The 535,000-nt window shown below is 42.3% G+C and overlaps 10 protein-coding genes and 4 long non-coding RNA genes across 22 annotated transcripts in view; 6 read left to right on the plus strand and 8 right to left on the minus strand.

Moving 5' to 3' along the window:
* cfl2 (cofilin 2 (muscle)) overlaps positions 1–7,228 on the plus strand; it is a 9,596-nt gene extending 2,368 nt beyond the window's left edge. The window contains exons 2-4 of the mRNA XM_082515801.1: positions 134–441; positions 1,453–1,529; positions 6,262–7,228. Of these exons, the coding sequence (XP_082371927.1) occupies positions 134–441; positions 1,453–1,529; positions 6,262–6,374 (498 nt within the window). The 3' untranslated portion in view covers positions 6,375–7,228. The remainder of the gene's footprint in view (positions 1–133; positions 442–1,452; positions 1,530–6,261) is intronic.
* Positions 7,229–16,473: 9,245 nt separating this feature from the next.
* LOC309695282 lies at positions 16,474–18,730 on the minus strand. Its single transcript, XR_014273113.1, has 2 exons — positions 17,838–18,730; positions 16,474–17,178 (listed from the first exon to the last, which is right to left on the minus strand). It is a non-coding gene; the product is annotated as an uncharacterized lncRNA (long non-coding RNA).
* Positions 18,731–22,380: 3,650 nt separating this feature from the next.
* arid4a (AT-rich interactive domain 4A) lies at positions 22,381–61,277 on the minus strand. Of its 3 annotated transcripts, none has more exons than XM_082515718.1 (25): positions 61,119–61,277; positions 60,115–60,213; positions 58,936–59,046; positions 55,293–55,358; positions 49,554–49,644; positions 48,857–48,936; positions 48,667–48,764; positions 48,439–48,571; positions 45,184–45,263; positions 44,325–44,395; positions 42,678–42,856; positions 42,508–42,580; positions 40,603–40,697; positions 40,300–40,397; positions 38,051–38,288; positions 37,695–37,921; positions 35,063–35,224; positions 34,123–34,204; positions 33,610–33,808; positions 31,701–31,763; positions 30,118–31,626; positions 28,144–28,248; positions 26,153–26,305; positions 25,750–25,896; positions 22,381–24,522 (listed from the first exon to the last, which is right to left on the minus strand). In XM_082515718.1, exons 2-25 carry the CDS (start codon positions 60,118–60,120, stop codon positions 24,419–24,421), a joined length of 4,170 nt encoding a protein of 1,389 aa, XP_082371844.1. In that variant the 5' UTR covers positions 60,121–60,213; positions 61,119–61,277; the 3' UTR covers positions 22,381–24,418. The 3 variants fall into 3 exon arrangements, with proteins under 3 accessions (XP_082371844.1, XP_082371843.1, XP_082371845.1); XM_082515717.1 differs by having other exon boundaries at positions 60,115–60,167; positions 61,119–61,276; XM_082515719.1 differs by lacking the exon at positions 61,119–61,277 and adding an exon at positions 60,418–60,649 and having other exon boundaries at positions 60,115–60,167.
* Positions 61,278–63,414: 2,137 nt separating this feature from the next.
* psma3 (proteasome 20S subunit alpha 3) lies at positions 63,415–74,773 on the minus strand. The gene is made up of 11 exons (XM_082515790.1): positions 74,654–74,773; positions 73,695–73,777; positions 73,368–73,491; positions 72,223–72,324; positions 69,995–70,068; positions 65,781–65,853; positions 65,629–65,694; positions 64,676–64,722; positions 64,378–64,445; positions 63,973–64,037; positions 63,415–63,585 (listed from the first exon to the last, which is right to left on the minus strand). The coding sequence occupies exons 1-11, from the start codon at positions 74,672–74,674 to the stop codon at positions 63,541–63,543; spliced, it is 768 nt and encodes a 255-aa protein (XP_082371916.1). The 5' UTR covers positions 74,675–74,773; the 3' UTR covers positions 63,415–63,540.
* A 1,838-nt stretch (positions 74,774–76,611) lies between these two features.
* snx6 (sorting nexin 6) lies at positions 76,612–84,050 on the minus strand. The gene is made up of 14 exons (XM_082515365.1): positions 83,991–84,050; positions 83,796–83,846; positions 81,718–81,822; positions 81,507–81,617; positions 80,172–80,293; positions 79,957–80,080; positions 79,670–79,765; positions 79,476–79,581; positions 79,220–79,295; positions 79,028–79,067; positions 78,850–78,936; positions 78,608–78,767; positions 78,430–78,515; positions 76,612–78,218 (listed from the first exon to the last, which is right to left on the minus strand). Exons 1-14 carry the CDS (start codon positions 83,994–83,996, stop codon positions 78,165–78,167), a joined length of 1,224 nt encoding a protein of 407 aa, XP_082371491.1. The 5' UTR covers positions 83,997–84,050; the 3' UTR covers positions 76,612–78,164.
* A 4,569-nt stretch (positions 84,051–88,619) lies between these two features.
* On the plus strand, positions 88,620–177,008 carry adck1 (aarF domain containing kinase 1). 4 transcript variants are annotated; one of them, XM_082515764.1, is made up of 13 exons: positions 88,620–89,056; positions 89,384–89,447; positions 90,000–90,137; positions 98,721–98,804; positions 131,210–131,413; positions 142,974–143,132; positions 144,075–144,233; positions 144,953–145,069; positions 147,760–147,909; positions 148,977–149,174; positions 170,208–170,401; positions 171,582–171,665; positions 172,425–177,008. In XM_082515764.1, the coding sequence occupies exons 3-13, from the start codon at positions 90,006–90,008 to the stop codon at positions 172,549–172,551; spliced, it is 1,608 nt and encodes a 535-aa protein (XP_082371890.1). In that variant the 5' UTR covers positions 88,620–89,056; positions 89,384–89,447; positions 90,000–90,005; the 3' UTR covers positions 172,552–177,008. The 4 variants fall into 4 exon arrangements, with proteins under 4 accessions (XP_082371890.1, XP_082371889.1, XP_082371891.1 ...); XM_082515763.1 differs by lacking the exon at positions 89,384–89,447; XM_082515765.1 differs by lacking the exon at positions 89,384–89,447 and having other exon boundaries at positions 171,582–172,535.
* On the minus strand, positions 102,351–260,762 carry LOC309695275. The gene is made up of 2 exons (XR_014273106.1): positions 259,865–260,762; positions 102,351–102,575 (listed from the first exon to the last, which is right to left on the minus strand). It is a non-coding gene; the product is annotated as an uncharacterized lncRNA (long non-coding RNA).
* On the plus strand, positions 222,207–429,035 carry nrxn3a (neurexin 3a). The gene is given in 26 exon segments (XM_082515716.1): positions 222,207–222,461; positions 232,813–233,925; positions 254,942–254,965; positions 256,063–256,089; positions 303,616–303,917; positions 306,864–307,025; positions 329,744–330,037; positions 336,261–336,408; positions 336,641–337,024; positions 348,428–348,631; positions 350,365–350,391; positions 353,686–353,805; positions 354,088–354,208; positions 354,294–354,554; positions 354,811–355,001; positions 356,935–357,108; positions 362,973–363,092; positions 400,910–401,091; positions 401,883–402,054; positions 409,323–409,412; positions 410,133–410,440; positions 415,117–415,195; positions 426,446–426,553; positions 426,556–426,698; positions 426,700–426,866; positions 426,868–429,035. Coding segments are annotated over 25 exon segments (4,998 nt in total). The 5' UTR covers positions 222,207–222,461; positions 232,813–233,240; the 3' UTR covers positions 427,373–429,035.
* On the minus strand, positions 361,126–365,248 carry LOC309695278. The gene is made up of 3 exons (XR_014273109.1): positions 364,832–365,248; positions 362,116–362,247; positions 361,126–361,261 (listed from the first exon to the last, which is right to left on the minus strand). It is a non-coding gene; the product is annotated as an uncharacterized lncRNA (long non-coding RNA).
* Positions 429,036–434,541: 5,506 nt separating the features above from the next.
* dio2 (iodothyronine deiodinase 2) lies at positions 434,542–444,676 on the minus strand. The gene is made up of 2 exons (XM_082515789.1): positions 441,807–444,676; positions 434,542–437,165 (listed from the first exon to the last, which is right to left on the minus strand). Exons 1-2 carry the CDS (start codon positions 442,026–442,028, stop codon positions 436,605–436,607), a joined length of 783 nt encoding a protein of 260 aa, XP_082371915.1. The 5' UTR covers positions 442,029–444,676; the 3' UTR covers positions 434,542–436,604.
* A 21,163-nt stretch (positions 444,677–465,839) lies between these two features.
* Positions 465,840–490,035, plus strand: setd3 (SET domain containing 3, actin histidine methyltransferase). Of its 2 annotated transcripts, XM_082515750.1 has the most exons (13): positions 465,840–465,945; positions 468,983–469,106; positions 469,702–469,794; positions 469,915–470,063; positions 471,610–471,682; positions 472,648–472,904; positions 480,525–480,583; positions 482,055–482,169; positions 485,422–485,496; positions 486,754–486,920; positions 488,985–489,070; positions 489,190–489,350; positions 489,462–490,035. In XM_082515750.1, exons 2-13 carry the CDS (start codon positions 469,004–469,006, stop codon positions 489,924–489,926), a joined length of 1,803 nt encoding a protein of 600 aa, XP_082371876.1. In that variant the 5' UTR covers positions 465,840–465,945; positions 468,983–469,003; the 3' UTR covers positions 489,927–490,035. The 2 variants fall into 2 exon arrangements, with proteins under 2 accessions (XP_082371876.1, XP_082371877.1); XM_082515751.1 differs by lacking the exons at positions 486,754–486,920; positions 488,985–489,070; positions 489,190–489,350; positions 489,462–490,035 and adding an exon at positions 485,675–485,694 and having other exon boundaries at positions 485,422–485,564.
* Positions 490,036–508,261: 18,226 nt separating this feature from the next.
* On the plus strand, positions 508,262–510,745 carry LOC309695251 (uncharacterized protein). Of its 3 annotated transcripts, XM_082515792.1 has the most exons (3): positions 508,262–509,359; positions 509,692–509,916; positions 510,658–510,742. In XM_082515792.1, exon 1 carries the CDS (start codon positions 508,328–508,330, stop codon positions 509,027–509,029), a length of 702 nt encoding a protein of 233 aa, XP_082371918.1. In that variant the 5' UTR covers positions 508,262–508,327; the 3' UTR covers positions 509,030–509,359; positions 509,692–509,916; positions 510,658–510,742. The 3 variants fall into 3 exon arrangements, with proteins under 3 accessions (XP_082371918.1, XP_082371917.1, XP_082371919.1); XM_082515791.1 differs by lacking the exon at positions 509,692–509,916 and having other exon boundaries at positions 510,658–510,745; XM_082515793.1 differs by lacking the exon at positions 509,692–509,916 and having other exon boundaries at positions 508,262–509,342; positions 510,658–510,745.
* A 226-nt stretch (positions 510,746–510,971) lies between these two features.
* On the minus strand, positions 510,972–519,921 carry LOC309695279. The gene is made up of 3 exons (XR_014273110.1): positions 519,863–519,921; positions 518,767–518,909; positions 510,972–511,025 (listed from the first exon to the last, which is right to left on the minus strand). It is a non-coding gene; the product is annotated as an uncharacterized lncRNA (long non-coding RNA).
* The window catches only part of bcl11ba (BCL11 transcription factor B a), a 36,648-nt gene continuing 21,563 nt past the window's right edge, over positions 519,916–535,000 (plus strand). Inside the window, exons 1-2 of the mRNA XM_082515736.1 lie at positions 519,916–520,703; positions 528,037–528,528. Coding sequence (XP_082371862.1) covers positions 520,649–520,703; positions 528,037–528,528 — 547 coding nt within the window. The 5' untranslated portion in view covers positions 519,916–520,648. The remainder of the gene's footprint in view (positions 520,704–528,036; positions 528,529–535,000) is intronic.

A 535,000-nucleotide genomic window follows, 5' to 3' on the forward strand; every position in this document is an offset into this window, starting at 1 on the left:
TAAAATGTTATCAAATTTGACCGGTATTATTGGAGACTATATTACAAACAGTTGTAGACTGAGGCTCCTCATTCTTTTTTGACATTTTGCAACAAATGAAGAGCTTCACTGAGTTACTGCCTCTTCTTTGCAGGCATCAGGTGTGACAGTGAACGATGAAGTCATCAGAGTGTTCAATGACATGAAGGTCAGGAAGTCTTCAACCCAGGATGAGGTGAAGAAGAGGAAGAAGGCGGTGTTGTTCTGTCTGAGTGACGACAAGAAGACAATCATCGTGGAAGAGGGAAAGCAGATCCTGGTGGGGGACATCGGCGACACAGTGGAAGACCCCTACGCCAGCTTTGTCAAACTCCTCCCACCCAATGATTGTAGATACGCTCTGTATGATGCCACCTACGAGACCAAGGAGTCCAAGAAGGAGGACCTGGTTTTCCTCTTCTGGTACTGTATTATTTGGGAGTAGTCAGGATTATGAGATCAGTCTGAATCTGGGCTGAAGTAGATGGGATGGGTGCAAGACTTTGAATACATAATCTTTCTCTGTGACAGTATATACATATGCTATAAATAATTTTCTTTACAAAGTTGATTTGCTGTAGTTTCCTCGCTGACAGTTTAACCAAAAGGCGTTTCCAGTGGAAACTGGCCGACACATCCTCAGCATAACCATGTGTAATATCCACAAAACTTAAAAAGAGGTCATACACACACAATACGGTAACATTATGTTGAAGCACAGTACGTATCACTCCGCGAGGCTCCTGCCTACGATAGCCGTAACGCTCCAACAATCCATCAAGCGGTGCGGCTTCGTAGCTCAGCAAAGTCGCACTGAAACATCTGACAGATTTTCGAGCGCCGTGCACATAAAATCGTTTCCAGGTCAGTAAACACAACCAGAGTTCATACATAAGGCACACGGGATTATAAGGGGCTCTGTCGACTTTCAGAAAAATCAAAGGATTGATTTTAAGTGTGCCGTATTTTCCAAACAACACGGTAATAACGACGGCCCGCTAGCATGCTCTACCAGAAATAGTGCTTTGTTGTGTATCTGACGGACGAAAGCTAAACCAGTTCCACACCAGTGAAGCTGCAGCATTTTTACAAACCAGTTCAGATTCATCTGTTTCATTCAACGATCCACTTTCGCTCTTCTCATTCTCCGTCGCCGCCATGCTTTTTCGGCCATGTGCATATGTAAACATAGGCACTGCGCGTGCACGTTTTAACCATATTCTATCGCGATATTTCATTTTCTTATCGTTGCCCAACATTATACCGGTGTTGCAGAGAACGGTATGATATAGCCCAGCCCTAGTCCTAAGCCTGAGCTTTTGGCTCGCAGGTCTTGCTTTTTCCATAAGCTGATCTCATTATTTGAACCTTTGTCACCGTTTAATGTGAACATCCACCATGACATCATGTGACTCTGTTTTTCTTCCTCCTCAGGGCTCCAGAGAGCGCTCCACTGAAGAGCAAGATGATTTATGCCAGCTCTAAAGATGCCATTAAAAAGAAGTTTACAGGTAAGTGTTCAGATCTGCATATACACCACTCTGTTATTTTTTTGGGCCATCATCGAGCCTCTTTATTGATGATGTTGCTTATTTTTAGGTAGAAGCACGAGTCGGAAGTTCACGCGTCTGACACACCTGTGGTTATGACATTCACTGCTTAAAAATTTCATGGTCCAAAGTTTGAACATATATTCCTGTGAAATAGCTTTTAAAGGGGTGGGGGGCTTGGGCTGAGACCCAGCCTATTCATTTGTCCTCTGTAATGCAATTTTACTGTATTTATACAGCGTCAAATCACAACAACAGTCGCCTCAAGGTGCTTTATACTGTAAGGTAGAGCCTACAATTAGGGCTGAGCGATATGGCCTAAAATTCATATCGCGATATAATTTGAAGCATGTGCGGTAACGATATATATCGCGATATATTCTTTTCTTCTGTATAACGTATTTTCCACACTATAAGGACTTAAAATCCTTTAATTTTCTCAAAAATCGAGAGTGTGCCTTATGTATGAATTCTGGTTGTGCTTACTGACCTCGAACCGATTTTGGCAGAAATCTGTTAAAAAATGTTTTAGTACAGCTTTGGTAATCTGCACTGCTCGATGGATTGTCAGAGCATTACGGCTGCCGTAGTGAGGAGCTTCCCGGAGTAATCTGGGTCCAAAACTCCGTCCGTTTCAGGTCCCAAAGTCAAACGAACACTGAGAGTTAAAAACGGTCTAAATTCTTTCATCTTTAATAAAATGATCAGTGTTGCTGCTTTACCAGGTGTATTAAGTTTAACATCCAGGCATCCATGAAAACAGAATTTATTAAATTTAACGGAGTTAGAAGAAAACTAAACAGCAGTGGCGTTTGCAGGTTACTGAAGTTGGACTACCTGGTACATAATGTTGTGCTACGTGATTGCTAGCGACACAGCTATGTTAGCATAACATTAGCACAGTGAAGCTGGAGGACGAACGCCAACTTTTTTTCCACTGGATAAAAGTTAACGTGAAGGTTTCTGGTGGTCAGGGACAAATGCAATCGTATAGCAGGATGCTGTACACGGGCCAAACTTCAGTCAGGAGAACAACTGAGATTATTCATCCACAATACGAGCTTAGTTATTAATATACTGCAGCAACATGGGAATAAAGAGAGAATTCAACATTAATGAATCAATGTTACGGAAGTGGAGGAAGCGCAGTTTTTGGCTTTCCCCATATTTCAAAAGTGCTTCATCTCTTTGCTATGACTCTCGGCATAATTTGCAGATGATAATGGTTTTAGCCGCTGCGACGCTTTCGACCAAAACAGGCGCAGTTTGAGGACATCATCAACATGCGCTATCGCCATAGAGCGGTATAGTCAAAATCTCTATCGTTGGCCAAATTTATATCGTTTCTATCGCCCACCCCTACCTACAATAATACATACAGAGAAAACCCCAACAATCATATGACCCCCTATGAGCAGCACTTTGGCGACAGTGGGAAGGAAAAACTCCCTTTTAACAGGAAGAAACCTCCAGCAGAACCAGGCTCCTGTGTGAATATCATCTTGGTTTTTACACAAAGTGCAGGGAAAAAAACACAATTTTTTTTGAAAGCCTAACATAAGTAATAGAATAAAAAGTTAAAAATACACTAAAACCCACTCAGAGTATGGAAAACAATGATGAGGACAGCTACTGTTTTTTTTGTTAGGATTATTTGTGATTGGCTGAGTGGGTCCAGGTTATATTTGTTGGGTTCAGGTGTTGTGTTAAGAAACCTGTATGAAAGAGCAGACGTGGCGATTTTAGTCAAGTCAGAACAAGTGACTGATTTAAAAAGAATAGGGCTAGATTTACAGTAAAAGTAATGCACAGAACAGACAAACTCGTAGTAACCAAATAAACATGATAAATGCATGAAAAAACTCACACAGTAAAAAAAAAGACCTTCAGGGTTAGGGTGGTTCACTCCTGCCAGCTCAACATGTATTAAAGCACCGCCCACCCGCCAACGCAATGCTACTGTCAGTGTTGGGTAGCGTTACTTTTCAAACTAACTTGTTCCATGATTATTGGCAATAAAAAGGAAATTTATTACCGTGTTACCTTCTGAGAAAACAGGAGGACAGGACACATTACAGTAGTTTTTGCCATAGAGGGAGATGGGATTATTGTAGGGTTATTTTTCTGACCCCTTCCCAGAAGAGTTATAACCTGTTACAGCTGCAAAGGGTGCACATTAAACCCGAGGGTTTAAGAATGAGATATCATTCCAGGTGATGTAATTGAGAATAGGGCTGTGCGATATGACCAAAACCTCATATCCCGATATAAGACATCTATCGTCCGATAACGATATAAATCACAAAGATTTAACATTTTCTGTAAATTCTGTGAATCTCGGGCAGCTCGACTTGCGTGAAGTGTTTCCAGCTGGGCGTCGTGTACCTGGAGTCTTGTGTTTTAACCGATGCATTAAAGGATGCATTTTTAGACATAAGTTGTAACGGCCGCCATTGTCTTTGTATTTATTACACGGCGTGCTGCGGGGAAAAGCCTGTTCTAACGTTTGAGTCTAAGGGTTATTTTTTAGCACCTGGCGGCTCTTTGCTTCTCGTCCGTAAACACTCTGCATACTCTTTCGAGTGATTCAGTTTATTTTGGAAAGTCTCAACAGGATCTTGAGCTTTATTGTGAAAGGTTTATGTGGAAAATAAACAAGTGGAGATGCGATGGTTTTACCGTCGTTGTTGCTAACGACAACGCATAAAAACAGGCGCTTGTCCGTCTGTAGTGTGGTTATATTACATATAAGAGAAAGAGAGAACTTAACATAGCCACTACAGTGACGATCAAAACCATGAAAAAATATTGCAGTAAACCGTTTGTTTTGCGACACCACGAAACAAACGATAGCATAAAATGAAACAACAGATGTTTTTATATCGTCATCCGATATATCGTTATATCGAACAACCCTACTTGAGAAGGGAAGCACTTTCAGCTATAAGTGTATATTTGGGAACTGCCAAATTGATTTTTCTGTTTTTAGAGCTGCTGCTCATTCATCTCAGTTCAGTTTAATTTTTATAGAATCAAATGACAACAGCAGTCATCTCAAGGAGCTTTATTTTGGGAGGTAAAGAGCCTTCAATAGAGAGAATGACCTCTGCCACTGTGAGACGATCCATAGGTTAGTGAGGTTAACGTGGACCTAACTGAGAAACCAGGGAGCACTGCACGTACCCAGTCAACAACTTGTCAATCACAAGTCTCCTTTCTGACTAATTGGACCCTAATTTACAAAATTACACATTGCTCGCAGTATGATTAGCAAGTGAAACCAGGAACACAGGAGGAAAATGTTTGCTGAGGTTACACAGTGAGCGGTTGTTTCCTCATAGACTGCAGCCACACGAGTACCCATTAGCTTTGTTCTGTGGAAACCCCACAATGTGTCTGGAAAGTTCTTTTGGTTGTTATGCAGCGTTGGTCAAGTTACTTGAAAAAAGTAATCAGTAACTAATTACTGATTACTTCCCCAAAAAAGTAATCCCGTTACTTAACTGATTACTTATTTTCAAAAGTAATTAATTACTTAGTTACTTTTTAAAAACACGATTTACAACCTGAAGAGGTGATAAAGCGATAGATCTTTCAGCCCAATTCTACTTTTTCTGCATAATCCATCATACAAAATGTAATCAGATGGAAAAGTCTCTTTTTAAAACTTGTTTTATTAGTTTTAATCTTTTAACTTTATGCATCAAGCAAACATTTTATTATATGCAACATTCTCTGACTGGAAGAAATTAGTTTAACATTTAAACCTATTTTCTGCACATTCCAGCTCATAAAATAAAATATTTTTTGTGTTTACACTCAGTCTTTCAAATAGATGCAAGTAAAACACAGCAGAAAATAAATAAAGTCAAAGACTCAGCGGTCCTGTTGCTCTATTTTCACCTGTAAAGCAGGAGTGGGGCAGGCGGAGGGTTACCCTGGTGCAGGTGTGCCGCGGTCAGTGGAAGAATCCGCGAGTTTCTCTGTGAGTTTCCCATTACGTCGTAGCTACTCGGTGCTTGTTGGAAGTTTAGGGGTTTTTTCGCTGTAAAAAGAAGTTTTCTTCCCACGCACAGCGGACACTAATGTTTTTGTCACTTTTTATGGAATCAAGCTCAAAGTAAGGTCAGTACTTCCACGCTTTAAACGCTGCACGCTCATACTCTCTCTGCACTCGATATATGATCCATTGTTGATCTGCACACAGCTGTTGGCACGAACGTCGCACTCGCTTACGTCACTGTCATGAGACATTCTCGCAAAAAACTCACGGTTTTAGTAACGCAGTAACGCAGCGTTCCTACGGGAAAGTAACGGTAATCTAATTACCGATTTTGCAATAGTAATCCCTTACTTTACTCGTTACCTGAAAAAAGTAATCAGATTACGCGTTACTGCCCATCTCTGTTGTTATGTACACACATCTCCTATTGCTTTCTTCTCCGTGTCACAAAGGAAACAATTCCAACAATTTTAACGTCGTTTGACGACATCAGTGTGGGAGCTGCTTCGTGTTAAGATGCATTTCATGAAATAGAAAATTACATGGAAGGGATAAGGAAGTGGCCTGATACTGTTTCTCCTGGATGAGTCATCTTCAAAGAAAAAGTCATTTAATATTATATTAAATGGAATTTCTTCATGAACATTGTGAAGTGTTTGTACATTGTGCTGAGTGGGTGTGTCTCCACAGGTATCAAACACGAGTGGCAGGCAAACGGGCTGGATGACATCCAGGACTTTCGCACACTGGCTGAGAAGCTGGGCGGGAACACGGTGGTGTCTCTGGAGGGCAAGCAGCTGTGATGTCTCGGCGACAAACTGAGCAGAGTCAAGCCAACCGCCGTGCCATCCAGACTGAAGCACCTGACCCCACCTGAACACCACTGCTTCACCCAGCAGCTTGCTCTGTCTGTATCAATGTCCTGAAGGAGTTAGCATCTTTAGGCCTCTTTGTTTTCTTTTGGTTTTTGTTCTTTTTACTTTCCCTCCCCCGACATTAAGAAGATCTCATTAACATAATGATATGCAAACACCTCCCAGTTTGTTGCCACATGACTTCTGTTCACCTTTCAGAAACAAACAAGAGATGACACTACCAAACCACAGGAAAGGCTGTCTCTCTCACACAGCCACTTTTGCCAAAAAGTGAAAGACGCAGCCACGTGTGTTGAAAGCGAGGGTTGCGCCTCCAACAGCACACAGGTCACACTCACCATGCTTTTTTGACTTTATTTATTATTATAAAGTGTTTTTTCTCTCTCTCCAGTATGTTTCAGCCAGACAGACACTGTTAGACTATGCATTCAGAAAAGATTACCCAGCACTTTCTGTTGAAACACTACAGGTTAAGACAGCAAAGATCTGCATTAAATTCTCTGTATTTATGTCTCCAAGATAATTTGTTTACCTCAGCTTTCATTCCTGTTGGACTCACTACTTTCTAGTTTTGGTCATCGCCTTACTTTCAGTTTGAATGTAACTGTCACACCAGAGTTAGAGTGCACTTTTATTTTGTAAAGAAACACTAAAGGATGCAGATTTGACCCCAGCAGTGAGAGACTACCCCACAACAACACGACATTTGGAGCCTTAAAGTGGAACGTTGTTTCTGAGATCAAAGGAAGCCACTTTGCAATAAAAGCCTGTGGCAGAACTGATGCCTCCGTGCCTCGTCTCTGTTAATCATGGGGTGAAACTAGGGGAGAAATGTAGAAACTAGTGAAATCGACATCGCTGACATGGAACACAAACGTGTTCTAATGCCCTCATTAGACAAGCAAAATGTCTAAAGAACGTTTTTTGGATGCACTACTACTTACCCATTAAGTAGTAGTGTATTCAACAGTAGAACATGGAGCCCAATTTTAAATCAGACTGGTCTTAGAACATCTTAACTAGCATATCGACAGAATTCCTTCAAACTTTATAGCCTTCATTAGAACTGTGACTTTACCACAACCTTGTTAGACCCTCATTAGAACTTATGGGTTATGGATAAGTAGCACATTGGGATATATTGGCAAAAACTCCAGACCTATCAGATCTGATAGGTCTGGAGTTTTTGCCAATATATCCCAATGTGCTATCAGATCTGATAGAACCTATTATTCTGATGAATTTAGCAGAACCCCGTTTGAGACTGGATGGCTTCAAACATTGTGTGACCTCCGTAAAGGTCTCCTTAAAATTTAGACTGTAGGGAACAGAACTAAAACTCTGGAGTTTCAAGTTGAACATTGGAAACTGTTTTTCTAGTGATCTCTCTAGAACAGCGTGTGAGTGTTCCAACGGAGTGATTACTGTCAGTGGACGTCAGAGCCCTCGTGCTTTTAATAAAACTGGAATCCCACCTCGACCATGTGCAGCATGCTGTCTATAACTAAAGTAACAAATGACCACATGTTGAAACATAGAATTTTATTGTAAATAAGCAGGTTGGCACTAAGCTTGCATATTCTATAAAACAGGTCTGTTGGGACACTAAAAAATAAAAACAAAATAATTAGTTTGAAGCCTAAATGCAAAGGTACCAAAGACAACAGAGGCTCATTCTGGAAAGTCTAAAGTACAGAGGCACATGTGAACTTCAGGCCCTCATGTGACTTCAGATTCGTTGCTGAAAATTCTTCTACATGGGCTGAGGAACACATTTGAAAACCGCTGGACCAATGTTCAAACTAGAAAATTTCAAATGTTTTTTCTTTGCATGTGTCCTCGCTTTAAAAAAGAGAGATTACATTTATCCTGTCTTCAAAAGTCCCTGAACAATGTCTTTACATCATCATGTGATGTGAGTGGAGCCCTCTGGTCAATAACTCTATACAGGCCATCATAAAGTGGACGCAAGGAGAGGTTGATGAAAACAAACTGAGACGAGTCCAACGACTCCAGATCAGCCTTAATTGAATCGAAAAGAGGGACAAAGTTGAGCTTGAACAGCTGATAAGAGGGAGAAACCCTTATATAAATAAGTAAACCCAGTAGGAGACCACGAAATGGAAAGGGAACAGTTGTAACCGGAACTGTCAACAAGGAACCCAAGGGCATGGCCTCTGACTTGGCAAAGTTAATCTTATAGCCTGAAAATGCACCGAAAGATGAAATTACGGGGGAGGGAGGTTTCAGGTCGGGATAAGAGCACCAACACATCATCTGCATATAAAGAGATTTTATGTATCTTCTCTTTAACACAAATACCAGAAATTAAAACATCCTGTCTTATGGTCTGGTTCAGCGGTTCTATTAAAGAGTAGAGGACTAAGAGGATCGCCCTGCCTATTTCCACGGTGGAGAGCAAAGTTGCTGGAGCGCATCCCGTTAGTTATAACTGCTGTGACCGGGGAGTTATAGAGAACTTTCACCCAATTTACAACAATTTCACCCAATCCAAATTCCTCTAAGGCAAAAAATAGATACGACCATTCAACGTGATCAAATGCTTTTTCTGCATCAAGAGAGAGTACAAGGAATGGCTCATCAGAAAGATGAATAACATTAAGAAGTCTCCTCATGTTATCAGAGGAGTTACGCCTTTAACAAAAACTGTTTGGTCCTCATTAATTATATAGGGGAGTACCTTCTCGAGTCGTAGGGCTAATATCTTAGAGAGTAACTTCAAGTCTGAATTCAGCAAGGTAATGGGCGTATATGAAGTACATTTATCAGGGGGTTTACCTTTTTTAAGAATAACAGAAATATTGGCCTCCTTGAGGGACTGGGGCAGGATGCCATTTAAAAAGTGGATCCAGAAGGACTGTCTGAAACTGTAAAACTCACAGCTAAATCCATCCTGGAGCTTTACCTGATGGCATGGCGTTCAAGGCAAACAGGGCTTCTTCTCTTGTAATGGCAAGAGAATCCGCCCTTCTTTTTACAAGGTTGGCAAGCAGGGGCGATTCTAGAATCAGAGCTTTGAGGGTGCGGAGCACCCAGAGAGCTGCCCATCCAGGCAAGATAAACTTTACTTGTCACGATGAGACTTCTTCCCCGTCTCTGTCAGTCCCTGCATCCTTAAATGTCTCCAGTTGTCCTGAGTTCCCTCTGACTGTCTCCTTGGTGCATTTAAACCCTTGTTCCTCCCTGTCCTCGTCGTCTGTTGTCTTCATCTCCATTATCAGTCCTCATAATTTTACCATCTCTGTGCAAGTCTGCAAATTTCTTTATTAAATCATAAGATTCTTAAATCTTATGATTTATTTATATAATCAAGTCTCTCTGTGCCTGGGTCCTCGTTGTACATTTTAACACAATTCAATCCCACATCTGTGAAAGAAAAGCAAAACACTTTTTTGAAAAGTCTGTAACAAAACCATCAAATCTGATAAAGGTTATTTAAATGCTGCAAAAGAAGAATGGATTGGAATAAAAAAAATACATATCCTAACCTGAATTACTGCAGGAGAATAATGAATGATGCTCACAGTGAATAAAAAGTAAAAAAAATTTCTTTTTGCATTTTTTGGACAGAGATTCACTTTTAATGTGTGTGTATAATATAATACAGATACATAAAAAATACACTCCAAAAATAGAAGAGTCCTTGAAATGTACAAATTACTATTAAAAAATTAGAAAAATGGAGACACCTTGGCCTCTGGTACAATGTATACAATGTATGAAAAGATCTTTACTGCAGATACTACTACGGCTCTGCAGATTCTTTTCTTTTATCCTATGTCGCCTCACCTTGAGGTTGGCAAATCTGTCTATCACATTTTGGTGGTCAAGTCTCTCAAGCATCTCTTTCTCAACTGACATCACAGCCAGGTGCTGGAGTCGGCTTTGACCCATGGTCCTTCTCAGCCAGGTATGGAGCTGACTCGACACTAAAAGACCTCTCACAGCTACAGCTGCTAACTGGGTTTGTTAGGGCAACCTGAATAACAGTTTTCAGTGTGGGGAAGATCTGATTATCCAGAAGATTGTACAATGTTAACATATCTGGGATGGCACCAGCCTCACTCTTGAGCTTCAAAAAGTTTTTGGCAACCGTGACTTCCTCTGACTGAAGCTCAATATGGTAACGCAGTGCCAGGGCTGACAACCCAGTTTGTTTTGCAGATTCTGTACAGCAGCTTTAATATAGGGAGACACAACTTCCAGATTGTGAGTAAAATTAGTTGGGTTTTTTTCTTTGCCAATTTAACAGTTTCTCTTTTGCCTGTTAGTACTCCCTGCCTGTTTTCTTACTTGGTTCTTCCTGACCTTGTACTTTCTACTCATGTTCCCCTCTTTCCTCTCTCCCTCTTTGGACTGACAGTCATACACAAATAGATTGTATTCAATTAGATTAAAAAAAAAAACAAAACTATTAAGATCACTAATAAAAAAGTCCTCTCTCAGTGTACTTTCAACCAAAAGGCAAATAACCAAACCACATGTACATCTAATAAAAGATATAAATATTGAAACACTGATCCAACATTATCCCTTATTGATTGCTCATTTGATCTTACACTTTTATCTGAATGTGGCTCATTCTTTTTGAAAAAACCTCATATCCAACACACACACACACACACACACACACACACACACACACACACACACACAAACAACAGGAGTTATAAGGTTAATGGGCATCCAGTCAGTTGGCTAGTTAGTACCTTGGGTTTAATATCGGCACATGCACATATGACAAAATAACCAGTTTCTCTCATTAGATTTCAAACAGGACAGTGGTAACAGTAGCAGGCTACGGACAATGTTGTTTTAGATTTTAAACAGCCTGTATACATTTCAATGGGAGCAACAGGACGGTCAAATATCGCTGATTTTACTACAGAGCAGGACAGATTATAGGGCAGCAAACATAGTCGGGAAACACGTTTTCAACACAGCAGGTTACCTGGATGTAATGTTTTTCAGCTAAAAAGAAACATGGTCTGACTCCTACCTAACTAAAGAGTAACTTAGGATTAAATGCAGCTAATAGGTCCTGTTTTAAGCCAGGCACTCATACCTCCGCTCAGCTGCGTCTCAGCCACTATTGCTCTGGCAGCAACGGCGCTAGAGTCAGAGTAGGGGAGAGGCGAGAACAAACCATTTTGGGAGGGGGGGAGGGGTTATCTATACTTTTGTTGTTAAAATGTTCCATCTCAATTAATTCAATTCAATTCAATTCAATTTTATTTATATAGCGCCAAATCACAACAAAAGTCGCCTCAAGGCGCTTCATAGATACAGAGAAAAACCCAACAATCATATGACCCCCTATGAGCAAGCACTTTGGCGACAGTGGGAAGGAAAAACTCCCTTTTAAGTACTGTATGCTTTTTATATTTTTAGTAGTGTGTCCCACAAACAGCAAATATTGTTTAAAAAAGTAAGAGATCTTTGGGGGTGCTTTGATTCATTGTGGGGGTGCTGAAGCACCCCCAAAAATGGGCTAAAATCGCCCCTGTTGGCAAGATATCTACCCGGTTTGTCGCCAAATTTGTACATCCTCTGCTTGGCAAATTTAGGAGTATGCTCAGAATTCTGGATCATAAGAGTATTTAGAGCTGTGCGAGTGGCAGCGAGGTCCTCAAGTAAATATGGCGTAGGAGATGCAATATGAAATTTCTCCAGCTCGGTCAGCTTGGTTTTGAGGGCTAAATATTGCTCATTCCTTTGTCGCTTCCTAAAGGCCACAAAACAGATGATCAGACCCCGGGAAAAGGCTTTACACGGTTCCAGAGGATAGAAGGGTTGTCTAAGGAGGGGGAGCTGATTGAGATCCTGAACTACGAATTAGAATGTGAAATAAACTTCTTGTCTCTAAGCAGGGACGAGCAAAATCTCCAGCATCCAGACAGAACCCTAACATCTGGCAGGGAATAAGATAAATACAGGGGAGCGTGGTCCGATAAGATAATGTTACCAATCTCACATGAGAGAGACTGGGGAATTTTGGAAGCGGGGATGAACCAATAGTCAGTTCTGGTGTAACCTTTTTATTAGGGCAGGGAGAAAAATGTAAATCCTAAGTCGGTAGGGTGTCGCTGCCTCCAAACATCACAGAAACTATAGTCAGAGCATAACAAAGGGAGCATTCTGGCCTGGCTCGAGGGAGGGGAACTACTAGACGGCCACTTATCCAGCACAGGATCAATGTGACAGTTAAAGTCCCCGCCCATGTCTGCAGATGCAAGACCGGCAAACGTGGCAAAAGAAGAGGCAAGAAAGCTAGGGGAGTAGCCAGGTGGACAGTACAGATTCATAAATGTCACTTCTTTTCCCAGAAGTGTACCCTTAACTATTATATAGCGACCATGGTCATTTTTGACACAGTTGAGACACTGGAATGCAAGCTTTTTGCTAACGAGGATCGCTACGCCCCTAATAAAAGAAGAATAGGAAGTTGCAAACACCTGTCCAACCCAGCCCCTCTTAAGTTTGATGTTGTCCTTATCCTGTAAATGAGTCTCATGGAGAAACACCAAAGAAACCTCCACCCTTTTCCAAAAAGGAAAGCACAGCTAGTCTTTTGGTGGGTTTCTGCAGACCTTGAACGTTCCACGAACATAACTTAATAGTACCAGAAACTGAAGTACTAATCATGTACCCCACACACAGATGTAAAATGAATGTTCAAGTAACTTCAGCTCCCCAGATATAAATGGCAAAATCAAACAGGAAGAGAGGATGCAACAAAAAGAGAGAGAGAGGGAAAGGTAATGGTGCCTACAATAGCCGAGCATGAGAAAAAAGAGCATGTAAAACCTGGGCTGCAAACACAAAATAGAACAACAAGAAAGAAAGAATAATACGGTTGAGGGTCTTTTCCCAGTTAAACGGGGACCAAGCAAACAACTAACCCTGTAGCCCACAACAGAGAGCAAACTAGTCATAACAACACCACGAATATGAAGAAAAAAACTTAGGCTCATCATGCTGGAGCTAGACATTCCAAGTGAAGAGCACCTGTTCATAAACCGAGCGCCGAAGCCACATGGCTGATTCGGCATGCAGGGAACAGTCAGAACGAAACCAGGACCCAGATGTAGAATGGGAGGCAGAGCCTTCAGTTTTCAGGCCCCTCTTCTGTGGAACCAGCTTCCAGTTTGGATTCAGGAGACAGACACTATCTCTACTTTCAAGATTAGGCTTCAAACTTTCCTTTTTGCTAAAGCATATAGTTAGGGCTGGACCAGGTGACCCTGAATCCTCCCTTAGTTATGCTGCAATAGACGTAGGCTGCCGGGGGATTCCCATGATGCATTGAGTTTTTCCTTTCCAGTCACCTTTCTCACTCACTATGTGTTAACAGACCTCTCTGCATTGAATCATATCTGTTATTAACCTCTGTCTCTCTTCCACAGCATGTCTTTTATCCTGTCTTCCTTCTCTCACCCCAACCGGTCGCAGCAGATGGCCCCGCCCCTCCCTGAGCCTGGTTCTGCTGGAGGTTTCTTCCTGTTAAAAGGGAGTTTTTCCTTCCCACTGTCGCCAAAGTGCTGCTCATAGGGGGTCATATGATTGTTGGGTTTTTCTCTGTATCTATGAAGCGCCTTGAGGCGACTTTTGTTGTGATTTGGCGCTATATAAATAAAATTGAATTGAATTGAATCTCCGAGAAAGTTATCCCAGAGAGAAGTAAAGCAAGTGTGTAAGTTCATCTCTGAATGTTTGTAAAGCATTCCAGCGTTAAGCTTAACAACCGATATATGGAGCGACTGCCTTTCTCTCCCTCCCTCTCCTGCTGGTACTTCAAACGTGAAACTGATCAATGATCGGCTGATCGGCTTTTGTGTCGCGAGTAGGGATGGGTATCATTTAGGTTTTATCCGATACCAGTACCAAACCGGTACTTTTGAAATGGTGCCGGTGCTTAAACTGTGCTCGAACCGGTGCTTAAAGAATGGAGAACACAAAATTGGTCCAAAAACCTCTCATGTTCAGCTGTTTTTTTGGAAAAAGATAACAATGTTAGCCTTTTCTGTCGCTATAGGGGATTTATGGCATCACTCTTGGCTGGAAGCAGTGCTTAGTCAATGGAAAAAAGACAAACTTTGTCCAAAAACCTCTCAAGTTTAACTTTTTCCCACTTTTTCTTTGGTCATTTTAGCCTTTTTGGCCATGGTGAAGGGAGTATCTGCCATCAAACAAGAAGACAGCCGCATGTAGCTATGACGGTGTTTGCTAGTTCACCTTACATGCATTAATGTAATAACGTGGTTAGCCTACTCAACGTAAATTGCACACGAACAATATTATGATATTCACGCAGAGAAGAACGGCTGCTGCTGCATCATCATCCTCATCATTTCTGCTACACTGGCAGGGCCAGGACTCTCCTCTTCGGGTTTTTGGGGGATGTTGCTAACTCCGGGTCCGATAACTGGCAACCCACCTGCAGTAGATGTGCACGGTGTGAAGTCTATCAGTCGGTGTGAAGTCAGCAGGCTATCAAATACGGCGCATTTCTCGGCTTTTAACAAAACGCTATACATCGCTAGGTGTTTCATCAGATTCGAGGTGTTACCTCCTTTGCACAGTATCACCTTAAAGCACTTGTTGCAGGGTGCTGAGTCTGCATCGTTTGCTGTGAAGTACAGACAGACTTTGACCGCTTCGCCTTGGGCATTTTTAATCTGTAGCTCTGCTCTAAAAGAACGTACGTACCTGGACCCGCCTACTACGCTTGCAAAGGTAAAATGATTGGCTAGAATCCAAAGTGTGTGACATCTCAGGAAAAAGCACCGAAATAAAGCAAAATGTGCGCTACTTTTCGGTCTGGTTCCTACCGTTTATGTCAGAACCGGTGCCATGATGGCACCGGATACCGGTACCCACCCCTAGTCGCGAGTCCGTCTCTCTTGTTTGTTTATTGCTCACTTTACGCCAGAAAGAGGAAACCGGCGGCTGAACAACAGCAGCACGTTTAAGCTTGATAAGCTGTTGTTAGAATTTATTTAATATTACTTTCTACACCAGGATCTTTTTCTACATAGCTGACGGCTGGTAACTGTGGGGCGGATCTACCAAAGTTTAGCCAAGGGGGCCGATAGTACGGTGGCCCTGAGTGGCCAAACGGACTGCAACTTCAGAAAGTACTTGCAAAAAGAAAAACGCCTGCAAAAAGAAAAACGCTGCAAAAAGAAAAACGCTGCAAAAAGCAAAAGCACACAAGACACAACGGAAATGTTTCTGGGGAGACAATAACCCGACGGACTAGTTGCACGAACCAAAACATGTATGTATGGTTGTATCCCAATTCAGGGTCTGCAGCCTTAAAGTAGGCAGCCTTAACCGTCCTCAAGGGCGTACTCAAAGACCACTAAGGCCAGAAGTGCGAGGCTTTTAGGCTTGTGAAATGGGACGGTCTAGCCTCCGTCGCGCTGCCCAGGTTGCCTAGCAACCATGATACTAACAGCTGGAAACGTTTCATACAGCTTTGTTTGACAGAAATGAAGGAGAACATATTTTGTACATTTGTTTCTACATGAGCTCTTTGTGATTTGTAGCTGAGGCTGAGACCACAGGACAGTAAAACATGATTGTTGGGCTTCATTTCTGTGCTGAACAGTCATTTAAGATTAGTTAGTAAATAAGAATTAGCTGATGTTGTTCATGAGACTAAAGTCATCTCACTTTGGTAATGTAAATATAATATGGCCAATATGATAGTTATTATATTAATAATTATTAGTTATTACAGCAGTGAGGTTGAACTCCGTGTCAAATACTGAGCAGTACAGATTCAAGTTGCATTTATTTATATTTTCTATCACCTTAAATCTTCACTCAAAGACAAGTATCTGTGACAGTGTGTATACAGATGTATTATATATAAGAGACAAATATTGTTTGTTTAATACGTTGGCATTACTAAATTTGGCTCAATGCTTACATATATTTATAAAAAGCAAATGTAGGAGCTGTGATAACTGTTTCTGATAGAATGAAGAGTCGACTGATATATGAAATATTCCTTTATTGGGTGAGAAAATCAGACCATGTCATAACTGCTTTAAGTCACACAGAATAGATATCAGAGCCTTAAACAGGCTGACGTCTGCTAAATGGGTCAAACTGGGCAGAAAGTCTACAAACACATAACATCCTTATAGAATATGATGTAACACTATAGATCAACTTACCTCAGAATATATAAAGCATATAAACAGTTACAGCAATATGATGCAACAAACACAGCAGCTACTGATCCAAAATACTCAAAGCTTCATAGAACTGAAACCAACATTTATTTTTAGCTCCATTCTGCTGCTGATACAGACTTTAGGTTTCTGAACATTAAACTTGTTGCTGCCTTTCATAGTGTGTAACTTGAAGGCCCTGAGTACTCTGAGTACTTTCTCCCACACTGGAAACACTGGGATGATCACATTATTTGAACATTACCTAATAAGACTGATTCAGCACAGACAGTTATGTTAAACTTTCCTAGCAGTCCTTCACAAACAGGGAACAGTCTGTCTATTCTCTCCATCTGTCAGCTGCTGCTGGCTCTTCCTCCTCCTCTTCCTCACACACTGCTGAGTTTGTCCTGGTGGATCATCAGGGGTGCAAAGCCTCACAGATGATGTGCAGCAGTGGCTCCCTCAGTCTGTCCTCACTCTGGACACTTGCAGTCGTCACACATGGAAATCAAATGTGTGATAAGCTGCAGGATTCAAACACAAGTGTAACTTATAAACACATGTTCATACTTTTATTCCACAATCAGAGAGAAAGAAACAGAGAGAGAGTGCAGGACAGACAGACAGGTGACAGTCTCAGGTGTACACACTGCTACACAACAGCACCAGAGAAGCAGGATTTAGTGTTTGTGTTATTACGAGTGTAAACAAGAAGAGTTCCAGATGGTGCAGTGGACACATGTGTGACTGCTGTGATTAAAGCATCTTTCTTTCAGCTTAACGAGTGAACCGTCAGCTCGTTCAAACACACGTTAAAGTGCGTTTGGCTCGACACCACCGAACAGAGGCAGCAATATAACATAGCTAACATTAACAGGGCAGTGAATCCTGCTTGTGCCGTGATGTTCAGGACTGCAAACCGAGCAGCATCACTGACTTTCAGCTTGTGTTTGTGGATATATGACTGACTTTAATCATCCACAAAATCATCACAATCTCTGTAAGATTAAGGTCGACTATCTAACGGCGTATATTTAAAGGCTTTAAAACAAAGTTAACGCTGAAAGTACAAACATCACTAATGTCACATAACTTTGCCGAAATGTGGCCAACAGTAATGTTTTAATGTTCCTCATTAGTAAACATTCGCACATAAATAAGTGACATCATATTCAGTACTTACTTTTGAAAGTTTTCTTTTTGCAGCATTTTTCTTTTTGCAGCATTTTTCTTTCTGCAAGTGTTTTCTGAAGTTGCAGTCCGTTCCTCTCAGGGCCATCGTACAATAGGGCATTAACAGGGAAAAGGGGGCACAAAGACATAAATTTCTTTCTTATTCTCATTTAAAGTGCTTTTCAGAAATAATGATCCGAATCTTACACCCAAAGTTTTAATCTGATGTAAAATGTATAGAAGTCCATTACTGTATATAGTAACTATCAGTGTTGGGGAGTAACGGAATACATGTACCGCTGTTACGTATTTAAAATACAAAATATGAGTAACTGTATTCCGTTACAGTTACCGTTTAAAAAGGTGGTATTCAGAATACAGTTACTTTGTTGAAATAAATGGATTACACTGCGGTACTTTCCTGTTTCATTTTGTCGCGGGTCAGGACTGTTTGGGTTTTGTTTGACAGCTACGTTCTGTTGTTCCAGGCAGCAGCGTTACGGTTGCCATGGTTACAGAGCGACACTCTCTCTCTCTGTGACTGTGTGTTTCCTGGGTGAGAGAACGCCTTTCTGTTGTTGTTGTTGTTGTTGTTGTGCTAAGCTAACAGGCAGAATGCTACAGGCATAGCTCTAAAGAATGTAGCATCATGGGCAGTGTAGTCCGTGCTGCAGGGAGAATGGACTGCCATACACGTTATGGGTCTGTGAGGAAGAGGAGGGAGAAAAAGGGGAGTGGAAAGGTACGAGCAGTCATCGAGCAGAAACGGGAGCTGGAAGCATGTAAATATAATAATAACCACTGCAGCCAAGAAGAGAGCCTGACGAGCCCAGTTGTAAGTAAGCTATTAAGACTCGACTGTACACCGTGTTCCTGTTCTCCTCCGAAAACAATAAGTTCCGTTGGAGCAGCCTTTCAACGCCTCTCTCTGTTGTGTGGGTCAACTTTGCAGACAAAGTAAAGCTTTTTTTCGGCTACGAGCCTGACACGAACCCGCCGTATTAGTCAGATGTCCCTTTACTACGGTTCGGAGCCGCGGACCTTCAGTAATAGTAATAAATCACACAGCAATAGTACATTCACGTTGTTGTAAAAATCATAATATGTTAAGTAATCCAAAGTATTCAGAATACGTTACTGTCATTGAGTAATGTAATGGAATACGTTACAGAATACATTTTGGGGCATGTATTCTGTATTCTGTAATGGAATACATTTTAAAAGTAACCTTCCCAACACTGGTAACTATTAAGTCTAATATACCCTAGTAATCAAAGGAGCTTGCAAAGAAAAGCGTCTGGACTTCTTTAAGTTACTTGAAGACGTTTCACCTCTCATCCGAGAAGCTTCTTCAGTTCCAGTCAACTAATCAGATCATGCATCCATTAGATGTACAACGTACAGTTTATTGCACCAGCAGCATCTGCTCTTATATAACTATCATTAGCTTACAGCTTTAAGTGTGTAAGGTATGTGCTAACTAAAAATAAAGACAAGATGATAGTTTATTACATTTTAATGACATTTAATGACATTGTTTCGGTGGAGTTTTTTTTTGTTTTTTTTGCCTGTCCCATTTGGTTCTTTAGCCGTCAGAATTGTTGTCTGAAGACCAACAAGGATACCCAATGAATTTACTTTGCCAAATGGATCATCGTGGCATTGCCGTATTGGTCCATTTGATCGACCTTTGTTTTTATTGTTTATTATATTTTATTTTCAGATGGACATGAGTGAGGGATAGGAAAGGGAGAGAGAAAGAGGAAGGAAAAGAAAAACAGAAGGGGAGAGGGACGGTGAGAAAGGGGGGGAGGAAAAAAAATCTCCTGGATCACCTGTTGAGAGAAGAAGAATAGAAAACAGGCAAAAAACAACAACAAAGCAACATACTAAACACAACACCATCGCATTAATCTAGCTAAGTGTAAACAGCAGTAAATACTAAATATTCAATGTTGTTGTGCAGCACGCAGGACAGACAGCGCACAATGTGCTTTGAAGTAGCAGCCAAGAAAGGTGTAATTTAAGTCTACGAGCAGTGAACACCCGTGTGCACACCTGTGTGGGTCAGTGTGCTTGTATTCAAATGGTTTCCACATGTAATGGTCTGCAAGAGGATGTAGTGAGCCATAGCCCCGTCTCCCAGGGCATGAAGCAGGCATGGAGGAGATCCAGGCCCCAGACATCCATAGGCCTCAGAGTGCGAGAGCCCAAAGAGGAGCACCGGAGGGGCATCTGTGCCACCCTCATGGGAAGAGCTGAGGATCCCCAGACGAGGCGTCACCCAGTAGCCACCGAGCAGAAGCTAGAGGGGGCTGCAGCTGTGCCAGAGTGAACCGAGCCGCAGGCCCAGAGGCCGGAGGCCCGAGGGCCCCCCGCACCCCGGAGGAGGCCCACCCTCATGCACACATATACAAACACTCAGCACTCACCCAACGTAAGGATTGACATAAATGGACATGTACACACAATCACACTCCCCAAACATACTCTATACCCCGGGTCCAGGTACCCTCGCCCCCAGAGGGGGAAACAGAACCCAGACCCAAGAGATGTTACCCTTCCCCCCAGGGTGGAGGCAAGCAGACCGTCCCAGGCTCCGCAGCAGCAGGGAGGCCAATCGGACAGCTCGGTGGAGTTTAATAAACTCCTTGCTATCTAAAATATAACAGGACACCGGAGTAAATTCTGGAGCATCTCACACTTCTGATAATCAGCTGTCTGCTTGATGTTTATTCAGCTGTGTAAAAACTATAACTTTAATCTCAGACAAACTGATTTACTCAGGAACAAATAAAATACTAAAAAAAGCCAAAAAAATAACATTTTTAAGTTATCTAAGTGACTCATATATCAAGTTTAACCTGAGTAGCAAAAGACGGCGGTGGGTTTGAAAACGATTAGCCCAGAGTCCGGTGTTCTCACGGCTCTAGTGACCTAGCCCCCGGCTAGCTATCGAGCTAGTGGGTAACAGACGTCTCCGAAAACGTCGGAGCGCTTTTGAAAATATGTGGTGTCCTGATAAACTGAGCAGATATTTGAGGTTTGCACAGCTACATTCTCGCCTGAAAATATGTTAAACGTTTATTTTGTGACCCAGAAAGAATAATAAGAGTAATATTAAAACTAACTAGCTGCCGCCATTGTTGGAAACTGAGCTGGGCCGCGCTATGATTTCTGGGACACAGCTGCTTCTTCTTCTTTGGGGTTTAACGGCAGCTGGCATCCTTGTACATGCAGTGCTGCCATCTTCTGTTTCAGTCCGTTATTACACTCTTAAATCCTGCTACTTCTTCCTGCGTCTTTTGTGATCGTACAAAGTTTCAAACGACGCGTCGACTATTAAATTAGTCGTCGACGATTTTGATAGTCGACGTAATCGTGACTAGTCGACTAATCGTGGCAGCCCTAATACATACATAAGGCTTTTAAACAGTTCATGTAAGAGCAGAACTGTTTTATTGACAAAGTTAAAGACAAAAAGTCAAAAGGATTAATCATCCATGTAACTGTGTCACTGTATGTCAGCAGAAACATTAACTCAGTTTGGTGTTTCAGTAAGCTGCTGATCTCAGACCTGCACAGATTCTGCTTTTAACACTGAGTGTACTCAGCTGCATGAAGAGCACATGAGATTTTCTCTGACAGCATTAAATAAAACCAGATGGAAGGTCAAACGTCTTCACTTGTATGTTGACCTAAAAGTTTAATCTGGAATTCTTTCACCTGTGAAAAGCACAGGACCTACTGGAGGATGTCAGACCCTCAGGCCACACTCATGAGGTCGTTTTCTGATTGTTTGGTAGGAGAGATGGGAGGACCGTTCCTGTTTTGGGGCTCGTCTCATCATTAGTGCAACAGTTGTTAATTTAACACCAAAGCAGCTGAAACAGATTAACACCTCTCCTACTTAACTGACCAGGTCAATATACCATAAGTTTAACTAACCTGATGAACACTTTTTACTTTAATTTATTATTATATGAAAATTGATGGCAAAAAATAAATAAAGCTAAATACCGTTCAACAAATCATGCCCAGCATCTTACATGTCATCATTACAAGGCTTTGCATGGACGACTGAATGATTTGGAATGAATACTTTGGGTGATATCAGATTCAGAATCACATTTATTGGCCAAGTATATCTCACCTCATGTTGTGCATTTTCATCATTTTCCATATCAGCCTACCTCTCTGACCGGTCTCCCCAATGTTTGTGTAAAGTATGTTTGGTTTGAGGGTTCCTTTGTGAGTGTGCATGCGCCAACCAGCATGCTGCCTACTGTAACCCATAATTTCCTTCGGGATTAATAAAGTGGCTACATTCACCTTTAGTGTTAAACAAGCAGAAGTCCAGTCTTCTCCCAGGTTCCCTCGAGAACGCTCTTCACAGCCACCTCACACAGGACACAGTGTAGACATGTGTTACACGTTTTAAACAGCGATTTTGGAATCAACTTGTTTTTATGCTCCCATTTCTTCTGCTCAAGAGATTATTTTAGTATGGAGATAATTTCGGTTGGGGACTGAAATGACTGGGCCAGAGCAGAAACCTTTAAAAACTTTATTAGAAACAGAGAGCACTCATTGTGCACACAGTTCCAGCATGGCTTCTGTTCTTGGGAGGAAATGTGTTTTCGCCCCTCCCCCCCATCATTTACAGTCACTGCTCTCTTTAAAAGCCACTGGAAAACAGTTAAAAAACAAAAGAAAAAAAAGCTTCATAATATAACAGTACAAACAGTCTTCTCTTAAAAATATTAGAAATTATTCTTTACAGGCATGTAAAATGTAGTTCTGAAATACAGGGTGCGACTTTATTTTTCTTTACTCAGAGCTTTTTATGTACACGTGCACACGCTCACACACACACACACACACACACACACACACACACACGAAAGAGTCAAGGACTTGAAATCAGCCTGTCTGAGCTGAATGCAGACAGCAACTCAGAGAAGGAAGAGACCAGAGATGAAGTGCAACAGAACCCTCCAGAACAATGCCACCATCGAGCTTAGAGACCCAACACATGGAAGAACAAAAATTATAACCTAAAATTAATAATTTAATGAAGTAGTGAGGAGTAATCAGGGCTCAACCCCCCCCCCAAAAAACCAAAATCATGTTCACCAGCATCATGTTTAGAATTTGCCCGGATACTTCACCATCAGATCATAAACATATTTTAAGACAACTGAAGTCAAAATTCTGAATCCATAAAATTGTCTGTAGGAAAACTTTGTGACAATAGTTTCAAAGGTAAGTACTTACATTTAAATCCCATTTAAACTTGTGTGCAAAAACATGACCAATAAGTCTTGATGCCAGCAGAATGATGGAGTCACCCTTTGGTGCAAACGTGTGACTAAGTAACTTGAGTGAATGTTTAAATTGGACAATTTTATTAAAGAATTCTGAGATCAGCTGGTTGAAGCTCAGATTTCAGAAGTCAACGTCACAACTACCCATAACGCCCACGTTCACTGCGCAAAGAAAGAAAATGTTCACTGAAATTAACTCCAACTTTTTACTGGTTGATGGAAAACGATTCAGCTGAATTTCAGACTTTTTTTTTTAAAGACTCTAAAGATGGATCACATTTAATGTTATTATTCAAATCAAAGCTACAATACTGAATCACAAATATGGCAGCAAAACAAAAGACCCAAATGTTAAAACAAAAAAACTGGTCTTTTAACATAAAAGGGAATTTATAACTTACAAGAATCTCAGCTGTGAGAAATCAAACCCAAAACTTCACATCATAATTTCACTTTAAATAAAAAGAACTGAACAATGTTTGTGAGTGGCATTTTCACTCACTGTGAACAAGTTTAAACAAAAATTAAATCTTTAGTGAAAATGTTTGAGATCTGCTGGCAAATATTTGGACTCCCTTCATCTATTTTCTTGGCAGTAATGATCTTCCATACAAATTCCAAACTGACCTGCTAAACTTCAAACTCAAAAATAACTGAAGGAGCTGAAGAGTTGAAGTATTTTACACACAAAAAAGCTTCTTCAACAAATATCTTTTTTTTCTTCTGCTGTAAAAATCAAACATTTTTCTGTGCTTAACCAAAATAAAAGCTCTAATTCCATTTAAAAGAGACCAAAAACACTCAGGGCAGAAAGTGAGGACAGTTTGTTTTCTAGAGAACATATGCAGTAGAGATGTGTGCATCAACAGCTTCACGAATCTGTTCCACCTTAAATAATTCCTACAAGCCCGTGACCTCTGACCCCTGCAACCAGACCAAACAGGGGAGGGGGGGAAAAGCACAAGAGCAAAGTGGAGGGAGGGAAATAAAATAAAAACAAACCAAAGAAGGAGCTCTGTGGTGGCTAACAGAAAGTTCCTCATGTTTCCTTAGACGGGAATCGAGTCCGTAGGTGTGGGGATGGCGCCCGTGGGCCATAACTGATGGAGCGATGAGATTCCAACAGTACGAGTCGACACTCACAGGAACAAAGTGGATGGAGTTTTGTAAAGTTTTTGTCTTATCGTGCCCTCAGAGCAGACACTGGGTGGAATCTGTGGTGAGAGGGAACAAGCTGGATGAGTAGGCCTGGGTGGGCGTGTCATCACCTGCACTCCACAACCACAGTGTTCTGAGTGGGCGAGGCCGATGACGGACTCATACCAGTGTCTGAGGAACCTGATGAGGTGGATGCCATTGTGTTGGACACTGAGACAGAAGGACAGAGACGGACAGAAAGACACCTTTTAGTAATATAACCCTGATAAGCACATCACAGCAAATGGATTCATCGATGAGAAGCAAAATTATTCAAGGATGGAAACTGAAATGCTTTTCTAAGAAACAACAGATTTGGGCTAAAAACAAAGTTCATCTTTGAACAGCTGTACGGGAAAATACTGGAGTGTCCAACACTAACCCTCAGCCTCCTAGTAAATCCAACACGTTACTGATTTCAAAATACGATGTCGCCTTGTTCTCAAGTTTATTGCATTCACCAGAGTTTCTGAAAACTTGACTTTAACTCAATTGAAAAGCTTCACCACAGGGATACGAACTCATCCGAGATCTTTAGTAGATGCACGTTTAGTATAAATGTGACAAAGGTGACTTTGTTTTTGAGTTACAGCATTTACAAGATCTGTACAACACGTGGCTGAGGTCAAACTCAGACTCGAACCATCCACCATTTTCAGCAGCTGAACCTACGGTTTCAATTTCAAACTACTACATCGCTTGGTTCTCAAGATATCTACTTCACAAACGTGTGTCTGGCCTCCAGTGGGATGACAATACCCCACGAACACGGAGTAAAAATCTATCCAATCTCTTCCACTTATCCGTTTCAGGGTCGCTGGAGCCCATCCCAGCTAGCATAGGGCGGGAGGCAGGGTACATCCAGGTTGCCAGTCTGTCGCAAGCACGGGGAGAACATGCAAACTCAGCATGGGCAGGAAAACAAGATTACATTAGCCATATCGCTCCACTGAGTCACATTCAGTGATGACTCTAAGCGCACCCTGCTGTGCCCACCACTGAATTTCTGACTTCCGTAAAGGAGTCACTGGAAATGGAATGGTTCTCCTGGACTGGTCTAACAGACCTTTTCCACTTGGGTCGGCTCTATTTGGTGGAAGTACCTGGTACCAGGTTCTCTTTCTGGACCTACTCAGCTGGGATTCCAAGTGATCTGAGGTGATTCAAAAATGATGTCATGCCACCGATTGGCTAGTCGGTGGCATCACTCGATAAGTCACGAGAGCATCTCCTTCACAAAAACCAAAACTGCCATTTTTAAAGATCTGGCAATGAGAGAAATGGCTACAGATAAGAAGCAACACTGAGACCAAGTCAAGCAAAGTCGGTACTGGTGTAAAAGAGCTCTACGAAGAAAGCAAGCAGATGATGTCAGCGTTTGCCTGCAGGCCCTCCTACCTTCTCTTTCCTTCTTTTTTAGTCTTTTCCTGCGTCTGTCAATAGACGCAACCTCAGACTTCAGGGTCATGTAGTACTTTCTGATCTCTTGCAGCTTTTCCTGGAGGAACGAGATCCTTTCTGTGCTTGACATGCTGTCCAGCTCATCTGAGGAAAAGTGAAAGTGGACACAGATCAGATCAAATCTCAATTTTAAAAAGAAAAAGAGGTCCAACAATTTACAATTGTTTAAAATCTCTCAGAGCATCCTTCAGCATCAACATGAGGTTAAAGTTCAGGTGGAAGCACTTTGTTGTGTTTATGTTGTGCCGTGAAACACAAGTTTGCCCACAGTGGCCTATAGCTGTGTCATTTGACATGTTTGAATTGTCAGTTCAGTGTCAAACACTGTGTGTGTTCGTACCAAGTTGGAAGGTCCACTTGTAGGTGCGTTGAGGGGTGGAGAAGCTCTGTTTGTCTTGTTTGTGAGAAGACGGAGATGAAAAGCTGGGACGAGACTTCTGAGACTTTGACAGAGACGAGAGCCGAGACTGGTCCTCGCTGTCACTACTGTGACCTGGAAACAGTTTACAACACTTTGTAATGCAGTGGTTCTAATAATCTGCTGTGCATCTTCTCATAGGAGTCGTCTCTGCATTCACAGTGCTCTGTTAATCGGCTGGGTCACATTAACTCAGCAATGAAATGGCTCCAAAATAACGGCGTGCTCAGAGGGCAGGTATACCGCCGACTCACCTTTATTGCAGCGTTCGTGTTGCATGTAATTACGTCGCACTCAGACATGTTGCTATGACAGCGACCACGCACATCAGGAGGTACTAAATTGTAATGGAAAACCAGTCGATCTGAGCGGGCACTCATGGATCGAGGCCCACGTTTGAGTGGTTCACCGTGGATCTGATTGATTATGTATGGAGCTCCGAAAATTAGACTAGTGGAAGAGAAAGTCTGTTTTTTGTAACTTAAGGTAAAAGATCAAATTTCATACACTATATTAAATATACAGCAAGTAAAATCTTTTTTATTTTCATGATGATTTAGAAGCTCATGAAAATCAGAAATCACAAAGTATTAAAACATTTCTTTGGTTAATCAAAAAGGATTAACCGTACGTAGTACTTGGTTGGAGCTTACTAATGAAGGACCACATAAATATGACGTGGAAACGTTCTGTGGTTTTAGTCAGCTGATGGCACTGCTGAGGTGTTCCTGCAGCACGGGTAGCACCAACACTACAACGGCCAACAGGCTCACTGCAGATCAACTTTTACAATAATAAATATGTGCATCTTACATTTTTGTGTCCAGCTCAAGTCAATTTAAGAAAAATAAAACTGGAAATTAGCAGTTTCACACCGAGTGTGAAGCACAGCTGGAGCCTAAAATGAGCCAAAATTCATTTCTACCTTTTCATAATGTTCCTCCTCTGTAATATTTCATTTATGCTATTTGTTATGCCCTTCATTAGTTTAATGTCTATTTTAACTTCATGACCTGTAAATGATTAGTGTTACATACTTGTTCACAAAATCTGACCTCTGACCTTAATATGAACATCAGTTCGATTTGATTTCAGTTCAGTCACAGATCTGAACTTGTCTGAGACTGTTGGTAGATGCACTGATGTATCATTTTGAAGGTGACATTTTTCTGAAGTTCTTGCGTTCACAGAGGCAGCGTGGGTGTCCACTGTGCCCCATCAGCCTTTCTTATCAAGCTTCACTTCATTGACAGACTGATTATCAACCAAAAGTCCAGAAAAGCTCATTAAAGTTATAAATTGATCAGCATGCAAGTGAGTGAAATAAGTATTTGATTACCAACAAAAACATGTCTGCAGACTGCCTGTGGTACTCCATGACCTTAATGTGCTTCTTTAGTTGTATTGGGATACTGATGCTGGAACTGAAACCATCCATGACCCATCTTCAGTGCTGTGGCTGAGGGAAAGAGGTTCTTGTATACGATCCACAGTTGTCCTGTTCCCTTAGCCAAAGCACACGTCCATGCCCAGTTTGCCCAGTGAAGAAGTGGATTCTGTGGACAGTCTTATACATATTACTAGCTCAGTATCAAATTGACTGATTGTGATCTGTGTGCCCATGTTCTGCAATTTGACTAGGTTGTAGTGGATTCAAATACTTATTTCACTCAACGACATGCTACTCAGGTTATAAATTATGTGACATGTTTTCTATTCTCTCTCTGCATTGAAATAAAACACACTGTTCACTTCTTTGGAAGTGAGCAAACTTACAAATTAAGCAGAGGATGAAACGATCATAATGCAACTTGAAGAGTTCAGAATAACAGCAAGATTGGACCCAAACGTCATCTGGTTCAACCTGCAGAACAAGTCTTCATCTGATATTTACAGTACAAGCTGCCACTGACCTGCTCCGTTCTTCTCCACCCTCCCAGGCGTTTGTGGTCGTTTCTGGTTCCGTTTCTGTTTCTTGGCTGACGGGCTGGAGTTACAGTCAGTCAGCCTCTTCTGACCTGAAGGGTCAAAGGTCATATCTTACTTGTGATACAATCCAACTCAGGGCTCGCAAAATCGCTAGCCCGACGTCCCGGGGCTAGTGATTTTTTCAGTCGGGCTACCAAAATCTATCTCTTCCCTGCCCGTCGGGCTATTGTAGGAAAAATATATGTCAATGCTTTTGCATTCTTTCAGAAATGTAGCTGGGTAATTATGTCATTGGCATCGGTGAGCCACTGTCAATATGTGACATATTGAAATCGCGTTTGAATTTGCGCTTGTTTTTTTTGCTTTCACTTTGCAATCGTGCAAACTGTGTATAGAGAGCGACAGCACTGATCTGTGAGTGATGATAATTTGCGCACCAATTCCTCTGACATGGTCTTATTAATCGTTAGCTTACTACGCAAACATGACAAGTGAAATCTCCCGCAGCTTAAACATGTGAGAGGTTGATCGCGCAGAGAATCGCTGAGCTTATGTGAGTGAGTGTGTAAAAGCAGCAGTATATATATTTTAGTTCTGCTGAGCCAAATAAGACAGGTCAGGGTGAAGAAGTGACAGCCAAAGAAAAGCTTACCACAAAACGGAGAAGTTATGACAAATCAGACTATAAGGCAAAAAGAAAGTGCAGCTTTATGGTTTCATGGACAAAATAATTTCTGTGGCTGCAATATGACGAGCTAAATAACCAGGGCTGCACATAAGTGGTCCGCAGGTGCACATTCGCTGTCAAAATAAAAAACAATATAAGAAGTTGCAACGCGTGTTTGCGTACATAAGATTTTCTGGAGGAGGACAGACATTTGTTTAGAACTCTTAAAGATGTCGAAGAAGCTCCTTTAAGCAATTACTGTGATGTTCCTCCACCTCCAAAGAAATGTCAGAAGGAGTCCGAACCACAAAAGAAGCAGGTATTCTTGGAAAAGTGGTTGCAGGAGGTGAGCTGGCTTCAAACAAATGATGAACGCACAGAGATGTGGTGCAGAATGTGCCGTGAAAATCCCACTCTAGTGGACAAAAACAGCTTTTTATATGGACGCAAACGCGCGCTGCAACTTCTTATCTGGTGCGCGTCTTTTATTTTGACAGCGAATGCGCACATGCGGACCACTTATGTGCACCCGTGTAAATAACATAATGTTCTGCCTGGTGTGTTGTTGGTTTTCTCTCGATTTCTGAGTCGACAAGCGCCTTTGTTACTGGGACCAGTCATTTTAAGAAAGGCCCCCATTAGAACCCATGAGAAATGCAAGAAATGCATTATTGCTCAGTCTGCAATATCTTTCCCAGAACAAACACCAATTGCAAATAACATACTAAAAATAAACCTGAAAAATCTGTTTAGAACAGCTACTATGTTGCAAAGAGTGAACTACCACTGGCACAATGTAGCAGTCTTTGCAAACTTCAAAAAGCAAATGGCCTCGATCTTGGTTCCACTTGTCTCTTACCCGTGACTTCAGTGGAAATGTCAGATTCAGGATCTGACACAGACTGATTCATGTCCTACACAGTTCTTACAAGTTCATAGAAATTTCTGTTCAATTAGAACCAAGTATTTGAGTTGATGATTGTAATTTTTATACAATGTTCTAATTTGTTTTTCAACAATTTTTTGATTAATGTTTTGTTTCCTTTACAATATTATACTTTAATGTATAATATTGTAAAGGAAACAAAACAGGAAACAAAACATCAATCAAAAAATTGCTCTCTTTCTTTCTTTTTTTATTTTATTTTATTTATTTGGGCTACTTATATTTATTTTGGGCTACCAAAAACTGAAGAGTCCCTGCCCGAAGGGCTACCAGGGACTTTGAAATTTTGCGAGCCCTGCAACTGATAAGGTCACATTTCTGTCTGTTGTACCATTGTGCTCTTACCTCTGTCTTTATTTTCCTGCAACGAGAGAGAGGTGGAGGACGAGGAAGCACTGCCGTCGAAACCAGGGCTCGAGTCTCTCTCCTGCTCGCCCTTCACCACACCCCCCTCCTCAGTGTCACACTTGCGTAGTTGGTGCGCCTCGATGGGAGTGACTTCTGGCAGAAAGGGCCTGGCCTGAGGCTGAGGGAAATGAGGCGTATGAGGGGAGGGGAGGGAGGAATGGATGAGGTGGGGGAGTGGAGGGGGGGCTTGTTGCGACTCATTGACTATAGGGAAGTGATGCTCCAAGGAGGGGATGGGCTTCTCCTTCTCATCTGTATCATCCAGGTCCACCTCATGGCAGACCAGTGATTCTGGATCCATCTGTGGTTCCAGCTCCTCCGTATACGCCGGCTCCTGGGTTTCCAGAACAAGCGAAGCTGTCCCAGAAGGCATGACCGGTACCTTTGTGGCTGCACCTGTAAGATGCTCCTTTGACACCTCTTTCTGTGGCTCTTCTGCTGGGTGGGGCTGTTCCTCTGCCATCACCACTGCCTCACTGCTCTTCTCTGAGTGGAGTGGTAAGGGGGAAGCTCCTGCAACCATTTTGGTGGTCTCCTCCTGCCTTCTGTCAGGACGGGGTTTCTTTTCTGCTGTCTTTTGGTCTCCTGCCTTACGCTTGAGTGCCACGCTGCTTCTTTCCTCTGTCTCCTCCTCTGCCTCCTCCTCCATCTCCTCTGCTTCCTCCTCTTCAGTGGCAGAGTCAGTGTCCGAGTCAGCAGGAGACGCCTCAGGCAGGAGGTGTGGGGTGGGGAGACAGTGGAGCACTACCATGGGCTCGTCTTGCCTCTTAAAGACGCTATGAGGAGAAGGTGATAACGCTGGTGCCTGAGAGCGGCTGGCAGTGGATGCAGGGCTGGGGTTGGAGAGGGGGACTCTAGGGGGTGTTTCAGAGCCTGCCTCCCTGATGTTGCTCCTACGACCTTTCACTCTTGGCGAGGATGCAGGAGTAGTACAGTTGTCCTCATCGGTGGAGGAAGGCAGAGAGGAGGGCACCTGCTGCTCCCTTTCAGGAGGAAGAGGAGGTGGGGTCTTACTCAGACACATCTCTGGAAGTAATTCTTGCCTTAGAGACGTTTTGTTTTCGTCTTGGACAGACGCCGTCTTTGTGACTGGTGACATTTGGTTGTCTTTGTCCAGATCAGCTGGCAGCACTGCAGCTTCCTTTGCAGGATTCTCCCCCTGCTCTGCCTCCTTCCTCTCTGATTGGTGTAATTCTTCATGAGTGTTCTCCTCAGGCATACTGGGACACAAGGCTAAGGCAGCATCCGGCAGCTGAACTGCTGCTGCACAAGTTGCTGTATTGCTGTGAGGAGATGCCATGACATTAGCTAACCCACTTGCTTGCTGCTCCTCTTCTGCTTCCTCTGCCTTGGAAGGTGAGACTTCAGCTCTGCCTTGCCATGGCGATATTTTTTTGTCAGAAGGGTCTTCTGATTCACTTTCATCTGAGGAGTTCCCAGAATCCTCTGCAGGATGGACATTGGTTGGTTAGTTAGTAATTACTGAATGGCTCAATTACTACAAACAGAGCTGTTCTCACCGTTGGATGCTCTGTCCGAGTCGTACATGCCGGAAGTCCTTCTGGTTCTTCTCCGGGGAGTGTCTGCAGAGAGAACGACACATTACTCACAGAGACACACCTCACTGTGATGGTCAGTTCAAACTGGACAAATACAGCTTTTCCTGACAGGCATCTTGTGACGTGAACATACACTATTGCCAAATGTATTCACTCATCCACTGTACCACTATAGGCCTGTCTGTAAAGGCTCTCAGTCATTTTCTTTCAAAGCTCCTTAGACCACTATAACCCTACAAACCTGATGAGGCCTTCAGATTACTCAGAGACACTCCATGAATAGGTTTCTCCATATCACCAGGTGCAGTGGTGTATCTGATGCCACTGCATGATGAACTGGGCCTTCAGTTCCAGTCAAAGGAATTCTTGATACTTCGGCATACCAAGTCATTTTAGATCGGTTCATGCTCCCAGTTTTGTAAGAGCAGTTTGGGGATGGACAAAGCATGCTCATGAGGACATGCACGAGCAGGTTTGGTGTGGAAGAGCGTCACTGGCTGCAGAGTCCTGACCTCAACCTGCCAGAAGACCACTGGGATGAATTAAAGCGGAGACAGCGTGGCGAGCCTTCTTGTCCAACATCATTGCTCTACCTCAAATGTACACGACTGGTCAAAAGTTTTAGAACATGTCGTTGAAGTCAGATGAATATCTTCAAATGCTACAAAGGTAAGTGGTGAACTGCCACAGTTTAAGAAAAAAGGAAGTTTAAGTAACCCAAAACGGAAAAATAGTGTAATTTTCATAATTATACAAAAAGAACACAACATGGGTTAACAGTTTAAAGCTGTTCTGCAGCAAAGGAGGCTGATCAGCCTTGAAAGCTGGTGCTACTAATTCCTACAGGTGTTCCAACCTTTCTGGATTACTTACAGCCCCGTCTGTCTGCATAAAGCAGTGTTGGACACACTGTGGTACCCTCGTCAGCATCAGCTGAACAGTACTGTGCTGCAGAAAGCAGTGTGTTGGTACAAACAGGGTGAGAAAAAGGCAATTAACAATGGAAGAGAGACGGACCATCATAACTCTTATAAATGTAGGTCTGTCCTACAGAGAGACTGCAAAGAAAGTCAAGGTGTCAGTGAGTCCAGTTTCCTTCTGCACTATGAAACAAACTGTGACAGGAAGAGTCTGACAGACCCAGAGACACGACTGAATCAGGTCATGTGATGGCGGCTCACAGGACAACAGCTTCAAGCAGCTTAACAGTGCTCGTAGTAAGAAAGTCTGTTTCAGCTGTGAAGAGAAGACTTCAAGCTGCAGGTTTGACAGGATGAGTTGCAGCGAGAAAGCCAGGCAAGACAAAGAGGCTTGTCTGTACCATGAAACACCGACACTGGACTGCTGAAGACTGGAAGAAGGTATTATGGACCGATGGATCAAATGTGAAATCTTCAGTTCATCACACAGGATCTTTGTCGTCGAGTAGGTGAAAGGATGGTTCCACAGTGTGTGTCATCACCTGTCAAACATGGAGGAGGAAGTGTGATGGTCTGGGGCTGTTTGCTGGATCCAGGGTCGGCGACTTGTAGAGTGGGAGGCACCATGAACCAAAACAGCTACCACAGCATTCATGCAGCACCATGCAATGAGACTTTTCTTTTTCTAAGACTTTTGCCTGGTAATGTCCTTCTGGGAGGATGGTCAAAAACTCCCATAAACACATTCCTAAATACTGTAGAAAGCATTCCCAGAAGACTTGAAGCTGTTATAGCCGAGCATGGGCCAACATCACATTAGACCCTATGGGCCAAGAATTGGATGTCACTCAAGTTCATATGCTGGTGAAACCAGATGAGGGAACATTTTTGGCAATAAAGTGCACTACTGAGTGGATTTCTTTGGTATCGGCATGCTCTGTACAGCTTACTGTCTCCGTTGGCCATACTGGAAGTGTCAGTCCTGCTGCTTCTGCAATTGGATAGCCCTTCGCTACTTGAAGTTTTGCTACGCCCAGTGGAGCTGTTGGGTGTGGTCCTGATCTGAGGACGACCACGTTTCCCTACAGTTGGCCTGACAGCCGCCATCAGTGCTGGCTTCTCTTCGTCCTTATCGAGCTCGTCTTTGGTCTGTTGAGTGGAAAGAAAACAGTGAGATGACAATAAAAAGGATGTTTGACCTTAGGATGTCCGTTCATCTCAGAGTGAAGCTCAGCAGGTTTTGGTCAGACAGCCAAGGTAATTCGACATCACAGGACACCTGTCCACCAAACAACCTCTCAGCTTTAACACTAAGCAGTCACACAGAAACATTCCCAGTTACTCAACTTTTATTCATCACATGAACCAATGGTTACTTTTCACCTGTATTTAATGAAGAAAGCTTTTGATCACATTGAAACTCCATAATTATCCATCCTTCAATTTGTGACGTGGCATCTCACCTTCACCTTCTTCTTCTGCTTCCTCTTTGTTGCTTTTTCTGTAGGCCATATAATTCGGTCAGCCTTCACCCACTCATCATACCTGTGCATCAGATACACAAACACCACCAGGTCACACCATCACCTAACATCCCTAAGCACCTGTGACACCAACTTTAGTTTTTATTTTTTTCAGAGTTTAACTGTGGAGCATCTCTGCAAACATAAAATATTTTAAAAGTCTAAACAACAAAAAAATAAGAAGCAATTTCATGGCCACCACAAGATCATTCAGCAACTCCATGTAAACCACCCAAAAAAAACTATGTCAGCACGTGGCATTTGGTTGCTTGGGAAAAGGAGGAGAACGGAGCGACTGCAGCTGTGAGAGCAGCATCAGTGTGATGGGAGAGACTAGTGACATGGACACTGTGGTCAGTGTGCTTTCCTACTCTTCTTTCTATCACGTGTTAAAACAATGAGGTGACTGCTGAATGTCACAGGTACTGGCCAAAGAGGCAGAAAAGGCTCAACTGCAATGTCAACACTGTCTCCACGGAGACAACAGGAGGAGCGATACACCACCTGTTCCAGGTAAATATTTGTTAAAGTTGTACAAAAAACATCTGAAGCATTTCCTGGAATCTTAGGTAAATACTTTTATACGATTTTGTTTTTTGCAGCATTTTTACACAACTTTTGGAAATTTGCATTTCAAGTTATGAAAATGATTCATTAAACATGTTTGTGGTTTTCACTGTGAACATAAAGCTTTTCCTACTCTGATTTTTGTTTGTGAGGGTGTGCTTAAAAAACAAAGAAACAAAACCATACGTGGCAAAGTAAAGAGCTTTTAAAGGTGAAACAAAGTCAAAAACCACTGTCCTGCACTGGTAGTATTCATATGCAGTACATATGTAGTATTCACTGTACACAGGCAGCGTGTGTCTGACAGACTGACCTGACATTCCAGCCGTAATAGTGAACCAGGTAGAACTGTTCACCATTGTCAATGTCAGTCTTCTTGATGTGGGCCTCATAAATCTTCTGAGTCTTTCCTCTTCCGTACTTCACCCTGACCTTCGTTCCAGTTACAGTGTCTCCGTCTTCTTCAGTCTCACTCCTGACACACACACACACACACACACACTCTATCAGCAGCCAACATCAGTACATGCCTGTATTGTATGATTAAGACTACTTTTAGCCCTTTTCCACCAGCACCTACTTGGCTTAGCTTGACTCAGTTTTTAGGGTTTTCCATTAGGTGGTGTTGCCTGATACTGGGTATTGTTTTAGTGTCTGTTAGGTCGGGGTTCCAAGTGAGGTGAGTCAATCCAAAAATGCTTTCCAACAGACTACATGTCACTGATTGGCCAGTCAATAGCATCACTTGATGAGTCGACGGCATCAGAAAAATCAAAACATTTTTGAAACCCAGAAACGAGGGAAAAAATAAATAACGCTGTGATCCCAGAGTCTGACAAAAACATACAAATGATGTCCGGGGCCGTGGTGCTGTAATGAGCCCACGCACACTGAGCTGACAGAGTCAGGTCGGCAGTGCAAAAGAGGCTTTTGTTACTGTGTAACATTATAATAAAAGAAAACTTAGTGTATGAGCTTGTACAGTGGTTGCAAAAGTATTCGCCCCCCTTGAACTTCTCCATATTTTGTCACATTACAGCCACAAACATGAATCAATGTTATTGGACGTCCACGTGAAAGACCAACACAAAGTGGTGCACACGTGAGAAGTGGAAGGAAAATCATACATGATTCCAAACATTTTTTACAAATAAATAACTGCAAAGTGGTGTGTGTGTAATTATTCAGCCCCCTGAGTCAATACTTTGTAGAACCAGCTGCAGTTCCAGCTGCCAGTCTTTCAGGGTCTGTCTCTACCAGCTGTGCACATCTACAGACTGAATCTTTGCTCATTCTTCTTTGAAACAGCTCCAGCTCAGTCAGATTAGATGGACAGCGTTTGTGAACAGCAGTTTTCAGATCTTGCCACAGATTCTCAACTGGATTTAGATCTGGACTTTGACTGGGCCATTCTAACACATGGATATGTTTTGTTTTAAACCGTCCCATTGTTGCCCTGGCTTTATGTTTAGGGTCGTTGTCCTGCTGGAAGCTGAACCTCCGCCCCAGTCTCAAGTCTTTTGCAGACTCCAAGAGGTTTTCTTCCAAGACTGCCCTGTATTTGGCTCCATCCATCTTCCCATCAACTCTGACCAGCTTCCCTGTCCCTGCTGAAGAGAAGCCCCCCCAGAGCATGATGCTGCCACCACCATATCTGACAGTGGGGATGGTGTGTTCAGAGTGATGTGCAGTGTTAGTTTTCCTCCACACATAGCGTTTTGCATTTTGGTCTCATCTGACCAGAGCAGCTTCTTCCACATGTTTGCTGTGTCCCCCACATGGCTTGTGGCAAACTGCAAACTGGACTTCTTATGGTTTTCTGTTAACAATGGCTTTCTTCTTGCCACTCTTCCATAAAGGCCAACTTTGAGCAGTGCACGACTAATAGTTGTCCTGTGGACAGATTCCCCACCTGAGCTGTAGATCTCTGCAGCTCGTCCAGAGTCACCATGGGCCTCTTGGCTGCATTTCTGATCAGCGCTCTCCTTGTTCGGCCTGTGAGTTTAGGTGGACGGCCTTGTCTTGGTAGGTTTACAGTTGTGCCATACTCCTTCCATTTCTGAATGATGGCTTGAACAGTGCTCCGTGGGATGTTCAAGGCTTGGGAAACCTTTGTGTAGCCTAAGCCTGCTTTAAATTTCTCAGTAACTTTATCCCTGACCTGTCTGGTGTCTAAATCCAGTCGAGAATCTGTGGCAAGATCTGAAAACTGCTGTTCACAAACGCTGTCCATCTAATCTGACTGAGCTGGAGCTGTTTCAAAGAAGAATGGGCAAAGATTTCAGTCTGTAGATGTGCAAAGCTGGTAGAGACAGACCCTGAAAGACTGGCAGCTGGAACTGCAGCAAAAGGTGGTTCTACAAAGTATTGACTCAGAGCTGAATAATTACACACACCCCACTTTGCAGTTATTTATTTGTAAAAAATGTTTGGAATCATGTCAGATTTTCCTTCCACTTCTCACGTGTGCACCACTTTGTGTTGGTCTTTCACGTGGAATTCCAATAACATTGATTCATGTTTGTGGCTGTAATGTGACAAAATGTGGGAAAGTTCAAGGGGCCGAATACTTTTGCAACCACTGTATGCACATATCTTGAATACAGGAATAGAAACAATATAAGAATACTGTGATACCATAACGTACAACAGAAGTTTAGCTTCTGCTAATATAAAGACCGTCTGAACATGATCGCATATTTAAATCCTTTCACATTGATTTTTTTAAACCGAATAAAGAAAATAATATAACTTACTTCGGATTAAGCTTCTTGCTCATTTTGCATGTTTTTAACTTCACATTTCTGCATCAGTACAAACGATATTTTTCTTTACTTCAAGTGTAACTTTGTAATTATGTTTTTACACCGACTTCATTTTCACCTTCTCTTATTTACTCACACCCATGTTTTGGTTCCTATTATTCATTATTGTTTTGTGTTTACCTGTCTGCTCTCCTCCTCTCCCCCTCCTCCTCTTCTTCATCGTCCTCATCCTCCTCGTCATCGTCAGAGCCTCTCTCAGAGTCATCATTTCTTCTGTTGCTGCGTCTCCTCACCTCCCTCTGCTGCTCCTCGTGGTTCTCTCCTTCTCCTGGTCCTCCTCTCTTATCCAACTTGGAGGAGGTCTCTCTCTCTGCTTTCACCCGACTCCCCACGCACCTCCTCCTCCCCTGAGAAGAGACGGGGGCAGAAAACATTTCATGTGCTGAAATACTGCTTCGTTGGCTCAGTGTGAGCTTATGCAGCACACACTGGTTTGGGGTGTCAGCATTTCTGTTGGTGTCGAAGAAATCTCTCACTCTTGGGGATGACTGTCTCTCCTTCACGTCTTCCTTCTCACTTTCGCTCTCTGACTCCACCTCCTCCTGTTTGTCAACAACTGTCTCCACCGTCACCGTTGGTGTGGAGGACTCTGTTAATGCTGCTCCCGCTGCCTTTTGACTGGCTGGTGTGGCAGGAGGGCGGGGGTTGTTGTGATGGATGGTTCTGAAAGTAATGGCTGCAGAGCGGCAGTACTCCTCAAACCCATAAAGGTACCTGACGACACAAATAAAGGGTCAGTGGTCTGTGTGGCACGAGTTATTAAACAGCCTTCCTCTGTGATAAGACTTTGCTACGACCACCCACACAATAGAGCGTTAGCTGTCATACTTTTACTAGTGACAGAGCGAAAACCTCGTATCTGTGTGCTTATTGCTGTAAGAAAAACCACATTACCGATACAACGCCGTGTCGTACAGCAGCGAGGAGCTCAGTGTTTATCGCACAGCACAACTTCTGACCGACTTGCATTTGTGCTGATAAGAGAAGAAGACGCCGTCTTTCAGAATGCATGAACCTAGTTGGTTCATTCTCTGTCCAGTTGCCTGTAAAATTATCTTAAATCCAGCAGCAACACAGTAATGTGTCTCACACTGCATAAGGGGTCATCGACCCATTACTGGTTTTCACTAAAAGAAGCACTTTTCCACTTTTGGTCTTGTCCGCCCAAAGAACATCCACTCCAGCAAACCTTCTGGCTTTGTGTTTTGGTCCAGACCAGCAAACTGCTTTTATGGAGGTGATTAATCAAGTGCGTTTAATTAGCAGCACCTGGTTCATACTTACTCTTTTAACCTCTATGGAAGAGGTAACTTGGTTTTTCACAGGACTGCATCTCAACATGTCTGAAGGTTCTCAGACTGATGAGTTGGATGACTAAGGAAAGAGAAGCGTCTGGACTTCTTTAAGGCTACGTCCACACTAATGCGTTTTCAAACAAGACGGCGTTTTGGCTCAAGGAAAACGCAGCGTTTTGAAAACGCTCTCGGAAACGAAGAAGGTGCTTATGTGTCGCAGTGTGGACAGCGAAAACAGACTTTTGAAAACGATGACGTGTGTTAGTCATATGATGCGCACCTTAGCTCGTGATTAGGTAGAGGATCAATAGGAGGTCCACGACCCTTCTAGGGACACTCTCATAGGGCTTAAAATCTGGGACTCTGAGAACGAGCTCCTTAGAGCAGCACTCGGGCTAATATCACTTCGATAAATCAGCCCATGGATTCCTAATCTTTTCAAGTTGTTTTGAAATGGCCTTATACCCCCTCCCTGATTCATGAGCAGCATCAATCAATCCTCTAGACCAGGGGCGTCGAACTCCAGGCCTTGAGGGCCGGTGTCCTGCAGGTTTTAGATATCACCGTGAGTCAGCACACCTGAATCAAATGATTAGTTCATTACCAGGCCTCTGGAGAACTTCAAGACATGTTGAGGAGGTCATTTAGCCATTTAAATCAGCTGTGATGGATCAAGGACACATCTAGAACCTGCAGGATACCGGCCCTCGAGGCCTGGAGTTCGACACCTGTGCTCTAGACACTCTGATGCTTTTACCTCCTTGGCATTATATTAAAACATACCTGAAGGCTGCAGAGCAGCAAACTGCTGGTTTTACACATGGGTCACACTTACAGGGGATCAATTAACACGTTAGCAGCACTGCTACTTACCCTCTTAATTCTTAACACACTGTATATGTTGAACACCTTCTGCATATGATGATGTCATTTGTCACATGCTATTCATGTGGCCATATTCACCTAACTTTATGATCTGCTAAGGACCAGCTAATTGTTTCCATCATGTTCTGATATGATACTGTCAGCAAAGAGGTTATCACCTCAATAAATCAGCCCATGGATTCCTAATCTGATCCATCTTTACATGGTCAGATACAGAGTCAGCACAGCAGTACAATTTACAGAGAGGAAATATTAGAAAAACATCAAGAGGTTAAACACACAACACTGCCTGAAAGGCACACAGCTGCTGCAGGCATGTAAAAACCTTGATGTGAGAAAAAGGATTTTAAAGTCTTAAATAATCAGGCCCCATCTCTCACAGCACCGCATCACCTCGAGCCCTGGGTCAAACCTGAAGTTACCTTGTTAAGCGCCCAGTTCAGTGTAATGCTGATCAGTGCATCACATGCAGACCTCGACCCAGATCCAAACAGAATCAGAACCAAAAAGAGAAAATTGCTTTCTGAGCAACTTATTGTTCTTACTTTTTGTAGGCAGTCTTGACATTGTAGGACGCAGCAGAGTTGAGGACAGGGATGCCCAGATCTATGTAAACCTGCTTCCACACTGTACCAGACTCAATCTGAAACACACGAGGCAGAGTCACGTCACAGCTAGGCACGCACTCCTTCATGTTCATCAGCTGCACACACAGTGGAACCAATCAGGCACTAAGTCAGACAGCCAAGAGGACCATCAGGAGCTCAGTCCACTACTGGAACAGCACTCACATGACCCCACATTCACATCAGTCGTACGATCTGGTAGTACGTGTGTCACCTTCTCACCTTGTGGCAGCCTCCCAGGTGATAGACCAACCTGTAGAGCTTGAAGAGGTTAAGGTCTTTGTAACCCAACACTGGAGGCTTGTTGATGGGAGTCCCTGAAAGAACCAGAGACTGTTAGAGCCAAACATCACAGTTTTAGTATTTACAAGACTTCTTCCTCCTAGCGTTTTTCCCGCTCGGTTGCAGGGTCCGCTTTTCTGCAAAGTCGTCTCCACTTGGGTCGGTCAAGGGCGTTGGTCAGATCGGCTTCGATCTTCTTCACGTCGTCCTTGATTCGGTCCATCCATCTCCGCTTTGGTCTGCCTCTAGGTCGACGTCCTTGGGGGCTGAGCCGCAGTGCTGTTCTCACCACTGAGTTCTCATCGCTCCGTACCACATGTCCGTACCACCGCAGCCTCGCTTCTTGCATCTTATCTGTGATTGGCGCGATTCCCATCCTCTTTCTAACGCCGGTGTTCATGACGTGGTCCCATCGTGTTAGGCCTAGGCACCATCGCAGCATCTGCATTTCCATCGTGTGAAGGGCTTGTTCGTGCTTTGCGGTGGCTGGCCAGCACTCGGATCCATAGAGGGCGACGGGGCGCACTACACTCTTGTAGATCTTTGACTTGAGGCGATTGGGCATTCTTCGGTCACACAGGACGCCGGTGACTTGGCGCCATTTCATCCACGCTGCGTTGATCCTGGCTCGTACATCTAGTAGGATATCGCCGTCATTGCTGATCATCGATCTGAGGTATTTGAAATGAGGTACTTTCGCCAGATCTTCTCCATCGACGCTGATCGTGCCGTCGGTCTGGGGGCCAGCCTCTAAGTATTCGGTCTTGTTGGTGTTGAGCCTCAGGCCGAAGTCAGTTAGGCGAGTCTTCCACTGCTGCGTTTGGTATTGCAGTTCTATTCGCGATTCATCGGCCAGGAAGACATCGTCGGCGTAGAGAAGTGTCCAGGGATGGGGTGACTTGTTAGTATTTACAAGACTAAAGAGTCTTAAACCAAAACTGACAAAATGTTTAACAATTGAGCCAAAAAAACCCAAAAAATTATTTGAATTATTAGTTTGTTTTTTTAAAAGGAACCTTAAGATCACACCTGAGTAAGTGCAAAAGAAAGCACAAGGTTTGTTTTCAGATAAACAACGTTATTTAACAAAAATGAAGCCAAAATGGTGAAACAGTGCGTTTTAGTCAGTGAACAGGAGTCAGTAGGTCAGTGCCCTCACTGCTGGGTCAACCAAAGGCATTTCAGGGAGGTTTCAGGATGACGTGACAATAATCAGGCCTAGACAGAATAAATGCACCAACTAGTTTTTAAAGCATCATCTTGAGACAGGATGTTTCCAACTTTTAAGACATTTCTGCTTTAAGTGACAGCTTTTTAAGTAATGGTTTAATTACTGCCACCTTAAAGGCCTGTGGGATATGGCCCAATAGCAGGAAGACACTGCTCATATTTAACATTAATGGTTGGATTTCTTTGGGCAGTCGTGTAGGAACTGGCTCTAACAGACATGCTGGAAGTTTGGAAGAAGCAACCACTGAAGGCAAGTATATGGACTGGCTCTTACATAGTGCTGAGCACTCAAAGCACTTTATGTTCATACAAGTGCTGTCTGTGTACATGTCACACTCCAGTGAATGTATCAGGACGTATCGAGGTTCAGCATCTCGTCCAAGGATATGCAGGCATGCAGACTGAGCAGTCAGGGATTGAACCACCAACTTTCCAATTAGCAGATTGCGAAGTTGTCTCCCGTTCAGACAGTTCATCTCTTGAGTTTGGTCCATGTTTTTATGCTTGACAGATTCATAGGTCAGTGTTAAGCAGCTCAACAAAATAAATGGGTACATGAATAGGCCAGCCAATAATAAAACAGTACTTTCAATATTGCTTCTTTCACTGTCTCACCTCTGTCCTCCATGAACTTGTAGAGCTGCTGCAGGAAGTGGTCTCTCTCTTCTGGATCTGGCTCCTCCTCTGGCTGGATGGACAGATGTAGACAGACATGCAGACTCAATAACAGCACATTAAGGTTTTGAATGAAACTACCCTCATCTGTGTGACAGCATCAAACTCACCTCTTCTTTTATACGTTTCCTTTTCTTCTCCTCTTCATCATCATGCTCCTCTTCACTTTCCTTCTCCTCTTCATTATCCTCATCTTCACTGGAGGACGAGTCCAGGATCTGGCTCATATCCATTTTCCACAAATCTGGAATCTCCTTGCTGCTCAGGAACATCTGGGCTCCTTCTACACCTGCAGAGAGGGAACAGGGGAACAGGGGAAGACAAAGAAGAGGATGAGGAAAGGACAAGAGGAAGAGTACAAACAGCAAAAAAAAACAACAAGAAGATGACAAAAGGAAATTAATGTGGAAGAAATGTGGTTAAAGAGGTAGACGGGTGGGAAAAAGGGAGACAGAAAGAAGAGAGGAGGTGGAAATATATTACAAACTGTCAGAATGAATAATATTAATTATTATTAATTACAAAATTAAAAATGCTTGCAGCTGTCATTGCCACCTGTCAGCCTCCCAGTCCAAACACCTATGGTATCAATTTAAAAAATACTGTTGTCTCTTTCTCAAGAAGAGAATTCACAAACTTGTCAGAAACTTGACCTCTGACCTTGAGGTCAAGGTCACCAAGGCTCAACCTTAGCTGTGTCCAAATTCATGGGCTGCATCCTCCTGAGGCCGCATTTGTAGACCGATTACGTCACGCGACGCGCCGAAGGCTGTCCAAATTCGTAGACTCCTCCGAATGCAGCCGACAAATGCGTCCTCCTTTTCCCCGAATTTGAAGGATGGGTCGGGTCTGTCCTTCGTGGCCCACCATATCCCAGAATGCATAGCGCGGCCCAGCCAAACTCCAGTTTCCGGCAATGGCGGTAGCTACTAAGTTTTAAAATTACTCTTACTAATCTTTCTGGGTCACAAAATAAACTTTTAACATATTTTCAGGTGAGAAAGTAGCTGTGTAAACATCAAATATCTGCTCGGTTTATCAAGATATCGCATATTTGCAAAAGTGCTCCGATGTTTTCGGAGACGTCTGCTACCCACCAGCTCGATAGCTAGCCGGGAGCTCGAGGGTTACTGGAGCCGCCGAGAACGGCACAACTCCCGGCACATCATTTTCAGATCACCGCGGAGTTTCCCTACTCAGGTTAAACGTAATATATATGTTTAGACAACCTACAAATGTTATTGTTGGGCTTTTTTCAGTGTTTTATTTGTACGTGAGTAAATCAGTTTGGCTGAGATTAAAGTTATTAGATTAGATAAAATAAAACTTTATTAATCCCCCGGGTGGTTTTCACACAGCTGAATAAACATCAAGCAGAAAACTGATTAAACAGAAGTGTGAGACGGTCGAGAGTTTACACCAGTGTCCTGTTATATTTTAGATAGCAAGGAGCAGACGGCCGAGTTTATTAAACTCCACCGAGACAGTGGAAGGTGAGACCGTCCCATTTCACAGCCGTTTACTTCCGGCCTACCCGACCTCCTGGGGACCCGGCCCACGTAGACTGCGAAGGCCGGGTCCTCGGGAGGATGCAGCCCATGAATTTGGACACAACTCTTGTCTGTTATCTATTTGAAGCTCCTATGTCACCTCGTTTGGACAACAGTACCCCACTGGCCTTTTACAGCTGAGGGGTGAAAAGCAGACTGAGATAAGGATGCAGATGAATCTGGTAGCTTCAAGCTGTAACTACTCACCTCTTCTGTGGGAGAACTCAGAGATGCTGATGGCACTAACGAGGTGGACGTGTCTCCTGGCCACAGTGTAACTTAAAGAATCAAAAAGAAGGGACAAGAAGAGACGAGTTGAGACAAAGTTCATGGTGAAAGAGTTTGAGTTCATGATTTCAAACACATTTTTAAAGATGTATTTGTGTGTATAAAATTATATGTGAATGGAGCTCAGGGCAGATTCATATTGGTTGCTAAGTATATAAAATAGGTCTAGACATGCCTACTGATGTTACATCAGCAGAAATGTGAATGAAATTTTGTTATTCGGACCGAGTAGGCAATCTGAATAACAACATTTCCCCTTCCTTGACTTTCCCTGCTCATTCGGACTGAGAAGGCAGGGCACCACTGAGGTGCTCTGGTTGGCACGCTTTCTTCACGAGGCCATCTGTGTGCTGTTTGCATGTTCTTCCTGTGTCTGCGTGGGTTCTCTCCACATACTCCAACTTTCTCTGACAGTCCAGACACATGCAGTTAGTGGGGTTAGGGTAACTGGTGAGTATAAGTCGCCCATAGATGTGAGTGTGAGTGCAAATGGTTTAGTTGTCTGGTTGTTGGCCCTGCAAGAGACTGGCAACCTACCCTGCCTCTTGCACTATGACAGCTGGGATAGGCTCCAGCCCCACACGACCCTAAAAATCGGATAAGTGGAAGAGGATGGATGGATGGATAGAAGGAAGAAGTCGTGGAAATGGAGTAACCAGACACAGCTTATATGGGATGCAGAACCAGATTTGTGTTCGGGAAGAATTACATGACCTCACAGACTTCATGTGAACCTTGACTTGTGACCATGACTCAATAAATATCAAAGTGGACTCACAACTTGCCGTTGCAGAATGACCTGACCAGACACTGATCCTTCTTCACCACCAGCTCATCATTACAGCTGGGAGACACCACCTGCAGGACAGACACACCTGATTGATGGCTTTGCATACAGATTCTACAGAAAGTTCATTTGTGTCGGTCCAAGTCCACACAGGAAGCAGCGAGGGATTCTGGGTCGTCTGTAACAAGAGTTTATTGTTGCTCATCAAACTGATTGTCCTATATTCTGTGTGTGTGATTACAGCCAGTAGAAAACTGCTGAGAGATTTGAAAATCTACATGGCAGCAACATGACTCTCACACACGCACACAAAAGTGACAGCCTCTGACAGACACACACATCCTTTCATGCAATCCGATTTGTTCCTCCCTTCACCTCCTCAGACCCGAACTCTTCCACAGCAGCATTTTTAATTTCTCTTTGATATTTGGTCACATTGGGGCCTGATGAATGTAAAAACAAAGAATTACCAGATTTTTTTTTTCCACCTGATTTTTGTTTATAGAAAAATAAGAGCCACATATGAGGATATTTGTTTTAAACAGTAGCAGTATAATGACCTCGCAAGTGGACATCAGGCCCTTGTAGAGCAAAATTTAGTATTTTGGTCTAAATAACCCAAAATGTGATGTCCACATATGCGGACGCAGGTCCTAGGAGGTTAAAGTGCAAATGAAACACTAAATGCATAAAAGGTAATAACCAAACAACAAAGGACCACTGACTGTGTAAGTGACACTAGATCCTTGATTTTAACATTAAACTCATTGCTGCAGCATAAAAGCGATCCCCTTAAACCGACTTCATTTCGGTCTCCTTATATTCCCCTGAGTCTCTGTTACTAGTCGGCTAACATAAACTAGTGTAAATCTACAGGGTGGGCCATTTATATGGATACAGCGTAATAACATGGGAATGGTTGGTGATATTAAAGTCCTGTTTGTGGCACATTAGTATATGTGAGGGACAAACTCCTCAAGATGGGTGGTGACCATGGTGGCCATTTAGAAGTCGGCCATCTTGGATACAACTTTTGTTTTTTCAATAGGAAGAGGGTCATGTGACACATCAAACTTATAGGTAATGTCACAAGAAAAACAATGGTGTGCTTGGTTTCAACGTAACTTTATTCTTTCATGAGTTATTTACAAGTTTCTCTTTGCTCACAGCCATTGACATGTCGAAGAGGTTAACACGTGAGGAGCGGATCGAAACTGCTTGCTAAGTTTCGTGAAACTGGTTCAGTGTTGGATTTGGACGCAAGAAAAGTGTCACTAATGAAGAAACATCAGTGGCTGTCCTAGCTTCATTCAGCAAGAGCCCACAGCGTAGCACTCGCCGCATGTCACTGGAGAGTGGCATTAGTCGAACATCCCTTCGGCGGATATTAGCTACTCACAAATGGCACCCTTACAAACTCCAGCTACTGCAGCATCTCAACGAGGATGACCCAGAATTTGCAGAATGGGCAAAACAAAACTTGGAACAGGACCCTCAGTTCACGCAGAAGATTTTGTTCAGTGATGAGGCAAACTTTTATGTGAACGGTGAAGTTAACAAACAAAACCACCACTATTGGTCTGACACTAACCCACATTGGATGGATCCCTCCAAGACTGTTGGAACAACAAAAGTGATGGTTTGGTGTGGTATATGGGGACAACGATAGTGGGTCCATTCTTCATCAATGGAAACCTCAAGGCCACTGCATATTTGAAACTGCTACATTATGATGTGTTTCCTTCTTTGTGCACTGAAGCTGGCACGTTCCCTGAGTTTTTCCAGCAAGATGGTGCACCACCACATTATGGGTGCAGGTCCGAGCATTCTTAGATGAACAGTTTCCTGGAAAGTGGATTGGTCATCGTGGGCCAGTTGAATGGGCCCCAAGGTCTCCCGATCTGACCCCCTTAGACTTTTATCTTTGGGGTCATCTGAAGGCAATTGTCTATGGTGTGAAGATATGAGATGTGCAGCACCTGAAACTACGGATACTGGATGCCTGTGCTGGCATAAATCCTGCGGTGTTGCTATCAGTGTGTGAAGAGTGGGAGAAGAGGGTTGCATTGACAGTCCAACACAATGGGCAGCACATTGAACACATTTTATAAGTGGTCAGAAACTTGTAAATAACTCATGAAAGAATAAAGTTACGTTGAAACCAAGCACACCATTGTTTTTCTTGTGACGTTACCAATAAGTTTGATGTGTCACATGACCCTCTTCCTGTTGGAAAAACAAAAGTTGTATCCAAGATGGCCGACTCCTAAATGGCCACCATGGTCACCGCCCATCTTGAGGAGTTTGCCCCCTCACATATACTAATGTGCCACAAACAGGACTTTATTACGGTGTATCCATATAAATGGCCCACCCTGTATAGACGGCAACCAACCAATCCAGTGATGTCACGTTTCGTACTGACAGAAGATTGTGCTAAACATGTTTTAAAACTTTAAGCACTTCTTTCTTAAATCCAGCCACAGAGAAAGTGTTACATCTGTCAGTTTTAAGCGCAGAGCTCCGTGGTTTAAGTTAGCCTTCACACAGTAAGTGTTTCACATCCACTTTAAAACAGGTTTGCCAGTATTTTCCAAGAACTGATATTTGTTTTATGTGAAAGACATGCAAAAGATTTAACAACAATCTATATTTCACATGTGGTGATGCTAATGTGTTGCAGTTTATTACACTTTAGACATAATAAACTTAAGAAATTATTTAGCCGATTGTGATTTGCTTTTTTCTTGTTTCTTGATTCTTTGTTCTGTTTATTATTAAGAGCACACTGATTTGTGGCTTTATATACGACTGTAATACATTTAACAATATTCCTAATATTTTGTCAGGGTTGGAAAAAAAGCATGACATTTCCAATAAAAATGAAGATGTGCTGAGAGGGCAAAAAAGCTCACTTTGTGGCCAAAGAGGAAGAAATAAGATTAAACGAGAACAATGAACATTTTAAATAACGGACAAAGTAATAAAACCTTCAGTGTAACTTACTGTGTGGACAGTCTAAATCTTCACAGTCCATCATGTAATCTACTCTATTCTTGTGCTGTTCGATAATCCTGTCTTTAAACACTTAATCACATCTCAGCTGACCTTCTGACAGCAACTAAACAGTCCTTTTCCCCACTTCAACAAGGTAACGTGGATGTTTCACCTGCAGTGGTTAGTCATCACATACATGAGGTAGTTATAGCACCACCCCCACTTTATACAGTAACTGTGTCAGTTTACCAGAGCCAAGAACCAGGTGCTCGACTCTTCTTCGTTTTCAATGCTGCAGACTTGTCCCAGCAGCTCGTCATTTAGCCGCCTCCTGTCCTCATCGTCATCTTCACTAGATGAAGACTCATTGTCTTCATCGGCCCTGAGACACAAACGCAAAAATCAGAACTTGCTCTGCAGCTGGTTTCATAAAAACCATTTAACATGTCCAGAGGGAGAAGGCACATCAACACTCACACAGCCTGAGAAGAACGCCGTCCACCGCGGTTTGACTTCTTGCCGATGACTGGAGTGCCAAAATGTTCTGGGTTCGTCAACGGCAGCTGATCCAGAGTCTGCGAGACAGTGTTGAGAGCATCAAATACATTCAGGTGTTTTTAGGGTTATCAAGACCTTGGCAAAGTGATCCCATCCTGGGAGGACTCACCTCACTCTCTGCAAAATGCCTCTCTCCCTTCAGACAGAGAGACGTTCGACGGAGAGTCTTCTCATCGCCGTCGTCAAACACTGAAAGAAACGCACACACACAGTTTGTAAACCTACTCGACACCACCACTTTCAATGTTCACACTAAGCTGATCCAGCCTCATTTCAACTTGGAATCCAGCGCTCGTTAACATCCACCCAGTCTGACAGAGGACAGGCAACAGGCATGTTTGACATGTAAAGTCAAATGTCTACAGTTTGCATTCGATTCACAAGCAGCTGGGAGACTACAGATACCTGAGTGTTCAGCTCAACAGTACAACTGGTAAAGCTGCTGACAGAGCTTACTCTGTAGCTTTGTTGCTGTAATACTGCAGATACTAAGAATTATTATATGATGAATAAAGACAGATGTTCTCCAGTGCTCAGACTGGCAGTGAACTCACTCTGTTTATAAAAACCCTGTAACACTAGAAAACTTAAGTCACCATGGCAGCAGCACTTTGAAGTAACATAGCTGCTTATAAAGATTATAATCCCTGTGGATAAGATTAGAACTAGTTCTGAAATATAATCCAGACCTTAGATCACTGTGTGTCTGCACTGCTTTGATAACGTAACAGATTCATGTTGTGGCAACCTATGAACCCTTTGTTAAATGTTGATGTGTGAGAAACATGAGGAAGCACCAGACTCACCCACAGTGTAGAGGCTGGCATCGGTCAGCTTACTGATGACAGCTTCACTGCATATACCTTCACTGGTCTTCACCTCCACTGTGGAGCCCACCTGAAGCACAGAAAAACCAAATTCAGCCCTTAGACTACAACAACAACAACAACAGCTCCTTTATCAGCAGTTTGACTGTGTTTATTTCAAGTCATCAGGGCTCACAAGGACACTTTCTACACATGGCGGGATATTTTCATTTATTACGATGGTTGTTTCAGACAAACTGCGACAGGGCAGGCTATACATTTCTCCACAGGAAAAGAGGCACTCAGCTAGATTCCCCCAAAAATTTAATCAATGGCAACTGAAGACAAGATGATTTTCTTTAAAAACAAACAAACGTATTATTCATAAAGCATTCCAGAGCCACAGTCAGTTTAATGAAATCAGCATCCTCCACCTTCTGGACCAGTATACTGTCAGGATGCTTGAACACGACTGAACTAACACTTCAGGTCTACTGCTTCTTATAAACCAAGAAAATGCACAAGAACTCTGATTTGTGATCAGAACTATAAAAACCTGTCACAGGCATGAATATCATAGTAATTTGGGGCTTTTCATGATTTCTTAAACTGGTTTCCAGGTTGGAATGACGGTACCATATACATCTTTATTTCAATTTAAATAGATCCAAATCACAACAGCAGTTGCCTCAAGACACTTTATTCTATAAGGTGGAGACTGCACAATAATACAGAGAAAACTCCAACAATCAAACGACTCCCTTTGAGTCAGCGATTGGCAACAGTGGGAAGGAAAACCTCTTAACAGGAAGAACCTTTTGTCAGAACTAGGTTCAGGTGAAGTGCAGCCATGTTGGAGGTGATAGGAGAGCCAGGACAAAAGACTGTGGAACAGTATCGTGCACATCACCTTATTAAGATTTTTGGGACAAGTCAGGTTTGTCTGAATGTGGAAGCAGGAATTTAGAGATTATCTACATCTTTGTGTCCTTAACACATGAAAAAGACTCCCTATTCATGTGAACAAACTGAGTCTGAAATATTTGTTATTTTAGAAAAAAACAAGAACTGGGTGCTCGAGTTTTATTTCAGTGAGCTGGATCTCCACCAGATGCTTTTGGTAGCCATGAAACCTCTGGGATAGTCTGGCTAATACTTGACCGCTGGCAGAAAGAGTTCGTTTCAGTTGGATATTTCCTGTAATGGACTCTGTGAGGAAACCAACTGGGTTTATTGTGTAGTTCAGAAATAGGGCTGATGTTGGGGCATGGAGAGGCCATTCCAGAAGCTCTGATGTGTATCTGAGACGGCTGCAGCTGCACATGTCGTGGCAGACTGGTTCTCAGTCAGTGGTGATGAAAAAGTCTCTCTGCTGTTCCAGCAGATTATAGTTCATGGCAGGCTTGAGATTTGCTTGTTCTTAAAAATCCTACCAATTTCCTATCGTCGTGGGTTTTCTTCGGGACCTTGTGAAAGTGGTGAAAAACGTGTACGTATGTGCAGCTGTTTGAGCGGATCATCTTGGAATCTGCAGTTGTTGAGAAATGGCTCCAAGACATCTTTCCAACTGGTGTTAATCACAATTCTCCTTAGAGCTGCACTGTGCTCCTTGGACATTTACCAGTTGGTAAATGGACTCATGCTTTTCTATTCTGAAAAGAGTACACAACCTGCCTCATTCACACCACTTTTTTCTGTGCGCCTTCTACGCAACATTTGCAAACATTCATACTCCGAAGTATGGGTATCTCGCCCAAGGATATACGGCATGCAGACTGCAGCAGACGGGTCGAACCACCAGCCTATCGATTGGTAGGCGACCTGCTCTACTACCCGAACTACTGCCACTCCTAGTAGTCATATTATTCATTTAACCCAAAAAGTTGATTCTGTTTCAACTTTGACGTTTTCACTGGGATATACGTCTCGTCACTCATCCGAGTGATGACTTCAGTCAGACTGAAATTTTAGCAAAAGGGGGAAGTTTTGGGAGTGACGGTGGCAAGAGAGCGCAAGCAAGCGAGAGAAAGAGTTTTGATGCGAGAGATTTGTGATGTTTATGGTGCTTGAACTGTATAGTTAGTGTGTAGTGTGGTTGTTTTGTGTGTCAGAAACAATGAGGACTCTGCCAAAGGCAGACTGCAGTGTAAACACAGCCTCCAGGTGGAAAACAGGAGCGACACACCTTCACGCCTGCAGGTATCAGGCTGTGATGTGCTCCTCTGTCTTATAGTGGACAGACATTTTTTGGAGCAGCACAAATCATTTGTGTGGTCTCCTATTTGATGCAGAACACCTGATTGTTCTGTAAATTGTATTAAATGGTTATTTTTAAAAAAAATGTGCACAGTTTTTTAAAACTAAATGCAAATAGAAAATGTAAAAGTTATGAAAGTGATTGGTTAACCATGTCTGTGGTTTTTACAGTGAAAGAAAATTACAACTTTTCACTCTTAGGTTTTTTTTCTGGTTTTAGATCAAGTGTGTTAATAATGTCAGAATGAAACAACTAAATTCAGACACGTGAGGCTGAAGAGTGATACCAAACAAGGCGAGGTAAACAGTTTTAACAGTCAAATAAAGAAGTAAAATCCAAAGTAGCCAAAAACAGCAGTTATACCCTGACGCCCAGAGGGTTAAGCGTTCAAGTGAATAAGTATCAGAATAAGTTAACAGTTCATCTGCATAATTTAATACTATTTCTGGAGGCTTACTACTGATTCTTTCGCTGTGTAATAAAAGGCTGGTGGATGGAGCAGGTTTGTTGATTAGGTGCTTTGATGAAGGACTGCCACTTTTGCCCAGATTTTAATAGTGATCACAGGAACAGTGCTGCTCTTTTGGACACTAGAGACATGTTTCCTTTCACTCAGCACCTCAGTAACTGCACCTTTGCTCTTTACAGTGTGTGAAAACAACTCCGGCTCCATGTTAAACTTACGAGCGTAACCATCCCTGCTGCTGTGTGCTGTCAGTCTTCTTGTTGAAAAGCTGTTGTGAAACCTTTTACTCGCTGCTCCTAAATGCATTTCTATAGCAGATCTGTTTTTAGTTGCAAATGTGAGTGAAACCACTTCCATCGTTTAATATATCTGTGCGCTACAGGGCCGTGTGTTAAACCAAGCATCAAAGCAAAGAAGTTGCGTCGAGGACTTTTTATAATAGAATTACTCGATGAATCGTTGCAGCCCTAAATTAAACCATTACTTTACCAGGTTACCAATGTAGCTCTACACGGTTCCGTGCTAGGACCCTTTCTGTTTACATTATAGATGCTTCATGTAGACTGTATCATTTAAAGGCACAGGATGCACTTCATTGCTATGCATGACACCCAGCTTCAACTATCCATGGACCATCTATATCTATGATAGCCAGATCTCAGACTGGCACTTTGCTTTCAGACTGCAGGCTTGTTTGTGGTTCCTAGAGTATTTAAAAGTGGAACGGTAGGCAGAGCCTTCGGGGCCCGCTTTGGTGGAACCACTTTGGATTTGACAGCCTTTTTACTTTTGAGATTAGGCTTAAAACTTTTTTTAATAAAGCATTTTTTGATTAAGGTGTCCTTGAATCCTCCCGTACACTGTAATCCACAGTTTTCATGAGAGCTATTGGGACACACCAACCTAGTGGGCAAAAACAGTACTGCAGTCCTTCTCGCTCCCGCCATCCTCTGACTGTGTTCGCGTTAGCCAAACTACCAGAAGGTTGCACTGCTATCTGATCCACTAAGCAATGTTTATTTACAGCTACAGGGCACAGAGTATGGCATTGACCTTTGAACCCTGCCTTACAGGCCAAACTGTGCCAATCCCTGCTTCCTCACAGCAACTGCGGCTCTCAGTTACCACTCATTTAACCTGACATTAAAAAGATTTGGTCGACTTTATTGTTATGACCCATGAGCTTTTATGCTGAGGCAACAGTGCTAACCACTGCACCACCATTCAATCATGGGCTGAGATTTTCCACACACACACTAGTGTATTCTGTATTCTGACTTAGTCTTTGTTAAATATTGACACAGTATAAAATATCATGTTGTTAGTCATCTGAGGTTTCATTAGCATAATTTTAAGACCCATCAGGTCTAGATCAGGGGATTCAAACTTAAATGGCATGTGGGTCATCTCACCGGAGCATCACCTTAGTGCTCAAGTAGTACAAAAACAAACCAACAAGAAAACACCCACAAATATTTCTTAAAATGCAGTTTTAGGAAAAAGTCACTTCAAGAGCCAAAGTGCATTCGATTTCTCCACATCAATATACAGGCCGCAAGTGGCCCCCGGGCCGCGAGTTTGAGACCCCTGGTCTGATTGTTTTTCATTATGTCCTGATATCGAGGAATCTTTTTTTCCCCCTGGCTCACTGTTGATATCTGATACATCTGATCCAGCTTTCTGGGTCAGTATTAGGCTAATATTGAATTAGATCATACTGCTGCCACCACACATTTTAGCCCATGGCCGTCTGCACGACAGTAATCAGGTAGCTTTACATTTAATCTGTGTGGTAGGGCTGCTCGATTATGGCAAAAATGATAATCACGATTATTTTCACTGAAATTGAGATCACGATTATTTGACGATATTTATTTAACCCTTTAAGACCTACTATAGAACCAAGTCCACCAGAGCTTTTTTTTTTTTTTTTACATGCTGTAGTGCCATTTGTGGGAGCATTTCAAGTTGCTATACATCAATACAACTGTTATAGCCCATATTTTAATAATATGTATGCATTAAGTCCATAGTAATTACATAAATTGCAAAAAAGTGCAATAAACTACAAAAAAATTGAAAATCGCTTTTGTTTTGTTTACATATATTTCTACTTGGAGAAATTTAAGAGGTTTATCCCTCAAAACTTTAAATACAATAAAGTTGCAAAAAATAGTTTACAACAACAGGAAATTTATTTTGAGTGTCTTCATAGTTTTATTTTGGAGATACAGTTTTTATATACTGCAGGAAAAACAAAAAACAATCCTATGATGCAAATTTGCAAAGAAAACAGCAGGTGCATCATTTCACTGTGGGAAGTGATAGGAACAGCTGATGGATCGGCAAAGCGTGTTTCTGGAATATTATGTTTTTGTTCCTGCAAGCGCTTTTTATGCAATTTTTGCAAAGCTTTATGTGGAAGGAAACCGTGACCGAGGACAAGCTGATGGCATCAGATGTAAGTACAACTCCTCCGGTTTCATATGCAAAACAAATTATTGCGCTAGCTTACACGGTTCAGGTTCTACAGGGATTTAAAAATAGTTACACAACACGGAGCGTGCTGCTCTGACCGGCTTTAAAGGGTTAACAATGACTTTAAAAAATAATATAACATAGTGTGCAACACCACTGAAGTTGTTTTTTTTTTTTACCTCTTTTCAACCAACAGCAGTCACTCTCCTCTCCAAATAACTCCTGCTTAGCTTTCCGAGCTTCCCTCGGGTCCTCTTAATCAGCGGTCTCCAACCTTTTTTGCGCCACGGACGGTTTATGCCCGACAATATTTTCACGGACCGGCCTTTAAGGTGTCGCGGATAAATGAGGGAGGGGCTAATAATCGGCTCAGTCATTTTTAATGATCGTTGAAAGTCCAGATCGTAATCGTGATTAAAATTCGATTAATTGAGCAGCCCTACTGTGTGGTTTAATTGTGAACATTAAGTTAAAGAGGACTTAAGCAAATCTGAAAAGTCAAAATTACCAGTAGCAATAAAGATCATGATCATCTTACCCTCAGAGATCCTTTGACCTGGTCGTCTTGCACTACCTGGGAAGTACTTTCACCTTTTAGAGTCACCTGAAGACACAGAAAGACAAAGAATACTGATGATTTCTGAACAGAGATGAAGAAACAATGATGTCACAAGACTTTCCCCCTAAATGTTAAAAATAAATAAACCAGGATAAGATGAGCTGAAGCACCCTGTTCTTTATGTCCCTAACAAGAAATCTGAAACTGGAGCACGTGCACAGATGTTTGAATAACAGGAAGATTTAACAAATACACCAAAAACAAACAAACTGTCTATAGGCGTCACCACTCAGGCAATATCGTCAAGTCAGCATTGACATAGGAAGAGAACTGAAAACTTTGCTGAGTGTTTTTTAGCAAAGTTTTTTTCCACAGAGTCAAGTTTTCAAACTGGTGCAACTTCACATCTATACATCTTTTAGCTTCTGTACTGGAACGTCATTAAAGGGCAATAAAACTGACACGGTCACACACTCGTGTCCTCAACCGGGCTGTGGTGGTGGCGGTGCATGCACCAGGCTACAAAAGTCAAGAGGTGCACAACTAGCCAGCGGCTGCGACATGGTTTTTGGTGTGCAGTGAGTAAAAGTAAAGACTCCTTTATTGTTGCCGTCCTTGCATTTCAGCAGACCACAATGAATGCATTGTTACATGTTTTCACTCTACACAATAAACTAGCAAATATAATAATATCGCAAATGTAAGAAAATACAGAAAATAGTAAAGTAACAAATATAAAAATACAGTTCTGCTAAAAGGATAAAAGGATATTACATTTGTTGGTAGCCATGGACTGTGAGTGATACTGAATACTGAGCCACGATATGCTAGTGTTTTGCACTGTGATGTAATGTCACATACAGGAGCATTGTAAGGACATCATACTGGATGTCACACAGGGATTTTGCAGGTAGGGCCTGGTGAATGAAGCTCACCAGGTCCATTCACCTACGTTAGCCCTCAGTGTTCTGACGGCCTGGATGCACCTGATGCCAGAGGTCACGGCTTTGAACAGGTGCTGTCCAGGGTGAGACAGTCGGCAGCAACAGCGACTTTCTCAGCTCAAGGACGGGAACGGAGAACGGGTTCTTATAGGTGTACGTGGAACAAGTTCTTGTAGAGAACTCTGCTTCTAACTTTGCTACGATCAGCAGTTAGTACTTAGTTCATGTTAATAACTGACAAAGGTTTTTTGGGCAACATAACATTCTTGCCATTTCCCTAATATAGAGCATCACTTAATGATTTCTATTATTACATCAATGTGTTAACTGTTTAAGCTGGACATGTCCTCTGATGATAGGACACCCACAGCTGGCTGTCTTCTGCAAACTCAGATCTCTTAGGTGACAGTCACAGACGCATTATGGGATGTTTAACCTCCAGATGAAAGACTTGGCCTGCATGCAAAAAAGTGGGTCGATATAAGCCTAACGAGTAAAACATCTGCCACATTTGAATGAAATAGTTAAGCAGCGAGTTAATAAGACAACTTCCTAAATGAATGGCTGCAGCCTCGTTGTAAAGTAAATAAAAGCCCTGGTGTGCAGCCCCAACAGGCTGATGTTCAAGTAATACACTGCTAGAAATCCTGGTGTAATGTTAGAATAAACTCCAGGAGCTGCTGTCAATGATCATCCTGGCTCCAAAATAAAAACTAGCAGTTGCCATGTTACCTTTTAGGTTTAACAAATAAGCACATGTGAGTGAGTTGTGTGTGACATTCACAAACAGGGACGGGAATCGAGAACTGTTTTGTCAGTAATCACCCCTACACCGATCACAAAAACGAGGGGAAACGCCTCCAACAGTCAAACATTTGACCTCACAGCAGGCAGTTACTTTGCACAAATGAAAGGTTTATTTTTCAGACAACTTCTTACTTTCACTTCCTGCATTTTTAAACAAGTATCTGTACTTTCTACAGATATTTGTAGAACAGGCTCGTTACTTTAGGTTTAATGAATTTGCAGAGAGTTATTATTCACGTCACTGCATGCCATCAAGCTGATTTGAGCCTAAACAGTAACGCATGAAAGGCGGTCCCGTTCCCATACTAATCTCCAGGGGATGTCACATGAAACCTGATGATGTGTAACACAGTCAGGAAATCAAGTTGGCCGGTGTTTTTCTTTTTGGTTGGCAGAACCTGAGCAACTGCAGATGTCAGTGAGCACTTCAGCATCTCGCTATCGCTAAAGGTGCAGCTGCTGTACTTCACAGATATAGGTGTGTACATCCACAAAGAGCAGTAAACCCCAGATCAGCTGATCACAGCCTGCAGAACATCTACAGGAGATCTCAATAGAAATGACTGCGATTCCCACACTGAGCCACTACAGGCGAGTTTAGGGTTCCCCCACCTGCTGAATCCCACTTTAACAACTGACTGTGCTCATTTTCTTACACAGGAGCAAAGTCACCCTCTGCAATGTAGGACACAAAAATAAAAAAAAATATATCTATTTTTCTTCTTTTTCTTCTGATTGAAGCAGAGTAAAACCAGATTAAAAAATGAGACTAACAGTTTGTATTCATCTTCTAATATTTTATCACTGCATTAAGGCACATAGCTCAGTTAGCTTTGCACAAAACGTCCTCCAGAGACCTACTCTTTACTTTCTTACCTTTCAGAGCCTGTACTTTTAATCAGTACTTCCACTTTTACTAGAATATTTTTTAACACTAGTATCTGTACTTCTACTCGAGTACAGAATGTCTGTACTTTTGCCACCTCGTCTATAAGCAATCAAAGCAATAACAGAATCTGAATTTCTTCTTATCAATCCCCATCCCTACCTACAAGACTTGTGGGTTTGTTGTGGCACAGTGTGCGAGAGACATACCAGCACACTGTTGCAGTATTTGCTATAGGGGAAAAGCAAAGTTACTTTAGTCAGCAGTAACTGTGCTGTATAAAAGACGTGGGCACAGCCACTGTGATGTCACCACAACTAAAGCGGATATAAATAAATTCTGCATTTGCTCCACTTTTATAAACTGCTGGTTATATCCACCGTCTACATTCAGTTTATGGCTTTAATGTGTTACATCTAAACAAACTTTACATCAGCAGGTGTCCAGGTATACTGAGACTCACACAGCTGGTGGCAACAGTCAGCCTGGTGACTGCTGTCAACCAGATGATGTTTAATACTGGAAGCTGTCGTACACTTCTTAAGCTCTGATTAATTACTTAAACGACACAATGACAGGGAAAAGGCCTTACAACAGAAACAAAACATTAAAAAGTTGTTTTGGTCGTTGGCCAAATCGGGGCATCCCCAATACTGAAAGGCTGCGATCTAATATCTTCACAGAGGTATGGGACACGTTGTTTACCATGAAGTAAGTAGTGGAACACATTCACAACACAGGACTAGATTCATATCCAGGTTTTGAAGGAACTGTGGTAAGTAGGCCACTGTTAAGCAGAATTGAAAGCTTAATTAATTAAAAACTATTCCTTTGAAAAATCAGTCCATCCCATTTGTGTCTGACATGTACTCAGGGTCAGAAATCACAGTGACCCAATGATATTAAGCGGGAAACACTGACAGACCAGACTGTGGTCCTCTGGAAATCCTGATGCTCATGAGGATGAAACTTCTGCTAATCTTACCTTGACTTTCACCATGCGCTTAACAGTCTTGATCTTGGCCTCACAGAAGGCTCCTCTGTACTTGGCACTGACATCAGTCCCCACTGTCAGGTAGGCAGGCTCGTCTGCTACCTGAAATGCCAATACAAACATACACATAAGCAGCAGCTCTCAAGACTGTTTTGAGTTGCATTTGTGAAGTTTGTGTGATGGTTTCACTTTGTCAGTCTGTCATTTGTCAAAAGCCTGGAGAGCACATCCACGAGTCCTTGGTCTAATTCCAGTTTTAGGGAAATGGATCCTTTAAAAACTGATTACTGACGTACCTGTTTACATGATCATCCTGTTTACTGACTATTTGTGTGAAGTGGTTTCTCATCTCGACCCTTACCAGCTTACCTTTTTCTAAACATCAGCTGCTGCCTACATGTTCATTTTGTCTCAGTTGTGTTGACACTTTTCATCTAACTCTTGATGTAATCAGTTTGGTTCAGAAATGTTTCTTCCAAGAACCCCAAACATCAGATAACTTTCCTACCAGATACATAATGTGAGTGAAAGTAATTAGCTTTTTATTAATGGCAATAACAGCTAATCAAGCTAATCAATCTAAAAACCAGAATAAGACATGTACTAATTAGGTGTTTCAGTCTGTCTAAACATGCAGCCGGTCACCAAACAGCTAATTATATAGTGCTACTTGTCATAGCTCCTGACCCTTTATCATGCAGTTTTACAGGAATAATAATGTTGTTGCATCTGATTTAAATCAATCATATGTTTAGGTTAAAAAAAACCCAAACAAATCCCCCACCAAAAAAAACTCAAAGGGATGAGTGGTCTTTGGAATATTAAAAAAGGGTCTTTAAATTATTTGCAAATCACTGTCTTCTGTTTTTATTTACATCTGACACACAGTCCTAACTTTAATTACAACACTGTCTCTAACAAATCAGTGGAAATGTGTTTACATTGTACAGCAATTGTCTGAAACCTGCTTAGGACTATAAACATTTGGCTCATCACTATAACAGCACAGATGTGCATGTAAAAACGATAAACCGACACATGAGTCGGAACTGGAAAAGCACAGTTTAAGTCATCTGTGTCTGGTTCCATCTGGGTCTCTGAGTAGGGTTCAGACATGGTGCTTAGACCGAGAACACCATCTTCAGTTTGTGTCGCAGGTCAAACACTCACCTTCATTTCTTCTCGGCTATTTGAGGGAGTCCAGCTCGAAAGATTTGGGATCGCTGAAAGATAATGAGCCGACAGATGAGGTTAAAGCTTGCGGTGGCACTGAGGACAAACAGGGCATAAAGAGTCAAACAGACCAGTCCAGTTTGAAAATCATGCTAAGCTAACCGACTAGCCACTCACTTGTGTTAGCTCAGGCATTCTTTTCTAGCTCGGTCAACCCACTCCCTCCCTCCCCTCAAATCTGCCTACTCGTATCAGTTCAAATATGTGGCCCAAACAGCTCGCAAAAATGTAGCTAGTAACCTTTACTTCCAGTGAACACCGGGTCCCCGGTTTGAAGAAGCGTCGGTGGTAGCTCGGTGATGGGCACGGTGCGTGAGCGGGGCCGGAGAGGGGCGCCTCTTCCCGCTCCGCTCCCAGCCCCTGTGAGTCACGTCGCCATCACAGCTTGCCATGTCAGCTAGCTGGGCTAACTGTATCACATCCACACCAAATCCGCTTGCTAGCGACCAGCTGCTACCACACAACCGAATGCCAAGGCGAACGAAGTCCAAACAGCGGGCGAACGGGACAAGCTGCTCTTCGCTTCGTAGCTACGTCTAGCTAGTTGGCTAACTAGCGACTCAACTAGCTAGTTACGGAGATTTAAACGGTCCGCTAGCAAATGAGCAGCATAGCTAGAGTCAACTCTAGGTCCCACTTGGTTACGAGGTCAAAGTAAGTTTTACTAAACAGTGTGAATCAGTGACACTAGACGTAACGAGAACTGCTGTAGATTTATTTATTTAATAAACGGTTGCTCCACAAAGGCGCCGGAGCTTCACATTTCTTCAGTGCAAAAACAACCCGACTGCCATTCAATTCAGACAGCTCCGACGAATAGCGAGCAAACGGACATCTCCCGGTCTCTCCGCTGACGTCCAGCTGCCCTCGGCCTACCGACAGTTTAAACTGTTCAAAGTTTTAGCTTTGTTCTAGGCAAAATATGAAGGTTTTATACTTACATTCACGGACACAGCAGCTTCCCCTCTCGCTCGGGCTGCAAAGCAATATACGAACAACAAGCTGTTGAGCCTCAAGCTCCGTTTCCTGAGAACACGATTGGCTGCGGTGACAGCAGTGGTCGCAACACAGAAATTTGATTGGTGGATCGATTTCTCATTTTCAATAGGACAGTCTTCACGCGGTATCGCTATGGGCTGATACAAACGCGGCGCCACTAGGGAAATGACGGCACCTGCTGGCCAGTGGTGTAATCAGAAGCGAGTTCAATAGAAAAAAATACGCACGGCGATCACAATTGGCCGTCCACGCTTTGCTCCTGGCTGTAGCGCGTCTCTATTGGCGGAGCGGTCTTCCTCGTCTGTAGCGATATAACAGGAAGCCTTCCCGTGCTGGATTTCTGAGCACCATATTCAATTCATAGTTCATACTACTTGTTTGTCGACTGGGCTGACCAGAAAAATAACACGCACGATTGTGTCAGATATAAAGTTTATACGGATTTTTACATAACCACAAGCAGCGGGCGCTGGTTTGTGACCGCTTTGTATTGCCGGTGACAGCGAATCGAAACAACCGGGAAAAGGCGCTTTATGACGTACTTACGTGCCCTGTTGTTATATGCAGTGTTTTCACATGTACGCGGAAATCAAAGAGGCCGTCTCCTGCCCCTTCCTAATTCGCTGGTAACTCATGACTTGAGAACATACAGTGCACACTTTATTAAATGTGATTTGGTTCGCTGTATGAACCACGCTCTACAGCTTTACCGGATAGATGAGCTGCAAAGACAAAACGGTAGGCGTTTGTTTGGCGTACCGACGCCACAGGAAGACAGCACGATCATGTCGTGGTGGTCACAGAGAAAGTGACGCTGTCATAGGTCCAACTACACCAAATCATAGGCCACCAAACAACAAACACGCATAAATACGAAACAGTTTGATATTATTTATTGTTAAAAACATCCCAAACACATTAAAACATCTCATTTGACCTGCTAATCGTATTTTGCATTAATTTTTCATTAGTTTAGAAAGTGAAATCTTTTTGTTCAAAATGACCTCACTTTGTGATGGAGGTCTGGTATAAACAGAGCGGTTTTAGATACGTGCGACACGGGCGGTTGCCCGGGGCGGCATCACGGGCCTCGGCAAAAAAAAATGCATGTACTCCTGCTGCCCCGACGTCAGCCAGCGCATACTGGGAATGGCACAGGCACCGATCGGTTTTCTATCGCCCATTTGCTGGGAGTAAGGGCGCCCTCCGTTTGCGGCACAGAGAGGAGAGGGCGGGGCGGCGGGGATTCTCTGGCTGGAGCAGCAGCTAATAACCAACTCGCAAAATAAAACAAAATAAAAACAAAACAACAAACACGAAAACACCAGACATCATGATACAGACTTTATAACCTAACTTTATAATTTGCACCGATGTTTTTTCAAAATTCTGTACACGAAAAGTGAGCGCGAGAGCCCTCGGTGCACCTGCTCGCTGCTGAAGTCAAAGTAAACTTTATTGTCATCTCCGCTACAGACAGTCCAGTATGTAGAGAGACGAGACGACGAGGCTGCAGTTACAGCAGTGCAAGTAAACAAACAATATATATAAGAAGAGTAAGAAAATAAATATACAGTTTAGGACCAGGAGTAAAGGATCAATAACAATTTAAAATTTACAGTTTGATGATTTAAAGTCTCACACAAGCCGTCGAAAGGGGAGGGGCCGGCTGCTTCCAAATAGAGCACATTTCATTTATAATGTTGTAAATCCAAGCCCATTATGTATTCATGATTTGAATCCTGGGTTGTGTGAAATCCCAGAAATGCACCTTAGACAAAGAGAATCTGTGAACTAAGGTCTGTTAGGTTAAGTTGTGGTGATCCTCGAGTTGGGGGATTTCTAGAGGGAGTGTTCACCCAGGGCGCCAAACAGGCTAGGACCGCCACTGTGTATAAACCTACTATAAAACCACTAGTTAGTAGTATTCATGTGGTTGGAGCTCTGCATGCAAACAAGTTTGTTTTCCATTGTTGTTGTGTTTATTTAACCAATCAGCTGACTGAAACACTGAAAACTGTTTGTTCCGCAGCAAAAAAGTATATTTGAAAGGTGGAATTAAAGTTTCAGTGCTTTTGAGATTGTTTGGATAAAATACTTTGACAAAGATCAGTTTTTAGTTTAAACAGTTTCTCATCCCTAATGTTTTTTTGCACATTGTACAAACCTCTGGGTTCTCTCCAAGTCACAACAGATTTATAATCACTGTTTATCAACACTCTCCCAAAAAAAGTAGTGTGAACTTTCATTCAACTTTTATTTTTAAAGCTGAAATTCAAACCAAATACAAGACAACAGATGTGAAAGTTTATGAACTATAAAACCAACAAAAGAAACAGATGCGCCCGTCAGCAGAGGATGAGTTTACATGTTGTCTTCATCCGAGTCGTCCTCTTCTTCCAGAGAATCCTGAAACACAAAAAGCAGTCACCTGAATGCACTGCCCACCACATGAAGTAGAACGACTATGGAAATACGTTCTCTACTCAAGGCAGACACCAATATCAAAGTCGTAAAAATGAAGGCTGGTTCCAAGAGTCGACCCTTACACATTCACACGTTATTAGGTACAAGCTCACGGTGTGTCTCTACCTCCGTCCAAAAAACTGTTTTGGTCTGTACTGTTAGATGTTCACAATGGTTAAAATCCACAGTCTGACATCTAATATCTGCTGTGAGATCCAGCCGTCCGAGACGTTTGTGGCCAGACGCCAACGGGTGACATCAGAGCAGCGTCACAGTGGTCACATCTGTTTGTGTTGGATCGTCTATCTGCTACAAAGGATTTTCACCCACCTTGGCATATTTTTCTGCTTCCTCTCTGACATCTTTGGGTACCAACTCGTGTCGTCCATTTGTGACTGTAAGAGAACACATGTCACCATGGCAACCACAGCACTAATGAAGAATTACTTGGAGTCTTTTTCCAGCTTGTCTTAAAGCTCAACATTATTCTGCATGTTATGCTTCTTTATTTGTCTCATTAGCTTAATGAGGCCGCGTGCAGCTCATGGATTGGTCAGACAGCCAAGAGGCAGTGACATCACAGGAACTCAGTCCAGTGAGCGAAACCTTCTGGATTGTCATCATCCCTACATGATGAAGGCGTCAGCTGACATCACTGTTAAATCTAGAAGCTTCACACTAAAAGTAGAGACAGACAAACGAGTGGACAAGAAGCAGAGCACTGATGGTTCTTACCTTCTCCAACCCAGCTGAGCTCCAGCTCAAAAGCCTTATCCTTAACCTCATCGTGAACAATGTAGATTCTGCAAACATCAAAATACAACACACTTTAGGAAGACAGGTACACCACGTGTGCAATGTACTTTAGACTTGCACTTTACACAGTTCACTTGCAATTTTTCTGCACTACAGGACATGGGAGTTTCAGTTCCCCTTTTCTGCACACGCACACACACACGCACACACACACCTCTCTTACAGGTGACACAGTTCAGCAGTTCAGAAAAAATGAGTTTGGAAGTTGCTCACTCACATTTTGGCGACCTCTTTAACCAGTTCTCTGCATGTCATGTCCTTCATCTGAGACACACACAGAGGGAACAAGCAAAGATAGTATCAGACACACTGATCTGGATTAGGAAACTAATTCATTAACTATTAATCTGATTTTTTCTTTTACAACACAAATGTCCCAGAAATATCAGAAACCCCTAACCCTAACCCTACTGAAAATGTTTTTTTAACTAAACGTGTAAAAATGCCTTTAAACATTCCTAAAATGTCAGTGACGTATGTGCAGAGAATGTTTTACATTTTAAAAGAAAAAATAAGCAATCAAAATATGCAGATCTCAGAATTGTAAAGAAAAGGTTGAAAATAGACATTTCTTTAATAATTATGTTGGAAAATGTGTCAAAAAAAAAGATGCCAGAAAACCTTTTTTCTTTCTTTCTTTTTTTTAAATATACTGGTGGTGCCAGTGCTGCGCTTCAGCTCCCAGTAGATGCAGCTATGGAAGAAATGTGAAAATCCCAGGTGATTTCAGAAAAGCTGACCTCTGACCTTGCAGTGACAGTCACCGGGATTCAAACCTGTTTGAGATTTTGTTTGGCGTTCTCACCCTGACCTTGAGCTCGAGGTCACTCGACACATACCTCAACAGCCTTTTACGGCTGCGGTTAAAAAGGTCAATATCAAAATCACATCTTGAAACTACTCGAAACTGTTTTTACGTGAACCTCAAACATTATTAAATTGAACCTTTTGACTTTGTTTTAACCTGAGTCACAGTTGAGGTCAGGATCAGCTGCTTTACAGACACTGACGCCACCAGCTCACATGTGTTAAGGTGACACGTCTTCATTATCTTATTAAAGATTTGTTAGTGCGAAAGCTAAAGTCGTGGTTATTTGACAGATGAAGAACTGGATCTAGAATAAGAGTGCAAACAGAAAACTCATGTGAATGTTGCAGGTTCAGACTCACCTGCAGTTTTTCAATCTCAGTCTTGGCAGCTTGTTTTGCCTTTCCGATGGCACATCCCCAGTAACCCTGCGCACAAACACACACACAGTGTTGTTACTGCTGCTTTAACCAACCTGGGTTCCCACCATATACAGATGTGAGAGCAAACTCACGTATGAGATGCCGGACGGGTCGACCATGTAGAGCTGGGAACCGTCGTCTTTGTCGTATGAGCCAAGGATGAAACTGAAAGAGCAACAACCAGAACACACTCATGAAGGCATCGATTTATTACTGTGCTCCTAGAGTGAAGGAGGGACCGTGATTAATAATAATACTAATAAATAAGAAAAACTACAACATTTCATTTATTATGTTGCTGAACCTACAACTTCCTGTCCACTTCATTCAAACTCAAATTCAAGAGGTGACCTGAGATTTTTTTATTTTTTTAATGTCAGAAAGTCTTTTCTTTTGGTTGGCTGATGTTTACAACAACGACAAAAATACCTCCCACATAAAACATGAATCCTTTATACATTTTGGGGTAACCCTGTGATTACCCTAACTGCATTAGAGTTTTTAAAATGGATATTTTGTTGCTTTAACCATTACAATGTGAACATCCACATATTCAAGAGAAGGCATCTCAATCGAACATACATCCAAACGTAGGTAAGATACCAGAACAACTGGGACCAGGGCTCTCAAAGTCGTGGCCCCGGGGCCACTTGCAGCCTGTATATTGACGTGAAGGAATCGAACACAGTTTGTCCCTTGAAGTGACAAACTGTGTTCGATTTGTTTGTTGTTGTGTGCAATGTTAAAATGTTAATGACAGAGTCGCACACTAACGTGTACACTTATGTCTGCACTTTGATTCTGTTACAGACAAACACAATGACAGCAGAGGTGCTGCCACGTGTCTGTCCAGAAGGAGACGACCAATCATTTAAGTTTGAGACCCCCGACTTAGATGAATAAACACCAAAGGAAAAAATAAGAAAATCCATTTCTGGAGCAAGTTGTGTTTAAATGACCTCCAACTGTTTGATAAAGGCTTGTGTGTCAACTATATGCTGCTCCGCCTATATGCTGCTCCGCCTATATGCTGCTCCGCCTATATGCTGCTCCGCCTATATGCTGCTCCGCCTATATGCTTCCTCACCCTGATGGCCTGGAGAAATTCTCTCGACTCTCAAAGATGCACTTAAGAATGAGAGAATCCTTCACATGAGGAAAACATACATTTCCACAAGGAGAGGCTCTCTCTGTCACAATCCTCGTCTTTTATTGACATGCACATCCACACAGGTAACCAACTAACTGTACGCAGCACAACACTAACATGACAACACTGATTGTTTACTCTGAACACAACACTGAGCTGTGGTCCTGAACACATCATGACTTTGATCTTTGACAATGAAAGGAACACAGAGCTGAACAATTACAACTTTGAATCTGTCAGGCCTAAATAAGTTTTTCCATTTAGCACATGAAAGTTGTGTATTTGTGGGCGTGTCCCTGAGTTTAAGGTAAATACAGCAAAGGGAGGCTGTGTCCCAATTCAGGGTCTGCACGCTTGAAGTACGCATTTTGAGTGCGATTACGTCACCGCCACACGACGACGGCTGTCCCAATTCAAAGTGTACTTCAAATGCGCCGTCGATTTCCCCAAATATCAAGCGTGGTCCGGTGCACGCTTCGTGGTCCCATATATCCCACAATTCATAGCGCGGCGGTGGGTGTGGATAATTTTGCCGCAAAATACGGCAGAAGCAGAGTGGCCGAAGAGTGAACTGTCAAAAGTAAGTACTGAATATGATGTCACTTATTTATGTGCGAATGTTTACTAATGAGGAACATTAAAACATTACTGTTGGCCACATGTCGGCAAAGTTATGTGACATTAGTGATGTTTGTACTTTCAGCGTTTACTTGGTTTTAAAGCCTTTAAATATACGCCGTTAGATAGTCGACCTTAATCTTACAGAGAATGTGATGATTTTGTGGATGATTAAAGTCAGTCATATATCCACAAACACAACAAGCTGAAAGTCAGTGATGCTGCTCGGTTTGCAGTCCTGAATATCACGACACAAGCAGGATTCACTGCCCTGTTAATGTTAGCTATGTTATATTGCTGCCTCTGTTCGGTGGTGTCGAGCCAAACGCACTTTAACGTGTGTTTGAACGAGCTGACGGTTCACTCGTTAAGCTGAAAGAAAGATGCTTTAATCACAGCAGTCACACATGTGTCCACTGCACCATCTGGAACTCTTCTTGTTTACACTCGTAATAACACAAACACTAAATCCTGCTTCTCTGGTGCTGTTGTGTAGCAGTGTGTACACCTGAGACTGTCACCTGTCTGTCTGTCCTGCACTCTCTCTCTGTTTCTTTCTCTCTGATTGTGGAATAAAAGTATGAACATGTGTTTATAAGTTACACTTGTGTTTGAATCCTGCAGCTTATCACACATTTGATTTCCATGTGTGACGACTGCAAGTGTCCAGAGTGAGGACAGACTGAGGGAGCCACTGCTGCACATCATCTGTGAGGCTTTGCAGCCCTGATGATCCACCAGGACAAACTCAGCAGTGTGTGAGGAAGAGGAGGAGGAAGAGCCAGCAGCAGCTGACAGATGGAGAGAATAGACAGACTGTTCCCTGTTTGTGAAGGACTGCTAGGAAAGTTTAACATAACTGTCTGTGCTGAATCAGTCTTATTAGGTAATGTTCAAATAATGTGATCATCCCAGTGTTTCCAGTGTGGGAGAAAGTACTCAGGGCCTTCAAGCTACACACTATGAAAGGCAGCAACAAGTTTAATGTTCAGAAACCTAAAGTCTGTATCAGCAGCAGGATGGAGCTAAAATAAATGTTGGTTTCAGTTCTATGAAGCTTTGAGTATTTTGGATCAGTAGCTGCTGTGTTTGTTGCATCATATTGCTGTAACTGTTTATATGCTTTATATATTCTGAGCTAAGTTGATCTATAGTGTTACATCATATTCTATAAGGATGTTATGTGTTTGTAGACTTTCTGCCCAGTTTGACCCATTTAGCAGAAGTCAGCCTGTTTAAGGCTCTGATATCTATTCTGTGTGACTTACAGCAGTTATGACATGGTCTGATTTTCTCACCCAATAAAGGAATATTTCATATATCAGTCGACTCTTCATTCTATCAGAAACAGTTATCACAGCTCGTACATTTGCTTTTTACACATATATGTAAGCATTGAGCCAAATTTAGTAATGCCAACGTATTAAACAAACAATATTTGCCTCTTATATATAACACATCTGTATACACACTGTCACAGATACTTGTCTTTGAGTGAAGATTTAAGGTGATAGAAAATATAAATAAATGCAACTTGAGTCTTTGACACAGAGTTCAAGCTCACTGCTGTGATATATAAATAATGATAATCTGACAATACATATAATATTGGCCATATTATATTCCATTACCACAGTGAGATGACTTTAGTCTCATGAACAACATCAGATAATTGTTGTTTACTAGCTCATCTTGAATGACTGTTCAGCACAGAAATGAAGCCCAACAATCATGTTTTACAGTCTCGTGGTCTCAGCCTCAGACACTCAACTAATCACAGTGATGTCATGACCAACAAAACATTTTTCTCCTTCATTTCTGTCACACAAAGCTGTATGAAACGTTTCCAGCTGTTAGTATCATGGTTGCTAGGCAACCTGAACAGCGCGACGAAGGCTAGTCCCATTTCACAAGCCTCTCACTTCTGCACTTCTCGTACTTACGGTATAGTACGCACCGTACGTAGTGCGCCGCGTACTTCAAGCGTGCAGACCCTGAATTGGGACACAGCCAGAGTCTGATAGTCAACAGGAAGTGATATCACAGAAGTTCTCCCCCCCCTCCCCCACCGGGTACGTACCTCAGTCAGTCATCGCTGTGATGTGTGTAGTACATTTGGATCATTTTCAAAATAATACATATGATAATTATTATTATAATATTTGTACAATACTTTATGTCACCTGAGCTGTAAATGAAGTTTGACTGATGACGGCTCTAACATTAGAAGGATCCAATATGAAAAGGAGCATCAGCGGTCTTTTCTAGTAAGAGGGTTTAATCAGGAGCCGTAGGATGACAGCAAAGCTCAGGAGCGAGTCGCGACATAAATGGTACCAAGCTCAACTTTAATGCTATCTGATGTGATTGTGTGAATGAGGAGACTGAAGCGTCTTTTAGACAAAATGACTCCGGCTCAACACGAAGGAGGAGTCAGACAGAAGCTCAGGGTTTATTTGAAAACGCTGAAGGAATAGAAAACATGACGGCAGCTCTGCTTCATGTTTTCATAATGTTAACATAATTACTGAAACTCACCTGCAGCCAAACGGCCTCACAGCGCTGTACAACGTATAGGCATGGACATACATGGCCACTCTGTCTGAGAGGTGCTGCAAGGAGAGGAAATACTATTAGATTAAAACCATTCAGATCCCCCTTCTGTGGCCCCAGACACAAACAAGCACATGGTATTTGCTAAAATGATTTTATATGATCGATCAACTAATTGACCAGCTGTTTTAGACGAGAGGCATTATAAGAAATCCTGCTACTATACTAAGAACAAATGATACCATGTATGCAAAGGCAAAGTCCCTAATAGCAGCTTAAAAAGGAGGAAGTTAGACTTGTAGCACATTTGAACGGGCTCCTTCGTCTCACACACGTTCACTGGGTGAAAATACCTCGTTGATGCCAAAAGGTCATTTCAACCAAGCTACATTCAACTACAGCAGATGAGTTAAAGCAGCACAAGCCCACACCAGATGCCACTCCTGTCAGCTACGGACAGGAAGCTGGGGCTCCAATCAAATCAAAGTGGCTCACCTTATTAGCCAATAGGAGGGAAGTGTTGCCTGGTGAAGTGTGAACATATGTTTCACTTTAATTTATGCTTCTCTCATGTGCGCGCTTATTACTTGCTGTGATTCGATGCCTCAACACTGATTTCCTAGCTCAGCTGATCAGTAGCTATTAGGGGACAAAACTGTTTTTGCCCAACTGCAAAGTCCATGTCCTTGACAACAATCTGGAGGCAGAGCATTTATAAGTTTGATTCTGTGTTTCCTCAGGTGGTTGCTATAATACAGAACAAGAACATTAGAATACAGAAGAACTGACAAAGACTTTTTAAGCTTCCAGGGACGGCCGTTTAACCCTTTAAGACCTACCATAGAACCAAGTCCGCCAGAGCTTATATTATATTTTTACATGCTGTGGAGCCATTTTTGGGAGCATTTCAAGTTGCTATACATCAATACAACCATTACAGCCCAGATTTTAATAATATGTATTCATTAAGTGCATAGTAATTACATAAATTGCAAAAAAGTGCAATAAACTACAAAAAAATTGAAAATCGTTTTTGATTTTTTAACATATATTTGTAGTTAGAGAAATTTAAGAGGCTTATCCCTCAAAACTGTAAATACAAAAAAGTTGCACAAAATAGTTTCCCACCACAGGAAATTTATTTTGAGTGTCTTCATAGTTTTATTTTTGAAATACACCAATTTTTATATACTGCAGGAAAAACGAAAATAAATATTATACTGCAAATTTGCAAAAAAGCAGCATATGCATCAAAATAAACTATTTCCAGCAGTGCAATATGAGTCCTAAGCATCCCTGAAACGACACAGAAAGTCATAAAGTCAAAGATAACTTTTAAAAAGAGCAGTATAGGCCCTGAGGCCCTGATCGCAAAAAAGACTACATTTCCGCGAAAATGACGTCACTTCCGGTTTCGGCCAGGTAATGGCGGAAATGCAAAAGTTCGCGCTGACGTCTATTCCAACGTAGGAAGTGTTATGAACAGCTGATCGGACCGGCAAAGCGTGTTTCTGGAATATTATGTTTTTGTTCCTGCAAGCGCTTTTTATGCAGTTTTTGCAAAGCTTTATGTGGAAGGAAACCGTGACCGAGGACAAGCTGATGGCATCAGATGTAAGTACAACCCCTCCGGTTTCATATGCAAAAAAAATTTTTGCGCTAGCTTACGTGGTTGCAGTGCTACCGAGATTTAAAAATAGTTACGCATAACAGAGCGTGCCCGCTCCGATCGGCTCTAAAGGGTTAACACATCGATCCATGGAAAATACACTGTTCCTCCAAGCATCCATGCTAGTAACATAGCTGCATGTCACATGATACAGCAGAGGAGCAGTTTTTAACTTTTTTCTTGTACAACCTGGAGTTTCAGACATTTGGCTGCAGAGCCACATGTGACTCTTTGCCCATCTTCAGTGGCTCCCTGTGGCTTTACCAAAATAACTAGACAAATATGAATACGGCTTATTGTGTAACATTTGAAATGTTTATCCATCGCTGTTGTGACCTTTTACATTTTCTTACTTTCAAACTGAATAAGCTACGATTCCAAAGATCCTGTTTTATTAGTAACATATAATTACTGTTTATTTTACAGCTGGAATTTCATGAATAACACTTTATTTTACTATTATTATAATGACAATACAAAATTAAAATACCCGATCATAGAGAAAAAAATGGTAACAAAAGACAACAGGAAGCTGATGCGTTACCTTCAGGGGAATGTCGTGTCCATAGTTTGATCTGAAGTTAGAAGCTTCTTCTCTGGCAACTTCAGCGAGTGAGCGAGCATCAGCTAATAGGCCAGCTACTGCCTGTTGAGAGAGAAGCTTTACTTACACATATTCATGTCACAATAAGTCTGTGAACACACAAAATAAAATGTTTCACAAACAGAACGTGGTGACCATTTCAGAAAGTGATATCCTGCAATTTCCAGGTACAAACATCTCTAAGTGAGACGGTGAGCTGCGGATGGAGCGGGCCAGAAGAAACAGCGTTTCGGTCTCATCGAAAGCTTCAGTATGTTCAGCATCTTCAACATCCAAGAGATCATTTGGATCGCAGACTGGAGCAGCTAGGGATCGAACCACCTTCAGATTAGTAGATGACCTGCTCCACCATTTATCCATCTATCACAACTGGTCCAAGGAAGTTGGACCAGTTGTGATAGAGCGAGCTATTGTAGCTCAAACTGCAGAAACAGTTCATGCTGGTTCTGATACATGCTGAGCACATCCCCTGCTCAAAGTGCCGGCCATGGGCATGTGAGCATCAGAACCGGACCACGGTTCTTTTACACCACGTGGCTGGCTGGGATAGTCTGCATGGTTTCCCTGGGAACACCTGGCACCAGCATACACTACGGGAAAAAGGGAAGCTGGCAGAGGCAGTGTGACGCTTTGGGCGAACTTTGGGTCCTACCCTCTACAGCACCTTTTCCACTACTAACTACTCAAATCAACTCACCATGGCTTGCCACGATTCAGATCAACGGGTTTTCCATTACAATCAATTACCACCTAATGTGCATGGTCGTTGTCATAGCAACGCATGTCCCGTGATATAATTAACGCTACAACAAAGGTTGATATCGAGGCAAGAATATAGCTGCTGCTCGCTCACACAGCAAAAACCATCAAGCTGGTGCTGCAGACACCAAGTTAGCCAAGACAGCTGACAGCTTATCACTTTGTGTCAAAGGTTGTCTTTTTAGTCTGGTCTATGAGGCAATGTCGCTTTTGACACTATCCAAAAAAAAGATGAGCATGAAGACAGTTTTCTTTGCGCACCGATGCACACATTTATGTAGCACACTGAATAGACCTGAAATGTTTTTGACGGCTTGTGTGGTTACCATGCCAATGTGTCTGTCGATGTTAAAGATGCGTTTGTTGGAGCCCTCCTCGTACAGTTTAGACAGGACTAGCTTCTCCACCCCGAACACCACCCCATCCTTACAGCGGATTCCAATGGCTGTGCTGAACATCACAACATGGAGACATACTTGAAAATTTGATCATGACATGTCTGGAAACTATTCAGAATTATTAGCACCATTAGCACTCTGGGTTAGGAAGTCAGTTGGTTATCAACACTGTAGAAAAACAATTTTTTCTTCATATTTACCCACCACATCACATTCAGCGGGGTCTGGTTTTAGTTTAAAAACATAGAGACTGACCTGCTGTTCTCTACAGCCTTCATGGCATACTCCACCTGAAACACTCGACCATCTGGAGAGAAGGTTGAGGCCGACAGGTCATACTGCAAGACAAAACAGAAATAGCAGCTTCCAATATTAAACTAACTACTGATATTAGTAGCTGGAAAGGACAGGTATATAATCAAACTCACACTTTCATGTGGCCTTAAAGTTTTAATTAATTAAAAAAGAGGGATGACTGACTTGTAGTCTAAAATCATTTGCCCAACTGCCAAAACATGTGCAAAATATATTCAGGGACTGTATACCTGAACCCTCTGAGGAATACACCCAGACTTAGCTTGGTGTGTTGGTAGAATTCAGGAAACTAAAGTATATTTCATTCTTTGTGTGAACTGGACTACTTATATTCACTTTCACCTCAGGTGCACCAAACACCTCATTGGTACCCTGTTATCTGACAGTAGCAAGGTAAATGTTTATGTTTTTAAAAAGATAAAGTTTTTTGGTTTTTTTAGAAAGCCTTTGTTAAATAAAATGAACCCCAGTGATAAAAAGTTACTCTTCTCATAGAGAGAATTTAGCTGGCACGCAATTCTGAGTCATTCTGAATCCAGTTTGATGGAGGCTAACATCTAAACACATAAATATCGTGAATTCCTGTAATTACAGTGATAAAACGGATAATTAACGCCACAGTAGAAAGCTTTTTTAATTCTTATAAATTGATAAATTGACAAAAAAATCCTGAATCGGGACTAAATTAAACTACTTTCAATTTCAGTTTAGCTTCTGTTAGCAGGCCTCATTGTGACTCAGCAGGCTAACACTCTAGCTAGCTGCAGACTGAACTGAATGAACATAATTTGAACTATAAAAGCAGAATATTTTCCGGAAAACAGGACTAAAGACAGACTGATAAACGTACGAGTGTACGTAAGTTAAAGCTTCTTCTCAAAAAGTACTGAAACACTCACCCCAGTCCCGATAGAGCTCATTTTAATACCGACTGTAAATTCTATGCATAGGTCCCATAAAGCGCTCTCAAACCACTCTTCCGGTGCCTCCTCACGCGTTTCACACAAACTTCCGGTGACAGCCTTTTACAATAAAAGCTTAAGTTACATTAAATATAGTTTTTAAAGCACCACGGTTAGGTGTATTTAAAAAATAAATGTCTGACAGATGATAGCTAGATATGGCATGGCGCTGTAGTGATTCATAGACTCAAGATGAAATAGTGAAAATAAATAAGTAAGCATTTCTGGAGGATTTTAAATACATTTAAGTAAATTGTACGTGGTTTTAAATATTTTTTTTTAGCAAAAGATTATCTTATATTACAACAAACTCAGATGAAGATTTTTATTTACCATCTAATCTTTGTAAACCATAAGATAAGATAAGATGCTGTGAAGGGGATTTTCTTATTCAAAGAAACAACTCTACAATCATCCATCCATTCATTCTAGTCTTCTCTGGTCTTTTTTTAATCCTTTTTAAGAATTGTTTGGGAATTTGCCCATTCCTAAAGTTCTTTCTATCGCTCTGATAAGTTTCTTTTGGTTTTTGTCAACCAAATCTCTTTGACTTTGGACCTCATATTAAGAGTTTCAGTGAAAAATTATCAAATGCAAGTTCAGCAGTTGGACTAAATTCCAAGTCTGTATTTTTCGGCTTGTATTGGGCTGAAGCAATAACAGCTGAGTTCATGTAACACTGATTTCTATGACAAGCTGGTGCAGTCTACATGTGGTTTGTGGACTTGGAGAAGGCATTCGACCGTGTCCCTCGGAGTGTCCTGTGGGAGGTGCTTCGGGAGTATGGGGCGGTAACCCTATCCTGGGCAGGGTGAACTATTCCCTTTTTGTTCTACTGATAGGGCTCTTTTGAATTACTTTTTGTCTGGTCCCTCACCAGGCAAGATAGACCCTGGTGGATTTTGATTGTTTGAGCCGGGGTTTTTAGGTGCCTGCTCTCAAAAGCAGTAAATTGTTTTATTTGACTGGATCATTATTTTCATTAAGTTGAAGCTCCAAGAATTTAATTTGTTTTTATAAAATTTCAGTTTGATTTTTGTAACAGGCTTTAAATCTTATGCTGGCACTAGCTTGGCCAATATTCAGACTAGACATTTATTTTCGTTTCAACATATCTGAAAAATTCAGCATCTGCCATGATTAGTGCCTCTGTTCTGCCTTTCAGTCCAGGTTTCTCCAGTAGGATTTCTTGATATCGACCACTTCATCTATCTGACGACATGTACAGGAGGATGCACTGGTGCGCCTGTACATGTCGTGCAGGGACCTGTCCTTCCGTATTGCTTCCTCTTCTTGCTCCCCTCTTTCCTGGGTTTCTGCTGCCTGAGATGTTCACCTACAGTAATAGGTCAATACAGTAATCTGATGTATTCATTGGTCTGCTTCATGGATTCTGCCCACTTCCGTCCACTTAGCGTAAGGGTGCTGGATTTGGGTTGAAACCCTCCAAGCATGGTAAGGAGCCTTCTTGTCTTGATGTGAGTGACTTCTATCGCCTCCTTTGGCCAGCTTATTCTCCCAGCAGGGTACCTGACGATCGGCAGGGTGCAGATGATTGCTCAGATCTTGTTCTTCCCATTAAGACGTGTCTGACTTCCAGAAATCCTACCAGTGACTGGACAAAGCTGGACTGAAAGACAGGCCAGAGACACTGATCATGGCAGCACAGGATCCATACCGGCTGGGGTCTGCCACACCAGGTAAGACGACAGGTGCAGGGTGTGCAAAGGTACCTCTCAGACAATCCAGCAGGAGGGTGCAAGACGGGCATACATGGAACGCCATAAACGTGAGCATAGAAGTCCCGAGGTCAAAATGGGACACGCCCTATTTATTTCGTTTATATTATGATGGATACAAATATGTCTAACCAATAAAAACAAATTGTTCAGAGATTATTTGTAAGAAAACTGTAAAGTTTTATTGAGTCTCAGTACGATCAGGGTGGATTACAGACCTGCTGAAGTTTAAACAACTAAAATGTTGTGAATTTCATAATCATCTTTTATTATTTTTGTTTCCTTCTTGAATCAGCAGAAGCAGCTTTGGTCACACAAGATTGAAAAACATTCGTATACAGTTCATTAAAAAATAGGGATAAGAACAGAAACTGTTTTCATTTGGTGACTTAACTTTTTCTTTTCAATGACCCATGAGGAGCCACCGATCAGCGTTAAGGCAAACAGAAGCTCCGCTTTCGATTAGAGTGACAAACGTCTGATAAGTGAACAAAGAATCTACAATGAGTGATGAAGATCGTTAGCGTTCATTAGTCAACTAATACAAACATGTACAAGTTTGTGTTTGTTTTTTCTATAGTGAATTTACACTTTAACAGGAACAGAGAACTGGACTCAAAACGCCGTCACACAGCAGTAGCAGCGCCACAGGAAGTCGATACACATTAAGATCCCCCCTGGACACACAAGCGCCACCAAAATAAACAGAACCGAAGAGGCAGAAAATGCAAAACAACAGGTGAGGCCATGTGTGGCACAAAAATAAAACAGCACACACACACTTGTCTTTTACTGACTACTTTTGTCTGTTTTTGAGTCTTTAAACTTTCAAACAAAGTCAAAACATGAATCTTGTTTCCAGGTTCGTTAAAACACTGATAGAAGTTCAATGAACAGCTACTAACCAGACACTGTGGTCGACTGAGGGTTTTTTAGAGCACAAAAAATTAAACCCCCACACTAATAGGAGTGCAATGCATCACAATAGAAGCCAACAGTAATACAGTTCGATACAATCAGCAACTGTCTGATTTTTCCTTCTCTGGTTAAAGCAGTAAGCTTGTTGAGCTAAAGTTATGCTGCTGTGCACTAAATAAGGTCACCAGCAGAGACAAACTTGGACCCGTGAGTACAGATGCAGCAGACCGGGTCAGTATCCCCTCCTAGGAGTCACATTCACTTGTTTCTCTTTTGACCTAAAATCTTTATTTACGTTTTGAAAAGGTGACAATTTTAGACTGAATCTGGTTTATTTAACTTCACAAATTTACAAAAAGTACAGAATGTCCAATCATATCCAGTTATAGCAGAATCAGACTGAAACCACAGAAACAGCTAATTTACTAGGACCTCTGAGGGAGCAGTCTTACTCTGCTGGTTATGGTGGCTCAGTAGGGCCAGTACAGGCGCTGCAAATCAGGCAAAAGAACAGTAGGACCAATACTTATGCTGCTTGAGAAAGAGGAAGATGATGAACAGGACTCAGGGCATTAAACAAAAACAAAAAAAAGACTGTCTTGTTAGTGATGATGACAACAGACTTCCTGTCTTTTTTATTTCAGACTCTTTCTATTTGTCTCCAGGTCCAGTTATCTTGGCGTCGGTTTTCTGTCCTTGCAGGTTTCACCCATGTGACGGGATTGTCCAGCTGGAAATGGGCGGGACAGAAGCCAGGGGGCATCCAGCTGGATGTATGCAGTATCAAACAGTTAAGTGTTTCCTTTCAGGATGCCCAGACAGCCCTGCAGCAGCTGGAGGTTCCCCTGCAGGTGAGACACGGTAATAGGTAAATGGACTGGTTCTTATGAAGTGCTTAATACTACAAGGATGCAGACTGGAGAGGCCAGCCAACCTTTCAATTAAGAAGGCAGCCTGCTCCTCTCCTACACTACAGCCACCTCACATAATGAGATCAGACACTCCTGAACAGCTGAAATGCTCTTTTAACGGCTGGTTTCTCTGTATACTCAGTACCTTGGCGTGTTTGAGCTCAAGCTCGGCCAGCTCCACCAGGTTCTTCCTGAAGGCTGCCACTCGCCTTGTCTTAAAGTCTATGAGCTCTGTTTGGAGAAGAATGCACTGTGAAAGCAGACCGCACACACATCCAACACTCCTTCACCTGTACGCTGACATAGGAAGAACAAAAAATGACCTTGCTTGGCAGACTCTGAGATTTTCTCAAACTTGTGGCAGCAAAGCTGCTGACTGGTCTCAGCCTGCAGAACATCTCTGTTTTTGGCCCGAGCCTTATCTAGAGCCTTGTTAGCGTTCTCATAGTCGACCAAAGCCCGACTCCTCCGGTACAAGAGATCCTGCGAGGGAGACATCATCACATAAACTGCAATATTTAACAAAGCCAGTTTTTTAACTGGTGACTTCAACTGTCAATCAGACCTTTGCAGCCTGTGACTCCCTCAAATAATATTTCAGCAGGTCGGCCAGCTTCAGGTCTTCATCTGCTGCAATGCGAGCTTCAATTTTCTGTTTAAAAAACCCCCCAAACATGGTCCCAACATTAGAGTTACTGGGGTAATAAGATAACAAGGCAAACTCCAAATTTGATCAGACATACCCGAGTTTTCTCGAACAACTCTGACACTTTGAGGAAGAACCTTAAGGAAGAAAAAGGGAACAAAAGAACAAGACAGATGTGATGCAGGTATGTTTACAACCTGGCTCTGCTCAGGACCAAATACAAGTGTTAGCAAAAATCATCACATGAAGGCAGCTCCAGGTCAAGTTCAAAGACAACATTTGTTCATACTTGCAGAGGTCTGTGGAGTCCTGTGTTCCTAATGTGTAGAGAGATGAGGCAATTCTGTTGATGTCATCAGCAGCATCTAAACAGAAAACAAATACGTGGACATCAGCGTCACACAGTTTTCCTTTATATAAAACTCCAAGTCTCTGTTCAATGAATTACTCGAGACTCTAACACAAGCCCTGAACCTGACCTTTCAGCTCATGCCACAGACACAAACATCACTTACAAAAGAAAAACGGATTTAAAAGATTCTTACTTTTGTGTGACCGGATCATTCTGTCAGACTTGGCTGAAGCATCCTTGACTCTGTTGTGATATTCCAACAGAAACGTCTTCTCGTGCTCAAAGAAATCATCCACATCCTACAGGCGCAAAAACAGCAACTATCAATAAAGAGAAAACATGGAAACCACATTTGATTGAGGTGGAAACTAGTTCCTGGGTCTTCACCTTGACTCCAGCCACCAAGACACCATCTGCCGACTTCACCACATTTTTAAAGAAATCTTCCAGTTTCTCCTTCTTGTTCTTCCCTCGTACACTCAGCTTTTGGCAACAAGACATGAAAAAGAAAAGAAAGATGAACAACACAGAGTTAGCAGGTATAGAACACCTCCGTTTTCTGTCGACCTGCTTGTTATTCCTAGGAGCACCACGAGGTCCTGTGCTGACTGACGACTGGCTCTTCGAGCTGCTCAGAAATCCTAAAAATGAAATGAATCCGGTGTGATACTTACATCCTGGTTATACTCCAGGAAGACATGGAAATTGAGGTCTTTCCTGAGCACAGGATGAGCCGCCACACGACATAAGAAGACCTCATGCATGGCTACGGTTTTCTTAAAGATGGCAAGGTACTCTCTGTGCAACAACACAAAAAGGGGCGATGTGGTGATTAATCCAGCACGTCAAACAACTATGGGGACAACAACTGCTGTCTGTGCTCACTCACGCCTCGAGCTCCTGCTTCATCTTTGTGAACTCCTCTTTAGTCATGGATCCCTCGCCCTCGCCCAGCTTCTGCAGCTTCTCTCTGGATGCATCAAAGTCTGGTCTTGGAGGTGCTGGGGGGATCTGCAACAACAACACGCATACGGCTCTACACTGAAGCCAGCTCACACTCTTTCTGGCCTCTGATGCAGGTTTGATAACTCGGTTGCACGTGCCTGTCTGCTGTTTTGCTAGTGGTGATGTAAGCTGGTCCATCAGTTTCCAGATACTGAAATATGTCGTTCAGATACTTGTACAGGCAGATGTTAAATCTGTCACTGTCAGATAACTAAATTTAACAGAATTTGGCAGGTTAAGACTAGGAACCCTCTTACTAACGTCCTGGGCCTTTTCTCTTTTGCTCTGCCTACAAATAGAAACCTTTCTTGGGTAAGAACTATTGTGCGTCTTGCCTGTGTCTGTTTACTTGTTCTTTTCAAACTTGAGCCTCATTTATTTATATTCTGATAGAAATATTGGAAGCAAGCAGAGCGATTCGAACACGTGGAAACAGAAATTAAAATATAATAAATAAGAAAAAAAACAGCCTGTGCAATTCAACAAGCTTGGTATGACGGCCTTTATTCAACACAGCCTGGAATGTCTTAGGCAAACGTTCCTTCCTTTAAGTAGCCGTCAGGAATAGCTCTCTGGGCAACTTGAAGGCATTCCTGTTCTTTTCTGGATGTTTCTGTTTCGCTGTATGTCCAGATGCTGCCACACTGCTTCAATTATTTCAGCAATACTCAGTAATCCTCCTTTTCTGACAATATTGTATTTTATTCTGTTGTATATATATTTATTCTATTGTGTGCCGTATCTTATTCATATTCTTATTATCTAATCCTACTACAGTATGTTTTTTCTTAACTTTGCACTGTAACAAAACTAATTTCCCACATGTGGGACTAATAAAGGTTATCTTAGCTTGTCTTATCTTAATTTGAAAGTCCAGGCTCTGGAAGTGCCAGCCTATAAGTGAGTGTGTTTCAGTGTGTGTGTCTCTGTTTCTGTGTAATTGTGGTGCCTTTTTATACTTGAATGCTCGATAGAGGTTAAGGTCAAGTGGCTTGACCATAAAAACCCCAAAACACAAGAACCTCCCCCAAAAGAGTGTGAGTGTGTGTGTGTGTGTGTGTGTAATGGCTCAAGACTAAAGCTGTCTTTCTACATCTCATTAATGAGACACAGGATAAAACGTGGGCTTATTTAAAGTGACGACTTAGCTTAACGTTATTCTACGTCTTAGAATGGTGACTATGGGTGAAGTGAAGTCCTCTGTGCATGCTGCTCTTACGATGTATCCTGCGTATTCTTCATTTTCCACAAAGGAGTCATGCAGCCAGATGAACTCTTCATGCTGTCGGACCACCGAGAACTCGTTCTGCTTAAAGTTGGGAAGCGTGCTCTGTGCAAAAAGGAAGCACATCAGCAGTGTGCAGGTTCAGGTCTGTTACGTGTTATCGAAGTTCAGGTCTGTCAGCGTATCTGACAGCAGTCAGTCTCACCTTGGTGTGAACGGTAAATTTGACCTTGTCTCGCTCACTCAGGGCATCAGAGATGTCAACCTGCAGCATGGCGTCTGTTTGAAGGTCCACGTTGACTGCACGTGGCTGCAGGAGGACAGAGACCGTGTGTCCAACAACGCAGTGAGCAGTACAGACACACAACGAAAGCCAGCTGTCAGTTACAGTGTACTCTTCACCTACATCGTACTGTGTCACAGTACAGAACTTTGTTTGTTCAGAAGTTAGTTCTACTGATTACTTTGCATGCATATGCCATGGTCTCAGCACACAGCTGGAGCAGAGAGGATCTACCTACCAGATGTTTGAAAAGTAGTCTCACCCAAAAGGGGCAAGAGCTAAAACCAATGAACCGAGGCGCAGCATCGAGGCCCAGTTTAAAGTAAAGAAACGGAATCACTAAAGAAAAACAACAACAACTATGCAGCGTGAAAAAGAGGCCTCATATGGAGAAGGAACAAAAAATACAGCTGTGTCGCCATCCCAGTTCAACAAACGTCCTGGGACACTGCATTAAAGAACATGTAACTGCACATCCATCCGATCGTGTGCTATTGGACTGACACCTCAATTTCACTTGGCAACAATAAATGAATGACATAATTAGACAGTGACAAGTATCACACACTCGAGCTACAAAAACTACAGCACACACCTTTCTGACAGGTGTGACAGCTGCCACGGTTTTAACAAGGACCACAAGTACACAGTATAGAAGTCCAGCTATAACACCAGTGTCTTAATAATATATCTCTGTTCTATTTCTTATCCACAAACCAGAATGTAGGTCTGAGACACTTGGATCTCCTGACTGTGTGAACCTTACTGCCCTCACAGAACAGCTACATCATAAATATACTGAAGGGGCTCAGATGAGAGTAAATTCACAACTTTTCTTGCTTTTTGTTTGTTCTTGTACAACAGAAATCGTCTGTTGACTGAGGCCAGGTTCAAGACTCATTTTACTTTGTCCCATCTTTCAGAGGGGATCCTGAATTTCCTCTTTCTAAAGTCCATAAAGCACAACATACTGAAAAGCCTGCATGCACACCATGTTCTTAGGAATAAATCTATAAATCAAGCTGTGACTGATACATGAATCAGACACTTCTGTAAAAGACTTCTATAATATCATTTAGTGTATGTAACTGTATACATGTGCTTCAGAGTAAAACAACCTGTAAAAATTATTTTCCAGCTTTACTAAACGATATTACCATAAAACCACAGCTCTTTACTCAACAAGCAGCAACAATAAACCTCTGGATGTGTATTTTGGACATCTGGGTACTTTCAGCTCTGTACACACGTCAGGATGAAAGAAAAGATGGAACACAAAGCACCTCAATTATTTACAAGATAATATTTAGATTCGGGGGACAGCAGTGGTAGTTCAACCTGAACCACAAGCAAAGTGCTCGGTTACCAAGTCAGGTCAAGAGCACTGAGTAAACTATATTTAAGGTTGACTTTGGGGTTTTGTTTGTCCATCTGTCTGGATTTTAGATTGCTGGTCCCTGTGATGATGAAAGCCGTGTCGTGTTTCCTAGAATTACAGAAACATGGACACCTTTATCCAACATTGTGGAATTTTGGACTGAATTGCCCTCGTCGAGCTTCGTTGACAATAACAGGGATTATCCAATTAGAATCGGAGCAGCGTTTCAGTCATGTGACAGCTGATGGTAAAACAGCAGCGCTAGCAGCACGTACCATCAACATGAACTTCACTAAGTCAGTGGTTCGTTAGCTGCCATTTAAACTTTCACTGTAACCGTTAGCCTCGTTAGCTCTCGGTTAAGCCCAAAGACTGCAGCCGGGTCATCATCTGTACTCGCGGCTTGGAGAACCAGTCTGACCACAGCTGACAGGCTAACTGCCCATTAGCAATAAGCTAAAGTTAGCCTGGACAGCTAACTTCCCTAGAAAAATGAGCGAGCTAATGCTACCCAGCTGATTTAGCTGAATCAAACACAGAAGAGCGTCAAACTCCAACACACAGGCACACAGGTGAAAAGACACAAGGTGAACAAACAGACAGGCAGACGGACAGCACTCACTCCCCGGTCCTCCTCGGAGAGGAAGTCGGGTCCGTCGTCCAACCCTTCCTGCTGCGAAGACAAAGAGCACAGGGTTGTTTGTTTAGTTGCACACCGACCGTAACACAAACGCAAACACAACACAACAGCCGGTGGAACCTCTCGAGCTCACCGAGCAGACAACACAAGAAAAACAGAAGAGACAGAGAAACCTACCATCATGGCTGCAAATGGGTGGAGACAGGAAGTGGAGTGACGTCAGAACAGTCAGGCGTCGTCGGGCGGATTTCATGAATTTAATTCAAAACAAAATACCTGTAAAGAAAACCTACTTTTAAACAAACTAAACGAATATTAGAAAACTTAAATTAAAATAAAAGCTATAAAAATGAAATAAAAAAGGTAGAGCCAGCTTCTTCAGAACACGTTCCCTCACATGTGGAAAGTTCCTTTTTTGGAAGAACTTTGCCTCCAGTTTTGTTCATAATGGTTCTGGACATACTTTCTATGCATAACCAAGTGACGACGGAATTTGGTGGCTTCATAATCATCTCTGCTTTTGCAGATGATGTTGTTGGTGTCATCAGGTGGTAGCCTCCAGCTCACACCAGTGAGTGGCCAAGTGTGAAGTAGTGGGAATGAGAATTAGCACCTCCAGGTCTGAAGGCCATGCCCCTTAGCCCGGAGCATGGAGTGCACACAGATAAGTTGCTGGAGGAGTTTAAGTATCTGGGATCATGTTCATGAGTAAAGGGAGTAGGAGATTGACAGGCAGACTGGGGCCATGGTTGCAGTGATGCAGATGCTGCGACCTTCTGTAGTGGTGAAGAGAGAGCTAAATGTAAAAGCAAAGCTGTCAGTTTACGAGTCGATCAAAGTCCCCACCCTCACGTAGGATCGTGAGCTTGGGTAGTTGAGATCATTGATACAAGCAGCAGAAATTAGCTTTCACTGAAGGGCGGCTAGTCTGTCCCTTAGTTAGGCAGAGGCCAGGAGTTAAGCTATTTGAGAGGAGCTCATAGTAAAGCTGCTACACCTCAAATCAAATTCCCATTGAAATTGTATTTGTCACATACACAATCAAGCCATACCATAGCCCTGGGACAGACTGGCAACCTGTCCAGGGTGTACCCTGCCTCTCACCCTGAGAGGGCTGGGATAGGCTCCCCCCCCCCGACTCTGACAAGGATAGATAAATAACCTAAACATCAAAAGGAGCACACCATTGAAACACATAAAAGTAAGAAAAATGAGATAAAATGAAGATTTTCGCCTTCATTTCTGCCAGACAATGCTGAAACGTTTCTAGCGGCTAGTGTCTGTCTCTGTGTCTTCCCTGTGTTTCTCGTGTCTGCGTGTTTCATGCTGCCTCTCCGTCTCTCCACACAGTAATGTCCCTGTGCTAGTTTCTCCCCTGTTCTCAGTGTTAAGCTTATGTGTCTTCATCTACGTCTTCGTCGTGCTTCCTGTCTTATTTTGATAGTCCTTGTCCTGCACTCACTGTATTCAGTTTTGCTTCCTCTTTGTCTTGTTATGTCAGAGGATGAGGCTGGGGAACAGCTGTCTTCTCAGCTGTTCCCCAGCCTCATCGTTATCCTGCCTGTATTTAAGTCCTCAGTGTCCCTCTGTTTGGTGTCGTGTTCTCCGTGTTAGTTGTCAGGTCAGGTCTAGTCTGTGTATGATTGTAGTTCTAGATCGCCTTTTATTTCTTTAGTGTTCATGTATTTTACTTTTAGCTTGTTTCTCCAGCAATAAAGCTGCTGCTGTACGTTTTCCGTCTCTGAGTCCTATATTTGGGTCCTAGCCTGACACACAGCTGACAATTAGCAAAGCAGTGTGAAAGAATTCCAGATCAGACGTTTTTAGTTCAACATACAAGTGAAGATGTTTGACCTTCCATCTGGTTTTATCTCATGTGCTCTTCATGCAGCTGAGTACACTCAGTGTTAAAAGCAGAATCTGTGCAGGTCTGAGATCAGTAATTTACTGAAACACCAAACTGAATTCATGTTTCTGCTGATATACAGTGACACAGTTATATGGATGATTAATCCCTTTGGCTTTTTGTCTTTGACTTTATCAGGAAAACAGCTGCAGCTTTCGCTGACAGCACATCATGTGGTACTTAAGTGTTTGTACTTTTGGTCCGCTTGCCTCCACCCCAGAGAGAAGGGTTACATCTCCTGGGTCTAGGTGCGGTTTGCCCCTCTGAGGGCGGGGGTACCTGGACCTGGGATATAGAGTATGTTTGGGGAGTGAGACTGTCTGTGCAGTGTCTATTTGTGTCTGTCTACACGTTGGGTGAGTGTCGAGTATTTGGTGGTGCATATGGGGTGGGAATGCACGTTTGTGTCCGCGTGCGCCTGTTCGTCTGTGTCGATTGGCGGGGCCTGGGGTCTGTGGCCCGGCTGGGCTCCTTCCGGGGGGTGGGGTGCCCTCAGACCTCCGGCCTCTGGGCCTGAAGCTCGGTCCTCTCTGGCACAGCTGGCTGCCGGCAGAGCCCGCGGGCACGCCACTGCAACCCCCTCTGACCTCTGCTCCGTAGCTGCTGGGTGACCTCTCCTTTGGGGCTCTACTCAGCTCTTCCCAGGAGGGTGGCACGGTTCCCCCCCCCCTTTGGTGGTCCTCCTCGGGTCCTCGTACTCTGGGGCCTCTGGATGTCGGGGGCTTGGATCTCCTCCATACCTGCTTCATGCCCTGGAGGACGGGGCTGTGGCCCCCCCACACTCCCTAGCAGATCGTTACATGGAGAAACCTTTGGAATGCAAGCATGCTGATCCACACAGGTATGCACACAGGTGTACACACGGGTGTTCACAGACGCGGACTACACCTTTCTTGGCTGCTGCCTCAAAGCACATTGTGCGCTGTCTATCTTGCGTGCTGCACAATATCGTTTATTATTTAGTATCTACTGATATCTACTGCTAGCTAGTTTATTGTGATGGTGCTGTTTTTTTATTATGTTGCTCTTTGTTGTTTGCTTTCTCTTCTGTTTTTTTCTCCATATAGGTGACCCAGGTGTTTTTTTTTTTTTTTTTTTTTTTCTTTCTTCCCCCCCTTCTCACCGTCTCTTCTCCCCTTTGGTTTTCTTTCTCTCCCTCTCTTTCTTTCATTCTTTCTCCCTGTCCTATCCCCCAGTCATGTCTGTCCCGTTTGTAGCAAAATAAAATAAATACATAATTATAATCAAGGTCAATCAAATGGACCAATATGGCAAGGCCATGATGATCCACTTGGTAAAATAAATCTGCTTGGCATCTTTCTTGGCCTTAAGACAACAATTCTGATGGCTAAAGATCCAAACCGGGGGGGGGGAGTGTTTGTACTTTTTTCATCAGTTAGTTATTACAAAGAGTGAACATATAAGATGATCTGTCTTTGTCACTGGGTGGTGCTGAGGTCTGAATCCTTGGGCAGCTCCTGTAATCACAAACAGGATCATCACAAATGTAAAGTTTACCCCTTAGGTCTGAAACATCCTTCCCTGTTTCACACACTGCAGGATCTGAAGTTCTGCTCCTACATGTTTTCAGCACTGCTGACATATGAACTGTTTATTCGTCGATAGTTTTAGTGAACCTTAATGTCTCACTGGAGCATATATTCAACTGAATCATTCGCTTGTCTTTATTTATTTTTTTGATGTTCATATGTGTCATACTTGGTTTAAACTTTCATTTTGATTTAAAACTAACAGTAAAAAGGCATTTTCACTGGGATAAGCATCTGAACCAGCATGTTAAAGATGTTTGTGTATACTGAACATAAGGATAATTTAAATCCCGAGAATCTGCTGACTTTTCAGTTTTATTTATATTGCGCCAAATCACAACCACAGTTGCCTCAAGGAGCTTCATACTGTCAGGTAACGACAATACAACAGGACTTCTGGGGCTAATGGTTGGGTAAGATCGGAGCAGTACCATCATAACGCTACGTCTCAGCACAGATGTGTGATTACCTTAAGGATGAAGCTATGTTGTATTTATTGTGTTTGAACATATTTCACAGTAAATAGCCACAGTTCATTTTAACCTGAACGGCAGGTTGTTTTTCCTCAGCTTGTTAGCCAGCTCAAGACAAACTGTAAACATAATTAATAACCGAGTAACCTATTTGATTGTATTGTTAGCTTTGGTTGTTAGCTACTTACCAATTTTTGTGTGTATGTGTGCATTTTTTTTTTTTTTTTTTTTTGTTTTGCAACTTGGAGTTAGCATTTCATTTTGAACAAATTAAATAGAATGTAGCTGCAGTAATTTTCACCTGGCAAACAGCAGCTAAAACGTAACAATTCTATTTAGTTTAGCTAATGTGTTTTTTATTAGAACAAGCTTTACTTGCTGTTTGCTTCTCAAATTAAGTAAAACTGCAATGTCATTTATAATAGCTAGCTTTTTTGGTTACAAAGAACCTGATGTTTTCTCACAATATTGGAAATAATTATAAGTGGTGTTTTAATTTACTTTATCTTAACACAAACTCGATGAAAGGTCTAAACTGCCCCCAATTCTTCCATGTTAAATATTAACTTTCTAGCTATGTGTCATTGCATCCTTTAGATCATATTTTGACATATTAATATTATTGGATAATTTGCACAAGTTGAAAACAAATTCATTTGTTGTGTGGTTACACATGTACACATGTAATTTCTCCCACCCTACATTTAAAAGAATGAAGTGTGTTCATCTTCATCTAGTTATGAGCAGTCAATCTTTTGGGGCTATTTATGAAATCTCCTTTAGGGCCACCAAAATTCTAGGGCCGGCCCTGTGGGCCACACAGGAGGCGGGGTTTATGAGCCATACTGGAGCCAGACGCCAGGGGGCAGTAGAGACTTTCGGGGAGCTGTTACGTCGTCCATGTTTTCTACAGGCTCCATATCAGGCCGTACTACATTAACCAGAATCCTTTGGCTCTGCGTCGAAATTTTGCGAAGAGGTCAAATCAAACGGATAAATGGCAGTCAGTCAGCGCGCGTTGTAGGTAAAGCTGCTCGTAGTTCTTTCATTGAGACGTTTAGTTTCGCCGGTCAGCACTGAGTGCTGCTGGGTGGTGCAGCCATACATCGCCTGTTACAAAACCCAGCCGGTTGTTGCATAACACAACAACACAAGTGATGATAAGCTCACAGTCGCCGTATCCTGTTCTTTATTAGCGTCTTTTAGAAACGAGACACCAGCGAAATCCGGTCTGAGGCAAAGACACTACTTGGAGCTGTCTCGGCAGGAACTGCTTTGTGATTCATTGAGCTGACCTGCCGCTAGCTGCTCAGGGTGAGTGTCATAACACGCCGAGCCGGCTTAGGTGCACCAACACAAAGATGCTTGAGAAAAGCAGGAGACTAGTGCTTTCACTGTGTAATATTTTAATCAAGTGGCAAACTAGGTAGCTGATATTATTGCGACAACATTGCATGTATATTGTTGTTTTATTTTTAGACAAATCAGATAAACTCCAGTGATCTCCAGGCCAGGTGATTTTCTATTTAAAAACAGTCCCAGTTTCTGACCGTAAATAAAGGACAGTCTGCCCTCTACGCGCAGGTGATGCTTTCAGGATCACTTACAAGATGTTTTTTTCCCTCTTTTTTGGTGCTTAAGCCGTATCAGCTGAAGTTGAACTGGGGCTAGACTATACTCCTGTTCAGTGCCAGTTTATATCACAGTAAGTCGGTATAACCTTATTTAAACAAGTGAATCATTAACATTCATTTCTTTTAAATTGCAACCTGATAAAAGGGGAGTGCTTAAAAGATCCAAAGTTACACAGTAACAGCAATAACTCGACACCCCTACTGGTGAAATGCTTCCCCCTTTAATGAGTAAGTAAGTTTTAATTCTGCAGATAGGAATTACAAAACATAAAAAAGGACCTATTTTCCACATTTCTAGCTCCACGTTTTTATTCTTGGGCATTTATAGAGCTCTGGGCAGTTCAAAATAGTCCATATTTGTCTTATTCTTAGTCTTGTTGGGGTCCTTGGTAATGCACAAACTGTCTGAAGCCTGAACCCTCACCAAACTAAGATGCAACCTTCTGCCGTGATCAGATCTCAAATGTAGATTCATATTAAGAGGCACTTTTCTTTTTGTGTCAATTCAAAGTGCCTGATGTGAATCAGCCACAGTGAATCAACACAGCATTATTCCGAGTTATCAATGAATGAAACACTTCTTTAGCACTTTGTTGATCTCCTCCCTCGTCTTCCTCTTGCAGTGACTCATGGCTAATCGGCTCCTCAAAGTCTCCTCTCTAGCCACAGCAGTACTTGCCTCATCTGGATTTTACCTTTATAGCAGTCACCTGGACCTCAGTGACTTAAGTGTGATCCGCTTTGGACGAGCTGTGGCGACTGTGAGTTACTGCACAACACTACTTGGAAATTTCATATTCTAAAATGCCTTTAATGATAATAGCATTAAGTCCTTACAAGTCCTTCTACTAGGCAGCTATACTGGTAACACTTCTGTGAACTTGCTTATGTTGAAGCATCTTTGTATCTTTACTTCATTTGTATTTATTCAGCACCCAAGTTGCTAAACAGTGAAAGTACATTTTGAAAATAAAAATTCGAAATTTAAAACTACCTTAAGTAGAATTTAAAACAGTTTCAAATTTCAAAACCAGTACACATACAATCTGACACTAAAACAGGTAGTCTAAGGAGCTTGGAAAGAAAGTTTAAGTTTCTTGAAGATGTTTCAGCTCTCATCCCAGGAACGTCTTCAGTTCTAAGACCGAATGATGGAGAATCCCAGGTGGGAGCTGTCCTTTAAGAGGGTCGTTGGCCCACTATTGATCATGTGCCTGACCACATGAGCCCAGGCGTAGGTCCGCAGAGGTTTTGGTGAAACCATTGTGAGACCATGCCTCACACTGTTATGTGACCCATTCAGATCACCTGATGAAACGTCTTGAGGAAACTCCAGTTGTTTTTTCTTTCCAAGCTCCTTAGACTACCATGACCTGGATAAACAAGAACCTACACAGACAAAGGTAAAAGTTTCATCAGGACGTTAGTGGCTTAGAAAAGCAGAAAGATTAAAAATAAGCTTTACCAAGAAATTTAAACGATTTTACAGAGTGACTGAAGAAATCACTCTACAGTCTAAACTGTAAAAGCCCAATCACCTTTAGGGACCATGCAAGTCTTTAACAAAGTCATGCTGTAAAATGTGTTCATGAGTCAGCAACTTGCAGCTGTAGGCAGGAGCCTGACTGTGTAGGGCTTAAACACAAGCAAACTACAGGGAGTGCAGAATTATTAGGCAAGTTGTATTTTTGAGGAATAATTTTATTATTGAACAACAACCATGTTCTCAACGAACCCAAAAAACTCATTAATATCAAAGCTGAATGTTTTTGGAAGTAGTTTTTAGTTTGTTTTTAGTTTGAGCTATTTTAGGGGGATATCTGTGTGTGCAGGTGACTATTACTGTGCATAATTATTAGGCAACTTAACAAAAAACAAATATATACCCATTTCAATTATTTCTTTTTACCAGTGACACCAATAACTCGGGCAGGGATAGCTCAGTAGGTAAAGTGGTCGCCCCATGATCGGAAGGTCGGCGGTTCGAATCCACTTAACGGCTACCCTGAGGTACCCCTGAGCAAGGTACCGTCCCTACACACTGCTCCCCGGGCGCCTGCTTAGTGGGCTGCCCACTGCTTCACTGAGTGAATGGGTCAAATGCAGAGAAAAACAAGTAATTTCCCCATGGGGATCAATAAAGTATCCATTATTATTATTATTATTATTATTATAACATCTCCACATTCACAAATATACATTTCTGACATTCAAAAACAAAACAAAAACAAATCAGCGACCACAAATTGCTACTGTATGAAGTAAATAAAATTTACTGAACCAATATGTACTTATAAAAAAGGCACCTAATTCAAGAGATGAAACATAGTTTGTACATAAATGAGAATCAATTAAATCTTTAGGCACCTGTCACAAAAATACATGATTGGTTCCCATTTCATGAGCTGAATCTACAAAAAAGCCAAATATGAAGGTGTTCACTAACAAGCTGATACCCAAGAGCTTTTAGCCAAAAACTTGCCCTACCTCTGCATGGAGTGCAGTGTGTCTTTTAAAAGTCTGAGGAAACTACAGGGAGTGCAGAATTATTAGGCAAGTTGTATTTTTGAGGAATGATTTTATTATTGAACAACAACCATGTTCTCAATGAACCCAAAAAACTCATTAATATCAAAGCTGAATGTTTTTGGAAGTAGTTTTTAGTTTGTTTTTAGTTTTAGCTATTTTAGGGAGATATCTGTGTGTGCAGGTGACTATTACTGTGCATAATTATTAGGCAACTTAACAAAAAACAAATATATACCCATTTCAATTATTTATTTTTACCAGTGAAACCAATATAACATCTCCACATTCACAAATATACATTTCTGACATTCAAAAACAAAACAAAAACAAATCAGCGACCAATATAGCCACCTTTCTTTGCAAGGACACTCAAAAGCCTGCCATCCATGGATTCTGTCAGTGTTTTGATCTGTTCACCATCAACATTGCGTGCAGCAGCAACCACAGCCTCCCAGACACTGTTCAGAGAGGTGTACTGTTTTCCCTCCTTGTAAATCTCACATTTGATGATGGACCACAGGTTCTCAATGGGGTTCAGATCAGGTGAACAAGGTGGCCATGTCATTAGTTTCTCTTCTTTTATACCCTTTCTTGCCAGCCACGCTGTGGAGTACTTGGACACGTGTGATGGAGCATTGTCCTGCATGAAAATCATGTTTTCTTGAAGGATGCAGACTTCTTCCTGTACCACTGCTTGAAGAAGGTGTCTTCCAGAAACTGGCAGTAGGACTGGGAGTTGAGCTTGACTCCATCCTCAACCCGAAAAGGCCCCACAAGCTCATCTTTGATGATACCAGCCCAAACCAGTACTCCACCTCCACCTTGCTGGCGTCTGAGTCGGACTGGAGCTCTCTGCCCTTTACCAATCCAGCCACGGGCCCATCCATCTGGCCCATCAAGACTCACTCTCATTTCATCAGTCCATAAAACCTTAGAAAAACCAGTCTTGAGATATTTCTTGGCCCAGTCTTGACGTTTCAGCTTGTGTGTCTTGTTCAGTGGTGGTCGTCTTTCAGCCTTTCTTACCTTGGCCATGTCTCTGAGTATTGCACACCTTGTGCTTTTGGGCACTCCAGTGATGTTGCAGCTCTGAAATATGGCCAAACTGGTGGCAAGTGGCATCTTGGCAGCTGCACGCTTGACTTTTCTCAGTTCATGGGCAGTTATTTTGCTCCTTGGTTTTTCCACACGCTTCTTGCGACCCTGTTGACTATTTTGAATGAAACACTTGATTGTTCGATGATCACGCTTCAGAAGCTTTGCAATTTTGAGACTGCTGCATCCCTCTGCAAGATATCTCACTATTTTTGACTTTTCTGAGCCTGTCAAGTCCTTCTTTTGACCCATTTTGCCAAAGGAAAGGACGTTGCCTAATAATTATGCACACCTGATATAGGGTGTTGATGTCATTAGACCACACCCCTTCTCATTACAGAGATGCACATCACCTAATATGCTTAATTGGTAGTAGGCTTTCGAGCCTATACAGCTTGGAGTAAGACAACATGCATGAAGAGGATGATGTGGACAAAATACTCATTTGCCTAATAATTCTGCACTCCCTGTAATCTTAAAAATGGTTGTAAAACTAACAGGTAACAATGAAGAGTTACAATAACCGATGTGGTTAAAAGCTTGGCGGGAGCATTTTGGATTAACTGTTGTCTGTGTATCTGGAGGTGAAAACCCCAGATGACAGAAAGGAGTTTATAATTGTTCCAGTCTCTAAACCAACTGGAAAAGTATCTTTTAAAAACTGAGTAGCGATCCAGTCTGACAGGTAGGCGGAAGAATTGGACGGTACCACTGTGTTTCAGGCTTCCAGAGAGATCTGTGGCTGAATTCAGTGTAGCACTGTTTTATTAAAATAATCAAGAAATTCAAGAAAATCAATTCACACTTTTCTATTGAGGATTTAACAGGTGGGATAGGCAGTGATGGTTTTTAACTCTTTATCCCATAAAGACAACATTTGATGACCTCCCTGTGCCTTTAGTGTATGTCAATAAAAATGTTCTGTGTTGAGCATTAGAATTTTTTCTGGGTTTTTCTAGTGGTTACTGCATAAGCAGAGATCACGCTCACTAATATCTGATTCCAACCCAGTGATTTTGTTCTTTGAGCAGGCCTGAAATATGACAGGAACTCCTCAGTTCACAAAAGAGCTTCAAAGGTTGCTCCTAGTAGGCCTTCAAAGGGTTAAAAAGAATTTTAGCTGGGAAGTTGTGGAAGATGGTTGTTCCAAGCTTCCTTGAATTTCAAACTAGCATTTGAAGCTAAGGTTTTAACAACAACGATGGAAGCTTTTAGCTTGTTCTTTCTGTATTACCTCATAGCCTTTCTGTGTTACCTCTTTACTTTTCTTAGTTTCTCATTCAAGCCATCAAGTCAGATTTATTCAACACTGTTGGTAAGTGATTTGAGAATTCCTGCATAAATCCCCAAATCATTTTAGGGCAGGTCTACAGTGCATCCAGGAAATATTCACAGTTTGCCTGAAATTCTTGAAAATTTGTTAAGAAAACTAAAGTACAACATGCATATAAGTATTCACAGCCTTTGCTCAGTACTTCATTGAAGCATCTTTGGCAGCAGTTACAGCCTCCCATGTTTTTGAGTACGATGTTACAGGCTTTCACATCTGTTTTTGGCCAGTTTCTCCTCATCTTTGCAGAGCCTCTCAGGCTCCATCGGGTTGGATGGGGAGTGTTGGTCCAGAGATGTTTAATCGAGTTCAAGTCTGGGCTCCGGCTGCACCACCCAAGGACATTCACAGATTGGTCCCCAAGCCACTTCTTTGTTGTCTTGGCTGCGTGCTTGCGGTCATTGTCCTGTTGAAAGATGAACTCTGCTCCAGCCTGTATTCCTAAGGTGATCTGAAGGCTGCATGAAGTTTAGAGGTCTCTAGTGACTGCAGCAAATTAACATAATCAACCATAAAACAATAACTATAAGAATAGATCACAGAAGTCATGTTGAATCAACACAAATTCAATCTTATGTGAATACTTTGGATTTACTGGGGAAAATTAAGTGAGGATGAAAAGAAGAAATCACATGAGCTCACCACGTGTCACTGATGAACTCATTAAAATCAAGTAAATTCAAAGAACAGTGTGGGCTTTGATGGAAAATGTCGTGCTGCTGAAAACAAGCTGTTATAATGTGTAGCTGTTAATAATTAATGTTAACAAAAGAATTAATGTTACTAATGATTCGGTGTCCAGCCTAACAGACCCAAGTCAGTGTTTCTGGCCCGTGTACATTTGCACTGGGATTCTGATATTTTAAATATTCATACAGTTTTATTAAAACCTGCTTAATTCATACGGTTTTGGGTGATTTCACTTTGAATCTGAAAAATAATGTTAGGAAAACCTTGATAAAGATAATAAAATAAAGATCATCTAGCACAGCGGTCTCCAACCTTTCTTGCGCCACGGACCGGTTTATGCCCGACAATATTTTCACGGACCGGCCTTTAAGGTGTCGCGGATAAATACAACAAAATAAAACTAGTACCGGTACCGAAAAAAAGATTTATTCATAACCAGTGTTGATCAAGTTACTTGAAAAAAGTAATCAGTAACTAATTACTGATTACTTCCCCCAAAAAGTAATCCTGTTACTTTACTGATTACTTATTTTCAAAAGTAATTAATTACTTAGTTACTTAGTTACTTTTTAAAAATACGATTTACAACCTGAGTAGGTAATAAAGCGATATATCTTTCAGCCCAATTCTACTTTTTCTGCATAATCCATCATACAAAATGTAATCAGATGGAAAAGTCTCTTTTTAAAACTTGTTTTATTAGTTTTAATCTTTTAACTTTATGCATCAAGCAAAGATTTAATTATCTGCAACATTCTCTGACTGGAAGAAATTAGTTTAACATTTAAACCTATTTTCTGCACATTCCAGCACATAAAATAAAATATTTTTTGTGTTTACACTCAGTCTTTCAAATAGATGCAAGTAAAACACAGCAGAAAATAAATAAAGTCAAAGACTCAGCGGTCCTGTTGCTCTATTTTCACCTGTAAAGCAGGAGTGGGGCAGGCGGAGGTTTACCCTGGTGCAGGTGTGCCGCGGTCAGTGGAAGAATCCGTGAGTTTCTCTGTGAGTTTCCCATCACGTCGTAGCTACTCGGTGCTTGTTGGAAGTTTAGGGTTTTTTTGCTGTAAAAAGAAGTTTTCTTCCCACGCACAGCGGACACGAATGTTTTTGTCACTTTTTATGGAATCAAACTCAAAGTAAGGTCAGTACTTCCACGCTTTAAACGCTGCACGCTCATACTCTCTCTGCACTCGATATATGATTCACTGTTGATCTGCACACAGCTGTTGTCATGAACGGCGCACTCGCTTACGTCACTGTCGTGAGACATTCTCGCAAAAAATCACGGTTTTAGTAATGCAGTAACGCAGCGTTCCTACGGGAAAGTAACTGTAATCTAATTACCGTTTTTGCAATAGTAATCCCTTACTTTACGCGTTACTTGAAAAAAGTAATCAGATTACAGTAACGTGTTACTGCCCATCTCTGTTCATAACACACGTGAAAAGACCCAGGAAAACCGATTTAACGATAAAAACGATAACAAAATAACGCTGAAAACCCATAAAAACCCTGAAAACCATACATTTCATACCTGAGTCTCAACTCTCGCGGCCCGGTACCAAACGACTCATGGACCGGTACCGGCCCGGGGGTTGGGGACCGCTGATGTAATACACCCTCCTTCAGATTCAAGTGGGACAGCAGACATGCGCCTTCAGCGACCTGCCTGATTGAAACATTGTATCAGACTAAGTTAACAGTCAACAGCTACAAAGTTACTTTCTTCACATTGGATTTTGTCAATCAGGTGCTTGGATGAAGGACTCCCACCAGCTTTTTCCTCTTTGTGCTGTCTGCAGACTGACTCCATATTAAACTATGATAGCGCCATCGTCACTGCTGTTGTGTCATCAGTGTTTTTGTTTAAAAATCATACTTTTTATTCACACGGATGCTCCAACATCCTCCTGTGTTACTTCCAGCTGACCTTTCTTTACCTGGATGATCCTGATGAAATCTTTGGCCTCAGCAGAGCTGTTACAGATATGTGGCCTCTCCTTATTGTCATGAATGCGATGTTATGCCATGAGCTCCCGAGCTCGTCTCATCTTGTTACTCCAGGAGCCACGTCCTGATAGAACATCACTGGCTGCTTCCAGGAGAAAATCTCCTTTTTTTCAGCCTGGCTGCTTTCATCATTGCTTCTTTGTCCTTATAGTTAAAAACCTTCATTGTGAGTGCTGTGTTGTTGTTCACTGTGTACACCTCTCAGTGATATGACATATCACATCAGCCACATGTGCTGACGGTGAACCTGCTCTCATCCGTGAACACCACAGAACGTCAGTAGTTGTGAAAGACTTGGAGCCACACAGCGTTCCCTAACTGTTTCTTTCTTCCTTTAACGTTATGGCACACACAACGCTTGCAGCTCGGCACCTTTGGTTTCTCCGTGGCCAGCTTTCTGGTTGGCTCCACACTTCACTGCCTGTCCCCGGTGTCACTAAAGAGGGAACAGAGCTCATCAGTGTGATTCCTTCCAGCTTGTCCTCAGCCTCCGTGGCGCTGCCCCTCGAGCACACCCCTGCCACAACGGTATTTTATGGAAAATTCCAATCAGGCTTCACGGTGCCAGGCAGTGATCACAGGACCCACTAGAGGAATTTGGGCCCTCAGGCCACGCTCACAAAGTCTTTCTGTTTGTTTGGTCAGAAACTGGAGGTAATTTTGTACGGCTCTGGCAGTGCTCATCCTGTTCCTCTTCACACAACTCGCTGTCTGTCTGCTGGAATCTCTTAATGGTCTTGAGACAGTTTTGGGAGATACAATAAATGGCAATGGAATGGTTTAATGTGCTGTCCTTGAGCAGCTGGGCTACTTGTGTAACCTCTATAGCAGGTGTGTTGACCTCAAGGCCTCAGGGGCCGGTCCTGCAGGTTTTAGATCTCACCCTGGGTCAACACACCTGAATCACATGATTAGGTCATCACCAGGCCTCTGGAGAACTACAAGACATGTTGAGGAGGTCATTTAGCCATTTAAATCAGCAGTGTGGGATCAAGGACACATCTAAAATATGTAAAAATTGTGTATGTTTCTGTTCTGTGTCTTGTGTACTGTTTGTTTGTATATGTGTCTTTCTTGCTGCTGTTACACCCAAATGTCCCCTTGTGGGACAATTAAAGGATTATTCTATTGTAAAACCTGCAGGACACCGGACCCGGAGTTCCCCCACCCCTGCTAGGATCAGGTGTCGTCTATCCTTTATTGTTCCTCATTGGGGAAACTCAGGTGTTCTAGCAGCAAAGTGACAGGCAGATGGAGCGTGCAGATTCACACAAAACTAAAGAGTAAATAAAAAAACAAGAAGTAAGAGGCTAGATCATCAGGAGCTTCATCAAAGGTGTCCACTTGATTTTATTGACTGTTTAACACATAAAAGTTCTACACCACAAAAAAAAATCGAATAGAATGAAGCCAGGAAAATACATGTTTATATTGACTATTATCTTAAGTTGTGAACATGTCTTATTTAGTTTTTGGATGTTAAACTGTTAAACTATGTAAAATCATATATACAGAAGCAAGAATGTTCTGATTCCCATTCACAGAGTTATTCACAGCATTCTCCTCCTACCACAATACAATGTAGGGTTAGCACATATGATGACTTAGACCTCAGAAGGTTAGTAACTATTCTTCCACTTTGCAGTTGAAAATCTCTTCATGTCATTTGTTTGTTCGTCTGCAGACAGCAGTCATCAGCTACGACTATCTCACAGCTTTCAGACACGTGGAAAATGGCACAGACGAATACTGGCACCTCAAGTCAAAGGTAGAGAACCACTTTGTTTCTTTAGAATTGGGGTGGGTGAAATGTTGTTGTTGTTGTTGGTGATGAGCTGAAGGTGAACCAGACTGCCCACTGTTCTCATCACACTTCTTTCTCCTGTTTGTGAAACTTGTTCCTCGACAAACTAAAGAAGGCATATTTAACTATTCAGGGACATCATCATCATCACTGTTTTGGAAATGTGGTTTTCATACCTATTTAAGACTATTTTCTAATTTTGTCTGTCCAGAGATGCAGAGAAAATACTATGTAATGTTTTTAATCCTCTGAGCTTGAACCCATGGCAAGATTAGGGTTGGGCTTTAATGTAACCCTGCAGGCTTTTTAGAATAATAAAATGACTTTCTGGGGGTTAAAACGAAAGAAGGTTTTGATGTGTGTCTGTTTGAATTGTCATTTATTGTCCTTTGATTTCAAAGACTTGTAAGAATCATGTTCAAAACCAGGAAACAAATATTCTGACAGGAACAGGATTTGGTTTTAAAGTTTCAGAAACAGAAAATCAAAGCAATTCGCAAGAATCTTAACCAAACCTTTTCACTTATTCATTATTGGTATCCGGTCGTTCAGGGATGACGTGACGAATCCTACTTCCGGGTCTAAAGTAGTCTGCGTTTAATATGGCTTTTGTGTTGTTAACATGTTTAATGTTTTGTATTTTCTTCTATTTGATCTCAAAAAGCTCCTAAAACAGTCAGTGATCCCTGTTGACCTCCCTCGGCTTTTATTACCGCTAATCATTTATTTAAGCTCAGTTTTTAAAACCTTACGATGTAACTACAGCCCAGCCCATGCAGCAGTATATGAATGACTAACCTCGTATTGTGGATGGATTATCTCAGTTGTTCTCCTGGCTGAAGTTTGGTCCTTTTACAGCATCCTGCCATGCGATTACATTTGTTCCTGACCACCGAGAACACTCACGTTAACTTTTATCGAGTGGAAAAAAAGTTAGCTTGTTTATATTATGCTAACATAGCTGTGTCGCTAGCGGTCACGTAGCACATCATTATATACCAGCTAGCCCAACTTCAGTAACCCTACAAACGTCACTGCTGTTTAGTTTTCTGTCTTCATTTATGCTGGAAGTGATAACAGAGCTGTACGTTTTAATTTGTTTCCAAAACCCCGCAGTCAGGACATGCTATATTGTATTTAGATAGAAGCTAGCGAGCTAACTCCCTGCTAACTTCTAACTCCGTTAAATGTCATAAATTCCGTTTTCATGGATGCCTGGATGTTAAACTCAATTGTTACACCTGGTAGAGCAGAACGCTGATCATTTTATTAAAGATGAAAGACTTTAGACAGTTTTTCAACTCTCAGTAATGCCACAGTGATCGTTTGATATATGGACCTGCAGCGGAGTTTAGGCCCAGACACGGCTAGTGACGTCAGACTGAACAACCGGATTAATGAATTCAGTCCATTTTGGAACAAGTGAAGCTCTGTGAATACTTGTGCATACACTGTAAATCACAGTTAAATGTTCAGTCAGTGCTTAAAGTTTAAACAGTGGAGTAGGGCACACTCTGCTGGACAAACTATGTGACGAGCCCATTTCTAAAATACCTCAAAGATTACTTTCTGTAATCTATTACCCATTACTAGACATGATCCAGACAAATGGGTTAAATGACAACGTTACAAATGAATCCAGATCAGTGGGGCACAGTGACCAGTGTTTGTTTTGTTCACTGCATACAGACCTTGTTTCATGTTTATAAGGTGACTTTAATCATGACACTGTTTTTTTTAAAGTTGACATGTTCAAATTCCTTTGAATTGTTAGTCTGCTGCGTTCACATTTGTGCTACAATGAGCAGGGTTTGTGTAGCTTCGGAGGAAAACGGTGCCACACATGGACAATACTTTTATTGTACAAAAGGGCGAGAGTGCAGTGGTAATTTGCAGACTGCACCCAGGACAGAAACATCTGCATTATACTGCTAACAGAACTTTAGCTCTTTGCTAGCACCTGCACAGACAGCAAGCTAACGATAAGCTAGCAAAGAACCCAGAGTGAGGTTAAAGCTGAGTGAATGAGGACCTCAGAACAGATAATAAACAGGGGGAGGAGTCAGACTGAAGCCTTGATTTCTAACTGTTCACTGTGGATAGTGTCTTTGTGCTTCTAGCATTTTTGTTCAGATGTAATCACTAAGAGACAGATCACGTGTGTGCATATTACATTACTTTTAAGAAAAGTGCTTTGTGTAATATGTTTGCATTCGCTAACAGTATTTCCCACACTGAGCCCAACAAAGAGGGGAAGTACCTCCATCATGCACAAACATTTGACCACACAACATGCAGTTAATCTGCACGTATATATTTACTTCGATATGCTGTTTAGCAATGGTGGCAACTTTCAAAGCGGAGCCAGTGAGAACTGATAAGAGGACCTAAAAGGAAATGAATCCATGAGTGATATCGATAATGGAATTGGAGTCGCGAAATTTTTTACTTTTTTTTTAAAGACTAGGCTTAAAAAAGTTTTGGCCAGTTGATGTGGCCATAGTCTCAGACGGCACTGAGCATTTTGTCACTCGCTTCTTTTCTCTCTCCTTGTTTTCATCCACAATGATCGCACTTAAACTTTAGTAACTGCTAAACTCTACCCTTTTTCGCCCTCTTTCCTTCCTGTCACTGGCTGAGCCTTATTAGGCGTCTGGTCTGATCCATCTGATCAGTTTGTTGGTGGGATTTTCTCTGTTTTTGAGTGAATTCCTCTGTCAGAAGCAGTGAAAAATCTCAAAAGTCCCTTTGGGATTTTTGATGGGCTTAAGGTCCATCAAATTGGTGCAGTTTCAATTTAGATTATTTGCTTGAAAAAAACAGTTCAGACCTGTGTGGATTGGGTAGGTGTGAGCCACAGTTTAAACCTCTGTACTTTATAGTGTCGACAGAACCATTACCACTGAAAGACAGAGACTGTTACAGTTACATTTGTTGCAACACAAACATTTCTTCAAATACACTGCTCAAAAAATGAATGTAACATTTTTAAATATATTTAGTATAGCATGACGTGAGTTAAGTAGCAGAGGGGTTGTTTGTTTGGTTCTTTGGTGTTAATTAAATTAACAACACTTAGAGGGGTAACAAGCATTTGTTTTGGATCAGTGTCACCACTGAGGTGATACATGGACCCCACAGAGGTAGTCCAGCTCCTCCAGGTTTGCACTTGAAAATGTGTCATTTCCTGAAGGTTTGCTGTGTCTCTCAGAGGAAGCCTAATTGCACGACTACGGAAACAGCTCCTTTCACTTCTGAGCGTCTTCCTTACCAGCGCGAGGTCGATCTCCCACAGAATCGACAGACTGAAGCTACTAACTGTGGAGCTATGCTACACTCTCTCTGGACTTGGCTGCTCAGCTAGCTGACCACATCATAACAAAGAGGTGCATGAACAGTAGGATCACACTCATGCTTCCTGGACTGGGAAATGCATGTGCAGACCCTTCTACATGCCCAGAGTGATCATCACTGCAGTGACCATACCACCTGATAATAATAATAATAATAATAATGGATACTTTATTGATCCCCATGGGGAAATTACTTGTTTTTCTCTGCATTTGACCCATTCACTCAGTGAAGCAGTGGGCAGCCCACTAAGCAGGCGCCCGGGGAGCAGTGTGTAGGGACGGTACCTTGCTCAGGGGTACCTCAGGGTAGCCGTTAAGTGGATTCGAACCGCCGACCTTCCGATCATGGGGCGACCACTTTACCTACTGAGCTATCCCTGCCCTGTTAATGTTAATGTTAACACGGTGCTCTTCCAGCTGTACAATATAATACACAAACAGCTGCAGGCCCATCCTGAGGGAGCTTTTTGGGGACTTCAACAAGGCTTGTCTTCAGTCTGTACTCCCTAACTTTGTACAGTACATACAGTGCTTCATCAGAAGGACGAATAAATGAGATCACTGTATTTAAGCAAGTCTTCAGGACTCTACCCCTCTCTAATCTGGAACTGTCAGATCACTTATCAATACTTCTGATACCAGCATACATGTGCAGGTATCAGGAAAAGATCCAAACCTCCCATTAAAGACATTAAAACCTGTCCTGAGGGAGTTCTCTTCTGACTGTAAGATTTCTTAGACAGCAGTGAGTGGAGCGTTTTCATCATGACCTTCAGGAGTACACAGAGACAGAGCTGCACTGACAATGTAACAGTGGGCAAAAGTACTCGGGTCAATACAAACCAAAAACCTTGAATGACCTCCGATGACGAAATGGAACTCAGCCTGCAAGTCAGGGGACAAAGCTCAATACAGTGTAGCAAGGGCAGAGCAGTGGAGAGCCATCAAGGGTGCAAAAGAGGCTCACAAAACGAAACTGGAAGGGTTGTGGATGCTCTGTAGTGGGAGGGACTACAGACTATCACCAACTACAGAGGGTCCACACCCGTCACCACCCCGCTGACACCACGCTGGCAGAAGAATTACGCCCCGTTTCCATTAGTACCTACTCGGGTCGGCGTGCCATAGTTCTCAGCGTTTTCCATTAGGATATAGTAGCTGGTACTTTTTTCGTATCTGCTCGTTCCAAGTGATCCGAGGCGAATCTGAAAATGTGACATCAACAGACTTCATCCTAGTGATTGGATAGTTGGTGGCATCACTCGGTGAGTCATGAGAACGTCTCCTTCACGAAAATCAAAAGTGCCAGTTTTGAAACCCGGTAATGAGGGAACTGGCTATAAAACACAACGCCGTGGTGACACAGAGTCACAGACCGGGCAGCAGCCATATTGTGGCTCGATGTCCACCTTTGTTGTGGCATTCGTGTTGCATCATACTGTTTCTGTAATTCAATTGTAATGGAAAACGAGGTGAGTTGTGCCACGTCGAGCCGATCCGAGTAGATAGTAATACTAAAAGTGCTTTAACTTCTCTTGCTGAAGAGCCCGGACACAGCTGAGCTGCCTCCTGATTCCACCAGCGCTGCTCTTGTCTTCCAGGAACACCCGGTGAGATAGGTGGTGAAAGCTGTGAACATCAGGAAAACTCCTGGCCCACATAGAGTACTTGATAAAGTACTTTGTGCCTGACCAGGAGTTTCAACCTCACTGTCACAATGAGGTTGCCTGAAGACAGCAACCATCACTCTTGTGGCAAAGTTATCTGCCCCAAAGTGTTTCAACAACTACAATCCTGTTGCCTTAATGTCAGCAGTCATGAGATGCTTCGAGAGGCATATCCTGCAGCGCATAAAGGCCTGACTCCCACAGAACCTGGACACTCATCAGCGTCCAGGTCGCCTGCAGGGCACGCAGATGTCCAGAGGACCGCACTGCCACAGCATTCTGTCACCTCGAGCAACCTGAAAACTATCAGGATGCTGTTCATAGATTACAGACGACAGTGTTCAGTACCATCATTCCTGGAGTACGGGTTGAGATGCTCATTAAGACTGGTTTATCCCTCTCCCTATCCCTATCTGTGTGCCTGGATCAGGGATTATTTGTCCTAGTGGCCTCAGGCAGTTGAAATGGGCACTGCCTGCTCCTCCTCCCTGACCCTCAGCACGAGCTCCCCCCAATCACTGAATAAACTAATCACACTACAGTCACTCCTGCCTGTACGGGAACTGTGTACAGGGAGGAGGATAAAACACTGACAGGATGGTTACCTGAACACAACCTTTGGCTCAGCACCATCAAAACTAAGAGGAGATGAGTCCACTGTCAGAGGCCATAAGAAGATCATTTGTAACCTTCACTAAAGCTGTTTCTGTGCTGTGCTGAGCTCTGAAACCTGACTGAAACTCTTCAAATAAACCTCTGCAGATGATCTGTTAGCTGTTTGACAACTACTCTTTCAAGGATGATATGAAAGGAAGGAGACTAGTGATGCTTTTTGAGTAAAGGTTTAACTACAGCCAGCTTGAAGGCCTGTGGTACATAGCCGATCATTAGAGATAGGTTGATCATATTTAAGATCGAAGCATTAATTAATGGCAGGACTTCTTTGAGCAGTTTTGTAGGAATGGGGTCTAAAAGACACGTTGATGGTTTGGAGGAAGTAATTATTGAAGTTAACTCAGAAAGATCAATTAGAGAAAAAGAGTCTAACTTAACATCAATGGTACTAAGAGTAGCTGTAGATAATATTACATCTGTTGTGAAATACTGTTAATAAATTAATAAATACTGTTGTGAGTTGCTGCAACCAACTTTTGGCTGAATGGACTAACCTGGCACATCATTTTTTCACATTGCTTTTCAGGGTGCCTTTGAATTGAGTAGTTATCTGTAGGTTGGTAATTAAATCAAATAAACTTCACCCAGTTCATATCAGTGTATATATCAACCATTATTCTTTATTTTTGAGCAGTGTGTTTACACTTTCTGCTTAGAAATGACATGTAAGTTAAATAAAATACAAATTTAATGGTGAGAAAAACATGGAACAACAGTTCTGTTTCCAAAGTTTAATACCAGGGGTTAATAGATCTCTCTTACTGTCCATTTCATGTTATTCAGCCTACTTGGTGTCTCTGCCTTTCTCTTCATGTTGAAAAGTGGCAACTACAGACTGTAAAGGGGATCAAAAGCTTTTATCCTTGCTCTAATGAAGCAGGACCACCTGTGAAGCTCAATGTTACTGGAATCCTCCAATAAGAGATCCATGTCCAAAAAAAATGCAATGTTTTTCTTGTTAAAATATAAAGAAACCAATCAACAGTGCTTTAAGAAAAATGCAAAAAGTCCAAAAGGTGCACTGTAGTTGCATTTGAGTGGTTGTGATTTACAAACTGTGGAGCTGTGTAACCCTCTGACCTTCAGCTGGACATTTGTTTCTTGTGACATGTTTGAGCACACAGTCGATGAGCTTTGATTTCTTCCTCAGTCCTGCTGACACTGTCACACCCTGTGTTCGGTTGTGAGCAGAGAAACCGAGTTATATTCAGTCTCTCATGGAGAGCTTGACTTAAAAAGCTACTTAAGCAGCCAGTCGTCCAAGCTTATCAAAGGCTTCCCTGAGTGAACTGAGTGGCCATTTATTGTCAATTAGAGTCTATCACAGAACAAGGAGGGGAGGTCTCTCAAGTCTGCCAGACGAGAGGTGAAACATGCCCTGCAGTGAGAGAACAGATGAACTGCTTTTGTCCTCTGCAACCAGCTTTTTATTCAGCTGTTAATTTCTCACCCTAAGGAAATGTCACTTGTCGCTTGCACTTGGGTTTTGCTGACCTATAGATGCACCTGTTTGGATGCAATTTGACTCATTTAACTTACATTGTTATAGCAGGACTGCTCTAAAAATCAGTGCAGGTCTGTGTCTGTCCCCAGGCCCACTGTAGCTTTACATATAACACATAAAGTGATGAGCACCTCTTTTTGCTGAATTTTGAGTGTTTTAAACAACTTTGTTACATCTGTGGTGTTCCCGGTCAGAAGAGACCTCCATAGGAAATGAATGGGAATCCACCCCACAACGCCCCCTTTGGCCTCTGACCCCCTGAATGGCCCACTGAACGACCCATTGACTCACCCACTAAACTGAATTTGGTGGTAAAAATGTTTTTTATGTTGATTTAAGAGCTGTTAAAACCAACTGGTTACTTGTGACTGGAACAGTACGTTCAGGGGGGTGGGAGTGCACATAACCAGAGGGCCAAAAGGGTAAATGAATTATGCTATTAACCATCAGGAGAGTCAGTATTGAGAGGAGAGCTATAATTTACTGCACCCTTTTTCGTCACTGTGCTAATCATATTACGACATAGATTTTCTTTTCTTTTGTTGATTAGAATAAGCTTTACCTATGAAATTGCATATTTTTGCATTTCACTGTTTCTTCCTGTTAAAAGGGAGTTTTTCCTTCCCACTGTCACCAAAGTGCTTGCTCATAGGGGCATTTTTCTCTGTATGTATTATTGTAGGATCTACCTTACAATATAAAGCACCTTGAGGCGACTGTTGTTGTGATTTGGCGCTGTATAAATAAAGCTAAATTGAACGACTGCAGCATTGTTATGGAAATAATGCATTTTAATATTATTTTCTGACATTGACTTCTAATGTTATATTTTGCCAACTCATCTGCTGAACACAGTGCAGGTTAGAATGAAGGTTTTATCTCATGTCCTGATGTTACAGTGCACCTACAGAAAAGCACCGTGTGCTTGAGCAGCAGGCTTGTTTTGCGGTGACAGAAAACAGACTTTACGCTTGGAGAGAGACCACACCCCACCACATACCTCCACCACCTGACGTAGGGCTGGGGACTCCAGCCCAAAACGGTCCCGAGCTCTCTGTTCAAGCCGTCAATCTGCAGTATAATTATAATTATTCACATGTTATTCACATGTTATTCACATTCCCTCAGGCAGGAGGCTCCGGTCCATTCGCACCAGAACCTCTCGCCATAAGAACAGTTTCTTCCCCTCTGCTGTTGGACACATGAACAATAACCATATGACTGTCCCCACCACTAACACATGACCCTACGCTGTGTCACTGCATCATTCCATGTTTGGCACTGATCACCACCTGCACTCATGTATATATCTTTCAACGTAGCACTCTTAATTCTTATTCTCATGTATATATCTCATGTATAGCTCATGCACATATCTTTCTACGTAGCACTTTTAATTCCTATCCCTACTTTTATTTTTTCATGTCTATTTAAGTGCTATTTATGACACTATGTTTGCACTGAAGCACCGCAGCAATTTCCTAATGTTGTAAACCTGCTCAACATTTGGCAATAAAACCCTTTCTGATTCTGATTCTGATTCTGATGTGCCATGATTTGTGTTGAGTTGTACATTGTCTAGAAAAAAGCTGTACTCTTTTGCCTTGTTATGGTTCAGGAGGTAGAGGAGGTCCTCTGCTAACTGGAAAGTTAGTGGTTTGATCGCTGGCTGCTCAAGTTTCCATGGCAAATTATTCTTGGGCAAGATACTGAACCTGCAGTCGCTTCTCAGTTAGTGTAGAAAAACACTATATGAGCATCAGTCCTTTACTTTTCTCATTCGCCTTTCCCAGTGCTCTCTTCTGTTCTTGATTTAAAGACAAAAGACTGAGAGAAATGAAGATGCACATCAATAAAGAGAAAAGCAGAAACACTAGAGTTTGCTGGTTGATGGAGATAGGTCCTTATCTCTGGACTGATTATGCAATCCTAAGTGCTACTCTGTCCCTTTGTCTGTTTTCCTTCTCTCCCTGTCTCAGGGAGTTCAGGCATCTTAGCATCTCATTACAAGCCATGCAAACAGATGAAAATGATTGGAAATTAAATGAAGGTTCTTTAACCCACATGAATAATTCATGGCCATTGGTACAGGCCTGTGGGCAAGGTTGGGAGGGATTGGCTGTTTCAAATATAGAGATTTAAAGCGGATTAAAATGCAGTATTTAAACATGTAAAAATGTAAATCTCACGAAGAGATTGCCTTCATCTCTTACATCGAAATGTCCAAATAACTAGTATGGTGTTAGAGATGGAGTTTAGACCGAATCAACTCCATCCATGAACATACAAAAAGATCCTTGAAGTTAGCGGCAGTCCTTCAAATGCTTATTTTGCAGGTCACTGGACAAATGTGTGTAAAATGATTTTTATGCAAGTTCCACAACGTCTTATTTAGCTAAAGATGATGGTTTCTGCTGGTTTATTTATTTTAATTTAAAAAAAAAACTCTTGAAAACATTTCAATCCACTGGTTATGTGGTTGTTTTTTTTTTTTTAAAAGGCAAAAAATAGATCGACTTTTGTTTTTCTTTTAGATTACCATCACTGGGGGTTGAATGGCAGAAATGGGGAGCTTTATTTCTCAGTGTGGTAACTAAGCTACACCAGCTAGAACGCACCAAATTACTGTTGAAGTTATTCACGTCCAAACATGAAAGATTGCTGTTTTGAAGATGTTGGATCTGCCAGAATCAACCCAAAGGCTCTAAATTGATTCCAAAGGATCTTCCCCAACAGGTAATGCAGAAGCTAGATCAAGCCTGTATAAGGACATTTGCCGGGCTCTCAAATATTTTCCTGAGTAGCCATGTGGAACAAGTACAATTTGTCAGCCACACTTATTATTGGCAGCTCTCTTCTATGATTTGTGCACTCGGTAATTTGGCTGGTTTAAAATTAAGTGGCCAGGAAAAAAAATTGTGCTTTTCTGTTTCAAAAACATTTTAAATGGGAATTTCCAAATCTTGAGACCTGATGCAGGATATTTTATTTACACAATTTAGCTAGGGCAAAGCAGAAGCTTAATCAAATAGTAACAGTCACTTTATGCTATCATCTGAATTTATGATAGCATAGTTCTATATCCTGAACTAATACCACTTTTAATGAAAGAGAGTGAGAACAGTAGGATTTCCATTGTTCTGCTCCACTAAATGCCCCGAAGTGCTCATTATATGTAACTTACTGGCAGTGGTCCGACACCCAAATGTATAGTCAGGGCGCATTAGGAACACCTGGCAGAGGCTCCGGCCCAGTTCATCTTCAACTCGCACTTCTGCCAGAACACCAACATTCCAAGTGAGTCTAACTGGACAATGTTCTGCACCTCTGTTGCTGAGGCTGCTGCAAGGAACTATGGTCACAAGGTGGTTGGTGCCTGTGGTGGTGGTAATCCCACTAGAGGGCGGACATGGGAGGTGCACGGAGCCATCAAGCTGAAGGAGGAATCCTATTGGACATGGTTAGCCTGTGGGAGGCAGCTGATCTAGTGATGGAAGGAGTACTTTGACGATCTCCTTAACCCTACTCACCTTCTGTAGAGGAAGCTATGGAGGTGTGAGTCGACGACTCACCCATCACTGGGAGTCGATAAACAATTCCTTGGATGCCAGGCCCCTGGGATGAATGAGGTTTCTCCTGAGTTCCTAAAGGCTCTGAATGTTGTAGGGATGTCTTGGTTGACACGCCTCTACAACATGGCGTGGAGTCTCTGGATTGGCAGACTGGGCTTGTGGCTCCCATCTTTGAGAAGGGGGCCAGAAGATCTGTTTCATCTATAGGGGGATCACACTCCTCAGCCTTCCTGGGAAGCTCTACAATGGGGTACTGGAAAGGAACGTTCATCCGTTCGTTGAATTTCGGATACAGTAGGAACAGTGCAGTTTTCGTACTGTCATGGAACGCTGGACCAGGTCTTTATCCTCTCAAGGATAATTGAAAGTGTGTTGGCGTTTAGCCTAACCTTAATTCGACCATGGATAGGTGAAAGACAATGGCTAGATGTCTGTAAAATGACTTGTAATGATAAACATTATTGTAGATGGGATACACTTGCGTTCTGTCCGTGAAGTACTACTAGCTACGCTAGGCTCCAGCCACCCCATGACCATGAACATGGATAAGCAGCTAAGGAAATGGAACAATGGATGCTTATTGTTTATTAGGTTAGAATTGTACAGCTTCAGGGTTTCTGCTGTTTTGCCAGATTGAATTTGTTGTTGTGAAATTTCTTCTAGTAAATGAACCAGTGATCATATTTATAGTAATACTGGTATGTCCAATTTCAGTTTAAAGGCTGAACATCAACATGGCTTCAGTAGTTTGGCTAAATGTTGTGATAGTATATACGGAGACAGACTGAGGGTGTGATTGTGAGGCAAACTAAGACCGGCCTCATCAGGAAACGGGAGTGGACTTTGTGAGGTTATTTTAGGAGATGGAGTGAAATGAGAATTAGAGGGAGGAGGGGAAATGAGGACCTGGTGACAGCGAGGACTAACGGATAATGATGACTAATGATTTCATTGTTTCCATTGCTGCATTAAAGGACGGCAGGAGCACAGAGGTGATTTGGTGAAACAGCCATTTGAAGGTGGATTTTCATGGACACCCCCTGCCCCCCCAGAACAAAATGCTGATTAACTCAACACATCTCCATAGTATTATGGAAATTCTTTCATCACCATCCCATTGTCAAAGAGCTGTCTTTTTTAGCCTTATTACAGTGAATACTTGTAAGGTTGTAATTTTTAGGCACTGTGGGAGACTGCATCATCAGCTACTTTGTCAATGACTTCTTCCATATTTCTACTTCGCATATTCATCATTTAGCTGACTCGTGACTAACTTATGTTTGGAGTTCGTGAATGGTTTACAGGGTTCATTTCTTATACATAGCACACAATAGGAAATAGGTTTATGATGGTTACTGACTAATGGTGAATACACCAGGATATTAGATGCACTATGGCATGGCTGTAACTCAGGAGGTAGAACAGGTAATGTGTGATCTGATCCTTGGCTTCTCCAGTCTGGATCCCCGAGGCACGATCTGATATCCTCGTGTTGGTGTTGTTCCCAGATCATCATACTAAATGTTGTTCCAGGATCAACATTGCAAGTGACCAATCAGAATGTTGTGACGTCATACTTTTGCGACTTCGGAAAAAAACGGCGTAAAACAAAAAACTGTGCTTAAGCTGCGTGAAACCGCCTCTGTCCGCCGATCAACGGACCCTGACCCTAACCCTAACCGTAACCGTAACCCTTTAATAAACGGTAAGCAGAACTGATATTGTCCTTGCAACATTGGAATTTCATAAATACACGACTGGCTTGGCGCGCAAAAGAATAACGTCACAACAATGTGATTGGTCACTTGCAATGTTGAACCTGGAACAACATTTTCATGATGGTCTGGGAACAACACCAACACGAGGATATCAGATCATCCATCCCTGAGTATCCTTGGGCAAGATACTGAACCCCAACTTGCTCTTCGATGTGTTCTTCAGAGTATAATTGTGTGTGAATGTTAGATAGAAAACACCTGGCTGTGAATGAGCGAATAAAACGCTTTGAGTGCTCAAACAGAGTAGAAAAGCGCTATATAAAAATCAGTCCATTTACCATTTGCCACTCATACATAGGATCAATCCAACGTCACAGTGACTATGCATCTGTGGTGCTTGCTAGTTAATGAGCAGCTAGTATCTGATGTGACTATTTGAAAATTTGTGTTCTAACATGCTGAACAACCACAGCTCATTGAGAACAGAAGACTTCTTCTACACAGAGATTATCTTTGCTTGCCACCTGGTCTATCTGCCAGATTAGTGCCCTTGTGAGTTTGTCACCATCGTAAAAATAAAGATCACTGTTTTGACACACCCGAGGACCCAACATATATCACAAAGGCACTGACAGATTAACAAGTATGCCGTTTTGTTGGTTTTGTACCAATCAGCTCCCAGAAAGAACTCCAATCGGATGGCTCTAACTCCAACATATTGATTTTGAACTGGAGGGTCACTATAATCATAACTTTAATAGGTAGAGGCCTAGTTCATGTAACCTTGTAAACTCAGAGACAGTGGCGCTAGCATCTGTTCAGAGGACTGAGTGGAGTGGCAGGTAATATGTGTCCTTTTTTATTCATCATAAAGTGGGACCCAACATCTTTTTATTAGATTTTTCAAGCAATTATTTAAAGAATTTGTTAGGATTTCAGAAGAGTTGTAAATGTGAACATTGGTATATCTTGCATGATAACGAGTTACAGTGTTACAATGCACTTCTTGTTGGGGCTGTAGTACAGCTCATAGACCTAATGTGTGAAACCTTCCTAAAATATAAGATGGTTCTTATGCATTACGTTTCCCAGAGATTGCTCCGGTTATAGATGTGGCCTACAATATCTAGGAAATGTAATGCAAATGTCTGTCTAATTGTTTTTTCTTTGATCACAATCTGACGATTTGGTAAATACTAATGAGGATTATCAAAATTGAAATAAAAAAAAATATTACAATACAACTTTATTTATGTAGCACATTTAAAACCGAAGGTACACCAAAGTGCTTCACGACAAGGTTAAAACATAAGATGTAAGATAAAAGGCTGTAACAGAGTACGAAACCCCCCAAAAAGTACAGACAAAATAAGAAATAAAACATTAGAGCACAGTTTGCTTTTGTGACCTCTAGATTAGACTACTGTAATTCCCTTTACTTTGGTCTCCACTCCACCCTTCTTCATAGATTGCAGGTTATCCAGAATGCTGCGGCACGCCTTCTGACTGGAACCGCAAGGTTGGCCTCGATCACCCCAGTCCTTGCTGACCTGCATTGGCTCCCTGTCAAATACCGAATGGAGTTTAAAATTCTGTTGCTTACCTTTAAAATCATAAACAATACACACTGTGTTACCTCACTGAACTCCTTAGTCCATATACCCCTAGGAGAGCCCTAAGGTCATCAGGACAATTACTCTTAGTGCAGCGTACCCTTATGTTATTTATCTTCTACGAATGTTCCACACTATAAATACCCCCACCTTATATTTATGAATAAAAAAATTGCACTATAGTAGTAATAGTACAATAGTTGTAGTAGTTAAAAAAATAGTTATTTGCACATATGCATGCCTATAAACTAGACTGGCATTTAACATGGAGCAAACATGAACTGACTTTGATGTTAGACCTGGGTGCACGTCACCATCTTACCAGCAGATGTCAGCAGTGATCTCAGCCTTCTGAATGTCAGCGCTGCTGCTTCATGGGAAAGAAAAGAGAGTGCTCTGTTCACATAAATCCGGCCTCTCCTTAAGCTCTGGCCCTTCTGAGGGACACACTGTAAATACTGGGGGTGTGTCCTGATAACTGCTGACCTTGACAAGCACATGATGGCAGCTTATCAGCCAAACAAGTCTGAAGCGGGAGAATCCTTGAGGGATATGGACAGGAGGGAGTGTTTAACATTTGCTTCCCAGCTGCCTGCTTTAGTTAGATCACAGCTGACAGGCTGATCTTCAGCAGCAGCAGCAGCAGCAGTAATACTGCATTTCCTTGTCACTGCTGCTTTCCTTGTGTCACCCAGGCCAGAGGGCTCTAACAGCAGCTGGTACGGCGCTTCAGAGCACAAAGCTGTCAACTTTATTGGAATTGTAATGTATTTACGTAATTTAGTACAGTAAGGCTTACTGCATTGTTGAAAAGTGTAATGTGATTATGCATTACTGTAATCACATTGCATTACTTCTGCAAATGTGGCTCACAAATATTGTATGTACAACATTGGGAATGGCCTCCTCAGAGCCTGGACCTCAGCGTTACTGATGATTTATTTAAACATCACAATGAAAAATGGCTTTGTGACATTTCTCTGCAGCAGTTGTTGAGTTTTCCAAATGACTGTAGGAGATAAAAATCTGATGGGCTGGGTGAGCCCCATCCTGTTGTTTGGGTAGAGAATCAAAAGGTTTTCAGATCATTGGTTTAAATAGCTGATAAATACAGCATCTTGGTGTTTAATTTAAAAGGTTACTAAGACACCACATTTACATTACATAGGTTGGCCTACTTTTTTGATAAAAAGCCTGATCTGCATTGGAAGAAGCCGATTTTCAGATTGTTAGACTGTTGACTGAAAATGTAATAGATTTCACTGAGCATTAAATGGTCAGTTACTCAGTGAAAAGGGCGTTTCCTGCTTCCAGTGTGAGAATTGGTTTGCTGTGTTTCATTTCTTTGATGACTCAATATACCATTGCATTGTGTGATGGGGGGGATGGAGCACTTGGTGGTCTGAGATTTGATGACTCTGCTTCCTCCTCATGAGACTTTTGCGCAAACTGTAAATTAAGACACAGTCGTGTTTCCTACTAGAATGAATTAGTCTCTGATTTTCTGTTGTGTATATCTGGATATCTGGTCTCTTAACAAAAGCTGCTGTGCAGTGAGAGATAAAAATCCAGTGAAGTGAATAAAGTGCAAAAAGCAACAATGACTGAGGTGGAGGGAGTATGCAGACCAATGCAGGGAGAGAAGGCTAATAATTTAGGTAATTTGGAGGATGATTACATCACAAAGGCTGTATTTGAAGGCTTCTCTAAATACAGGCCAAAGTGTGTCTTTCTTTCTCCAGGGTTTGAAGGATGCTTTGTGGCCTCCCCTATCCTAAGAGTCATTGTGCCCTGGTGATGGATACCCCCCCCCCCCCAAAAAAAGGTGGATAGACTAACTGAAGCGGACAAAGAGTAAAATTTAGGCCTGATTTAGATTTCTGTGAGGAAACTTTATAAAGCTTTAACCTACATAAATGGCCAGCGTTGTTGTTGTATTTGTACTTGTGTGTGGTGCATTATGTGTTAAATACTGTGTCCTGCTGTCTTATATGCAGTGCCAGTCAATAGAAACACAGAAACTGCTGTGGCTTTTCCTCACCTAGGTCCCCAGTAATTATTGTGGTCCGTTTATGTTTAGCAGTTAGCAGTTCAGGTGTGTCGTACTTCAGGACACAGTGTTCATTACGCCGTAGGGTTTCAGAGGGGTTTGCAGCTACGATGTAGTTACTAGGGCTGGGCCATATCATACCTTTTATAGTAACACCGGTGTAATGTTGGGCAATGATAAGAAAATGAAGTATTGCGATAGAATATGGGTAACACGCGCAGTGCCTTTGTTTTCATACGCACATGGTGGACAAAGCATGGCGGCGACGGAGAATGAGAAGGGTGAAAGTGGAACGTTGAATGAAACAGATGAACCTGAACTGGTTTGTAAAAATGCTGCAGCTTCAGTGGTGTGGAACTGGTTTAGCTTTCGTCCATCAGATACACAACAAAGCACTATTTTTGGTAGAGCATGCTAGTGGGCCGTTGTTATTACCGTGTTTTCGGCACTATAAGTCGCACTTAAAATCCTTTGATTTTCTGAAGACTCGGCAGTGCCCCTTATAATCTGGTGCGTCTTATGTATGAATTCTAGTTGTGCTTACTGACCTCGAAACGATTTGATGTCGTACACGGCGCTCGAAAATCTGTCAAAAAATGTTTTAGTACGACTTTGCTAAGCTACGAAGACGCACCGCTCGATGGATTGTCGGAGCATTACGGCTATCGTAGGCAGGAGCCTCGCGGAGTGATACATACTGCGCCTCAACATTATATTACCGTATTGTGTGTGTATGGCCTCTTTTTAAGTTATGCTGAGGATATGTCGGATATATGTTTTATATAACTTTAATGCACAAAAAACAGCTGCTTGTTTAAGTGAAAATACATTGATGGGGTTTTTTGCACTAATAAAGTTGTGGAGTTGTGTTTTGTCTCGTGTATATCGTCAGTTATATGGTTATTGCAAATTTTCAAATAGGGCTGTTCGATATAACGATATGTATCGGCTGACAATATAAAAACATCTATCGTTTCATTTTACGCTATCGTTTGTTTCGTGGTGTCGCAAAATAAACTGTTTACGGCAATATTTGTTCATCATTTTGATGGTCACTGTGGTGGCTATATTACTTAAAGTTCTCTCTTTCTCTTATATTTAATATCACCCCACTACGGACAGACAAGCGCCTGTTTTTATGGGTTGTCGTTAGCAACAACGACGGTAAAACCATCGCATGTCCGTTTGTTTATTTTCCACATAAACCTTTCACAATAAAGCTCAAGATCCTGTTGAGACTTTTCAAAATAAACGGAATCACGTGAAAAAGTATTATTGAGTTGTCAGGTGCTAAAAAATAAACCTTAGACTCAAACGTTATAACAGGCTTTTCCTCGCAGCACGCCGTGTAATAAAAAAACGGCGGCCATTACAACTTATGTCTAAAAATGTATCGTTTAAATCGGTTAAAACACTCGACTCCAGGTACACGACACGCAGCTGGAAACACTTCAGCTACCCGAGATTCACAGAACTGACAGAAAATATAAAATTTTTGTGATTTATATCGTTATCGGACGATAGATGTTTTATATCGGGATATGAGATTTTGGTCATATCGCACAGCCCTATTTTCAAATATGATAAATAGTTTTGGCCGTATTGCCCTGCCCTAGTAGTTACCATGCAGATTTCGAGCAGAAGTGTAAATCCCCAGTACTGTGTTTCCATGTTACTCGGTTATCTAGGAGTATAAATGTTATCAAATGAGCTGTGGCTCTCACTGAAATCCCTCCCCCATCATTTCTTCTTCTTTTGGCCCTTCTTCATTTTCTCCCATATTCTTGTGGCTCTTCTCATATTGCAGTGAAAGAAAGCAGCACCACTGCAGAAATATAGTGAGTGCTTTTTGCCTACACTTGGCTGGGAGAGATAACAAATAGCTTGTATTTTCCACCTTGTTGTACTGTTGTGTACTGTGTTCAGATAAGTGGCATTTTAATAAATGGAGCAGCGCCCAGGTCCACACTCAGTCTATTTAGGAACTGTATATTTTGCCTTATTGTATTAACTGTTGCAGGATTTCTTGTGAATGGCTTTGCTAACGCCTTGGGCTTTGTAACTATAATACTTGTAGACAAGGCCTATTGACCGTCCGGGCTTAAATGTAAGCACAAACACACATATCACCCCCTCCCCCGTGACAGGCAGCGAGATGAACCTCAGTGAACTGAGTAACGAGCTAATCACGAGTGTCCCAGTAATAAATAGGCCTTGTTCATAGTCCACTAATCCCAGTCATTTAGCCCTGGTGTGACAGCAGAAATCAATTACTGCAGCTGCTCTATGCTGCTGTCCAGCTGCAAATAACACACTGTCACCTCACTGTTCACAGTAGGACATTATGCATTTGTAATGTCAGTTATCTAAAGTAGTCAGATAATCTTCACCACCCTCGTTCAAACTTTAAATGCTCATTATATAAATCATATGTTGTGTCTGGAGAAAGAATAAAGACTGTAGTCTAGCTTCAGAACCTCGTCCCTAACGTGCACCACGGCGGTGTTAGTGTTATGGTTTGAGGCTGTTAGACCTTGGCCAGGATGCCTCACCAGCAGGACGGGAAAGAATTAATTTTTTGTATCACATTTGGTCAAGCAGCATGACAGCAGCCATAATTACCAAAGTACAACATAATGTTTTACAATATCTAAATCAATTTCCAGATCTTCATCTAGAGCTGGGCGATAGAACGATAACGATATGTATCGCGATATAACTTTTACTCGATAGAGAGATTAAGCTATCGCGATAGACCTCGCCGCTCTTGTCCTCTTTTAAAAAAAAAAAAAAAAAAAAAAAAGGTCAGCCAATCCAAATTAAGTAGCGCAGAGCCGAACCAATCACAGCCGCAGCGTCACGTCGCGTGACTTGTTACGTACAGCACAAGTGCCAAGCCGCACGTGTGTTTGTTTGGGAAGCAGCCAGCGCGTAATGGAGGAAATGAGTGTGCCGACTAGAAAAATCAACCGAGCGTGACCGAAGAGAAAACAGATGATGGTTCCAACGCCGGAGGGATTGTCGAACGGAAGAGCCATAGAAGTTCCGTAGTGTGAAGGTATTTCAGCTATTTCAAGTCTGACAAAAAACAGAGTAGCGTGCACTGTAAATGTGCCGAAAGCAAGTCTGGAAATACAATGAACTGGTGCATGCGTCACACTGTGCGCCACGTTATTGTTTCGGTGAAATGAATTTCTACAATACTGTTAATTCTACTCTCTGCAGTGTTTAAATGCTTACATATACACACAGTTACTGTCCCTCCACACATACGACTCGGTTCTGCTTCTATGCCCCAGCTTTGTTTACTTTTTCCCACCGAGGCTTCTAGACTTCTGATTGGCCAACATTTCTGCACGGTTAGGAATCTAGCACCACCTGCTGCTTTGGCATGTTCATAGCAGCGTTTTCCTTCATTTCTGCCTTTATGTGTGGACGGGATTATTTTTTAAAACGAAAACGGAAAATCTCAGTTTTCAAAAATACCCGTGTACGTGTGGACGTAGCCTCAGTCTCTGACTGGAAGCGCTAATTCGTCATTCGGCTTTTGTCAGACTAAAGTAACTGTTAAAACTGTTTGAAAAGCTCAGCTATACAACAAGGAGAGATTGAGAATTTCCTTTTAGTTCTCAGTTTATTTGATGTTGACAAAAGTTAGTCAGTTTTGTCTGTTCTTCTCTAAAACAAACTAAGATTTATTTTTAGAATTAATATTTTGTTTCTAAGTGGAATTGACAATTTAGTCTGTTTCATTTGTTCTATTTTGAAACTTAAACGCTTTAGCGGCTGCCTTTTGTGTAGTTTGCAATATTTGCCTTTATTTATCTGAAAAAGTCTCATGTTCCTTAAGTACATCTACCCTGTTGAACTTATTATGAGAAATAAATATTTAAATAAAAACAAGCTGCTGATTATTTCACATTTTACTTGTGAGCAACGGCACATTTAAATCTTACAAAAATAGTTATTTGGCTTATATCGTGATAGATATCGTTATCGCCTGAAATGAAAAAAACATATCGTGATATGAAAAAATCTCATATCGCCCAGCTCTATCTTCATCCAACTGAAATTTACTGAAAGGACTTTAATTAAGTAGTTTTTGTGAAGAAAAACTCCTAAATACCAAGTTGATTCTGTCATGAAGGTTGTAATGAGCAAAACTTCAAAGCCAATGTGCAGAAATGATGAACAGATAGTGGAAATGTTTAGATGCAGTAACTGAAAGAAAGGCTTTGATTGTATTATTTCAATTTATACAAATATATTGTGTATAATAGCTCACACAACAGTCAATGCAAGACACTTTATGTTGTAAAGACCCAACTTTTCAATTTCAATTCAATTTGATTTATACAGCGCCAAATCACAACAACAGTCGCCTCAAGGTGCTTTATATTGGAAGGCAGAATCTACAATAATACATACAGAGAAAAACCCAACAATCATATGACCCCCTATGAGCAAGCACTTTGGCGACAGTGGGAAGGAAAAACTCCCTTTTAACAGGAAGAAACCTCCAGCAGAACCAGGCTCAGGGAGGGGCGGGGCCTGCTGTGATTGGTTGGGGTGAGAGAAGGAAGACAGGATAAAGACATGCTGTGGAAGAGAGACAGAGGTTAATAACATGATTCGATGCAGAGAGGTCTGTTAACACATAGTGAGTGAGAAAGGTGACTGGAAAGGAAAAACTCAATGCATCATGGGAATCCCCCGGCAGCCTACGTCTATTGCAGCTTAACTAAGGGAGGATTCAGGGTCACCTGGTCCAGCCCTAACTATATGCTTTAGCAAAGACCCCCAACAATCAGACGACCCCATATAAGAAAACAATTTCTCAGGAAGGTGTAGGCATGTGCCATGAGAGAGTGAAAACAGGAGAAAGCTGAACGCTCTTCTTCTCTTTCTACGTTTGAATGCCGTAGGAACCACAAATAAGCCAGCAGTCCAAGAGTGAATTTTTCTATCTGGGTATACAGCACCATGAGACAGGACATGGTTTGGACCTTGTATATGTGGAGAAGAATTTTAAGTTAGTCTGGATTTAGCAGGAAGCCACTGAAGAGAAGCTAGTATGGGAGAAATATGGTCTCTGGCCTCTTTCAGTACTTGTGCTGCAGCATTTTGGAACACTTGGGGTTTTTCAGCAAGCTTCTGAGAACCTGATGATAATAATGAAATACAGTAGTCAAGCCTGGAAGTAATAAATGCATAAACTAGTTTTTATCATCACTGCCAGACATGATGTTTCTATGTATGTTGTGCAAATAATTTTGTCGAAATGCAGGAAAGCAGTCCTACACATTTGTTTAATATGTGCACTCAAGGATGTACCATGGTCAAAAAGACACCAAGGTTCCTCACAGTGTTTCTGGAGGCCAAGGTAACCACAATGTCTGTGTGAAGAAAAGAACTGGAATCACAGAGGAGCTTAAAGGTGCTAACTCTTTCAGCGTTAGCACCAGTGATATGGATGGGTCAGTGTTCCATGTTGCAATCTTGCAGTCCACTATCATTCCCTTTAGTGACGCTGACACAGATTGTCCTGTGCTTTCATCTTCTCTCTGTAGGCTGGCTGATCATTGTTTGTGATTGAGCCCACAACGGTCGTGTCATTTGGCAATAAAGTGATGACATTGGAGCTGTGCTTAGAAACACAGTTATGAGTAAAGAGCACAGTCCTGTAGCGTTCCTGTGTTTGTCATAAACAAGGAGGATGTGCATTTACCAGCTCTCACCACCTGGGTCCTTTTCATGAAGTTGGAAATCCATCTGCAGATAGACATCTTTCACTTTCTCACATATGTGTTCCCTTTTTCTAAGTCGAGGAGGCGAGGGCGTCGTCTGTGGCAAACTGAAGAGGATCCAGGATCTCAGGGAGGAGTAGAGGTGACACTCTGAGACTTTCAATCTGGAAGGATGTCTGGTCTTGGATACCACTTTCTAATATTCCATTTGAAAGTGTTTCTGGAAACTAGGCTTTCCTGTTCAGGTTTCTGCCTGTATGCAGAAAATAGCAGTATGGAACTGTGGTGTGTCGTCTGAAGTGCAGGGTAGGGGTGGAGTTTGTAACAGTGTTTGGATGGGATGTAACAATGATCCAGTGTCTGATCGCCTGTTGTAGAAAAAGAAATATGCTGATAGAATTTTGGGAGAACTGTCTCCATACCGGCTCTATTAAAGTCTCCCTAAACAATGAATGCTGCCTCTGGTTTAGAATTCTCTGAATCACTAATAACGTTGCACATTGCATTCAGAGCCAATATATCACCTCGTGTAAACAGCTCAGGAGGCACACTGGGCTCCAGCCATGTCTCTGTGAATGCAAAATCACAGCAGTTCTTGATGAGCTTTTGATGCTTAATCTGTGCGCGCAGCTTGTCCAGTTTGTTGTTAAGGACCTGAACATTAGCGAGCCCGATGTTAAGGGGAGAAGGCTGGTTTCTCTGCTGGATCCAGATCTCCATCATAGTGGCATCTGTAATATTGACAGCTGTTATGTATGATGTCCATATTGAATCTGTGAAAGCACTGTATGCATACAAAAAAATATTATTTTAAAAGTAGATTCTAAGTCTTTTGGTTCTTGTTGGTGCATCCACCAATATTCATTCCATAGACTGAATATTATAAAATTAAAGAACACTTAATGTTTTCATAGCAGTTTGGCTGAGGTGATGGAGTGACTGGCCAAGAACTTGTGACTTTGTCTTTATCACTTGCACATATTCAGAGAGCACAAAGGGTGGGTAGGAGTTATTCCTTGAAAATAATTTACCATCTGTGCTTAACGGCATCTGAAGACTGTCCATCAACCTGCACAGCGAGGACCCAGCTCAGAGGCCTGTGCTTTAATTACATGTGCAAACAGACACAGAGTTAAAGAGAAAGAAAATAATACGTTTCTAATCAAAGGGTACTCCTCTGTAAAAACATATTTAAGGGTTTAACCTGCTACTAACACAGAATTCGTTTAACATTAGCAACAGGCAACCAGATATAGACAGAACCTCATACAGTATTGTGAAGGCAGTTTACTTTTGTTTTTATTTTTCCAAAAACTGTTGTATGATCATTATAAAATAACACATCTATATATAAAAATTACTAAATAATTAATTTTAGACCCTCCGCAAATCGCTACCTTATCATGGTGGAGGGGTTTGTGTGTTCCAGGGACCCCAGGGGCTATGTTCTCCAGAGGCTCTGTCCCTTGGTAGGGTCTCCCATGGTAAATTGGTCCTGGGTGATGGACCAGACAAAGAGCAATCCAGAAGACCCCTACAAGTAGAACACCAAGGGAACAGTTCATCCTGCCCGGGATAGGGTTACCGGGGCTTTGTCCTCAAGCCAGGCCCAGGGAGGATGCCCTAGGGCGAGCATCTGGTAGCCGGGTCTTAGTCCATGGGGCCCGGCACGCACAGCCCGAAAAAAGGACATGGGCACATCCTCCTACAGGCCCACCACCCACAGGAGGCTCTGTAGGGGTTGGGTGCATTGTGTGCCAGGCGGCGGCCAGAAGTGGAGGCCATGGCGGACTAATCCCCGGCTACCAAGATGGCTACCAAGCCACAGGTCGATGATCGATTTTGTAATCGTATCACCAGACCTGCGGCCATATCTTCTGGACACTCGGGTAAAAAGTGTCCAACCTGATTTCTCCAACCTTTCCACCTGGAACACTCTATTGACCTGGATTGAGTACGTACACAATTCCCTTACCTCCTCTGCCACCGGCCTCTCACCCTTAAAGGCATCCTTGGGTTATCAGCTGCCATTGTTTACATCAGTTGAAGGTGAGTGCACTGTTCTATCCATCCAGCACCACCGTCACAGTGTTTTCGACTCTAGAAAGCAGCGTGGTCAGTCAAGCTGCCACCAAGGAGCAGAATAAGCACCTTGCCAACAGACGCATCAAGTGACCCCATTAATGACGAGGTTGGAAGGGTTGGCGTTCCACTAAGCACATGAAGAACTCAATCAGGAAAATGTTGTCCAAATTTATCAGCCCTTTTGAAGACATGCCATTATCAACCCTGTGTCTGAACGTCTCAAGTTTCTGCACAATATGCAAATCCATAACGTTTTCTGTCTCTCATTTGAAACCCTGTCTCGAGTCCTCTGTGCCCTGCGTCTGAACCTTCCCCCACCTGCCCAGCTCATCAATGGCTTACCAACATATTTGGTAAGGCGGCTCATGGAAGTTAGACGTGGGAGAAGGCTTCAGCGTTTCGTGAACTGGGAGGGGTACATGCTGGAGGAACCTTCCTGGGTTCCTCAATCAGCCATATTGGATAAAACCATGCTTAGAGACAACCATCATGATAAACCTGGCGGGTCGCCGGAAGGCTCTTGTTTGGGTGCTACTCTAACGGTCCTCAAGTCCTTCTGTGCGTCTCTCTCTCTCTCTCTGTGAAGTGTGTGGTGTGTTTGTGTGTGTGCTTACCTCCTCTCCATCACACCTGAAGTAATCAAGATCACCTGTTTGCCGTCTGCTGATCAGTCTGCCACTACTTATGCTGGGAGCAAACTTTCGGTCTTCACCAGAGCATTGAACCGACCACACTGTGAAACCGTCTCTGATCAGTAAGTCTGTTTCCAGTTTGCACAACGACTACGTACGTGTCCCCTCCTCTGTGCAGAAGCCCCGGTGTTTTTCCCCAGTGAGAGCGATTTATGTGTGAGAGAGCTGTGGAGACGATTCTGTTCCTGTTCGGTTTCCTTTCCAAGGAACTTGAAAAGAGAGACTGTGGATTTATCCCTGCCTGAAGATGTTGTAAATAGTTTTCCTTTCACGAGCACTGTAAATAAATCAGAATCAGAATCAATCAGAATCAGAATACTTTATTGATCCCTGGGGGAAATTATTTTTTAAACTCACCATATCTGATCTCCTGAGTCCTGTGTTTGAGTCTGGCCTGTCTCGTTGGTTATTTGCATTTTGTTTAGAGCACTCAGTTTAATCTTCCTCCTAGTGAAAGCTTTTCTATCCTCAGAAATCTTCAGGGTCAATGCTGTTATCCTCAAACAGTGACAATTCTACTGGATCTGATGGCTTCCTCTGTAGTGGCAATACAACTGGGACACCTGTATGTGGAAGGGTTTGGTGCCACGTGGCCTTACTGGGCAGTAAGGGTCTCCACAAAATCCCTATGTACTTGTTACCAGTGAAAGTTCCTTGATTCAGGGCATTACCTTGATGACAGATTCAGTCAGGAAAGTAGTCTCTGTAGATTTCTGTCTTATGGTCTGGGCTGAGAGATGGGGCCCACAGATGTGCTCTAACCACATAAACTGTCTGGAAATGCTGGCAGTTCATCTGTTGCTAAAACATTTCCTCCCTTGGCTGAAAGGTAATCATGTATTAGTCAGGTAAGAAAATTCTACAGTTGTTGCATACATCAGCAGACAAGCAGGAGGTCCCCTAGGTTACACACACTAGCATACAGTGACCATTGACAATTGGCAGAGACCTCCTTTGTTTGGTACAGCGGTAAATACAGTGGGTAAAATACGTATTTTTTCTAACTATGTATATATATAACATTAAAAAAAAGTGCTATTGATAAATCTCACCAGATGTCAGTAACAACCCGTCCAATCCATACATGCAAAGAAATCAAACCGTAGATGTCCAACATTGCTCATCAGAACCTTTAGTAGTGTCAGCAGTGGTTTTCCCAACATTAAGGTTGTGAAGGTCTTATTCTATCCATCATAAGATGTTTCTTGTGCGACACCTTGGCAATGACACACCTTTTTATAGGTCGCCATTTGGGGCTGAACTAGCTGATATGAATTTGCATGAAGTTGCAGGATTGTTTTCTAATTACTAAAGGATTTCAGCTGGTGTCGTGACTTCCCCTTTTTACACCTCCACTTCGTCATGTGTTCAATACGTTTTCCCTGCGTCATTTCTCATTATTACACTTAATTTGTGGAAATCTATGATTTGATGTCTTTGCACGTGTAGGTTAGATGGATTGTTAGCAACATCTGGTGAGAACTGCATTTCAGTCCTCTGTTGTAGTGATTATATCATTTCTGCAGTTTCTGGTTGAAATGGATGAGGCCTTCTCACCGATCAAGGTGCATCTGGCAGATATTTCTGGGTAATATTTTCTGGACATCTGGAAAAGGAAAGGAAGACTGTCGGCTGCCTTTTATTGTCTGCCTTTCGCCCCTGAAGAGCAAAACCGGCTCCATACCTTATGTTGAGTCTTTGCGCTGCAGATTGACATGGACAGAGCTCAGGGTATTTAGACAGAATGACCACTTACCTTTATCCATTATGGCACCTGGCCTGCTGGTGCCATAATGGTGTTTGTGGTTCTGATAAGGCCACGCTGGAGGTCTCGTTATAATGAGACAACTACTTGTGCTAATTGGACAACCAGGGTTGTAGCCATAGCATAAGTGTTTATTTTAGTTAATTATAATAAATTTGCAGAGCAGACATGCTTAGGATAAATTAAGCAGTTTTTATATTTCTCAATCCAAATACCTCTGTCTCCTCTTGGAGATTTTTTTTTTTGGTGTATACAGTGGATTATTATACTATGAATATTTCCTGAACCACTAGTTCAGTGCCACTCCAGTGGACAGGTATAGGTAAATATACATGTTTAACAGACTTTGAACTCGTCACAGATACAAAGATGCCGCTGCTGTTAGTTCAACATCTTCCCGTGCCTCCTTTTTATCACCTTCCTTTACTCCCGTTTCACTTCTGCTTATCCCTCCATTCTTCCCTCATTGTCTAATCCTTTTATCCATGAACACACCGCCCTCTGAAGCTCACACAAACACACATGGTTTTCCAGCCTTTATTTTCTGTCCTCACCAACTGTGTGAAGAGGATGAACATAGAGATACGCAAATGCATTCTACACTCAGCTCCTGTGGCTCTGGTCTGTACCACAGATGAACTAATGCATCTAATTTGCTAACTGGTCCATTTGGTGGGACTGCACATTTGTGTAGATCGTGGGCGGTGGTGAGCATCAGCCTATCCCAGAGCAGCATTTCCCTCAGGCTGTCAGAGGCGCATTACCATGGTGATGTCATCCTCAAGCTGTGAGTTTGCCAGCATCCCACAAGGCTCCCGATTACTGGAAGGGAGGCGAGTGAGAGGAGAGAAGATCGATCTGATAATTAGGCAATAAGTGACAAACTGACGCCACGGTTTCGTTCTGAGGAACCTCAAAATTAGCTTCCAAACATATTTTGCGAGAACCGTCTAGGCAGTTTGAAGACTGTTGACCAGACGGAGATAAAAGAGCAGTATGTCATCTCTGTTTTGTTGTAGCAATGATATGAAGATTATGAATAATGCACGTTGGATATTTTTGTTCTCTTTCTTCAGTCCATCCATTTTCTTAACAGCTAAATCAGCTTCGGGTCCTGGAGGTCAGCAACCTATTCAAGCTGTGAAAAAGAATTTACCCCGTCCTGATTCCACCTTAAATGTTTTAGACCATCAAACAAATTCTACTATTAGACAAAGACAACCTGGGTAAATACAAAATACAGCTTTAAAATGATGATTTCATTTATTAAGCTATTTACACCTGAGTAGATGTGGACGTTGTCTTTTTTTAAACAGTTATCTGTATTTTCTTCAGTAGTACTTAAACACCAAACTACACACAGGTGACAACGTTTTTCAGTGCTCTTTGTCTCGGAGCTCTTCTTGATAATATCTTCTATTGATAACTGTAGCCTGCGATTCATTAAATCAGCTAAGTGCCTCGTGTCCTGTGGATGGCGCTATTGTAACCCTAGAGCAGAAATGTTTTGTCACAGGATAAAGGCGATCACTGTTGATCTGCTGTGACCTTTCTCTGTCAGAGGGCAACAGATGCCCCTGAGGATAACAGAGGAACTGGATTCAGTCACTGTACGAGTCAAAGGCCAAGGATTTGTTCAGACACAGATTTATTTACACAGCTTTTTCTTCAGGTTAAGTTAAAGGTTGTTTTCTTTTGTTACAATATCTTCATCTACACAGAAATGATCTTTATAACCAAGCAAACCTGGATGTTCTGTACCACAAATACAAATTAATTTGAAAACATAATAAAAGTAAACTTTGAGTGGTCGTGTTACACTGAGTCACACCTTTCTCTGAACTGTTAACTAACCTGATTTCTGTTGTTGCTTGTTTTTCCCTGGCTCAAAATGGGCCTTCGGTTTAAGCATAATCGCTCGTTGTATGGCCGAGGCCGTCTGTGTTACTTAAGATTATTCCTGATTATTTGATGAACAAAAATAATTGATTATTCCATCGTTTAGCCGTGTAATTGGACAAAAGTCTTCTGCCTTATTAATAGAGCATTAATAAATATTCAAATGAGAGGTATTTTAAAATGAACTGCTCTTTGGTTTACAATTTAGAAATGCAATGTTTTAAAAACTGTGTACAATCTCTGTCAAGCAAAAAAAACCTAGCGTGGCTTTTACACGATATATTAAAATTAAATTGAAATAAATGATCTCAAGTACGATAATTTCAAATAAAACAATCTAAACTAAAGCATAAAGTAAAATTACCTATACTGTCTTCTTGGAAGGCTTTCTTACATTAATAGGTGGCAAAAATCATCTGCTTGCTGGATGACATAGATTTGTGTGTGTGTGTGTGTTTAATGAGTGTGTGTTGGTAGCCTTTTAAAGAGGTGGTGACTGTAATGAAGAAAAGTGGGCATGTCAACATTAGAATTTCTGTGCTTTGATGCAAAAACAGATGTTATAATGGTGTAGATCAGGGGTGTCGAACTCCAGGCCTCGAGGGCCGGTCCTGCAGGGTTTAGATCTCACCCTGGGTCAACACACCTGAATCAGATGATTAGTTCATCACCAGGCCTCTGGAGAACGTCAGGACATGTTGAGGTCATTTATCCATTTAAATCAGCTGTGTTGGATCAAGGACACATCTAAAACCTGCAGGACACCGGCCCTCGAGGCCTGGAGTTCGACAGCTGTGGTGTAGATGTTAATAATTAATGTTAATAATAATTCAGTGGCCCAGGTCAGTAGCCCGTGTACATTTTTATTGGCCTGTAGGGGAAAAAAAGCTTGTATTTTTATATTTTTAAGATTTTAATACAACTTTATTCAGATAATATTTTCTCTTAAAATCTGAAAAATATTGTACAAAAGTAAAATAACAAAAGCCAGACATAAATATGGTCTAGTACACCCATGCCCCCCTTTAGACTCACCCCTGTTTGTTGCAGGTCACTGCCTCAGCCTTCAGCAGGCGGCCCAACTTCACCATCGGCCCAAACTTTCATTACTGATGGAGCAGCTACAACGTTCGCTTCTCTTCATGTCAGTTTGTTGATCAGGTGTTTTTTCCACTGGGTCCTGTGGTTGGGGGTTTGTTGTGTTGATGTGAGTACGGCTGGCAGCGGGACTGTGTAAATAGTGAGCCTCAGTAAAGCGTGCTGCAAAGCACGAAAATGTCTCCGTGTCTGCCGTGGCGTTTCACAGGTGCGTCAGCATCTAAGGAAACAATTCGCATCGAGGATTTCTGATAATATAATCCAGTTATTCCAATAACTCCAGGAGTCGTTGCAGCCTTATTAAAACAAAAGAAATCATTTCTCACTGAAGCCATAGGACAAAGGTCAAAATTTAGAAATTGCATTTTTTTAAACTTCTGATGTTCAATATCAGTTTTTCATTTAAAATAATTTTTAAAATAATTTAATGGCACGAGGCTTTCTGTTTTACATTTTTCGTTTTTCAACCTCTCTACATGTGAAAGCAGCATTTCCCCCAAAACGTCTTCTTTTTATTACTTATCTCCAAATATTAGAACTAAAAGCTTTTTACTGCGTATAGTCTTGGATATGAATTTACATTCAGAGACTCATATTGTGTAAGTGCTGCTGTTGTGCTATCTTGATAGAATTTGTGCTGATTTCAGTATGAAAGCCATGCAGAATAAGTAATGTATATGAATAAAATGTATAAATGCAAACTTAGTATTTTTGAAACACCGCATTAACAGTGTGGCTCTGGTGATGGCGCTTGTTACAAAAAGGCGTCCTGGTGCATGGCTAAGCAGAAAGACTCATCTGGTAATCTCTGGTGACTTGTTCCTGTCATTGCTTTGTCATCATCGTCCAGATGACACTCATGTCAAACGGTCCTATGGGAGCATGCTGCGTGGCTGTATGTGTGTGCGCCCTGGAGTGTTTTCATGTGTGTCTGCTGGAGGTTAGAGAGGTTAAGGGGAGCTAATTTCATGCCTCTTTATTTGCACTGGCCTCAGGAGACGAGCTCTATAAGCATTATCACTTCCAGCTGGTTCAAATGGGACAGACGGGACAGGACTGCCAGCACAGACATGCAGACACGTAGAGACCAGAGCACAGAAGATGCTTTCTAGAGGCTTAGGGTGTCATTTGTTTTTATTGATGTTTTTCATTTAGATTTTATAGACATGTGTATTGTATTCTGTTTGTTCGTAACTGTTTTGTTATATTTTAGCTGCAGTTTGAAGATACATTGTATTAATATGATTCCTGTTATTTTTGCAGGACCTTTGTGTTGACATTGGTTCATTTTTCTTTCAGAAGTAAAACCAAAACAGGAATCTCTGACTCTGAAGCTCTGTAAACAGGAATTAAATGCACTATGTGGCCAGAAATGTTTGTGCATCTGCCTTCACAAGTATACGAACATGAGTGACATCCTGTTATTTATTCCTAAGGTTTTAACTGGCAGCTGTAATAGCTTCAAGCCTTCTGGTTTGGTTGTAAGTTAATGGGAATTTCTGACCATCCTTCCAGAAGCGCATTCGTGCTGCAGCATTGCGTGTTCCTTTCACTGGAACTGAGGGGCAGAGCCCATCTCCTGAGAAACACCACATCTGGCAACCTCCAAACTCTGACTGGTCCATCGCCAGACAGAGAACCATCAATCATCACTTGAGGGAACATGTTTACACTAGAGTCTAGTTGTGGCGTGCTTTACACTGCATTGCCTTGTACAGCTTGGATGCAGCTACTCAGCCATGAAAGCTCAGCTCATGAAGCTGTCTGTGCACCGTTGTAGAGCTAATCTCAAGACCTCATGAAGTTTGCAGCTCTGTAGTGAATGACTCTGCACACTATGCATCCGCTGACCTGCTCTGTGATTTCACGTGGACAGTTGGTATGACATCACGGTACCACACAGTGGTGCCAGTCACAGCTGCTCCTTGTACCATGCAGTTTGAAGTTTCCTAGACGTCTAAATGAGTTACATGACATTAAAAGACACTCAACACTGCTGAAATCCATCCAGTAACAAATCAGACTGTGTGACACAAGGAGCAAAAACAGACGCTGTGACAAGGGTTGAGAGGAAGATGCCCTATATGCACACTAGAGGGCAACGAGGGAGCTCGGGAAAAGGAGGCACAGGTGAAAAGAAACTGGGTAACGAACAATGAAGAAAAAAAACGAGTGATAAATAGCAGAAGTCAAAACCTGGGGGGCAGACAGAGACTTAATGTTCACACCTGACTGAAGTCCTACGGTGGGACCTTAGACAGCTGTGAGTAAACAAATACCCACAAAGCTCAGTGAACTAAAGTAGTAATGTAGTCCATCCCAGGCGCAGCCCTCTGACCCGTATCCTAAATTTGATTTGTTGCATTTTCAGCAAAGAGATCATCAGTAGATTTATTTCTATTGCAGTAGATTCTCTCTGTGGTTGTTTGTGCTTTTTGTAAGTAGAAATTTGTAAAGGATTGATAGAAATAAGTCATACTCTATGCTGAACACCATTGTCATATAAATTAATGGTTGACCAGCTGAATGTTTTAATATATTTTTGCAAATAGCAGTATTTTATGTAAACACTTCATGTCATGATTCAAATTACCAGTAAAACCAAAATGTACTCGATAGCTTTTTGCTCCTGTTTCAACATAACAATGACAACATGAACAAAAGGAATAGTTTGTCTGCTCTGCTGTGCCACAGTTGTCAACTTGCCATGATCTCCAGTGTGTCAGTGCTCCCAAAGACACGCTCCAAGCTTTTACCTCGGCTCTTTAGCAAGTTTACTGGTACAGTAACATTTTAAAGCACTGGGACGAAGTGCCATGCCACACATCGAACAGTGTTTAGCCTTTCATTGTCCCTGAAAGTCTTCATTTCTGCAACAACCTTGATACATTTTAATCAACTGTCATGATTGTTTTCCGTCACCTCCTGCAGGTGCACAGGCGATCGGCAGAGCGTCTTCGAGACTTGTGCTGTGCCAACCGGGGCACTTTTATCAAAGTGGGCCAGCACCTTGGTGCTCTGGACTACCTGCTGCCCGAGGAGTACACATCTACGCTAAAGGTGCTCCACAGCCGAGCTCCTGAGAGCAGCATGGAGGAGATCCAGCAGGTTATCAGAGAAGACCTTGGCAAGGAAGTAAGAGCAGATAAACTTGATCTACTGTAAGACCAAATGTTGTAGGCATGAACCTTTGTGATTTTTCACATGAGCCTGTCTTAATTGTGTGCGTATGTGTGAGTTTTAACATTACGTTGTGTGCTTCACCTCTCATGATAAGGCATCCTAACAACAGTGATTTCACCCTAATTTCCAATCTAGACATAAATGTAAAAACAGACGTATTAACAGTGGAACATTTGAAAACATCTGAACAACAGCCATCCTCACTTATGTCAAATTTTATTTCATTCAAGTGAGCAGAAAGATGGGTGACAACGGTCCCCGCAGTGACTATACATGACACAGGAGTGAAAGATGATGGCTGATCTACATTTATGGGTGTCTCTCACTCTTAGAGAGAAACTTGGGTACTTTTTTGAAAAAGATTAAAAGTCTGAGACGGAATTTTATATGAAAGACGGATGCAGCCTCAGTGACCTCGCCACTGTCTCTATAAAGTGTTTTGTTCTTGCCGTCTTGGTGTTTTGAAGCCACACAGTATCTACCCGAGGCATTTCAGAGAGGAGCTGTGGCAGTTGTTTGGCTTGAAGCAACATTTCCACATTTCAACTTTCCCCCCCTCAAAACAGTATTTCCACTTTTTCTCCACATGGACACACATTTTCCTTTTTCTTAATGGGCCCATATCACATATCTCTGTCGTGTGGATGTGACGAGTAAGGGCTGAATCTGCAAAATAGGCTGACAGCTCGTCAGTTTCTTGATGTTTTATCTGTTTTTTTTCTTTTTTTTAAAACAAAATGAACATCATGTTTTCTTTAACAAGTCTTTAAACAAGTGAAAGTGTTTAGTGAGGTTTTACGTGACGAGAGCTGAGGGTTGTTTTCTCAGAGACCTGTGGACAACTGCATGTCTTCCACTGGTGATTGGAGAGAATGACACAACATATGTGAAAATTCCAACATTAGGAAACAGAGTCATAGTGCAGAATCAGGGAGTCCAGCTGTCAGATAAGAGGACTCTGTCAGCATCGTAGCAGATTTATTCCAGTAAAGAATGACTTTTACCAAACACCTTTATGTTTGCCTTTCATTCGGTCTGTAGTTTAATCATTTTTATTTGGAGTTTCTTTCACTGTAATAGTCGGAGCATCTCTGTGCACGTGTTCTCGTAGCAAGCTGAGAAGTGGGGACGAATGAATCAGTTTAAAACTGCTAAATGACAACCGAGAGGCTGTTAATGCTGCTGTTAGTGTGGAGCACAACATTCAAACTGCTGGTGATGGCAGCCTTTTAGAACTGCAGGAGGAAAGCAATTATTCTGTTATTTTTAGACACAGTGTGTCGCTCTTCCCCTTCTCCTGTGTGTGCATGTGCTACAAGAACGGGTTTGGTAGGTGAACGCGGTGTTCCTACGACTGTTTAGGCAACCACGTTAGGGTTGGATTATGCTGACACAGCATTAATGAATCATTGTTGAGACCTTCATGATAAAATTCACAGTGCAATAATGGTAGATACCAAAATAATGCATATCAGTGATTTACAACCATGGGTAATGCTAGCCATTATTTGAGAACTAGTGTAATATTCATAGTCCTTCTCAGTAACCCGCAGAAACAAGGAGAATCGACCTTTTCTCTAATTGCTCTCAGATACATCAGTCTTCTCTTGTTCATGTTTTTAATTAGGTCCACATTCAGTTTGATGTCTTCCAGAGTAGGGCATCATTAACGCTGAAAAGATAGTAATATAATTTGTGTGTCTACAAAGAAGGTAGCAGAATGAATCAGCCCCCCTCGCTTCTGGAGTGGCAGGAGAAGAAGTGACGCTGATGAGCAGCTCTGGAGGCAGCAGCGAAGCTTCGCCATCATTTCCGATCGACTACACATTTATCTTTTTAAATATGTGTGCATTCTAACGTCAGATGGATTTTCTCATGTATAAGTGGTTTGTCACGAGCAGTATGTGGTCTGCTGCTGTTTTCAGCGCCATATGTGGTGAGATGTGCATCGGCGCTGTGCATGCATGTGAGGAACGTTGCCTTGTTTCTGGTTCTCATTTCCCTCTAGAGTAAACCTGCTAAACATGCACAATATGTTCTTTTACTCTGCATGTACTACTACAACTACAACAAACACAACAACTACATCTTGAACAACAACAACCGGAGCTTCCATGGCAGCTGATAATAACTGTAACGACTAAGATTTGCAAAATACCCAAGAACACCATATTCTACAGCAGAGGTCGTGTTATCATCTGGGTTCTTCCAGTAGGTGGCAGACTGCTGCCTACTGGGAATCTGCACTTTCTGTTTTCCCCATGGATAAAGACAAAGAAGTAGGGCTCCAGCTGCCAGCTTTAGCCACCTTTCGGCTTGCCTCGCGATCCATGTTGGCTTAGAACAGCTGATTATAATAGCACGTTTGGATTTAAAGCCACATACTAGCAGCTGCTGTAGTTATATTTACCGTCATCTATTTGTAGTTATTAATTTATACCATATACGATTAACTTAGTGACTAATGTTACTTACAGTAGTATTAAAAACTGAGATTACAGAAAAGTACGTTGGTCTTGATCATTTTTATTTTTTTTAATAAACTGTATATTTGGTATTTGTATGAATAAGCTTTAGTAAGCTGATACTTTATTAATGTGGTATTAAAATGGATATAAAACACACGTATAAATAAAAGTTGAGATTTTTCAAAATAAACTGACTCACGTGAAATAGTATACAGAGTGTTTACAGACGAGAAGCTAAAAAGAGCCGTCGGGTGCTAAAAAATGAACCTTAGAACAGGCCGTGTGGTAAATACTCACAAAGAAAGCTGCAGACTAATGAGAGTCTGTTGATCACAACCGACCAACCAACCCGATGATGTCACGCTCTATACTGGGACAGGATGTTTTAAAACTAACTTTAAGAATCCAGCTTCACACACACTGTTACATCTATGTCGGTTTTTAAGAGCAGGTGAGCCTTTATATGTTTTGCAGCTTTAGTTCCTGCTTATTACACAGAAACTACCACAAATGTAATTATTACCTGAACCACATGCTATGAACTTACACCACTGAGGGAGTAGCTAACTGTAGCTAATGTTACTGGAGGCTAAGGTTGCAAAAAAACAAGGTTGTGTTGAAATAAGATGACATTATTATAATAAATATGGATAAACAACCAGATGTCGTTAATATGACTGTCAGATAACACTGATATAATTAAGCACCCTATGTTCAACAGTTCATTCAGACTGTAGCTATGTGAGTGAATGTTATCATGGTTTATTTCTAATGATAGACATGAAATATTCCAAAAGAAAATTGAAAAAGATGAATTAATTAATTTACTTCATGCAAAGTTATAATGATGTGAAACTGTTGCTCAAACAACTTCAATCATTCTTGGTTTAATTTCAAAAATCTAATTTTCCAGTATGGAAGAACCCTGGGCTGGAGAAGTAGGAGAACATGGATGGGATCTTACTTTTGTGTACTGGACATTTTAAATATCTGTTCCATAACTACTTTCTGTCCAAGCTGAAATATTTTTCCCGCACTGTGTTGTCATCCATATATAAGGTGTGGTGTGAAAGGGGGTCCTCTGCAATCCCATCAAAGTCTGAGGTATTCGTATAAATTATTCCTTTAAAATTTGGAAAAAACGATGTTAAATAGACCTTTATATTCTGTGATCCATGATAAAACAATAATTATTGTTTTCTTATTCTTCCTGTCTTTGAAACATGTGGATTTGGATCAGTGTTTCCAGCTCAGTCCAGACTTTCTGATGCTTGTAATCATTTGTTAGTGTTAGCTCCTGTGTAATAAGCAGGAATTTATCACAGGTATTTTGGGTAACAATCACACTTTAATAACCTATTAAAGCAAACTTAATGTGCTATTGAATAGAAACAGACAGGTTTGTATTTTGCATTTGTTTCCTGATATTAAGCAAAATCTACCAGAGAGATGTAAACATTTACTCAACCAGAGCATTAAACATAATATTGACATCATTGCTTCTAAGCAAGGCAGACTTCTGGGAACCTAAGGTAGGATTAATTCAAACATTATAATATAGTAATACTACCCAAATGTGCTAAAACAGCAGCCAGTATTACAGTGTTATTATGAGGTTATTACAGTTTATCTCTGTATAAAAATGGTAAAATCCAAACTCGCAGACATTACTTCTTGTAGCTGGCAGGTTATCATGTTGTTACTAAGGTATTATGTTACTGTCATTAATAAGTTTTGCCTCATGGACATGCCATTTTGACATTTCCACATTATTCCTCTGTTTTTGGGCCCCTATTTTCCAATTACATACAGTTTAGTACTATTACACTCTTTAACTGCTGTTGCTGCTTGAGAATACTTGTATATTAACTGGTTATTACTTTGATAACTAAGTGGTAATAACTTGTGTTGGCCTTGTTACCTGACTATTATCGCTTTATTACCGAGCTGTAATAGAAAGTGCTGCTATTAAAAAGACATTAAAGCACTACAGTCACTGAGCTCAAACAGGCAAATCTGAATTTAACGGACTTACTCTAAGTCCTGCTTAGAGCTTGATAGAAGCCAGCTGTCTTCCTCACAGATCTTTAGGGCCAGGTGGCTTCTTTACAACTTCTCAGGACTACCATGACCTGGATGACTGAGGACCCACACAGACATCTTGTCACAGTGTAATGAAATGCGTCAACGATACAGAGGCCCATTCTTTCAGTTTCACATGTTTGTGTCCGTCTGCTGCTCAAAGTAAAGCGTTAGCTGCAGTTGTGACCTTGTAGTGATCACAGATGCACTCCAACATCTTAATAACTGAAACAAGGCTTCGTCATTTTTCACCCAGCGAGGAAATAAAAGCCTCACATTTACCAGCCATCGCTACGGCGTACGTTATGCAGTAGTGTCCATAAAGACAAACTCAGTGGTCCAAGCTGTCAAACTGTACGTGTAGCTGCTGCTTTACACAATGGTGGGATAAAAAGTGAAAGGACAGTGTGTATACGTCGTATTGTTCGTATGTTACATCTGCATTGCATTAAGACGGGGAGGAGGATATTGGAGTTTTCAGAGCTGAGCCTTTCACTTCTTTTCCTCTGCTAAGTAATCTGTTTTTATTTCTTCTCTTCTGCACTGTAATGATTCATGTCACCTCCTCCAGCTGGGCCCGTGGCGCGCCGCCATGGAGAAAAATGACCACCTTACTGCAGATACAGACACCAGTGTGTTGCCATTTAACTGGGAGACCTCAGGGGCCATTTTATTTGTGCCACAACTCATTTCAGGGAACGTATGTCACTGTGGGTCTGCCCTGTGGGAGCAGGCCCCACATGCACACATTACCATGTTTATTAACAACACAGCTGAGATTAAGTAGTGAGTGTGTAGGAGAGTACATGAATCAGAGGCTGCAAACAGGGCGCTGATTACAGAAGCTGTACAGTGATAAAGAGTTGGACTGTTGCTGTCAAGCCTTTTTTTCAACATCGTTTTTACAATAATGTAAATTTTAAGAATCGCAGATGTTTAAATTTCACTGGGATTCCTCCGATTTTTCACAGCTCCCTAAAGTGACAGGTTCATCTAGAAATTACACGTTTACTTAACCCATGAAGGCTCTCTTTGCATGTCAGATCCCACTGGATGCTCCTTCTCACAGTGGGCAGACATTGGTAAGCAAAGACAATTTCATTCCATTTAGCATATTTGCATAATGAATAACTCTGTTGTTCCCACACAGTCTCATGCTGCATGCATAATTCATTGTCCTATGGCATCTTCCACATGCCTCCCGGTCAGCCTGCGCCCGATGGGCCGACATCGTGTTCAAATTAGTCTCTTTTCATGTTTCACTAGGAAAAAAAAGCAGGGCAATTGTCCCAGTGATGACGTGAAAATATCAGTGCGAGCCTGCCGAACACGATGCTGTGGTAGATGAGGGTGGTAACACTTATACAGTCCCAGCCTGCACTCTTCACCCATTCATACATTTCTAATATTCACACACCTGCAGGACTCACCGACCTTGTATCAGTTCTTAGTTGGGCCACGCTGAACAGGCAGTTACTGATTACTGACAATCGGCAGGCATTGATCAGTCAGAATGCCAATCACACTTTGAGTCTGATCATAGACAGAGTGGAGATTTGTGTGGAAACGGGTTAAATTTGCTTTTGTTCCCACTGCAGAGACGCGTCTCTGAATGATAAACGTTAATGTACTGCATTTATCGATTGCTCTTCCAGCCTTAAAGCCCCTGTCCCCCTCTGTCCCTAAAGACAAATACATGTAGACACCAGTAGGACCTTCTGTTCAGGGTGAGTCCCTTTGTGTGCTAAAACATGAGAACTTCACTGATTTTAAAGTAAATTAAATGTCTGTATTAAAAAAAAATTTCCTCACAGGTTTTATTTTTTGCATCCCTGGAAAATATTTCCGACTGTATTTGTGTGATCTGTGTGAGTTTGTGTTTTTGTTTTGCTGTGTATGTACAGTGGGGCAAAAAAGTATTTAGTCAGCCACCGATTGTGCAAGTTCCCCCACCTAAAATGATGACAGAGGTCAGTAATTTGCACCAGAGGTACACTTCAACTGTGAGAGACAGAATGTGAAAAAAAAATCCATGAATCCACATGGTAGGATTTGTAAAGAATTTATTGGTAAATCAGGGCGGAAAATAAGTATTTGGTCAATAACAAAATACAACTCAATACTTTGTAACATAACCTTTGTTGGCAATAACAGAGGTCAAACGTTTACTATAGGTCTTTACCAGGTTTGCACACACAGTAGCTGGTATTTTGGCCCATTCCTCCATGCAGATCTTCTCGAGAGCAGTGATGTTTTGGGGCTGTCGCCGAGCAACACGGACTTTCAACTCCCGCCACAGATTTTCTATGGGGTTGAGGTCTGGAGACTGGCTAGGCCACTCCAGGACTTTCAAATGCTTCTTACGGAGCCACTCCTTTGTTGCCCGGGCGGTGTGTTTTGGATCATTGTCATGTTGGAAGACCCAGCCTCGTTTCATCTTCAAAGTTCTCACTGATGGAAGGAGGTTTTGGCTCAAAATCTCACGATACATGGCCCCATTCATTCTGTCCTTAACACGGATCAGTCGTCCTGTCCCCTTGGCAGAAAAACAGCCCCATAGCATGATGTTTCCACCCCCATGCTTCACAGTAGGTATGGTGTTCTTGGGATGCAACTCAGTATTCTTCTTCCTCCAAACACCACGAGTTGAGTTTATACCAAAAAGTTCTACTTTGGTTTCATCTGACCACATGACATTCTCCCAATCCTCTGCTGTATCATCCATGTGCTCTCTGGCAAACTTCAGACGGGCCTGGACATGCACTGGCTTCAGCAGCGGAACACGTCTGGCACTGCGGGATTTGATTCCCTGCCGTTGTAGTGTGTTACTGATGGTGACCTTTGTTACTTTGGCCCCAGCTCTCTGCAGGTCATTCACCAGGTCCCCCCGTGTGGTTCTGGGATCTTTGCTCACCGTTCTCATGATCATTTTGACCCCACGGGATGAGATCTTGCGTGGAGCCCCAGATCGAGGGAGATTATCAGTGGTCTTGTATGTCTTCCATTTTCTGATGATTGCTCCCACAGTTGATTTTTTCACACCAAGCTGCTTGCCTATTGTAGATTCACTCTTCCCAGTCTGGTGCAGGTCTACAATACTTTTCCTGGTGTCCTTCGAAAGCTCTTTGGTCTTGGCCATGGCGGAGTTTGGAGTCTGACTGTTTGAGGCTGTGGACAGGTGTCTTTTATACAGATGATGAGTTCAAACAGGTGCCATTCATACAGGTAACGAGTGGGGGACAGAAAAGCTTCTTACAGAAGACGTTACAGGTCTGTGAGAGCCAGAGATTTTCCTTGTTTGAGGTGACCAAATACTTATTTTCCACCCTGATTTACAAATAAATTCTTTACAAATCCTACCATGTGGATTCATGGATTTTTCTTTTCACATTCTGTCTCTCACAGTTGAAGTGTACCTCTGGTGCAAATTACTGACCTCTGTCATCATTTTAAGTGGGGGAACTTGCACAATCGGTGGCTGACTAAATACTTTTTTGCCCCACTGTATTTAAAATGTCTCTTAATCTAATTGTTTCATATGTTGGAGTATGATGACCTCTCTTGGCTGCTGTAGATTTTATTCAGCTGGAAAGTGACTAACAGTCGGTTAACAAATATGTTCTCATATGTAATGATCTTCCTATAACGATTGTAACGTCTGTGTGTACCCAGTGAAACTTTGCACAAACATCGTCACACATACAGCAAATATTAACATCTGATATGAAAAAAACAGATATCATGAATCATACATTAAACATACAAGTCTCAGTTCTGGTTTTTAAATTTCCCTTTCACCTGTGAATGCAGTGTCATGTTCATCGCATGTGACCAGCACTAAACTTAACAGTCAGCAGGATATGAATCTGTGTGAATCACAACTCAATACAGAAGAATTTGAAAAAGCGCCACTGGTTTTTGCAACTTTATTTTACATAATTTTAAAAATTATTTGCAAAACAAAGTGATGATGCAGTTTTATTCCCCAGTGTTCAGTTTCAGCTCAAGGCCTAATTGATTCCAAGTTTTAATGAAAACCTCAGTATTGCTCCTGCTAAATGCTACAAACACCTTGTAAAACAGTGTGACAGACTAACCCTGTGCTACAGTATATTTGACTTTTGAAATTTGCTCTCCCAAAGCTGACAATCAGATGATTAAGATAGGTTTTTAACATCACACATCACATTTTTTCTTCAGAAAAATCCTTTTCAGCACCTCCCAAATTACAGGTTAATGAAGCGAACCCTGAATCACTCATGACTGAACCTCATATATCTCATCCAAGTCAGATTTTAATTCAGTTTGACTTAATATAGCACCAAATCACAGCAACAGTCGTCTGTCAGATCCAGGCTCAGGGAGGGGCAGCCGTGACCAGTTGGGGGTGAGGGGAGGGAAACAAAAGACACAATGCTGAAGAAACCAGAGATGAATAATAGTTTAAATGCAGAGTGGTATAAAAACACAGAGAGTAAAAAGAGGGGATTGAAGAAGAAACACTCATGCATCATGGGAAGCCCCTAGGCCAGTGGTCTGCAACCTTTAACACCAAAGAGCCACTTGGACCCGGTTTCCCCGCAAAAGAAAACACTGGGAGCCACAAATACTTTTTGACATCTAAAATGAAGATAACACTGTATATATGGTTTTTTACTTTTATGCTTTGTGGCAGTCACAAAGCGCTGTACACAAATATTAAAATAAACAATACAATCAATAGACATTATACACAATGTAAAAGATCAAATGTAAAGAATGTAAAGAATATAAAATACGTAGATCAACAAAAGGCTTGTTTGAACAGAAAAGTTTTTAACTGCTTTTTAAAAGAATCCACAGAGCAACTAAGGTGTGCTGCTTATGAAATCCATGAAGTGCTACAGAGAAAGTTACGTTTTATTTATGTAATTAACACATTTTGAACTCTTAAAGAAATATAACAAAAGGAAAGACACCCAGCTGAACTAAAATGATCCAGCAAACAAAAACTGTTGTGAGCCGCCCCCTTATATCGCCTTTGGGCTTTTGGAGCCTTGACCTGACTTTTAAAAAGTAATTGGAAAAAAAACTCTATGCTGCTAAAAAATGAAAAATAGATATTTGCAAAATTCTGCCTAAATATGTATTTTACCTGGTTAATGTGTGTGGCGGGGCGTGGTCTGCAGCGCCGCTGCAGGGGAGGCGGACGCACCTGAGCGGCACCCGCAATCACGCCTCGCCTTAACGTCTGTGCTCTCTCTGCTGTTGTGTTGTCGGGCTGTGAGCTGAAAAGCTACAGCCGGCTGTGTGCGTATAGCAACCGTGTGTGAAAAGTGGTCAATAAAGAGATGCTGAAAAGCGTGTTCATGGAAACATCGTCGGGTCTGCCGTGATATGTTTACAATAAGACTTATGGTCCCGAACCTCTGCGCACAGCGTCTGCAAATCGGGGCTGTACGAAGTCACATTCATCTTTACGCAGGACTGTAAGCTGTCGTCTGTGAGGCGTGAGCGCTGTTTGTTTTAACATAGTTCACGGTGGAGCTGCTGACATAATGTGGATCCGAAGATCCATAACTGGCCTAACTGGGGTCGAAAGTCTCGATAAATGCACGGCGTTTCGGCGAGTATACCGGCTTCCGCGAGTGTGACGCTTATTTTGAGCAATGAAAAAAAATAACCACCCGGATCCGCGGGTTGCTGACCCCTGCCCTAGGCCTAATGCAGTGTAAGGCTGTGCCTCCCACTCTGCTTTCAAACGCCCGAGGAACCACAAGAAGACCAGCAGCCGAAGAAGACAGACCTGAGGTCTTTAAGATAAGATGGGCCTGATTATGTAAGACCCCAGGGAAAAGGATTTGAAATTTAATACTGGTTTTATCTGGGGGGACAATAATGAGCCAGTGTGAGGGGAAACGTCCTGCTAGTCCCTTTCAGTAGGACACTGCAGCAACTGAAGGTGTTTCAGGGAGTTTTTAGGATAACCTGACAATAATAAACTACAATTGTCAAACTAAGTAATAAATGCATTGACTAATTTGTCACTGTGACACAGGATGATTCTAATAATAATAATCTGGTTGGATACATTGTTTCTAATATACAATAACCACAGTTTGATCTGAATTTGGAAGCAGGATGTTAGCGCTCATCCAGGTCTTTATGTCTTTAAGGCATTCATGTGATGTAAAAAGGTGTGTGTCACCTGGTGTCATGGGTAGATAAAGCTGGGTATCATCTGCATAGCAATGAAAATGTATGTTATGGATTCTAATAATACTGCCTGTATAAACATGTGCAGAACTCTTTGATAGTTTGGACTTTTATTACCAACTGCTTTTTGTATTCTTCAACTGTTCATTGTCTTACTGACTAATTTAGTAAACTTTTAATAATCATAACCCCCATTTGCATTTTTATCTGACAAAACTGTTCAAAAATATATAATTTTCATAGCATGGACATATTTAATAGAAACATTTAAACATAAAAGGCAACCCAAGGACTTGAAGATAGTGTGTTACTGTAAGAGCAGCTGTGATTTTGATGTGTTTTACCTGCTGTAGACCGTCATCACAAAGTATTTATTTTAAAAACAGAAGTATTTTACTTCCCCACTCAGCTGTCTTATGTTCTTACTTTACAGTCAGTTATGGAGTTAACTGTGCCAATTTCAGACTCAATTATGGTTTCCGTTGCTTTTTGATTTTGCGAGGGAAACTTCTCAGCAGATTTTATTGTGATGGGGCCACTTATTGATTCTCGGAGTGTGTGAAACAAACAGGGTGGCAGTGTGTTAAAAATCAGATGCAAAGGTGGGAAAACACAATCTGAGGCAATCCAGTGCATAACAAGAGGATGTGCAAGATGCTAGCAGGCAGGGTGTGCGTGTGTGTGCGTGTACTTTGATGTTGTTCCCATCTCCTAATTCTTCACCTCTTTCCCTTCATAATCCCTCATCCCCCCTCTGTCTCCTCCAGTTGTCAGAATTATTTCTCTCCTTTGAAGAGAAGCCTCAGGGTGCAGCTTCCTTAGCACAGGTCCACAAGGCAGTGCTACATGATGGAAAGACGGTGGCAGTCAAGATCCAACACCCCAAAGTCCAGAAACAAAGCGCCAACGACATCCTAGTAATGGAAGTGAGTCTCTGTCTGTTCAACTGCTTTTGAATGAGTTAGGACATGTGGGGCTGGTCCATTGGCCTAATGCAAATCAATCAGTTTAAACTTATGATCAGTTTATTGACAACAACTTTGTCAGCTAGTAGGTTTATCATTAACGCTGTCATTGAATTCAAGTGTTCCAGTCGCTTCCGTGCCAGACGAACATTTTTGAAACAATAGGCAGTTCACAGGAGCTTAGCCAGCAGGTACCAGGGTAGGATGCCACCTGTGCAACAAGTCCAGCTGTCACCTTTCTGCACAATGAACTATTCCACAGCAAACTGTAAGTGGTATAATAACAAAGTGGAAGCTACTATGTACCATGTATATCTGTTGAATTTTGAGCTGAATTCAAGTATTCGTTATAGCCTGAAAAGATGACTTTTCACATTTACTGTTCAACCACATTTTGAAAGAAAGGAATATTTTGTAAAAGCCTCGTCAGCTGATTCCACCCAGAGAAACACCCCTCGTCCGGTATCGAGATCGTTGTATTGTGACGTGGTTGTTCTAACCTCATGCACGTTAGCAGATTTGACGACACTCCTTTAGAGCAACAGGAAGACATTTTGCATCTGTTTTTACATGCTGAGCAGTTCTAACCTTGACTAATGAACTCAGAAGAGCCTCTTTCACAAGTGATGAAGCTCATCTCGTCTGCTGTTCCAAACAGCACTTTAGCCAGGAGCGCAGCTAAGTGCCGGCATTAAGTGATGATGTAGAGAGTTGCTGAACAGCAATTTTCTGTCCTCACACTTGATTTGCTTAGTAATGATCTTTGCAGGGAGAGTCTAATCAGCCACTCTTATAATATGTATTAATATGTTGAGAGGGTACCGTTGTATATATGTTTGCTGTTTTATTATGCTTACAGTGAGACTGATTCTTCTTTTTTGGATATATGTATTTAATTTGAAGGTGTTGTTGAAGGCGGTTCATTGGCTCTTCCCGGACTTTGCCTTAATGTGGTTGGTGGAGGAGGCCAAGAAAAACATGCCTCTGGAGCTGGACTTCCTTAACGAGGGACGCAATGCTGAGAAGGTGGCCGACATGTTGGCCCACTTTCACTTTCTTAAGGTACTGATATGGGCATGCATGAAAATGAGACTTCCCTTTAGAGTAACAGTGTAACAGTTTTGTGTACACATGTATTCTAAACAGCTGGTTTTAATTTAAGGCCTTTGATTTATAAAATATGATTCTTACAGTTAACAGAGGTCAGAGTTTTTATGGTCTATGAGAGCTTCCCGTTTGCTGCGTTGTCAGTTATCATTAAATTTTTCTGGTGCTGTTTTTGAGACTTGCTTTTCTTTGTTCGGTTTTTATGTTCTTACAGTTAGAAATGTTACTTTTTTTTTATTCTTTCTTGTCACGGTGTATTGTGCATTTTTATTGCTTCAATTTAACTTGACAGAGACATAAAATTTGGCAGAATAAAAGATGATTTTGTTCAAATTTGGTCCAATAACAAATGTAATTGTTAATTGTTTTCACAGGCTCATCTGTCATTCTGCCGACTTTTATGTTTCTTACTCACATTTTTCTCCTGTAAACTGTAATGAGTGGAATTTAACTAATTTTCAACTGAATGTTACTAAATAACCTAAAGTACACTAGATTTACTCCTTTGAAGCAGTTGTTTCATTTCATTTAAAATAGTACCAGGATAAGAACTGAGCCTTCTAATGAACCTCTGCTAAACAGCTTCACAGGAGACTGAACAGTGAGTAAATGTGAAAAAGATATAGAGGATAAACCTGCACATCCCATCGTCTGTTGCACATCTCTCTGTCCAGATTCCCATGATCCACTGGAATCTCTCCACCAAGAGAATCCTGACCATGGAGTTTGCAGACGGGGGCCAAGTCAATGACAGGGATTACATGCAGACACATGGCATCAATGTCAATGAGGTACTGCCTGCACTCTGATGGTTAATGGTTAATAGCTTACTGACTAATATTCAAGGTCGTGCAGGTGTGAGCTGTGTGCGACGGTTGTCCCCCCTCCCACCCGTCTGTATCTACACAGGACGTGTCCTGACGTCCTGTGTGTCATCTTTTCACCCCTCAGCTGTAAAAGGCTGATGGGTACTGTCATCACCACCTGGGTGGGAGGGCACTGTGGACACCCATTAATGTGAATCCAAACTCTCATGAAGGAAGTCACTTAGCATTTTCAAACTGATACCATAAGTGTGTCTACTAAAAGTCTCTGAGATGTTTGAATCCCAGTGACTTTAACCTCACGGTCAATGTCAGAGGCCAAATTTTCTGAAAATCTTGTGAACACAATAAATCGAGAAAGGTACCACCTAGGATCTTTAAATTAATACTATTGGTGCATCTACTAGGAAGCTAAGGGGTAGCACTGGCGGCTACCAGTATTTTTATTTATGCACAACTGTTTTAGTAGCAAAACGCATTAAACACAGGAAAGAGTGTTCATAGCAAAACTAAAAATAGTATTTCTGGCCAACTTTTGTCCATGAAAATTTCATGCTAACACTGACTACAAATCTGTAAAAAAGAAAAGAAAAGAAACAAACGCCTGCAGGACAAGGAAACAGTCCTGTAGGCTATGTAGGTGTTAGTGCCTCATCGGGTGTCCTTCCCCCAGCCAGGAGGGCTCCCTGTCAGTGGTCGGCTTAGTGTTGAGTCAGCATAGCCTGCTAGCTCAGGAAAGGATTCCAGCGAGGACGGGTCAGACAGTCCAACATCGCTGCGCTCTCTCAGTCACAATAAGGTCCCTCGGTCACAGTGAACTTTTGTGTGGTTCGGAAGAAGAAAAGAAAAAAAAAAAGAAGTAACTTGACTCAAAGAGCTCCGCAATGTCGACCTCTGGCAGGCGCCATCTTGGATATCAGTACTCCAGGAACCACCTCTGTGTGTGGAGTGAAGCTGTGAAACAGTGTAAGTGAAGAACTGAGGCAACGCCGCAGCATGACGCCGTTTAAAAATATGGTTTTTGCAAATCCTTGTAATTGTCTTGATTCTGTTCACCTGTTCGTTCGGTCTCCCTCCTCTTGTCTCCACTTTACTCCAGAACATTATGTTTATTGTTTCTGACTATTGTATTTTCTAAAACCTAAAGAGAATTATGGATTTGATCAACTGGTCTCTGAATGCTATTGACACCCTTTTCTCAACGAGAAGTCTGGGCTCGGGAGAGCCCGAGTGTCCTGGAGGTACTTTCCCTGCCGGATACACGATGGACGGGTGGCAGAAATGGAGGATCGTGTGCCTGGCGGGACTGTCGATCGAGGACGCTGAAGATATCTACCTATTCGAAACCATGATAACAGGGTTCTTGCTGATCGGAGCTGGCTTGGCCCTGGCTTATTGGAGAATTAAGAAAGCGGAACCGGCTGTTCAAACGCCCACAAGACTGTCCACTGGGATGAGGTGCGACTTCACAGAAAGGGCTCACTGAGTGCAGCACGGTTAAGACCTTGGAGAAGCTTACGGCTGCCATGAATACTCAGAATAACCTCTGAGCGTACATTGGATTACATCAGGGAAAAGTCCACTTCGAACAACACCTCTGAGTGGTAGTCAGATTACATCTTGGAGCAGCTGACTGCGGTCGTGAGGTCTCAGAATCTGCTCTTTGAGCACAAGAATGACAAGACCACAGAGCACAAGTTTGATAACATCATGGAGAAACTTGCCGTTCTCCAGCGGGAGATTGAGAGACCAGTGTTGGAGTGTTAAAGAACAGCTTTGAAATTCTCATGACCATCATAATGCGGCTATCCCATCGGCGCCAGCTGTGGGCTCAAAGCCGGAGCCGAACAAAAACTCCCTGTAACGACTGTGTTGAGTTTGTTCTTCCCATTCCATGCAAGGCCAACTGGGTTGGCTGGAAGACTGTTTACTTAGCCTGGCAGGGCGAAGGACACTGTCTCAGCTGAACTATGGACACACACACACATACATATACTGATACTGATAAGCACTCACTCACGCATCACCCTCCCTACCCTGGATCCAATGCCACCTCCAACGCTTGCCTCCCCTCTGATGTGGACATCGGGTCAGCTGGAGGCGCAGTCGAAAGATTGCAGCGGCCCCAGATCAGATGTACACACTGGAACTCTTTCCCATGTTGCTGTCTGTGTTTATTGTGCTGTGGTGTGTTGATATCTGTGCATTCCTGTATTATCCTTCTGTGTTACACATTTCAATGTTTTTTTTCCTCGCTACCTAGCCTGACCTGTCTCCCCAATGTGATGTTTGTATTGTATGTACGGTCGGCAAGGTCTGTCATCTCGGTTGTGGGCAAAAGACCTGCAACTGACAAATAAAGGCCATCTCTCATCTCTCATCTCACCTGATTAGTAGGTTAGTGCTTTTCCTGCCGTCAGCTTTGAAGGCTTTTTTTCCCTCTTTGTCTTTGTAGTAATTAAACTGCATTTTTCTTGGACTCACTGCCATCAGACTCATTTATTTCTTCTGCATTTGGGTCAAAAAGACAGAAAAACTTCTACATTTTCTTTCTTGAACAGCACAAACCAAGAACTGCTGAACTCTTATTTTAAGCTTCTTCTCTCTTCTTCTTTTTCTGATTTAACTTTACACATTCCCCTTCATGTTTTCAACAGATCTCAGAAAACCTGGGCAAGATGTACAGTGAAATGATCTTTGTCCACGGCTTTGTTCACTGTGACCCCCACCCAGGCAATGTGCTGGTCCGAAAGTGTCCGCAGACCAAAAAGAACGAGATTGTTCTGCTTGATCACGGCCTGTATCAGGTGGGAAATCTCGATCTTGCCTGTGCAGAAAGAAAATGCCATTTGTTCCAATATTGCTGTCCATTTTTCATGCTGTTGGCTGAGGCCTTGAGTCAAAGGGTAGACAGCTAAGATGCACATGAAAAATAAACATACACACTTTAACAGGCACACTTTTATTAGAGCTACACAGGATAAAAGCTTTTTGATAAACAACTCATTTGATGTTGTTCTCAGCAGAGTGCTGTGTTTGAATGCACCACCGCCTTAATAATACAGGCACATGTGTGCACTCATGTCCTAGACACACAAACAAACACACACACTCCTTGATTATTAACACACTCGTTCTTTCAAACACCCACAGTCTGATACAGACATGGACCATTCTTCCATAAGTTTATTTTCTGCCTATTTCTTTGTGCATAAAGAGGATTTTAGTAATAAATATGCAACTCCATCATTTTTGACACACAGTACCAGTACACAGAGACTTCCCTTGGATCATAATAGCACCAATTTATTCCTAATGATTTGAGATTTCATCTGTGATTTTGGAGAAGAATATTAATCAAGCTAAGATAGACACACATACACATACTCATATTCAGTATTATTACCAGTAGGATACTATGCAGGGCTTTTGTGCTCCAAGTGCTGGAGTTGGTAAATGGTTCTTAGCAGGGGGATTAAATATGCCTAAAGTAAGAAATGCATTAAGAGATGAAGCAGATTTCTCTCTTTTTGTAACCCTAAGCCCTAAAAGCCTGAAGAGACACTGTGGTAACTGCTTGGACACCTTGGTTTGTGAATGTGATAACTTCAAACTTCAAATCTCAGTGACCTCGACGTCAGAAGTCAAGTTTTCTGAAAAAAATGTGAATGCATTAACCCAAGAAGGAAGTCGCCTAGGATGTTCAAGTTGATACCACAGGTGCATCTACTGAAAATCTCAGATGGGTTCAAGTCTCAGTGACCTCAGTGATCTACTACAGTGTAAAACAGTGAATATAGTGCTGGTATTACTGCCCAGCCTCTTACCTGTGAACCAGTCACTCTTAATCACATATTCTCTGCTGCCTCCATAGGTTCTGCAACCAGACTTCAGGTTGAACTACTGTCAGCTGTGGCAGGCTTTGATTAAGGGCGACATGTCAGGGGTGGAGCGTTACAGCCGCAGACTGGGCGCTGGGGATCTGTACCCCCTCTTTGCCTGTGTACTGACTGCTCGGTCCTGGAAGGCGGTGAATGCCGGTATTAGTTCTGTACCTGTCACCCGTTCCGAGGTATGAACTTGTACACACTCAAGCTTACTGTTACTTCATCATCTTATCCTCTCAATTTGACCTGAAACCATGACAGACTGGTATTACTGTTTTATTACTACTGCTGTGAATAAGAGTAAATTGTAGTGTAATGGATCATTTTAGGTTTTGGCTTTGACACCGTTGCTGGGTTGATTGTACATTGGTCCACTGGTAATGCCTCAGCGCTCCAGTAGGGGGATTCATGCAAATAAGAAAAGAATGCAATGATTTGCAAATGAATTCAACCCATATTTTATTTGCAGAAACACAGAAACACAGAAAATACATCAAATGTTGAAACTGAGAAAATGTACCACTTAAAAACAAAAAGCAAACAATATGATGAAGACAGCGAGACAAAACACAATGAGGGTACAAATAACTGCAGAAGTTAACACAACTGCTGGGAACACACAGGTCCAAGCAACTGGGAAACGAGACTGGGAAACTAAAACTGAATATTAAACACACAAGACAAGGGCTACCAAAGTCAGAGAGGAAATAACATAACGGAATACCTAACACAGAGACGAAGGGAAGTGGAGAACTATGGCTGTAAAATTACAAGAGTGTACAGAACCGACAATATCTATAACTGGGGAATAAATACAAATGGAGTACACTACGGTCTACAGGGATAGAAGAGAGAAAACTGTACATAACTGAACATAAACAATGAGTCCAAAATATACAAAATGCTTCGTCAGAGATCCAGGACCCTGACAGAAGCAACAAAACCGTCCTCTCAAAAATATGTTGTCTTAATAGGAGCATATGTGGCCTGTAAACCTGTATGTACTATTCAGCAGGCATGGTGCCTTTCCAGATGTGTACTAATGTACCTCCATGCCACCAGAGATGCAGGCTTCTGAACTGAAAGCTGATAATAAGGTCCATCTCCAGTTTATGGTGGAGGACACATTCATTTTGTTGGTACATGGACTGTTATTTTTTTCAATACCTGCTTGGTCAACATTCAGTGAAATTCAGAACAACAACTATCAGGAATTTCTTGCAGTCCAATTATTGCTACAAAAAATAAAACGACAACAAAAAGCGAAACAAGATACTGTACTGTGATCCAGTGATCCAGAGGTAGAGCAACAGGTTGTTCTTGTGCCGCCATGATTAGTGCCTCTGTGCTGTCTTTCAGTCCAGCTTTGTCCAGCCACTGGTAGGATTTCTGGATATCAGCCACCTCCTCTATCTGCCGGTGGTACATACCGTGCAGGGGCCTGTCCTTCCATGATGGTTCCTCGTCTCCCTCCACTTTGTTGGGTTTCTGCTGCCTGAGGTATTCACTGAGCACGTTGGGGCCATCTTCGTGATGTATTCGTGGATGTTCGTTGTCTCATCCTGGACTGTGGTGCTGACACTCACCAGTCCCCGGCCCCCTTCCTTCCGCTTAGCGTACAGCCTCAGGGTGCTGGACTTGGGGTGAAACCCTCCATGCATGGTAAGGAGCTTTCTTGTCTTGATGTCAGTGGCTTCTATCTCCTCCTTTGGCCAGCCTATTACCCCAGCAGGGTACATGATCACGGGCAGGGCATAGGTGTTGATAGCCCGGATCTTGTAAATGGTAAATGGCCTGCATTTGTATAGCGCTTTTCTAGTCCATAGGACCCCAAAGCGCTTTACACTACATTCAGTCATTCACCCATCCACACACACATTCACACACTGGCGATAGCAAGCTACATTGTAGCCACAGCTGCCCTGGGGCACACTGACAGAGGATCTTGTTCTTACCGTTCAGCTGACTCCTCAGGACTTGCCTGACCCTCTGCAGGTACTTGGTGGTTGAAGCTTTTCTAGCGGCCTCTTCATGGTTCCCATTCGCCTGCGGGATCCCCAGGTACTTGTAACTGTCCTCTATGTCTGCAATGTTGCCTTCTGGTAGTTTGATCCCCTCAGTTCTGACTACCTTCCCTCTCTTTGTTATCATCCGACTACACTTCTCCAGCCCGAACGACATTCCAATGTCATTGCTGTATAGCCTGGTGGTGTGGATCAGTGAATCGATGTGTCGTTCACTCTTGGCATACAGCTTGATGTCATCCATGTACAGGAGGTGGCTGACAACTGCTCCATTCCGTAGTCGGTATCCGTAGCCAGTCTTGTTAATGATCTCACTGAGGGGGTTCAGGCCTATGCAGAACAACACTTGATGGTGTCTTGTGCTATGGGCTTGAGGTTGGCCTCCAGTGTTGTCCGCCACATCCCCATTGAGTTCCTGATGAAGGCTCTCAGGGTCCTGTTGATCTTATATAGTTCTAGGCATTCCAGTATCCAGCTGTGGGGCATTGAGTCATAGGCCTTCTTGTAATCAATCCAGGCAGTGCACAGGTTGGTCAGTCTGGTCCTGCAGTCTCGGCTGACTGTTCTGTCTACCAGTAGCTGGTGTTTTGCGCATCTGGTATTCTTGCCAATTCCTTTCTGTGTCCCGCTCATGTATTGACCCATGTGCCTGTTCATCTTAGGCGATATGATGCCTGACAGGAGCTTCCATGTAGTACTGAGGCAGGTTATTGGTCGGTAGTTGGAGGGGACCGGTCCCTTCTTGGGGTCGTTGAGGATCAGGACTGTCCGGCCTTCGGTTAGCCATTCCGGGTGTCTCTCGTCAACTAGCAGCTGGTTCATTTGTGCTGCCAGGCACTCGTGGAGTGCAGTCAGCTTCTTCAGCCAGTAGGCATGAACCATATCAGGGCCTGGTGCTGTCCAACTTTTCATACTAGAGACCCTTTCTTGGATATCTGCCACGGTGATGGTTACTGGACCCTGTTCGGGGAGGTCGCTGTGGTCTGCCCTCAGATCCTCTAGCCACTGAGCATTGCCGTTATGGGTTGTGTCCTTCTCCCATATGCTCTTCCAGTATTGTTCTGCCTCCAGCCTTGGTGGTGCTGTTCTCATATTGTTCCCCTGCCACTGAGAGTACACCTTGGCTGGTTCCATGGAGAACAGCTGGTTTATTCTCTTGCCTTCTATCTCTCTTTAAGCGGCTGGCCAAGGCTGTGAGTCGTTGCTTGGCAGTTTCCAAGGCCTCAGGTATGGACAGCTTCCTGTACTTCTTAGGCACCTTCCTCATCGCGCCTTTCTGCAACTCCAATAGTTGGCTAACCTCCCTCCGTGCTACCTTGATCTTAGCCTCTAGCCTCCTTCTCCATGGGAGGGTACTGCCCCTTGTCGCTGTTCAACTTGTAGCCAAGCATCTCACTGATCACTGCTGCCGTATTGTAGATCAGCTTGTTAGTGTCGGTAATCGTGGTTGTAGGTATCGTCCGTAGTGCTGCATTAACATCATCTAGCAGACCTTCTGAGGGTACTTCACGTAATCTTGGTAACCGGCTACGGGGGGTCCAGGTTTCAAGCTTGGCCATGATCCTATTTTTCAGGTCAGTTCCTCTCACACTCAACGATCCTTCTCCTATCGCACTTGGAGCTTGATACCCAATCTCGGGTGGGGGTGATGATATCTCCCCCCTGACCTGGCGTCCTGACTCCTCCTTGCCGTAGCATTTGTGTTGTACCTCGTCAATCTCTAGCTGTGAGAGCAGTCCCTTCTTTCGAATGTTGGAACACTGAGCTACTAGTTGTTTATTCATGTAGCCCCTTCCGCCAGGGTTACTTGCGTAGTAGCACTCCAACAACGCCCTGTTTTGGTCTCTTGCCCACTGATGCCTTCTTGTTCCAGTAGCCCACTTCTCGTCAGGGTGCCCTGGTTCCTCAACACCTGGCACGGACCTTGTTGATCCGGGCGACGTCCGAGCCGGCATGCCTTCATATTTATCTGTCTCGCTCATGTCTGCGGTAGGCTTGCTTAACATAGGGGGTCTAGCCTTAGGACCCTTACTGGATACAGACTCCCCAGGCCCCTACCCTATCCAGCTGCTAGATATATATATATGTATGTATGTATGTATGTATGTATGTATGTGTGTGTATATGTATGTATATATATATATATATATATATATATATATATATATATATATATATAACTTAATGTTGGTGTGTAATTTACGTTGAGTAGTCTAACCACGTTATTAAATTATGCGGCTGTCTTCTTGTTTGATGGCAGATACTCCCTTCACCCTGGCCAAAAAGGCTAAAATGACCAAAGAAAAAGTGGGAAACAGTTAAACATGAGAGGTTTTTAGACAGAATTGGTGTTTTTTCCATTGTTTAAGCACTGCTTCCAGCCAAGAGTGATACCATAAATCCCCTATAGCTGCAGAAAAGGCTAACATTGTTGTCTTTTTACAAAAAACAGCTAAACAAGAGAGGTTTCTGGACAAAGTGTGTGTTCTTCATTTTTTAGCCACCGGTCCGAGCACCGTTTAAGCACCATCTCATTGACATAATGCTTTCCCTGACCCTTACCCTAAATCTAACCATAACCTCATTGTAACCCTGACACTAAAACCACATTTTGAGTCTCAAAAATGCCTTCAAACTTGTGGGGACTGTTTGTCCCCACAAGTATAGTAAACTACCAATTTTTGATCCCTATGAAGATGTTAATACCCGTCCCCACACACACACGCACACACACGCGCACGCACACACACACACACACACGCACACACACACACACACACACACACTTGCACACGCACACACACGCGCACACGCACACACACACACGCGCACACACACACACGCACACACACACGCACGCACACACACACACGCACACACACGCACGCACACACACGCACGCACACACACGCGCGCACACGCACACACACGCACACACACGCGCGCACACGCACACACACACACACACGCACACACACACACACACACACGCACACGCACACACGCACACACGCACACACACACGCACACACACACGCGCACACACACACACGCACACACACACACCTCCTCTCTTCTGTCCTTTGCTGCTCTGTCTTCAGTCTTTGTTCTTGCCTCTTATTCATGGATCTTTATAATAACTGATGATGCATTCCATTAGTGTTAATGCAATCACGCACACGCAGAAAATATTGAGTGCTTTTAGAGTTCTGGGGTTTTTTGCTTTTCTTTCATATACAGGAATATGTTCTTCTAATTGAATGCTTCTTTCTGAAACACTGAAAACAAAGTCATTAGTCACAAATATATCCAGTCGGTGACACCACAAGTATTTTATCATACATTATATGGAAAAAAGTATTGGGCCGCACACCTTAATCTTTGACTTCAGGTGTTTTCATGCCCATAAATGTATTCTACTGCAAGTACTGCGAGTTGTAAACATTCAGTTTGCCACTTAACAGCTCCTGTCAATGTCTTTCTCTCTTCTCATATGTTGATTGACACAAATACTGGTCTCCCTGGTGCACGTCATTGTTCTTGTCAGGCTGTCAAACAGAATGCCACCAAAAAAAGCCACAGACTTAGAAAAGGAAGTAAAAGAAATGAAAAAGTCATTGTTCTCCATTTAAATCTGAATCTAAATTGGATCTAAACTGTAGATATCACCAAACAACAGAAACCACTACTAGACAAAAATGGGGCAGATCACAGAGCTACAGAAACCTAAAAGATGGCCCTTTGTAGTGGCAAGTGGCAGATCTGGACCAGTACTCCTGCATTAATGACGTTATTATAAGCAGCCTGGAGAACAGACCCAGGTCGTGTGCTAGCAATGTAGCTGCAGAGGAGGGCAGGGATCTTAGTGAAGCTAATATAGATTCACTGGAACAACAAAATATTATAACTTTGATATTTTCATAGAAAGCAAATAGCCAGTGAAGACACTGAACCCTCTGCCTCGAAGAAATAAAGGTGACGAAACCCCTTTTAACAATGAATGTTCTTAAAACTAAACTGGAATAAAACTAAAATGAACCAGTCTGTATATCAGTAAACACCTGGCCAAGAAAAATCCAGAAATAGCAAGACAAGCACATATATTGAGAAGGTAAACAAAGTTCACACTGCAAAAACACTCAATAAGGATCACCACGGTCAAGAGTTAGATCAGCAAAGGAATAACTGAATTTGACAAATTTAATCAATGACAGTAAATTCAGAAACATTTATTGAAATAAAGACTAAAACTCCTCACCAGCTGCACAAATTGTAAGTTCATGACTAGGGATGGGTATTGATAAGAGTTTAACGATTCGATTCTTTATCGATTCTCTTATCGATTCTTTTTTTTTTTTAAAAGGAGAACACTAAGGTCGATTAGCTTAGAACTGTGTTTTATATCTTCTCTTTGAACAAGATAGAAATTTAGGAGTAACATGGCCTTACAAACCCAACAGTGAGATCTAAAGAGAGCCACAGCCTACGGCTCTTCAATGGGGTGTCACAGGGTCCCCAGGAAAAAAAATGTATATGTAAAATAATAAAATAAATATTCTCCTGTAGCAATAACAAAGTGTAACATAAATTATTCTGTAGCAATTACACAAGAATATCCAGTAATGTCCCTGCCTACAATTAAACACATTCACTTACCAAAGTGAAATCGGGGGCATCTGCTGTGGCAAATGGGTGCAAGCCTTTGACCACAAACTGAGTCACTGCTCGGTGACATTCGTCTATCCTGGCCTGAAAGGAGACGCTGCCGGTAGACTGCAGCGAGAACTGCCAGCATCTGAGCCAGACTCTGTCTCATCATGGTTATCTAAATGCAACGCACAGTAATAGCAGGTTTTGTAATAAGGTAAATCGCGCTAACATAATATGCAATGCTAATTGATTAGTTACCTGCAGTATTAACGGGAGAGGACGTGGAAACGCTACCGCTGCTGCTGGGTTGAGCTTCGCTAGTCCGGAGCGGATCAAAAACACGACATTCGTTGAAAGCAATCGCGTGTTTTTTGAGCAAATGCTTTTGCATGTTCATAGTGTTTCCTCCCTTTGATGAAATCTCTACTTTGCAAGTATTGCACGTTGCCCTGTTGTCATCCTTTCTCATAAAGTGTAACCAAACTTTTGAGCGTTTGTGCCGCTCAGGCGCCGTGTTTCCTACTGGGTAAAAGACGCTACTCAACGTGATGACGTCATTCGGGGCGACTGGAATCGATAAGGGAATCGTTTTTAAAAGTGGCAAACGATTCCAAGGAATTGAAACAGTTTTCGATACCCATCCCTATTCATGACTGCTGGCCAAAATAGTCTTAATAGAAGGTACCTTTACCCATCAGGACACAGCTAACAGGCCTCCTGCTGAGGTTGTCTTGTCTTTCCTGTCCCTCCTCATTACTCATTGTGGGTTCCCACATTTGGCCCACACACCTGTCAGCAATCAACTCACCTGTGACTCATGACTTAGTCAGGCATCCACTACTTAAGGTGGTGGCTAATAGAGGTGGGAATCACCATACACCCCACGATACGACATTATGACAATACTTCACTCACGATACGATATTATTGCAATTTTTTTTAATTATTTGCGATATTCTGAGTATTATATTTTGCGATTTATCACATTTTTTCTACTGCAGATTCTGTCCATAAAGGTAAACTTTATCAATATTAATTTTATCTAATATCAAAGTCTCACACTCAGTCTTTCTCTCATTTCAGTTTTATTGCTGACAAAGTGAACGGTTTGTATTACAGTCTAGTCCAACTAAACTAAATGCAACCATCTGGTACAATTATAGCAATTTGTAAAAACTATGCGGCCCCTTCATTAACTGAAGAATGTGAAAGTAAATTAAAACAAAATATAATTTTACATTAAATAAAAAGTTTTAAATTTAAATAAAATAAAACATTTTGTCTTAAATTAAAATAAGTAAACTGTCCTGTTTGTTGCTGCCCTAAAAAAAAGTTAAACAGACGTCGGTCTTGAGCTTGTGAGTCGGGAGCTGTAACATTTTCTGTTTTTGCTCCAGAGCGTGGTTTGCCACCAAGTTTCTATTGAAAAACACAGTTATGCGCCGCACTCTCCCCAAGACCCTGGATACTGCAGGCGGTTTAAGGCTTGTTGTGATGCCAGATTGAGCTTATGGGCGAAACACTTCACATGCAGGTATCCCGCTAGCTGAGTGGCAATTGTCATATTAGAAGTATTGTCGGTGACAACTAGGGATGGGTATTGATAAGATTTTCACGATTCCGATTCCATTTTCGATTCTGTTTAACGATTTGATTCTCGTATCGATTCTTTTTAAAAAAGGAGAACACTAAGGTCGATTAGCTTAGAACTTTGTTTTATATCTTCTCTTTGAACAAGATAGAAACTTAGGAGTAACATGGCCTTACAAACCCAACAGTGAGATCTTAAGAGATCCACAGCCTACGGCTCTTCAATGGGGTGTCACAGGGTCCCCAGGAAAAAAAATTTATATGTAAAATAATAAAATAAATATTCTTCTCTAGCAATAACAAAGTATAACATAAATTGTTCTGTAGCAATTACACAGGTCCATGCGTCGCAAGTTAATGCACCCCTTTCTGCTGTGCTCAAACTTTCCTCAACTTTACGCTTCACGTCTATGTAGAGATTGGGTACGGCTGTGTCCGCGAGAAAACGTCGTGATGGTGTCACATACCTGGGTTCCAGCGTCTTGAGCATATAAGAAAAGCCCTCGTTTTCCACAATGTTGTAAGGATGCAGGTCTTTGCAGATGAAGTACGTGATAGATTATGTCATTTTCTTAGCTCGCTCTGAATTGGCAGATAGCTTTGTTAAGCTAAGAGTGTCCAGTGTTGGTCGATTTTTCAGTTGAGCTGATTTAGAGCTAGCTTTGCCGTCCGTGGTTAATGCTATTTTTGGATGGTGTAATGTAAGATGGGCCCTCATGTTCGTAGTATTCCCAGACTACTTTATTTTCATATGAAACACCTTGCAAATCCAGTATGTCATATCCATCTCATTTGTCCCATCCTTGTTAAAAATGTTCAAAATACGACCAGACGTTCGATTTAAACGCAGATGGCAGTTTCCTGATTTCTTGCTCTGCCTCCATCTTTGTTTGATCAATTTTCCCATGTGCTGACCTAACCTCTGCTGACCTCACTAGAGAAAAAGCTCAACCGCACCGGCTGGTGGACTGGAAGTTTTTGTAATAAAATATCGATGTCTGCTGTCCCTGTATCGATACATTATTAGCAAACAAAATATCGCGATACTACGCAGTGTCGCTTCCCCCCCCCCCCCCCCCCCCCCCCCAGTTTTTAGTTCATGTCTTGTGTAATTTGGTGTACCCCGGCCTTTCCTCCCTGTTTCCCCTTACTTAAGATTAGCTTCTTGACAGCTGAGGCATCAGTGTGTACATTACATGGATCAACTGAAGGGTCAAATGCATCTCTCAGGTCCTGTGTCAGGTACATTTTTGGACTTTCTTTCAGACATAGTTCATATACTTCTAAATATCTGTAGTCCAAGTATGTACAGGGAGTGCAGAATTATTAGGCAAATGAGTATTTTGTCCACATCATCCTCTTCATGCATGTTGTCTTACTCCAAGCTGTATAGGCTCGAAAGCCTACTACCAATTAAGCATATTAGGTGATGTGCATCTCTGTAATGAGAAGGGGTGTGGTCTAATGACATCAACACCCTATATCAGGTGTGCATAATTATTAGGCAACGTCCTTTCCTTTGGCAAAATGGGTCAAAAGAAGGACTTGACAGGCTCAGAAAAGTCAAAAATAGTGAGATATCTTGCAGAGGGATGCAGCAGTCTCAAAATTGCAAAGCTTCTGAAGCGTGATCATCGAACAATCAAGCGTTTCATTCAAAATAGTCAACAGGGTCGCAAGAAGCGTGTGGAAAAACCAAGGCGCAAAATAACTGCCCATGAACTGAGAAAAGTCAAGCGTGCAGCTGCCAAGATGCCACTTGCCACCAGTTTGGCCATATTTCAGAGCTGCAACATCACTGGAGTGCCCAAAAGCACAAGGTGTGCAATACTCAGAGACATGGCCAAGGTAAGAAAGGCTGAAAGACGACCACCACTGAACAAGACACACAAGCTGAAACGTCAAGACTGGGCCAAGAAATATCTCAAGACTGATTTTTCTAAGGTTTTATGGACTGATGAAATGAGAGTGAGTCTTGATGGGCCAGATGGATGGGCCCGTGGCTGGATTGGTAAAGGGCAGAGAGCTCCAGTCCGACTCAGACGCCAGCAAGGTGGAGGTGGAGTACTGGTTTGGGCTGGTATCATCAAAAATGAGCTTGTGGGGCCTTTTCGGGTTAAGGATGGAGTCAAGCTCAACTCCCAGTCCTACTGCCAGTTTCTGGAAGACACCTTCTTCAAGCAGTGGTACAGGAAGAAGTCTGCATCCTTCAAGAAAAACATGATTTTCATGCAGGACAATGCTCCATCACACGCGTCCAAGTACTCCACAGCGTGGCTGGCAAGAAAGGGTATAAAAGAAGAAAAACTAATGACATGGCCTCCTTGTTCACCTGATCTGAACCCCATTGAGAACCTGTGGTCCATCATCAAATGTGAGATTTACAAGGAGGGAAAACAGTACACCTCTCTGAACAGTGTCTGGGAGGCTGTGGTTGCTGCTGCACGCAATGTTGATGGTGAACAGATCAAAACACTGACAGAATCCATGGATGGCAGGCTTTTGAGTGTCCTTGCAAAGAAAGGTGGCTATATTGGTCGCTGATTTGTTTTTGTTTTGTTTTTGAATGTCAGAAATGTATATTTGTGAATGTGGAGATGTTATATTGGTTTCACTGGTAAAAATAAATAATTGAAATGGGTATATATTTGTTTTTTGTTAAGTTGCCTAATAATTATGCACAGTAATAGTCACCTGCACACACGGATATCCCCCTAAAATAGCTAAAACTAAAAACAAACTAAAAACTACTTCCAAAAACATTCAGCTTTGATATTAATGAGGTTTTTGGGTTCATTGAGAACATGGTTGTTGTTCAATAATAAAATTATTCCTCAAAAATACAACTTGCCTAATAATTCTGCACTCCCTGTAGTTTCCTCAGACTTTTAAAAGACACACTGCACTCCATGCAGAGGTAGGGCAAGTTTTTGGCTAAAAGCTCTTGGGTATCAGCTTGTTAGTGAACACCTTCATATTTGGCTTTTTTGTAGATTCAGCTCATGAAATGGGAACCAATCATGTATTTTTGTGACAGGTGCCTAAAGATATAATTGATTCTCATTTATGTACAAACTATGTTTCATCTCTTGAATTAGGTGCCTTTTTTATAAGTACATATTGGTTCAGTAAATTTTATTTACTTCATACAGTAGCAATTTGCTTGTGTACTCTGTACGAATGACACTTGGTTTTGCTAAATCGTGTCTGACATTCTTCCCTTATGTCTGTCTGTGGTACAAAATCAGCTGGTTAACTCTAATATACTGGAGAGAAAGAAAAATCGCCAGAACAGATTCCACCTCCCCCAAGATGAATTCCCTTTTCCTTTTGCTTGGCTTATTATTGCGCCACTCTCAATACAATATGTCCTTATTGAAGCTTTCAGATGCAAATGAGAGCCCTGTCACCTTCTCTGTGTCCCGCCTGACAGCTGTGAGGCCTGCTACCCAACCTCCTATAATTACTACTAATTGTTATTCCCCAAGCAGGCATCAGCATAGCACTTCAGAACACCCAGCACCCTGTTATTTGGACTGGGGTGCTGTGATGTGGTATTATGTTGTAGGTTTATGTCTCTACCCTGTTAACGATTGGTTTTGATTTTTTAAAAAGTAAATAAAGAAAAAAAACATGAGATGTGAAGTAACTTATTTAGTGAACAAAGGAGAGTTTAGAGCGATTCACAGAAAATGATTTAGCAAAGAATTAGATTAAATTAGACTACAGTAAGTCTACTCAGTATGGTACTTGCAGCTGTTCTGCATTTGCTAGTTATGTTTCAAGGGACCTACTTTACTAATTTCTTGCACTATTAGAATAGCTTTGTATGATTGATAACTAAAAAGAATCCCTGTTTATCTTAAACAACAGTCCCTCAGTTTATCCTCTGTCTGAAACAAGTCATTTTAGCTTCCTGTCCTCTTCTTGTATGCCAGCTTTATTTTGATTGGGTGCCCCTCGTAAATGAAAGGTTTTGAACTATACGTGAGTGGAGCTTTATGCTAGATACAATCACATTTAGGATATCTGGTTTCATTGATATTATCAAGAAAAAAAGAGTAGAGAAAACTATCAGCTCACAGGGATCATTACATACTGACCTCAGGCGGCCTTAGGTGAGATTTTGGGCATGTTTAATACAGTCCCAATCAAAGGTTTAGGACCACACCTCCAAAAATCCCATAAACCCCCCAAAAACAGAAATCAAAGTTCCAAACATGAACTCCGTAATGAGCAGCTCCACCGTTATTGTTGATCACTTCAAAAATTCATTGCGGCATGCTTGATGCAAGCGCTTCCATGAGGTGAGTGGGAACAAGTGGTGAAGACGGCCGCATGAAGGGCATCTATTGTCTGGAACTGTTGTCCATGTTTGTAAACTTCCCTTGCCATCCATCCCCAAAGGTTCTCAGTTGGATTTAGATCACAAGAACACGCAGGATGGGCCAAAAGAGTGATGTTCTTTTCCTGGAAGAAGTCCTTTGTCCTGCAGCGTTGTGTGCTGTAGCGTTGTCCTGTTGATAAACCCAGTCGTAACCAAACAGACGAGGGCTCTCAGTCATGAGGACGCTCTCTGCAACATCTGGACACAGCCAGTGGCCGTTTAACGTCCCTGCACTTCCTGAAGCTCCATTGTTCCACTGAAGGAAAAAGCACACCAGACCATTATGGCGTCCCCTCCACTGCGGAGCGTAGAAAACGTGTCAGGCGGGATCTGCTTGTCATGCTGGTAATGTTGGAAACCATCAGGACTATCCTCATCAGAGAATAAAACTTTCTTCCACCTTTCAGTGTCCCATGTTTGGTGCTCTCTTGCAAAGTCCAAATGGTCAGTTCTGTGGCGTTCAAGGAGACGAGGCCTTTGAAGACGTTTTTAGTTTTAGTTTAAATCATATTAGTGTTGTATGACAGCTTTCATACATTCCTTCTAGACAATGGGCCTCATATGTGGGAATATATCAGAAATGTTAATTTTCTTCTCACTGTAGCATTTCCTCATGGCGTTTATTTGCTTGCTGGTCTTTTTTGCATTTAATGGAATTGAGGAACTTTATGACAGTGCTGTATGAGATCGCTTTACTTTGGTATTTCTTCATTTATGTCTAAATTTAGATTTGACAAGTAAAGCACTGCTTGCCTTGCTTGTCCTGGCAGAACATCACTGGTTTCTGTTTTCTGCCGTCTCCCTGTGGTCTTCTTTTCTGTTCTTTCCCCACGTCCCACAAACCAGTCGCAGCAATGGCTGTCCCTCCCGGAGCCTGGCTCTGCCGCATGTTTCTTCCTGTTGAAAGGGAGATTTTTTTCCCCGCTATCACCAAGTGATTGCTCACAGGAGGCTGTCTGTTGCTGTGAATTAGCACTACGTTAATAAACTGAATTGAATAAAATTGTGTGTGTGCGTGTGTGTAGGTGGGAGATAATGTAGATGAATCAGATGCTGTTTGCTGCATTGCAGTTGTTTTCTCACATCATTTCCTGTGGGCATTAGACGGAGACAGAGAGCAGTTTATCTGTGTCAGAATGGTGTCTGTCTGTCTCTGTGCATGTCAAATCTATGTTTATCTGGACTGACAGCCCTGAAAATCTTGCTAACACGCACGCACACGCACGCACGCACGCGCACACACACACACACTTTGATCAGATTAGCGTGCACATATAATTAGTCTGGAGAAGAATATACACAGGGCTTTGGGCACCAATGTTTGTTATTCACACAGTGAAAAAACCATTGGATTTTTATGAATGGCTTTATTAAATAAAATAATAAAAAACATTAATATACAATATTAATTAAATACTCTCTGTTTAAAACATTTGCCTTTCAAGATATTAAAAATTAGACATTACAGCACATAAAAGTAAATAATATTTGTGTAGCAAATGAAAATAAGGTTTATAAGATTCAGTTTAAACACCTGCTCATATCTGTCTGTTTATATATGTCCATAGTCAGAACCTCACATACATCAGAAGTTTAACTGCTGAGCTTCTAACTTGCCAGAAATCCAAATGCACAGTTCTTCACTGTTAATGGTATTTTCCTTCAAAGTGCATTGAAAAGTAATTAGATTTAACTTCCAGTGCAGTTTAAAAAGGTAAAAGCTTTACAGTCAGCACTGTAGAGTTGTCAGATGTGTTTCTCTCATTATAATCTGGATAACAATATTTTTAGTATTAGTATTAGTAAAAGTTCATTGGTGCTCAAAGATTTCTCTGGATGTTTACTTAGATAGCGCTGACTTTGTAGATCGTACAGGTGTCGTACTCTCCCTAGCTGCTTTTGGTAACAGATGGTTCTACTGTGGTTTCTTCTCTTAAGTATTAAAATGTAGTTTGTTTTTTCCTTCAGCACCCTGTGGACACAGCGATCCTTGTCTTGGCATTCCTGCTGGTAGTATGAAATGAAGCATCGGTTACAATCAGAAACTAGTTTGGTGTATGGAAAGCTTACATGAAACAAAGAGAGTTTGAAAACTGTCCATCACGGCCACAGTGTATCACAGGCATACGTCAGCCATTAAAATCAAGGAACCACTACTGATGGATCTAATTCGATAAATCAAATTCTTCTCACAATAATATTTTTTCAAAGGAAAAAAAGCCATTTTATTTTTTTAAATTAAAAACTCTGTCTGCTCTCCAGTTCTGGTGTAAGTGATGCAATAGCAACAGCTTATCTAACATCTCTAGAAGCATACCGTTGTTATTTTTGATGGTGACTAATGAAATATAATAACTGTCCAACCAACAAAGGTTTGGCTACAAGCCTACAGCTGTAAGGCAAGTCTTATGATTGTAACCCTGTTAAAATAAAAGGGAGAAGCTTTGTGTCATCGTGGTTACAATAATGAACACATAAGGCTGTGGAGCAATACAGTTTAATGAAAGTGTATCCTGTAGTTTGGATGAACAGCAGTCCTCCATGCTGATGTTTGATTTTGTCAGTTCACTCATCTCAGCCTGCGTGATGTCACTGTGTTACCTTGGCGCACACTTTTATTCCTGGAAGGTGATTTATTTTATTTTATTGTATTTTTTTTACCTTCTAGAATCTACCAGCTCTCGGGCAGCTGAAGCCTTTGTAGTAAATCCTGCTCCCCTGTGATTTGAAGATGTTTGGATACGGGAGCACCACTGAGATGCGTTTGATGGTCCTTAATAATGTAGTTGTTTATGTATCTGACATTGCAGATTTATTCTTTAGAATGATAAAGTAGCTATTAGGAGACTGACTCTGAAAACAGTCCCGAGGATGCAGTTAAAACTGCACTTTGTATTAGTCTGACCCTCCTGCTACATTCTTTCTCTTTTTACAACATCGCTTCACCAAATCCACTCATTACCACTCCTAAAAACAAAGTGAGGGTCACTTTGTTTTTCATTTATTGAAAAGGACTCCTTCAGCTCTGTTGCTAAGTCAAGTGAAGTGCTTCTTATCTTCTGTTAAAACTATAACTATGAATCATTTGTACTGGAGCTGTAAAAAAAAAAGTGTATGAACACAAACCTTTAAATCTCGCAGAAAACAAAATGTTTTTTATTCCATCATCGTGTACCAAATTTTTCTTTGTGATTGAAAACATCCCTCGTTTGTAATTTTAGAGCACTGATTGTAATGTTAATGCATCCAAGTTGAAAATATACCCAGCGCTAACCTTGACCAATAATTTGTGCATCTATTTAGACTTTCAGATGACGTGAATAGGTATTTCTATATTACGCATCCAATTAGTCTGCATTTATGCAGTTGTTCAGTTTACTTGTGTTTTGTCCAGCACTTGTACAGACTCACCTCTGCTCACCTCTTGACATACTTACCATCTAAAGATTGCAAAATGAATAAGGCTTTGGAATCACTTTGTTCCATGACTAATGGTGTAATTTAGCTGCATTGATGTGCAGTAGGAAAAGTCCTTTGAAGTAGAGTAGAGCAAGACACTGATGCAGCAACTCAAGCAGCCATCTTCAACATCAAAGAGAACAAATAGTTGCCATGGAGGTAAACATCATCCCTCCGTCCCCTTATTCCTTTGTCATTACTTCTTTCTGTGTACCGTCATTTACTGTTTGTACTGAAGCAATACCTGAAAGCCTATTTGTGTGAATCTACTCTTCCTTTTCTGCTGGACACTTTATCAGGTATACATTCAAAGTACTGGGATTCACCTCCTTTTACCTTTAGCACTACCTTAATCGCTCATGGCAACAAGGTGTGAAAACATTCCTCCGAGATTTTGATCTACTTTGAAATGATGCAGTTGTTGTATTTGAATACAGTGAATTTACCAGTTTCAGATTATTTGAGCTTTGTTACATTGCGACCTGATAGCAGCAGCCATCAAAAGATGAGTACACTTTGGTACTAAAGGGATGGACATGGTCATACAATGGTGTTTAAACAATGCTCTCATGGTGCTACTGGGCCCAAAGTGTGCCAATACAATATCCTCCGCACCATTGCACCACTACAACCAGACTGAACCGTTGATACAAGACAGGATGAATGTTTGCATGTTTTTATCCAAATTCTGATCTTATCATTAGAATATTGCAGCAGAAATCCAAAATCTGTCACCACCATAGTAAAGAACAAACAGCGATAATTCCCCCAACGTTTCAAGCACAGTGCATACACAGGCAGGTTGACAAACATGGAGGAGCTGGAGGGGAGAGTGAAAAGCAGGTCCAATATTATCTCTCAAAATCAGCCAACCAGTGAAGCTGTTGAAGGACAGGAGAAATATATTCTACAGAAGCGGTTCTGGTAGTTACACGAGCAACTGCATTTTGGACCAGCTGACGACTATGGAGAAGTAACCAAGAAAAGACAGAATTACAATAATCAACGCGGAGTGTAACCAGGGCACATACAAAAATAACAATCCGGTCGTTAAGTCTGACGTCACTAGTCGTGTCTGGACCTAAACTCCGCTGCAGGTCCATATATCAAACGATCACTGTGGCATTACTGAGAGTTGAAAAACTGTCTAAAGTCTTTCATCTTTAATAAAATGATCAGCGTTCTGCTCTACCAGGTGTAACAACTGAGTTTAACATCCAGGCATTCATGAAAACGGAATTTATGACATTTAACGGAGTTAGAAGTTAGCAGGAAGTTAGCTTGCTAGCTTCTATCTAAATACAATATAGCATGTCCTGACTGCGAGGTTTTGGAAACAAATTAAAACGTACAGCTCTGTTATCACTTCCAACATAAATGAAGACAGAAAACTAAACAGCAGTGACGTTTGTAGGGTTACTGAAGTTGGGCTAGCTGGTATATAATGATGTGCTACGTGACCGCTAGCGACACAGCTATGTTAGCATAATATAAACAAGCTAACTTTTTTTCCACTCGATAAAAGTTAACGTGAGTGTTCTCGGTGGTCAGGAACAAATGTAATCGCATGGCAGGATGCTGTAAAAGGACCAAACTTCAGCCAGGAGAACAACTGAGATAATCCATCCACAATACGAGGTTAGTCATTCATATACTGCTGCATGGGCTGGGCTGTAGTTACATCCTAAGGTTTTAAAAACTGAGCTTAAATAAATGATTAGCGGTAATAAAAGCCGAGGGAGGTCAACAGTGATCACTGACTGTTTTAGGAGCTTTTTGAGATTAAATAGAAGAAAATACATAACACTAAACATGTTAACAACACAAAAGCCATATTAAACGCAGACTACTTTAGGCCCGCAAGTAGGATTCGTCACGTCATCACTTAACGACCGGATTGTTTGACGTCCTGGTCACTTGCTTGTCCAACAACACTTAAAACTATTGAAAACATTTATAAAAGAAGTTTAAAACTACTTGACAAAAAACAGACTTCCCACCACCACTGTCATGTGTTAAAAAAACATAAATTATTGAACTTCAATAATTTAGTGGCACCCCCATACTCTGCAACCCGCCAAAGGGGGCCCAGGCCCATCCGGACCGGGGCCTAGTTCAGCAGCACCTTTTTGGTTCCCAGATGTTCTGTACTCATAAAAAACATTCATAGCTTTTGTCCCATCACTTTTGCATGTCATATTATAATAAGTGAGTCAAATTTTAGTTATGTATTTACAGCATAACAACAGAATTTAACAGTTTAATCTTTTAAATAAACATATTTGTGAAATTGTTTTAAACTTGTGACTGTTTTGCAGTTTTTTGTGTGTAGAAATGTGCCTGGCGGGACTGTCGATCGAGGACGCTGAAGATATCTACCTATTTGGAACCATGATAACAGGGTTCTTGCTGATCGGAGCTGGCTTGGCCCTGGCTTATCGGAGAATTAAGAGAGCAGAACCGGCTGTTCAAACCCCCCCAAGGCTGCCCGCTGGGATTGAAGCGATGGGTTGAGGCGCGACTTCTCACAACGAACGCAGCATGGTTAACACCTTGGAGACGCTTACAGCTGCCCTGAAGACTCAAAATAACACCATTGAGCGTATGATGGGATACATCAGAGAGAGGCCTGCTCAAAATGAGAACCTTGAGCAAAAGTTGGATCACATCGCAGAACGGCTCACTGCAGTTGTGGGGTCTCAGAATCACAAGAATGACAACACCACGGACCAGAAGTTTGATACCATCTTGGGGAGGCTCGCGGCTCTACAACGGGAGATTGAGAGACCAGTGTCGGAGTGTTAAAGATCAGGTTTGAAATTCTCCTAAGCTGCTCGCATAAAAGAAAAATCAACGGCATCAACATGCGAACACCACGGCGCCAGCTGTGGGCTCAAGGCTGGAGCCGCACAAAAACTCCCTGATAACGACTGTGTTGAGTCTGTTCCTTCCCATCCCATGCAAGGCCACCTGGTTTGGCTGGAAGACTGTTTACTTAGCCTGATAGGGTGAAGGACACTGTCTCAGCTGAACTATGGACACGCACACACATACACTTACACTGATAAGCACTCACACATCCCCCCTCCCCTTCCAATGCCTTCGATGCTTGTTGCCTCCTGGGAACACGAGGCGGGTCTGGGCCCACGCTGGTGAGTCGGCACAGTGGCAGGATGGCTGCTGTGTTGCCTGGGATTACTCCTTTCCCCTACCCAACCCTGTTGCTGGTCACGTGCTCTATAATGTTGTGCTGTGGACGTTTATGTGCTTTTTTGTGCAGAGGAGTTTTTTTGTTTCCTGTTCTCATGCTGTCCTCTATAGCCCAGCATGAGCAGAGGTCTCTTTTTTTCCTCTTGTACTTTTCCCATTGTAGTGTATATTTCAGTGTTTTTTTCTGTAATGCAACCGTTCTCTGACTTGTATCCCCATGTGATGTCTGTGTTGTGTGTGTAAGGTCGGGAGGCGGGTTCATTTCACTGCAGTTTACTGCATGTGGCGATTAAAAGTTGATGATGATGATGATGATGATGATGGCCTTTATTTGTCAGTTGCAGGTCTTTTGCCCACAACCGAGATGACAGACCTTGCCGACCGTACATACAATACAAACATCACATTGGGGAGACAGGTCAGGCTAGGTAGCGAGGAAAAAAAAACATTGAAATGTGTAACACAGAAGGATAATACAGGAATGCACAGATATCAACACACCACAGCACAATAAACACAGACAGCAACATGGGAAAGTGTTCCAGTGTGTACATCTGATCTGGGACCGCTGCAATCTTTCGACTGCGCCTCCAACTGACCCGATGTCCACATCAGAGGGGAGGTAAGCGTTGGAGGTGGCGTTGGATCCAGGGTAGGGAGGGTGATGCGTCAGTGAGTGCTTATCAGTATCAGTATATGTATGTGTGTGTCCATAGTTCAGCTGAGACAGTGTCCTTCGCCCTGCCAGGCTAAGTAAACAGTCTTCCAGCCAACCCAGGTGGCCTTGCAGGGAATGGGAAGGAACAGACTCAACACAGTCGTTATCAGGGAGTTGTTGTTCGGCTCCAGCCTTGAGCCCACAGCTGGCGCCGAAGGGATAGCCGCATTATGATGGTGGTTTGGCTTTTGCAACAACTCATGAGAATTTCAAAGCTGTTCTTTAACACTCCGACACTGGTCTCTCAATCTCCCATTAATAGCTGCGAGTTTCTCCATGATGTTATTTACCTTCAATTCCGTGGTCTATTCAGGCTTTTGCTCACAGAGCAGATTCTGAGACCTCACGACCGCAGCCAACTGATCCGCGATGTAATCCAGCTTCCGCCCAGAGGTGTTATTCTGAGCCTTCACTGCAGCCGTTAGCGCCTCCAAGCTCTTAACCATGCTGCACTCAGTGAGCCCTTTCTGAGAAGTTGCGCCTCGTCCCATCGTTCTAATCCCAGCGGGCAGCCTTGGGGGGGGTGGTTTGAACAGCCGGTTCGGCTTTCTTAATTCTCCAATAAGCCAGGGCCAAGCCAGCTCCGATCAGCAAGAACCCTGTTATCATGCTTCCAAATAGGTAGATATCTTCAGCGTCCTCGATCGACAGTCCCGCCAGGCACACGATCCTCCATGTCTGCCACCCGTCCATCGTGTATCCGGCAGGGAAAGTACCTCCAGGGCACTCGGGCTCTCCCGAGCCCAGACTTCTCTTTAGGTTTTAGAAACAGACTGTGAGAGAGTGTTCCAGGGAAAGTAATACAAAAAAACACACGAGACAAGACAAGGACATAAGCAGGGAAGATAAGGGAGAGGAGAAAAAGTGCGTCCGCCTCCTCCGAGAGCCAAAGTAGTGACTTGAAGCAACTGATCAGCCTACACTGTCAGTGTCATCTGTCGTATGTAGCCACGAGCCATTATTAATAGTCAGTAACAGTACTTTGACCCGGGGGCCTGCTTCGTCTGATTATATGAAAATATTACAGTTTGATAAGATCAGCCAATTCCTTCTCCTTGTTCTGTCCACTTCAAGTGTTTTATCTTTTTCACACTCACTGGGTATAAGCAGCCATTGATGGACTTACACATATACATGCAACCTGAGTTTTACTTTTCCTGTTGCGTGTCTTACTTGGCAGGATATTGAGATAAGGACCAATGCAGGCCTGTACCTGCCCCAGATCAGCGACTTGTTGAACAGAGTTCCCCGGCAGATGCTGTTGCTGCTGAAGACCAATGACCTGCTGCGAGGCATTGAGACCACGCTACAGACCAGGGCCTCATCCTCATCCTTCATCAACATGTCCCGCTGCTGCATACGAGCCATAGCCAGGTAAGAAATGTACTTTCAGAAAGAGGTGACATAAGACATGACATAAGAATCTGTTAACATATCAAAGTCTTGGCTGGTCTGTGAGTTTTGACATGTTTCACTGGTAACATAGAATTTACATGAGTGACGGCTCTTTAGAGGTTACCTTGTTTTCAAACTGCAAACTTTTTGCTTTATGGTAGGTGGAAAAAGAATCAAATATAATAACCAGGGTGTTTTGTTTGCTGTATGTTGCAAACATGTGGAGGTTACTTTGAGTGACAGTTTGACCAAGACTTAGATTTCATACATGTAATGGAGGTGAATGAAATATTCTTTGTGCTCTTTGGAGCACTGAAAAAACCTTTTGATAAAATGTGGTATCACCTGTTCTAATTGCATCAGTTTTTAAAAATTGAAATAGGACACCCAAGAACCAAATGGACTCTCCAATGTGGACAGCACATCTCACTGGGTTTGTGCAGCTTAAATGAACAGAGGATAGTGAGGGAATGTGGCTAAAGAAAACTACATCTATGAAACTACCCAAAGGTCCAGTTGGGCTGCAGGTTGGTTCCATTTAGATGAACAATGTCAAGAATCCAAATATTCAATACCAATTTATCCATGACTAATGGTATGAGAACCTGGGCTTGAAGTGAAGGGCTCCATGGGCTGCTGATGAAAGTAAATTCTCATTTGTGTGTTCATTAACATCTTACCATTGTCATCCAAAAAACAACAAAACTTTACAAATAAATTTGGTTTCTTTTGATTGCACCATATTCTGTTTGTGTGTTTGGCAACAACATTTTAAAATGTCTGTGAAGATTCTCAGTCATCCAGGTCATCGTAGTCAAAGGAGCTTGGAAAGAAAAGCGTCTGGACTTCTTTAAATTAACGTCTTCAAGTAACTTAAAGAAGTCCAGACGCTTTTCTTTGCAAGCTCCTTTGACAACATTTTAAAATGTATTTTCCTAACGCTTTGAACATGTACAGAGCACATTGATTCATTCTTCTGTGCATCACAGTGCAAACGTCCTCACTATTCCCACAGTGGTAAACAGATGATGGCTCGTGCAATTGTCTGTGATTTTGTGTGAAACTCATGAGAAATGGCTTTTGAGAGAAATCTTGATTTTATGACCCAGACTGTGCCAAAGGCATAACCACTTCCTCTTTCTTCTGCTTTGTCTGACAGGCACAAGAGGACTAAAACTCAGAGCAGGAGAAGGCGTGTGCAGATCACGCTGGCCGAGTCTCTCAGCCTGTGGAAACTCTACATGTATGAACTGTTTCTGTGGCTGAAAGGATCCATGACCATTCTGATGCCATTACTACACTGAGACATATTTGGATGTCAACCTTGTTTTAAATTCATCTTTTACCTCAAGTGTCCACTCATTAGTGTTCAGATAATGATTGTAACATCGTTATCTGTAATTTACTCAGTATGCTGTACATTGCATTTTCAGCAGGTCACTATTGTTGGGAATTTTATGACGTGAAAAAACATTCTCCTGTAGGTTCTGTAGTGCAGAGATGGATCCTACAACATGAGCTCCGAGACATCTGGAAACCTGAACTTTTAATTTTAGCTTAAAAATGAAATATCGCAGTTTATATTCGGTAGGGAATAACACATACAAAATACAAACGGATTAGTCATTAGTTAGTATTAATTAGTTGTTAAAGGTGCATTATCTAAAATTGATGGTCAATAGAGCAGGAAAAATAGTAACTCTTACCAACACCTGCTAAAACTCACCTGCAGATATCTACTGAGCAGCTAGCCTAAATGTTTGGCCAACAGCAAATTTGTGCTGTTATCTTTTTACATGGTGGCACATACCAAACATGACATCATCATGAGGGTGGGTGTGGCTTAGCAGGTAGAGCGGGTTTGTTTTTCAATGGGAAGGCTGATGGTTTGATCGCCTCTGAGAAGCACGTGAGACAGTATTTGTGACAGAGAACGTCACATAAATGTTGCTGTATTAACTTCTATTCCTCTTGTCTTCATTGCATACCTCCACCTCTGCAGGCTTTCTTCCACCTGCTCCCCCACTCTCACTACAGATAAAAGTTTTATCCACACACGTCATAGCCAGGAGGACTCCTGCCTGAGCTCATCTCTTTACCTGCCCATCACCATTGCAACCAACAGCTGATCCCTGGTGTAGTTCCACCCCCACCTTGATCCCATCTGTCACTCCTATGCACACCTCACCGCTGCCTTGCTGTTCTCATATATGTCCTGTGCAGCCCTCACCTGCTGCTCTGCCACTCCTAATTTCCTCATATAATATCCCAGTTCCTCTCTTGGAATGCTGTCAGGCTGTCAAACAGAATGAACCCGACAGACGGAAAAAGAAAACGAAGGAAACGAATCATGACCCCTGGATCATGTATAAAACGTTTACCGTTAGGGTCATATGATCCTCTCAATGATAAGAAAATGGTTTATATTTGAATGTCAATTTAATGTAAGTCTGATACAGATCAGTTACAGATTTCCTACATACAGTATACAGTAGTCTGCATCTATCCCTCAGTCACTCGTTCAATGAAAATCACCTCACACTGTCCTAAACTCATTATTTACAAATGTTCTTGGCAAGAATGTCAAAAGTGGACAACTAAATGATGTAAGTGACCATTCCCCATGTTTTATCACAAACTGGTACAATCCCATTAAAAAATAATTAGTCAAAAACATATTTTCTCTCTGAATCATAACTGCAGTAAAATCTTTGTAGATGATTTAAATGAAGCTTGCTGTCTATAATGACTCTTCTTAACAGATACTGTCCAAACAATAAAACACAACTCTTACCTCACACCTCAGTGTCTGTCCTCATACATGTCCTGCACCACCCTCACATATGTCTCTGCCACTCCTGACTTCCTAACGTAGTACCACAGTTACTTTCAGGCACCCTAGCATATGTTTTCTCTAGATTTCCTTCTGACCTTCTGTATACTTCTCTGTTAACAAAAGTCCACTACAGTCTCTCCTGGACCTTTTTATACCTCCACAGGTGTGTCATCGGACCATTTGCCTCCCACTCTGCTTCGTAGCTGCCCTCACGTTCTCCTTTCGAATCATCACTTCCTGATTCTCTCTCATGTTCTTCATTCATTAGTCCCTCAGCGTATTCCTTTTACTCCTCAACAGTGTGTTACAAAGATGAAACACACGTCTTAGTACTCTGCTGTCTATCCTTAGTCTTAACCCACGTCACATCATTACAGCTTCCTCTCTCTGCCTAGCCAATCAGTACATGTCCTTTTCTCTGTCCGGGATCACATATAACTCATACAACTATAAGCCTTTTCGTTTCCAGTTTATTTTGCTGTAAAACCTCGCTCTTTGCTGGACACCTGACATCCCGCCACTCCTGTCTGCTTTCTCCATTTCCCTGATTATTCCACTTCTCTTTGAGATACCTTTCTATACTTTCTCATTCCACCACAAGAGAGGTCTCCTTGTCTTCTTTCCTCTGTCCACGAGATACACTAAATACCTTCTTGACTGTTTCACTCACCACTTGGGCTTTACTTTCCCAGTCATCTGGTAACTCGTCCCTAAAACCCAGAACCTGTCTCAGCTCCTCCTGGATAATATTCTTCTTTCTTCAGTTACTGCCATTTAGTACTTACCTCTGCCTTCCCACACACCACCAGTATACCCTAACCCAGGGGTCGGCAACCTGCGGCTCTTTAGTCCTTACAGTGGGGCTCCGCGTGGTTTGGGAAAATAAATTAGAAGTATTTAGCTGAAGTGTATTTTATTTATGTTAGTTCTTTTTTAACTTGTAGTTCTAAATTGTTAGATTATTGTGATGTTGAAATACAAAAATACAATTATATTCTATTATTTCTTCATTGCTCAAAATAAGCGTCACACTCGCGGGAGCCGGCGTACTCGCCGAAACACCATTAATTTATCGAGACTTTCAACCCCAGGTTGGCCAGTTATGGATCTTCGGATCCACATTATGTCAGCAGCTCCACCGTGAACTACGTTAAAAACAAACAGCGCTCACGCCTCACAGACGACAGCTTACAGTCCTGCGTAAAGATGAAAGTGACTTCGTACAGCCCCGATTTGCAGACGCTGTGCGCAGAGGTTCAGGAGCAGAAGTCCCGTTGTAAACATATCACGGCAGACCTTGCCGTACGCACACAGCCGGCTGTAGCTTTGCAGCTCACAGCCCGACACACACCAACACAACAGCATAGATCGCACAGACGTTAAGGCGGCGAGGCGTGATTGCGGGTGCCGCTCAGGTGCGTCCGCCTCCCCTGCAGCGGCGCTGCAGACCACGCCCCGCCACACACATTAACCAGGTAAAATACATATTTAGAATTTTGTAAATATTTATTTTTCTTTCTTTTTTTTAGCAGCATAGAGCTTTTTTCCCAGTTATTTTTTAAAAGTCAGGTCAAGGCTCCAAAAGCACAAAGGCGATATAAGGGTGGCTCACAGCAGTTTTTGTTTGCTGGATCATTTTAGTTCAGCTGGGTGTCTTTGCTTTTGTTATATTTCTTTAAGAGTTAAAAATGTGTTAATTACTTAAATAAAATGTAATTTTCTCTGTAGCACTTCATGGATTTCATAAGCAACACACCTTAGTTGTTCACACAAAGCATAAAAGTAAAAAACAATATATACAGTGTTATCTTCATTTTAGATGTCAACAAGTATTTGCGGCTCCCAGTGTTTTCTTCTGCGTGGAAACCGGGTCCAAGTGGCTCTTTGGTGTTAAAGGTTGCAGACCCCTGGGCTAACCCATGTCTACCCAACATCTGCTCATAAACTCTGTCTACTAACATCTGCTCCAGTTACCAGTTACATCTGCCCTCCTTACCAGTCCCATAGTACATGTAAAGTCCCTACCTCCACACTCCTGCCTTCTTTCTCCCTGCCTCCAAGGTTTTCACCCTCTCCTCCTATGTTTGGGGCAACAGCACACAGTTTCCTTGGACAGCATGCTTGCCAACACACCGGAGGTTGTAGTTGTTAACCCAAGCTCTGACTGACCCGATACAGAAATCTCATTCTTGTTGATGTTTGATTTGGCAGAATCCCACTGCTGACACAACCCTCCCCTTTTATTTGGGCTTAGGACTGGAACCATATTTTACATACTGCACCTTTAAAACACACGGTGATTACTCTGGATGGCAGAGCTTCCAAATGAATGTAAGAATATTTAGCTCTCATTACCGGTCATGTTATGAAATTCAGTAGTCCTGATATTGAGACAGGAAGTATCATAAGCTGCCTTTTAACCCTGACTTGGCCAAGAGACTCATAACATTATTTCATAATTATCGTCAAATGTTTCGGTCTAAAATTTCAAAAAGGTCTGCTGGAGCGAAACAAACATGTAAAGGAAATGACGTCATAATAATAAAACAGTGAAGCAGCCAAGTGCCACATCTTTAAGCCTTTTTCAAAGTGCCACAGATACAAATGCTGTTTCAATGCTATGAGCCAACAAAGTGATGAAGGGTGCTGAGAACTAGAAGAACAACCTGTACGAAGCTCAGTCCTGACAGTATTTCTAACTCATTCCTGCTCCTCTACAAAATACCTCAAAGATGTTTCCATCAGATCACAGAGGTTTCTGCTGATGGTGAATGCATCTGATGGATAAATAGCTTATGATAGAATTATAGTATGTGACTGACCGTGTTTACCATTTCAGAGTACTGTTGATCTTAGGTCAAATACTAGGCACTCATCCCTTAAGCGCAGCAGTTTGTGTTACTGACTGTGAAGCTGTCTGAGCTGACAGATAACAGGTACAGCGATGACAGAGACTGAACTTTTCACACCATCTCTGAGCCTGAGTCCAGCTTCAGAGAAAGCTCGTTCCTGCCCCTTGTATCCACAGTCTCATTCCAAAGCTGGGTGAGGGTAGGGATGCAGACTGACTGGTAAATCAACAGCTTCAGTTCTGGAGAGCATCGCAAATTCACATAAAAATTATGATATTAGTATTTATTCATAATTTTTAAGAAACCAGACACTGGATGGTTTACAACAGACAGGAACTCCATTTCTGTTTCTGTGACATTCATGTCTTTTATTGTTTTATGCAGAAGTTTCGCTTCATCTTATTCAGTGGATGACTTTTGATTTATGAGGAGAAAATATTATTTTAGTGTTTGGCATAAAAAAAAACTGATGTTCATTAAAGTTTTTCTATTTTTATTGTCATCTTTACTTCTGGATCCAAGTCAAATAGAAAAGGCTTTGGGTGTAGTGGAAGTTCAATGACGTCTTCACAGTTCACCACCGTGTTAGAGCACACAGGCCACAGTGTTTGTACTTTGCACTTCTTAGAATTAGCATGTGCAAATAATGAGGAAATCCTACACATGTCTTTGAAACAGCTGGTACGACGGAGATTATCTGAGACTTTACTGATTCTTCTATGAAATGATCCAGCACTGACCCTTGTGCCATGGCTTGAAGTAATTATCATTTTAGGTAATGACTGCTTATTGTTATGTTATTATTCTTATCTATTGAGCATGGAGTGTTTATTTTATTTGTATTTTTTTATTTTTTTTTGTCCTGTTAAAAATTAAACGATTTTGTGTGTTTTGAAAACCAACCACTGCGTGTTTTGACTTTATTATTGAAATACAATAACCATGGTTAATAAAACGCAAAAGCCTTTACAAATTATTTCACTACAACAAAGAATGAAATGATCATAATGAATATCACGTTTGTTTGGAACGTTATAATTAGCAGGTGGACTGTTTTAAATCAAGACTGTTAACCTGGAAACTGGTCTTATTTTTTCTTTGGTTATATTTAGACTCAAAATATGTCTGATTGTAAAATTAAGGTTGCATCCAAAAAGTACACACTAATCAGAGGATGTTAAACTGTCACATCGAATGATGTTGATAAAGTTTTATTAACAAGATTTCCACTCAAAATTTTGTAGGCTGTAGCTCAGGAGCTAGCACGGTCAATTCCATAATTAGATCTACTGATTGGATGGTGGTAAATGGAACCTGGGGATTCAATTCCTGGGTGCCTCAGTCTGCATGCTAAAGTATCTTTGGGAAAGATACTGAACCCCAAGTTGTTGATGAGGCATGTTTTATAAAGTGCTTTGAGTGCTAAAGTAGAAACGGGCCATTTACCATTTACTCACTGATCAGTAACAAACTGTATAAAAAAATAACTTGAGTGTTACAAGCTAACTAAATGTAAAATGTAGTTGACTCCAGTTATCATATAAATATATATGATGGTACGTTTTTAAAAAAAGTTTATTTAACCATTCATTTTACGTTTTATTATTGGTGATTATTATTTATTTTGATAATTATCTCCGGCTGTTACTCTTAAATTGAGTCATATCATGTGCAGTTGCCACCAATCAAATGAAAATATAAAACACTATACCTGTATCTCACTAATCAGTGTTTTTGAAGGCCCGACACTGTGATTCCTGTTTCATTCCTTCTGTGCCACAGAATGTTGTTGTTACTGATAAATGGGTAACAGTCACACTTCATTATCTTGGACACCTACGCTGTAGTGTGTTTCCATTCATTTATGCAACAGTGTCTGAAATGGTTGATCTGATATCCTCGTGTTGGTGTTGTTCCCAGATCATCATACTAAATGTTGTTCCAGGATCAACATTGCAAGTGACCAATCAGAATGTTGTGACGTCATACTTTTGCGACTTCGGGAAAAACCGGCGTAAAACAAAAAACTGTACTTAAACTGCGTGAAACCGCCTCTGTCCGCCGATCAACAGACCCTGACCCTAACCCTAACCGTAACCCTTTAATAAACAGTAAGCAGAATTGATATTGTCCTTGCCTCATTGGAATTTCATAAATGCACGAATGGAATAACGTCACAACAATGTGATTGGTCACTTGCAATGTTGAACCTGGAACAACATTTTCATGATGGTCTGAGAACAACACCGACACGAGGATATCAGATCATCCGTCTGAAATAATCAGCTGGCACAAACAAACCAAACAATAAATAAACACCAAACTTTGGACAGGCAGAACACTTCACCTTCTACAGCTTTTTGAATGCTGTCCATATGTATTTAGGATTGGCGTGTGCTTAATGATGATGTCATGTTCAATGGGCTTCAGCTGAGTTCTGAGCAGACAGACTGCTCCTGCATTTATCTTTGTGCTTCCAGTGACACGGTCAGTGAATGGCAGCCATGCATAATCAATCCATCATTCGGTAAATTAAGTACTCTACTTCTTCCTAAGGGGAATTGGTATTGCAGCAGTGTAACAGACACTGAAGAACCCGTATGTTTGATGGATCTACTCTGTTTCTTTTTCTACCACACATTCATCTTTTTCATCAGGGGACTTTGACACAGGTAGAAATTCTTCATTACAGAACTCTAAAGGTTCAGTTTTGGAATATCACAAGACTAATTAGTGACAAATATGAGTTACTAAAGGTTGTATCTATGAAAATCTTCATCTAACCCCGCTGTTAGGTGATATGTTTGTGTTCCTCAAGCTTGAGTCCTCTACCAGGAGGTCCTGCACTGTAAGAAAATACATACATATTCAATAATCATCCAAACATCCAGAAATCCTGGACTGAAAGACAGCACAAAGGCACTAATCATGGCAGCACAGGAACAAGCTCTGAGCACAAGATCCATAGAGGCTGGGGTCTATCACACCAGGCAAGACCCCAGGTGCAGGCTGTGTAAAGATGCCCCAGAGACAATCCAGCACATAACTGCAGGGTGCAAGATGCTAGCAGGCAGGGCATACATGGAACGCCATAACCAAGTGGCCGGCATAGTGTACAGGAACATCTGTGCCGAATATGGCCTGGAAGTCCTGCGGTCAAAATGGGAGATGCCCCCAAGGGTGGTGGAGAATGACCAAGCTAAGATCCTGTGGGACTTCCAGATACAGACGGACAAAATGGTGGTGGCTAACCAACCGGACATAGTGGTGGTAGACAAACAGAAGAAGACGGCCGTAGTGATAGCGGTTCCAAATGACAGCAACATCAGGAACACCTTTTATAATTATGTATATATGTATATAATTACCCTAACCCTAATGGAAAAACAAGGTTCAAAATAAAATTGAAATATCGCAGACAGGTACAATTACACACATCTGCTGTAAACATGTCAATATTCCAGTGAGAAGAATTATAATTCGTTGTCCTTATGTCAATCAGGCAATTTGGTATTTAGGAACTGGTCCTCAAACTTCAGTGTTTCAGGTTGAGCTATCTGGGAAAACAAAAGTGAACATTTAACAAAAGCAAAGTTTAGTTGTGTGTAAAATATATATATTGTAAGGTTGTAGGCAAAGGAACAGGTCAAACCAGGACGACAGGGCCAGCCCACTGCAGTAAGCCCACTCATGACTTTCACAGTGTCAGCCTTTCAAGCTCCACCAAGTTCTGAGTGTCCTACAACATTAAGCTGTAATCAGTGTCATTATATAAACTGTATATAGTTAGCATATCACATCACTATACATGACAAAGGACATGTGGCTCCTAGCAGAGTATTAAAACCAACTAAAATAAAACCAATAGGTTTGATCATGTCACTGCTGGCATGTCTTCACAAAATAAATGAAACAAAAACACTTTGAGTATTTCTCTAATTTAGAAATTTACAGAGATATTTTGTTTTTGTGCAACCTGGACTTTATTTTTGTTTATCTGGTGATTGTGCATAATGATTCTGTATCTGACCTGTACAGACTACAAAGTGCGTCATCAGAGTCCCTCTAAGGTGATTCAAACTTTGTTTCCTCAGAGGCTGCATGAAATTCAAGGACACTGATACTGTGATGCATGTGTCTCATTTCTCTCTCTTCTGATCTGATGAGCACAATTAACAAGAGATTATGTTGAAATGGATATCCATGTGTGATTAAGCTAATAATAAAACAGCATAAATTTAATGAGACATGAAGAAAAGTATCTTCATGTAGTTACTGATAAATCATGTTAAAGTACAAGAGAAATGTAAGGAAATTATTTTAAAGTTTAAACTTTATTTTAGGCCGTGCTGCAGTGAGGTCACAGAGGGTATGTGGCTGGACATCAGGTGATTCTCTGCTCATTTTTCTTGTGCTGCATCACTGCGGCCACAGCACCAATCCGTCTGTCGATCTCCCGCTCCCTTCTCCCATCACTCGTGAACAAGACCCCGAGATACTTGAACTCCTCCACTTGGGGCAGGAACTCATCCCCGACCCGGAGTGGGCACTCCACCCTTTTCCGGCTGAGAACCATGGCCTCAGATTTGGAGGTGCTGATCCTCATTCCCGCTGCTTCACACTCGGCTGCGAACCGTTCCAGTGCGAGCGGGAGGCCCTCACCCGATGAAGCCAACAGAACCACATCATCTGCAAAAATCAGAGATGAGATTCTGAGGCCACCAAAGTGAAAGCCCTCCGCCACTTGGCTGCGCCTAGAAATCCTGTCCATAAAAATTATGAACAGAACCGGAGACAAAGGGCAGCCCTGGCGGAGCCCATCACCCACCGGGAACGAGTCCGACTTATTGCCGGCAATGCGAACCAAGCTCTTGCAACGGTTGTATAGGGATTGAATGGCCCGTAGCAATGGGCCAGACACCCCATACTCCTGCAGCATCTCCCACAGGACACCCCGAGGGACACGGTCGAATGCCTTCTCCAAGTCCACAAAACACATGTAGACTGGTTGGGCAAACTCCCATGCACCCTCAAGTATCCTGGAGAGGATAAAGAGCTGGTCCAGTGTTCCGCGACCAGGACGAAAACCGCATTGTTCCTCCTGTATCCGAGGTTCGACTAGCGGACGAACTCTCCTTTCCAGCACCCTGGCACAGACTTTCCCAGGGAGGCTGAGGAGTGTGATCCCCCTGTAGTTGGAACACACCCTCCGGTCTTCCTTCTTAAAGATGGGGACCACCACCCCGGTCTGCCAGTCCAGGGGTACTGCCCCTGATCTCGTAAATGGTAAATGGCCTGTATTTATATAGCGCTTTACTAGTCCCTAAGGACCCCAAAGCGCTTTACATATCCAGTCATCCACCCATTCACACACACATTCACACACGCAACATTGCAGAGGCGTGTCAACCAGGATAGCCCTACAACGTCCAGAGCCTTCAGGAACTCGGAGCGGACCTCATCAACACCAGGGGCTCTGCCACCAAGGAGTTATTTAACTGCCTCAGTGACCTCGCCCCCGGAAATTGGCGGGTCATTCCCCTCATCCCCAGACTCTGCTTCCTCCTCGGAAGACATGTCAGAGGGATTAAGGAGGTCCTCGAAGTATTCCTTCCACCGCCTGACAATTTTCTCAGTCGACGTCAGCAGCGCTCCGCCAGCGCTATACACAGTGCAGGTAGAGCACCGCTTTCCCCTCCTGAGACGCCTGACGGTTTGCCAGAATCTCTTCGAGGCAGTCCGAAAGTCTTTTTCCATGGCCTCTCCGAACTCCTCCCACACCCGAGTTTTTGCTTCAGCCACTGCCCGAGCCGCATTCCGCTTGGCCTGTCGGTACCTGTCAGCTGCCTCCGAAGTCCCACAGGCTAACCAAGCCCGATAGAACTCCTTCAGCCTGGTGGCTCCCTTCATCTCTGGTGTCCACCATTTGGTTTGGGGGTTACCACCATGGCAGGCACCACCCACCTTGCGGCTGCAGCTCAATGCAGCAGCTTCGGCAATGGAGGTGCTGAACATGGTCCATTCGGACTCAATGTCCCCAGTCTCCCTCGGAATGCTGTTGAAGCTCTGCCGGAGGTGTGCGTTGAAGATCTCACGGACTGGGGCCTCTGCTAGACGTTCCCAGCACACCCTCACTACGCATTTAGGTGCACCAGGTCTGTTCAGCGTCCTCCCCCGCCACCTGATCCAACTCACCACCAGGTGATGATCAGTTGACAGCTCAGCCCCTCTCTTTACCTGAGTGTCCAGAACATATAGTCGCAGGTCTGGTGATCAGGGAGGCTGTTCCTCCCAATCATGCCTCTCCAGGTCTCGCTGTCGTTACCCACGTGAGCATTGAAGTCTCCCAGTAGGACAACAGAGTCTCCAGGCGGAGCACCTTCCAACACCCCACCCAGCGACTCTAAGAAGGCTGGGTACTCTGAACTGCCACTCGGCGCATAAGCACAGATGACAGTCAGGACCCATTCCCCGACCCGAAGGCGCAGGGAACAAACCCTCTCGTCTACTGGGAAGAACCCCAACGTACAGGCAGCAAGCCGAGGGGATATTAGAATACCCACCCCAGCCCGCCGCCTCTCACCAGGGGCAACTCCAGACTGAGACAGAGTCTCCTTCCCCACCAGAGAGGTGACATTCCATGTCCCAATTGCCAGTCTTGGTAGCCGGGGATCAGTCCGCCAGGGCCTCCGCTTCTGGCCGCCGCCCGGCACACAATGCACCCGACCCCTATGGTGCCTCCTGCGGGTGGTGGACCTGCGGGAGGTTGGGCCCATGTCCCCTTTTCGGGTTGTGCCCACCAGACACTCACTCTCAGGCACCCTCCCCGCGCCTGGCTCCAGGACAGGCCCCGGTAACCCATCCTGGGCAGGGTGAACTGTTCCTTTGATGGCCTTCTCATAGGGGCTTTCTGAATCGCTCTTTGTCTGGTCCGTCACCCAGGACCAATTTGCCATGGGAGACCCTACCAAGTGGCCGAAGCCCCTGGAGAACATAGCCCCTGGGGTCCCTGGGACACACAAACCCCTCCACCATGATAAGGTAGCAATTTGCGGAGACGCTGCGTAATAGCCAGTTCACAAAAAGCCAGTTCACACCTTCTTGTATTGGAAGTGCCTGGTCGAGAGCCAACAACCTTGTAAACCTTCCCTTTCACTCCTGTTGCTATCCTGCCATAAATCACCCTGACACAGCCCACACTCTGTGACACAGAGTTTATGTCACACTACTTGGGCTGGTTTTACCTGCGTTCAGTTGCTGTGGTGTTGCCAGCCACCTCCAGCTCTTCCTTTCATATTATCTCTGACTTAATCAAATGTCATATCTGTTGTCACCTTAGATCATACACATAACTAAAGGTGGAATGATTAGTTATTTGACAAGATTTGTTTTTACTGTTTTGACCACCTTTACTGTTTTTGATCCCTCCACTGCAAACATGTCATGGTCTCATTTATATACAACAGACAACTGGATATAATTGTATAAGCTGAACCATCAGCTGACGTGTCCTTGCATTCAGCTGATCTCCCAAGACTGCATGACTGAACTAATGTTATATTGTTACAAGTTACAAGCTTTAAGCTACAAATAGTATCTCTCAGAGAGATGGGAGAAAATGTGAAGAGCCCAAAACAACCTAAGATGCTTGAACATGTTGAAAATAAAAAGTCAGAGCTACTTGATACACAGTTTTCCAAAAAAATCCAGTTGGCATAATGGTGCTATATTATATGTACTATATTTAACCCTTAACCCTAATATTGGTGGTGTTTGTGATACCTGCAGAACACCACTAAGGTATATCCACACAATTTCCTCACACTTTGAATTAACATGTGCTGTAAATGGATGACCTCTCATACTCCTTCAGAGCTCTTCCACCACGGGAGGGCTCGTCTCTGCTCTCTCTCCATGAAAGAAAGAGAGAGCTGCTCTTATTAGCATTGGCATCCCTGGGTGGCTCTGTGTGATAGAGATGGATGGTCCTCCTGTGGCAAGTATACGCACGCACGCACGCACGCACGCACGCACGCACGCACGCACGCACGCACGCACACACACACACACTATACAATATATCTAGTGCAGTCATGCTGGTCTTTATCTCTTACAGACAAACACACAAACACACTGGTCTGAGAAAACACTATAATGCTAAACCGTTGGGAGATGAGCACCTCTGCATCTTTTGTGTGATTTTGGGTGAATCTAGATTGACACATTTGGAGAAAATTTGTCCCCTGACATGTAGAGGAAATGCCAAAAAATCAACACACATTTGAATTCACCTCACAGGGCATTGCAAATGAGCACAGCCACTGGATGTTCAGTGTCTTGTCCAGAAACTGTTTCCCTTTTGACACTTTTACAGTTATGCAGTTTGGCTGGGTCAACTGCCCAGACAGACAAATTATCAGCAGACTGAGTAGTGAGTGTGTCTCTGAGACTGGCTGGTGCAGGGATTATACCCTGGGAAATGACAGGCTGATGTTCAGAGTGTGGCCTGAATTTCAGAGGAAAAGAATTTATATATATAAGTTAAAAGCCACTTGTTCCATCTTGTCTTTGTTTGGAGTCTTTAAAGAATAAAACAAACTGGTGTGATGTGCTGCATTTGCTGGTCCCTGGGGTTCCTTATCAGATTCTGGGAGGGCTGTGATGTTTGATGTCTGGCATGGTGGTGCAGAGGAAGCTTTATGCGTCAGATCTCCTGGTCGAGTGGGGACTTCCTGTGTTGAGTTTGCATGTTTTAACTGTACCTTTGTGGGTGTCTTCCAACTTCCTCCCACAGTCCAACGGATGCAAATTAAGCCAATGTGTGAATCAACGGGTATATCCCAAAAGGTGGATTCTGTTAATCTGGACGTTTTCAGTGCAAGAAATGTTTCATCACTCATCCAGGTGACTTCTTCAGTCTCACCTGACTGCAGGTTTCCAACCTTATAAACAGCACATTTGCACAATGACCAAAACTAGCACCACTGAAGGAACAATGGTTTCAGTCATTAACATTACTATAACATTATAATATATATAATATAATATATAATAATATATTATATATAATATGTATAAGACTGAGCTCATTTTAAATACTTAATATTGTGTTTAATGTCCAGCATCAGATTCTGTAATCATGCTGTAGTGGCTGTCCTGGGAGAATCACTGAAAGGTCTAGTATGTTAAAATAGTAATAGCAAAAAAATCATCTCAATTAAAAGGCTTGAGCAGTGTGTGACATGGTTAACTGCTAATATCTACATAGGAGATTAAAAATATTAATGAAAAATGAAGATGAAGTGTTGGCAAAATAGCTTAAACATATTAGATTCGCTCATTCTCATAGATGCTAATCTGAAAGTGCTGCTGAGCCTGCACCTAGTCAACCCGCCTGTTTTATTACAACAGACACAGTCTGAGCTGTAGTCCCCTCCATCACTGTCATGGATTTCCTTACTAATGTACTAAAGGACTTATTAACAACTTTTTTACACTCCATCTTCTCTACATGACACATGTTGGCCAAGATGAAACTTACCCGTTACAGTTCTGAATCACTTAAGGTCAGTTACTTGCTATTGCTAGCTCTGTTTCCATACAAGGTGAAGGTTGTAACTGATCTCAGGGCAGTGAAAGCAGCGCAGCTTGCCTCCTATGTTGCTCGCCCATCAGATTGTGGCCAGAATAGTGGTTTACCCACAATGCCCGTGCACAAACCACCAGCCTCTCAGCTTTCCCAGCTGCAGTCATTGTTAACAGGAGACAGACCCGCCCTCAGACACAGAGAGAGCTACACAATGACTATATAAAAGATGAGGCTACCCTTCCTCCCATTGTACAAACTTAGAGCCAAAACTTCCTGTTTGTTAAATTATTAGGTACATTAGTATGGCGTTATTTTTGTGCCACTATTCTGAGCACACGTAAAACAAATTTGAGCGCACGTGAAAAAAGTTTGCAGGTACAAGTGTTGTATTTTGAGGAGAAGTTTATTTTGAGCAAAGAAAAGCTGAATTTGAGTGAACAAAATTCATTCCTGTGTGCAAAAACTGTATTTCAGTGTTTGCTGTTATCCACACTCACACACAATAACAGCCCCTCTCACTCAGTTTTTGCATTTGCGCAGCTCCGAAAACGTTAGAGCACTTATGCAAATATGTGATGTCTTGATGAATCGAGCAGGTATTTGAAGTTTACACAGAAACATTCTCACATGAAAATATCTTAAAAGTTTATTTTGTGACCCAGAAAGAGTAATATTTCAAACCCTGCCACTCTGTGTTCCTCCACCACTGCCTCGTTTGAGTTTTGGACGAAATGGATTCTGGGATATTGCATTTCATCATTTTGAGCTGATTGGAGACCAGAACAGCCAATCAGAAAGAGTTGAGCGTGCACGGGCAGAAATGTTGAGAGCGCGAACAACACTTTGCGAGCGAGCGCAAGTGCAAAAACTGAGCGAGAGGGGCTGCTGTTGTGTGTGTGTGTGGATAATAGCAAACACTGAAATACATTTTTTGCACGCAGGAATGAATTTTGTTCACTCAAATTCAGCTTTTATTCGCTCAAAATACATTTCTCCTCAAAATACAACACTTGCACCTGCAAACTTTTTTTACGTGCGCTCAAATTTTTTTTTACGTGCGCTCAGAATAGTGGCACAAAAATAACGCCATACATTAGCCTCTAGCATATGCACTGTGTTAAACATAATGATGCTCTATTCAGTCCTGCAGAAAATTATACACATTTTGCATAAATATGTAGGAATGACTCTAAATAAACTCAAACAGCACACACTATTAGAAAAACACTGACACAATTCTAGATGAGTTTTTAGTTCAACATGCAAGAAAAAACGTTTGACCTTTATCAAGTTCTATTTACTGCTGTCAGAGAAATGTCATGTTTTCTTCATGCAGCGGACGACATTCAGTTACAGAAGCAGGTCTGAGATCAGAAGCCAACACTAAACTGAGCTACTGTTTATTTTCCTTTATGAATGGAACTGAACTGAATTGAACCAAACCTTTGTTCAGACCTCTTCAGTTAGTTGGACCTCATTAGATAGAGGGGTAAAGACTCCACAAGGCCCAGTATAGGTTTCAGATTTCAGTGGCTCACACTCTGGTTTCAAACACACTCTACAATAAACCTTCACTAACTAGTGGATTATGTGGTGGCCATTTCAATCCTTTCTATACAGTCTGTGGTCAAAGTAAGCTCACGTTCAACTGAACTACAGCTAAATGAATCAGTGGGTCATTGCTGGTATGGATTCCAAAATAAAAAATAAAAAATAAAGTGTGCGTATGTATGTACATATTGTCATGGTCCTGCGACCATGACTCAGTGACTTTATGTTTATGTACTTATTGTTATTACTTTCATTATTATTCATGGTTGTTTTGGGATGGTTTGTGTTTGGGATTTTAGACACTGGGTTCTGGGTTTGTGCTCCCTCTGTTGGTCCCTGGTGTTAGTGTTCCCCTGTCTCGTCAGGTTAATCAGGTCCAGCTGTTTCCCCCATCTGTGTGTGATTTCCCAGTGTCTCTTTGTGTATTTATAGCGTGTGATTTCCTCTGCTCCTCGTCGCGTCGTCTGTGTTCCTACCTGGTGTAATCCTCTGCGTGTTCTCCCTGCTGTTCTCCCTTCATGTTCAGGTTTGCCACTCCTCTGTGTAGTTTATCCCAGTTTAGTTTCGTCCTTAGTTCTGTTTGCCATCTCCACTTTGTGTTTGTTATTAACAATAAATCACCCTCACATCTGAATAAGTGCTGCGTTTTGGGTCCTCCTTCCACTCTCCACACGGCCGCTGCCCCGGACCGTGACAGTACGACGCGACCACAACATGGACCCAGCAGCGCTTAACCCGTCCAGGGAGCTACGGGAAAATCTAATCGATGCCACACAGGAGCTGATCGACCTGTGGCTGGAAAGCCCGGGTGGCACGTCCCAGCGCGCTATAGAGAGGCGGCTACAGCGTCTGGTGACCGGTCTCCCATGGCTTCTGGGCTCGCTTTGTTCGTGGGAGCGGGAGTTCCTCCTTTTGGACCTCGGACTTCACCCCCCGTCTGCTTTTACTTTCGAGCAGCCCGAGGCGGTGAGCGAGCGACATGTTCTGGCTTCCCCAGTTTCCGGGACTTTGTTTTCTGGGGCGATTCAGAGCGGGATGGGAGACTGTATGGATCGCTTACCCACCTTCGTGGTGACTGATCCTTCCCAAGTGGGCGTGTACAGACCCTCTGCAAGACTAACAGACTGTGTCTCTGCCACCCCTTCTGAGCCAGGACTTTATCGCCATTCTCCGGCTCAGTTCAGTGCTCGGCCACAAGCTCCCCAGTCAGTAGCTCAGCCGTTAGCCTCCCTGGGGGCGCAATTGCCTGTTCTGCCGCCGCTCCAGTTAGCCACTCAGCCGCCACCATCACCGCTAGCATCGCTACAACCCACGGTTCCGGTAATAGCTGAATCACAGTTTTCACACTGTTTTTCCACCGCTGTTTCTAGGCAGGGAGATGAACTGTTACATTACGGACCTGTTCCTCAACAGCTGGCAACATTAGTGACTGTTACTCACTCCGGGGCTTCCCCAGAGGCGGGGTTACTACCCTCAGCTTACTCTGGACCCCTGGTGGCCAAGATGCCAGCTGTGAACTGCACCGGGCTGTCACTGCCTGAGCAGGGTCAGTGCTCTGCGCAGCTGCAGCCCTCCTTATGTGTGCCAGAGGCCCACGTGCCTACTGGTTTTGTTTCACATGTGCCAGAGGCCCACGTGCCTACTGGTTTTGTTTCATGTGTGCCGGAAGCCCGCGTGCCTACTGGTCTTGTTTCGTGTGTGCCGGGGGCTGCGGTGCCCACTGGTTCTGCGGCTGTTTTCACTGGGGGGCCCGAGGAGCCTGTCCAGCCTCCTGTTTCGCCTGCTGGGGGGCCCGAGGAGCCCGTCCAGCCTCCTGTTTCGCCTGCTGGGGGGCCCGAGGATCCCGTCCGGCCTCCTGCTTCTTCGGCTGGGGGGCCCGAGGAGCTCGTCCAGCCTCATGCCACACCTGCTGCCATGTCGGCTGGGGGGCCCGAGGATCCCGTCCGGCCACCTGCGGCTGCTTCTCCACCTGCGGCTGCTTCTCCACCTGTGGCTGCAGCGCCGCCTCCTGCAGTACCATCACCTGCAGCGCTACCACCTGCTTCTGCCACGCCTCAGCCTGAAGCTTCAGCCTCGCCTGGTTCTGGTCCAGCTTCATCCTCACCTGGCCCAGCTTCAGCTTCAGCGTCTGCTTCGCCTAGCCCAGCTTCAGCTACAGCTTCATCCACGCCTGGCCCGGCTTCATCCACGCCTGGCCCGGCTTCATCCACGCCTGGCCCGGCTTCATCCTCGCCTGATTCTGGTCCGGCTTCATCCTCGCCTGATTCTGGTCCGGCTTCATCCTCACCTGGCCCAGCTTCAGCTACAGCGTCAGCTTCGCCTGGCCCAGCTTCAGCTGCAGCTTCTTCATCGCCTGGCCCGGTTTCATCTTCGCCTGGCCCGGTTTCATCTTCGCCTGGCCCGGTTTCATCTTCGCCTGGCCCGGCTTCATCTTCGTCTGGCCCGGCTTCATCTTCATCTTCGTCTGGTCCATCATCAGCATCTTCATCTTCGTCTGGTCCATCATCAGCATCTTCAGCATCGTCTGGTCCATCATCAGCATCTTCAGCATCGTCTGGTCCAGCCTCCGTGTCTGCATCCTCGTCTGGTCCAGCCTCCGTGTCTGCATCCTCGCCTGGTCCAGCCTCCGTGTCTGCATCCTCGCCTGGTCCAGCCTCCGTGTCTGCATCATCATCTCCGCCTGCTGCGGTCCCGGCTTCCGTGCCCTCGGCCTCGCCTGGCCCAGCCTCGTTTGGGTCTGGAGCTAAACGGCCGTTTTCTGGACCGCTGGCTAGGCTACTGGCCGAGCGCCGTCGCCTGACTGGCCGCCGTTGCCTTCCGCACGGCCGGCCCCCGGACCGCCATCGCCTGAGTGGCCGCCGTTGCCTTCCGCACGGCCGGCCCCCGGACCGCCATCGCCTGTGTGGCCGCCGCTGCCTTCCGCACGGCCGGCCTCCTGAACTCTTTACGCGCCGCCGTTGCCTTCCGCACGGCCGGCCTCCTGAACTCTTTACGCGCCGCCGCTGCCTTCTTCGTGGACGGCCTCCTGAACTGTGCTTTGGACTCTGCTCCCCTGTGGGTTTTGTGTTCATCTTTGTTTTGGGACTCTGGGGCCTCCGTCCGTGGTCGTGGTCCGGTCCCTCCGTCCTGGGCCCCCTGCCGCCCGCCCGGATCTGGTGGTGTGTTTCTGTGGCTGTCGGGGGCCAGCCCTTGAGGGGGGGGGGGGGTACTGTCATGGTCCTGCGACCATGACTCAGTGACTTTATGTTTATGTACTTATTGTTATTACTTTCATTATTATTCATGGTTGTTTTGGGATGGTTTGTGTTTGGGATTTTAGACACTGGGTTCTGGGTTTGTGCTCCCTCTGTTGGTCCCTGGTGTTAGTGTTCCCCTGTCTCGTCAGGTTAATCAGGTCCAGCTGTTTCCCCCATCTGTGTGTGATTTCCCAGTGTCTCTTTGTGTATTTATAGCGTGTGATTTCCTCTGCTCCTCGTCGCGTCGTCTGTGTTCCTACCTGGTGTAATCCTCTGCGTGTTCTCCCTGCTGTTCTCCCTTCATGTTCAGGTTTGCCACTCCTCTGTGTAGTTTATCCCAGTTTAGTTTCGTCCTTAGTTCTGTTTGCCATCTCCACTTTGTGTTTGTTATTAACAATAAATCACCCTCACATCTGAATAAGTGCTGCGTTTTGGGTCCTCCTTCCACTCTCCACACGGCCGCTGCCCCGGACCGTGACACATATATGTACTTGTGTGTGTAGATATATATGTATGTATATGTATGTGTGTCTGTTACTTGTAGTTATTACTGCCTGTTACCTGTGGTAATGCAATTTATAATTTATATATTCTGTATTCAGTTATGAAGGCTCTAATTGTTGGTTGCGAGCTGCCGCTTAGATGCTTGTATCTGCCCGGGGCTGTTGATGGGTCTGTATGCAATGATGGGCATAGCTGCGGGAAGTTTATTGTTTTTTTTGTTTGTTGATGAGTGAGTATAGGGGTGGGATTTAATAAGTTTTCTTCGTCCCACTCCTTTTTCAGGCAAGTTTTGTTTTTTGTTTTGTGTATTTTATGTTCAATATAGGTATTTGTTGTGCCTGAAAATGAATAAATAAATGAAATGAAATGAATGAAATTATACTGTGAGTGATGTTGTGCATAAGTGAGATCATCATCTTCATCAACAAACAATGACCCAATGCACTGATAATGAATTTGGTTTCAACAAATCACATTAAGTATGAAAGAAAAAAGAATAAAACTTCTTATATCTTGACAGATCACCATCACGTGTCTGGTAGAGATTTTTTCTGGCTTCTTTAAGTCAGACTCTGTTAGGCTCTCAAGGCCACCGTAAACCCAACCCCAACTTTGTGGCTCTGGCCTGCTCTGCATCATAGGCCAAAGCAATATCATTATTCCTCTTCAGGATAATAAATAAGGTGTCACTATCCATTGGCCCACACTGTTCACAGCACAGCAGCACAGACCACACTCTGTCTCAATAGCCGCTGATGTAAAACAGGGTTACAGGGTAAGTGTTTTTTTCTTCCCTCCCATCTGTCTCCTTCTGGCTTTCTTCTGTTGAGTCACCTGACAGAAAGTTCACTCACTGAAGCCTCTTGGTAATGTCTTCTTAGTTACATTGAGGCTGATATTTTCTTCTTATTAAAAATCCAATATGCCTTTCACTGTGGTCCTCCCTCAGCATGACATATGCGATGGAGTTTGTTTGATTTGAAATTTATGGTAGAATTAATCAATGTGACGTTTCCTGTCTATTGGAGGAACCTGGCTGAATTGAGTCCAGCACTGTACTTTACCTCACTTTCACTCATCCATTTAGAAAAGCTTTCATCAGTGTGCACTCGACAAAAGTAGTGGCCCACCTAGACATTTACCTGTAAGAACTACTCTCCACTGGAGACCAGTGCCATTGAGCTGTTGGTACACAGTTTCTATAATTATGTCGATGCTAGAGGAGGTTTGGAGCTCTGCAGTTATTGAGTCAGCGGAGTGTTGGAGTCTTACACACAATGCCCGGCCCACTCAGCAGCCCTGCTCTGTAACTTTACATCGGCTGCCACTTTGTGGCTGAGTTGCTGTGATTCCTAAACACTTCCACTTTGCAACAAGACCAGTTGATCAATATCAGGAAAGCAGAACATTTCTCAAACTGAATTGTTGCAAGGGTGCATCCTATGCAGCACTGCAGCTGGGGTGAGAGGGGATTTTTTAATACATATAAAATTCCCCACTTGCCCTGAGGGCGGTATTTATGCTTCAAGTTTGGGCTCTCTTTCAGAGTTCTGGGAGCTTCAGGATCCTGTGCAGTATCTTTCCTGTTCCTACGACTGCGCTCTTCTGGACAGAGATTTCTGATATTTGGCCAGGGCCTGCTGGAGCCACTTGCCCAGCTTGGGGATCACTCCCAGTGTTCCCCACAGAGGAGCTCTTCTCTGAGCCCTTGGTATGTCTCCAGCTTCTTATGTTCCTTTTTCCTGATGTAGGTAGGGTAGGGACGTAGATCAACCGGTAAATTGAGACCTTCGCTTTTACACTCAGCTCCCTCTTCACCACGACGGACCGGTGCAGCGTCCGCATCACTGCAGGTGCAGCACCAGTCCGTCTGTTGATCTCCCGCTCCCTTCTCCCATCACTCGTGAACAAGACCCCGAGATACTTGAACTCCTCCACTTGGGGCAGGAACTCATCCCCGACCCGGAGTGGGCACTCCATCCTTTTCCGGCTGAGAACCATGGCCTCAGATTTGGAGGTGCTGATCCTCATTCCCGCTGCTTCACACTCGGCTGCGAACCGTTCCAGTGCGAGCTGGAGGCCCTCACCCGATGAAGCCAACAGAACCACATCATCCGCAAAAAGCAGAGACGAGATTCTGAGGCCACCAAAGTGAAAGCCCCCCGCCACTTGGCTGCACCTAGAAATCCTGTCCATAAAAATTATGAACAGAATCGGTGACAAAGGGCAGCCCTGGCGGAGCCCATCACCCACCGGGAACGAGTCCGCCTTATTGCCGGCAATGCGAACCAAGCTCCTGCAACGGTTGTATAGGGATCGAATGGCCCGTAGCAGTGGGCCAGACACCCCATACTCCTGCAGCACCTCCCACAGGACATCCCGAGGGACACGGTTGAATGCCTTCTCCAAGTCCACAAAACACATGTAGACTGGTTGGGCAAACTCCCATGCATCCTCAAGTATCCTTGAGAGGATGAAGAGCTGGTCCAGTGTTCCATGACCAGGACGAAAACCGCATTGTTCCTCCTGTATCTGAGGTTCGACTAGTGGACGAACTCTCCTTTCCAGCACCCTGGCATAGACTTTCCCAGGGGTACTGCCCCTGATCTCCACGCAACATTGTAGAGACGTGTCAACCAGGATAGCCCCACAACGTCCAGAGCCTTCAGGAACTCGGAGCGGACCTCATCAACACCAGGGGCTCTGCCACCAAGGAGTTGTTTAACTGCCTCAGTGACCTCGCCCCCGGAAATTGGCGGGTCATTCCCCTCATCCCCAGACTCTGCTTCCTCCTCGGAAGACGTGTCAGTGGGATTAAGGAGGTCCTCGAAGTATTCCTTCCACCGCCTGACAATTTTCTCAGTCGATGTCAGCAGCGCTCCACCAGCGCTATACACAGTGCAGGTAGAGCACCACTTTCCCCTCCTGAAACGCCTGACGGTTTGCCAGAATCTCTTTGAGGCAGTCCGAAAGTCTTTTTCCATGGCCTCTCCGAACTCCTCCCACACCCGAGTTTTTGCTTCAGCCACTGCCCGAGCCACATTCCGCTTGGCCTATCGATACCTGTCGGCTGCCTCCGGAGTCCCACAGGCTAACCAAGCCTGATAGGACTCCTTCTTCAGCCTGGTGGCTCCCTTCACCTCTGGTGTCCACCATTTGGTTCGTGGATTACCACCATGGCAGGCACCAACCACCTTGCGGCCGCAGCTCAATGCAGCAGCTTCGGCAATGGAGACGCTGAACATGGTCCATTCGGACTCAATGTCCCCAGTCTCCCTCGGAATGCTGTTGAAGCTCTGCCGGAGGTGTGCGTTGAAGATCTCGCGGACTGGGGCCTCTGCTAGATGTTCCCAGCACACCCTCACTACGTGTTTAGGTGCACCAGGTCTGTTCAGCGTCCTTCCCCGCCACCTGATCCAACTCACCACCAGGTGGTGATCAGTTGACAGCTCAGCCCCTCTCTTTACTCGAGTGTCCAGAACATATGGTCACAGGTCTGGTGATACGATTACAAAATCGATCATCGACCTGCGGCCTAGAGCGTCCTGGTGCCACGTGCACTTATGGACACTCTTATGTTCGAACAAGGTGTTCGTTATGGCCAAACTGTGATTTTCACAGAAGTCCAATAACAAAACACCGCTCGGGTTCAGATCAGGGAGGCCGTTCCTCCCAATCACGCCCCTCCAGGTCACGCTGTTGTTACCCACGTGAGCATTGAAGTCTCCCAGCAGGACAACAGAATCTCCAGGTGGAGCACCTTCCAGCACCCCCCCCCCCCCCCCCCCAGTGACTCTAAGAAGGCTGGCTACTCTGAACTGCCACTCGGCGCATAAGCGCAGATGACAGTCAGGACCCGTTCCCCGACCCGAAGGCGCAGGGAACAAACCCTCTCATCCACCGGGAAAAACCCCAATGTACTGGCAGCAAGCCGAGGGGATATTAGAATACCCAGCCCAGCCTGCCGCCTCTCACCAGGGGCAACTCCAGACTGAGACAGAGTCCAGCCCCTTTCCAGGAGACTGGTTCCAGAGCCCAAGCCATGCGTAGAGGTGAGCCCGACTATATCTAGCCAGTACCTCTCAACCTCACGCACTAACTCAGGCTCCTTCCCCACCAGAGAGGTGACATTCCATGTCCCTATTGCCAGTCTTAGCAGCTGGGGATCAGTCCGCCAGGGCCTCCGCTCCTGGCCACCACCCGGCACACAATGCACGCACGATCTGATATCGTCGTGTTGGTGTTATTCCCAGATCAACATAGTAAATGTTGTTCCAGGATCAACATTGCAAGTGACCAATCAGAATGTTGTGACGTCATACTTTTGCGACTTCGGGAAAAAACGCTGTAAAACTAAAAACTATACTTAAGCTGCGAGAAACCGCCTCTGTCCGCCGATCAACGGACCCTGACCCTGACCCTGACCCTTTAATAAACGCTAAGCAGAATTAATATTGTCCTTGCAACATTGGAATTTCATAAATGCACAAATGGCTTGGCGCGTCAAAGAATAACATCACAACAATGTGATTGGTCACTTGCAATGTTGATTCTGGAACAACATTTTCATGATGGTCTGGGAACAACACCAACACGACGATATCAGATCATCCCACAATGCACCCGACCCCTGTGGCGCCTCCTGCGGGTGGTGGGCCTGCGGGAGGATGGGCCCATGTCTCCTTTTCGGGCTGTGCCCGGCCGGGCCCTATGGACTAAGGCCCGGCCACCAGACGCTCGCCCTCGGGCACCCTCTCCGGGCCTGGTTCCAGGGCGGGGCCCCGGTAACCCTATTCCGGGCAGGGTAAATTGTTCCCTTGATGTTCTCTTCATAAGGGTCTTCTGAATCGCTCTTTGTCTGGTCCCTCACCCAGGACCAATTTGCCATGGGAGACCCTACCAGGCGGCAAAAGCCCCCAGACAACAAAGCCCCTGGGATCCCTGGGACACACAAACCCCTCCACAGCGATAAGGTAGCGATTCACGGAGAGGGCTTCTATCTCCACATTTGGCCAATTTATAATCCCAGCAGGGTATCTGATTATTGGCAGGGCATAGGTATTGATTGCCCCAAATCTTGTTCTTCCAAATCTTGTATCCTCCGCAGGACTTGCCTGACTCTATCCAGGTATTTGGTGGTTGCAGTTTTTCTAGCGGCCTCTTCATGATTCCCATTTGCCTGTGGGCTCACAAGGTACTTGTAGCTGTGCTTGATGTCTGCAATATTGCCTTCTGGTAGTATATTCCCCTCAGTTCTGACTACTTTCCCTCTCTTTGTTACCATCCAACTACACTTCTCCAGTCCGAATGACGTTCCAATGTTGCTGTAGATCCTAGTGGTGTGGATCGGTTAATCGATGATTCACTCTTGGCATACAGGTTGATGTCATCCATGTGGAGGAGGTTGCTGACGATTGCTCCATTCTGTCGTTGGTATCTGTAGCCAGTCTTGCCAATGATCTCACTGAGGGAGTTCAGGCCCATGCAGGACAGCAGTGGGGACAGAGCATCTCCTTGGTAGATGCTGCACTTGATGGTGACTTCTGCAATTGGCTTGAAGTTGGCCTTTAGTGTTGTTTGTGTCATGTCCATTGAATTCCTGATTAAGGGTCTTGGGGTCCCGTTAATCTTGTACAGTTCTAGACATTTCTACACAGCAGCCCTGACATCTAGCATGTATAACACGTCTCTTAGCTTTTCAGTTGCACAATTTTTGCCATTTCTTCCACACTACATTCTGCTCTACAAGCTGCGTGAGTGCACAGCAAAGGTAGGGGAGGGAACAGCTATGTTAAGAGATTTGATTGGGCAATACAGTGTCAGTAATGAAAGTAATTGAATGGACTGCTTTCAGAGATTATAGGGCTGGTGCACAGCCAGTACTTCAATTGACCCATCGACCCAAAAGTCTGTCAGCCCCCCAGTCAAATTCCTGATATGCCACATTAACAGTCTGGCTCTGGCTAAAAATATGGATTGGAATTGAGTTTCCAGTAGGTCAATTCCTTGGAATTGTTAGTTTGCCTTTCAAAGTCACTTGTACTTGTGCTACAATCAGCTGATTTTAGATCATGTTTCAGGAAAATAGTGGCTGGTGTTTATCTTTGCTTTGTGCTGTCGCCTTTGTGTTCATACATTTTTTTTCTTCTTTTGTCTGTCCCGTTTGGTCCTTTATCCATCAAAATTGTTGTCTGAAGGCCAACAAAGATGCCCAACGGATTTATTTTACCAAGTGGATCATCACGGCTGTGCCATATCTGTCCATTTGATCGACCTTTGTTGTTATTATTTTATTTTATTTTATTTTATTTTATTTTATTTGTGAGGAAGATCATATATGTGCCCCTCGTGCGCATCCATCAGCCAGCATGCAGCCTGTTACAGCTGCTCCTGCTTTTTCGCTTTAGTTTAACTGTTTTCTTACTTATTTCTTTGTCCTTTTCTTTGTAATTAGAGTGCCCGTCTGTTTTAATAGCTTACCTTTCATTCATGTGGATTGAGAGAGTTTTGTTCTGCTTGTGGCCGCGGAACTGTTACTTTTATTGTGTAAAAGCCCCTACACACCGCACAGGTTGTTTACTTCAGAGATCAGCTGATTGCCCTGATGTCGGCTAGCTTATTGGTCAGATCTGGAGGAAAACACGCAGGATGCAGAGGTGGAGAACAGAAAAGGAAAAGGAAGGAGACAGTGAGACAGCAGAGCCTCAAAGAGAGAAGGAGGTACAAACCATGTCTGCTGCCTATTATAACGGGGAACGTTCGGTTGCTAGCAAACAAGATGGGTGAACTAACAGCACTAGCATGGAGTCAGAGGGAATACCGGGAGTGTAGCTTGATTGGTTCATCAAATTACGCATGCACCAGGATATTCCAGAAGACAACGCATCCGTGGAAGGCTTCCGCACTGTTCGGGCTGATAGGGACAGCGCCGCTAGCAGTAAGCAGAAAGGAGGGGGGCTTGTTGTTCTTGTTAACAACTGGTGGTGTAACCCTGCCTACATAACAATCAAAGAAAGGATTTGCTGCCCGGACATTGAACTGTATGCTGTTGGACTCAGGCTGTATTATTTACTCAGGGAGTTCACCCATGTGATCCTGGTGGCTGTTTATGTTCCTCCCTCTGCTAACCCCACAGCTGCATGTGACACTATCAGCACCCAAGTGCCTTCACTGTGATCTTGGGTGACTTTAACCATGTCACCTTGGACAATACACTACCAACATTCACACAGTATGTGGTCTATCCCACCAGGGGGGAGAGAATCCTAGACCTACTGTATGCTAATGTCCTGCGCTATGTGCCGATTGTGAGGAGGGAACCTGTGATGACGACAAGCATTAGGAGGTGGTCAGATGAGGCCTTAGCAGAACTACAGGGCTGGTTTGAGTTGACTGACTGGGAGACACACTGAGGACATCAACTGGCTTACTGAGTCAATTACTGACTACATAAATGCACTGATTCCATTGTTTCAGCTAGACTGTTCATTGTTACCCAAATAACAAGCCGTGGGTGACTAAGGACATCAAAGCTCTCCTCAATGACAAGAAGAGGGCTTTCAGAGGGGGCAATAAAGAGGAGGTGAGAACGGTACAGGTGTTACTAAAGGACAAGATCAGAGAGGCTAAGGACAATTACAGGAGGAATCTGGAGTGGAAACTACAGCAGATCAGCATGAGAGAGGTGTGGAGTGGAACGAAGACCCCTGTTTCAATCCAGGGGGTCAACGTGGACATTGTGGAGGACTACAAATACCTTGGAGTACACATAGACAATAAACTGGACTGGGTTAAAAACACCACTAAACTCTACGGGAAGGGCCAGAGTCGTCTCTATTTTCTGAGGCGCCTGAGGTCCTTCAACATCTGTCGGACAATGCTCAGGATTTTCTATGAGTCTGTTGTGGTCAGTGCTATCCTCTATGCTGTTGCATACTGGGGCAGAAGGTTAGGGTTGCAGATGCCAACAGACTCAATAAACTGATCTGTAAGGCCAGTAATGTTGTGGGGATGGAGCTGGACTCCTTAAGGTGGTGTCTGAGATAAGGACAATCCTGGATAATACTTCCCACCCACTCGATGACATGCTGGCCAGTCACAGGAGCACACTCAGTGAGAGACTGAGATTACCCAAACGCACCACAGAGGAAGTAATTCCTGCCCGTGACCATCCCCCTGTACAACTCCTCCATCTAACACACTGTAAACACTGTAATAGTTACACCCATTTGCACACACTCTACAGTAAAAAAGCAAATCACAAAGTTCACAGGTTAGAGTCAAATGTTAATCATATAAATTCCATATATATTGGTGTGTGGGATTGTAGCCTATAGGTTTATTACATTGAATGGTAATTAGGAGACAATGCGGTTCATTTTACAGAGGTAATTAAGTAACTACAGTATTCTCTGTAATATGAGTAATAATTAATTAATTTTTTGGAGAAATGAAGCCAGCACTGATCACAACAAAGAGGGGAAACACCTCCAACATGCACAAACCTTTGATCACACGGCATGCAATTAGTTTGAACAAATGTAATGTCTTAGCAGTGGTGGTGACTCTCAAAGCAGAGCCAACGAGAACACAGTGAGAATCGATAAGTGATACTGATAATGGAATCAATATAACTAAATTCTTATCAATTCTCATCCCTAGCTATAACTATTAATGAATTGTCAAAAGCTCAAAGCTTCGACTGTGTCTCATTTTCTGCACTAAATTCTGCTGCCAATTTGTGATTTTAGCCTATAAATCATAAATTACTCATAACATAACATAATGCACTGTCACTCTATTCTGAAGTAGGTTTGGCTATATTTTGCAGTGTTTTTTCCATTTTCTTGCAGCCACTTACATGCTACCTTAAGGTGACTAAATGATACATTTCTAAAGACCCAGCAATATCAACAGTTTCACCCAATACTGCCTGGCAAAGCACCTGCAGCTGTGCCCAAAGTCATTCATACTGTGTGTGCTTGAGCTTTTGAAAAAGCAATGAGTATATGATGTAAAGAGCCATGTGATCTGTCCTTCCTCTAGCATCTGCAGAGCATTTCAGTAAACTGGCTGAGTATTAGAGTTTGTCTGATTCAGCACGTTAACTATTTAGAGGATGAAAGGGAGAAATACTGAGAAGAAATTTATCGTTTTTAAAGGGAGTGTAGATTTTAGTAATTAAAAAAAGGAAACGCCTGAAAGGGGAGAAAAAACTCACCATTAATAAGATATTTTGCCAAATGAAGATAGTGAATTAATTAAAAATATGTAAATAAACTTCTAAATTTATAAAGAAGCAGAAACTACAAAAGATCCTACAAGGAGAGGCCTTTGGGGATTATAGGACATTTAAAAAGGGACAACAATGAATTTTTCACTTTTCAGAAGAGAAGGTGATGACTTTTATCAAATGCTAGCAAAAATGAGAAAATCTGGGGGCAAAAAACAGGCCATTTATAATTTGAACCAGGTGAAGGAGAACTGGCGAGGGAAATTGTGAAGCTGTATCTACCGAAAGATAACTAGTACCTAGCTCGCAGGTAGGCTAAATTCTTGTGGTCTATCCACACAGTAAATGGATCTTCGGCAACTCCTACCAATGTCTCTATTTCTCAAAAGCTAGCTTTATAGCTAGCAATAGCAAGCACACATTTCTCAGAGGCATCAAACTCAACAATGAACTGTTAATGCAGGTCTGGTTGTATCAAGAAAGGTGCTGACATAAATCTCCTTTTCAGGCCCTGAAACACTACCTTCAGTAGAAACTGGTAAAGCCAAGCGCTGGAGCAACTTCAGGGTTGTAGCGGTTAGTCAGCTGCAGCTTTTACCTTTTACATATCAGTCTTCACCTGCCGACTCTCAAACACATATCCCAGCCAGGTTACAGATTTTACATGTAACTCAAAGTTTTCCATTTGGTAGTTTTGCCAGTTTGTCGATCTGTATTTGGACGTATACTCAAACAGTGACTTGGTGTTCTTTTTGTGGTAGAGTATCCCTTCCTGTTCCTGTTCGAACACACAGTGGTGTTTTTGTGTAGCTTATCTGCGTAGCAATTTAATTAAATTAAAACTTTAATTAAAACCTTATAGATATAACTTCTTATTTCATAGTGTAATCTTCATGTGCTTCATCCAAGCACTCTCTTGGATACTCTTGGAGGGGACACTCTCTAGCTGTCCTGAGCAGCTGGGGAAACAGGATGGCTGGGTGACGGCGAGGAGGAAGTCTTAAACAGAAGCCCCAGGTACACCACCAACCTGTTCATATATCTAACCATTTTTCCCCACTCGGCGACACACCCGCCGGGGGTCCAACTCTGGTAATTGGTGATTCTGTTCTCAGACATGTGAAGCTAGAGACACCAGCAACCATAGTCAGTTGTCTTCCAGGGTCCAGAGCAGGCGACATTGAAGGAAATTTAAAACTGCTGTCTAAGGGTAAACGTAAATTCAGTAAAATTATAATTCATGTCGGCAGTAATGACACCCGGTTAGGCCAGTCGGAGGTCACCATAATCAATATTGAAGGAGTGACATGTTTAGCCGCATGTTCTCCTTAAATTGCTGTCTGTCTGAGTGGTCTCCAAAAAACAGTGTGGGCTTTATAGATAATTGGGAACCTTTTGGAGGAAACCTGGTCTTGTTAGGAGAGATGGCATCCATCCCACTTTGGATGGAGCAGCTCTCATTTCTAGGAATATGGACAAATTTATTAAACCCCCCAAAATATGACTATCCAGAGTTGGGACCAGGAAGCAGAGTTGCAGTCTTACACGCCTCTCTGCAGCTTCTCTCCTCCTGCTACCCCCCCAAAACTCATCTCCACAGAGACTGTGTCAGCTCCCAAACAGACAATAAACTATCAGAATCCTTGATGCGCAGGCCGACGGTGTTTCTTCTTCACTCACTATGTGTTAACAGACCTCTCTGCATTGAATCATACCTGTTATTAACCTCTGTCTCTCTTCCACAGCATGTCTTTATCCTGTCTTCCTTCTCTCACCCCAACCGGTCGCAGCAGATGGCCCCGCCCCTCCCTGAGCCTGGTTCTGCTGGAGGTTTCTTCCTGTTAAAAGGGAGTTTTTCCTTCCCACTGTCTCCAAAGTGCTTGCTCATAGGGGGTCATATGATTGTTGGGTTTTCTCTGTATCTATTAATGTAGGGTCGACCTTACAATATAACGCAGACCCTACCTTGTATCAAGGCAACTGTTGTTGTGATTTGTTGTGATTTGGTGCCGTATAAATAAAAGTTAACTGAACTGAATTGATTGCTCATTCTCTCAGGTCATTCTCAACTACTTTTGACCTTGGGACTTGGGGTCTACCACACCAGGCAAGACCCCAGGTGCAGACTGTGTAAAGATGCCCCTGAGATATTCCAGCACATAACAGCACGCTTCAAGATGCTAACAGGAATGCTATAACTAAGTGGCTGGCATAGTATACAACAACATATGTGCCAAGTATGGCCTTGAAGTCCCGCGGTCAAAATGGGATTCCACTAAGATCCTGTGGAACTTCCAGATAAACATTGACAAACTTCTGATGACTAACCAGTGGTGGGCAAGCAGAGGAAGAAGACTTAGTCACATATGTATCTATATCAACTGACAGGAACATCAGGAAGAAGGAACATTAGAAGCTTGAGAAATTCCAAGGTTTGATAAAGGAACTAGAGAAGATGCAGAGTATGAAAGCAACAGTGGCCCCTGTGGTACTCGGTGCACTCAGTGCAATGATTTCCAAACTGGGTGAATGGCTCCAGCAGATCCCAGGGATGACATCTGAGATCTTTGTCCAGAAGAGCACAGTCCTAGGAACACCAAAAATACTGTGCAGGATAAATACAGCCTATTTTTATGTCGCTGTTGTAAAGCTTGTGACTATAGGTCTTTGCGACAATGTTGCATTACAATGCCCTGGTTACTGCTAATGTACTGTTTTAATCAGGGTGCAGACCTCTTCACTGAGACACTGATTATTGGTAATAACTTACAGATTACCAATAGATCAGTGTTATAGAGTGCCACTGGTCAAATATTTGTGGTGCAACAACAAAAGTTTATCTACTACTTATTTAAGCTACAGATGTCAATAAAAGCAATCAGTTAAATGGTCTTATGTTTTATGACGGATCTGCTTACTGGGAAACAGAGCCTTTGTAAGGATGCTTCTGCTTATTCTGAGACAGTGTGAGCATATCAAAGGCGAGTATGGGCTTACCAGAGTGAATGAATATTGCTGTTTAACACTATTATGGACCACTTCAGTCACTTGACATTGCTGGTCATTGGCATGTCAACTTTCTTTTGTCAGTATGTGCGAAACCCCCTGACAGACGTATGCAGCAAAGAACCACATATCTACACACACATACACACCTCCTCCTTGCTCCTTGTGGGCAGGCATGATTTATATACTCTGAGGTGAAGGAGATAACAAAGTAGTGTGAAGAATAGAGCTCTGTTCACAACCACTCCCTGTTCCCCATCCTTAGTATATATACTGTTAGAGGGCAGTAAAACGCTCCGTTCTCTTTCTCTTTATTTCACTTTATCTTTATCACCATCGCTATCCCTCAGTACTAGACCCTCTGCAGTTAAATGTCTTTCTTTCTGTCTGTCTGTTTTTCTTGCACTAATTATTTTTTTGCAGAGAAGATGAATAAGTCCCCCAGAGGGATCACCTTAAAACTCACCAGAAGCCCTATATATCACTCATTTGACCTCACTGCAGGGATTTTTCTATTCAGTATTTATGTAAAATGCAGAGAAACAACTTGTTCTCACTCTATCACAGAGCTCAGACAAACACATTAATGTACTGTACTGGGTGAAACAACGTATGCTACTCTTATTTTGTTCCCATTGTAAATTCAAATCTATATACAGCCAGTGCTGTTAAAACCAAAATGTGTTGTATGTTGAAGTATGTATGTTCTTCAGGGATCATGAATATGCTCACCAAGTTAGGGGTGGCTGTAGCTCAGGAGGTAGAGCAGGTCACCTACTGATCAGAAGGTTGGTGGTTCAATCCCTGACTCCTCCAGTCTGCATGCCAGACACTAACCCAACTTGCTCTCCGATGTGTGAATGTACTTAGAAAGCAGTGCTTGTGTGACTGGGTGAATGTAGATAGAGTGCTATGAGTACTCTGGGAGAGTAGAGAAGCGCTATATAAGAATCAGTCCATTCACCAAATGGGCATGAGACTGATGGCACAAGAAAAGATCATGGAGTATCTAAATCAGAGAACCTTTAGGCCAGGTTACATACTTGTCTCTCCAAACAAGCAAACTACAATTGTAGATTGACATGGAGAGAAACACTCAAGGAGCTTACTTGGTCAGTAATTACAAAGAGAAACTATAAGAACTAAAAGGCTCAAGACACTAAGGAAAGAACCAAACATGATATGTTACAGTAAACAAAAATCTCGTCATGAAATTTGTATCATTCATCATCCCACTTAAGTGTTTAAAATGTCAATTTTATTTTGAGTGAGCTTTTGGGTGTAGACTTTGGCCATAGCGCATTTGCTTTTTTGTAGTTCAGCTGCTCTAAACAATTTCCAACAGTTTCTTCTACGATTGACTCCATCAAGAGAGAAGAGAGACTGTGGCTTTGAAGGGGGCGGGGGTGTGGTCTCTGGCTCTGCTGCAGTGAAGTGCAGTACCATTTCTGCAGAGAGTGTGGCGCAGGTGCTGTTTCAGGTCATCTGCCGAGTCGGCATCCTGAAAGAGATACCGACTGATCAGGGCACGTTGTTCATGTGTCGCACACTAAAAGAACTGTACAAATTATTCTGCATTAAATCTATTCGGACCAGCGTCTACCACCCTCGGCCGGATAAGACTTTAATGTCCATGATTTGTAAATTCATGAGGACGAACACAATTGGGATCGCTGGTTAGACCTTCTGTTGTTTGCAGTGAAGGAGATGCCCCAGGCCTCCATGGAATTTTTTCCCTTTTCAACTGCTGTTATCAGGAAGCCACGGGGGTGTTGGTGTCACAGGGCGGAATGGACAAGTTTAACTTGGTGTTTTTATTTCCTTGCATGTAGTGCTGTGTTTTATTTTTTGATCTTTTAGATGGACTGGTTGGTAAATGGACTGGTTCTTATATAGCGCCTTTCTACTCTTCTGAGCACTCAAAGCGCTTTACACAACTTGTGCATTCACCCATTCACACAAGCGCATTGTTCTAAGTGCTTTCTAAGTAACATTCACACACATTCATACTCCGATGGATGCATTGGAGAGCAATTTTCGGGTTAGTATCTTGCCCAAGGATATTTGGCATGCAGACTAGGGGAAGCCAGGAATCGAACCACCAACCTTCCAATCAGTAGATGACCTGCTCTACTGCCTGAGCTACAGCCACCCTTCTTTTATTAGCGTGTAGTGTTTTATTTTTGTGCGGTTATTGCATGCTTTTTATTTTGATATGTGATTTGTTCTGGGGGGATGCCCATTCCACCGCCCCTCCTGATCATTAACCTGACACACCTGGGACCAATCAGGGTTCGCCACAGCTATTCAATAAGAGGGAGAGAGAGCGTGAGAAACAGGGGGAGAGACATGGCGTGGTGACAGGGGTTGGCGACGGCCTGGCATAGCGACACAGAGGCGAGAGGGCCTCCTCTCTCCCTATAGGGCCTCTGTGCCCTCCGTGCCCTCAGCCCTATAGGGAGAGAGGAGGCCCTCTCTCCTTTTAGTTTGCACCAGAACGAAGAGGCAGACAGGACGGCGACAATGCTGCCAGTCTCTGCGCCGTTTGGACTTTATCTTCGTGGCTAAGGCCATTGGATTTTGGCTGTATTGTTTTAATGTTTTTAACTTCATGTTCTGCCTGGACAGAGTATTTTAGGGTTTTCTATGTAACTAAATTAACAACGTGAGTTATATTTTCTACTTCCTTTGCTCCTCCACTGCTCTCCCCGTTCTCCCGTTTCCCTTCTGTTTCAACCTACCACCTAGTGTCCACTTATATTTGCCCTAATTATGGAAAACTGGGAGGAAGGTCCAAGCCCGGCAAAAAATGAAAGTCAGTACTAGGGATGGGTATCGTTTAGGTTTTATCCGATACCGGTGCCAAATCGGTACTTTTGAAACGGTGCCGGTGCTCAAACGGTGCTCAAACCGGTGCTTAAAGAATGGAGAACACAAAATTGGTCCAAAAACCTCTCATGTTCAGCTGGTTTTTGTAAAAAGATAACAATGTTAGCCTTTTCTGCAGCTATGGGGCATATATGGTATCACTCTTGGCTGGAAGCAGTGCTTAAACAATGGAAAAAACACAAACTTTGTCCAAAAACCTCTCATGTTCAGCTGTTTCCCTCTTTTTCTTTGGTCATTTTAGCCTTTTTGGCCAGGGTGAAGGGAGTATCTGCCATCAAACAAGAAGACAGCCGCATGTAGCTATGATGATGTTTGCTAGTTCACCTTACATGCATTAATGTAATAACGTGGTTAGCCTACTCAACGTAAATTACACATGAACAACATTAAGCTACTCACGCAGAGAAGAACGGCTGCTGCTGCATCATCATCCTCATCATTTCTGCTACACTGGCAGGGCTAGGGGCCAGGACTCTCCTCTTTGGGTTTTTGGGTATGTTGCTAACTCCGGGTCTGATAACAGGCACCACACCCGCTGTAGATGTGCTCGGTGTGAGGTCTCGCAGCAAGCTATCAAATACGGCGCATTTCTGGGCTTTTAAAAAAAACGCTATGTGTCGCCAGGTGTTTCATCGGATTTGAGGTGTTACCTCCTTTGACAGTATCACAGTATCAGCTTAAAGCACTTGTTGCTGCTGAGTTTGCATCTTTTGCTGTGAAGTACAGCCAGACTTTTGACCGCTTCGCCTTGGGCATTTTTAATCTGTAGCTCTGCTCTAAAAGAACTACGTACCTGGCCCCGCCTACTATCCTCAGAAACGTAAAACGATTGGCTAGAAGTGTATCACAGCTCAGGAAAAAAAAGCACCGAAATAAAGCACCGAAATGTGCGCTGCTTTTCGGTCTGGTTACTACCGTTTATGTCAGAACCGGTGCCATCATGGCACCGGATACCGGTTCCCATCCCTAGTCAGTACGGCATGGACCTGAGAGCAAAGCTGAAAATGCTTCTCTGGAGAGCCTGGTTTAGGAAAGAGAGTTGTGTTTGGAGGTGCCATATTCATGCCTACCCCATGCCCCGGGTCCACGAGCTCCTTGACCGGTTAGGCACCACTCAATTTTCACGACGCTGAATTTAACCAAGGACTACTGACAGATTCAGACTCCAAGAAAAAAACAGCCTTCTCTGCTCTGTACGGTTTAACCAATTCGTCACACTTCCGTTTGGCTTGTTCGGAGCTGCATATGCATGTGCATGTGCAGCGCGTGACTGACGGGGTTGGCTGTGCAGTGTCACAGCCAACCCGAAGAAGTGTGCGGTTGGATGGAGGGAGGTACAGAATCTGGGGTACCACTTGGGGGGTGGACAGGTGCGCCCACAGGTGGAGAAGACAGGAGCTGTTGCATCCTGCCCGTGTCCCAGAATAAAAAGGAGGTGAGGCTGGCTGGTTACTATCTCAAAGGGCAGTGCCAAGGTAGGGCAGCTGCTGTCATTTAGTAATCATGAGCTCCCCTTTTTCAGTGACACTGGAACCTGAGGGGAGAGAGGAGTATGGAGTGGGGAAGCAGGTGGAAGCTGACTGACCCGACATCAAAAAAAAAAAAAAAAAAAGAACGCTATCATATAAATAAAAACACTGGAAACTGTCACCTGAACACTGCGTGGGTCCCGACCACTTCACAATATGCATTACTTATTTTATACTGTGAATTATTCTAATCCAAGAATATAAATAGAGTTCAGTCCCTAAAGAGTTTGTAAAAGTAGACTTTATTTATTTTTATCTTTATATATCTTTATGAATTTTTCTGTCTTTAGTACTTTTGATTCAGACTTTTTTGATCCAAAGTTTGGACTGACTCTCAGTAAAAATGTTCACTTTGAGTCTAAATTAAAATTCAAAATTACTGTCTTTAAGCAGTTTTGAATGTATAATTTCCAACTGTTACTCTGCCCTGACACACTGATGAAAAACACAGAGCATGTACAAAGGTTATAAAACCTTTAATGCAACAGTTATTGCTTAGCTTGTTGTTCAGTGAGCTGCTGGTGCTGTTCACTCACATGTTTAAAGTAGATGTTTTACCCTTTCATGCATGAATTATAACAACCTTAATCAGGATTTTTTCTTAAGTATTTTTATTCATCTTTAGGCATGAAAAAAGACTTTTGAACTTAACATGTACTCTTCAAAGAGTTTTTACATGTCCACTTGAATTTGACAAACGAATAAATAATATACACTATGTGTTGTGTTTATGTGCAAGTAACCATCAACACTGACACAAATACAAGACAGCAGCCTTTGAATAGCTGTCCACTATGTGTGAAAGGGTTAAGAAACGGAAATTTGTGTGAACCCCCCACTGCTCTTGTGTGCCTTTATAGCCTTTGGAGAGAGTGGAAGGAGTCCGAAAAGATCTTCCTGCTACATACAAGCTTGAACTAAGGGGTTGCATAACGGGTCACTACAAGTAAGAAGGTTTTTGAATTCTAAATCACAAATTTTAAGTCAACAGAATGTGATCTACAGAATGATCACCCTCACAGGAAAGAATTAACAATGAATCAAATGACATTTGGAGATATTGTACCATTTGTAACACATTATTGAAATAGTAATTATATTTTAATAAAAATTGCATCATTTATTAAACTTTTTGTACATGTAATTCAGAATTTATTGCTTCATTGTTTGTGATTAAACATCGAAGGACCTTTCTTTGTAACGTGGGTGGTGAAAAGGGGCTAATAGCTGCTTCACTTCAATACAAATGCTCTCTACAGGTGTACAGCCAATAAATACAAGGGACTCCTCAGATGCAAGCAGTTTGAGTACTAAGAGGATCATTGGATTCTCTTTACTGTGCAGTGTCAGAAGAATCGTGTAAAGCAATCACGAAATCAAACGGACAGATTAAGTGGAATTAAATCCTGTTACTTTAAAATACAGGTCAAGTTTGGGTACATCTGCTTATTCATGGATATTTCTGTATTTAATGTAAATATATTATAAAACACTATGAAACTAACACACAAACTGTAAAGCAATGTAATAATTGTTACATTGTTACAGTCACTGCTCAGCATTTACTTTAAGTAATACATCATAAAGCAGAAATAGAAACATTTATTTTTGAAAATAAGAGCTAAACTGTAAAATGTATTGTAAACATGTCGATAAATTATAAAAACAAATGTTCAATTCAATTCAATTTTATTTATATAGCGCCAAATCACAACAAAAGTCGCCTCAAGGCGCTTCATAGATACAGAGAAAAACCCAACAATCATATGACTAAAATAACTTACATTTGGAACCCCTGGCCTCTGAGACAGGTTTTAGAAAACATCGTTTCTCTACTCAGAACGGCACTTTTTTCAGTAAGTTTTATGTTAAGAAACTGAGGACCAGTGTTGGTCAAGTTACTTGAAAAAAGTAATCAGTAACTAATTACTGATTACTTCCCCAAAAAAGTAATCCCATTACTTAACTGATTACTTATTTTCAAAAGTAATTAATTACTTAGTTACTTAGTTACTTTTTAAAAACACGATTTACAACCTGAACAGGTGATAAATAGATCTTTCAGCCCAATTCTACTTTTTCTGCATAATCATCATACAAAATGTAATCAAATGAAAAAGTCTCTTTTTAAAACTTGTTTTATTAGTTTTAATCTTTTAACTTTATGCATCAAGCAAACATTTAATTATCTGCAACATTCTCTGACTGGAAGAAATTAGTTTAACATTTAAACCTATTTTCTGCAGATTACAGCACATAATTTTTTTTTTTTGTGTTTACACTCAGTCTTTCAAATAGATGCAAGTAAAACACAGCAGAAAATAAATAAAGTCAAAGACTCAGCGGTCCTGTTGGATCTATTTTCACCTGTAAAGCAGGAGTGGGGTAGGCGGAGGTTTACCCTGGTGCAGGTGTGCCGCGGTCAGTGGAAGAATCCACGAGTTTCTCTGTGAGTTTCCCATTACGTCGTAGCTACTCGGTGCTTGTTTGGAAGTTTAGGGGTTTTTCGCTGTAAAAAGAAGTTTTCTTCTCACGCACAGCGGACACTAATGTTTTTGTCACTTTTTATGGAATCAAACTCAAAGTAAGGTCAGTACTTCCACGCTTTAAACGCTGCACGCTCATACTCTCTCCCACACTCCAATATGTGATCCATTGTTGATCTGCACACAGCTGTTGTCACGAACGTCGCACTCGCTTACGTCACTGTCATGAGACATTCTCACAAAAAAATCACGGTTTTAGTAACGCAGTGACGCAGCGTTCCTACGGGAAAGTAACGGTAATCTAATTACCGTTTTTGCAATAGTAATCCCTTACTTTACTCCCTTACTTTACAGTAACGCGTTACTGCCCATCTCTGCTGAGGACATACAGTCCACTTTCCCTCTCTGTGTCTCTTGAGCAGTCAATGGTTCCCTGCTGTTTGGCTGCATAGAAACAGAAAGATCCACCTGTTAATCCCATCAGCATGTCCGTGGGGAAAACAGGTTGTTATATGCAATAAAAGAATTTGGAGGCTCCAAGGAAGAGATGCTACACCTTTCGGAGACCTTTTTATCTTCACGTCATCGACCTGACTTGCCTTCTTTTTTGTTCCTGCAGACATGTAGATGTCAGGATTCCCTATTGTGTGTGAAACATAGCTCTGTGTGTGGTATGATGTGCATGTATTAACCTGTTAGGATGTACTTGGGAAAACAGACACTATTTTATTGAATAAAGTAGCCCTGTAACGACTGTGTTTAGTCTGTTCCTTCCCATTCCATGCAAGGCCACCAGGGTTGGCTGGAAGACTGTTTACTTAGCCTAGCAGGGCGAAGGACACTGTCTCAGCTGAACTCTGGACACGCACACACATACATATACACTGATATGCACACACTCATCCCCCCTCCCTTTCCAAACGCCTTCGACGCTTATTCCTTTCCGATGCTGACGGTGGATCAAGGAGACCAGCGCACAGGCTGCAGTACTGTCTAATTCGGCTGTCTCTCACCCTTTACCCCCCCTGTTACTTGTCATGTGTTTCTTTGGTGTATTAAGAGTTTTTCATGTGCAGAGGTGTTTTTTTCTGTTCTCAAACTGATCTCCCTGTTGGAGCTCAGTCTGGGGGAGTTATTTTTTTCTCCTTATCTTTCCTCATGTGGTGCATTTTCCATTGTTATACCTCTCTGACCTGTCTTCCCCATGTGATGTTTGTGTAATGTATGTGTGGTCAGAGGGTAAGATGGCGCCGCCATTGCGTGCAAAAGGTCGGCAGCCTTATGAAATTTCCTCTTGTGGGACTAATAAAGGTATATCAAATCAAATCGCACGAGGAAGAATCATTTTCTGGTGGATTATGAAGACAACATAAAACCACTTACTGCTTAAGCGACAGACAGTGAAATATCCTCGGTTTCTTAACATGAAACTCATTGTTAGAGCCAGGGGTTCTAGTCAGCTAACATTAACTACTGTAAGACCGCAACCAACAAACCAACCCGATGAGGTCATGTCCTGTACTGGCACAATGTCAATAAACATGCTATAAAAACTTTAACTTTAAGCACTAAATGTCATAGCAGCAGGGGTGTGGAGTTATGAGATGCAGGTACTGGCTTTTATGCGATGAGTGAGCTTTAATTACACGTAGTGAAAATACAGACAGGAGCAGAGGTGGTGATGACAGGAACTAAGAAATAACCTAAACTGGGAAAATCTAACAAATGAATCTGAAACCTAAACTCACAGGATGACATGCAGTGAGAAACACTGGATGACTCACAGAGGAAAACAGGAAGCTACGCGGAAATACAGAAGCACCAGTGATGAGCACAAGAGACTACACACTATCAATACACACAGGAGGGAGGACGCAATCTGAATACACTGACATCAGACACGGACCTACAAAGTGTTTAAGGTGAGATAAAGGCCATCGAGTGCCACAACAATCTTATTAGCAGGCGTGTCAGCTGGCAAGATAACAGGAGAAACGAATCACTGTAAGGCTCCAGTGCAACATTACTTTTTTTACATTATTAGTCAGTTACTTTTCAAAAAATATGAATAGACATTTGTAGATGATTGGTAACTGCTATTTTAGAAAAATTAATATGTTCTAACTTGTTCATAAGCCTTTAGTAAACCTTGAAGTTGGCCATAAAACTCTGTTAGTAAATGGTTAACAAATAACTTGAAAGTCAGTCATAAACCGAATGATTATTATTAATAATAATAATAATAATAATAATAATAATAATAATAATAATAATAATAATGGATTGCATTTATATAGCGCTTTTCAAGGCACCCAAAGCGCTTTACAATTCCACTATTCATTCACTCTCACATTCACACACTGGTGGAGGCAGCTATGGTATGTATGTAACTGTCATGTAATATGATAACATCTAGTGATCTATTAATCGCTTTCCTTATGTGCTTATTTACATTTTACCTGCTTCCCTTAAGCCATATTATTAGAAGGCATAACATATCTGTAACCCTAGTCATGACTCTTGACAGCTTGGTGAGGTTTATGATGATTTTTTTTTTTACAAAAGAGCATATTTGTCTTGCACGGTTGTAGCATCTCCGACTAGACAGCTTCCCAGCCGACATCACACAGTCACTGAAAAAGGGGGGAGATGTGATTACTCAACGAGGTGCAGCAGCCCACCAGCCTCCCTAGCACTGCCCCTCGAGCCTGGCGCACCACCCCTCCCTGAGCGTGAGGCATATTGACTGCCTTGAATTTAAAGGGCTGTAAAGTCAAATACAACCTGGTGATCGGGCATTGGCATCCTTCATGTGGTGGAGTCACTGCAGTGGGGCGTGGTCTGAGCAGAGGGTGATGAGTGTTCGAGGAGGTAATTCTGAAGGGAAATGAGCTCACGAATACCACCTGGCAGTGTTCTGCCCACTGGACTAGATCTGGGGCACCCTTTCAGGTAAAATCAGTCAAGGGGCTGGTTAGGTCCTGGCCTGGCTTTTTATAGCAGATAACCTTAAAAATATTCTGCCGTAGATCAAAAACTGAAGAAAACCATGTTGAAGTGAAGCAGAGCAAAGTTACAGAGGTTTGATTACAGACACAACTACGAGTTTTGTAATTTGGCAGAATTTAAAAAGTTTACATTTCTTCGGTATTGAACAGCAGACATTAGGCTTCCTTGTTGGAGGTCATTCTCTATTCTATTGTTTATGCACATATGTTTTCAAAGTACTTATACCACATTTAAAAGTAAGATTGTGTTGGCTTTTTATTATTAGAGTTACAGTCATACATATTTTCAGAAGCTTGTATTTAATCTGTATAAGAAACAGTCATATTAAGCAGCTTGCAAATTACACATTTATTGAGAAAATTACATATTTTTATTGTAAGATCATGAGAGAGGAAACTATATGGTTCTCCAAAAGAGAAAAATAAAGAAAAACTCCATATTATGGAGTTGACAAGGTGCTGACGGTGGTGACACACTAGTAGAAAACAAGATATTATTTCTTTCAAAATGACCATTAAACCTTAACAACCTTTGTAATATCACAAGACGCATCATAACAATTCTGTTTTTGCACACGTCAAGTTCTACATCTTAATAGTTCACCAGCAAGTAGCTGCCTACTGCTCCTTGATTCCTAAAGTTCTCTGTGGTTGTGTGTTTAGACGCTGCTGGACTTTCTCTCCTTTTGTTTCTGTGCTTGTTTCCAAAACCTTTCAGATCACTGATGTTCTTTGTTTTTCCCTCTTTCACTCTATTTCTCCATCTTTCCCTTTATGAGAAACTCTTTCTTCAACTCAGGCTGGATGTTAATTGTTTCTCTCCTTCTTTTTTGATACTCCCTGTTCCTTCTCTTTCGTTCCTCTACTGACAGGTTCCTCTTTGCTATTCTAGCCTGAAATGTACCATTTTGTAATTACTATAATTTTTCTGAACCTTATGCTTTTTCACAGATTAAGGATGAATATTCACAACACAATTATGCTTTCAGGCAGCGGTCTCCAACCTTTTTTGCGCCACGGACCGGTTTATGCCCGACAATATTTTCACGGACCGGCCTTTAAGGTGTCGCGGATAAATACAACAAAATAAAACCAGTACTGGTACCGAAAAAAAGAAGATTTATTCATAACACACGTGAAAAGACCCAGGAAAACAGAGTCAACGATAAAAACGATAACAAAATAACGCTGAAAACCGATAAAAACCCTGAAAACCAAACATTTCACACCTGAGCCTCAACTCTCGCGGCCCGGTACCAAATGACCGCTGCGGTTGGGGACCGCTGCATTAAGCAATAGAAATGCTATCCGGCCATTAAGTCTGATGTCATTAGCCGTTTCCAGGTCCAAACTCCGCTGCAGATCCCAAAGTCAAAGGAACTCTGCAGCATCACTGAGAGTTACAAACTGTCTAAATTCTTTCATCTTTAATAAAATGATCAGTGTGGCTGCTCTACCAGGGGTAACATCCAGGCATCCATGAAAACAGAATATATGAAATTTAACAGAGTTAGAAGTTAGATTGCTTGTTTCCACCTGAACACCAGCTCTGCTATCACTTCCAACATAAATGGAGACAGAAAACTAAACAGCAGTGACGTTTGTCAGGTTACTGAAGCTAGCTGGTATATAATGATGTGCTACGTGATCGCTAGCGACACAGCTGTGTTAGCATAATATAAACACAGTGAAGCTGGAGGATGAACGCTTTTTTCCACTTGATAAAAGTTAACGTGAAGGTTCGCAATGGTTAGGCTGACAGTGATCACTGACTGTTTTTAGGGGCTTGTTCTGACTGTTTTTAGGGGCTTGTTCAGATTAAATAGAACAAGATAAAAAGCATTAAAACATTTTAACAGCACAACAGCCTTAATAAACACAGAGTAGTTTGGGCCCAGAAGCAGGATTCATACATCATCAATTAAAGAACAGCTCTCGGGCACAGCTAGCTCAGCAGATGCCACATGATCGGAAGGTTGGGTGTTCAAATCCAACGAACAGAGGCGATCCTGGATTGGTAGCTGCCCACTGCATCACTGAGCAAATGGGTTAAATGCAGAGGACTAAGCATGTTCCTACAGGATTAATAATATATACATAAACAATGAGATTCAATATAAGGCAAATTTGATTATATTTGACACATCTGTGAAGCAGAAATATCAGTAAAATACACAGGAAGTAATATGACTGAAATATTAGTAAAAAATAACTTAATATAAATGGTGAATAGCACACTTTTGTGGCATTTGTCAACACCATTAGAAAAAGGGTCAACACCGTCAGACAAAAATCCTGATGGTGTTGACACAATACCCGACTTTCTCTCATAACACATGTTTTTCTGACAGAAGCCATCTTGTTTTTCACCACTTACTTATGGCCTCTACAATCTACCTAAATTAAGCTCTTTTTACAAGAAAAAATAATTAAATCCTGGATTACATCAACTGTGGTGTTGACGCACTATGGTTGTGACACAGAGCTTTATCAGAAAGGTGTGCAATAAATGAAATAAAAATAAAAACATTATCACAGCAGTGACCTCATGGCATGTGTATCAAACAGGAAGTGGTAAAGGGGTCCTCAGAGTGTAAGCTGCCCACAATAATTCCTGATTTTTTTGTACTTTTAAAAATATCTGACGGTGTTGACAAAAACTCTGGACACGATTTTAATCACTTAAAAAATATTTAAAAATAAATTTTCAATTGCATATTTTGATATTATATAAAGTATTAACTTAAATACTTAATGAACAGAGCCATGATGTTTAATTTAACATTACTTTTAATTTTTTTTCTGTATTTTAATATTATCACACCTGCTTCTGGACAATGGATTTTTAAGGTACTGGTAATGTATTGTACCACTTAAAATAAATATATATGTATAAAAAATGCTAAATCATACTTTTGTTGTATAAACATTGCCTTGGTTTGTCTTTTAGGCAGTTGGGTAACACTTGTATGCATATTTTTAACCACAAAATTGGGTTCTATCTGCCGGACATGTTTTGTCCCTTATCTCGAGAATCACTGAATAAACAGATTTTTTTGATGTTAAACTGATAACCAAAAACTGACAATGTTTTTTAAACCCTACCATGGTTTTTTGTGTCCGTAATCAAACCATGGCAAATTGGTCCTGGGTCCTGGGTGAGGGACCAGACAAAGAGCAAATCAAACAGACAAAAAGCGATTCAGAAAGCCCCTATGAGAAGACCATCAAAGAAACAGTTCACCCTTCCCGGGATAGGGTTACTGGGGCCTGCCCTGGAGCCAGGGGAGGGTGCCTGAGAGTGAGTGTCTGGCACAACCCGAAAAAGGGACATCTTCCTGCAGGTCCACCAACCGCAGGAGGCACCGTAGGGGTCGGGTGTATTGTCATCACCAGTGTGTGAATGTGTGTGTGAATGGGTGGATGACTGGATATGTAAAGCGCTTTGGGGTCCTTAGGGACTAGTAAAGCGCTATATAAATACAGGCCATTTACCATTTACCATTGTGTGCCGGGCGGTGGCCAGGAGCGGAGGTCCTGGTGGACTGATCCCCAGCTACCAAGACTGGCAATTGGGACATGAAATGTCACCTCTCTGGTGGGGAAGGAGCCTGAGTTAGTGCGTGAGGTTGAGAGGTACCGGCTAGATATAGTTGGGCTCATCTTGATGCACGACTTGGGCTCTGGAACCAGTCTCCTGGAGAGGGACTGGAATCCGTCTCAGTCTGGAGTTGCTCCTGGTGAGAGGTGGTGGGCTGGGGTGGGTATCCTGGTATCCCCTCGGCTTTCTGCCTGTATGTTGGGGTTTCTCCCAGTGGATGAGAGGGTTTCTTCCCTTCGCCTCCGGCTCGGGGAACGGGTCCTGACCGTCGTTTGTGCGTATGCGCTGTGTGGTGGTTCAGAGTACCCAGCCTTCTTGGAGTCCCTAGGTGGGGTACTGGAGGGTGCTCCGCCTGGGGACCCTGTTGTCCTACTGGGAGACTTCAATGCTCACGTGGGTAACGACAGCGAGACCTGGAGGGGCGTGATTGGGAGGAACGGCCTCCCGGATCTGAACCCCAGCGGTGTTTCGTTATTGGACTTCTATGTAAACCACAGTTTGTACATAACGAACACCGTGTTCAAACATGAGAGAGTCCACAAGTCCATGGGGCACCAGGACGCTCTAGGCCGCAGGTTGATGACTGATTTTGTAATCGTATCACCAGACCTTTGGCCATATATTCTGGTGAAGGGAGCCACCAAGCTGAAGAAGGAGTCCTATCGGCCTTGGTTAGCCTGTGGGACTCCGGGGGCAGCTGATAGGTACCGACAGGCCAAGCGGAACGTGGCTAGGGCAGTGGCTTAAGCAAAAACTCGGGTGTGGGAGGAGTTCGGAGGGGCCATCAAAAAAGACTTTCGGACTGCCTCGAAGAGATTCTGGCAAACCGTCAGGGGTCTCAGGAGGGGAAAGCGGTGCTCTACCTGCACTGTGTATAGTGCGGGTGGAATGCTGCTGACTTCAACTGAGAAAATTGTCAGCATGTGTCCACTGGCACCAGGGTGCTGGAGAGGACAGTCCGTCCGTTAGTCGGACCTCAGATACAGGAGGAACAATGCGGTTTTCGTGCTGGTCGTGGAACACTGGATCAGCTCTTTATCCTCTCAAGGATACTTGAGGGCGCATGTTTGTCCAACCAGTCTACATGTGTTTTGTGGACTTGGAGAAGGCATTTGACCGTGTCCCTTGGGGGGTCCTGTGGGGAGTTCTCTGGGAGTATGCGGTGTCTGGCCCATTGCTATGGGGCATTCGATCCCTATACAACCGTTGCAAGAGATTGGCCCACCTAGCTGGCAATAAGTCGGATTCGTTCCTGGTGGGTGATGGGCTCAGTCAGGGCTACCCTAAAAAACTGAGCCATGAACTCAGGGCGTGGGATAAGGATCGAACTGTGACTCCTCCTTCACTTTGTGGTAGTCGACACAGAACCACATAGACCCATGCTTCTTTACCACACGAACTATGAGGCTACACCAAGCGCTGTGCGACTCTTCTACTAGACCCATTTTCAGCATTTCAGCCAATTCTCTCTGAGCAGTTTGTATCTTATGCTCAGCTAACCTGTAGGGCCATGAACCCAGCATCACACCACCCAGTGTGCTCTATGAGATTGGTATGGCTGGGCAGGGGGGGAGAACACATCTGAAAACTGCTGTTGCAATGCAGCAGCATCTGCTCTTTAGGCCTGTGTGATGGTCATCACAATGGAGGGAGGTGGGAATTGCCGATTGCACCTCCAGCACCAACTCATGTCTTTCATTAAACATGCTCACCAGAAAAACGGTTTCAGCCTCTTCCCATGCTTTAAGGAGGTTGAGGTTATATACCTGTGTGGGTCCTCCCCTGTCCGACTCTACCACTTCATAGTCTACGTCCCCCACTCGCAGTGTGACCACGAAGGGACACTCGAACAAGTGAGTAACACAAGCACACTATCTCCCAGTGAAAACTGCCTAACCCCTCTGTTGTACAGGCACTGCTGACGTTCCTGGGCCTGGAACAAATTTTCTCGTGACAATCTCCCCAAAGTGTGCAGCTTTGCCCTCAGGCCCAGAACATATTGACTCTCATTTTTAGCTGGGCTTGAACATGGCCTGGAGCACCTCCCACACTGTAAACAACAGAGGGTCTAACTAGTGATCACAATTGCGTTCAGCTGGTGCCCACCAAAGCCTGGCGTATACCTCCATTGCACCTTAGTGGAATGCTGTACATCCCTTCTGGATTGGGGGAGGGTGACCTGAGACACCTGAGACACTCCTGTCCACTAAGGTGCAATGGAGGTATACGCCAGGCTTTGGTGGGCACCAGCTGAACGCAACGTTACAGTATAATGTACCTTGATGGGATGTTTGTTGTGATTGGGCACTATGGAAATAAGAATAAATTAAATAAGAATTAAACTGAAATGTTTAAGAAGTCAGCAGTAAATGATAAGTATCTGACTTGTTTGTTGATATATTTACCAATTAAGGGTACAAAATGATCAAGATCATTTTACATTTTTGAGCAAATTATATTAAATGTATAATTAATCTAAAATGTCAAAGAACATTTTTAAACTGTGCTCATCAGCCACTTGGGTTTTGTGTCAAGTGTGTGAGACGTTCCAGGAAAGCCCCTGAAATGCAAATAAATGGCAGCTAAAAACTTCATGTGTGTCCCTGAAGTTTGTAGCTGTCATTTACTTGTCTGGACTAACAAGTGCAGCAGGAAAAAGGTGCTTGTTCCTGACCTGTTATAGAATATTTATAAATGTGGAGTAAATCACTTACAAAGCGTTCTTGATTCCATAATGTAAAGAGTAAATCATTCATTCCATACAAACATGTAACTCTAGCATTCATTGATGTTCTTCCCCCGTTACAGGTCACTAAACTGAAATTGTGTTACATTCTTTACTCTTGTTTTTATGTGGAATGAACTCAAATAAACCTTTTGGTTAATCACTTGGGACAGCTAGGAAAGAATTTGTATGACATTTAGCTGTTTTTATGAACAGTAATAACACTATGGAATCACATTGTGGTCGTAAATATTTTGCACTTCAGACTGCAGGATTTTCTTCCTTTCAGCTGATTGGTTAATGTCATGTCAATCACAAATTTAACAATCCAATCAGAGAACAGATGGGTTTGGCTGCCGGAGGACACTTTGCTGAGCATCAGGTCCTGGAAGGTTTTGGAGATGGAGGAGCGACAGCACTTCTGCGGCGCAGTGTGACTCACAGCACTGGTCCTGGGTCAGCCCTGACTTTGTGTTAAAGTAATACTAAAGTAATAATGGTATTTCTGATCACTGGTATACCACAACTAAGGCGACCTGACTATATTTCCTAATGAAGCAATAAAGTTTGGCACGAAGGTGACAGACTCACTGAGAAACGGCCTCAATAGAAAGGTGGCTTACATTCTTAAGGCAAGGAAACCGGCTGAAGTGGTGCTCATGATCTTATTAAAATTGATGGAACTTTGAAAGCAAAAAAATACTGTCAGATTTTGATCAACCATATAAAACCATCTGAAAACATCTTTCCACATGGCACCGACTTTTCACTATGACAAGAATCCCAAAGAAACTGCCAATGTGTTAAAACCATAACAGGAAAAATCCACAATGGAAAAGTATCGGTCGTGGATTGGCCTGTCCAGAGCCTCAACATAACTGAAGCTCTGTGGGTTCATTGTGACAGACAATAGAACAAAAGCCTGTCAACACAGTGAAACACTATCCCAGCTTACAAAGGGCAAGTCTGGTATACCCAGAAGAGTTCTCCAGTCTGTCACAGTTTACAACCAGTCACATTAAATTCATTTAGGTTAATTTAGTTAATGTTTCAAAATATATTGTGAAATATTATGAAATTATATTTGATTAATTTTGAAAGTGCAGAGCCAAACAAATGATTTAATATGATTTTGAAAAGTTTGATTGCGTGTTTTTTATCCCTCAGTTTTCATAGAATTAGCATTGTTTGTTTTTGTATTGAAAAATAAAAGGAACAAGATTGTCGGCAAATGACAAGAAATTTCAATACTTAAATGTGTTTGAGCAGATTTAGCTTTAAAGGTGTTTACAGATAGTTTGCAAATGTAAAACTTGCTTCAAGGACTTTGAAGAAAACATGTTTAATGTAAGGAAAGAAAATAGTGGAGATAAAATCACTTGTTTTGTTGACGTCTTCATCGAGGTTGTAATCAGATAGTGACATCATTCTACTTCTTCTTTGCAACCACAAGAGGTCACTTGCTCAAAAAACTGTAGTCCTGCTGTTTTCAGAGCTTGAAAAAACTGCTTTCAGGAAAGCTGTGGACGGCCCATTCAGCTCCATTTCACTGTGTTGCAGAAAGAAAAGGGAAGACCTTCAGTAGAGTTAAAAAGAACATCTGGGAACCTTTGTAGGACACAGTGTGATGAACTGAAATGTGGAACATCTAATACAAGAGCTTTGATGTCATTTAGTGTGAATGAAAAACAATAAGGTAAGCAGCATATGTTTCCCTGAGTAACTTTATCCAGGTGGAAAGCAGGTGCTTGACTGTGTGTGTGTGTGTGTGTGTGTGTGTGTGTGTGTGTGTGTGTGTGTGTGTGGAGGCGGTTACACAGGGAGATTGTCCATGTCATGCCTACCTCTGTTTATTCAAATCTATTCATCTAACAATAAGGCTTTTGCGGGCAGGTCTTCCCACAGTTGAAATGATTAGAACTTGCTGTTCAACTCATTTTTGGATGGTTTGCTTTTTATTTCTGATAATGTCAAAGTCATTTTATCCTTGTAGTAAGATGAAGAAAGTAAATTATAAACAGTGGGTCTGTTTGCTGCACTGACAGTGTTGGATGTCCTTCATGAGTCTTAACAGGAACACACATTTTGTTAAACGTGTGTTTTCTCTCACCAAATATATGTACTACCCAATAATCTGAAGCATGTTATTATACAGGTGATGAATTAATTTCCCTCAGTGAGCACTGCAAAAGATAATAAAGGTGAAACATTTTATGAGGTGTCTGCGGGCATTTCAGCACCTTGGATAGCAGCACTGTTAGCCTGCTGCTGACAGGCTCCTCCTCTAATAAAGCTTCTCTTTAGTGAAGATCTTCTTATCTCAGCTACAGAGAAAGGCCACAATAAAGGGAGTTATTAAAAAAAAGGTAATTTAAAGAAAACTTTTTTTGTCACATATTCTTCAATTATGGTTAAAACAAAAACAATGTAATGCATAATCAGTCAGGTTATCAGTAATATCGATTACACTGTAAACACAGCACAAATCAATGGCTGAGTGCAGCTACACCTTACATCATGCTCTTCTCCACATGTGAAGCCCGAAAGATCTGGTATGCTGCTGACCCACGGTGATAAAGTGAAGCACCACACCTCCTGACAAAGCCTATTACCAGCCTAAAGCGCAAAAGACCATATTTAGAGGTGTGTGAGTGCGAAAGAGCGGGCCGTTATTAACCAGTATGCCTTTAAATGGCGTGTACTGGTGCTGAGGAGAGGGCGGACCTGGGTGGCGCGCGCGTGTGCGCCTTTCGCCTGCAGCCGCTGCAAGTGGCACCGAGCTAACAGCGGCTTTTGTGCCCATGATGCACCGTGGTCGTCGCACCTGTAAGGAAGGATAAAGCTGTCACTGTACCGTCTCTACATCAGCACCACCGGCGCCGGAAACACTGCTGCTTAAAAAAAAAGAACACAAGTCTGGACTAGAAGAGGAAAAAAGATCTCTGTGGAGTTGGATTTTAGCAGTTGGATACTCTTGGCTGTCTGTTTAACTAAGGTCAGTAACGTCGTCTGTGTAGTCTAGTCTGTCCATATCATTTATCCACGTATGACTTGAACTGAGACAGGAGCATGTTCCAGGGAAAATATGGGGAAGAGGCGGATCGAGTTTCCACTCCTGACGGACAGGTACCACGGGACTAGCCACTTTTACGGGAGTTTCCCCTTCACTCACAATTTTTACGCACCGAAACGGCGAATGTGCCGAGTCTCCTTGAAGGAAAAGTCGCGTCTGAGGGGCTGAAAATGAGAATTTCTGCCATGTTGTCTTCTAAATTGGTCTGATGGAACAGACGCACAGTGACTGGCGGGTGTAGAATTACACCCCCCTCCGCTCTCTCGGTGTTTACAACAGAAATGCTCAATTTTCGTTTCATTATATTTCACACATACACAAATAAACATGCTGGTGTTGAATATGAAAAACGGGGCTTTGAGGGAAACCTGCAGAACTCGTTTTTAAAATGATGAATAATAGATGAGGTGAACGCCAGGTGTCCAGTGTCCGCGCATTGTTCTTGTCTGCAGCTTTTATGCTGGAATGTCAAACACACTGCGACGCCCTTTAGGCCCCACAAACCCAGCCTACAATCTTTACATTTAGCTTCATGTCATTTCGTGTCATTTGAGCAGTTTGATTCATGACCTTCCGGAGATGGACAGCGCGCGGCGGCAGGCTGCACGCTTCCTCGCCATGAAATAACCACCACATTCCTCAATCATCCCCCATTTTTCTGATTTTTTTTAAGCTAAGCGCAACTCAACGGAATTCTTTAAAAGCCTTCACATTACTCTATCAAGATCAATAATAGCCGGTTCAGTTTTAGCATTTGCTTGGAAAACGAACGTGCTCCGCTGAAATGGAGCATAGCGATTATATGTGAGGAAAATTTCATTTCCGTAAAAGGAGTTTTTGGATTTTGGTTTTTCCCCTGTGGATCAAATGGCGTCCGCAGTAACAGCAGGGAGGTTTGCTGACTGCTCCTCTCAGCAAACTGCCTTTCATGGCGCACAATAAGCTTACAACTTTTTTTCATCTGCATCACTCCACATTTGCTGAAGGGGCCTGTTTTAACTGGGCCCGATTATAAGATCAACTCGAATTCATTTAACAACAACAACAAAATAAATAAATAAATAAAATGTCATTTTAATTGGACAGTGTTTTCCCCCTTTTACACCATTTTTTTTACACTGCGGCAAATGCAGGATGTCTCATTTACATCAAATCTGACTGTTTTCCACAGGACAAAAACAAAAGGCCCCGCGCTTGTATAAGAATCCACCGTCTGCCGCAAAATAACAATCAAGGCCTCGATCTGACGCCGTCTAACATCAGCTCTACTTCGAACCCATGAACAAGAGTGAAAATGAGTTCAGGCGGATGGCAATTAGATATTTTTTTCTTCGCCGCTGCAGTGCATATTTCGATGTGTCGGATTTGTAGAGTTAATAGGATTAGATTTTTTTTGTGCTTTTATGCACGGGGAATTCCTAATCTGGATTTTTTAACGCTTCTGTGGATGGGCGTAACCCAAACCTAGAGAATGCGTCTGTTTCCCCTGCAAAGGGCCCAATGATGTCTCATCACCTACACTTTAAATGGCTAATATTCTCCGAGGCTGACAGTTCTAGAAAGAAAAAAATCTTTCGTTTGATTATTTTTAAATATTTCTCGGCAGGTTGTGTTAAATCTGATTGTAAATGTGTGTTCATTATTAACATGTGATCCAGTGTTGGGTTGATATATACTGAAAAACGCCTCAGAATACGACGCGTGTTTGATGCAGAAATATAAAACACCCCTAAATTTTCCTTCATCCTAATTTAAGGTTAGGGTGGTGGTGGTAGTGTGGAGGGTGGGGGTGATTCGGGTAATTTGGCTGTCCCTTTTCCCCCGTGGTTGGCAGCCGATTAACTACGCTGACAAATCAAGTGTAAAAAGCCAAGGGCTCTCAAGGTACCACTAATCCCACTGGGCGGGGAGAGTCAAATAATACGCAGCATTCTGGAGAATGCTCTTTTCTTTAGTTTGGTCGTTTTCTGCATTTTTTCGTTGTGAGTGTGTCATAGTTGGGCCATAAAAAATCTCAATTTTGTGAACAACTGATCATTTAAAATTGTATGTGTCAGCCTGAAAATACAAGTTATTTCTGATGAAGGTTTTAGGCTTAATGATGGGCAATTCAATAACCGAGTTTTTGGATAACATGAGAAATATAAGGTGATTAAAATACCTTCAATCAAATGAAAAAAGTCCTCAGCTATTAGGCTGTCTGGTGTTACGTAAACGGGTGGTGGCGGTGTGTGTGTGGCTGAGAGGTGTATATCCGTGCTTTGGCTGTCGCGTACACGTGCAGTCGTTTATTCTTTTTATTCGAACGTGCACACTCGTGATTAGACTTATGGAGTGTATGCTGTACGCGTGCGCTCGCGTGTTGCGTGTACTGCCGTTGGTAAAGTATAGGCGTCTGTGGTGTCGTTGAGCACACGTGCACGAGGCTGTGGGAGTTTGTGGGGTGCTGGGTGCTCTCTGACTGGGTGATGTAATGCCGTGAAGGGTGCTGCAGCAGAAATCACGGAGCCCAGGGAAGGCGTGTCCTGCCTGCTGAGAAGCTGGATAACAACACGGTGCCCACGCGCAACCGCTGCCAAATACACCCCCCTCCCGCTCTCTCCCTTCCTTTGCTCCACAAACACACACACACGCCGTCCCTCAGCTTAGCTTTCTTTTATGTTGCTGTTATTTAATTTAATGAACTTGTAGTTTATTTAAAAACGAACAATCTGCAGTAATAAAATATGGAAGCTTTTAACAGGTCAGCAAAGAAAATGAGACTGAACGTTGACTCATTTCATGCTGAAGGTTTTAGGGTCAGAATTTAATAATGAATATATTTGGTTTCCACGACGTTTCTCTGTTGATACGTTGAATTGTTTGATAATTGTATGAATAAAAATATAAAACAAAAAACAAATAAACAAACAAACAAACAAAAAAAACCAAAACCCAACAATGTTTTCAGTCAAACAAATTACAATTTCCACCTTAAAAAGATGAAATGATTTATTTTAGTCGACTTCTAATAGAGATTCTGCACATTTTGCCAGTACCTTGGTACATATGATGGATTGTTAGGTTGTCGTCATATGAGATTTTCATGGCATGATTTTCATGTCTGTTAGAATTATCAAAAAACATTATTACTGTCTAAAAAAGCTGAACAATGATCATTTGACCATCTCTTAATCTCATCTGTAATTTCATGTTTCATTTCATGCCAAAGGAATAAACACACGAGTACAGAGAAGCAAAGAGACGTTCTATTGAGGAACAAATACACGCTATCTCAGCGGCTTGTCCAGAGGTTTCAGGACATCACAGCACATCGTCACATCCAGTCTGTGTAGAAGAACTGAGCCCAAATGCATCTGCCTAAAATGGTGGATCAGTGCTGCTCTGTGTACCAGGAAAGGTCTGTTACAGACTTGAAGTATGTGTTTGCAGTGTGATGAAGAATAGTGTTAGGGTGTTTTGTGAAATGCATGAGTGGGAATGGATGAGGTGGAACATCCCTCCCTCCTCCATCTCTGTTTCCACTCATCTTTCCTTCTGCTGTCTCTCCTCCTCCTCCTCGCCACTGTCAGCATGCATGTGCTGCTCAAATGATTTTGTACCACTGCAGCAATAAAGCCAGCAAAGAAAATGGCACTTCTTTGAATCCGCTGTGAGAGGCAAAATGGCCAGTGTCTCTGTACGTATCTGGAGGCTTTACTCTCAGTGAGATAAGCGCGTCCCAAAAATCTGTAGCCTGAGATATTATCGTTAAGCTATGGAGGACATTTTGTCTCTGCATCTGGACAGCATTACCGCATGCGTGTGTGTTTTTGTGCAACGGGTTACGCTTGTGATCAGGGCACCTGCTGTAAAATTACTGGCAAGTAGCATCAATTTAAACACAAGAGGCCAGCCGATTGGTCGCTTTCATCTGCATTTGCACACACACACACACACACACACACACACACACACACACACACACACACACACACACACACACACACACACACGCTTCACTCCAGTCCGTGTGGCTCTTAATAGGATTCAGTGTGCTGCTGCCTTTTGTCAGTGAGTGTATGTGGACTTGTCCCTGTGGGGTTCGTCAAAGGAGCCTTTTACCGAGAACAATGATCCATGCCGTTTAGCCTTTTAACCCCCAACACTTCTCACACAGCAACAAAAGACACACACGTGTGCACACGCGTCGTGCAGAGTGTACACATCCTGAAACCAAAACTGCAGACTTGCATCCTCAATTTCTTACTGCCTAATACTGCGATGCCCATGTGGGGCTGATAATGCAAATTACGACTACAACCACAGAACATTTAAAAATCAAGATTTTACTCATTTGAACATTCATAGAAGATTTCAAAGGATTTGAACTATACCTGCAGCCTGTGCTGCTAGCTGGAAGTTCCTGTTTTCAGTAAATCAGCTAAACATTATGTTCTCACCATCCTGCAGGTCTTTTAAAAAATGTAATTAATTTTTTGGGATGCGTATTAAAGTGATGCAAAATGTTTTGTAGATGATGGCTGCTACTCGAGTAATATAAAATGCACATTCTTAACATCCTTAATATCCGAGTAAATGAAATGATAAAGTTTGCTTCTAAATGCAACATTTAATAATCATCTTTGGCATTAATGAAGAAGAGAAGTGTTTCCAAGAGTGGAGCAGCTGATAATTGAGGGGTTCAGCATAGCACAGTGAGATAGTGCAGGTGTACTAATTGAAAGGCTGGTATTTTAAATCCTGGCTGCCCTAGTCGGCATGCTGAAGTACCCTTGGGCAATTTACTGAACCCTGAACTGATCCCGACGGATTCGTTGGAGTATGAATGCACGCTGTGTGCATTCACTTAGATGTGTGAATGAAACATGTTCTATAAAGTGGTCTGAGTGAAAGGTGCTCTAAAAGAACCAGCCCACTGTAGACATTGTGTGTGCTGATAGAGTCATATGACACAATCATCACACAACACGTAAAAGTCTTACGAGGATCGTTTTGGAGGTTCAGTGATATGATGATGCAAACATCCGTGGCTGTCTCTGCTCTGGTTTCGTTTTGAATTCTGTTATTTCTGCTAAACAGACACTGCAGAGACTCTCTCCGTCAAAAATGGCTTAATTTATGTCAGTAATGCCAGTTTGGCCTTTTTTGGCTGCTTTACTTTACTGGGTTACATCAAGTTGTATTACCATGGTAACCCAAGCAAACAACCAAGTAATGATCAACAACATAAAACAAAATGTTATGTGTGTCCGTGTAAAACAATATATTAAAATATTTCTTGATTTCACTTCTCAGTTTATACTTGAAAAGTGTCCAGCGATATTAACACGACTGCACTGCATGTTTATACTGGTGTGTTCACAGAGGTGAGCATTCCTGTGCAAATGGTTTGCATAACTCGTACCACTGGGCACATACTGAGGCTGTATGAGTAGTTGACACAGTTTAGCCCAGAAAACAATTTGCAGTGACATCTGGTTAAGACTTCATAATTAATCATGATCCACAGTATAACGAGCCCACATTTCAAAAGAGCTGAAAAATGAGTGGTGAAGATTTTTCACCCAAACAGTTGTCACATGACATCTCGCCAGAGCTCCCACCCCGAGACACAGCAAAGGATTCGGGTGGTGTTTCAATAAACTCACCGAGAGTGTAAATATTCAAAGGGTTCATTTTTAAAAAGATGATTTATTCTTATTGTAGACCGTGTACAGAAGAAGCTTTGTGAAATACTCTGGTCGGCCGATCTTCATACATTTAATAATAATTATCACATACAACAACAAAATACATCAGTACTGTGTGTACAAATAAAAAACCCACATCATTGCTGTAAGTGTCACTATTACATTTATGTTAGAAGACTGTTTTAGATCAAAGTCATGAAGGTAACATTTTTGTATAATTTTTGTCAGTTTGTGACACCAAATTAAAAGTCTTTAAACGTAAAGTTGTCATGTGAAAATGTATCAAAGTCCATCATCATGATCAACTATGAAGTTTAACTGATCCTAATGCTGTGCATGAAAAAAAAGAGCTTAATTTTAGTTATGTCTTATTTATAATGGGGTTTTACACACACACACACACACACACACACACACACACACACACACACACACACACACACACACACACACACACACACACTGAGAGAGAAAATGCAGCAGTAATAATTCTACGTAGTAATATTGTACACAAATATATATTAGAAACATTGTATGCACGACAGAATATGTATTGGAAACATTGCCAGTTCCAACACTAATATTAATTTCTAATATTAATGACTTTTCGGTGCAGGCCTGTAACAATGCCTGCTAAATATTACCCTGATTATTATATAACAGGGAGCAGTGCGCATGAACAGAACAGAAAAAGTCGAACTTCATGTTGATTATTCAAAGATATTGTTTTCAGTTATCACTCAGGAGTGGAGGACGTACTTGTTGCAGTGGAGATATGGATTATTATTATGTTTACATGCCTCCTCCACGCTCAGGTTGGCCTGCGTTCTTTGATTTTATAATTTCGCTGTAATTTATCCGCCCTTACCCGTGTTCACAATTTCATGGCTCCATGTCGGAATATGTCGGGAAACTTTGAATTCTAGAAAGATTTATTTTACTGCGATGGTGAGAAAAACTGGTTGCTGTAGATCACAGTGGGACATGACCTGCTGGTGAATTAAATGTACAGCTGTATACATTTCCTCGTCTGATTCATTATGTGCACAAAAACTACTCAGATTACTTTAGTAAGGCACCAATTTTTTTTAAAAATTTTTTTTACACATTTTAGTATTTAGTAAATTTTAGGGAAATTTCACTGATCCAAACAGTTAAAGGAACCCTGTTTATTCAGAGTGTAGCATTAAGTCAACTAAACTTCTGTGATCTTGCTCCGATCAGTTACAGCGCATCCAGAAAGTATTCCAAAATGGATTCAATTCATTTTCACCTTAAATTCTACACACAATGACCCATAATTACAAAGTGAAAAATGTTTGAATGAAATTCTTGCAAATGTATTAAAAATTAAAAGGAATAAAAATGTACATAAATATTCAGTCTCTGTCCTGACACTCAGAATTGGAAGTGGAGGATGAAAGTAAGAAGCAGGGTCTTGAAATTGACAAAGGACTCCCAGACCACGAGAAACAAAATTCTCTATCCTACTATTGCTGTTTCCCTACTAGGGTGAAACCTCCTCAAAAAACCCAGGTGAATAGTAGAAGTTTAGGCCCAGCAGGAACTGTGAGACTAGTCAGGGTCAAGAGAAAGATGAATGCAGGAATTTACAGAGACATCCTTAATGTTAACCACTCTGTTAATGTCCTTAAGATGCAAGACCAGAGCCCAGACTTGAACCTGATTGAACATCTCTGGAGAGATATGAAAATGGCTGTGCACCGATGCTCACCATGCAACCTGGTGGAGCAATCGAGCTTCTGCAAAGATGAGTGGGACAAACTTCCCAAAGACAGGCGTGCCAAGCTTCTAGCATCACACTCATGAAGGCTGGAATTGCTGTCAGAGGTGGTTCAACATAATATTTAGCAAAAGCTGTGAATACTTATGTACGTGTTACATTTTTGTTCTTTATTTTTAATACATTTACAGGAATTTAAGCTGTTTTTTCATCTTCTCATTAAGGGCTATAATGCAAAGAATTATGAGGTGAAAACAAATTGAATCCACTTTGGAATAAGGCTGTGACGGGACAAAATGTGAATACTTTCCAGATGCACTGCAGGTAACAGGTGTTGCTAATCACTTTGAGGTGCCTTGGTGTTAATGAGACAACAGAGGAGCAACAAAGAGACAGCCACAAAACAAGAATGGTTTTACAGGCGGGGGCCTCTTACAACAGGATTAAGATCGGTAGAGCCGTACAAAATGACCTCTGTCAGGCCACAGGTGCGAAGGTCTCGGACCAAACAATCAGAAACAGACTTCATGAGGTTGACCCACCGTCCTCTAGAGGGGCTTGTGATCACTGCCCCACACTGTGGAATACGACTGGGATGTGCCATATATATCAGAATCAGCAGGTCTACCACAGGTTCACCTTAAGCACATGTGACAGACACGGAGAAAGAAGGTTGTGCTGCCTGTAACTTTTTTTAGCATGACCGGTTTGGTGGCCATATGATGGTCTGAGCGATATAACCATAGAGGGACGCTCAGACCTCTTCAGGTTACACAGAGGCACCTGATCGGTATCGGGATGATAGACAGATCGTCAGACTTGACACATTGTCGGGGTTCTTCTTTATGCAGTGGCTGGTCTCATGTGGACTTCCTAGAGGATCAAGGACTCCATTGCCTGACCTGAAGCCAAAAAACATCTCTGGTTCATTATGTTTCGGTCCATCTGGCCCTGCCAGGTTGCATCTCAGACTGTCCAGGAGCTCAGTAAAGCCCTGGTCCAGATCTGGGAGGAGTTCCCCAGGACACCATCCTGCTCAATGTTGTCAGGCATGCATAAAAGCACATGAGGACCATACAAATTACTGGGTACTATTTTGAGTTGCTGCAATGACATTTCAGACTAGCCTCCTGTGTTTCTTTTCCACTTTTCATTTCCATCCCTGCCCTGATGTGGCATCTTTTAGTTGCTACCCAGTCCATATCAGTACAGATAGCCAGTTTTTCCCCAAGTGTTCCTTTATTATTTTTTATTTTTAGCAGTGTGGTGTAGAAAATATAACTCCACCAATTTTGAACACTTCCTCTGCAGCACTGGCTGAAATGAAGCCCCGAACCATAACAGAGCCTCCACCGGGGCTTACACATTGCTGTACACACTCACTTTTGTGCTGCTTTTCTGACAGTTTCACCTACAAATTTCAATACTTGTGTTCATCATACTGTAAGTCCAGTTGCCACAGATGTTTGTAGACGAGTGCTTGTGTAATTTGGCATAGATCACTTTTTTTCTTCCTTAAGATCGGCTCCATGACAGCTACGTGAGACCTTTCTAACGGCGCTCCAGTGAACACAAGCCGGATGAACTGAGGGTCCAGGAGCAAGTCTTAGCCTCTGTGTCTTTAAATGTTTCGCTGTTTCTTAAAGACATGGTTTTCAGATATTATCTGCTGTGTGTAGTTTTTTAGGCCTGACACTTCTTCTTTTGTCCTCCAGGTGTCCAGTTTCCTTCAATTCTTAAAGGTCAGATGTGTTCTGAGATATGTCAAGTTATTGGTGCAAAAAGACCATTCGATGCTTATCTTTGTGTTGTGTTTGTTATTTGTTTTTTATAGATTAGACTAAAGACGATGTAGTTTAAAATGAGTTCTTTTCTATGCTGTCCTCTCTTGAGTTTGGTGCTTTTTGATGCGTGAGTGCTTCATAGGTTAGTGTTGGGAAGCTTAACTAAAAACAAAAGCAAACAGCTCTGAAAATGGACCGGATTGAAAATGAGTGAAAAGCAGCTATGATGAAAAACTATTGAACCTCAGGCTCACTGTAAGCTCGTTGTTCTTTGTCCTTGGACGTGAATAAATCAAGAAATAAGTAAAGCAACGAGAGGTGTCTCAAGATGTTTGGATAGTACTGTGGAAGGACTTGACAGTTCATACAGAAAGCATAAATATAATTTTTTGGAATATAAAAGACCGAGTGTACAATTTGTCTGTATTAAAAAATATATAAACTGAGATTTTATTAAATAAAATAGTATTTAGCTAGTGGATCCGTGCCTGCTTGTGTTTTTTCTGTGCTTCTTTTTATTCAGCTGAAAGCTGAAGCTGAAAGCTGTCTCTCCAGGCTGGTCATCAGATAAAGGCAGTGCGCCTGGCTGACTGATAGTCACGCACTGCCATGAGAATAATGAGACTAATTTCCCTAGCAGATGACCGATAACTCCCAACAACCTTTGTGGAGGAGGGAAAAATGCAGTGATTTCACAGGCACTGTTATTCAGGATTGTTTTCTGCAGCGTGCAGGTTAGAAAGAAAAGGTTGAATGTATTTAGTGGACCATTCACAGCTGAGTGTGTAACCTGGTTTTTCCCTCTGATTATCTCTGCACATCTCTGAATATGAAATAAAGATGATGAAATTCTAATAAACAAAACTGCATTTTTTACAACAAGTGTTTTCCTAGCTGCTATGTGCACAGATGCATTTTAGTGCTCCACTTTGTGTCTGTGTCTGCCACTGAAACTGCATCCATGTGAACAGCCTGGAACAGAGCTGCAGTGGTCTAGCATGTGTGCTGCATAGTGGACTCATTGTAACCATGTGCCTTCTGTTTTGTGACAGGGATGTAACTGCAAAAGGCCAGCGGCTCCCCTGCCAGCTCCACATCCCAGCAGACAAAATGAAGGAGGAAATTCCACTCACATGACCTCGCACCACAAGTCTCCATCTTCGTCCGGTCTGAAGAGCAGGGCGACGTCTTAAAGGTCTCCTCCTTCTGTCAGCTTGCTCGGTAACATTTAAAAGGACAACAATCACTGCCCTGCAACACCTGGACAATTTACCTTACGACTGTTAACTACAACGACTGTTCTCCTGCTATTGCCCTTTCCCTCTTTTAAAGACATATTTTTTTATAATAAATGTTTATCCAAATATATCTATATTGAAGATTGAACTGTGGAACCCTGAAACTGAGTCCAGTCCCTGAGATTTGAATCTAACCGAATTCTCGTCAGACATTTTTTTGGATTAAGAAATTATTTACAGCTATGGATCTTGTAGGTTTTTCTATCAGGCTGCATGTGTTCCTCAGCACATGCCTGGGACTGGAGTTTTTAGGTACACCAGGTCAGTGGGCACGCTACCTCCGCTGGGATGCCAGCACCCGCGGTGACCTCAGCTTCCAGTTTAAGACAGAGGCCTCAGACGCACTGTTGCTGTACTTTGACGATGGAGGTTACTGTGACTTTCTACAGCTCTCAGTGGCGGAGGGACTACTGCGGCTGCGCTTCAGCATCGACTGTGCTGAGACCACTGTTGTGTCAGACAGACGGGTAGATGACAGCAGCTGGCACTTTGCCACCCTGAGCAGGTACAACCTGCGCACAGTGCTGGTGCTGGACGGCCAAGCCAAAGCAGGCGAGGTAAAGCCTCAGCGTCAGTTCATGAAAATAGTCAGCGACCTGTTCCTAGGTGGAGTGCCTCAGGATATCCGCAGCGGTGCACTTACACTGCCTACAGTGCGAAACATGCAGCCCTTCAGTGGCACAATCGCAGACCTCAAATACGGCATCTCACAGCCCCTGTTCCTAGGAAGCCTTAACGTGCCGCTGGAGTCGGAAGGATGGTGCACCGTGAACCCGTGTGAGAATGGTGGGATGTGCACAGTGGTGGACGGAGAACCGGTTTGTGACTGCTCCAAAACAGAATACAAGGGCCGCTTCTGCAGCGAAGGTAAAACACCTAGAAATCCTGCTGCTATTGATCCTGAAGGATTTAGACAGGACTAAAACTGCTAAAAAGTTTAAACTTGGCGTGTCAGCCTCTCAGTATCCTGGCGGTTGGTAGCGACGTCTTCCAGGGTATAGTTATGTTCCCCTTTTCTACTGTAATGAGACTTTATTTGAAAGATCTTCTGACATCTTCTGTTTCTGAAACAGCGTTTGTGTTAGCATGTGGCTAATAAGCAGTGTAACCCCGCCTATATTCTTATTCCTACGTGGTTTCGCTCTAAGAGGCAAAGCTGAACTAGCTCAAATAAGAATGGGCTTTAGCTGGGACAGTATATAGCCGACTTTAGTGAAAATAACTTCATAATAAGAATGTTAAAACATTGTCCTTTCGCACATAACTTGGCTTTTTTCCCTCTGCTGTCACAGCAGGAATCTGGGCGAGCGTGTGGATGTGTTTTTGTATGATTACACCATAAAATCAGAATCTAATCCAGCCACAGCTAGTGAAGTCCAGGTTAATGACATCGGCCCTGCAGGCAGTGATAAGGATGCCTTTCCAGAGAACGGGCCCCCCCGAGTCCCTTTTCTTTACCCAATCACACGATGGCAGGTGCTTTATATCACATCCTTTTGTGCTGACAATTTTGCTGGAGCTGTGTTTCAATTGCTTTACAGATGTGTGTAGCCAGGGTGAAATTGATTTCTATTTAAAGAAACCTCCTTTACTTATTTCCTCCCTACAGGCCAAATAAAAGACACGTTGATTGACTTTACATAGAAACTTCTTGTCATTTGATAAATCCTGAGCTCCGAAAATTCGCTTCTTTCTCTGTGAACAGTACCACTGGTACATGAAATAGATCCCAGCACCTCTCCTTTTATGTGCGCTGAAAACTCTTTCCATGAATTTAATTATTCACAATCAATACACATTTGTCCAAACCACCATCCTTCAGCTACTAAGTAGACACAATAATCTGACTCCTTATAAGATAATCAATACCACTTAGATGAAAAAGTCCCTGGACTCTTTTTTTGTTTAATTAATTTAGATCAGATGTCATTTAAATACATTTATTCTTCTCTTTTCCTCCGTGTTTCGTAGACTTTGGCGTGCTTCTCTTAACCTTTCACAAATATAGAATTTCCATCCCATTTGGGCTGATGCCACATCCCCAGCACACAGACAAAGGCCAGGGAATCTGGAGTTTAAAGATTAGACTCTTTTAATCTGTCTTCGAGGTAGGAGGAGGTATGAGGGCTTTCCTTTTTCTCTCTGTCTTGGTGGTAGCTCAGCTGCTTTGCCTTTGTACAGCTGATTGAAGGAAGGCATTTAACTCACATGGAGGGAAGAAGTGTTTGTGCATTGATTCGTGTCTTTTGGTTGCTTTTGAGAACTGGAGAAGACTGCCTAACGTTTAACATCATGTGCAGAGTGGAGGACTGTCTGCTTGAGAGGGGAAGCCACACTTTCTGTATACTGACCTGTCTGCTCCCAGAGCCAGTCCAATATATAAGAACATTTTGTTATCCTGCTATCAGACCTGTTATTTGCCTTCATCCTTTACTATTTAGAAGATTTATAACAATTCTAAATGGGACATTTGGGCAGGGATCTTTCAGAATTTAGTTTAGTTTCCATTTAGTTTCTTGTTTTTTGTCTTAAAGCCTGATTCTTTGGGATGCGTTTGCTGACGTTTCCTACAATATGGTTTTTACATGAATAGAATGAAACCTATAAAGACATGTCTGTAGTCTCAGCTCAGGGAAGCATTTGTCCAAGTTTGTTCTGTCTTTAGACTGATGGATTAAAAAAATGATGGTAACTTAAGACAATGAATATGATAAAGGTGACGTCAGAAGATTATATTGCTGTAAGAGAGAGAGCCCACTTTTGAATCTGTTACCATCTAACCATCTGTCAAAACTGGCACAGTTTCAGGAAACAGAAGCAGATCAACACAGGTACAAGTTTCTCTAGTTTTTTTTTACTCAGAATATTTTTATTGAACAATTGTGGATAAAGTTAACAAAACAAGAGAGAAAAAGACGAAGGGAAACATAAAAACAGGCTACACTGAATACAAAACAGAACTTCTCACGTTGGAACATAAAAAACATACAATTAACAAAGCGTTTCTCTAGTTTTTAAAACACATGAAGGTGGTGTAATAGGTGGTGTAATAGATGAAGTAGTAGGTGGTGTAATATGTCGTGTTATAGGTGGTGTAATAGGTGAAGTAGTAGGTGGTGTAATATGTGGTGTTATAGGTGGTGTAATAGGTGAAGTAGTAGGTGGTGTAATATGTGGTGTTATAGGTGGTGTAATAGGTGGTGTAATAGGTGAAGTAGTAGGTGGTGTAATATGTCGTGTTATAGGTGGTGTAATAGGTGAAGTAGTAGGTGGTGTAATAGGTGGTGTAATAGGTGGTGTAATAGTGGGCAGGCAGGTGGGTTTACTTCTAGATGGGCCCAACATAACTGTTACTCTCTTTGTTAAGCCTGTTATTGTTGCATTATTATACGCAGACCACTTGTGTATATGAACTGGTTCCTATATTGTGCTTTCCTACTCTGAGCACTCAAAGCTGTCCTCCGCACTCACTCACATTGGTGGCTTGCATCTCCTTTATAAATAAACTGAGGACTTTGCTATTTGGGAGAGTAGAGCTGCTACTCCTCCACATATTCTCTGTATGTATTGAATGTAATATTAACATGCTCAGCACTTTTATGGATTTGTATTCTCAGAAGTATGATGAATGGACTATAGAATAAATCCTTGGGACTAGTAGTCACCCATTATCAGTCATGTGGTGTGTGTACTGGTTAAAGTGGACTGTTTATGTATATCTTTGAGTGCGCAGAGTAGAAAAGCGCTTTATAAATACAGGTCCATTTACTGTTTACCTCAGCCTTATGTAATATATTCTGATGCAGTGTTTCCGAAATAATGACACCGATGTCTGAACAGCTAATGTGAAGCCAAAAGCTCAGGCTGCTCTGACACATAATGTGCAATGCAAGCAAACAGAAATAATAATAATTAAAAAATGTACGTTAAAAGATTATCATTAATTTAAAGATAAACGACACACACACACACACACACACACACACACACACACACACACACACACACACACACCTAACAACCTTTTATCTATTGACCCTTGTAGTTTGATAGGCTGCTTTCTCCCGACCTTGATTTGGAGCCTCCATGCTGGGACCCATTCCCATTGTTGATTTATGTCTGGCTCTCCCTCCTTTGCCGATCCGCCTGGCTGCCTTCTGCAGAGCAGTGATAGGTGAGGGATGCAGGGGCCTCTTCCAAACCAGAGAGAATTTAGATTAATTTTTGTTAAGGCATAAATGACATGCTTAATGAGGCTGGCTGGTATGGATTGGTCGATTGGCTGCTTTCTGAATACATTATGGAGAGAAACTGATATCTTACTGAAAGTAAACAAATACAGCTTTTAGCATATATTCTAAATTTATTCTTCTAAAACACATGTAAATTATTTAGAGATAATGACCAATGTGATTAAAAAATGCAACTAAAAAGAATCTTACAATATAAATATCAGAAACCAATCTTTGTCAAGTTTCTTGTTTTTTTTTGGCCTTTTCCAGACAGATCAGTGAAGCAACAACAGGAAAGCAGGGCAGATATGTGGCAAAGGGTCACAGGTCAGACTTGAACTCGGCCGGCCGCTTTCAGCCATATGGCATGTAGGCGCCGGCTCAATGCACTGAGCTAACCCGCTCCCCCCGCTCCTCTTCACTTTCATTTGTGCTTTAGCCTTTCATTCTCACTCTACTCTGTCTTTGTGAATTATGCATCATCCCAAGCAGAAGGAGACTCAAAGCAGGAGAGATGTACTGTAGTAGTTAGCAGCCAGTTTACTCACAAACAATAAAGTGAATATCTATGAACAAGTGCCATGTGCAAAACATACAAGCCATCAGGTATGCAAGGAATACCACTTTGCACTTCGGAAGGTAATATAATTGTGACAAACATGTCTGTGGTCACATTTGCTAGTTTTAGCAGCTGACAGAGCAGGTGATCTGCTGTCTCCACTTCTGCCAGTGAGGTTTAAGAGCTGGATATGCCTACTTATCAACTTTACTAGCTCTTTCCACTTTTTCCAGCATATTGGGAACAGTAAGCTAATAGGATACATTAGATAGATACATGGTCGTTGTTTAAGTCTTCAATAAAAATTCTTAAAATTCAATATTAGTTTTTCGGCATGTCTGTTTAGGTTTGGCAGAAGATAAGCTGATTCTTTGCTGTGACAAAAAAACCGACATCTGATCGATGGTACTTTATTTAGAAGCATGTGCACTTGGTTTTAAACTCATTAAAACAAAGATGCACCTTTGTGTGTTAAAAGTATCTGAGGAATGTGCGATGCAGTAAAACAGCGCTAATTGTTTAACCACTTTAAGTCAACCAGGTTACTGAGAAACCAGTAACTCAGAGGTCGTGCCACATTTTAGCCACATACCAAACAAGCGTTGTTTGAGAAACTAAAAGAAGCAGGTAACAGTGATTTCATTATACTGAGCTACCAGCTGTACTGAACCTGGACATGAGCAGGTAGCTTCTGCTGCACGGCTCAGCTGTGTGTTCATATGAACATGAACCATGGCGGCTGGTGGAAACTTAGTTCTTTAGGTCCCTGAATGGTGAATGTGTGTGTAGATAAGTGGTCAGTGTATTGGTTTACCTTTTGTGTTTCTAATTTGCAGAAAAAAAAATCAGTTAGCCAACAATGATGATAGAAAGTAGGTTTTGAATGCCTCATTAATCACTGCGCTCTCACACTTTTTCCTGTACATCATGAATCATCCCTTTAAGTAATCCACTTTCAGCTCTAATCCTCTCCTATCCTCACGTCACCTTTCGGGTACTGAATTAAAAGCAGCACAACCTTACTGGTAGCTGTGTATCCACTGATGAATAAACAGATTTGTCAAAGTCCTCGTGAATCACCTCAAAGTGTTTAGTAAGTAATTTGTAAAAAGCAATTTCTGAGGTGAGCTGGAGAAAACAGAGAGTGTTCAAAGGTTCCTGATTCGGTAGTTGTATTGAATTAAATGCTACGAGGCTCCCAGTGGACATCTGTGAGTGTTTGACTGGTTTGTTGACTGGAACCTTCATCAAAAATGTATGTGTTCACATCTTTCTCTGTGTCTCTCCTTTGCTGCAGACACACACACACACACATGCGCGCGCACACACATACACACACACACACGCACACACACACACACAGGTGCACACACACACACACACACACACAGTTGTTGAATTTTACTTGAAATAGTCTTTCGGCACTTGGAAAGTTGGATCACCTGATGCTACTGTAGCACATTTTCTAACCCCCTATCTTGTACCACTGATAGTGGTCTACAGTCCAGAACAATCTACTTTGTGAGAGAATTTGTATGTTTGTCCGATGTTGACTAACAAATTGTGCTCCTGAAGCCAGTTATTTCATCAAGTTTGGGCTGCTGACACCTTTTTTGGTACGCTAACTGCTAGCGCTAACAGCTCCCACAGTTTGTGCTCGCTGCAACATGTTTTGCATTTAGATGGTAACGTAATGTTAAAGTGCTTCGTGGTATGCAGTGGTATTGAAATGAAGTTTGCCTCCGATCGGTCCTGGCAAAGCGACCGTGGCTCAGGGGGTTGGGAATCGCATCTGTAACCGGAAGGTCGCCGGTTCGATCCCTGGGCTCTCTGTCCTGGTCGTTGTGTCCTTGGGCAAGACACTTTACCCTACTTGCCTACTGGTGTTGGCCAGAGGGGCCGATGGCGCGATATGGCAGCCTCGCTTCTGTCAGTCTGCCCCAGGGCAGCTGTGGCTACAACTGTAGCTACCTGCACCAGTGTATGAATGTGAGAGTGAATGAATAGTGGTATTGTAAAGCGCTTTGGGTGCCTTGAAAAGCGCTATATAAATCCAATCCATTATTATTATAAAGCGCTTTCTTCTGATTCTTTGTAGCTCTGATGTGTAATCGGTATACCAGGAAATCGTATATACACTATACACTACCATTTTAGAACACCCCAATTATCCAGTTTTTTATTGAAAACATTTTATTTTTTATTTTTTATTTTAATATCTCATTCACTTACAATGAAAGCATAGTACAAATAACCTATAGACCTTCTAAACTTTTGACTCATCAAAGTAGCCCCTTTGGCAGATATAACAGCTGAACACACCTGTGGCTTCTGTCTACAACAGAAATCAGATATTCTCCCATATCTGTAGCAGAAGTTCCCATAAATGTGGACCTTGTAGGTTGCTTTGGTTTCACTCTTCTGTCCAGTTCATCCCAAACCAGCTCGATGGGGTTTACGTCTGGAGACTGTGCTGGACACTCCATGTTTTCAAGCTCACCATCTTTATTCCTGAGGTAGTTCTGGCACAGCTTCAACTTATGTTTGGGGTCATTATCTTGCTTCATCATGAGGCAAGATAATGGTCGGGTTCATGCCCCGACCTAGTTGGCACCATACCAGAGGGTGCTGCATGAATGCTGTGGTAGCTGTTTTGGTTCATGGTGCCTCCCACTCTACAAGTCGCCGACCCTGGATCCAGCAAACAGCCCCAGACCATCACACTTCCTCCTCCATGTTTGACAGGTGATGACACACACTGTGGAACCATCCTTTCACCTACTCGACGACAAAGATCCTGTGTGATGAACTGAAGATTTCACATTTGATCCATCGGTCCATAATACCTTCTTCCAGTCTTCAGCAGTCCAGTGTTGGTGTTGCATGGCACAGACAAGCCTCTTTGTCTTGCCTGGCTTTCTCGCTGCAACTCATCCTGTCAAACCTGCAGCTTGAAGTCTTCTCTTCACAGCTGAAACAGACTTTCTTACTACGAGCACTGTTAAGCTGCTTGAAGCTGTTGTCCTGTGAGCCGCCATCACATGACCTGATTCAGTCGTGTCTCTGGGTCTGTCAGACTCTTCCTGTCACAGTTTGTTTCATAGTGCAGAAGGAAACTGGACTCACTGACACCTTGACTTTCTTTGCAGTCTCTCTGTAGGACAGACCTACATTTATAAGAGTTATGATGGTCCGTCTCTCTTCCATTGTTAATTGCCTTTTTCTCACCATGTTTGTACCAACACACTGCTTTCTGCAGCACAGTACTGTTCAGCTGATGCTGACGAGGGTACCACAGTGTGTCCAACACTGCTTTATGCAGACAGACGGGGCTGTAAGTAATCCAGAAAGGTTGGAACACCTGTAGGAATTAGTAGCACCAGCTTCCAAGGCTTGAAAGCTGGTGATACCTGGTGATCCTTCTCCCAGGTGAGGGAGCCAATGAAGCATGTGGATGGCAGGATGTTTTCTGGTTCGGCCGTTTCATCCTCTGAGGCAAAGTCAAAATATCCAAAAAGCAGTGACCATGGAGCCTGATGAGAATTCAATCATTTAGATCATAGGTGTCAAACTCTGGCCCGCGGGCCAAATTTGGCCCGCAGCCTAATTACATTTGGCCCGCGAAGCCATACCAAATTACTATTAGAGCTGGCCTACTGGTATTATACAGCTAATATATATATTGTTTAGTATTAAGCTTTGCTTGTTCCATATTCAGTTTTTCAGCAAAACTTGTTTGAGTCCATAAGAAAAGATTCATTCTTATATCTGGAGGAAGATTTTTTTTTTTTCAATAAATATTAATGTTAGCCCACGACTTTGTTCCAGTTTTGAATTTTGGCCCACTGTGTATTTGAGTTTGACACCCCTGATTTAGATATTTCTGAACAGACTAAACGACAAATGGGTGTTTGGGTGTTGCCACAAACAATGTTGCTACTCCTCTAATGCTAACTTTACAGCTTGCGGCTCCCATTTTCTGACATTACAATGGCACTCATCAACAGTTAGATGACAGGAAAAAAAGAGCAAGGCTATAGTTTACTTTCTAGAGTGGACCGTTGGGAGAGGGGTGTACCAACACCAGAGGTAGAGGCGTCAACTTCAGTAATAAAATTTGCAAATCCTAGGAAGCGCTGAAACTGCTTCTGAGTCGTGAGGGTGTGCCAGTTCACGGCTGCTTTGACTTACTCCAGATTGGTCTTCATTTGCCCACCCTCAAATACAAAACCAAGTAAGGTGACCCATGGGACTCACATTTCTCTGCTTTAACATATAACGAGTTCTCCAGTAGACTCTGTAGCACATGCCACAAATGGACATGGTGTTTCTTCAGACTTCTGGAAAAGTTTAGGATATTGTAGAGATATACAAACATTAAGAGATAAGGGAAATCACAGCATTAGTGGCTAAAACACTGCAGGGTGCTTGTGAGTCCAAAGGGCATAGAAACTTAAAATACTTACAATTTGTAAGGTTTGTGAAAACAGTGGCCCTTTGAAGTTATTAGAAAGCTGAACTTTCAGAGGGAGTTGATTTTTTTTTTATTGTAATTTGGTCCGAAATGTGGTAATTGATGCATGGCCTGAGACTGTTGTCTTTCTAAGCGACAAAGAAGAATCCTGCAACCACAGGAGAAGAGGATGGTATGTACTCAAGGTGATAGAAGTTACATAATCTGCTGTAGGCAACAGAGTACAAGAAGGAGATCTATGGAAGAATCCTAGGTGGTGGGAGAGAGTGTTTTATCTTTACTGAAGACTGTTGGAGAACATGATATGCTTGTGATACCAAGGATAGGTGGGCTGCTCTGGATTCTGACTAGCAGGTGGAACAGCAGACTGGAGACAATGTGATGAACAAAACAGGCTGCAAAATCTAAAAGATTGCATGCTCATGGTGATTGCTGGAAATAACATGGAGGAGTCTGGTGGTTACTGTAGCGATAATGTGACCATCTATTGAAGATGCTGTAATGGGAGTGTATGGGTGTGTGTTCTTCTGTGGGTACCCTCCATGTCTGAGTGGATGTGTGCTGTATGTTGATATATGTCTGTCTTGTATGGGTTTGTCTGTGTTTGAATTGGGAACAGGACCATGCGTTTCTGCAGAATTTCCCGAGGAAGCTGGTCATTGAAACTGAAGTCTGTCCTGTCAGTTTCTGGTCATGTCTCTTAACCAGTTCTGTTCATCTAAGTTTAGCTGTGTACACATTACAATGCTACTTTCAAAAGAACGTTATTTGGATTTCAGTATATTACAAGACTTTTACAGTTGAGCTTTAGTCATTAAACATGAGGCAAAGGATCAAATGTGACAATCAGAACTTTCAAAAGTAAGTTAAAGAACTATTAATACTACTAATGTAATATAGTAGATAAGAGGAGAAATACACACAAGGTTATTTTGGTCTCCTAACCACATGGAGACAGTCCACCAAATCATCAAGCAACTAAAGCAGTTATTCAGTACAGATGCAATCAGACTGCTGCTCCACACACCTGGACAAGAAGCAAACTGTTAAGAGAGCTGGTTTTCAAATTTGTGCAAACCCTCTCTTTATTGTGCAGGTTCAACACAGGTCATCAGTTCCAAGACTACGGTGCACCTGGAAAATATCCACAGCACTTCACTTGCTCCACATTTTGTCATGTTACAACTTTATTCCAAAATGGACTTTGGGGTGGCTGTGGCTCAGGTGGTCGAGCAGATCAGCTACTGATCGGAAGGTTGGTGGTTCGATCCTTGGCTTCCCCAGTCTGCATGCCGAATATCCTTGGGCAAGATACTAACCCTGAGTTGCCCTCCGATGCGTTCATCGTGTGAATGTAGTTCAGTTTGCACTTGTGCTTGTGTGAATGAGGCATGTTGTATAGAGTGCTTTGAGTACTCCAGGAGAGTAGCAAAGCACTATATAAGAATCAGTCCATTTACCATTAAATTAAAAAAAGTTAAACAAACAGTTTTTAAACATAATAAACCAAAAATTATAACATGTACATAATTATTCACAGCCTTTGCTTAGTACTTTGTTGAAGCACCTTTAGAGATTTACAATTGCAGCCTGAAGTCTTTATGAGTATGATGCTACAAGCCAGGCACACCTATTGTCTCAAAATATTCTTTGCTGAACCTCTCAGGCTCCACCAGGTATGATGTGGAGCATCTGTGTCATTTTTCAGATCATTGAACCTTTGACTCTGAATAGTCTCTCAGATCCCGCTCCTGAAAGTCTTCCCCACAGCATGATACTGCCACCCTCATGCTTTACTTCTGAAGGCTGTTAACTGTTACCATTCATATTAAAGAATATGTTTTATTTAAAATGTCCCACAGTATTTTAAGTGTGGTACAAAGTATCCATGAAACGCATCTTGGTTTTCTTTTTCTTTCTTCTTTGTTCAGCAGTTATTGCTTTCTACCCAACTTCATTATCAGTCTATTTTCTCACCTGGTTCTCACTGCATATGCACATTTGATAACAGCATAACACACTGCTTAGTTATGTGAAATAACCAGTAATAACCAATAATCAGTGAACATACTCAAACAGGGGCTACAGGGGCTGTCAAAGTACGGAGGCATCCGTGATGATGACCTGGTCTGACCACTACCACTACAAGTCCATCGCTGCTTGTTTCTTTTCCTCCTCTCCTTCACTATCGTCCTCTGTCACTCAAAAGGTAAAATGAACAGGGAAACAGATTTACAGTCCAATAAGGTTTATAGCAATATTCTAATATTGAATAAGGGCTGTTGGACAATAGCTAATGTCCATCTAACTTAGAGCTGGGCGATATGAGATTTTTTCATATCACGATATGTTTTTTTCATTTCAGGCGATAACGATATCTATCACGATATCAGCCAAATAACTATATTTGTAAGATTTAAATGTGCCGTTGCTCACAAGTAAAATGTGAAATAATCAGCAGCTTGTTTTTATTTAAATATTTATTTCCCATAATAAGTTCAACAGGGTAGATGTACTTAAGGAACATGAGACTTTTTCAGCTAAATAAAGGCAAATATTGCAAACTACACAAAAGGCAGCCGCTAAAGCGTTTAAGTTTCAAAATAGAACAAACGAAACAGACTAAACTGTCAATTCCACTTAGAAACAAAATATTAATTCTAAAAATAAATCTTAGTTTGTTTTACAGAAGAACAGACAAAACTGACTAACTTTTGTCAATATCAAATAAACTGAGAACTAAAAGGAAATTCTCAATCTCTCCTTGTTGTATAGCTGAGCTTTTCAAACAGTTTTAACAGTTACTTTAGTCTGACAAAAGCCGAATGACGAATTAGCGCTTCCAGTCAGAGACTGAGGCTACGTCCACACGTACACGGGTATTTTTGAAAACGGAGATTTTCCGTTTTCGTTTTAAAAAATAATCCCGTCCACACATAAAGGCAGAAATGAAGGAAAACGCTGCTATGAACATGCCAAAGCAGCAGGTGGCGCTAGATTCCTAACCGTGCCGAAATGTTGGCCAATCAGAAGTCTAGAAGCCTCGGTGGGAAAAAGTAAACAAAGCTGGGGCATAGAAGCAGAACCGAGTCGTATGTGTGGAGGGACAGTAACTGTGTGTACATGTAAGCATTTAAACACTGCAGAGAGTAGAATTAACAGTAACAGTATTGTAGAAATTCATTTCACCGAAACAATAACGTGGCGCACAGTGTGACGCATGCACCAGTTTATTGTATTTCCAGACTTGCTTTCGGCACATTTACAGTGCACGCTACTCTGTTTTTTGTCAGACTTGAAATAGCTGAAATACCTTCACACTACGGAACTTCTATGGCTCTTCCGTTCGACAATCTCTCCGGCATTGGAACCATCATCTGTTTTCTCTCCGGTCACGGTCGGTTGATTTTTCTAGTCGGCACACTCATTTCCTCCATTACCCGCTGGCTGCTTCCCAAACAAACACACGTGCGGCTTGGCATTTGTGCTGTATGTAACAAGTCACGCGACGTGACGCTGCGGCTGTGATTGGTTCGGCTCTGCGCTACTTAATTTGGATTGGCTGACCTTTTTTTTTTTTTTTTTTTAAGAGGACAAGAGCGGCGAGGTCTATCGCGATAGCTTAATTTCTCTATCGAGTAAAAGTTATATCGCGATACATATCGTTATCGTTCTATCGCCCAGCTCTAATCTAACTGTACTGTAAACAATCACCTAAGCCCAGTTTGACCACATTAAGAAACTGTAACAAACGAAGACAATAAAGTACATCAGTTCCTTGGCCAGCAGACTGAAGGTTAAAGTTACAGTTAAAGTTGGCTAATGTTACCTAACGTTTTAACACTGTTTAGAGAGCAAGTCTACATAAACAGACACTTCTAAGTCATATGAATGACTCTGCGTTTTTGCACTTTTGCTTGCTAGTGTTTCAGGTAATGTTTGTTTTCAATCTGCATCACTGATTTCTGTCATGAAATGAACCTTTGACTTTCTTTCTACTGCAGCAACACTACTACATTTACTAATGATAAGCCTGCACACAATGCCTCTTAGTGAGTGATTTTATTTATATAGTGCCAAATCACAACAACAGTCACCTCAAGGCACTTTATATCAAGACATTAAAACTTTGTTTTATTCTAACTTTTACTGTCTTCAGTAGACAAGCTGTCAAAATGTAACATTAGAAAACAATGTCAGAAAATGATACTGAAATTCATTGCTATTGCCATTGTTAGCTGGAGCACTTCATAAAGGGGTTTAAAACCTACCAATGGTCACGTCATTCCCTCTGTGAATGATTCTGCCAGTTCTCCGAAGGCTGTGCTCTGCTTCACTGAATTACAGAAAGCTTGAAACTCTTTGTGGAGAATTTCAAGTAGTGACAGACATGCATCAAAACTGGATCGTTTTTTTATCTATCGACTCCAGAACGTCCACCATAACGTTGGAAATGAAAACTAACCAGTCAAATGTTGGTAATCACTGGTGTGCCATCATATTCAATACTGCCGAGACTTTCATTGAAATATGTCGTTATTACAGCTTGTTGTGCACACACACACACACACACACACACACACACACACACACACACACACACACACACACACACACTTCCTCCCCCTGATTACCACTGGATCAGCTTGTTTGACATTTGAGCACAGTTGACAGTCTTCACTTTAAACTGAATTAATATGTAATGTATATCAGATTGACTTCCATCTGCCTGCGTTCGTGTTAACTCCCTAACATGCCCAATTTGTCCATGCTAAGAGGATTTAATGGATCGCAAGTCAGTCACACCATTGCTTCATTTCTGTGAGTGGCCCAAACGAATACAGGAAGATATTCTTCACTGATCTAAGAGCAGAATTGGTTTTTAACCAAGAACATTGTATCTTTTGCTGCTAACTAAACCTATGAGCTGCTCCAGAATAAACTCACTAGTCTGTTTTTGCAAAATATCTTTGCATTCGTGACAGCTAGAATTTGTCATAACTCACTTGCATGACTTTTTTCTTTCTCTTTTTTTGTTTTTACCATTTTACCTTTTTAATATATTTTATATATTGTATTTGATAAATAAGAATTGACTCATCTGTCAGTAATAATGGATAAGAGCTAAAGTTTGGGTCAAATATTTAATTAAATGTAACCTAATTGAGTGTATTTAATTAGGTTAACATAACAACACTGCTTTACTTGTCTATAGTCTTTTACTTTTTCAAAATGCAGATAATAAAAAAATCAATCAAACTAGTTTATATATCTGTGATTAGGGCTGGGCCATATTATACCGTTCACGGTAATACCGGTATAATGTTAGGCAACGATAGGAAAATGAAATATCGCGATAGAATGGGAGTAAAACGCGCATGCGCAGTGCCTTTGTTTTCATACGCACATGGCCGATTGTTGAGTGAAACAGATGAACCAGAATTGGTTTGTAAAAATGGTGCAACTTCCGTGATGTGGAACTGGTTTGGTGTTTGTCCGTCAGATACACAACAAAGCACATTTTTTTGCAGAACATGCAAGCGGCCGTTGTCATTGTCATATTTGTCGGACTAAGATGCTCTTAAATCTGGGAGTAATCTGGGTCCTAAACTCCGTATGCTTCAGGTCAAACAACACTGCAGCATCACTTAGAGTTAAAAACTGTCTAAATTCTTTCATCTTTAATAAAACGATCAGCATTGCTGCTTTACCAGGTGTAACTATAAAGTTTAACTTCCAGGCATCCATGAAAACAAAAGTTATTACATTTAACGGAGTTAGAAGTTAGCAGGAAGCTAGCGGAAGTTAGCTCGCTAGTTTCGCTAGTTACCTAAGCATGATATAGCATGTTCTGACTGAGAGATTTCTGAAAAAAATCAAACGTACAGCTCTGCTATCACTTCCAACATAAATGAAGACAGGAAACTAAACAGCAGTGACGTTTGTAGGGTTACTGAAGTTGGGCTAGCTGGTATATAATGATGTGCTACGTGATCGCTAGCGACACAGCTATGTTAGCATAACATAAACAGTGAAGCTGGAGGACGAACACTAACACTTTTCCACTTATAAAAGTTAACGTGAAGGTTCTTCATGGTTAGAGACAAATGCAATCGCATGGCAGGATGCTGTAAACGGACCAAACTTCAGTCAGGAGAACAACTGAGATAATCCATCCACAATACGAGGTTAGTCATTAATATACTGCAACAACATGGGAATAGAGCAGCTGCCAGAGAATTCAACATTAATGAATCAATGGTACAGAAATGGAGGAAGCAAGAAGAATGAGTTTAATAAAGTTTGATTTATCTGACTGCTTTGTTTCGCTTAATGTGCCTTATAATCCCGTGCACCTTATGGTCCGAAAAATGCGTACTGCACACTGCAGTTTAATGTTGCAAAGCACCTCTTTTTAACTTCAGTGGATATTATATATGGTTATGCTCAGGATATGTCAGCCCATTTCTACTGGAAATGCCTTTTGGTTAAACGTTCAGCAAGGAATTTGTATTTGCACTGTTACATTTTTATAAAGCTTTAATGTACATAAAAACCAGCTTCTTGTTTAAGTGAAAATAAATGGAAGGTTGTCTTTTTGCGCTAGTAATGTTGTGGAGTTGTATTTTGTCTCGCATCAATTATATCGTCGGTTATATCGTTATCGCAAATTTTCAAATATATATCGTGATAAATATTTTTGGCCATATCGCCCTGCTCTATCTGTGATTGGTTCAGAAAATGTTTTTGATTAAATTGGGCCTGTTAGAAAACCTGATTAAAAAACTTAAAGTGAATTAACACTAATTCAAATATCATCCCATTTTGCTTTTGAGACTACCATATTTCTCAAGACAATGGTGTGGCAGATCACATTTCAATATTTCCCTAGTTACCTGTAAATCACCGGTGTCAACAAAAGTTAGATAGCTGTTCTGTTCAGTCTTATAATGCCAGTTTACAACAACAGCTGTCTCAAAGCAAGCCTTACTATATTAGAAAAGCCCAATGATCAGATGATCTCTTATGAGCAAGCACTTGGGAGAATTGATAAGTTAATAGAAGAATTTCAGTTTAACAGGAAGAGACCAAACATAGCTGCAGTAGAGACAAAAGGGAATGACTTGCAATAGTAACAAAGAGCAACAGCTACCTAAATTGTACTTTATGTACAGAAGTCCGTTATCTTGCAGCAGTATTAATTCATGACTGCATACAAATCTGGATACTGTGGCTCTTCTGAAAGAGAAAGCAACCAGTCAGAGACATTTGACTCCCTGGTACAACCCACAAATATGAGCCTTCAAGTAAAGAACTCATAAGTTGGAGAGGAAATGACACCTTGCTAATTTAGAAGATCTTCATTTGGCCTGGATAAATAATTGCTCTATAAGAAAAAAAAAGGGTCTTTGTAAAGCTAGGACATCTTACCATATGTAAGAAAGAGGAAAATGGGAACCTGCCAGGTTGTCAGCCTTGTACCCAGGCTAACAGAGAGTTTGAGCTCTGTTGAGCTATTGCTTTAGCTTTGACTAGTGATGACTTCACTCATTTCTTTAAAAGTCGCCTGTAGTGGTCGCTGATGTTTGCTAGTACTGTTACCCTCCTATCCTTATTTACTTATTTTCATTCATTTTCTCCTTTAAATCATCAATAAGTCTAATTCCTACAATTCATTAATGTTTCAATTTTAAATATGATCAGTTTATCTTTATTAAAACAGACCTGTTTTACGATTGCGGCAATTAATTATTTACTTAAAAAAGCTTTTACTGTCATAGCAAATTATTGTATAGACCAATTTCTATGCTTCATTTTATTAACAAAATATTGTAAGAATAGTTCAAAAATAGCTGGACAAGTGTATGCAAAGAACTTGTTTATTTGCGGAGTTTCAGTCAGGATTCAGACTATAGTGCAGAAACAGCACGAGTGAATGTTACCAATTATCTTTACATTGCCTCAGAAAGTGGACTTATTCGATTCAGTTTAATTCAATTCAGTGTTATTTTATATAGTGCCTTGAGGCAACTTATCGTGCTACACCTCAGTGCATCATTTGATATTCTTGACAATAATATTTTATTATATAGATTAGAGCACACAATTGGTATCAAAGGAACTGTGCTGTAATGGTGTGACTCGACTCTATCTGACAGACTTCCATTTGTTGTTAATGTAAATGAGGAATCTTCTTAGTTATGGGGTTCCGTTACTTACACTACACCAATGCCAAGTAGCTGGTGGACCTAATATCAGACCACAGCAACCTTTCTGAACAGGCAGACATCCAAGACTGGCTTTCCAGTATGAGGAGTTGGACACCACCAAGCCCTGACATGATTCACGCCTACTGGCTGAAGAAGCTGACTGCACTCCATCGTACATATGAACCAGCTAATAACCAGCCAGTCAATGAGAGATACCCAGAATGGCTAACCGAAGGCTGGGCAGTCCTGACACCCAAGGACCCCCAGAAGGGACCGGTCCCCTCCAACTACCGACCAATAACCCGCCTCAGCACCACGTGGAAGCTCCTGTCAGGCATCATAGCGGCTAAGATGAACATGGCTCAATAGATGAGAAAGGAATTTGCAAGAATACCAGAGGCAGAAAACACCAGCTACTGGTAGATGGAGCAGTCACCCGAGACTGCAAGACTAGGCTGACCAACCTGTGCACCACCTGGATTGACTACAAGAAGGCCTATGACTCAATGCCCCACACCTGGATCCTGGAAGGCCTAGACCTATGCAACATCAACAGGACTTCATCAGGAACTCAGTGGGGGTGTCTCTCTTCTCTTCTTGTCCTTAGCGGGTGACCAGCGGTGGTGGTCTGCCGCGCAACCAGTACGCTGCTGTAGGTGCCGCAGGTTCTCTTGCTTGACCAACGATTATCTTCCACGCTTTTCGATCTAGGGCGATGGTTCTTGCCTGCTCAAGGTCAAGTCGAAGGGCCTTCAAATCATCCGGGATTTGTTTCATCCATGTCTTCTTTGGTGCATTTCGATGCACCCTCCAATCGGTGGGGCGGGTCAACCAGAGTAGGCCATGGGGGTAGCGGCTCGGGTCCATTCGACAAATGTGGCCAAACCAACGAAATCGGCGGCGCTGGATTAGGTGGCCGATCGTCGGTTGTCCACGTCTCTGCGGCGTAAAGTAGAATGGGCATGATCAGGGTTCGGTAAAGGCGGATCTTTGTCGCCAATGAGATGTTGTTCTTCTTCCAGATGCACCAGAGCAGGGAAGCGAATGCTGCCGCCGCCTGCCCAATTCTGGAGCGTCTCTCCACTGATGATGCCACTTTCTTCTCCTCGACGAGGGACCCCAGATATTGAAATTGTTGGACTTGTTTGATCTGCACACCGTCGAGATGGATGATCGTTGGTAAGCCGTCGGTGGTCAGGACTTTGGTCTTCTCGGCATTAACCTTGAGGCCGTACAGTTTGGAGTGCACTCCAGTGGGGGTGTGGCGTACAACACTAGAGGCCAACCTCAAGCCCATAGCACAAGTCACCATCAAGTGAGGGATCTACCAAGGAGACGCTCTGTCCCCACTGCTGTTCTGCATAGGCCTGAATCCCCTCAGTGAGATCATTGACAAGACTGGCTACGGATACCAACTACAGAATGGATCAGTTGTCAGCAGTGTTGGGACTAACTAAACTAAACTAAATTATGATAGGACCCTAAAAAAATTACTATGTACAATAATGGATTTCTATACATTTTACATCAGATGAAAACATTTGTTGCAAGATTCAGATAATTATTTGTTAAAAGTGAGACATTTTAAATGAGAATAAGAATGAAAAGTATTTCTTTGTGCCCCCCTTTCCCTTTTAATGCCCCACCTGCCCCCCTGGCAAAACTTTCCTAGACCCGCCCCTGCACAGTTACCAGCTGTCAGCTACATTAAAAAAAAGGATCCTGGTGTTATTAGTCTCTCAGAAACAGTTCATAACTTCAACCCATTCATGTCACCTAAAAGGTAAACCTGTTTCTCCATCACCTGTTCAGCTCTGATGATTCAGTAAGGACATCTCCTGGTTTCATCTTCACGTTTCCCTCTCACCACATATCCAAACCGACATCATGACCAGCAGCTTTACAGCTGTGGCTCCAGCAAACATCAGCTGATACTAGAAATTAATATTAAACACATTCTAACAACAGCTGATCAAGCTTAAACGTGCTGCTGTTGTTTAGCGCGACATCCGCTGGTTTCCTCTTTCTGGCGCAAAGTGGACGATAAATAAACAAGAGAGAAAAGCCGATCAGCTGATCACTGATCAGTTTCATGATTGAAGTAGAAACAGGAGAGGGAGGGGGAGAGAATGAAAGAAGAAGAGGCAGCTGTGCAGCAAAGACAATAATTCCAGCTTTGTGTCTTTTTCATTGTAGCTGAAGTCCGGGACAAACTGTTCCTTTTCACCTCAATACGAAACGTGTAATATTTTCTTTTCGATTCTGTTTTTTACTGGACGGTTGGAAACTCTACTAACTAACCTTATAAATAAAATAAGACAAAACAAGTTCAACATCATTAACATCATAGCACCCGCCCAGCTGTATATAAACTCCGTCATGCTAGCTAGTACGCAGTACGAGTTATTGTAACTGACTGTAAAAACTCAGCATAACGAGAATAAACTCCACCTAAACTTGGTTTATATCTGACCCAGAGAGACTGCAGGTCATAACTTCTTACCTGAAGTTCAGTTCACCGCCTCGGGTCTCTGCTCCTCCTGCATTTCATCCACCTGCCAGCGTGTTGCACCTGCTGCCCTCCACCACTTGCTAATGTTACTGAATCTGTGGAAGCCCCGCCATAGCCACCACCAAACAACTGAGTTATTTTTACACATCTCCCAGCATCTGGCCAATCCACCACCTTTCATTGTTTATACTGTTACGGGAAAAAAACGAAAAAAAGAAAAATTGCCGATGGCCAGTCCAGCTATGCCTATTTGGGATTAATGACATACTGAAAAATGAAGCAGTACATGTGATGCTTTTGAGATGCTATAGCATGGAGGATCACAATCTGCTGGTACTTTTCTGCGTTTATCATTTTGACAAGATCCTCAGCACCACTGGTTGAAATGTAGTCCCAGTCTATGTGTGAAGTTTGCATTTTCAAAGTTTCAACTGAACACATGGAAAGATATTTCATGCTGTTGTGACAGGCTCCCAGGAACAACAATAGCAGAGAAATACAATCTAAAATTTGTTCTTTGCTAACTTGTTCTTTATAGATTCCACAATTATTCATTTCTTGAATTAAGTGATTTACAGGTTAACTGGATTAAGAAGCAAGCAAACAAACAATGTTCCACCTAAAATTGGTTTCCAGTGGCTTTAAATCACTGATTTTGTTGGGTTTCTCTCCAAGCCTGTGTTCAAGGTAAATAAATATTAGTTGCAATGATAATTTGTACTGCTTTTAACAGCATACAGTATGAGTTCTGTGTAGCAAACTAAGTTATACAGAGATCTATTTTTTTGTTGCCATCATTGTCTTAGTGGATTATTTTGCTAATGTAAGTAAATTTGTACGTAAAAAATAGATTGAAACTCATATAGAAGCTCAGTTTTCTTGCATCTGTGACAAAAGCTCAAATAGCTCCATATTTCCACATTTGTATCTGTGGATATGCAAACATGCAGTTGTGATCACAAGTTCACATCCAATCATCATCATCTAACCCACGCAGGGTCAAAGGTGCATATACAGGCTCAAATAAATAAAGTGTGTAAAATCTCACTGCAGTCAGCTGAATTCTGCATTATTATTTTATACTCGGATAAAGCGGATGAGGATGGATGGATGGATGGATGTTTTATAACATGACAAGGCCAAGGCCTGTTAAACGTTTTGTTAGTGATCATGATTGACTTCTTTCTGTCAGCATAATTTGTTTGGCAGCACTCTTCTGATTGGCCTGAAGATCCAAGAGCTAAGAAAGAGAACTGTGGTCAGTTATCCAACCAGAGTTTTGTCACAAGCTTGTTGATACAAACGTATCCTGTTAAGGTTCAACTTGCTAAGGGACATTTCACCAAATATTCATGGGGATTAATGTAGACATGTAGATCCTGTATTTATACTGAGGTTGGGGATTGCACCTAATACTTAAATAAAGATCTGTTCTGTACAGTTACTCCACCCTGAAAGATGCCCATAATGAGTCTCAGACCACAACCGTAGATCTTTGACATTAGGGCCTTTCTGGCTTTAACATTTGACATTTTTATTTTTTCTTTGCATGTCTTCGTGCTGTAGTAACAGTATACTATTACAGAATAAATGAGGTAATGTGACTTCAATGCAGGATAAGGGGAAATGCACACATGCGTGAGAACAAATGCCTTTTTGTGCTGAACATTTCTCTTTGTATTTCCTGTCGTGATTGTGGTTCAAAGTGCTGCTGCTTTAAGTGCTACTTGCTGAAACATTCTGCATTGTAAAGAACATGCAAAAGGCTGAGTGTACTGCCAGCCCTCTGTATGAACTATGTGTGTAATTATTTGCATGATAGTCAGCATGCAAGAAACAAGTGTGTTTCTAATACTACCTTTGCTTGTTTTCTTTGTCTCCTTTTTTTTGCTCTAGAAATCAACAGCAACAACATGCCAGGTGAGTGTTTTTAGTGAATAATGTCAGATGGAAGCAGATATTCAGACAAGTGCAAACAGACTTGGTGACGACAATGTGAAGCTACTGTTCCAGCTTAATGAAATGTTCCTGTCTGTGCTTTAACATAATTCACATTGCATTCCCTGAAATGGGATATTTCTTTTACAAAGGAGGGACAAATGACTAAGACTATTACTATGACACTATGTGTTAATTATTCAACCATGTGCAGATATTAGGTTTATCTTTCAGTTACAAATGTCCATAATATTTCTGTTTATTCCTTCAGAAATCTGATTTTCAACACAGATTATAGGATCCTGCCTCTTGGGCTGTCTCATCATACCAGTAGTTACAGATTACTTACCTCTAACAAGTTCTATAGAGATATTTAAGTATCTGATTGAAAACAAAGAATTTATTAAACTAGAGCATTGCATTAATTCTCATTATTTTACTGTCTTTGCACAAAAGTGATGAAATTCAGTTCTTGTGGACTAAAACTTCACAGGACATTCATGGTGTGTCAAATGCTTGGACAGCTCACGAGCTGGCCTTCAGGAAATCATATTTAAAATATTATATATTCTGTCACAATTCATTTTAAAGCAGCTATAATACTAAAAAAAGACTAAACCAAAAAATAGAACTGGACAATAACCAGAAACAGAAAAACAGACATGTCACTCCCATCAACTGGATGTTTAAATAAGCAGCTGTGTGTTAGCGTGACAGGGACATAAACTAATAAACTGAAGACATTTCAATAATGTGTTTATAATTTGTGTTTGCTGCCTCAAACAGCCAAAGAGCAAAGAGCAGAAATCGCATTTTTATGTCTGTACAGCAGGTCAGTTGAGTTCTGCTACACAAACGTAAAAAGCACACATGAGCTTTTTATGTGTTATACTCGTTACGAGGAAGCCTCCTGCTCAGGCACAGGAAGCTTTGTGGCACCTGTGTGATCTGATGTTATGCTTTCACTATGAGTAAAAGCATGAATCATCACAATACCAGAGGGTATTGAAACTAAGTGTTCTCTTTGCTGAAATATTCTCTCTCTTTCCTCTCTTTTATACCTTTCCTATTTTCTTAAGGCCTTGCACATATGATGGCAGAGCAAGGTATGCCTCTCTTTATGTCTTTGCTACAAGTCTATCTTTGGTTGTGACTCTGTTGTGCTGTGCTGTGGTTGTTTTTGATGGTGTTGTTCAATACACGATGTTATTTTATTTCCCCTCTCTCCTTCTTTTTACTGTCCTAAGAAAACTGTAACAAACAAAGCTTGTTTTTTTCCTGAAATGTGTTGTCCTGGAGAGACTACAGTGGGCAGCATCAGACGTAGTCTGTAGAGTGTTTCTGGAAATCGGGCAGAGCCAAGCGTTACAGGGTGGAAGTTGAAGGAGGAAGTTCAGAGATGAAGTGAGACAGAAACAGCCAAGGAGGTGTATGATTTATACTGTGGACAGAGGAAAGAAGACAAGGACAATTGTCTTTTGGTGGAATGAGGATGCACAGGACAGAAAAGGCATTTCCCAAAGGAAGGAGTGGGAAAGGCAAAGAAAAAGGCTTTTATTGGTTTGTATGTAAAACGTGACACTAAGGAGAAAGATGGATTGGCAGTGATTGAGCTAGAAACAATGTGAAACAGGTCAGGGTGATTAGTGATAGAGATGGACACGGGTGTTCACTGCGCACACTAAAAAAAAAGGAATAGAGATGGAAATGTAGTAACAAGTTACAGGTGTGGTACGAAGATGGGAGGAGTACTCTGAGAAGCAGATAAATGAAGAAAGATGAGAGAGAGATTAGGATGGATGGAGGAAAGTTAGTGATTCAGAAAGTGCAGAGAATTAATAAGGAGGAAGTGAGCAGCTTTAAAAAGGGATTGAGAGTGAAAGGCACTTGGTCCACATCACACACTGGTGCAGGTGTGTAGATGTCTAGGAGAGAGGAGCTGTGCCGGTACTGATGGCTACAGAGGGAGTGGAACCATACCATGAAGCTATGAGAAAGAGTTTTTAAAGTGACCCGATGATCAGTGAGCAGCAGAACGAGAATTACAAATGTGATGCTTGCTCTGAGAATGTTGATGGAGAAGTATAGAGAAGGTCAGAAGGGCTGCACTATTTCTATCTGGAGAAAACGTGTCGTAATGTCAAGAGAGACACACTGAGATGTCTAGTGAGAGTAGGAAGACCGGAGAGGTGAAAGTATGCAGTGGAAAGAAGAGGAATGAATGTCAGTAGAAACGGGACAAAATGCATGAGTATGAATGAAAGGGTAAATTAGTGAAACAGCTCTGCATGGTCATGTAATATATATTGTAAGTTTATTTTCATGCATGCATCTCTACTTTTAGATATTATACAAATTTCCTCATTTTCCTGATGAGTGTTCTATCCGCCCCTTTTCCCAGAAGTCCTCTATTTGAGTAGTTACTGCTCGTGGCTTTCATGTGTTTGAGATGTACAGTTACATCAAAGATGGTGCTGTGCATTATTGAATTCTATGACATGATATGGTTGGTGTCTGCTATAATTTGGACTAAATTTCCCTCTTCTTCTTCTCCCCTCTCTGGGCACTCTTGGCTGTGGATTCTGTGCTGTCTCCGCCTCCCCTGCTCTTCTAGCTAAAAGCAAAGGTACAGCTTTTTCAAAATCTTTCCTTTTCCACCTCTATGAAAAGCGACGGTTGCTCTGTGAGTGTTTAAGAGCAGTGCAGTGTTATGTGTTTGATGTTTTAAAGGTGTGTATTTGTCTGTATTCACTTCTCTTGTGTAATGGCTTTTCACAGAGAGTGCTTGGAGTAAGCAAGTAATTAAGCCAACTTTAATTGAAGAAGGAAAAAAACACACTGTGTTGCTTTCTGCTTGTTTATAAAAGCGTGCATGTGTTTTATAATTTGATCTGAGTTGTATACAGTACACCTGTGCAGAAGCTGCACATGTTAAAAGAACAAGCGTCACTGTGGGGCAGTTTACAGAACAACCAGGAGAAAATAAAGGATCTTCTCCTGGCTGATGGAACCAGTGACAGAGCAGGTTGTCCTTAAACAATGCTCAAAATGTAACCAGTGTGTTGTGGTCTGAGAACAATGTAGGTGCATTTAGTTTATTTATGTTACTGATAATTCATCTTATCAAGCAAAATCATGCAAACAGACCACTGATACAGAACAGCAGATCATTTAAGCTTTCCAGTAATTTAGTTTTTAGATAGATGCTGTTGATGTTCAATACCCGATTCTGCATCTCTTAATATAAACGTGCTCCAGAGAAGGGAAACTGCTGTTGGTGACCTTTTGGGCAGATTTCTGCAGCGCCGTCTTGTCAGCCTCAGAGCAGTTGCCATAACAGACAATTATAGAAGAAGTCAGAACACTCTCCACCAGAACACGGTACCCCAAGATCAGCTACTTCAGCCTCCTCATGAAAAACAGTCATTGATCAGCTTCCTTCATAATACTGGCTGAATTCGTGGCCCATGTGAGGTTGCTCTTCCACCTCTTTCCTGTACGTAGAGATCAGAGATCAGACCAACAACAGCCATCTACAAACTTCAGAATATGATTGCCTGGATACTTTGCTGAGTAATCACGTGAGAAGTGTACACAGTAGAGGCCACCATACACACCGTTGTGGAGAGCTGGCTTTAAGTTTGATGGTGGAGGATGGCCTGCATGTCAAGACGTCCAGCACCCAGTTACACACAGTAACAGCTTATTGGTTAGTGTCTGTGGAATGATGGTATTAAATACAGAGTCAGAGTTCAGAAAGAGCAGGCTGACACATGCATGAGAGCAGAGTGGATGACAGACTGGTTCTTCCTGTATGCATGCTGCTGTGGACCCACACTGATGTCAACTGACTCCTGAATGGGGCCAAAAGCAGCCATTCCAGCCACTTCATGATAAGTGGGGTGAAAGCCACCAGGCAATAGTTACTCATGGATTTCTCAGCTGGGTCTTTGGGCACTGGGAAAACAATGGACCAAAGCCAGAGAGAGAGAGATGTTAAAATTGTCAACACCATGGTGAGTTCCTGAGCACACAGTCTTAAAACCCAGTGATGCTCTTTATTTCCTTCCACATGCTTCAAGGGCCACTGGTGAAAAAATGACCATGTATATTTTGGGCATAGGTTGCCTTTCCCAGTTTAATATCTGCTGGATGCAGATATTAAACTGGGAAATTGGATATTCCCTCCCTGCTCTTCTCAGTGCCACTGGATCTTCAGATGCAAACGCTGAGCCCTGTATCCTTCAGAGATCTCACCTCCACATTTAGCCAGGGTTTCTGATTAGGAGAGATGATTATAACCTTTGTGTTACACATTGCACTTGCTGATGTATCCACAATCTGAGCAAGCAAAAGACTTTAAAGTCCACCCCGCCATCCAGTGGTGTGTCTAGAAAATTTTTGTTGGGGGGGCCAGGTAGGGGCACAGATTTGGAGAAGGGTGGCAGATGTAATTGGCAGATAATGTTTTAAAAAAAAATTCTACCAACCGTTAACCATAATTCAATAATCCTATAAACCTAATAACCGAATGCGCTTTTAACTCTTATTAGAATGAGATTTTAACCACTACGGTGCAAAGTTTTTAGATACTGCGTTGATAAAGTACAAGAGATACAATCAGTCAGTGTTTATTCAGCATTCAAGGACAGCAATATTTGCATAGTATTTTTACTGACATGTAGTGCACATATGTTTTGGGCAAAAACATTTTTGAATAATAAAATACAAACATTTGTAACAAACAATTGACAAATTAGCCAATGCAAAACTTTATCTGCCTGTTAAAAAAAGAAGATAATCTTCTCACAAACTGGTGTTTGATTTTGAAACAGGAAAAAAGTGGAGAAACAACTGAAAAGACTAACATTTGAATAAAACCTGAAAGCAAGTAAATACTTTCTATGCTGCCTTATGGTCAACTTTGGTAATATTGATCAAGAACAACACTGGCTGATGATGAAATACAGTCAGCTGGCATGGTGACACTGCCAGTATTAACCTGCAGGGCTGGACTGGGACAGAAAATCGGGCATTTTGACTAGAGACCGACCCACCAGGTATTAAAGCCATAAAGACTTTGAATGAAAACAAACCCTGTGGTGACAGTGATGTACAGTCTTGTTGGTATATGTATGATTTCTATACATTTTACGTCAGATAAAAACTTTGGTTGTAAGATTTAGATAATTATTTTTTAAAAGCGAGATATTTTAAATGAGAATAAGAAAGAAAAGTATTTCTTTGTGCCCCCCTCTCCCTGTTAATGCCCTACCTGGCCCCCTGGCAACACTTTGCTAGACCCGCCCCTGCACAGTTACCAGTTGTCAGCTACATAGAAAAGGATCCTGGTGTTATTTATCTCTCAGAAACAGTTCATAACTTCCCTTCAACTCATTCATGTCACCTAAAAGGTAAACCTGTTTCTCCATCACCTGTTCAGCTCTGATGATTCAGTAAGGACATCTCCTGGTTTCATCTTCATGTTTCCCTCTCACCACATATCCAAACCGACATCATGACCAGCAGCTTTACAGCTGTGGCTCCAGCAAACATCAGCTGATACTAGAAATTAATATTAAATTAATTCTAACAACAGCTGATCAAGCTTAAACGTGCTGCTGTTGTTTAACGCGACATCCGCTGGTTTCCTCTTTCTGGCCCAAAGTGGGCGACAAACAAACAAGAGAGAAAAGCCGATCAGCTGATCATTGATCAGTTTCATGATTGAAGTAGCAACAGGAGAGGCAGGGGGAGAGAATGAGAGAAGAAGAGGCAGCTGTGCAGCTAAAGACAGAATAAATCCAGCTTTGTGTCTTTTTTTCATTATAGCGAAAGTCCGGGACAAACTGCGTCTCTTCTCAGCTCAATACGAAACGTGTAATATTTTCTCTGAATGAGGGACCATTCCATTTTTTTAAGGAGCCGTTGGCAACTCTACTAACCTTATGAATAAAATAAAGTTCACTATCAGTAACATCATAGCACCCACCCAGCTGTATATAAACTCTGTCAAGCTGGCTAGAACACAGTACGAGTTATTGCAACTGAGGGTAAAAAGTCAGCACAACGAAAATAAACTCCACCTAAACTTAGTTTATATCTGACCCAGATAGACTGCAGGTCATAACTTCTTACCTGAAGTTCAGTTCACCTGACACTCGGACTGGCGGCTGCCTCGCGTCTCTCCTCCTGCCTCCCCTTCCCTCATCCACCTGCTGGCCTCTGTGGAAGCTCCGCCATAGCCACCACCAAACAACTGAGTTATTTTTACACATCGACCTGCATCTGGCCAATCCACCACCTCTCATTGTTCATGCCATTACAAAAAAAAAAAAGAAAAAAAAATAAGTCACTGGGCATATGCCCGACGGCCAGTCCAGCTATGTTAACCTGCAACCAAATCTGCAGCTCCATACAGCAATGTTACGACTTAGATTATATCTTATAACTCATAACTCTTATGTTAGCTGCCCTCAGTAGCATACTGTCTGAAATATTTGATGGCTGCAATAATTCTTTAAGTGTTATTTTTTCCTTGGTATTCTAATTTCACCGAAGTTTACTAAACTCAACAAACTTAATATGTCCTCATTTTCTTTCACCGAAAAATTGTTTCCTGCAGTGCCGTCTTTGTGCTTGGCTCTCCTACCTTTGCTAACGTGATGCACATAGCGCAGAAGCCGGTGCTGCATTCACTTACACTCGGATATCTGAGCTTCACCGTGAAAACATAATCGGACATTTGATATTTGATTGAATTTTATTGTTTTGCCTTTGGGGTGGCCAGTCTGGTTGGGGGGGTGGCCTGTGCCCCCCCAGGCCACCCCGCTGGACACGCCACTGCCGCCATCATGAATTGCTGCCTCTCTGAAAACCTGCCAATTGGTCTACTCAGAATAGTCCTGGAAGCATCCTTCTAAGCTCATCACGTGAGCTAGGATAATTTTCAAGCCCTCCAAGTAATGGCCCATGGTGCTGAAGGAAGGGAAGTTGAATTGGCTGATTTTAGGGACGGTCATCTCATCCATCATTGAGCAACCAGTCAAGAGTTTGGGTAAGCCTGAAAGAATCCAGAAGCTAAATCAAGAACTTGGAAAGTGGCTTACCAAGGTCAACAAATCTGGCCTGTCTGGTAGATTTAAAACTCGGATCCACCAGCATTCCATCCTGTCCAGAGTCCAGCAATCACTGCTGGACTTTGCAGTCCCAATAAAACCTGTTGAGTCTTTGGAAAGAAATACTTCCCAGGGCGATCGTGGCTCAAGAGTTGGGAGGTCGCCTTGTAATCGGAAGGTTGCCGGTTTGAGCCCCGGCTTGGACACTCTCGGTCGTTGTGTCCTTGGGCAAGACACTTCACCCGTTGCCTACTGGTGGTGGTCAGAGGGCCCGGTGGCGCCAGTGTCCAGCAGCCTCGCCTCTGTCAGTGCGACCAAGGGTGGCTGTGGCTACAATGTAGCTGCCATCACCAGTGTGTGAATGTGTGTGTGAATGGGTGGATGGCTGGATATGTAAAGCGCTTTGGGGTCCTTAGGGACTAGTAAAGCGCTATACAAATACAGGCCATTTACCATAAGGGCTAGCAGTTTTTTTCTTTTAACATTGGACTGTTAAAATACATTTTCTACTTTCAGCTTCATCACATCTTTAATATGTGTGATTGTAAATGTGCTACTGAAATTCTAGATAGTATAGAGTGTACTGGATTTATAAAGCAGAAAGCCTCCCGTCTGTTATAATTTTATAAAGTATTAATTGAACTTAAAAAGACTTGTTCCACTGCATGTACAGTTGGTGCCACTCTATGTTTGATGATCACATAATACTTCAGCATGCCAATTCATTTGGAAATTTAAGAGCTGCAGTAGGTGTTGGTACAAAGTCTTCAGTGCAAAAAGATTGTCGGGTGTTTGTCCTGAGAAGCTGTGATTGGCTGGATCTCGCTGTGTACACCTGTGATGGCTTCCCCCATTCACAGAAAAAGCTTGTGTAAGCTCCTGGAGATTCCTCTTCCCTCACCACCTGTGCGGTTTTTCTTGTTACTGTGTCTAATCCTTGAGCAAGATGTAGACATTATTAGGTATCACACACATACACAGGCTCCCTGTTGTCTCGTGTTAGGCAGACAAGAGGCTCCGTTCTGGCTCCATTTGCATGGCAGCTCACTGGTGGCAGAATAGCAGAGCAAGAAAGGAATAATAAAATTTGGTGCGTCTGCAGTTGTGGAGTCACATTTCTTGATGTTTTGGGCTGACATAAAGCGATTCTGTCCTCATCTTGTTCAGATATCTGGTCAGACTCTTTTTGTCTTTTTATTATTTCCATGGTCAGTCACCCTCTCTGCTCTACTTATCTGTCTTTGCTTTCTTACTCTGCATCTTTTTACTCCTCTTTTATTGTCTTTCCTTCACTGCCTGCCCCTCTTTCTTTGGCTCATCAGTTTTTGTTAGCTTCGTTCTCTGTTTGTATTTTTTCTTTTATTGCATTTTTGTATACCTTCTGCTCATTTACATAAGCCTATGCGTTGTGATGAAGCAGTTAAGAGAGTGTGTGCAAAAATGCACACTGGCAATAAAGCTGTCGCAATCGTAGCTGAAACTGGTTTGTAATGTGAACAGTTCTGAGTTGTAAAGTCTTTCCTGAGATAAAACCGTATTCAGTTTTGTTGCCTGTGAGGATGCACTTTTCTGTTTTCACTGGTGTTTATGACGATGAGTGAACAATATCACTACCATGCATGTTATCTTGCTGTTGCTTCAGACATCACTTGATTCATACAAACAGTAAAAAATCTCTCTGATAGATAGTACATGAGCCTATAGCTTGTTTGTAAAGATACTGCAATAAAGTATCAACCTAATATACAATTAAACCGAAAAGTTAAAGCAGTTTCGATAGAGTGCAGTTTGTGAAAACAATACTGAGACATATCCATAATATTGTCTTTCTCTAATAAGTAGTTCAGCTGCTCTGCTGTTACTCTTTTTCCAAAACCTTTGACACAGAATTCTAGACTGGTCTGTAACTATTCGACAGAGGTGCGTCTACTGTGGTTTCTTTGGCCCAACAGCAGCTTGTTTGAGCTGGAAACTGAGCAATAATCCTTTCCATGATACAGTGGCCAACACAGTCAAACACAGTCAAACACAGTCAAACACACTAATTAAAAACAAAAGTAGGAAGGACATCGAGGGGGCTTGAATTTGGGGGACATTATTGAGACAGTGATGGAGAAATACTAATGTCAGTGACCTAATTTACAAATTGTTCAAAAACTCATTGTACTCAGACCTGGTGCATGTGGAATATTGGAAGAGACAATATTGTTGCATCAGGTGAGGAGGCCACCCATAAATGTTCTAACTTGTGACAATATCTCATAAAATGACAAATATTTATCCAAGGACAAACATGTTACCATTGGACAATATTTTGTTTCAGAGTTGCTCCTGTACCTGAATAGATTGAAAGTCAAAGGATGAAAGAAAAGTGTCATGAAATGTGGGGATTATTATATGTGCAGGGCCAGAAACATGTTGCTGAAAGTTAAAATACTCTGTGATAATGATGAGATCAGCAGCTGTCCTACAAGAGTCCATCAATCAAGAGTTCGTCAATATGAAGGTTAAAATCTCCCAGTGTTACATCCATCTAATGATAAATGACAAAGGTCATTAAATTCAGTTAAAAAAGAGTCCAGCAATGCCAGCAGGTAATAGATTAAAATAAAAGGTTTTCGGAGAACCGACCTTAATCGTCTGTAACTCAAATGAAGAAAACCGGTTTGAGTTCATCAGGCAGCAAGTCCTCTGCTATGACTCAAAAGACACGACGTTCCATTGACGGAGCAGCCAGAGAAGTGAATATAATCTATATGTTGCTGCCACGTCCGAGTCAGCAACATCAACTCTACAGAGTCCTTAATAAAGAGATTATTTAGAATAAATAATGTAAACCTTAAACAGGGCAAACTGGATTGGTGACCATTGATTGGGACATTCAGCAGCTCACTGGAATTCAACACCTGTACACATCTGCGAACCTGCATTGACTCCTAAAACAGATAAAACGATCACTGATGAGAGGACATCGCTGCCACCAGTGAAACAGACCCAGATGACCATTCTGCCATCGAGCCGTGGACCCAGAGCCACAGACAGCAGGGCAGTGTGCCTGCCAAGTGACAGGAGAGGAACTGGCCACAGGCGCTGGGAGTCTCCCCACAGCCAAGAAGCTAGCCTCCAATGCTGCCTGTTTCACCTCGATAATAACTCTGTGTGTTGTGTACAGTATCAAACACTCCACTGAGGAACACAGAACGGAGGAAAGGCTTTGCTGTAGTTGCTCCAGCTGTCACATTAGCTGTCCAATGAATCCGTAATGTACGTCGATCATGAATTCAAACAGCATACAAAAGAAAAACATAACGCTGCAAATGGCGATGGCCGGCAATAAAAAACTACACCAGCAGCGGCAACCAAACATGGGTGCCACCTTGAAGAAAGCCCATCAATACAGATATTCAAGTACACACATTGATCCAGTGCTGAGTAAAATTGGCCTCTAAAATAAATCTGAAAATCCTGTGAAGCTGTTAGATCAGGTCATGGACACAGCGATGTGGGAGTGGGGGATGCTTGGACATTTGGGTTTTCTGTGCTTGACTGAGTTCTGGTAAGTGTGCCAGACTCTGAGGCTAGCCAATAATATCAATGCATCAATGACAGCAGGTAGATGATGAGTAGGCCTATGAGTGTATCCAGGAATCAGGGTGAAATATGCTGTTAGTTCACCCTGGAAAGCAGTTATTTTATTGGCTTAGTTAAAGTCGTAACAACAAAGCAGCAATATTACAGCTTGCACTTCTAAAACATTTATATCAGTTACTTGGTGTTGGATCAGTGTTAGTCCCAGTTTTATTTATTTTATCCATGTCAGTACTCATTTCCAAATTCAGCACTGTGAGATGTATTTTTGTACTGATGTTCTGTAACACTGGTAGCACTGCAGACCTGCTTTTAACAACTCGCAGAATCATCTGCTGAAACCAAAAAAATGATCCCTCGCATATTTTGATTATAGATTATAGATTTATTACTGCAGATAACACGATAACCCTCATCTCTGTGAATTTAAGAAAAAGCGTCTTTGTTTGTTTTTAAATGAATTTGAAAAGAATACACAAAAGCATTTTGGGAGACTAATCACTGCAGCGATGTACAGAGACATCTTTGATCTAAACCTGCTTCAGAGCGCTCTGGACCTTCGACAGGTTTGTCTTTAAAGAGGACAATGACCCGAAGCACGCGGTGAAGATAACAAATGATTAACTTCAGGATCATGTGAACATCCTTGAGTGGTCAGAGCCCAGACCTGAACCCAATGGAACTCCTCTGAAGAGATCTGAAAATGGCTGTGCACTGACGTTTTCCATCCAAGCTGATGGAGCTTCTGAGGTTCTGCAAAGAAGAAACTTTGTCTAGTGTCATACTCAAAAAGACTGTAACTGCTGCCAAAGGGGCTTCAACAAAGTATTGAGCAAAAGCTGTGAATACACATGTACATGTTACAATTCATTTTATTTTTTTCCACTCTTACTTTGGTGTTTCGTTTGTACCTGGGTTGATGCAGATACAGGCAGAACATTCAAACTTCATACAGAAAGTTTCCATCAGGCTGGTGAGTTCAAACCCAGGCCGTCTTTGGAGGAAGGTGGAGAACGATGTTTACATGTTCCATGTTCTCCCCTTGCCTTCGTGGGTTCTTTCCAGGTTATTCCGAAAGGTTTAAAATGACCAAAATGTGTGAATGGTTGACTGTTATCTTTGTGACAGACTGGCAGCAGATGTGACAGGCTCTAGGACCCAGAGATCTTATGTGCCATTCTACTTATTTGCTATTTGTTATATGTTTGTTGTTTTTAATGTAATTTTTAAATGATGTAACAAATAATTTCCCAAATCAAATCACTTTTATTGTCACATCACATGTGCAGGTACATTGGTACAGCACATGCGAGTGAAATTTTTGTGTGCGAGCTTCACAAGCAACAGAGTTGTGCAAAAATACAATAACGTAAAACAAGCAAAATACAAGAATGGCTACATCTGAAACTAATAAATATATGTACAATATATAATAGTATATGCATTACTGCATGTGTATACTAAATATTTTTCTACGTGTGTGTGTGTGTGTGTGTGTGTGTGTGTGTGTGTGTACACATATTTTACAAATTAAATAGAGTAAACAATAAATAAAATATATAAAATATACAGAGTGAGACATGTGCAAAACAGTGGCGTTACTGTACAGTATGGAGTGCATAATGTTGAAGTTCCAGTAGTGAAGCTGAGGTGTCTATGACGTGTTCAGCAGTCTGATGGCCTGATGGAAGAAGCTGTCTCTCAGTCTGCTGGTACGGGACCGGATGCTGCAGAACCTCCTTCCTGATGGAAGCAGTCTGAACAGTTTATGGCTGGGGTGACTGGAGTCCTTGATGATCCTCCCCGCTTTCCTCAGGCACCGCTTCCTGTAGATGTCTTGGAGGGAGGGAAGCTCACCTCCAATTATCCGTTCAGAGCACCGCACTACTCGCTGGAGAGCTTTGCAGTTGTAGGCGGTGCTGTTGCCATACCAGGTGGTGATGCATCCAGTGAGGATGCTCTCAATGGCACAGCGATAGAAGGTCCTGAGGATGCGGGGGCTCATGCCGAATCTTTTCAGTCTCCTGAGAAAGAAGAGGCGCTGCTGCGCCTTCTTCACTGTTTTGTTTGTGTGTACTGACCACGTAAGATCCTCAGCCAGATGTACTCCAAGGAACCGGAAGCTGCTCACTCTCTCCACAGCAGCGCCGTTGATGGTGATGGGGGTGTGTACTTCTCTGCACCTCCGGAAGTCCACTATCAACTCCTTTGTCTTTGCGACGTTGAGGGTGAGATGGTTGTCTTGACACCAGTGGGTCAGGGCGCTGACCTCCTCCCTGTAAGCCGTCTCATCACCGTTGGTGATAAGACCCACCACTGTAGTGTCGTCTGCAAACTTCACAATGATGTTGGAGCTGTTAGTGGCTGTGCAGTCGTAGGTGTAGAGTGAGTACAGGAGAGGGCTCAGTACACACCCCTGTGGAGCACCAGTGTTCAGTGTGATGGGGGATGAGGTGATGCTGCCCAGTCTGACCACTTGGCGTCTGTCAGACAGGAAGTTAAGGATCCAGCTGCAGAGGGAGCTGCTCAGTCCTAGATCCTGCAGTTTCCTGTCCAGCTTCGAGGGAACGATGGTATTGAATGCTGAGCTGTAATCTACAAACAGCATCCTCACATACGTGTCTCTCTTCTCCAGGTGTGACAGGGCAGTGTGTAGTGTCAGGGCTATGGCATCATCAGTGGACCTGTTGTGGCAGTATGCAAACTGTAGAGGGTTCAGTGAGTCGGGTAGTGCAGAGCAGATGAAGTCCCTGACCAGCTTCTCGAAGCATTTGCTTACGATGGGGGTCAGGGCTACAGGTCGCCAGTCGTTCAATGAGGAGATGGTGGAGGATTTGGGTACAGGGACGATGGTGGCCATTTTGAAGCAGGCTGGGACTACAGACAGAGAGAGGGAAAGGTTGAAGATGTGCGTGAACACTCCAGCCAGCTGAGCCGCGCATGACTTGAGGACGCGGCCGGGAATCCCGTCCGGACCAGTAGCTTTGCGTGCGTTCACCTTCCTGAAGCACTTCCGCACATCCTCCTCAGACACAGTGTGCGCACTGACGTCATCCGCGGTGCGCACACTGTCCGGTCTCATGGTGTTCGCTGTGTCGAATCTAGCGTAGAATACGTTTAGATCCTCACACAGAGAGGCCGTGGTCTGCGGTGTGCTGAGATGAAAAAGCGCATCTCATCTTATTACCCTGTGATCTTATATGTTACCACATTTTGAAAAGTCACACGCACCATACAATGAATAATACGTTTTCTAGGAACTACACGACTTGCCATGTGATTCATACTGGCGAGCTACTCACAGCCAAGCTGTTCATGCAGGGCCATACTGTGCCATGTACCTTACTGGCACAGGTCACGTGTCAACAAACAGCAGTGGCAACAAAAATAGAGGCAAAACACACACTGAGAGAGAGAGAACACAAACACTGACAAAGCTTAATTCTCTTGGGTTCTCTGGTACCAGCCCACACATTTACCTGCAAAACGAAGGCAAAATGCAGAAGCAGCGTATGAAAGTGCACCCCATCATTCAACAGTTTAACTTTAGTGCTCTCTTGTTGTGCAGTTTTGGTCATATAATTGTTACAGTGTTGCTTCAGTGTTCCATTGAGGTTTGTGGACATTTGTTTATGAGCAGTTCTTTCATTTCCTGTCAGAACGGCTGATATCTTCACTGTTATCACTGTGAAATTGCAACACTTGTTGTTCTTGTTTTGTTGTAAATTTGCTGATGTGCTTGGGATTATTGTCCTGTTGCATTTCCCTGTTTGGAGCACACTTTAGCGTTTAGACAGATAGCCTTACATATTAATCTAAAATACTTTGGCATGCAGAAGAGATCATGGATTCAATGACTGCAGCACGCCTGGGCCTGTGGCTGCAAAACAAAGCCAAACATTATCCTTCCACCACTGACAGTCGGTATGAGGTATTTATGCTGACATGCTGTCGTTGTGTGGCGCTGTGCATCGTTGCCAAACATCTCCACTTTGTTTGTTAAGTCATTTCAGATGCGATGAACTATGCATAACTTTGTATTAAGATGTGCTAAGTGTTGGGGTGTGTATTAAGATATTTATTGAGACCCTAACGGCCTGACCTTTTGGTGAATGTGATGGGACATGCGTTCCTGGGAATAATGGTAATTGTCTTAAATGTTTTCCACTTTGAATAATTATTCTCACTGTAGACTTCAGATTGTTTACAAATGACCTCGTAAACATTCACAGACTGAAGGGCAGCTTGCTGATGTCATCCTTTCTTGGCACTGATTAGCTGATCATCAGTTAATCAGGTGCATTTTGGCTTATTTTGGCTAAATAAACAATGACACAGTGCAATATGTCAAGGCTGACTAAAACCTTATTTTTACCGTGTCAAATGTGTGTGTGTGTGTGTGTGTGTGTGTGTGTGTGTGTGTGTGTGTGTGTGTGTGTGTGTGTGAGAGAGAGAGAGAGAAATATTTGAAACATTGGTTCACGAAGGCTTCATTTAATAAACATATTACCCTTCGTGGTTTTGTGCCTGCCGCCCTCTGGAAGGTGCTACTGAGCAATAAGCACCTAGAACAGCTTTTAACTAAACACCATTAAATCTGTCTCATAACTTTGTGCCCTGCTGGGACACTGCCTTGTAATCCCTGTGTGCTTATATAGTAACCAATACTCGTTCTCTCTTACTTTATCCAACTAAAAAATATATAAATGTAAGAATATAAAAATACAAAGGGTCTTTAGCCTTTAATAAAGCAGCTTGTAATGACTGTTGTGAATGGGAACTATACAGGTAAAGTTGAACTGAAGTTTTTTTTTCATTGGTGAAGAAAAGGTAAGATTATTTTTCAAATCAAAATCACTTTCAGTTGATGAAGGTGTTCTCTGAAAGCTCTTCAAGGCTCTGCACTGACTGCAAACTGCAAACACTTGAAGCTGGTGTCAACCATACAACATCAAGGTCTCTTTTGTTTTTGCATATGATGAATTTGAAATAATGCAAACAAATGCAGATGTTTTTTTTAAATTGAATATTTCAACCTAATTGTTTCAGTGTATTTGAGACAAGACGCTGCCATATGAGTTCTAAAGCAGTCTATAACTTACAGCTTGCTATTGTTCTGATAACACTATTAAGAGTAGAGTATGAAAATCAGGAATTGTCTAACAGTTTTTTATTTAGCTGCAGAATGCATCTGCAAACAGTGAAGCAGAACACTGACACTGTCCCACAGACCACACAGTGGATTGCAACCCATTAAGATTTCAGTCCCAGTAGTCCATTTGCCGTAAAGCAAACATTTTTCTGCTGCAGAGCACAACCTAGACAACATTTCAAAGAGGAGGTTATGGGGGTGGGTGAATGAAACATGCTTCAGGGGAAGAAAAACATAGTGTCGATCTGGGAAACGATTAAATCCAGATTCCTACCAACAACATTTCTCACCCCCCAGAGGGGACTGACACGAGCAGCAGCTCAGGAAGAGAAATTGAGTGAGAGAAAGATGGAGGAGGAAAGAGAGAGATTATGAACGAGAATGTGCTAGTTATCGTAATTAAATGCAAGTGGATTTTATGCTCCTCCTATTGATTTCTGCCAGGGGCTTTGTGTGTATTTCAAAGGGAAAGTCTGCTCTGTAATGCTGGTTCAGAAGCATTTTCCTTTTTTTTGCTTTTTGCTCATGGCTGATGAGACTATTGCACTCAACAAACTAGCGAGACATTAATTAAAAAGTGCAACCAAGCTAAGCTCTAAGAAACAATGTGCAGATGTCAGACTCAATTTGGCTTATACTTTAGGTACAGAGTTTGATAGAACAAAAAAACATGTGATATGCATGGAAAGATAGAATAGTGCACATCTGGAAAGATATCTGTTTGCATGGATGCTTTTTATTGTGTGTGTGCACCCACCGCAGTTTGCCAGTAGAGATACCACCCCAGTTTCAGGAGTCAGGCCGCAGGTTGCAGATAAAAGCTGATATATTCTTCCCGGCTTCCCTTTCCTTCCATGTGTCATCCCTCCAGTTTTGATTTTGGAAGGTTAATGTTAACATATTTGTCAAGCTCACTGTGCCCCAGGCAGCACTGCTTAAGTACTTCTTTTGCAGTTTAAGTGACCTGCTTTCTGGCATCGCCTTTTTCCCATTACTGGGAATAGCATTTCATTTAGATGGCATCAATCATCTTTCTCACCCCCCCGGTCCCCCTTTCTTTGCCTTTTTTTTTTCATCTGTTTTAAAAAAATATATTTACTGCACTCTCTTTTTGCTTTCATAACCTGGCAATTATGGTTTATGCCTCTTATTTTAATATATAGGGGGGGAAATAACACTTGAATTCACTAGGCGCTATTAACATGAAGTTCTAGCCAGACGTTGGTAAAAACCCGTTCAATCCACACATGTGAAGAAATTAAACCCTAGATGTTAATAAACTAAGTTTTGTGTAATAATAATGTAGTAATAAATTACAGGGAAAACTTATTGAACACACTTACTGAAATTTATTTAATGCTTCATATAAAAGCCTTTGATGATTATGACGCCTCCTCCACAGAAACAGTTTCAGCTGGATTCAGGTCAGGTGATTGGTTGGGCCATTCTAGGAGTTTATTTTCTTGTTTCCTTGGCCGTGTGTTTAGGACGATTTACTTGTGACCTGTAGGGTGTCCTGGTGCCACGTGCACCTTTATGTTTGAAGTTGGTGTTTGTTAGGGACGGACTGTGGTTGACACTGAAGTCCAATCACACTGGGACACCACTGGGTTCAGATTGTGCAGGCTTTTCCTCTGAGTCACACATTTCTAGGTTTAATGAGCATTGACTGGGTCCTGCCCACCGAGCTTGGGTAGGGTGAAGTGGTTCCTCGTCTTTCCTTACTTCATAGGGTCACCTGACTCATTCTTCCTTATCCAGGATCAATTTTCCTTGAGGGACCAAACCAGCATACCTCCTTAGATCACTGGGAGACACAAATCCCTCCTTTGCAATAAGTTGGTGATATATATATATGTATATATATATATATATATATATATATATATATATATATATATATATATATATATATATATATAGACCCAGTGTAGACCCTCTAAACTAAGTTTGGGGGATGTGATCTTTCAAGAAATGCAGACCAAACTGTTGTTGTTTGTTTACTTACACAGCATGTCTTGTAGAATTAACTGGAGTCACCAGCAACAGCATAGTGCAGTCATATCTCAAGTCTAATAACAGAAGACAGGAAATGATCAGTAAAGAAACAACTTCCCCAAACCAAAGCACAAATAAAACAATAAGTAAAACAGGCTGGTCTAAAGAATGATTAAAGTTCAGCCTGATTAATATAAATGTCACTGACAGTTGTTAATATATTGGAAAACCAAAATACTTACCACTGAGTTGATGTCTTTCTGTCCAACAGCAGGAGTGCTGGTCCCGAGCCTCCCGAGCAGAGGGAGAAAAAACAGAACATTTTTCAGAAACTGATTTGATCCTTAATGGCTGTGCAATCATTGTAACATAGAGTTTGCTTATGTTGTTAAATAAAGGCTAGATTTGACATTAATAGATGCCACAGATGTTCAAAAGCTGCCACAAAGCATGAAAAAAATGGACGTCTCCGAAAACGTCGGAGCATTTTTGCAAATATGTGATGTCTTGATAAATCGAGCAGATATTTGAACTTTACACAGCTACATTCTCGCCTGAAAATATCTTAAAAGTTTATTTTGTGACCCAGAAAAAGTAATACGTTTTTTAGCCGCGCTCCTCCGCCATTGCCGCGCTTACAAGTACACACAGGCTCCGACAACCGGTGACAAATGCGATCCTCCTTTTCCCCAGACTACCCTTTCTGGGTCACAAAATAACCTTTTAAGATATTTTCAGGCGAGAATAGCTGTGTAATGCTCAAATATCTACTTAATTTATCAAAATATCACATATTTGCAAAAGTGCTTCCACGTTTTCGGAGAGCTCTGTTATCCACCAGCGCGATAGCTGACCGGGAGGTCAAGGCTTGATAGAGTCCAGGAGCACAGCTAACTCCTGGCTTATTGTATTCAACCCCCCTGCACTCTTTTGCTACTCAGGTCAAACACGATATATATAATTAGTTAGTTAGTTAGTTATGGCTATGGATTGAAAATACCCCCCACACCCCACCACACCCCTAACGGCTGCACCTCCCGAAGAATTTTGTCTGGGCTCTTATCTCACTTTTTTATTTCAAACAATCAACAGAACATTTCACAGACATAGTTTTATGTAAGGTTTAAATCTAACTATGAAACAAATGACACTCCAAAAGACCCCGGGCTTCTGACAAAATGACCCGGGCTTAAGCCCAGTAAGCCCCCCCCCCCCCCCCCCCCCCCCCCCGCTCTGCCGATGGTTGACTCCAAATCTCCCGAACACTATGTCGATCTGAGAAAGCAAGACCGAGACAGCGAGACCAAGACGAGACCGAGGGATCCGAGACCAAGACCAAGTATAAGTGGTCTCGAGACATCCAACTCTACTAAGTCCCCTACTGTACACTGTGTACACACATGACTGTGTTAGTACCCACCCAGACAACGTAGTCAGATAAGTCAAACTTTACTCTTTTAAGTAAAGTTTGACTTTACTTTGAGGTGGTTTGGGCATCAGATTAGAATAAGCTAATTATATGAGATGATGCTCATAATATGTTAACTGTTGTTGTATTTATATAGAGCTTCTAATACTTCTAATACTTTTTCAGTACAAGCCACATTCATATAGATTCTGTGCACTTTTATGCATTTATTTATGCATTGAGGTAATTTGGGGTTCAGTGATTTGCCAAGCAACCCTGTGACATGCAGACAACAGCAACTAAGCCAGCAAGCAGCAGTGTTCTGATTTTACAGCCCATTTTACATCTTTAGGTGCACCACTCGAAGAATCACTCTAATCTGCTCACGTGACATTAACAGCAAAAATCTTAAAAGTCATCACTCTTGTGGTCAGCCTCAGTAAGAGCTCTGGTCATGAGGTCATGAGTTTTTAAAATATACCAAGAAAAATAATATGAAAGTTTCAGATTTTAACAAGGCTCAGTAGTGAAAGTTGAACACTGAACTGGTGCAGCTCAGGAAGTAGTGCTGCTCAGCTACCACTGGAAGTCTGTCAGTCGGTACCTACTCTACTTTACACGTTGAACTATTCTTGGGCAAGAAATGGAACACCAAATTTATGTGTCCACACACTAAGTGCATATATGTGAGGTATACAGCTGTGTTTTAAACATAATGTAATGTTCTCTGTTTTCTGAAAAATTACCACTGAGTCACACTGGCCATTTGTTCTATTCTATTCTATTTTGGATCTTTTTATTTAATCCTACAATGGCCCAATGTTTAAATGCAACTTAAGAAAACACCAGTAAATAGAAAAAGACTGCAGAAAGAAACAAAACATAATGTAAGGTGAATAAAACACAAGGGGAGTAAAAATTTCTTAAAACAGCTGTAAAAGTGACAGAAACCAAAACAGTCAAAGTATTTCGAGGTGCAAAGTCACATGTGTTTTGATTGCATGATTCATGTAACGCTGCCGATGTTTGCTTTTAGCCATTTACCGTTAGCTTGTCACTTCCACACTGTTCTGTCACATTATTGAAAATACTCTGTTTTTTGTGAGGTTTTTGTGAACGTTTGCTGTGTTTTTTTCTGTTTCCTGTTCAACTTCTGTCATTGTTGGTTTTTGTTTGTTTGTCTAATACCCATTGTCTTTATTCAGCTTCCATTGTGTTTTGTGTGTTTTTGGAGCATTTTTCTATTTGCTGGTGTTTTCCTAAGTTGCAGTGCATTTGAACTCTCTGGGCCGCTGTGTGATCCAGACTACTACATGACATCCTATTTGGGAAAACCAAGCAGATGTAGTTTTACTATCTCAATTTCTTTACACTGACATTTCCACTGTTTTGTTGAGTGTCTGTGAAGGTTCTCAGTCATCCAGGTCATCGTAGTCAAAGGAGCTTGCAAATAAAAGCGTCTGGACTTCTTTAAGTTGCTTGAAGACGTTTCACCTCTCATCCGAGAAGCTTCTTCAGTTCTAAGGTCAAATGGTGGGGAGTCCCAGATGCCCATAGTGGACCTCATCACAGCCACAGAATCCGCCATACGGATTAATAAATGATCACAGACAGAAGCAGAGCAAATCAGGATGAAAGTCTCAGCCACCCTCTCCAGTGCCAAAGTCCCTCCGTCCAACCTCACAATACAAGAAAAGAAGGCCGTCGCTTCCCTGAGCAAAGACCACAACATCACTGTTTTACCAGCTGATAAGGGAAGATGCACCGTGGTCCTAAACACTACAGATAACCATACAAAGATCACTACTCTCCTCAGTGACAACAATACCTACGAAGCCTTAAAGCGAGACCCCACAAGCAGCTACAAAAAGAAAGTTATAGCTTGCCTTCAAGACTTTGAAAAGGACAAAATCACTGACCGCCTTACATATCACCGCCTTTACCCAGGGGATGCCATACCCTGCATCTATGGACTTCCTAAAATCCACAAGGAAGCTGTCCCACTCAGACCCATAGTCAGCAGCATAAACTCAGCTACTTATAACATTGCAAAACACCTTGCTACCATCCTTGCTCCTCTCGTGGGGAGCACCCCACACCACATCAAGAACTCCACCGACTTCACTGACAAGGTCCAGAAACTTGCCCTGGATCCAGATGAAACCATGGTGTCCTTTGATGTAGTCTCTCTCTTCACTTGCATACCCACCACGGAGGCCGTGGAGACTGTCAGAAAACGACTACAAGAAGACAGCTCCTTGGAGGACAGGACCAACTTCACACCCGATCAGATCTGCACACTGTTAGACCTCTGCCTCACCACTACATACTTCAAATACAACAAAGGCTTCTACAGACAAAAACATGGCTGTGCCATGGGCTCCCCCGTGTCACCTATTGTAGCCAACCTTTACATGGAGGAAGTGGAAAGGAAGGCTCTTGGCTCTTTCAAAGGAAGAGTACCCAGCCACTGGTACAGATATGTGGACGACACCTGGGTCAAAATCAAGACACAAGAAGTGGAATCCTTCACTGCGCACATTAACTCTGTGGATAAAAACATCAAGTTCACCAGGGAAGACACAAAGGACAACTGTTTGCCTTTCCTGGACTGCGCTGTGCACATTGAAGAGAACGGCAAACTCAACATCGAAGTTTACCGGAAGCCCACACACACGGACCAGTACCTCCTCTTTGACTCCCATCACCCTTTGGAACACAAACTTGGAGTAATTAGGACCCTACACCACCGGGCAGAACATGTTCCCTCTAAGCCTGAAGGGAAAAAGAAGGAACACACACATGTAAAGGAAGCACTCAAAACGTGCGGCTATCCTAAATGGGCGTTCTTAAAGTCAGCAAAGAGGCACAGAAAAGAAGACCAGACACCAGCGAGGGAGGATAAGAAGGACAGACGCAACAACATTGTCATCCCCTATGTAGCCGGTGTATCAGAGAAACTCAGGAGAGTTTTCTCCAAGCAAGACATCCCAGTGTATTTCAGACCCAGCAACATACTCAGACAGAAACTGGTTCACCTGAAAGACAAAACGCCAAAACACAGACTTAACAATGTGGTGTATGCTGTACAGTGCAGCGAGGAATGCTCAGACCTCTACATTGGAGAGACCAAACAGCCACTTCACAAGCGCATGGCACAACACAGAAGAGCCACCTCCACAGGACAAGACTCAGCAGTCCATCTGCATCTTAAGGATAAAGGACACTCTTTCGAGGATGCCAATGTTCACATTTTGGACAGAGAGGACAGATGGTTTGAAAGAGGAGTGAAAGAAGCATCTATGTCCACTGTGAGCGACCATCTTTGAACAGAGGCGGGGGTTTACGACACCAACTCTCTGCCATCTATAATCCAGTTTTGAGATCCCTTCCCAGACGCCTTAACGCCCACTCACATCCTGGGCCATCTGACCTCAGGAATTCGCATGATAAGGTGGGGCCAGGTTTCACAATGAACACACCCAAAACTCTGGCTGATTGGGACCCACACCCAGTTTCACACCTTGGCTCAGGCGGTTAGAGGATCATCAGGGGGTCCTTTTGTCCCTCTGTGGGGGGAAACTCCCACTAGGTTTATATCTGGGACTCTCCACCATTTGACCTTAGAACTGAAGAAGCTTCTCGGATGAGAGGTGAAATGTCTTCAAGCAACTTAAAGAAGTCCAGACGCTTTTCTTTGCAAGCTCCTTTGACTGTTTTATTGAGTGTACTACACTTGAAGTGTGTGTTTGTGTGTGTTTACTCTGACACACGTCATATTATGTATGCTGACGGTATGCCCTCAGGCTGCATGTAGCTGTCCAACCTGATTCTTTGATTCCAGTCAAATCTAAAAAAATGTTGGTCTGATAGTACAGTTTACCAAGAAATAAACATCCAGTAGTTTCTGAATGTGGACATTATTATTTATTTATCTTAAATGTAATTGTTTAAACTGAATGTTTATTTTTTTAAGTGTATTTATTGTGTGTTCTACAGAAATGTTAACCGTTGGGAGATTTGGACTTTGGTTTAACCATCAGATATAGGTCATGGATCTCAGAGACAAAAGCTGAGCATATTTTTGTCAGGACCGCATTAAAAAGACTTTAAATTTGGTGGTATTGTTTGTTTACACATAGATTTGCCATCCATTTTTGTTTAACCAATTCAGAATGAAAATATTGCTGTTAACTTTAAAGTTGTTGAGTCATTCAGTGCAATGTCACCCAAGCTAATCCAAGGGTTGGCAGCTGACAGTCATGGTAGATTTTGGACCTAATGCCAAGACTGCCCTGACAACCGAAGACGCAAGTATCCAGTATCTGTTTTACCTGCAATATTATTTCTCTTACTTCCCCCCCAACAAAAGCCATGAAAAAGGTCTGGCCTGGTCTTCATGTTCCATTTAATACAAGATACTTTACAGGTTTTAGTGAAGTTGTGTTGCCTTTTTTAAGACAGAGAGATAAATAGGCAGATGGAGACCGAGAAAGAGGAAACTTTACATATTACATATGAGTACATAAATCTAGGCAGGTTGATACACTGAATATTCGTTTTTTCATCATTGCCCCATCATTGATGCATTCAAGGTTCAAGGTTCAGATGTGAAGCTGTCTTTGTGCTACAGAGGAGGAAGAAATATTAAAGATAAACCGAGTTTAATCTTCTGGCTGTTAGTTTAAATACAACTTTTCAACACGCAAACACTTTCTGTAAAGTTTGGCAGTCAGTCTTTCTGCTACAGGTCCAATGACAGTCATTTACAGGAAAGTAAAAAGTGTGTAACAATTTTACTCTGGAGATAAAAAGTGTAAGAAAGAGAGGACAGAAGAGGAACATGAGAGCTTCTTTTCTAAAGTAAAGGCTACTCAAAGTGGCATTACGTAATCTAGAAATTTAACGCTTACGTGTAAATCCTTACTCATTTTATATTTTTTATATGATGTTGGATTTGATGTGATAATTCATAATAATCCCGTAATACATTAATAATAATCCCATCATAATAATGTTATAAGTTTATACTGGACTGGGTGGGTTTAAACGGGAGTAAACTGGGTAGCTTACAATGATTCATTTAACAGTGATAAACTACCGTATATTCCACACTATAAGGCGCACTTAAAATTCTGAAGTTTTCTCAGAAATCGACAGTGCGCCTTATGTATGAATTCCGGTTGTGCTTACTGACCTGGAACCGATTTTACGTGCTACACGGCGCGCAGAAATCTGTCAAAAATGTTGTAGTACGACTTTGGTAAGCTATGAAGTCGCACCGCTTGATGGATTGTTGGAGCATTACGGCTACCGTAGTCAGGAGCCTCATGCTGTCCACACAGACAATATTAACTTGTAAATGATTCACTAACAATGTTGTCAACACAAAGTTCTTTATTTAGAGCACATTTCTAAGGAAAGATAAGTTACTGAAAAAGTGCTTGTGCTTAAAGTGCGTTGGCACTCTTTGGCAGTATTGTAGACAATGTTAAACTTAATCATCACATCGGCTCCTCTGACGACCTGCTTGCCGCTGAAAGGCAGTGTTAGAGGGGACACTTGGGCAGTTATCGCAGCATATAATGTGTTTCCTGGATACACTGTGCTTTTTCAGCATTCAGAGGTTGATGGCTCCGTGTCAGAGCTGGCTATGAATTTCAGACAGATCAGGCCTTAACTTAACAAAAAATGTATCAATAGTTCTTTTCATCTTTTCTTATTACCCACAGCTACATCCCCTCTGTCAGGCCTAGGCTGCTCATGAGGGCTGGGCATCATCACTGATTTCTATATTCAATTCTGATTCACAAGGTCCTGATTCGATTCAGTTTTGCCTGAGACAGTCAGAAATATTATAATTCTGATCATTTATCAGTACTGATACATGTGGGACTTTGACAGAGGTGTGAGCATCACAGTAGAGGCCTTTGTGTCAAAGTAACTGAGGATAAAACAGAAAAACATGAAGGAGATTTTCCTGGCCTGGATTTTTATAGCAGAGAAACTTAAAAATATTCTGCAATATTGCATAATTTGAAAAAGTTTAAATTTCTTCAGTATTGAACAGCAGAAATAAGTCTTTCTTGTCTGAGGTCATTTAAGTAAAGTAAAAAAAAAGACAGCGGTCGACAGTGCTGTAAACAACGGTAGACTGATGGGTAATGGTCAGAGGGCCCGGTGGCGCCAGTGTCCGGCAGCCTCGCCTCTGTCAGTGCGCCCCAGGGCGGCTGTGGCTACAATGTAGCTTGCCATCGCCAGTGTGTGAATGTGTGTGTGGATGGGTGAATGACTGAATGTAGTGTAAAGCGCTTTGGGGTCCTATGGACTAGAAAAGCGCTATACAAATGCAGGCCATTTAATAAGTGAATGAGTAATGCAGAAAACAGAGATTTGAGATGGGAAGCTGAGAGACAGCTGTGCATGAAGTGTGATTTTATTGTGGTGGAAGCAAAACAGCAAAAGTAAGAGTGAATTAATGACGACATTTAACAAATGTGAATCGTAGTTTGGATCTTCTTTTGCTGCTGGTTCAGGCAATTTTGGTTGGAGAGAGATAAAACCTGCAGCTCAGAATCTAGCATAAAAAAGACACAAACGCAAAGCGCGGACCCGCCGTCGCATCAGAATCAGTGAGCTGTCGGCTTTCAGCCCCAACGGTGTGTCCGTGTACGGGCCGTCGGGTGAGAAAGCAGAGACAGAGAAATTTGAGACCAAATTGGTCTCTCTCTAGAGCCCTGTACTAATAAGTATACACTAATATATAATATTTATTAGTGTTGTCAAACAATTCAAATGTTTAATCAGATTCACCACAGGGTTACTGTAGATTAATTTTGATTAATCACGATTAAATATTCATTTTTATTCTATATTAATCGCATTATATTGCATGAGTAAACAGACTTGAGAAAACAGTTAAAATATGTGTATTGAACATCTTGCACATTCATGTTAACAAAAAACTCTGTAAACATTTATCCACTCTGTCTGTCACTCTGGGGAGGCACTTCAAGTCCTTGAAACGAGGAACCAAAGCTGTGTAAAGTGCATGTTTTCAACAATATTAACAGGTCTGCAGTTTGTTGCAATCCCTTTGGCAACTGTGTCAGTCAATATGTCCAAGCTAGACTTACTGCGTCCCCGATGCTCCGTGAGTGGTTTGTCCAAGCTGTGTGAGACGTTAGCCAAAGTGCTAGCAGCCTAACGTGTGCTTCACGTCAATGTGATATTTTTAGCTGGTTGTGCTTCAGTGAAAAGGAAATTCCTTGTTGCACAATGTGCATAATACTTTTATTTGTTTGTTTATTTGTTATTTTTTAATACTCAAATTTCCCATCGAGAGAGCCAAAGTGCGTTTATCATTTTCCATATTGAGTTGATTGATTCAGCCATTAGCACACGTGCGAAGGTAACTCTACTTGGACAAACTGCCCGAAATGTGTTGACAGAAACATTTCGGGGATTTTGAATCATTCTGCACTCCAGATGCGTTAATTGCATTAAAGATTTTAATCACGTGACCGTGATGGCGGATTCATTTGCGTTAACGTGTTAATTTTGACAGCACTAATGAAAACAGACCTTATGGTCCAAAAAATACAGTGTATTGCAGTAGTCCTATTAGGCTGTAGTATTTAGTGTTTTTTCTTAGTTTAGGTAATAGATAACAGTACAGACGATAAAAGAGAGAGGGTTCCCCCACCCGTCAATTCCTACTTTAACTAATTGTCAGCCTTGTGATAGAGGAGGATGCTGGGGAAACTGGAGACCAACTTTGGCAACTTTCTGTAAAAGGTTAATGATATGCTGGTGTATCTCTGAAGATACAATAAAGTAAAAGTGTATCAATTTGGCCAAAAAGCCAAGCAACAATATTACAAACCTGAATGTGGCCATTCTGCTCTGTGCAAGAACTATATGGTCTCACAGCGGATGTCCAAATTATGATGTTAAAACAAGTCATCTGAGAACCAGTTTTAGGTTGTGTAAAAAGATAAGAAAACACTGTCTGTGTGTGTTTCTTTCACACACTGTTTCTTTCTCTTCTTTCAATGTAATTGCTTTCTAATGTTTCCATGTGTCCCATTAAAGTCCAATTAGTATATTTTGTTCAACTTCATATTTATTGTAGACGCTACACAACTTACCAAGATGCAACGAAACTCGTCTCCTCATTACCATCGTCCCACTGTGCATGACGGTGTCAGCCATTGTCACTACCACACAACCCCACTTTATTGTCCTGTCATTATTCAGTCCTCAGTGAGCCTCTGTGGACTCTATCAGTGGCTTCATCTTGTGTTAAAGGCTGCAGTGAGGGAGCAGTGACAGGATCCAGTGTTCTATAGATATTATCTTCATGTCACGATGCTTGCAAGCATAACTTGACATTTGTGTGTTTGCGTGTGGCAAAAGTGTCAGGGGTTTGCTTCCTGTGTTGACTTTGTTGTTCCAAGTGTGTACATACACAAAAATATTATGAAACAGAGTGTTAACTGATTGGAGCAAGCTTTGACTAAGTTTGTACGTGTTGAGCTATTCCCACATGTACAGCAGTGTTAGTGTCATGTTTAAAAAAGTCCATTGATTCTAGTCTGAGTTCATTATTGTTGTATCTCACTGTAGTTAACCACAAAACAACAGCTGTCTGCTGTCAATACTGCTGCCTGTTATTTCCACTTCAGTAGCACACCATCCAACAGTGATTGAAGAGGTTGAGATCATTTACAGTTATGACTCTATACACTGAACTACTATTGATTCTCAAACCTATTAAAATCCTTATTCTATTTTTGAAAACACTATCATATGTATGACAGCATAGTAACACACATGATAGTAGAGTAATAATTTGATGCATACAAGGTCTTGAATAATCAGGCCCCATCTTATCTTAATGACCTTATAGTACCATATCACCCCACTGAATCATACCTGTTATTAACCTCTGTCTCTCTTCCACAGCATGTCTTTATCCTGTCTTCCTTCTCTCACCCCAACCAATCACAGCAGATGGCCCCGCCCCTCCCTGAGCCCGGTTCTGCTGGAGGTTTCTTCCTGTTAAAAGGGAGTTTTTCCTTCCCACTGTCACCAAAGTGCTGCTCATAAGGGCTCATCTGATTGTTGGGTTTTTCTCTGTATGTAATATTGTAGGATCTACCTTACAATATAAAGCACCTATAAATGATAATAACAATAATAATAATATAAATAGGTAATAATCACATAGTAAATTAATATAACCAATGGTATAGATGAGTAATAATAGCAAGGAATTTATTTTGCACGGTTACAAGAAAAGTGACTGAATATAAATATTTTGAGAGCATTTTACAAATAAGTAAATGCAGTTAATAGAAAAAGCAGTGCTTGTATGCTCAGGTATAGTTGAATATATAATAAAGTACATAAGAACCAATCCATTTACCACATTATTACTCTGTTGCCTCACACTTCCTGGTTCCAACTCATTCTGTAGAAAATGATGTCTCATTGGTTTTTCCGTCATATTACCCAAAAGTTTATTTTGGTTGTTGGTCTTTCCTGCAGGCGTCGTCATTATGTGAAGAAGCAACAACAACAAAACAAACAAATACTGTTGGAAAGAATCATTGATGGTGATTTGTTGTGGTAATGGTGTACGTTTACTGAGTGTACAGGTTTTGATGAACACTTTACCGGACAACATTTAATCATGATAAAGTGTGTTTTCATGGATTCGCGTGCGATGTGTGCAGAGTAGATTACTGCAGTGGACCCTGCTATCTTTATCAACCAGATGCTCGCTGTGACACACTATTCACATGACAATTCAAAGAGAGAGAGCGCTGTTATCTCTTTCTGTCCAGATCCTACACTCTCACCTCCCCCACCCCGCTCCCTCCACTCCTGGTGCCCCTTCACATTTATTCCTTTCTGTCCCCACCCCCCACCCTCGTTAATGCATGATTGCTTTCCTATTCATCTTTAGGCTTGAAACCCTTTGCCTGTTAAAACTGCTCCTTTTATTTAATTTTAAACAAGTTAAAAAAAAGGCCACTGAGACAAGTGTAAAGTATTTATAACAAAGGTAACCGTTAGTCCAGCAAGTTTTAAAAATGGCAAAACTAATACTAGATTTCTTTCTTTGAAATATTATCTATTTTATCCTGTTAAAGCTAAACAAACCCCACTCTGAACTGTAAGCTTGCAGATAGCAGGACAATGATGGAAACGAGAGTAAAACAAAGTCAAAAAATGATCAAACAATGATGTGAAAGGACCACATGGAGCACAGGTAATGAAACTGTCAGATGAGTGACATTAAGCTCAGCAGTCAAAGAACTGAGGAAGCAGAAGAACAGATCGGCGAGGTGGAAAACGGTGTGCAAACAACTTGGTTCACATTTAAAAAATGCTTAATGGTCCAAATGCAGCACACGCTGACCAAAGAGGAAGGTCAAAGAGAGATTTTCTTCTTTTTTCTATTAGAATATACAACATGCTGTAAAACGAGGAGGGAGACTTAGTGAACACGCTGAGAGAGAGTATGTTTAATTCTGATTGGCTCACAGAGCAAATATCATACTGACCAAAGTTACGCACCAACACAGACAGGATGATAAGAGAAATGTCAAAAGCCGAGTTTTCTTTTGGGGAGCCTGTCTTCTGGAAAGATTTGTGGTTTGGATCAGGTGAGACATGAAGTGACTGACAGACAGGATCAGACAGACAGTAGGACCACTGAGGAGGAGGAGGCCTGTTCCAAGGCCAGCAGTCTGGGACTTTACCTGGTCTTAGAAAACAACAGATACGTCATGTCTTCTTTTTTATTTGTCCTTGTGATGAACAGAAAATAGAAAATTGTTTTACAAAATAGATATTGTATAATCCTATACATACAGCACAAACAAACAGTTAAAAATAGATCATGTGATCTTTTGTGTGCTCACTGGCCTGCTTATTCTACTCTGGGGATTTGGACATGATGTTTTCTTGGATATCTTGATAATGTTCATCCATTTCTTTGTTTATCCAGTTCAAGGTTGTGATCTGAGACTTTTCAGCTGTCACAGGGTGAGAGAGAGGGCACACTCAGGTTCCCAGTCTATCACAGGGACACATAGGAGCAGACAACAGTTCACACTTACATTCACACATTTGGCCAATTTAGAATCACCCATTAAACTATATTGCACGGACTATGGTAGTAAGAGAGAATATCTGGACTAAACCCATGCAGGCACAGGGAGAACATACTGCACAGTGCTGTGGTGGTTAGCACTGCTGCCTCACAGCAAGCAAGTTATGGGTTTGAACCAACTGGTTGTGTGTGGCCTTTCAGGCTTTATTTTCTTGCATTTTTAAAGATCCTGTGTTTCTGTGCTCATTACCCACAAGCTGAAAATTGCTTCCAAGCTACTTATGTGTGCTTTCTTTTTCATGGTTCTTTGGCCAATGAATCCCATAATCACTTCCCTTTGCAGTAAGAGCAGGTGTTGGCATACCCTGCAATAATGTCCTTTTGGACACAAAGTGAAATGCACTTACAGAAACTCAGCTGTTTGCCCAGCTTTTCTGCATTCAGATGATTTACCTCCTGCTGGCTATTAAAAAGAATGAAGGCTTAAGGCAGAAATGCCGCATCACTGTGGATGCTGCCCCAGTCCATCTGTCAGTCTCATGCAGAAGCTCCCCTCACTTCTGTACGGGACACCGAGATAGTTAAACTCCTCCACTTGGGGCAATAACTACTCCAAGACTTGGAGTGAGCACTTCATCATTGTCTCAGACTCATACTGCTTCACACGTGGGTGTGATCTGGGCCAGACCAAGCTGAAGGTGAAGCCAACAGAACCAAATTATCTACAAAAAGGTAACCACCTGGCTATGCCTACAAGTTCTGCTCATAGAATTGGTGACGAAGGGCAGTCCTGGCAGAGTCCAGCACCCACCAGAAACAAGTCTAACTTAGCTAACATAGCCTAACTTCTACCCAGGGGCCAAATGACCCATAACATCGGTTAACCTTCCACAGGGTACCCTGAGGGTTGAATGCCTTTTTCAAGTCCACAAAATACATGTACACTGGTTTGGCTACCTCCTATGCACCCTCAAATATCCTGGTGAGGATAAAGGGCTGGTTTGGTGTTCTGCGGAGAGTCACATTGTTCCTCCAGTATCTGAGGGTTTTCTCTGTGTTCTCTGTATTGTTGTAGGGTCTTTACCTTACAATATAAAGCACCTTGAGGAAACTGTGATTTGACCCTATATAAATCAAATTGAATTAATTATCATTTAATTATAAATGTATGATAGTAACACACTGACATTTTTTTCAAACCAGTATTTAACAAAACTGCTTGGTTTTGTTCTGCATTTCAGTTTTGTGTTGAAATTTCCTTTTCGGTGGCGTGAAGCTCCGACGTGAGGCGAGCTGTTGTGTTGTAGGGGGAGGAGGAGGGGCAGATAGCGATGTGATTATTAGCCTTCCTTGGGGGCTTTTGTCTGGGCCCCATGAGAGAAAGAGGTTAATGCCACTTAGCCTCAGGAAGGCTTGCAGAGGCCCATTGTGGGTGTTTGTGTGAGTGCACATGAGTGTGTGTGTGTGTGTGTGTGTGTGTGTGTGTGTGTGTGTGTGTGTGTGTGTATGGCTCTGAGAGTGATAATGCGATATGCTTCTCTGTGGCGAGCCAAAATCACTTACTGTTTTTGTCAAGTCGCACACACACACACACACACACACACACACACACACACACACACACACACACAGGCCTGCATGTGTGTTTTAAATAACAGCGTAAAATAGAGAAGGTTTGTGTTTATCAAACATCCTTGAAAGAGTAGTTGTCAAACAGCTAACAGATCATCTGCAGAGGCTTATTTGAAGAGTTTCAGTCAGGTTTCAGAGCTCATCACAGCACAGAAACAGCTTTAGTGAAGGTTACAAATGATCTTCTTATGGCCTCTGACAGTGGACTTCAGTGCAGCGCAATATCTCATTATCTATATCATTCTTCTTCTTCTTCTTCTTCTTCTTCTTATTATTATTTAATCATATGTAATGATGAGAGGGCCTAAGTCAACAGTGAGGTGCACTATATAGTATAGAAACAGCTATTTTATTTGTACATTTAAAGTTACCAAAATGTGTTTTTCTCAGTGTGGTCTTTTTGTTCTGGGTGTTGCCGTGTATGGAAGAGATTAGACATAAGCCTTTAGACAACTCGGGTTTGGGTTAATAGATACAGATAGTATAGCATATCTATTAAATCTGTTACTGAAACTCCATAATTCCCAGAAGTTCCACATGCCTGAGGATCTTTTTATTGAATTCAACACCGCAGTCCAGTCTGCAGTCTGCTCATCCAACTCTGCATGGTGTGAACCACCAAAGAAGAGCAGACTCGAAAGGACAGCGAGCTCTACAGAAAAACAAACATTGGTGCCCACTTGCCCATGATTCAGGATTTGTAAAAACTGAGCGTCAGGAATCGAGCAGGCAACATCGCTGCGGACCCATCACAGACGTCACGGCGATGAACACTTCAGATCTTCACATGCAGACATTCACAGAGTGTCTGTAGTGCTGTATCAGAGCATATATACATGAACTTATATTACTAAAAGGTGAACCAGCGTTTATTTATTATAAATCAATAAATTTGTCACACAATCTAAAACATTCAGTTAAAAATTGCAAGTATTGACATATTGCTGTAGTGAGATGATAAAATATTTCTAATTATTTATTCTTTTAATTCAGAATAATCGTGACATTAGTTTACAAATTACTTTATTTAAAAGTCTGATTCATCCATCACGACCCAGACAGGCTGCCTGTTGCTGTTCACAGAGGCTGCAGTCCTCAGCTGAAGCTCGCAGGCATCTCATAATCCTGACTGGACTGTCTTTTCATTAGGTCAGAGTGAGCATGGAGTATTAGACCTGCCACATCTCATTGTTGCAGATTGCCTGGAGACAGTGTGTGGAATTGCCACCTTACAAGTGTCCTTCAGGAATGAGTTTAGGTTTTTGATTAATCTGGCCCTTGTGTCATCCGTCCCTCTCAAAATGCAATTATGTCTTTTAGTTAAAGGACAAACTGTCCATCAGCCGAGCATGATAACAAATATGAGAAAAATGATGAGTGGCAGTGGAAGAGGAGCGAGTGTATTGGGAAGATATGTTCGTTGTATTTAGGAGACAGAAAGGAATTCAGAAACAAGACTAAAGAAGAAGCGACCCAAAAAAGAAAACGAGGAGGCCGAATAAACTGTTTCAGTTTCAGTGTTCAGGGTTTTCAAATCTAAACCAGTGTTGCTACTGTAATGTTCACATCACCCAGCATCGAGAGAATTCCAGAACATGTGTGTTTTTAGAATATATACATCGGCTTCCTTCTGCCTTGCACCTCTGATCATTTGTCAATTTGAAATCTGACACAATTGGAAATAAAAGCTAGTGCTCAATGCTGTTTTAAGCACCTTGGACAGATCGGCTGACACAGGGTGACATCTCGAATCACCAGTTAACCTGACCCCACTAACTGCACTGGGGTCAGGAAAAGAAAGGGCTTTTCAGTAAATATGAAACATGTTCAACAATGACTTTTGTTCTTTCTGGTGTGGACGAAAATGGTTTGTTTGTGTTCCAGAACAATGACCAAAAACAACTAAATCAAATCTGATTCTGCATTGAACTAGCTCTTGTTCTCGTCCTTTATTCCTTACTCCCTGTAATAATCCCCCAACAAAACCACCCTCACCAGTGCCCCCTTTCCCCCCAACACTCCTGTTACCTTGGTGACCATCAGCTGAAAAATGGCAACCGTGGCCCTTCATTAGGTATCAACACAGGCTCCGACAGCCCAGATAATAGCCAATAAGAAGCTGTGCGTGATTGTGTGTTTGGGCGGGGGTGGGGGTGGGTAGGGATGCGGCATTATGCTGGGCAGTAAATGAAAAGCCTGCAGGGACGAAGTCAACCTTGTTGTCATGCTTCAGTAAATTGTGTGTGTGTGTCTGCGTGTGTGTGTTTGTAAGCGTGGCTGGAGTCATCCTTCACTTCACTTATGTGGGAAGATATGCACATGCAGTTTTACACACGCGTATGCCTCATCTACACACCGACACTGTGAGGAAGGACTCACAGAGACAAAGGCCCATGAAGACTAGTCACAAGTCAAAGCTTTGTTTGTCAAACATGCTCAACCTCGCTGTCAGCAGTTGTTAACATCACCAGTTACTACAATAATATATTAAAAAAAATACAGAAAGAAAGGTTAAAATTTGGCAAAATAAATATAAAAAGAGCAAAATCAAAATGTAGACTAATGATAAAAGAAATAAAATGAGAGAAGTTGAAAATATGAAAATCTGTTTTAGTGTCGTTTTAGTTATAACTAATATATAGCAATGCTATTATAAATTTACTGTGGAATTAATAGATCACTGCACTTTAATAAATAGTTACTTTAAACCATAATAAAGTCATCATTAATAATATTTAATCCCACATATTAATATTTTAGCCTACAGAAAGTAGATGGCGAATAAAGTCGAATGGCATAACCTGCCACTTCAGTGTTGTTTCTGCTGATCTCTGGAGTTCTGTAATCTTACACTGGTTCACTTTTTTAAACTTGGTACTGTTAAACTAAGGCACCAGCGCCTGCCCTTGGAACCTTCAACCATCATGCATGCACATTTTAGTTTATTTTATTTTATTTTACTCAATTGAATTCTCTTAAAATCTTAAAGAGCCCACTATAATCACTCTTTAGATCTTGAAATACATCATGGAAACTAAACAGTCATTAGCATTCCTTCTTTTTCTAATCACTTTATAATAACATTGAAATCTGCAGGAATGAAATACACAGCAGTGAGAGTACATTTCATTACAGTAGATGTCTTTTGTTATGTGCTGTAACTACATTTAAAGACATAATTCCTCCACTGTTGCTCTCTTCATTACCACGTACCAACACAGTGCAGAGCAGCTACCTAAACTCTTGTGAGTTGATCATCTCAGTAATAGTGTTACATCCTCACTGAAACAATCTTGGATACTGTGGCTCCTCCTCCTCTGAAGAAAGCCTCAAACTGAAGTACTTGAATCCTTGGTATAACTTTTAAACACTCACCTTAAAGCAGATCATCTGTAGGCTTGAAAGAAAATTGCATCTCACTAATTTATTTAGGAAAAAGAGTTTGCTTTATAAAAAACCTAAAAGGCTGTACAGACATGACTCAGTGTTCTGCTTAGATAAATAGGCTTTTTTTTTTAAATTTTGTGCAAGGTTGATGAGCTATGTGCAAGTCATTTTCCACATTTTAATATTTTTAATAATAATGTTATGACATTTGTTCCCTTTACATTAACCTGAAACTAAATACAAATAAAACAAATGTTAACTTTTGGAAATAAATTTAAACTTGCATTTTTTTTTACTGCTTAAACATTTTTATTTTTAATATTAATTATTGGCAGTGTTGGCAAATATAACTTAGACTTAGTCATTATTCAAACAAAGTGTAGCCGACTGAAATACGTCTCTATGCTGAGAGTACTGAAATCTGTCAGCACCTGCAACAGTCATAGGGACTGTGCAAAATGCATGCAGAGGAACATGTTTCTGTTTATGTGGGTTATACTGAGCGTGTATTATTATTACAAAATAAATAGTGTGTAGAAAAACAAATACATTTCCCAGGGAGCCTCTTGCACATTTTTTTGACATAAAAGACTCATCAGTGGCGCTGGTTCAGTGTCAGGAGTGTGGGTACAGGGAGATGGGAGTGAGACGGTAAGCTGGAGGTTTGGTCTGTTTGGATTGGCACCAGGTCGGCAGATACATACACTACCTGTCAAAGGTTTGGACTCAGCTTCTCATTTAATGGTTTTTCTTTATTTTTACTACTTTCAACACTGTAGATACTTATGACATCAAATATATGAAGCAAGATATATGGAACTATGTAGCAAAGAAAAAAATGATAAATAACTCTAAATACGTTTTATATTTTAGATTCCCTCCTTGCTTTGTGGACACTGCTGCAAACCCTTGGCCTTCTCTCAGTGTGCTTCATGATATGGTCACCTGACATGGTTCCCAGAGTATTTAAAAGTAGAATGGGAGGCAGAGCCTTCAGTTTTCAGGCCCCTCTTCTGTGGAACCAGCTTCCAGTTTGGATTCAGGAGACAGACACTATCTCTACTTTCAAGATTAGGCTTCAAACTTTCCTTTTTGCTAAAGCATATAGTTAGGGCTGGACCAGGTGACCCTGAATCCTCCCTTAGTTATGCTGCAATAGTCTGCTACCTTATGGCACTGAGTATTTCTTCTTCACTATATGGTGTTTATATATAATCAGTTATTATCAATCCCTTTTATCCTGTGTTCCTTCCATCAGCCTCCAACCAGTCGCAGCAGATGGCCCCGCCCCTCCCTAAGCCTGGTTCTGCTGGAGGCTTCTTCCTTTTCAAAATGAATTTTCTTTCCCACTGTCACCAAGTGCTTGCTCGTAGGGACTCATTTGATTTGGTTTGAATTTAGTTTTCCTTCCCCCCCCAAAAATTGTTATAACTGTTATAATATTTGTCATTAAGGTTTGTTTGTTTTTATTATCACGTTTCCTTCTAGATAGAAAAACAAAATTAACAAAGCTTTGAGTCTGGTGGAAGCTCCCTTTTTCCCATTACATATCATTCCGTCCCCAAAAAGCATCCCTTTAAAGGTTGGAGTTTGTACTGTGGACTTCTTAGAATAAGTATGCCATAGTAATTTTGGATATAAGCAAAAACAATTTTTTCTTTTATTTTTTTATTATTATTATTTTTATTTTAAAACAGCTTTTGGAGAAAGGTGATTTCTGAGACTTGGCTGATTTATATGTGAAAGGACCCAAAGGTGAATTGCTCCTTGGGACTAAAAAACAAGAAAAAAGTCCAAAACTTAAAGGAGCAGACTGACGCAGGAGGAACAGTCAGAGGGCAGGCTGAAGAGGGAAAGCAGAAGAAGAGAAGAAGACAAACCTTGACCCTGCAGAGGCTTCGCTGGAGGCTGGCGACCATGACAGAACATCTTGGGATGAACTTCATACATGGCATTTTGATGCCATGTATGAATTAAGTTTGCCCTTAATCTCACAGTATATAGAGAAACCATCCAACCAGTGTAAAGCCAACACAGATGTGCTTCTGGGTACGATGGCAATTTTGTAACAAGGGCACTTATCCGGTCTTTAAGTCTGACCGAGAGAAGCAGACAGTGATCACTGCCTGTTTTTAGGGGCTTGTTGAGATTAAATAGAACAAGATACAAAGCATTAAAACATGCTAAAAACACATCAGCCTTATTAAATGCAGAGTAGTTTGGGCCCGGAAGCAGGTTTCATCACGTCATCACTTAAAGACCGGATAGTAAATAAACTGATTCTTATATAGAGCATTCAAAGTGCTTTATACAATATATGTCATTGACATATTCACACCCACTCACACTTTTGTTTTCTACCTAACATTCACACATAACTTGGAGTTTCTTGCCTAAAAATATTAGGCATGCAGGCTGGAGGAGCCAGGGAACCAGGAAACGTCCGATTCCCTTCAGCCCATCTGAGCCAGCACCACCCCTCTGCGTTTATGAAGGAGTCCCAGGGGAGTGCCAGGAGCTTTGATGTACTACAATATGGTTATTATTAGGGCTGAATGAGTGGGAAATATGCTCCACAATTAGTGGTCTATTTCCAGTAGGCTGCTTGCCCTTCCGGGTCATTCTGCATATTATTTTATAGAATATTATCACCATTTCCTGTTGTCGCATAATGCAAGCCATATGTTTGCCACTCAGCTTCTTATTATAATATTAATCTCTTCGATTTTTGCCATACAGTCGCTCTAATTTTCTCTCTTTTTTAAGTGAACATCAGTTACAAAGTGATGTTTAATCTTTAGCCACATGTGTTTTCTGTGTGTGTAAATATTGAAGACCCTATTGTCTGAGCAGCTCAGCCTCCACTCTCTGGACACCACCAAAATGGCAGTACTGACTTCTTTTTGTTGTTGAGCTAATGCCTGACAGGCTCCATCCCCCCTTCCTGTCGCTTCGGTGTTTCAGTCCCACAATGCTGTTTGGTTCAGACATCCCAACGCACCACTGGTCAAGCTAACAAACAAATGGAAACCCACCAGCATGCTGAAATTACTGATGGTTATCTCCAAACCCTTCCCCCTTCATCGTCACAAACTCCCCTTCAGCCTATTCTGTTTTGCCTCCTTCAGCCATCCTGCACCAATCAGCCTCCCCTCAGATAAGCTTTTTCAGCTCAGAGGGATGAGGATTTTCTCACCTATTTTTTTTATTTATTTATTCCCACCCCTATTGCTATTATTCTGTCATTCACATCCACTGTTGGTGATCCTGCTCCAGTTAGTGAAGAAGTCAGCAGTAAAAGTCATATAGCAGTTATTGTATAATATGTTGTGATATAATTAATGCCTATCTGGTGTGTTTTTAGCTTGTTTGTCAAAGAAAATGCACAAACAACTAAAAATCTAAAATTAGACTTATAACACTTTCCTTTCTGTCTAACCAAGTGTCTTCTATGCTCTTTGGCCTTACTGTTATTCTGCCATTCCACTTGGGTTACCAAATATGTGAAATTTTCTTTGTGTGAAAGTTGACAGCACAGATACACACAACATAAAACATACAGAGAGGATTTAGCCACCTACTGGCTTTGGACTCCATGTCAGACTGCATTATAAAGTCTCAACATCTGGGTCACCACAAGTCAGAGATCACAGTGCTGACTTTTCCAATTAGTAGGCAACCCTTTGGAGATGCATTTGCTATGAAATGCGATACTATCCATACAATCCAAACACTTTTTTTAAACTATGCTTTAAACACATCTCCAATTGCAAAAAAAGCTGCAACACTGGGTAAAAACTAAATAAAAACAGAATGCAATGATTGGCAAATCTCTAAACTGTCATGTATGGTGCTGTGTGGCAGGCAGGACGAGGACCCAAATGCAGGACTCATAAACAATAGAGGAAGCAGCCTTAATGTGCTAGAGCCAAACTCAAATACAGGATATAAGAACACAACACCTAAAAACTAGGAACCAAGAAACTATGAACTAATAAACTAGAAAACTAGAAGCTAGGAGTTGTGATGGACATGAGGTACAGTGAAAAATCAAACAGCAAATGGGACAACACAACAACAGACAGAGGGAAACACAGCTGGGACTAATCAGACACAATGAGTCAGGGAGCAAAACCAAAGCAAACAAGGAGAGAAAGGCTGACTAAATATAGAAGATAAACACTGAGGGAGGGAGAACCAAGATCACTATGAACCAAATCACAATAGTTATTCAAAAACAAGCAAACGCATTCAAAAACTGAGGTCTAGCAGGACAAGCACAGAGATGAGTCCACTGTCAGAGGCCATAAGAAGATCATTTGTAACCTTCACTAAAGCTGTTTCTGTGCTGTGCTGAGCTCTGAAACCTGACTGAAACTCTTCAAATAAGCCTCTGCAGATATTTATCCTTAGCCAGCAGCTTTAAATTTGCCTCAGTGTTACCTGCTCTTGCCGTTAGACGACAATTGACTATGGTTGCTGGTGTCTCTAGCTTCACATGTCTCAGAACAGAATTGCCAGTTACCAGAGTTTGATCCACAGTGGGTGTGTCACCGCGTGGGGCGAGACAGTTAGGCACTTGGTGGTGAACTGGAGGCATCTTTTTAGGCCTGCGCTTACTCCTCACTGTCAAGTATCATTACTGCTAAAGGAGGCAGAGGAATAACTAAACACCTGACACAAAGAGCAGGAAAATGCAGGGTGGACAGGTGAAGAGGCCATGCTGCTAGTTTTGATCACATTAGTCCGGAGAGAATGTCTGCCTCTTTATAAAACCAACTGGATGAATTTGTCTCTCTCTGGTCCCCATTGATCAATTCCATTACTTAGTGAGAGGAGTCAGCTATAGTCTTGTTTCCCTATTTGCCTTACAGGTGGGTGGGGATGGTCTCTGGGACTACTGGTATATGGCGGCCCCCTGGGGGCTGGAGAGCTGTGGTTGCTGTTTTGGAGTGTCTGTATATCTGCCTTGGTTGGTCACCGTGGAGGATGTGGGGTCTGGGGTTTTTGTGGTGGCAGGTGGCCTCATCCTGGTGGAGGCAGGTGCTGGGCCTGGTCTCTGACTGAGTCCCTCCTTGTGCGACCCCCCTGACCACCTTGGCATGTCGGGTGGGTCGACCCATGTTAGGATGTCTGTGCCTCCAGGGCTTGTTGGGTGGGGTGGGGCATTCAGGTGAGCGAGCAACCATTTTTTGGTGCAGCTTGTCTGACACACAAAACAGTTTATATCATCCCTTTACTGTATGTGTCTGTTATAGCTGAGTGGTGTTGTGATGCAGTGTGCAGATCAGGCCCCTCTTCTGTGGAACCAGCTTCCAGTTTGGATTCAGGAGACAGACACTATCTCTACTTTCAAGATTAGGCTTCAAACTTTCCTTTTTGCTAAAGCATATAGTTAGGGCTGGACCAGGTGACCCTGAATCCTCCCTTAGTTATGCTGCAATAGACGTAGGCTGCCGGGGATTCCCATGATGCATTGGGTTTTTCCTTTCCAGTCGCCTTTCTCACTCACTATGTGTTAACAGACCTCTCTGCATTGAATCATATCTGTTATTAATCTCTGTCTCTCTTCCACAGCATGTCTTTATCCTGTCTTCCTTCTCTCACCCCAACCAATCACAGCAGATGGCCCCGCCCCTCCCTGAGCCTGGTTCTGCTGGAGGTTTCTTCCTGTTAAAAGGGAGTTTTTCCTTCCCACTGTCGCCAAAGTGCTTGCTCATAGGGGGTCATATGATTGTTGGGGTTTTCTCTGCATGATTTATTGTAGGGTCTACCTAAATTGAATTGAATTGCAGATGAGTCTTTGGACTCATTTGCACACTCCAGTATCCTCTATGTGGTGGGGGTGGTGGGTGCTGCTGCAGACTTGGTGGCATTCCAGGGCATTGCCATTGTAGGCCCTAGACTTCCTATCCTGGTTCAGGTTCAAGGTTCAAGGTTCTTTATTTGTCACATGCATAGTTATACAAGTATAACACACAGTGAAATGTAGCCTGACACGCTCCTCGACATGTGCAAAAATTTGGGGGGGGGGGGGGGGGGGGGTGTAGAGGAAGAACATTATATATATATATATATACATACATATAGTATATACACTGGGTGAATGTGCAGTAGTAGCAGCAAGCAGGTGAATTCTGTACATTGATATGAATAGATATCTGACTATTTTACAGGATAGACAATATAAACATATTTAAAATTAAAGGAATTTGAAATGTACATTGTGCCTTGGTTTAGTGTCTGGAAGAGTCCTGTCTCAGTCAATTATAGATGATGTGAGAGGGCGGGTGTGTGTGTTTAGGGCACGGATGGCTTGGGGATAGAAGCTCCTCTTGAGTCTCTCTGTCCTTGCCCGGAAGATGCGGAACCTTCTACCAGATTGCAGAAGTTGGAACAGTTTGTTGCCAGGATGGGACGGGTCCTTCAGTATCTGCGCTGCTCTAGTCCGGCATCTCCTGGTGTAGGTGTCCTGAAGCGGGGGGAGAGCAATCCTGCAGCAGCGTTCTGCTGTACGGATCACTCTCTGGAGAGCTTTTTAGTCCTTCACACAGCTGTTCCCAAACCACGATGTCATGTTCTGTGTGAGGATGCTCTCCACAGTGCCTGTATAGAAAATCCTGAGGATCTTTGGAGAGACCCTGAACTTCCTCAGTTGTCGTAGGTGATACAGGCGCTGCCTAGCCTTTTTGGTCTGGACCTGAATGTGGGCAGCCCATGTCAGGTCTGAGGAGATGTGGACACCAAGATACTTGAAGGACTGCACCCTCTCCACTGGAGCTCCATTGATGATGATGGGCTTGTAGTCTCTGTGCTGACCCCTTCTGAAGTCCACCACCAGCTCCTTGGTCTTGCTGACGTTCAGCTGGAGGTGGTTGTCCTGGCACCACGATGCCAGATTCTTCACTTCATCCATGTAGGCCGCCTCATCGTTGTTGGAGATGGCACCCAACACCACTGTGTCGTCAGCAAACTTCACAATGGTGTTGGAGCCATGGGTGGCCACACAGTCTGAAGTGTAGAGGGAGTAGAGCAGTGGCGAGAGGACACATCCCTGAGGTGCTCCTGTGTTGATGGTGATGCTGTTGGAGAAGCACCTGCCCACCCTCACCACCTGAGTTCTGCCAGTGAGGAAGTCCAACACCCATGCACATAGACAGCTGTTAAGTCCCAGATCCCTGAGCTTTGTGAACAGTCTGCAGGGCACTATTGTGTTAAACGCTGAACTGTAATCAACAAACAGCATTCGCACATAGTTACCCTGTTTCTTGTCCACGTGGCTGAGAGTGGTGTGTAGGACGTGGGCGATGGCATCCTCTGTGGATCTGTTGGATCTGTAGGCGAACTGCAGCGGATCTGTGGTGTCTGGGATGGAGGAGGAGATGATGTTCTTCAGCAGCCTCTCAAACACCTTCATTACTACCGAGGTCAGTGCAACTGGCCGGTAATCGTTCAGGGATGAGGGTTTGCTGTTCTTGGGCACAGGGATGATGGTGGATCTTTTGAAGCATGTGGGGACCACAGACTTCGCCAGGGACTCGTTGAAGATGTAAGTGAACACACCTGCTAGCTGGTCAGCACAGCAGCGCAGCAGACGGCCGGTGATGCCGTCTGGCCCCGCCGCTTTTCTTGTGTTCACTCTCCTCAGTGCCGCTCGGACGTCATGCTCCGCGATGCTGGTCACCGGTCTCTCGCTGATGACGTCACTGTCCTCGGTAGTCAGGCGGTAGATAGCATTAGCCGCCTGGCTAACCTCGAAACGGGCGTAGAACCGATTCAGCTCGTTGGTGAATGCAGAGTCGGCGTTGATCGGCGCAGTGTCCCTGGCTTTGTAGTCCGTAATGGTGCGTAGTCCTGTGGCCTGGTGTAGGGAATGGGGGTGCCTACTGAGCCAGTTGTTTGCTAGCTCGCTCCTTCCGGAAGTAGACCTGTACGTCCTGGTCTTACACGTTATATTGTGTAAGGCCATTCGTGTGCCGGGTGGTTCTTGGGCCCCTGGGACCCTGTTCTTGACTTGTACCAGTTTTTAGATGTGTCCTTGATCCAACACAGCTGATTCAAATGGCTAAATTACCTAACAACATGTTTTATAGTTCTCCAGAGGCCTGGGAATGAACTAATCATGTGATTCAGGTGTGTAGACCCAGGGTGAGATCTAAAACCTGCAGGACACCGGCCCTCGAGGCCTGGAGTTGGAGACCCCTGATTTACAGCTTTGTGGTAACTGACTTCTTTAACTGATCTTAATGGAGAACTTTATTGTCATGTATGTGCTCAGTGTTTGAAGGGAGAGTCCATGAACAGTCTGAATGCCTTTTTAGTTATCGTTGTGAGATTGTGCCTTTGGCTCACCATGTGAGGCAGTTTGCAGGCTAAGCTGGTAGCCAATTTGGCAGTAAAAAAATCTGAGTGATGAGGTCTATCTTCTAAATGTAAATGTTAGTGAAAGTCACCACTATGAGATCTCTCACCTCTGACAGAGCTTCAACAGCATTCAGAGGAAGACTGGGGACACTGGGTCTGAATGGACCATGTTCAGCTGCAACTAAAGATTATTTTTGTAGTAGAATAATCTTCTTGTTTTTAATTAGTCGATTAGTCAACAGTTACTTTAATAACTCTTATCTCCACCATCTGTGTGCAAACCTGCTGTTCTAGGGTCCAGTACCCAACCGGCTCTAAGTTCTAATAGTATTTAAACAAAAAAACTACCTAAACTAAAAATGCCTTCTGTCCAGAAGTTTAAATAAAGCTTGAAACTAAAATAAAAGTTTTTATATTTCCAGTCAGTTTACATATGATTTAGTTCATGAATTTATGTAGTGGACATGCTCCGGAGTGAGAGGTTTACTGTTCAGAATAAACAGTAATATTAATGTGAGAAACAAAACTAGGAGACAGTGTAGCCCCTCCTGTTCACTGGTTTACTATGTATTTCACTCATTAGCTAACAAAGATGAAAGTGTTAGCTTAGCAAGCATCATCCATGAGAAGTTTCTGACAGCTAAGCTAACATAAACATTACCGTACAAACATTGACATAAACGAGGTACCAACACGACACACTAACTTAAATTAAAACCTACCCATTCAGCGTTGATATCACAGCATCCACACTAGTGGCAGGTGGGCAGCATTTACACATGAATGTGATAACTTGAGAATGAGGCAATGTGGGATTTTAAAATCAATACCATAGGGGGATCTACTAAAAGTCTTGTAAGAGTTGAAGGGCTCATTGGAGGTGGTCATCAGGGGTGGTCATCAGGAGTGTCTCGTTGCCCTCGCCCTCACCACCTAAGGGGTACCTTCCTCTGCCACTCCGCCTCCAGCCATGCCACCTGAGTGTCTTCACTGCCATCTTTGACCTCCTGTCAAAAGTGTCTTCCTCTCTATTAACGTTGACCCTCGCAGTTGCCACCTGAGTTGCACCATTGTCTCTGTCAACATTTGCCTTGGCTCCATGGTTGACCCCGAGAACTGTTTTTCCCCGTCAGTCCCCTTAATCGCTACGTGGCCTCAATTTTGCCCCTTGGCCAGGCCAACCCTCTGGACTGGTTTTCTGTTCTATTTGGACTCTGTTTCTTTGGTTCTGTTGATGTTAATCTGAAAATGTTGGTTGAGCTTATACCTCTGTATGAAACTGGAGATCCTGTCACAGATCGCTGTGTGACAGGCAGAGGCAGGAGTTGGACTCAAATGGAGGACTCACAGACAAGGGGAGTAAACTGAAAGAGGCAGCTTTATTGGCAGTTCAAAACTCAAGTACTAGATACAAAAAAACATAACCTAAAATGGGAAAACTACAAGCTAGAAGCTGGGAGTTATGAGGAAACTGAGGAGCACAGTGAAACTACATAGCAACGAGGGACGACGTGACAACAAGCAGAGGAAGACAGAGGACTAAACACACAGAGGATAACCAGAGAATGGGAAACGGAGGAAACACAGCTGGAACTAATCAGACTAACGGGACAGGAAAATAACTGAACATAATGCACACAGGATATGAGACTATCAAAATAAAACAGGAAACAAACAGAAACACACTAAGACATGGACTGAATGAATGCAGGGAACAGACAGAAGGAGAGATACGTGTGGGAAACAGATGAATAAACATAGAGACAGAACCTGGTAACTACATGGTAACTACACAGGGAGGCATGAATGACTAAAATGAACAATAACCTAAGAACTAGAAACTAAACTCAAGCTAAATGCCACATGAGAGCACAAGAAACAGAAACACTGGGTCATAGACTCAGTACCACAACAGTATCATCAATATTTTCCTTGTGCTGAATTAGTTATTAAAAGAAAAAACTTTAAAAAAACGTATCGGTTAAGACGATAAATCACAGAGTAAATTGCTTGTACTGTGTACTGCATGTTTACAATAAATGTAAGTGATATCAAAGCAGTGGAAGCAGAGCTATTGGCAACGTTTCTAGCACGCCGATCTCCTGTCAGTCTCCCATTGAAAACTAGAAGACTGTCCACAATGCACTTAAGCAAGCATTCTGAAAAAGCTGCTCTCCTCCGCGCCAAAGTTTGTTAATGGTTCATGAAACTGACTGAGCACATCCTGGACATTGAGTGCATCAGCACTGAAGCCCCTCAGCACTGTGCACGTTCTCCTCTCCTCTGTATTCAAGCATTGTTTTCAATGAACTGCATGCTTAGAAAAATGCTTTGTCTCACTCCCATTTCTTCTTGTTGCATGTTGAAGCTCAACTTGGAACCTTAAGGTCCAACGATGCAAAATATGATGTTTTGCCATTTTTTCAAGTGTTCTTAAACTTTTGATCGGGACTGTATCACCAGTATTTTTTTTGTTTTACACCAAGCCAATTTTGTGGTGACACAACACATTAGTAAATCTATCCCAAAATGCTTTTTAAAAAATTCCTTATTAACAGATTACAGGTGGCTCATACTTCCTTTGTCATGTTTGCATGTTTCACTGTCTAACCTATTATTATTATTGTTGTTGTTGTTATTTTGATGATGATGATGATGAAATCAGTGTGCATATGGTTTCTAAACAACACCCCCAATGAAATAGATGAAACCTGTACTCGTGCAGCTCCTTGCATTGGAGTCCTGTGGTTATATTGTTTGATCAAAGTGTCCAGCATTCTTGCTTTAGAGACAGAAAGTTAATTGCAGATAACACCTTACATGTGTTATCCCTCAGCTGTCCAGTTCCTTTTCTTCGGTTCCTCTCAGCACCTGGTTTTGCAGGTTTTGCTTTTTGCTCTGTCATGTCCGATATTTTTGAAGGGTCATATTTATACAGTTATCACATTGATATTCCTTTTATTCACCTAAGAGTATCTCTTGGTTTAACTGACCTATCTTAATTTATTCAACCTGTTTTTTTCTTTCTTTTCTTTTATATTCACCCAATTGCTCAGTAAGCAAAAAAGAAAGAAAGAAAAAAAATCCTGTAAATACAAATATGATATGATAAAGTGTAAAGATATTATTATATTATATCTTTATTATATAATACAGTGGGGCAAAAAAGTATTTAGTCAGCCACCGATTGTGCAAGTTCCCCCACCTAAAATGATGACAGAGGTCAGTAATTTGCACCAGAGGTACACTTCAACTGTGAGAGACAGAATGTGAAAGAAAAATCCATGAATCCACATGGTAGGATTTGTAAAGAATTTATTCGTAAATCAGGGTGGAAAATAAGTATTTGGTCAATAACAAAAATACAACTCAATACTTTGTAACATAACCTTTGTTGGCAATAACAGAGGTCAAACGTTTACTATAGGTCTTTACCAGGTTTGCACACACAGTAGCTGGTATTTTGGCCCATTCCTCCATGCAGATCTTCTCGAGAGCAGTGATGTTTTGGGGCTGTCGCCGAGCAACACGGACTTTCAACTCCCGCCACAGATTTTCTATGGGGTTGAGGTCTGGAGACTGGCTAGGCCACTCCAGGACTTTCAAATGCTTCTTACGGAGCCACTCCTTTGTTGCCCGGGCGGTGTGTTTTGGATCATTGTCATGTTGGAAGACCCAGCCTGGTTTCATCTTCAAAGTTCTCACTGATGGAAGGAGGTTTTGGCTCAAAATCTCACGATACATGGCCCCATTCATTCTGTCCTTAACACGGATCAGTCGTCCTGTCCCCTTGGCAGAAAAACAGCCCCATAGCATGATGTTTCCACCCCCATGCTTCACAGTAGGTATGGTGTTCTTGGGATGCAACTCAGTATTCTTCTTCCTCCAAACACGACGAGTTGAGTTTATACCAAAAAGTTCTACTTTGGTTTCATCTGACCACATGACATTCTCCCAATCCTCTGCTGTATCATCCATGTGCTCTCTGGCAAACTTCAGACGGGCCTGGACATGCACTGGCTTCAGCAGCGGAACACGTCTGGCACTGCGGGATTTGATTCCCTGCCGTTGTAGTGTGTTACTGATGGTGACCTTTGTTACTTTGGTCCCAGCTCTCTGCAGGTCATTCACCAGGTCCCCCCGTGTGGTTCTGGGATCTTTGCTCACCGTTCTCATGATCATTTTGACCCCACGGGATGAGATCTTGCGTGGAGCCCCAGATGGAGGGAGATTATCAGTGGTCTTGTATGTCTTCCATTTTCTGATGATTGCTCCCACAGTTGATTTTTTCACACCAAGCTGCTTGCCTATTGTAGATTCACTCTTCCCAGTCTGGTGCAGGTCTACAATACTTTTCCTGGTGTCCTTCGAAAGCTCTTTGGTCTTGGCCATGGCGGAGTTTGGAGTCTGACTGTTTGAGGCTGTGGACAGGTGTCTTTTATACAGATGATGAGTTCAAACAGGTGCCATTCATACAGGTAACGAGTGGGGGACAGAAAAGCTTCTTACAGAAGACGTTACAGGTCTGTGAGAGCCAGAGATTTTCCTTGTTTGAGGTGACCAAATACTTATTTTCCACCCTGATTTACGAATAAATTCTTTACAAATCCTACCATGTGGATTCATGGATTGTTTTTTCACATTCTGTCTCTCACAGTTGAAGTGTACCTCTGGTGCAAATTACTGACCTCTGTCATCATTTTAAGTGGGGGAACTTGCACAATCGGTGGCTGACTAAATACTTTTTTGCCCCACTGTATATATATTCATTATATTATATGTTATATAATGTAAAAAAGATTAAGATGTTAACCTTTATTGAAACATATTCTTCACTACAATCTTTTTTTCTTACTATAGCAAGAGAAGAGAATGTGGCGACTTTCCGTGGCTCAGAGTACTTCTGCTACGATCTCTCCCAGAACCCAATCCAGAGCAGTAGCGATGAAATTACACTCTCCTTTAAGACGTGGCAGCGGAACGGCCTTATTCTTCACACCGGCAAGTCAGCTGACTATGTCAATCTGGCGCTAAAGGACGGAGCTGTCTCCCTCGTTATCAACTTGGGCTCTGGAGCCTTTGAAGCCATTGTGGAGCCGGTCAATGGGAAGTTTAATGACAACTCGTGGCACGATGTCAAAGTGACCCGCAACCTCCGGCAGGTAAGGCATACAGGTGTACTTTAAGATATGAACATGTCAGTGTTTTGGTCAGGATTATTCAACAGCAGCTGAATATACCTTGTAGAACATAAGGACGACAGCACACTGACAGCTGCAAACGGGCTGTTAGTTATCCTGCTGACTGCCACTAGGAAGCAACAAAGCTACTTATGAGTTTAAGTCATGAATGCATCTGTGGGTAGTTTTTACACTCATCCCTGATTCTGTCCTTTGCCACTTTTATCAACGGATATACTTTGTATGAACAAAGCCTCTGTTCAGTCATATAAACTTGTCTTACCCACCCCATCTTTCTGCAAAGCAAACAGGCATTGGATATGGTGTGATAAACAAACTCCATTGTATGGTAGATATCATTCTTATTATCGTCTTTTTGGTTTGCTGTGTACTTCGATCTTTCCTCTTTTCTGCCTTTTGTACCCTTAGATAGCACTCCTCTAAAAACAAGGGAGCAGGTTCATTTTGCTCTTCTGATCTAGGCTTTCTTTGGCTCCTTTGCTCACTTCTTCATTTTCCTTTTAGTCTCTTCTTCCTTTTGTTTTAAATTAACTTGTTTTTCATTTTTGAATTTCTTGTTAACCTCTTAACATCAACCTGATTAAGACTAGGCTGACATCGACCCGTTTATGTTGAATGTTCACCTATGTGGTATAATAACCAAATGGCAAATCTTGTAACAGAAAAACTGTAAGGAAAGATATAAGCTGAAACAGAGACTAATCCACATTACAACTCAGATAATAGTTTACTGTATACTGTTTATATCCCGTAAAATTATATGGAAAATATGAAATAGAGCAGGATGCAGGAGCATAATAGATAAGTACCCGTTGCAGTAAGAGTACTGGCTTTGAGGTAATTACACACTGATTGTACAGACTTGTAAATACGAGAAAAGGAGTCTTCAAAGAAAATGTATCTCTCTGGAAACAACACTACCTGAGCTGGACGTGAGCTTTAGCATGCTAAAGAAGCAGCTGGAGGCTTGCCTAATCTAATACTATTTTCTTCAACTTCGGCACAAATGTTCTCCTTTGATGGTCGAAGATCAATGTGACCTTTGAAAACACATTTTTGATCATATCTTAAGAATTCTTCTGCCAATTATGAAATAAGCTCAAAAAGAATCACAGATGATGATGATGATGATATTTTGGATTTACAAAGTCAAACTCCAGGTTCATTGGTTTCCCTTTCATATATTACATGCTTTGGCAGTTGAGTTATTGGCATGCAAGACATGCAGCTGGAAGATTTAAGTGTAGAGTTCTCTGGTAACATCTTTTTAAACCATAAATCTTACCAGTAGAACCAGAGGTCCTCACAGCAATATTACTTTATTCCTTATTATTACAATATTACTACATTTTCCCATGTCCTGCGATGTGGCCTGCACTCTTTGATTCTGTGCGCTCAGCATTTCTTTCCTGTTGGTTGGTTGGTTTCATCTGCTCTTGGTTGCCACAATATCCTCATTATTTTCTTTTCTATATTTATTATATATATTTACATGCAACAGAAAATCAAATCATCTGCTTGCTTGATTACTAGTTACATATGAATATTAATGCATGTTTTTGTTGCTTGAAGCTAAATCCAGTAAGTTAACATATTGTTTTACTATTTTACACAGACAGCAAACTTAGCACAAAAAGTGATTGATCAATTATTTCTTTGTTGTAACAGTGCTTCTTGGCAAACCTTAAACTGTTGATAAGCCTGTTTAAATGGTGCCACATTTGTAGGGAAATTTGATTTGTGGGTTGAGCAGCAGAGTTGAGTATCTGAGCTGCACCCGAGAAAATCTTCTCTGCCAATGCCAAGCAGCTTTGTGCTATTGACTCTTGGTTGGTGTCATCGGATGATTGAAGTCTGAAGAAACAAGACATGTTGGGAATTTAACAGTCGATCCATTTGACAAACAGGGCCGCAGTATCATGTGGAAGAACCATACATAGCCACTGGTTACAGATGTTATCTCGCTATCTCCCTGCATTGAAGTTGCCTCCCCTCCAATGATGACAAGCCTTTATTATCAGTGAGGGAGATGACGTCCGACACATCACACTGCCTCCGCTAAAAGCAGTTATCTATTATCAGTGCAACAATCACCATATGATCCAACTGCTGTAGACAGAATCTGGACTCATTGCTGCACATAATGTTCCTCCACATGTGCAGGTTCCATAGTACATCCATATGTACATAGTACACAGTAAAGGACAGTCATGGCTGCTCTAGAGTCTGGAGATTGACTGTTCAGTCTCTCACAAATTTTAATGGGTAGAGAGCCACCAGCCATATCATCCTGCAAACCTCGGCTCAAACCACTTTCTTCCTGTGTTATCATTTTGGCACACCTCTGACATCCTCTGCTATATGAATCTTGGCTTTCGATACACTAGCTTGATGATGCCCTGTGGCACTGGCCCTCAGTCAGATGTGAGCAGATATCAACTGATCACTAGGTCCATGCTCATAGGTGCTCCTAATCGAGTGCCCATCAGGCATTGGATTGTCAGCTCTGCACCTGGGGTAACAGAAGCTCAGCACAAGAGTCAGTCACAGAATAAGCTGTTTGGCCTTGGCAGAGAAGATTTGGCAAGTTTGTCTTGTGCTAATCCACATTCTCAACGCTGATGCTCAATCCACAAATGAATCCACAAATCTAGTGATATAAGAAACATCGTTTCAACAAAGAAATATTCAATCAAACAGAAATTTACTAACTGAAAAAAAGAGAGAAATCAAATGGTCTGGCACAATTTTCTCATCATCTGTCTCATGTCATCAGTAACACAGATAAACCAGGTCTGGCATTTATAATTAAACACCTGAGTGTGCTCTCAAATAGCAGCAACCGCTCTATCTTACACTCAAAACAAAACAATTCTGCCTCACCTTGCTTTTACTCCTTTTTGCCAGGTGACAATATCAGTGGATGGGATTCTGACAACTACAGGCTACACCCAGGAAGATTACACCATGCTGGGCTCCGATGACTTCTTCTATGTGGGTGGGAGCCCCAGCACAGCTGACCTGCCTGGTTCTCCAGTTAGCAACAACTTCATGGGCTGTCTCAAGGAGGTAAATACCTCGCTTACAGTTCAGTTTGATTACTATGCAAATACATTATTTAAAGCTGGACATCAGAAGAATGCAATTTTTAAAGACCTTAAACCTCAGTTTTGGCTTTTTGGACTGTTTATTGGATTCCATGTTCACATAATAATTAATTTCTATTTTGTTTTTTAGACTAAAGATTAGATTTCAGGGATCATTGAGTTTCATGACAAAAGAGACCAACAACATGTAGTCGTAGTTCTTAAATCTGAATGCTGTTGGAAGAAGCAGACGTAGTTTTGAAGCTTTACTTTCATGTTATTTACATTTAGTTAAAGTCAGTTAGTTACAGATTGGATATATTTGACCTACAGAGAGCAGAGCACTGAAGTTCTGTCACTAAATGAAATAGCAGTAGCACTTTTAAGGAGCACACTTAATTGACTGCTATATTAGCCATAATTCTGATGACATCATTTCCTGCTTTTAATTAAGTCCAGTCTTCTTAAATGTGTTTGCATTGCAAGACCAGTGTGTACAAAATGCACTTTAACACATATTTCTTTTTAATTTTTTTTACATTTAGGAATTTTTGTATTAAGAGTCTTTTTAAAGGTTGTAATAAATCAAAATCTTGCTTCCAGTTTGCTTTCATTTCACCAGGGGGACGAACATCTACATCTACTCCTGTTTCCCTCTGTGTAAGCAACAAATCTTGTTTATAAACAGGATAACTGCTTTTATTTCAAATATAAAGTTCAAGACAGAGAGAGCATCGCCGCTACTTTTAGAAGGTGTTTTCTTGCATTTGCACAACATCTCTAAGTGAGAAATATCCTGCCTGAGAGTGATGCTGAAAAACTAGTTTATGCAAGTGTTACTCCTTGGCTGGAGTATCGTCATTCATTATTATCAGCTTAACTAAAAGCTCCCCCCAACCCCCTTTTTCGTTTAACAGTTAGTTTCGCAGACCTTCAGCTGGTTCCTCGGCTTTTAAAAGTAGAATGGGAGGCAGAGCCTTCAGCTTTCAGGTCCTTCTTCTATCTCTACTTTTAAGATTAAATTTGAAACTTTCCTTTTTGGTAAAGCATAGTTAGGGCTGGATCAGTTCTGGTAAGCCGAGGCTGCCTGGAGTTCCCGTGATGCACTGAGTGTTTTTTTTTCTTCAGTCATCTCAATTCACATTCTCTCACTTCCACAGCGTGTCTTTTGTACTGTCTCCCTCCCTCACCCTGCAGCCCCTGCCTGAGTCTGACTGTGCTGTGGTAAAAAGGAGTTTTTCCTTCTCACTGTTGCCAAATTCTTGCACAAAGGCAGTTGTCTGATTGTTGCCGTGTTCTCTGTGTTACTGTGCGGTCTTCACCTTACAACAAGGTTTCTCGAGGGAAACGTTGTTGTGATTTGGTACTATATAAAAAATGATTAAATTGTAGATTACTGGTACATTTTGCAGAATAGACAGAAAAACTGACACAAGAGCTTTGAATGGATGAACCAGTTTCAGTGATTTTAAACCAATTTTAAGGATGTAAATGCTGATTCGTTGATTTAATCAATACAGAAAAAAATACAGTGGACATGTGCTACACACACACACACACACACACACACACACACACACACACACACACACACACACACACACACACACGTATTTGTCACATACACTTGCAAATATTGTTTGCTTAAGGTGATGTCATACCACAGCACTAACTGGAGGAAGAGTAATATGGCAGTGGGGGCTTGGCTTTCTCTGTCACTGTTCACCAACTACACACACACACACACACACACACACACACACACACACACAGAATACACATATGTCTGCAAGGAGAAGGGGGTGGGGGATGGGGGGGCACAGTAGTTATTTAATCCCCTTCTGGCCTACTTCCTGCTCTGTGTCACGCTGGTCATGTTTGCAGTTCTCTGTACTAACCACTCTCGACAAGTACACACAGGGACAGACAGACACACACATTCACAAATAAACCAAATCATCAAAACCTTTATTCTCCATCAGAAAACACAGGATCAAAGCATAAGGTAACAACAGCAGAACACAGCCCGCAGTATTACAGTGTAAAGGACGTCCTCAGGTCGTCACATCAAACTGCCTCAGACATCGGGTCACAGACACAAAGATGATGCTTCAGTGGCCATCACTGTAATGGTTTGGCTCACTGGCCACTAACATGGAACAGGATGCACTCGATATGTAGGTATGAAGCCTCATGTTACACTAATAATAATAATAAATACCTTGGAAAGTCATAATTCAGCTCTACCTCCTTGAGCAGTCTGTCTGTGCTGACTGTTGGTGTGATACCAACTGATTATACAGTAATGGAAATATAATTATGAATGATTAATTAATGATTATGAAATTAATTATGAATACTACAGTAAATTTCTGCTATTATGTCTACTTATATTTTGCATACTAGTTCTTTTAAATTATTTTGAAGCCTTATGTTGTCTGCTGTGATTGTGATTGCAGCCCAACTCTCTGTGAATGGTTCTCATGGCCACTGATCAGTGGTCTTACTAGCTTTACAAGGCTTTACTAGCAATATAGATCAGTGCTTTTTGTGTGTGTTTGAAGTCAGTGCTGAGACATGTACACAGATGTGTCAGTGCTTTTTTATTGAGTGGCAGGAGAGCTTAAACATTTAACCACTGTTTATGTTCACTGTTGCCATCTTGAATTGTTAACTCAGTGTGGCTGCATATAGCTTTATAAATCAAGTTTTACATGTAAACGATGTGGGATGCACAAGGAGCAAATAGTTTTAACTACAGTACGTTTCTGTATTAGGGATGTAGGCAATTTCTGTTAACTCACTTAACTGCGAGTTAACAGAAATTGGATGCACACACAATATAAGGTATATATGTTGCAGCCATAAGTGCATTTTGTGTGTGTATTTTATAGGGTTAGTCAGAAAGAAAAATAACATTACATACCTTAGACAATAATACGGCTTTTCAGTGTAACCATACGTCGACCACAGTGTACAGACATCAGTATAAGAGTGGAGTGGATAAGCATCAGTTATGTCTTCAGTGCAAACTAAAGCAACCTCTTTATTAGGATATATGGTCGACTCTTAAGTCATAAAGTGCTCATGATACTAAGCACACAATACTCTGAACACAAAGCTGAAGCTGTTTTTAACATGATTTGAAGAATTTTATGAAACAGGCAGATCAGCAGTTTAACCAAAAGCAGTTAGCACTGTGTGGTTGATTTATCTTTGAGCATCTCTGCCTGAGGTTTGCTACTATTTCCCTTTTCTGTACATCCACAGGACGTGCAGGAACATTAACTACTTCCAGTTTTGATTTAGGGTGGGAAACACTGGTACGGTCCACAATCATTTGGTGGAGTTTCTTTGCTAATGTGAGCGTTGTATTGGTCAACAGCAAGTTTCTTTTGTAAGCTGTAGTCAGGGGCCATGTTTTGCAAAGGCTTTAGCTGAAGGACCAGATTTGCGCACCACTTGAACCGACTCTAAACATGAACACTATGGCTTTTGAGAAGAATAGCTGTTAAAGGTGATCAGAACAAATGGAATGGTCAACAAATAGTGTAACTCCTGCAGTAACGGATCAAGAGCTGTAACTGGCACAACTAAAATATACTCCAAGCTATGTTTTGCTCTATAACCTTTGCTGGTAGAATCATTTTACATTGTCTCTTCATATATTTCTTTACATTTCCGTGTGTACTCCCACACGGAAATGCAAGGTCCCACAGACCCATAGGTCCATTCACTACCTAGAGAGACAAGAAAACGTTGTTCCTGTGATATTATACATGAGAGTAACGGACAAATATCACAGTCTTAGTTTCCAAGAACATAAGAAGTGTCCAGTTGCAGACAGGGATATGTACCTGCATGTGCACAAAAGAAACATCTGAGCACATGCAACTACCTTTTTACCTCATCTTTCCCTTATATTTAAAATATTTAAATATTACTTGAAAGCAGCCACTCTGCACATTGTTCAGCTTTCCCACTGTACGAAGAACCGAAAACTTAGAAGTGGAGCCTGAGGAGTCGGTGCTGGCCGTTTAAGCTGATGGTGCCAAAAAGTGATCATCTGCCTAAAAATGATTTCTGGTTTTTGCCAAAAAGTTTTTGCCTTTATTTTATTAGTGATGTGTCGGTCGCGAAACGAAATGGCTTTTAGAGCCGACTCTTTGAAGTGAACGACGTGAGCCGGATCCTTATTGGGAGCCGTGTTTTTTTTCTTCTTTCTCTCACCCTCTCGCACTTTTTTCCCACTTCACTCCGCACGCAAGCCTTGTGCTTTGCGCTACACTCGCAGTAGTACAGGAACAGACCGGGGGGGGGGGGGGGGGGGGGGGGGGGGGGAGAGAAAGAGAGCCAGGGATTAGAAAGGTATAGTAATCATCCACAAGTATTTTTAGTTGCAGATGATAAAGGATTCAGAAAGTTTATTCATGCAGGTCCATATGACAGAGAATGTGCATCTTCTGTTTGTTTTCATATTTTTTCATATTCATATTTAATTGTGTTGTGGTTTGCAGCGTTTTGTGTTGTTTCACTTTAAATTTGTGTAAAAGGAAAGAAACTGAAAATTTAAATAGTTAAAAGTTGAAATGTAAACAGTTGTTTTTTGTATTATATGATTTATTTATTACATTTTATGTGGAGTGAATAAATAAAAGTATATTTACGGTGGCCCCTAGAGACAAAGCACGTACAAGCTCCGAAGAAGTGCTCCAGGGTGCTAGGGGGCAGTGTTGAGCTTTTGTTACCTAGTGGCTACACAAGCCAGCAAGTACCAACGACCGGATTTGGTGTGTGGTAGTAACAGGTAAATGAACATTTTTTTTTAAATTATTTCAATATATGTGAGTGTTTGTGTATAAATACACGAACAATACACATATGCTTTCAATTGTGTAATTTAAGTGATCTAGGTAGCTCTGTTTTGAAAGTTCAATCAATCAATCAATCAATCAATCAAAGCTTTATTTGTCACATGCAGGTTGGGACCCCCCACCCGACCTTACACACATAACACAGACATCACATGGGATTACAAGTCGGAGATCGGTAGCGTTGCAGAAAAACACTGAAAGGTACATAACAACGGGAAGGTACAAGAGGAAAAAAAAAGAGACCTCCACTCATGCTGTGCTTCCATGGCAGGACAGCACGAGAACAGGAAACAAAAAAACTCCTCTGCACAAAAAAAGCACACACCATAGCACAATAAACACAGACAAGCAACAAGGGAAAGTGTTCCAGTGTGTACATCTGATCTGGGACCGCTGCAATCTTTTGACTGCGCATCCAACTGACCCGATGTCCACATCAGAGGGGAGGTAAGCGTTGGAGGTGGCGTTGGATCCAGGGTAGGGAGGGTGATGCGTCAGTGAGTGCTTATCAGTATCAGTATATGTATGTGTGTGCGTGTCCATAGTTCAGCTGAGACAGTGTCCTTCGCCCTGCCAGGCTAAGTAAACAGTCTTCCAGCCAACCCAGGTGGCTTTGCATGGAATGGGAAGGAACAGACTCAACACAGTCGTTATCAGTTCAGTTCATGCTAGAAATGTGTTTTGGAGTTTGTACGTGTTTTGTCTCTAGGGGCCATCACATATATTTATATATAAACATATATAAATAAAAACACTTTTTTTTTACATTAGTAATTCATTTTGTGCATAATTTTATATTGTTGTTAATAATAAATTAATTAAAGCAACAAAACAACCTTTAGAGCTGGTTGGGGGCCAAAAGAGCCGGCTCTCTAAAATGAGCTGGAAATCCCATCACTATTTTTATTTAAATGACTTGTTGTCTTACAACCTGTGAAACACTTGTCAAACATATCTTTCGTGAAAGCCTCTGTAGCATTTTAAGTTATTTTAAGCCAGAAACATCATTCCTGCTATAATGCAGAAGCTGTAAATACTTTGTTGGCGAAAAGGCTTTTATATAGCTTTTATTTATATGGGTAACAAAGTGTAATTAAAAATGTCTTTTCCAAGAGAGATCTGGCCAAGAGGACAGCAGAAATTACAACAAACAACGCATTACATTTCTATAAAAATACTTTAAGTAGCTAAAAAGAACTGGATTGAGTGTAATGTAGGTAAAACAACAAAAACACTTTCAAAACAGGTCATTTCTTTATTATATATATATATAATCATTTCATACATCCTGTTGACTACAGTTTATCAGAATCAGAATGCTTAGTTAATCCCAGAAGAAATGATGTGGTCACAGTTGCTCCCAGACAGCAACAACAGACCCTAAACTAAATTGAATATTACAATATATAAAAATGTTACAAATGATAACAAAATAGCTCTAATAAATCCAAATGGCTCTAATTATAAATATCCCAGTATATTACACAAAATTAAATAGATAAGATTGACAATGAGGTGTCCTTTTTATCACATTAACTGTAATTTTCTCTGTAGAGGATGTGCAGATATTAACAGTGTAACTATTGTAGCGTGTACTTGTACTTTAACTGGATGAATTGTACAGAGAGAAGGTCACAGGCAGGAATCATTTCCTGTGTCGTTCAGTGGTACATTCCTCAATGAATGTGCCCTGTACCAACACAGAGCAGAGCAGCTATCTGAACGCTACCCCAACAGAGGTCGATCATCTTGTTAATAATTTTACCTCCTCACTACGTACGACTCTGGATACTGTAGCTCCTGTGAAAACTAAGGTCTCTAATCAGAAGTACCTGACTCCGTGGTATAATTCTCAAACACGTAGCCTAAAGCAGATGACTCGTAATCTGGAGAGGAAATGGCGTGTCACAAATTTAGAGGATCATCATTTAGCCTGGAGAAATAGTTTGCTGCTTTATAAGAAAGCCCTCCGCAAAGCCAGAACATCTTACTATTCATCACTGATTGAAGAAAATAAGAACAACCCCAGGTTTCTCTTCAGCTCTGTAGCCAGGCTGACAAACAGTCAGAGCTCTGTTGAGCCAACCATCCCTTTAACGTTAACTAGTAATGACTTCATGAACTTCTTCACAAATAAAATTCTTATCATTAGAGGAAAAATTACCAGTAATCATCCCACAGATGTAATATTATCTACAGCTACTCTTAGTACCATTGATGTTAAGTTAGACTCTTTTTCTCCAATTGATCTTTCTGAGTTAACTTCAATAATTACTTCCTCCAAACCATCAACGTGTCTTTTAGACCCCATTCCTACAAAACTGCTCAAAGAAGTCCTGCCATTAATTAATTCTTCGATCTTAAATATGATCAACCTATCTCTAATAATCAGCTATGTACCACAGGCCTTCAAGCTGGCTGTAGTTAAACCTTTACTCAAAAGCATCTCTAGACCCAGCAGTCTTAGCTAATTATAGGCCAATCTCCAACCTTCCTTTATATCAAACATCCTTGAAAGAGTAGTTGTCAAACAGCTAACAGATCATCTGCAGAGGTTTATTTGAAGAGTTTCAGTCAGGTTTCAGAGCTCATCACAGCACAGAAACAGCTTTAGTGAAGGTTACAAATGATCTTCTTATGGCCTCTGACAGTGGACTCATCTCTGTGCTTGTCCTGCTAGACCTCAGTGCAGCGTTCGATACTGTCGACCATAATATCCTATTAGAGCGATTAGAACATGCTGTAGGTATTACAGGTACTGCACTGCAGTGGTTTGTATCATATCTATCTAATAGACTCCAGTTTGTTCATGTAAATGGAGAGTCCTCTTCACACACTGAGGTTAATTATGGAGTTCCACAGGGTTCAGTGCTAGGACCAATTCTGTTTACATTATACATGCTTCCCTTAGGCAGTATCATTAGAAGACATAGCATACATTTACACTGCTATGCAGATGACACCCAGCTCTATCTGTCCATGAAGCCAGATAACACACACCAATGAGTTAAATTGCAGGAATGTCTTAAAGACATAAAGACCTGGATGGCCGCTAACTTTCTGCTTCTTAATTCAGATAAAACTGAGGTTATTGTACTCGGCCCTGAAAATCTTAGAAATATGGTATCTAATCAGATTCTTACTCTGGATGGCATTACCTTGGCCTCCAGTAACGCTGTGAGGAACCTTGGAGTCATTTTTGACCAGGACATGTCCTTCAACGCACATATTAAACAAATATGTAAGACTGCTTTCTTCCATTTGCGCAACATCTCTAAAATTAGAAATATCCTGTCTCAGAGTGACGCTGAAAAACTAGTTCATGCATTTATTATTTCCAGGCTGGACGACTGTAATTCATTATTATCAGGAAGTCCAAAACACTCACTGAAAAGCCTTCAGCTAATCCAAAATGCTGCAGCAAGAGTCCTGACAGGGACTAGAAAGAGAGAGCAGATTTCTCCTGTTTTGGCTTCCCTTCATTGGCTTCCTGTTAAATCCAGAATTGAATTCAAAATCCTGCTCCTCACATACAAGGTCTTAAATAATCAGGCCCCATCTTATCTTAATGACCTTGTAGTACCATATCACCCTATTAGAGCACTTCGCTCTCGCTCTGCAGGCCTACTTGTTGTTCCTAGAGTATTTAAAAGTAGAATGGGAGGGAGAGCCTTCAGTTTTCAGGCCCCTCTTCTGTGGAACCAGCTTCCAGTTTGGATTCAGGAGACAGACACTATCTCTACTTTTAAGATTAGGCTTCAAACTTTCCTTTTTGCTAAAGCATATAGTTAGGGCTGGACCAGGTGACCCTGAATCCTCCCTTAGTTATGCTGCAATAGACGTAGGCTGCCGGGGGATTCCCATGATGCATTGAGTTTTTCCTTTCCAGTCACCTTTCTCACTCACTATGTGTTAACAGACCTCTCTGCATTGAATCATATCTGTTATTAACCTCTGTCTCTCTTCCACAGCATGTCTTTATCCTGTCTTCCTTCTCTCACCCCAACCAATCACAGCAGATGGCCCCGCCCCTCCCTGAGCCTGGTTCTGCTGGAGGTTTCTTCCTGTTAAAAGGGAGTTTTTCCTTCCCACTGTCGCCAAAGTGCTTGCTCATAGGGGGTCATATGATTGTTGGGTTTTTCTCTGTATGTATGAAGCGCCTTGAGGCGACTTTTGTTGTGATTTGGCGCTATATAAATAAAATTGAATTGAATTGAACTACAGGAAAGACATAAAGTCACATGCATTCTGTATTCTGCCCACCTCTTAATCACAGACCCACCCACATATCTGTAGTACCCACCAGCTCTCCCTCTGTCTGCTGTCCAGCACCTTCTTGTCCTCCACTCCTTGCCATTAATGCTAATTTGCCTGTTCCCGATGCTCTTGTCCTCGCCATCCACTGAGCAGCATTATGGATAAATGCTTTGTTACCATGGCACCAGGTACTGGTTGCCTGTGGTAGCTCCTGCAACTGGGGGGACTATTATTTTTATGCCTTTTATAAGCCAGCAATTACAAAGAAAGCCTACATCTCAAAACCTACAAAATACATAATGGCCTACAATAACACATAATTGCTATAATTGTCGTTGTCATTACACCTCCTCAACCACTCACACGGAGGCTTCTGGCTTTCCCGTGTACTGTAGCCAAGAAAGAAACACAAAGGATGAGCTCACAGACTGAGCACTGAATGGGATCAGCAATGACAGTATTTTCCAGTGGAAATATGTCTTTGTTACTCTAATTAATCACGTTATAACAGCTATATTACACATTGATATTATATTTATTATATTCTTTCTGAACTTAAGTTTTTTTCCCCAATTTTATGTAGTTTAAAAAAATAATTTTGTCTTTAATAATTGTAGACAATTCTCTACTGTGAGTGAGAGCAAGCCAGATAATGCAGTAAATTAATCTGGTGTTGTCATCGAGTGTGGATGGAGCGGACTTGAACGCAGATCTCCTTTGCAATGAGACAGTAAATTTATTTACAGTGCAAAAACAATGACAGTTCAGTGTGAAATCCTTAGGCCGTGGCTCCCCGTGGTCATTTCTCCCGACTCCCGATAGTGCTGTATGGCGATGTGAAAAAAGGCGACACTCTGCACTTGTGCATTAATTCCCCGCTCGTGGTTCAGCTCCTGTGTTTTCCTCTCCACCTCCAGGTGCAAAAGACAACAAAGGAGAGAGAAGGTAACCAAAAGGGCATCTGAAAGAGCACACGATCTTCTTACCTGTACTAACGAGCTTAGTCTAATGATCCAGCGCTGACTGAAGCCTGGTCACGGCGTTAAATACATAGATGTCAAAGGTTCCAAAGCTAACCAGAGATGGATAACACTGGTTGCAACTTTTTGAACAATTCGTGGGTCGTCTTTGGTCGAATTCATTGCAGATTATTTCAGGAGGAAATATTGGATATCAGAATCAAAAATACTTTATCAATCCTGAAGGAAATTGTGGGTTACAGCAGGCAGCATGCTGGTTGGTGCATGTGCAGTAACAAAGGAAAAGGATATCTTAATCATATGAACTGCAGTGGTAGAATTTATAAAAGGGAAGTTATTACAAACTTTTCAGGATGTACTACAGTTGGTGATGTGCATGATTCATGGATCCAAATCGCCCTTATTTACCTTCTTGGTGCAGCCCTTCAGTTCATCCTCTGCCTGGAGGATGCCACTTTGATTTGCTGCCCCTCACAAATGTTAGAATATCAGGGGTTTCGAGTTTCAAGGGAAGTTTAAATTCACCTCTCCCTGAATTCTTACAGAAAAAAGTCTAATCTTTTGGAGACGATACCCAAAAAGCAGCCCAATCGCCGATCTAGCACTTTTTTAGCAGCACTTGGAATACCATGAGGGATGTCCTGTGGTGTGTGCCATCTGTTGGCATCTTGGGTCATGTGGGTTGCAGAGCGAGGCCTCCATACACTGATATTGTTCCAGTGTACCCCACTGATGCTCTATTAAATTGAGTCCTGGGTGATTTGTACTATTTTTGATTTTTTCTCAGCTCTTCTGGCTTTTGTATCGGCATTGTAGTTCTTAGGGATATGGGAGGATGTTCTTGGTTTGGAACCAAGGTTAGTTATACACACCAAGAACATGTTTACTTAAATCCACCGTACTTTCTTATATTTACGTGCTGTGATGCAGTGGGACTCCTTCTCTCCCTCCTGTTTAGGATTTCTGTGACTGCAGTAAAAATGATCCCAGCTGAACTGGACTGAAATAAAACTTTTTTTTTCATTAATTCACCAAGTAGTGCATACAAAACAAAACAAAACAAAACAAAACAAAACAAAACAAAACAAAACAAAACAAAACAAAACAAAACAAAACAAAACAAAAGCAGTACAGACAGGCAGAGCTGCTGATTTACTAAATAACCAGCAAAAGCAAAAAACATATGGGTTACACATGTGGCTTATATGTTAGGTTACATTGTTTTCAACTCTTGGCAGTTATTTCCTGGTTTGTTTGTTTGTTTGTTTGTCTGTTTGTTTGGGGGTTTTTTTAGGCCGGGGTGGGGTGGGGGGTCCCAATATTCCTTGTTTTAGTTAAACCCTGTTTCCCTAATGCTGTGGCATCAGCTCAGTTGTAGAGTTGTAGAATATATTTGAATGAAATGTTCAAATTGTTTTCTTATGTATTGATGATTGTTGTGTGAGGTCTAGCCATTGTGATGTGCTGATCTTTGTCCTGTTTTTCCAGTTGGGCAGTATTGTTCTTGGTGATAGTCAGGGACACAAGCAGGGCTGTTTTGATCTGCATTATGTTTAGTTCTTCCAGATTGCGAGGTAAACAGACAGAGGGGTATATCAGGTCTTTTTCCCATTTGTTGATTGGCGTGTGAGATGCATTATCATTAGAGAATATTAGTTTATTTAGCTTCGAGAGTGTGTTTGTGTCTGCGCTGTTTTGTTGATGCTGTCCAGTAGTGGTAGTTGTCTTAGCTGAGTGTCATTGATACTCATTTTTGCTTTGATGGAGTATTTTAGTAGGTTATACTGAAGAAACTGTTTCCTGTCAATGAGCTGTTGAAGTGTTAAGAAATGATTCTAATCACAAATGTGGCAGAGGTGTGTGATGCCTTTTTCTTTCCATTTAATGCCTGCCAGGGGTCATTCATTTGCACTGAAGGGTTGTTTCATATGGGTGTTTGAGTTCTTTTTGATTTTGCTCGTCTTCCACCAGGCTGTCAGAGTTGTGGCTATTGGCGGGCTTTTAAAGCAGTTGTAATGTCTAATTGTATTGTTGATGAATGGTAGATTTTGGATTAATATGTCTTTACAATCAGATTGTTCGATGTCCAGCCATGGATGAAGGTGATGGGTTGAATGCATCCATTTGATGAGGTGTTGTAGTTGGTTGACTAAGTAGTGGTGGAGATTTGGTGCATCTAGGGCTCCTTAGAGTTTTGACTGGTGTAATGTTAGTTTTATTATTTATTATTTATTTATTTTAGTTTTTTTGTTTTTTGTTTTTTCTTTCTTTTTTTTTTTGCCTGTCCCGTTTGGCTCTTTTGCATCAGAATTATTGACTAAAGGTGACGAAAGATGCCCAACGGATTTACTTTACCAAATGGACCATCCCAGCCTTGCCGTAATGGTCTATTTGATTCACCTTTTATTGTTTATTTTATTTTCACTTGCTAAATACGGGTAAAGACTTGACTGGGGAAAAGAAAGGGGAGAAAGAAAGAGGGAAAGAGAAACAGCTGAGAAGAGGGACGGGGATAAAGGGCAAAAAACAAAAAAACAAACAAAACAAACAGACAAAAAATACATCTATCAATCACCTGGATCACGTGTTGAGAAAGAAAAAGCAAGCCCCAGGCTCCAGGCCCCGATAAGCAGCCACCAAGGAGTGAGCCGGTGTGTACCTGGACGCCCATCCCTGGACACAAAGAACCACCAACGCACCGATGTCTGAGGGAGTCCGCCACTGGCAGGGGAAGTGGTGGTGGGGGGAGATAGGCCTCCAAACCTTGGAGGGCCTGAGATGTCCCCAGAGAGGTGGCGTCTGATACCCAACCTGGCATATAGACACAGACATACAGGCACACACAGATACAAACATCCATTCCCACCCTCATGCTCTCATATGCAATTACTCAGCACTCAACCAACGTGGAGACAGACATAAAGAGACGCTGTACACACGATCACACTCCCCAAGCGTACTCTACAAACCGGGTCTAGGTGCCCCCGCCCCTGGAGGGGGGAACTGCACCCAGACCCAGGTGGTGTTACCCTTTTCCCTGCGGTGGGGGGAGGCAGACCGCCCCGACTCAGCAGCAGCAGGGAGGCCCCACACTCCAGACCGCAGTCGGACGGCCAACTCCTCCTACTAGCCCTCCCGCTCCAGCAGGCCGCAGAGAATGGGGGTGGGAGAAGACTCCAAACCTCCCTCCACCCGCTCATTGTAGTGTTGATGCATGTGTGTTCTAAGGTGCATTTAAAACCCAGGAGGGCATGGAGCTACCTGCCAGAGAGCAGCAGGTAAGCACATAGCCCCTCCTGATAGCCCTCAATGTCTACGTGTATTTAAAATTGAGAGGTGGGCAACAACGCCAGGGGTGGGGTGTACACCCTGATGGTAATTTGGAGTCCGTGTAGCGTGCCCACCCCCAAGATCCTATATGTATGTGTAATGAGAGTGTGAGTAATGTGAATGTCTAAGTTGTGGGATAAAATTGAGGCAGAAGCAGCCGGAAGGGGACAGGGGGGGGGGGGGGGGGGGGGTAGCCTCCCCTGCACCCTGGTGACACACCTTTACCCCAAGGCCCTGCATGTGTGGGTGGTTGTGGTGGAGCGGGAAGAGGGAGGCAGCTGGAGATGGGGAGGGAAGGAAGGGAGGGGCAAGTGACCGCTGACCCCCGCTGACCCCAGTAGGCACCCCCATACTCTGCAACCCGCCAGGGAAAGGGGGCCCAGGCCCATCCGGACCGGGGCCCAGTTCAGCAGAGAGCCCAGGACAGCCCACCCGACCCCACCACAGAGAACTGCACCCACCCCGTCATCCACTCATCTTCCAGACTACACAAGTCAATAGACGCCCAGGCTGAGAGCTTCCTCCACCTCTCCTGTATCTCCCCCTCCTGCAGAGTGAGTTCCTGGAGAGAGGAGAGCTCCTGCAAGGTGTAACAGCCTCCCCCACCAGTTGAAGAGCCCCCATGGTGGCTCGATGCACTGGTGGCATCCTGCGCCAGGGCTGGGCCCCCATACACCCACCCGCCCACAACCCCGGCAACACACCAACCAGGACCCAAGCCCCAAGGCCCAGCCAGGGCCCCAGCCCAGAGACGGAGCGCCCCAGAACCTCACACCTCTCCCAGACCCACCCAGGGACAGCCAGGCTACCAGGTCAGTAACCCACGTCCGTCAGCACAGACCCTCCCCTAGCCCCGCTGCATGCAGCCACGAGGAAACCATCACCTAAGAGCCAACAGAGCCCTTAATAGGCCATGACCGCAACCCCGGGTCGAACCCTCCAAGGAAGATGCTCCTGGGGAGTTTTTTTGTTTTTTCAGTCGAATGATGTTATTACTGTGTCCAGAGTGGTGAAAAAAAGCTGTTGTGGGTTGAATAAGGATCATTGTGAACAAGTAATTGATCTTGTATATGATTTGGGAGTATGTTTTAATGATTTGGATTAGTTCTTCAACTGATTTGTTGGGAACAGGAGTGCATCATCTGCATATAAACTTAGTTCATGTGTTACATTATTGGTGTGAATGCCTGTGATGTTAACGTTCTGATGGATTGCTGCTGCTAATGGTTCAATGTTTAATTGTAGAGTGTTTTGATCCATTGGATAAATGAGTGTTTCCATAAGAAATGTGCCGTTTACTTTGTCAAATGCTTCTTCTGCATTCTGAGAAGATCGTTGTTTTATGGTTACTTTGGTGAGAGAGATGTACGAGGTTGAAAAGTCTAAGTGTATTATTTAAAGAATGTCTGTTCGGTCTGGGTGAATGGGAGAGGAGATAACTGATTCAATGCGGGTTGTTAGAGCTTTGCTGATTATTGTGACGTCCGTGTTAATTAAGGAAATAGCTCTGTAACTGGAGCAGTGAATAGGGTCTGAAATTAGTGCTGTATTCACATGATATGGAATGAACTGGTTATTTTTAATTTCATCTGGCATTTTAACAAAAAGCGGAGACAGAAATTTCAGGGGGACATCCATCAGGAGCTTTATTGTTTGACAATTTTTGCTCTCTCATCTTCTGTGGATGTCAGTGGGGAGTCTCAGATGTCTGCCTCTTCCTTTGACAGTGACAGTAATGTGATGTTATTGATAAACTTGTCTGTTTATTTGAAATCATATATATCATCATATCTTTATATATTTCATAATGAAATTGTCTGAAGGTGTTATTTATGATGTAAGAGTCGTTGGTGATGTTTCCTGTCCAGTCTTTAATTGCTGTAATGAGAAATGAGAAACTTGTACTGTTTAAGACTCGTCATTGTGTTTAGATTGCAGTCTCTGTAAGATAAATTGTGTATTTTTTTTTTATTAATGATGCTGTCGAGTTGAAGTTCTGTAATTTCTTTCAGTGTTTGTTTTGTGGGATTTGTGGCATATAAATTGTGTAGTTTTTTCTTCTTCTGTGGCACAAATATAATGGTGTAGAGAAAGAGTTGAGCGCGCACGGGCAGAAATGTTGAGAGCGCGAGCAACACATTGCGAGCGAGCGCAAATGCAAAAACTGAGCAAGAGGGGCTGCTGTTGTGTGTGTGTGTGTGTGGATAATAGCAAACACTGAAATACATTTTTTGCACGCAGCAACGAGTTTTTAGTTTTTTTATTTCAAATTTAGCTTTTCTTTGCTCAAAATAAATTTCTCTTCAAAATGCAACACTTGCACCTGCAAATTGTTTTTACATGCGCTCAGAATAGTGGCACAAAAATAACGCCATAGGTATCTCACTTTTTCTTTGAGTACTGTCCTGTACTTCATCACTATTCCACAGAGTCTCCTTGTGGAAATGCCAAACATCTGTTTCATCCTAGATGCAATCTAGTGAGGCAGTTACCCTCACCAGATTATATCAAGTACAAATTAAGATGTCATGTCACACACAATTGTGAATTTATTGGATGTAAACCTAAAAAAAGTTTAGATGATTCAGTTTGTTTGAAGGTGTACTTACAGTCTATTTGACAGGAGTTTCATGTATTTAAAAAATAGTGTAAAACTTACTGTAAGATTACAGGGTTTTATTTACAGTGAGTCTGTCATTATTGCAGCGGTCACTTCCCAGGGTTAGCACAAAGCTTGTGCTCCTACCAAAAAGATTTAAGCAGCTGGGCCTTTCCAACCTTTCCAGTATACCTTTGCATCATTGCTGCTTTGTTGTAAGCTTCTGAAAGCATACATAATGTTTTACTGTGAATTGTTTTCTTTTTTCTTGGAGAAAATTGTGTTACTTCCAATCTTGTGGTATTTCTTAGTGAATGATACCAGAAAATTGTGGTAGCTATATTAGCGGGCAATCTAAAAGGTAAATTAAATATTGTGTTATGTTGTTTTTTCTCAGACACTGATAAGTGCGTGTGTGCATACATGTGTAATGATGTGCACGGTGGAAGTCTGGTGGAGGGGATACTGCATTGATGGTTTCCTTTCATCTAACCATTGTCTAACATTTTTCATTATTTTCTCTCTGTCAAACTAAAACATACTCAAGCATTTTTATATATGCTTGTGTGTATATTATGTATTTATCACATGTCTGATATGATTAGGTATTCCTCGGTCTGCTATCAGTGTCTGCTTATGCTTCATTCTCGCGTTAACCTGCAGCCTGCATCTGCAGTGTGTTGATAAAGCTCTCTTTATATTTTCAAATGCCTTTTTGGTATTATTGTTCAGAGGTGGCAGGACCTGAAAGTAATTTGTCAAATCCTCAGCTACGCCTTCCATCCTTATCCCCTTCTCCCCGTTACACCCCCCTTCTCCTCTACCTACATGATCACATTTTTCACCAGCAAGGGTGCAACAGGAGAGGAAACATTAACCACATTAAGAACTTGTTCACATATATGTGTGTGCAAGATACCTTTTTGGATGCGCTGAGAGGCATCATCAGTGATGTAACCTGGGCTCAATGGGGTGTGTCGGGTCTTTCAACATAAGACAGTCTCGCCCAGACAACCCAGCTAAGGTTGATCAGACCCCAGCCTGCGTCCCAGCAGCAGCCACCCATGGACCAGCCCTCTTTATCCACAATCACCTTGTGGCTTTCTCTGCGCCTTCACATACAGACCAGATGGCCCTCTTCCTAGCCACTCCTGTTAGGTCCAGTTGGTTTAGGACTTTGCAGAGTGAGCATCATGCAAAGGCTCTGCAGCCCACCTGTATTCGCTCATATTACGCCTTCCAGCCCCTTCCCAGAACTTCTCTACCAGCTCCTGGTACTTGGCGCATTTCCTTTCATTTGACTCTTCCATATGCTCCTTCCAGGACATGGTGAGTTTGAGGACAATAAGCTGTTTTGTTGCCTGTGAGACAATAATTATGTCTGGCCAAAGTGATGTTTCAGTGATGTGCTGAGGGAACTTCAACTGCTTCCTTAGGTCAGCTTGCAGCTGGCAGTCTGAGGCTGTATAGAGCTGACCTGACCGTATTCTTTGCTGCTGACAGGTCTCCTCTCCAGCTTTAACAAATGCAATTCTTGTCTTTTGGCCAATATGGTGTTTGCCAGGAGTGATGGTGTTGCTTATGCTTTCTGAAACCGCCTTCAGCACCTGGTCACGGTGCCAGCGGTAGCGACTTTCTGCAGGGACTTTGTACTTTCAGCTACTCGTGTTGCAAGGATCCCGTTCCAGAGCATGGCTGACATGCTGGTGTTTCACTATTGACACAGACATGGAGGTTGACTGGGATTGGTAAGGCATCATATGCAGCCTGAACAAGGAAATGGACAGAGGTCTGCCTCAGTGATGTTTGTCCAGGTTACCTTTTGCTGTAAGATGTTCTCCCACTTTGCCTCAGCCCCACTGTCTTACTTAATCGGACCTCTTCCTGAATTAGCTGGTGTCTCTCCTTCCCTCGGGCCTTCCCCATTTGGGTCTTTGGGAAAATACCCAAGCCAGCTGTCCCGGTGGCCAGCGTCCCCACCAGCTCCTTCTGCCTGAGGTATGACTCTGCCACCTCCACTCCTCTCTCTCCTCTCCACTTCCTCTCTGTTCTCACCTCAATACCCGCTGCTGACACTTTCTGGTCCCTGGAGTCCCAATACTGAAGGACTTCTCTAGTGCATGCCACCTTAAATTCTTCTGTGAGACTACTAAATGGGAGCTGCAAGGTGTTACTGGTTCCATAAAGCGCTGCACTGCAGTGGGGGAAGCCCAACCATTTGTGCAGAAAGCTATTAATTCTCCTCCCGAGGGACTCCACAGTTGACACTGGAACTGAGTAAACAAGCAGAGGCCACTCAGTTTCACTCACCAAAACTGGAGCATAGATGTCCTGGATGGGCTGCAAAATATTTGTGAGAATATTTGTATTTATTTTGTTTAAAGGTGTCTATTTAGGTATTCAAGATGAACGAAAATGTAATGTCAAGGGAAGAAGGCCTAACTATGAATTTAACCTTAGACAAGTAATCTGGTGGATGGAAAAACAGTCCTATAAATAACAGTAACTTTGCTGTCTTTCTTTTCATTAGAAAATGATGCACAGTTTTGATACATTTTCAGGTTTCATAAACAATGTAACACAATTTAAATGCTTTGTATTGGTTTAAAAAAAACAAACAGTCTCTTTTCTGTTAGTGGGCTACAATAATAAAGTGCTTCAAAGCTTTTTTCGTAATAATAAAAAGAGTAAAGATGAAACACCATCACAACAGTAAGGCACTGACGCAGCAATGCAGGTTTTGTTCGTATTTATGTGAAAATGCTGCAAGTTTTCTTAGTCTCAGGGGGCAAATTTTCACTTGGCCTTTTCTTTCATGTTGTCAGTGAGCTTGAAGGGACTACTATTTTTATTGAAGCTTTTATTTTGGAGTGAATGATCGACCTGTTCAGCGGCTCTAGGTATTTATGCTCAGTCTGAGTGGGAGAAGAAATGGCTGCTTCTTGCTGAGAGATGGGGGGATGAGGTAGCTCGGGTGAGTAAGGGGAGGATGGATATAACAAAAAGAGGAGGAAAGGCAACAAATGAAAAGAGAGACAGACTGTTTTCTATCTAGTCCCTCTGCACCTTAAGGGACAACTTGATATACTCTAATGTCTGTTTATGGATTAATGATAATCTCAGCCAGTCCCCCCAATCCACCCACTCCAACTCCATTTCTACAATCCAACAGAAGCCGAACAACCAGCAAGAGCAGAAGCATTAATATAGGAGAATGAAATGGAGGAGAGGGTGTGTTTGTTTAGTGTATGTATGTGGCCAAAATATAGACAGACAGAGGGTGTTTTTTTCTGCCCAGAGAATTAGAAGGAGAAAAAAGGCCTTCAATTTTCCACTTGAGCAGATTTCAATTTACTCACACACACCCCTCCGTGACGCCGTCCTCCCATTGTTATTGACAGCATTTAGACTGGCCCATGGCAGAAACAGTGTATGTCGCACACACGCCTTATGGAGAAAGATGTACACTGTATTTCTGTGGGTTGTTTTATTTTCTGTCTGTGGGACTGATAAAGTGAACTGCAGCTGTGGACCATACATCATTAAATGATGTGGGTCCAACACATCACTTCTTTTTTGTTTTTTAAACAAAATGCACAGAGAAATAGTACCATTACATGTTTAAACAACAGAATTTCAGTACTTTGACAACAAACTCAACAGATACTAAATATCCTGTACTGCTGTTAAACTTCTTAATACAAACTTCATTCACTGATTTAGTCTATCAGCAGAGGAAAATCATATATATCTTTCCATCACATATATCAAACATTCATGAGTTCCATCGTTTAAAATGTGATGATTTTGTGCATTCTTCTATTTCAGGACATTTTCAATTACGTGCAGCAAACTCTCAGTCTATTTTCTGATGCATTTCAAAGGTTAAAATCTCTGTTAGCATTTGTGTTTTTACCTTTTTGTTGATTTTTTGCTCTATTTGCACTGTTATGCAAACAAATAGAGATCGGAAGATGAGTAGCAAAAGCAAAGGTTGGATTTGTGCTTGTAAATGATCGATTGTGTCACGTCAGACATGTTACAGTGAACGATGTGATCTGCAGTCAGGATATTGAACTGCTGTTGTTCTTAGACTGCACTATGCACCAAGGGAATTTTCACACATCATCACCAGAGGCCAACAAGTCTTTCAGGGTTTGTTTTGAGTGCACAGACTGGACTGTGCTGGTTGTGACACCTTCACAACCTACATCAGCTTCTGTAGGGACACTTTGATTCTAGTAAGGACTGTTTGCTGTTTTCCCAAGAATAAGCCCTGGACATTAAAGAAATCCTTCACCAGAAACGCAGACATTCAAGTCAGCGATAAAGAAGGTATTTTCAACACCAACTGAAAGGGCGATAGATGCGGCCAAAGGTGGAGTATAAAAGAGAAGCAGAGAGTAAATCGGGAGCATCAAGGGTCACTCACAGAAGAGCAGCCATCAATGAGTGCAAATCCAGTCAATTCAACCTGTTTTATAGCTGGTTTGATGGGTTGCCACACAGGAATGCCTGCTGTGCTTTAATATCTGTCCTCCCTCGGACTACTTCAACTGATGCTCCTGTTTCAATGACACCTCTATGCCTCCACCTCTTGAGAGGCTGCTCCAGCACCACTATCTTGTATCTCCTGCACACAACAACCCCAACACCACTGCAACTGCAACATCCACTACATCTGACCATCTGCCCCCATCCTTCTCAGCTAACAAAGCAAGGGCACAGCTCAGAGACTGCGTCCAGGGAAAGGAGCAGGCCCAGATGGTGAGTGACAAGACTCCTGAAGGATTGTGCAGCCCATCCAGCTGAAACCATTCAATGGGTTTTCGGCTTGAATCGATGATAAGGCAACGTCCATGTGCAGTGTGCAGTGTACAGCTCAAAATCCTGTACATGCAAATATAGTTCTCCACCTCAACACTGCTAAAATAAAGGGGATTTCAGAAGATCTAGGCCATCCCACTTCTATGCTCATGATACAGTTATTTACAGCTGTGGTTCAACTCTTGTCCAAGCCACTGACTCCTTGCAGAAAGCCTCTTTTGCTGTCCAGCACTCATTACTTCAGCTTAAACTTGTTCTCAACGCAGACAAAACAAAGCTCATGTTGTTTTCTAAATCAAGGAGACGAGCCCAAACAATCCCATCAGTAACCACTCTTGAAGAGTTGGTTCACACCTATAAATATCTGGGAATCTTAATTGATGACTCGCTCACCTTCAAACCACATGTAGAGAATCTTGTGAAAAACCTGAAGTTAAAACTGAGATTTTATTTTCAAAATAAGTTGTGTTTCTCTTTTAATACAAAGAAGCGGCTTGTTGCTGCAACATTCTTGCCTGTGCTGGATTATGGTGATATTCTATATATGAATGCTTCTGCTCAATGTCTTCGAATGGTTGATTCTGTGTATCGTGCTTCTCTGAGGTTCATCACTAACTGTAAATTTCAGACTCACCACTGTGAGTTATACTCTCAGGTAGGACGGCCTGCTTTGGTAAGTCGGAGGAACTCTCATTTATACAGTTTTATATATAAGGCGATACTTGGGTTGCTGCCTGTTTGTAATGAAACGTGCTGGTCGGTATTCTCTTCGTCCGCATGGTTACTTGTTGCTTTCTGTTCCATTTGCCCGAACTGAACTTGGTAAAAGAGCTTTTGTCCATTTAGCACCCTCGGCTTGGAACTGCAGAAGGAAAATGACTGAATTCATTTCATTAAGTGCTTTTAAATCTAAACTACGAATCCTTGAGGCCAAGTCCATAACATGCAACTGTTTCAATTAGATTGATTGTCATTTTAACTGACTTTTTTTTTTTTTTGAATTTTATTTTTTATTTTATTTGTATTCTTTCACTTAGGATTTCTCTAGCCTGCCAATCAAACAGAGGTCTCTCCAAAATGTATGTTAAATGAAGGTGGGGAAAAGAAGGTTAAATATGTGAAAAACACAGTTCATCACCATAGCTCTGTTTTTGAGAGAATTCTCCTGGAAAAACACTTTTTTAATAACTTTGCAGTTCTAGTGTAAAATACCTGAATCTGTGGTGTATCCTTACTGGTTGGATGTGGTAACAGAGATAAATAATCATTCCACAGATTTAGATTTTAGTGTTGTTTATTTTGAGAATTCATTAATTGAAATTAAAAGAAAAATACAACTTGTTGAATAAAGAATTGCCAGCAAACTATGAGTGGATAAAAATCGTTAAGGAAATCCGTTAAATGGAACAGTTGACCTGGTCTCTGAGACTTGAGAGTGTAAAGTATGAAACGCACTGGGAACATGGAGATGATCTCAGTCTGTGAAACGAAATATCTGACAAACTGAATGATCAGTATTTTTGGTTCCTGTATTTTATGTGAACTCAATAACATTTTCCTTTATACTTTGTTTTTAAATAACAACATGCCAAATAGGAATGTGTGTATGGTATATAGTAACTCTGTATTCTGCAATTTATCACACTAAGCTTTACTGAGATATGTAAAGCCAATAATGTCCTTCCTGACACAACATTGATGATTTTCTTATTTTACAGTCTTTATTTTACTGAATTAATTTTATTAATTTAGTAATTGTTGGAAGTTATTAAATGTGTATCTCATGTTAATCCTAAATAAAAGAGTCATTAATCCTGCTCTTGCCTTATTGCAGGTAGTGTATAAGAATAATGACATCCGTCTTGAGTTGTCCCGTCTGGCTCGAATTGTGGACCCCAAGATGAAAATCCAGGGTGAGGTATCCTACAAGTGTGAAAATGTGGCCACCCTTGACCCAATTTCTTTTGAAACCCCTGAGGCCTATATCAGTCTCCCCAAGTGGAACACCAAGCGGATGGGATCCATCTCTTTCGATTTCCGTACGACTGAGCCCAATGGACTCATCCTCTTTACCCATGGCAAACCCCAAGAGCGCAAAGATGCTGCACGGAGCCAAAAGAACACCAAGGTCAGTTCATAATCTCCTCAGTCACTTGATAATTTCTGTTTTAAAAAATGCTTGACTGAAAACAGTTTGAAAGGACTGATGTGTCTTGACATCAAGGTCACCACCTGGTGAGAATGGCAAACCAACAAATTCACCTGTGTTTGCGAGGCTGTTGTAGACAAGTCGTTCCCAAAGTGTGTTTGCTAGGGCCCTCTTTGTTTTACAAGAAAAATCCCCACTTCGGGAACCACTGTTGTAGACAATAAAATTTTCTAGCTTTGTGACCATTTGTTTAAGAGGAGTAGTTCATTTAAAATTAGATTTGCTGTTTATCTTAATAACACATTGCATATTAGATTATCACAGATCACTTTAACCATAGAAGGGTTCACTGGAGACAAAATGCCTCTTTTGTCAAAGGCTTCTCCTCCTTTGAAACATAGAAGTTGAAGTTCTCTTTCTCCAAATTCCAAATTAGACCTAGATTCCTCTGAAGAGGTAGTGATTGCATTCCTAAATATAGATCTTTCAAATCCTTTCAGTCCTACAAGTCTTTGGGTGGGAATGCTTGCATAACACTGTTGCTGTTCAGTGCAATCTCATGTAGCTTAATGTTTGATTTAGCTAGCATTGCTTGGGAAGTGCGCAGGACACCAATGGCCTTCGCTTCATTAGGAAAAGATGCAAGTCCATCGTGCACATAAAAATGGCATGTGATGAACTTCCTTGCACTGGTAGTGGAGTCATCTGCTTCCTGAGCAGCTGGTCTGAGGCAGTAAATGGCAACTGCTGGTAAAGGACTGTTGCCAAATGCATGTACTGTCATTTGAAACTCTTTCACTGTTTTTGCAGATCATTGTTTTCATACCATAAGAACCTCAGAAAGTTTAGATGCTTGTTGCACACTTTGAGGCAGTAGAACATCTGCTGCTTATCTGCTGTAGCTGCTATTGGTTCCCCACAGAAGCAGATCAGAACTCCAGTGAGAGTGTTGTTCAAGTCAGGTCCACTCAGGAGTAGGGATGGGTATTGTTTAGGTTTTATCCGATACCGGTGCCAAGTCGGTACTTTTGAAACGGTGCCGGTGCTTAAACGGTGCTCAAACCGGTGCTTAAAGAATGGAGAACACAAAATTGGTCCAAAAACCTCTCATGTTCAGCTGTTTTTTTGTAAAAAGATAACAATGTTAGCCTTTTCTGCAGCTATGGGGCATATATGGTATCACTCTTGGCTGGAAGCAGTGCTTAAACAATGGAAAAAACACAAACTTTGTCCAAAAACCTCTCATGTTTAACTGTTTCCCACTTTTTCTTTGGTCATTTTAGCCTTTTTGGCCAGGGTGAAGGGAGCATCTGCCATCAAACAAGAAGACAGCCGCATGTAGCTATGATGATGTTTGCTAGTTCACCTTACGTGCATTAATGTAATAACGTGGTTAGCCTACTAAACGTAAATTACACACGAACAACATTAAGCTGCTCACGCAGAGAAGAACGGCTGCTGCTGCATCATCATCCTCATCATTTCTGCTACACTGGCAGGGCTAGGGGCCAGGACTCTCCTCTTCGTGTTTTTGGAGGATGTTGCATAACAGCCAACCCACCCGCAGTAGATGCGCTCGGTGTGAGGTCTCGCAGCAAGCTATCAAATACGGCGCATTTCTGGGCTTTTAAAAAAAACGCTATGCGTCGCCAGGTGTTTCATCGGATTTGAGGTGTTACCTCCTTTGACAGTATCACAGTATCAGCTTAAAGCACTTGTTGCTGCTGAGTTTGCATATTTTGCTGTGAAGTACAGCCAGACTTTTGACCGCTTCGCCTTGGGCATTTTTAATCTGTAGCTCTGCTCTAAAAGAACGTACGTACCTGGACCCGCCTACTATTCTCGGAAACGTAAAATGATTGGCTAGAAGTGTATCACAGCTCAGGAAAAAAAGCACCGAAATAAAGCACCAAAATGTGCGCTGCTTTTCGGTCTGGTTACTACCGTTTATGTCAGAACCGGTGCCATCATGGCACCGGACACCGGTACCCATCCCTACTCAGGAGTATATCATCTAGAGAAAATCCTTCATGTTTGGGACTTGAATTGAACACAAATATTTCCTTTCCTCACCTTCTTGTAGTCTGCAAATGAGCTCTTCAGTTAAAGGCTTCCAGGCAACAAAAATCCTCCAGAAGGTCACAGCACCAGCGGCTTAATGGATGGGTGAAGCAAACAAATTTTACCATCAACGTGCTAAAATCTCAAGAGGAGCTGATCCAACAGAGACTTACGATTAGATGAGAGTACTCTTAAAAAGGTGTTTGACATCACTGAGAAGGCTCATCTAGCACAGCACAAAAAGTCTAAGACCAGGCAACAAAGTAAGTTTGACCTACTTGTTGTATGTCGGAAACCACAGCAAAATACGGAGAGTGTCCTCAGTGGCCAGAAAAGAGAAGGATGTGACACCGAGGATGTGGACAAGTGGACAAGAATTTGTCTGACAGACAGCTCACCCAAACAGAGAAAAACATCCTTGCTAAAGGGTTGAATTTTGCTGTCACGCTAAGACAAAACCCGCTAGTGGAGCTAATCACAGCCACAGAAACAGCAATTTGAAACAACAATATTGCAGACATGGAAGCAGAGCAACTACGGACGAAAGTTTTGGCCTGTCTCCAGCAATGCAAAGCCCCCAGCATCCAACATCACCATGGAGGAGAGGAAGGCACTCACATCACTTAGTGATGACAACAACATTATCATCCTTCCGGCAGACAAGGGTAGGTGCACAGTATTGCTAAACCAGAAAAACTGTCATGAGAAGATTTTGTCACTGCTCAGTGACAGAAATACTTATGAGCCCCTGAAACGAGACCCAGGAAGTGGTTACGGGAAGTGGGTGATAGACTGTCTGAAGTGGTTAGAACAAGACAAGGCTATTGACCGGACCTCATACCACAGGCTGTACCCAGGGGAGTTTACACCAAGTCTGTATGGTTTACTGAAGATACATAATCAGGGTGCACCTTTAAGACCAATTGTCTGTATGATCAACTTGGTCACCTATAACAGCGGTCCCCAACCTTTTTTGCGCCACGGACCGGTTTATGCCCAACAATATTTTCATAGTATCGGAGCAGTTGAGAAGCATTTTTTTCTAAACACCAGGTCTCTGTGGCTTTTAAACCCCAAAACACACTGCGCCAAAAACTGGTCCACCCCAAGGATCGGGTCCCCCGACACAAACAGAGTAACATAGTTGTTAAGTGCCAGGAGGATTGCCAGGATTCATACATCGGGGAAACCAAACAACCTCTGGCTAAGAGGATGGCACAACACAGAAGAGCCACCTCGTCAGGCCAGGACTCTGCAGTCTATTTACACCTACAGGCCAGTGGACACTCTTTCAATGATGAGGATGTAACATCCTGGACAGGGAGGAACGCTGGTTTGAGGGCGGAGTCAAGGAGGCCATTTACGTGAAAAGGGAAAGACCATCTCTGAATCGAGGAGGGGGCCTAAGGGTACATCTGTCACCAACTTACAATGCTGTGACTGCAGCCATTCCCCAACTCTCTGTGATTGGGACTCATGGCCATTGATCTTTGATCAGTGGTTGTTGATCAATGGTCATGAGAATTTGTATAATCATGATGATGGAAGTGACCTCCCAGCCCATTGTTCCTTCAGTGGGCTGGTTTCAGTCATTATGCAAATGTACTGTTTATAAGATTTGGGGAAACCTGCAGTCAGCTGAGACTGAAGAAGTCACCTGGATGAGTGATGAAACGTTTCTCCCACTGAAAACGCTACGTCCAGATGAACAGGAGACCTGACTGCCAAGATCGCTTCTCTTACTTTCCAGGTGTTGTGCAGAGCTTTGAAGACTTAGGTTTGAGGTGTGAAAACCTTTGACTTGCATATTGTTTGGACATGCACTCAAGAGTGAAGCTCATCCATTTGGTAGAATGTTGGTTTTGCATACACTAGTGTTGGCTGCCTTGTGCACCTCTCCCAGACACACTTCTCCCACGATCACCCAACCAAGGTTGAGTCGCTGATGATGTGGCTCATTATGGACACAATTATGCTGTTCTCTGACTTTGTACGCATGCAGAATGTCTCTGCCAATGAGAAGGAGGAAATTGGCCTCTGAATCAATTTCTGGGATTTTGTCAGGTATCATGTCACACTCAGTAAGAGTAGGCAGGGGAAGCTGAGTGGTACCATCAAAGGACTATAAAATGAAATAGATGGGCTCGCCTCCCTGCTATCTCCACAGCACCTGAGGATGTTTTCAGTGAACACGGTTCAAGCTGTCCTTCAGTGTTGAAAATGTCAAAAAAGTATGGTTTTGCCAAGGAGCGGTTGCTTTGTTCATCTAGAACAGCAGACATCTCGACTCCTTTCTCTGGTTGTACAGCAGGATACAGCAGTCGGGTTAAGGACCATGAACTTGAACTGATCGAGTCTCCTCATATTTCTGTGCATTTTGGTGAAACATCAGCCACACTTGACTCTCTTTCCTCCCCGACATGCCCTTCACTAGCCCATGGCTCTCTGCTTTTTGAGGATGAGGATTGGGGTTTAGTGCTGTGGCGTCTTTCACTACCACACTCTGGAAAGCAGATCTAGCTCTTCTTGTGACGTTACATCCAGTCTCTTGTTCTTAAATGATTATGAAGCACTTTGGTTAACTCTGTTGTTTTTAAATGTGCTATACAAATACATTTTGAATTGAATTGAATGACTACCACTTACAGGTGTGGGTGTCCATACCTTGGACTGAGAATGGTGAAATTGATCATTATTTGCTGGCTGTCCTCCGTAACTCCAGTTGCAAGACTCTTTCTTTGGGCTCAAAGCACAGAAGACTGGAAAAGGTGTGGCAGCGCAGTTGGATGCTCAGCGCAGACGCTTCCCAAGCTTGAGCCTCAGCTAATGCTGCTGCAGCTGCTTTATGCTTTTGCTCATGCTCTGTCGACAGCAGTAGATGATGATGTAAGCTGGCTGGAGCATAAAGAACTGGACATTTCCAGTGTTTCGTCCATCTTTTCTTTTACAGAACTCACTACGATTCATGAGAATGAAGCGTTTTACTATTCTGCCCTTCCTGTACGTCGATGCCCAGTTTGACAGATAGATAAAGAGTTCTTCAAAAGGAGAGGCAAAAGTTTCCAGTTGTCATTGCAGGGTTTATTTGTCTCCCTAATGAAGGCGCTGTAAGACTACAAACATAACAAAAAAGTATATTACAACATATATTTCGAACATAATATATTTCTCATCTTACACAGTATAGACTGACGCTAGTAACTGAAATTACAGCTGGTATAACCAAGAGAAATAAGTGAAAAAAGATTTAGCGTTCATCCCGCTAGCATAATGCTAACATATAATGGAATTTCCCTTTGACCTGCTAACATAATTAGTACTGACAGAGCAATTACATACTAGTTTCAAATATGAGCGTCTACAGAAGCGTTTGGTATCACTTTTTTGACATAAACTCAGAATATACTCATACTTAGAGGCATAATATCTCATGCTCCAGTATAACCAACTTTGAGACTACAATGTGTGCGCTGATAGATGCTCCAAGTGGTTTAGATAAGTTGGGTTCAAACATTTGCACTAGGTATACCAAATACCCAACTAAATTTTCAGGATACTTTAGACAAGTCAAGAGGGATGCTTTGTTTCCAAAGGAAGATGTCAATATATCAGGACGCTTGCTGCATCATTTTGGATCAACTGAAGGCCTTTCAAGGCGTTTTTAAGGACAGGATGACAGGACACAGAATTGGCCTTAGCGTGGAACATTGTGTAACTCCATGATTAACCTTAGCTTCAATTTTCTGCTTGGAAGTTTTAAGTTAATTTCACCTGTCACTAAACATAACCTGGGTGTGGTAGAGTGTGGTTTAAAATGTACTGACCAAACTAAACAGTGATGCCACATTGTACTGACTGCAACAGGGTAAGAAAGAAAAACTACTGTAGGAAATCTGATTTACGTAACGTTGCTTCTTGGTATCACAAACTAAATTATGGTTTAATTATAGGTCAAACTTGGGAAGTTGCTTCATGTTTTATCCATGCTTACCTGAGTGTACCAAAACTGAGTGTTTTGTGTATTTGTCAGATTATTTGACACACAGATTTTAGATTTTAGGAAAATGAAAAAGAAGCACCCAAAGAAAAAAGTAACTGTCTTAATTTTTTCAGATAAGGAGCTTCTTTTTCTCTTGCTCAGGTGGATTTCTTTGCTGTGGAGCTGTTGGATGGCAGCCTGTACCTGCTGCTGGATATGGGCTCTGGGACTATCAAGGTTAAGGCCACCCAAACAAAGGTGAATGATGGGGTCTGGTATCATGTCGACATCCAGAGGGATGGACGCTCAGGTCAGTGAGGCTAGATGTATGGGGTATACAGTCTACTGGACTACAAATACAAAAAATCTTTTTTGAAGTAATGTAAAATTCAAATATCAGAATCGGAAAGAATTTGTTACTCCAGTAGTATGTCAGTGAGGGAACCTTTATAATGAAAGGCAAAATCAATAAAAATTGGTGGCACATCTCATAAGATCAAAGAGTAGGAGCACTATGATGAAATTTGCAAATTTCTCTTCAGGCACCATCTCTGTAAACAGCAGAAGGACTCCGTTCACAGCCAGTGGTGAGAGTGAGATTCTGGACCTGGAGGGTGACATGTATTTGGGGGGGCTTCCAACTGACCGCACCAACCTCATCCTGCCCACGGAGCTCTGGACAGCAATGCTCAACTATGGCTATGTGGGCTGTATTCGTGACCTTTTCATTGATGGTCGAAGCAAGGACATCCGTCAGATTGCTGAGGCACAAAATGGGGCTGGCATTAAACCATCATGCAATAAACAACCTGGCAAGCAGTGCGAGAGCTACCCATGCAAGAACCGAGGAGTCTGCAAAGAAGGCTGGAATCGATTCATCTGTGACTGCACTGGTACTGGCTACTGGTCACGCACCTGTGAGAGAGGTAAGTGTGGATGTGTAGATGTGCACACGGTCGGTCCTCTTCCAAAAGCCTTACATACTCATACTATCTGTAACACTGCGATCTGAACAGATGGAGCTAGCTGGAGCAGGACAATCGTTGTGACAGCTATAAAGGAAGTTCTGATTGCAAGATTTGCAAGCTGGTAGATTGGTAGATTCACACCATTCCATTTGATAAATCAGTTACGTTAATAGATGTCTTACTAGGCTGGACCCGAACCAAGGCATAGCTTCACTTTCAACAACATAAGCAGGACTGAGTCCAGCTGAGTTTGACTTGAGTATTTCCATCTTTTGTCTCATCTGTACTGTATGACACATGTTTTAGTATCTTATATTAAATAGATGAGAAAATAAACTGACAGTCAATGTAGAGTAGATCACATAAAACCAGAAAGAGCAAACAAGAGAGATTTATTTTAATATTTCCAGCAGAATTAGCCTTATTGATATACCATCAACAAAAATGTTGTTGATTTTACCCGTAAAGAGGACAACAGTCAGATGAACTTTGTTACATCTAAACTGAATATAGCCCAAAGATATTTGCAGCATTAGCAGGATTCCTGCATTTAGTAGCTTTGAGCCTAGCATAAAAGAACAACATGCTCACTGAATTCCAAGAGGAACCTTTAATATCCATAATTACTGTATGTTTAATTATTTAAACCGAATTAGTTACCATTTGATGCAGGGTGTTCAACTAACTTGGGGCTTTCCCCTTCTCCTTATCTCCTGTCTTGCTTCTTTTTGTGTGTGACAGACTGTCAAAATTCTTGTGACAGAAAAATCAATTAACAATATTCAACTTTTATTCAGACAATATTAAAACTATTGCCCTTCTGACCAGTTTCCATCATGGTGTTCAGACAGGTTAATAAAGACTAATTGGAGATGAAAACTAATTTCCACATCCCTAGCCAAACTGCTAGCTTGAACTGATTTTTAGCATATCAGTGAACAGTGTTCTGATTATATCTTTAGTTATAGAAGTGCTTGCAGGACATCAGTGTGGAGTGTATATGCACTGAGTTATGATTCAAATGATGATTGCTGTGAAATTTTAGCTTCATATATTAAATACTTTTCTAGATATTTTCAAGGGCCACTCAAATATAACATACACAAAGTTTTTCAGCTCTTCAGCTCGTTTTATTTATATAACACCAAATCAAAAGATCATTTTATATGCTTCATCAAAAACGGAAGTATTAAGCCTAATGTTGAAAGTAAAGAGGGTGTCTGTCTCACAAATACAAACTAGAAGCTGGTTCTATAGAAGAGGGGCCTCAAAGCTTAAAGCTCTGCATCCCATTTTACTTTTAAATCTCACAGGAACCACCAGTTAGCCAGAAGTCTGAGAGCAACCTACTCTATTGGGGTGATATGGTACTGTGACATCTTTAACATAAGTTGGGCATGGCTCTCCCAAAGCTTGCCACCTTTGCCACAAAACTCAAAGTTGAACTCAGGTTCATCCTGATCACTGATCATCTGTCACATGTTTTTAAAACTCGATTGGAGTCCATCTGTGGAAAATTCAGTTGAATGGACATGGTTATGAAAATTTCACACCTGTCTATAAGGCCCCATAGCTGCATAGTTGCAACAAACCAAGCCATGAAGCCCAAGGAATTGTGTGTAAACATCTGAGAAGGGCAGAGATCTTGGAAAGTGTACAGAAAACTTTCTGCAGCATTGAAGTCTCAGTGAGTCCCCATCGTCTGTACATAAAAGACATTTAAAACCATTAGTGGTATTCCTAGTGTCATCGGGGTGCTGTGTGGCAGACAGGATAAGAACCCAAACACAGGAGTCAAAACACAACAGGATAAACTCAAAGAGGCAGCTTTATTGCTGTGAAAGAAACATACAACGGAAACAAAAGCCTAAAAGCCTAAAACAAACTTAAACAGGAAACATGAGACACACACTAAGTGACAGAGGGAGAGACACGACTGGGAGACAGAACTTAACATACATCATAGATATGTCAGACTAACAGGGACCCACAAAAGGAAACAAACCAAAACGAACAAGAACCTAAGAACTAGAAAGTAAAATGAAACTAAGGAGAAGGCCTACAGCAGCGAGCAGCGAGGACTGGGCCCCGTACAAGCAGGCCAGAAACAAACAGAGCAAGAAGATCAGGGTAGGAAAAAGGAGCTACAGCGAAGAGCTAAAAAACTGCTTTTCAACAAATGACCCTGAGTGATGACCTAAGCACTTTTTACTGTAGATTTGAAAGACAACCATTCACACCTCCCATCTGCTTGCCCTCACCTCACCAGTGGCATGTCTTGAAATTTTTTGTTGGGGGGTCAGGTAGGGACACAGAAGGGCGGCAGATGTAATTGGCAGATAATGTTAAAAAAAAATCTACCAACCGTTAACCATAATTCAATAACCCCATAAACCGAATGCGCTTTTAACTCTTATTAGAATGAGATTTTAACCACTACGGTGCAAAGTTTTTAGATACTGCGTTGATAAAGTACAAGAGATACAATCAGTGCTTTGTCAGTGTTTACTCAGCAGTCAAGGACAGCAATATTTGCATAGTATTTTTACTGACATATAGTGCACCTACGTTTTGGGCAAAAACATTTTTGAATATTAAAATACGAACATCTTTAACAAACAATTGACAAATTAGCCAATGCAAAACTTTATCTGCCTGTTAAAAAAAGAAGATAATCTTCTCACAAACTGGTGTTTGATTTTGAAACAGGAAAAAAGTGGAGAAACAACTGAAAAGACTAAAATTTGAATGAAAGTGGGCGACAAACAAACAAGAGAGAAAAGCTGATCAGCTGATCATTGATCAGTTTCATGATAAGTAGCAACAGGAGAGGCAGGGGGAGAGAATGAGAGAAGAAGAGGCAGCTGTGCAGCGTAACGACAGAATAAATCCAGCTTTGTGTCTTTTTTTCATTATAGCGAAAGTCCGGGACAAACTGCGTCTCTTCTCAGCTCAACACGAAACGTGTAATATTTTCTCTGAATGACGGACCATTCCATTTTTAAGGAGCTGTTGGCAACTCTACTAACCTTATGAATAAAATAAAGTTCACTATCAGTAACATCATAGCACCCACCCAGCTGTATAGAAACTCCGTCAAGCTGGCTAGAACGCAGTACGAGTTATTGCAACTGAGGGTAAAAAGTCAGCACAACGAAAATAAACTCCACCTAAACTTAGTTTATATCTGACCCAGATAGACTGCAGGTCATAACTTCTTACCTGAAGTTCAGTTCACCTGACACTCGGACTGGCGGCTGCCTCGGGTCTCTGCTCCTCCTGCCTCCCCTTTCCCTCATCCACCTGCTGGCCTCTGTGGAAGCTCCGCCATAGCCACCACCAAACAACCGAGTTATTTTTACATTTTACACATCTGCCAGCATCTGGCCAATCCACCACCTCTCATTGTTCATGCCGTTACAAAAAAATAAATAAAAAAGTCATCAGCCCACCGGGCAAATGCCCGGTATGCCCGATGGCCAGTCCAGCTATGTTAACCTGCAACCAAATCTGCAGCTCCATACAGCAATGTTACGACTTGGATTATATCTTATAACTCATAACTCTTATGCTAGTTCCCCCCAGCAGCCTACTGTCGGAAATATTCGACGGTTGCAATAATTCTTTAAGTGTTATTTTTTCCTTGGTATTCTAATTTAAAGTTTACTAAACTCAACAAACTTAATATTACTTACCGGGACATTTATTCTGTCCTCATTTTCTTTCGCAGAAAAATTGTTTTCTGCCTCTTTCGTGCTTGGCTCTCCTACCTTTGCTAACGTGATGCTCATAGTGCAGAAGCCGATGCTGCATTCAGTTACACTCGGATATCTGAGCTTCACCGTGAAAACAAAATCGTACATTTGATATTTGATTGAATTTTATTGTTTTAGCTTCGGGGTGGCACCTGGGGTGGCCAGTCTGGTCCAGGCCACCCCCGCTGGTCACGCCACTGCACCTCACTCTTAGGCAAAAATACCTGCAGCCTTCACCTCCTTCTCCTCTGACCCCATGCCTACACTAAAGATTTGTGAGGAAGATGTGTGCAAGCTCTTCCAAAGACAGAAGACCAGGAAAGCTCTGGGATCTGACAGTATGTCCCCTTCCTGTCTGAAAGGCTGGAGCTGTTTGAAGTGCCCTCCTGCTTCAAATGCACCATCATCCTGCTCCCAAAAAAGTCCGCCATCACAGGATTAAATGACTACAGACCTATCACCCTGACGTCTGTGGTCATAAAGTGAAAGACTGGTGTTAAGCTACTTGTAGAACATCGCAGACCCCCGCAGAACCCCCTGCAATTTGCATTCTGGGCCTACAGACCATCCAAGGATGCAGCCAATATCGAATTGCACTGCCTCCAGCATCAATTTATCAATCTGGGACATACACAAGGATACTCGTGGACTTCAGCTTGGCCTTCAACACCATAATCCCAGACATCCTCCACCAGAAGCTCACACAACGTACTGTGCCCGGCTCCACCTATCAGTGGATCACCAGGTTCCTGATGGACAGGAAGAAGCAGGCAAGGCTGAGGAGCATCACATCCCACACACGGACAATCAGCACTGGCATCCCTCTCTCCCCACTGCTGTATGTAATGATACGATTACAATTACATCAAAATGTCATTCTGACTAGAGAAGTGTACTCTGATGTTAACAAAGAGAAGATAATCAGAACTGAGAGGACTGTGGTACATGGAGCCAATATTGCAGACACTGAGGACAGCTACAATTGCCTTGGAATCGCAAATTGCAAATGGAAATCATGAGGCCACTAGAAAGTTGCAACCACCAAATACTAGCAGAGAATAAGGCAGGTTCTTAGGAGTCAGCTGAATTGGAAGAACAACATCCAGGCAATCAACACCTACGCCCTGTCTGTCATCAGTTACCCTGGTGGGGTAATAAGCTAGCCAAAGGAGGAGAGAGAAGCCACTGACATAAAGACAAGAAAGTGCCTTACCCTGTATAGAGGGATTCAACCCAAATCCTGAAACTGTATGTCAAATGTAGGGAAGGAGGCAGAGGACGAGTGAGTGTCAGAACCACTATCCAAGATGAAACAGCAAAGATCCATGAGTAAATCATCAAGCTGGCAGCAACTGATAGTGTGCTTAGTGAATATCTCAGGCAGCAAAAACCTGAGAAAGAAGAGGAACCATTATAGAAGGACGGGTCCCTGCACAGGATGAACCAACGGCAGATAGAAGCGGCTAATATAGAGAAATCCTACCAGTTGCTGTACAATGCTGGACTAAAAGATAGCACAGAGCCACTTATCATGGCAGCACCGGAACAAGCTCTAAGCACAAGAGCCACAAAGGCTAAGGTCTACCACACCATCCAAGACCCAGGTGCAGGCTGTACAACAATGCGTCTGAGACAGTCCAGCATATAACAGCAAGATCCTAGCAAGCAGGGCATACACGGAAGGCCATCAACAAGCAGCAGGCAAAGTATACAGGAACATCCCAAAAAGTCTGTTTATCTGGACGTTTTCAGTGGGAGAAACGTTTCGTTACTCATCCAAGTGACTTCTTCAGTCTCAGCTGACTGCAGGTTTCCCCACTCTTATAAACACACCTTTGCACAATGACTGAACCAGCCCACTGAATGAACTGTGGCTGTGAGGTCAGATCCTTGATCATTAATCTTCAAATTGTCACGCAATGGCCATTGATGACTGGTCATGAGTACCATTCAAATGATCATAAGTCTGAATGATCAACTCGGTTACCTATAACATCTCACAGTGTCTGGCTTCAATCATCAGCCAGTAGGTAGGTTACTCTGAACACCACATCCCATTTTTTTCCACTTTATCCGGGGCCGGGTCGCAGGGGCAGCAGCCCAAGCAGAGAGGCCCAGACCTCCCTCTCCCCAGCCTTCTCCTCCAGCTTATCCAGGTGAACACCAAGGCGTTCCCAGGCCAGCCGAGAGATATAATCTCTCCAGTGTGTCCTGGGTCTGCCCCGGGGCCTCCTCCTGGTGGGACATGCCCGGAACACCTCACCCAGGAGGCGCTCAGCGGAACCACCTCAACTGGCTCCTTTTGAAAGGAACATCCCAAAAACCTTCCACCTATTTCACATATAAGGGTCAGTACTACAGGCAGAAACATGGGTGTGCCATGGGCTCCCCAGTTTCATCCATTGTGGCCAATTTGTACATGGAAGAAGTGGAAAAGAGGGCTTTGCTACCCTATCCAGGTATCAGGATGACACCTGGGTGAAAATCAAATCTCAGGACGTACCAAATTTCACTGATCACATTAACTTGGTGGACCAAGACATCAAAGGGAGGATATGAAAAGTGGCAGGTTAGCCTTCTTAGACTGTGAGATTTCCATCAGTAATGGGGGACATCTAAAGCTGGCGTGTACCGTAAACCTACACATACAGATCAGTATTTAAGGTTTGACTCTCATCATCCACTGGAGCACAAACTGGGAGTCATCAGGACGCTACAACACAGAGCGAACACCATCCCCACTGACACAGCAGCCAGGGAGGCAGAAGAACATCAAGAAGGCCCTGAGTAAATGTGGTTATCCCAGCTGGACTTTTGTCAAAGCTGGGAAGGCTCCTAAAGAAAGCTCCAGCCGATCCAGGAGAGAAGGACAACCGCTGCCCACCTGTAGTGATCCCGTACGTGTCAGGAGTAACAGTTGAGACACATTTTCTATAAACACTGCATCTCTTTGGCTTTTAAACCCCAAAACACACTGCGCCAAAAATTGGTTGCCCTGACACAAACAGAGTTTTGTAGTGTATGCTGTTAAGTGCCAGGAGGATTGCCATGATTTATACATCGGGGAAACACAACGCAGAAGAGCTACTTGTAGGCCAGTGGACACTGTTTCATTACGTGAAAAGGGAAAGGATGCAAAACTGAACATAACTCATAAACACAGATGGAGAGTAAAACACACAAACATGGAGAAATAAAGAACTATATACAGGGGAGCTTGAAAGGACACTATATAAACAGTGCTAAGAACAAGAACAAGGCCAAAAAGGGAACCACCTAAGAAAAGAGTCTAAGAACTAGAAACATGAATTACTAAACTAGGAAATACTGGAAACTACACAAGGACCAAGAAAGAAATCATAATAAGAACTCAGATAATAAGAACTGGATAAAGAACACAGAAACTCAGAATATAGGACAAAACCTAGGAACAAAAAATATGATGCTGGAATTAATCCAGCATCATTGTCTGACCTTACAAATGTGCTTCTGAAAGAGGAACCTATAAACACACTCCTAAACCTCGTGGAAAGCCTTCCCAGAAGAGTTCAAGCTGTTATATCTGCATAGGGTTGGTTGACCTCATATGTAACCCTATGAATTAATAAGGATGTCACTCAAGTTCACGTGAAGGTTGACGAGCAAATACTTCCGGCAATAAAACGTATAAATGTGGGCTAGCATATCAGAAGAAAACTGGCTTCAGAGAAGGCACGAGTTAAAACAACTCATTTCACATAATTGATGAACTTGTGGGTGTGCTCGGCAAGACATTTTTAAAACTGTGAATAATGTAAAGCAACTCATCTAGAGTCCAGTGTCAAAAAGAAAAAGGAAAAGAGGATGATTTCAGTTCTTCTTCTGGGTCTGCACTAGTATGTCTATCACTCCTTTATTATGCATATTTTTTCTTCCCACTCACGCCACTGTGCTTGCTCATAGGGGGTCATGTGATTGTTGGGATTTTCTCTGTTTTCTTTGTATTATTGTAGGGCTTTACTGTACACTTTAAAGCGCCTTGAGGCAACTTTTGTTCTGATTTGGTGCCATAGAAATAAACTTAAATTGAACTTTATGTGGAACAACACGGAAATGTTTTAGGCTTTAGAGACTCAACATTCTAACACAAACATAAAATAAGCATATGGGGGAATGTAGCTGTTATTTCACTTGGTTACCCTGACCTATCTGCAAAAAGTAAGGTGGTGCATGAGACTATTGGAGATGAGAAAGTAATTGATTTTATCAGATCTTAGTAAGTGATATGCAGATTTATTCAGACTCCATCAGTGTGGACGCACATGCCTTTTACCTACTCAAGCTTTACTTTTCCTCAGCTTAGCTTTATCCAATCATTATCCATATTTTAATTTACACATTTGTTTCTCAGTGAGCCACACCCACCCTAATTTACCTACAGGACTTTCCAACAGATAGATGGACTGTGTCTCCACCTTGTGGCCATGTGATAGAACTACAGCATCCCAGTCACGCAGATAAACTGAACAAAGGGCATTTAGAGGACATGAAATGCTTCAGCATATTATCAGATCATTTATCAAATTAAGCTACTGTGACAGGACAAATAATCACCGTAATCTGATTGATGCAATGAGAATGCAAGAAAATGGCAATCAGCCTTAGAGGGTTTAGGAAAGAGAGGTTTGACTACAGAAAGCAAGAGTGTAAAGTGAGCTCAATGAAATGGATTTTTCTTTAGGTAGAGAAATAAAGAATGATATCACTGGTGGCCCATTTAGATTAGGTTTAGAGTTGTGTGAAACTAGGCAATTTAAATTCTTTTTTTTTAGCTTTACAGTTTTTCTATTTGGTTGTTTCAAACACTTTGACTCTGAAGTTAAATGTAATCTGACTGTGCAGTGACAAATTACTACAAATATTCAGTAATATTACTAATAAAGCAATCAAAGGGAATGCATGTACACAAAATGTTAGATATTTCAGTTGATTTTTGTAAAAAGGATATATCTGTTATCTATACGTAGAGGCAAACCATAAAGTACAACACTGGACTTTGATAAACAACTGTGGCCTACAGCTTGATATCATCCATGAAGAGGAGGTGGCCAACTATTGCTCCATTCCATAATTGGTATCCATATCCAGTCTTGTTAATGATCTCACTGAGGGAGTTCAGGCCTGTGCAAGACAGCAGTGGGGACAGAGTATCTCCTTTTGCGTCCTGCAGTTGATGGTGACTTGTGTTATTGGTTTGGAGCTGGCTTGTCAACACATCCCCATCAAATTCCTCATTTCTTGTAAAGTTACTGGTATTCCTAGAACTTTTTTGTATCAATCCAGGTGGTGCACAGGTTGGTCAGTCTGGTCTCACAGTTTTGAGTCACCAGTATATCTGCCAGTAGCTGTGTTTTGCCCCTCTAGTGTCTTGAATGAATGAATGAATTGAACCATGTGCCTGTTCGTCTTAGCCTCGATGATGCCTGATAGGAGCTTCCATATGGTACTGAGGCAGGTTACTGGCCGATAGGTCAATGGGACCATTCCCTTCTGGGGATGCATCGGTTAGCCTTCAGTTAGCCTTCGGTTAGCCTTTGGTTAGCCATTTCAGGTGTGTCTCGTCCATTAGGAACTGGTTTATTTGTGCTGCTAGATGCTCATGGAGTGGAATTAGCTTCTTTAGCCAGTAGGTGTGAATCATGTCAGGGCCTGGTGCAGTCCAGCTCTGGACATGTCTACCAATGTGATAGTTGCTGGACCTTGTGTGCTCTTAGCTCCACAAGCATGGTTGTCATGGGTTGCATTTGTCCCATATGGTCTTCCAGTATTGTTCCATCTCCAGCCTTGGTGGGATTGTTCTCATATTGGTCCCCTGCCACTGAGAATACGCCTTGGACGATTCGGTGGAGTACAGCTGGTGTATACTGGTGGTCTCTATCTGTCTGGTACAAATCTTCAAGCGGCTGGTCAACACTGAATCCCCCCCACTACATTAGGCAGCTCTCTCTCACTCATCAGTAATGTATATATAATTTTAATTACCTATGGCCTTCCTTCACTTTGCATGCCAACCATTTGATTCAGTCTTTTAGAAAGTATTTTTATTTTATTTCCAGTCTGTATGTGAATGTGTCAATAACCAGGATCTCCTCAACCACAGTTACCTATTCTCTATAGCTCTGTGTTTCATAGTTTCATAGTTTCTTAATTAGTTTTCTTTGCCGCTACCAGGAGAATCTTAAACAGGTATTCGTCCTTTGGATGCACATTTCCTTTAAGATGACCCAAGTATAGGATCTGAAATGACCGTGGAAATTGTATATTCAAATATGTTAACAAGAGCTGAATGAATACCAATTTGGAGATGAGTTCATCCCATTTTTGTAATTTAATTTTTGGTGCTTCTATTGGCACTGATGAAAATAGGTTTAGTAATTGTGGCAGTATATTCATCTTTATCACCCTCATTCTATCATTTAATCTGAATTGGTAGGAAAACCATCTGTCAATGTCAAAGTTACCATCATTATAGTCATAGTTGGTTTGATATAGTTTTGTCTGGTTTTCGTTTATAGCTACACCCAAATATTTAAGTTATTTAGCTCCCCAATTTACTTTATATTAAAGTTCCTGATCTGGTAAGCGGTTGAACATGAAAATGTGGGTTTTCTGAATATTTATCTTACAGCCAGAGTCCTCGCTAAATATATCTAATACTTGGACCAACCGAGTAAAGGAGTTTGTTGGGTTTGACAGATAAATCATAACATCATCTGAAAATAGGCTTATGGTATTTATCTGATTGGTCATTTCTTTTTCCTGTAATCAAGTCACTTTGCCTGATCATTTGGGCCAGTGGTTCAATATACAGAGTGAAAAGCATAGGAGTCAGGTGACATCCCTGTCTGGTTCCCCTGTGCAGCTCAAATTCCTGTTAAAGCCAGGAGAGGGACTAACCTGTGCTCCCAAAGTTGTGCACCACTCACTCCAAACACGAGTGGTGAATTGAGGCGCACAATCCAAAACAATGTCGAAGGGGATTCCATGAAGCCAGAGGATGTGGTCAGTAAGCAGCGAGGCAATTTCTAGAGCTAAAGGAAGCTTGGGGAGAGCAACAAAATGGACAGCTTTGGAGAAGCGATTGATGATGGTTAAGATGACAGTGTTACCAGATGGGCTCAGTGTGTTACCTGGGGATAAACCTTAAAGGGATGTGGAGACAGTGTCAGGCTTATCCAGCTGAGCATCCCAGAGCAGGGACTCAATCTCCCAACTCAGGGAACCAATGATGCAGTCCAGTGAAAGGGGACCAGACTTTCTGGGACAGCACATCAGGTTTGATGTTACAGGACCTTGGTCGATAGCTAATGTTGAGGTTAAATCTGGTAGAGGTGGATAATATCCACCTGGCCCGATGAGCATTGTAATACTTTGCAGTCCGGGGATATGCAAGGTTTTGGGATCTGTCTGTACTACAAAGGCATGCTCCTTCCAGCCAGTGCCTTTCTCTTGTAGGACCAGTTTGATGGCGAGGACTTATCATACTTCCTTTCTGTGGGAGAACAATAGTAAGAGAAAAAAAAACACATAAATGTATTTTACTTCTGTTCCTGACTTTCTCTTCCAGAGGCTTCAATCCTCTCCTATGATGGCAGCATGTATATGAAGGTTGTGATGCCGACCATCATGCATACTGAAGCTGAGGATGTGTCTTTGCGGTTTCGCTCCCAGCGGGCTTATGGTCTCCTCATGGCCACTACCTCCCGAGACTCAGCCGACACGCTACGGCTGGAGTTGGACGGGAGTCGCGTCAAACTCACGGTCAATCTAGGTATCGTATGCCCCACCCAGCCATCTGCCACTACACCTCCACCTTCACTGTGAGATGGTTTACCGTCGAGCGGTAACTTCTCCTTTTCTATTCTCTTTTTTTTCGTCTTTTCATTGGTTACTCATCACAGTGATCCCTCAAAGATTTCAACCATCTTTAGAACAGCAATCAGTTCTCTTTTGCATGGCTGTTAATGTGTGCATAAATCACCAGACAGCAATTACTGGAAACATTTAAAAATACATACATTTTACTTCACTATTAAATATGTTTGGAAACCTTTGAACCAGAAACGTGTACTCACTTTTGTTTATAGAACCTTTGAGACAGTAAAAGCAAAATAAGTAGAATACACATCATAAACAGGTTCTATATCTGGTTTCATTTTGTTGTTTTTATTTTATCTATTTTTTTAAAGAACAGACTGTGCTGAGATTTTCTCAGATGTAATCCGTAGTAAGAATAACCACTGATCCATCATTCAGCAGGATAGGATATAAAAGGAACAAGTTTTCTTTCTACGACCTTCATTTTTGTGTCTGACATCAGGTAATTTCTGTGTCACCCTGCTGTTGTTCTGGGTGTCTTTTTGTTTTTTGTTGCTCATGATAGTTTCTTTTTGTTATTAAATTTTGTGGTTTTTCAGCGTCTTCCTTTTGCTTGTTTTCCCATCAACTCCATTTCCCATCATGCTTTGTCAAAAGATGGTATTCACACCTTCAAAGGCCTTAAGCCTGCGGCCCGTCAGGCGAACAGCCCGAGAACAGAGCCCAGCAAAACCTACAGGTAGCTGCAACCCCAATGTTAAAAAGAAAAGACAAGAAGAAGAAATGGCAAAGAAACACGAGTCACAAACTGCATTTTGTCTGTTCTATATCGTACATACAGTTTGTCTTGTTTGATTAACGGTGGAAGTTGTATACCATTTAGATGAATTTTATGAGGCATACTCTTGTTTTTAATTTCAAAAATGAAGCGCCAATTGGTCAGTACTTTATATGACTTTCTATCCCATATTAATCCATGTAGTTTTGTACTAAGTGTTAATGTTAGTAGCCTGACCCTTTGATGGAGCGTAGCGACATGCAGGAACAGTATAGCAGGAGTTTTGATGCTTGGGGTTCCTGTGCTTCTGCACGGTGCTGGTGCTGACTGGATCGTGGCTGTTTGCTCCCACTTTTCTGTTGCGGTTGACGACACATGAAACCACCAGCCACATGGTGACCAACCCTCGCTGTCGCAGTGTGCGGCAGTTATTCTGGCCTTAGTTCAGATAATGAACTTGCTTTTTCTCAGTTACAAACGTTTATTTAAAAAAAAATCTGTTTGAATATCAGATCCATTTATAATTATTGTTTGTTTTTATTAAGTAACTGAGGCAATTTCACTGGTGCGGAGGCTTTGATTTAAATGCAAAGTCAAATAGTGTTGGGTCGGAAAACCCATGTAGCTGGTATTACAAGTGGCCATTTTTATGTAAATATAGCACAATTATTAATTACAGCACTGTTGATTAACAAAAGAGCAGAAATTAATGTATTGAGTAATGACATGTTATATTTATTACATGATTGTTTGACTTAGAGATCATTCTAAAGATAGACCAATGGGATGAAATGGCTGCCTTACTGCATGTGTACGTCCCCGGAAGGGTGGATTTTTTGTTTTTGGATGTCTGCAGCAGTAACCTTGAAGGATGCAATTTCATCTGTCATTTATTCTTCCCCATCTAGACTGTATCAGGATAAACTGTAACTCCAGTAAGTTAACACTCAAGTTTCATTTTGTTTTGTTTGTTAATGATATCGATGTTTTTTGTTTTTTAAAGAAGAAAGAAATGTAATTTTTCAAAATCCAACATCTTCTTATTTGAAGGGTGAGTTTGAGCAACATAAAGCAGTAGAAACAGACTCAGTGAAATTAAATGGTGATGACATAATTCCTCATTTTATATATGCCAGAGGATCACAGATAAAATCAGTCTTCTGTTTCCTCTATACTCTACATAACCAATATTTAAAGAAGCTTTTATGAGATTAAATTACTCTTACCTTCCTTAGGAGAAAAAACGTGAATATACAGTAAATACAGTATATTTCACTATAGTTGCCACCTTCTTTGGTACAGAGTGGGAAATAATAATTGAGAGCCAATACTAGCAGAGTACTACTGACATTTGTCGTCCAGTTTGGCGCTATGGCACCATATTGCCTCAGTAATGGAGACACTGGTACGGTAGATGAACAACCTTTTGGTGTTACCTCACAAGATGGAAATTAAAATTAGATGAAGATAAATATGAAATTTGGTAAGAATGTATGAAAAGGATGAGTAACTGTTATGTTCTGTGGTAGCAAACCAATAGAAATTGCTGGTGTAGAGCTTGTGCTTTAGCTGTAAGTTAGTACATATTGTTCTCTAAAGAGTGCAGTAATAGCCTGAAGTTAACACTGATGTAGGTAAATGACACTGAACAAGGTAAGTTATTATTAAACGATTATTATTAATCTGTCATTATTGGTTAGCACCAAAATGATGAACTTGACTAAATCATACAAGCCTCTGTCTTCAGTGGAACACGACTGAAAGCACTCAGATTTAAACTAAAGGGACTAAAGTAATTATGTGTGTAAGCGTTCATGCCCAGCACATGAGTGCTCATGAACTACCTTTGATTTTATGTGAGGAATTTATAAACACCAAATATTAAAGCCTTATTTCAGGGGAAAACTTGACAAGCTAAACGATGTAACCATAAAAATTGAATTTTGTGAATCATTTTGAATTTGAGTGTTTGTTAAAACATTGATAATATCCATAATAATGCTATGATAAAACCCATGTTATCACTCCTTATTTTTCAAAGCACACTAATAGAGAAATATAAATCCAAGGAAAAATTCACGTTGTTTCATCAGGTGGACATTTTCAGTCCATTACTTTTTCTGTACAACGAGACAGTTTTTTAAACTGAAATTTGTGTTTCCATAAGTAATATGCATGCTAATGACAACTAGCTGAGTACTGACTGACAACGGGTGTACTTTACACTCCTAACACAAACCCAGATTCAAAAGACTGAAAACAGTCTTTTAATTAAATGTAATATTTGACTATTTATTGAAGAAAGCGTGTTTTTCAGAGGAAACTAGTTCGCAGGATAGTTTGTCATGTTAGGGAACTTTCTAAGCATTTTTCAGGCTAGCTGTGATGAATCATTAAGCTCTTTCTACTTATAGTGTGTCTGTTGCTGTTTTACAGTCATTTCCAAGATCACTACGATTGCTTTTACTCATAATGGGGTAATGGAGATTCGATCAGCTTAAAGATGTAATCAAAATGATTTAACCCAATTTAGATTTTAATTTAAATACTCAAAGAATGTACATATTAAAAACTAATATTAATATTGATAATATTACACGTTATTGAGAATATGCATTATCCTTTGAGCTTTTTGATATGAATAATTATAAATGAGAAAAACTTTTAAAATTGTTTCCCACGTTTCAGACAGCTTCTTGAAAATTGATGATGATCAATCTCATCAACTTCTCGCCAACTTGCCTACATAATCTGTCTTTATAGGTTCACAGTGTTGGCATCTGTATTACTTGTGTATTTACTTGGTATTGGATCGATACCAAAAGTTGTAGCACCATGCATTAAACACATTGATGGGATGTTAGCTATCCACTTCCAGTCACTCAAATAAACAATTAAATATATGAGGTCCACCAAATTCTTGGAGCTGCTTGAGCAAAGGATAGGTTGGTCCAGCAACCATGGAAAAATATAATTACGTTTCTCGTCTACGGTTGTGAAAGATTAAGACTGAAGACTCAAACTAAGTTAAACTTTTCTTTAATTTTCTTTTTTACATTTCAGCCACAAAATACTGCAAATAGTTCTATAATTACAGACTTTGACATATGCTGGTGACATAAATGCCACCATGTCTCACATGCATACAAAATATTAATTTTAGTTTTGGATTGTTATGATGCAACACATCTTTTTATAAAATCTGCCTGTGATTGCTAAAATACAGGTGGTGCATCAATTGACCCTTACCCCACTTTCCTCTGCATTTCCATGTGTGGCATCGCTGATGTAAATGATGTAAATGTAAAGAAGAAAATGCTTAAATTAATTTAAAGATAAATGAATAAAACTGTATGACCAACCTGTTTTCCACATCAGTGCTAATTTCTTTTAAATCTCATGACTGTTTTCTAACCTGAAGTAGTTTCATACTTTTCTAAAAGGAAAGAATAGTTCTCCTCCTGCCCTGAGATCAGGTGTGGCTGAAGAAATGGTTTCCAATAATATAAAGCAGCCGTCCTCATCCTTTTTTGTGCCAGGGATCGGTTTATGCCCGACAATATTTTCACGGACCGGCCTTTAAGGTTTTGCGTATAAATACAACAAAATAAAACCAGTACTGTTACCAAAAAAAAATAAAAAATTGATTCACACGGGAAAAAACCCTGTTAACACTGAAAACGCTAAAAAACGATAAAAACCCTGAAAAGCATGAATTTCGCACCTGAGCCTCGACTCTGGCAGCCCGGTACCAAACGACTCCGGTCCGTGGCCCGGGGCTTGGGCACCACTGATATAAAGCCCTAATGTTTGCTGAACACAAACATATAACACTGGTCATGTTAATAGCATTTTGTTATTGGAGCAGGAGATTAAGAAATGAAGATAAAAAAGCAGTGCAGAACATGGAAGGAATGACAGGAAGATTTCTTTAACTCTATGATGAGTAAAAGCAATTATTTCTACTGCTTAGCAGTCAGGTAAATGATATGAGCACAGATGTTTGACATCTGTGCTCATATCATTTACCCTGTGTAAATAAATGAATGACTATATCAAACCTTTGTTTCCCATCAGATCTAATTTCAATCCAATTTTTCCCTCATTTTTAAACCACTAACCACATTGTGGAAGACCTGTAAATGTTCCTATTGTCACTGGTGGGAAGCAAAGGTTTGGTTTTAGGCTCTCAGGATGTCCTTAACTTTGTGACTGACCATTGTTCTCAGGCAAGGGACCGGAGACCCTGTATGCTGGGCAAAAGCTCAATGATAATGAATGGCATACAGTGCGTGTGGTGCGTCGTGGCAAAACCTACAAGCTAACGGTTGACGATGATGTAGCAGAAGGTACTTGCCTCCATCAACTGGAAATATTCTTAGTATGTCTTTGTCAGTGTTATTCCACCATGCTACAGCATCTCGCCATAAACACTAAAGTCAGTGTGTAATTCTGCTCCAAAAAAGCAAGTACACATGTACCCATTAGTGTCAGTTTGCATTCATCTAATACTGTGTAATGTAATTTTCTCCTTAAATCAGCCCTTTTGTGTTAGTGTCAGACGGTGTTCTCTTTTCTTTTCGTTTTTTGTCTTTCTTTCAACCCTTCCCCTCCACCCTCCCCGTCTCCAGGCCAAATGGTGGGTGACCACACTCGTCTGGAGTTCCATAACATCGAAACAGGCATAATGACAGAGCGCCGATTTGTTTCTAGCATCCCATCCAGCTTTATTGGTCACCTCCAGAGCCTAAGGTATTTCTACTTCTAAGATGAATATTCTGTAGATTTTTAAAAATGTTTCCTTATTTTTGCCCACATGTTCTTTTCTTTTTCTCAGATTTAACGGCATGCTATACATTGACTTATGCAAGAATGGTGACATTGATTACTGTGAGCTCAATGCCCGCTTTGGGATTCGCTCCATTATCGCTGACCCTGTCACCTTCAAATCCAAGAGCAGCTATCTCAGCCTGGCCACGTTACAGGCCTACACGTCCATGCACCTCTTCTTTCAGTTCAAGACCACTTCACCAGATGGCTTCATACTCTTCAACTCTGGAGACGGCAATGATTTCATTGCTGTGGAACTAGTTAAAGGGTAAACTTTCCTTTAGAGGATACCTGTTAAACTTTTGTTAATGGTTGGTTGATTTTATTGTGTTCCAATAAGAATAACGAACAAACACATTTTTGTCAAAAGTCTGATATCCTGATCATGGCCGAACCTTCATTATAGGATAAAATTCATCTTTCTGTTATATTTTTACTAATTTGCAAATAGCAGATGTTTGTATTGCTATTTCACACTTGTTTTTGTTGTTAAACCCATATAACTAGTGATTTTTCTCTTGTAGGTACATACACTATGTTTTTGACCTTGGAAATGGGCCCAACCTCATCAAGGGAAAAAGTGAAAGGGCACTAAATGACAATCAGTGGCACAATGTGGCTATTACCCGAGACAACAGCAACACCCATACGCTGAAAGTAGATGCTACAGCCACTAGTCAGAGTATCAATGGTGCCAAGAATCTGGACCTTAAAGGTACACTCAAGATATGACTCAGTTTTTCATTTAGATATAGTGGTTGTTTGCTGCACTGATAAGAAACGAGTGTTTCGCTCTGTGGTATAGTGGTTAAGACATTTTACCTGACATGCAAAAGCTTCCTGGTTTCATTTTGGCAGGAGACACACAAACCATACCTCAAGCCCTTTGAGGGTTTTAAAAGATGCCTATAAATAAATGTATTATTATTATTATTATCATTATTATGAATAAACTTTATTACGATCTACTCAAGCTGCTTCGATTTCAGGACTATAGATGCACAATCCTCTTAGCTGTGTGTGCAGCGCGCCTTCAAGCCCAGTTTTTGACACTTTGTGGAGCATGCTGTAACCTTGGGGATATAAATCCAATAATTTCACAATTCAGAACGATGACGATGATCACTGTTGACTTAGTTAAATTTGAAGTTAAAGTTTAGGACTGCCAAATATTAATGACTAATTGTGTGGAGGATGGGCTCATGGCGTACATCCTTTGATGCCAACTGGTCAGCCAGCTTACTACTTACTTCTAACTTACCTTTAATCTTTTCATGGATGCTAGGCGTGACGTTGTCAGCAGGAAGTGTGGGTCAATATACTGACACTGAAATACTTCAGGACTATTCCCCAGTCGTGCCTTGATGCCGGTTTGCATTTGTGAAATGAAGGAGTTGGTTTTTGAAGAGAACAACTACCACGGCTGGGTATCGATTTTGATTTCTATAACTGACTCGACGGTCCCGATTCGATTCGATTCAGTTTTGACTCAGACAGTCAGAAATATTAGAATTCTGATGATTTATCAGCACATGTCCATATTTTTATATCTATGTATAAAAACAAAGCTGAGACTTCATCAGAGGTGTGAGCATCACAGCAGAGGCCTTTGTGTCAAAGTAACTGAGGATAAAACAGAAAAACAAGCAGATTTTTCTGGCCTATAACCTTAAAAATATTCTGCAGTAGAACAAAACCTAAAGAAAACTATGATACAACATGTGAACATTACCTGAGGCTATTTTTGAGGAAAAAAAAAACAGCGGCCGGCAGCACTGTACACACTAGCAGACTGGTGCGTAATAAGCAAGCGAATGATGGAGACAACAGAGACGTTTGATGGTAAACTGGTCTGTGAGTACACTGAAAGAAAGCTGAAGTGCAATTTTATCGTGGTGGAAGCAAAACAGCAAAAGTATGAGGAAATGCATGAAGCGTAGTTTTGATCATTTTGTTTTGCTGATGGTTCAGCGAGTTTTGGTCAGAGAGTGACGAAACCTGCAGCTTCAGAATCTGTGAGATGTCGGTGTACGTGGCGTCGGGTGAACGATCCACGCTTTGTGTTTTACATCTTTGTGTGGAATCCGTTTACCTGCTCTCATTTACTGTTTAGCTGTTTGGTGGTTGTTGAAATAGTTTTGTGAGCTTTAACCTGAGATTCTGACAAAATACTTTTATATTGAAATATTGATTCAGGATTTAGTGAATCGATCTCACTTTATTTAAACTAAAATCGATTTGGATAGAGGAAATTTATTTTTTAAAACCTCCCCCAATAACTGCATCAGACTTAACAAGACAGTGCAGATGGATCTTTCTGGTGTTCCCAGTAATGCAACAGTAAAATAGTTTGTGTGCTCAAGCAATAAGAAGGTGAATAATTAGCATACATTTGCAAATCAGCCAGCGTTGTATTCAGACAACAACAACAATAAAAATCCACGTACGTGTACAGCTGTCAAGAGGAAAAGCCTGTGTGATATGTGCGCTCTCTTTAGTTCGGTTTCGTGATTAATTAAAAGTTCTGTTTTGTTTGTCCTGATGTCGTTTAGATCTGAAAAGATTTCAACACAAATCTTTCTATAAATATCCATAATATTTTTAAAGATAATGTTCTCCTGCACTTTTACATTTTTTCTGTGCCCCAGGTGATCTGTTCATTGCTGGACTGGGTCCAGGCATGTATGGCAACCTGCCTAAACTGGTGGCTTCCAGAGACGGCTTCCAGGGCTGTTTGGCGTCAGTGGACCTCAATGGTCGTCTTCCGGATCTCCTCAACGATGCATTGTTTCGCAGCGGGCAGATTGAACGTGGATGTGAAGGTACACCGTCCCTAAAATCTCAGCCTGATTTAGACTACTACAACACAAACTTCAACTCCAACTCCAGCAGCCCTTTCTTCCTGCTCAATGCAAACAGTAGCTCTGCATCCATGAGACCGTATGGAAGGCGCTTCGTCTTATTAACTGTATTTGTTGCCTCACTTATTCACTGTTAGAATTCTGATCAAATCAGCTCCTCGTACAAAACCAAGTTATCGGCCACATCGGTCGCCTCCTTACAGAGCCTTCATCATCACTATTTATGCAGCCTTTGCTAATGCAAAGATTACCTCTCTTATTTTTTTTAATCTATGATGCTTTTGTAAAGTTTTTTTTCTGAATGATATGAATATTAAGTTTTATAACTGATTCAAAACAAAAACAGATTCTAATGGGTGCTGGCTCAGGTATGTCAGTAAAGGGACAAAAGACAGAGAGAGTCACTACATTTACATTTCCTTCAACATACTCACGTTATTCTTCACTTACACTAACTCTGAGAGTTGGCTACAATGCTTCTGACTACATATGCTGAACACTGTCCTGTGTCACGATGCCAATGATGTGTCAGTCCTGAGTGGATCATTGTTTACATCCATTTCAACCTTTAAAGCCCACAGAGTAATGGATTCAGGTGAGACAATGCTACACAGTAAATAAAGTTCTCTCTGGTCTCAGAGCACTGTCATAAATGGTGACAAAATGACAACTATTTCTTTGTGTACATCATTGTTGAGGTCATTAACTATCATCATTTCTATTACTTTATTCATTTTTTGTACTCTCTATAGATGATTCATTACAGTAACCATAACTATCATTACTTTTGTGTTTGCCCTGGTTATTGTTACATCTGCAAAAATCTTTATCCTCACTGGGGCCACCAAACAAGATAGGACAACAGAAAGTAATGTATCCCATTACTGCACTGAAATGAGTATGTTACAAGGAAATGTTATATTTGGAATAGCATTAGGCGAAACATTGGACATGGACCCAAGTAGATTTTTTTATATGACAGTCGACATGCCTTTGAAACTTAAGCAACAAGAAAACATATTTTATGTCTGCACTGTGTATGTTCTGCCATGAACATGTAAATAGACCATATGAAGAAAAGTACAGGGGCGGCTACACATTACAAGTACAGGAGGTACTTGGTCATGGAAACCTATGCCATGAAGCGCCTTTGTTTCTGTGCCGATGTTGATGGGCAAGGCTGAAACTGTTAGTCAGTCAGCAGAGACTCTTACACACTTACGACGCAGCAATGCATGGCACCTTTACATGATCTGCCACTCTGTGGCTGACTTGTTAGGATTCCTAAATGATTCCACTTTGGAATAATACCATCACAACACCACAGTTCATTATGGAATATCCAGGAGGGAAGAAATTTCACAAACTGACTTCAAATGCTCGTATCCGATTGCATTTCCATGCTTGAACTCGGTGAGCTGTCAGAATGACCCATTCTTTCACTGCCGTTTGTAAATACAGATCTGATGGTTGGTGCTTGATTAGATACACCTGTGGCAACTGGACTGAAAATATCTTGGCTGTGGTTGCATAGTAACAATGTCCTGATTTTGGTTAAAACATTCTCATTAAGTTGTTTTTTCATGACTCTCACACTTTACCAAGAGATCAAGCTGTTATATATCTATTATAAAAATCAAAGCTCAAAATTTATGTGACTCTTTTGAATAATATTTGGCACTTTCGATGGGAATCACTGTTTTTATTACATTTATTTTGTTAGACTACTGCTGTTTGAGGTAGCCGGGGTTTACAAATGGTCAGCTGCAGAAGTACAAAGCAAATAACAATGTAACTACTTCAAAAAATAGTTTATATCTTTATTTGTAGGATGTGCAGTTTTACATCTTGCCATTATTTCTGCATCAGGCTATATTTGGTATTCAGTTCACACAGACCTTTGTTCACAAAGACAAACTTGCCAAAGGTTTTAACATGTTCTGTGTAGCTACACCAAAATGGGCCGTTGAAACATTTTGCACAAGAAAACAAATGTCATTGTGGACAAAATGTTTCCATCTTCCTGTAAAAGTTGTGCATTTTTATTATTCACTTATTTATTTGTTGCTGTTTTATGGGCCATCTTCCACAATCTGTTTGCATGGACATCATTTTCTATACAGCAGTTTTTCTTATGCCTGCCATATCATTGAGTTGGAAATGTATGTATTGTACTTTTTGTTTTTCATGGAACATTTATTTAAAGAGCCCCATGTTAAACCAATAAATGTGCTAGCTGACATTTCATTTTAGTAGAAAAGAAACGGTATATGTCCTTGGTATAACAATCTGAATCAGAATGAAAACAATGTTATTTCATTGTACTGTATGCAGCGCAAGAAAGTATCGGTTGATTAATTTATTTTTCCAAATAAAATTTCATCAATCGCAGTTTGTTGGTCTTGTCCATGGCATTTTTGTGTGTTTGTATGATTTTTGTATGGTTTTCTTTTTCTTTTGCAATACACCACGATCAGCTCAACAGTCTTTTAAACTGTTTGAAATTTCATTGTTTGTAATTTCATTACAAGCTTTCATCACATTAAAAGTTTTTCTTGTTTGTTTGTTTGTAAGTTTGTTGCCTATATCGAAGCCCATCTGTAATTAGGGAGTTCAGACTGCAGCAATACATTTTGCCGTCACTAGAGGGCGATGCTGCACTGCTAACAAACAGCAAATAAGCATCAAAACTGAGCTTTAGGATTTTCTTATAAGCTAACGTTTAAAACAATCCCCCCTCGACGGTCAACATGACTTTGTCCCGAATACCTCCTTTAACTGAGCATCTTTGACGAGGTAAGTCTCCGGATTTGAGGTCGAATAACAATAAGTTTTTGTTCAGTATCATTGCAAACCAACCATTCAAGTTATAAAAAATAAACAATAATTTCCCAAACAAATGAATGTGTGTGAGTAACCAAAGTATACAAACAACAGCACACAAAGCAGTTTAACAAAACGTCTCGTTGCTCTTTATTTGTCATTATCATCCTAACATTCACAGAGTTATCGATGACACATTGTTATAGTGGCACAGTCGCGTTCTGACAGCACAAAGGTCTGGCTGGGCCTCTCCTCCTGCTCTGTGTACTCCACCTTCCTCTCAGTCCAAAGACATGCATGCCTGTTTAATTAATGATTCTAAATTGGCTGTCAGTGTGAATGTGAGCATGAATGATTGTTTGTCTCTCCACGTTAGTCCAGTAGACTAATGGCCTGTCCACACGCGTCTACCATGGCAGCTGGAATGGGCTTCAGCTCTCCTGTAAACATGAACTAGCTCAGCCGTTAAAACTGATGCATAGAGAACAGCCAAACAGAAAGTCTGAACAGAAATAACTGAAATGTACTATGCTTCATTTCAAATATAAAATAGTGTAGTTTATTTAAAGAATAACTACATTTTGCCACATTCCAATGAGAAAAAGATTTTTAGGGATAACTGTAGCAGTTGAATGATCTTTTACCAATTCAGTCCAATCAAAATTCAGTATTGAGTTTTATTCAATTTTATTTATATAATGCCAAATACAACAACAGTCACCACATGGACTTTAACAGCCATAAGACATTACATTATGATGACTGACAGGTAACGTGAATAACACTGATGATCACGTTATTCTGGCACCTATTATTGAGTGAGAGATATATAGATAATATTTTAAGGAGCAAGTGCAAGGACCAGATTGTGATGGTTAGATGATATGGTCAGAGCATCTCCTAAACTGCAGCTCTTGTAGTTTGTTCTCACTCTGCAGTGGTATCTATCAAAAGTTTTTCCAAGGAAGGAACAGCAGTGACAGACAGGTTGTTCATGGGCAGCCAAGACTTCAGTGATGCGCATTCAATTTCCATTCAATTTTATTTATACAGCACCAAATCACAACAACAGTCGCCTCAAGGCGCTTTACATTGTAAGGTAGACCCTAATACATACAGAGAAAACCCCAACAATCATATGACCCCCTATGAGCAAGCACTTTGGCAACAGTGGGAAGGAAAAACTCCCTTTTAACAGGAAGAAACCTCCGGCAGAACCAGGCTCAGGGAGGGGCGGGGCCATCTGCTGTGATTGGTTGGGGTGAGAGAAGGAAGACAGGATAAAGACATGCTGTGGAAGAGAGACAGAGGTTAATAACAGATATGATTCAATGCAGAGAGGTCTGTTAATACATAGTGAGTGAAGAAGAAACACCCAGTGCATCATGGGAATCCCCCAGGAGCCTAATGCAGCATAACTAAGGGGTCATTCAGGGTCACCTGGTCCAGCCCTAACTATATGCTTTAGCAAAAAGGAAAGTTTGAAGCCTAATCTTGAAAGTAGAGATAGTGTCTGTCTCCTGAATCCAAACTGGAAGCTGGTTCCACAGAAGAGGGGCCTGAAAACTGAAGGCTCTCCCTCCCATTCTACTTTTAAATACTCTAGGAACAACAAGTAGGCCTGCAGTGCGAGAGCGAAGTGCTCTAATAGGGTGATATGGTACTACAAGGTCATTAAGATAAGATGGGGCCTGATTATTTAAGACCTTGTATGTGAGGAGCAGCATTTAGATCTGGGGCCAATGAATGGAAGCCAATACAGGATAAATTACAGTCGTCCAGCCAAGAAGTAATAAATGCATGAACTAGTTTTTCAGCGTAACTCTGAGACAGGATATTTCTAATGTGCATGAAAAATGAAGGGTGGCCTATGTTTTCCAGTCCAACCGATCAACTACTGTAGCTCAAATTGCTGAAAAATGACACTGATTATTATAGAAAGGTGTCAGAATACACAGTCCATTGCAGTTTGCTGTGTTTGGGGCTGCATAGTTGCAGACCCATGCCCATGCTGACCCCTGTCCACTAACAATGTTCACACGAGCATCAGAACTGTACCCCTAACTAATGGAAGAAGGTAGCCTGGTGTGATTAATCATGTTTCCTTTTACATTGCATGGATGGCCGGGTGCGTGTGTTGCTTACCTGGGGAACACCTGACAGCTGAAGAAGACAAGCCAGCAGTGGCAGTGTGATACTCTGGGCAATGTTTGGGGAGACCTTGGGTCCTGCTAAGCATTGTTGCAGACCATGCACACCATTTCATTGGACTGGGACCTAGACAATATTAGGCAGGTGATCATAATGGTATGCCTGATCACTGTATATTTTAAGATAAAGACCCAGCAATAATAGAGTGAAACCTAATGCCAAGTATGTATCTGTTTAAAAACCACATTTCTAAGATTTGTAGGGATTTTTAGGAAGGCTTATGAACTAGATAAGTATGGAGAGAGAACAGGGAGAGACCAGAGAGACATGGGGACACAAATCACTTCCACAGGAGACACCGGTGATGAGACAAAGACAAGAATGGGACAGACTGGGCACGGAAGAGAATCAAGAACTTAAAATATAAATGAAAAAACTATGGACTACTAAACTCAAAACTAACTGATACATAGCTTTAATGTAAGTATTTCTTAAATTACCCAGGACCAAAACACTGAGTAGCTCCGTAATTACCCTGAGTGTGTGAAGACTTCCCATTTACATGTACAAAATGTAAACTATTCAATAGATTTGCTTCAAATCTCTGTACTAAAGTATTGTGGTCAGTGGTAATGAATGCTGCATTGAGGCAGCACACGCACAGAGGTGAGTCCTCTGTCAGTGGCCATAAGAAGATGAGTCCTCTTCAGTACCACTGTTTCTGTACCCTGATCATAAACCGTTCCTCTCATTCTTTAGTATAGGAGAATCATATACATATTTTGAGCTGCAACACTGAACTGAAGCCAGTTTTGCCAGTTTTGTGTTTGCTTCTTTTGTCTGATCCCCAGGACCCAGCACTACCTGCCAAGAGGATTCCTGTGCCAACATGGGCATTTGCATTCAACAGTGGGAGAACTACACCTGCGACTGCTCCATGACTTCATACACCGGCACACAATGCAATGACCGTGAGTAATATCTAATGTCACATTCATACAATATCACTTTTTTGTGACCAGTGAGTGACAAATGTGAGATTCAAGAAAAAAATTAAAATGGAGAACATTCAATGTGTTGACTGCATATTAATACACATGTTGCAAGTCAGCTTTATATTCTTAGAAATATGTAGCCTATACACTAAATATTAATTTAGCTGAACCTTAGTGGTGGTGAGTGGCACTGATGTATGCTTAGTATTAAGTCTTCCTAGCTATGGATTCCAATTACAAAGAAAAATCATGGACAAAAATGAAGGATTTAACATTGTGTGGACATGTTTCTTTGTTTACCGGCTTGCGTGTGTGCTTGATGTGCAGCAAGATATTAAGCAAAATTATTTGGGAAGACATTTCCACAACAAGCTCTGTGAAATTGCTGAACAGTATCTGTGTGGATGTGAGACACAAAGAACAATTTCCAAGCTGCTGAGAAAAGCTGAGTAGAGCAAACTCCTAGTCTTGTAGTTGTGTTCACAAGTGGTGAATAGATGAAAGAGTCGGTTGTAAAAAAAAAACTCATTCAGTCTCTGAAGAGGATGTTCTTTCCCAATACATTCATCCGTGGTGCTAAACCAAAATAATGTAACTCCAGTGCTGCTAGGGTACAGAACAAAACTGTCAAACACACTAGTGCATCTGACCGTGCCAGCAAACACGCTAACATATCAGTATGAAACCAAATAGTCTGCTGCTAATTCTCTTATTAATCTTAAAACAGATTAGTGGGGGGGTCACGTGACGTCAATGGCGGAGTAGCTGTGTTTCTCGCCCGCTCCCGCAGCTTGGCATTTGTTTAGGCCTTTATATGTCTTATTTGGTTAAAGTCTCTGTTTATTTCGACTTTTAAACTTCGTACGATGCCAAGCACCCAGAAGAAGCTCAACCTTGGGTCGAAACCGGGCAAATCCGGAGGAAATCACCCTCCGCTCAGCGATCATGCTGTAGCGGTTATGGCGGAGGCCCAGTCGCTCCCACTTCTCGACCGAATGGACGTCGACAAATTGGTGGAGAGGATATCGGCGGAGGTGCTGAGGGCGGTGGAGGCCTCCTTTGAGAAGAAGATTGATCCAGTTCTGAAAAGACTGGAAACATGCGCAGCTAACATCTCTGCATTGGATGTTAAAATGAAGGAGGCAGAGGCACGTATATCAACGCAGGAAGCTGTTACAGCGGGATATGGCGCCAAGATTTCTGAAGTGGAGCTCAAGCTGGAGGCCGCTTTGGATAAGATTGATGACTTGGAGAACAGGAGCTGACGGTGTAACATACGTGTTATTGGGCTACCCGAAGGCAGTGAAGGTACCAACCCTGTGTCTTTTTTCAAAACGTGGTTACCGGAGTTGGTGGCTGTGAGTTTCAAGGGCGGCGCTGTTAAAATCGATCGCTGCCACCGGGTGCTTGCACGCCTCCCTTCCAGTGCCCAGCGACCCCGCGCGGTCATCATAAAGCTCCACAACTTCCAGGATAAAGCACGGATCATGCAAGCGGCTAGGAGGAAGCAGTCCTTATTTCATAATGGCATTCCTATTATGATATTCGAGGACTTCTCCGCCGCTGTTCTGAAGAAACGCCAGGGATTCTACCACGTCAAACAACGCCTTAGGGAGATGGGTGTCCCCTTCGCTATGATGTACCCGGCTGTCCTTAGGATCAAGATCGATGGCCAGGAGAAATCTTTTAGCTCTCCAGAAGCAGTCTCAGCTTACCTGGATAACGTACCTCAAGGGGCGGGGCCGCGCTCATCCTCGGTGGCTCCAGTGGACTGTTGATCTGTGCTCCTGTCCCATACGTGAGGCATTCGCCAATCCCTCGTCTCCTCCTCCTTTTTTTTTTCTTTTTTCCTTCCTTCCCTGTTTATTATTATTGTTATTTTTTCTGTTTGGTTCCTTTTTTTTTCTTTTCGGGTCTGTGCGGAGATAATAACCCCATACACATAGACTATTTTATTTAGCCATTTATAATCCGAATTCTTGTTTTAGCTGCGGGCGGGCAGCTGTTTCACGTTACTGATTAAGAAAAGACTCTGGTCCAGCATCGTTCTATGTCCAAGTTGGAAAGTTTGCTTGCGCCCCCTGCTGGGCGTTGGAGACCTTTGTCTGACCTCCATACTCACTGGTTTCTTGACGGTCCTGTTTCTTGTAAATAGTTTTTTGTTAATTGTTAGCAAAGCAGTACGTTTGTTTTTCTATGTGTATTTTACTTGCCACTGGTGTTGTAGAGCAGTGTTTGGGAGCCCTACATATCAGCTATGCTTTGGTCACCTGAGCGTGGTTCCATGCTTATTTAAAATGTTGTATGATAAGTGATAATTCAATGTTAAATGTTTGTTCCTGGAATGTAGGAGGTATACATAACCCTATTAAACGGGAAAAAAATATTGAGCTTTCTTAAGAGGGAGAATGTACATGTTGCCTTGTTGCAAGAAACTCACCTGTCTCCTCAGGAGCATCTAAAACTGAAACGTGATTGGGTCGGTCAAGTTTTTAGTTCCTCCTTTACGAGTAAGAGCCGCGGTGTAGCCGTTTTAATACATAAACACCTACCGCTGACAGTTGACCAAACAATTTGTGATAAGTCTGGTAGATGTGTTTCCTTAAAAGGCACCCTAGGTGGTCAGGCGGTGTCATTTCTGAATATTTACTTTCCGCCAGTACAGTCTAGCGACTATATTTTCTCTTCCTTTTCTGATTGGGTTTGTGATAATTCTGTGATAGCCGGTGATTTTAACTGTTATTTTTCTACAACTAAGGACAGATCCCCTCCTAAACAAATTCAAATGTCTACAAGGGCCAAAGCACTTTTAGATACTTGTAACGAACTTGATCTGGTTGATACCTGGCGGACTCTTCATCCTAACGATAAAGAATTTACTTTTTTTTCCGGTGTTCATAGAACAAGTAGTAGGATCGATCGTTTTCACCCCCAAACGATCACTGGGAAACATTTTGAGATGTACAATAGGCGATATTATTATATCAGATCATGCGCCGGTTTTTGTTCAGCTAAGCGATCTAAATCCTGTCCCTCGGTCTCATACCTGGAGATTTAACAATTTTTTGATTCACGACCCAAAATTCGAAATATTTTTAAATGATCAGCTTGAACATTTTTTAAAGGTCAATGCAACCCCTGAAGTTTCTCCAGGCCTGCTTTGGGACACCCTGAAGGCTTACACCCGTGGACTGATTATATCATATTCAGCAGGCCTGAAGCGGAAAAATCAGATGGAACAACGGAAATTGGAACTGGAATTGCACAAACTGCAAGCTAAACATAATGAATCACCATCAGAGCAATTAAGGAATGAAATTCAGGTGGTTAAAACAGCTTTGGAGGCACTATTGACAAGAAAGGCTGAGAAATCTCTTTTCTTCATGAGGCAGAGGTTGTATGAGTTTGCTAATAAACCTAACCGCTATCTGGCCAATCTTCTTCATAATAAGGGTGCTGGTTGTAATATCCCATGTGTTAGAGACTCATCTGGTTTACCTAAATATGACAATTTAATTATTAATGATACTTTTAAAACTTTTTACAAGCAGTTATATACCTCCCAGTTTAAATCAACATTGGAACAAGGTATGCATCACTTCTTCTTAGGACTAAATTTACCTAAAGTTACTGAAATCCAAAGGGATGATTTATGTAAACCTATAACGCAAAGTGAAATTTTGAAAGTTATTCAGATGCTTCCAAATAACAAAGCCCCGGGTCCAGACGGGTTCACGGGGGAATTCTTTAAGAAATTTAGTAATATTCTGACTTCCCCACTGTATAAGATGCTTCTGTCCTCTTTTGAGGCAGGCACTCTCCCCCCTCCTTAATGGAGGCTAATATTTCGCTAATTCTGAAGAAGGGGAAACCTCCAGAAGAATGCGCCTCCTATAGGCCTATATCTGTTTTAAATCTTGATTTGAAGATACTTGCTAAAGTCCTGGCTGTACGTCTTGAGCCAATACTACCTTCGATCGTTGAGAATGATCAAACTGGTTTTATACGGGGGCGGTATTCCACACATAGCGTGAGGCGCCTACTTAACATTATTCAGCACTCATCTTTGTTCAACCCTGAGGCTCTAGTCATCTCACTTGATGCTGAAAAGGCCTTTGACCGTCTGGAATGGCCGTTTCTTCTTTTCACACTTCAAGAATTTGGTTTAGGTGACAACTTCGTTAAATGGATCCAGATCCTTTATACTTCCCCTCTTTCGGCAGTGATTACCAATGGTTATAGGTCGGACAATTTCAGTATTGAACGTGGCAGTCGGCAGGGCTGTCCGCTGAGCCCTTTGTTATTCGCCCTGGCTATGGAACCCCTTGCCACAGCCATTAGGAAGGATGCTGCTATTGAAGGACTCTGTTTGAACAATTCTCAACATAAGATTTCACTTTATGCAGATGACGTCTTAATTTTTCTAAATTCTCCTGCTCACTCAAATTCCTAGATTAGTTGCGTTAATTTCCCAATACGGCTCCTTCTCAGGCTACAAGATCAATTTTTCTAAAAGTGAGGCTATGCCCCTCTCTGTTCTAAATGAGGTTGATCCAAACATTTCTCAGCCTTTTCGTTGGTCTCCCTCCGGTTTCACTTATTTAGGGGTAAAGATTTCACCGAATCTAAAAGAAATGTATAGTCTGAACTACACCCCTTTAATTCAGACCATCAATCGCGATTTGGGTAGGTGGTGCAGCCTCCCTCTGTCTCTCTTAGGTCGTATTCATCTGGTCAAGATGAATATCCTCCCTCGCCTCTTGTATTTATTCCAGATGTTACCGCTTGCTCTGTCCAAAAAGGTTTTGTCAAAATTAAATGGTTCAATTATTTCTTTTATATGGCGTAAGAAAAGACCTAGGCTGAGATACAGTTTTCTGTGTTTGCCGGTTCAGAAAGGTGGTCTTGCCGCTCCCTCCTTCCCACAATACCTCTTGGCTGCACAGTTTAAATTTCTTACAGACTGGTTTATGGACGATCCGGATTCCATTTACCTCAGCGCTGAGTCCGCTTCTTTAAAGGGTATCCGTTGCGGAACCTGCTATATATCTCCTCAGGTAAAGCCACAGTTCTAACACAAGATAATATGGTGCTAAAGAATATGCTCGTTATTTGGCGCAAAGTCAGGCGCCTGGAAGGATATTATAATTGTTTCTCCCTTCTTACTCCTATTCATGAAAACCCTGACTTCTTACCTGGTCTTCGGGCTGGTTTTGAGGACTGGTCTCAAAAAGGGATTAATACAGTGGGTGATCTTGTTCATGAGAACTCTCTTCTTACTTTTAATCAACTGAAAAGCAAGTTTGGTCTGACCAATAAGGATTTTTTGAAGTACTTTCAGGTAAAGCACTATATTACTTCTAAATTGAAGGATTTGAATGGAGGGTTCGGTCTTTCTCCTATAGAATCACTCATGGTAAAAACTACCCAACTAAAATGTATCACTAAAAAGATTTATAACATTCTGTCTGATCTTAGAATGGATGACTCTAACAAAATCAAGGGCCAATGGGAATCAGACGTAGGCGCTATAGATGCTGAAGCTTGGGATGAGTTGTGTTGTCGTCCTTTTAAAGCCTTGGCATCTAATTCTATTTGGGAAAGGCAGTTTAAACTTATAAATAGGCTTTATATTACACCCGAGAAGAGACACATAATGTTTCCAGCTTTGCCTAATCTCTGTAACAAATGTCAGTCTGCTGTTGGTTCCTTTTTTCATTGTCTGTGGAGCTGCCCTGTTATTCTACAGTTTTGGAGATCACTCATAGACAAGCTATGTACTATATTTAATTGCCGACTGCATCTGGGTCCAAGGACTTGCCTGTTAGGACTGAACGATGAGCTACCTGCCGGCTTTCGCAGCAAAGATCTCCTTCACATACTGCTACACTACGCTCGAAAGTGCATTATGGTACTGTGGATTTCTGATAAGGCCCCATCTGTCAACCAGTGGCTACAGTCTGTGATATGTATCATGCCAATGGAAGCCTTCTCTACAGCACTTAAGGACAAACCTTTCCTTTTCTATCGCATATGGGACCCTTTTTTGGCCCACTTGAACACTCCTTCTGCTCAGAGGTTGAAATCGGGCTTACGGGATTTAGCCTGGCAACAAAGGGACGATTGTTAACCTTTTTCATTGTTTATGAATATTGCTGTTGGCTTTCTCTTTCTGCCTCCCACGTCCTGCTATACATGTAGATGCATCTTTGTCCTGTGTGTGTATATGCTGGTGACTGCTGTTTCCCTGCTTTGCAATTAAAAGTTAAAAAAAAAAACAAAAAAACAGATTAGTGTGTTTACAATTGAAGTGTTCTCTCAAGTTTTATCATAAACATTTTGTATTTTTGTATGTCTCATATAAGCTTGTTCACAAAAATGCATTTTACAAGAAAAACCTCACTCAGGCCAGCAGGAGTCACTGTATGGAGCACTGAAATCCAAAGCATCTCTCCATGAGAGATCAAATTAGATGAACTGAGTTGCATTGAGTTAAAAAACGATAAAATTCAGAGTGGCAAAAGAACCATAGTTAGCTTCACGATAGTGTTTGGCTGTCACATACACTTTTTTGTCTTCTCAAAGAGGTTGTTTAGGTGCTCTCTTTATTTGTCCAATATAACCTTGAGCACAGGGGCATTTGAGCTTGTCGACTGTGATGTTGTGCTGCAGTTTATGAACTGTCTAACAGGAAACTTCTTACCACTGTGTGGAAAAGTAAAAAAACACATAGTAATAGTAGTAAATATACAGTTTTGTTATGTGCATGCATTTGTCACATCTGTAGTTTTGCTTCAGATGATTCAGCCATTAGAATCTGCCATTGTCTTTTAACTATATCCTTAAGTTGCTGATCATTATGGTTAAATTCAGTGATGAAGGTTATTCTTTTTGTTTTTTGAATTGAGTTTCTTTTTTCAGTACTTCAGCTCTTGATTATATTAAAGTGTAGTTGTAAGTTTTGTCAGTTGTGTAAGAGTGGCACTTTCCTTTTTAAATCTTGAATATCCTTAACCTGGTTTTAAATTCCTCTTCCAGAAGTTTGAGCAATTTCTCCTAAGGTGGAAGAACTTCCCCATCTTGGATGCTTGCTTGTCAGGAAAAGTATTGCATAGTTTTTTTATAGGTTTGTGCTAAGTTAAAGTAGTGCTGAGTCATTACTACTATTCTATGCCTTTTCAAGGTGGTAACATTGTATAAAATCCCACGATTTTATCATTTCATCTGAAACAGGGCTCGTTGAACTATTCAAAAATGTACTGGTTAAGGGAGGGCAATGAGTATACAATAACTTTGTTTTATAATTTTTTTACTACAACATTCTGATGTCAGCTTTTGCTTTTATTACAATATGTTCTCATAATCAGTTTTTAAAGATCATTTATGCTCTTCTCTGAGCCCTTGGTATTTCTCCAGCTTCTCGTGTTCCTTCTTCCTGATATTGCTGTCATTCGGAACCGCTACATCGATCACTACGGCCATCTTCTTCTGTCTGTCTACCACCACTATGTCCGGTTGGTTAGCCACCACCATTTTGTCCGTCTGTATCTGGAAGTCCCACAGGATCTTAGCTCGGTCATTCTCCACCACCCTTGGGGGCATCTCCCATTTTGACCTCGGGACTTCCAGGTTATACTCGGCACAGATGTTCCTGTACACTATGCCGGCCACTTGGTTATGGCGTTCCATGTATGCCTTGCCTGCTAGCATCTTGCACCCTGCTGTTATGTGCTGGATTGTCTCTGGGGCATCTTTACACAGCCTGCACCTGGGGTCTTGCCTGGTGTGATAGACCCCAGCCTCTATGGATCTTGTGCTCAGAGCTTGTTCTTGTGCTGCCATGATTAGTGCCTCTGTGCTGTCTTTCAGTCCAGCTTTGTCCAGCCACTGGTAGGATTTCTGGATATCAGCCACCTCCTCTATCTGCCGGTGGTACATACCGTGCAGGGGCCTGTCCTTCCATGATGGTTCCTCGTCTCCCTCCTCTTTCTTGGGTTTCTGCTGCCTGAGGTATTCACTGAGCACTCGGTCAGTTGGGGCCATGTTCCCAATGTATTCTTGGATGTTCGTTGTCTCATCCTGGACTGTGGTGCTGACACTCACCAGTCCCCGGCCCCCTTCCTTCCGCTTAGCGTACAGCCTCAGGGTGCTGGACTTGGGGTGAAACCCTCCATGCATGGTAAGGAGCTTTCTTGTCTTTATGTCAGTGGCTTCTATCTCCTCCTTTGGCCAGCCTATTACCCCAGCAGGGTACCTGATCACGGGCAGGGCGTACGTGTTGATGGCCCGGATCTTGTTCTTACCGTTCAGCTGACTCCTCAGGACTTGCCTGACCCTCTGCAGGTACTTGGTGGTTGCAGCTTTTCTAGCGGCCTCTTCATGGTTCCCATTCGCCTGCGGGATCCCCAGGTACTTGTAACTGTCCTCTATGTCTGCAATGTTGCCTTCTGGTAGTTCAATCCCCTCAGTTCTGACTACCTTCCCTCTCTTTGTTACCATCTAACTACATTTATCCAGTCCAAACAACATTTTGATGTCATTGCTGTATATCCTGGTGGTGTGGATCAGTGAATCGATGTCTTGTTCACATACAGCTTGAGGTAGCTGACAACAATTTCATTCCTCAGTCGGTTTCCGTAGCCAGTCTTGTCTCACTTGATCTCACTGAGAGGATTCAGGCCAGTGCAGGCCTATGCAGAACAGCAGTGGCGACCAGTGTTCCCTCTAATGTTTCATGTGTCTGAGCGAACACACAAACTCCCTGAGCGTCCCTTGGACCACTGTGAGCGACAGCAGACGTGTGCACTGTGGTCACGCCAGCATCAAATCCATCCAAGTTACATGTTTATTAAAATAATCAAATTACAGCATTTACATTTCTGTTAGACTACTTTTAATTAACTGCTTTAGCCCACTTACAATGAAAATTAAAAACAATCTTGTTCATGACCTGTGTAGCATGTTAACACTATTGGAAGTAAAAATAACTTGAACTCCAATTTTGAAAACACAACTTTCTTTTTTCTTTTTATAAAGCTCTGACTTGTATTATGAGTCTGTGGTCTGGGAGAGAGTCTGTAACTCTGTCTGCAAAATACAGTAAATAATGACCAATGTTGGGCAGTTAATGATATAGTTACGTCTTCAAAAAAGTAACTGAGTTATGCAAACAAGTGTTTTGCAGCTGTTTACCTAAAAATGCAGCCAAGGCGTTTTTTAAATAAACAAACTATTTACAGAACAATCAGCTGTTCTGCATCAAATCTGATGCCACACAAATTATTTGTGACACTCCAAAAATAATTTCTGTCCACTATGAGATGAAGGAGAACAACAGCCTGATACCTGCAGGCCTGACAGCAGCAGATGTATCACTGCTGTAACACCTGTAACATTCAGCAGTCGCCTCAACAGTCGACACACACAACAAAACTGTTGACTAGACTACACACTAACTACACACTAACTACACACTAACTACACACTAACTACACACTAACTACACAAGATTTGTGCGAAACGTCTGAAATCTCTCACAATATCTCAAAACACCGCCGTCACTCCTAAAACTTCCCCCTCCCTTAACAACTAAATGCCATGTTGCCATATCATGTTTTGATTGGTCGACATGGTACATTTTTCCACCAATAGGAAAGGCTGAGGGAGGGGGGCTGTTTTTGCTCACAGGCTTTCGAGCGTTTTCCTTATAAAACGCCGTTTTTACCGTTTCTTCCTGCAGTAACTATAAACAACGACAGTATTCAGGAAGAAAAACAAACATTGCAGATATTTTATCATAACTCTGGTTTTACGTGGCCGATCAACACAATTTAAAAACTGGTATAAAGTCCACACTTTTCCCGTCAGTTGTTCCGTCTGTCCTGCTCACATCTCCAATGGTTGTACACGTTGTCATTAACGTGGCTTCACTCCACATCAGCACCGGTGTCGGCACATATTTACTTTAATTTCAATTCAGGTTAGAATTTTTTTGTGTGCAGATTTTCTCTGCGCAGAGACCGTGCCATCAGGGCGCAATTGTGCACGTGCGCAGCTTAGACGGAACATTGGTGGGGACAGAGCATCTGTTTGGTAGATCCCGCACTTGATGGTCACTTGTGCTATTGGCTTGAAGTTGGCCTCTAGTGTTGTCTAGTCACCCCCACCCGAGATTGGGTACCTAACCCCAAGTGCAATAGAAGAAGGATCATTGAATGCGGGAGGAACTGACCTGAAAGACAGAATCATGGCAAAGCTTGAAACCTGGATCCTCCGCTGCCTCCTTATCCTCCAGTTACCATGACTACGTGAAGTACCCTCAGAAGATCTACTAGATGATGTGAATGCAGCACTACGGACGCCGCCACCATTACCGAGATTAACAAGCTGATCTACACCACGGCAGCAGTGATCAGATCAAGGTCAGGGATCAGAGCTGCAGAAAGGTGCAACAAAGAAGGTGCCTAAGAACTACAGCAAACTGTCCATACCTGAGGCCTTGAGAACTGCCAAGCAAAGACTCACAGCCTTGGCCAGCTGCTTGAAGAGGTACACGAGAGCGATAAAAGGCAGGAGAATAAACTAGCTGTTCTCCACAGAACCGGCCAAAATGTACTCTCAGTGGCAGGGGAACAATGTGAGAACGGCACCGCCAAGGCTGGAGATGGTGCAATACTGGAAGACCATAACAGCAATTCTCAGTGGGGAAGGTAACAGTGGTCCCAGTGGTAATTGGAGCACTACGTGCAGAGACTCCCAAGCTAGGCGAGTGGCTCCAGCAGATCCCAGGAACAACGTCAGAGATCTCTGTCCAGAACAGCGCAGAACTAGGAACAGCTAAGATACTGTGCAGGACCCTCAAGCTCTATATGAACCGGACCATTTAAGCATAGAATCCCAGACCTCCCCTGCTATCTCCTCCAGCTTATCCAAGGCTTAGGGTCAGGGTTAACGACCCAGAGACCCTCTACTCACCCATCAGGTACTTTTTTTTTGCAATTTATATAATTACTATGCACTTAGTACTCTAAGTTGTTTTATTATGTATGTTGTATTCTTGTACAGCACTTTGGTCAACGCTCCTGTTGTAATTAAATGTGCTATATAAATAATTTAACTATTAAACTATTAAACTTAATGCAGACATATTATTAAAATCTGGGCTATAATGGTTGGATTGATGTATAGCAACTTGAAATGCTCCCAAAAACGGCACTACAGCATGTAAAAATATAAAGTAAGCTCTGGCGGACTTGGTTCTATGGTAGGTCTTAAAGGGTTAAATGGCTAAATTAGCTCCTCAACATGTCCTGAAGTTCTCCAGAGGCCTGGTAACAAACTAATCATGTGATTCAGGTGTGTTGACCCAAGGTGAGATCTAAAACCTGCAGGGACACCGGCCCTCGTGGACTGAGATTGCCCACCCCTGGGTTAGGGGATGAAGACAGGATAATTCTACCAACATACCAACTAACTATACCAATAAATATCTCGTTAGCAGGGCCACTGCCTACTTACAGCATTATCGTATTTTATTTAGGTTCATTATTGCCACACGAAGAATAATAGAAAACATTAATGCAAGGACTTGTTGCTATCTTTCTGTTTGCTGAGTGCCTTGCTGAGCCACCACAGCCTCCTGGAGTTAGCTGTGTATCCTGCACCCCATGTGTATCCTGTGTCACTTGAGCCCAAGCATGAGCCTGTGCCACCTGAGTGGCTGGTGGACCAAGTCAGTGTGCCTGTTGTTTCTTGAGCGTGAGGGTACCGTGCTGTCTGAGCCTGAGGGTATCCACATCTTTTGCTCTAACCAGCCCCGAGCTACGTCACTGGAGGATCCTAGTCACTGTCATCGGCCCTCAGCCAAGAAATCTGAGGTGTCCTGTCATCTCCACCACCTCCAGAGGAGTCTGCTGATGTGTGCCTTCAGGAGAATCTTATCTCTAAGAGAGGAGAGGTCAGGAGAATTAACCAGCTGTTCTCCACTGAACTGTCCAAGGTGTACTCTCAGTGGCAGGGGAACAATATGAGAACAGCATCACCAAGGCTGGAGACGGTGCAATACTGGAAGAGCATATGGAAGAAGGATGCAACCCATAACAGCCATGCTCAGTGGCTAGTGGATCTAAGAGCAGACCAACTTCATTGGACAGGCTCCAGTAACCATCAAAGTGACAGACATCCAAGAAAGAGTCTCAAGCATGAGAAATTGAACAGCACCAGGCCCTGACATGATTCATGTACTCTATGAGCAGCTCAAATGAACCAGCTGCTAATGGATGAGACACACCCAGAATGGATTATGGAAGGATCCAGAGGGGGGGGCCTGTCCCAACCAACTGCTGGCCAGCAACCTGCCTCATACCACAACATGGAAGCTGCTTTCAGGAATCATAGTGGCTAAGGTGAACAGAAAAAGGGCTCAGCACATGAGTGGGGGACATAAAGGAATGGGCAGGAACACCAGAGGGGCAAAATACAACCACTTCTTTGCATGCTTTGAGGTGAAGGGGCCAGAGGCAGCCGTGGCTAAGCTTCATGGTGCAGGAATATGAGGTGAGGCGCACACTGAGGGGATGGAACCCCAGGAAGGCTGCCAGTCCAGATGGGGTGAAGGGAAGGGTCCTAAAAAATGTGCAGACCAGCTGGCTGGGGTCTTCACTAAGATGCTTCACTGTCCCAGTCCTGCATCCCGCCGTGCCTAAAGCCGGCCACAATCGTCCCACTGCCTAAGCAGACAAACATTAGCAGCCTCAATGACCAGCTGCTCTAAGACCCGTTATAATGAAGCGTTTCGAGAAACTGGTCCGGCGTCACATCATGTCCTGCCTGCCACCAACACTCGACCCGCTCAAGTTCGCATACAGAGCTAACAGATCAGCTGACGACGCCATTGTTACAACGCTCCACACCACCATCTCTCGCCTGGAACAACAGGGGTGTTACGCCAAGCTGCTCTTTGCTGACTTTGCTGACTGCCTTCAATACGATGCTCCTGGACAGACTAATAGTAAAACCACTGGATATCGGACTTCCTTCTACCACCTGCAGCTGGAGCAGAGACTTCCTGTCAGATCGTGTACAGAGAGTTAGAGTGGGCCCTCATCTTTCCTCAGTGTTTCCTTAACTCTCTCCTTAGCTCTCCACAAGGCTGTGTAGTGAGTCCCCTACTGTACACTCTGTACACACATGACTGTGTCAGTACCCACTGGTGGGGCTCATCTCTGGGGGAGATGAGACGCCATACAGAGCTGAGGTTAAAAGGCTGACAGATTGGTGTGCAGTCAACAAGCTGGACCTCAATACCAACAAGACAAAAGAGCTGGTAGTCGACTTCAGAAGGAGGAAGTCTGAGCTGCAGCCCGTCAGCATTAACAGGGAGCGTGCGGAAAGGGTGTCCAGTTCCAGGTTCCTTGGTGTGCACATAGACACAGACCTCCAATGGAGCTCAAACACCTCGGCTGTTTTAAAGAAGGCCCAGCAGAGTCTCCATGTTGTATTCTCTCTCAAGGTATCCTACAAATTACTTTCTCTGGGACTGCTTGACACCGCTTTTAGTCTGTATTTTTTCTGCAATGCGTCGGAATGATTCAGAGTCTACAGTGGAAATCGGCAACATTTCCTTGGTGATATAGCCAGCAAAGAGCTTCCTCAGTTCAGCAACACTAAGACCTGTTGCTCTTTAGTCTGTTTTCACCTGTTTAGCATGTTTGTCCAGTATAAGTGGATGTGGTAGCCGCAGTGGTTATGTCAGTGGGTTTCTCTGTGAATTTCACATTCCCGTGGCAGTGTGCTCAGATTTGAAGTGGAATTTTTCACTGTAGAAAGAACTTTTCTTCCCACAAGGAGTGAACAGCGGACGCTAATGTTTTTGTCACTTTTTCCACAATGAAACACAAATTAATGTCAGCACTTCCCAGCTTTAAATGCTGCATGGCCGTACTCTCTCCCACACTCCATATTATCAGTTGTTGATATTACACACGTGTCTGTTGCTACCACAGATGTCACATGCTGCTACGTCATTGTCATGAGACACTCTCACAAACAAAATCATGGTTTAATAATGCAGTAACAGCGTGCTTATGGGAAAGTAGTAATCTAATTACAGTAATCTAATTACTTTTTTGCAATAGTAATCCCTTGCTTTACTCGTTACTTGAAAAAAGTAATCAGATTACAGTAACATGTTACTTAACACGTTACTGCCCATCTCTGGTGCCAAGTATGGCCTGGAAGTCTTGAGGTCAAAATGGGAGACGCCCCTAGGGTGGTCGAGACTGACAGAGCTAAGACCCTGTGGGACTTTCAGATACAGACGGACAAATTCGTGACGGCTACCCAACCAGACTTAGTAGTGAATGTGGCACTACAGTAGAATAATTTATTACTTTGCATAGAGAAATGGAGCAGAATAAAGTCAAAATTTCAAGAATAAACTTGAAATACTATTTTGAGGAAAATTCAAGACTAAAGTTGAAATAATATTTTAAGAATAAAGTTGAACGGTGGAGATTAAAGCTGTTGTTTCACATTAAACAATAGTGTAGATAAGTTGTTGAAGACATGGTGCCTCTGCTCAGAAGTAAAAACCACGCAAACTTGGAAGAGTTGTGCAAAATGAAATAGTTATCAATGGATTCAAGGATATTGATGGTTACACGCTTAAAGAGGGTATATGCTGCATCACAAGACACAATAAGGCAGCTGATCAAGTTGTTTCACTAACTCATCAACACCAAGCATTCTGTAAAGTTGGTATGAGGCAGTTGGTTGACTTAAAACCAAAACTGTAATCTTGACATTTATTCTCAAAATTGTTTTTTTTTTTTTAACTTTTTTTCTCAGAATAGTATAGTTTAATCTTGAAGTTTCAACTTTATTCTCAACATGATCAAAACTTATTTTTCTTGATGTGACCCTATATTCTATCATAACTTTCAGATTAGCATCTACGGTATGAAAATATCTGAATGTAAAATGTTTAATCAGCTGTTTTGCCAAGTCTCTGCATTCATTTTTCATATTTTAATCCTGCCGTAGATATCGACAGCTAACCATGTAATACAGTTCAAGCCTTTAATTCAACTGTTTTTTTTTAAATTTTATTTTAATATCATTTTTGAAAAATCATGTGTGTGGCTTGAACCGTTGTTTGATTTATACAGTAGATGTGTGGTTCTCTGCTGGTGCAAACATATGCTTTATTGAATGCTGGACAATGCAGGACATTAAACCGTATTCAATGCATTTAAAATGAGCTCAGTCTTAAACATATGCAGCAGTTATATTAATCCATTTGAAACTCATGGGGAACGTTTTTCTAATGAATACCTGTTTTTATTTTAATATGTTTTTTGCAGTACTTTTGCGATTTTCCAATAATGCAGTTTCATGTGTAGTGAGGTACATTCATTGTGTTTTGGTTTTGAGACATTCCTCCACCATTTGTCATTTTGGGCTAATAGTAAATAATTTTTGGTGACACCCTGGTTTGTAATATATAGCATATAGAAGTACAATGCCTCTGTAATTTTTTAACCTATGTTACTTTTTATGGTAGGTTGTAAGTATTTCTGACATTATTTGCAGAATTAATCAATACAATGTAACTTCCATTTCATAATCATTCTTTTCCTTATGGAACTTTTTTTTGTGTAGGGGAGCAGGGCGTCAGGAGATGTGTTGAGGATGAAAGTAAATAAGTCAATTAACTGTATTACAAGTACAACTGGAAAATCAAATACTAATGGGAAATCTTAGAATAGGGCCCTTTCAGGCGGGCTGTAACCTCGGCTAATTATCATGGATGTTTTGTAGTCTTTGCTTTTTAGTTATTTAGTATTAAGTCAGCAAATATAATCAGGTAGATATAAACAAACGTTAAAGAATGATGGCATGAATGATACTGATACTGAGTATCCACTCAGTATGCCATCAAACTGAAAATAGTGTTACTTCAAGTTTCAATGTGTACACAGTTGCTCTGCAATCCATCCATGCTTTTTTTGCCCCCCTCTGCTCTTTCTGGTCTTTAGCTTCCCGTATATGCACATGGAAGGGCGGGGAGGTCCCAAGACATAGTGCTATTGAACCAAATATGAATTATTGCAGATGGAATATATATATATATATATTTTCTTAACTAACATGACTCAGAAATCCAGCTTTTGGAGAAATTCTGTCCACCCAAAGCTGTAATTTGGCAGGACAAAGATTTGGAATATATTGGTCAATGAATGAGAAACATAGCCTGTATATCTTTGGGGCAGATCCACTGGGGAAGGTTTCACAGGTGATCACTCTGCATGTATTTGCCAGCTGGTCACAACTGAGCAATCTGGCAGCAAATCAGAGAGGTTGAGAGAGACTCTATTTTTCCCTTCAGTGATCTTTATATCTATCTTGCTATGTGCTAGATCATTCCCATTGATCCCCTAATAATCAGGTCCATGTGCATGCCATAAAGTTGCCCAGTAGCCCCAGCCTACATCCTGGAACAGCTCTTCATCCATTCCTGCTGTTTCTGATAGGATGGGTTTCAGAGTGTCAGTAGTTTGAAAAACTGCAGAAAATAAGAGTTAATGTCATTATATTGGTGTCAGCTTTTTGCTTCCTCCCTTGCTGGTGCTGATAGGTGAGGCTGGCCTAGTTTGTTTCAGTATAATGCAGTAGGGGGAAAGCTGTGTTATTAGACCCTTGATAAGCGGAGGATGTGTTTGTTGACCTTCATCTTACTGGTCTTGTATGAGTGTTGTTTGTGTCATCTATGTCCTTCACTGCTCTCCCTTGCATGTGTTCTGTGCAAGAAGAGTGAGACAGAAATAAAGAATGTGGAGACATGTGTGGTGGTGGAGCTGGCGTGGAAAAAAACAACCGTGCATCACAGTGGACAGGTCGTTTGAACAGTGCAATGCTGTGTCTGAGTGTTCCTGAAATTAGGGAGGCTTATAATTTCTCAGGACCATGCTTTATGTTAATGGGACAGGGTATGCTGTATAGTCCTGCTGAGGCATGATCTTTGTGGCTCTTCATTTTTCTTTAATGGAACTTTCCTGTTTGTATCAACAGCCACCTCTGATATTTTAACCACGCTGAATTAGAAGTACAGGACGTCCTTGGATTTTTTTTTGATCACAGACATAATCATGGACATCCCTATCACACAGACTTCCCCAAAAACAAACACTATAATTTCATGACATTGTTCCATTATCAGGTGTAATTAGCAACATGGACTTCTGATTCTTAGTTCATAATCTTTGTCACTCATTTTAGGTGTAATGGAATAAAAAAATGAAAAATGCAAGCAACATCTACAAATTATGCCAGGTGACAGTAATAGTGAAGAGACGAAGCACGTTTTATAAGGCGCACTATCGATTTTTGAGAAAATTAAAGGATTTTAAGTGCGCCTTATAGTGCGGAAAATACAGTATACCAAAGAAAAGACTATATCGCGATATATAACATTACCGCACATGCTTCAAATTATACAGCGATATGGATTTTAGGCCATTTCGCCCAGCCCTACCTCCAAGCTATACAAAATGCAGCAGCCAAGCAAGTTTACATTACTCCTATTTTATATTCTTTACATTGGCTCCCAATAGATTTTAGAATTAATTTTAAAATTCTTGTTTTAACATACAAAGTTTTAACATACTAAAACTTTATTTATCCAATTTTCTTTTTATTTATCTTAAACTTTTATTTACATTTAACCTTTTGTATTGTTTATATTGTCTGTTTATTTTAGCCTTCATGTACGGCACTTTGTGACTGCCTGTCTATGAAAAGCGCTTAATAAATAAATGTTACTTACTTAACAACTTGTGACCGAAAAGTGAAATGCTGAACATAACATTGTTGGACTCTGATGCTTACTGAATAAACTCTTATATTTTGTGAGAATATGATCTACCAGCCACATAGCAGACAGGTCTGACCCAGATCTGGTGTCAAGCCGGCACTGCTGGCTGACTTCTGGCATGGTAAGTGGTATGTCTTCCAGATATGGGCCAGGCCTGGCATAGATGGCACTGTCTATGTGATGGCATGCCACATCTGGCCTGATTGTGGTTTGGTTTATGTGGCCCAGGCCCATAGAAAACAGGTCTGGCCCTGGTCTGGCATCAAGCTGGCACTTCTGACTGACTGGTGTCATTGCAGGGTGTATGCCAATGATGGCACTATTTGTGTTCCTATTGTATTCCTATTAGTTAGAAGACCCAAATGCCATGTTGCAATACTATACTGCTATGGTAGCCAACGTTTCAAATGCAGGTTTGACAGGGTTGTGAGTATATGCTTTATCCAAAATCTAGTGAAGTTTCCCACCCAGTTTTGCACTATTATGTTGCGGCACATGTTGTTACTACATGGCTTGATTAAGGTACACATTAGGCTGACATCTGGGGCCAGAACTTAAACTGTTCTGGGCCAGCAGCGTGTCTGCAACTGGCCCGTGGCTGCGCACAACTTACACATGGCCCACATACCGCAAAGAATGATGGCCCTTTGGTGGCCCAGATCAGGTTTGCCAGAGGTGGCCCACACATGGGCCAGCACATGGCCAGTTGCAGACACACTGGTGGTCCTATGCTGGCCCATGTGTTACACCCCGGCCTAGGCAACCGGAGTGCAACACGAAAAAAGTAAAAATAAAGAAAAAAAAAAAACACACAAAAAAACCCCCACTAAAGCTCACCACCAAAATCCCAAAACGAAAGTATCGACAAATCTATTTACAGCTATTTACAACAAACTATTTATTTACAACAAAACACCAAACTATTTACAACACGGGGGAGATCGCGACCATGACCAACTGACACACAGGGCTTAAATACATAGAAGGAGCAATCAGGGAATGGACCACAGGAGGGAAACACAGCTGGGGCAAATTAGACCTGACGAGACAAGGAAACGTAAACTGAACACACTAAGATAACAACAGACCTTCAAAGTAAAACAGGAAACACATGACAGTCACGCAAAAACAAAACACTGACAACACCGAAACGTAACACATGTGTGACCCTCTCTGGAAAACCAGATCTGGGCCACCAAAGGGCTATCATTCTTTGCGGTATGTGGGCCATATGTAAGCACATTATGTGGGCCAGATCTGGGCCATACCAATTTTGCTATGTAGACACATAGAATGCTGGGCAAAAATGCCACTGATACAGTCAGGGATACACACCAAGGGCAGAGACACGCCTGGTGGTGGTCAGGTGCTTAGCTGGCTTAAGGTAAGTGAGGTTCTTATGATCGGTGACTATGGTGAATGGATGTTCAGCCCTGTCTTCGAGATGACACCTCTCCTCTTAGGCTAGTTTTATAGCTATCAGTCCTCTGTCTCCTACATCATAATTATTTTCCGCAGCAGACAGACGGCGTGAAAAGAGTGCACAGGGTTGTAGCGCAGCACGGGGTCCAGAGTATTGTGAAAGCACCGCTCCAACCCCAACATCAGGCACATCAGCCTCCACAATAAACGGTTTAGTGGTATCAGGATAAACCAAAACAGGAGCTGAGGTGAACATATTGAAAGCTGACTCAGGTTCAGGTGTCCAGTGAGAGTGTCTCTTGGTGGAGGTGAGTGTGGTGAGTGGAACAGCTACCTGGCTGTAGTTTCGTATGAAATGGTGATTAAAATTGGTGAAGCCAAGGAAGCGTTGGAGCTGTTTGCAGGATGAGGGTATTGGCCATTCCTTGACAGCTAGAACCTTACCTGGGTAGGTCTTCACCTGCCCACCTAAAGTTACAGAAGCAGAGTGGAACTCACATTTTTCAGCCTATACATAAAGCCGGTATTCCATGAGACATTTCAGGTTATATGTCAAGGTTGGCTGAAGGAGAACCCAAATGCTGGACTTTTAGAATGGAGAAAGTGTGTTTATTTACAGAGAAAACTGTGCCAACAGTCCACAGTTTGTGCTTTCCCAATTCCCCGTGCCGTGATTCCTTTCCATGATGCGTGCTAGTGTTTCGTCGTCCTCGGTGCCTGTGTTCAACAGTGTACTGCTCCCTCCACATGTTTCCGTAATCACCATGGAAACAAGGGATGCCTCAATGCGTACCGTCCCATCCACCGGCCGACAAAACACATTAACCATTCCAACAAGAGAGTAATTGAAAACACGACCATACGAGCTGAGCACTAACTCTATTTCTAGTTTAACAATCCCGCGCCAACTGCTGCTCCACTGCTCTCTTAAGTAGAGCTCCTTGATTAGACAGATCGGAAACAGGTGAGTGATTATCACAGGTGTGGCTGGCTCAAAGGCAGGGACTCTCCAGGCCTGGTGGGGCAGCAAAACTGACACAACAACACACACAGGGAAATGAGGAACCCGGAGCAGATCTGTTTTCCATTCACCCCTCTCCCTTATGTCGACCAGGTGATAGGCATTATGGAGGTCGAGCTTCGTCAAAACGGTGGTGCCATGGAGGGGTTCGAAAGCGGAGTTGATTAATTGAAGTGGGTACTTGTTTTTAACTGTTATTTAATTTAGTCCCCTGTAGTCCAGGGTTTTGTCTTTCTTAGCCACATAAAAAAAATCTAGCACCCACGGGGGAGAGGGACGGCCGGATGATTCCAGCGGCCAGTGACTCTGATATATTTTTCCATAGCCTCTGTTACAGGCTTAGAGATGTTGAACAGCAGACAAGAACAAAGGGGCACCAGGGAGGAAATCAATAGCACAGTCATAAGGAATATGGGGTGGAAGTGATAGTGCTATGTGCTTACTAAATACTTCTTGCAGGTCGTGATATTCTTGAGGAACAGTCGTGAGATCAGGAAGAACTGGTTCGGTGATCTTAGTTTCAATGGGTTCAGATGGAAGAGCTGAGTTGAAGTAGTTAGCTAGGCAAAATAGACTCCAACTGGCAACCAGAGAATCATTATGGGGGGTATGTTTCTTTAGCCAGGGGAAACCTAGAATTAGGGGTGAGTCTAGAGATGTGAGGGAGATGATTTCATGGTGGTTACCTGACGTGACGAGAGTTATGGGGCCAGTTTGGTAAGAAATAAGTGAAGACACTTGGTTATTTCATGTGGTGACAGGGATGGGAGGATTGAGTGGTTCTAAAATGGTCCGGAAAACGTCAGAGAATGGGCGAACATGAGTGAACATTTTAATATAAAGGTCCCCCACTGACCCTGTGCACCGGAATACGGTTCAGGATCCAGGAACGCAGCGTCATGAAACACCGACCCTACCGGAACAGACAGAACCTGGAACGACGGCAGGGAAACTGTCGCAGTTGTCGGGGTCACATATTTGGAGTATGAAGGGAGCGTACATGCGTGGGAGGTAAGCTAGCCTGAATAGCCTGAATGGACAAGAAGATGTCAGACTGGGTGTCACTGATGGCTTTGCACTGAACGCCTAAAGCCTGCAACTCCTATTCGTGACTCCCCAGGACTGCTACCTGCTTGGCGATTGCCGCCCGCACAGAATCCGCTGAGTCCATCTTGCACTTGGCCTGTACCAAAACATGGCTCAAGTGCTGGAAAAGGTGCGGAGACAGTTAACTTTACGCAATCTTTGTGCCAAAGCACAAAGTATCAACTTGGCACGGGAACGTGACACAATGTTTAGGATGACACAAAATACAATTTTGCTCAGCATGAGATTCATGCCTAGGGACTCTAGCATGGAGGTCTAAGGGCAAGCACAAAGCATGGCTGGATACAAGAGTGGTTGCGCTGAGGAGAGAGGACAAACAAGGGGTTGGCGTATTCCAGAACTCCTCCAGGTGTACATGGATTTAACAGAGGGGTATGGCTTATGTTGCAGGTGGAGTCAGAGGGTGCATTGAGAGGAGAAGGTGAAGGTCCGAGTGAGATGAGTAGAGATATGACCTGAGTTCCAAGGCAGGGTGGCACCACTGTGTGCAGTGGTGGCAAGAGGGCAGGCAGGTGTATGGTTGGAATCCTTCCCAGGAGATGGAGCATGAACAGTAGTGAGTGTAGTCAGTAGTGAGTATAGCTCAGTGTCCGAGGGGCGAGCTGACCAGAGAACTGTAACACGAGAAAACGAGGTAAATACAAAGGTTTGGGATAATAACATGAAGCATGAAAGCCTGTTACTAACGTGGGTAAGTTGATGAACTGGTGGTGAAGAGACTGCAGCGGTGGTCTGAAATAAATATATATATAAAAAAAACACCCAGCGCGCCCCTGCGGGCGGTTTATCCTTCAAGCTCGGGTCCTCTACCAGAGGCCTGGGAGCTTGAGGGTCCTGCGCAGTATCTTAGCTGTTCCCAGGACTGCGCTCTTCTGGACAGAGATCTCCGATGTTATTCCCGGGATCTGCTGGAGCCACTCGCCTAGCTTGGGAGTCACCGCACCTAGTGCTCCGATTACCACGGGGACCACCGTTACCTTCACCCTCCACATCCTCTCGAGCTCTTCTCTGAGCCCTTGGTATTTCTCCAGCTTCTCGTGTTCCTTCTTCCTGATATTGCTGTCATTCGGAACCGCTACATCGATCACTACGGCCGTCTTCTTCTGTCTGTCTACCACCACTATGTCCGGTTGGTTAGCCACCACCATTTTGTCCGTCTGTATCTGGAAGTCCCACAGGATCTTAGCTCGGTCATTCTCCACCACCCTTGGGGGCATCTCCCATTTTGACCTCGGGACTTCTAGGTTATACTCGGCACAGATGTTCCTGTACACTATGCCGGCCACTTGGTTATGGCGTTCCATGTATGCCTTGCCTGCTAGCATCTTGCACCCTGCTGTTATGTGCTGGATTGTCTCTGGGGCATCTTTACACAGCCTGCACCTGGGGTCTTGCCTGGTGTGATAGACCCCAGCCTCTATGGATCTTGTACTCAGAGCTTGTTCTTGTGCTGCCATGATTAGTGCCTCTGTGCTGTCTTTCAGTCCAGCTTTGTCCAGCCACTGGTAGGATTTCTGGATATCAGCCACCTCCTCTATCTGCCGGTGGTACATACCGTGCAGGGGCCTGTCCTTCCATGATGGTTCCTCGTCTCCCTCCTCTTTCTTGGGTTTCTGCTGCCTGAGGTATTCACTGAGCACTCGGTCAGTTGGGGCCATCTTCCCAATGTATTCTTGGATGTTCCTTGTCTCATCCTGGACTGTGGTGCTGACACTCACCAGTCCCCGGCCCCCTTCCTTCCGCTTAGCGTACAGCCTCAGGGTGCTGGACTTGGGGTGAAACCCTCCATGCATGGTAAGGAGCTTTCTTGTCTTTATGTCAGTGGCTTCTATCTCCTCCTTTGGCCAGCCTATTACCCCAGCAGGGTACCTGATCACGGTACGTGTTGATGGCCCGGATCTTGTTCTTACCATTCAGCTGACTCCTCAGGACTTGCCTGACCCTCTGCAGGTACTTGGTGGTTGCAGCCTTTCTAGCGGCCTCTTCATGGTTCCCATTTGCCTGCGGGATCCCCAGGTACTTGTAACTGTCCTCTATGTCTGCAATGTTGCCTTCTGGTAGTTCAATCCCCTCAGTTCTGACTACCTTCCCTCTCTTTGTTACCATCCGACTACACTTCTCCAGTCCGAACGACATTCCAATGTCATTGCTGTATAGCCTGGTAGTGTGGATCAGTGAATCGATGTCTCGTTCACTCTTGGCATACAGCTTGATGTCATCCATGTACAGGAGGTGGCTGACAACTGCTCCGTTCCGTAGTCGGTATCCGTAGCCAGTCTTGTTAATGATCTCACTGAGGGGGTTCAGGCCTATGCAGAACAGCAGTGGGGACAGAGCATCTCCTTGGTAGATCCCGCACTTGATGGTAACTTGTGCTATGGGCTTGGAGTTGGCCTCTAGTGTTGTACGCCACATCCCCATTGAGTTCCTGATGAAGGCTCTTAGGGTCCCATTGATCTTGTACAATTCTAGGCATTCCAGTATCCAGCTGTGGGGCATTGAGTCATAGGCCTTCTTGTAATCAATCCAGGCAGTGCACAGGTTGGTCAGTCTGGTCTTGCAGTCTCGGCTGATTGTTCTGTCTACCAGTAGCTGGTGTTTTGCACCTCTGGTATTCTTGCCAATTCCTTTCTGTGTCCCGCTCATGTATTGACCCATGTGCCTGTTCATCTTAGCCGATATGATGCCTGACAGGAGCTTCCATGTAGTACTGAGGCAGGTTATTGGTCGGTAGTTGGAGGGGACCGGTCCCTTCTTGGGGTCCTTGGGGATCAGGACCGTCCGGCCTTCAGTTAGCCATTCCGGGTGCCTCTCGTTAACTAGCAGCTGGTTCATTTGTGCTGCCAGACGCTCGTGGAGTGCAGTCAGCTTCTTCAGCCAGTAGGCGTGAACCATGTCGGGCCCTGGTGCTGTCCAACTCTTCATACTGGAGACCCTTTCTTGGATATCTGCCACTGTGATGGTTACTGGACCCTGTTCAGGGAGGTCGCTGTGGTCTGCCCTCAGATCCACTAGCCACTGAGCATTGCCGTTATGGGTTGCATCCTTCTCCCATATGCTCTTCCAGTATTGCTCCGTCTCCAGCCTTGGTGGTGCTGTTCTCTTATTGTTCCCTTGCCACTGAGAGTACACCTTTGCTGGTTCTGTGGAGAACAGCTGGTTTATTCTCCTGCCTTCTATCTTTCTGGTGTACCTCCTCAAGCGGCTGGCCAAGGCTGTGAGTCTTTGCTTGGCAGTTTCCAAGGCCTCAGGTATGGACAGCTTGCTGTATTTCTTAGGCACCTTATTTGTCGCACCTTTCTGCAACTCCGTTAGTTGGCTAACCTCCCTCCGTGCTACTTTGATCTTGCCCTCTAGCCTCCTTCTCCATGGAGGGTACTGCCCCTTGTGGCTGTTCAACTTGTAGCCAAGCATCTCACTGATCACTGCTGCCGTATTGTAGATCAGCTTGTTAGTGTCGGTAATCGTGGTTGTAGGTATTGCCCGTAGTGCTGCATTAACATCATCTAGCAGACCTTCTGAGGGTACTTCACGTAATCTTGGTAACCGGCTACGGGGGATCCAGGTTTCAAGCTTGGCCATGATCCTATTTTTCAGGTCAGCTCCTCTCGCACTCAACGATCCTTCTCCTATCGCACTTGGGGCTATGTACCCAATCTCGGGTGGGGGTGATGATATCTCCACCCTGACCTGGCGTCCTGACTCCTCCTTGCCGTAGCATTTGTGTTGTACCTCGTCAATCTCTAGCTGTGAGAGCAGTCCCTTCTTTCGAATGTTGGAACACTGAGCTACTAGTTGTTTCGCCGTCATTGTGGATGTTGGGTATCGAAGAATCCATAGGTCCCTCATCCTATTCATGTAGCCCCTTCCGCCGGGGTTACTTGCGTAGTAGCATTCCAACAACGCCCTGTTTTCGTCCCTTGCCCACCGATGCCTTCTTGTTCCAGTAGCCCACTTTTCGTCAGGGTGCCCTGGTTCCTCAACACCTGACGCGGACCTTGTTGATCCGGGCGACGTCCGAGCCGGCATGCCTTCATATTTATCTGTCTCGCTCATGTCTGCGGTAGGCTTGCTTAGCATAGGTGGGTCTAGCCTTAGGACCCTTACTGGATACAGATGCCCCAGGCAGGAATCGAACTTGCGATCCTCTGTTCCAAAGGCGTGTAGTTTAACCACTACGCTATCCAGCTGCTATGGATATATATATATATATATATATATATATATATATATATATATATATATATATATATATATATATATATATATATATATATATATATATATATATATATATATATATATATATATATAAGGGGTGCAACGATAGTCATATCGATATTGAACCGTTCGATACAGTGCTTTCGGTTCGGTACGCATATGTATCGAACAATACAAAATTTTTATTTTATCAACTTTCCTTCTGACGATGCTGTCTGTGTTGAGCGCTCAGTGGATCTGCGTTCGACTACTCCGCCTAGGCTGCACTGTCGAGCGCAGATCCACTGAGCGCTCAACACAGACAGCATCGTCAGAAGGAAGAGTGCAGGGCAAGCTAGTGAGACAGAAGTTAAGCTCTCCTTGCAACATGGCAAATTGAACCTCCCCCACCCTCATTCAGATCTGGCATTTGGAATTATTTTGGTTTTCATGTGACGTATGACCCTGAAGGTAAGCGCGTCATGGACTAAAGTAAAACAGTATGTTGGATGTGCCACGCAATGCTCAATTACATGGGTGGGAACTAGTGTGTTAGCGCAGTTAGCTCGTTAACGTGTTGGCCGTCTAGCCCCATGCACGGGGCGATCAGGGGTAGCTCGTTAACGGAGATTTGCCGTGTTGTGGCGTTAAGGTCATTTCTAAACTTCCTACAATAGCCCGAAGGAAAAATATATGTCAATGCTTTTGCATTCTTTCAGAAATGTAGCTGGGTAATTATGTCATTGGCATCGGTGAGCCACTGTCATTATGTGACATATTGAAATCGCGTTTGAATTTGCGCTTTTTTGCTTTCACTTTGCAATCGCGCGAACTGTGTATAGAGAGCGACAGCACTGATTGGTGAGTGATGATAATTTGTGCACCAATTCCTCTGACATCGTCTTATCAATCGTTAGCTTACTACGCAAAACATAACAAGTGAAATCTCCGGCAGCAAGCTTAAACATGTGAGAGGTTGATCGCGCAGAGAATCGCTGATTCTCTGCTTACCACAGAGCTTACCACAAAACGGAAAAGTTATGACAAATCAGACAAAAAGAAAGTGCAGCTTTATGGTTTCATGGTAAATGGCCTGTATTTATATAGCGCTTTACTAGTCCCTAAGGACCCCAAAGTGCTTTACATATCCAGTCATCCACCCATTCACACACTGGTGATGGCAGCTACATTGTAGCCACAGCCACCCTGGGGCGCACTGACAGAGGCGAGGCTGCCGGACACTGGCGCCACCGGGCCCTCTGACCACCACCAGTAGGCAACGGGTGAAGTGTCTTGCCCAAGGACACAACGACCGAGACTGTCCAAGCCGGGGCTCGAACCGGCAACCTTCCGATTACAAGGCGAACTCCCAACTCTTGAGCCACGATCGCCACGACATTATTTTGTTTCATGGACTGCAATATGATGAGCTAAATAACCAGGGCTGCACATAAGTGGTCCGCAGGTGCACATTCGCTGTCAAAATAAAAAACACGCACAAGGGTTAGGGTTAAATTTAAAAACTGTACTTTTGAGTTAAAATATATATTTATAATTTTAATAAATGACAAATTAAAAAGGCATGAACATTTTTTTTGTATCGAAAAAATATCGAACCGTGACACCAAAGTATCGAACCGAACCGTGAATTTTGTGTATCGTTGCACCCCTAATATCTATATGTCAGTACTTGCTAATGGTGGTAAAAGTGACTCATAAATTTAAAGGTGAATGGGTTTCTTAGAATCTCGACAGTCTCTCTTATTTTACCCTGTCTATGTTTCTTCTGCCACGTCTGTCTTTCTTGCCTTCCTGCCATTCTTTTATTTACATTCTGCCTCACTATAAACACTCCCTGCCTTTTGCTGTTGTGTTTTTACCATTCCAACTCAACCCTCTCTCTCTTTTTACGGCCTTTGTCAATATTTACAACAGGCTGTTCACTTCTATATTTGCATTTGCTTCCACATGCTCTTGTCCTGACATCACTCTTTTACCTCTCTTTTAATTTTGCTATCTCTCTCAGCACCTCTAAAACACCCACCCCTCCAACACCTCCACCCCATTTCCTCTTTATCTCTTTCACTCACTCTCTCGCTCTCTCACTCTGGGATGCTCTGGCACCTAGATTACAGATCATTGCTGCCGCCTTCACTGAAAGGCAAATATCAATGAAGGGTCCACACTAAGATGGACAATGGTAAACAGCAGAAAGGATTTTCTTCTTTAAATTGTAATTTATTGGACACAAAATCTTTGAGGAAAGGAAACTGAAACAAAATCAAGAGGACCACACATGACCAAATCTCTCTGCAAACTGGAGAAGATCAAGAGGCAGGGAACAGTTCTCTTTCTCTCTGTGACTTTGAAATTCCTTTCCGAGAGAAAAAGCAGAGATGAAGGGATAGTCAGAGAGATGGGCAGTGACTAAAGTGTAGCACATGAGGAGCAGGTGCTGAGTTGGAAAAGGGCTGCACAAGCTAATCTGCAAGTTGCGTTCAGAAGAGGCTGCAAAAGATATTCATTTGCATTTCGTCACTCACTTGGATGAGTAACGAAACATTTCTCCCACTGAAAACACTACGTCCAGATCAGCAGAATCAACTTATCTGCATTCGTTTGAGTCCTTATTTGCTGCATTTGAGGATTAAAACTGTTTCTCTGTGACTGTTTTTCTCAGGTCAACCAATTGCATCTCTCAGATGTCTTTTGAAAGATCTGAGAGTGAGGTATCGTCTTTTAGTTTTTTAAATTTTCTCAGTCATGACAGTTTTGCTGTCTAGAGCCGTGTTTCAGTTTATGTCTACGTGAACTGTTTGGAATCATGTGCCCCACTGACCTGTTACCTTCGCGGGGTCCCATTAAAAGGTTTCCATCCCAAGCCTCTGGACTAATTGCTCTCTATAAGAGTGCCTGGATAGGATGGCTCATTCTGGGATGTATTGCTGGACCTTCCAAACACAGTTCATCCCCATCAGGGAGGTTAGAGAACTCCAGGAGCGCCACCAGACCTCGGGTGGAAAAAGGCTTGATTGCTTACCCCGAGGAGCTACACTTAGAGGTGGCAAGGCACCACTCCACTTCACCCGTCTCCATATATAGATCTCCACTATTGCTAAAGGGTGGTCACAGTGAGTATCAAAAAACAGCACAATAACATTCAAAGAACAGGGAATTCAATTTCAAATGTATTAGTAAAAATGTGAAACTCTAGTATGAACGGCTGCCATCAGTTAGCAGTATAGTGAATAGTTCTTGTTCTCCTTCCTGTTATCATGGACACTCAGGTTTCCAGCCTACATGAATAAAACTTCCTCAAGCCTCACAATTAAAAATGTGTAAATACAATTCAAAGATCTATAACAAGCTGCACATTAGGTTGTTGCTTAGCTACTTTTTTGCACAAATGTTATAAATAAATCTCTATCCACAAATACATACCAAGGTCATGTACATCATACAGAATATACTGTTAGGTCCAAGACTTCAGCATCCCCTGTCACAGAAGTCAGACATCACAGAAAACACGGCCAAATGCAAAACGAAGAAAGAGATAGACAAAGGTGTTTCCACTTTATCGTCATCGCTATTTTTCTGAGCAATATGTGATTTAGGAATTTGTCTTCAATAAGTAAAAGTACTTGTTTTCTTCCTGTAGAATACCATGGTCAAATCACATTGTATAATTAACATCAGCATGAGCAGTGTGTTTTTGTGCAGAGGCATTTTTCTGTACTGTCATCAAACTGGTCTCCCAGTCAGGAGTCGAAAAGAGTTCTTTTTTCTCCTCTTGTCCCTGACGTGTCTCCCTGTTCTTTTTGGCGCACATGCAGCCTGACAGGAGCTTCCATGTGGTACTGAGGCAGGTTACTGACTGGTATTTGTTGGGACTGGTCCCTTCTGGGGGTCTTTGGGAATCAGAATTATCCAGCCTTCAGTTAGCCATTCTGGGTGTCTCTCATTGACTAGCAGCTGGTTCATGTGTACTGCCAGACAGTCATGGAGTGCAGTCACCTTCTTCAGCCAGTAGACGTGAACCATGTCAGGGCCTGGTGCTGTCCAATTCTTGGACAATTGGATGTCTGCCACTGAGCATTGCCTTCGCTACTCTGTTTAATGATCACAGCAAGTCTGAATCAGACCACACTGTCTTAGATTTAATCTGGTATGACTGAAGCACAACAGATGGACAAGCAAATACTGTACTTTCAAATAGACTATGAAATTCAAGCCGAGATGATGAAATTGTGGTTCACTAAGCCAAAGCGCAAGTTCAGTACACGCTACACAATTAAACTACCAGCCTGACATGACAGTGTTTTTATGTACAAATGTGTCATGGTCCTGGGTCTTTTGACCCAGCGTTTTAAGTTTGAGTTTATTTTGTTCATTAGGTTATCTAAGTTCATTTGGTTATTAGACTCCTTGTGTTTTCTTCTCCTGTATTTAAGCTTCCCCTCACCCTTCGTGTTTCATGCTGCGTGTCTTATGTTATCAAGTTTGTGTTATCATGCCTAAGTGTTTCTAGTTCTTATTATTTCCCCCTCCGTTTCCAACCATGTTAAATCTCCCCTGCTCTTCATGCGTTTCATGTCTGTGTCTTACGTTGTCAAGTTCTGGTTGTCGTGTCTAAGTCTGCATGTTTCCTGTTTTATTTTGAAAAGGGGTCTTGTGTTCTGTGCTCATGCGGTTAGTTTTACTCTTGCCTGTGCATCATTATGTTTATCCTAGTCAGCTGTTTCCTCATGTGTCTCCACTTCCCCTAATCACCTCCTGTGTATTTAAGTCCTCTGTTTTCAGTGTGTGATTGTTCAGGTCGTCTGTTGTCCACGCCATGTTTCCGATGCCATGCTTCCAAGTTTCTTGTCTAGGTTTTTCTTATTGTTTGTTTAGATTCCCCAGTTTAGGTTTGTGTTAATTTTGCTTCAGTTTGCCTTGCCCTTTGTTTGTACCTTTTCTACCAGCCATATTAAACGGCTCGCCTTTTGTTAACATTTCAAGTTCTGTTCCCTGTTCCTTGGAGTCTGCGTTTTGGGTCCTTTTCTCAATTCATACAGTCTGCTCTCGCCAGACTGTGACAGAACGACCTGACAATCACACACTGAAAACAGAGGACTTAAATACACAGGAGGTGATTAGGGGAAGTGGAGACACATGAGGAAACAGCTGACTAGGATAAACATAATGATGCACAGGCAAGAGTAAAACTAACCGCATGAGCACAGAACACAAGACCCCTTTTCAAAATAAAACAGGAAACATGCAGACTTAGACACGACAACCAGAACTTGACAACGTAAGACACAGACATGAAACGCATGAAGAGCAGGGGAGATTTAACATGGTTGGAAACGGAGGGGGAAATAATAAGAACTAGAAACACTTAGGCATGATAATACAAACTTGATAACATAAGACACGCAGCATGAAACACGAAGGTTGAGGGGAAGCTTAAATACAGGGGAAGAAAACACAAGGAGTCTAATAACCAAATGAACTTAGATAACCTAATGAACAAAATAAACTCAAACTTAAAACGCTGGGTCAAAAGACCCAGGACCATGACACAAATGCACATAAAGCAAGCATATAGCAATGCAGCTCATCTTCACCACCTTCTATAACTTAATCAATGCTCTAAATGTTTTCTTCAGTCTGTTTGAACCCCAAAATATCATGTCAGTAAAGCCACTCTCTGCTGGGATTAAGACAAAGGGCTCTGTGTCCAGTTAAACCAGGGAAAGATGCAGTTTCTGACACCATCCCAGATTGTGTATTTAGGATATCTGTAGACACACAAGGTTCGGTTTTAAGCCCCCTGTTATTTTCACTATATATTCTTCCCTTAGGCCGGATCATTAGCGGTTTCAAAAATATTTCCTATCATTTATATGCGGACGACATCCAATTATACATTTCTTTTAAATCTTGGGAATTCACAAGCTATCCACTCTTATGGACTGTCTTAAGGAAATTAATCTTTGGATGACAAACAATTTCCTGCAGCTGAACGCAGACAAGACCGAGTGCTTAATCCTAGCCCCAGAGAATATCAAGCCCCAGATTAGTCAACATCTGGGTGCTTTTTCATCGTCGATAAAAGCCACTGCTCGGAATCTTGGGATAATTTTCGACCAATCTTTGTCCTTTGACGTTCATATTAAATCCGTGACCCGCTCCTGCTTTTTTCACTTAAGAAATATTGCCAAACTCAGGACTATTGTCTCCACAACCGAACTGGAGATGCTTGTCCACGCCTTTATTTCCTCCCGGCTGGACTATTGTAATGCACTTTTCTCCTGCGTATCTAAGGCCTCACTAAATCGGCTCCAAGCGGTTCAAAATGCTGCAGCAAGGCTTTTAACCCACAGCAATAAATTTTCCCATATCACTCCTATACTAAAATCCCTGCATTGGCTTCCGGTTGAGTATAGATATAAGTTTAAAATCCTCACCTTTACGTTTATGTCTCTACAAGGTGAGGCCCCCATCTATATCTCGGAGCTTCTCCAGCCCTATTCTCCAAAGCGGACTCTTAGATCCACTGATAGCGGTCGTCTATCTACTCCACGGACTCGTCTGAAAACAAAGGGGGATCACGCTTTTCAAACCCTGGCTCCAATACTGTGGAACGGTTTACCCTCCTCACTACGCACCATCGACACGGTGGCCTCTTTTAAAAAACAGCTTAAAACTCATCTGTTTAGACAGGCATTTGGGTAATGTTAATGCGTAATATGTTGTTTTATTTTATATTTATATTGTACTATTGCTTGTTTGATATGCTTTTATTAGGGGTGCAACGATATTCGTATCGATATTGAACCGTTCGATACAGTGCTTTCGGTTCGGTACGCATATGTATCGAACAATACAACATTTGTAATTTATTTTATCAATTTTCCTTCTGACGATGCTGTCTGTGTTGAGCACTCAGTGAATCTGCGTTCGACTACTCCGCCTAGGCTGCACTGTCGAGCGCAGATCCACTGAGCGCTCAACACAGACAGCATAGTCAGGAGGAAGAGCGCAGGGCACCTCCCCCACTCTCATTCAGATCTGGCGTTTGGAATTATTTTGGTTTTCATGTGACGTATGACCCTGAAGGTAAGCGAGTCATGGACTAAAGTAAAACAGTATGTTGGATGTGCCATGCAATGCTTAATTACATTGGTGTGAACTAGTGTGTTAGCGCAGTTAGCTCGTTAACGTGTTGGCCGTCTAGCCCCATGCACGGAGCGATCGGCGGTAGCTCGTTAACGGAGATTTGCCGTGTTGTGGTGTTAAGGTCATTTCAACGAGATTAACCTGAAAGCACTAGTGGGAACACAACGAATATGACTGCACATTTACACCGACATCATCCTAGTGCAAAGACAAAAACAACAAGCATGCTACTAACTTTAGCCGAGTCATTTAGACAGCTGTTAGCACAGGATTCTCCTTATGCTGCTGAGAATATAGCCCAGAAGAAGCGGATAGTATAGCTTTTATTTTGGAAAGAGACATTTCTCTGTAATAAACTCTCTTTTCCAAAGATGAGTGATTCCTCAATCAGATACAGGGCTTGCAATATCGCTAGCCCGACGTCCTGGAGCTAGCGATTTTTTCAGTCGGGCTACCAAAATCTATCTCTTCCCTGCCCGTCGGGCTATTGTAGGAAGGAAAAATATATGTCAATGCTTTTGCATTCTTTCGGAAATGTAGCTGGGTAATTATGTTATTGGCATCGGTGAGCCACTGTCAATATGTGACATATTGAAGTCGCGTTTGAATTTGCGCTTGTTTTTTTGCTTTCACTTTGCAATGACAGCACTGATCTGTGAGTGATGATAATTTGTGCACCAATTCCTCTGACATCATCTTATCAATCGTTAGCTTACTATGCAAACATGACAAGTGAAATCTCCCGCAGCTTACACATGTGAGAGGTTGATCGCGCAGAGAATCGCTGAGCTTATGTGAGTGCCTGTGTAAAAGCAGCAGGATATATATTTTAGTTCTGCTGAGCCAAATAAGACAGGTCAGGGTGAAGAAGTGACAGCCAAAGAAAAGCTTACCACAAAACGGAGAAGTTATGACAAATCAGACTATAAGGCAAAAAGAAAGTGCAGCTTTATGGTTTCATGGACAAAAGAATTTCTGTGGCTGCAATATGACGAGCTAAATAACCAGGGCTGCACATAAGTGGTCCGCAGGTGCGCATTCGCTGTCAAAATAAAAAACGTGCACAAGGGTTAGGGTTAAATTTAAAAACTGTACTTTTGAGTTAAAATATATATTTATAATTTTAATAAATGACAAATTAAAAAGGCATGAACATTTTTTTTGTATCGAAAAAATATCGAACCGTGACACCAAAGTATCGAACCGAACCGTGAATTTTGTGTATCGTTGCACCCCTAGCTTTTATACTTCCTTTATGTTGCTATATTGTTTGTTTGACATGTCTTCTTGTGAAGCACTTTGTAACAGCGTTTTTGTCTTAAAAAGTGCTATATAAATAAATTTTACTTTACTTTACTTTACTTACATGGAGATGTCTGTGAAGGTTCTCAGTCATCCAGGTCATCGTAGTCAAAGGAGCTTGAAAGAAAAGCGTCTGGACTTCTTTAAGTTGCTTGAAGACGTTTCACCTCTCATCCGAGAAGCTTCTTCTGTTCTAGGTGGAGAGTCCCAGATTTGAGTTTCCCCCCAAGAGGGTCAATGGACCCCATAATGATCCTCTACCTAATCACACGAGCCAAGGTGTGAAAGTGGGTGTGGGTCACAATCAGCCAGGGTTTCAGGTGAGCTCATTGTGAAACCTGGCCCCACCCTATCATGTGATGTCCTGAGGTCAGATGGCCCAGGATGTGAGTGGGCGTTAAGGCGTCTGGGAAGGGATCTGAAAACTGGATTATAGATGGCAGAGAGTTGGTGTCGTAAACCCCGCCTCTGTTCAAAGATGGTCGCTCACAGTGGACATGGATGCTTCTTTCACTCCTCTTTCAAACCAGCCACATAGAGATCTATAACATTTCCCATGTTTACATAGCATTAGCATTTTAATATGTACAAAGGTTCACATATACTTCATACCAGAACCAAGAAAAGTCAACACAGAACTTGAACATGTTGCAGTTCAGCCATTTGATTCATGTTACAGCTCATGAGTGAATGAACACGGTGTGGTAAAAGTACTTTTAGAAGTACATTTTCCCAAACACTTACATTTAGTTACATCTGTTTAAATTTACTTGAAGGGTTAGGGGTTGCCACCTCAGCATTCAGTCAACTTCCACAGAGTCTTGCTGATGACCTGCTTGTCTTCAGCATCTAGCTAGCTCCACAAAAGAGGAGCAAGCATAAAGTGAGTAACGTTTTTTAAGTGTCAGGTCATTTTAAATGCAGCATTTCTATCAGCTTAACAAACATCAGCAAACACACAAACTGAGTTTGTTGCACAGTGTGTTGCAGCTAAAGCTCAGATTGTGGTCATAAATATTTTGTACTTGTAAATCAAATGCGTATTTGTGTACTGAGTTTTGTAACCTTGTAAACCAAAATATATGAAAATTTATGTTTGTGCATTTACAGATGAATATTTGTGTTTGTAAAAAATATTTACACAAGTTACAATTTTTTTTTAAGGTCTGCTTACAGGTACAAAGCAAAAAACTCCATGTAAAACTCAGGTTCCCTGGCTGCATGTGGATTTACACTTACACATACAAATTTTGACCTGATTTTTCTTCCTTTCAGCTGATTGGTCAATGTCATGTCTCAATGCAAGCTCTTTGCAAGCTCCTTTGACTCAATGTCATGTCAATCACAAATTTAACAATCCAATCAGAGAACAGATGGGTTTGGCTGTTGGAGGGGGGCGTTACTGAGAGCACAGTAGGTTAACTGTGTTATTTAAAGGTTGCATGAAAGTAACCTGCAGGTTAGTGCAGGATAAACCGGTTAGTTTGCTGTGCTGTACGATCTACTGTACAATATAAAGCGCCTTGAGGCGACTGCTGTTGTGATTTGGCACTATATAAACAAAATTGAATTGAATTGAATTGCTGTGATGGATTTAAAATAAAGTGCTGTGTTGGGCTGGTGCACAGTAGCTGTGGAGCTCATGGTCAGAGTTCAGTTACGTCAAGTATACCAGATCCTTCATTCCAACTCCATACTGTCTAGTATAAAGACAGCAGTCTCTACAAGCATACTGACAGTATCCTGTCAATGCAGAGTATGGAAACCTTCCAGGGCAGTTCATGGAACCTCAGAGCCCAGATCACAGCCTGTACATTAAAAAAATCTACTGGAGCTCTCGATAGAAATTATTGTGACTTGTGATCCTTTTCCACACGCTGAGCCACTGCAACCACTTTTAGGATTCCACCATGTGCTGAATCTTATTGTAATCCCATTCCCTACTGTGTTGGGAAGGTTACTTTTAAAATGTATTCCACTACAGATTACAGATTACATGCCCCAAAATTTTGTAATGTATTCCGTTACGTTACTTAATAAGAGTAATGTATTCTGGATACTTTGGATTACTTAATATATTATCATGATTTTTACAACTACATGAATGTACTATTGCTGTGATTTATTACTATTACTGAAGGTTACTCTCCACACCAACACCAACTAGATGTTTAAATCTTAATGTAAATGAGTAACAGTAGGTGGACATTAGGTAAGGCTGCACTTTTTGCAGCGATCTCGTATAGAAAACTATTCCACGCGTATATAAAACAGGTCCGCGGCTCCGAACCGTAGTAAAGGGACCTCTGACTAATACGTCGGGTTCGTGTCGGCTCGTAGCTGAAAAATAGCTTTACTTTGTTGTGTGGGTCAACTTTGCTAGCAGAGACAGAGAGAGGCGTTGAAAGGCTGCTCCAACTGAACTTATTGTTTTCAGAGGAAAACAGGAACACGGTGTACAGTCGAGTCTTAATAGCTTACTTACAACTGGGCTCGTCAGGCACTCTTCTTGGCTGCAGTGGTTATTATTATATTTACATGCTTCCAGCTCCCGTTTTTGCTCGATGACAGCTCGTACTTTTCCTTTTCCTCCCTCGCTCACAGACACATAACGGGTACAGCAGTCCATTCTCCCTGCAGCACGGACTACACTGCCCATCAGGCTGCATGCTTTAGGGCGATGCCTGTAACACTCTGCTATTGCCTTCATATTAAATCAGTTTTGTGAATAATTTTTAAAAATATTTCTTCAAGTCATTATGCGAACCGCAAGTAGAGACATGGGCCGCGAGATTGAGACACAGACATCAGAGCCTCTTAATGCGTTTTCTATTTGGGTTTCCAGCGGCGTGGAATTACCAAAAACAGAGAGGGCATAGCTGAACATATGAAACAGGAAAAGACCACCGTGTAATCCATTTATTTATACCATTATACCACCTTTTTAACCGGTAACTGTAACGGAATACAGTTACTCATATTTTGTATTTTAAATACGTAACGGCGGTACATGTACTCCGTTACTGCCCAACACTGCTGATCATGTTGTACTTAACTGATCCAAGCTCAGTACATTTGTCAGAATTAAATTTTATGCTGAAAAAAATGTGGTTTTCCATCTCCTAATACTACAAGGTTTAGTTAACGTTTCACAAAAATAGCTGGTAGAAATGTCCTCCAAAGAGCTACTTACTTACGTTCAGTACATTTAAAATATTTCACTTTTACTTGAGTAAAGAAGTTGAATCAGTACTTAAACTTTTACTGGAGTATTTTTAACAGTAGTACTTGTACTTCTACTTGAGTACAGAATGTCTGTACCACCTCTGCTATTTTTCGCCAGTACGTGTGTCAAGTTCACGTATCTAAGTCTGGTCTCATGTGTACAACTTCCTCTTTTATTTTGATAGTCCTCTGTCTGTTGCTTGAGTCTTCCTGACCCCAATGGAATTAGCATAAACTATGATCCTTTAAAAAAACTGGTGGTAAAAGCAGCCCAAGCACAGAACCTGTGGGCACTCTTTGTACATTAGTAAGCACGTTGAAGCTGAGCTTCTATTTAGTGTAAACATGTCATTAAGTTACCTCAACTTCTTGTTCAAAGCTACCACGATACAATTTACAACACTTAGTGAAAAGATGCAGATCTACAGTTAGCAGGTCTTTATTTTCTAATTCATGATTTCTCCTTGTTTTGCTCAGCGGGGACAACATACATCTTTGGCAAAGGTGGGGGCCTCATTACATTCAATTGGCCAGCCAATGAGAGACCAAGCACCAGGACGGACAGGTTGACTGTCGGCTTCAGCACCTCCCTGAAAGATGGCATCTTAGTCAGAATTGACAGTGCACCTGGTCTAGGGGACTATCTCATGCTGCATATAGTAAGTTCAACTCAAAATATTGTCCTTGAATAATTTGTGATTTTTTTGTCCTTTTATTGAGTTTTTGGTTCCTTTTTTTTACAGTAAAGTAGATTCATAGTTTTATCCCCCAGCATGTTCCACAGGCTTCAGCTGTCACAATATGTGGATTTTAGAGAGAAGGACACAGGACTATGTATACAAGAACTCATTACTTGTGAAAAAGAGAGGGACACAGAGGACAATGAAACACTAAATATTTAAACTGATAGAAATTAACATCACTGAGCCCTGCTCTCAAAAACTGACATAGATGTAAGACTGTCTGTGAAGCTGGACCGGGAATCCCATCAGCAGTATGTCAGCAGGGAAAATAGGTCAATGTGTGCAATGGCCCAAAAACACAAGCCAAAAAAAAGAGAAGGCTCAAAGGAAGAGATGCCGCACTTTCCTCCCTCACGTCATCTCACTGACTGGATTACTTCTCATTACAATTTAAGAAATCCGAAGCCCGACTGTAACAAGGAGACTTTTTCCCCTGCAGACATGTTGATGGAATGTTAGGATTTCCAGTCGTCTTTGGTAAGACGCAGCTTTGGTGTGATATGCATGTAGTAACCTGTTATGTAGTACTGTTTGGCTCAAACAGGCTCTCCTCCACACAGTCCTCATTCATAAAGTGCTTTACAAACCCAAACATTATGGCTAACAGGCGGATTTTACCGTTGGAGTGCAGGGGTCCGTGATGTAAATTAGCCTTTATATGTGTAGTGTTTCACGTCCTGTTTGATAACTCTTTACTCTCATTTCAGCAACAAGGCAAAATTGGAGTGACCTTCAACATCGGCACAGTGGATATCAGCGTGCAGGAAAGCAGCACCCCAGTGAATGATGGGAAGTATCACGTTGTCCGTTTCACCAGAAATGGTGGCAATGCTACACTGCAGGTGGATAACTGGTCTATCAATGAACATTTCCCACCAGGTACAGTATTAATAAATCTGTCAGCTGTTAAAGAAAAACAACTGGTATTAACTGGTAATAATGATGCAGTGGGGTTGTGTCATTATGATACGAGATCACTGGGCAGCATGTGCTTCAGTAACATCAGATTTTAATTTCTAGCATAAAACGGTGTCTAACATAGTGGGATTTATCTGTGAGGAGCGAAACACATTACGTACTACCATACTGCATTAGGGATGTAACTCTGTAGACTTTGGATGGACATGTTAGACGCGTTGTCCTAAAAGTAAAGACAAAAAGAATGATGTTCCAAGCCTCCATCAGGATTTCTGACGATTGCTGTATTAGTGCTAAAGTTCAGGGCCCCTGCTGCTGTGATGGTTTACAAAAATCTCCTTTCATTTGTAACCCTTTTACATGAGTGAAGAGCAGAACTCTGTTAGCAGTAGTGTTTTTTATTCCTGTGTTTGCTCCAACTGTCTGAGATAATTTGATATCCCAGATCGCACTTTGAAAAAGCACAGATTGGCAAATGATGATTGCTGTGATTCGTGCAGCCTGTCGAAACCCAGTACACACCCACATACCATGGGGTGGTATAATGGAACTATGGTGACTTTATCATACTGACACAATGAGGATCAAGTGTTTGTGGAAATACTGAGAGGAAGGAGAAAGCTGTAAGAGTCAACATAAAGTCTTCTGACCAGTGACCTGTTATGGATAGATTGAGGATAGCATGTTCTAGTTTCTGAAACTGTGCTTGTTTAGGATGTGGCAGAAATGCAACCTAACATTAATTGTACACCTATGTGGCTCACTAGTGACCTGGTGGAAGTTAAGGGGTTAAGTCTGTCAGCTGAAGTATTTTCAGTGTCTCTTCTATCCTGTAGTCAAAGTAGTTTGAACAGTAAGGAAGGTATATTATCAGTTGTGTTTTGAAAATCTGATACTTATTGAATCAATAAATAGTCTTTGCATGAACCACATCCACACCTCATATTCCAGAGATATGAGGTAAATTCCATCTATGTCCATACAGAATCTCACAGCTGAAAAGACTTGGGAGAAATTTAAATAATGACAAAAATAATTGCCCTCATCCCCTGGGTGTTGGTATTTGTTCCTCTAGCTTGGGTCCTCTGAGAGTTTGAGGGCTCTGCTGTATCTTAGCTGTTCCTCTGATGTGCCTGCAATCTGCTGGAGCCATTCTTCCAGTTACGGGGTCACAACTCCTACTGGTCCTATTACCACTTGGCCACTTTAGACTTTACCTTCCATATTTGCTCCAGTTATTCCTTCGGGCCCTGGTACTTATGTATTTTTTGTACTCCTTCTTCCTGAAGTTACTATCCACTGGGATTTCCACATCACAGCTGTGGTATACCTTCTGTAGTTGAGGTCAGTCTGTAACTTCCTGTCAACTGTGGCAGACTTCAGCTGGAGTCTCAGTACCTGGCCTACCTTCTGGAGATATGTCCGGTATATCTGCCTGTCTGACACACATGATTAGGTTAGGGCTATCAGTGATGAGAACTTAGACATCACAGGGTTAACCTAAACGAAATGAAAGCACACAGCTAGAAAAGCCAGAAAGTTCTGGGTTTGAATCTTAGTGGTGCCTGGCTCATTGCTCTGGTTTCCTCCCATAGTCAGAAGGTTAGGTTAACCCTGGAGCACAGTTTCACGTGGGAACTAAATGAACACATGTAAAAGCATACAGTTATGTTTAGGGTCATCATTGACGATGACTTTGACTTCACAGGGTTAACTGGTGATAAGTGGTGGTAAGGTGGAAACAGATATAGATATAATACAGAGCTTTCATGTGGAGCTTTGAACATCACGTTTAAAACGTGTTATAGAAATGCCCATTAATTGTGTGTAACCATGTTTGGACCTTGTTCTGTGAGGTCTAAGTCACATAGGGCTAGGTTTGTCAGCTGGATGATGACTGTTTTTGTGTGACATTATATTAACATACAAAATTGTCACTATTACCCCAGAAACTACAGACAAATTAAATCCAGACTCTAGAGAGCGTCTGGCTGCAGGGCCTTGTGCAGACTGCAGAACAATTTCCATCACGTTCATGTCCAAGACAAAATCCCTTAAGTCAAATAGAATCCACTCTGGCACCCTCCTCTACTAGCCTGCGCCATCATTTGCTTCAGTGCTTTCGATCATTGATTCAGTTTCCCATGGGTAACCAGCACCCTGGAGTCTTGGTAACAGTGTGTTTGAGGCAAGTGTAACGGACAAATTGTTCTGCTGTTCTGGCCAACAACATTTCTGCCTCCAGGAAGGGTCTTTGAGTATAATGTTTTGTGATTCAGTGTGGCACTCTTTGTTAGACAAGCTTTCAAGTACTGAACTATTTGGCAGCGCTTCCTGGCACTTGCCCTGGATGGATACATGATGTACACAAGCCTTCCACAGTCTTTTCACAAGGCTGCAGTAGTGGAGCAGTGAGGTGTTCAAAGAATGGTGCAGTGCTGAGGGATGGGCCTTCAGTTTGTCCTGTAAACCTGTGCCTGTTCCTATAAACTCATCTCTTCAAATTGTAATATTTTAAACTGTTAAATTTTTTTATTCTATTAGATATAAGAATAAGATTTATGTAAGACAGTTTATATGAAGGGTAATATCTTATAATCTATAAACTCTGCTGGAGGGTAATCTATGTGTAACCAGTGTCTGCAATGTTTCTCTGAGCTTATCAGGAGACCTATTCGGTCATTTGTCCTCACACACATATGAACTTGAGGAACATTCCATGTTTAATCCATAGGGCCCACTATTTGAAGCTATAACAGTTTCAGCTCTTCTGGAAAGGCTCTTCGCAAAATTTAGAAGTGTGTTAATGGGAATTCTTCACCCTAGAAACACATTTGTGGGATCAGATACTGATGTTGGAGGAGAAGCCCTGCTTTGCAGTCTCTGCTGTTTGTGATGATGCTCTTATCACAAGGGTGTTGTATTGAGTTGATGCCAAGACTCTGTGCCGGCAGATTCTTCCACACCAGACTTCAGACACCAGCTCTTCCATGTCTTTATGCTTTGAGCACTAGTGTCTGACAGTACAGTCTTTTCCCGTGTGTTTTGAATAAACCGCGACATCTTAAAGGCCGGTCCATAAAAATATTGTCTTGAATTGAATACTTCTGGCAATATAATGCATGTCAAAGGGAAAGCCAGGCATCCTCACCAGTAAACCTATTGTTGCTGGTTGTGTCTTCTTTCTCTTTCTTTCAGTCTCAAGACAGAGTCCATGGCCATAAGTGAAAGTAGACACAGAGCAATAGCTTTGCTTAACAGAAGCTGTACCCATCCATCTGTCCATGATCCACGTTGTTCTTCCCCCGATCATGGATAAGACCCATGATTTGATGTCCTCATCCAGAATCTAATTCCCACCCCACAGTGGCCAATTCACCCTTCACTTTTGAGAATGATAGCTTGTTTGTAAATGAACAAGATAGATTTGACATACTGCAAATCTCTCGTTAAGAGTCCTCATTTTAAACCGTCATTTACATAATCCTGTGTAGTTTTAAAATATGATGTCCATAATTACACATGCTGCCCAGTCGTGGTGCAACGGATCAAAAATCTCACGGTTCGGATCAGCAAAAAAAGAAAAAAGACAAAAATGTAACATTTACTTATTTACTTATTTACTTATTGAAGTTTTTTTGCCTGTTAAAAACATTCAACTCAAGACTCATTCCATACAATTATTAAAAAAATATAATAGGGCAGTACAGTCTTTGTATCTACCACTCAACTCAATTCAATTTTATTTATAAAGCGTCAAATCACAACAACAGTCGCCTCAAGGCGCTTTATATTGTAAGGTAGACCCTACAATAATACACACCGCTCATTACATCGCACTCCGCTGTGATATAACGAGCGGTCACGGTCACGTAGCTTTCCGTTGCCCTGGAGCTCCGCCCGTTTGTAGCAGTTAGGGCAACAGAAGATGCCTGGGACAGTTCAGCCATAACTTAAATCTTTTCCTGCTCATACATGCTTGGAACGATCTTGCCACTGAAGTGGACGCGAACGGGATATCATAGCGTGGCTCAAGCACGTTCATCATAGTTTAAACCTCTTGTTTTGCACAACGTCTGCAGCTAAACACCCCAGTAGCTTCTGTAATAGCTTTAGCCCGGTCGGACTGGGCAGCAAAGGGCTGCTTAAATACCGAAAACTCCTCCGCTCCTCCACTTGGACCGCTAGCGCTGACCATAACTATCGCTTGACAGACTGACCGCGCGCACCGAACCGTGGAGTGGGATCGGATTACGGATCAACCGTGATCCGCTGCACCTCTACTGCCCAGTGAACTACACATTGTGTTTGGATCGGCCCTTTTTTGTGGTTTATGCTGTTTTACTTTGTTGTTTTACATTAATGACAGCCCAGAAGTCTTTTGAAAATTTTTCATTTTACTCGGGCTCATCCTCTTTGGTATTGGCTGAAATATATGTTACCTTATACGGTGAAGATATATCTAATCATTTTGATTGTCACTAAAATTTAATTTTAGCATGATTGAATGAAAGCACTGTTCATATCAGTTAAATAAGCTTGGTCTAGCCACAGAGAGTGTGCATTTGATGAATCATACAATTTAGGGGTTAAAATTGAGTCAAGTCAAACTGAGATGTTGAAGATTTGTAACAGACAGGTGAAGGTGAAAAAATAGAAGCAATATTATTAAAGATAATTTCCAAAAGTCTGTTAAGTTTATTTTTTCAGAAAGATCCAACTTCACAATTGTAATATGGCACCACCTTTTGTGCTTTGGGTGCTGGGTTACTTTTAGATAACAGGACTATTTATACCTGTACAAGAGGAAAACGTTTACAAATCCTAGTGAAAATGTATAGAAAGTGATGAAAAGATCGAAACATTTTATTTAAAAAAGTCTTCTGGTATCACAGCAACAAATACATGTGGAGAAAGTTGGAATAAACACAAACATGCACATCAGCTACTGAAGTGGGAAGGCAGTTTGAGGATTTCTCTGTGTAAACATCATATGTGCTGTATATTTAATGAAGATTTGGGGCAAGCTAATATTGTCAGAGAAGAGCGTGATCATTTTAAGAACTTTGAATGAGCTCTGCATAACCTAAGGGAACTCGTTTTCAATGATGACACACGGCTGCTGAGTGACGTAGTTTTTCAAAGCACAGAAATCAGTCCAACTCATCTATGGTCATTCAATAAATGTAGCCTTTTTAACCTTGGATCGTACACTTGACTGAGTCAAAGCCTGAAAATGTCAGTCAAGATAAACACAATCTGTTAGCAATCTGCCAGGTATGCCATCAGGCTCACTGGCTTTCTGAACACTGACTCTTGATTGTTTAAGATGAGACACTGCTTGCTGTCACCTGCAAGAAGCAGTGGAAGAGAAAGGCCAGCAGCACTAAGTCTTGTTCACATTTCCACACAGCTTGTTGTAATCTTAAATGTGCCTGAGTTTGCATGGGCCTAAATAGTGTTGAGACTTTCATAAAATCCCACTTTACTGTATATCTGAGTATCAGTCATGACAACAGAGCAAACAGATACTGTACATGCTGTGTAACTAAATGGCTAGCTATTACATAACAGCTATCAGGTTCATCTCAACTTGCTTGCTTAACAACATTTTGACTTGCAAAATAACCAGTTTTTCCCCATTTAGTCTTTCATGTCTACAGATGATCATTTGTTGAATTTTAGTGATTGATTATTATCAATTTCTAATGTAATGTTTGGTAGTGTTACTTACTGTTGATGTTGTAAGTGTAAAAGGAGTAAGGCAAGTTGCTCTGGAGCAAGCTTGACTATTACATCCTTTGTAGGAAATTTTTACCTGAGTTTTTCACGTCACAGGCTGTTAAAAGAAATCTAGCGAGTCTTGAAAGATCTTATTTTTTAAGGTATGTGAAGATACATCCAGTGACAAAAAGTGATAATGAATGAATTTCATTGCATGAAAAAGTTACCCCTAAGACATTACCTACCAGGTAGGCAAACCTGACTGGTAGGAGGGATTGTACAGTTTCATTAGAATATAACTTGGTATTCGGAACACATAGGATTAGGCAAGTTTTTAAAGTGTTTGTGATGATTTCCATAGTAAGAAAACTAATCTTGCATTAAATGTGACATCAGTGCATACGCTACACCAGGAGTCTCCAACTCCAGTCCTCAAGAGCTACTGTCCTGCAGCTTTTAGATGCATCCCTACTCCAACGCAGCTGGATCAAATGGTTGGATGACCTCTTTTTTTTTCTTTTTTTTTTTAAACATTATGTTTATTGACTTTTATATTACAGAACAAGCAAAGAATAACAGTACAGTTAACATGAGATTTATATTAAAGAACATAGTCCCCAAAATAAACAAATATAAATTAAAAGAAACAACAATAATAATAATAAAAATAAATAAATAATAAAATAAAACAAAACCGATGCACAGCATGGGTAAAACAAACGAAAAATAAAAACAACAAAAACAAAGAAACAGATAACAAAGAAAACAACAAAAAAACCAAAAAAAAACCACACACACACAAAGAAACCCAAAACTCAGCACCAAGTATCACTTTCTAAATTAATTCCCTTCATAATGTCTCAGAAACTCAGTTAAAGGTAACCATATTTCTTCAAAATCTACTCCCTTTCCTCTGACAATATAAGTAAGTCGTTCCAATACAATACATGATGCCATCTCCTTCACCCACATATGACTTGAGAGTACATCCACTTTCTTCCAATACAAAGATATTAAGCGCCTAGCTTGCAGGAGGCCAAAGTCAATTAATTTTAGCTGTCTGGTGCTAAAGTCACAGTTCTTTGGATATATACCAGACACACACATTTTTGCTTCAACAGGTATATTTAGATGACCTCTTTAGCTTCCCATCAAGTTGGGCAAAGGCCTGATAACAAGCCAATCATTTGATTCAGGTGTGTTGGAACAAGGATGCATCTAAAAGCTGCAGGACAGCAGTTCTGAAGGACTGGAGTCGGAGACACTGCTCTACACAATGTGAAGAAGAAAAAAGTCAGGATTGTAAACAAAATGTTTGGTAACAGCCAAAGAGCCAAAGATGATGAGCCCTGTGCATCCTCTAACCAACAACCGTTTCAACCAAAATGAATGTTTCTGCTAAATTCAGATTTATTTTGTAAATGTAGCTAGAAATTGATATTTCCTTCATGATGTGACTCCGGTCATCGATCTGTGTTTAATACATGTGTTTTTAAACTTTAAAGGGAACAGCGACATTGAACGCTATCAGATGGCCAATAAGAAAATTCCTTTTAAATTTGCCAGACCAGTAGAAGAATGGCTACAAGAGAAAGGTAATTTCAAATCAACCTGATGTATCTGATTGTGCTAATGTAAAGTTAACTGTAACCTCTAGAATAGCATGAAAACCTCTGAACATGAATGTGAACCCACACACCGCTTAAAAATGAGAACTCACCAAAGAACTAGATAAGTGAATGAATTTGTACAAAAGCAATGTCACTGAAAGTTATAGAAACAGAGCAGCAATAACTGTGAAGGTTGTGTTTTTAATTTAGCGAGTGTGTACACAAACTTCGTCCACAGAGGAGATGTCATCTCCCTACAACCGCTGCACTTATGCAGCTCACATCTGCCTTTCAGCGTCTCCACTACGCAGTAGTGAGATCAAGCACATCTGATTCATTCCTTACTAATTTATTTTCACCAAATGATGTGCTGTTAATGGTTCTTTTTATGTTCTGTTGGTAAAATTCATCATGCAGTTTTATGCCACTGTGTGAGAAATCTATGTTTCAGTTTAGTACATATAATATCATTCAGTTTTAATAAAGGAATACATTATGTATTGTAAATGAATTACTTTTGTCATTGTAAGGTGGAATCAACAGCTAAATATGTGTAGTGTAATGTTTGAGGTTGGCTACTGTGCGCACTGTTGCAGTTTGCTTAGTATTGGGTTTTAGTGGCACTGCACCTGGGTGTTTGCATTTTTGTTTTATTCAAAGGTCCTTTCTTTGTTGACAATATCTTACTCTGGATGTCTTCTCTAGGGCGGCAGTTAACAATTTTCAACACACAAGCAACAGTGGCAATTGGTGGTAGTGATCGTGGCCGGCCCTTTCAAGGTCAGCTCTCGGGCCTTTATTACAATGGCCTAAAGGTGTTGAACATGGCAGCTGAAGGCAACCCAAACATCAAGATTAATGGCAGTGTAAGGCTGGTAGGCGATGTACCTAGTGTGCCAGGTTCAGCCAGGACCACAGCCATGTCTCCAGAGATGACAACGTCCTTCATTGAGACTACTACCATGATGTCCACTACGACCACACGGAAACACAGATCTTCCTCAACTGTACAGGTATGTATGTTCTTATGACTATACATACAGGAAGCAAGAGTCATATTTGTTGTTCTTCAACCTTCATGATTTGATGCATTAACATTTGGTTGCACTTTCTATCACGGCTCGGTAATAAAGTGGTAATAGTAGGGTAACAAAGCGGAAACAAGAACGTAATAATGTGGTAATTTCTAAGTTTTTACCATGCAATTGCCAAAGTAATAACCACTTAGTATCCAAGTAATATTAGTCTGGTAGCAACAGTGTTCACACTGAGTAATATTACATGCAAATTTATGTAATTGGATGATAAGAGCCCAAAAGCTGAGGGTAATAATGTGGAAATACAGCTCGGTAATAAAGTGGTAATAGTAAGGTATCAGGGAAGAAACAAGAATGCAATTGTGTGGTTATTAACACTCAATTATCCATGGTCGTTTCTGTGTAATATGCACGAAACAGCTGCAAAATGCAAATTACCTGTTTCCAATTAATTACATATGAATAACCCATTAAGGCTAACTTAAAGAAGTGTGATTATTACCTGGAAATATTGCTATTAGTTTCTGTGTAATAAGCAGGAAACAGCGCTGCAAAATGCATAACTGCCTGTTTCCATTTAATAATATATTAATAACCATGTAATAACCTTTTAAAGCAAACTTAAAGAATAGTAATGACTACCAGGAAACACCTGTGGAAGCTTTTGTGTAACAAGCAGGAGTTTAATACCATGGTCATGATCGTAAATTAAAACAAGCATCAGGAAATAAGTAATGAACCGGAAACACTTGTGCAAAATGCAAATAATTCAGTTTAAAAGAATAACACATATGATTACATTAGACTCGTATTGGAGTTTAGATAACGCTCTTTCACATGGATGACAACACATAATACGGTCAATCTATTTCAGGAAAGAAGGAAAGAAAGTGGAGCACATTTTTAAAATGTCCTGTATACAAAAATAAGATGCCATCCATCTTCCCCTGCTTGTACAATTCAGGGTGGGGGGGGCGCAACACCATCGCCCTGCACTGCCATCCATAGATCTAGCTGGGGGTGGATAGCTATATTCTGAGTACACTAAACCTCCACCCTAAACTGTTGAAAACTGGAGTGCTTTATTTTTTGGTGACTATGTCTTATTTGAAAGTATAACTAACCACATCTAGTTGTCTGTCCATATTTACAATATTAATGATCAGCTTATTTCATGACAGCATCACTTTTATGCAACCTTAGTTTTTAGAACTACTCTAAGTATTATTAGCTAAGCTAACATTAGCTACTAACTTGCTGTTAGCTACTCTGTTAGTGGTGTAAGTTGACAGTATGTAACATAGATTAATAACTACAAGTCACATGGTGCTAAATATAACTTAAGGAATAAAAAAGGTTTTACATACCTTGCAGTCCTGCAGCAGTTGCTGTAATATGGGTTTGACTCCAAATGTATTGGTATAATCCGTTGGTTTATGCAAGCATGGCTCTATGAGGCCAAAAAGGATGCAAATGGTGGCTAAAGTTAGCAGTTAGAGTAGAATGTAGGCAGCAGTCTGCCACGTACCGCCAGCCAACTCTTTGCAAGCTGCTTCTATTTATGCTTATTAAAAAAAATCAAATGCTTATTGACGAGCGACTATAGCAGTGTAGTCGTGTCTAACTCCAATAATGACCATAATTTTTAAAAAGGTAGATTCAATATAACTATGAAACAGGCAGGTGAACACATGATCCACTGTGGCAACCACTAAAAGGTGCAGCTGGAAGAAGAAAACTTAACATAAGGAAAATATTAACTGAGGCCACAGAGCAAAAAAGTCAAAAGCCCACCTCCCATAGATATCATACAACTATTAATGTTTTTGAAACCAGAAGAGTCAGCGCCTACTGGTCATTAAAAAGAATGTAGGTTTATTGCATTTCCACCGGCTTTACTTTACAGACTCGAATCTATATTCATGCTTTATGTGCAGCTTATAGTCTGGATACAATTTCAAAGGTTTTACACGTTATCTGAACCTAATACAAAGTAGTAGCAGCTGAAAGTGAATGTCTCATTGCTGTGTTGTAGTATCAGATTATCTCGCTTGTGTATCTGCTGTTCCCGTTTTAGGGAGAGAAGGGAAAGACCGACTGGAGTATCTTGACAGATTTTAGAATATGAAATATTTTTAAATATTGAATATTTTTAAAGGATTTTTCTTCTGATGAAAAAGAATTAATGATTTAATATGATTCAGAGCAACTGCTGTGAAGATGACTTGTGATGATTTAGCACTATAGAAATAAAAGTAAAAACTGCATTAATGCAAAGAGCTCATCTGTCAGTTAACCTATGTTAAAAGTATCTGTTTACCGTTACACAATATTAAAGACGTGGGCATTCACAGCTTGGCATGGTTTGGTAGATTCCAGAGTCTTTTGTGCCAAATTTAGGTGTAAAAGATTAAAAAGAAACTGGGGCAAGGATAACAGCCGAACTACTCTTTGCTTGTTGCTCTTACTGCCCTGCTTGGGTTTATGTCAGCTGATGCAAATGGAATAGCTGCTCTTTGATATTAAATGTAAAACCATCTGAATGTATTTAATGTTAGGAACCCTTAGATAATATTGGTAGAACTATTATTTTTCAAATGTTTATATGAGTTTTGTTTATTAGTAAAAAAACAAACAAAAACAAACCAAAAAAAACTCAACTCAAGGTTCTATTGCAGAGCCTTTCAGTTGAACTCAGATCATCTGTACATTACAACATCTATTCAATTCAATTCAATTCAATTTTATTTATATAGCGCCAAATCACAACAAGAGTCGCCTCAAGGAGCTTCATAGATACAGAGAAAAACCCAACAATCATATGACCTCCTATGAGCAGCACTTTGGCGACAGTGGGAAGGAAAAACTCCATTTTAACAGGAAGAAACCTCCAGCAGAACCAGGCTCAGGGAGGGGCGGGGCCATCTGCTGTGACCGGTTGGGGTGAGAGAAGGAAGACAGGATAAAAGACATGCTGTGGAAGAGAGACAGAGGTTAATAACAGATATGATTCAATGCAGAGAGGTCTGTTAACACATAGTGAGTGAGAAAGGTGACTGGAAAGGAAAAACTCAGTGCATCATGGGAATCCCCGGCAGCCTACGTCTATTGCAGCATAACTAAGGGAGGATTCAGGGTCACCTGGTCCAGCCCTAACTATATGCTTTAGCAAAAAGGAAAGTTTGAAGCCTAATCTTGAAAGTAGAGATAGTGTCTGTCTCCTGAATCCAAACTGGAAGCTGGTTCCACAGAAGAGGGGCCTGAAAACTGAAGGCTCTGCCTCCCATTCTACTTTTAAATACTCTAGGAACAACAAGTAGGCCTGCAGTGTGAGAGCGAAGTGCTCTAATAGGGTGATATGGTACTACAAGGTCATTAAGATAAGATGGGGCCTGATTATTTAAGACCTTGTATGTGAGGAGCAGGATTTTGAATTCAATTCTGGATTTAACAGGAAGCCAAAACAGGAGAAATCTGCTCTCTCCTTCTAGTCCCTGTCAGGACTCTTGCTGCAGCATTTTGGATTAGCTGAAGGCTTTTCAGGGAGTTTTTAGGACTTCCTGATAATAATGAATTACAGTCGTCCAGCCTGGAAGTAATAAATGCATGAACTAGTTTTTCAGCGTCACTCTGAGACAGGATATTTCTAACTTTAGAGATGTTGCACAAATGGAAGAACGCAGTCTAACATATTTGTTTAATATGTGCGTTGAAGGACATGTCCTGGTCAAAAATGACTCCAAGGTTCCTCACAGCGTTACTGGAGGCCAAGGTAATGCCATCCAGAGTAAGAATCTGGTTAGATACCATATTTCTAAGCTTTTCAGGGCCGAGTACAATAACCTCAGTTTGATCTGAATTAAGAAGCAGAAAGTTAGCGGCCATCCAGGTCTTTATGTCTTTAAGACATTCCTGCAGTTTAACTCATTGGTGTGTGTTATCTGGCTTCATGGACAGATAGAGCTGGGTGTCATCTGCATAGCAGTGAAAATGTATGCTATGTCTTCTAATGATGCTGCCTAAGGGAAGCATGTATAATGTAAACAGAATTGGTCCTAGCACTGAACCAGTTCCGAAGTTATATTACCCGGCAAGCAGGCAACAGAAGAAAGGTTCAAGTGTGGAACCACCAGCTGAGGTCATTCTGTGTATATGTCAGGTATATAACACCCAGAGCCTACAGAAAGTAAATAACATTTAGCAACTTTGCCTGACCTAATAGCAGAGGACTTTGCGCCCAGTGTAGACTTAGCATAACTCCAAAGCATTCAATAGACGGGGCAGACCCTAAAGTCATCAAAAGTCCAAATAAATTTGGGAGACAGTAGATGTTTGGAGAAGTATGAAAGAGGGTATTTGCGTTCGACACCAAAGACCATCTTAATTAGAACGCCACCAACCAAATAGTGTAAATAACAGCTGAGCCATGGAAAAAACTATAACAAACTGAAAGCTCTGAAAAACGATGAACCTTGACTTAAGATCTTTTGCTCGTTGTTGTGCTCCTGTGATTGGCATTCACTTTCTAACTTGTCTTAAATATTCTTCTCCTCTCTTTATGCGCTACTTTGTGTCTTCTGGTGGCTCTTTGCTGTTTTGGTATATTTGCTATGGATATTGTGTCTCTGATGACCAACATTCTGGCCCTGAAGCACCAAGAGGACATTGGGTCATCTGCCGAGTGTTCGAGTGATGATGAAGATGAGGAGGAGTGTGAAACTAGCCGTACAGGTGGGCTAGGTTAGTTTGCATTTGCTTGCTTTCTATGTGCTGTCACTCATCTGCAATAGAGGATCGAGGTATCCTTAAAGCATCACGCCCCCATGGTCAGTCAAAGTGTATCTTAATAAATGGCCAAGGTGGTAACAGTAAGCTAAGCCCAATTCCTCAGCAATACTTAATGTAAGAAAACTGGGTATTCAAATGTATTTGTGCATTCAGAATCTTAATTTAGCACAGTGCTAATGTATCAAGGTCATGAGCTACACTTGCACATGGGGTTATACAAAGTAGTCAACATGGTCACCAATGTACATTCAATTGTTGTCTGCTAAGGGGGAAAATGAGGGTTAGTCCATGTCATCACCAGTATGCCGAGTTTGTATGATGGTGAACCATGTTCTCTGTACTGATGCTGAACTTATAACATCATGTTTGAGTCCATTGCTTCTGCCATTCATTGCTCTGTTGATTTTAAGTTTCAAACAGTACATTTGAACAGTTTTTGGTTTTAGATTTTGTGTTCAGCTAAAGTGTTGTCTAGTTTACATCAATGTATTTTAATTTTGGTTTCTATTTGTGCTTTCCCAGATTTAGAGGCTTGCATTGGTACATGTGCTAGAGAACAGATATCATTGAATTTCTGTGTACAGGTTTTTCTTTTTTTGGGTTACACTTTTGCTTTTAGGTGTACTTGTTATTCTGTCTTTTTTGTACCTAAATATTTAAAATAAACGACTAAATAAATAAAATGTTGCGATAACTTAACACTCAAATTGAAAGAGTTTGGGAATTTCCATATTTCAGTTTTTGTAGTGGACAGTTAACAGATATATTTTTGCTATGGCACAAAAGCATAGACACGTATTTCTTAGGTAGATAAAAAGTTGAAAGTTGTTAGTTTTAATATGATCACAGGAACATCCACCAGGTCACTCAGGAGTTGGGGTAAGCTACATCTTAGCCACACACCAAAAAGTATTTTCAGAAATGGAAAAGACGTTGCTTTTCAAGTAAAGTGTTTCTGTGATAAGATTTATTGTAACACTAAACCTGACTCTACCTTTAACACCCAAACAGGTCATCTGGTGGATGTAAATAGGTGGAGGTTCTGTGTCTCATTTACAGCACAATCGTCGATGCGAAGGTTGATTTTCACCCAAATAGTAAACGTAATGCCACCAAAGTGGAGCTATGGGTGTGAACTGCATGTTAAAACAGTCGAGATATCTATAAAATCACAAATGTTGGAGGTGATAGTGTGATAAAGAAACATTTACGCCGTTTCTTAAGTTCCCTTTAGGGAAATGGATATAGTGTGATTCCTAATCCGGAAAGATGATGTTCATCACAACATATGCCCTTACTGAAGGTCATTCCCAAATTTTTTCAGAGTATGTGAAATATTGTTGTTAAATGGGTTTAAAACGGTCAGGTCCAGGGTGAGATCCATGGGGATTTGTGAAGAAAGACAAAGACAGGGCCCCAGTCATCCAATCATATGTTTACACAGAAATTCACATCATTCTAACCCGGACATCACGTTGACGTTGACAGCTGCATGCTTTGATTTTACTTTTCTTTTGCTCCTTTTTCTAAGTCGATGCTTTTTTCTGGTTGTTTTGCATTTTTTAAAGTTTTGTTGCCAAGACTTCATTCCCGCCTTTTCGCCAGTTGTCTAAAAATGCATTTTTGTATTTTGGCCTCATCATGTGTGGCATGACGTTTTGGTGGGTGACAACTGTTTCCAGCTGTTAAAAAAAAAAGAAAAAAGAAAACACACACACATCACCTTATTATTTCAAAGCAGCTACAAAGGCAGAAAAAAGAAACTTTTCTTGCCATCAACGTTTTAATCCTGAACATACCGAGGTCCACACGAGACTGACGGCAGAACCAGTCTGCCGTCCTGCTTTGACTTCCTTTCTAAAGCTGCTTTACATTTGAACATGTTTTGGTGCTGATGGCAAAAAAGGACTTTTTGCCACAAATTCTGCTTTCTTCATTTTCTTTTCTTAAGCGATCATTGTTATCATGGTATGATAAACTCTAAAAATCATTGACTTCAGGAAGATCGTTTCTTGCATGTGTTTTGACTGATACCATGCGCCTGCAATTACACAAACTTGGTTGTTTTGTTTGCATTTCTGTTTACGTTGGAAGCCATTTTTTGTGGTTGCATCATCATCAATGGTCATCTTTCTCACTCAACGCAGTGTTTTTCTTCTTTTTCTCTCCTTTTCTTTTCTTCGTGTGGCTGTTGTCTGTCTGGTTTGTTTAGAGAATTTATCAAGTGATTCTGTTCTCTGTTGTAAATTTTCCGTTTTCCTTTTTTTCTTTCAGTTGATTTCATAAGATGGCAACTAAAAGGGCTTCTTAAATGGTTTTACTGCAAACTATTAAAAACCTTCAGTGTGCAAATAAGCAGGTTACATTTTTTCCATGAAAAAGGCCAACAACCAGTAACAAATATTGTGCTAATCCTTCATTTAAATCCTGTAAGATGCTAGCATCACTCACTGATGAGACTGCACTAGAGACATAAACTTCTGACTCAACATGTCTAACTAGATCAAATCTGAGAAGCATTTTCAGATAATTGTCCAGTTGTTCTTATGAAAAATGCCAAAAATGTTGCAACAATAATTGTTTTATCAAACAGGGTAGAGAAAAAATAACTTGGATCATATAATATTAGTTTGTGATTGCAGGGTTCGGCTAAAGATGCATTTACATTCTGTCATAGGGTTCCTTATTCTTCTCTAGTTTTTACTGAACTATACAGAATAAAATCTCTTTGACTCTTAAGTATTATTTAATAATATTAAATAAAATGTTAAATAGTGTTTTTGTACATACAACACATTTAGGAAAGTTTGGCTCAAAAATAGGTTGTACTTTAAGACCGTACATCCCAGCAAGTCTCGATGGGTTTTACCTTTGGAGACAGTATTTATCAATTTAAGCATTTCATTTTCTTCTGATGTTTTGATTATCTGGGGGATCTTGGCTGCATCAAACTTGCTTTTGGATATTTAGGCTCCTTCTTCTCTTTAATTTGATTATCACAAAGGTTTGTCAGTTATTACCAGGATGAAGTCGTCTTTGGCCTATGAACAGAAAAATATCTTTCCTTAGGGTAGTTGTTGCAGTATAATGTAGGATCTTTGGGAAATTCTCGTGGTCTTCAGATAACTGCTATTCTAGTGACTTTACTTTCTTATCCTGTGGCTCCACATGCAATGGATTTCACCCATAATCAACCAGTGTGATAAAAATGAAAGTAACAGATAAAAGCAAAGCCATAAATTTAACAATAATAATGATAATTTCCTTTTTTTAAAGGGTTCATTTTAAAGTAAATTATTATATAAGGGAGGGGTTTAGAGACTATATGCTGGATGTGCACTCAAACACAAATCACACACAGAAAGGTGTTGACCATTTTCTGAAGCGTGACTCATGATAATATTTTTTTTTTGACTTCCTACAACCTCTGACATTGTTTATTTAGTTCAGGCTAATCAGAGATTTGCCATCTTATGGAATTCATGTCGAATTCAATTTTGACCTACATGGAAAAACATGTAGTTATAATACTGACTCATATATCAGATGACACTACAGGTTTAAAGCTGATATCCTTATTTTTTGTATCATCAAATGATAATCATTTCTATTTATGAGAATTGTAGAATAAGTTACAATTATATATGTTTAAATGCTGCAATTATTCAATGACAATAGGATGTTTCTGAACGTAAAACGATATGTAGAAGTGAAAGACATAAATGTCATCAGATGACATATTACACTATATCATTGTTTATTTTGTGCAAATTGAGCTAAAATGCAGAAGCAGCGTGTGAAAATGAAGTATTCCTTCAACAGAAGATGGGAACAAAGGTCTCGAATCGGCCCAGCGTAACGCCACAACTCCTCACTGAAAGGCTGTGCCAAGAGATTTATAATAATAACAATAATAATGGATTGCTTTTACAAAGCGCTTTTCGGGGCCCTCAAAGCGCTTCACAATTGCAGTATTTATTCACTCTCACATTCACACACTATTTATGTATAAACTAATGTTTAAAAACTTCAATGGGCCAGAATTCCTCCATCACAATATGAGAGACTGATAAAGCTGCACAGGAAGTTGTTACTGAAGGTGTATTGAATCACTGGGTGTACTTTTTTCACACACTGCTTCTGCACTTTGCTTAGTTTTTGATAACTAATAGCACAGTATAATATGTCACGTTTTGTTGTGCATCTGACTTTAAATAATTTTAGAATCTACTGAGGACCGTATGATGATATATGGGGATAATTCAGAACAGACCTACGATATTAATGTCTTGATATATCAAACCTTAAAACGGAAACATATTGTACTTTCTGTTTCACTGTAGTTATATTGATACAGGACAACAAACATTCTGACACTACAAAAACTATATCCCAATTAAAACAAGTGGTTTCGTTCATTAAATAAATAAAGTTTTAAACCAAGATTGCAGTCATAAAACTGTAAATGTTACTATTCTCAATAGTAACATTTACAGTTTTATGCTTTATTAAGGTTTAAAGTAACAGTTTCTAGGATTTTTGTTTCAAGTCTCTAGAAGTAACACAACTGTAACTAAACCTTAAGCTCACTGATGAAACGATTGCTTTTATATTTGCGGCAGTACAATCTGTCTGTCAAAAGCAACACAACTAGAAAGAAGCAAATAAGTTACTGCTGACGCTAATGTAAACCAAAGAGTTCCTACTGCTGCGTCTTCATCTTGAAAACATTAAAGCAGGGAAACATGAGCTGACTTTTCATAGAAAAGAGAACACAGTTGACCTCCGCTAAGAACGAGCTCCTGGCCACAGGAAGGAGAATCTCCCTTTTAACAGGAAGAAACCTCCGGCAGAACCAGGCTCACAGAGGGGCGGGGCCATCTGCCCCAACTGATTTTGGGTGAGGGGAGGAAGACGGGAAAGAACACATCCTGTGGAAGAGAGACAGAGATTAATAATAACAAATGAATAAAGTCTTGTATAAACCCACAGTGAATAAGAAAGAGTGACTAACCCTAACAGTGAAGTGTCTGTCTCCTGGATCCAAACTGGAAGCTGGTTCCACAGAAGAGGGGCCTGAAAACTGAAGGCTCTGCCTCCCATTCTACTTTTAAATACTCTAGGAACAACAAGTCAACTTTCATTATGCTCTACAGTTTAAACTCACAGTGAGTGCAGCAAAAAGTCGTGATGGAAGAAGACAAGTTATGCATAGTGTTTTGTTCATATATTGATTTACCATCCTCATCAGGTCTGGGTCACAGAGGCACCAGTCTAATCAGAGATTCCCAGACCTTACATTCTTGGCCCAAGCCAGCTGTCAGACATAATCTCACCACCCTATCGTCTCAATAGAAAATGAATGAAACAGCTCAACAAGGAGTAGGAAGCATGCTAGTCAGATGCCTGGACCACGTCAACCGGCTCTTGCTTTAATGAAAAGGAGCTGTGTTTGCTTGAATGACCACACCTTTCAACATGCTTCTCGCGCTTCTATAAAAGGCCAGATTCCCTTTGGAAGAAATCCTTTTCTGCCACATGTGCCCACAGTTGCATTCTTTCAGTCACAGCTGGTGGACATAGTGGTGCGAGTGTAACATGAATCTGTTCTAAATCAAAAACCGTGCAAAAGCCTGGCTCTCTCTGCACAGCTGTCTGCTACAGTGTCCACATAAGCACAGATGCTCTTTCTTCCCCCCCTCATGAAGCTAACCAAGACATATTTGAAGTCCTCCACTCGAGGCAGAATTCCTAAACTAGACTGAGGAATTCACCTGTTTTCTCACGAGAACATTTGGAGTGCTGACCCAGCATGGACCAAAGTTGTCCAAGTTGCTACTTTAAGATCCTTGTTTGATCTAATAAGATAAGTTTTGGCTTGGCAGCAATTTATCCCAAACTCCCCCTCTGGAGAACACCTTTGCAACATGCACAGTCTAATGGATATCAGCTTTATACTTGTCTTTTAAATTCTAATGAAATGCATTCCACATTTAATAAAACATTATTAATGTATGTTTTATGTTACTTGTTTCTGTTTCTCACACACTGCTGTTAGTTCAACGTGAGCTGTGTCCCAATTGCATACTCTATACAACTATTTTCTTTGGTGATTGGAGGGGTGGGGCTATTGGGATTGTTTAAAGTGACAAACTCGTCATGTGAGTTTGCGTCCTGGATACATTGGACGTTGAATGAACAGACATCGGGGAACTGCTAATGGCTTTCCAAAGTTGCAGCTTGGCTGTGTGCAACCTTGCAGCACACGTTTCTTTTCAGTGTAAACTCCTGTTTAAACTTCACTGGTTATGAGATTGGGACACAGCGTCTGTCTCCTGTTCTTCTAACATCGGTCAGTCCTACCTGCGCCCAGTTTGCTGTGTCGTTTCTTTTCTACTTTCCCTAAATGCAACTTACTTTAAGCATGCATCAACATCCTGCAGTACAACTAAAACGAAACCAAAGGAGAGTTCTAATAACAACCCATTTTCAGCCAGTACCATCGCTCTCCGATGTACACCCAGACTGCACGGCCGGTTCATGTTTAAAAACTAACATTACAAATAGATTTGTCATCAAGAAACACACGAGAGAGGAGCCCGTCGTCCAGTCGAGCACCTTTCTCAGCAGTGTCTGTTTTCTATTGTGTGCATCTGGTTGTAGTGTGTGCAAAATTTTAAATGGCTTCGTTCTTCCATCTTAACATTTTTCATTTGATAGTTTTTAACTGGTCATATTTTTGGTAGTTTATCCAATTGGTTTTGAATATGTTTTTGGCTTTACAAGTCTGTTTTCTATTCTTTTATGGTTTTTCTTTTTGAAATCAGATAATACATAAATTACTATTTTGTGAACAATTTCCATATAATTTAACTTTTTGGGCTTTGGAACTCCTTCACAGCGACTAGCTTGTGTGTTTTACTTTCAGCACTAAGCTCTCCTAAGTCACAATGAAAGCAACATTCAAAAGATGGCAAAAAAGTCCGACTTGTTTGAACCTGTTCAGAAACTCACAAATTAGTAGGTGAAGCAGTTCCACATCCACTTGTCACATTTCTTCCATTTTTCAGATTTTTTACAATCTTTTTTCACAAAAAAGAGGGAAAAAAAAGAAAGAAAGAATATTTTGACTGTAATGAAACAAACAAACAAACAAACGAATGAATTGCATGGCTAAGAAGTTGCAGTTTAGGGTTTGTGAGACATGTCAGTGTTAGAGTTTTTCTGTTCTTTTCTGTAGATGGGCATGTATATTGCTCATTGTTTGTATATCCCCATCCCTTCCTTACAGCCCAAAGCTCTAATGCCGCCCGACCGCTTCGTACTGCCTTTACATGGACATGGCAACTGACTTACACTGTCACCCTCATCATCCTCATTTCCTATGTAATATGTTCGTAGGTCCCAATCCCTCTTCACCCTTTCCCTTGTCTTTAGAGATTTTACAATATAAAGTCATCCATCCATTCTAAAGAACATATGTCAAATTAAGCAAAAACTATAACATGAATAGATTTTAGGTGTCACTGAAGTCTCTTGCAATGAAAAAAAGATACACAGATTTTTTTGTACAAAACAACTTATTTACCAGGAAAAAACAAAAGATAAAAAACAGTATTATGGTGTTTATTTTTTATGTTATGTGGTGTGGTTGTATGTGTTGTTGCCTCCCTGTACCGTCACGTTTTAAGATAGAACACAATCTACAATGGATAAAAATGACCTTTAACAGTGGCTATCCAACAGTCTTACCCAACTTTTCCTTTGTAAATTCTTTTCCTCATGCCTAACTCACGTGGGCAATTTGTTGATGTAAGTTGACGATATCCAGTCTGTACGTTTTCTCCTTGCACTGATTTTCAAAGATGCAGTTTGTAAAATGTGAGGCTTTTCCCAATGTTTCATTTTAGGTGTGTCAGACTACTGGCAAGGTGACATTTTACATTAATATACTCGGAATTAGCTGCTTTCTTCCATCCGTATTAGTAGCTTACTGGCTCTTTCAAATTTCCCACGTGTGGCATTAATAAAGGTTATCCTATCTTAGTCATTTTAAAGAGTTTATTCGTTTCTTATTCTGCATTACAGTATCGATCAGCTGTTATGCCGGCACTTGCTCTCAGAAACCTTTCGATATATATCCTTTAGGGATATAAGTAAATTAAACTATGACAACAGCCTTTTATATGTAGCCATATTGGATTGTTATTTTGATGCCCCGTAAAAGCCACTTATACTTGTTAACATGCAACACACACACACACACACACACACTTAGTCTAACTGACATAACATGACGTGACATGAAAGACTGCCTTTCATTAACGGTTTAGGCTCACACCAGTTTGTTTGATGAAGTAAAACCCTTCAGATATCTTAAACAAAAAGTAACAAGCCTGTTTTGAAAATGTGGAAAGTGTTCAGAAATGTTTCAGAGGAATAAATACTCAAGTACAGTAACAAAATGGTATACTTTATTACTTCTCACGTCTGGATAGAGTCAAAGCATTAGGTTCACATTAGTGTAAATTTCCCTTTTTGGTTAATATCCTCGCGGTTGTAGAATACTTTCATGCAGAATAAGCGTTAATAAATTTAAAATGACTTTTAAAATGCAGGTATTGTACTACTACTCATCCAAAGAAATAACTGATTAGTGGTGAATATGTGTATGTAATATATATACAGTAGTAACACTTTTTAGAAGCTAATGATCTTAAGGACAGGTTTTGGTTTTAAAATCTTGCAAACTGCATCTCTTAACCCTGGATATGTTTTATAGAAATGATCATCTTAAATTTTGTGCTTGTGGATGTTGTGTTTGTGATTATTTGTGAGTTGCATACTTGCTGCTTTTAGTTGACATCTAATTTGGTATGTGCATCAACAACTGTATACAGGTGCTCTACTGCATGGAGACTTTTTATGTCAGTGTAACAGTCGCATTTTCGATGTTTACTCCGACTGTTGCCAGCTTTAGATTACAGACTATGATAAGTACATCAAACTCTTTTATACAAAGTGTAAAATATTATCAGTCCTATTTTTGTACAAATTCAATTCTGCAAATGTTGGGATGCTGTATGAAATGTAACTACAAACAGAATGCAATGATTTGCAACAACAACAATGAAAAACAAACAAACAGTTTAAACTGGCATTTTCCTTCTTCTTTCTAATACTAACACCTCAGGTTAGTTTAAATACCTCAGGTCTGCTCACTGATCCTCACCCCACTTTGTAGCCGAGCTTCATCAGCTCGTTCTTGAAAATTGGTACACCATGTCAAAACGTGCAAGGTGTGTGGTCACTGACTTGTTGAAATAAGCAAGACTTCCTGTAATAAATATTGCCTGGTTGATGCCATACCTTGTAAACATGTTTACAGTGCGAGTAACCAATGCCAATGCCTGCACAATCACAAATGCTGGCTTTTAGCTGTGCTTGATAACAAGCTAGATGGCCTCTCTCTCCAAAAAGAACTGTTAAGCAGTCAGGCCAGAGCACAGTTTTCCACTTTGCATTTATTTCAAATGAGTGTGGGCCCAAGACAGTCATTTACATACACAGTCATATGTTACTTGATAACCTGATTAGGTGTTTTTGTTTCGTTTTTTGTTGTTGTTCAACAACTTTTCCAATCTTGAAGTGCATGAAATTCAAAGTGAATATTTTAATATACTATAAATAATTTGCAAATCATTGTACTGTGTTTTTATTTAGATTTTTCAGCCTTTCCCAATGTTTTCAGGAGGAAATATAGTGGCATCATCTGTTTTATCAAAATTATTTTTATTGCATGTGCGATAAAATGATTTTGGCTTGATATATCAGTTTACCTTACTTTCTTTAGGAAAAAACTGTATCTTATAAAACGACTCAACTAAATATGATTTAAGTAATTTGCATTTAGCACAATTTAGCATGACAAAATGTAATGGATTACATCTGAGGACCGGAGAGTTTGTTAAATGTGGTTAGTAAGTAGGGATGGGTATCGTTTAGGTTTTATCCGATACCGGTGCTTAAACAGTGCTCGAATCGGTGCTTAAACAATGGAAAAAACACAAACTTTGTCCAAAAACCTCTCATGTTCAGCTGTTTCCCTCTTTTTCTTTGGTCATTTTAGCCTTTTTGGCCAGGGTGAAGGGAGTATCTGCCATCAAACAAGAAGACAGCCGCATGTAGCTATGATGATGTTTGCTAGTTCACCTTACATGCATTAATGTAATAACGTGGTTAGCCTACTCAACGTAAATTACACACCAACAACATTAAGCTACTCACGCAGAGAAGAATGGCTGCTGCTGCATCATCATCATCATCATTTCTGCTACACTGGCAGGGCTAGGGGCCAGGACTCTCCTCTTCGGGTTCTTGGGGGATGTTGCTAACTCCGGGTCTGATAACAGGCACCACACCCGCACTCAAGCTATCAAATACGGCGCATTTCTCGGCTTTTAACAAAACGCTATACATCGCCAGGTGTTTCATCAGATTCGAGGTGTTACCTCCTTTGCACAGTATCACCTTAAAGCACTTGTTGCAGGGTGCTGAGTCTGCATCGTTTGCTGTGAAGTACAGACAGACTTTGACCGCTTCGCCTTGGGCATTTTTAATCTGTAGCTCTGCTCTAAAAGAACGTACATACCTGGGCCTGCCTACTACGCTTGCAAAGGTAAAATGATTGGCTAGAATCTAAAGTGTGTGACGTCTCAGGGAAAAAAAAGCACCGAAATAAAGCACCGAAATGTGCGCTGCTTTTTGGTCTGGTTACTACCGTTTATGTCAGAACCGGTGCCATCATGGCACCGGATACCGGTACCCACCCCTATTAGTAAGTGGATCATTTCTCTCCATTGACAGAAATCACCTTTGAGGACACATTATTAACGGTATCTTCTATGTATATGCGTCAAACAGCACCTACCTGCTCTTGTTGCAGAAATAACTTGTTCTTCAGTTTGTTAAACAAAGATAGATAAGTCATGCATTTTTACTTCCTTTGGAACTTAGAGCAGGATTCAAAGATAAATGTGCATCACTTTTGACTGATTTATTAGAAACCGATATGCCAAGTCATGATCATTGATTTGAGATGAGGTGTTGTGAGTCCAGGTGTGTCAAATGCATTGCACTGTCTTAATAAAACGTTGCCCTCTAACGTGTCTACATGTGTGTCTCTAACCCCAGGAGATGAGTTAGTCGTCAAAATACTTGAGGATCCATTAGTGCACCCCTCTGTAGCTCCTTGTACACCCTTCATTCCCACTCCCTCAACCCACCACCCACTCCTCACCATTTTGAGACCACCAAAGAGTCCCTGTCCAAGGCCACTGAGGCGGGGCTACCTTGCTTGTCGGACCGAGGCAGCGATGATTGTGATGATGATGGCTTGGTGATATCGGGGTATGGCTCTGGGAAAGCGTTCAAGTCTAAGCTGCCACCCTACTGATGATGAAGATTTTTACTCAACCTTCTTCTTGGTAACAGATAAGACCTTGTCCACGTCAGGCTTTCAAGGTGACTACAAAGCAAATGCAACCAAGACTTTTATACGTAACAAACCTTCCATCTCCAGACGCAGTAGGACTACCACTATCGCCATAGCACGAACCGCCGACCAGAGCCGCACCACCACCACCTCTGCCTCCACCGCAACCCTCCAAACAGCCAGCTGGCAAAACGAATAACCGCGAGCTAAAACCCCGGCCCGACCTAGCGTTGCTTCCATTGCCCACATCCTTTGAGGTAGACAGCACCAAGCTGAGGGGCCCATTAATAACCTCCCCAATGTTCCGTAATATACCCACAGCACTTCCCACAGAGCCAGGCGTCAGGCGAGTTCCAGGGCCCTCGGAAGTGGTCCGCGAATCTAGCAGCACCACCGGGATGGTCATCGGAATAGTGGCGGCCGCTGCCCTGTGCATCCTCATCCTTCTATATGCCATGTATAAGTACAGGAACAGGGATGAAGGCTCCTACCAGGTGGACGAGAGCAGGAACTACATAACCAACTCGGCTGTGCAGAGCAATGGCGCTGTCATGAAGGACAAACAGCAAAGCTTGAAAGGCAGCAACAAGAGACAGAAAAACAAGGATAAGGAGTATTATGTGTGACTGTGAGACTTTCGTGTACACGAGAGAGCGAAGAAAGAGAGCACTAAGAGAACTTTTACTTATCAGTTTCCTCGTGAGGAGCTATGACAAATGATGGTATAATATGGAACTTGAAAATTCTTATACTGTGCTGAGTAGTTGAACTGATGATATGTACTGTAACATAAAGCACACTTACTATTAAGCAAAAGCTTAATGACAAGGTTAAATAGCAACTTTAGAGACCTTACTCTTCTATCTGGTCAGAGACATTATTGGTAGAGAAATACTTCACAGCATCATTCTCCTAAGTGACTTTTAGATCCTTGGCATTAAACAATTTTTTGTGAAATTGTTAATTACAAAAGGCTCATAAAATTACACCTTTTCAGCATGTAAACAACATAGTGCTTAACAAGAGGGGGTCAGGCACACAATGGTTGTAAAAATAAAGGACTCTTGTATCAAAATATTACCAATTTTTATGGTTTATAAATAAGTGCTGTGTCTTAACTATTTTTGCTCCAGGCTAATGAGAAACCAACAAAAGAACAGCAAGAAAAGAAAATGATTTCTGTGTATAAACTAATGGAGAGGGCATACCTCAGAACACAATTATTCTCATTGTCTGGCTGACACAGTGAAGCTTTGTGGAGAGAGCTTGCCAGTTCTCTCGGTAAGAAACACGTGATTGTAAAATGCATGCCATCCTGATTCATATGGTATAGCACAAGTCCAGTATGCAGTGTTCGACTTGGACCACGTTCTCTTTAATGCACAAGCCAAAACGTCATCATTAGATTGGGACTTGCCCTGAGCCCCTGAAAACTGCTGAAAAATCTGCAAAAGAAAAAGGTCTAATATCGACGCATAGCTAGTGGTGGTCTTCTCTCTTTGCAAAATTGTGTGTTGGTTCATTGCGTATCATTCTCTTTTTTATGGAGGTGTCAGGAAGAAGACAAATGCAGTACTACAACACTGTTAACAAATGTGTATACAGAAATAAATCTAATGTTGAAAGTGTGAATTCTATCTGCTATCGCAGTCAACTGTGTCAAAAAAGAAGAAATTTGTTTACATATTTTATTACATGCTATCTGTTGTACTTTGTAGGTAGTAAATTGTACATATACCATGACAGTTGTAATTTTTAGTACCACTATTGTACAGACTAAACACATGGTTTATCAACAGATTTCATGAGAAATTTATTAACTGTTATTAATTTACATGGAGAAAGACTCTAACGAGAATGTGAAGAATCATATTGCTATTCATAAAGAATAAAATGTATTGTTAGCCTAGAAATCTAAAAAGAGATGTTTCTAAAGTTGCATGAATATTTAATTACTGTCCGACAAATACAACGTGCCCTTTCTTCTGTACCATGACTTTCTTGTTCTGGGTGACAGTACTGATTTGTTTAGTTTCATTTTAAGTTTTTTGGAGAGAACAACATCAGATTTATGACAAAGAGACAACAAAAGAATGGGCCTTCAAAGTTTGGAAAGACAAATTCTGTGGGACCATAAATCATTGCTCAATTGTCCTTTTATGTTTCCATTACCTGTCATTGTCATTAAGTCACCAGGTGCAGTCTTTTTCTTAGAAATCACATTTTTGTCACAATTGTTACTTTTCATAACCTTTTTCCATCAGTTTGATAACAAATAAAACTTTTTTTCTTCAGACGTTATACTGTACTCGTTGGGTAAATATGGTTAGTCTTCACTGTCGTTAGTCTTCACTAAAATACTGTACCGTTTTGACATTTACCACAAATCTCATCACAGAATCAGGCATACTATTTCTTAGAGGAAAACAGTTTAAAAACTATAAAAACTTTTAGCTTTTCTCCTCAAATGAAAGCTGAAGGCTCTGCCTCTACTTTCAAATGTCTTACGAACCACAAGTAAACTGTTCTGTGGGGATAATACAGCACTATTCCTCTTAGACAAGGCCTTGTATGGGTGATGTACACGCTCTCTTTCTAGTCCCTGTCAGGACTCTTGCTGCAGCATTTTGGATCAGCTGAAGGCTTTTCAGTGAGTTTTTAGGACTTCCTGATAATAATGAATTACAGTCGTCCAGCCTGGAAGTAATAAATGCATGAACTAGTTTTTCAGCGTCACTCTGAGACAGGATATTTCTAACTTTAGAGATGTTGTGCAAATGGAAGAAAGCAGTCTTACATATTTGTTTAATATGTGCATTGAAGGACATGTCCTGGTCAAAAATGACTCCAAGGTTCCTCACAGTGTTACTGGAGGCCAAGGTAATGCCATCCAGAGTAAGAATCTGCTTAGATACCATATTTCTAAGGTTTTCAGGGCCGAGTACAATAACCTCAGTTTGATCTGAATTAAGAAGCAGAAAGTTAGCGACCATCCAGGTCTTTATGTCTTTAAGACATTCCTGCAGTTTAATTCATTGGTGTGTGTTATCTGGCTTCATGGACAGATAGAGCTGGGTGTCATCTGCATAGCAGTGTAAATGTATGCTATGTCTTCTAATGATGCTGCCTAAGGGAAGCATGTATAATGTAAACAGAATTGGTCCTAGCACTGAACCCTGTGGAACTCCATAATTAACCTCAGTGTGTGAAGAGGACTCTCCATTTACATGCACAAACTGGAGTCTATTAGATAGATATGATACAAACCACTGCAGCACAGTACCTGTAATACCTACAGCATGTTCTAATCGCTCTAATAGGATATTATGGTCGACAGTATCGAACGCTGCACTGAGGTCTAGCAGGACAAGCACAGAGATGAGTCCACTGTCAATAAGCATTTAACATTCTTCTGACGAATAGGAAATTAGAACTGAGACTGAGGTTGTGAAAGTGCCTGGCAAAATAAGGAGACAACGCATTTTGAGCATTCTATGTGAATCATCATCTATGTTGTATATTTGTTTTGGTTTTTTGTTTGTTTCATTTCTTTGACACTGAAATTGTCATGACAACAATGCTGAAAGAAGTTACTGGCATCGAAAAACTTTTTTATTCATGTCATTTTTGTCTGTAATTTTCTTTTTTTGACAAGGAATCTATCTTTAATTTTTCTATTAGCTAAAATTAACACCTTCTGGTTACCTCTAAAAAACCCACAGTTTAACTGATCATTAGTGATGACACTAAACCTTTAACTGTATGCTTACCAAATCATTTTTGCAGTTCTCCTCTGAAAAACTTATAATTATCAGTACAGGCCCCAGGAGACCGTGAGACAGGTACACAGTACAATATCCACATGTTGTAGACATATGAGCCTTTGGAAAATTACAACCCAGTAAGTCTCAAGGCGGGCCCACTAAAGGTGATCAGCCCTCGATGTGCTGACAGATACTCAACTGTGGCTTTAGGTCGAATCATATTCAACTCACAGAAAACTCCATATTTATTATTTCATGGTGTCTTCAGTGTTGCAGGTTAATCACTGTTTTGAGGGTGAAACTTCTTGGAGATATCGTTGGAGAATAGGTCGCTTGTTTTTAACATTTTACCTGTTTAACCTTAACATTGGGTATGCAGTGCAGCATGGGGGCAAAACCCGTCACATTTATTAAGTCCTAACAACTTCTTTGTGAGATTAAGCAGAGTTTTGTGTTCACGCTGTGATCAGTTTTCTGTTACTCCCGTCTCACTGCTCTTTGTGGATTCAAGCAAGTGAATTGAACAAGATGTAACCACATGTTACATGAGTTTATGACTGATTTCCGAGAGCATAAAGGTACTACCAGAGGTAACATTTGGATCATCTTGGTCTTTACCTTAAGTATAAATTGATTTCTGTTATCCGTGATGTAACTTAATATTGACCATGAACGCCACAGCCTGCTCCTGCTCCAGTCCCATCACAGTACATCGCTGTGCATTTCACCACAGTAATGCAAACTAACCACTTTAGCTTGCAGTAAATGTCCTGTCCTGTCTTTCTTCATCTCTCACTGTTGCACTTTTTTTTCGAGCAGCATTAAACATTGGCTAACAGATACTTTTTGTGCCAAACTGGCTGCATTTGTTGAGATGTTTGAAAAGTTACATTTGAAATTACCTGACGCTCTAAAAAAATGTTACTCTGCTTATGTTTGCTCTTATTTTGTAGTACTAGCTAAATGCTGAAATACTCCGACTTCAAATTTATTTATATCTGCACCTCAGGGGGAAGAACAAAGGGTGCATTGGACGTGTAAGCTAGCTGTGGGATGTCATTACTTTCTTATTTACAGAGGATGTATCTCAGTGCTATCACTGGAAGGGCTGCTAAGCTGCAGCACATGAAAAATTAATTCAATAGTAGTATGCATTCACCTGCCTATCAGATTTAATTGCTCATTACCTGAATGTGTTGGAAGGCTGTTCCAGATTGTGCCGGTCCACTTTAACCTCTGCTTTTATGGAAATACAACATGCTAACAGTCATATTTTTAAGAAATGCATTCTTCATTATAAGAGAAAGCTAAGGTATTTCTAAATCATTGCTATACTTGAGGCCTTCATCAGCTTCCGTTACTATAAATGAAGAGTCTGAGGTTGAGGTCCAGGGAGGGTACTTGAGAGGGAGAGGACTGTCAGTGCTCACTCTCTACTGCTTATCCAAAGCGTAGTATCTACTGGAGTGAGGTGGATAGCTGCAAGAACAACAAGGACTGGGTCTAGCAGTGAACAGAACTGCCATGGGACAAGGCAGATAAGTTCTATAGTCAACCAGAGACCAGATGAAAACCAAGCAGAACATATGAAGGCAAACATCAAACAAGAGGAGGCAATTTACCACCATGCTGGAGGAAACAATCCACGGAGAATCACTGCCAGAGCCAGTCCTTAAGACTTGATCGAGCTACAAAGAGTTGGTACAACAAACGTTATCTATCCTCTTTGGCTGAACCAGGACATCATTTTTCAACCAAAATCGCTTCTGATAAAAACTTGGTGGATTTGATGGATTGTACAAAACCACAGTAGGTCGAGATGCTTCTAACGTGCCTGTCAAAGATGGCTTTGTGTCGTGTTCAATAGAATACCAATAGAAATAGCTGCCACAACGACCCAATGAGGAGCAGGTGAGTTAATCAGCTGATTTTTGACAGGTGGGTAACTAATAAGGATGTGGGAACGTTTGTAAACAAACACGTGTGCAACAACACAGACATGAGGGAGAAAAAGCAAGAAAACAAGAGAAGACCCGGGACCATGAAAGCCTGAATCTTAATCTAAAACTATGAGTCGTATACAACCACATTCTTTTAGCAGTGTGCCCATAAATGTGTCCAATATATAAACACAATATGTCCTGTATATAATCAGTATATATTCATTTGGAGTTCTATGACATTATATGTAAGCTTCGTCAGAATATTTGGGTCACTATAGATACAATGAAATGAGAAAAGAAAATAAGGAGATGCTACTAAATAATACTGAATAAGTGAAGCTGAACAAACAGGATCATTAATATTTGCTTCAACCAGGATGTGCTTTAATAGATGTGAGTGTACACACAGAAGCTCACTGTAAGCAGTTAGTCTTGACTGCAGCTTTTGTCACACGCTGTTCCAACAGCTGTTACAAACTGTTCCAACTTCTGCAATCTGGTAGAAGGTTCCGCATCTTCCGGGCAAGGACAGAGAGACTCAAGAGGAGCTTCTATCCCCAAGCCATCCGTGCCCTAAACACACACACCCGCCCTCTCACATCATCTATAATTGACTGAGACAGGACTCTCTTCCAGACACTAAACCAAGGCACAATGTACATTTCAATTCCTTTAATTTTAAATATGTTTATATTGTCTATCCTGTAAAATAGTCAGATATCTATTCATATTAATGTACAGAATTCACCTGCTTGCTGCTACTACTGCACATTCACCCAACGTATATACTATATGTATATATACATATCTATATATATATATATATATATATATATATAGATATATAATGTTTTTCCTCTACACCCCCCCAATTTTTTTGCACATGTCGAGGAGCGTGTCAGGCTACATTTCACTGTGTGTTATACTTGTATAACTATGCATGTGACAAATAAAGAACCTTGACCTTGACCTTGACGCCTAGAGCCCGGTCTTTGAAGTCTTTGACATTCATCCAAACATGCTAACAACATTCTTAAAAGGCCCAAACAATGTGTGCTTGTCAGGTTTGTATGTTCACCACACAAGCTTTAAGTGAATCAAGAGCAGAAACAACCAAACTCCTAATTCTTGACACCTGGCTGTGCTCATCTATAGGTGTAAAACATCCTTTATAAGAAATAAACTTCTGTCAGATGGTGAAATGACAAAGATTAAGAAAATGTTCTTATCAAACAAAAATAAAACAACCAGGTTTGTACATGACCCCACTTGACCTCATGGTGTCAGTGTTGTACCTGACCTACAAAACCAGAACTGCAGTATGTGGTGGAGCAGCTGTTATATGAAAGCATTTCTTATAATTATTACTTTAGGCTGCTGACGACAGCTGTACAAATGAAGCTGTACTTTTGATGTTGAGAGGGACTCATTATCATCAGAAGAGAATATTAGAGGTTGATTTGCACACAGTGTTTTGAAGAACGTGGATCAATGACTTCTCAAGATTGTGCTTTAGTAGATCAGGTGAGTGTCCGCAAGATTTCACCTCATTTTGCAAACCTGCTGCATGTTACCAACATATCACACATCTACTTTTTAGTTTTAGTTAATACGTTTGCTAAGATTCCTCAATAAATTAGGAAATAGAAGTTTGAAAAAAATCCCCTCTGTCTAACAACTTTCTTGGTGTGTGGACTTTTTAAATGGCTCCTGCAGTTATTTATCTGCATGGCCAGCTTCACAGTACGAGTTCATAATTCATATTTATTTTTGGAGAGTAAAAAAAAGTCCCACTGAAAGTAAATAAAACATTATAAAATGTCCTTTCTGGATTTCTGGAAAAGGAGAATTTCGATCCACCCCTGGGACAGACTGGCGACCCGTCCAGGGTGTAGCCTGCCTGGGACATGCTCCCCACCCCCCGACCCTGACGAGGATAAGAGGAAAGTGATGGATGCATCTTCGATCCCTGGATGTAAACTACTCTATTTTTTGAAGTTTTGCAGTAAACACATTATACTGTTTATTTGAAATGCTGAAGCAAAGGACTTTTTTGTGCACTGGGTGCAGAGACAACATATAAAAGAATTCCACACAAACACATTCATGTTTATTTTCCACTTATTTTTCCTTCGACATATAAAAATATACATTACGCTTCAAATAATGGCAAAGTACAGTAAAGAGAATGGAAAATAGAGCTATTGATATCAGTCATTGAGACATTAGCAAAGTGACAATGAAAACAGATGCTTTGGATCTGCGTCACGTTGACCAGGTGCTGCTCTCTATCCAACCAGAGACTGAGCTGTGGACTCTTTCGTCAAAGGTTTTCATTTGCACACCTTTGTCACTGTGACCAGAACAAAGCATCTGTTCGAAGGAGCTTTCATTTGAAAAGAATCACCCGAACAGCTACTGAACTTCCACTGTTCATATTTTGAGAAATATGAATTTAAATCTGAAATTACATCTACATTTAGCTGTTAAATATGCATTTACAAATGAAATCTTCATGAAATGAATTCTTCACAAGACATGAGAGAGAGAGCTGTATGCAGGAGAGATCTGACTCTAAAACAAAACATTTGTGCTAATGTGAAGAAATTGTATTTTATCAATGAATATTTGAAAAGATATTAATTAAAAAACAAAAACAGAGCTCTTCTGTTAGTTAGGGGGTGTACTTTTGACCGAAGGTGCGGATCACTTGATAGTTCATGAACAAAGCTTAGGTGACTGATTTGTTTATAGGCACACACAGCTAAAGGCTCCCAGTGCATCTCCCCTGTTGTCAGAGTAATAGCTGGATAACAGTCATTTTATCCACGTTTGTAATGCATTTCCATTAATACTGCCAGTTATTTATTTAACTTCAAATGAAATGCTCAACCAAAAGTTGATCACCCTTTTAAGCCTTTTCTCAGAGTGTTTAAAGGAAGTGACATAGATGCAACAGCAGGTCTATTAACATCCACAGAGCCACCAATGACAAGTATGGGGCTAGGGTTAGGTTTACTAGTACCGCTTTATTGAACTGTTCATCTTTATTACATATCTAAATGGATATCTTATAACAAAGAGCCAAAAGCAAAGACTTGGTTTGAAAGGTAATGACTTCCAGTTACATGTGAAATTGTGAATGTTGAGCATGTAGCTAGATGCAACCTAACCTTAACCCACAGCAGTTTACTCGTGGCATAAGAGTTTAACCAAACCATCACTTTACAAGACTTGGCCAAACCATCGAACATTCAGTACACAACATTCGGAAAGATACACGCTTCACTTACTGACAATAAATTTTGCACTTGGTAATACCCATCATCCCCCTGAGCGTCTGCCTAGAGTTTTCCATGCAGTCCAGCCCACGGAACCTCCTGGAAAAAGATCTGGTCATAAAGTCAACAAAAGTGCTTCTTCCTTTGCAAACCATGCAAATCAACTTTAAATGTGATTTTTACAAGGCTCACTTCAGTCTGTGTCTACATGCAAAGTACATGTGCAGTCGTGATCCGATGCTTTGAACAATAATCTGTGTATGTACTTATTCACTGTGCCTACACGTCATATTTTGGATTGCGTTCAGTGCTCATTATCAAATTAGATTTACTAGATTTAATGTGGCTGTTATCTCAAGGTTTTCAAAGCAGTTGACTCACAGTCTTCTAGAGATTCAGTCTCAATAACACATTCATCAGGTGAGATGTAATAACATTTTTACCAAACTAAGAAATACTAAAACTCAGCATCTTTCCTCTCTGTGTGTAGCTGGAATAACGTCATCCCAGCTACTGCTGTTGTTGTTTCACTGCTCTTGTCAGCTGTCTGGGGACGGGAGGGTCGCATGTCTGATCTGCTGACAGTAAGTAATTCGGACAAAATCTGAAATAAATACGCACGTTTATGCACAATATTTGTATGGAAAAGACTTGACTTTAGTTCAGGAGGTAAGGCTTGAGGTGAGGAGGGTGAGGTTGACTTGATTAAGATGCTGGTTGAGTTGTCTCTTGCCTTTGCCCTTTCCCCCCCTTTTTTGGTAAAAGGGACCCTTCGTTACAGCTTTATGGTAAAGAATACCATCACAACACATTCTTACAAAACCAAATAATCTCTGTTTTCAAAATTTTAAAAAGGCACTTTTAATCCTCCTACCGTCTACCATAACTCTGTTCCAGCCACTGGCGCACATCCTTCAGATTGTAAAAAAATGGCCCTTTGCCCCCCAGGTAAGCAATCTTTTTTTGTTGCACTATACACACCCGTTCGTTGGACACACCGTAAGCCACATTAGCATTATTGTCCATGCAGTCAGCAACTAGTTGACACTGCGGCGGCAAAGAAAAGTGCTCAGTGAGTTGACGTGCCGCTCCCATCCTTTCCTCCAGGTTCTGGTGTTTCCGGAAACTGAAGGAGCAAGAACCCATGGGAGGGGCCACCCAGCCATCAGATGGATGAGCCTCATCAATGTACACTAACAGGAAATCAGCCACATCGCTGAAGTCTTCCACTAACTGCCGGAAAGCCGGCAGGTGGCTGATGAAGGGGGGTCAGGTGGCTGAGCCAAAGTTGACCACCAGGGGGCGATCTGATGACTCAAAATCCAGAAGTCTGCACTCACCCCCATTTTGGATTCTGATGGTGCTGCTCCACCGAGGGCCATCAGGTACCTTCACCACTTTGGAATTGGGTGCCTCACAGCCAAGTTTCACCTAAAGAGGTAAAATAGAGACAAACACTTAATGTAGACTGTGTGCACATGAAGAAGAAGGAGAACTGGGATTTGCATTTCTGCTGTTTTGGCATATTGGGCCTGGTGTAGTTTAACTGTTGCTATTGCAAAGCATCTGGCATTGTGCTGGAATTTCAGTATGGGGTTGATTTAGATTTGACAGTATGTTATAATTATGTCTACAACACACACACACACACACACACACACACACACACACCCACATACATATACATATATATATATATATATATATATGCCTATGATTAGGCATTTCTGCATTGGTATTGAAAATAGGAGGCTGTGATTTAAAACAAGTCAAAGAGTCAACTTTGCACCCACTGGCCTGTAAGAAAGAAAATTACAGAAGTAATTTTGAGTAAATACAACTAAATAAGCTAATATACACAAATAAAGAAAAATGCGGAGTGCCCGGTACGAGTTCCCGGCCCAAGTGGAGGAGTTTAAGTATCTCGGGGTCTTGTTCGCGAGTGATGGGAGAAGGGAGCCGGAGATCGACAGACGGATTGGTGCAGCGGCTGCAGTGATGTGGACGCTGCACCTCTGCTGTGGTGAAGAGAGAGCTGAGTGTAAAAGTGAAGCTCTCAATTTACCGGTCGACCCTCACCTATGGCCACGAGCTGTGGGTAGTGACCGAAAGAACGAGATCGCAAATACAAGCGGCAGAAATGAGCTTCCTCCGAAGGGTGGCTGGCCTCTCCCTTAGAGAGAAGTTCGGCCATCCGGGAGGGGCTCAGAGTAGAGCCGCTGCTGCTCCACATAGAAAGGAGCCAGCTGAGGTGTTCCAGGCATGTCCCACTGGGAGGAGGCCCCGGGGCAGACCCAGGACACGCTGGAGAGATTATATCTCTCGCCTTGGTGTTCCCCCGGATAAGCTGGAGGAGGTGGCTGGGGAGAGGGAGGTCTGGGCCTCTTTGCTTAGGCTGCTGCCCCCGTGACCCGGCCCCAGGTAAGCGGATGAAGATGGATGGATGGATAAAGAAAGATGAATAAATAAACACTTTAAAACTGCTGAGTAAGTGAACAAAGAACATTAAAATAGGAATTTGGTGATTCCAATTCCATTATTGATATTGCTTATTGATTCTCATTGGCTTTGCTTTGAGAGTTCCTCCCATCTGTCAGTAGCAAATCAACATTCGTGCAGATTAATCGCCTGCTGTGAGCTCATTTCCCCACTTTGTTGTGACCAGTGTTGGGGTTGTAACTCAAAAAAAGTAATGTATTACACAGAACACTTTTCTCAAAATGAATCCAGTATGTCCAGTGTTAAAATTAGTAACTTAGTTACATTACTAGTTACTTCTATCAAAAGTAACTCAGTTACTTCAAGTTACTCGTTACTTTCAAAGTAACTAGTTACTAGGGAAAGGAAAAGATAATGTGCATATTTCCACGAGAGAAGTCCCACGCCTGGACCGTCGTTGACCGCTGCCATGATTCTAGCCTACGTCACAGCGTCATGTGCGCCTTTTACATCCAGCACAGTCGTGGTGCTTTGATCAATCTATCAATCGTTTGTTGTAAGATTCAGATAATTATTTTTTAAAAGCGAGACATTTTAAATGAGAATAAGAAAGAAAAGTATTTCTTTGTGCCCCCCTCTCCCTGTTAATGCCCTACCTGCCCCCCCTGGCAAAACTTTGCTAGATCCGCCCCTGCACAGTTACCAGCTGTCAGCTACTTAGAAAAGGATCCTGGTGTTATTAGTCTCTCAGAAACAGTTCATAACTTCAACTCATCCATGTCACCTAAAAGGTAAACCTGTTTCTCCATCACCTGTTCAGCTCTGATGATCCAGTAAGGACGCCTCGGGTCTCTTTTCCTTCTGCCTCCCCTTTCCCTCATCCACCTGCTGCCTCCACCACTTGCTAATGTTACTGAATCTGTGGAAGCTCCGTGATGCCACCACACGAAGTAACGAGTAACGAGCCTATCTAAATCCCAGTAACAGTTAACGCGTTCCTGATTTTGGCATAATAACTAGTTACTGTGCTCGTTACCACAATAATAACGTAGTTAAGGTAACGCGTTACTTAATAATTAAAGGTGACGATTGTACCGCATTTTGATCCGGGACGTAATCTGCATGAAAACAAGCGCTCACTCTTCCTGCTCAACAAATGACAAGGGCGGAGCCTTATACCACGTGATACAGAAGCCAGCTGGCTGCTAAAATTAGCAGGAAAAAAACAACGGAGAGCACGTGAGAGATGACGAAGCTGTAAAGGCCAAGAAAGTGACAGGAGAAAATCAGTCCCCGTCAACCACCCAAACATCAATAACGGGAACCTTATACAGCGCTTCCCTATACCCGTCGACCTCCCGCAGGCACAAAGACATTACGGAGGCTATCACTTATCACCTAACCAAAGATATGGCTCCCATCAACACTGTGCAAAACGAGGGATTTAGACAAACACCCTAGACAAACGCTACACAGTGCCGTCCCGCAACTATTTTTCTATTGTTGCACTACCTGCTCTGTACACGCAGCGTCGAGCAACGGTGGAGACGGGATTGTTTTTATGTTCAGTCTCAACTGTTACGAAGTTGATGTGCAGTTAATAAGCGCAATAAATATTTATACTGGAAAAGAAAATCGTGAGAGAATCGTGATCTCAATTCTAAGCCAAAAAATCGTGATTCTCATTTTATGCAAAATCGTGCAGCCCAGTTTGTTATACTGTCATCAAGCTAAAATACATATGTGGACTTTTTTAAGTTGCTTGAAGACGTTTCACCTCTCATCCGAGGAAGCTTCTCTGAAGAGCTCCTTGGACCACGTGCACTATGCCGACCCCGATCCCTGCGTGCTGCACACCACATTCTCTCCAAGTTTGGCCTGTCAGTTTTTACGTAATAACATTGAAAGAAACATGTAGGCAGACAGATAGACAGACTGTGATGTTTACGTACTGGGTTCTTGCTTTGGCACAGGAAAAGTACTTTTTTTGTCTTTACTGCAGGAACGAACCATGCGGCATATCTGCCAAGAACTGCTTGGAGGTAAAACAGGCTTCGAGGTCTTATAGTGGGCCTTTGGCAGTTACAAGATGGAAAATGTGGGTACGGAGACAGACCCAAAGTTAATCTCTTGTGACATATTTCCCAGAATGAATACTGCCAATAGGAACTCCTCAATCATGACGTTCAGGCTGGAGCTGTCGTGCTGTGCAGTATCCACATGTACGTTTTATTAATTCCTTATTCGTAAGATTTAAAGGAGATTCCTGAACATTTTACAGTTCACAGAAACGCTGACAGATGCCAGTCAGGCGTAGACTGCGTAATCGTAAACGAAGGCCTGAAAGGAAAACTGCACACAGCCGTGGTACCTGGATGTGCCACAGCTGTGCGGAGGCTTAACAGAACATGTTAATCCCCAGAGATTTGTCAGTGGCTTCTTTTTTAACTAATAGCACAGTGGACGCATAGAGGAACCTGGGTCCTCGCTAAGCCTCTGTCATACTTTACATTACAATAGCACAATAAGTTGTACACTTTGAAAAGTGCACAGTTCATTTCAGATACAACGTTTTTTTGATGTGTGCTAACATGAGAAGGGGCCCCTACATACCCACAGGCCCAGGCTGTTGTGCTAAAAGAGTGGGTCCAAGGCACAAAGCCAAGGGACACACACTATAGTCCGGCTATCACACACACACACACTTGTGTATAGACATATAGACATATACGAATAGTTAATACAGTAACTAATGATTTTCCAGCAGAACTTTTTTGCTAAACCAGTTTTAGACAAGAGCTGTTGTTATAGTGTGAGCTTATTAATAACTGTAATATAAATTAATATGCAGAGAACTTCTTATATAATCAAAGACTCCCACTCTAGTTTCACAGGAGGCACTGGTGAGACACTGGGCACTATGGAGTCCCCCCCAAAAAACAAACAAACAACAAAACAAAACAAAAACACAATTTGTGGGTAAAATATTTGTCTTCTGGTAATTTTGTCTGATCAGAGCAGCTGAACGACAGATGTTGTTTCATTTTGCAGGTTGTGATGTATCCACATATCTCTGTAGTATAAACGCCACAGTATCACCAGGACGTAACAAAATCAGCTTTTTGAAACATTAGCAGCGAATTTGTAGCAGCAGCCTCCTGACAGCAGAAAGTTACACAGCTGTGAGGACGGGGGCCATCTGCTGCACCTCCACATGAACTGCAACCAGTTTCTATCCAACGCGATTAACGTGATAACCTGTATTTGCTCTGATAATACTCGTGTTACACAGTATTGTAGTGATAAAACATTAACTATTTGGTCACGCGATTCTGTAACGCTTCTCGTTCTGGCCAGCCCTTTGTGTAAACTGTATTGTTCCGCGCGCACGCACACACACGCACAGCTCCAAACGCGAAAAACAAGTTCTGCTCCATCTGCGCGAAGACAATGAAAAACCAAGTTTTCCGAGGGCGTGCCGCAAACGTTCGTGCACACGGCCGTGTAGGCAGGTGAGCGAGCAGACGCTAAGAAACACTTCCTGTCTTTTACACCACTTTGGAGTGCACTTGAATGACGTCACTGCATCGAGGCACTCGAAGCACTTAGACCCTACCCAAATAACAAGTTTACCTGCTTGTAGGCGTCCAGGAGGAAGCTGTTCCAGATGGAGCGCAGTCCCGCCGAGGTCAGCATGCGGCGCCACTCTCCGCAGCCGGCGGACCGAGAGCTGAGCAGCGAAACGACGCGCTTCAGCAGAACCACCGAGTCGTACAGGGCAAGGAAGAGGCAGTTGGAAAAGAAACCGGGTAGTATCTGGAGTGTCACGAGCAGATCCTCGCCCGCCGTTCCCATCTTCCGTTTGTGCGTTTACACGACCGCTGGCCAATTCCTCCACCACAGCTCTTATCTGCTCAGCTCATAGTTTGGGCTCTGTTTCGTGCACTGCGCCAGAGTCGGTGCGCAGAACGAGAAAAGTGTTTGGAATGCGTCTCGCAAAGCGTCTCTGTTCATCAGCTCGACAATCCCTTGGCGCGCTGTCGCTCTTTTTGAAAGAAGGAACATTGTAGTTAATATTAAGCCTCGCGGCTTATCTCTGCGGCAAGATTCTGACGTCAGAAATAGAGCAATCGCTGTCTCCTCCTCCTCCTTCCTCTCCCCCGCAGCTTCGTGCGTAGCGGCTGCACTAAGCTGCAGATCGACGCTTTCACTGTTTTTACCATGTTACATCGACTAAATATGAAATGTTTATACTTTCCATACTCTTCCAGAGTATTCCAGTGATCCGGTTGTGACTATGCTTTAAAGAAGTGGGAACTTTTTTTACTCAATATGTGGGTACTCTGCATTTACTCATTACTTATTATTAATCTCTCTTCTTAATCTGCTGCTCTCTTTTTTGTCTCGTCTTCCTCCAGCCAGTCTGGTTCTGCCAGAGATTTCTTCCTGTCAAAAGGGAGTTTTCCTTCCCACTGTTGCCAAGGGCTTGCTGTCTGTCTGTATTATTGTGGGGTCTTTACCTTACAGCAGAAAGTGCCCTGTTGATATGATTTGGTGCTATATAAATACAATTTAAATAATGTTCTAATGTCTGTGTACCCATTCACAATCACACTGTTGCATTTCATAAGCTGGTTTCTGAAAACATAAAGACGTTTTTGCATTAGCGATGCAGCCTCTAACCATGCAACAGTTTGATGTGTGCCAGAAGCGTAACGGTCAGGATCACACTGTCATAGTTCATAAACTGTTTAAAAAAGAAACAAACAAACACATCTAAATATTTTCTGTCGTTCTATCTATGCTGCCACAAGCTACAGTCAAGATAACGCCCACATCTAAGCTCTGTAACACAGCAACACCCATATAACATGTAACCTTAACGGTTAAATCTGCTGTAATGGTGGCATACCAGTAAAACCGCTGCGGTCACACAACAGATTTTTCAAAATGTGATTGAAAGTGATGTTTTTGCTTCTTCCTCTAACTTTTATCCAAGACATGCATTGTTGGCTGCACAATCTCATCTCCTTGTTGCTGCTTCCAAGCTGGAAAGGACAAAAATCTCACCACATTCCCAAAGGGGCTTTTCTCCAGTTTTATGCATGACTGTTTCATTTTAGAACTGAGCAACTCACCATTGTTCATTTCAAACCGCAAAGTAACCTCTATGTCTGTTTCTTTATAAATGTGGGCTTGCATTGCAATCGTGACTCCACAATCCTGAGCTCTTATGGAAAGCTCTTGTTTGAGACATTGTTTCAGTTTATTATGGTTTTTGAGCATTTCAGTCAGGCTGAGTCATTGCCTTTGACAGGGCATTGCAACACCTTAATTCTTTTGAATAACTCGCATGTCTGCTTTCAATCCTACTGTTTGATCCAGTTTCAGCCAAGTTTTATCAAACTTACCCTGTGAAAAAATTAGTTTGCAAAACCACAGTCAGATTTATGAAACGTGTGTACGGCCTATCTTGTTCACCACCACACGCAAGTTAGTAATAATGTTAGTAAATCGGAGTTATTCTGAGGCAACAGTCTTGTGCAAACAGTTTCCATATTATCTGCATACTGCCCGACCCCAGTTTCTCTGTATAAGGAGATACATTTACCTCCCGGTGGAGACAGAAAAAGACAGAAGCCTGCACCTCGACAGCAAAAGATAATGTTAAAGTCTGACTGGAGTCTGTGTCTGAGGCCCAAGGAGGAAGCCAGAAGAGGCACAGCTTTCCAAAAATGACAGTCTAAATAAATAAATACAAAGTGATGTGGACGTGAATATCATTTCAACACGTGTCAGTTTGGAATCAAAGTTGATAAAGTGAAAAATACTAACAGACTACAAGAAAAAGAAGAATACAGGTGGAGGACAAGGCACACGTGATCTGTCAACCTTGGATGAGAAACTCACTACAAAAAACATCCAGACTCTCCAGCATCCACAGGAGAGTGCCAAGACGTTACACTGTGAGTGATAACACAAGTATTTTGTAAACAACGATAACGTTTCAGATGTACCATGTTCACCTATTGTCACGAGCTTTGGTTGGTGATGGAAAGCAGGAGATCGCAGATACAAACAGCGGATTTGAGCTTCCTCTGTAGGGTGGCTGTGTTCTCCCTTAGCGGTACCATTTTGCTTTATTTGCATGAAAAGTGCAAAAAGAGAAAACTTGATTTACTGATTAGGCCGATTTACTCACCTTGCTCATGTGTAATCTATGAATTCTTTAGTCTGCTTAAGGCTGAAGGTTTTCCTCAGTTGCCACCAGGTCATTGCTTCACCTGTGGAAACATCTCAGGTTCAGTAGCTTTGCTGTCAATTTCATGTTTGGTCTTTCCTGGATTATTTCTTTGTGCTTCTGTGCAGGCTGCTTAGCGTAAAGGAGGCCTTCCAAGCTACTGTGTGTGTGTAGTGAGTCCCTGTGATCCAGCCTGCCTCAGCCCTGCTCGCTAGCCTCCATTCAATCTACTCATTTTTTTCTACCTTGATTCCAAACTTGTTTAATAAACTCTGTAAACTCTGATTGGTCTGCGTCCTGCCAGTGAGTCATCGCAAACTTGGTGTCATGACAGTTAACAGTCAAAAATCCTTGAATGTGGTCAAATTAACCAAAAAGACAAAACAATAAGAGTGGGTCAAATTTTCTCCACAGCCATGTAAAAAAACAAAAATCATTGCCAGTTATTACCAATGCTTCGTTGGCATTCTCGCCATTCGTTACCAAAGGGTGCGCAACAAATTACCATTTTTACAGGGCAATTACTTTCATACATTGGGCCAGGTAGGTTTGGATAGCCATTTTCCCTTAATAATGCAATCATGCTCGAAAACAGCTAATTTATTTATTTCTTGTCTAATATTAAAAATAATTTGATAATGTTAAAAGTATAGAAAATTTGCAAAAACATAGCAAAAATAAGGAAAAAATCTAAGTAGATAGATCCGAGCAAGGAGTATAGCCCTGCACACTTGAGAATTTCCCCTGCTAATTAAATATTGTTATGGTTTGGTTCTGGCAGGACCCAAAGAATAGATTTGGAGCAAAGTTCTACTAAAAAATTAAGAATTCTCAGCAAACAGGTAACTGGGAGTTACAATTTACCTCAGCTCAGAAGGAATCACAATGGCTCTGCCTGAGAAGAGAGTTTAATTTAGCAAACATCCAACAGGTAGGTATTGTAGTGTTTAGTTGTAGATTAACCTGATTTTGTCTTACTTAATGAGAGGTCAGCTGAGCATAGAGAAAGTACACAGTCAGCAAGAGAGTTCCAGACAGCTGACAGGTGGAGAGTGGGTAGGCAGGTTATGAACAGGCAAGTGAATGTTCTTGCTGCAGCAGGTAGCTGAGTTAAAGGAGGCATCCAAAGGCTACATGTAAGTGACGTTCCAAACAGACATGTTCCAAGTGAGGTTTTCAAGTGAAAAACTGCAAGAGCAATACAAGAATGCAAGAAGAAACACAAGGTGAGTATCAAGGGAGACCAGAAGCACAGCAAAAGGAGCCAGCATGTCACTACTTCACATGCAGGTTTGGATTTTTTTCCCCCTTTAATAATAAATACCTTCATTTAGAAACTGCATTTTGTGTTTACTCGTGTTATCTTTGTCTAATATTTAAATTGATTTTATCAAAAACATTTAGTGCGATAAACATACAAAAAAGGGGGAAATCAAAAAGGGGGCAAACACTTTTTCACACCACTATATTTAACATGGAAGCTTCTCACGTAGTGGTAGTAAGACAGACATTCTTAGGTGGTGGAGAACAGGGTTGCAATGACAGGAAGTGGCAAGACAGAATCAAATGAGAAATTAGTTTTTTTCTGGAATGTAAAAACAAATTTGAATTGCTACCTTAACGTGGTGGAGGGGTTTGTGTGTCCGGGGTCTTTTGGTCATGGGTGAGAGACCAGACAAAAAAATCCCTATGAGCAGAAGATCGAGGGAATAGTTCACCCTGCCTGAGGTTGAGAGATACCGGCTAAATATAGTCTCACCTCACCTCAACGCATGGGTTGGACACTGGAACCAGTCTCCTGGAGAGTTGGCCTTGGTGAGAGGCAGCGGACCGGGGTGGGTATCTTAGTATCTCCTCAGCTTGCTGTCTGTACGTTGGGGTTTCACCCGGTAGGCGAGAGGGTCTTTTCCCTGCTCGGGACGTGGAATGGGCTCTGACTGTCATCTGCGCTTATGCGCCGAATGACAGTTCACAGTATCCAGCCTTCTTGGAGTCCCTGGGTGGGGTGCTTGAGGTTGCTCAACCTGGGGACTCTGTTGTCCTACTGGGAGATTTCAATGGTCATGTGGGTAATGACAGTGAGACTTGCAGGGGCGTGACTGGGAGGAATGGCCTGGTAGATCTAAACCTCTTCTCTTACTGGACTTCTATGCAAACCACAGTTTTTCCATAACAAACACCATGTTCGAACATAAGGGTATCCATAAGTTTGGGTGGCACCAGTGTGTGTAATTGTATCATCACATCTGCAGCCATATGTTCTGAACACTCGGGTGAAGAGGGGCGCTGAGCTGTCAACTGATTACCACCTCAGTTGACAGCACAGTCCATCACCATCCTGCCACCTGACGTGGTGGCAGGGGAGGATGTTGGACAGACGTAGCACAATGTGGTTGGTGCCTGAGGTGGTGGTAAACCCTGAACCATATGGTGGACACCAGAGGTGGTTGGTGCCTGGGGTTGGTGTCACCCCTGAACCAAATGGTGGACACCAGAGGTGAAGGAATCCTATTGAGCTTGGTTAGCCTATGGGACCTTGGAGGCAGCCAATAGGTACCAACCGGCCAAGCGGAGCACAGCTGAGGTTGAATCAAAAACTCAGGTGTGGCAGGAGTTCAGAGAGGCCATGGAAAAAGACTGCCTCAAAGAGATACACCCGACATTGTTGGCTGTGAAAGGAATAGTTTAAAGACCTTAATTGCACTGGTATGTCCTCCATGGAGCAAGCAGGGGATGGGGGGAGAACTCATCTATCTCCAGGGGTGAGGCCACTGAGGCAGTTCAACAACTCCTTGGTGGCAGGGGCCTAAGGCCCTAAGGTGGATGAAGTTCGCCCTGAGTTCCTGAAGGCTCTCTGTGTTATAGTTGCATGGAGATCAGGGGCGATACCTCTGGATTGGCAGACCGGGGTAGTGGTTCCTATCTTTAAGAAGGGGGACTGGAGTGTGTGTTCCAACTACAGGGGAATCACACTCCTCAGCCTCCCTGGGAAAGTCTATGCCAGGGTGCTGGAAAGGAGAGTCCGTCCGATAGTTGGACTTTGGATACAGGAGGAACAATGCAGTTTCCTGGTTTCGTTCTAGGCGTGGCCAAGCGGTGGAAGGCTTCCACTTGGGTAGTCTCAGAATCTTATCTATGCTTTTCACAGATGATGTGGTTGTGTTGGCTTCATCAGGCAATGGCCTCCAGCCTCACTGGAATGGCTTACAGTTGAGTGTGAAGCAGTGGGAATGAAAATCAGCACCTCCAAATCTGAGGCCATGGTTCTCAGCTGAAAAAGTGTGGAGTGCCCACTCTGAGTCAGGGACGAGTTCCTGGCCCAAGTGGAGGTGTTTAAGTACCTCTGGGTCATGTTCAAGTGAGAAGGGAGCGGGAGATCGACAGACGGATTGGTGCTGTGGCTGCAGTGATGTGGATGCTGTACCGGTCTATCGTGGTGAAGAGAGAGCTGAGTGTAAAGGCGAAGCTCTCTATTTACAGAGCGATCTATGTCCTTACCCTCACCTATGGTCACGAGCTGTGGGTAGTGACCAAAAGAACGAGATCGCAGATACAAGTGGCAGAAATTTCCATCCTAATTTCCACCCTTCGGAGGAAATTAGCTTCCTCCGAAGGGTGGCTGGCCTCTCCCTTAGAGATAGGATGCGAAGTTCAGGTACTCTGAGGGGCTCAGAGTAAAGCCGCTGCTCCTCTACATTGAAAGAGGCCAGTTTAGGTAGTTCGGGCATCTGATAAGGATGCCTCCTGGGCACCTCCTAGGCAAGGTGTTCCGGGCATGTCCCACCAGGAGGAGGCCGCGGGGCAGACCCAGTACACGCTGGAGGGATTATATCTCTCAACTGGCCCTTGAATTTTCCTCTTTTTCAGAACTTTATACCATCCTTAACATGAACCTTTTATACAAGCTACTCTATGTCAAGGTTGACACCTGGTGTTTCCTGGTTGGGTGGGCTGGCAATAAGGCATTCAAGAAATTTTGAAAGAGAATATATTCTCTCATCTGCAGGCACAACATGTGTCATAAGAGTCTCACTTGCTAGAGTGAGTCATATACCAATTGGAAGGTCAGTGGTTTGCTTCCTGGCTACTCCGTTCTGCATGTTAAAGTATACTTGGGCAAGATGTCTGTCATGGAGCAGGATGAGAATTCAGCATCCTGGCAGCCTGGTGGATGAAGCTGTCTCTCAGTCTGCTGGTTCTAGCCTGGAGGCTCTTCAGTCTCCTTCCCGATGGCAGCAAACTGAAAAAGCTGTTGGATGGATGAGTGGAGTCACCTGTAATGCAGAGAGCTTTTTTGGGTGAGGCAGGTGCAGTAGATGTCCTGGAGTAAGGGGAAAAGAAACACCCACGATCCTCTCCGCTGCTCTCACTACTCGTAGCTTTTTCTGGCAGGACCCAGTGCAGGGTCCTGTGTGGTATGACTCTCACCACAGCTGGTGAGGATCCTCTCAACAGTGCCTCTGTAGAAGGTGCTCATAATGGGGATTGAGGCTCAGTTTACTGAGAAAGTAGAGTCGCTGTTGAAATTTCCTGACCAGTGAAGCTGTGTTCTTTGACCAGGAGAGATCTTCTGAGATGTGCACACCCAGGAACGTGGTGCTGCTTACCCTCTCCACAGCAGCACCATTGATGGTTAGTGGGGTGTGCAGGGTGCGAGTTCTATGATGTCTATGATGATCTCCTTAGTCTTCTCCATATTCAGGGAAAGGTTGTTGTTGCTGCACCACTAGGCCAGATGGTTAACTTCACTGTAGTAGGTCTCATTATTGTTGCTGATGTGACCAACCACAGTTGTGTCATCTGCAAACTTGATGAAAAGGTTGGAGCTGTGTGATGGTGTGCAGTCGTGGGTCAGCAGAGTGAAAAGAAGGGGCCTCAACACACATCCTTGGGGAGCCCCCGTATTCAGTTTTCTTGTGATGATGGTGTTGCTGCCGACCCGTACTGTCTGCTGTTTTCCTGACAGGAAATCCAGCAGCCAGTTACACAACGAGGTGCTGATTCCCAGCAGATCCAGTTTGTTAATGAGTTGCTGGGGAATGGTGACGTATGAGTCTGTAGTGTCCAGATGTGTGAGGGCTGACTGAAGGGCAGTTGAAATTGCATCATTGGTTAAGCAGTTTAACCAGTATGCGAACTGAAATGGATCCAGGTTGGAGGGAAGAGATGAAGGTGGAGTCTTCTGTGTGGGGGTGTAGTTCTGTGCCTAAAAGGTAGCTAAGAATTTGTTTAGCTCATCTGGTAGAGAGATGGGACTGATGGTGGTCTGCAGTGTGGGCTTGTAGTCTGTGATGGTTTGTATTCCTTACCACACCCTCCGAGTATCTCTGCTGTCGCTAAAGCTTTGCAAAATCCTCCTGGAGTATTGCCTTTTTGCCTCTCTGATGCCACGTGACAGCTTTGCCCATGCTGTTCTTAGGCTCACCTCATAATGTGTTTGTGCAGTTTGGGAAGCACAGTCATTGGGTCTGCATGATTGAAATCACCCGCTAGGATGAGAAAAGCATCTGGGTGGGCCGTCTGCTGCTCACTGACATGCTGATATAGTTCATTCAGTGCCTCACTCCCATTGTTGTTATTGGAGCAACAAGCAGTAATGCTGAAAATTCCCTCGGTAGGTAGAACGGTCTGCACTCGATCATAAGCTCCAGCAGAGGTGAACAGTGTTTGCAAGCCAGAACAGCATCATGACACCAGGCACCTGCAAGTCCTACACCCTTCAGTGAGAGCTCTGTCTGCTCGAATGACGCTGTCAGGAATGCTATTATTAAGCCATGTTTCTACAAACACGAAGACACAATACTCCCTCGCTGACTTCAAAGTGGACCAAAGTAACCATACATGATCCAGATTGTTGTCCAGGGAGCGCATGTTGGACAGTAGGTTGGTGGGAATAGCAGGTTTGTGTGGATTAGCCGCTAGCCTGCTCTGGATGCCTCCACATTTACCCCTCTTCTGTTTCCTCTTGCACCGCCTGAGACATTTCCACTGTGGTAAATGTCTCTGAAGCAGTTCGCAGTTCCTTAGTGTAATTTGTAGCTCGTCCACGTATGAAAAGTTGGTGGATTTGCTTTTGTTGATTTTGAGCAGGAGCTCACAACTGTATGAGTGTTTTTGTGAAAAAGAACAAGAAAAAGCGCATAACAAGGACGGGAACACTGTTTTGTCGGGACAGAGAGAAGCTGCTCCGTGTGTCCACCATGTATCCCAAGTATTAATGTGCGTGAATGTTAGAAAGCACACAGAGCGAAGAAAAAACTATTAAAAAAGTAATGGAGCAAGTTGTGTAAAGTGCTTTGGATGCTCAGAGGAGAAAGGTGCTATATAAGAACCAGTCTAGTTACCATTTAAAGGCACAATATAACATGGACCTCCAAGATACATTGTTGTATCTCTCAGGAACAAATGAACCTTACTAGTCAATGCACTGTTCTACTATCTGCTGGATTCAGACTCACAGGAGTTCTGGCGTCAGCTGACTGTGGTAAATGTCAGCTTAAATTTGTAGTCTGTAATGTGTAACTTAGCTGAGCAGCTGTGTGGTTAACATTTCTTCTATAAGCACATTAGTACACACACTTCAAATCCACTTAATACGACTCAAAGGCTCAGATGCTTCTCTGTCTCTTGCTCCTACACTCACTCTAGTTATCTTTGGTGTAATACTTATTGGCCTCTTTAATGTTTAATTTTGTGTATGGTCCCATTGTTTTTATTTTTTAAATAGTAAATAGAGCAATTCTTGCTCAGTTTGTAATAGCATATTAGAAATCCAGATGTGCTCAAAACTTCATTTTTAATTTGAACCTGGTGCTGCCTAAAACAAATGACTTCAGTCTTTTACTTCCAGTGAGGAACACAGCTTGGATCAGTACTTGGTATAAGCATGTTTTTCAACCACCAGATTTGAAAGGCACAGATTCCAATCATTATATCCCTTTTGACCATCAAGATGAAAATTATTGTTGTGTCAACTTCCCATTCCTTGTATGGCTCAGGTTCCCAGTATTCTGTGAATGCATTAACTAGAATGTTCTAGAGCACAAACCTCCATATCAAAGCCAGATGTTTACTCAGTAAACAGGTCATAGGCCACTATTAGGGTAAAAACAGACATTGACTGACTGTGCTGGTATATCAAGTACTCACCAAAATGTCGACCGTTGCATGCAAAATGTTGTTTTTTCAGAATACACCACCAGGTACGATAATAATGTGAAAAATACACTCATCCCCATATTAAGCACTGGGCCTTAGTGTTAGTCATAATACTGAGAAACATAAAGGCAATGCTGCATGAGTAGAATCCAAAAAAAACAAAGTTTACTCAGCTGTTATTAGTTAATGTTTGACTGTCTTCCAAAAATATATTTAAAGCCAGACAAGAGCAACCAACCACAACATCTCACTCTGTTTGTTTAACCCCTCAACATCATGTGTAGGATTAGGTTCACTTCTACCCCTTTAAATGGAATTTACAGACGGACAGAACTGGGTTAGCATTTTAATATACTCGGCTACAAGTCAGACAGATATACTGAATGTGTGTGAGTTGTGGCAAACAATGTCTCCCCCCAAAAAAGTCCTAATTGTTTAAAGGTAGTATTAATTATTAAATGAGGACCATGAAGTTTCACATGAAGACCAAAGTTATCGGATTAAAACTTCCAAAGAAGAAGGTCATTGCTATTCAGTGTCACTTCTACATTCCCGAGTCAGGTACAACTGACTGGTCTTTGCTATTGGGAGGAGAAATATGCAGGATTTGTTTAGACAGTGTGGTTATGCAATGTTGAATAAAGAGCAACATGTGTTATGTGAACCCAGTGGTATATTTACAGGCTTTATTGGTGGGCTCCACTAAAATTAAGGTAAGGTTCAACCAGTTCAACCGTTAATCTCATGTGAAATAAGGCTAATTAAAAAGGTTAATTACAAACAGCATATACTAACAAACCAGTGTATATTTAAAAAAGAAAAATTGGTCAGGTCACTTTATTTCATACTGAATCAGTGTGTTATGTATGTTTCTCTTTTTTCCACTGCCCAGATGGAAACTATGAAGTCTTGCGCACACATAGAGAATGTGCGTGGAGGAGAAGAGATCAATAGATGTGGCACAGTGTGCTGAACTCTATTACCAGAAACAGGATTTCAAGCCTCAACTGGGCAAATATGTAACAATGTGTAAGTCTGGGCAAGTGGCGTAATCTTATATAATTTTACGAAAGACTGAGTTGGAGTTCATTCACATGTTTGCTTGTTTGGCTATTTTGTGACCTTGTCAATGATTCTTATCAATGTCATTTAACCCCTTTGCATCCACTCACTGGTGAAACACTTAGAGGTAGGGTTAGGGTTTTGTTGTCTTTTAGTCACATGCTAAATAGGCTTCATTTTAAAAAATATGAGTTACCTTTCAAATCTTTTCTTTTTTTGGTTGTCCTGTCTGGCACTGCAGCAATCATAACTATTATCTGAAGGCCAAGAAAAATGATCAACAGATTTATTTTTCCAAGTGGATCATTACAGCGTTTGTCCACTTGATTGTCATAGTTTATTCGATTTTTATTTAATTTTTAAAATTTTTAAGTTATAACAATCAGGATGGATTGTAAAAGGAAACAGAAGTTTGAAAGAGAGTGAACAGATGGAGAGAGAAAGAAAAATAGAGAAGAAGAGGGGCATTGAAAATCTGCTTCAACACCTGCTTCAAACCAAGCAAAAAGAAACCTTTCAAATATTTTTGAAGTGGTATTTGCTTTCGATTCAGCCTGCTGACTTTATTTCTGTCAGACAACGGTGAACATGTTATAAATGCTGAGAGTTAGAATAGATTAGAATGCCTTATTTGTCATTGCACAGGTGTTCAATACAGTGTATTCTCCCCAGAGCTGAAAAAGGATGTTAAAAATAAACAATAATGAAAATAAAAAATGAAATATAATTTTAAAAAAGGCAAAAAGAATCCCCCAGTTTCCCGTTCTTAATGGTAAATGGACTGGTTCTTATTAAAGTGCTTTTCTACTTTATTAGAGCAAAAACTGCTTTATACAAAATGCCTTATTCACCAGTTCACACCAAACAATGTCATGATTCGGCTGTGTGCAGGCAGGAAGAGGACCCAAAATGCAGCTTTATTGCTGACACACAGAAATGATACAGGACTAAACTAAACTGAAAAATATAAACTAAACTTCACTAAGAGGCACACAAGGAAATACACAGCATGAGGGAGGATGCGACACTGACACAGAGAAACACAGGGCTTAAATACACTGGGGAGTACTGAGGGGAATGAGACAGAAGAAAAGCACAGCTGGGAGAAATCAGACAGGACGAGACCAAAGGGAAGAAAAACTCAATATATTCACCCAGGACACAGACCTTCAAAGTAAAACAGGAAATGTAACACTGAGATACGAACTTGACTAGGGGATACAGCTGACAGGGGAGACCGAGCAACTAAGAAACACAGAGACCAAACATAAGGGAGGCACAGAGAACACTAAACGCTGGGTTCATGACCTAGGACTGTGACAAATAATGCAAGCTCGTTTTCCTCCTTTTTGTCTAACATCACATGCATTCATTCACCAATGAAAACCCTGGAGGGCAACTTGGGATTCAGTATCTTTGGATATATTGAATATACTCATTTGACACTTAGTTGCTTGTTGTTTTTGCTGTCTTTGGTGGCTGAAGAAATTACTTATATGAGCTTTGGCTGAGATTCTGAGGTTTCTGTGGATACCACACACATTTTTACATAAAAAAAACTTGACTTCACTGAGGCCTAAACTGCAGTTTTGCCCCCTGGTACCTGTGGCAAAGACATATCGCAATATATATATTGTATCGTGATATAGCCAAAAAATATAGTGATATTAGATGTTCCTCATATTTCCCAGCCCTAGTATTAACTTGCTCTGTCCTTTCTTTTTTTCTAGTGAAAAGAAAAAAGTTGTGGGGGGATGGGAGTTACAGAGAGTGTTGTTGGTGTGTCTGGGGAAAAGGGGGCGTGAGCTGGCGAATAGAGAGAGTGGGGGTTTGTTTAGATTCTAGAGAGAGTGTTTCCCTGTTGTTTTGGCGTGGGCTTAAGCAAACAGCCAGAAGGGGTGAACCTGGGAGGATGAGACCACCGTGGGCAGCCAGGAAAGACTAAAGAAAACCCGAGCTCCGGCAGTTGAGAGGTGCTGCTAGAGGGAAAACCAGAGTCCATTAATCCTGTGGAAGGAGGCCGGCCGCGGCGGGGGACCTGGGCCAGTGCTACTTGATTGTCCACAAGAACATGGGCCGGTTTAAGTCTGTCCACATGCAGTCTCCCTACACCCGCAGAAGTCCAAAACAAAGTGTTTCTGGCCCGATCCAAGGACCCAAAATGGGCCGTCATACAGTGGACGCAGTGGTGTCCTATGTGCATCGTGCCGGACAAAAACAAACTTAAAAGTCTCTAAAGTCTTCAGGACAAAGGTGTCAGGCAGGCACTGGTGCACCGGACCCAGAACACAAAATGAGTCCACTTGAGGGTGAGGAGACAACACCAGTGAACGGGAGCACGGTGAGGGGCTCCTGGGCAAGAATTCCACAGAGACACAGAAAGGCTGACCGAGGACCACTTCGGCTGGAGAGGCACCAAGTTCCCCCTTAGCCCCAGCAAAACCCATGGGAGGCAGTCAACCCAGCCGTCATCAGTTGAAGAAGTGTAGAGCGCAGCCTTAAGCGACCTGTGAAACTCTTGCACATCCCGTTAGCCTGCGGGTGGTATGCAGTGGTGCAGTGGATCTTGACTCCCAGGCTCTCAGTCATGGCAGACCAAGGCTCCGAAACAAACTGTTGCCCCTGTCGGACATAATGTCAGCAGGGGGGCCAAAATGTGAAACCTAGTCGACAAAAATGCCTTGGTCACCACCACCGCGGTCGTGGATGCCAGGGGGACCACCTCTGGCCACTGGGTGGTGCAATCAACCGCAGTCAAAAGGTGTGTGAAACCTTGTGACTGTGGTAGGGGGCCAACCAGATCAACGTGCACGTGATCAAACGTTTGCCATTGATGAGAAACGGCTGAAGAGGTGCCTTGGTGTGCTCATGGACCTTTGCATGGTGTCACGGAACCATGGTGTCATGGTGCCACCGCCCATTTTCTAACAGATTTGCAAAGGCCCGGCCAAACAAGTTTGGAGTTGAGCAGTTTAACAGAGGCCCAGACCCTTGGATGTGATCATGTGTGCACAGAGTCAAAAACGCAACGATGCCATGAAACAGGAACCACGGGGGTGGGCAGTCAGTGGAAACGTCATAGACCAGGGGAGGACCGCCATCCTACACCAGTCTGTCCTCCAGCATGAGGCCCATCAGTGCAGACTTAAGTGAAGGATGTCCGATTCACCACGCTGGTCAGCAGCCATAGCAGAATGGTCTGTGCTGACATAAACAGGTGAAACCAGTGCGCGGGACAAATAGTCAGCCATGGTTGGATGTCCATCGTGAAGTCAGAAATAGCTGCCAAATGGCGTTGCTGGCGTGCACTCCAAGGGTCAGAAACTTTGGACAGGGCAAACGTCAAAGGTTTGTGGTCAACATATGTAGTAAATTGCCGACCTTCAAGAAAGAAATGAAAATGCCGTGTTGCCTGGTGGAGAGCCAGTAACTCCCTGTCAAAAACACTGTATTTATGCTTGTTGTCCCGCAATGTATGGCTGAAAAAGGCCAGCGGTTGGCAGACACCAGAGCATGTCCCCATGTCCCAGCATGGCGCCCACCAAGGCATCAGTGGTCAGCGAGGCATCAGTGGTCAACGCGATCTGTGCTGACTGGGATGGGTGGGCCAGCAGGGCAGCGTTAGCCAGTAGGGAGCCTATTTCTTTCTCCAGATCTCTCATAAATTTGGCTAAGACCAATGAGACAAAGACAGTGTACTGCTGACAAAACTCTTTGATTTTACTTTTGCCACAATCCCACCACTGCCTTAAAGACATGAAATCATCTTTCCTAGATTTATACACGCTCCAGAAAAACCGAAATCTGTCTTAAAATGTGTATATAATAACAAAGCAGTGTTAAAATGCCAGTAAGTAGAAGCAAGAGCACGAGGATGTATGTTACACTCTTTAAAAATTCCAAAATTATGTCTGAAACAATATATTCTAGCTGCAGACAAAACATTATCTCTGCTCCTGGCCCATTTATATTGTCCTTCGTGATTGTGCTTTTTGTGAGGACACATGACGTTCTAAAGGATTCCTGTCTAACTCATTATTTCCTGTACAGCTAAAATCTCCAGCCAAAAAAAGAAACACTTCTGGGTTGCACTTGCTTAACACATCTTCAAGCTTGTGTATTCGGAGCATACACAATCACCAAAACACTCATATGTTGCCTTCACCACCATTAATTGACCCTTCATCACCTCCTGAAATTCGCAGGAAAGCCTTTTGAAAAAAGGAGCGCCAGTCCACCACAAGCTCTGTTTAAATACTCAAAATCACATCTCCCACCCATTCTCTCCTCCAGTCTCATTTAAACAGTCACTGTGTGTTTCTTGCACCATTAACACATGTATGCTTTTCCACACATCTATGGCTCAGTTCAGATTTAAAGTAGATACTCTGAAGTTGCCCAGAGATGCAAGGATAAAAACAACAGGAAACACAAAACATTAGAAACCTTCATACTTTTCATCACTATTAAATTCCTGCTTAAGTTTTGCAACTATTTTTCTCAGTCTGCAGACTTCTTTGTCAGTATAAGCTCCCTTTCCTTTATTGCTCAGCTGAGGTCTCACACACAACAGAAACAGTTTCTTATGTGGAAAATAATCCTCTACTTTCACATTTTTATTTTTAAACATCTTCTTTGTGACCTTCAGAAGATGTTTAACAGAAGATTTACAGGTTGAACTGGTCCGACTAGCTTCAGTCCTTCATCCTCTTCTTCCACATTAGGGCTGGGCGATATGACCCAAAATTCATATCTCGATATTTTTTAGCTGGATGGCGATATAAGATATATATCTCGATTTTTTTTTTTTTAAGCCATAAGTTAAGAACAAAAAGAGAGTTCTTAGTCACACTGTGTCCCAGATGTCACACGGGCACTTTTATTTACATACAGCGTAGATATTACTCAAAAATAAATTATCAGCATATATTAAATAATCATGGTCCATAAATAAAAGAAAACAATGTTGTTTTTGTGCATAACAAAAAGCTCACAATTGTGCAGTCAAAATGTAAACTAATAGACGCTGAGCATAATAACAAAGAGACAGATTTCACAGCTGCACCACGTCTCTGAACAGGTGCCATCCTTATACACACACAGTACGTATCACTCCGCGAGGCTCCTCCTCTGTAGCTGTAGCATGTAATATTTGCATATAATATTTGCCTTTATTTATCTGAAAAAGTCTCATGTTCCTTAAGTACATCTACCCTGTTGAACTTATTATGGGAAATAAATATTTAAATCAAAACAAGCTGCTGATTATTTCACATTTTACTTGTGAGCAACGGCACATTTAAATCTTACAAATATAGTTATTTGGCTTATATCGTGATAGATATCGTTATCGCCTGAAATGAAAAAAACATATCGTGATATGAAAAAATCTCATATCGCCCAGCTCTAGTCGTGAACCCTGGAGTTTGGGCCCAACAATAAAGGCTGATTTTATGTCTTGATGCCTGCTCAATCATCCAGGTCAGTCAGTCCCAAAGGATTTGATTCTGATCATGTGGATGCTCTCAGTGGGAGAAACGTTTCGTCACTCATCCGAGTGACTGAAGGAGTCTTCAAAGAGTGAAACTTGATCAGTAACATAACAGCGAAGTAGATAAGAGTGTTTGTCATGTCAGACGTTTGTCAAAATGTGATTGTACAATGCATACCAGCACAGACTTTTTCTCTCTAGTTTGATGCTATGATTTTACTGTAAGCTTATAAAAGGATTGCAGAAATCAACATTTAATGTGGTAGATGCACTGGTACCTCCCTACAACTCATTGGAAACTCACTGTTCATTACCCATCAAAGCTGGCATTTTACTTCAAAGAAAGAAATCTGGCCCATAGTAAAAGGAACTGACACATATCATGTGTTCCTTTGTTTGGCTAAGTGACTGGCAGGCAGTATGAAAGAAGTATTGATCTGTCTGAAAGGACAGACAGACAGCAAACATCCAAATAAACAGAGGCAACTGAAAAACAAACGGAAAATCAGTAGGACTGATCTGGTTATTTATTCTATGTGAATGAGATTTATTTGATCGTACGTCTGGTCAGCATGCCCATCCAAGGTTGTCTTTTGCAATGGTTTGCTGTGGACTGGCAGAACTCATCTCAAATAACTTGAGGAATTTGATTTTTCTAGTTTCTCAACTCCAGACTCAAACAGAGTCCAACCCCTGGTTCCAGAGCCTGAGCCATGTGTTGGCTAAGACTAGTCAGTATCTCTCAACGTCCAGCACCAACTTAGGCTCCCACTCCACCTGAGAGGTAAATGGACTGATTCTTATATAGCACTTTTCTACTCAAAGCACTCTATACAACATGCCACATTCGCTGTACTTCGTGCTTCTTAACTACATTCACACATAATGTTTGCATTGGAGAGCAACTTTGGCTTATTATGTTCCCCAAGAATACTTGGCATGCAGATTGGTTGAGCCAGGGATCGAACCACCAACCTTTCAATCAGTAGGTGACCTGCGCTACCTCCTGGCTACAGCCACCCCACAGCCCACACCCCAATTGTCAGGAGCCAGGAGCTTTCCTTCTCCTCTGTCACAGGTAGGGGAAGCTGTTCCCCGGGTTTATAGCTTCTCATGGGACGACAGTTCAGATTGACTGATGGAGACTTCTTGGAGACTCCATCTGCTGGCGAGGAACAACTCTGTTATTTAACTGGGAGTTAGAATTACTGGGAATAAAACTAATTAAATGATTAGGAATTCAATTAAATTCAGTTTTATTTATATAGCCCATAATCACAACAACAAAGCCCCAGCATTCATCTTAACCGAATATGTGGACTATGCTTAAAAGTGACGTTCATACCAGGAAATCAACCAATTACAAACCAAAAATAAAGATTGAGCCATAACTATACCCAAAGCTGGTTGATGCTACGTGAAGCAAATATTAGTGGAAGTGTATGTATATGTTTGACCCTGCAAGTCCAATTCTGACTCTGTGTGGATTAAATAAAATCCAAAACATATTTAATCTTATGCTCCCAGTTCTTGTGTTTTAAAGTCATTAAAGGTGTATGTTGTAAAACCATATCACCCTGGATTAAAAAAATGGTTAAATTAATAATTAAAAGCCTCCAGATTACCATGAGTGGACAGGTCTAGGTCCTTTAAAGCAAAATAACATGAAATGAGTGTCTCAAGTCTTGCACAGGACTGTATCGCAGCTGCAGTTCAATAACGGCAATATTTATTTGTACAAAAGGTTATTTATCTAGAGCAAAACTGTTATTATTATTGACATCATTTGGTTTTTGGTTTTTTGTCCGTGCCGAAAGACTCACGTTTCCATAAATATGTTCCTGAAGGGTTATTTTCTTCCTGCTGCCACTTCCTGCACACGATGTGGGTAAATCACGGCGTAGATACAAATGTTTTGTGCTTAAGATAATTAATTATTTCTTTTCTTCTGAATAAATGGTGTTTGTACTTAAAAGATAAGATGAGAAAGCTTCATCTGCAGTGACTGGTTTTTCCTTCCCACTGTCACCAAGTACCTGCTCCGAGTTCTCTCTGTACTATTGTGGAGCTTTTACCTTACAGTACACAGCGCCTTCAGGGAACCGTTGTTGTGATATATAAACGAAACTGAATTGAAAGAGGACGATAACGGAGTATTCTTTAGATTTCTGTTACATGACTGGTGCATGCCCTTCTGTTAAATACAAACTGATCTATAGGCAATATGGATGCAAGTGTCTTTGCTTTGGTTTAACCCTACAGTAAATATGGGACAGGCACCGATTTTAAGTGGAAGTGGTGGCTTTTATCTAGAAAACTCAAACTGAATTCTTTGAAAAGCAATATAATTTGCTCTTATTTGGATCTGGATCAATCCATCCATGCTTTCAGGCAGAGTACACTAGTGAAGGGTGACACCCCCAGTAGATTATTACGTTAATACTGCATCAAAAGGAGCAAATGTTTATACTTTGAGTATCAGGTTCTTGTTAAATCTGTGGCCAAAGGAAGTGGCCAAAAACCGGACCCAATCGCAGGACTTCCTGAATGGTAACAGTGAGTTTAGTGTAGAAACAGGGTGCAAACAATTCCAACAAAACAGCATTCCTTTAGTGATCACCCGAGGTCCCAGTGCAGGGATCCGTCTCCCAAACAGTTTCCTCAGAATTCTTTAGAAAAGGTCCTTCCAAAGCTCTCCGTGGTTCCTGGGCAGAAAAGGAACAGAGACGAGACATGATAAGTTCCCCTTCTGCATGAGCCACGGTCACGCTGACTATTGCCATTCAGTGATCCAGCATCGACTCAAGCTCAGCCGCTCTGTTAAATAGTGCCCTGTGATGGGATCATCAGGTGAGTGTGACTATCAGCAGGTGTGAGTGGCTCCAGAGTGGGAACCACCCCAAGGCCCGATGCTGCACAAAGACAAAAACACAGGCATGCACACACAGAAGAGGGGAGAGACAGAGAGCTCGGGATGATGGGAAAACAACCGGAAACGGCAGATGAAGCCAGCGAGGACACAGACCACGACGATTCAGAGTGCTCCCAAATAAAGACAGCAGCTCAGTACCTGTGCTACAAGTGGGACTGCACAATAATGTATCTGAATAAAACTACGCCTTCATGGTGTCCAATCATAAAATAACCCAAGCTTTTCTTTTTCTTTTACCAAGTCAGACCTGGATTTTTTAACAAAATGCAATAATGTTGAAATATCGGAGGCAGATCGGGGACTCAAACTCAGGAGGGGTGTGAGGGAACACCGCACCACCATGCTGCAACTACTTCTATTTATTTGTTATGAGTCAGATGATGACCATGTATAAATAGTCAAAGTGTTTCTGAATGAAGCAGAGTAAACTGCTGCATCACAGCTGTTTAAAACATTCTCAGATATCAGTCATTAATCAGACAAGTGGAGAGTTCATGGTGCTTCAACATTATCATGTGTGAAATTCTAATACACATTCAGAAGCACTGAGCACGTTGTTATTACACTGGTTATATTACACTGGTTATATTACACTGGTTATTTCATTTAATTGTATTTTATTATGATAGCACCAAATTACAACAGCAGTTGCCTCAGGGCGCTGTATAATATAGGTTAAAGACTACAATAACAATATTCAAATGCACTGATGCTGTGTCGTCTGTCCGTCTGTGTTAGACCCGTCAGGCCCGCCTCTCTCCATGACAGCTGGAACAGGCTCTAGCCCCACTGTGACCCTAAAATTGGACGAGTGGAAGAGAATAAATGAATGGATGTTTAATAACTGAAAGAGTAATGCTGCCATCTAGAGACCGAACGATGGACCTTCGAACAAAATGGAGTTGTAATGGTTTCAATTCATGAATGGTTCCCTCGACAAGTATTAAACCAGCTTTCTCAGTCATGGTTTGAAACGGCCCCACACTTGGCCTACAACTGGATTATATGAACTCATTTCCCAGAGAAAGATTAGGGCTATTCCAGGACTAAATGCAAGGTAGGATTAAACCTTCCAGGACCTGGTTTAGCTGCAGTTTGTTACACCTCACGCAGGAGGCATCCGAATCAGATACCTGAACCACCTCAACTGGCTCCTTTCGACATGGAGAAGTAGTGGCTCTACTCTGAAATCCTCTCGGATGACTGAACTCCTCATCCTATCTCTAAGCGAGAGGTCAATAAATAAACTGAGTAGCAGTCAGTTGAATACTCAGGAGTAGCTGGCGGTGCTTGAAAAACCAAGAGAGAATAATTGTCAAGCAGGTTTTTGACAGGCAGCTGGGAAATAGACAAACAAAGTTAGAGAACAAAGTGCACAAGAGCCAGCAGCTTCAAAGAGGCTGTATTACCAACAATCTGTCAGAAAGAGCAGAGCCATGTAGTCCTTAAATATCATGAGCCTGATGTGCCTCATTATTTAACCTGGAGTGACAGAAAGAAAGGACAAAAGTCCCCCTAAGACAATAACAGACATCACAGGACTTTCTCATTTGAAGCGGACACGTTTCTATTCCACATATAATTAATCCAACACCCATAAATTACACATCAGATGACACAAGAACAGAAAAATTAGAAAGCAGAAAAAAATACAACAACTTTCCATATATTCAGTACAAGCATGTGTGATTTCCATGCTCATGGTCCATGGGCACAAATGTTTGGTGCGCCCTAGCCAGCTTGTTTTTATTTCAGTCATTTCACACAGGAATGTGAACATGCATGTACGTATCTTACTCATGCTAATCAAATACAGCTTCACTAAATGGTCTAAGATTAACAGGAAATATAAGATGTCAGAGACTTTTTTACAATAATATTACATTTAATGTAAGTTTTTGTAAATAAATCATTTCGACGCAGTTTCAGGTGTTTTGTACAAACATCAGTTTCTCCACAGCTGCATGAAGAAGTCTTTTGAGTTGTACTCACCAAACTGAGGTCATACACAGATCAGTCAAAGCATATGTATATATATATGTATTAGGGGTGCAACGATACACAAAATTCACGGTTCGGTTCGATACTTTGGTGTCACGGTTCGATATTTTTTCGATACAAAAAAAATGTTCATGCCTTTTTAATTTGTCATTTATTAAAATTATAAATATATATTTTAATTCAAAAGTACAGTTTTTAAATTTAACCCTAACCCTTGTGCGTGTTTTTTATTTTGACAGCGAATGCGCACCTGCGGACCACTTATGTGCAGCCCTGGTTATTTAGCTCGTCATATTGCAGCCACAGAAATTCTTTTGTCCATGAAACCATAAAGCTGCACTTTCTTTTTGCCTTATAGTCTGATTTGTCATAACTTCTCCGTTTTGTGGTAAGCTTTTCTTTGGCTGTCACTTCTTCACCCTGACCTGTCTTATTTGGCTCAGCAGAACTAAAATATAAATCCTGCTGCTTTTACACACGGACTCACATAAGCTCAGCGATTCTCTGCGCGATCAACCTCTCACATGTTTAAGCTGCGGGAGATTTCACTTGTCATGTTTGCATAGTAAGCTAACGATTAATAAGACGATGTCAGAGGAATTGGTGCACAAATTATCATCACTCACAGATCAGTGCTGTCGCTCTCTATACACAGTTCGCACGATTGCAAAGTGAAAGCAAAAAAACAAGCGCAAATTCAAACGCGACTTCAATATGTCACATATTGACAGTGGCTCACCGATGCCAATGACATAATTACCCAGCTACATTTCTGAAAGAATGCAAAAGCATTGACATATATTTTTCCTTCCTACAATAGCCCGACGGGCAGGGAAGAGATAGATTTTGGTAGCCCGACTGGAAAAATCGCTAGCTCCGGGACGTCGGGCTAGCGATATTGCAAGCCCTGTATCTGATTGAGGAATCACTCATCTTTGGAAAAGAGAGTTTATTACAGAGAAATGTCTCTTTCCAAAATAAAAGCTATACTATCCGCTTCTTCTGGGCTATATTCTCAGCAGCATAAGGAGAATCATGTGCTAACAGCTGTCTAAATGACTCGGCTAAAGTTAGTAGCATGCTTGTTGTTTTTGTCTTTGCACTAGGATGATGTCGGCGTAAATGTGCAGTCATATTCGTTGTGTTCCCACTAGTGCTTTCAGGTTAATCTCGTTGAAATGACCTTAACGCCACAACACGGCAAATCTCCGTTAACGAGTTACCGCCGATCGCCCCGTGCATGGGGCTAGACGGCCAACACGTTAACGAGCTAACTGCGCTAACACACTAGTTCACACCCATGTAATTGAGCATTGCGTGGCACATCCAACATGCTGTTTTACTTTAGTCCATGACTCGCTTACCTTCAGGGTCATACGTCACATGAAAACCAAAATAATTCCAAACGCCAGATCTGAATGAGGGTGGGGGAGGTGCCCTGCACTCTTCCTTCTGACTATGCTGTCTGTGTTGAGCGCTCAGTGGATCTGTGCTCGACAGTGCAGCCTAGGCGGAGTAGTCGAACGCAGATTCACTGAGTGCTCAACACAGACAGCATCGTCAGAAGGAAAGTTGATAAAATAAATTACAAATGTTGTATTGTTCGATACATATGCGTACTGAACCGAAAGCACTGTATCGAACGGTTCAATATCGATACGAATATCGTTGCACCCCTAATATATATATATATATATATATATATATATATATATATATATTATAACTACCTACAGTTACACAGATGTCTCTTTAAGAATTCAATTAGGCACATGAATATAATTAAAGAGCTGGATGATGCTCACCATTGTACAGAACAGTACAGAAGCTGACTTTGAAGACTTTGGTGTATATAAGCCACCATGACTCTGCTCTGCACACCTACAACGTTTTATTAGAATTCATTCAAAGATATCATGTTTACAGAAAACATGCCACATATGCACACAAACACTGCCAAGAACCAAACCTCTTTGGGAAGCTAATAACCTATGTTTTTTTTCTTGCTTTAAAAAATAAATCTTTAAGTGTGCCTAGTGATCTGATAATGTCCTCCATGAAACTAGTGAACTAAAACTTACCTAGAACTGCTTCTATTTTAAAAAGAAAATAGGCTGTATCATTTAGTTACCAAAGACAGCTTGTTCCTCGTTAGTTCTGTATGGTAAATATGCAGCACTTTTCTATGTGAGAATTCAAAGCATGTGTCATTCACCCATTCATACAAGCAGTTTATTTCCCTATGCCTAAGTACTTTCTACATAACAGTCACACTCTGATGAACACATCAACTCAAGGTTGAGTGCATCGCCCAAGGATTTGGCACGGAGACTAAAGCAGCCAGGATCAAAACAGCAAATAGTAAATGACAAGGGTGGAAATGTTGCATGATTGAACCAGGGCCATTCACATCCTTAGCTTTAGCCTTAGCTTATTTTCATTGATTTGATTGCATGGTTTTAGTGTGACGTTGCTGTATGTAATGTATGTAATCTGCTCCATAATGCCTCACTGTAGATGGACTTCATCATTTACCCCTAACAAATCCACTCTAATATCAAAACGTTGGCACAATTAGACAGGCACAACTTTCAGCCAATCATTAGAGTTTCAACATTACCATTTATGGTCGATTTAATCTTTCTAAAAGTAGGCGTCCAATTGCTGTGCGAGACAGGAGAGGTTCTTCTTAAATTTACTTTATAAAGCGTTCAACTTCCTGGATCATGGTCTCCATCAACCAATTAGAACGGCAGAAACACGCATTGTGATTGTGGGCGTGGACCGGGCGTGAGGCGTACTTCGCGACTGCTCAAACGCATGCGCCACAAAGTCAGGGTTGGTTTCAGTGCAGGGTCAGAGGGAACAGCTGCTGTCACTTCAGAAGGTATGAGTGCCTGAGACAAAGTGCGAATGTAGTTTGGTTTGATTCAGTGGATCTTTTCTATAAACGCGCGTGTGTGGCGCGGAAGTCGTTGTGTTTATAACAGCCAAGGCTAAAATTAGCCAGCACTGCAAGTTAGCCCACGCTATAACTCCAACATGACCCTTCATTAGTTGCCAGCTAAGCAGCTCACAACTTGCTCGCTAGCCTTCAGAGAGAGCAGCTAGTGGGGAATGAATGAGCTATTTTGCTGCCCCGCTCCAGTTACCTCTCTGTTCGTCTTGGCGTGCTTAATTTATGGCCATAAGCTAGCTGCTGGCCTGGTGACACAGGCGAAACAACCCGAGACCCAGCTAGTCGTGTGAGCCAGTTATTTGGTGGGAGGGTTAACGCTTAGCTAGTACTCTACTTGTGTCTCGTTTTAAACGAAGCCCCTAAACTTATTTTCTATTTCTAGCAGGGAAAGTGTGTGATATGTCGCTGTACGGCATACTATTCACGGCGAGCCTCAACCGCTGTCACAGCCGTTAGCTTACAGAAGCTTCACCTTTTTTCACAGCTGAAAACCAAATAATTCGTGGGTGTTTCCTGCAGCTCCCTCAGAAAGTGTCCTCAGCGAGGAAGCGCAGTTTTGATTTAGCGACAGATAATTCATTTGAAACAACTGCGTTCACTAACCGTTTTTACAGGTCTGTTTAGTTCCGGTGTTGTGCCAAAAAGTGATTTCCGGTGCTTCTTTGTGTTTATGTCTAAAGTCTTTGGTTCTGATACATATTCTGCAGGCAACAGGACTTCAGATGTCGGTTATATTAAAAATAAAGAAATCCTCTGTATCTTTAAGTGTTCTACATTACAGTCAATCCAGTACTGTTTTGGCACTTAAAATACCTTTATGGTATATTTGTTACAATTTCTGTGTTGAAAATGGCATTTTTAATTTCAGTGAGATTTTTAAATTCATAAATAATGGATATATAAAAGTTGCTTTGCCAAAACAGATTGCTGTCAAGAGGTAGAAGCTACAATGTTCTGTCTATCTTCAAATGGTTTGATATTATTCATTAAAACATGCAAATACTGTCAATCACTTTTTGTCACATCACTGGTTTTCTTTCAAAGACTTCAGTATTTCTATTACACCAGCAGCGTTTAAGTACAGATGTCTATAAAGTGCACATAAAGTTATCTGCTGGACAGAGACTTTCACTGTCTGACGTGATGATTATTGATTATATGACTTACAGTTGGAAAAGTACAATTTGGCTGAGAGGCCATTGTTTAAGAGTATAGACTGTATATTAAAGATGGCTATGAAAGACCTCGTTTCTTGACAACTTTATTTATAGCTTCATATTTATCACAACAAGTTTAATTTATAAATATTTTTTATCCTCATTAGAGTCAAAATGTAGAATAAATAGAATCATTAGCGTTGTCACAATACTATCGTTACAATACAAACATTTTAAATACCACTGGGAAGATTTTGACTGCTCCATGCTGCAACAATGGAAGTAATGGCGAAGCAGTCAGAGTTAATTTTCCCACTTATAAGTAAAATTTAACAAATAAGAATTTAAGATCAAGTTTAGAGATTTGATTCATTTTACAAATTTAGATAATTTCATTTCAGATGTGGCCGGTGACAGGGAGGTCTGGGCTTCCCTGCTTAGGCTGCTGTCTGCGCGACCTGACTTCAGATGAGTGGAAGGAAACGCGTGGATGATTTATCGTTTTAATTATGATTGTCAGAAATGTTGGTCCAGCGTGATTCATTCTTGAAGAATGTGACTGATGGTGCCTCTGTTTAGAGTTTTTCACATGAAGCAAATCTCAAAGTTAACTTGATATCTGAGTGTTTCTTAGTGCCAGACTAGTCAGCAGGAACGTCGCTGGTTGAAATGCACTTGAGGTTTTTATAATCCCATTTCTTCATGGTGACAGCAGCACGCCCTTTATCAGCAGCTTTGGTAACAGATTTGTTGTACTCACGTTCACTGCTTTTTTTGTCAACTCGTCTTTCTGATAAATTCCTGTTCTCCGACTCTAACTGGTGCTCTATTGGTGGATAAATACACTGATCGAGACAATATTTTACTGATTAATTTTTTTGCTTCAATGCTTCATTTAATGCACAGCTCTGTAGTGCTCTGTTGTGAACCCATTGTGAGTGTGAGTATTGCACTGCGACTACAAATAGAGCTGCAATAGAAAGGTATCTAGGAGCAGCGTGTGAATAAAAAGCATCACATTAAGCCCGCTCAGCCCCCAGGGTTTAAACAAAAAGCAACATGACATAATAACAGCGAGATAGAGCCATTTTGGGACACATACAGACTATTTAAATAAAGAGTATTTAAAAATAAAAAAAACAGTCTGGATGAAAGACATCCCCTGAATGATGGTGGTGGAAAACCCACTCTAACACACTGGTCTGAAATATTTCTCTTGGTTTAGCATCTGTTGACTGCATAATGTGGGACTGACATCCTTTTAATCCCTGCCACACCACTCAGTGCCCTAAGGACGGAGAAAAGAAATGTCCCATCACAGAATGAAACTGAGTACTTAGAACAATTCTGGACTGATTAGCAGTGACTCAGTGGGAAAAGTAGACCTGAACCGTGGAAGCTAAATCCCCCCACAGCACTATAGAGTCCTCGCCCTGCAGGTTTAGGCTTTTGCTTGTCATTTGTCACCTGACTTTAGATTTGAAAAACCTAGACTAACCTACCAAGTTGATAACCACCATCACTTGCATATCGCGGTTGTTGGTTGTTGGCAGCACGTAGCTCCAAGCTGTCCCGTGTATGTTGCATTGGCCGTTGCAGGATGGCTCCTTCTGGTCATGAAGGTCTTTGGACTGTGAAGGTATCAGACTGATAAAAGCTCTCTTCTATTGGAATCCATTTGTATTGTGAAAAGTAATGGTTCACTGAGGTTCAAGCTTAGCTTAAAAAACTGATTTGTAATGTGTTGATGTCTCGATACTGTGGAGCAGAGTAACAGTGGTTAATGGTGTGCTCTCTCTGTGTCTCAGCCTGGTTGTCCATCCAGCATCATGGGAAAGAAGAGTCGGGTGAAGACTCAGAAGTCAGGCTCAGGAGCCATGGCTGTGGTTTCCCCCAAGGAGATGATGAGCCTGATTGCTGAACTGTTGCAGAGTATGTTTCCATTCAAAGTGCTCAAATAAAACCATTGTGTGCACGTACACTGCTCCATTATTTTGTGAGTACAACAAATATACCAATAAATCAGGCTATAATAAGGTAAATTATAATATTTTTGATTTACACACCAGTAAAAGTAGAGAAGAGGTCAGTGAGACTGACCCTAGTTGATGTTATGCATTAAGTGTTAAATTTTAACAGGCTCATTTTGCCCTGGTGGGAAAGGATAAAGTAAAAATGGAGATACAGTCGTAAGCATCATCGGATCATTCTACACTGCAATGTTGGGACTTTTGAGGTGCTGTCAAAAGTAAATACATTAGCATACAGACAAGCTGTTTAGCTAATACTAGCTTAGTTGTGTGTTTTGATCAGCTGCTCTAAGTCCTGATAGCTCAATGCATAATGGTAGATGCAGAAAGTAGCCCTGATCCTGCATCAACAGCAGGCATTAGACCAGTGACTTTCTGCAGATGTTCAGCAGCCTTCACGTGCTGATTTCTGCTCTGTGCTTGAGTATTTATTGTTCCTTCTGGTTTCTTGGATAAGGTGGCTGTATCGTTGAAGTGTTGCCAATGTGTTTTCCCAGAATGCAGCAGTGCAGCAGCCTCTGCTGGTAAAGAGTGGGAGGAGTACCTCCAGATAAGAGGCTTGGTGGAAAGAATCCGCAAAAAGCAAAAGGGTAAGTACATGTATAGTATTATGTTAACACATGATTGAGACTTACATACCCATCCCATTGGACTAAATGATAATAATGTTGTGTGTGTGTGTGTGTGTGTGTGTGTGTGTGTGTGTTCAGGCATGTCCATTGTGTTTGAGGGCAGCAGGGAGGAGCACTTCCCTGACCTGATGTCTTGGGCTAAGGAAAACGGGGCCTCCTGCGAGTGCTTCACTGTGGCCAACTTTGGGAAGGAAGGCTATGGCCTGAGGGCCACCAGAGACATCAAGGTTTCTACTTTGATTTTTTTAGAATTTTGAAGTTACCTCCTGCTTCACCATCACATGAGCAAACATGGGATATTTGATAGAGGAATAGCTTTTTATCCTAGAACTGCCAAAGAGCTCATTTTGAGTCCCAGAACTCAAAAGTAAAACTTCAGTGTCTTTTTTGAACACTTTTGCTCAAATGTATCATATAATTTTGGGTTGTGTGCAATTACAATGTAAAATATTATAACAGAAAATAATAACTGTTGCAAACCTGTAGGTTTTGCAAAAACTTTAGAGAACAAGGGTTCTCTAAAGGAACCAGTTCTTCTAGAGAACTGGTTCCCAGTAGTTCAGTTCCTTGGAATTGTTATTCCGCCCATCAATCCTGGTTATCTGTTCGACTTGCACAAAGGACAGAGCGCAGTGGTAAAGTGCAACTTGAGCTCTTTGAAAGCCCTGCACAGACGGCATGCTAACGCTAAGCTGGTGAAGAAGCCAGAGCGATGTTAGGCGAGTGAGTGCCGACTCCAGCCCAGGGCTCAGACCGTTAACTTCAACAGGTGACAAACTGATGAGCAGTCAGGCTGCAGCCTCATGTTTCTAAAGTAGAATCGATTTACTGTTTGTGCTGGTTTTCGTCTTTGTGTTCATACCTAAATACTGAGAGAAAGATGGTTTATGTCCTCATTGGCATAGAGCTTTGTGTTGGTGTGTGAGGCTGTAGGTTTATATTAAGTGTTAATTATGAGACGATGCGCATGAGCAGCCAGAGATCGAACCATGACACCATCAAACAGTTCTGATTAGTACTCATCACTCTACCTTTAGAGCTATACCCACTCGAATCAGCATCGCTCAATTCATATCATTTCCCATCCCTATACTGGTTACCCAGTAACATGTCATATTTACTCACAGCAGCTTTCATATCACATGTGTCATGTGACAGGGGTCAGGATGGCTAAAGTTAGCACATGGAGATTGATGGATGAACATATAGGAGACTGTAGTTATTACATGGCTGATATTGAACCACATCACAGGGGGTTGACAAATGAGTGGAGAGCTGGCTGCTGGTTCGTGGCTGTGCAGAGCAATGGGAGCGTGTTGGCTGTCCAGAGTGTGGAGAAGGAACCTGAGCAAGTAACAGCAGTAGAGTCGGTTATGACAGTTTGCTGGTAATGACTGTATTTGTTTTAGCATGCCTTTACTGTTTCCTTTATCTGGGGCAAGTGTTGGTTATGCATCCATCATTTTTATGCAAAAGGTGTTTATGGCATCATGGCTTCACATCTTTATGCCACACTTGGTTTGTTTAGCAAACTTGTATTGCCAAATTGGAGCAGTCAGTGCCAGGGAGATGGTGCTACTTGGATAACTGTGCAGCAGACACAGATATCCCTGAAAGTAGCAGGTTAGGCCGACCTGTCTGCACCCCACAGGCTTTCAGTACATCAGTGTCAAATCCATTTTAAAATCAGAAGTTGATAAATACTCTGACCTCTTGGAAGAGGCTGACCATGTGATCTGTTGTGCTCACTACTATTTACTGTGTGGTTTACAGGCAGAGGAACTATTCCTGTGGATTCCCAGGAAGATGCTGATGACAGTGGAATCGGCACAGAACTCTATACTGGGTAAGAAATGAAGTTATTTACAACTCGTAGCTCATTCCATACAGTTGTACACATTAAGAGGGCATCGCAGCACGCCAGATCTCTTCCTCTGAAAAGTAATCTGCAGTCAGCCTGTGGGGCTGCTGCAGGACTCGTGCTGGGTCAGTACAACAGGAGAAAACAAAGACGTTGTTGGACAGGCCCAGCAGTGGAGAGGAGACATGTCGCAGACACGATGCATGTTTGATTTGCTGCAGTAAATACTTTTCTACAATCTGTAATCAGACGACAGAACAACACAAAGGTTTTTATTAGTCAGGTTTCATTTTTGCCACGTTCATAGATCTTTTTGATGTTTTATTTTACTTATTCTAACATCAGTGCACATATGTAGAAATCATTGTAATAACACTGTGATATGAAGGGTGTATCCTTTTTTAACTAAAGGCCATCAAAGCTCGCGGTGCATTTAAAACACAGGTTATACGCTGTGCCCCTCCAGACACGTGGCACATGTCCGTGTGACAGGCTCGTCCCGTGCTGTGGAGTCACTGCAGCCATCGCTGCTGTCAGCAGAGTGAGACGTCACATTCCCCCTCTCTCTCTTTGTTTTGGTCCTTACTGGTAAACGGCTGTGGAACTGAAGCACTCTGAAACTGGCTCATTGTTTGAATACACCTTAAAGCACCATGAACAAGAAGTTTTTGCTCCTTGTATTCACTGGCATCAAACCCACCAAAGCACATTGCTGGGTGCTGCTCACTGGAGTTGTTGCCACCAGTTCAGCCACAGTTTCCGTCAAGATGCAGCAATGTTTAAATCGTTGTTACGGAAGAGAAAAAAATCACAGTGTAACGTGTTAATCTCACGGTAGTTTACTTATATTATTATAAGCCTTTAAAAATGTTGGAATTTAAAAAACTGAATAAATAAATGCATAAAAATATGATTGCTGGTCATATGACCCTGTGACCTCTTTATGGCAGGTCCTTTGTATAGCCAGGATCGGATCCTGCAGGCCATGGGGAATGTGACGCTGGCCCTCCACCTGCTATGCGAGCGAGCCAACCCTGCTTCCTTCTGGCTACCATACATCCGCAGTCTTCCTCAAGAATATGACATACCTCTGTACTACCAGCAAGAGGACGTGCAGCTCCTACTGGGCACACAGGCGGTGCAGGATGTCCTCAGCCAGTATAAAAACACTGCACGCCAGTATGCTTACTTCTACAAACTGGTACAGGTGGGCAGATACACCAAACAAGACACAGGTTGTCAGCAAGTATCAGTGGGCACTCTGAACATAATTGAATCTTAACCTGATATTGAAGCCTGACGTCTGGTAAATGGTACAGTTTGCTATTTTTTAAAGGAAGGTTGGAGGTTGATTACTGGGTCAACTGGTGGCTTTATTACTGCCAGTTTGAAGGCCCATCAGTAGACAAAGACTGAAGATGAATTACCGTACTTTCTGGACAATAGAGCGCACCTGTATATAAGCCGCATCCGCTCTATTTAAAAAAAAAAAAAAAAAAAAGATATACAAGCCGCACCCAGCTATAAGCCGCAGATATCTATGATGAAAAAATAGATATTTACTGCATGTACAGAACAATCTTGTAGTGCAAATGTACAAGTATGTACCTGAACAGATTCTTTCCGAACAATGCCTTTTAACACGGCAGCAACTTTGCTGATTAAAACGTAACAGAACCAAGAGAAAATAACCGCTATTTATTTACCTCCATTTTTCCTGTATTTGAAACCACATGTCACTTTAATCATCTTCGCTGAAACCCATGAAGTCGTCTTCTTCAGTGTCGGAGTTGAACAGGCTCAGAAGCGCTTCATCACATCTGTCTCCATCAGTCTCGCTCTCCGTGTCACTGTCATCCTCCGGTGAAGTTGGCTCTGAAGGTGCGCCGCTCTCTTCGCGCAGCAGTCCAGCCTTTCGGAACCCATTGGTGATGGTGGATTCTTTCACAGCACTCCACGCTGTTAGGATCCACTGACAGACATCAGAAAAGGATGCTTTTCGCATGCGGCCAGTTTTTGTGAATGACTTTTCACCGCTTGTCATCCAAGTCTCCCACTCAACCCGTAGTGCAGCTTTAAATGCCCGATTTACACTGATGTCAAGTGGCTGCAAAAACTTTGTTTGTACCTCCAGGAATCACAGCTGGAATGGAGTTTGTTTTCTTGATCGCTGCTTTCACAGAATCTGTGATGTGGGCCCTCATGCTATCCAAAACAAGCAGTGCTTTTTTTCCGGTGAAAAAATCCTCCCGGGCGCTTCCCATAGCACTCCGTTAACCATTCCTTCATTAGACCTTCTATCATCCACCCTTTGGTGTTAACTTTGACCACTATGCCTTTCGGGAGTTGTTCTTTCGGCATAGTTATGCGCTTAAAAATCACCATTGGTTGAAGTTTTTGTCCGGATGCCGTGCATGCCAGAACGCAGGTGAAGTGCGTCCTCTCATGGCCTGTTGTTTTCAACAACACGGATGATGCACCTGTCTTGTTAACGGTCCTGGTCAGAGGCAGATCAAATGTTAAAGGTACTTCATCCATATTGATTATGTCGTCTGGTCCGATGGAGTTTTCTTGTATCTTTTTTTCAACGAATTTGTGGAAGTTTTCAACTTTTTCCTGATAGTCAGGGGGGAGTTGCTGACAGAGAGTGGTCCGTGCCCTGACGGACAGGTTTTTACGTTTCATAAATCTGAAACACCATGACGGCCCACCTTTGAAATCTTTAATATTCATTTCGCGGGCGATTGTTTTGGCTTTCAGTCGGATCTGTACAGTGGATACACCTCGGCCACCTGCTCTCAGTGTCTTCACCCATTCCTCCAGGACATTTTCAAGTTCAGGCCACCTGCTTTTATGTCCTCTGAAAGCTTTTCTCGACTTTTGGCATTGCATGAGCTCTTCCCGCTGCCGCCTCCAACGTCTCACCATAGACTCATTGACGCTAAGCTTGCGTGCAGCAGCGCGGTTTCCCTCCTGGATAGCAAGATCGATGGCCTTCAACTTAAAACTTGCATCATACGAACTTCTTCGTGTGGTTTCCATGATGAAGGGGCGAGGATTTGAAAATAATTACCAGTTGGTAATTTGTTGTGCGTGTTCTATCTGCTAAAGAAAAAGTAGTGTATTCTTCTTTGCATTGATTTTTCATCTATCTTGTTTTTTATTCTAATTCTGGTTAGAGTCCCCCTAGTGGTGGAAGAAAAATCCACAGAATAGCCGCACCTTTGTATAAGCCTCATGGCTCAAAACCTAGGGAAAAAGTAGCGGCTTATGGTCCAGAAAGTACGGTAATAGTAGGACAACTTTGACCAATCATATAGGAGTGTGGTCCAATGGAGACGGAGAAGGAATTCTCAATCAGCTGGAGTGAGACTAGATGCCAGTAGTGTTACAAGTAGCTGTACGTAATGTGTCTATGATTATGACTATTTTCGTTTTGTCTAATGGTTAAAATGTTATTGTGAAAATGAAGTAATTACTGATTAAGGTGAAGGTGATGCTTGGCTCAGTAGCGCTTCGACTCTTTGCCGGCCTGGCTCCAGTGATGGGAGGAAGGTTGTTCAGCCAGTACGATGTTGCTGAGAGCTTACTTAACAAATGATTTCTCAGGTTAAATGAAGATAGTGAGATGGGCTGCATGTTTTCAGAGGAGCCACAGGATCCAGGGTCACAGGGAGGATGGAACCTTATTATGAGTTACTCTGTGGGAGCAGAGTTTGGGTAGCTGCTCGTATTGTGATGACACATGGAGTCAAAGATTTGCATCCTTGAACTTGAGCACAGCACTTTCAAAGAGACATCTACTGTAATAACACAAACTTTACAGAAGCTTGAGCTGCAAATCGTAGGACTGCAGCTCTGCTTCCTCTCAACTCAAAATGTTCTCAGAGGGTTGAATGAATTTGGCTGGGAATGAGAGCCGCTCCACCCAAAGTGGGATGGGCGGCGTCTCCTCTAGCAAGAGCCAAAAAGAAATGTTCACCTGCTCAGTTTGGGGAGGGGGCCCAGTTGGACCAAGGTGTCCCAGCAAAGTGCCAGTTGAGTGTAGCAGGCTTGTCATGTTGCTGTCCCCACCGCGACCAGGAGAGGGAGGCATTGTGTCAGGATTGACATGGAGAACAAACCCAAACATCTAAAATTAGCAAAGGAGTTCCAGATGGGGCCGAACCACAGATGGGCTCCTGTCGTCACAGACGAACTACGGATTATGATCTGATATTTTCCCTTCTTTGGAATTCAATTGGCTTATGAGCTTCTAATCAGACTGTGATGGGTGGAGGAGGATTTTTTTATTTTATAAATCAAAACCAGCACAATCTTTTTTTACAGTAAGGAGAAAGATTCGGTTTGTGAACGTGTGAAGATCACACACTGGCTTTTTCTGTCCAGTTTAATGTGCCAACAAATTGAGTGAGATGTAGAGAGTGATTATATGATGAAATGTTGCTTAACAGCCTCAGACAACAGATAGTGGGATGCTAATCTGAAAATATGCTAATGTTCCATTATTAATCTCAATCATGGTGAAATGCCAGCTCAGCTTTGATCAGGACTTTCCACGGTTCTCTCTGAAGTCGGCCTCTTCTTCTTAAGGCAACAAAAGACCGCTTTTTCAAACGTTTCTTTGAGGTGTGTGTTAAATTGGATGACATACAGGAAATGCAGTTCATTTTGCATAACGACAGCAGGTATGAATGAGAGCTATATGTGGCTGAATCATTTGTTTCAGATGCACATATAATGGCGTGTCCCTGTTAGAATGACTGTATATCTTTATTGTTGAGCACAGTGATGGAGAGATGAAAACTCCTCCACACTGACGAGAGGGACTGATTCAAGTCATTAAGAAACTTCAGAGGAACTAAAGGTTATCGTTTAAGTTGTTGAGTTTAGGGTGAACTTGGTTTGTCACACACTGCTTCTGTGTTTTACTTTGGTTTCTGTTAAATAATGGCATGAAACTATGAGGTCCAATGTCATGTGTGGTTGATCTGAGGTTGTATCTACCTAACTGTAGACTCTGGTAAGGACCTGCTGATCTTTTTACTTGCCAGGAAAAGATCAGCAGGTCCTTTACACGGGACCAGGTAGGCTTGGACAGCCTTTTTCCATTTAATAAATGAAATCATCATTTGAAAACAGCATTTCATATTTACTTAATTGTTTCTTTATTTGACTAAAACGTGTGACAAACATGCAACAAACTGAGAAATCATGAAAGGGGCAGGATGTCCCCCCTCGTTCTCCTCTCCTCATACCCAACAGTCACAGGCAGATGGCTGCCCCTCTCTGATCCTGGTTTCTTCCTGTGCAAAGGGAGGCTTTCCTGTCACCAGGTGCTCGGTCACAGGGGCTGGTCTAATTGTTGGGGTTCTTCCTCTTATGTTTTAGGGTTTTTAGTTGTGTTGATTTGGTGCTAAATGAAAGAAAATGTATGGTATGGTTTTCTGTGCACTGTAAGGTCAGAGCAACAGTGTACAACTGCAGGGTCTGTATTAAAAAAGAAAAGGGGGGAAATGCTGGAGCTACTCTGAACTTGACTTTATCAGGAGGAGAGGTTGTGCACGCACGCCTGCCTCAGGGTAAAATGGTGTGTGTGGTCACACCGTTTTACCCTGCATGCAGTGACACTGATTCATCCCTACAGATGAATTCACAGAGCCGTACTTGTCAAGTTAAAGAAAGTTCTTCCCAGCCGCTCCTCATAAATCAGCCAGCTTGATGAATTGACCAGTGTTATCCATTTGCATATACATCAGTCTGAGCGTAGAGCTCATAAATGCTGTTAGTATCACAGTTTGTCTGTAGAGTTCACCTGAAACAGCCAGTGTCCCTCTACAAACAAGTCTTTAGCCGCCATTGTGAAGTGCTGCCCAGCTGTTGGTGGTTGTGTTGAAGCATCACCACCTTTATTTTTAGTGGTCACAGCAAGGAAGTACTACATATGTAGAATCACAGTTGTAAGTAAGTGTTGAGTTAAATTAAGATTGCAAACAAAATCATCTTTTTAAATGGGAAATTTATGTCTATCACCATCTTTGCTGTTGGTCCTCACACACATGCACACTCTACATTAGTGTGCCTGCGTGTATACATGCTTGGATATGTGTCTGTATGTATAATAGTAAACACACACTTTCCAAGTTTTAGGATCATTCCAGCGCATCTCTAATGAAAACTGCTTTTCATATCAGCCGTGGAGTGTTGTCATTACCCTGCAGTGCTCACCTGGGTTCGTGATAACTCGACAACAAAGTGGCATAGAAGCTTTAAATTGATACTACAGGTGTATCTACTGAAAATGTCAGACGAGTTTGAATCTCAGTGACCTCGAGGTCAAGGTCAGAGGTCAAGTTTTCTGAAAATCTCATGAATGCAATAACTGCAGAACAACATAGGATTTTGAAATTGATACCAGATGTAAATGGCAGCTACATTGTAGCCACAGCCACCCTGGGGCGCACTGACAGAGGCGAGGCTGCCGGACACTGGCGCCACCGGGCCCTCTGACCACCACCAGTAGGCAACGGGTGAAGTGTCTTGCCCAAGGACACAACGACCGAGACTGTCCAAGCCGGGGCTCGAACCGGCAACCTTCCAACTCTTGAGCCACGATCGCCTGTGTAGGTGTATCTACTAAGAGGGTGACACCAGTATCTGATATTTCCCATGTTTCCCATGTCCTAGGCCTGCTCAGGGATACCCTCGACAAGGCCCAATGCTGTATTTGGTGATATGTTAGCAGAGCGTCTCTGACATTAGTACATATGCGCATGCATATATCCAACACGCGGGGCAGAGGGACGGTGGGGGTGAATGTGGGCGGTGTATGTGTTGTGGGGGATGGGGGTTTGGGATTGAGGAAGGTACATTTAGGTCAGTTCAAATCCGATGTGACAAGCTAATTTTCCAGCCCGGTCATCTGAGGAGGAGGAGGGAGTGTGTGTGTGGTGCATGGTGTGCTAGGATGGATCAGATGAGAGGACGCACCTCCATGAGCCATCCTGGCTCAATCGTCAAGCCTAAAGGAACCAGAGCTGTTGCTCTTTTAGTTATGCTGCAGAGACGCTAATCTGTTTGCACCGCTACATCGCAGGGACTTTGTTTCCAAAGAAATTTAAGGCCCTAATTATTAAAACTGGCCTTGGATTAAACTATAGTTAGGCTGAGGTTTAAAGAACTGGGCCTAGTATTGAGGGTAGCTGTCAGAAAAAGAGTGAAACGATGTAATGTTGTCTGCAGTGATGGACTCATGACGGTTGATGTTGAGTTCACGTGAATGTTGATCATCGTGGAAAATGGGAATGTGGTTCAAAACGGAAATGGAACAAATATTTATGTGACCAGGAATGAAAACGAACAAAGATACACAGCAGCTTCATTATTGTCCAGGATTTAAACTGTTTTAATAAGTAAAAATATTTTCAAGAAACAACGTTAAGGCTAACCGGTGGATTCTTCTGTATCAGTGCAGGTAGCCAACGACAGCAAAACTACTGACTGCTTAATAGAGTGGACAGTATACTGTGTTTTGGGGTTTGTTCTTCTTGTAAGTCATTGCTGCAGGCCGGGACGTTCCAAAGTGATCCCTGTTAGATGGATCTTCAGGTCCTAATTTTCCACCAAGTCATCGGTTCTGTTACTGGTCAGAGAACTGTGGTGTGGTACCGTCTGTACTGCAGTACACATCCTGTAAAAACTTCCTTTATTTGACTTCAGACAGCATGAAGTCTATGACAGTTTTAAAGCCATGCTCCATGCTTTACAATGGCCTTAATGCCTGTAGTGTTTCATGTCCACTTTAACAAGATCCAAATGCACCAACTCGTTATGAAAAGGTCATCATCAAAGAGGACGTGAACATGCTTTTTAATGCTACTTTGGACCTTTTTAACATGTGAGTCTGTAGCAACTGGCTCTGTTTTTGGAGCCAGCCTCACTTTTAGTTTGATGTTATCTGTTGTTTAATATTACAAAAAAGTATACTGTATGTTGGTGTCACTTAGCTTCCTGGTGGAGCAGGTGACTGTATGTCACAAGGCCTCAGTGCCGTGGCCTGGGTTCAGTTTGACCCAGAGACCTTTGCTGTCTCCCCTCACTGTCTCACCGTCCCACCACACTTTCCTGTTTTAAAATAATAAATAAAAAATGGTGTTAAAAATGCCCCGAAAGTGTCGACGTAGTGTTTTCAGTATTCAAATGGATATTTTATTGATCACGTTGGACAACAGACCGCAGGGTGCTGAGTCGTGTGCTTGGTCCGTTCTTCAGCAGCACTGTAAACTGGTAATGATGAGAATGTGTTACTTTGTAACCTCAAGCTGTGTTTCTTTGGACTGTAAGCCACACTGTTGGTAAAACATCAGAGCTGTTACACCGGCAGAGCCACCCCTCACTGAGCAGCTGTTTGGTCTTCGAGTTGTTCTTACTCTTTGGCCTTTCGTTCGTATTCCTTCATTTTCGTCACGAACTCCACTGAATTGAACGGTTTGCAGCTGTGCAGGTGGTGCAGGTGGTGCCTGTGGCTTTGGTGGAGGAATCTGTGGCATCCATGGACACAGACACTTAGACAGGCACTGATTCAAATTACCCAAATTGATGAGACAGACTTACGACGGCTGCTGGCCACACCAAATTAGGCCGACAGAGATATATGTGTGGGGTCAAGTGTCCACTAAGAGACTACACACTGACACACACCCCTGTTGTAGCCATGTATTGTTTGACAGGCCTCTCAGGTGAAACCACACACACACACACACACACACACACACACACAGTTTTGTGATTATTTTGTTCTTATTCCCATCGTGTCCACCTTCCCCAGACTCATCCCACTGCCAGCAAGCTGCCCTTGAAGGACTGCTTCACATTTGATGACTACAGGTCAGTGCGTAGCAGCGGTTTACATGTTTGTTTACCTTCTCCAGACTCTAGCCTGTGAATAGCAAGCTTTATTACAGCTCTGTTGTGACTTTTATGTACTAACCTTCATTTTGGTGGTAGAGAATCACTATGAGATCCACAGGCAGGGTTGTAACATAACTACACTCACAGTCAAGGTGGACATGTTTATAGTAATGGGCTGTATATAGTGCTTTTATAATCTTACTGACCATTTGAATTGCTTGACCTAGCTCACATTAAATTTATTATTACAATCATTAACCTCGTATGCATTTCTTTGGGCCATGGGAGGGAGGCAGAGCACCCAGAGAGCACCTATGCTCTCTGGGATGGAAACGTCACACAGAGAGGACCCAGCCAACTGTATTTTGAACCAGTGATCTCCTTGCTGTGAAGCCACAGTCCTAACCACTTGTAACCCTAAACACTACTTCTGGACAATTGTAATGAATTATTATGAGGTTGATTCAAAATGCTGCAGTGAGAGTACTGACAGGGAGAAAGAGAGAGCTTGTTGTTGGCTTCTGTGTTCATTGGCTCCCTGTTAAATCCAAATTTAAAGTCCTGCTCCTCACATACAGGTTCTTGAATAGTCAGGCCCCCGTCGTAAAGAGCTCATAGTACCATATCAGCCCAGTAGAGCACTGAATGCTGACTTACGTCTGGAGCCTAGGATATTTAAAAGGCAGAGCCTTCAGTTTTCAGGCCCCTCTTCTGTGGAACCAGCTTCCAGTTTGGATTCAGGAGACAGACACTATCTCTACTTTCAAGATTAGGCTTCAAACTTTCCTTTTTGCTAAAGCATATAGTTAGGGCTGGACCAGGTGACCCTGAATCCTCCCTTAGTTATGCTGCAATAGACGTAGGCTGCCGGGGATTCCCATGATGCATTGGGTGTTTCTTCTTCTTCTGTCAAAGGTTTCTTCCTGTTAAAAGGGAGTTTTTCCTTCCCACTCTAACCATAGTCTTTGGTTTTCTGTATTGTTGTAGGGTCTTTACCTTACAATACAAAGCGCCTTGAGGTGACTGTTGTTGAGACTTGGCTTCATATAAATAAACTAAAAATCAAAATCAAATCCATCCTGGGCTTAATTTAATGTCATATAACTTGTTTTAAGATTCTCTTCTGCCAATGATCAAAGTACTTTGTGGCAAATAGGACGTCTGTCACTAAGGATGTAGATCAGGCCAGTTACTAATTGGAAGGTTGGTGGTTAGATCCCAGGTTACTCCTGCATGCTCAAGTTTCCTTGGGAAAGACCCTGAATTGGAGTGTGGATGTATGTGAATGTTAGATTAGGTGTAGAAAACCGTGTTTGTATAAATGGGGGATGAGGCGTGTTGTATGTAAATCTCTTGAATTGTTCTAGTGGAGTAGTAAAGCACTGTGTAACTGACAGTCTGACTGATCTCCGTATTAGAACGAGAAACATGTTTGTTTGATTAACAGGTGGGCCGTATCCTCTGTGATGACCCGTCAGAATCAAATCCCTACTGAGGATGGCAGCCGGGTCACCCTGGCCCTCATTCCTCTCTGGGACATGTGCAACCACACAAATGGACTGGTGAACACACACACACACACACACACACACACACACACACACACACACACACACACACTTGTATACTTTCCAGGAAATTGATTCTGTCCATTGGATGTTACCATTCATGTGAAAAGGGAGATGCCATCTCTGAATTGCAGAGTGTCTGTCACCATCGTACGATGCTTTAGGTGCAGCTATTCCCCAATTCTGTGTGAATGGTGCTCATAGCCATTGATCAGTGGCTACGAGTACCACTCTGCATTTAAGTTTTATCTGGTCGTTCAGTGATGACGTGACGAATCCTACTTCCGGGTCTAAAGTAGTCTGCGTTTAATATGGCTTTTGTGTTGTTAACATGTTTAGTGTTATGTATTTTCTTCTATTTGATCTCAAAAAGCTCCTAAAACAGTCAGTGATCACTGTTGACCTCCCTCGGCTTTTATTGCCGCTAATCATTTATTTAAGCTCAGTTTTTAAAACCTTAGGATGTAACTACAGCCCAGCCCATGCAGCAGTATATGAATGACTAACCTCGTATTGTGGATGGATTATCTCAGTTGTTCTCCTGGCTGAAGTTTGGTCCTTTTACAGCATCCTGCCATGCGATTACATTTGTTCCTGACCACCGAGAACACTCACGTTAACTTTTATCGAGTGGAAAAAAAGTTAGCTTGTTTATATTATGCTAACATAGCTGTGTCGCTAGCGGTCACGTAGCACATCATTATATAGCAGCTAGCCCAACTTCAGTAACCCTACAAACGTCACTGCTGTTTAGTTTTCTGTCTTCATTTATGCTGGAAGTGATAACAGAGCTGTACGTTTTAATTTGTTTCCAAAACCCCGCAGTCAGGACATGCTATATTGTATTTAGATAGAAGCTAGCGAGCTAACTCCCTGCTAACTTCTAACTCCGTTAAATGTCATAAATTCCGTTTTCATGGATGCCTGGATGTTAAACTCAATTGTTACACCTGGTAGAGCAGAACGCTGATCATTTTATTAAAGATGAAAGACTTTAGACAGTTTTTCAACTCTCAGTAATGCCATAGTGATCGTTTGATATATGGACCTGCAGCGGAGTTTAGGTCCAGACACGACTAGTGACGTCAGACTGAATGACCGGATTGAAGGGTCTTTACCTTAAAATATGTAGCATCTCTCGGCAATTTGATTTTATATACATGGAATCAAATTGAATAATCTGCATATTAATGATTATGAAGTTGACCTCAGTCAGTGGTGCTATTTTTGTCATCATGCAAATGTACCGTGGATAAGGTTGGGGACAGCTGCAGTCAGCTGAGACTGAAGAGTTACTGAAAACACATCCAGATAAACAGAATCAACTTTCTGGGATTTCTTACCTGGATGATTGAGGATACATCAACACACTTGTGTTGTAACCTGATTGTTTAGCACAGGGTAAATATTCTGACACGAAACACTCTGTGCTCTTCCCTCATGTGATAAAAATTATAAGCAGTATGTGGTTTCATTTTCAGCAAGTTGGAAAACATTCTGCTGAAATGAAAAACTAGAGATGCAGTGTTTTAAGCATTTCTTTTTTTTTCTTTTTTTTCTTTTTTTTTACATTTAAGGTCATCAAACAAATATTTCCAATATTTGTTTGATGAGTAATATTGCAAAAGATAACCCAAATAAATAGTTTACAGTGAAAACTGGAGATTTAAATAATTTTATTGAAGGAAATGTTATCTAGACCTACCTGGCTTTATATGAAAAAGTAATTGCACCTTAAACATAGTAATTGCTGGTGCCGCCCTTGGCTGCAAAAACTGTAAACAAGTATTTGCGAAAACGAGCAACGGGTCTCTGGCATCGCTGGGAAGTAATTTTGACCCACTTTTCTTTGCAGAATCGTTCAAATTCAGACAAACTGTGGAAGGGTTTTGAGGATGAATAACCTTTTTCGGATCATGCCAAAGCATCTCAATGTGATTTGAAACAAGCCTTTTACTCCACCACTCCAAAACCTTAAATTTGTTCAGTCTTTGTCTGACTGGACATCAGCAGGGCACAAACCGATGGCCAGCCGTTCTCCTTCAGCATCATCTGGTATTGAGCAGAATTCATGGTTCCATCAATTACAGCAAGTCGTCCAGGTCCGCAAGTAGACCGCCAAAGTAAAGACGATGCACCACCTGGCCCCGCCTATATATTCTGTCCATTAAAAACTATGAACAGAACGTCCACCACCCTCCGCAAATGAGTCTGACTTACTGCCGACAATATGAAGCTTTGTTCGTACAGGACCTGAATAAGTACGCACTCTGGCATAGACTTGCCCTGTTTGGCTGAGAAGTGTGAAAGCGTTTTTCTTTTCTTTTTCCCCCCTACAGTTGGAGCACACACCCTTCTTAAGTAGGGTAACCACCACCCCCGTCTGCCAGTCCTAAAGGACAAACACATGTAGTGTTGCAGAGCAGTGCCAGCCAGGGTAGGCCTGCAACATCCAAAGGCTTCAGGGGTGAATCTCAAACAGTTGCACAGTGGCAGGGCCCCCGGGGTGGCTCAGTACGTTAGTGATTTCAGCTCTGTGACAGGCAAGTCCACTCCTCAGACTTCGAGGAGATCCTCAAAGTGTTCCTTCCACGGCCCGACTATATCATCAGTGGAGCGTCCCACTGCTACTGTAAACAGTGTGTAAAATACCGCCTCCCCCTCTCGACTTGTCTGAAGAATCACTTTGAGGCCAGCTGAAGTCTTGTTCCGTAGTTCCACTGAACTCCTCCCACACCCGACTGTTGTGGAAAATACTTTCTCATTTCACTGCATATTCAGTCTTGGATGGCAGTTTATTGGGGTATTGTCTCTTAATTTTTATTTCTAAGTGAGCTTTTCCTTGAAGGACCTCTGGTTACATCCATCTAGCTCATGGGAAGCAACCCAATAGCATGATGTTATCATATTTTACTGAAGTTTTTTTACATCAAACTGAAGGTTTTTCTTTATATTTACCTTTAAATGCAAATTGGCAAACTTCAGTTTTAGTCCCCTTTCCTGCATTTGTCTATGACCTATAGATTAGCATTACAGTGTGTGGTGGCAGTGTAACATTACTGCTTGGGAAGAGTGTGGACTGTGGGCCCTCACATGTCAGACTTTCTCTCTAAACTGAGATTATTAAGTCAAATATGTTGCAGCTTGCTGACATTTGGAGCCACAGCAAAAGCTCTGACTGGATACGTCCTGCTGCAAATCCATTTGGTGAGGGCTGCGTTGATGACATTACTTTTAAACTTGCAGATCACCACCGGATACAACCTAGAGGACGATCGCTGTGAATGTGTGGCACTGCAGGACTATAAGGAGAACGAACAGGTGACGAGATCATCACTTTGGTCTTTGTGTCTCATGTCTATGTACACAAGAAAGCCTCAGATATAGAAGTTCAGTTAGACTCAGTACAAACTCTATGTGCCTTTTTTTATATCGCTGTGCTGCCATTTTATCTTCCATCAGCAGAAATTTGTATAATATTTTAGTTGTTGTTGTGTAGTGACAGCACCTGAAGTCTGGAAATGAACGCTAACAACATGTGACTGAGAGTTGTCGCCAAGAAGGCGTCTGATGATGATTGTCAGTGATGCAGCCACAATCCTGTGTGCACATTGTTTCAGTATTCTGAAAATAGTATGTTAACAGTATATTTTATGTTATTAAATTCAGTTCAGCACCAAATGACAACAACACTTGCTTCGTTCTAATGTAAGTTAATGACCAGAGAACACTCCAACAAATGGATGAGCCCATAGGAGCACGCGCTCTGCTCTGCACATGAGCAGTTAGCAGTTTTACAGCTACTCTTTCATGAATCCTTAAAAGGAAAGTTGGAAATGAACCTGTAATTAGCTAAGACAGGTCAAGTGATGGCTTAATTACCACCAGCCCGAATAACTGAGCTGTCACTCAATAACAGAGATTGATCATATTTAAGATCGGATCAAGTGCCATGCTTCAGTCTTAGTCTTCAGCCAATGCCTGTCTGTGTGTTAGCCCTGCGACACACCCGTGTGCTCGGCCTTTCGCCCTGTGGTAGCTGGAATGGGCTCCAGCCCCGGCGACCCTGGTGAGGATAAGAAGATGGATGGTTTTTGCCATTTTTATGGCTGAGGGGCGAGCAAAGAGGCGGGCAGGCAGCGTGGACACCCAATAGTGTGAATGCAAAAACGAGGTGACATAGTCATCTGACATTCATGCCGTCTACCAAAAGTCTCGGGCGAGTTTGAATCTCGGTGGCCTTGAACTCAAAATGGCAGTTTTCTGAATACACGGAGGATTTTGACATAACACAGGTGCATCAGTGTTTGTTTTTTCATTGTAGCATTCATATGAAGCATCTTGACGCGGCTGCTGTTGTGATTTGGGGCAATACAAGTGAAACTGACTTAAATTTTAAGAATTACAAGCAAACAAGTAGCTTAGAAATAAGCTGACTAAAGCAAACATATTTCTAACTGTTGAACTCCTTAAGATATATGCCAAGTTGGATATACTGCGTTCATACTGCTAGCATGTATAGATCCTGCTCACTACGGGCAGGACTTTGTAGAATCTGACCACATGCTCTTTCCACAGATCTACATCTTTTATGGCACGAGATCCAATGCCGAGTTTGTGATCCACAATGGCTTCTTCTTCCAAGACAACGCCCACGACCGGGTGAAGATCAAGCTTGGTGTTAGTAAAAGTGAACGCCTTTACGCCATGAAGGCTGAAGTTCTGGCGAGAGCCGGCATCCCAGCGTAGGTTCAACCGCTCGATCAGCAGATCTCTGCACGCTTTAATATGGGTCAAGAAGAGCTCCGGGCTCACTATAAACTCATGTAGATGCACTTCTGTCTTCCAGCAGTAGATATTTCCACCAATTAGGCTCCTCTTTGCTATAATTAAAGCACATAATGTAAATGTTGCAGCCCCCCCCCCCACCAAGTTTCAATTTACTATCCACCCCAACACTTTCATCACCAAGAAGCTTAATCAGTTTATCATTAGCTTCTTAATTTTATGCAGCATTCTCAGTGCAGCATTTTTAATCAGACGCCTTTAATCTCTTATTGATGGCAGCCTAAATCTCAAAAGTGGAAATTAAGTGAAACAATCCACGTTGTTGCTGGGGTGATATGCTCGTAGATGGTTTTCAAAGGGACGAGTCACAGACTTTGTGTCGGACCTCGGTGACATGTGGAGTCGCTGCTGTCATCACTCTTTTCCTACAACATGAAGATCAGTCTGAGCAGGTATTTTAAGTGGCAATAACAACCTTTAAACACGCTGCAGGGCGCAGACTGAGGCTTCCTTAGCTGGCTGCACTCCTGCTTCTGCAACGTTGGACAAAGGGATAATTTAATAGGAAGAGTAGGGAGGCAGCTGTAATGCATTTGTTGGTTGTAATAATGCTGACCCTGTGCTGCTCTGATCGCCACATCGATCACTTTGCTGAGGCAGGGAAATATTGTCACTTAAGGTCTAATATAGCCGTGTTTTCTGGCCTCCTGCTGACTTTCACAATCCACAGGAATACTGGAAATTGCAGTTATTAACATTATTGTTCAGAGGCCAATGGAAAAATCAGATCTGCGAGTACGAGGTGAACTGCAGGCAGATGTCAGGCTTGCAGGGATTTTGTGAAGGCTCACATGTGGACATCCATTAGTTTTTAAAGGAGCCTGTTCTACTTTTCCCTTTCTGTCAAACTAACGGTGGTCTGTGTTAAACATGGCTGCAGATTCAAAGAGTGAGGTCAGTGTGAAGCCACCAAGAGTTCAGGTTCAGAGTGCTGTAAATACTCAGTTTATCCCTGATGTGGTCCCCTCAGGTGCTCAACAACAGGTAGCCCAGCCCACCTGTTGGTGGAAACCTTTGGTTTACATTTCTCTCAAAGGGAGGGGAGCTAACAGACAGTGGATGAATTACAGGCTGCATCAGTGCTGGGGATGAGATTCTAGTCTTTAGCTGTGCACTCCGGAGCCTGAACGAGCCACTGCTGGTCATTTTTACGTAAGCTGCCTCACCAGCTGTGTCTGCAGAGCACTCACTTTCAACAAGGCGTTCGTGGACAGGCATGCAGAACATATTTCTCACATTATACAGGCTGGCTCTGTGGTTTGCACTATTATTAGGACAGCTTCAGATGTTCAGATGGATATTTGTCTGAAGTGTCAAATACAAAGCATCAGGAAATGGTTAGCCAAGGTTAATTCTGATCATATGTGAACATGAAACGCACGACTTATGGTTTTCAAATTGATACCATAAGTGTGTCTAAGTTTCCTGAATGTCTTGTGAGTGAGAGGGATGTTAAAAGCAGCGGTGAACCTGCTGGAAGGCTCAGGGGTAGCTCTGTCGTCCCACGGTGTTGTTGGGTGAACAGCTTTTGGCACTTCTGTGTTGGTTTTATGTTTTTCAGCCCAACACGATGCTGCTTCATTCACTGTCTTGTTAATGACATTGATTTGGATGAGATCGATATAGTTATCTTTACTAGTTACTCATTGCAGTGAAGTTACAGGATGTATAGCTCAGTACCTCTCTCACTACACCATCCAGGTCATGTGCTCTCTTCTTGTAGTTGAGGTTTTTAACATATAATTAAAAACACTCTTAATTAATTTTCCGGTTAAATTGTGGAAAATAAGAATCAGGATTCTTGTTTTTTCATCACCTGCCACTGCATGAAAAGGTATTTTGTACTGTGGAAGCTGTCCCGTATTCTGGGAAGCAAATGGTACAACTGTTGCTTTAAGAACTTGTGTGCAGAGCTGTGGTGTTGCTATGGTTTAATAACTCTTTATTCTGCTGTCTTTCAGCTCCTATGTTTTTGCCCTTCACTGCAATGAACCCCCAATTTCAGCCCAGCTCCTCGCCTTCCTAAGAGTCTTCTGCATGACGGAGGGTAAGGCGCCGACACATTCCCAAAGTGAGATGAACCCAGACATCCTTTGACCTTTGGAGCCTGCCTCTTACTACTTGTCTTCTGTGGCCCTGCATATACTAACATGTGCGTAATTTCAGATGAACTGAAGTACTACCTGCTCGGAGAGCGTGCCATCAATAAGATCTTCACCCTGGGCAACAGCGAGTTCCCTGTGAGCTGGGAGAACGAGATCAAGTTGTGGACATTCCTCGAGACTCGGGCTGCTCTTCTACTCAAGACATACAAGACCACGTCAGAGGTCAGTGTGGCGGAGGTTTAGGCTAAAGCTTCTCCGTATTTCAAAGGCAAAAATATTTCCTGTGTAGCCTTCTGAATAGCAGACGTGTTTTTATTCTCTCCTGTTTTTCAGGAGGACCGCTCCATGCTGGAGAAGCCTGATCTGTCTCTTCATTCCCGCATGGCTATCCAACTCCGCCTGGCTGAGAAGCAGATCCTAGAGAAGGCGCTGGCTTGTGGCCGAGCCAAACGTCTGTATTTCCAGAAAAATCTGGAGGAGGGGGCGTCGCTGCCTTGTTATGAGGAAAGCGATATCGCTTTGCTGGAGAATACTGAAGCGGATGCAAAACTTCCAGTTATCCTGCGTAAGGTGGAGGAAGGCCAGGAGATCCAGGTGGATGAGGACAGCCCTCTCCTGAATGGGATGAAGGTGGTGTACGGGACTAATGCAGAGGCTAATGGAGAACGAGATCAGGACGATAACGTCAGCACAGATGTTAACTCTGCTTTGGCCTCGATGGGAGGTTCGAGCCAAAGGGAGGAAGCTAACCCAAGTGCCAGTCGAACTGAAGACGAACCCAAAGAGAACACTGTTTAAATAATTCCAGTAACTGCCACACTCCATGCTGTTTATTTATTTTTGTGTCTCTCCAAGGACTCAGAAAAATAGCTGAAAAAAGAAATTGAATTAAAAGTCATGGAACTTCTGTGTGTGTTCATCTAGTGTGGCTTTTGTTAGTGCTTGGTTGCCTTCCAGGCTTCTATGCAGAAGATATTTTTATTACACTGGAGTTTTAGTTCCCTTTGAAACACAGGTGTAAACTGAAAGTGCATGTGGGAAGAAACCAAAGGGACAACAGCACCTCGAGGCGACTGTTGATTTGGCACCGTTTAAAATTGAACAGGTTCTAGAAAAAGGAGGAAAAGGTTTTAGCTGAACATCTCTACAAAGCCAAACTCTGCCTGTGATGTGAATGTGTTGGTGTGTGTGTGCACCACTCTGTCTGGTTAATGGCAGAATGCTCTGTAGCTGAGTCAGGTGTTCAAAATGACACGCTGATCTGGAAGTTTTGCATTGGAATATTATTTAGCATTTTAAGGAGTAACTAAGTAACCTGTAGTGTAAGCTGCACTGATTAGGAGTAGTTGTGGCTGCAGTGAGAACTACATGATGAAGGCGTACAGCAGCAGCGACTCGGTGAGACGCAGGGAACGCCTTTGGAAGCTTTTTCTTCACCCGCCTTAAAAATGTGCTCGTCCAATCACTGACATGTGACAGGTGGAAACGAAGAAGAGTGTGTCGTTCTCTAGGTCGCCATTGATTGAAGGAGTGGCCTCAGTAACTGTGTCTGCGCTGGTCACGACTGAAAGTCTGACAGGCCTGCAGTGTAACACTGTGGACGTCGGGGCTTACCCCACTGGTGATTTCAAGCTGACTGAATGTGGCAGCTCTGTAGATCTTACAGGGATGCAGACCGAGGCCTCAGAACCTGTTTGGATGAATCCGTTCTGGATAAACGCTGCACAAAGATGTTGGACGTTACCTAGCAACTTCTTTGCATCAAGCTCTGGCAGTTGTATCTTATTTTCAACATGTCTTCCTCGGTACATTTCTTGGTTCCTATTAAAAATGAAAGCACATACAGTTTTTCTCAGTCATTTCTTTGGAAGTGGAAACAGATAAAATGCTGTTAGAGTTAACAGCGCTATTATAGTTGCAGACTAAACATAGCTTGTCAGTGTTTACCACAGAATTGGATTGAAGTTATACCTGTGATGGAGACACCAACAGGACACGCCCACTTTGTTAAAGAAATACATGCTACTGCAAAGAGTTTTGGAACAATATTGGCTCCTCCCTGATCCAGATCAGCCTCAGGTTCTGCTGTTACAGTCAGCAGAGCTAAAGAGAGGATCAGCCTGACACTGGAGAAACAGACCGATGAGCTGGTTAGTGGCAAATTTCAAAAAGCAAAAGCACCATTCTTTCTGAAAGCTAAAGTAACCCTGCAAAATATACATTCATATGCTCGGGGATCCCACCCAAGTTTATATTTAGCAAGCAAACACAGTTAAGGGAGCAGATGATGTGTGCCGCCGTCATCCTGGGAGGCTTTGTGCCATTAAAGCCTAAATAAATTCAAACCTCAAAATCATTAAAGATGTTCTTTATATGATCATTCCAGCCCTGAACAAAACCAGCTCAAAGATAACCGTGACACTCACGCCCATGATGGATATATGTAACCTGCTGACCACAGCCTCTCCATACATACCACTGTGTACATGCACTACAGTTGGTATGTTGTGAGCCTGCGAAAAAATGAGCACCAGACCCCTTTGAAATGTGTTGATTGGGCATTTCCAGCTTTTTTTTTTGAGTCACTAATCATGTCAGCTCAACAGAAGTCTGGATTTAAAGGACGGGTGTAGCCGTCATGATGTTGCCCACTGGTTGGGGAACTCTGCCTTTGGAGTTCTTTAGCTTTACATTTGTAGGGTGGGGTGCTGAGTTATCGTTTTTAGTTTGTTTAGTCTCCTGCACTCACTAATTGTACAGGTGCAAGACACAAATGTCTGCTAATCAGTGCCAAACAGATCAAAATCTAGAATTTAACAGAAACTGAAATAAACCTTTTGGATTAAAAAAAACTGCTCCATCAGCAGAAACACTGTGGAGAGGGTTCAGTGACTGATATCAGTCGAGGTGAAGCAATTGGTAAATGGACACAACTTGCCTCACGCTCCAATGGATGCATCATAGAGCAGCTTAGGGTTGGGATTTCGCCCAAGGATATTTGGCATGCAGACTGGAGCAGCCAGGGATCGAACCACCAACCTTCCAATTAGTAGGTGACCTGCCAGCCTGATTCTATCAGTCAAACTGACCATGCTCCTAACTTGTTGAATACTAACCTTTGGAGCAGCTGCAAGTGTCCAGAAGTTGATCTAATGAACTGTAACAGTTATGAAGAGTGAAATTAGCTATAAAACAGCTGTTTCAGGCTATAAACACATCATTTTCTTCGCTGTAGCTAAATATTTGATGCAAGCACCAACCTTCAACATTGAGCTTCCACAACAGTTCCTAATCCTGTCTAAATGGCCAACTTTGCAATAAAATAAAAATCGTATTCATGGTCCAAAAACTGATTTTGGCCTCCGTGGAGAGTTTGCCTCTTCAAAGCAACTGTGTGGTTGGTGAATACATTGATTTTTATGAATAACAGGATAAATACACTGGAATGAAAAATGAAGCCAACGTGTTCATGCCAAAAACTCCGCTCACGTTACTGGACCTGTGTGTCAGCTGTTGTGTTGAGCTACATTTAATGGAACTGACCAATAATATCAACTGCTGTGAGGTGCAGAGTGTCCAAGACACTTTTGCAATTGGTGCAGTTTGTATTTTATTGGTGTGCTTTTTAGCACTGATTGCATTTATGTGTGTATATGCATTGCACTTGTACAGCGTATGAATTTGGTTTGCTACAGAAAGCACAGCTTATAAAATGCTAACAATGAGTCCAGAGACCAGTGGTTGTCACATGTCTTCAGTAACGGTGGGTGGTTTTAACACTGGAGTCTATAAGGATACAAGCTTGTGGAGTCAGCAGAGGACCAGAGGTTTTTGAGCTTGACTGAATTTGTTAGCTAATATATAAAATGAACAGAACGGGAGGGATTTTATTTTTAAGCAGATTTATTTATCATATTTACAGCTATTAATATGTACTGTCTGCCATTGTAATGATCTGTTGTGGCTGATTGAAGGTGGGAGAGCACAGTCCCGGCTTTAACCATAGGCTCAACTATTCGTCTCCTGCCTGGGTATGTTGTTTTCAATCCACAGACACACGGTCAGCAACTCCTCAGTTTGCTTGTGTTGTCTCTCTTTCCTTGCCCCTGGATATATCAGGAATTCATAAAAGTAGCATTATCTTCAATCATTAAATTTAAGGCAACTACATTCTGATGTGCTTCCTTCATAATTCATGTCTGTCTAAGATAAAAACTCTTTAATGCAGCGGTCCCCAACCCCCGGGCCTCGGACCGGTACCGGGCCGTGAGAGTTGAGGCTCAGGTGTGAAATGTATGGCTTTCAGGGTTTTATCGGTTTTCAGCGTTATTTTGTTATCGTTTTTATCGTTTACTCGGTTTTCCTGGGTCTTTTCACGTGTGTTATGAATAAATCTTCTTTTTTTGGTACCGGTACTAGTTTTATTTTGTTGTATTTATCCGCGACACCTTAAAGGCCGGTCCGTGAAAATATTGTCGGGCATAAACCGGTCCGTGGCGCAAAAAAGGTTGGAGACTGCTGCTTTAATCACTGGATTTAGTATTATTATGGGCACTGGTTTGGTTGGTACTGTGTAAATGCTGGGAGCTGACCTGGGAACAGCACTCCCAACTAATCTGGACCTGTAAACTATATAATACCGTGCCTATTAATTCTCAGTGCAAGTGTTTACGAGTTCTTTGACTGCTTCACTTCCTTTATCCTTCAGACAGAGCCTGTCCACGTCCTGTGATCACAAAGTACAGAAACTGTAAAGTTATTAGAAGTGGTTTGCTGTGGATTTGTGGTGGTTGGATTAACTGCTGTCAGGGAGCTGCTGCTTAAACTGCTTTCTGATTATTTCACTACTAATGAGGGAAAAAAGCAAACATATTGGAAATAAACCCCTCAAAATGACCAGAAATCCATAGGCTGTGGGTTTTTGATTGTAAGTTCACTTTAATACAAGTCAGAAGTGCAATTTGAACATGCAAAGGCACCCCTCTGATATAAACAGCATTTTAATTTTCTCAGCCTCGTGGGCTATTTAACTCGCTGAGCCACTGACCAAGGCTCTGTCTTTTCAACCCTCAGGAAGACAGTTGTGGTAACACGTGAGTCAAATATATTCGTACATCGAGCTTATCTCAACCTCCTGGAAAGACCAGGGCATCGAGTGTGCTCCTAAATGTAGCCACGCTACTGTACACACTACAATGTGCTCACATTTTGTGGTTGTACGCTGAGCCTCTTTGAAACAGCTGTCCGCAAATAGAAAATGTGAGCATGAACTTCATATTTACTCTGTGGTTGAGACCTTAGTTGATGGCCAGTGCTGAATATAACTATTCTAAATGAGTTTTTCCTCACCGTGTCTGAGAGTTTTGGTCATATTAAGCCTTTCGGTTGGCAGGGCCTTTTCTTAGAGGTCCAAATTTACTCGTCTAATGTTTTCACGAACTTTGTGAAATCTCAATCACAAGAGTTTAAATGGTTGTCTGTATATAGGCTGTCTGTTTGTCTCCATATGATGAGGCGAGTGGATGAGAGGGGAAGTTTGTGTCCTGCTTGAAAAGTAAAAGCACATGAGGTGAGCTTTCTGAACAAACTCCTCATGTGGGTGCTGGTTACATTCGAATGGCACTCGCTGAAGAGGAAAAAGGAACTTAGCCTGAAATGATTAACTGCAAGGACAGGTAGTTTAAAATGACTGCGAGCAAGGCTTTGTTTAAACTAGCACAGGATTTGGATGAGGTGGTCTGGAGAGAATATATAGACAAGAAAAAGAGGCTGTTTTCTTTCTTTTTCTTGTCTTTTTAAACCAAACGACTGAACCCTACACCTTTAGAGGGACATTTCCATATACATCATGTCTTTGTCAGTGTGTCTCTTTGGACCATTCATAGAAACATAACATAGTTTTTTATGGCAGCCTGGGAAAGGGAAGAATAGCAACTGGTACAATGATCATGATTACAATCAGTTACAGTGTAACACTGGCTGTGAACTGTCTGCTGTTGAAGGAAGTGGATTCACTGTGTTTGTGGCCCTTCTTCAGTCTGACCACACTACACTATAAAAAAGACAACATGTACACAACATGCAGTAACATATAGACTTACATCATATTTAATTTTGATAAAAACATACTCACACTTGCAGCCCTCTGTTGACCTAATGAAATTTGAATGCACCAGCTTATGAAAGAACCGCCTGCACAGTGTAAGCACTGCAGTGCAGTCTTACTAGACCTGAGCTACCAGATGACGACTGGACGTGTCTCTCCTGCAGCTCGGGTAGTTTGGATCGTGTTCAGTATAGGCCAGTACACAGGCCAAATCGAAGGCACTCTAAAGCAGAGGTCCCCAACCATTTTTCCACTACGGTCCGACAATATTTTAACGGAACGGCCTTTAAGGTGTCGTGGATAAATACCAACAAAATAAAACCAGTACTGGTACCCAAAAAAAGAAGATTTACTCATAACACACAGGAAAAGACCCAGGAAAACCGAGTAAACGATCCAAACGATAAAAAAAATACCAATAAAAACTGATAAAAACCCTGAAAACCAGGAGGAGTACTGGTTTTAGAAGTAATCCTAAATAAATACTGCCATTCAGGAACCGTGATCACATCTTAAAGCAGGATAGTAAGAGAGACTAAATGATGCAGAGACAAAGCAGGGATGTGTGAACAGACGTGAGGCTGGAAACAAAAGAAGACTGAAGGAGGGTAAAAGGGTAGAGATGGAATTCTTTTAATAATAATAATAATAATAATAATAATGGATTGGATTTATATAGCGCTTTTCAAGGCACCCAAAGCGCTTTCCAATTCCACTATTCATTCACTCTCACATTCACACACTGGTGGAGCAGCTACAGTTGTAGCTACAGCTGCACTGGGGCAGACTGACAGAAGCGAGGCTGCCATTTCGCGCCATCGGCCCCTCTGGCCAACACCAGTAGTAAAGGCTCATGATTCGTGTTTGTGGTCGTTTTAAGTAAGCAGGCCTTTAAAATACATTTACTGCAGTGGATAGGCATTTACAGCCTGGACTGCTTATCTTTCCTATTCTTCTCTCCTTGCCTCCTTTTCCTTTCTGCTTTTGTCCTCCTCTCATGTGACCTAGAAACAGAAAATATTACTGCACAAACCAAGATTAGCTTTCGTTTTTCTTGCTTTATCCATTTCTCCTCTCATGAAGAGGGGAACATCATTCTCTATTCTTCAGGTCAGAGAGGGAACAATTAAGTGTGGAGGGCACTGGGAGTCAGTGACAGGTGATGAATGGCTGAGCTGGCTGCAACTGACAATATGCAGACAAGCTAGATAATTTGCAAATGGATGCGGGCAGATGGAGGATGGATGGGGTAGGAGTGTTTGGTGGTGGATGGAAGTGAATAAAGTCAGGGGCAAGAGAAGGAGAGGTGATGGTGCTGAGGGGGGTTAACCCTTCCAGGATCATTTCTCACCAGTGGAAGGAGGGAGGCGAGCCACCTGCCCAGCAGAGAGGCTCATTTGTTAGGGGCGATGGAGGCTTCCAGACAGCGTGCTGCCCTGGGGAACACAGTGCAGGCTAGTTAGCGTGGTAGCATCATCACATCACTGTGCTGACCAACAGCCTCGTGCAGCAGTGAGGTCAGCACCAGGGCTCAACTCAGTCAATCATAAATGATGACAGATGTGTTTTAACATCAACACTGCTGTTCATTTTGAAATGTAGAATTTTAAGCAATAAACAAGAAGACTTTGGATTATTCCCCCTTTTAGATTGCTTCTGCTTTCATAGCAAATGATGTTGACTATGAATTATGTTGATTATGTTGAAAGGGTTAAAGTTAGGATGAACCCATTGCAGGCCTCATATACACCAAAAATAATAGGAAGAAGAACTTCCCTGTTACTTAAATATGTTCAATATCACGAAGATTACAAAAATGAAAGACTTGATTTTTGTTTTTTTAATAGCCTGGAGAAATAGTTTGCTGCTTTATAAGAAAGCCCTCCGCAAAGCCAGAACATCTTACTATTCGTCACTGATTGAAGAAAATAAGAACAACCCCAGGTTTCTCTTCAGCTCTGTAGCCAGGCTGACAAACAGTCAGAGCTCTGTTGAGCACAGAAACAGCTTTAGTGAAGGTTACAAATGATCTTCTTATGGCCTCTGACAGTGGACTCATCTCTGTGCTTGTCCTGCTAGACCTCAGTGCAGCGTTCGATACTGTCGACCATAATATCCTATTAGAGCGATTAGAACATGCTGTAGGTATTACAGGTACTGCACTGCAGTGGTTTGTATCATATCTATCTAATAGACTCCAATTTGTGCATGTAAATGGAGAGTCCTCTTCACACACTGAGGTTAATTATGGAGTTCCACAGGGTTCAGTGCTAGGACCAATTCTGTTTACATTATACATGCTTCCCTTAGGCAGCATCATTAGAAGACATAGCATACATTTACACTGCTATGCAGATGACACCCAGCTCTATCTGTCCATGAAGCCAGATAACACACACCAATGAGTTAAACTGCAGGAATGTCTTAAAAGTGTACAGGGTGGGCCATTTATATGGATACACCGTAATAACATGGGAATGGTTGGTGATATTAAAGTCCTGTTTGTGGCATGTGAGGGGGCAAACTCCTCAAGATGGGTGGTGACCAGTGTTGGTCAAGTTACTTGAAAAAACTAATCAGTAACTAATTACTGATTATTTCCCCAAAAAAGTAATCCCGTTACTTTGCTGATTACTTATTTTCAAAAGTAATTAATTACTTAGTTACTTAGTTACTTTTTAAAAACACGATTTACAACCTGAACAGGTGATAAAGCGATATATCTTTCAGCCCAATTCTACTTTTTCTACATAATCCATCATACAAAATGTAATCAAATGAAAAAGTCTCTTTTTAAAACTTGTTTTATTAGTTTTAATCTTTTAACTTTATGCATCAAGCAAAAATTTAATTATCTGCAACATTCTGACTGGAAGAAGTTAGTTTAACATTTAAACCTATTTTCTGCACATTCCAGCTCATAAAATAAAATATTTTTTTTGTTTACACTCAATCTTTCAAATAGATGCAAGTAAAACACAGCAGAACATAAATAAAGTCAAAGACTCAGCGGTCCTGTTGCCCTATTTTCACCTGTAAAGCAGGACTGCGGTAGGCGGAGGTTTACCCTGGTGCAGGTGTGCAGCGGTCAGTGGAAGGATATGGCAGTGTCTCTGTGAGTTTCCCATTACGTCGTTGCGCACTTGGTGTTTGCTTGGGAGTTTAGGGGTTTTTTGCTGTAAAAAGAAGTTTTCTTCCCACGCACGATGGACGCTAATGTTTTTGTCACTTTTTATAGAATCAAACTCAAAGTAAGGTCAGTACTTCCACGCTGCACGCTCATACTCTCTCCCACAATCGATATGTGATCCATTGTTGATCTGCACACAGCTGTTGTCACTAACGTCGCACTCGCTTACGTCACTGTCGTGAGACATTCTCGCAAAAAATCACGGTTTTAGTAACGCAGTAACGCAGCGTTCCTACGGGAAAGTAACGGTAATCTAATTACCGTTTTTGCAATAGTAATCCTTTACTTTACTCGTTACTCGAAAAAAGTAATCAGATTACAGTAGCGCGTTACAAGTAACGCGTTACTGCCCATCTCTGGTGGTGACCATGGTGGCCATTTAGAAGTCGGCCATCTTGGATTCAACTTTTGTTTTTTCAATAGGAAGAGGGCCATGTGACACATCAAATTTAGTGGTAATGTCACAAGAAAAACAATGGTGTGCTTGGTTTCAACGTAACTTTATTCTTTCGTGAGTTATTTACAAGTTTCTCCTTGTTCACAGCCATTGACATGTCGAAGAGGTTAACATCCCTTCGGCGGATATTAGCTACTCACAAATGGAACCCTTACAAACTCCAGCTACTGCAGCATCTCAACGAGGATGACCCAGATCGGCGCACAGAATTTGCAGAATGGGCAAAACAAAACTTGGAACAGGACCCTCAGTTCACGCAGCAGATTTTGTTCAGTGATGAGGCAAACTTTTATGTGAACGGTGAAGTTAACAAACAAAACCACCACTATTGGTCTGACACTAACCCACATTGGATGGATCCCTCCAAGACTGTTGGAACAACAAAAGTGATGGTTTGGTGTGGTATATGGGGACAACGATAGTGGGTCCATTCTTCATCAATGGAAACCTCAAGGCTGCTGGATATTTGAAATGCTACATGATGATGTGTTTCCCTCTTTATGCACTGAAGCTGGCACGTTCCCTGAGTTTTTCCAGCAAGATGGTGCACCACCACATTATGGGTGCAGGTCCGAGCATTCCTAGATGAACAGTTTCCTGGAAAGTGGATTGGTCGTCGTGGGCCAGTTGAATGGCCCACAAGGTCTCCCGATCTGACCCCCTTAGACTTTTATCTTTGGGGTCATCTGAAGGCAATTGTCTATGGTGTGAAGATACGAGATGTGCAGCACCTGAAACTACGGATACTGGATGCCTGTGCTGGCATTTCTCCTGCAGTGTTGCTATCAGTGTGTGAAGAGTGGGAGAAGAGGGTTGCATTGACAGTCCAACACAATGGGCAGCACAAACACATTTTATAAGTGGTCAGAAACTTGTAAATAACTCATGAAAGAATAAAGTTACGTTGAAACCAAGCACACCATTGTTTTTCTTGTGACATTACCAATAAGTTTGATGTGCCACATGGCCCTCTTCCTATTGAAAAAACCAAAGTTGTATCCAAGATGGCCGACTTCTAAATGGCCACCATGGTCACCACCCATCTTGAGGAGTTTGCCCCCTCACATATACTAATGTGCCACAAACAGGATTTTACTGCTGTGTATCCATATGAATGGCCCACCCTGTATATTCAGGAGTGGAGTCACCGTCACTGTGTGTGTGTGTGTGTGTGTGTGTGTGTGTGTGTGTGTGTGTGTGTGTGTGTGTGTGTGTGTGTGTGTGTATAAAATTTACATTTCTGTCAGTTACCATCAGCTCTTCTCCTTGTCTGTCTGTGGGCTACGGCCTGCCTGCTGTTGTCGTTCTTCTCTTGTTATATCTTATTCAGCTCTGCCATTGTCCGCTTCCCCAACACACACATGGATAAAGATGTCTTAACTGACCTAAGGTGTGGATAGATGCTCTACTTAGTCACCTGATGTGTAGATTGGTCACTTACTTGACCCCCCAATAGCTTTAACAAGGTAAGTTTGTAGTGGAGGACATCCAGACATTGTTTTGTCTGTGTAGTTAATGCTTACATTGAGAGATCGAAAGATCTGCTGTCCTGCTGATGATCACAGCCAGGAGCACTCCACTCTGCTTCATGTACTCTGTTTGCATGTATGTGTACATAAACATACATGCTGACTGTATGTATGCAATAGGAAGCATACATGCATGTGACATCCATAGACTACAATCAATTGTTTTTATTCTCTATTTGATTCAGTAATACACAAAAAATATTTAAATAATGGAAACTGCCAGCATTTACTCGAGCATTCAGTAGAATACCATTAATGAAAAATTGTAAATATTTTTGTCACTGTGTCTGGAAATGGTTCCCAAGGTTCTCATTTTTGTAATGTTTGTATTTTAGGTTATTTATTGGCTTTTTAATCTTTCGTTCTGATTACTTTTGTAATCTGGGTTCTGTTTCTACCCCAAGTCTATTGTGTCAGTTTAATATAGCGTCTGCAGTGCCTTTTTGTCTTTTGCTTTTTATACACTGTTGTCTGTTGCGCCTTGTATTTGTTTTCCATCCGTTGTCTCACTATTCTTGATTGGTTTCAGCTGTTCTTGTTTCCTAGGTGCTTTCACTTCTCATAACTGCCCTCTTGTATGCATACAGTCTTCCACTCAGTGTTTGTCTCAGCATCGACCTTAAACTCTGGATTCTGTTTTTCCTCTTGCTTTGTGGAGTTTTGCATTTCATGGTGTTTCGGTAAACCTAGCAAAAGGTGCATCTTGTGTTAACACCAGCGTGTTTCAGAGTCCTCCATTGGGTAATAATTCCATGCTTCATGAGGCTACACTAAGGACCAGTAACCAAGCCTTGTCATGGCTGCCTGGTCCACAAACTTACAACCAAGCAGTCAAATCTCATCGTGATTATCTGGTTTGCAAACCAGCAACTCAGCATCCAAGTACCCAAGCTATGTCAACCTCCAGCACCTAACTTAACAGCTGATGCTGAGCCTGGAGGATTTCTCATCTCAGCTTCTCCTCCTCTTCTGGGTCAACCCCTGAACTGTCCCTGTGCTCTGCCCACACTAACTGGCTCCTGTAAGTGTCTGTCTGCCATCTATAATCCAGTTTTGAGATCCTTCCCAGACGCCTTAATGCCCACTCACATCCTGGGCCATCTGACCTCGGGAAATCACATGATAGGGTGGGGCCAGGATTTCACAATGAGCTCACCCGAAACCCTGGCTGATTGTGACCTACACCCGTTTCCACACCTTGGCTCATGTGATTAGGTGGAGGATCATCAGGGGGTCCATCCATCCATCCATTCGCTTCCGCTTATCCTTTTCAGGGTCGCGGGGGCCGCTGGAGCCCATCCCAGCTGTCATAGGGCAAGAGGCAGGGTACACCCTGGACAGGTCGCCAGTCTGTCGCAGGGCCAACACACAGGGACAGACAACCATTCACACTCACATTCATTCGCACATTCACACCTAGTGACAATTTGGATTATCCAATTAACCTATTCCCACAAGCTGCATGTCTTTGGACGGTGGGAAGAAGCCAGAGTACCCGGAGGGAACCCACGCAAGGGGGTCTTTGGGGGGAAACTCCCACTGGGTTTGAATCTGGGACTTTCCACCATTTGACCCTAGAACTGAAGAAGCTTCTCGGATGAGAGGTGAAACGTCTCCAAGCAACCTAAAGAAATCCAGACGCTTTTCTTTCCAAGCTCCTTAGACTCTCTCCGCTTTGCTCTACCTCTGGGTCGAGTAGAAATCGTTTTCTTCTACTATTATTAGTTTCCCCAAAATAGCAAAACATTTCACAGCACCACACACCCACCTCCATGCTATATCACCCCTTAGAGGTAGGGTGAGCATTAGGTTACATTTTGACCACAAGCATCTTCAGTCTTCCCATCAGAGCCAAGTGCTTCCTCAGAGGGATCATCTGATTGGTTCCTCTTTCTACTATTGTCAGATCTTAACCATAGACAGTATAAAGAAACCATCTGTGATAAGAGAAACTGCACATTCATTGGCTAATAATCCCAATTTATTCCACGTAGAATTACTATAATTTTTAAAATAAATTCTATATCACCTGAATGTAACAACAGAACCTATAAGCTTATCAATAAAGTGTTTGCAGAAGTGACAGCGAAAAGAAGCTAAGGGAAGTTTTTCATACACTTTGATACAACCGAAAGTCATTTTGCGGCTGCCAGGTTTGCCTGGTCATGGCTGTTACAAAGAATCCAAGTTTAAGGCACCCATAAGACCCATAAGTTACAGCCATCTTTTATGCTCTCTGTGTTGTTTACCTTATAATACATAAAGCACATTGAGACAACTGTTACTGTGAATTGTTGATTTAAAAAACCCTGAACAGATCATTTTCAAATCAAAACTCTTAAAATTGTGGTCTCACAGTACCTCTGTCACAGTTTTGTTCCCTTCAGGACAAGCAAGGCAAGCAGCGCTTGCCCAGTAAAATCTAAAAATAGACAATTAAAACAACAAAGTCAAAGTGATCTCTCTCTGTTTAAGGCACCGTGTCATTAAGCTTCTTGCTTGTTTTCAACCATCATAAATCCAATGCTGCCATCTTGTAGCACAATTGGCCATTGTCACTGAAAGCATGCTTGCCTTGGTGTACAAAAGGCCCCGTAGTTATGGTTTTATTCTGTTCAGTTGTTAGTTCACCTGTAGTTTTTAGAGTGGCCAGTAGAGGTCACCCCACCGCTTTGTATGAGAGACTATGTCCAGGGAGAAACGTGGGCAAAGCACCTGAGCTTTTCTGCTCCAGATTACCGGCAGAGAATTGGTTATTCCGTGAGAAGTGTGCGTTGATGAGCAACAGACCACACACACACACACACACACACACACACACACCCATGCCCACGCACCAAAACCTGTATGCAATACCTGCTCCTCTGACAATCCCTGTTACCTTCAACTGTGTGAAGTCAATACAAGAGTCTGCACTATCCTCGGTGTCTTCATTGTCTCCCTTCTGAACATTCATCCGGGCCTTGAGCAGTGTTCTGGCCGACACTCCAGGGAGTGGTAGCTGCAAACCTGAACAAGCACCTTACAGTCCTTCCAGTACAAGCTATCTCCCCAACATTAATGGTCCTTCGAGCCAGATGTAAGCTGCTTCTACCCTAACAAGATGGATGATATTCAGAACTTCTCAGCTCTTGGTGCGCACCCACGGCTTAATGTACGTCGTCCCCTCCGCAATGAAGCTTATGAGACTGACTTCCCCGGGCTTGGTGCAGGTTACCAGGAGGAAAGTGAGACAGGAGGCGACAACCGTTCTTTCCACCATCCTCCATCTGATCCCTCTGATGACGGCTCACATGGCCATGTCACACCATTGAGAGCAGAGTTAGAAGATATACAGCGTGAAAGGTTCCTGTTCCAGCAGTCGCATGACGAGATGAGAGCCGGGCTGGCTAATTTCCAGGCCCTTCATGCTAGTTTGCTGCAGCTGCTGGACCGTGCAGAGAGTCTGCAGCTCAGTCCACCGCCCAGAGCCCCTGCTGTTCATCTCCAGCCACCCCCTGCTGAAGAGGAAGAGGACTGGCCTCCACCACCTCCTCCTGTTCAAGGAGGAGTCTGTCTCCAGCCAGGGTCCAGTGGCGGACCGCATCGATACGATGATGAAAGAGCTCCAGGATCTGAAGAGGGAGTCTATTGTTGCACAGGAGAGTCAGATCATCCCCCCACATGAATCTAGGCCAGGGTTCACTTCTCCTCAGCCAAGGATCACCTACCCTCCAGCGCCGCCTCCGAGAGCACACCCACCTCCATTGCAACCACTGCCAGCTCCACCCCCGTCCTCATCTACTCCTTTCTTGACCTACAGGGGGCCTCGTCCAAGCATTCCCAAGCTCTCACGCTGTGATCCTGGGGAATTTGCTCGTCTAAAGATGGCGCTAGAGAACTTATTGCCCCCGGAGAGTTCAGAGCTCTTCAGGTACCAAGTCTTGTTAGATCACCTACACCTGGAGGAAGCAAAGTTGATAGCGGACGCTTACCTCCATTCTGCCACGCCCTTCAGTGACACTATGAACGCTCTTAACGACAGACTTGGGCAGCCCCACCAGCTTGCCCTGAGAAGAATTGCTGCTGTCATGGACTCACCTGACATCCGCCGAGGAGATGCAGCCGCATTTGAGCGATTCTCTCTCCACATCCAGTCGCTCGTGGGCATGCTGAAGACTTTAGGCCCTGATGGGGAGGTCGAACTCCAGTGTGGCTCCCATGTGGCTCGACTCCTTCCTTCGGAGCAAAGAGCTGATTTCCGTCGGTGCATGTACAACCATTCTGGTCAGGCTTACACCCTGGATGACCTGGCTACCTGGTTAAAGTACGAATCCTGGTGTCAGGACTATGACGGCTTGCCCACTCCAGCGATCACCAGAGAGAAGCCTGATGTCAGACCAAGCAGACGCTCTGTTGCGGTTCTTCACAGTGCAGAGAGCTCACCCAGGTCTCTAGGTACCACTCCAAACAAAGCTAGGCAGCAACCCTACTGCGCCTTTTGCGATAACCGTGCCCATCACCTGAATCAGTGTCAGGAGGTCATCAAGCTGAGTCGCGAACAGCTCACAGACTGGATAAAGACTAACAAGAGGTGCTGGCGTTGCGCACGCTCCCATCAGGCAGCACAGTGTACCATCAAGAAACCCTGCAGCCTGTGTCAGGGTCGTCATCTACAGGTCCTTCACGACGTGAATTCGAAGTCCTTGAAGCCACATGGCCCAGTGTCTGCTCCCCCACGAGAAGGTGAGAATCCTACGGGCGTCCTGTACCTCGATCGTCCTACAGAGAGCGGCCAAGTCCTGTTAAAGGTTGTCCCAGTCATCCTTCACCATAATGGCAAGACTTTGAGCACTCACGCAGTTTTGGATGATGGGTCAGAGAGGACTATGCTGCTACCCACCGCTGCCCAGAAGCTTGACCTTCAAGGCATCCCAGAGACACTTCCATTGCGCACTATCAGGCAAGATGTGCAAACTCTGTATGGATCATGTGTCTCATTTGAGATCTCCCCTGGTGGCAAACCTAAGCTGAAGTACAAAGTCCGCAACGCCTTCACCGCCACCCGTATTGACCTAGCCGAGCACAGCTACCCAGTGGAGGCCTTGCAGCGGAAGTACAGACACCTCCGAGGCCTGCCTCTCCAGTCCTTCAAGAAGGTCAAACCTCTCCTTCTTATTGGCAGTGACCACCCACAGCTCATCACTCCAACTGAAGCTGTCCGTCTTGGTCCACCGGGTGGTCCTGCTGCTATGCGCACCAGGTTAGGGTGGACACTACAGGGTCCCTCCAGCCTTATAGGTTCCTCTTCGTTGCCACACAAGTGCCTCTTCACGACCGCCCTTCCTCCCCAGGTGAGTGAGCTACTCAAACATGTAGAGAAGTTATGGCAGGTAGATGTTGTCCCGGTGCCAGAAGGCAAGGTGGTTACCCGTTCAAGAGAAGATAACTATGCAGTTAGCCTGCTAGAGCAGAAGACAGTTCGTGTAGATGTCGAGGGCATCCAACGCTATGCCACCCCCCTCCTTCGCCGCGAGAACATGCCACACCTTAAAGCTAGCCCTAACGCTGTCGTTCCCAGTTTGAGAAGTGTGGAGAGAAGGCTCCAGAAAGATCCAGAACGAGCTAAGATCTACCGGGCGGAGATAGAGAAGTTGGTCCAGGCCGGTTCGGTGGTTAAGGTGTCCCCCTCTGAGGTTGCTCAAGCAGATGAGTCATGGTACATCCCTCACCACCTTGTTAGCCACAATGGCAAAGATCGCCTTGTGTTTAACTGTTCGTTCCAGTTCCAAGGCCAAGCCCTCAACGAACATCTTCTACCTGGGCCTACCCTGAGCGCATCGCTCCTTGGTGTCCTCCTTCGCTTTCGAGAGCATGCCGTAGCCATTAGTGGTGACATTAAAGGTATGTTCCACCAGATTTGCCTTCTTCCCGAGGATCGTTCCCTCCTGCGGTTTGTGTGGCGGGATCTGCACCCCGAGGAACCGGTGGCCATTTATGAATGGCAGCCTCCCCTTCGGTACAACCTGCAGCCCATGCTGTGCAACCTTTGCTCTGCAGCGCCACGCCAGGGACCACACAGAAGGAGATGATCCGCTACGTCACTCTGTGGGACAGTGCTTCTATGTTGATAACCTTCTCCAGAGCGTGCCGACCCCTGAAGAAGCCCGGGACCTAGTGGACAGGCTAAGAGCCCTCCTGTCTTCTGCTGGATTTGTCCTTCGCCAGTGGGCCAGTAATGAACCCAGCACCATTGGCCACCTACCTGAAGACCTCAGATCCACAAGTGCAGAACTTTGGCTCACTCAAGACAAATCAGACACCTCTGAGCCAACTCTGGGCCTTAGCTGGCACTTCCCCACGGACACCTTGGGTTACAGACACCGCAAAATCAGTTATGGCGCCCCCACTATGCGGAATATTTATAAGGTTCTCGCAAGCCAATACGACCCACTTGGCTTTATCCTACCGTACACCACCCAAGCCAAGATGCTGGTGAGGCGCCTTTGGGATCAACAGAGGGGATGGGATGACCCGCAGCTTCCGCCAGAACTACTCCAGCAGTGGAAAACCTGGGAAGAGGAATTGCCGTTCCTTGCACAAGTCCTGCTTCCTCGCCCGTATCTCCCAAAGCACATCACGGAGTCAGTTAGTGAGAGAGAGATTCACATATTCTGTGATGCGTCAGAGCAGGCTTATGGCGCAGTGGCCTACATGAGAACAGTGACAGGTGATGGCAGCTCACATCTAGCCTTCCTGATGGCTCGCTCCCGTGTTGCCCCTAAACGCATTCTCTCCATGCCTAGACTTGAGCTGTGTGGTGCCCTCTCCGGAGCTCATCTTTCCCGTCTCCTTAGAAATGAGCTCACTCTGGACATAAAGAGGATAGTGCTGTGGTCTGACTCCACAACTGTACTCACCTGGTTGAGGTCCCAGTCATGCCACTTCAAGGTCTTCGTCGGCACCCGCGTGGCTGAGATCCAGGAATTAACTCACTCGCACACCTGGCGCTATGTGGATTCAGCCCAGAACCCCGCAGATGATATAACCCGTGGGAAGTCCCTTCCTGAGCTGACCAGACCCAATAGATGGAGTCAAGGGCCTCCTTTCCTGCTCCTAGGTCCAGAACAGTGGCCTCCAGAGCCAAGTGGCACCCTGGCTGAGCCTCCAGGCCCATCTGAGCTCCGTAAAGAGACCTTTTGTGGATTTTCTACCACCTTCGACCCCGCCACCTCGAACTTCAGCAAATATGACACCTGGACACAGCTGCTGGAAGCTGCTATTACGCAGTTGCATGGGGCGGCCAAAGGCGGTGGAACTTCATCGGCTTATGACTATGTTCGAGCAGAGATGAACGTCCTGAGAGAAGCTCAACAGGAGAGCTTCCCTGAGGAGTATCGACTTCTTAAGCAGGGGAAATCCATCAGTCGCAGCAGTCGTCTCCTCGCACTATCCCCTGAGTTCGACCACGAGAATGAGGTCATCCGTGTAGGTGGACGTCTTCGCCGCTCTGAAGATCTCGCATTTACCAGCTCCCATCCTTTAGTTTTGGATCCGACACATCCAGTCACCCGCCTGTTCATCCAGGACGTCGACAGTCGCCTGCGCCATCCAGGGCCAGAGAGGGTCTTCGCGGAGATTCGGCGCACTCATTGGATCCTGAGAGGCCGGGAAGCAGTTAGGCGTTTTCAAAGGACCTGTTTTGAGTTCCGCAGATGGAGAGCCCGACCAACTGTTCCCAAGATGGCGGACCTGCCAGTTGCGCGCCTCCGCCTTTACAAACCTGCCTTTTATTCGACAGGCGTGGACTGTTTTGGACCCTTTGTGGTCAAAATCGGGCGCCGTGTGGAGAAGAGGTGGGGCATCATCTTTAAGTGCCTAACTATCAGAGCGGTCCACCTTGATGTCCTAACCTCCATCGATACAGATGCCTTCCTAATGGCACTTCGACGTTTCATTGCCAGGAGAGGAACTCCAGCTGAGCTGTACTCAGACCAAGGGACCAACTTCCGTGGGGGAGAAAGGGAACTCCAAGCAGCTTTTGCAGCCATGACCTCTGACCTGCAGAAGCTCCTGGCTCCCCATAAGATCGTCTTCCACTTCAATCCACCAGCGGCTCCTCATTTCGGGGGAGTGTGGGAGCGGGAGATTAGGTCTGTCAAGACGGCACTCTACACTACAGTAGGATCCCAACCCCTTCAAGAAGAGGTCCTCCACACGGTCCTTGTGGAGGTGGAGGGCATCTTGAACTCCAAACCACTAGGTTATGTCCTGTCTGACATCAGTGATCCTGATCCAGTGACCCCCAACTGCTTTCTGATGGGGCGGCCTGACGGAGCACTTCCTCAAGTGGCTTATCCCAGAGAAGAGCTCCTGAGTCGCCGGAGGTGGAAGCACTCCCAGGTGCTGGCTGACCACTTCTGGTCTCGATTCGTCCGGCTGTACCTTCCAAGCCTGCAGCTTCAGCAGAAATGGCGGTCATCCCCCGCAGATGTCACAGAAGGTTTGGTGGTGATGACCGTAGATCCTCAGCTGCCTCGTGCTTCCTGGCTCGTGGGCTGCATCTCCAAAGTCCACCCCAGTCCCGACGGGCACATCAGGTCTGCTGACATCAAGGTGAAGGACCGGACCTTCACCTGACCTGTGGCGAGGCTGGTGGTGCTGCCTGCCCTCTCGGACGAAGACAAAGGACAATCACCGTGACTTTGTTTGTAAAATTGCCTTTTGTTGTGAGCAAATGTACTTCATACATTTGGGGGCGGCTGTACAAAAGGCCCCGTAGTTATGGTTTTATTCTGTTCAGTTGTTAGTTCACCTGTAGTTTTTAGAGTGGCCAGTAGAGGTCACCCCACCGCTTTGTATGAGAGACTATGTCCAGGGAGAAACGTGGGCAAAGCACCTGAGCTTTTCTGCTCCAGATTACCGGCAGAGAATTGGTTATTCCTTGAGAAGTGTGCGTTAATGAGCAACGTAAGTTGGTGATGTGTGAGGATGTGATAATAAGATGTGTTTGGGACTGTAACCAAGGTTAGGGGGGAAATGACTATGTTTCTGTCTGTGCCGCTAGCGGGTGCTAAGCTAAGCTAAGCTAAGCTAAGCTAACTTTCCTGCCGTGTGGTTGGGTATGGCTGTGTACCTGGTTAGCTCTCTCAGTGGGTCTATGCGTGAGTCGTGGGTAATATATGGCCTATGGTATTAAATGGGATGTTAGTTTATTTCCCGCCTGTGTTTATGTTGATGTACTCTGGAGATATTGTTGTGAACACTTTAGTAATGTAGTATTTTCTTTCTGTTCCTTTCAGAGACCACACACACACACACACACACACACACACACACACACACACACACACCCATGCCCACGCACCAAAACCTGTATGCAATACCTGCTCCTCTGACAATCCCTGTTACCTTCAACTGTGTGAAGTCAATACAAGAGTCTGCACTATCCTCGGTGTCTTCATTGTCTCCCTTCTGAACATTCATCCGGGCCTTGAGCAGTGTTCTGGCTGACACTCCAGGGAGTGGTAGCTGCAAACCTGAACTAGCACCTTACAGTCCTTCCAGTACAAGCTATCTCCCCAACACTGATATTGCACTTCTTTTTCAGAACCAATTAAATCTGCATAAAATTGCATTTTAAATTACTTTTGAATATTACTTTAAATACTTGGATTTAAAGTTCTGCTAAAAGTTTCAATAAAAACATCAGTATTGCTGAACTGTGACATATTTTGGGTGCTGTATATTTTTTGCATACAAGTGTAACAGAATAGTTTTGGTGTTTTGTCTTTTTTAATTTGAGTACGAACTTTTACAAAAAGCAGCAAGATGTTAAAAAACAGCTTTATTGATTATAAAAATAGATTCTATCAGATTTATATCGGTATTGGCAGATATCCAAATTTATGCTGTTGGACATAAAAAGGTGGTATCGTGCCATCTCCAGTTTTATCCCAAAGCTTTGACATTAAGGGTTTAGAACTCCAATATGTCTATACTGTCTAGAAAATACTAATGGGAAAAATAGAGTTTTCTTCAGGATATAAATGGCATCCTTAAAGGCAGAATTTAGAATATGAATGAAAATGTTACATTGACTATAACTGACTACATTTTAAATGATGCTATGCATAAGAAAATGTAGTATTTCTGCTATGAGTTTATTAGCAGGCCACACAGGTGCTCGCAGTGATTTCTCTCTTCCTTTGTTCTGCTCTTTCCCCCTCTCTGGTCTTTGTCCTGGTTATGGTGTGACGGCCTGTCAGGAGATGCTGCTGAGGGGACAGAGAGTCGACAAAATCAGCACAGATCAGACCTGATCCCCTCACATGCACACACGGCCAGGCACAGCAGTGTGCTGACCAGTGAGCGGTGAAGAGGCCCAGTATTGGTGTCCCACCTTATCTTCATCAGACCTCCCAGGTCTGACCCAGAATCCTCCAGACCTGCCACTCCAGCTCCCTTTGCCTGTGTGTGTGTGTGTGTGTGTGTGTGTGTGTGTGTGTGTGTGTGTGCATGCGTGCTTCCTCTGACCACGTCAATGATCACTGCAGCTGTGGCCTCGGTTGCTCAGGTGGACGGAGGGGGTGTGACATGATGGTTTTTGGCACTGTGGGCTCTTCTGCCCAAGTATCTGAAGAGGAGAAGAGAAGGATGGGACAGGGAGGAAAACAGAAGTAAGGACAAGAAAGTAAAAGGAGGTAAATGAACTCAGTATTCATACATTTAATCCAGAGTTTATCAAACAACTGGTGAAAAAACAAAACAAACAAAATTGACCATTTTATCCTGAAGGTTAAGAAACAGAAGCTGAAAAGCAGACGAGCTGAAGAGCCTGGAGACGGCACGCGTCCAATGAGAGGACAGAACAGGAGAGGGCAGTGGAGGACAGCAAACCAAGCCGAGCTCCAACAGAGAGACCGGCAAGGACATAAAGAAACATCATATTCACCAGGCATCTTTTTTCAGCAAAGCTTTAACAGATGCACCGTTACAATAGAGCTCTGTGGGCAATATTGTCTATTTAGTCAGAGTTTAATCCTAATAAAACATCTGCAACAATTACAGAAAAAACAAACCGATTTAGCCGAGTGGCACACAAGCTGGGCCACAGAAAGACTCGAAGTAAGTGTATCTATCATTATATAATTATTTCAATGCTTAATACTATATATCTATATGTGTGTATGTATAGACCCTTTACACAGGAGTCTATTTCTATGTAACAAAGCATTTTTATATCAAAATACACATAAATTAAATAAAAATGTACTTATGTAGAATCACAGCTGATGTGATTGTACGATAATTATTGATTCATCATTGTATAAATTGCTTTAATGCTGCAGATTGTGTTGATGATAATTAATTTTAAAAAAGGTACAATATTTATGAACTAAAAGTAAAAGTATTTGCTCATCTGTCTTCACGTGCATTTGAACTCGACTGACTTCTCTTTGTTAATCCAAAGGGTTTAATATACTGTCACCCTCCCTTTGGAGGTGGATTCAACTGTTCCGGGAAAATTTCTACAAAGATTTGTAGTGTTTATGGGAATTTCTGACCATTCCAGGAGAGCGTTTGTGTGCTCAGACACTGATGAGAAGGTTGGGCTTGTAATCTCTGTAAGGTGCTCTGTGGGCTAGAGGTCAGCACTGTGCAGGCCAGTCAGATTCTTCCACATCAAATTCGCTCATCCATGTCATTATGGACCTTGATGTGGCCGAGTCCAACTCCTGAAAACCAACCCCACACCATAATTCCCCCTTCGTCAAATGTTACACTTGACTGCACAGCGCAGTCAGACAAGCACCGCTGTCCGGGCAACTTCCAAGCCCAGACTCGTACGACAGATTTCCAGACAGAGAAGCGTGAGAGAGCCGGTCTCCACGGCTCTAGAGTCCGTGTGGCGTACTTTACACCACTGCATCCAACGCTTGGCTGCTGACCATGGAAACCCATTCTATTATCTCTGCACACTGTTGTTGAGCTCATCTGAAGGCCACATGAAGTTTGGAGGTCTGTAGTAACTGTCGACCTCTGCACACTGTGCACCTCGGCCTCTTTTTACCACACTCTGATTTTACGAGGTTCATGCAAAACCAAAGAAAAAAATGCAAACAGGTAATAAAGAGAAAAATACACTGAAAAACCAGCCGAATGACCTGAGAGAGGCTCAGCAGCAGGATACAGTACACAGAGACGCTAAGAGATTAGTAGGGTTGGTCCATATGAAGGCAAAGAATGATCACTTTGATATTAGGAAGCACATTTTCTCAATTTTGGTCACATTTTCTGTTTGTAGCATTTTCATATCAGACAAGTTAAGAATCTCTTCAAGCTCACATTAATTCGTGCGAGCCTCACGGCAGACGTTTTTACGTCTTATCCGACAAAGATACTTCGTTTGTAGTTTTTTACTTAATTTTCAATACTGCACCGTAACATTGTCTTTTTCAGTCTTATATTTGTACATGCTTTAACACTACACAAACACTTTGAGTCTTACTTCTTATTCGAGGTAGAACATGTAAGGATGTTATTACAGTGCACTATTGAAGTGAATCTTAAAAATCAGACATCTAATCATTTTATGTCATTTCCAACAGCTGCAGGAACGTGTAGTCGGACTACAGGTTCAAACCCAGGACGGCGACGTCTGTGTGTTAATGTGTTACAATAGCAGCCAGGCACAATCACATTGTTGCATTTCATAAGCTGGCTTGCCGAACACAGAAGCAAAAAGATATTGTTGTTGCTACGTTGCAACAGCCGTGCAGCCTGTAACCATGTAACAGTTAGATGTGTGACACTGATGCTTCCCAAAAGCTGTTAAAAACAAAAGTACAAAGACTCTGTTTGATTCTGCCATGTAGCTACAGCCAAGATGAGCCTTGCATCTGAGGTGTGCACCAGAAGTGTAACTTATGACAATTTTCCAAAATGATGTTAAAGGTGATATTTTTCCTTCTTCCAGCTCAAGCCATGCAGTGTTGGCTCCACGAACTCTGGTCCTTGTTGCCGCTTCTAATCTGGAAAGCACAAAAATCGGACTTCATTCCATAAATGTTTCCGTTTTGATCATTTTACACAGAGCAGTTCAGCATTCTGACAGGTTTGAATGTCCCCAGTTCAGCTTTCAAACTCAGCAGCCGCATGTGTCTCTGTATTATCAACGTACACCTGAGAAATGAACAGCCCAATAATGCATCGTGTTGATGCTCTTTTGCAAAATCACTCATGACCATTTTCCCATCTACATACTGTAACTCACATTTTTACTCATGCACTACTCAGTGCTCGGCACCCTGCCTTTGAGTGCTTCAGAAAATAGCAACCAGGCTTCCGACCTGAACTACGGCCAACCACAGGTTTGTAGTGAGTTTGTGGGTCATTCAAATAAATCTTCTGAAACTCTTCTTTATGGTGGTAAACTTTTATTTAACACAGTTGTTTTTTTCTGGGTATGCGCTCACCATTTGACTGTTGATCACACGAGTGTTTGTGTACAGGCATGCATGTGAGGAGCTTGTATATGTATGTACATGTGCTGCATGCTGGAATATGCTTTAATTTGTGGATTGTATTCAAATTATAATTCACTTTGTAAGGCCACGTTTTAAAAAAGCTAACACATCCTGTTATTATTAAACTTTTCAGCCACATTTAGAAATAATGATCCACATTTCTAGATGGCTTTTCAACATTTTTCATAGTGGAAATCTTTAATCTGGCAAACTCTTCCTCACAGTGTCTTTTGTTGGAGATGGTCAGCATGACCTTCATCTTGTCCTGAGCTTATTGTTTGTGTGCAAGCTTGTGGTTTTGTTTTAAAGCCAGTACTTCAGGACTCGGTTACTTCTAAACGAAGATGTCTTTGTCTTTCTCTAACGCATCGTCGTGATGCACCGGCTCCGCTCGGGCTGACACAGGAGTCAGCCACAGTTCAACCTGATAAGAGCTGAACTTTGGCTTCATGTACGTGGACTCACACAGTTACACAGTTACCATTGTGTATTTGTGTGTGTGAGTTGTCTAACATTTGGACAACTGCTTCTCTTCAGTATTGATCCTTCACTCGTCAGTATCTCACACCCTGACTTGATGCTGAAGAAGACTGACTGCTGTGTATATCTGCACGTTTTCACCCTGACAAACTTGAGTCATTACATCTTATTATGTTTTCTAACTGAACTCCAAAGTCCTGCAGTGTTTGGGCTGCAAGCGCTAAACCTGTGCTGCTTTCCTTGTTTCAGTCTGTCACAGATTCTGCATCTTTATATGCTGAGCTAGCCTCACACTATGACGGCCTGTTTTCACTGTCTTTTTAAAAATGGAAGAAGACCTGCGTGGTTTGGCTTTCAATGTTCAACGCATTGTTCTTTTTTGTCCACATCAGGGCAGAGTGTGGGTCACACAGGCAAAAGTCATGTCAGCACTGGAGAAGGAAAAGGACACGAGAGGTTCTCCAACACAAAAGCAGGGACTTGGCTCAGCAGTGCTGGGTATAGGAGAAACGTCTGAGAATGGAGCTAATTGTGGTGAATACAAAGCTTTGGCAATGCAGGGAGCCTCTATCAGATGCCAAGGTTTGTGTGTGTGTGTGTCTGTGTGTGCATTCCCTCACTCATTTGTTTGCTTTGTCTCCCATCTTTCTCTAGAGACTCTTGTGGAAGTAGGCCTGTCAACTGGCTGCCAAACAAACCTGATTTAGCCATTTTTCTGCAGACAAACAATCACGTTTGGTCCAACAGCTGGTGAATGGTGGCTGGTGAAAAGCGGCTGAATGGCTTTGGTTTCAGAGGTCCTGAAGTGGTCTAGGTGGACAGCCTGCTTTAGATCTCAATTAGCCTCAATATACAACACAGTGTTCTCCGCTGGAGGGCTCGGCCACGATTTACATGCACATTTGAGCTTCACAAATGACAGACTTGTGTTACTGTTAGCTGTTGCTTCACTGCTGCTAACATCAAAAGCCAAGAGCAAGATGGTGCTTTGACTTTATAGTGTGTGTATGACTTCCTTCCACTTTATACCCTTTACATCCACCTATAAGAGACCAGAGAACATGTCATTTTAAGGCTTCGGGCCCATAAAGACTGGGCTGCGGTGCACATAGTTATCGTAAGGTTAAGTAATTATTCATGTAGAGATAGAAACAGACTTTTATTGAACCCCTACTTCTGAGAATTTACCGTTTGACATTCTGTTGCCCCAAAAAGTTATTAAAACCACCAAAGTCCCTGAAAATGCACACTTTCCTTCTGCTTGAAGAGATTTGGCTGAACTGCTGTTTTAGAAGCTGTTTGAGGCTGATGCAGAGAGCAAAGTATTTGGATGACTGGAGAAACAAAGACACAGATTAAACACATTTCTGTCAGTTATATGTGCACATTATGAAACTCGGAGCTCATATTTAAAATAACAGTTATGACAGTCGTTTCTTTTTCTGAGATGTTTCTGTGATGAAATTCGCCAGTTCAGCCTCATCCATCAGCACACCACCCGGCCATCTATGGTTAGGCGTAGGACTTGGATTTGGTTAAATCATTGTTTCACCCCCAAAATAATCTGTTTAGTGTAACATTGTGTGTGTATAGCTCCAGGTTTGACTCAGTGTATACAGCCTAAGTGGGCTGGTCCACTCAAATAGATTCTAATTGAAGGCAAACCTATTAGGACAGAACATGTCGGGCTGAGAGCACATCCTTTTTCTTGTTTCCTCTCTTGCCGCCTCATTATATGAGAATGAATAATGACAAACATATACATTAACCACTGCCATAATTGTGCTGGAATTAATGATTCTGAAAATAAACCTCTCTGAAAAGAGAGGAGGGAAGAATAAAAGAGAGAAAATAGGTCTTGAAGTGTGAGTGCGCACGTTTGTGTGAAAACGTGCACACTCGTAATGAGAGTTCAGCGGCGCTAACTTGCTCTAAATAAATCCATCATTAGCATTTTCTCTTTAAACGGAATAATTTCAACTTTGATATTGGTAATTGTGCTTAAGGCCTTTAGCGCTCCTCCGCGAGCCCTCAAACACTCGCTCCTCAGCCCATGCAGAGACGATCAGAGTCGAGCTTTATTCACTTAGCACTCCATTCTGAAGCAATAATAACGAGGCTCGCTCAGCACCGTTAGAATAAACCAAGGCAACACCCAAAGAGGGCGTGAATCCAAGTAGGTATAGTGCAATATATATGAAGGCAGAGCCACAGAACACATGTTCAATAACACTTTCAAACAGGCTCAGACAGCAAGAACAAAAGAGTCTGCTGTCTGCACACGCACACAGGAACACATTCCCAGTGCCACAGAGGGGCTTGTGGTTTGCATGTGGCAGTGGATAACCAATAGAGGGTGGTGTTGCATTGCTGGTCTGAGCTCAAAGGGTCATCGTGCTGAGCTGTGAGGGAGCGAGAGCGGAGCTCATCACCAGCACTTCTAATCTGCTTTTCATCACCAACGAATGGATTTTAAAAAATGGAAAAAGCTGCTGTTAACACTGGATAGGTCAGCTGCTCTTTGATACACTGGATGTTATAAATATGAAGTGCAGTTAATGTGTGTCTTTAGCATTGATCTGTCTCAAATCAACAATAAATAAATGTAGAATTTAACCTCTTGTAACGTGTAGAAGTAGTTCAGGCTCAGGGTTAGGCTGCACAAGCACAACGTCAAAAGCTAGAAGATGTTAGAGACATGAACATTTCACTTTACAGTTCTCCACGTGGAGATTCAAAAGGTTTCTAAATTTAAAAAAGGAATATAAAGAGACCAAACTAACGATCACCTAAACAGGTCACCGAGAAGTGAAATCTTTGTGTGATTGTTCTTTTTAAAGGCTTCATTGGAGCTTTTTACCAAATCTCATAGAAGTGTGTGCTTATTGTGCTTATAACTCCATGATAAAAAAACAGCATTTACTGGGCGTATCTAGCTTTAGTATAGAAGCTTCTGATTGGCTTCTCTCAGTGAGCTCTCCATGTTCGATCTCACATTGTTTCTCTCTGCTTTATCTGCCAGCCAGCATCTGAACAGATCAACATCAATATTAGCAGCGAACAGTTGTTGGCAAAGTGATCTTAAAACTCTAAAGGACATCTCCATGTCCCTCTAATTAAAATTTAACCACCCAACCGAGGTGATGGGCGATAGGAGGAGCGGTTGAGAGGATGGGGGTGGGGTGGGGGCTTATTTAGCATTAACATAAAAACAAACAGCCTCATATATATATGCAAATGAAGGAAGGGCAAAAGCAGGATGCCAGGAGCCATTCGCCATAACTCACACTGATGGCCTTTAAGTGAGAAATCGCTTTCCAAAAATGTCCAATAAGAAAGTGGAACGATGCACCTGTCGCCCATCTGACTAATGAGCCAATCAGGTTGCAAGGACAAGGAGGCACATCTAGATCGTGATGTTGGCCTGGAGTGTCACTTCATGCTGAAGGTGCTCATGATTCCAAAACAGTGAGTATTTCACTGCTTTTGATGATGACAAAAAATGGCCTAAAAAGTCAACACGGCTTCTTAAACCTGCAATTAGAGCAGATTTATTACTCGCAGGCTTTTCCGAGCAGAAACCTGAGAACCAAAGGCATCTCTGAAGTTTGTGTGCACGTGTGGACTGAATTTGAGCAACAATGCAGACGGCGTCTTCTTCTTTTCTGCTCCTACATGTACGAGGTGCTTAAAGCAGCTTTAAGCACACATCTTCATTTAAAAAAAAAAAAAAGGCGCTGGCACCGAGTGGTGCCTTAAAACTGACAATGATTTACATTTCAACATAATGCTCTCTGTCGCCTGTTATTGTGACAAAGTGCTGCACGTATCCCTCCCAAATGAAAGTGGGTGTTCTGTTGTGTGTGCGACAAAGACATTTGGACAAACCTGCCATCTTCTTCTTTTTCTCGTAAATGAGCATGGGAAATCTGTTTATGTCCTCCTACAGTATACTGGTGAAATAAGCAGAGGCTGGTTGGGAGACAGCCCGAGCCGCAGTCGAGATGAGCCCCGTGAAGATATATTTGAGAAAGAGAAGAAGAGGGACAGACGAGGGAAAAAGTCCAAATAGATGGGGAGAGGCATTCTCGCTGAAATATGTGGTACTGACAACACCTGGCCCGGGAACAAGCTACAGGCTACAGGCGAGGAGGGAGGAATAAAAGGAACCCCGAGGCCTTCGCCACGACCATTCCTACTGTGAGGCTTAGGAGAGACTGAGACCCAAGTTGGGGGGATGTGTTTGCAGGATGAAGGATTCTCAGCTGAATGGCCTCAGCTTTAAAACTACAACAATAATAATAACACTGATAGTGTTTGTCAGGTGGTGTTTCCTCAGGAAGACTGACACCGTTTACACACATTCACCTCCAGGTTTCTCCAAATTTTACTTGTTCCTCTTTTCGTATCCTCGTATCCTCTCCCACCGACGACGTGTGGAAATCACAGCCTACCTCTCTGTTTAACAGTGGGTGCTGCAGCAAACCGTTTATCTGTCATCAGCCTGGAAACTAAAACACACACACACACACTTTTCATCTAACTGTATTTTTTTAAATAACAACAAGATAATAATCAGTTTCTATAAATTCTTCTCTAAATTATCAAATGACATCAAACTATTGTTCACTTGAAATCCTCTTAAATCCTCACCATCATTGTTTCTTTCCTCCAGTTTGGCACTGAAGTCACCGTGAGGTCACAAACCTGCCCAATTTTTGAAAGTCTCGTTCTGAGCGCCTGAATTAAATCCCCACGTTCATATCGCTTACATAACTGATTAATGCTGTAATGCCATCAAACAGTTCCGACAGAATGAGGCGTGTATTTACAAACTAGAAGCTGCCCACGCGGGTTATTATTAACTAATTTGGATGTGAATGAAAAACGCGTCAAACATGTGCGTGTGATCGATACGTTTGTGGGTAAATTTAGGCCACAGCGACGCACTGATCTGACTCCAAGTCGGAGTGAAATAAATGTGAAATGACATTTCAGGCGGTCTGCTGAGGAAGGGTGCGCATCAGAAAATATTTAAGGAGTACTTTTGTTTTTGCACACGTGCACGTTGAAAGGAGAGAAGAGCTGTACAGTTAGCAGGAAGGCCTCTGATGCGGTAAAAGTCACCTTATGCACTTGTCACCAAATTTGGTCAAATAAAAATGTGAATTTAGGACAAGTGGATCCGACAAAGTGAAGTAGCGTAACGTTGAGACATTATGGAAGTGCGTGGATTTTAAATGTGAGCGCAAAGAGTCCAGCATCATGTGGACAGCCGGCACGGAAGCCCCTCGGGTCACTCTTTAACAGAAATAAATGCGGCAGTGAGGCTTTATTGGCGGAGATTACCTGAGCGACTCTGACCACTGCTGCCGTGCGCACCACAGACCCGTGTGTGTGTGTGTGTGTGTGTGTGTGTGTGTGTGTGTGTGTGTGTGTGTGTGTGTGTGTGTGTGAAAGCTACCACTAGTCGCCCCCAGTGCTCTTCAGTCTCCACTTTCCCTTCTCACCGCAGACTGAACGTCACGTCCGCACTTGAACTTGAGTTTTCTCCCATCGTAGAAGCCAGAGAGCCACACAGAGCCGCTCAGAGCCGCACGCACAGTCCAGGGGATGCGGGACTCACAGAGAGCAAACACAGTGGCTTCGCTTTGACTCGAACAGTTAAAGTCTCACCCGCCCGGCCGCTGCTGTCAGTGCAGTAGAAGTGCCAGCCACTTGGCCACATTTCGAGAAGTGCCGGGAAGAAAACTGGATTCCTTTTTTACGCACTCCACCGCGCAGGAGCGGGCAGTGTCCGGCGTGGCCGGATAGTGGACACAGGTAGACACTGACCATCAGGAGGTGACCTCTCGCCCCCTTCCGTCTCTCCATCCTTCACTCTCCGCTCCTCTCTCGGCTCGCCGCTGACAGATGGTGTAAAAGCGACGGAGAGAACAGCGACCCCCTCCCTCACCTCAGATCGAAGAAAGGAGGCGCACAGACACATTGGCACCAAACTCCGCACGAGCGCCCGGCGCTGCGCCACGGCCGGCCACCGCGGAACGCAGGAGCCACTGCCCGCTGAAGAGATCACCTCCAGGGCGAGATTCGGCCCAGCGTCTAGTGGTCAGCTCGGGGGGCCGACAAGCAGGCTGTTTGTGGGCGGATTGGTCGGTTATAGGAGCCGGAGCGGGAAGAGGAGGAGGAGAAGGAGAGCCGACCCTTCCAGCGCCGCTCTCCGGGCGATGCCAGTGTAAATGCCAGGGCGATGTCCCGACGCAAGCAGGGGAATCCGCAGCACCTGTCCCAGAGAGAAATAACGCGTAAGTGTTGACACGTTCAGTTTTTCACGCGTGACTGTGCAGAGGAGCTGATTTATTGAAGTACTTTTTCCAGGTGATAAAATGAATATTTTCAGAGCTGGAACAGAAAGTTTGCTTCCCCGAGGCCATCCTCTCCTCTCTCCCAGTTTACGGACAAAATCAGATAAACGCTTTATTTTGCGTTTATTTGATTTTTACTCTCTATAAATAATTACAGTGAATTTAGAGTAAAAAAACGTCCACAGCCGCGTCGGACTTTTACTGTAAAAATCGCTCGTGGAGAAATTGTACTTTTTTCAAACTTTATTCTTCCACCTCTTGTTTGAAACGAGGGGCGAGCAGCGTGATCACTGCGCGGATAATTACACTTTATTTGTAATGTTTTTCAGCTTCACGCGCTCCCCGGAACACATTAAACAAAGGTTAAAAAAACAAACAACGCACCTCATGTTAGAAAAAATGCGTTCGAGCTAATTCTGCTAATTTCTTTTTCATGAAGACAGCGTGGATCCTTCACGCTGAAGCGTCGGAGAACTTTACACGTTTTCAACAAACAGGGTTGTCAAAAAAAAAAATCGTAATTTTATTTCCTCGCGCACATTTTAAAGCGGCTCCGTTTCACGTCTCTTTTCTTTTATCGCCGTCTTCTGAATTTTGCACGTTATAGTTTCCAGTCCGTCCTGTTCGTCTGTTTAATTGGCCCATCGCTCTCATGCTGTTTTCTGCCGCACGCATGCAAAGCTCATTCCTCCCGTGGCTGTAATATTAATGCCAGGTATGGATTATTTAATCGGTCTGCAAAAAAGAAAGAAAGAAAAAGGGTTTCAGGGTTTCCCTCACGGCGCCTTAAAGCGGAACACAGTGAGTGACGGCGTCTCGGAGATAATTCCACAGAAGGTTAATTTCCAACACCTCTTAGCTTATTATTGATTTATTTTTAAACAAACTTATGCGACACATTTAACGTCTTAATTACTCAAATTAATTTCCAATGACAGGATCACTTTGCCACTAAACTTCTCAGCGTCAAATAATATTTTCTGGCCTCAGATCAGTTTTGTTGATGGACTTAAACGAAGACCAACAGTAAATCTTCACAGTTGTCTCCGATCTCCTTTTCCATCAAAGCAGTGGTTTTATTTCTTTTTATTTTTTACGATCTGTATGTTTGGTACTTTACTCACCTCTGTGCTCCGGCTGCAGGTTATTTGGGGAGACTTCTCTTGTGTGAAGGCTGCCAGATCAGATCAACTTACACTACAGTGTATCAGTGTTCACCTCAGTGTGTGTAACATTTAGCTCTCAGCCTGAGTGCATGCAGGGGTTTGAGGCCACACAGGCATCTGTTTGCTGCGAGGCCATCGTGGTGTCGGCCCAAACAGAGACCAACACCTGAAGTCACTGAGTTAGATTAAAAATGTGCCCTCACATTAGCAGCAGACAGAGGTAGCACTGGTGCAGGCCCAGTTTCTAATGGGGCTCATTGTGATATCAGCCTTTGCTGCTCAGAGCAGACGGATAGACAAGAAATATGAAGGTGGAGGTTAATAAATGAGCAACGAAACATGCTTCTGCACATCCTGTAATTTATGATTTACACACACACATGCATTTATTTATGTGAGCGTAGACGTCAACAGACACACACACATATGCATATGAACACACGTGAGTGAATCCTCCACTCGTGCCAAAATTTTCAAAGAATTCTTCCGGAGCTGTCAGGTGATAAAATCCCTCTGACCTGGCTCTCCGTGCCGTGGATTTATAATTTGGATTTTGCAACACGACACACACCACAACACAATAGCTGTGCACTTTAGAAGAAGAGTTGCTTCTTAGTATATATGCAGGAAGAGCCAGGAACACCGAGGTAGATTTTGTGCACTTTGGCGTCACAAAGTGCATTCCGACGCTCCCAGTTTCCTGCAAATCTTCCTGATTCTGATCGCAGATCATTCACACAGTTTTAAAAATTCTTTCCTTTTTCCAGTTGATTAAATCAACAAGCGATCACAGTTTGGAGCTGATCAGCTGATCATTGCCCTCACTGAACACGGAAGAACCACTTGCATGTTTATCGTCTACATCTACACTAAATATGCACCAAACCCAGCGCTTCCTTATAACAGTAAAATCAAACAAGAAGCCACCCAGAGCGGAATTTGGTGCAACTATTCCCTCAGGGGCAGGAGCTTCATCAGTAGGACTTTATATTGTTGTGTTTGTCTCACAGATTTGGGGGCATTTTTTTTCTTGTAGCAGCAGCAGACAGTTTACACCTGAAGGTGCCTCCTGCTTCTCATTCACTCCAAATAAGCCTGGCTTTGCTCTGAGAGGCTGATTTAAGCATGAAAAGACACAAACAGGACGAGAGCTGCCATTGTAGTCTCACACACACACACACACACACACACACACACACACACACACACACACACACACACACACACACACACACACACACACACAGAGGGCTGTGTGTAAATTGCACTTGCCCACTTGAGATGCATGTTTCCTTTCGGCTTGTCAAATAGCCACGCACCCTGCTGGGGCTATGTCTTTGTTAGAGAGAGGGGAAGAAAGAAGTCAACATCTCCTTCTTTTAAGCGTTCTCTGGGTGAGGTGTGGTTCAAATAGCACAAATGAAAATGCACTGCTTCACTGTGGCTCATTCAGGGTCACGTTTGTGAACGATACGTAATGAAAATCCAAATAGTTTAATGCTCATTATTTTCAGAAACGTCTCCCGACTTAAAGGGTAAACAACAACAACAAACAAAAAAAAACATTTCATCATGTTATTTCCACGGCGACTGTAAACTGACATAAATAATGTCCGTGGTGATGTGGTGTGTTTTTTCTAAAGAGACGTAATTTACGCAGCTGCCGGGTTTTAAACCATCAACCACATTTTTTAGTGGTTAAAAATAAAATGTGTGTTTCCTTAAATTTCCCACAATTTTCCTTCCCTGTAAATTATGATTTAAGAGCTTTTTATTGTTGCTGGAAATTAGAAAACATTTAAACATTTATGTGAACAAATATAAATGTAACCTTAAAGGTGGAGTGTGTGAGCAGATGAATGCAGCAAGTTTGCCCCAAAGCATGCCTGAACTCATTTAACGTGCACGCAGTTTCACACCACTACATAACACACACACACACACACACACACACACACACACACACACACACACACACACACACACACACACACACACACACTCCAACATATCCTGCATACCTTTGTAAGCTGTCTGTCTTCTCTCTGTTTCTGCGCCTCTTCCTGCTAGAGGGAGCTCTCAGGCTGTCAGAGCCACAGTGCTCTGCCAATGAGAGAAGTGGAAATGTGCTCTGAGTGTGTGTGTGTGTGTGTGTGTGTGCGTGCGTGTTAATCAGATGACATCAGCGCTGAAAGACCACATTCACCTCTCTTAACTGTCAACAGCTGCACACTCGACTGTCTGCCTCTCTGTGGCACTTCTTATTTAGAGCATACATGTCGATTCACAGCAATGAGTGACTGACACATTTCATGTGTGTGTGTGTGTGTGTGTGTGTGTGTGTGTCATTGCGTATGACTGGAGCCACATTTTAAAGTTGTAGTAAATTCCTGTGTGTAAATATTTCTGCATGTATTTTTGTCCTGTGTGTTCTTGCTCTGCAGACAAACGTGCACTTTGTTTTAAAACACATTTCATAATATTTCGTTTTTCATTAGAAATCTGCAAATATAAGTTTATTTGATTGTTTTTATTTCTGTGTATTTTGGTCTATTTGGAACATTTAAATTTAAATGAGTAAAAGAATAATTGTAGTATTAAAATGACTGCATGTGCTGATTCTGAAAATGAGCCTTTTTTGCATGTTGCAAAAAAAAAGAATTAAACAAACAAACAAAAAGCATTAGTCACTGTCTTCACCTGACAGAGGTGAAAGCTGGATGTTGAAGTCCACCTCACACTCAGTTATGCTCTTCGGCAGATGAGCCAGTGACACAGCTGCTCTGCGTGTTTGTGAGTAGCACTTGTTTTCCGCTGCAGCACCTCCTGGGCAGGTGGCTCTGCTCGCATCTCTCTGTAACTCGCTGTCGCTGCTGTGGCGGTGGACTCAAATACACCATTACAATCCTTTGTGCGTTTGGCAGCAGCGCGCTCCTGATTGGCTCGACATGGTCACCCAAACCTCACCCAGCACACAGGAGTTACTTTGAATTACCTTAAATTGATGTTTATTTCAAACTCGACTGACTTTGAAAACAGGTTGTGAGTAAAACTGCGTCCTCGCATATTTTAATCGCCTAAACACTGAAAATGATTCTTTGAAGTTTCAGCTAAAAGGAAACTAAAGCCAAACATTTCTGAGGCATTTTCAGTCTCATAGGTAGAAGAAGAGAGGTGACAGGAAGTGAGTGAAGATTGAAACCGGGGGGGACGTGATACCGGTTGCTTCCTTTAACACCTGCAAACAAAGCGACATGTTTACAGCAGAAGTATCGAGTTTAAAATGTTGCAATAAATGTTGAAAATGTATTTTTTATAAAAAGAACAAGAAGCTGGATTATCTACAAATAAATGAAACAACTTTTAGTCGCCACGTACAATAAATATACGTCCCAAACGCGACTGTGAAGTTTTAAAAACTGTATCTCAACACTGACTTTGTACGGAAAGCCACTTCCTGTTTAGACGAAAGTGTTCTGAGGGCACATCTTAATGTTGACAGTCTCTGCGGTGGCAGATTATTTTCATCACTTTGAGTCTTCACTCGTCTGCTATCACCGACATCTACGGTCCGTCACGTACGAGTCACGTCCAGGACCAGCCTCGGCTCTTCGCAAAGAAAAGTCGTTCTTGCAAAACAATAAAAAGCTCATAATTTTAGATAAATAAAGTGTGCGTGCAGCAGCGTGTACACGTGTGTAACAGTACACAGTGACGGTGCGGGTAAATAAACAGTTTATCAGTCGACGTGTAAGCGAGCCGCCGTCAGCTTTGAGTGCGTGCCGTGAGGGAGTGTGTTACTCTGTGTGAGTGTGATGTGCAGTCTCAGCCACAAACATTATATCTTGATTTAAGAGAGAGAGTGTGTGTGTGTGTACGCGGTAATGGTAAAAAAACACAGAAGCCAAGTCGAGTTTTGATCATTTAAGTCGAGACCCGCGCGCGCGCGCACACACCATTATCACTGGTCTCAACTGGCAGAATCTTTCTGGTTCTGGGAGCAATTTTGGTGCTTTTCCCATCAGCCTAAGTGTGGCGGCAGATAAAAGTAAAATCATGAAAACAGCTCTCGAGGAGAGGCGGAAACAAATATTTGATGGGCATGTGGCCAGCAATGTGCTCCCGTTTGTGTGAAGGATACGTGTGAGAGATTTCCATGGATTTACAGCACACGTGTGGTGAAAGGTGGTGAGACGGAGGGAACCAACCCCAGAGATGATCACCTGCTGAGGGAAAACATTTGCTCTGAATTCAAAACTAAGAGAACCTACAAACACCGAATTCCCAAATCCTTCTTCAGATCCGTCGGGTCGCTGGTGATTTGTGTAGGTTAGGGTCTTGTTAACGCACAGCTGACATTTAGCAGAAGAACAATGAAATAAATTCATCTATTCAGCGCACAGCTAACACAAAACTCTCTGGTCAAACCTTCTGCTATGTTATAGTATTGATATGCTGCCTGTCATATCTACGTATCGCTCTTACCCGACTCACCCAAGCCTCGTTAAACTGATGCAGACTTTAGACCAGCTCTTTAAAAAACCCTATCAGTCATAATTCTAATGTGAGGTGAGATTTGCATTGGTGGTGGGGGGGGGGGGGGGGGGGGTCACCGTACATGTAGATTGGATTTGTTCCAGGTCAGCTCACTGGTTTTATTCTCTCTAATGTTTAGTACTGGGAAACATGCTACCACTGTACAGGACAGATGGCTGCAGCCTGCAGGCCACACGCACACACACACACACGCACACACACACACACACACACACACACACACACACACACGCACACACGCGCACACACGCACACACACACACACACGCACACACACACGCACACACACACACACACACACACACACGCACACGCACACGCACACAGACTGATATCCTCTAACATATAATGAGTGCAGCACATACACTGCAGTGCAGATGAATGTTTGTACTGTGTTGTATGCGATACAAGTACAATATGGTCTTTGAATGTTTAACAGCAGACGTAAAACAGGTATACGGTGGCGTAGAGGGGTGGGGTGTTCCATCTGGAGCCTTCATCCACGTTTGACATCCCAAATCTGTTTGCATTTCTAATGTGGAGGCTGAGACAAACGGCCAGCCTGCTGCTAATCCATCATCTTGTATTAGAGACAGAGAGAGGTGATGGTGATGCGTTTGCTCTTCGTCATCGTCAGCATTCCCGTTTTACCTCAGAGGGTCAGTTGTTCCTCCAGCCTCGTTCAGACCTTCTCGCTCCTTTTGGAGACAGCCCTCACTTACAAAGCTCGCTCGCTGGTGAAGCTGTTGGCCTCTGCAAACACCACACATGTGCTGTCCTACTGCTGTTTCACAGCAACGTTCAGAACCCTGCCCAAAGCCCATCTGCTCACTCACAAACACTGAAAAAACCCTGCTTACGACTAATACGTGTGTCTTAATTGAGACCATGTAATAACTCCTAACGTGTACGGCGACCCACTTTGGGTCATAACCACATACTAAACAAGCACATTCTCAGAAATGACGAGTTTCAACTGAACTCTCATACATGCAAAGACGTGGACACAACCCGGGGTTCGATCTAGTTAGTGTAGAGCTTCTCACTTACAATTTTGCTGAATTCCCATTTTCCTTCCTTCCTCACAGGTGCGAGGCTAAATAAAAGTGTGTGTGCACTGCAGCAGTATGCGGTGTATATTGTGTACTTTGTGTTTGAGATTGAACAATTCTAAAATATATAGTTTGTGGTGTGTTTGAGATGGTGGCTGAAAATTCTCCTTCTTGGACTTTTAGATGTCTTGAAAAAGCTTCGAAGCGTGATGGAGGCGTGACTGCACACGTATGAAGCTGCACTGTTGTGTCGGAGCCACCACACATTAAGCCTTATGTTAAGTGAGTGCCGCCTGGTCTAACAGGTCGTTGGTCACGACTCTGATCGTTCTGTGTTGTCGTCACCGCAGCGCTGTACGAGCAGCTCTTTAAGTGTGTCGCTCAGACACGTGGTAACCTAATTACACGTTTGCGTCATGTATAGATTTCAGCAGGCGATGAGCGAACATACACCCAGGTTAACTCTGACGTGTCTCCTCTGTTTTGTTTCTCGTGCAGCGGAGGTGGAGCATCCAGATGGCGCTTTGCTCTCCGAATCCCTACCCTCCAACCCACTCACCCTGCCCTCCAATCCACTTGGCCTACGTCCCCATCCTTTGGACCCCAGCTTGGCTCACACGCTGCCGCCTGGCCTCCACTCTGACCACGACCTGCTCACTTGCGGCCAGTGCCAGATGACTTTCCCGTTGGGCGACATACTCCTCTTCATTGAGCACAAGAAGAAGCAGTGCCAAACACCGCTGCTGGCCAACGGCTGTTATGACAAGATGAACGACCGAGGAGGAGGAGGACAAGGAGACAGTCCAACTCTGCAGAGCCTTCATCACTACGCGCAGAGGGTGGAGCTAAGAAAGGTGTTGGAGCCAGTAGAGGTCGGCATCCAGGTGACACCAGAGGAGGAAGAGGTGGGAGGAAGAGGGGAACGAGGTGAGAGAGGAGAGAAGACACCAACCAAAGGAATTTGCCCGAAGCAGGAAAACATGCTATCAGGTAGACGTGACGTACGCAGGGAAACACACTAAAGCCTCTTCTTTCTGAGCACAAATACACAAATGTCACTTTTATGTGTAATTAAATTCATGAAGTCAGTTCAGCTTCAGCTGCGTTTGTTGCTTTTTCACATAAGGGCAGGCCAGGTAGGTGTAAATAGATCATTTTCATGAATAATTGAAAGCACAGTTTAAAAACTCAGGTTTTCTTTGGCTAACATGAACATTTTTGGATGATTTAAACAGAATTTAAGTGAAACTAATGTGCAAAAAGAGAAACCATCAGGAATGGAGCATTTTTGAGAGCACCGTATGTTCACTTTCTGCTGAACAACGTTGCTGTGCAGACTCGTCAGCATGTTGCCAGATTCAGGTTGAGGTTTGGTTTCTTTAAGAAAGGGGAAAAGCTCAAATCCTCCCACAAAAACCAACCACAACTTTTGCTTCTTCTTTGTCGCATATGTAGCATCTGTGACCTTTGGAGGTGTGAGCAGGTTCGTCCCAGGCTGGTCCCTCCGACTCAGAAAGTTCAAGCTCATTTCATCTGAATCAGCTCGTGTTCACAATGCACACACATGGACACGAGGCCCCTCTGACAACAGCTTTTCATTTATCAGCTGATGTGGTCTGGCACTGAAATCAGCTGCTGGGATAAGCTTGAGTTTGTGGCCTGCCAGAACCTGGAATAAACTGTCATTGTTATCCAGATGTGTTATAGGTAATGATTAGTTTTCCCGAAATGCTGAACTATTTAATTCCAAAGAAAAACCTTTAGGTAGTAACAAACCAGCAGTTTTTTCATCAGTCTAAATATATCCCTGTTTTAGTTTTAGTTTGTGTGATGGCGTCCTCTCGTTCAGCAGAGGAAGAGAGGCGTTCATTTTATTAGAGGACATGGACAGCAGAGGGACAGACGAGGAAGAGGGGTGAGACAGGCAAATTAGGGAGGCAAATCTCTAAACCCCCTCAAGGACTCGGTTGAAACAAATTGAGCAAAACATGACAGAGAGACTCACCCCGACTTTCATGGAGAAATCCAGTCTAAGCCATCTGCTTAAAAAGGTGAAAAGCTCATTAAAATTCAAATAAGCACAGGCAGAAAAAAACAGCACGAGAGGAGAAGAAAAAGTGGGAAAAGACAGGAAGAGGGATTAAAACGAGGCTAGTTTCATCCCCATTCAGCGAAGTAAAGAGGCAGTTTAGCATCTGTGTGTGTGTGTGTGTGTGTGGGACCAGCAGTTATCGCTCAAACCAGTCAAGACACTCGTAAAGAAGCCTGTGACAATAACCCTGTCGTGCTCTTCTAGAGGTCAGTTTGAGGATCGCAGGCTCGGCCTGCAGACCAACAGTCTGTTAGCACAGGCAGCATGGTTAGCATCGCTACTGTCTTCATGCATTATTCAGAATGAATAAATAATGAAAGACTGATTTCCTGTGAACCTACACATTCCTCAATAATCTCACCACCTATATGTAGACCTACATATGAAGCGAGCTGATTAGTGGAATCAGCTTAAACGCTTCATGAACGGAGCTAAAACAGAAGACAAATACAAATGCAACGTTTAGGGAGGTTTTAGTGCCGGCTCACCTGACTGAAACAGCTCTGAAAGCTTGGAAATGATTTTATTTTATTTTTATTTTGAAATGAACTTGATTAAGAAATGTCGTCACAAGTGGTAGATTAGACATCAGCACATGAACGATGTCAGAGGACGTGTCACTATCACACAGGGTTGGGCTGTTTGCTATAACGCCACTGACATCACGTCATGTATGTGTAACACGGTTATGACATTTGGATGGAAACATGAATGAATGTGTTGGCCTAAAGTCAGGTGAGCGGGACGGCGGTTTCGCCTGCATTGTAAACACTGTGTCTGGGCCTGAACTTCATCAATATTTTACCAGGCTGTTACAGCTCTGCCGGGCAGCTGTGCATTGCTGCTGTGGACAGCACAGCTGCCTGCACTCGTGAAGCTCGTGGAGCGACGCTCCAGCTTTGCATTTAATGCAACTGTCTGAATTGTGGGGTGCAAAAAGCTGGAGCGCAGTCCCCGAGCGTGTGCAGAGCTGTGCTCAGGCATGTCTGCTAATTGAGTGGCACTGGCCATGGCTCGGCATTATTACATTTATGTGCATAAATATATATCCACCCTGTGTTTAAATGTGTGCAATGTATCGAACTGCCATCCTCCCATGAAATCAACCCCACGTGCGCTGCGTTGGAAGACTGGAAAATATAATTGCACAATATTTTTTATAGCAGAAACTGCAATAATTTTCACATTAAAAGCAAAAACGTATTAGCGACTCAATTGGACGTGCACTGCAGCAACTGTAAACTATATTGCTCCAATAACATTTTATGTTTGAAAATTACCCACGGTGTTTCCACATGAAATATGTCCAACGAGCACCTTATTAACACGAGCAGGAGACAGAACAATTTATTAATCAAGCTGGAGTTTAATTTGGAGAGCGCGCTCTCAGCCCCTCTCGTCATTACTGGGGGATTGAAATGCGGCAGGTGGAATTTTCTCTTTGTAACTCAGGGCGGCTTTTTCTTCAGCGTATGTTTTTAGCACCTTTCATTACCTGGTGAAAGAGGGAGGGACAGAAGCACAGGGAGGGAGGCGAGAGAGATGGGGAAAGCGATCGGGGACATGACGGACGACACTTCTTTGTAATTGGCTCCCAGCAGGTCAAACTACTCGTTTATTGTTAAGCTTTTACACTTTCATTTGTCCTCCATGTGAAATGGAACACGCACACGTGTGCACACGTGTATGAGCATCATGCCAAGTTTCTTTTAACCCCTAAATTAGAAGAAGTGTTTGTGCTGTGCGAGAGCTGCTGGGTTTTTCCTTTTCCTCTCTCCGTCTGTCAGGTAGCAGCGTGCAGAGAAATAACAGAGCACCTAGCTTTTCCATTCAGGCTGTGAAACACGTCGCTGCTATTGTGCTGAAGGATTACGAACAGCGGCTTTAGTTTGTATACACAGTGTTGTTCTGTTTCAGCTATTGTTTTTTCCCCACAAGAAGCCCTGTTTAAAAACCTCCTGATTCAGTTTGGAAAGGCTGATCAAAAGGAAAACGTGCAGTTGGTTTTTACCACGATGTGAATGAATAAGAGTTTTCCGGTCACACCCATCTCTCCTCTGTCTGTAGCTGAAACTCACTCAGACTTAGAAAAAAGCCGTTCCTCCGATTTAAAGAATAAAAAAAATCGTTTTTGTTTTTGCTTAAATGACACAAATCTTCTCTCATTTTTGAGTTCATGTAGATTTCTACATTACTTCAGCCTGAAGCTTCATCCTGTCTGATTTTATAACCATGAGGAGAATCACCATCATGCCTTGCAGTTAAAGACTGGATGTGCTGTGATGGTGACGTAAAACCATCATGCAGAGAAATTTGAAAGCGTACTTTTTGCTCTCTCTGCTCTCGTCACACACGGCTTCCTTCCAGACAGACAAACAGACACAGCTCGGAGGAAGCATCATCTAAACCTTCCTCACAAGGAGTGAATATTCAAAAACATCAAGCACAAACACCCCAAACCACAATAAGCCCAGCGTTCTAACAAAGGCATTAGATAACTAACCGGGCCGAGTTTTCGTACGTCAGCAGAGATGCATTCGAACAGCTGAACCAACCTTTTGTCAGCGCTGTGTAAGCAGGTGCACGCTGACAGGATACCTCGGCTTGCAGGAGGCTTTAGGATTTTAACTTGCAACCCTGACGTCCAAAGCCCTCCAGGCTTTCCCAGGTGACCAGGCGTGAGGTCTCTTGGCGGCTTCACAGAGGTGCTGCACTGACAGAAGTCATTTTTACTATGAGGCGCTCAGCCGCCATGCTGCGTACACTTATCACTGACGAGTGTTTAGCACCCGACAGCGCCGGGCCGGAAGCCTCGTTAGCTCGAGCTTAATTCAGACATTTAACCAAGTCCAGTTGGAGTGGACACACACACACACACACACACACACACACACACACACACACACACACACACACACAGATTAAGAAAACAGAATAATTAATGCACTTTGTTTCCAATGGGGATGTGCAATTTTTCACATATTGAAAAAACACATTTTAGGAGTGTTTGTCTGTGTTTGAATCTCATATAAATATTCTTCACATGGACACACACACACACACACACACACACACACACACACACACACACACACACACACACACACACACACACACACACACATCTTCAATAAATAATGACTGAGCACAGTGGCATGTCCCTAAAATATTTACCATATGCTTATTTATCTTCCAAATGAAACTGTACAAAGACTTAACAAAGAGCCACGGTGTGTGTGTGTGTGTGTGTGTGTGTGTGTGTGTGTGTGTGTGTGTGTGTGTGTGTGTGTGTGTGTTTGATATAGCAGCCTGTACTTTAGAGGCATTGCGGTCCCTGCTGCTCTTGTTTTTTCACATTGTTTCAATAAAGCTGGGAGGCCTCTCGGATGGAGCGACGGCCTTTTTGAAGTGGTAATCACTCTGGTTTGTGCTGCTCGCTCTCTCCCTCACTCTCGTTCTGCCTCTCCTGCCCACTGTGTGTGTGTGTGTGTGTGTGTGCTTTGGCTAGTTCGGGTTTGTGTACGTAAATGCGGCTGTTTTCACATCGCACAGGCCTGACGCATCTCTAATAGGCTCAGAGAGGTGTGGAATCACACAACTGAAGAAGTAAAGAAAGTGCGTTTAATGAGTCACACAGTGCCGGCCATCACTGATTATGACTCATTTCCATGATAGAAGATTGTAGCCGGGCTGTGAGTGTGAGTGGGTGAGGAGGTCCGCTGTGGACGGGTCACACAACAGTCAGTTTCACTTAAAGCTTCCACCCTGAAACATCCACACAAGACGGGTGGAAGTTTCATGATAAACTTCTTCATATTTTTTTTGTCCCTGCATAAATTTGGAAATAGCATCAACACTGGCACACACACGTCAAACAACACACTCTGTTTAACATTAATAGACAAACCAATGCGACTGTCAAGCAGCTAGCCGTACTCATAGCTCACTGACCTTTGGATGCTGCATGCTAACAGGGAACTCATACGGTGCTAAAACCCTCCAAACACCCACAATTCATGCTATCCAACAAGCTCTGAGTGACATCATTATGGGTCTCAGTGGGATTCAAAGCTGTGCAGTGAACATGGTGTAGTGTGGGGATGCTCGTCATATTCAAACGTTAGTATCATCGTGAATGATGTTAAAATCCTTTTTAAACATTACATTTTCCTTATTTTGACTGACAGCTGGTTGGGTGTAAACAGTGCTGCTACCTCAAAGTGGCCGTAATGGACACGAAAGCAGCGTGAAAACACTAAAAGAGCCAACGATGACCGAGTCGTGCCGGCGCTCTGAGTCTCACTGAATTTGTCCCGTTATGGACAACAGACCAATAAGAATCCAGATGAAGCGGCGTGCAGCCGGACTCACCGCGTTTAAGGAACTGAAGCCTGCATGGGCCCTGCTGAACCTTAAGCTTGCTCGTGTTTCTCTTTGAAGCATCAAATCCACTTCTTGTAAAGAAACTCTGGTGGACACTGTGTGAGACGGACAGACCTGCAGACGGAGGAAGAAAGAGCATATTTATCGTTAACGGAGCACCTCGTACGTCTCTGCCTGCTCAAAATCCCTTTTTGCGAGTTTTGCCATGTCGCCTCGCTCTGCTGTTAATCACTTTGCATGCACTCATTTAAATATTAAAATTTTCTTTAATCATCAAAGCCAGTATGCATCATGCATATTCATACCCCCACCCACCCCCCATTCCCTGGATCTCAGGTTCATTACTCTGCTGCTAGCCATTAGCCACTTCCCTAATCACACAGTTTATACACACACACACACACACACACACACACACACACACACACACACACACACACACACACACACAGGTAGCCACCAGCACTAACCAGTGGTAATCCGCTAACTAGACTTAAACACACAGGCATCCCTGCAGTCTAAACCGAGCGAGCAGACTTGTCATCCATCCCGGCTGAGATGGCTGGAGTATTTGTCAAGAGGCTCGGCAAAACCTTCATTTGCATAATGACTTTGTAGTTCTGCATTAATAAAATTTGCATATGAAGCCATGTTAATTACTCCTGATCAGCCTTTTTTGCATTCATGCATGGTAATTTTGGGCGACTTGCAAAAATTGATGTCCTGGCGCCTGTGATGAGATTGGTGGAGGAGGCGCTCTGTATCTGTGTGTAAGTGAGGCTGAAGGGATGTGGAGATGATGAAGGTGGAGCGTTCGGCTGTGTTTGGGGCTTTATCAAAGCAGAATAGACGGCAGATTGGTGCGGTTTGCTTTTCGGGCACCATTTCTCTTTCCGCTTATAACTTTTTTCTTTTTTTTAATCTTAGTGAAAAGAGCTTTCCAGTAAAATCCTCTCCTACTACTGTACAACACACACACACACACAC

This window comes from Aulonocara stuartgranti, assembly GCF_965226115.1.
Source record: "Aulonocara stuartgranti genome assembly, chromosome: 19".
Taxonomy (NCBI): Eukaryota; Metazoa; Chordata; class Actinopteri; order Cichliformes; family Cichlidae; genus Aulonocara; species Aulonocara stuartgranti.

Bases quoted from the DNA above. Each gene is read 5' to 3' on its own strand.
- arid4a (XM_082515718.1), bottom strand. The intron at 48,765-48,856 runs GTGAGTCCTCCC...ACTGTCTCGCAG, and splicing joins GGCATTTTGCAGAGAGTGAG to ACTCTGGATCAGCTGCCGTT. The intron at 33,809-34,122 runs GTGAGATGCCAC...TCCACTCAACAG, and splicing joins AGCAGAAGAAGAAGGTGAAG to ACCAAAGACGAGCTCGATAA.
- psma3 (XM_082515790.1), bottom strand. From the start codon at position 74,674: ATGAGCTCTATCGGGACTGGG. The intron at 73,778-74,653 runs GTGAGTGTTTCA...TTTGTCTTGCAG, and splicing joins TGAGCTCTATCGGGACTGGG to TATGACCTGTCGGCCTCAAC. The intron at 72,325-73,367 runs GTAACCACACAA...CTCTCTCAACAG, and splicing joins TCGACAGACACATTGGCATG to GCAGTAGCTGGCCTATTAGC.
- snx6 (XM_082515365.1), bottom strand. The intron at 81,823-83,795 runs GTGAGTGCTGTC...GTCCTCCTGCAG, and splicing joins TCTCCGAGGAGGACCGGGGA to CCACGTGCAGTCAACGTGGA. The intron at 78,516-78,607 runs GTCATTTTTTGT...TTCTCCAAACAG, and splicing joins CTCAGAGTCTGCCAAGCAAG to AGCTCATAGACTTTAAGACA.
- adck1 (XM_082515764.1), top strand. From the start codon at position 90,006: ATGGCTAATCGGCTCCTCAAAGTCTCCTCTCTAGCCACAGCAGTACTT. The intron at 98,805-131,209 runs GTAGAGAACCAC...CACCTCCTGCAG, and splicing joins ACTGGCACCTCAAGTCAAAG to GTGCACAGGCGATCGGCAGA. The intron at 149,175-170,207 runs GTATGAACTTGT...CTTACTTGGCAG, and splicing joins TACCTGTCACCCGTTCCGAG to GATATTGAGATAAGGACCAA.
- setd3 (XM_082515750.1), top strand. From the start codon at position 469,004: ATGGGAAAGAAGAGTCGGGTGAAGACTCAGAAGTCAGGCTCAGGAGCC. The intron at 471,683-472,647 runs GTAAGAAATGAA...TCTTTATGGCAG, and splicing joins GGCACAGAACTCTATACTGG to GTCCTTTGTATAGCCAGGAT. The intron at 480,584-482,054 runs GTCAGTGCGTAG...TTTGATTAACAG, and splicing joins TTCACATTTGATGACTACAG to GTGGGCCGTATCCTCTGTGA.
- LOC309695251 (XM_082515791.1), top strand. From the start codon at position 508,328: ATGGCACTTCGACGTTTCATTGCCAGGAGAGGAACTCCAGCTGAGCTG.